Source organism: Delphinapterus leucas, chromosome 8 (genome assembly GCF_059928025.1).
Source record: "Delphinapterus leucas isolate spDelLeu-1000000601 "Yukka" chromosome 8, BTC_Dleu_Yukka2, whole genome shotgun sequence".
NCBI classification, from domain to species: Eukaryota; Metazoa; Chordata; class Mammalia; order Artiodactyla; family Monodontidae; genus Delphinapterus; species Delphinapterus leucas.
In genome coordinates, this window is record NC_143136.1 from 7,330,491 (window position 1) to 7,776,413 (window position 445,923).

Consider the following 445,923-nt stretch of genomic DNA (forward strand, 5'->3'; position numbering starts at 1 on the left):
AGGCCTGCCCCAGGGCCGAGCAAAACTGGGGGGAGGGGTCCAGCCGAGCCCCCCTCCCCATATTGGAGACTCATGGCCACCCAGGCACTATTCAGCCCTGGGCACTGAGAGGACCTTAGGCGACACTGCCCGAGGGCTCCCAGGGCCCAGGTGACAGCTCCGTGACACATTTACACTTATCCCCAGGGCCAGTGGGTGTGAAGGAACCCATGGCGACCCTTCTCCAGGGCAGGGCATTCTGACCCTGCAGCCCAGCTTAGAGACACGCAGAGGGAGCGTGGAGGGCTCGGGACGTGGACCTTTTGCAGGGTGAGGCGGGGGACTGGGTTTTCACCTCTGGGTCTTTCTGGGACACTCGGGAAACTCACACATCCCCATGGGGCAAGCTGTTCACCTAGCAAGTATGATGTTCCTTCCTGAGTCCCGCATCTCAGCAGAGTTGGAGGTGGCCGGGCATGGCTGCCTTTGCCCACAGCTCAAAGGGGAGCTGCCTTCTGCGGGGCTGGGAGCCACCATCCTGGACCAACAGACTCTGAGGGCTCTAAAGTGAACACCCCGCTTGGGCCACAGGCGGGGTGTCCTCAGTCCTCAGGTCAGTGCACCAGGGTGAAGGGGCAGGTGCCCAGCTATTGCACAGGGCCACCCCATCCCGCCTCAGCCCTCAGCCCCCCAACATGACAAGAGAAGCCGCGTGCAGGGGCCCGGGCCAGGCAAGCCTCCATTCGAATCCGGTTCTTCTGCATTGGAGCTGCAGGAGCTGGCTGGGTTTCTTCTCTCTCTCAGCCCCGGTTACCTCGTCTTTGCCTTAAGGAGGGCAGCCCCTGGAGGAGCTCAGGTGTGCCAGGAGCCCCCAGCCCCTGCCACCTGCAGCAGCCCTCCCAACACTTGATGCTGAAAATCAAAGCAAAGGCCTGTGACTCAGGTGGACTGAATCCTGGACCGGCCTCACCTCCCGCCTCAGGGAAGAGCAGTGGGGGGAGGAAGTAAGGAAGGTGGCTAACTCAGACCTGAGGCCGGGAACTTCTGCCCATTAAGGGGGCCCCAGGGGTGGGCTGCTCCCATAGAGGGGTCATCTCAGGGGTCCCCTCCAGCATGGGGGGCAGCACGGTCAAGGCATGGCCACCCTGCTTCGGGCCCTCTCTGGGCTCAAATGAAGTTCCTTTTGGAAGCTCAGCCCAGCAGACTTCCGGGTCCTCGCACTCACCTCCCCAAAGCCAGTTCCTCCCCAGGTCGCTCTGAGCTTCCTCTCCCCGACCACTGCCCCCTCCCCTGGTTCCTCCCACTGAACCCAGGGACAAAACTCCCAAGCCTTCAACGAGCACGTATCAAGGCCCTCTAGCCAGGTCCTGAGCTAGGTATGGGGACACCAAGGTGGGGAGAAGAGCTGGCCTCCTGAAGCTGGCTCAACCCTGGGATGCCAGCCCCCAAGCAAGCAACCCCTGGTGGAGAGCTCTCGTTCCCTGACTCCCAACTCAGCCCCACACCAAGTCAACCCTCTCCTTAAGAGACCTGCTCCCACCATATACTTCTCAGGTTTCTCCTGTTTCCCTGCTGACCTCCCTGCCGTCTGCCTCAAAGCCCCCGGGTCACTCCAGGGTCCATCAGGAGGATCCATCCACAATCCTTGCCCCATAGCACCTTGACCAACTCATCCCCAGAGACCCTCTATCACATCCAAGACACTTCCACTTATAACTACCTCCCCCCAGCACTCTCCAGCTTCCCACCTTCGCTTCCACACCTCTATTCCCCCTGAGTCCCACATTTCAGCAGGGTTGGGGAGGCCAGTGAGACTGTCCTTGCCATTTGATCCAGTGTTATTTCCCTTTGACACACACACACCACATACAAGACACATACATGTCATACATGTTTCCCTAATTTTTAAGGTCCATTCCACCTTCACTTCCTTCTCAACCCAATTACCTAAGCCATCTGACATGGTCAGCTTCCTTATCCCCCTGCCCTTCTGCCCCTGACACTCAGAAAACCCCAACTTCTAGATCAGGGTTGCCCTTATGGTGAATGGGGCCCCAGTAGATATTTTTTGCAGGGTCCCTGTCTATATACACAATTTCATTAAAACTTGTATTTTCAAATTCAGGGACCCATGTAAGGTAGTGATTTATCAATGAAGATTTAGAATAATGGACAGAGAAGAGGTAATTATGTATATGTTCAGTGTCCAATCAGTGCACCTGAAGAGTCTTTGTGATGTCCAGGTCCTCTCTTCCTGTTCAGGTCCTGCTTTTTATTGTCAAATGCACCATTCCTGGCTGATTTTGTATCTCATACAGCAAGATGAGGGTAGCAGTGCTGCTCTTATTCACAATGCGGTGGCATTTCACAACCTGTTCATTTCAAGACAACATAGATCTTCTTGCCTCTGCATTTCCTAACCCCATTCATTTATTGATGGTCATGGCATTACTCGTGACACTGCTTCATCCATTGCACCGCCTGTGAATACTGGCTTCCAACGATTCCCTCTGAGGTTATTCCTTTGCTTCGTTGATATCCACAAGTGCATATCTTACCCAGAGCATGCCAGAAAATGTTAATGAGGGAGGTGGCAAGATGGTGGAGTAGGAAGACCCTGAACCCACCTCCTTTTACAGACACACCAAAATTACACTTTCTTACAGAGCAACAAACTATCAGAATGACCTGAAGACTAGCAGAACAGATTTTTCCACAACTAAAGACATAAAGAAAGAATCACAATGAGATGAGTAGGAAGGGTACAGATGCAGTAGAGTCAAGACCCACACCCCCAGGTTGGCAACCCACAAATGAGGTGAATATCACAATCATAGGGATTCTCCTCGAGGAACAAGGCGTATGAGCCTTACATTGGATTCCCCAGCCCAGGGGTCCTGCACAGGGATGAAAAGCCCCCAAAATGTCTGGTTTTGAAAACCAGCAGGGTTTACATTCAGGATAGCCAGAGGGCCGTAGGAAACAGAGACTCTGCTTTTAAAGGATGCGCACAAAATCTTACATATTCTGAGACCAGTGCAGAGGTGGTAGTTTGAAAGGAGCCTGTGTCAGACATACTTGCTGATCTTGGAGAGCCTCCCAGAGAGGCAGCACGCAACTGGGACTCCCCCTGGGGACAGAGATGCTGACAGCAGCCATTTTGGGGAGCTTGTTCTACCCCAATAACACTGGCACTGGCAAGCACCATTCTGGAATCCTCCCTCTAGCATATTAGTGTTGGGGACACAGCCCTGCCCACCAGTAGGCTGGTACCAGGCCCCAGGCCACCCCACCCGCTGGGCAGACAGACAGTCATGCAGAGACCCACGACTGGGCCAGCAGCAGATCCACACCCCTCTGGGCTACACAGCCAACCATGCAAGAAGCCTACCCTGTCCTCCAGGGGCCCCACAGCCATCACATAAGGCATGGTCTTGCAGGCAACTGGGCCAGGGGCCAGCCCCACCTACCAGCGTGCCCACAATAGTTAGCCTCACCACAACAAAAGGGCACATGCAGCCCATATAGGGGGCACTCCTAGAGCATGCAGCTCTGGTGACCAAAGGGGAGCTTGCTGCTGGGCCCTATAGGACATCTCCTACATAAGGCCACTTTTCCAAGATTTGGAAATGTAACCGACCTACCTAACACACAGAAATAAGCACAGAATATTGGGGAAAAAGTGAGGCAACAGAGGAATATGTGCCAAATGAAGGAACAAGACATAACCTTAGAAAAAGAACTAAACGAAGTGGAGATAAACAATCTACCCCATAATGGGTTTGAGGTAACAATCATAAAGATACTTACAAAACTCAGGAGAAGAAAGGATGAACACAGAATTTCAATAAAGAGTTACAAAGTATAAAAAAGAACACAAAAGAACTGAAGAATACAATCATTGAAATAAAACACACTAAAAGGAATCAGCAGTAGAGTAAATTATACAGAAGAACAGATCAGTGATCTGGAAGACAGAGTAGTGGAAATTACCCAAGCTGAACAGAAGAAAGAAAAAGAATTTTTAAAAATGAGGATAGTTTAAGAGACCTCTAGGACTATATCAAGCATACTAACATTTACACTATAGGGGTCCCAGAAGGAGAAGAGAGAGAGAGAAAGGGTCAGAGGACATATCTGAAGAAATAACAACTGAAAACAGCCCTAACCTGGGGAAGGAAACAAACACCCAGGTTCAGGAAGCACAGAGAGTCCCTAGTAAGATGGACCCAAAGAGGTCCATGCTAAGATACATTATAATTAAAATGGCAAAAATTAAAGATAAAGAGAGAATCTTAAAAGCAGCAAGAGAAAAGCAACCAGTTACATACCAGGGAACTCCCACAAGACAATCAGCTGACTTTTCAACAGAAACTTTGTAGGCCAGAAGCGAGTGGAACAATGTATTCAAAGTGGTGAAAGAAAAAACTTACAACCAATACTCTACCCAAGATTATCTTTCAAATTAGAAGGAGAGAGCAAGAGTTTTGACAAGCAGAAGCTAGAAGAGCCCAGCACCACTAAACTAGTTTTACAAGAAATGTTAAGGGGACTTTTCTAAGCAGGAAGAAAAGGCCACAACTAGAAATATGAAAAATTATGAAAGGAAAAATCTCATCGGTAAAGACAAACATGCAGTAAGGCCAGTAGGTCAACCACTTATAAAGCTAGTAGGAGTGTTAAAAGACACAAGACAAAAGAAAAATCTCAAATAAACAACCTACCCTTACACCTAGAGGAACTAGGAAAAGAACAATAAATAGAACCCAAAGTTAGTAGAAGGAAAGAAATCATAAAGATCAGAGCAGAAATAAATGAAATAGAGACTAAAAAAATAAAATAGGAAAGTTCAATGAAACTAAGAGCTGGTTCTTCAAAAAGATAAACAAAATTGATATACCTATAGCCACTCATTAAGGTAAAAAAAAGAGAGGGCCCACATAAATAAAATCAGAAATGAAAAGGAGAAGTTACAATGGACACCACAGAAATACAAAGGATCATGAGATTACTGTGAACAATTATACACCAATAAAATGGGCAACATAGGAGAAATGGACAAATTTCTAGAAATGTACAATCTCCAAAGATTGAACCAGGAAGAAATAGAAAACATGAACAGACCGATTACTAGTTAAAAAAAACAAACAAACAAAAAAACCCACCAAACTCCCCAAACCCAGAAGTCCAGGACCAGTTGGCTTCACAGCTGAATTCTGCCAAAAATTTAGAAAATACTTACCTATCCTTCTCAAATTATTCCAAGAAATTGCAGAGGAAGGAATGCTTCTGAACTCATTCTATGAAATCTTCATCACCCTGACACCAAAATCAGACAAAGATATTACTAAAAAGAAACTTACGGACAAATACTACTCATGAATATAGATGCAAAAATCCTCCACAAAATATTAGCAAGCTGAATTCAACAATACAATAAAAGGATCACATACCATGAAGTGAGATTTATCCCAGTGATGCAAGGATAGTACAATACCTGCAAATCAATCGGTGTGATACGTTGTTAATGTAAGCATTAACACAGTGAGGAATAAAAATCATATGATCATCTCAATAGATGCAGAAAAAGCTTTGGACAAAATTCAACATCCATTTATGATTAAAACTCTCAACAAAGTGGGTATATAAGGGACACACCTCAACATAATAAAGGCCATATATGACAAGCCCACAGCCGACATCATATTCAATGGTGAAAAGCTGAAAGCATTTCCTCTAAGATCAGAAACAAGACAAGAATGCCAACTCTTGCCACTTTTATTCAACATAGTATTGGAATTCTTAGCTACAGGAATCAGAAGAAAAAAAGAAAGAAAAGGAATCTAAAGTGTAAAGGAAGAAGTAAAACTGTCATTGTTTGCAGATGACATGATACTGTACATAGGAAATCCTAAAGACACCACCAAAAAACTCCCAGAACTCATCAACGAATTCAGTAAACTTGCAGGATACAAAATTAAGATTCAGAACTCTTTTGCATTTCTATACACTATCAGCAAGCTATCAGAAAGAGAAATTAAGAAAGCAATCCCATGTACAATCACACCAGAAAGAATAAAATACCTATGAATAAATCTAACTAAGGAGGTAAAAGATCTGTACTTGGAAAACCAAAAGACACTGATGAAAGAAATTGAAGATGTCACAAACAAGATGGCAAGATACATCGTGTGTATAGATTGGAAGAATTAATATTGTTAAAATGACCATACTACCCAAGGCGATCTACAGACTCAATGCAATCTCTATCAAAATACCAATGGCATTTTTCACAGAACTAGAACAAATAATTCTATAATTTGTATGGAAACACAGAAGATCTCAAATAGTCAAAACAATCTTGAAAAAGAAAAACAAAACTAGAGATATGATGCTCCCTGATTTCAAACTATACTACAAAGTTGCAGTAATAATAACAGTATGGTACTGACACAAAACAGACACATAGATTAATGGAACAGAATAGAGGGCCCAGAAATGAACCCATACGTACATGGGCAATTAATCTATGACAGAGGAGGCAAGAATATACAATGGGGAAAAGATAGCCTCTTCAGTAAATGGTTTTGGGCAAACTGGACAGCTACATGCAAGAGACTCAAACTGGACTACTCTCTCACACCACACACAAAAATAAATTCAAAATGGATTGAAGACTTAAATGTAAGACCTGAAACCATGAAACTTCTAGAAGAAAACGTAAGCAGTATGCTCTCTAACATCGGTATTAGTAATATTCGTTTTGGTGCTGTCTTCTCAGGCAAGGTAAACAAAAACAAACAAATGAGACTACATCAAACTAAGAAGCTTTTGTACAGTGAAGGAAACTATCAACAACATGAAAAGGCCACCTACTGAATGGGAGAAGATATTTGCACACAATATACCCTACAAGGGGTTAATATCCAAAATATACAAAAATTCATACAACTCAATGTCAAAAAACCAAACAACCCAATTTAAAAATGGGCAGAGGGTCTGAATAGAGCACCTCTAGAAGCTCTGGGAAGGACAGACAAAACATCAGTGTTGGGCTTCCCTGGTGGCGCAGTGGTTGAGAGTCTGCCTGCCGATGCAGGGGGCACGGGTTCGTGTCCCGGTCCGGGAAGATCCCACATGCCGCAGAGCGGCTGGGCCCGTAAGCCATGGCCGCTGAGCCTGCGCGTCCGGAGCCTGTGCTCCGCAACGGGAGAGGCCACAACAGTGAGAGGCCCGTGTACCGCAAAAAAAAAAAAAAAAACCCTCAGTGTTGAAGAAATGAACTTACATGGCAGGTGCCAAGACATAGGAAGGATTCTGCTTCTGAAAACTCAGGTGGAGGCAGGTGACAGGGACAGGACCGAGAGAGGTGCAATGATCCCATTGCACCACCAAGCTGCTTGTCAGTGTCCTTCCACCCTGGACAGGAAGCAGAGTGGGTTTCAAAGTCTGAGAAGGGGTCAGACAAGAAGAGGGACCATGGAGTCCCAGCAGTAGGAATGAAGAAGAGATGCAGGGTCACTTCACACAAATATTGTGGGACAATATTTCTAAGTATTAATCACCATGCTTCCCTTTCCCTCCTGTGTTCATCGAAGCTCTTTACCCCAGGGCACCCGAGTCCCCACCAGCCTGGGCCAAGTAGGTGTCAGCCATTGATTCCTATGGGAAAGAAGTCAGCGAGTGAAAGTAGCTACCCACTAAAAGCAAAGGGAGGGGTGATAGTCAGTTTTATGTGTCAACATGGTTGGGCCACAGTGCCCAGATATGTGGTCAAACAGTGTTCTAGATGTCTCAGTGAAGATATTCATCAATGTGATTAGCATTGAACTCAGTAGGCTCTGAGTAAAGCAGGTGACTCTCCATATCGTGGGTGGGCCTCATGCAATCCATCGAAGGCCCAAATAGAAAAAGGCGGAGGTTCCCCAAAGAAGAGGGAATTCAGTCAGCAGACTGACTGCCTTCAGACTCAAACTGCAGCCTCAGCTCATCTCTGGTCCCCAGGCTGCAGGCCCATCCCGCAGATGCTGGACTTGCCTGGCCTCCACAACGATGTGAGCCAATTCCTTAAAATAAATCTCTTTATATATCCTCATTCCACTGGCGTTGTTCCTCTGGAGAACCCTAATACAGAAGAGAATACTTAACTATGAAGTTTGAAAGCTGCTCACTTGGCCGGTGCAATCAGGAGTGAACTTCCCTCACCCCAGACCTGAAAAAAATGGCATCTTGGGCTGGAGAAGGGGATGGAGTGGCCACTCACAGCGCACCCGGGAGGCCTGAGCCTCTGGTGATCAAGCACCATCCCTCCCAGTACCAGTGGCCCAGGGCAAGTGGGTCAGACCCCCACCTGGAAGGAGTGACACCCTCCTCTGTCTTGAGAACTGACCTCCCCCCATTGGCCCCTCCCAAATCAAAGGCCAAGGACTATTGTTATTGAGGGATCATCCCCCCTGACCCTCTGCTGGGAAGGAAGGATTGCTCACGCTTCAGCCCTCTCTCTCCTAGCCTCCCTCCCCAGTTGCTCTGGGGTCTGTCAGGACGCCCGGCTCCCCCCTCCTACCTTTGTCTTCCACTTCTGCTACTGGCATCTTTGAGATGACCTTTCCAGATCCTCTCCCCGGACCCCTGCAGACACAGGTTTGGTTCACATTTAGTTCAACAGTCCTCCAAATGCTTGGCTGGACTTCTCACAGGCCCTTAAGCCTCAGGCCTCCTGAAGAGTAGGAGGGTGACACCTCAATTCACAGCACTGTCCACCCTCTTTTCCCCACATCTCTGATAACTCTGTTTCAGAGTGTAAATCAAGCCCTGAGTTACACTCATGGGAGAAAGGCCAGGGCCTGAATCTCACTCTGCCACAAATATCTAGTGTCTGAAGGGTGCCTGTGGAGTTAGGTAATGTGCCCAGTGAGGTGGGTGATGTCAACCCGGCAGGTCTCCGAGGTGCCTGGGGGGTGGTGGGCAGAGCCTCGGTGGGCTCCAATTGGTAGGTGACATCAGTGGCGCCTGGTTTGAAGGAGGACAGGATTCTATAAAAGTGCTTTTTACTGGAGACTAAAAATAACCTAAATGGGTCAAGCCTTGTGATTCCCCGTCACCAGGGGGAGCCTCAAACTCTGCCCTCTGCCCATGAGTTCATGTGTGACCTGCTGCTTGGGCTGTCACTTTCTGAGAGCCCCAACTCACGTGTTCCCATAGTAACCATGCCAGCAGGGATGGAAGCAATTTTCCAAGGGGTCCAGGGGCCCACAGAGTCCATGAGCTCTGCTCCAGGATGTCCCTTGAGTACCAAAGACCTGGCAATGAGCCGCCCTCCCCTTCCACTGAAGATGCCAGAAAACGCAATGGGCCTGAACTGCAACTAGGAGAATGAGGCTTAACATTGGGAAGAATGGGGTGATGGACAGTCACAGCCACAAAAACAACTTGGGTCTTTTGCCACGATTGTTAAGGACACCAGAAAATATTCGTAATACAATGGTAAGTGAAAGAAGAAAAAGAAAAAAAAAACTCAGGAAACTGATTGGAGGTATTGATTCCAACTATGGAAAATGCTTTATCTTGGGAAATCACCAGATATGAAGAATACGGAATGAGGTGTCATATCTTCCTTCTACTTTATCCTTTAGGACCACATACTACTTTTATGATAATAAAAATTAAATAAATAAAAAGACAACTCTGGTTCCGGACGGTGTGTGTGAAATTCCGTGGGGCAGCTTGGCTTTATGTGGGCAGCTGGTCGCATTCCTGGTGGCACCTCCCCCAACACACCTCCCTTGGGATTCCTGAGGAAGAGACTGACTTCTTTTCCTTAATTGAAAAGTAACACATGAACAGAGTAAAAGGTCAACCAGCACAATGCAAAATAAGTTTTCCTGCCAGCACAGAGCCCATGGGCCGGGGGGACAGCATCTTGTGAATTCCTGCAAAACTTTCTACACATATGCAAGCATATTTTTGCAAGACCTCTTTTCTTTTTACCCTGTTGTACACCTTGCTCTTTTCACTTAATGTTTCATGAACATTTCATGGAGCTTTTTTTGTATCTACCACATCCTGTTTAAAGCCAGCATACTATTCCTACAGCCAGCACAGTGCATTGTACCAGTCACCTGTTGACCAGACACTTAGATTGTTAACAATATTTGCTATCACAAACCATGTGACAACCTGCACACTGGCCATTCATCTTTGGGCTCTGTGCAGTCAGGTATCTGCAAGATACATACCCTAAAATTAAGAGCAACTTTAGGGTAAGCGTCCGGTAAGTATCTTGAGTTTCTGGCAGGTGTTCTGGGTGACTTCATCAGGTCAAAAGGTCAGATTCCATCCAGGCTGAGAGGTGCCTAAATCATACCTCCATAATGGCCTCCTGGCTCCATTTTTTTTTTTTCACACACACACACACACACACACACTGTATTTTATTTTTATAAGAGATAAATAAACTGACACCAAGCATTGTAAATGGGTGACCACAACAAAAGCAACGATTGCAATTACCAAACACGAAACACACTCATATACTATGTCATAATGTTGACATTCAGTCCAGCAATCCTCCACTGTAACAGCTCCTTTACTTTGCAGTGAAAATTGATTTGTATATTTTTTGCCTCTGAGTCCTTGTGGGATTTTCTTTTTTTATTCAAGCAGAAAGTCACAAAAATTATAATCCTCCTCACCAGTTCACTCAGTCCCATGTGATTAATTCTTTTTCATCTTGATCTTTTGTGAGCACTTTTATGAATTCATCAGTTTTCCGTTAGAGTTCTGAACTCCATTTTATTTATTTATTTTATTTTATTTTTCTTTTTTGGCCACACCGCTTGCAGGATCTCAATTCCCCAACCAGGGACTGAACCCAGGCCACGGCAGTGAAAGCCTGGAATCCTAACCACTAGGCCACCAGGGAACTCTCCCGGCTCCATTTTAGACAGCTCTCTTAGCAATACTGACTCCATTTTTATCTTCCTTTACAGGCCTCAGAGACCCCATCAGCTTTGCACCTTCCTTGTACCAAGCCTACACCGCGTGTGTAAAGCCAGACAACCAGTAACCAAAGTAACCAAGGTGCCAGAGCAACTGCCACCCCGCCCCCAGGCTCTCTGTCCCCGGGGTCAGATTTGCCAACCACTGGAGACAGCAACTCCAGCCCTCAAACTCAGGTACACCTGCCCCGGCCACCCAGCTGCCACTGACACGTCCTAGAGCACCAGCACCACCCAGGCCCCTGTGCCACCTCAACCTCTGTTCTGGCCCCAGGCACTTCCCAAGCCTGAATCATGACAACCCTCCCTCGGCAGGGACTGTTACCGTGTTTCCTGAACGTGTTCTGCCCACGGCCACTTGCTTTCCGTGGTGATTACGTGTCAGCTCCTTCCCAGCTTCCTGTTCTGTTCCTCTTCCTCTCTGCTTCGATAGCCAGCAGTTCTCTTAGCTGATGGGCCCAAACTAAAACCAAAACCACCCTGTTGGTTCCAGCTTTATTCCCATCAGGATCTTCTGCCCCGTGTCCTCATGTGAGCTTCCTCCCCCTGCGTGGCTGCCCCTGGTCTCAGGAAACCCTGGGTGTTCCTGACTATATCCTTGCCCATCGATCAGCTCCTAAAACTGCATGAAAGTCATCTCTGAACCACCTGAACGCCCCGCTCCCCCTTCCGCCACCCCACACTGCACCCCCTTCCCTGACTGCTCCAGACTTCCAGGCTGCCGGAAGCACAGGCTTTTTCTGACACTCCTGCTGCATAGCATCCCTCCCGTTGGAGCCCAAGCCCGGAACCTGCACAACTTTGCCTGCTCTTGGGCAGAGCAGTTCCCATCACACTTGCATTGTTTGCAGGCACCTCTCTTATCCCCTCCTTAATTATCACCTCCTCAAGAATCCACATTTGTCTTATTCATCCCTCAGGGCTGCTGCATCCGGCCCACGCTGTCAGGTAGTAGATGTCTTAGTCAGAACGAGCTGCCATAACAAAATAGCACAGACTGCGGGGCTTCAACACTAGACATTTATTTTCTCACAGTTCTGGAGGCTGGAAGCCCAAGCTCAGGAAGCCCAGGTTGGCTGCCTTCTCTCTGTATCCTCACATGGCTTTTCTTCGGTACCTGTATATGAAGAGAAGACAGAGACAGAGAGCAGTATCTCTCTTCCTCTTATAAGGCCAACAAGCCAACAGGATTAGAACCGACCCCATCCTTATGAACTCATTTAATCTTTTTTTGTTAATTGAGGTATACTTGATGTACAATGTTATGTAAGTTTCAGGTGTTACAACATAGTGACTCACAATTTTTAAAGGTTATACTCCATTTATAGTTATTATAAAATATTGGCTCTATTTCCTGTGCTGTACAATATATCATGGTAGCTTATTTATTTTATACACAGTAGTTTATACCTTTTAATCCTCTACCCCTATCTTGCCCCTTCGCCCTTCCCTCTCCCCACTGGTAACCACTAGTTTGTTCTCTATATCTGTAAGTCTGCTTCTTTTTTGTTTTATTCACTAGTTTGTTGGATTTATTAGATTCCACATATAGGTGATATCATACAGTATTTGTCTTTCTCTGTCTGACTTATTTTACTAAGCATAATACCCTCCAAATCTATCCATATTTTTGCAAAAAGCAAAATTTCATTCTTTTTTTATGGTTGAGTAGTATTCCATTGTATACATATATACTACATCTTCTTTACCCATTCATCTGTTGGTGGACACTTAGGCTGCTTCCATATCTTGGCAATTGTAAATAATGCTACTATGAACATTGGGGTGCATGTATCTTTTCGAATTAGTGGGTTTTTTTGGATATATACCCGGGGTGGAATTGCAAACTCATTTAATCTTAATCACCTCCTAAAACCCCCATTTTGAAATACAGTCACATTGGGGGTCAGGGTCTCAACATATGAATTTGGAGGGGAAACAGTTCAGTCCATAGCAGTACCCACTAAATATTTGCTGAATTATAACAGTAGTCAGTGAATATCTTTCTACCAGCGACCACGTGTAAGACACTGTGCTAAGCTCTCCGCATGAACTGCCTCGTTCATTCCTTGTGATACCCCATAAGGGAGGTGCTATCATTATCGCCGTTTTACTCATAGAGAAACTGAGAACAAGAGAGGTGAATTAATCCATCTGCAAGTTAGTGGCAGATCGGAGATTCTATCTCATGTTTGCTTAATCTCATAACCACTGTGCATGCTCCACACTTTGGTTTAGGTGAGCCCTGAATTCTGTGATGGACTCTGAAATTCTTAGGACAGAGCCTTTGCACCATTCACCTAAAATCCTCCCCAGCATCCTCTCTGGAAGCCCCTTGGGCCCTCATCGCAACAGTTACCCAGACCACTGTTGGAAGAAGCACAGATGCAGGAGTAGCTGGGTTCCAGGACTGAGGTGATGGTCCCCTGCATAAAGTTTCAGATGACCATTTTAAGGGTCCTTGGAGACGTGTGTGGGCTGTAGAATCAGAACAGGTTCCTGGTAGAATAGAACCTGGTGGAGTAGTCTCACCCAATCCACTAGGCTTTTTTTGTGAACTCAAATGTCACCTGCTGACCACCTGGTAGAGGTATGGTAGAGGGGGCCTTGGCCGGTTATCAAACCATCAAACTGCACATCCCTTCCCACCTGAAGGTACTTGTTCTCATTGTAACTGTGACCTATTTGATGTCCCAAATCTACAGTTCCAAGTCCTGGTTTGCAAAGGATTTCCAGGTGCATCTTCCTAAAACCTCGCTTTGGTCTCACCACTCCCCTACTGAGAATCTTCGAACAGCTCTTACTGCCTATAGGACAAAGTCCAAAATCCTTTTCTTTCAAAGACTCTCTAATCTGGCCACTACCTCCTTCTCTCCTTATTTCCCATCCCACTCCTGGGGACCTGGCAAGAGTCCTCCTTACTCCATGTATGGATTGGCATCTACTCCCACATCTGCACATTATAGCTGCAGAGCTTGAAACGTGTGTAACCTGAACCTTGACCTCTGGACCTAGCTCCACCCTTCAGACCAAGATCTCCTTCCCTTCCATCTCTCATAAGCCCCAGTCCTTGCCCCGACCCCGCCTTTTACCCTCCCCACGTCCACACAGTTAGCCTCTATCACATCCTAGACTCCTCTCCTCGGGGCTTTCAGTCTCCCCATCACCCCTCTCCTCCTGCCACACCTCCCTGAAAACCTCCAGGCAGACTCCCTCTTGATGCGTCGGCCGATCCTCAGCAGAGAATTCCCCCTCCAGGACAAACCCACAGCTCCCACCCAGCATGGCAGCCAGGGCCTTCCAGACATGGCTTCTGCCTTTTCTGTTGGCTCCCCTACCAAAGGCTGCATTTTTCCAGTTGACCTTGCTTTCCTACCTCACCTCTCCACACTCTTCAGAGCAGCTCATTAAAAAACCCTCATTTTTCTGCCCCCAAACAGTAGATGGGTCTCCCAGGCCACCTTCGAATGTATTCATGTCTGCCTCTAGCCCCAACGTCCTCCTGTACTTCCCCAGGGTTCCCTTGTCACCCGCTGGGACAGCTCCCAAAGCCACCCTGACCCTCCTGGATTTTCTTCTCTCCCCTTGTCTCATTCCTCCCCTTGCCTCTATAAGCAAGCTTAACATTCTTCCATCTTAAAAAAGCCACAGTCTTCCCTGCCAACGGTTCTCAGCCTTGACTGTGTATTTGAAATTGGCCCACCCCAGGCCAATTAAATAGAAATCTCTGTGCTGGGGTGCAGACATCCCCTGCAGACATCCCCTACTCCCACGGGCAGCTAAGACTGAGAACCAGGCACCCACCCGCCTCCTCCTTGCCTGCGTATCACCCTGTCTCTTTGCCTTAACTGATGACTTTTTGGAATAAACTGCCCTCCCTCACTGCCACATTGTCATCACCTCCCATCGAAACCTTCTCATCCGGATCTTCAGGGACTTCCTCCTCTCAAGTCCTCGCCACAGCATGTGACCCTGCAGGCCTCTCCCGCCTCCCTACAATTCTTCTTGTTGCTCCTCCAGTTTTCCATCTTCCTCTCTGACCGTCCCGTCTCATTCCCACCCTCTAATATACTGGCATTTCCCCGGCTTGTGTTCTCGAACTTCTCTGTGTCTATCCCATGCTCTCAGGACATTTTCCTCACTTACGGCTTCCAAAACTGCATTTCCCACCCTGACCTCCTTCCTGAGCTCCCGTCCACACTTCCTGCTGCCTCCGTGCATATCCAATAGACACGTAAGCCCCACCTCATCTGGATTTTCCATCTTTACACCAAAAACCTGTTCTTCCACATGCATCGCTTTATCTATGTAGATTACTGTCACCAAACCGCCCAGTCTCCCAAGCCAGAATCCAAGTGGCATCTTCATCCCCACCCACATCTGATGGATCACTGAGCCATAGAACCCTCTGGAATCCACTCCCTTCGATGCAGCCCCACCTGTGCTGGTTTCATTCCACTCTTGCACGATTTGTCCCCTGGACTTTTTAAGAGAGACTTCACCAGCCCGTCCTCCCTCAGGTTCCTTCCCACCCACCCATACCTGTCGTTCTGTCCTCTGCCTTTCTACCAGGGCTCTCTCTCTAAAATGCAAATCTGAGTCTACCATTCCTCCAGGTGAAATCCCCCGATACCTTTCCTCTAATGTTGGATGAAATGCAAGCTCCCTGGCAGGTCACACCAAGTCCTTCAAGGTCCCCGGCTCGCCCACCTTTCCTGGTCTTTTTCATCCTCTCCCGCACTCACTCCAGCTCTGCTGTGACCACATCAGGACCTCTGGTGTGTCCATTCATTCCTTCACTCATTCACTTAACAGATATTGACTGAGAGCCTGCCATGTGCCCAGACACTGCCCCAGACCCCAGGGCACAAACCCTCTGCCATCTTGGAGTTTACACCCTACGTTGGGACTTGCCCGGTGCTGTGACACATCCACAGTCTAACTCCTTCCCAGCCAGGCAGGAAAATGACAGACTCAGGAACCTGACCTCCTGGCTAGGCCACTTACCAGCTTGTACAATCATGGTTAAGTAGCTTAATTCCTCTCTGCCTCAGTTTCTTCCTCTGTCAAATGGGGGTGATAACAGTGACCTGCCTCACAGGATTAAATGAGGGAATGCCTGCAAAGGGCTTGGAATAAGGCCTGCTGCACAGTCAGGCCTCAACAGACATTCACTTTTGTTTTATACCCTCAGCTCAGTGCCTGACACACAATGAATACGTAATACACGCTTTCTTGTTGGATTAAAGAAGAAAAACATATATTTAGCACATTGAAAGTTAGGTTCTCACTGAAAACCAGTGGCCCTGACGTTACAAAACCACACTCAGAATGTCACTGAAAGATCTAGAAAGAAGAAAGATGCTTCCCACGTGGGAGGAATGTGATTCAGGTGACAAAGGCTAGCTGAGCGCCCTCCGACCCAGAGCTTCCTTGGGCAGAAGGGAGGGCTTGATGGCTCAACCAATGGCCCTTAAGGAGTGAGGGAAAAGGAAAGGAGGTGACAGTGGTCAGGTTGCCACCTTCTTTTGCTGGGACCCTTGAACTTCTAGTCCAAGACAGGGGTCATGGTGGGGATACCCACAGGGGCCTGATACAGTCCAGGCGAGGACTGTGTGAATCTGAGCCAGTCACTGCCTCCTCAGGCCTCTGTTCTGATCTCGTCAGATGAACAAAGTTCAAACAGGTAATATTCAAGGCCCTTCTGAACTCTGCGATTCTAGAACTTTCTATATGTGTGCCTACCTCTGGTCTTTAACCAGATTATAAACCACACCAGGGAGAAAACAAGGACCGTGATTTATGAATTAAAGAACAAATGCATGACTTAATCATTTTTTCTGGGAGCTCAGCTGTGTAAACGTATAAAAGAAGAAAGCCATTTCAGGGCATTTTAAGCTCATAGCGGGGAGTTGTGCTTTCCATTTACAAACTACACGTTTCAAGAGGATTCAACTATTCATCTTTGACTCCGTAATTCCTTTCAGGGGATTCAGTTTACAGAAATAACCACAGATAAGGACTAAGGTGTACTCACAAAGGTATTCATCTCAGTGTATTTAAAACAGGAAAAATGTAAGTAACTTCAATTTCTTATATTCAAGTAATGGTTAAATAATTTGTGGTATGTCTCTCTGCTGTATTATCTTTTGAGAGAAAATGATATGGAGGAGATGAGTATGGTATAACGTCAAGTGGGGATAAAAAGCATGACTGATTTTTCAGCATAAATCTTAGTTTGGGGAAAAAAAGAAAAGTTCACAGATAAAAGACCAGAAGAAAACGTGCTTCTGGTTAGCGGGATTATGGGTGGTTTTTTCTTGCTTCTTTGTACTTCCAAGTGTTTGGCATCTATTACTTTGAAACCCTCCCCTAAAAACAGTCCAAAAATGGAATTTGAAAAAGTAACACCTTGCCAAAAGTACAGTCAGCTTTCTCACCTCTTCTTGGAGCAGTGTGATTTAAGTATCACATTTAAATGCTGGATTCCTTCCTTTCATCTTCTCGTGGTGGGGATGAGACACAGGTGGCAGTGTGGCCCCAAGCACTGAATTCTCACGATGCAGCCCAGGGGCCTTTGAGCGCTGAGCTCTCCAGCTCCTCCTGGCTCTGCATGAATCGCTGCTTTCTCAGGCTGGCAAGTCCGCAGACCGGGGCTACATCCCAGCTCCATCTCCTGCCTGCTCTGGTGAGACGATGAGGGAATGCCGGGGAGGGCGGCATGGTGCCCAGGGGCTGAGGACACAGGCTTCGGAGACAGGCCAAACAGAACTCCACGCCCCAGAACCCGCACGCACAAACCCCTTTGAACTTCTTGGATGTTCAGGAAGAGATGATGGAGACAATTCAGAACAGATGTGGGAACATTGGTCTGGGCTCAGAAAACCCAGTTGCTCTGCTGGCCTGGCTTCTAAGCGGCTGTGTGGTCTTGAGGAAGTCAACATGAAGAGCTGGTCCCTGGGGGAGGAGAGGATAGGAGAGAAACTCTGAGTCAGTGTCTGCATACGAGTGCATGTGTGTGTGCACATGTGTGTGTGCATGTGTGCATGTGTGTGTGGCTTTGGCATGATTAAAACTCTTGGGGGAGAGGCAGACTCTGCCATGACTGTGATGGACCACACCAAAGACAACTCTTGTGGCTTTTTCACTTTGGGTCTTGACAAATTTCAGACAGTGTCCGCTGTCATGAGACAGGCTGTCCAGTGGTTGACCTGTCCTATGATCTTCCTGCACTTGGCACGTACATTTGTAAAAAGGACAAAAGCAGGCGTTGGACTTGCCAAGAGCGGAGGGCGGCGGCCTCCGGATGGAGGGCCTGTGCACACAAAGGCTGCAGAAACTCTCTGTGCAGCTTCATGACTTTAGAATCTTGTAAAAATTCATTGGCAGCCTTTCTGTTAGGTTATACTAATTAGCAACGTATATTTAAGCTACGGAATGGCTAAGGAGGGACCAGACTCACCTGCCAAGGGCCCGTAGATGTTGTGGTTCGGCGCAAGGATTTGTGAAAGAGGAAGGGGGTTTGTTGAGCCAGGGTCGGGGTGGACCACGGCTAACAGGGGAGGGCACAGCTGTAAGACCTCAGCAGAAAACGAGTGGGCTGCAACCCACTGGCACCAAGGGAAGGTTCATTGAGACCCCATGGACTTTACTCCAGGCCCAAAGAACAGCCTCTTCTCATTGTTTTGACCAAGTTAGACAGGTGTGCCCAGCCGTACCTTCTCCTCTGCAGGCAGAGAGAAAGCCTGGGCAACGAGGAACTTTGCCAACCTCTCACTTCACCACCATCGTCTGGAGTCCAGGCCTTAAATCCCACCAGCGCCACCTGTGTCAGTGAGACCACCAGGGTAGCAAAGAAGGTCTTGCAGAGCTGAGAGGAGCTTCCTGCATCTTAAATAAAGTACTGAGCAGTCTGGGCTCTATACCAGGGTTTCTCCAAGTTCTCAAACTTTTGCACGCATTGGAATCAGCAGAGGGCTTGTTAAAACCCAGCTTGCTGGGCCCTGCCCCCAGGGTTTCAGATTCAGAAGGTCTGGCAGATTCAGCAGGACCTAAGAGTTTGCATTTCTCACAACTCCACAGGTGATGTTACTGCTCTGGGGCCCATGCTGTGGGAGCCTCTGCTCTGTGGGGCAGCAGGAAACCCATGAAGTGGACCCCAAAGGCAACCCCAGGGAAAGGCCAGAGACTAAGTTCCCGGGGGCTGGCAGCCAGCTGGACGCTGGTGAGGCCCTGTGTCCACAGCTGTGGCTCCTTGAAGTGTGTTGTTGTTTCTCCTGGGCTTCCCCTCAAGTGTCACCTCCTGTCATTCCTGACCACATTTACATTCTCTATATCACTAACCTGTACAGAGTTGCATTTCCCTCTAAGTTGCTTATGTGTCTGTCATCCACTTTATCCCACGACATCCAAGTTTCTTGGGGACAGTGACTCTGTCTTGTCACCATTGAATCCCCAGCTCCCCGAACAACATCTGGCCCACGGGTGACACAATACCCCATTGTGTATCAGTGGCCTTAGCCATCCCAGGGAAACAAACTGAACTCTTGGCACCTGGAGCAGGTGGTATGGGAAAGGTGGCCTTGGCCATGTCGCTGACCCTGCTCTGCTCCTGGGTCCTTAGCAGACGGGTTCTGCAAAGTCTCAGCAATGTGTGTGGCCATAGGAGAGGCCATAGCATGTAGCTCTCAATTCTCCACTGTCATTTCCCGTGAGCCTTCAGGCGTCTGGACAGTACAAAGAGGCAAATAAATGGGGACGTGATGGAAATGATGACCCTGTCCTGGGGGTTCTTAATAGTGACAAGAGCTTTGACTCCTTGGCGCTGATCGTGTTTCTGAGCTCTGGTCTCTGGACGGCAAGGTATCTGGTGGCCTCCTCCCCCTTTGAGGAGGTCCCTGGTCCTCGGGAATCCTGCCCCTATTAGAGAGGCAGGGGCTGTAGAGATGGCCCAGGATGCAGTCGGACTCCACGGATCCTTCACGTGGGGCTAGTTGTTGGAGGATGGCTGCTATTCCGCCATGAATAAAAGGAGCTGGATGGGGTAGAGGATTCTTAGGACACTGGTGAGCTTGGCCTTGCTTTCAATAGGCCATGAAGGCCTGAGCGCTACCCTCCTGCCCACAGAGAGTAACTCTTGGGACATGGCCCAGGTTGCTGTGGGCTGAGTGGCCGGAGTGGAAGGTGGCCATGGTGACATAGTCTATCTACCCTCTCCTGGGGGTTTGGAGGATGGAGTCCTTGCCAGATCATGAAGATCCTGGGATGGATGGGGGATTCTGCAATCTCGGGAAAGGCTGTGACAACAGGGGTGATAGATGTCAAAACTCCTCTGTCTCTTCCCTTGAGCCATCAGATGTCAGGATTGACCAAAGAGAGGAATTAAATGAAGACATGACAGAAATGATCCCTTTTCTAGCTTCTCTTTTGCTGTATATTTTTTGGCCACTGCAACCTTGAGGTGTCCTGGCATGTGTTGTCTCTCAGAGCTGAGCACAGAAGCACCCCCTTCTCAGTTGCTGAGGCAAGAAGAGCAGGGTTGTACTGGTTTTTTATTGTCACTGTAACAAAACCCCCCCCCCACTTGGTGGCTTAAAACCACACTCATTCTCCTCTAGTTCTGAAGGCCACAAGTCTAAAATCACTTTCCCTGGGCTAACGTCAAGTTATGAGCAGGGCCACGTCCCCTCCAGAGTCCTTCCTTGCTTTTCCAGTCCCCAGAGCTGCATTGCTGTGTTCCTTGGCTTGTGGCTTCTTTCATCTTCGAAGCCAGCAGTGTAGCGCTTTGTTTCAGTGTCACGTCCTCACTGTCTGTAGTCAACTCTCCCCCTGCCTCCCTGTGCTATGGACGTGTGATCACACCTATGTCCCACCCGGCTCACTCAGGATGGTCTCCCCACCTCAAGATCCCCAACTTAATCCCGTCTGCAAAGTCCCTTTTCTTTTCACTCTCGACAGTGTCTTCTGATGAGCAGGTCAGCTCAGCTTTAACCTAATTAACTGTTGCTTTTTTTGTTTTTTCATTCAAATCAGAAGACTTTGGCATTCATGTGCATTTAGAACTAGAAGGAGCTTTAGAGATTATTTGTGCCAGTGCTTTTTTTTTTCAAATAAATTTATTTATTTTGGGCCGCATTGGGTCTTCATTGCTGCATGTGTGCTTTCTATAGTTGTGGTGAGCGGGGGCTACTCTTCATCGTGGTGCATGGGCTTCTCATTGCAGTGGCTTCTCTTGGTGCGGAGCACGGACTCTAGGCATGCGGGCTTCAGTAGTCGTGGCACGCAGGATCAGTAGTTGTGGCCTACGGGCTCCAGAGCGCGGGCTCAGTAGTTGTGGTGCACAGGCTTAGTTGCTCCGCATGTGCCAATGCTTCTTGATCTTTATGTTCACTGGAATAACTTGAGGAGCTTTTGAAAAAATACCTATGTTTGGGTATCAGCATAATTTAAGAGCTCCCCAGGGAATTTTTAAAAAATTTCAACATCACTGATTTCTGTTCTTTTTTTAAAAATATTTTATTTATTTATTTATTTTCCTTTTTTTTGTTTTTGTTTTTGTTTTTGTGTGCATCGTGTCTTAGTTGTGGCACACGGGATCTTTCACTGAGGCACGTGGGCTTCTCCCTAGTTGTGGCCTGCAGGTTTTTCTCTCTCTAGTTGTGGCCCATGGGTCCCTGAGTGCGTGGGCTCAGTAGTTGCAGCATGCGGGCTCTCTTGTTGAGACGCACGAGCTCAATTGTTCTGGCGTGCAGGCTTAGTTGCCCCCCAGCATGTGGGATCTTAGTTTCCTGACCAGGGATCGAACACGCGTCCCCTGCATTGGAAGGAGGATTCTTTCCCACCGGACCACCAGGGAAGTCCCTCCCTAGGGAATTCTAATAAGCAGTTGGATTTGAGGCCCACTGACCTCTGTGAAAGGAGAGAGTTTAAGAGAGTGATGCTTTGCTTGGCAGTAGCTAGATGCCTTATCTGATTCCTGCTTCATCTCAAGACCTTAACAGATGATTGACTCTTCCAGGATAATCAACAGAGGTCAACCCTGGCACAATTTTTAGTGGGTCTTTCTCTCTTAACCTCTGGTGTGCCTGGTACAGTCCTGGTTAATGCCCATTGTCTTGCTATAACTATTAATAGCATCATCCTTTCACTCTCAAAAGTGTCCCAGTTGGGATACTACACTATAGGGCTGCCCACCACCCCCCAAACTTCTTGAGGGTGCCCTGCCCCTGGTTTGCAAGCCCTCTCCTCACTCTCCTAATTTGGCCTCAGCCCCCCCACTTAACAGCTCCCTTTGTGGGGTTTGGAAGCCACCAGGAGGGCATCCCCCAAACAGAGGGGCCTAACTTTCCATCCCAGCAATGACCGGGCTCTAATTCCTCATCCTTACAGCTGGATTTCTTAAAATCCTACACAATGAAGCAGCACTAGGAGGCCAGTGCGGGAACCACACCCAGAACTAAAGCTACATCTCCAGCTCCCCACACTGCGAACAATCCATCTAACCACTGCCTGGCCTCATGGAGACACGGCTCAGCCATAAGAACCCACAGCCGCTGTCATTGATCCCCCGTCATCAAACCGTTAGACTGCTCTCATCAATAAAGGAGCTGATCAGAGGAGCTCTGATGGGGGCGGAGCGCAAGTCCACTCTACCACAAGGACAAGCAACAAAGGCCCCTGAAGACCCCGGAGGTCAGACAAGAGTCAGCCTCCTCCACACAGGAGGGGCCGTGTCTCAGGTTGTCACCTCAGGACAACCTGGAAGTAGCCTTCTCCCGCTCTTTCTCCACGGCAAGGACTATACAACCCAGAACCCCCTCCCCTCTTAGCCTCCACATGGTGACATACATGTCACCCCAAAGACTGAGTGCCCCAGAGCAGCTCTGCGCCACAAGCACACATCCAACAGCCCACCCCATCCCTCCCTCTCCATTCTTCTGAATTACCTGATTCATTGGAATTTCGTTCCTACCTTTAGCCACATCACCTATAGAAGAATAACTTATGATGACTGTAGTGGGTAGAGTGGTGGCCCCCAAAGATATATCCATGTCCTAACCCCAGAGCCTGTGAATGTGACATAATTTGGAAAAGAGTCTTTGCTGATGTAATTAAGTGAAGGATTATCCTAGATCACCCTGGATTATCCAGGTGGGCACTAAATCCAATGACAAGTGTCCTTAAAAGATACAGAAGAGAAAGCAGGGAGGGAGGAAGAGAAAGCCATGAGAAGATGGAGGCAGACATGAAAGTGATGCAGCCACGAGCCAAGGGAGGCCTGGGGCCACCAGAATCTGGAAGAGGCTAGGAAGCACTCTCCCCTAGAGCCTTGGGAGGGAGCACAGTCCTTTGAACACCTTGATTTTGGACTTCTAGCCTCCAGAACTGTGAGAGAGTAAATTTCTGTTGTTTTAAGCCACTAAATGGGTGGCACTTTGTTACAGCAGCCCTGGGAAACTAACACAACAACCTGAGCCAGCTTACTTTTCCTAGACTCTGCCTTACCTCCCTGCAGTGCTGTTGCCCATGCTACCTGCTCTAAAGCATTGAGGACACGCACAGAGACATGGACAGACAGACACACACGCACACAGACATACGCACACGCACACAGACATACACACACACACAGACATATGCACACACACACAAACATACGCACACAGACATACGCACCCGCACACAGACATATGCACACACACAAATATATGCACACGCACACAAACGTACGCACACAGACATACGCACACGCACACAAACGTACGCACACGCACACAAACGTACGCACACACACACAAACATACGCACACGCACACAGACATACGCACACGCACAAACGTACACACAGACATACACACACGCACACAGACATACGCACACGCACACAGACACACAAACACACGCACACGCACACAGACATACGCACGCGCACAAACGTACGCACACATACGCACACGCACACAGACATACGCACACGCACAAACATACGCACACAAACGTACGCACACGTACACAAACGTACGCACACGCACAAATGTACGCACACGCACACAGACATACGCACACGCACAAACGTACACACAGACATACACACACACACAGACACACACACAAACACACGCACACGCACACAGACATACGCACACGCACAAACGTACACACAGACATACGCACACGCACACAGACATACACACAAACATACACACACGCACACAGACATACGCACACGCACACAGACATACGCACACACACAAATATACGCACACACACACAAACATATGCACACATCTTTGCTAATTTACAGCTTTGTCCCAGCCTTTGCCCAGGAACCCGATGAGCATTTGCTAAGAGGAAACGGGCGGGACTAGATAATTTATCAAGACCTGCAGAAAACCTGGGCTGCGGGGAGAAGGCAGGCTGAACCAAGGGGCTCCAGGAGGCCAGGTTCCTTCAGTTTCTGGGCTGCAAATAGAATCCTCTGGGAAGGCTGAGACAGCGCAGGCGGAAAGGAGCCCAGAGACAGACTCGCACTTGCACACCTTCGACAAAGGGAACAGACAGGCAGCCTCCCAGGTCCAGAGGGCACAGGGAAGAAGGAAACGGCCAGCCTCTCAGTGGGGAGAGCCCTCCTGGGCAGTACACAGAGGGCTCCCTGCAGCAAAACTTCAGCTGAGAAGGCCTGTTTCAGGGTGAACGTGACGAAGACGCTCTCCTCGTAATCATCCGGTTCGTACAGACACCCAAACTGCGGTGACCCATTGGGGCCGGCGCCCATTCTCGGGAGGTCTGAGTAAGCGCAGCTGCCCGGGGCCAGCAGGGGGGTTCCGACCAGGCCTAGGGCGCGGGGGGCTGTCAATTGAGGTACACGCCCAGGTTGGCTCTCCCCCGTGGGTCAGTCGGGTGCGTGTAGAGCAGTCACCGGTCTGGGGATTCTGATCCCGCACGGGGGCTGGGGAAGCCAATGATGCTCCCTTGGCAGCCGTGGGGAGGCTCCACGAGCTTCTGCACTGGCTGGGTCTCCCCGAAATCGAGCCCGTCGTTGGCACTCTGGACCTGGACCCTGGCTTGGAGGGGGCTTCTCGCGTTCAGGTACACAACCCTCCGTTTTGCATCCCCAACTTGGGCCACCTGGCACCCCAGGGTGTCCCAGGACACGAATTTCCCGTGGTCGTGGCTGACCAGGCAGAAGGCGGAAGGGGTAGGCGCCCGCAGGGAGGGACGGGTGCAGTAAGCGTACGCTGGCACCACCAGGCTCTGTGTCGGGTTGTGCAACTGCAGACAGTGTCCCGGGCCCACCGCGAAAGTGGCCCCGTCCTTGTGGGCCGGGCCAATGACAGAGTCCGTGAGGTCCCTGACGGGGCTCCAGGACCTCCCGTGGTCGGTGCTGGTGACCTGGCACAGCCGTGTCACGTTGACCCTGGTGTGGAGCTGGTGGTGCTCGGACACCTGCCCAGGGACGGCAATGAAGAAGAGAACGGTCCCTGTCTTCTCGTTGTACAGGGGGCTTGGGTTCATGGAGCGGTGGCCCTCCATCTGGGCTTGGGCCACCGCCTCCTGTGCATGCCACTGCAAGTGAGGAGAGAAGGAGAAGCACAGCTTGGAAACGGCCAGTGACAGTGACAGAGGCTGCACTCTGGGGGGCGGTGTGTCTCATGGGGTTAGGATCAAGGGTCATGGAGGGGAGCCCTTGGTCCAGCGCTCATTCACCCTCACAACACCTCCCAGAGCGGGACCCAGGGCTCCGCCTCACTCCCTCCGAGACAGCCCAACCCTACACAATCCCACCAACATACATCCAGGGCGCCTATGATGTACTAGATCTCAAGTACAAAGAGGATTCAGGCACCAGCCGTTCGCAGCTCCATCCCAGCTCCTTCAACTTACCAGCTCAGTCCAGCTTCCCATTCTTGAAAAGTAAAGCCCTAGTAATAACTACAGTATTCTGCTCGTGTGATAGAATATGACAATCGCCTCCCACCTTCTATACACCATCCTCTATTAATGTAGCCTAGGAGGGGGCAGCACCATGATGCTAGGACTCACAGTGAGCTTCCATAGTCCCCGGGCGTATGTCATAGATGCTGCAGCTCTGCTGTCTATCCCTATTCATTAATAGCTATCTCGCAGTGAGTGTTTCTCAGGACAGACACCGTGCCAAGAGTCTAATGTCCATAGTCTCATCTAACCCTAACCTCTAGCTCCTGGGGGACAGGTATTACGATCTCCATCTTACATCTATAGAGCGAGAGGCTTAGATAAGGTAGATGAGCTGCCCAAGGCCGTACTTCTGGTAAGTGGTAGAACAAGGACTTTGAACCCAGGTCCATCTGCTTCAAACCCATGCTCTAAACAACTACAAGGACATAATGACCACAAAGTAAAGATAATAATGATATTAAACCCTTCATATGTGAAAAGCCAGCCTTGGGCGTCTTCATCAGAATTACTTGATCTACATGCTGGAACTTCAGGACGCAAGCAATCACCCCAACAACCCACCCCAGGTTAATTTTGCCCAAAGGATCAACTCCCTCCCAGTTATGTGATGCTGAACTAGTCCTCCCTCAGGTTCTCAAGCATGTAGGGAAACCTTTCAAAAATCAGTTTCCCTGACTGACTTGTAATAAAACAGGTGCAGCCAGGCCAGCCGGACTTGTTCAGGGTGAACCCATGTGAGATCCGGGCGATCACTTGGGGATACCTTCTCTGTCCCATCCTTGATGGTTCCCTGGGTCCCTCTGTCCCCCAGACCTCAGCCATCTAAGGATGAGCCGGTCCCCGCATTCGCGGCAGAGCAATCACAGCCACTTCCTGCCTTACCCGGACCTGGTGGGTGGACGCGTAGCTTCCCTTGCGCAGGACAATTAGCTTCGCGTACTCATCCTCCTTGCTTGTCCGCTCTCCTGCAAAGGCCAGCAGGGTCTTCTGCTGAGGCAGGTAGAGCAGAGCGGGGATCCTGTAGGCATGGGCTCCCAACTGGAACACTCTCTCCCTCTGCAGGATGGGGCAGGATGCCATGGGGCTTGAAGGAGGGCGCAGGAAGAGATGAGTCCCCTGCAGTCACGTCCTGAGATGGGGCCAGAGCCGCCCTCTGGGGCAGGTGGAGCTCACCTCACAGGTAAGCTGACTGATGCTGGGTGGCCTGTCCTCCTCCCACACAGGGTTCATACCCCTTTATTGCACTCCAAGCCCCTGTTTACCGACCCTCACATGCCTCCCACGGAGTTTGGCAACACCTCTGTCCCTGAGACGTTAGGAGCAGGTATTTGGAAAACAGTGTTTTGTGTTGTATTTTTCTTACAAGTTGACAAACCTCCTTATAACAGATTTGTGATAACCTGCAACTGTTTTTGGCAAACCCATCAATCAAACACCGAGCCCCGGGTGGGGTGGGAGGGCTTGCCGAGTGACATTCTGCCGCTGTCCAACTGTCAGAAAATGACACATGGGAGCTTTTTATAACTCGTGAGCCCTAGAAATTTCTCTTAGAAAAAAAAAAAAGAAAGGGTAGTGGGGGGAGACCTTGATTCTTAAGGTTCTCCTCCCAGGCTGCCTGAGGCTAAGGCCCAGCTGTGTCCCACGTGTGGGCTCCACCCCTGAGGCAGGGACAGGGCGTTGGGAATGGAACAGGGAGGCCCTGGGTGACAGGGCTCACCCAGACGCAGAGGATCCTCCAGAGCTACAAGGAAATAAAAATGAAAAACAAGCATTTGGCCAAAAAGGGTGGCAAGGGCTGGAGGTAACTTGGTGACCGTGCATGACAGTGGACTCCGTGCTGGGCCACCTGGGTCCCCTTCAGGGGGCTGAAAAGAACTTCCTCCTCCTGGTCATACCCCAGAGAGCACTGTATCTGAAGACTGGCCTGCCCAGAATATAAAGACCCGGTCCCCTTGTCCTAACTCAGATGCTCTGAAGGGTCCCAGCTCCAGGGTTCCCTGTGGGCTCAGCTGAGGCTTCCCAGGGGCCCGCGGCCCAGCTTCTCTGTCTGCCCCTCCCACAGCCCTCCCTTCCTTTGCACAGCACTGACCCTACAAACCACCTGCGTCAGAGCCTGCTTCCTGGGGAGCCCCACCTCCAACGCGAGCTTGGGGAGGGAAAGTAGAAAGCAAGGTGAGCTCTAAGAGTCACACAGCTTCTCTGTACACCCTTTCCAACTGCTTGCCTTTTCCCTACCATGTACGTATATTATCTGTTAAAAACTTAATTTAACATTTTTGAGAAAGAAATGTAATCTATCAGTATTTTACTCAATCCATTATGAATATTATTGTTTGGACAATGTAAAAATATGTGATTGCCTAAACACGGGTGGAAGAACCAAGTCTTCATGATAAAATCTAGACCGGCAAAGGGCAGTCCAAGAAAACAGGGCTTGGAAGACATAGCAGTGGCTAAGCTGACATTTTGTTATGAAAGATATATTAAAAGTAGAAATAAAAATCAGGGAGAAAGGTGCCGTTCAACAGTGTCCTCTAGAAAATTCATCAAGGGTTTGTTTAAGCTCTTGGGTATTTACCTAGGAGTAGAAATGCTGGGTCATATGGTAATTCTATATTTAACTTTTTTTTTTAACTTTATTTTTTTTTTAACTTTTTGAGGAGCTACCAGACTGTTTCCACGTCAGCTGCACCGTTTTACATTCCTAAAAGCAAGGTATTAAGGCTCTAATCCCCCCACATCCTCATCAAACTGGTTATTGTGTCTTTTTTGGTAATAGCCATGCCAGTGGGCGTGAAGTGGTATCTGACTGCGGTTTTGATTGGCATTTGGTGCAATGATGACTAATGATGTTGGGCATCTTTGCATGGGCTTATTGGCCATTGGAGCTGGACTTTAGCCTGGAGGTAATGGGAAGATTTCAAACTCCTTTAGGCAAGGGAGTGGTGATCTCACTTGATCAGCTTTTCAGGAAGTCTTTCTTTTGGCTTCAGGGTACAAGGGGACAGAAGGTGAGTCTGTTGCAATTTTCCAGGTGAGATAAAATAAAAGCCTGGGTGGAGCAGAGACAGTGACCACTGAAAGAGGAGCTCAGCTCCTAGAGATGGGAAGCAGTAAAATTAATAGGGTTGGAAGGGCAAATTAGGGAGGACTTGAGAATGTCCCCATTTAAAATAGGCTGAATTGATTTCCACAGAGTCTGTGACTGTTTTCTGGATTTCTCTTTTAGACTCTAATCTCCTTCAGGATGGGGAGAAATTTATTCATTCATATTGCAAAAATTTATCGTGTTCTTACCTTGTGCATTGCATTGTTCTAGGAACTTGGGGTGCTTTGTGAATAAACATAGATCCCTGGCCTTGTGGAGTTTGTGTTCTAATGGGGAAGGGTGGGGTTACTATTATTGCCCCAAACCAAATAGTGGTCACTAGGGCTGGGACCTGTCCGAGCACCTGACAAGGATGGCCTTATTTGACTTCACAAATGCCCTGCTCTGTAAAACCTGTGAGGCTGACAACGATGCCCCTGAGGAAGAGATGTTGGCATGGAGGAGGAAAACTGTGGACACACGTTAACCTCAGCCCTATGGGCTGCTAGTAAGTATTTGTCATGTGTGTATTTAGAGCCAAAGCCGGCACAGGACGGGCGGTGGGGAAGGAAAAGGGGCCCTCAGTGTCCGCTTAAGGACTGTTCTCTATCCTCAGGAACTCAGCGCTGGCCCAAAGTCACACACCCATTAGCAGCACCAATCCCCAAATGCCTTCATAATAATAACAGCAAACACTTAAGTGGCTCTTACAAAGTGCTGGACACTCTTTAAATACCTTACAATACTTTTTAAAATGTTTTGTAAATTGTATTTACAAACTGTATTTTTTACAATACAGATTACAAATACTTATTCATTTAATCCCCACGACACCCCCGTGATGTAGACACTATTATTATCCCATTGTACAGATGAGAGAACTGAGTTCACCCAACCCTTCAGTGTCCAAGCTGGAGCTAAAAAACACTTCTAACCCCGTGCAATACTGTCTCCGAGAGGAGTTCTGGAAAATGCCATCTTCCTGAACCTCATTACATTTCCAGTGATGCTTTGACACCACATGTAAGTAGTTGACCCACTGGACCCAGCTCTGGCTCCAAACTGGCAGCGGCCTCAGACTGGCTTAGTGGAAAGAGAACTGAATTAGGAGTCAAAAACTTCAAATTCTGGTCCTAGGTTCACTCCTACCAGGTGTGTATCTTTGGGTAAAAACCCACCTCCCTGGGTTGTGTCTCTCCACCTGGCAAGAAGGGAGCTATAAGGGTTGCCATGCTGGTCCCTCCATCTCCAGGGAGGAGGTTGAGCTGGGACCCAAGTCCTGGGGGAGGGGAGAGCCCTCAGCACAGCCCGGTATCACCCGCCAGCATAAAACAGTCGGAGAGAAGACAGGGTCGGGTTGAACTTCAAGAAACTGCCATTCGTAGTATATATAAGTACATGCCACCCTCTCATTACCAAACGTGAAACAGATAGCTAGTGGGAAGCAGCCGCGTAGCACAGGGAGATCAGCTCAGTGCTTTGTGACCGCCTGGAGGGGTGGGATAGGGAGGGTGGGAGGGAGACCCAAGAGGGAGGAGATATGGGGATATATGTATATGTATAACTGATTCACTTTGTTATACAGCAGAAACCAGCACACCATTGTAAAGCAATTATACTCCAGTAAAGATGTTTAAAAAAAAATGAAAAAGAAAGAAAGAAAATGCCATTCCGTAGGTCAAAAGTAGTTGGACAGCAGTAGTTGGACAGCAGCGGTTTCGGATGGTCCTGCCTGAGGCTACCAGCGGCTGCCATGGTTTGTGGTCTTGTGGGTGCTGAGTCCAGAGTGAAGCAGCTTATCAAAGGAAGCTCCCTTATCTCCACACAGCCCACGAGGCCGGCTTTAGCGCTGCCGTCTCAGAAGCAGGGAAGCTGAGGAATGGGTCAGGGAGGCGGTGGGTGGCTTCCTGGGGTCGGTGGTGGAGACGGGTGGATCTGAGCCCGCACCCACCAGATTCCAGAACCCGCGCCCGTAACCACCGGGACCACACGCCACAAGACCCGCAGCCAGGACTCGGAGGGCTGAAAGGCTTCCTCTGAAAAAGGCAAGCAGTGGAGGGTCCCTGCTTTTGCCCGTCTCCTGCTGGGAGCAGAGGGGCTCTGTTGTCAGCATTCACCTGCCCACGTTAGGAAGACGCTTTGGCAGCTTACAAATCTGTATTGAGTTCCTCATGTGTGCCAGAAGACAGATAAACAGATAAACCCTGGTGGTCCCTGCCCTGTTCTGGGAGCCCACAACAATGCGAGCCAGTACACCTGGGGAGCAGGAGAGAGGCACACTGCAGCCTTCCCAGAGGAAAACCCTTGCCCTTGGGTCAGTTTGGGGTACAGCATTTGCCTGTTGTCTACCATGTTGAAATCATGCCTCTCTCCAAAGAGCAGGCAGCTGCGGGCATCTAGTCTGCCAACAGCACCAGCAGAGCAAGCAGCCTCTTCCCAAGAAAACCCCATTTCCAGAGGGTTCAACAACTCCGCTCGGGCCCCGCTAGCTGGGATTCCCACCCCAAGCTGAGAGGAGCTCTCTCGACACCCACACCAGCACAAGACCACTGAGCATCCTTCTGGAAGTTCAGACCAGCAATAACTTGAGGGCAGAATTAGGAGCTCTCCTGAGCTGAGCCTTCTCCCCACATGCGTCCTCTGGACACCCCAAGAACAGAGCGGGTGCCATATCAGGGGTTTAAGGGGACAGAAAACTGCCATCGTCCGAGGCATCCCCGAACGTCGCGCCATCACTCCGTAATTACCTGGTACAGAAGAACTCTTGTTCATGCCAACAAAGAAACAGGCAGGTCAACTCTCTGAGAAGTGAGAAGCTGTACCTCAAGGCGTGTATTCCAGGTTGGATCCTGGGGCCTGGGCTGGAAGTCGGGGATGTGAGCAGAGGCTGTGGGAACCCAGCTTCCAGAAAAATGCAGCCCCCGTATTCCTCCAGCCTCACCTGGAGCCTCGAGGTCTCCTCTGTCGGGCTTGTGCCTCTAAACACCTAAGGGAGGCCCTGACCTCTGCCACCCATTCACCTGCTGGCATGCTCCAAGGCGACGCCGGTGTACAGACCCAGCCTCGGCCCAGTTAGGATGCTGCCTCTCATTAAATCCGTTCAGTTCTCTACACAGTCATGCCGGATCAGAATGAGCCACATGCAGCCTGAGTCAAGCTCACCTCTTAAATGGATGCATCGAGCAAAACGTCTGCACAGAGGGAAATAGACTTCCCAGGGCCTGGGTGAGTCTGGAAGTGCAGGGACACAGAGGAGGGGGCGCTGGAACCACGCAGGACTCAGCTCCTCTGCTGGCTGTGCCAGGGTCAGCTGCGTGAGCAGAACAACTTCTTGACCGCTTGGGACCTGAGTTTCCTCTTCTGAAAAATTAGAGCAAAAATATCACAGCGGGGCTTCCCTGGTGGCGCAGTGGTTGAGAGTCCGCCTGCCGATGCAGGGGACGCGGGTTCGTGCCCAGGTCCGGGAGGATCCCACATGCCGCGGAGCGACTGGGCCCGTGAGCCATGGCCGCTGAGCCTGCGCGTCCGGAGCCTGTGCTCCACAACGGGAGAGGCGACAGCAGTGAGAGGCCTGCGTACCGAAAAAAAAAAAAAAATCGCAGTGGCCTCGAAGCTGCTTGAGTGCAGACCGTATGCCTCATCTGCTACTACAGCCCTGAGTCAAGAGCGTTTCTGGATGGCCCTAGAGATTGTCGTACTGAGAGAAGTAACTCGGACAGAGAGAGACAAATACCATATGATATCGCTTATATGTGGAATCTCAAAAGAGGGTACAAATGAACTTATCTACAAAACAGAAATAGAGTCACAGATGTAGAAAACACACTTATGGTTACCAGGGGGTAAGGGGGGAGGGGTAAACTGGGAGATTGGAATTGACATATACACACAACTTCTGAGCCATAATTTCCCTCTAAACTTCCTGCTGTGTTCAGGTCTAAAGGCTTTGATTCTTATTCCCCCATAGTTGTTAAATTAAAATAAACACATCTCCTGGCCACGTCACAGTCCCTGAGAACGATAACACCAGGGTAGGCACAGAATGACCTAAGAATAATCTATTTATTTATGGCACCTGGGGATTTGTCTTTCTTGCTCTTGAGATAAAATATATATTTCTACACATATATATGATTTTATATTTTTTCCAGCACTTCTGTGTGTTTAGGAAACAAGTTAATTCGTGTACAGTGCTTAGAATGGAGCCTAGCCCAGAGGTGGTCAATGAATGTTATGATAATTATTCCTGCTTCTGCTCAGTTCTTTTTCTTGACCAGACCTGGTCCATCACCTTTATATACCTCAAATGTATTTTTCAAATAACCACAACAATTTTTTTAACTTTAAGCTTTTAAGTTCCTCTCCTCTCCCCACTCCCAACAGCAAACCGAACACGGGAAATTATTAGATAATCTTAAAAGAAATTCACTCACAGTGAATTAAACTAACTACACTTGAATATTCAATTTCTGCCAATGCACAATTATAATAATCAGTTTAAAATAAATGGCTTATGATTATTAAATCCATGAATGAGCTATCAAAAATTATCACCCAGAAAATATCACAAAAGCTTCTGGTCAAGGGCATCCCAGTTCTTGAAAGGGATTTCTCAGTGTCTCAGTCCATTCAGGCTGCTACATACCATAGACTGAGGGGCTTATAAACAACAGAAATTTACTTCTCACTGTTCTGGAGGCTGGGAAGTCCAAGACCAAGGCGCTGGCAGGTTTGGTGTCTGGTGAGAACCCTCTTCCTGCTTCAGAGATGGATGTCTTCTCTCTGTATCTTACATAGTGGAAATGGCAAGGGAGCTCTCTGGGGTCTCTTTTATAAGGACATTTAGGTCCCTCATAGGCTGAGCCCTCAAGACCTCATCACCTCCCAGAGGACCCATCTTCTATACCACCACACTGGGGGATCGTTTTCAACTTATGAATTTGGGCAGGAGGGGTGGGGACACAAACATTCAGTCTATGACACTCAGTTTCATCCCAAAATATGCCCATAGCAGAATAGTAGACAATCTTCAAAAAGAGTGAAGGATTTAAAGTGTGCTGAATTGGAAAACTACCAAGAAATAGATACAGAACAGTGTGTACATGCTGTGGTCCAGCCTAAGTAAAACAAAGGATATAGGGGTGTGTGTGTGTGTGTGTGTGTGTGTGTGTGTGTGTGTGAGAGAGAGACAGAGAGAGAGAGAGGGAGAAATTATGCATAGAGAGAACATTTCTGGAAGGATACGCATGAAACTATTAACAGAGGTTATGTAAAATGTTTCTGAGCAGGAAAGTGACAGGTTCAGAACTGTGTCAGCCGACTCACATGGCATATTGAGTGGGATGGGGTGGGGAGGACTGGAAGTAATTGGGAGAGACTGAAACCAGGAGACCTGTTTAAAGGACATCGTGGCAATGGTACAGGTGAGAATTGATGGGGGCCTATTCTAAAGCAGTGAGATGCAGTGGGGGAGGAAAAGAGAAATTAGATTCACTTTTGAGGTGCTTCCAGTGGTACCCCCAAGGGCCCAGCACAGTACCTATACCTGCTAGGTGCTCCAAAATGTACAAAATGAATGGTCTCCTGTATAGAAGACTTAGAACTCCAGCTCCTACAGGCATCTGCTGGGCACCTCAAGACACCAATCCCACAGATGCCGTGACCCTCTTCTCAGAGTTTGCTCACCCAGCCCGGGGCCCTGGGAAGCAGGGTTGGGAGACGGGGTCCACAGGCAGGTGAAGCCAGGGCCCATGTGTCCCTTGTGCCTCTCTTGCCCTGCCCACCCGGGAGTGTGGCACGGCTTCCTGCCCTGCCCAACCGCCCTCGCCCCACCAGGCCCCCCCACCAACAGCCTGCCACACTGTAGGCAGCCTCTGAGCTGAGCTCCGTGCACACATGGCAGCGAAGTGGTGTCTCCAAAAAGCCGTGGGCCTGGCCTCCCTCGGGACCTAAGGGGAGACAGGAAAACTACAAATGAGAAAGGGGGAAAGTGAGCCCAAAAAATCAGATATAACCCTACACACACATACACACTCACGCATGCACCTGCCACCATAACATGGTGCACTTCGCAGGTGCTTAGAATAGGTTTCCTAAAGGCGTGAGACGATGCAGGCGAATGAACAGGGAGATAAGGAATCTCTGGAATGTGGCGTATGAGGAGCAGTTGAAGCAAAGAGAACTGAGCCTCCTGAAGAACAGAGCATTCAGCGGGTACCCCCCAAACCCTGTACGTGTAAAAGTTCCACTGGGAGCCTTTGGAGGCCGGGGGCAGTGGGGAGAAGAGGAAATAATTGCATTTATTCTGGTAACTTCTGAGCCTAATGTGGGGTTTGGTTTATAGTGCCCTGCTCAAATGTTTGTGGAATGAATGAAGGGGTGTGTGGATGGATGGAAGGACGGGTGGGTGGATGGGTGAGTGGATGGGTGGGTGGGTGGATGGATGGATGGATGGACAGATAAGAAACCAAGTCTATCTGGCTTTCAGAGGCAAAATTGAAACCATATTTTCATGGCAATCAGAGGGCTGTGGTAGACAGCTTTCAAAGCTGGCCCTCAGCGATCCCTATGTCCTAGGATTCATGCCTCTGTGTAATCCCTACCTCGGAGTATAGGCTGTACCTGATGACTTCCTGCCAACGAGTAGAATATAGCAAAGGGGAAGGGATGTTACTTCTGTGAGGAGACCACAAAAGCCGATGACTTCCACCTTCCCGGAATCTCTGTTGCGCACCTTGGTGACAAGCTACCTCAGTGAAGAGGACTTTGTGGGGCCTCAGGTCAACAGTCAGTGAGGAGCTGAGGGCCTCAGTCCAAGAGTCCACAAGGAAGTGAGTGCTGCCAGCAAGCTCGTGAACGTGGAGGGAGATCCTTCCCTAGTGGAGCTTTGAGAAATGATCCCCATCCCTCTGGCACCTGGAGCGCAGCCTGTGAGGGACCCTGAGAAGAGAACTCATCTAAGCCCATATTCCTGACCCACAGAAACTATGAGATAGCAAATGTGTGTTGCTTCAAGCCACTACATCTTAGGTTAGTTTGTTGCCAGCAACAGATAGCCAATACAGTGGCTGATATGAGTTTAATATAAAAATGGACATCCTGGCAATTAAACTTGACAAATGACAGTAGTGGTTAAGAGCCCAGGTTTTGGTACTGATTAGATAGGGTTTGAATCCTGGATTCCCAACTTACTAGCTGTGTGGCTTTGGGCAAGATGATCAACTTCTATGAGCCTCTGTTTCTATGTCTTTAAAATGGGCATGATTCTCTGCTCATAGAGATAGCACAAGGATTACATAAAACGATTATGGAAAGTACTTAGCCCAGGACCTGTCACTGAATAGAAGGTAGCTATTAGCAACAACAACAACCACAACAGTAGTAGTAATGGAGCAAGTTCCCTCACAAAGCAGCAAGTGTCCCATACCTGGAAGGGATGGAGCTGAGTCACGATGTCATGTACAAGAAGTGAATGGAACCCTAGAGGACCACAAGCCCTTTCCAAGTCTCAAGGGGTCGCCGGGCTTACCCTGCACCTTCGCTCTGAACAGCGCTTTTCCTCCTGCACGGCCTCTGGGTCAGGTGTGCAGCCACCACCCTGGCTGGGCCCATGGGGTCCAGGAAGGTAAACACCCAGCCAGGAAATGATTGTCACGGGCACGGGGCCAGCGCTGAGCCAGGCGGTTCTGAAGGTCAGGAATGTTTCCCAGGGAGCCTTTTCCAGGAGAGGACGAAGCCTCTGGCTGCGGGTCTCTGGAATGGAAAAGAGGGCTTCCAAGCACACCGGCCTGCTCTGAGGACCCCAACAGGACACAGGACAGGACAGCGAGAGCCCTCCAGGGGTCTCCAACCCCCAGGAGCTCTTCACTGACAGGTGAGCAAATGGTTTTAGTATTTTTTTAATGAAATGAGATGAAACGAGATAATGGTCCAAGGTGTGGCCCGGGACGCATAGGGAAGACCCCAGGCAGGTGTGTGAAGGGAGAGGCAACCCCACTCCCCGCTTCACTGAGAAAGAGATTCAGGAGAAGAAACAGCCCTGGATCTCACTCATCTTAGCTTCATCACTCTCCCCTCCGGGACTTAGTTTCACCATCTGTGAATTGGGGTAATGATTCCTTCCAGGCTCCTCTCCCATGAAGGCTCCAGGAGCAAGTGAGATAATGAACAGGACTGGCTACAGAAGTTGCAGGGCCCCATGCAAAATGAATAAGGCCCCTTGTTCAAAAATTATTAAGAATTTCAAGAATGAAGAATTTTAGAATTATTAAGAACTGCAACAGCAGAGCGTTAAACTAAATGAGGGGTCCTTCTAAGGGCAGGGCCCTGTGTGACTGCACAGGTCACACACCTATGGCTCCAGCCCTAAAAAATAAAGGTACACGTAAACTGTGAAGTGCTAAACAAATTGAGATTACTAGGTGCCCGTGGCTCAAATCTCAGGGTCAGGAAACACCCCTGGGGAACGGAAGTCACAGTGGTGAAGTGACAGCCCACTGCACTGCTGCTCTGGGTCCCGTCTCAGAGGACGCCACCCTCTCAACCTTCTGGACTTGCACCACCGTCTGGCATCAAGCCAAAGCCTGGTGCGATACAAATGTCTTGGGACACAGTTTTCTTGGATGTGGCAATGGTACGTTGTTCTTTCGACCTTGATTTAAGTTTGTTCATTTGCAGCAGTATGGACGGATCATGAGATTATCATACTTGTGAAGTAAGCCAGACAGAAAGACAATTATCATATGATATCACTTATATGTGGAATCTTAAAAAAAATGATATAAATGAACGTATATACAAAACAGAAATAGATGCACAGACATAGGAAACAAACTCATGGTTACCAGAGGGGAAGAGGGGGAGGGATGAATTAGGAGTCTGGGATTAGCATATATTAGTAGTTATATATATAACTACTATATTTAAAATGGATAACCAACAAGGACCTACTGTATAGCACAGGGAACTATACTCAATGTTTTATAATAACCTATAAGGGAAAAGAATCTGAAAAAAGAAATGTATGTTTAACTGAATCACGTTGCTGTATACCTGAAACTAACACAACATTGTAAATCAACTGTACTTCAATTTTTAGAAAAGATCTATTGTATCAGTTGCACTAGCAAAACAAAAAATTAATAAAATAAAATAAAATTTGGGATGTTCACACAGTCCCTGGCTAAACAGCACTGGGACTTGCAGATTCCTATATTTCTGACAGTTCTGCCAAGTTCTGACAATGGTGATTGGAAAAATGCTTATGTTAACACAGTAAGACGGCTGGTGGGAATGTCCCAAAGCACCCGCCCCCCCATCACATCTTTGTCCTCCCCTCTCCTTCTCCCTCTCCGCTTTTGCACTCAAATTTTCTCTTCCCTTTTCACTCCTGTCCTGGCTGCCCTTGGCATTGTTTAACCCTGCAGCAGTAGAAATCGGGGTCTCCAGGGGTGTCTCAAGCTTTCTGGTCCGCGAAAACAAACAATAGACCATCTTCCTTGATGCCACCCTCAATTCCACCCCTTCCTGGAGTCCAAATTGTCTTGAAAACCCTCTCTTGGAAGGGCTCCCCACGGGAAAGGCAGGGGGTCACGCTAATGACAGTGACCAGAGATGGAGGAAGACCACTGCTTTAAGAACTTGCCCGTAGACCTCTCTGACCTCTGCAAGGGTAGCCCAGGAAGATTACACTAGTGGACGAACCAGCCCAGAGGCTCAGAGGAGGAGGCCAGATCTAGCTGCCTTGCCCTGCTTGCTCCACCGTGGACGCTGTAGCCACTATTTGTCTCAGCAGTTAGCGAGCCCACCAGTCCTGCATCAGACAGCGCATCTGCCGGGACGGGTCCTTTCCCCATGTCCGTGAGCCCATTGCCACCCTAAGTAGGTGTCAGCACTGCTGCTCTAAGGTTACCCAAGAATCCCCAGAGAAAGACAAAAGTCCTTCCTTTGTTCTTTCAACAAATAATCCCCAAGCACCTGGGGCAGGTAAGGTGTCTACCTTAATTGGCCTCACCTTTGGAATGGAAAAAAAAATGAGGATCATCAGAGGGATATCAGGAAGGCCTGCATGGAGGAGGTGGCCTTTGAGCTGAGCATCACTAAACAACCTAACTTCCTTCTTAATTATTTTACAAGAGGAGAAGAGCTGATGAGTAGGGCTTCATGTATTATGAAGTAAGTCTCTCTAACTTGGAAAATAAGGTACTAATTTTTTCACACTTAACCCCAATTGAATGTTGCAAGTTCTTTAAATAGCACTCTTTTACAGAGAGCACATTCCCAGGGAAAGGACAGCAGGGTTTCAACAAGGTGAAACAGGAGCCCCACAGGGCCTGGTGATGGCGGAAGCAGAGGCAAGGACCTGGGGAAGCAGGAGGCCTGTTTAAAGGATGCTGATGGAACAGGTTTGCTAGAGCAGAGGGAAGGTGGCCCCAACCCATGTGGCCTGGACCCCAAAGGTCCCCAGAGATCACAGCAGGGGTCCACATAGCCAGCACATCTCAGGGGGCACCCATGCCTCACTTCCACACTCCAGCTGGCTTTGCCTCCATCACCTTCACTTTTGGCGGGAGGTTTGTGCCCCAGCAATGGTGTCTCCTATAGTTAGGAGCTCTGACCATCAATTATCCAGGTGTTTGAGGAGTTTAGAATGGGACATTGATGCATTATTATTTAATGACTATGTTTCCTATCAGAAATAAACCCTTCAAAACACAGACTCTCCAATAGACAAGAGCTTGGACCATGCCTTAAAAGGCTCAGAGATGCTTGGGAGCCACTGGGGCAGGGACCAGCAGGGATGAGGAAGGCATGCAAGCTGGATCTAAGGACCTTGACCCCCCAGGCTCTGTCCGGAAGTGGCAAGGGTTGGTCTCGGGTGGCTGACTCGGGGAGCATTGCGCAACCCCACGTGCTAGTCTGTGTGACCTGCTTATCTCCATGTTTCTATCCATCACGGCAGTGTGCTCCTTGCAGACGGTCTCCTCAGAGAACACCTCATCCAGCCGGTTGGTATCTGTGGCACCCTTGTCCTGGACCAGCAGGGCAAGGGTGCCGCAAATACCATGATAAGATGTGATAATATGGACAGAGCCCCTGCCCCTCTCCCAAGCTCCCCACCTTCATTCCGAGCCCCTCAGCTGCCTCTGCCCCTTTACTGCTGTCCAAATAAGTAGATTCAGAAAACCCAGTTTCCTACTCACAGGCTGATTCATTTGGCGTTCTTGAGCCAAAACAGATTCCCATTAAACCCCACTAATGGGACAAAAAGCTTCCAAGTATTTTAAATTTATAAAACCTTGGCATAATGGGCTTTACATGATGCTTTCTAGATGTAAATCTGTTCATGAAAATGAGTACATCGATAAAGATATTTTTGCTCTCATCTGAGTGACAACGACATTCCTTTGTGGATTCTTGAACACTGGAGGAAAGCCCTCCTTTCTGCCAAGTTCCTTTTTAGGAAGTTAGCGTTGAACTTAAAAATGATTTTAGGGGCTTCCCTGGTGGTGCGGTGGTTGAGAGTCTGTCTGCCGATGCAGGGGACGTGGGTTCGTGCACCTGTCCGGGAAGATCCCACATGTCGCGGAGCGGCTGGGCCCGTGAGCCATGGCCGCTGAGCCTGCGCGTCCAGAGCCTGTGCTCCGCAACGGGAGAGGCCACAACAGTGAGAGGCCCGCGTACCGCAAGAAAAAAAAAATGATTTTAAGGTTCTTTGTTTCTGGATTAAAAAGCCTCTGGCACATGGACAGTTTTTCCTGGTGCCTGAAATATCAGAGCAGTCGCCTAGAACTAACTTCCTGCAGTTTTCTGCCTTCTTTGGCACTGGTTCAGAGTCAAGATCAAAGTCACTCGCAGTCGGCTAATGTGGGTTCCAGGTCAAGGGTACGACAGGGAGAGATTCCAGCTTGGGGTCAAAATGAAGCCATCTTGTTGCTCAATCAAAGATAAACAGATCCACCTAAGCTATGCTTGGAAAAACATTATTATAGCTGATTTGTGTATCCATTGGTGAAATATCACAGAAATTGTCAGAATAAAGTAGCCTGGGTGGGTGTGCAGCATCTTTTAACAGTGGCCACAGGCTGTAGAGGCCAAGGTGGTACTTGTGTAACAGAGGCCCAGCCTGGGTCAGTGTCTATCACTTTGCCAGAGTCAGGCTGCCTCCACCACCTGCTGGCTGTGTGACCTTGGCTGAGTCAGTTAACCTCTCTGAACCTCCATGTTCTCTACTGTGAAAATGGAGGACATGGCACAAGGACAGTAATGATCGTATAGGCTCGCCCTGAGTGTTCAATGAGATGATGAATGAATAGAAGATGAACTACCCAATGAGTAGAATGTGGTTCTCATTACTACTATCCCAATAGGCCTTGAGAAGGACAATGGACCTTTTTTTTTTATTTTTTTATCCAATATAGAAGTTGACTTTGAGTAGCAGGGAGAGGGAGTACCCTGGAGGTCCAGTGGTTAGGACTTGGCACTTTCACTGCCGAGGGCCCAGGTTCAATCCCTGGTCGGGGAACTAAGATCCCACAAACCGTGCGGTGCAGCCCCCCCCCCAAAAAAATAATAAAAGTAGCAGGGAGAGAATTTATTAGTTCACACAGTTAGAGAATTGAGCACAAAACACTAGTGTGCACACAAGGACCCTCAAACGTAAAGAGAGCAGGCAACCTTTGAAGAGTTGGCCCAATCTGCCTCAAGGGCTCTGAGCTTGTCCATCTCTGAGGAACCCCATTCCTCCACGGCACCACTCACGTCTGCCTGTGGTCAGCTGAGAAGACCACACACCCAGCAATGTTTCCCTCGAGGACTCAGCACATTGGATTCGATGATTATTTTCCTTCAGTAAATATTTCCTGGTAAGCGAAGGCATTGTTTCTGGCAAAAACCTAATGCTCCAACATTTTTTCCTTCCAGTTTCATTGAGATGTAACTGACAGGCAGCACGCTGTAACTTTAAGGTGGACAGCATAGTGATTTGACTTACATAGATCGTGAAACGTTTACCACAATAAGTTTAGTGATCACCCATATCTCATATAGATACAGAATTAAAGAAATAGAATCAAAAATAGTTTCCTTTGTGATGAGGACTCTTAGGGTTTATGCTTTTAGCAACTTTCATAGATAACACGTAGCAGTGTCATATTTATCCTGTTGTACGTTACACCTTATAACATAACTGGAAGTTTGTGCCTTTTCAGTGCCCTCGTCCAATTCCCCCTTTCCGTATCCCCTGCTTCTGGTAACCACAAATCTGATCTCTTTTTCTATGAGTTCGTTTGTTTTTGAAGTATAATTGGGCGACAATACTATGTTACTTCCTGTTACACAACATAATTTGACATTTCTGTACATTTCCACAGGATCGCCATGGTAAGTCTAATTACAATATGCCATCATACAAAGGTATTATATAGTTATTGGCTGTATTCCCCATACTGTGCATTTCACACCCAGGACCCATTTAGTTTGCAGCTGGAAATTTGGACCTCTTAACCTCCCTGGCCTATTTCTTTCCTTCCCTACCCTCCTACACTCTGGCAACCGCCTGTTTGTTCTCTGTATCTATAACCCCGTTTCTGTTTTGTTATGTTTGTTCATTTGTTTTGTTTCATAGATTCCATGTATAAGTGAAATCATGAATTACTGTTCTTTCTCTGTTTGACTTATTTCACTTAGCATAATAATAACCTCTAGGCCCAACCATGTTGTTGCAAATGGCAAGATTTCATTCTTTTTTATGGCTGAGTAATATTCTATTTTGTTTGTTTGTGTGTGTGTGTGTGTGTGTGTATTTATATATGTGTATATCTATATATACATATATATGTGTATATCTATATATAGATATATATATAGATATACACATATACACATATTCTTTATCCATTTATCTATTGATGGGCACTTATGTTGCTTCCATATCTTGGCTATTGTAAATAATGCTGCAATGAACATAGGGGTGTATATTAGAATTAGTGTTTTCATTTTCTTCAGATAAATACCCAGGAGTGGAATTGCTGGATTGTATGGAGTTCTATTTTTAATTTTTTGAGGAGCCACCATACTGTCTTCCATAGTGGTCGCACCCATTTAAAATTCCACCAACAGTGCACAAGGGTTCCCTTTTCTCCACATCCTTGCCATCACTTATTATTTGTTGTCTTTTTGATGATAGCTATTCTGACAGGTGGTGTCTCATTGTGGGTTTTTTTTGTTTGTTTGTTTGTTTGTTTTGTTTCTTGCGGTACGCGGGCCTCTCACTGTTGTGGCCTCTCCCGTTGCGGAGCACAGGCTCCGGACGCGCAGGCTCAGCAGCCATGGCTCACGGGCCCAGCCACTCCGCGGCATGTGGGATCTTCCCGGACCGGGGCACGAACCCGTGTCCCCTGCATCGGCAGGCGGACTCTCAACCACTGTGCCACCAGGGAAGCCCTCATTGTGGTTTTGATTTGCCTTTCCCTAATGGTTAGTGATGTTGAGCATCTTTTCATGTGTCTGTTGGCCATCTGTATGTCTTCTTTGGAAAAATGTCTGTTCAGATCATCTGCCCATTTTTTATTCAGGTTGTTTGTTTTTTTGATGTTGAGTTGTCTGAATTCTTTGTATATTTTGTATATTAACCCCTTATAGGATATATTTTTTGCAAATATTTTCTCCCATTCAGTAGGTGGCCTTTTCATGTTGTCGATAGTTTCCTTCACTGTGCAAAAGCTTTTTAGTTTGATGTAGTCCCACTTGTTTATTTTTGCTTTTGTTTCCCTTGCCTGAGGAGACATATCCAATATATATATATATATATATATATATATATTATTAAGACCAATGTCAAAGGACTTACTGCCTATGATTTCTTCTAGAAGTTTTATGGTTTCAGGTCTTAGATTTAAGTCTTTAATCCATTTGGAATTTATTTTTGTGTGTGGTATGAGAGAGTAGTCCAATTTGATTCTTTTGCATGTAGCTGTCCAGTTTTTCCAAAACCACTTATTGAAGAGGCTGTCTTTTCCCCATTGTATATTCTTGCCTCTTTTGCTGTAGATTAATTGCCCATACACATGTGGGTTCATTTCTGGGCTCTCCCTTCTGTTCCATTGATTCATGTCTGTTTTTTTTGCCAGTACTATACTGTTTTCACTGCTGCAGCTTTTATTATAGTTTGAAATCAGGGAGTGTGATACCTCCAGCTTTGTTTTTCCTTATCAAGATTGTTTTGGCTATTCAGGGTGTTTTGTGTTTCCATGCAAATTTTAGAATTATTTGTTTTAGTTCTGTGAAAAATGCGGCTGGTATTTTGATAGAGATTGCACTGAATCTGCAGCTTGCCTTGGGTAGCATGGTCATTTTAACAATATTAATTCTTCCAGTCCATGAGCACAGTATTATCTTTCCATCTGTTTGTGTCATCTTCAATTTCTTTCACCAATGTCTTATAGTTTTCCAAGTACAGGTCTTTTACCTCCTTAGTTAGATTTATCCCTAAGAACTTTATTCTCTTTGATGCAATTGTAAATGGGATTGTTTTCTTAATTTCTCTGATAGTTTGCTGTGTATACAAAGGCAGTAGATTTCTGTATATTAATTTTGAATCCTGCAACTTAACCAAATTCACTGATAAGTTCTAGTAGGGTTTTTTTTGTGGTGTCTTTAGGATTTTCTATGTATAGCATCATGTCATCTGCAAACAGTGATAGTTTTACTTCTTCCTTTCCAATTTGGATTCCTTTTATTTCTTTTTCTCATCTGATTCCTGTGGCTAGAACTTCCAATACTGTTATCAAGCAAGGGCTCGCTGCCCCATGCGCACAGAAGCCAATGCTATGGCACCAGCTTTTGAGAAAAGAGCTTTATTGCGAGGTGTCCCTGTAAGGAGACAGGAGGCAGGTCTCAAATCTGTCTCCCCAGTCCAGGGTTTGGGGTAAAATTTAAGTTATGGGATTTCAAATTTGGAAGCTAATTGGCTAGTCTTAAATCAGTCCATATAAGCTACTAATGCTGCTGGAAGCCAGATTTTCCTTATTGAAGGACTTCTCGTTTCGTAAAGAGTTCCGGTGGCATATTTCTATTCTTTGTTTTCCGTAGACCGAAGATTCTTGTTTCTGGGGTCATCCTGGAGACATGGGTTCCTGTCTTGCACGTGTGCAAGGAACCCTGCCTCTGTAAAATAACTCCAGGGGTTATGCAACCTGTTTCAAGGGAGCAAAACCAGTTTAAGATGGTCAATGTTCTTCATGCTGTTTCAATACTATATTGAATAAAAGTGGTGAGAGTAGGCATCCTCGTCTTGTTCCTGAACTTAGAGGAAAGGCTTTCAGCTTTTCTCCATTTAGTATGATGTTCCTATGCTCCAAAATTTTTAAAAACTGGTTTAGTAGATGCTGGTGTGAAAGGAATTTGAGGAAATCAATAGTGGATGAACCATCTGTAAGAAGAGTATATTAGCTTTCTACTGCTGCTCTAACAAATGACCATACTCCTAGTGGCTTAAAACAACATGAGTATCATCATCTTATAGCTCTGGAAGACAGAAAACCAAGATGGGTCTCACTGGGCTAAAATCAAGGTATGGGCTGGGCTGCTTTCCTTCCGGGGGCCCCAGGGGAGCCTTTTCCATCTTTAGAGGCTGCCCACATTCCTTGCCTTGTGGCCTCTTCCTCCTTCTTCAAAGCCAGCTCCTTCAAATCTCTCTGACCCCTCTTATAAAGACTCTTGTGATTACATTGGACCCACCTGGATAATACAGGATGATCTCATCTCAACTTTCTTAACCACATCTGCAAAGACCCTGTTGCTATATAAGGTAACAGATTCACAGGTCTCAGGTATTGGAACATGAACATTCTGGTGTGGGGCGGGCAAGTGGGCATTATTAATCAAACCACCAAGAGATACTGGAGTTTTCTTAAATATATCTTTGACATGTTTGGAAACAATGGATGACTTTTGGAAAACTTTTAATTGCTAAAGCCATGTTATCAAAAGTAAAGTATAATACGTAATATAGATTGTTTGCAATGAACTTCATATAATGTTCATGTTTACACAGATCTATATTTTTTAACTTTAGCTGACAAATGCAGGATCACCGTTGTCTGTGCTTTGTTGAAACCCTCTGGCAATTCTAGTGTTTATGTCTGAGACCCTTTGTCCCCTGAACATCTGAACATGCCCAGAGCATGTTTCTGCCCAATACCAAGCAGGCTGAGGCCCAAAGAGGTCTTTCTGTGACACTTCTAGGGTTTAGTTCTTTCAGAGAAGGGGTTGTGGTGCAAGCAAATGGTTATTCCAACCTCGGAGGAAAAATCCAGGGGGTCAGGAAAGACTTCCTTGCAACTAAAAACCTGGACGGAAGTGCGTGGCAGAGTGCCTGCTTCCTGCTGGTGCTCAGGGCTGCGCCTACGGTGCGTAGGGACAGCCTCATGGGCACTGCTGCCTTACTCCATCCCCCACGTGGGGACACATCAGAGGAGCTGTCCTGCTATAAGCACAGGATACTCTGAGCCCCAGGACCCACCGCTTCAGGGAGCAGCATGGGGATGAGGGAGGGAAAGCTTGAAGGTTCAGGCCAGACTGACAGGGTTTACCCATCAGCCTCAGGAGAGGATGAGGAAGTCCAGTGGGAGGCTCTGGCAGTCGAAGAGCTGACCAGCTTAAAGGTTGGTATTCCAGAAATGGCAGGCAGGACCCATCACTTGTTGGCTCTGATCCATGCTATCAGCTGCCCAAAGAATCTACTGAGGACAAGGCCAAATCTAGGCTTACAGGGGGAAAGTTCTGTGATTGATTAGCAATGTCTGCCATGGCAAAGGAACGGGAAAAGGTGACCCATGTGCACCTGACCTGCCATTTCCAGTAGGAACGAAGGCTTTGCATGCAGATAGCTGCTTGGGAACCCAGGGGGAAAGCTATGCCTTATCTGTATGCCCCTGAGCACGTCTGTTGGTGGATTCTTGGCTTCCTCATCTTTAAAATGAGAGAAAACAATGAAGCCCCTTCCAGCTCCTTGAAAGGATGATGGGGCAGCAAATGGGAAGGGTGTCACCTGTCACAAGTTGCCCAGCCCTTCATTTTGGGGCAGAGGTCTGAGTGACCTGGCCCTAAGACAATCCTTGGCCCATGACTCCTATCTTGGTGAGAGGGTCTGGGAGTTCTTCCACCTGGTGTCAGCCTGAGCCTGCATCCTCACCCTCATGGGCCCTGGTCTGCCCAGAGGAGACCGTCCACTTGGGTGTGGAAGCAGGAGCTAGAGGCAAGCGAGCTGGCCAGAGAGATGCTGCGTGTGAGAGGCAGCAGTGGCTCCAGTCCCAGGAGAAGGTGGCAGGGGGGAGGCAGAGCTACTGCGGCTTGGATAAAGGTCCAGGCCCTGGGGGGCGGGGTCAATAAAAATCATTTAATGAGTGACTCCAGGCTCTTGGAAAGGGGCTGGGAGAAAGCCTTTGCTTCAGCCAAAGGTCCGTGTAGCCCTAAAGAAAGACCCACGAGCGAATTGAGGAAGGGGAAACCACGGTGAAGTCCAGCCTCATGAACAGCATAGCAGTGAGGGGAGAGGGAGGGGGAAGGGGAGATGGAGGGGAGATGAGCCTGGGGTAAGAAATCAGGTTTTATCCAAAGCCCTTTAAGGGTTGTAAGCAGGGGGATGCAATTAGTTTTATTTCAGAGGACCAGGTTTGGGCATTTCCTGGGCTTTCTGGAACTTACCTCATTTTTCTGCCCTAGTGATCCCGGTGACCACCCTTCACTAGCGTCTAGAAGGCGAAGGGGGCCCTGGTCGCTGGAGGACAGGGCGCTTCCAGGGGCTGAAGGGCACATCCCTGCCTAGATCAGCCTTGAGTCAAGACTCGAGGAGGATGGAGGGAAGCAGGCACAGGAGAAAGTTGGGGGTTTGCACACGGATGCTCAGATGTGAAGGTGCCAGGGGAGATGAGGAAGTGCAGGCAGAAAGGGGGTAGGAGGGGACGGTCCTCGGCAAGGTGAAGTTGGGGGGATGCAGAGTCCGAGGAAGAAAGAGGAGGAGAAGGCCGGGCAGGCAGGACTGCAGTGGGGCATGGTAGGGAGTTCCTCTCTGATGTTTGAGACAACGGCTGGCAGAGGCAGAGGGAGGTGGGAGGTTGGAGGTCCCGAGAAGGTAAACGTTGTCACTGCAGAGAGTAAAGGGGCTACTGCTGGAGAAATCAAGTTGGCTCGCTGGCCTGTCTTGCACGGTGACCGTGAAATGGATGGTGACATCTGTCTGCCCTGGCCCAGGTGAAGTCAGAAAACGCCAACACATATTAAGTCCTGGGTCTGTTGGAACAAAAGGAAACTTGGGCAGGTTGGAAGTGGGGTGTAGAAACACAGCGGTGGCCAAGTTGGAGCAGTACAGCCGGCCTGGGGCATCACCTCCGATATTCGGTAAACGTGATTTGAGCATCTATGGTGTGTACCAAGTTCTGGGGGGTCAAAGAAGCCTACAGGTGGGGCTTGGGGTGGGGCTGGCCCACTGTAGCCCAGAGAGACCTCAACTTGGCATGTGCGCATTGTACTCTGGTGACCATCCATCTCCCTGGGCCAAGCCCTGCATCTTTGCATCCCCAGGGCCAGGAGTGCGACGTGGGTGCTCAGTAAGCATTTGCTGACAGAGGAGGGGTCAACGGATGCACGGAAGTCTCTGTGGACTCCAGTGGGGGTGGGCTGTGTGTGGACGGGCTTCTCGGGCCCCCAGGAACGAATAGGGCTGAGCCCTCCAGGGAGGAGCCTTAGAGGATAGAGCTCGGAGGACCAGGCAGGCGAGGCAGGGCTGGTACCAGGCAGGGCTGATGGCAGGAGCCTGTGGATCAGGCTACACTGAAAGCTGTGGCCGGAGCCCATTCAGGAGATGAAAGGAGAGGCCGACAGGAGAGAGAGCATGGATTCAGGAAGGACCAGAAACACACAGGGATACAGGCTACAGGCAGAGAGCACCAGTGCTGCTGTGGTCGGGGGCAGCCCCCAGCTGGGTCCTCCAGTGTCTCCTGGGTGTGGGGAGGCCCCAAACACCCACCGGAGCTGTCCTGTACATACTGGGTATGCCCTTCCGGCCACCTGACAAGCTTTGGGTAATTTATGATTGAAATGCATGGATTCATGAACACGGCAAGTAAGTACCAGAGAAATGGGATGGCCGAGAGCAGTGGGCTTGAGGAAAGCCTCAGACCCTGCAGACACACTCCTGCACACGATTCCAGATTGCCAGACTCCCTGAGGTGGAGCAGGGCTTCATCAGAACCCCTGGGGGGCTCGTTACAGCCTGACTGCCTCCTCCCCCGCTGCACCTCCCTCCCCCGCCGGGGCTTCTGGTAGGTGTGTGATGGGGCCAAGAATCTGCATTTCTGAGAAGCTCCCAGATGCTGCTGCTGCTATTCAGAGTGGACCCCGTTTTAGGAACCGTGGGCACAGAGGGAGGGAAGAAAGCTTCAGTTCAGAGAGAAATGAACTGTGTTGTCTGGTTCATCCAAGTCATTTCAACTCAGTGTCTCCGGAATGTTAGTCATTTACTTTCCACATTTACAATTCTTAACATATCCATGTACCACCTGTGCTATTAATATCGTCTAGATTGGCTTTACATTAAATTCTGTTTATTTTCATCCTAAGCACTAATACCTATGAAATCTCAGCTTTGATGTGCTAATTGGATTTCTTCTAAAATACGTAAAACACAGAACTATACATTTTTTGCTTGTTTGACTGCTGCACCTCCTAAAACCAGCCACAGGTTTAAATCCTATGCACCTGGAAGGAGCAGAGGAGACTGTCTAGCTTTATCCAAATCCCGTGACTATTTCGGATGAGAGAGAATTCAAAGAAATCACAGTCCCTCAATGACTCTGTCACCGTTGTTTGTATTTTAAAATATCTCCTTCTTGGATTACTCACTCACCAAATGGACACAGAAATCTCAGCCCCTCTGCCCCGGCTGCCACCACAGCTCTGTCGCCTTCCACCTCCTTCGGCCCTCTGCTCTCTTTGGCTATTCCTATGCCCTTCTCTGCCCACCTTGAAGGCTCAGGCACACTCTTTGGGTCCTGATCCGAACAGGTCCTGACAGCCCAGGCCTCCATGTGCCTCAGTTTACCTAACCTCCTGGGTAAAACTTCCTCAGGGCTTTCATCGCCTCCCTGCCACCTACAGGGCTGTGGGAAATCACAGGATCTCGCCAGGAGGTGGGCAGAGGCAATTGGAATGCTTCTAGCACTGCATACACGACAGAAGGTGCCATAGGGAAAGGGAAGCCAGAGGAAGGGCACTTTTAGGTTGATGAGGGATGTCGGGAAATTCCCTCCTCTTGGCCCTTTGAGGCCCAAGTCTGCAAGGAGACCACGTCTGTCTCAAGATCGGGGGCCAAGCACAGGGGGAACACAGCCATGCTCAGCTTGTGAGTGGATGCTACCCACAAGGACACAGCTGACCAGTTCAACCTCATGTCCTAAATCAGTGTAAAAACCTAAATCTACACAAATAGGGAAGTCCAGCTTTGGACGACTGGGGAGAAGTGCACAAGAACCCTTTCAATCTACGACAAGAAAAAAATTTTAAGAGATTTCATTGGAAAAATACAAGGAACTGTAGAATAAGACAAAGACCCCAGCTTGCTGAGGACTAACCAGGAATGGGAAGTGGGAAAGCTATTTCTCCCTCCCTCTGTGTGTCTGTCTGTCTGTCTGTCTGTGTCTCTACACCAGCTGCCCCTGCTACACATACACATGGCCTGTCGTGGCCAATTCAAAATACCTGCCCCACCCCCATGGCCATCCAGCCCAGAGCCCCTGCTAACTGGCCTGGTCTCCATCTCGATTCTCATCTCTGGCAGAGGGAATCTGACTGGATCAGCCCAGCCTCTGGCTTGACTCCTTCAGGGTCAAAGGTCCACTCTGTTCTGGTCAGCTATGGCCAGGAGGCTGGGGTCAGTGGTACTCAGGGTCCTCCCCCTCCAGGGCTGAGGATGGAGCAAACACCATAGGAAGGGGTTCCAGAGCAGGAGAAGGGAAGGATGGCTGCCTTCTGTACAAATACCTGTTCCCCAGAACCATTCTGAGAAATCAGGGTGGGACTGAGATTTTCCCAATCAGAGATGCAAGTACCCTCTTCATTCTTTTGCCAATTGTTATGAACTGAATATTCATGTCCCTCCAAAATTCATACGTTAAAGCCCAAACCTGCAAGGTAATGGCATTTGGAGATGAGGTCTTTGGGAGGTAGTAGGGTTAATAAGGTCATGAGGGTGGGGCCCTTCTGATGGGATTAGTAGCTTTCTAAGAAGAGGAAGAGCACAGTTTTCTCTCTCCCCCTCTTCCTTCCTCTCTCTCTTTTTCCTGATACACAGCCCAGGAAAGGCCATGTGAGGACATATCAGGAAGGTGGCCATCTGCAGGCCAAGGAAAGGGCTCTCATCAGAACCCCAGAACCTGACCATGCTTGATGTTGGACTTCCAGCTTCCAGAACTGGCAGAAAACAAATTTCTGTTGTTTAAGCCCTGAGACTGTGGTATTTTGTTAAGGCAACCCTAGCTGACTAAGACACCAGTATTGGTCTTGTCATTTTTAGCAGGCCTTTTTATAAATCCTCCAGAATTTGGGTCGATAGATGAGTTCATGGCAGCTCCACTGTGCAAACGGCCCTACTGCTAGAACTCAACAAAGACCCAGTGTAGAGGGTGCAGCTTCCCACACATAAAGATCCCTGTCTGGCTGCAGAGAGGACACCGCCTGCTTTTATGCAGTGTCTGTTTTGCACTGAGCTCGGGTGCCCTGGCCCGCCTCCCTCTGGCTGGTCCACAGACCGTGGCCCACAGGTGGGCGGGAGCTTGCCAAGGGTGGTGGCCGACCGAGGCCGCTCACCCCAGGAGGAGTGGCCCTTGTCACTCTCTCCTATTGCTCACAGCCTGTCTGGTGACGGGGGTGTGTGACAGAGGGCCAGCGTCCATGAATTGGGTAAAAGTTCTCTTAACAACGGGACAACACTGCAGCGGCTGGCTCTCATTTCACCTGGAGAAAGTAGGTTGAGCCCTCTCCTCCCCAACCCAGCTGAGAGCAGCCGCTGTCACTGTGGTGGCCAAAGGGGACAGGACACTCAGGCGATGCCACCAGCCAGTTCCCGGAGACAAGGCATAGATTCCACTCACCAGGACAGAACCAAGGCTCTCATGGACTGTAGATCTGGTTTTTTCAAACTCTATACCGGTTTTAAATTTTGAACATTATATACATTTTATAATCTTGAAGTCTTTTTAACACCAAAAAGTAAAAACAATTTAAACAAGTGGATCATTCATCTAGTGGCAAAGAGTAAAAAGAGCTGCCTGGGAGTATCGTTTGTGGGTGTTGATGTGATGCCAGGGACCATGATCCAATTTAACTTTTGCACTCTCATTACACAAATGAGAGACGCTTCCAGAAGGAAAGAGAAGCCAGAGGAGGGGCACGCTCATGCTTGGGATGAAGGGAGAATGTCAGGAAATTCCCTCCTGCCAGCTCTCTGGGGCCCTGAGCGAGAGGGGGCCACCTCTGTCTCATGACCTGGAGCCCAGCACAGGGTGGGGGCTTGGCATGTGAGTAGACAGAACCCACCCAGGACACAACTGACCAGTTCAAGCCCATGTGAGCCTGATGTGTACCATCATCCTCCAGACGGGGAGCTGAGGGTCGAGGGTGTGTCGAGGGCCCAGGGAGACCCATCCCTGGAGCCCTGCCTGGACATGCTGGGAGGGCATACCTCTTCACCCGGGGGCCCTGCAGCTTCAGCCTTAGACATTGGAGGAAGGAAGGAGACCACCCATCACTAGCTGGGGTGCACAAGAAGTGAGCTGGTAGGGGGCTACCCACCCCGCCCTCTCACCACTCACTGAGAAGCCTGCAAACGGGTAACTGTGGGCCACCCACTTAGGGGAGGACAGCCCTGTAACTGGTTTGAGCCTCTGCCCCCAGACTGCCCAGGGCTCCCCATGAAGGCTCCACACAGCATGGCTGGAGAGGGTGCTGAACAGATGTGAGTCCCCAGGGAGCCTGCTGGCCTGGCCCTCAGACAGAACAGGGCTTGTCTGTCCTGGCTCCTGGTTCTGTCCCCTGCTGTGCGCTCTGCCCCTGGTCTTTGCTTTCTTCCTTGCTTCCTACGCACATGCTACCCCTCCCAAGGCAGTCTCTCCACCCGCCCCTGTGCTCGTTCCTCTCCTCTCAGGGGTGGCAGGGTTCTGGGACCTGCAAGACCAGAGTTCAAATCCCGCCTCAGCCACTTACCAGCTGTGTGACCTTGGGCAAGTTACTAAGTTTCTCTGAGCTTCAGAATCCTAACATGAGTCTCTAAAATGTGACTGATAATAGTACCCTCCCTCCCCAGGTTTGTGTGAGGATCAAATGAGTTAAAGGGAAAGTGCCTGAAACAAAACGACGCTTGATCCGCTCTGGGAAGCAAGGACATGGTGTCTGCAGCTCAGGGCATTTGCCCTCCAGGGGGGTTTGTCTCAGTCACCACCTCCCGGCCCAGGTCGCCGCTGTCCTTCTCAGCACTGCAAGCCTGAGTCCTGTGCTCGTCGGAGACCTGGGTGGGGCGGTGGCCGCGGGTGACCAGGAGTCTCCTTCTTTCCTGTTAGCACAGCCGCTCCCGGACAGAGGGGAGGACTTGCGGCCTGTGTTGGGTCTGCGTGGCGTCCGCGTGGGGTCCGCGTGTGGGTCCGAGTGTGGGTCCGCGTTTTGCTCCGCGTGGGGTCCGCGTGTTAGTCCACGTGGGGTCTGCATGGCGTCCGTGTGTGGGTCCGCATGGGGTACGCGTGTTGACTGCGTGGCGTCCACGTGTGGGTGGCCCCACAGTGATTCTAGGCAAAGCCTTGGGCCATCAGACACAGCTGCCTCTGGGAGGAACAGCGGTTAAGGCCCCGGAGGAGGCTGAGATTCTAAGAGAGGGGGCAGCAGGAGAAGAGAAGTTCAGGGACGACGCTGAAACAGGAGTGCATGTGACCAGTTAGGAGGGAGGGAGGCAGGGCCCTAGGACCCTCGTCCACTCGCGTCTCCAGCAGGGAGGATGCCAGACGTTGGAGGAAAGAGAAGGAAAGAGAGCCCACACCTAAGGCCCCTCTGAGGCCTGGGGAGGCCTCGTGTCTATTCTGCGACAGTAGCACGAGTGGGGCAGGGAAGGGGCTGATGGGTGCTGTGTGCGGCCGGATGCCAGCTTATGGTCTGGAAATCTCCACTGCATTCCATCCACTCCTGAAGGAGCCAGGAGGCCCTGGCTCAAGTGTGTCCAGCTCATAAACCAAGAGTCATAAACCACAGCAGCCCCTGTCAGGAACAGGACAGCGGAGGAGCTGAATCTTCTCTCCCGCCCCGGCTGACCACTAGCAACAGCTCGGGACACCAGCTCCGGCCTCCACACTGTCCCGCCCCCAGGCCTGCGGGTCAGTGTCACTCCTCAAAGACTTCCCGAGGCAGCAATAATGTCCTTTTCCAGGGGAAAGGGGACTTGCCGGATTAAAGGGGTGGTTCTCAGGCTGTGGTCCCCACACCAGCAGCAGCAGCAGCTGAGAACTTGTTGGAAACACAGGTTCTTGGCCCCGGGCCTCCTGCATCAGGAACTCCAGGGTGGGACCCAGGAATCTGTATTTAACTCTCCGCTCATGAGGCCGCTGCGTCATGAGAACCACAGAGCCAAGAGGGCAAACTGTCCACACGACGTGGATGGGTCTCCAGGCCTAATGTCACATGTTGTTACAAGAGAGAACATTCTGAACAATTCCATTTACACAAAGGACCAAAACAGACAAAGCTAGTCCATGGTGTTAGAAGTCAGAGGTTACCCTTGGGGGCTGGGCAGGAAGGGGCAGAGAGGCTTTCAGGAGTGGTGATGAGGTTCTCTTTCTGGCTCTGGGTGTGGTTACAGTGTGTAAACAATCAGTATCTATACTTAGAATATGGGCACTTTCTGTATTCTACTATATACTTAGATTAAAAAATTTGTTTTAACTATAGGACAGGGTGAAATAGAAGTGTCACCTCCCTCTTCACTGTACAGCCTAATTATTGATTGAAGTCACTTCGGGATGGTCTGGGGGTCCACTCCTGGCTCCAGAAAATAAAAAGCTGGGCATTCTTTTATCCTTGGCCAATAGGTTTTATGAATTTAACCTAAAAGTGGCCTCAACAGACAACAGGACAAGCTGGCTAATTAAAACCAGAAAGGGGCTGTAGATCAAAACGTCTCAAACTAACGCTGCCATCTTCGGTCAACACTGCTGCTCCCATTTTCCCCTGGTTTATAGGTAATATTTCCAGAGAACAAGCTGCCTCATTCAGTTACCGTCACAGTGCGTTTATCTTGGAGGAGATACCAGGAAATAGTGTTGCACAAGGAAAGACATTCTGTGGATGCTTGACTCTGGGGGGGTGGGGTTGGAGGCCGAAAGAAGAAGCTTGCCTCACCTGCCAAGGAATTTTCCAGGCGAGACATTTCAGGACCTTGACAACCACAGAATGCAGCTTTGTGGCTCCATGGCCTTCTGCCTGTGGGCTAGAGTAGATTTAAAACAGTGTTCCTTATGAGGATAATCTTGGCCCTCCTGGAGGGATACTATCCCCTCGTTTTCCTTAAGGATGTCAGCTCTCCCCAGCCCTCTTGTCTATTCTTTTTTTTTTTTTTTTCTTAAATAAATTTATTTATTTATTTATTTATGGCTGTGTTGGGTCTTCACTGCTGCACGCGGGCTTTCTCTAGTTGCAGTGAGCAGGGGATACTCTTCATTGCGGTGCACGAGCTTCTCTTTGCAGTGGCTTCTCTTGTTGTGGTGTACGGGCTCTAGGCAGGCAGGCTCAGTAGTTGTGGCACGTGGGCTCAGTAGTTGTGGCTTGCAGGCTCTAGAGTGCAGGCTCAGTAGTTGTGGCGCACGGGCTTAGCTGCTCCGCAGCATGTGGGATCTTCCTGGACCAGGGCTCGAACCCATGTCCCCTGCATTGGCAGGCGATTCCTAACCACTGCGCCACCAGGGAAGTGTGTCGTCCCCTCCACCCCTCGTCTATTCTGTGCAGGAAGCTAACAGGCAACCAGACGTGCCACCTCTAGGCACTTACCCAGGAGCTCCAGCTCAGGGTGATCCCTCCAAATGTTTATCGAAACTCCAAGGGGAAGATGGCAAGTGCATCCTCCAATCAGGCAGAAGCCTGCCCTGTGTCACCTGAAGAATCACTTCTGCTTGGTTGTGTTTTGTGTGAAGCCATCAGCCTACACGGAAGGAGGCACAGAGGAAGAAGTGTCTGATGAATGCTGTTTGCATGTGTGACCTTGTGGGCCCAGGAGAAAGCCCACCTACTGGAATGAACAGACTGGAGCCCATGCATCAGCCAGGACAGTCTATGCCATGCACATCCCTGAGACCCACTTCGGCCCTACTCAGTCCAAAATCTGGGCTTGGGCTCCAGGAATTCTTACATTAAACAGGCTCTTCAAAGTTTGAAAATCACTATCCTACATCACCCTGTTCCATAAAAGCCCTTGAGAGAAATCCCTCAGTACTAACAACTTTTTTCTGAGCAACTGGTCAGTTTTTATCCCTGAATGCGGTAGAATGAGTCACTGACACATCTTCCTTCTCCATGACGGTTGCTGGGAAGCTTAGAGATAATTTGGGCCCATTCGGAGCAAGAGTCTTTGTAATAGGAATTTTTTAACCTTATCCCTTGTTGTTTTATGTCCCTATCCTTTTATTCTTCTTTCTTTTGTCCTCTTTTTAATTTATGCTGTGTTGGATAAGTGAGACATAGGTATAAATATGTATTATATTTATAGAGGGAAATATTATCTCTGTGTTAATTTGCATAATAACACATAAAGAAAACAGCTACCACACACTGACTGCCAGCACTGTGCATCCTCGCATTAGTCTCAGGACTTAGGTGACATCCGTCCTCCCTACATGACAGTCAAGGAACAGGAGGCCCCAAGGGGAAGTCACACGCCCAGTTCAACCAGTGAGGGGCTGAACAGGATTGACAACTATGCTGTGTTGGCTCCACTCAACGGAGGCTCTCAACACCTGTACTGCCTCCGTTTGGGAACCATTTAATTCCTTCTCAAAATATTCTACTTTTTGACCCCGGACAGAGGTGGAGGGGCCAGTCCCTACCACACCTTGGCCCAGTCTAGGTCTTGTGTTCATCTTTTCCCAGCCTCCTTTTTCTTCAAGTAACTTGAATGGTTGTTTCATTTTTACAAAAAAGAACCTAATTTAAACATATATTAAAAGAGACAATTGAAACAAATTAAACAATAATAAAGTGATGTAAATATAAATGACATAGAATATTATGCAACTGTTAAAAGGGTATGTATATATACTTAGTTCATTGAGCTAGAATATTCTCTAGACACATTGTTAATGGGAGGAAAACGTAATAAGATGTCATATGTATTTTTAAAAAATATTCTATAGTTTGAAGAAGCTATTTAATGCTTTAGTTCCTTTGGAGTTTATTTAAGGGATTTGTTTTTAGATCTAAACTGATACTTTTCCCAAATGGCTAATCAGTATTCCAAACTTTATTGACAGGCTCCTTTTTTGAAAAACAATTTTATTGAACTATAATTCACATTCCACACAAGTCACTCTTTTAGAATATACAATTCAATGGTCTTTAGTGTGTTTGCAGTTATTCAACTATCACCACAATCAATTTTAGAACATTGTCATTATCTTCCCCAAAGAAATCCCATCCCCATTGACAGTCACTCACTCCCCACTCCCTACAACCCTTTCAGCCCTTAGCACCCACTAATCTACTTTCTCTACGGATTTGCCTTTTCTGGGTGGTTCATATAAATGAAATCAGACAATATGTGGTCCTGTGTTACTGACTTCTTCCACTTAGCAAAAGGCTTTCAAAGTTCATTCATGTTGTAGCATATATCAATACTATTTCTTTCTATAGATGACTATTATTCCATTAAATAGATTACCACACTGTATTTATCCATTTATCAGTTGATAGACATTTGGGCTGTTACCGCTTTTTGCCTGTTACGAATAATGCTGCTGTGAACATTCATGTACAACTTTTTGTGTGGACATACGTTTGCATTTCTCTTGAGAATATTCTTAGGAATGGAATTGCTAGGTCAATTGCTAGGTAATTCTACGTTTAATCTTTTGAAGAATTGCCAGACTATTTTTCAAAATGCCTGCACCATTTTATATTCCTATCAGCAGTGTATAGGGTTCCAGGTTCTCTACACCCTCACCAACACTTGCTATTACCTGTTTTTTCATTACAGCCATCCTATGACATAGTATCTCGTTGTGGTTTTGATTTGCATTTCCCAGATGACTAGTGACGTTGAGCAAGTTTTCATGTGCTTATGGGCCATTTGTACGACTTCTTTGCAGAAATGTCTATTTAGATTCCCCTGCCATATTTTAATTGGGTTATTTATTTTTATTATTGAGTTGTATAGTCTAGATATAAGACCCTTATCAGATATACGATTTGCAAAATTTTTCTTCTATTTTGAGCTATATTTCCACTTTCTTGATGATGTTCTTTGAAGCACAAAAGTTTTTAATTTTGATGATGTCTAATTTAGTTTTTCTTTTGTTGCTTGTGCTTTTGGTGTCATATCTAAGCAACCATCGCCTAATCCAATGTCAAGAAGATTTACACCCATGTTTTCCGCTGATAATCTTATAGTTTTAGCTTTTACATTTAGGCCTTTGACCCATTTTGAGTTAACTTTTTTATATGGCATGAGGTAGAGACACAAATGCATTCTTTTGCTTGTAGATACTCAGTTGTCCCAGCACCATTTGTTGAAAAGACTTGTTTTCCCATTGAATGGTCTTGGCACTCTTGTCAAAAATCAGTTGATCTTGGACTTCTCTGGTCGCGCGGTGGATAAGAATCCGCCTGCCAATGCAGGGGGCGCAGGTTCAAGCCCTGCTCCAGGAAGATCCCACATGCCACGGAGCAACTAAGCCCGTGCACCACAACTACTGAGCCTGCGCTCTAGGGTCTGCAAGCCACAACTACTGAAGTCGGTGCACCTAGAGCCCAAGAGAAGAGAAGCCACTGTAATGAGAAGCCCGCACCCCACGATGAAGACCCTGTGCAGCCAAAAATAAATAAATTTTAAAAAATCAGTTGATCATGGATGGATGGATGGATAGGTTTATTTATGGCTTCTCGGTTCTATTCTATTGATCTATATGTTTATCCTTGTGTCAGTACCACACTGTCTTTTTTTTTGAATTTTATTTTATTTTATTTTATACTGCACATTCTTATTTAGTTATCTGTTTTATACATACAATTCATCCCACCCCCACCCCGCCACTTTCCCCCCTTGGTGTCCATACGTTTGTTCTCTACATCTGTGTCTCTATCTCTGCCTTGCAAACCGGTTCATCTGTACCATTTTTCTAGATTCCACATATATGTGTTGATATACAATATTCGTTTTTCTCTTTCTGACTTACTTCACTCTGTATGACAGTTTCCAGGTCCATCCACGTCTCTACAAATGACCCAATTTCGTTCCATTGTATATATGTACCACATCTTTACTGTTGCTTTGTAGTAAGTTTTGAAATCAGGAAATGTAAGTCCAACTTTATTCTTTTTCAAGATTGTTTTGGCATGGGTCCTTGAATTTTCCATATGAATTTTATGATCAGTTTATTAATGTCTGCAGAGAAGCCAGATGGGATTTTGATTTGGATTGTGTTGAATATGTAGATCATTTTGGGGGAGCAATACCACTTTAACAATATTAATTCTTCTGATCCATGAAAATGGAATGTCTTTCCATTTATTTAAGTCTTCCTTAATTTCTTTCAATAATATTTTATAGTTTTCAGCATATAAATTTTGTGTTTTGTTGAATTTATATTCCTAAATATTTTTGATGATATTATAAATGGAATTCTTTTCTTAATTTCATTTCTGGTGTGCTCATTCCTAGTGTATAAAAATAATATTGATCTTATATCATAAAATTTTGCTGAACTTATTTCCAACAGTTTTTTTAGGGAATTCCTTAGGATTTTCTAAATATAAGATCATGTCATCTGCAAATAGAGTTTTACTCCTTCCTTTCCAATCTGAGTATCTTTTATTTATTTTTCTTGGCTAATTTTCCTGGCTAGAACTTCCACTGCAATGTTGAACAGTAGTGGTGAGAGTGGGCATCCTTATCTTCCTCCTGATTTATTAGAAAACATCCAGTCTTTCACAATTAAGTACAGTATTAGCTGTGGGGTTTTCATAGATGCCCTTTATCAAGTTGAGGAAGTTTTCTTCTTTATACGGTTTGTTGAATACTTTTATCATGAAGGATTGTTGGATTTTTGTCAAGTCCTAATTGATGCCAAATTATTGAGATGATCATGTTGTTTTGTCCTTTATTTCATTGGTATGGTGCATTACATTAAATGATTTTTGTGTGTTAAACCAACTGTGCATTCCAGGGATAAATTCTACTTGGTTATGGTGTATAATCTTCTTTATATATCAGTTTGCTAGCCTTGTCTTGAGGTCTTTTTCATCTATACTAATAAGAGACATTGGTCTATATTTTTCTTTTCTTGTGACATTTTTGTCTGGTTTTGTAAACCCTCCATTTTTTATGTTTGTGATGCCTCTTCTGGCCACTCTGTTTTACTGATTGACTACTTTGTGCCAGTACCACATTCCTTTTATTATTGTAGCATCTTATGATATTTAGGAGAAGTAGACTCTTTATTACCCATATTTCTCAAAAAGTTTGAGCTAATCTTGCCTATCCGCCAATCTTGCCTATGAACTTCATAATCATTTTATTGAAACATTCCAATGAGGGTTTTTTTAATTGGAATTTTTTAGTGGAATGGCACTAAAACTCTATACTAACTCGGTGAGAATTGACATATTTTTAATTTTCCATTTTCCCATCCAAGAAAAACCCATAGCTTTAGCACTTCTCTAAAGATGTAAGCTCCTTCCATCTCCCAAGTTTTTCCTTTATATAGATTGTATTTACATATATAATTATCCCACATTTTCTGGTTTTGTTTCTACTATGATTGGAAGCTCTCTATTTTCTTGTTATTGTTGACATGTAGTAAATCTATCCTGTTCTGGCCCTGGGCTGAATTATTTGTAATTCCGATAGTTTAACTGGTTCTTTGGGCTTTCTAGGCATACAAATCACTGCAAATAATAGTTATTTCATCTTCCTTTCTGACAACATTTGTTTTATGTCTCATTACTTTGGCTAAACCCCCAAGAAACAAGTTACTAACAATGAGAGCAGCATCCTGCACTGACTTTTCAGCATTGCTGCATTTGAGACGTGCACAGTATTTTTTCTCATGATGAATTTTCCTTCTAGTTTCATTTTTAAAGGTCTTTCCTGGAGATTCATGTTTAATTGCGTCACTAACGCACTGGTATGCTATATTGTATTAAGACTGCCTAATGATTATGAAATTGCCTCTGTTTTATTAAATTACTCTGAGAATGTTAATTAAAACATTCCATTTAACAGTTCATTCTTATTCTGTATCTGATTTGGGGGGAAATCTCAGTTTTTTAAGGTATAAACATAAAACAGCTTTATTTTTCCTTGTTATGGCTACCAGTTTTCTTCTGACCACGCTCACTACCCTGCTGCCTGGCAGGGCTCTTGGTGGCTTCTTGGTCAGATCCCGTAACTTCCCTGTTTCCTTCAGTTTTTAGAAGTGTTTTTTTTTTCTATACTTAAGATTCTGTCCTACTCATTTTTCCTCAAAAGATTTATCTATTTAATTTTCAAATAGGTTAATACATTGACATAACCTTTAAAAATCAAAAAATATTAAAAGGGGACTTCCCTGGTGGTGCAGTGGTTAAGAATCTGCCTGTCAGTGCAGGGGACATGGGTTCGAGCCCTGGTCTGGGAAGATCCCACATGCCGCAGAGCAACTAAGCCCGTGTGCCACAACTACCGAGGCTGTGCTCTAGAGCCACAAGCCACAACTACTGACCCCGTGTGCCACAGCTACTGAGCCCACATGCTGCAACTACTGAAGCTCACGACTGCTACTAGAGCCCATGCTCCACAATAAGAGAAGCCACCGCAATGAGAGCACGTGCACCACAACAAAGAGTAGCCCCTGCTCGCCGCAAATAGAGAAAGCCTGTGCGCAGCAACGAAGACCCAATGTAGCCAAAAATAAGTAAATAAATAAATTTATTTCTTTTTAAAAATATATATATATATTAAAAGGCATGTATTTTAAAGTCTGCCTCCCTCCCAATCCTATTTCCCATCTGCCCAAGCTCCCTCCTCTAATAAAAATATGTATACATGTAACTATTGACACTAATTTTTTGTAACTCCTTCCAGGAATTTTTAGGCACATCCAAATAAATTTGAATATACTTTCCCTTTTTACACTGGTGGAAACATAATACTCTTGTGCCCTTTTGCTTTCTTGAGATAGCTTAGGATTCTTTCTTGATCAGTACAACTGCATCTTATTCCATTGATGGAAATGTTTAGACTTTTCTAATTGGTGTGATCAGTTCCTGATTGAAAGAAATTGTAGCATCTTTAATCTCTTTCTCCAAGACAATGCTGCAGGGGGTCACCTGTACACGGGCCACTCCCTGCATCTGCAAGCAGATCCATGGGCCAAATTCCTGCAGGTGGGATTGCTGGGCTAAAGCATACTTGCTTTTTACCTTGATAGAGGTTGCCAAACTGTCCCCATGGATATGGAATCAACGTAAAATCCCACCAGCAGTGATGGGGGGAGGGGATGCCTGTTGCCCCTACGCTTTGCCAATCACTTTTCAAAGTTTTGATTTCTTTTTTTTTGCTAAAATGATAAGTGAAAAAAAAGATCTCAGTATGTTTTGGAGTTCTTCTCTTCCTACAGACATGGGGTTGAAAAATCTTTCACAGGTTCTTAAGAGGGATATGTATTTTCTGTGAACTATCTGTTCACATCCTTTGCCCTTTTCAGCCGTGTTCAAATTTTCCAAAGTTCAACCTCACGCTATTCAAAGTTTCTCTCCCCTCCCTATAGCACAGGCTAGACTGTTTGGGGTGTGGTGGGTAGGAGACCTGGCCTGGAGACACCTCCACACGCTTCTCCCCTCCTCAGGGGTTGGGCAGCGAGCAGTGATCAGCAAGTCGAGGGCTCCTTCCTTGGCTGGCTGCCCGTCCATGGTAGCAGGCATCCCTCTGGTTCAGCCTGGCTCTGATGCCTCTGCTGATGCAGTATTCGAGGTGGTCTGGGGCTAGTGTTCAGCTGTACCTCTTCCGCTTTCCCTTCCTGCCCCACTGGAGCCCATCCCTCCCAGAGAGGCCACCATATCTCCCTCTGGTCCTATAGGTACATGTATGCTCCCAACCTTTTCTCCAGCTTGGGCATCTCATTGCTTGGCCAAGTGGCCACCTGGGCAGCCCCTACCCCTACCTCTTGCCGACCTCTGGGCTCTAAGGAACTTTAGGGAACTCTGGGATCTTCTGCGTGGGCTTCACCGAACACCATGGAGAACAAGGACGAAGTGGGCATGCTTCGTCTCCTTCTAGGACACACCAGGTCATGGTCCCTTCAAGCCCTACAGTGTAAGGCCCCTGTCCTCAGAAATCCTCCAGCCCAAAACTACCTCCAGTCCCGTGTTCAGTGTATCCCCAAACCTCAGGAAGCACAGTTGCGGTGACAAAAAGACAAGGCGCCGTCACCCTAGGCTCTCGGAACTCTCTTCCAGGAGGCTCTGGAGCAGTCCCATGGATTCCACAGCTCTGCGACTCCTGGCTGGGAGTCTCCCCTTCCTGGGTTTTTCCAAGGCTCCCTGGGAACCACTTTCCTCTTTGCACGGCATGTGGCGCTCCAAAAGGCCAGGCTCTTCCCCTCTTCCTCTTCTTGCTTTATCAAGGTGGGGTGCTGGGAGGAGGCGTACCTCCTTCAGTAATCCCTCGGGGTGGCTTGCTGGCTGGCCCAAGCTGCAGCAGAAATTTGAAGAGAACTAAGCTCTGTTTGGCCTTAGCAGCAATTCCAGAGCGACAGGAAAAATCCTGCTCTACACCCTGTGCTGCTTCCATCACCTTGTTTTATGTTTCTCCTCTACGTATTTCCCTCCCAATTTTACCTTTTGACTTATAAACTGTTAAAGCTCAAGCCAGCCATCAGTGATGCTTCTTAATCTTACTTAGAATGTTTAGCGGAGGAGCCGGCTATAGTCTCCGCATAAACTCAATGCTTCATTTTAGCTTCCCTAGCGGGGTGGCTGTCTTCCTGTTGTAGGGTTGCACTGGTATCCGGTGAGAAGCAGGGAGCTGGGGTTAACTTGAGCTGTCATCTTACCCAAGAGTTCGTTCCGGTCTTCTGAGGATGAAGGACAAATTCCCAACCCCCGCCCCCCCACGTGCCGGAAAGAGAGTGGGAAAGAGCGTGTGGAACAGACATCAAGCAAGGGGGGAAGGTTCTAGGCCAGGCTGTTCCAGCTCCGAGACCCCGACAAGGGCCTGCCCCTCCAGCAAGTGGTGATATGGCTGGGGTTTCTCAGCCTCCACCATTCACTCTCCCTGACTCTCACTTCCCAATTTCTTGCTGCCCGCTTACACTGAACACCCACTGAAGGGGTGAGGACCGCCAAAGAATGAACTACTTCCTACTGTACTCAGAGCTCTTTGGTTCCTTGAAGAGCTGATTTTAAAATTCCATTGTCAGCAACTTTTCTGTAAAACTAAAGTAAAAGGTTTATTTTTTTTAAAGTTTCATTATCTGAAGTTTTTCTGCCTTCCCTTGTGCCTTCCACCACCTGTAGGCGCCACCTGGTGTCCTTTCAGCTGACCCTGTCTTTCTTCCATTGCCCACAGGGATGCTGCTCAGTTGTGCTTTGATCTCTGCTCCCTTATGCTTGTTGTTAACTGCTTTTTGCCAGCAGGAATACCTAGTTTGTTTTTTTAGCCTCTGGCTTTCTTCCTCCCTCATGTTGCAGCTTATGTGTGTGTGTGGATGGATGGATGGATAGATAGATAGGTGGATGGATAGATGGATAGATAGATAGATGGATGGATGGCTAGATAGATGGGTAGATAGATGATAGATAATAGATACATAAATAAATAGGTAGATGGACAGATAGAGAGTTGCATGCGTGTTCATGTCCCACCACTCTCAGGCATTTAAGTACCACCGTGTAAAAAAGAAATGCACTCACCCTCTATACCACTGTCCAGTTCCCAGGTTTAAAATTAATTTCAATGATTTCTGTTGCATCATCGGGAAAAGGAGTGCTGTTCACATTTGATCTATCACAATCCGTTTCATCCTGCACATGAGTTTTGTCGCTGTGTCTAACCCACTTCCCATCTTGTGTGTGTGGCCCGGGCTGCTAGGATGCAGCGCTGATGGTGGCGCAGTGGGAAGCGGGTGGCCCCAGAGGGATGCAGCAGCCTGGCAGCTTTGAGAACACTCTTTATTTCACGGTGTTCCAGTGTTCTTGCCTCTAAAGAGATGGTCGTTTGGATTAGGAACTGTTATTGTTAAGTCGGTGCTCCGTGAGTTGTTACTGTAATTCGTACTCATCCTTCCAGGTAACTTCTGGTTGGCTCAGCCTCTGTCACGAAGGACCATTTTCAAGTCCAGCTTCCTGCCACGTGTGCCCTCTCTCTGATCTCAGGTCCAATGTCTCCCTCAAACTCCTGCTTCCTTTCCCAGTGTACCAGTTCAACAGCCTTAAAGGAAAACCAGGGTTCATTTTGGCCTTTCTCCCTCTTGAGCCAAAAGAGAGTTAACAAATCCACTTCGGAAGCTCTGCATCCCGTCATTGCCCCGGGCTCGCTCCCTGGCTTCCTTCAGGCCTCTGCCCAAACGTGCAGCGGCCACCGAGAGGCCACCCGACCGAACCGAACCACTCCTGCCCCACCCTGCCCGTCCCCTCTCCCACTGTTATTTCTATACACTTGCCTTTCCCATTCGCCCTGGTCTGGATCTTGGAAGGACTGCCCCCCCCCCACAATCTCCTAAAGCCAAGCCCTCCCTCCCCCCCCCCCAGTGTGGCCACCACACAGCTGGAACTTGCTCCCAACTCCCCTTCTCCTGCTGCCTTTCTGATCTGGCCTCTCCCCCACCATTGTTCCCCAATTTCTGAATTTCCACTTCAGATTCTCCCAGGCTCCTGCTCTCCTTGTGTCTCCCATTCCCTTCCTCTCCTCTGTTCCTGCAGAGAGCACCGAAATGTTCCCAGCGGCATCTCCAGGGGCAGGGCCACAGCTGTCTTCCTTGTGGTTGGCAGCTTTCTCCACATTTTCTGTAACTGTCAAGTGTTACATTTGGGATTCTCACAGCGAAAGTCGTCCTGACAGCAGAGCAGCTTCTGGGGCAGATTTCCTAGCTCCTTTCCTCGCCGGGGCTTTTCTACCAAACCAGAAATTTCATGTGGTTCCTCTGCTGCCTAAAATCTTCCTCACTAGCTTTCTTTCTTTGCTCTGGGGAAAGAAAGAAAAGAAAAGGAAAGAAAGGGAAGGGAAGGGAAAGGAGAGGGAAAGAAAGAGAGACAGAGGGAGAGAGGGAGGGAGGGAGGAAGGAAGGAAAGAAAGGAGGGAGGGAGGGAGGAAAGGAAAGGGGGAAAAAAAGCCTTTGTCGTCTATAGCTCAAGGCAAACACTGCCATTGACAGGGGAGGAGTCTAAGTACCAATACCAGGACAGGACTGAAATGATGCAGGTGAGCTGAGATGAGCCAGGCCTGCCTCCCACTTAGGGGCCCCATCTCACCTGGCCCTGGGTCAGTGCATTGAGGCCCTTCCTGTTGTTACGTCACAGCTAAAGGGTCTTCATTCTCCCACCCCTTTCAGGCCACGTTTGCCAACCACATTCCCCCGGCCCCCTGCGTGGACGGCTAGCACAGGCCAGCGTCCCAGTGCCCTGGCTCCTCCCTGGAGATGAAGGTGGTCTTCAATGTGGTCCTGTTGAGACTTCTTCCCAAGTGTTCCTGCCTGGAGCTGCCAGGGTCTCCCCCTGCTTAAGCCCTGCTCGGCTGAGCCCAAGCTCAAGCATAAGCCCCGGCTCCAGGCATGAGCTTGCGCAGCCCTTTAGGAGGTTCTGCCTGGCCTGAGAACGAAGCTCCCCCTCCCAGGGTTCCCTGTGATCTGTTCACCACAACCCTCCCCGCAAAGGGCCTTCCACTGGCCTCCTTGCTCACTGCCTCTCTGCCCTGTAGTATTTGTTCCCTTCTGTAGCACCTTTCGCTGCAGGAAGGCAGGACCAGGTCTTACTGGGCCATCCCAGCGCCCAGAGAGACCGTTCAGAGCAGGGGCCCAGCTCTCCCGTCTAGAGCCTAGATGTGCTTTATCCCCTGGTCCCTGGGGAGCGATCTTCCTTCACATCCTCTTGTTTTCCACCATCCCTCCTGCCCCCCCACTTCTTTCCCTTGCAAGAGGCAGAAGGGGACAGGGGAGGGACAGCACCTGCTTCAGGCCCCCTCCCCTCTTCCTGCCCCAGCCCTGCTCTCCATCCAGACTTCTGTCTGCCTCTGACCTGTGGCGATGCTGTGCGGACCGGGCCAAAGCGAAGAGCAGAACACGGCTGAGCGCCCCGGGGCCCCCTCCCACACTTGTCACGGGTGCGGTGGTTTTGCTGCACTAGGACCTTGCTCAAGGCTGGTCCTTGGACTCATAGCCCTGAATCCTGGGCCCTACCCTGGACCCCCTGAGTCAGGAGCTGCATTCTAAGAGCCCCTGCACATGAGCACCTGTGAAGCCCTGGTCCAGAGGATGCGTTTCCTCCTGCCCACCATGCTGTCCTCCGCCCCCTCCCCCAGCATCTGGCTGGCGTGCTCACAGCCGGGCTTGCAGTCAGCTCCCCACTCCCCTCCCCCACCAGCTACTCCCATGGATCCTGACCTCCCACAGGCAACTGACTCATGCAGGGAGGCCCCTGGCCCTCAGCCCAGTGCTGGGAAGTCTAACAGCGGCTCTTGGCTTATGTGCCGGAAGCCACATAGCTAGCACGGACAGGGAAGACTACGAGCCCAGCTCCTGCCTTCATTCACGCAGGCCAGCCTTCAGCCAGTCTTTACAACAGCATCTTTTGACCACATCACAGGTTGGCCCAGCAAACAAGCCAGACACATGTGGTGTGACATTTGCTGCACCATATACCAGCCGTGCGATCCTGCACAAGTTACCGAAGCTTCCTTATCTATGAATGGTGCTAATTACCCCATCGACCTCACGGAGGTAATTCATGCACGTTCACAGTTGTGTGCCCTCTGCACCAGGAACAGCAGTGAACAAAACCGACCGAGTCCTGTCCTCTGGAGCTTCCTAACAGGGGAATGTGGGCAGCATGGGGATGAAGCTGTGTACACCATGCCAGCAGGTGCCAGACACGGACAACATGGCATCAATGCTTGATGATGAGTGAATGAACGAACGAATGAATGAATACTGTGCAAGTGCAGTTCTGCCATAAGCCCCCCTTCCAATCACAAAGCCACTCCCGTGCACTTCCACCCTGAAGCCACCTGAAACAGTAAGACATGGGGCTTAAAGCTACTGGGAGTTTAAGAAAAACATTAGAAGGTGGGGGAGGGCTGTCAGCCTTTCCAGCAAGTAATGGATATAGAAGAATTGTAGCGATTGTAAGCAGATGCGAATCCAGCAGATTGCCTGGAATAGGCAGTAATTGAGGTGCAGTCAGAGCTGTTTTTCCAGGTTTCACCAATTGTATGTGCATGTGCGTGTGCTTGTGTGTGTGTGTGTGTGTGTGTGTGTGTGTGTGTGGTGTCTTAAGGATGGAATACATTTTCTCAAGGTTTCAGAGCCGCCTCAGTTAAAGAAAATGATAGGGACATTTCAGAGCAATCCCCAGGGTTCTTGTCACCACTCAGAGCTTCCCTCTGAGGGCTCTCTGAGTCTCCCCAGATCACAGAATTTGAGAGTTCGCTAAGGAGCCCCCAAGAACACCCACCCAAAACCATGTTTCCTGGACAGGAAACTGAGGCCCCTGCCTTGCCCAGTAGGTGATTACAGGCAGCAGGAAAAGGAGATTTGCACCCAAGTCCCCTGACTCCCAGACGAGTGCCCTTCACAATATATTGTGTTGGCTTCCATGAATTCATAACACTGGCGACCATTACTGTTGCAACCGGGCTGGGTGGCAAATTCTTCACGCCAACCAAAGGAAGCCAGACGCCAAAGGCTGTAGTTCCATCTACACAACAGTCATGAAAAGGCAAACTGGAGGAACAGATACAGATCGGTGGTCGCCGGGGGTGGGGGCAGGGGAGGGGCTGACCACAGTGGGGCACAAGGGAACTCTGGGGTGATTGAATGTCCTGTATCTCAACTGTGGTGACATGATCTGTATGCTTTCATCAAAACTCAGAACCATACACTTAACAAAGGCACATTCTACTGTATGTAAATTATACCTTAATTCTTTAAAGCAGCCTAAAATAATAATGGTCATGATAATGATCACAATAATAACCTTGAATGCCAAAAAACAGTGCGTGTTCAGGGCCGCAACATGGTAGGGCCTTCAAGATACCCCGTGGTCAGAGCAGGGGATGCCCTGTTTGTAACAGTCAGGCAGCCTCAGCCAAGGATTTCCAACTGCAGACTTTCCTCCTGGAAGGTTTTCCAACTGCACGTCCCTGAAACCAGTGTGCTCCAATCCCAGGCTGGCTTCACTCCCACCCAACACCGGCCTACCCAGTCACCCTGGCCCGCCACTGCCACTGGGACGGCCCCCTCCCTGCTCGTCCCCAAACCACCTTGAGTCAACGATTCTGTCATTCCTCTCACACGTCTTCCGCATCCCCGCCCCCGTCTGCTACACCCGGGTGATACACCTGTGTGATGCCTCCCAGCCCTGCCTGCCCGGAGCTTCCGGGATCCCACTACCTCTTCACTCGCAGTCGTCGAGGATGCGGTAGGAACTCCCCAACCCAGTTCAGAGACCTCCTCAGACTGGTCCCAACACACAATTAACTCCTGCATTACCTGCCCGCGGGATCCCTCCCCACGTACTGCCCCCAGATCAATTCTAAGCTGAGAGCAGCCTCAGTATCAGAGTCTGAACACAGCTTGGAGGCCCAGAGGGCAAGGAAAAAGAGAAGATGTCAGAGTCACTGAACCCTAAAATCCCAACAGTCTCTGTCTGGACATCTCCAGGGACGGGGAATTCACCGCTACCTTCGGACAGCTCTGGAATCCAAAGCTAAAGTCTGTCCTCGCCCATGGTCCTAATTCCACGCTCTCCTGTCCCATGCCCGAGAGGGTGTATGTGTGACGACCTTGCCCTCGTCACTCCTGGGTCTTCTCTGCCCGTCCACCCAGCCCCCTTTTGGATGGGCAGGTTCTCACCAGAGCATAGAGCAGGGGTCCCCCACTCATCTGGCCAGGACAGCATCCTCCCAATCTCTCTCGTCCCACAACGTGATCCGAAAACAGTTTAGCTTTTTTTGTAGTTACATCTCCTCGTTGACTCAGGTTAAACCTGCTTTCAATGAAAATCGCCCACCCTGCCCACTAGCTGTGGGTTCCTCGTCATGTTTGTAACACGCAATGTCCTCCCAGGTGCTCCTGGGAGGGGCGTCCTATTAATTGTCTGGCAACCTAAACGTGACCTTCTTAGTCACTGCGCTCTCCTTTCTGGCCACCAGAAATTGCAGGCTGACTCTCCAAGGGAGGTCTGGTTTAGCCAGCGGGATGGGACCTGTCCAACAGATCCCATAGTGCATACCCAGCATTTATGGGTCGGGACATGGATGCTGGATGCTGGGACTACAGGAGCTTGCTGGGGTCACACCGCTGACCTTGACAGTGAAGGAGCTTCCCAGGCCCCCACAAGCCTGGCAGTGCCCCTGCCCCCAACCAAGCTGCCTCAGGGCAGGACCCTGTCTTAATGCTTCTCAATCTCTAACACCTTAATGCTCAGTTCTCTAGGCTGATTATTCTTGGGCAGGTCATTAATCGAATGTCACCAGACCTGCAGGCAGGGAGGACAGGAGGCAACGTCCCAGGGTGAACCTTCTGCTCTGCGTCCTTACGTAGCTGGTTCTAGGAACCAGAATGGTCTCGGAGCCTCAAATGTCTCCTGACCAGAAAGTCTGAATTCCTACCTTAGATAAACAAGGATGTTCTCTGCCTGGTGGTGGGGGTAGCCCACGTCCCTCCTGAATATTCTAAGATCACCTGACCAACTGCCCTGAAATCCTGGTGTGTGTTGGGCCTGGGGTCGGGGGGAAGGGGAGGGTTTGAGCACTCACCCATGGGGAACTCCACAGGCGGGGCTTGGGGTAGCCAGGGCACCTGGCTGTAAGTAGAGGGGCGCAGTGGGAAAGGGGGGTGTGCTGTCAAGTCCAGGCCCCATTCTTTCTGTTTTGCGCAAGAAAGCAGAGACAGAAGACGTGGTTCTTCATGTGTCTCTTTCCTGAGTCTCTAAGCCCTTTGAGAACATGATAGCGGTTCTGGACCCGTAATCAAGAAAAACATATACACACACAGCCTCTGCACACAGTCTGCATCCCCCCTAAGCCTCCACAGAACCCACGGGACCCCAGGTTCTAAGTGGGTGAGGAGCCACAAAGAATTCCTAGCTTGGCTCCCCTGTCTGGCAGCCCCCTACCAGCTTACACCTCGTTCGAAGGACGCACATGGTTCACTCCACTCTAAGACCCCTACTCTAGAATAAGGCCTGTGTTGGGAGGAAAAAGGGATTTGCCTGGCAGTCCTGGTGTGTTCTTAATACACCCCTTTTTCCTATGAAACGTGGGTTCAGATGCTATATCTTCTATGGTCACCCCAGAGGGAGGTAACCATTCTGTTACTCCAATCCCTGGGATAGCTGTGGGATGCGGGAGGGCTTGTCCTTCCTGCAGTTGCCATACAACATCATCCTATCAGAGAGGCCACTAAGCCACCAACCAGACTGGACCCCCCAGTGGACGGCAAGAGGTTTGTCCTCGCAGGGTTTAAGACCTCCCATTTCTAAAAAGGGAACCCTCCTACACTGTTGGTGGGAATGTAAGTTGGTATAGCCACTATGGAAACAGTATGGAGGCTCCTCATTACCATATGATCCAGCAATCCCACTCCTGGGCATATATGCAGACAAAACCCTAATCCAAAAAGATACATGTGCCCCTATGTTCATAGCAGCACAATTCACCATAGCCAAGACATGGAAACAACCTAAATGCCCACCAACAGATGAATGGATAAAGAAGATGTGGTACATATACACAATGGAATACTACTCGGCCATAAAAAAGAACAAAATAATGCCATTTGCAGCAACATGGATGGACCTAGAGATGATCATACTAAGTGAAGTAAGTCAGAAAGAGAAAGACAAATGCCATATGGTATCACTTATATGTGGAATCTCAAATATGACACAAATGAACCTACCTATGAAACAGACTTAATGGTCACAGAGAACAGACTTGTGTTTGCCAATGGGGAGGCAGTTGGGGGAGGGATGGAGTGGGAGGTTGGGGTCAGCAGATGTAAGTTATTGTACATGGAATGGATAAACGACAAGGTCCTACTGTATACCACAGGGAACTATATTCAATACCCTATGATGAACCAGAATGGAAAAGAATATGAAAAAAAAGAAGGTATCTATGCATAACTGAATCGCTTTTCTGTACAGCAGAAATTAACACAACATTGTAAATCAACTACACTTCAATTAAAAAATAAATAATAATTTAAGAAAAGACTTCCCGTCTCTAAATTTACTGTCCTGGGACCTGTCACTCTCTGACGGCCCTTCCTATTCTTCCCACGACTCTTTCTTTTTGTCGCCATACACCTTCCTGTCCCTTGCTTTGGCTTCCTGGAGTTCCCCTCACCATTTTTGCTACCCTCTCTTGATTTATTCAGCCAATGTTTACAGTGCTTGAAAGTTAGTTACACAAGCCGCTTTCAGCGTCTTCCCCAAAAGTGTTGCCTCTGAATAGAATTAACAAACCTCAGTTATAAAATGATACATGAATGCATCCGAATTGCAGTGGTTAAGCTGTAATTTTCATTGACAAAGATGTGGTCGCCAGGATGCAGAGATTATTTCAAATTTTCCTCAAATCTGAATGCGAGTGGAATTCCATACTCTGAATGGCATCTTTAGCCTGATGACAGTGACTGAAAACTGTTCTCTTTCGATTCTAGAGCACTCAAAACCAGGCACGATTGAGAGAGATTATTGTTCTCCAGTCATTCTGCTGAGAAACAATTGGACTTATTTCCATGGAGACCAGGGACTCTGCGGATTTGGGAAAGCCCCAGAGGAAATCAGTGAGGGGTTCGTGGGAGATTGGTGAGCTGGCCAGTGTGAGACCTGAGGTCCTCTCAGAAGAGAGGACGCCCCATGCCGACCGGGAGATGCAAGACAAAGCACCCCATTACTACATCCCTATCCAGAGAAACTCCATCTTCAATCGCACCGTGAGACACAGAAGCAAAGGCAAAGCCAGAGGCACTCCCGAACAGAACTGCGGACACCTGGCAGGTCAGTACCGGGGACGACTGTCACAGCTGCTCCTTGACATCCAGTTGGAGTCACTGGGGCTGAAAGGCCCACTTAAATGAAAGGAGAATAAAAGGCACTGAAAATGAACAAGGAACACGTTCAATAAGGTGGAACATTTTGAAGCCTTTATCCAAAGAATTCAAATTCCCCCAATAAGATGATGTGGATACTTCAGGAGAAAGTGTTGACCCAAGTGATACAGTAAGACTGGCTTCTATTAAAAGAGCCGTCTTGTTCCAGGGCTCAGCAAACCCCCCAGATTCCATGCATTCTAGAAGGGAGACTTGCAGTTGTCTATGTGTAAGGATATCTGGGAACACGAGTTTCTCTCCTAACATGAGGTTCTATCCTGTTCTCTCACCATCACCATGATAGCTAGGGTTTCTGTTGTCCTGAAAATATGAGAGATTAATACCACGGCAATAGCTTTGCAGCAGGATCCCTTAATCTTTTAAACCAGCTCCTAGCACATTTCATCTGCTCAAAGCACATCTGTTGAGTAGAACCAGAAACGTTTACAAACGGGGGTTGTCAGAGCTGAGTCTCCTTCCCCTGTGACTTGCCCACGTGGCTGAGCGGGCAGCAGGCTGGGGTTGTGGACCGTGTGACAGTTTCTTAGCCCCTGGGGTACGGCAGCTGTCACTGGACAGATAGCACGCTGCCCCGTGTGTGCTGGGGAGACATTAACTGGTTCAAAAACTTTCATTAAACTCTATCTAGTAGCCTTTTGCCACATGTTAAACCACCCTTAAAACATAGAGACGGGACAACAATATTTTTTTATTATTTCTCTTGATTCTGGGGGTTGATTGGGTGGCTCCTCTGTCTGGGCCACTTTGTCTGACCTCTGCAGTGAGTTGGTGGCTCATCTGGGGTTGGAAGGTCAAGGACGGCCTCTCTGGCCGCTAGTGAGCTGGTTGGTCCACGAGGGCCTCACCTGGACTGTTTGTCTCTGCTCCACGTGTTGCTCATTCTCCAGGAGGCTAGCTCGGGCTTGTCCACATGGCAGCAGGGCTCCCAGAAAGCAGGAACAGAAGCCTCCAGGTCTTGAGACCCGGGGTCAGAGCCTGCACAGTCACTTCTACCACATTCTCTCTGTCCAAGCAGCTCACAGGTCCAGTCCAGATAAAAGCAGATGGAGAAATCAACTCCACTGCTTGATGCGAGGAGCAGCAAAGAAAGCGTGGTTGTCTGCCACCTACCACAAACATAGAATTTTGGGTTGAGTACCGTGCGAAGCCAGAGAAATACAACAATGGGAATACTATAGTCATGGGAGCAGGGTGGTTGGTACATTATATTACTCTCTCAACTTCTGTGTATGTTTGAAAATTTCCATAAGAGTTAAAAGCACACACACATGAATAAGTGGGAGTCTCTGCCCTTGAGAAACCCAAAATATTGTAATTATGTCATTTTACTGCAAGCAATGTGGCAAAGTTTATAAGAGAGGCAAAGGCTTTAAACTAGACCCTCTGGAAGGGTTAGGAATGATTCCCCCAAAGAAGATGATATTTTAGGTGAGCCCTGAAGGATGCATTAGGACGTGGCCAGAAAGAACAGCAGCTAACTTGGCTGAGCACTTGTGGGTACTTATTGGCTAAGATAGGCAGGCATTTCAAGGCAGTTCTTACCATACCCATTTTACAGATTAAAAAAAATAATCAAGGCCCTGAGAAACTGAGTCACTTACCCCAAATCACACAGCTAGTGAGTGGTATGGCTTGATCTAGAGTTCAGATTCTTCTAGTCCCAGAACCTGTGCTGATGGAGAAGGGGGTTAGAGCAGCTCTGTCCAGCAGAAATGTAATGCAAGCCACATACGTCGTTTAAAATTTTTTTACATTAAAAAGTAAACAGAAATGAGTAAAATTAATTTTAACAATGCATTCTATTTAACCCAATACATCCAAAATATTATAATTTTATCCTATCGTCAATAATCGATACAAAAATTAGTAATAAGACATTTTACAGTCTTTTTGTGGTACTGTTTTTGAAATCTGTTCGGTATTTTACATTTATAGTCTCTCTCAATTTGCAATCTCAATTTGCAATTGGAAATTCTTGATCTGGATTTAGATTTCATAAAATGTGCAGTCAAAGAAGTAGTTTACAGCCAGAGAGGTTATTAAATGTACAGCCAGAAAAGTTAATCAAACTAGAAACAATCCCCAGATTACGCCAAATAACCTCAAAAGATTTCTAATAATGAAACTATCAGTTTTTACATTTAAATTTAAATTAACTTAAGTTTTAAAAAAATGAAGAATTTACTTTAGTCACATGAGCCACATTTCAAGTGTGTAATAGCCCCACGTGGCTAGCGGCTACCCCATCGGACTTTGCAGGGTTACAGCGTTGAAAGCAGAGAGAAAAGCAGAATCAGCTGCCCAAAGTTGGGGTGGGGGACTTTCTGAGCAGGAGAAAAGGTGGGTGTGGGGCTCTGTCTGAGATGAGGCTGGAGAGGGAAACGGGGTTGATGGGGAGACAGCCTCAAGTTTGTTGCCTCCGAGATGAGTGGAGGTTGCCGACGCCAGTGTAGACACACGGGCCACAGCATGCCCTGCCACAGCCAAAGATGCCATTTATGTTCAGACCATAAATACTCTCATCAGACTTGCAGTTTTATTTGTAAAGTGACTTCCTCATTTTAGCTCCCTGGAGTTAACGCTCAAGACAGCCCAGCATCCCCTGATCCAGGGTCCAAGGAGAAAACACTGTCCTGCTGAGGAGGTCACCCAGCACCCGGCTTCTCCCGTCCACCCCTAACAAGGAAACAAGGCTGGCGCTCTGGGGTGATCTGGGTCAGGAAAGTGAGGACAGTCCCCATCTCATCTGCTAAGGGGTGTCCTTTCAAAGTCATATGAGAACATTAACTAACAACGCCACCTACGGTTGATCTGACACTCTAGGGCAGGTGACTTATTATTTAATATCTATTAGGACTCAGAAATTGTAAAGGTAGATGTTAAAAAACTGATAAGTTGCAAATGATTTTCATCCAGTAGAAATGATAACACCAGTGGTTATGGTTCTATTGTCCTCTAAGACATTAACCAGGTTTGTATCCAAGTTTTCAAGCTCATTTCTGATTTTCTTTTTTCCGCTATACATGCACGTATGGATAGATGTGTGTATGGATGTATGTGTGGCTATGAAGTTTCTTGTACCATAATTACGATTTTCATTGTGATGGCATTGCAGGTCACTGAATACAGCACAAAAAGTGGCAAATTCCCCTTCGGGGGCATGAGAGGAAGGACACCCCTCTTCACTCCACTTCCTTCTCCTCTCAGGGTGACAGTTGCTACTGACCTAGTCTCATAGAGAGAATTGCCTGAAAAGGGGAGATGAGATGCACATTCCTAACTCCCTACATTTCTCACATGTCACAGATTCACTGGAAAATGGGAACTCTGTAAATGAGCCCCTGAACTTGAATTTCCCCCAGAGCAGAACTCGACCCTGGAGAATATCAACACGGACAGACCTAGGAGCCAAGAGAGCAAGGTGAGAGACAACAAATCATGAGGGGTCGGTTCATGAAACAATGTCACAAGGGTCGTTCTGCAGAGTCTTAACGGGGCTACAAGGGTGTCTTGTGTTTAAAAAATAATAATAATTTTCAGTTGTTCATGTTTTAAAAAACTCCATTTTTCTTTTTTAGGTTCCATATATATGCGTTAGCATAAGGTATTTGTTTTTCTCTTTCTGACTTACTTCACTCTGTATGACAGACTCTAAGTCCATCCGCCTCACTACAAATAACTCTATTTCATTTCTTTTTACGGCTTTTAATATTCCATTGCATATATGACCTAGAGAGATGGGATAGGGAGGGTGGGAGGGAGGCTCAAGAGGGAGGAGATATGGGGATATATGTATGCATATGGCTGATTCACTTTGTTGTACAACAGAAACTAACAAGTATTGTGAAGCAATTATACTCCAGTAAAGATCTATTGAAAATAAATAAATAAATCACCCTCAAATCTCTGAGTAGTGCGTCAGTTAAAAAAAACTCCACAATTTCCTTAAAAAAAAAAAAAATAGCTCCACTGTTACTCTCCTGTCACAAAACTAGGAAACTTTAGATACTAAACACATGAAGAAGTAGAAAAGAAAAATCACTGCATCACCACCACCCAGAGGTTTTTATGTGTTGTAAATGTTTTGTCTTTTTTTCTATATGTTTTATGCATATTTTCTTTTCAAAAAATGGGATCTTATATACATACCATCTTGAAACCTACTTAACAATACAGGCAGACTCCAGAGATGTTGAGGGTTTGGTTCCAGATCATCACAATAAAGTGAATCTTGCAGCAGGGCAAGTAGCTTGAATTTTTTGGTTTCCCAGTGCATATAAAAGTTATGTTTGGGCTTCCCTGGTGGCGCAGTGGTTGAGAGTCCGCCTGCAGATGCAGGGGACACGGGTTCATGCCCCGGTCCGGGAAGATCCCACATGCCGCGGGGCAGCTGGGCCCGTGAGCCATGGCCACTGAGCCTGCGTGTCTGGAGCCTGTGCTCCGCAACGGGAGAGGCCACAACAGTGAGAGGCCCGCGTACCGCAAAAAAAAGAAAAAGAAAAAAAGAACTCCACCCAAAAGACTTCCTGCTAGGGGCCAGGTGGACCAGAAAGTGGCTGCATAAACGTGGGGCATCTTAAGTGGCCAGCTTGAGAGCTTTGCACATGCCCCAAAACTGCAGTCAGAGACCCCTGGCAAGGTATCTCTGAAGAGCCCCTACAGTTGCCCCACTCTGAGGGCCCAAAGTGCAGCTAGGGGGCCAGGGAGAAGACAGAGCATGAAGCAGAGGCTTCCCGGCTGTGGGAGGCCTGGATGGGAAGGAGTTGGAGTTTTGAAATAGCTTTCAGGTGCACTTTTTATACCCAGCAAAAGAGGCCATCTGTTTATAAGCTAAGGGTGACCGGAAAAACTTTGCATGTGGTCTGCCTGAGATCTCACCCAAGGCTGGGCAGGCAGTACCAACCCACAGAGCAGGCTGAAGTGGGGAGTCGAGGGGAAGATGAGAGCCCTTTCTGTGTGCTCCCCACTGAGTCAGTCTGGCTCACAGAAGTCACCTGTGCTTCCTTCCGTCTTGGGCTTAGTGAGGACAGAGGTTTGGGGGAGCATATCTAGGTCAGTCTCAGGAGTCCCAATGTGACACTTGTTTCTATTATGTTTTCTGACCTGGGTTTCTATGGTCAGGCAGGTCACAACATACCTATGGAAAAGCTTTCTAGTCAAAAACCTCCTGCTGGGCTGTCAGGCTCCCACAGCTTTGAGTTACTGCTTTTATAGGTAAAGTTCCAAATATGAGTTTCTCCTGGGAAACGTTACCATTCGACAGTTAATGAACCACCACATCCATATTTGCTTGACATGAGACATCTGCGGTACTATTAGTGAGTGCCATCCATCCCCTTCCACTCACTACTCCTCATTTCACCAGCACCGTGGCATTCAGAGGCTCAGATCTTTATTTGTGTAAAGTAATTTAATCTCTGCTCTTGCCCACATCTCTTGTGTCCCTATCTTTATATACTGTGTGCCTCATGTAAAGTGCCATGGTGGACTCTGAGCATCTCTTGTTCAGTTTCCATGGTCACTTTCCCAACGCTGTTAGCCATCCATTCCTATTGAAATCCCCTTTGCTCTAAGCCAGGAAAATCATTCTCTACCTCCTTGCTGATTTGTGTGTATAAATGCAAGACTCTGATCTAAATTTGACCCCCCCACAAAAAAAGGAATAAAAGAGAACCCTACATTGTACAAAGACTGGAAGCAATTGAAGAAGGACTAGAGTGTTATGCTGGGCCCCAAATATTTTACCCCTCTTTTTTGCAATTGTCACTATAGTAAATGTTTTCATAAAGGCAATTTTAACAGTACTTATTAAAGGAAATTTTACATTACAACAAGATGTACAAATCTTGGATATATAGCTTGATGAATGCATTAGTCAGCTTGGGCTGTCATAACAAAATACCATAGACTGATGCTTAGACAACAGAAATTTGTTTCTCACAGTTCTGGAGGCCAGAAGTCCTAGATCAAGGTACCAGCATGGTCGGGTTCTGGCTCGCAGACAGCCACCTTCTTGCTGTGTCTTCACACAGTGGAGAGGGAAAGTGAGCTCTGGTCTTTTCCTCTTCATGGGGCCCCACCCTCCCAAAGACCCCATCTCCAAATACCATCACACTGGGGGTTAGGGCTTCAACATATGAATTTGGGTCGGGGTGGGTGGATACAATTCACTCCATAGACATGAACGTTTACATACATATACACCCACCTGACCATCAACCAGACCAATATCTAGAACATTAGCCATGAAGCTAAGACCCTTTTCCTATTAATACCCATCCCTCTCAGACAGAACTATCTTCTGATTTCTATCACCGTTAGATTAATTTTGCTCTCATGAACTTCATAAAAATGGGATCACACAGTGTGTCATCTATAGTGTCTCTCTTTGCTCAACATAATATTTGAGATTCATCAACGTGTGTCTATCAGATTGTTCTTTTTATTGCTGAGAAGTACGACCACAATTTGCTTATCCATCCTTCTGTTGATGACTATTTGGATTATTTCTAGTTTCAACTAATATAAAGTTGCTACGAATGTTCTTAGACAAGTCTTTTTGTGGATGTATGTACTCATTTCTCCAGAGTGTGTACTCAGGAGTGGACGTGTTGGGTCTTAGGATAGGTGTTTATTTAATGTTATTAGAAACAGTCAAGTAATTTCTCAAAATGATTGACTATTTTACACTCCTATCAGCAAGATATCAAAGTTCTGGTTGCTCTAGATCCTCACCAATGCTTGGAATTGTCAATCTTTGTAGCTGTATCCACTCTAATATATTGTGGTTTCTCACTGTGATTTTAATCTGTATTTCCCCAATGACTCATGATGTTGAGTACCCTTTCATATGTTTGTTGGCCATTCATGTATCTTCTTCTGTGGAGTTCTTATTCAACTCTTTTGCCCATTTATTATTATTTTTTTAATTTGTAGGATTCCTTATGTATCTTGACCACAAATCCTTGGTCAGATAAATGAATTGCAAATATGTTCTACCAGTCTGTGGCTTGTCTTTTAATTTTCCTGTTTTTTAAAGAGCAGAAATTTTGACGAAGACTAACGTCAATTCTTTTTCTTTTATTGCTTGCGCTTTTCCATTCTAAGAAAGATTTGACTACTTCAGAGATAGTGTCCTATGCTTTTCGTATGGATGTTTTATACTTTTAGCTTTCACATGTAGGTCTATGGTCCACATGGATATCCAGTTGCTCTGGCATCATTTATTAAAAAGAACTTCTGCTTCCCCCGATGAACTGCATTGGTGTTTTGTTTGGTTTTGATTTTGTTTTTCCGAAAATCCACTGACTGCGGACACACGGGTCTTTTCTGGACTTCTATTCCGTTTCATTGATCTAATTGTCTTTCCTTATGCCAATATTACACTGCTTAAATACTGTAGCTTTATGCTAAGTTTTAAAATCTGGTAGCGTAAACCCTCCTACTTTGTTCTTTTTTAAGACTGTCTTGGCTATTTTAAGTCCTTTGCATTTCCATATAAATTTTAGAATCAGTTTGTCAATTTATATTCTGAAAAAAAGTCTGCCAGGATTTTGGTTAAAATTGCATTATCTCTATAGACAAATTTGGAGATTATTGACACCTGAAGATTGAACAGGTACCAAGGTACCAATCTATGAACATGTCCTAATTTTCCATTTATTTAGATACTCCTTAAATTAATCCAGCAATAATTTTATAGTATACTATAGAAGATTCACACATTATATTTGTTCCTATGCATTGGTTTTCATCCTGTTTTAAATGTCTGTGTTTTGTAATTTCATTTTTCAATTGTTTATTGGTAGTATGTATAAATACAATTAATTTCTGCATGTTCGCCCAGTATCCTGTGACCTTGATGAGTTCAACTGTAGTTCTGCTTGTATATTCCTTTCGATTCTCCACACACACAATCCTGTCTTCTGTGAATAAAGATAGTTTTAATTCTTTCTTTCCAATCATCATGCCTTCTATTTGTTTTTTCTTGTCTTATTGCACTGGTGAGGACTTCCATTATGATATTGAAAGAAGTAGTGAGAGTAGGAATCCTTATCTCATTCCCTGGTCACAGTTGCTTTGATTGCAAAGATCAGAGCCTACTCAAATTTGTTCAAGTAAAAGAAGCATGTGGTAAGGATGCTGGAATCCCAAAGAAACCAAATAAAAGAGATGAAGCTCAACTCTAGGAAGGGAAAAGCCATCAGGAGAACCACTTTCTCCTTTTCTCAGGGGCCATGGGGCCCACTCCTCTCTGCTCTGTGGACTGCTTTATTCTCCTGCTCTCTTCTCAGACCAGCTTCTCCTGTTTGTCACATTGCACATGACCCAAAATGGCAGCCATAGCTGATATGACCTTTCAGCTTGGCTCTTCACAGCCATTGTGGATTTTTGTGTCTCTAAGACAGAATTTCTAAGGAAAAAAATTCTGGTTGGCCATCCTTGGGTCAGGTGTTTAGCTCTGGACCAATCAGCTAAAAGAATAGGAGGCAGGATTAATGAGGTCATTCCCACTTCAGAGGAAACTGTGTTGGGGAGAATCTTTGAGAATTATGTTAAGGAGAGCCAGGCACCCAAAATGTATCTCATGTAATTAGAGTCCGGGCTTCCCACATGAGGGAATGCCAAAGGGGTCTTGGCTGAGGTGAGAAGCAGCAGAATGGAAGTTAGAGCAGTAGGGGCTGGAGGCTAGAGTAGAGGATTAATGTCTTCTGAGACCCAGATGGCCAAGGAACCAGTCCTCCATTTTCTAGAAGTTTGGGTGGTGCTGATATGAAGCATGTGATGTTCTTCTTAGTGGTCAGTGCCTATCCCCAGAAGTTCTAGAATTGTCTGCAGCTCACCCAAGGGTGCCCTGCAAGTCCTCTTCCATATGCCCACAAGCAGGGGGTTCATGGTGCTGCTGGGCAGTGCAGCAGGAGGGGAACACAATTACTATAGACAGATGTGCTAGCAAGAGGAGCACAGGAAGGGAACTAACGTCTGTTGAGGGTCTTTATGTGTACGATCGCTTTAAATTCTCTTACATTATTCCCATCTCACAGATTAGAAAACTAAGACTCAAAGTTAGTAAGTAGCCTGAGGTGGCACAGCTAGTAAGAGAGCCAGACCAGGAACCCAGAGGCTTAGACTCCACACCCCATCATCTCCCACTTCCCAGGCTGCCCTGGATGGAGGTATTGCCAGGGTAAACTTGGCTGTGAGAAGGAGGGTGTTACTGTTAAGCTGCCCACAGTGGGCAAAGCCCAGAGGCACCCCCAGTCCGTCACCAGATTGGTCCCTTAAGGGTCCTCTCAAGTCAAGATGTTATAAGTTGGGTCTTTACTATGGATGTAATGTCCCAGAAATCATTTCATATCATAAAAGTACCAAATTGATAAATATAGATACACACATATGACAAAAGAACTCAAACATGTGCTTTGATGAATTGACATTTCTATATAAAATTAAACTACATTATAAAATTTCACATGGGGCAATTTTTCTGCATGAACAGAGCAGGCTGATGCTTCTTAAAATATTTGTCCACTGATCTTCCGACTGAAAATGCCTTTGTCTTTTCCTGGCAGTGCCCTGAGGGAATTGCAGGAGTTTCTAATTGTTCCAAGGATTGGCAGCCTGTATTAAGCATTAGAGTCGCCCCAGGGTTAACACTCGCAGGGCAGCCAGGGGCAGCCTCACTCAGTGTTAACAGCTCTGCTCTACTTGCTCCAGCCAAACCTTCCTAATTATTAAATATTGTGACTATTATCCCTAGATCCATCTCCAAAATGATCATTGCCATGAAATCCCTCACTGCCATTAAAGGCTCATGCATGGCACTGTGAGTCTTTGAATGCTGATATGAGGGAGGGACCGGTTTCCATGGAAATATACAAGTTCCATGTATTGTAACCCTGGGGGCAGCTTGTCAGATGTTCATAAATGCTAGTTTGGGTTGTCACTAGGAGAGCCTCACAGTCTTTACAATCCGTAAACACAAGAAACAAATGTTGAGTCACTGCAGATTGGCGGCTGCCTCTTTGATTCAAGGAAGCTGCTTTGGGTTTTGCCATTAGTCAGTCATTTGGGGCAATGCAGGAGCTGAAGAAATGCAGCCTGACTCTAATCAGCCTCTAGAGCTACCAGTTTATAAGAAACACAGGAGCGAGAGGAACCAGTAAAACACACTGCTGTCGCAATCAACAAAATCCAGATAAGACCGATGACGCAATTTCTCAACATAGTACAAGGAGAAAACAAGAAAGTGAAGTAGCGATTCAAAGGTTCTCAAGGAAAAAACAAGGAAGTGAGGTAGCGATTCGAAGGTTCTCAAGCAACATCGACCAACTGCAACACATAGACCTTACTTGAATCCTGATTCAAACAAACACTGTGTCCCTTTTCTGGAATGGCACGTTTCAAAGACGATCAGGGAAATTTGAACATGGATCAGATGTTTGATGATACTAAGAAATTATTAATTTTTTAAGGCATGTTAAAGGTATTATGGCTATTTTTAAAGTCCTTTTCTTTTAGAGATACATTCTGAAATATTTTGGATGAAACGGATATGATGTCTGGGATTCGCTTCAAAATAATGCAGGCCCAGGAAGGCGTGGGTAGGAGTAGGGATGAAAGAAGATAAGCCATGAGGTGGTTAGGAATCCACCTGCCAATGCAGGGGACACGGGTTCAAGCTCTGGTCCAGGAAGAACCCACATGCCACAGAGCAACTAAGCCCATGCACCACAACTTCTGAGCCTGCGCTCTAGAGCCTGTGAGCCATAACTACTGAAGCCCGTGTGCCTAGAGCCTGTGCTCCACGACAAAGAGAAGCCACCACAATGAGAAGCCCGTGCACTGCAATGAAAAGTAGCTCCCGCTTGCTGCAACTAGAGAAAGCCCACACACAGCAACGAAGACCCAACGCAGCCAAAAATAAATAAATTTTAAAAATTAAAGGGACTTCCCTGGTGGCGCAGTGGTTGGGAATCCACCTGCCAATGCAGGGGACATGGGTTCGAGCCCTGGTCCGTGAAGATCCCACATGCCGCGGAGCAGCTAAGCCTGTGCGCCACAACTACTGAGCCTGTGCTCTGGAGCCCGCGAGCCACAACTACTGAGCCTGAGTGCCACAACTGCTGAGCCCGCGTGCCACAGCTACTGAAGCCCGAGCGCCTACAGCCCGTGCTCCACAAGAGAGGCCACCGCAACGAGAAGCCCGCGCACCGCAACAAAGAGTAGCCACCCTAAAAAAAAAAAAAAGAGTAGCCCCCGCTCGCCGCAACTAGAGAAAGCCTGCGTGCAGCAACAAAGAGCCAACACAGCCAAAAGTAAATAATCAATAAATAAATTTATTTAAAAAAAAAGAAGATAAGCCATGAGTCTTTAACTGTTGAGCTGGTGATAGGTATTTGGGTAGTTCATTATACTTTTCTGTCTACTTTAGTGTATGTTTGAAATTTTCCATAATAAAAAGCTGACTTATTATACTTTTTGAGAGCTTATTTTTTCAAAAATAAACAGGCAGGAGTGGAAGTAGAGAGGCCCTTCAGGCCCCACCCCAATCCCCCTGCCTGTGTCCTCTTTTCCAGGAGGTTGGGCAGAATCATCAACCCCTACCATTGATCATGGTGGTCTAGGGGACGTCGACTGCAGGCTCCCTGAAGGCAGGACCAGGCCAAGTTTTGTTCCCCCTGAGCACTTAGCACACGCCTGACTCACCAGGAGTGCTCAGTATTTGCAGAGGCAGGGAGGCTCCCTGGGCAGAGGTTGCAGCCTGGGAACTTGACGACCCTTTGAAGGCACACCTGTGCAAACTAGTCCAGTCGTGGCCCAGGACTGCTCAGACCAAGGCTCTCACAAAGCCAGGTCACAGTGGCACCGGGATAGGTAAATACTGCAGTCCTGGCAAGAATGCAGCAGCTCTAATGCGGAAGGGTTTGCCTGCCCCAGCTGCCTTCTGGAGATAACCCACTTCTCCAGCTCCTCCAGTGAGACAGGAAGACCCAGTACCCTCAACAATAAAAATGCAAATGGAGCACCATCAGTTAACTTCCTCTCCGGCAATCCCTCTACCTGGGCACTGGCTAAGCCCGGGAGTGCCCACCCCTTCTGTGCAACGTGAACTAAGGACACTGCCACGCTCAAAGGATCTCAGGCCACTTGGACTTGGTGACTGAAGAGGTTTAGATGTTCTGTCTCTGAAATTGTTTCTATTCTCAGACTGTCTCAGAACAAATATAACTGTGACTATGCGGCTAATTTCATATATTTTTGACAGCTCTATCTTATTTTCAGCAGTGCTAAACTTTTCTTCCCTTTGGGAAGTTGAAGGACTGTGTTCCCCACCTCCCCACCAGGCCTTGACACGGGCTGCAGGGCAAGTGGCTCTTTCAGGGTGACCTTGGGATGGGCATGACCCCCAGCTCTCCCTCCTCCGGCTCTGCCCAGAGGTGACCAGACAAAGGCTCAGGAACTTGCAAAGGACTCAGATTTTAAGGGATTAAGTGGACAGTCTCTTGGATTTGCTAACTCCTTTAACATTTGAAACAACAATAATAGTAATAATAATAGGCATGGGGCAGAGCTTGACACGTAGGTGTTTGTTTGTTTTTCTTGCCTGCATGGCGTGCAGCTTTCGGGATCTTATTTCCCTGACCAGGAACTGAACCTGCACCCCCTGCAGTGGACCCAGTGGACTGCCAGGGAAGCCCCTGATGCATGGGTTTTACCTATGTAATTATACCTTTGGTGTTTTAAGCTGTTGACATCTTCTGACTTGTTAAGTTGTCCTTTTAGGTTACTTTTGCCTTAATTGGGTTATTCTAGTTTATTTTACCTATCATTCTTTTAATTTTTAGGCTTCACCTTCCTTCTTATTCTCCCTCTATTTAAATCACCTTTTAAATGTTTTCCTTTTAGATTTTACCTTTATAATTACTTCCACTAATAAAATCCAGTGCTTCTGGCTTTGCTCTAGTATCAAATCCTCCCCTGAACCCCGCCACTTTATTTTGTTTTTAACTTAACTGTTTAACTCCCTAAGCTTCTGGGGGGTTGTAGGTCTTAACTTATTGCTTTATTTCTTATTTCTTTTTAAGCTATAATGTTTTATATGTCCTTTCGTTTTGTTTGCTTGACTGTTTACAACCATAACTTTTCAATAACTTAATTTTGTTCTTAAATTATTATTTTATTGGTTCTACCCCTTATGCATAATGTTAATTTTTCTGTTTCTTTTGTTTGTCATAAATCTGTATCTTATTGGTTGTATTTTTCTCTAATTCTTTAGAATTCTTTTATTTATTTATTTATAAAATTTATTTATTTTTGGCTGCGTTGGGTCTTTGTTGCTGTGCACGGGCTTTTTCTCTAGTTTCGGCCAGCGGGGGCTACCTCTTCGTGGCGGTTCACGGGCCTCCCATTGCGGTGGCCTCTCTTGTTGTGGAGCATGGGCTCTAGGCGTGCGGGCTTCAGTAGTTGTGGCTCGCGGGCTCTAGAGTGCAGGATCGGTAGTTGTGGCGCACGGGTCTAGCTGCTCCTCGGCATGTGGGATCTTCCCGGACCAGGGCTCGAACTCACGTCCCCTGCATTGGCAGGTGGATTCTTAACCACTGCACCACCAGGGAAGCCCTTGAATTCTTTTTTTTTTTTTTAAATTAATTTATTTGGCTGCTTCGGGTCTTAGTTGCAGCACGCGGGATCTTTAGTCGCAGCATGCGGATTCTCAGTTGCAACATGTGGGATCTAGTTCCCTGACCAGAGATTGAACCCGGGCTCCCTGCACTGGGAGCAAGGAGTCTTAGCCACTGGACAACCAGGGAAGTTCCTCTTTTGAATTCTTAATTTCAAAAATTTTACCTCCCGGACTGGCCCTGGGGAGGATGTGGAAGCTGGGGCAGTGGATCCAGGAAACCTGTTTCTCTCACCTTCAAGACCCGCCCTGCTCTGACCTTAGGAGGCCCAGAAGGATCCTCATACAGGCAAGAGATCAGAGAAGTTCAGAGCGGGGCTTGAGTCTTGGGTTGTCCTCATACCAGCATGTGGTTTGGGGTAAATAAATCCTCACTCCTCCCAAGCCTCAGTCACCTCATACTATAGAGGAAAAGAGCCGAGTTTGAAACCAGAAGACACACGGACAGGGTGGAGCACATACAAGCAAACAATAAACTGCATCTGTCTTCGGGAGGGATCAGAGAATACATACAGTGTGATTTCATTTTGGTAAAATTCAAAAACCTGCCAAACTAAACAAGGTGGGCAAAGTCTGAATCTAATCATAGAAAACCTCAGAAAACCCAAATCAAGAAAGAGTCTACAGAATAATTGGCCTGAAATCATTGTCAAGGTTACAAATGGCAAAGACTGAGGAACCATTCCAGCCTGAAGGAAACCAAAGCAGCTAGACAGCTAGACACACTAGATGAGTCTGGATTGGATCTTTCTGCCGTGAAGGACATTATTGGGACAACAGGTGAAATCTGAATGGAGTCTGAACACTAGTTGGCAATAGTGTATCCAAGTTAACCTTCTGATTTTGGTGATATTTTGGTTATATAGGAGTTGGTCCTTGGTTGTAGAAAATACAGACTAAACAGTATTTGGGGATGATGGGACATCGGTCAACAACTGACCTTCCAATAGTTCAGTAAAAGTTAAAAAGAGAAAAACGTTCTTTGTACTGTACTTTGTACTGTACTGTACTTACAACTTTTGAGATTATTTCAAAATGTAAGAAAAATTTTTAAATACCTTGAGCCTTGAAAAATAAAGGCCGCAGGCTCTTGATCTAGATTCGCAAGTTTGACTCTGGCTCCATTATTTACTAGGTGTGAAAGCAAGTTACTCAGGCTTGCTTTGCCTCAATTTACGCATCTTTAAACTGGGGATGAGAGCAATGCTTAACTCACTGGAGGCACGATGAAGAAAACTAAGTTAATATCTATAAAGTGCTGAGGACAACGATCAATAGTGAACGTGCATTTCCTGTTTATCTCAAGGATTTAAAAGTGCTCTCACTTCAAGGCCTTTGCACCTGCTGCTCCCACATCAACCACTGTTGCCTGGATACTTTCTATTCATCCTTCAGGTCTCACTTAGCTTCTTCCAGAAAGCCCTCCCTGACCCTCCATCCCTCCGTCACACTTCCTGCCTCAGGCTGCATTAGAAACTCCTCTCTCAAGCTCCCATAGCACCATGTACTATCCCCATCATAGGTATTAATTTATAATTTCCTGATGACTTATCTTTTCTATCCGATGATACTTAGCTCAAGGCATCTTTGTTCATGGTCATATCCTCAGGCCTAAGACAGTTAATGAATGAATGAATGAATGATCTGGTTGCACGCCTCCCCTGTCATAGATTTGAGAATGAAGCATCCTTTGTTTGAGGATGTGATTCCAGGCCCCAAGTCTGGAGGGCACCATTCACACTGTCATCTATGTAAAAGGGACCCCTGGAGTTGGGCAGTGCACAGCCTGAGCTGCTGTACGTGGCAGCCCTGAGGACAAATCAACAGTTGCCTTCATAGATGATCTGTTCTGTTACCCATATACCAGTAGGAAGAATGAATCATTTTTATGGTTAGCTGCTCTAAAACAAAAATCATTACTCTTGGCAGATGCTTCACCCTGCAAACCAGAGGAATCCATTTATTTATGTGTTCAGTCATTTAATGAATATTTATTGAGAACCTCCACTGTTCTGAGTGCTGATTTCTATCAGAAAACTCCTTATTTGGTGACTCAGAGGAACATTTAGCAACCACTTCCCTGAAAACTTCCCAGAAAGCCTCAGTGCCCTAAAGCCTATGGTCCAGAAGCCTATTGTTGGGCTTTAGTTGTGTGGTTCTGGCGCATTCCTTCTTGGAAAGGTTTCCAGGCCCCAATCACTTCAACTCATGCTCCACGGAAAGAACTGTGACCTTGACTACGTGTCCTGGAGCATCCACAGAACAGCTCTTCCAAGGAAGATTCTGGCTCTGGGCAGATCACTGAGAAGTTTGTGCCACTTAATTTTCATAAGAGGATGTATGTCAACTATCCTCTGGCCTGATTTATTACTGTTTGTTTCTCATTCATTCATTTTGAGCATATTGGTCACGTAGGAGTAGCAGTCTCAGATTTAAACCATCAATACCAAGAGGTAGACACACCAATCCCTTTTCAAAGGGAGATTGATCAAGGCAATTAACTATGTTGCCAAGATTTTCCAGCAAAAAGATGGCAAAGTCAGAAAATACAAACCCCCAAAATGTTGTTTGGCAAATAATACTATTTCCTTGTAGAAAGTGACCCATGAAGTTAACTAATCTACTATTGGAAAAACATAGTAATCACCGTGAGAATAATCAATAAAATGGTACTAGGTGCAATGATAGATCATCTCCCAGAAATCCTGGAACTCTTACGTTGGCTAGTAGATAAAGCAGTGTACAAGAAAAAAGCAAATGCCAAGCAGCAGAAAAGTTTCTGAAATTTAATAAGTATTATCCTGCTCCACAGACTCATAAGAAATCAATTAAATCAATGAAAGAACGTATGGAAAACATTTAAAACAGTACTTGCCACATAGGAGGTGCTTGATAAATGTCTGCTGGAATTTGAATAGCTTGAATTTCCTCTGCAATTCTTATACGTATTAACATTTCTTATATTACATGGTTCTTATGTGTTGTCCTTGGATTTATATTCATATTTCCAGTTTCCATTAGCATTACTCTGGCTTTATTTTTTATTTTATTTTACTTTTAAATTTATTTATTTTATTTATTTATTTTTGGCTGCGTTGGGTCTTCGTTGCTGCACGTGGGCTTTCTCTAGTTGCAGCGGGCAGGGGCTACTCTTCGTTGCGGTGCGCAGGCTTCTCATTTTGGTGGCTTGTCTTATTGCAGAGCACAGGATCTAGGCATGCAGGCTTCAGTAGTTGTGGCACGTGGGCTCAGTAGTTGTGGCTTGTGGGCTCTAGAGCGCAGGCTCAGTAGTTGTGGCGCACGGGCTTAGTTGCTCCGCAGCATGTGGGATCTTCCCGGACCAGGGCTCGGACCCGTGTCCCCTGCATTGGCAGGCGGATTCTTAACCACTGTGCCACCAGGGAAGTCCCACTGGCTTTATCTTTAAAGAGCTGCCTTAATCACCATGCAGAACACACAGGTTCCAGGTCCTTGCCTGAGGTGTGAGCCCCAGCCTGTCACCAACAGAACCCTCCTGGTGGCAGCTGAAGGTTTTGCGGCCCTTTTATCCTTTGGTAACCTGGATTTTGTCCCTGGACGGCACCAGGCCCTCACAGGGCTCTGTGCTTTCCCTCCACCTTTCAACTCTAGCAGCAAAGCCTCCACTAAGCCTCACTTCAATGTCCTGCCTCTGGCTTACGGTATAAGTCAGCCACAGACAGACAAATACTGTATGCTTTCACTCATGTGACATCTAAAAAATAAACAAATGGACAAAACAGAAACAGACTCACAGATACAGAGAGCAAAGTAGTGGTTGCCAGTGGGGAGAGGGGGAGGGACAAGATGGGGGAAAGGGATTAAGAGACACAAACCACTGGATATAAAATAAATAAGATACAAGGATGTAATGCACTGCACAGAGAATATAGCCAATATTTTATAACAACTTTAATGGAGTTTAATGGAGAATAATCTGTAAAAATATTGAAGTACTATGTTGTACAACTGAAACTAGTATTGTAAATCAACTACACTTGAAGTTTAAAAAAGGAGATACCATAAAAAACTGCCACTCAAAACTTCCCATCACACTGACTACAGCAATACCATTGAGCAAGTCATCTTTCACACAAGAATCTATGGGAGTGGGCTTCCCTGATGGCGCAGTGGTTGAGAGTCCGCCTGCCGATGCAGGGGACACGGGTTCGTGCTCCGGTCCGGGAAGATCCCACATGCTGTGGAACGGCTGGGCCCGTGAGCCATGGCCGCTGAGCCTGCGCGTCCGGAGCCTGTGCTCCGCAACGGGAGAGGCCACAACAGTGAGAGACCCGCGTACCACAAAAAAAAAAAAAAAAAAAAAAAAGAATCCATGGGAGAAATGACTTCTTTCGCCTATAAACAATGTACAGGGATTTCCACTGCATGTAAGGGAATTGGGGGGTGACGGGCGGGGTGCGCCGGCTAGAGAGAGAAAAGAGCAAGTGATGTGGCCCTCGGCACCCTGGTGGCACCAAGAGCAGGCAGCACGCAGCGCCCTGGAAGGGAGTGTCAGACCTCCCCCCTTGCTTTTCTCCTCTCTGATGTGGGTAATTGGCACTGCCTGTCTCCTGAATCCTGACACTGCCAGCCATGCAACTATAAAACCTCCATATTAAGATCTTGACTCCACACTGTAGGATAATCACATGCTCTATTTCGGCCAAGTTCAATTACTATGCCAGGAGTCAGGTCTTCCCAGGTTGCAAAGTCACATGCCAGCCAAGACAAGGCCATCACACCTGGCCTGGGGAGACATGTAAGAACCTGTGTGTGAGCCAAGGAGATGAGATGCTGGATTTGGGTTCAAGGCGGAACAGCAAATCGCAGGTAATTCATTTTACAGAAAGAGTCTGCTACATCTAAAGAGGGCCACAGGAAGTGCCTGGGATGATGCATGTGTGGAAAACCCCGTGCTGCCGGAGGGTAACTCCTCGTCAACCAGGGAGGGCTAAAGGGACAGCAGCTTCGGCAGAAAGGACCCAGCGTCTTTGTTCACTTTGCCGTCTTTGCTTTGGCGAGTGTCAAACACACAATGGGACAGCGACACTGGTTGTCCTCAGAATTTTCTGGCAAAAAGCTGAAGGAATGTGGGGTATTCCTCCTCCAAGACACCCAGTGACCCCACTGCCCAGTATTCATGGCCTCCTATTGAGTGTGGGCTGGACTTCATGACCACTTCCAACTGATAGGAAGGCTTAAAGGCATGTGAATTAGAGTCAAGGTCATAAAAGGCAGCAGGCATTAGTCTCTCCCTCTTGTGGATCACTCACTCTGGGGAAACCAGCTTCCATGTCATGAGGACACTGGGTAGCCCAAGAAAGGCCCACATGGCAGCAGCTGGACCACATCCCCATGAAAGAAACATGTGCTTCCTGGCCCAGGAAAGAATAAATGTTGCTGTAAGCTGCAAAGTCATGGGGCCATTTGTTACACGGCAATAGATAACTAATACATTGGGAACACTCTATAAACTGCGCTAGAAGGTAAATTCTACCCATATACACAATATGCTGGGCAGAATGCTTGGCATCATATCCCTCTGACCCCATCTGCCTTTCTCCTGTTCCCCTGCCATCTGGGACACTACACGCACACACGCGCGCACACACACACACACACACACACACACACACGCAGGGCCCTCACAGCCCTCAGGCAATGACTGACACCACAGTATAAAATTCCAGCTTCCTTGTGACCGAGGGGCAGTTAATGTCCCACACCCCTGTGGGGGCAGCTGAGACTGGGACTCTGCCTGAAACCCTCTGCTTGGCATTTCTTCTCCCTGTCCTGCTTCTCTACTCCCTCACTCGTTTCTCCTGGGAGCTCTTCCTTAAGGAGTCATCTGCATTCGAATCTTTATCTCAAGGGAATCTGACCTCGGATACCCCACATTGACACCCGGCCTCCTTGAAAAAAGAAAAATAAAGATGCCAAGTCTTAGTTGAAATTTCCCCTTAAAGTTATCAGATTCTTAAAGAAATTCTTCCATTCCCATAATTAAGATAACTTTTAAACAAAGAAAATCTGTTTACAACTTTAAGTGTACCATTTATCCAGTAATTTTTCAAGAAGTATTCACTAGGCCTCTATGATGGGTAAGTCAATAAAATAAATCCTTCAGCAACTATAGATGAAATAATGGGCCCTCAACGAGCATCTTTTCGGAAACCATCAGTGTAATATTATCAGCATGGCGTTGTCTGTCGTTTTGGGGCTTGCACATAATGACCATTTAAAGTCAATAACATACGGTATTTGTTTTTCTCTTTCTGACTTACTTCACTCTGTATGACAGACTCTAGGTCCATCCACCTCACTACAAATAACTCTATTTCATTTCTTTTTACGGCTTTTAATATTCCATTGCATATATGACCTAGAGAGGTGGGATAGGGAGGGTGGGAGGGAGGCTCAAGAGGGAGGAGATATGGGGATATATGTATGCATATGGCTGATTCACTTTGTTGTACAAGAGAAACTAACAAGTATTGTGAAGCAATTATACTCCAGTAAAGATCTATTGAAAATAAATAAATAAATCACCCTCAAAGCTCTGAGTAGTGCGTGCAACACGCGGCTGCTTGTTATTGACTTTATTTTTATTTATTTATTTTTACAAATTACTTGCTATTTATTTCTTTGCAGAGTTAGGCCAAAGTGGGTGCGGAGGCCTAGTCGTCTGCAGGGGCTTAGGGTGTGGATGCTCAGCACTCACTCGTGGAATTAATTACTGGACACTTGGCAGCTGATACACATTTGTCAGCTGTTCTTCCTTTTTTTCTGAAGCATGTGGTGAAATCAATCGTCTGTTGGTGAAACTGACTGAACCAGCAGACAAGGCAAGTCTGGTTTTGATGGTGACAGTTTCAGAACAAACTGTCTCAGAGGAGGGCAGGGGGATAGGCAGTGGTGAGGGGACCTCCTGGAAGTAACCTGAGGTCACAGCAACTGTCAGGACTAAGAGCCTCCCCTGACCCTCTCCTTGCCCTGCTGGCCCTGGAACAGCACGCGTCCATGGACAGAGGTCCTGCCCCCTTGGTTGTCCTTTCTGTAAAATCGGAATACAGCTCTTCTAGCCAGGCCTTCCTCTGCTCCCCCAGGCCCTCATCTCCTAACACCCTGCCCCACACCCCAGTGGGAAAGTGGAGCCAGGAATCCCGGGGCGGGGTGTCAAGGGAGAGTGGCTGCAGAGCCAACCCCACTGCCCGTCCCTCGGCAGCCTCGGCAGCCCCGCTGATACTTCCACTCACACATATCATAGAAATGCTCTTTTCCTACAAAATGGGCCACGTTTTTTAAATTAATGAATTTGTTTATTTGTTTGTTTAATTTTTGGGGCCATGCTGTGCAGCTTGCAGGATCTTAGTTCCCAAACCAGGGATTGAACCCGGGCCCTCAGCACTGAGAGCTCAAGAGTCCTAACCACTGGACCAACAGGGAATTCCCAGGCTACGTTTTTTTTAAAATGTATACAAACAACACAGCTCACTGAATTTACAAATCCATTGGAAAACCATAGAAACCCTAAAATTAAGACAAGCAAAAGAGGGCTTTCCTGGTGGCGCAGTGATTAAGAATCCACCTGCCAATGCAGGGGACACAGGTTTGAATCCTGGTCCGGGAAGATCCCACATGCCACAGAGCAACTAAGCCCATGAGCCACAACTACTGAGCCTGTGCTCTAGAGCCCGCGAGCCACAACTACTGAGCCTGCGCTCTAGAGCCCACGAGGCACAACTACTGAGCCTGCGCTCTAGAGCCCACGAGCCACAACTACTGAAGCCCGTGCACCTAGAGCCCATGCTCTGCAACGAGAGGCCACCGCAATGAGGAGCCCCCGCACAGCACTGAAGAGTAGCCCCTGCTGGCCGCAACTAGAGAAAGCCCACGCGTAGCAACAAAGACACGATGCAGCCAAAAATAAATAAATTAAATAAATTAATTTAAAAAAAAAAACAAAACAAGCAAAAGAAAAACATTACTGAACCAGGCTGGGTTCGCCCCACACACAGCAAGCCAAAACGCTGAGGCTCCGAGGTTTGCAGCAAGGAGAGGGTTTATAAAGAAGAATGATGGGCCGACACATGTGGGGAGCATGGGAAGCACGGGGAGTGTGGGAGAGTGGGGAAAGGAAATTGGGAAAAGGTGCAGTCATTATCACCCTGCTCAGGTGTAACTAAGCTACAGGCCTCTACACGTTCAACAATGGAGGCTCTTAGCACGATCTGAGGGTGGGGTTTTCAGTCCTCTGACGTCAAAGGGTCACCCACTTGCTCGTGCCCAGTTGGAGGGTCAGTGGTCCTATCCAGTCTTAACCAGCCCAGCTCTAACCAGATGCGGCTGACTTTCAGCTCAGCTCAAACTAGAGGCAGCTGACTCCAAGTTCCTCGAAAACAACTCAGGCAAACATCTCACTGTTTAGGCTAAGTGCCATTTGGAAGACATGCAAGTCTTAAAATGACCTTAATTATTGAAGGCAGGTCAAATGGATTTGACTAATAATTACTCAGTTTCAAAAGGATTATTCACAAAAGAAAAATACAAAACCATCATAACACACCCAAAAAACCAACTTCACTAGTAAAGAAAAAAATGCGAAACAGAACAAGGTTTCATTTTTCATGTACCAAATTGACACATTGCTTAAAATTCAAATACTGAATACCGGAAAGGGTACAGAGAGAGACACTGGTTGGGTGTAAACTGGCATGACCTTTTGTAATTTCATGAAATATGTGAAAAGCAATAAAAATCTTCTTAATCTTGACCAAGAGTCTATCCTAAAAAAATGATCAGAAATCAGACAAAGGTATTTATCACTGAGCTACTTACACTTCATTGTGTCAGATGCCTGTTGAGCACGTACGATGGTCCAGGCTTTGCTCTAGGTACCAGGGGGTCAGTAGCGGACACAGGAGACCAAAAGCTCTGCCTTCCTGGGGCTCCCATTCCGGGAAGGTCTCCCACGCTTGGCAAGGTGACTAGCAAAGGCCACCTCATTCCCTCAGCCTTTATACCATCCCTAACTCAATATTCTATACTTACATCCGACTGCATTTAAAATTGATTGTTAATACAGTTTTTTAAACCAAATGTGCCCTTTCTCTAAATACTTCTTTTCCTTTCCCCCAACTTCTTATAAAGAAAGAAATTTAACCTACAGATATACCCTCAACCTAGACCTCCTAAATGATTAACACCTTGCATATGTGTATTCTCTTTCTCCCTCTTCTGTTTCCACTAAACCATAGGAAAGTAAATTGCAGGCATCAAACAGTTCACCCCTAAATACCCAGTGCAAAGCTTCTAGGAATCAGTATTCTTCGACATGATCACAATGCCATTATCACACCTAAGAAGATTCACAATCATTCCATAATCTATCTACTATAGTAGATAGTAGTCTACTACTATATAGTCTACCAGTCTATATTCAAATTTCTTGCAACTGTCCCCAATATGTCTGTTTTCTTTCTTTTTTTTTTTTTTTTTGTGGCTCTGCTGAGTGGCTTACGGGATCTCAGTTCCCTGACCAGGGATTGAACCCCGGGCCACGGCAGTGAAAGCTCCAAGTCCTAACCACTGGACCCCCAGAGAATTCCCCACAAAATGTCTTTTACAGCTGGGATTTGTGAATAAAGGTCTCATTAAATTCTGAGCACTGCATTTGTCAGATGCTCTCTTTAGACTCCTATAATCTCAACAGTCTCCCCATTTTTCTCCATGACTGACTTTGCGAAAATCCAGGCTTATCAATGGCAGAATGGCCCCCACTGTGTGTCTGACTGCTTCCTTGTACAGACTTTTAACCTGTTCCTTTACTCCTATATTTTCTTTAAACTGAAAGTTAGGGCTAGACACTTGGTTACATTCAGGTTAAACATGTTTAGCAAGAATGCATCTAGGTGGTGTGTACTTCAAACTGCACCCCATCAAGAGGCACTAATGTCAGCTGGCCTGCTATTCCTGAGGCTAAGTTTGATCATTTGGTTAATTCAGGAGCTGCCAGACTGCTCCGAAGTAAAGGTACAATTTTTCCTTTTGCCACTAATAGGTTATCTGGAAAGTGATAGTTTGAGAACATGTAAATATCCTCTTTCCTATTAATCTTTCACTCAGTGGCTTTTAACATCCATTAATGATCCTTCCTGTATCAACCACGACACTGGAAATTGTAAAATGAGAATGTTCTGTTATTCCTCCTACTTGTATTAGTCGATATTCTTCTGTGAAGAAGAACTCTCCTTTGTTTTTGGTTCTACTTTGTTTTTGAGTTTCACTATGGGTTCATGGTGGTTGATTGTTGTTGTTTAATTCAACGTGTCGGGTGAATCCATTACTGTCACTAGTTTGGCCAGTAAGAGCCCCTTTAAGATGGCTATTATGTCCCTTTGACACATTCCTTCATGTCCTTGAGCATTTCCTTACTTTCTGACACAGGAAGATACTTTATATAATTTCTACATCCCAGACCTGAAGTCAACCATTTCTCCAAGGAGCCCTAGTTTTAGTGCAGAATGATACTTAGAAACCAAGATCTTCAGGCTGTATGTGCTCAGAAACCAAGATCTTCAGGCTGTATGTGCTCCTTCCTACTGGAAGGCCATCGCTTCTAGGACTTTTCAGTGGACAGAGCGAGGAAACGTGTTTGTGCTTGTGTGTGTGTGCATGCATGTGTGTTCATAGGGACACCTTCAATTCCAACCTGACATACAGCATTCCTCCTCTCTCTCCCTATTCCATATTTTCATCTCCTTTTTCTAACAGTGAGGTCCTTGGGTCTCAACATCAATATATTATAGGATAATGCTCTATTCTACAAATACTCAAAGAAGAATTTCACAATTAATCTACCTATACCATAACCAATAACGAATCTACTATATTAGTTTCCTAAGGCGCTGCAACAAACTACCACAAACTGGGTGGCTTAAGAACAACAGAACCTTGTTCTCTCACAGTTTTGGAGGCCAGAAGTCCAAAATCAAGGCAGGGCCACGCTCCCTCTGAAAGCTGCAGGGGAGAACCTGTCCCATGCCCTCCTAGATTCTGGTGGTTGCTGGCAACACTAAGTGTTCCTTAGCTTGTAGATGCATCATTCCGATCTCTGCCAACGTCTTCACACAGTGTTCTCCTGTCTGTGTGTCTGTGTCTCTGTGTCCAAATTTTCCTCTTCTTATAAAGACACCAGTTATTGGATCAGGGCTAATCAGTATATCATCTTAACGCCATTACATCTGCAAAGACCCTATTTCCAAATCAAGTCACATTCAAGGTACGAGGCATTAGGACCTCAACATATCTTTTCAGGGGACACAATTCAACCTGCCACACCTACAAAGTAAAGTTTAAAATGCCTTTGCTTTTTTTAGTCCTAGAATAGATCTTAGTAATGGCACAAAGACAGAGCACTACATTAAAAAGTTACTTGAATTTTTTTGTGTTGTTATATTATCAACTTGATAATTACTTAAGTTCATTTGTTTCAGTTTATTTTCAATTCTAGGGTTTGATTCCCCCCCCATACTTTTATATTTTTAAAAATTATTTGAATATGTAAAATATCTACATGGTTATATATTCAAAACTATATAAAAAGCACACTCAGAAAGGTCTTACTCTCTACCCCAGCTCTGGAAATAACCATCTTTACTGGTTTCTCTTCTTTCCTTCCCGTGTTTCTCGTTTGGGATGGGGTGGGGTGGGGTGTGTAATTGTATGACTTCCTCTTCTTTAGTTCACAAACTGCATGTGCTCTTCCATACCTTGCTTCTTTCACGTAGCACTGGAAATCACTCCATACCAGTTCAGAAACGCCTTCCTCATTCTCGATTCTGCTACGCAGGACTTCGTCGGGGTGACTATACCATGGTGTGGTCAACCAATCTTCTTTGGATGGCTATGTAGGTTGTTTCCAATATTTTGCTCTAAAACATAATGTCATGAAGAATGACCTTCTGCACATCTTATTTTGTATTTCAGGGAGTGTCTTTGGGGTAATTCTGAGAAATGGAATTGCTGGGTCAAAGGGGAAACGTGTGTTGTTTCAGTCCGACCAGGCCACTCTAACAAAATAGCATAGACTGGGTGGCTTGTAAACAGCAAGCACTTATTTCTCACAGTTCTGGAGGCTGGGAAAGCCAAGACCAAGATGAGGGATCTCTCTGGAGTCTCTTTCATAAGGGCACTAATCTCATTGATGAGGACTCCACGCTCCTGACCTAATCATGTTCCAAAAGCCCCACTTCTGGCACCTTGGGGGGTCAGGATTTCAGCATACGAATTTGCGGGGGACACAAACACTCAGTCCCCTGCACGCATGTGGTTCTGTTAGTTAGGGTCGAATTCCCTTCCATATGAGGTTGGACAGTTCTGCTCTCCCATCAGCAATGCATAAGTGCCTGTTTGTCCTGAAGATTTTCAATTCAGTCATAACAGAAAATTTAGAGCACTCCGTCTTTAAGACCCGCACACAGCTGGTGGAGATTCACAACATGTGAAGTGCTGAAACGAAGGCCTTAGGTTATGGAAGGGACACCATGTATTCTCAGATGCTCCCAACAGGAAGGAATTTTCCAGTTCAGTTCTATTGTTTCCCTGACTCACTGTGTCTAGGAGGCTTTCCTGTCTCCTGGTAAAAATCCTTCACTTCTTACAGAAAACACTCAACTGATGACAGGTTAGAGCCTCTTTCTTTTTAAAGAACAAATGCTAATTTCAAAGGGAAGAATGTATTTCTGGCGAGCTTAAGACCCTCCTCTGAGACCCCCTACAAAAGACCCTCATGGTTAGGAAGAAAAGGGAGACTAATAAGGACCATCTCTTTACCCTGAGCCTAACAAAGAAACAAGCCTCGAGATCCCACTGACACTGTGACAAATCAAAGCTACTCCAAGGGCTGAGCAACACTTTAGAAATAGCATAATTTAGCATGCAATCTTCACTGCGTGGAAAAAATGAGACATGGGTTTAAAATTAGGAAAAGAAGCATCAACCGGTCAGCTCAGGGGAGGGGTGAACAGTAAATAGGTAAAGAAGCAAAAGTGAAATTTCACTTCTTTGCTGGTAAACTGACATTTCCCCCGGGGAAGGGATGGTACTTCAACTAACAGTGCACTCACCTGTTAAGGCAGTAGCAAGGAGAGGAAGTTTGTATTTAGTGGGTGAAAGGAAAGGGTTTGTAAATGTTTCTATGACTGTAATTTACCAAGCGCTGGGATGAGACCAAAAGAACGACTGTGCTTTCAAGCCTCCTCCACTCCACCTCCATTTGGTGACTATGTCTTCCAGGATGTACAAGGTCTCTGCAGGCACAGTGAGGGGGTGGACATCAATCAGGCTGAGTCCTGTCTCCATGAACAGTCCAGGAGGACAGAGAATTCATTCTCCAAGAATATGATCACGCCTTAAAGACAACCTTGGTGAAGTGCTACAGGAGACCCTAAGTGAGCGAATACAGCCTGCCATGAGATAGGATGCAGGGTGGGCTTCATGGAGGAGGTGGCATTTGAGCCAGCCCAGGTGAGATATGCAGGAGGGCAGGTAAAGGCTTGTGGTGTTAGGAGACCTGCCTTTGATGGGAGGCAGTCATTTCTTTGATGACTCCTTCCATGAGACCAGGACTTCAATGGAAAAGGAAAGAGCATGCTGGTTAGGAGTTGTTCACGTGGGTTTATGGAAGGAAAAGGGGAATTTCTGGAAAAGGGACTATTTTTACAACCAGGCAGATTAGAATATCAGGTAAGTGCTTTAATTTTAGAGATTGTCAGGAAGCAATCTACTGCAAAATTTGAATTTGTGATTCTTTGGAAACTGAAGAGCTTTTTAAAAGTTAGGTTTATGTAATGAATTGAGGTGTTTTCCCCCAAGTAAATCTAGAGAACACAAAATAGATAAGCCCCCTTTTTCAAATTCATCAGGATTCCCTATGGTTATGTGAACACTTTAAACTCATGTTCTAGATGTATGCGCATTAAGGGATTGATTTTTTTTAAGTAACATTTTTCCCCTTATTACATAAGTGACACATTTATTGCAAAAAAAATTTTTTTTGTTAAACACATATGAGTAAAGAGATGAAAATTCCCTCAGAATCTGACCAATCAACCACAAGTACTGTGAAATGTTTTTGGTGATCATTCTTCCAGTCCTTTTCAAATACATCTGTATGCTTAAAAGTCCATATATATAACTCTATTTACAAACAAAATAAGATCGTGCTACCATCCAGTTTGGGAATCTGCTTTTCTAGTCAATATATTTCGGGCAACTTTCCAGATTATTAAAGATTTTCTAAATCATTTTAGTGATATTCCATTTTAGAGACATGTCATAATTTAAACAGTCAATTTCCTATTATTGGACTTTTAGGCTACTCCGAATATTTCACTGTTATAAATAACACTGTAATAAATATTTTTGTAGCTAATTTTTCAATGGATTCTTACAGTTCATTAGGATACATTCCTAGAATTAGAATCTCTTTGCCAAAGAGTATGAACATGTGCAGATTTATGATAAGGGTGTCAGAGTGCCCTCTAGAAAGGTTGCCTCCCACCTCCAGAGGCAAACGACAGTTTCCAAGCCTTGGCTAACACTGGCTGATCATTTTTTAAACTCTTTGATTGCTGTGTATCTGCTGTGCTTTTGAAATATCGTGCTTTCTCTTTATTATAACACTCATTTGTTTGTTGTACACTGTGGTCACCAGTTCCCTTATTTTAGAGCCTTCCAAAATACCCAACAGTAGTCAAAAGCTTTGAATTCCTGGGAAGAAAGGCATTTTCATCAACATGATGACAGGCAGTCAAGGACCTGGAACCAGGCACTTTGTCTGGTGGGACACCTCCTTTGTGCTCCTAACAGCTCTTGTCATAAAGTGACCAGTCTCTACCAAAGACATATTGGTCTTTTTATGAGACTCTAAATTCTTGAACATTTAGTCCTGGTGACTCAACACAAAACATTCTTTCTACTGGATGTTAAGGGCGAGGTGGTTTGCTTCGGTAGGAAATGAAAAGTTGTCATGCTACGTACTTCTTGTTAAGGAAAATATTTCTCTAAAATCCAATTATTTGCAATTTTCAAAGAACAATGTGTGAACAACGTCTAGTTATTAATTTTGTTAACTGCATGCTTTTCCTTCAAGTATATTTTATTTATGAATGGACATCTTTTTCTTTCTTGTTTCATATCTTAAATAGTTTTGCTACATTTGGTTAATAGTTAAGGCAATGCATTCTCCATTACAATAGCGAATGTATTTTAGCGTTAAATGTAGGCTTCCTAAATAATAATAATATCACTTTCTATTTGTATAGTATACTATAGTTTACAAAACGCCCTAATTAATATAGCACTAAATTAGATCTAGCTATATAGTTTGTAAGGTGATTTAAAATGAATAAATGTTTGAGTGGAAGGAAGTGGGCTGTCAATGCCTTTACAGTTTGAGTTCTAACTAAGAGTGTATAAACCCTAATGGCCACAACTTAAAATGTAAATTATTAGATTAGGAATGTACCAAGGCAACTCCTAATCTCATTTTCTCCAAATTTCATCCTCAACATATTTTGGAAATAGCAGTATTTTCTCTTAGGTCCCCCTTATTTCAGAAATGCTCCTATTGGTCAAAAGTATATGACATCACCCATAGCCAAAATCCTCAGGCTGTATGTGCCCCCAGCTCCTTGGTTAGGAATGTTCCAAAGAAACCCACATCCCAGGCCCGCTCTCATTTTCCGCAGTTTCAGACAAACACACAACATGATAGTGTTTTATCCATGAGTTATTTTGGGGAGCCTGTTTTGAGAAATACATTTCTATCCAGGCCATACAACTGTCTGCATCTCATAATTGACGATACAGCCACCATTTGGCTCAACCTTTTAAGGACAGTACTAAGGACACATGAACCATCCAATTGCTTTGGAAATTCCGACATTTCACTAGCCAAACAACATCATCCAGGCTGCCTCTCACGCCTGGAAGTGGAGCAAAGCTTGGCTGCCTATTTTTGATTCTGAAAATGTATTCAGCGGAGCACTATTGAAGCTTGGGCAGCTAAGCCCTCGGACCGCGGTGCCTACTTCCCATGATCACTGAAACCTGTCCAACACTCGCATATCTTCTTAAATCAGACAAAGATTTGTACGCATCTCTTCATCTCTCTGGGCTTTTCCCTATTTAACCAAAACTATAACAACTGTCCACCATAGCAACCACGTCTAAAAAGAACAAAACAAAAACAAAACGCTCCTCACTTCACCAAAACAACGAATCCAGTTTTAATGGGCTTTTTGACTCACCACAGCAGGTCAGTTACTTCCCCCACGCTTAAGGCACCAACCCCAGAAACCTGCTAGTTCCCAAAGAGGTCAATGAGAGAATTACCTTCTAACCCAAGAAGGCCAAGATGTAACACCAAGGGAGGGCTAGTGCTAGACTCAGTAACTGTAGAAAGAAACCAAGGACATGTCCACATAACACCTACCAACTTCCCCATATTTACTTATTCACTGACTATTTCCCGATGCCTCCTGGCTGGGCTGGATGCTGGGGAAGCAGAAATAAATGACATCTTCAGAGTTGCCCCACCCCCAAATCTCAGGTCACTGGGAAGAGAAACCATGCAAGTGGGTGATAACAGGGCAGAGCTAACAGAGCAAAGGCAGGGCCATGGGAGCTCTCAGGGGTGACCCAGCTCCCAACCGGGCAGCCCGAGTCCAGGCTGCACATTAACTCCATTAGCAATGAAGTACCAGCAAGGTACTGGGGAGTCACTGAAAACAACAGACGTGCGGAAACAGATGTGCTTGAAGGAAACTAACCTGGCAGCGGCGTACGGGGCAGACTGACAGAGAGAAAAAGAGACCAAGGAAAGGAAGGCTGTAAGAGGAACGTGGTCACTGTACTCTAAACCAGATTCAAGGCTTGCAAAGTTAGGGTACAACCCACAAGACCACCCTCAGTTCAAAAATTCATGAGAAGGACTCAGAGCTGTTACTGATGGCTATGGCTTATTACGGTGAAAGGCTACAGTTTTAAATCAGACAAGGGTAGAGATGCATAGGACAGAATCCAGAAAGGCTCCACTCGGAACTTCCAGTTGTCTTGTCCCTATGAAATTGTGGACAGAGCTAACATTCCCGGGTAACAACGTATGACAATATTGCCAACCAGGAAGCTCATCTGAGCCTGGGTGCTCAGAGTTTTTATTGGGGCTCCATCAGCTAGAACTGGTTGGCCACCCAGATGGCTGACCTCAGTCTTCAGCCCCTCTGGAGGTTGAGCTATTGTCACGTGGCCCAAAGCCTCCACCTTATCTGATGTGGCCCCAGCCCCCAGGTAAGCAAAGACACTCTTATCAGACATTCCAATGGCTTAGAGGTCACCTCCCAGGAGCCCAAGGAAAAGGTCAGACCTCTCTTTGGGTAAGATTAATTCTTTACTGAACAGGGATAAATTGATTGTGTTTTTTGTTTTGTTTTTGTTTCTTTTTCTTCCTTTTTTTTTTGGTACGCGGGCCTCTCACTGCTGTGGCCTCTCCCGTTTGCGGAGCACAGGCTCCGGACCTGCAGGCTCAGCGGCCATGGCTCACGGGCCCAGCCGCTCCGCGGTACGTGGGATCTTCCTGGACCGGGGCACGAACCCGTGTCCCCTGCATCGGCAGGCGGACTCCCAACCACTGTGCCACCAGGGAAGCCCCTGATTGTGTTTTAAACTTATTTCTGTAACATGTTACAATCCCACATTTACAAATTATCCTTCTGAGAATAAGTAAGGAAAGATCTCCCCCTCCACCTCACCAGTAAAACACTTCTCACCACACAACAGAAGAATCTAAATTCGGCGAGTCTCCTTGTGGGGAAGTCTTTTTATCCACTGAGTATGGTTTCTCTTGGAGCTGCAGTGAGAGAGGCTACATCTTGTCCTTTTCCTAACTTTCACCTGGATCTGGCGGGTCCATTTAGCCTCAAGCCTGTAGCCTTCTGGGGACTGACTGTTGGTGCTGCCTCTCTGGTTTAAATGTGTTGATTTTCAAAGCAACTGAAAAAGTCTTTTAAGCGTGACAAAAATAAACTGGGTTTATGGATTTAAAAGCTATAGTTAATTAAAAGTTATCAAGCACCTGTTTCTAGAAGTTTTAAAATGTATATTTGAGGATTACCGTCTCACTACAAAGTCATTTTCCTACTAGATTTAAGAATACAGATGTGTTTTAACCTGTAATAATCTGGTGGCATACCATATGACCCTAAAACTATTTAGAATAAGAAAACAGAAACTTGCAGTTCCTTAATCCACACAAGGTAGTCTTGACTTACTAGCACATGCTTCCAAAATCTGCCATTAGCCAGTTTTGTTATCTTGGGCTTGTCATTTTAACCCTCTGGTTCTGCTTCTTTTTCTGTAAAAGAAGAGTTGGACCAGATCATTTCTAAGCTTCCTTCTGCTTCTAGCAATTCTCCCTCAGAATAAAGTAACATTTTATAAACATAAATGAGAACGCCTGAAGGCTGCTACATAAATAAGAATCCACTTTGTTTCCAATATTTACCTTTTATAACCCAAAGGAAGAAATAAAGAATCTTTAGATATAAAATAACTAAATTTTTTTAGATAAAATATATAAAATAACTAAATATTTTTTAAAAAACATATCATTAATTCCTTAACAAATGCTTACAGAGCACCAACAATGGACTAATCAAGTATAAATATTTGAAATATTTACCTCTACTTTATTTTGTGAATGATTTAGGGCAAAATGTCAGTTAAATGGAGATTTTAATCATAGCCTGCCCAATAAGCACTAAGTAGGATTGAAAATAGAACATGGGGAATTTAGCTTAAGGTTATATGCCTTCAGAACACAGTGACTTTCTAAACTGATTTTATAATTAGAAGGGTATTTTTAGCTTATTTTTCAATTGGAAGGTTTTATTATACTCATCTTAATACATGTAATTCACTTGAATATTTTCTGATTTTTAAAAAAAAATGAGTCTTTTCTCCTCAGTGCAACCAAGTGTGAAAGTGACAGCTTCCACTTGGTGTTACGTCGAATTTCAAGGGCGGTGAAACCATGCAGAGCAGCAGGTCCTAGTGACTGCCCAGCCAGTGCACCTCCTTGGACCGCGATGAAAGATGAGTGGGACACCAGGGTGCCCACCCTAGAGGAGCCCATGTCTTAGTGTAAGGATGGCCCTCTTCAAAGGGAATTACAGTGCCAGGCAATGCCACTGGTTATACAGGGTTAAGGGTCTGGTGGGGATGCTCCAGGGAGCCTCAACCAGTAACGGTGAGGATTTGGGGGGTAAGGTGGGCAGTTCTAGCCAAGGAAGATGGCAAGGAGTGGGACACCTGGTAAAGAGCCCATTACAGAGGCAGAAGGTGGCCTTCGCCCACAGGGGATGGGACTCCAACAGAGGTTTTTAAGCAGGGGAGGGACAAAAGCCGACTCATAGGTTAAAAAGGAGACAGAGAGAAGGGTGGACAGAGAAAAGGATGGACAGAGGGAAGGAGAGGTCTAAATACCAAGGAGGGGACAGCTTTGAAAGCTTTTGGGGATCCAGGGGGCTCAGTGAGGCATTGACATGTGGGGTGACAGGAGGTACAGGAGCAGTTGAGGCTGTCCCTCACGTTCTGCCTGGCCTCCTGGTTGGCTGCTGGTGGTGGTGGGGATGTGAGTGTTTAGCAGACATCCAGGTGAAGACTGCCAGTGAACAGATGAAAATGTAGAGCTCAAGAGAGGGCTGTCCGGAGATACGCAGAATGAGTCAAGAAAGGAGTGGCTTGGGTTGGAAAGACAGAAGACCTGACGGTTGTCACGCAAATATTATGAGGCCTTAAGGGCAAGAGGAGATCAGACCTGTCCGTTCTGGCCCCTCGAGGGGAACGAGGGCTAAGAGGCAGCTTTAGGAACTGGTTTGCGTCAACCTGAGCACCGATGGAATGCGTAGGACGGCCGGCGTTGCCAGCTGAAGTCTGGGAAAGGGAGTTCCCCTCTTGGCAAAAAGGCCCCTTTCTAAGCTGCTTTCTCTCCTTTTCCACTCCAACACTCCCTTTACAATTGCCGCGCTCTAGACGGCTGGCTAAGGAATGCATTAAAGCCAACCTACTAACTAGTAAGTGAACCCCTCGCAGCAGGAGTATTTGCATCGAAAAACGAGGAATTTGTTAATTTAAACAAATGCCCCGTGGGTAGACTGTGCAGGGAAAGGTGCCGAGAAGATTTTCCACTTTGGTCTGCACAACCCACCCCCCCAGGTACCCTCCGAAGAGCGGGAACTGGCTCTGGCCCGCAGAGGCAGGCCGCCGTCCCGGCACCCGGCACCCGGCACCGCCCAGGGGAGCGGGGAGCGGAGGGGCTGCCCTCAGAGAAGGCCACCGGGGAGGGCTCCAGTTCTCTTACTGGACTTGGAGTCGGATTTTGGAGTTGTCCCTCTAGATTTCCAAGTCACACGGGACCACTCACACTCCCCTCGACTCCAGTTTCCCATTTTTGCTTGCTCTCTGTATCCGGAAGCGAGTTGAACTAGCCAACACAAAGGTGCAGATTCCGAAAGTCATTGTGACCGGGCAGGGAAACCGGGTGGAGGCTTGGGGGCACTTTGTTTCTCCTCCACTCCCTCCCCTATACCCACCCCGTGCTGCTAGGACCTCGGGGTAGCCGGGGTCAGCCAGACTCGTCCGGGAGAGGCTTCCGCGCTGGCCCCCCCTCCATAGTCAGGTCAGGAGCGCATATCCTCGAGGGTCCCTCGAGGCTGGGCCCGGAGCGACAGAGGCGGGGGTCTCCGGGCGGGTCCCTGTGAAGGACCTCATAGGATGCGCGGGGTGGGCAAGGCGGAAGTTCGAGGGCGCGCCGGGCAGAGGGTCACCTCGCCCCTACCTTCCAAGCTCGCCCCGCGAGCTGGCGGGATGTGGCCAGACGGCGAGGAGGGGGCGGGAAGACGAAGGCGCAGCTCGCCGGCCCCCACCCATCCTGCCCTCCTCGTCTCCCCTGCCGGGGCAGAGCCGCGGCAGAGGAGGGAGGCGCGGACCTGGCCGGCGGTCCCGGGCAGCAGTCGGCGCCCGCGGGCCCTGGGTCGCACCCAAGGCCAGGCTCCCCCGCCCGGCTGCCGCCGGGCCTCGCCCCCGCCGCGCGCGCGCCCCACCCGCCTCCCCCGTTGCTGTGGCAACGCCGGGAGCCTCCAGGCGCGCGCCGGGACGCCTGCTGGAGCTCTTGGCAGCGGCGGCGGCAGCGGCAGCTCCGGCTCCAGCTAAGCGCGCTGCGACCCTGCTCCGAAGACCGCTCGTCGCCCCCCGCCCGGCTCCGGGTCCCCAGCGCGGTCCCCGACCCGGCCCCAGAGCCTGGCTGGCTGCCGGCCCCCATGGAGCTGCTGGCCGCAGCCTTCAGCGCCGCCTGCGCCGTGGACCACGACAGCTCCACCTCGGAGAGCGACGCGCGCGACTCAGCGGCGGGACACCTCCCTGGCAGGTGAGGACGAGCGGCCGTCCCGAGCCCTGCGCGCCACCACTGCGCGCCTGTGGCCCCAGCTTGCGTCCCTGGTCGGGGACGCCTACCCGAACTGCCTGTCCCGCGCCCCCCGCCCTGCGGGCCCCGCAGCCCCTCACTCCTCCCGCGGCCCCCATCGTGCCCGCAGGCCGCCTGAGGTCGGGGGTGCTCCCCAGCCGGACCGCCGACACCCCTGTTCCTGCCTCGGACCGCCTCTCGCGCCCTCTCTCGGGCGCCCTGGGCGCACGCGTCCCGTTCGGTGGCCCCTCTCCGCGCTGCGTGGCCCTGGGACTGGAGGATCGCTACCCAAAGGGGGCCGGGGGCCGTGTGACAGCGAGCGGCGCGGGGTGCGCAGCGAGCGCAGGGCCCCTGGCCGCTGGACCCGTCCGGGCGGCGGGGCGGCGCCGCGAAGAGGGCAGGACGCGCCAAGTTTCCGACGCCTGCCCGCGAGCTCCGAAAACATGAAGGTTTGGGCGGGCTGGTGTGGGAATGAATTACCCGGTCGCGCCCTGATGCGGTGACAAAAGGGGCCTGTGGGGCCTGCGTGGCAGGGAGCGGCGGCGGCCGCTCGGCCTGGACATCCTGGTCAGGGTTCATCTGGCCAGGGCCGCCTGTGCGGACGCCTCTCGCGAGCTGGCCGAGGTGTGTCGTTGCTTAAAAATAACCGGCTCCTGCCTCTCCTCTCTCTCTGGCAGCGAGTCGTCCTCCACCCTGGGAAACGAGGCCACACCCGAGGAGTGCCCGGCCCTCCCCGACAGCCCCACCACGCTCACCGAGGCCCTGCAGATGATCCACCCCATTCCCTCCGACTCCTGGAGGAACCTCATCGAACAAATAGGTGGGTGTCCCCAGCGGCGACGGGGCGTCACTGGGGGAAACGTTGGTTCCTGGTGGACTCTGAGGGCTCACCCTGCTTGTGGGATGCCCTTGCATTTCCCCTGGACAGATGTTTCTGACAAGGAAGGTTACTGACATATTTGGTTCTAAATGGTTCCAGAGGCAAAACTGCCGCGTTTTAATAGTGGCTGTATAATTGGGCTTTAGCAAATGCATTTCTTTCCTGCTCTCTTGGAGAGGTGTGCTTGCCCAGCTCTTTCCTGGGGAGGGCTCTCTGTCCTCTTGTGTCTTCTGCCAGAAAGTCCAGGGGTTAGGTGCTTATGGGCCATGCAGGAGGGGACGCTCCATGCGTACCCCCGTCATCTCCACCCGGGGGCCTGGGGAAGACCTGTAAAGGGAGGGGACCCTGCAGAGGGGACTTGTGGAGACAGTCAGACTGACTGGGGCAATTCAGGAAGGGGTGGCAGTGGCAGACTTTGCACAGAGGAAGGAAAGGTAAGTAGAGAGAAGCTGAGAGCCCCAGAGGCCCCTGGGTTAGGAAGGGAAGCCTGGCTCCACCTGCCTGTCCAGAGCATGGTCAGAAGTGCAGGGCATAGCCCGCGTGTCCAGCTCCTGCACAGCTGCAGTTGAAGCTCTGTGAAAGCAGAAAGTGGATTGAGAAGGCATCCCCAAAACCCGAGCACTCGCATTTAAAAGCCAAAGATTGCTGATGACATCAAACTAGCTCTCATCTTCATCACCAGAGGCGGCCACAAGTGGGTGACGTGGGTTCTTCGGGAATGGTACGGCCTAGAAATCTTTCTGTTCTTCAGGGTTGTCAGAGCAGAAGTTTATTCATTAAATTAAAATTTTGGCTTGAAAATTTTCTTTCCTAAATTCATCATTATTGTTCTCCATCCCAAACACTCAGACGGACATGAAGTGTCTCCAATGGAAGTGGAGCTTCCATTGCCCCAGGAGACCCATGTTTAGGAGACTTTTTGGGCAGGTTCCCTTTCCGCTGGCTGGGGTTTATTCTGGACTGAACCCTGGGAGGAGCTGAGCCCTTGCAAAGCTGAGGGTGGAGCACACACTGCATGCTGTTAAGCAGTGCTGACTCCAGGGGTATTGTTCCTAGTGGGCCCCCTGCGTGTGGGCTGGGTGGTGATGGTGGTGGCGGCTTTTCCCTTTGTTTGCTGGCGGAAATGGAGAGGGGCTGATCTGAGGACAAACACACCCGAAAATCCCTTTCTTCCGCCTCTACCACATTGCCCTTTATGGCGAGGAGGGCCACCTCGGCCTTGGCATGTGCTGGAAGCCTCGAATTCCACCCTCTAGAAAGGGATCCTCTGGCTGAGATCAATGTCAGGACCAGGAAGGAAATCGAGGTGGGAGTGGGGAGATCCGTGCCTCCTCTCACGGAGAGAGAGGCTCCCTTCTGCAGTGTGGGTGTGTGGAGACCTCCTTCCTGGAGAGCCCGTGGCATAAGCTCAAAGCTGGGAGTCGGGAGCTCTGAGCTCTGGTACCTGCTCATCCTGGCCCTCAGTTTCCTCATTTGGTAAACAGTAGAGACTAACATTCTGAGGCTTTTCTCCCACTATCTCCTGGTGTAATGGTGACTATGTGTTTCTGACTCCTGGGCTGGATCCATGGTCGGTGCTCAACAGATGTGCTGAATGACAGCACAGGACCGAGGCTGCCTTCTCACATCCTTCATCATAGACTCGAGGCTTATGCCAAGCAGGTTGCTACAGGAGGCCAGCTGCTTTTAGCTCACCGAATGAAGTGAATTCTTTGCCGGGTATCAGGAAAGGACAACGCGTTCCTAAAGACACAGTGGAATTAAGGGGGAAGGAAAGTGGGAAGGCTATATGGGCATCTTGTAGACCACTGTGTTGAATTTTGCAGTGGCTCCCACCCAGGCAAGAACAGAATGATGCCAGGACTATGCATGATGTGGTATACAGCTGTCATTGTAGTTGGTGGTGGCCCTGAAGATCATAGACCCTGAGACCCTGTGATTGTGTGTGTGCACACGTGTGTGTGTGTGCTGTGGTTGTCTCTGGCACCTAACAACTGCTTGGTGCATAGAAGGTGCTCACTAAAAATAAATGAATTCTCTGCCCTTTAGAAGTTTCTAGCTGAAGGATTCAAAGAAAAAAATTATTCCCTTCCGAAGGTGAGATTTTGAAGGACTCCAGGAACTTATCCTCCTTCTGCAGGGTAGCTCAGCCAACCTGATATAGATCATTTTAATTAGGAGAGATGGGAACTGAGCCTTCTAATTCTGCACGAATATAATACCAGGTGCCAGCTTTTACAGGTAAAATCAATTTTGATTACTGAATGTACAAAAGAGAAAATAGAAAAACATGATATATCAACAGTATATCTCTACTCCAAAAATTTAATCAGATAACATAGCTCCTCAGGTAAGGCTAATAAAAATAAACAGGTCATGAAAATGGTTACACAGTGTGTCAGATAACTCTTTGTAATCATAGTAACTCCAGGAAAATGCGTGTTTAAATTCATATTCTGAAGACTTCAGAAAGAAGTATGAAGTTTTAAGAAAATGCTAAGATTACTTGTATTGGGAGTCTTTGGCTGAGTGTAATAGAATATCCAGCACCCCCCCCAAAAAAAATGACCTTAAAGAATGAAAGTATTCTATCTCAGTTGACTCCAGGAATGAGGTAGGAAATTCTGCATTTGGTTCATTAAGTCAATCAACCACCTAGTTCCTTTCCCTCTACCATTCTCAGCATTTGGGCTTCATATCACAAGATGGCTGCCAGAGCTCCATGCATCACATCCTCAAGCAACCATGTATAAAAACAAAAACAAAAAAAAAGAGCAGTTTGTCTTCAGATGTCTCCTAGGGAGGGACATCTTTTTGAGAAGCCCTTCTTAAATATGTAAGATGTCCCCTTAGTCTCTTTGGCCAGGTCATGTCACATGCTCATGTCTAAACCCAGCAGTGGCAAGGGGAAGGGAACCATCATGGTAGGCTTTGATCAGTCAGCATTCATCCACTTCCCTGAGCACAGACTAGGTCAGCACCCAGACAAAAGCCCTCCCTGCCAGCTGGGAAGAAGGGCTGTGAGGGGATAGAGGAGAGGCAGCCACAGTGTCTGCCACAATGTGATTTCAGAAATATTACTTTCAACCCAACTACCCACAATGCTGATGCTTTTGTCTCATTTCAGCATATGTATCACATCATCATGTGAGATGTTGGAGATAGCATTTACCCATGATTTACCCATCATGCTGACCCATGATACACACGATGTGCCATGTAGCATGCATAAGCCATATTTTTGAACTTTCAAAAAGATGCCAAATTGGTTAGATATTTTTGAGAAGCTTGGAAACTGCATTTTTAAAGGTGTTCAACTCAACAAATATGTGAGTACCTACTCTGTGGGAGACACTGTGCTAAGCTTTGAAAAGTGAATCCAAGTCAACTCGTGGAATCCTGGTTTCTTTAAACCTCCGTGAAAACAGTATCGGAATCACAGGAGATTAATTGGTTCGATGTTGGCAATAGTAATCATATCTTATGCTCATGACTGAACCGGTTTATGTAGTGACTTTAAACCTCTGTCTTTATAGATCTTCAATTTGGGTTGCATTTAGCATAGATTTAGATTTTCTTTTTCATTCCTTTGTCAGATTAACTCCATGTTGTAATCGCTGGATTGTAACGTAAAATCACAGGATCTTTTTTTTTTGAAGTAAATGTTATACTTAGCATAAAGCCTTTATAATCTAGCATTATAGAATGAAGGAATGAAGGAAGCCAACTAATTTAATCCACAAGGTGATTTATTGAGTTCCTGTTATTTATAAATTATGAATATAATTTATCCAGCCATTTTTCAGAATTTTGAAGATCGTCTGTTTTTTTCCTTCCTTTTTTGTACTGTTTAGATATATTTAACAATTAAAGAAGGAATAATAGCTAATGTTTGTACTGCATTGCATGAGAAAGTGCTTTACAAGTGGTACACTTATCCCTGCTAGAACTTTCCCGGGAAAGTCATCTTTGTTTTATAGATAGATATATCAAGGGGCCCAACAGCTTTCCCAGGCTCCAGACCAGTGCAGCTGCCCACGGGTTCTCTCCACCTGCATTCCCTTCAGGTGCACCTGGATCTCACCACCACTCCATTCCCCAATCGGAGCCTCCTCCAATATTCCTCATCTCCTTGAATAGGGCCACCAGACCCCCTTGCCAACTGGTCACCCAGATATCGTTCATGACCCAGCACCAGCCAATCACCAGGACCTGTCTTCTACCTTATAACTGTCCCTGAATCATGCACATGGCCCCATCCCTCCACCACCACTGCAGTTCAGGCCTCCATCATCACTCCCTTAGAGAACTGGCATGGCCTCTTTCTTCCCATCCACGGGCCTCCTAAGATGTAGACCAGAGCTGTTTGCCTGAGGGGCTTCCCTTTTGCCCACAGGATAGACAAAACCCTTGGGGTGACCCTCTTCTCCTCCCAGCCTCATCGCCAGCAGGACCCCCCCCCCTTCCTCTCCCCACCCAGCCCTGCTTCCCCTCTCCCTGGGCTGGGAGCCCCCTTGCCACTGAAGCTTTTCTGCTGCTCCTGGTGTGGAGAGAACAACCCTCTGCCCTGCAGCCAGGACATCCAAAATGAATTTTTCCCTGTGGAGATGCTACGTTTTTGCTGATTCCTCTGTACCCCCAAATCTCCTTGGAGACTTAGGCTGCAATTATTTCAGGTCAGGGAAGTAAGTCTGAAAGTGTGAAAGCAAAAAAGGAATGTTTCCCTTTTGAATCATAAGGTTGATGAAATATTGGCTTTTTCCTTCAAAATGAGAATTTACAGCTATTCCCATTTCACCAATGAATATACTTGAGTTTTAATATTGAAGCATTTAGGCTTTGAGAAGCATTGGGATACTGAAACATAACTGGGACATTTCCATGAGTCGACATTTCCATCGACTCTGCACACATTGGTTATTAACACGTCAAATTCTGGATTCTTGTTGTTTGCTAAGTATGTGTGTGAAAAGCATATATTTTTGTGACTGGATTTTGAATCTGTTCAGGGATTTCTTCATTCTTTGTTGAAAAAAAAAAAAAACTCATGCACGCTGATCCTTCCCAAGAGATGAAGACAGTGGTAGTTTGTTCAGTGATAGAGCCTTTTCTGAGACCTGTGCGCTTCTGGCTTTCTTTGTATTTTCACAGGCAGAGCATCAGCCCTTGATAGGAGTCCAACGCTTTGACTTAGTGATTCCAAAAGATCTTCCTCTGAAATCTTTTTCATGTCAATACAATTCCATTTGATTTCAGGGCTCCTGTATCAGGAATACCGAGATAAAGCAACTCTCCAGGAAATTGAAACCAGGAGGCAACAGGACGCAGAAATCCAAGACAATGCTGATGGGTCCCCGGCCAGTGCGGAGACCCCGGAGGAGGATGAAGGGGAAGAGGAGGAGCCTGCAAGCCCACCGGAGAGGAAGGCTGTGCCCCAGATATGCCTGCTCAGTAACCCGCACTCGAGATTCAACCTCTGGCAGGATCTCCCGGAGATTCGGAGCAGCGGGGTGCTGGACATCCTCCAGCCGGAGGAGATCAGGCTGCAGGAGGTAATGGGCTGCCCTAGGGTGGGAGCATCTGATCAGAACGTACAGGGGTTTTAACCAATGTGGGTGAGCCTTCTTCTGAGGGGTGAGACTCCCTGGCTGGTTCACCAGAGGAATTTCTTGCAGGGTACATCCATCCAGAACATGCAGGAAAATTCACAGGCAACAAAAAGTACCCAGTTACCTTCTAGGATAGCTCAACCCCAGTACTCAGTGTTCTCCACATTGCTGTTGCGTCAGGTAGTAAGATTGCGTTCTCTGAACCTTTAGTTGTTATCGTGGGGGCATTGCCGTGGCACGTGTGAACACTGATGCAGTAGGTGATGCTGAACTCACTGTGACGGTGAGCTAACTAGTCATCTGTGCTTTACTTTCCACGCACAGTCTTATCCCGCATCTTCATTTTGTAGTCGCTTGAAGCTTGGGTGGGGCTCTGAAAGAAAGCCCTTGGCCCCCTCCTGAAACGGTGTGGGAATCTGGGACTTGTGTCTCTCCCACTTCATCCGATGGTCCAGGTAGACCGCCCGTCAGTTAGGCTGAGGCAAGATCACGGAGTCACCTAATAGTTTGTTGCTAGCGAGGAGAAATAAAACATGAATGGCAATAGAAATGAGTAGCTAAGAAGTCTAGCTAAGTGTTCATTTTAGTTGAACCGAGATTGTTTGGGTATAGAGGGGAAATCTGTGGTACAGAGAGACAAGTTGGTCAATAGCAAGGGGAGAGACTGGGGGCGAGAAATGGTGACCCTGCAGGTGTGTGTCATCGTGAAAGTTAAAAGGTGAGTGCAGAGGGAAAAAGTGAAGAGATTTTTTTTTTTTAACTTGTTCAGTCCAATTCCATCCTCTCTATCCTCTCACGCTCCCTCTCGCCCTCAACCTCCACTCCCCTCCACTCACGTGTTCCTTCAAGCCATGCTTGAACTTGTTCCTATGCAGTCCTGACTCCAGATGCCCTGTCCTTCTTTAACTCTTGGTTCTCCTGCGCGAGATTCTATAGAAAGGCAAAACTGCAGATCGTGTGCACAGGTAATGACCAAGACTGAGACTAGTTCCCGACGAGGGTTATCTAACGCTGACTCGGTTGGTACGATACCTTTGCTCTTCTAGAAGGCTTGATAGCACTCGACTTTTGAAGGGCCACCGAGGTTCACTGTGTCCTGCCCCGCAGACTCAGGAGGGATGGGTTTAACCTCTGATATCACGTGTGACTTGCAAGCGGTGATTTGTAAAGGATGCCACAGTTTTTTTATGAAACTTCTGATGTCAGTAGTGTCTAGTCATCCTGATGGGGCTTATCCCAGCTTCTCACAAAGATACTGGTGAGGGGATGTAAAGAACCACGCACCCCACCAGAAGTGAAGATGCATGGTCGGGGGGATCTCCAAGAGGCAGGTGGAACTGGACTGAGGAATGCCACTGAAAGCAATCATGTGGAAGGTGCTGGAAGCCACAGAGAAATCCCCCCACAGGTGGCTGTCCACCAGCCACTGACAGAGCCATCACCCCTAACTTTTTGCTTTTTTTTTTATCATCCCTAACTTTTTTTCCTTCCAGTTTTATTAAGATATAACTGACACACAACACTGTATAAGTTTCAGGAGTACAGCATAATGATTTGACTTCCATGCATCATGAAATGACCACAAGAAGTTTAGTGAACATCCACCATCTGTATAGATACAACATTAAAGAAATGGAGAATTTTTTTTCCCTTATGATGAGAACTCAGGATTTACTCTCTTCCATATGTAACATATATATACCAGCAATCTTAATTATATTTATCGTGTTGTACATTACATCTTATAACTGGAAGTTTGTACCTTCTAACTGCCTTCATTTAATTCCCCCTCCCCCTCCCCCTTCCCCACCCCACTGCGCCCCACAGCCTGATCTCCTCTTCTGAGTTTGCTTTTCGTTTTTAAAGTATAATTGACCTACAACACTATGTTAGTTCCTGTTATACAACGTAGTGATTTGGTATTTCTGTACATTTCAAAATGGTCACCTAAACGTTTTGATTAAGTCTAGTTACAATATGCCACCATACAAAGGTATTGCATAGGTATTGACTGTATCCCCACACTGTACATTTCATACCTGTGACTCATTTATTTTGCAACTGGAAATTTCTACCTCTTAAGAGCCCTCACCTATTTCTTTCCTTCCCTACCCTCCTCCCCTCTAGCAACCACCTATTTGTTTTCTGTATCTATTTCTGTTCTGTTTGTTCGTTTTGTTTTTTAGATTCCACATATAAGTGAATCTTTTATACCTGCAAATATAATATTTGTCTTTCTCTGTCTGACTTTTTTCACTTAGCATAATACCCTCTAGGTCCATCCATGTTGTCTCAAACGGCAAGATTTTATTCTTTTTTATGAATGAGTAATATTCCATAGTATATATATACACCATATCTTCTTTATCCATTCATCTATTGATGGGCACGTAAGTTGTTTCTATATCTTGGCTATTGTAAACAATGCTGCAGTGAACATAGAGGTGCAAATATCTTTTTTTTTTTTTTTTTTTTTTTGTGGTACGCGGGCCTCTCACTGCTGTGGCCTCTCCCGTTGCGGAGCACAGGCTCCGGACGCGCAGGCTCAGCGGCCATGGCTCACGGGCCCAGCCGCTCCGCGGCATGTGGGATCTTCCCGGACCGGGGCACGAACCCGTGTCCCCTGCATCGGCAGGCGGACTCTCAACCACTGCGCCACCGGGGAAGCCCGCAAATATCTTTTGACTTAGTGTTTTCATTCTCTTCAGATAAATACCCAGGAGTGGAATTTCTGGATCATATGATACTTCTATTATTAATTTTTGAGGAATCTCTATACTGTTTTCCATATTGGCTGCACCAACTTACAATCCCACCAAGAGTGCATGAGGGTTCCCTTTTCTCCACGCCCTCACCAGCACTTATTACTTGTTGTCTTCTTGATAGTAACCATTCTGACAGGTGTGAGGTGGTGTCTCTTTGTGGTTTGATTTGCATTTCCCTGATGATTACTGATGTTGAGCATCTTTTCATGTGTTGTTGGTCAGCTGTATGTCTTCTTTGGACAAATGTCTATTCAGATCCTCTGCCCATTTTTTAATCGAGTTCGTTTTTTGATATTGACTTGTATGAGTTCTTTGTATATTTTAGATATTAACCCCTTACCAGATACATCATTTGCACATATCTTCTCCCTTTCGGTAGGTGGCCTTTTCATGTTGTTGATAGCTTCCTTCTTTGTGCAAAAGCTTTTTAGTTTGATATAGTCCCATTTGTTTACTTTTGCTTTTGTTTCCCTCGCACTATCCCTAACTTTGACTTTCATATAAAAGGGATTATACAATGCTGTTTCGCACTTGGCTTTTTTCACGCAATATTACCACCATGGGGCCTTTTTTTATAGTCCTCAAAATAAGGAAAAGCGTCTAGTTTCTGGAGGAATACTTGTTTATTTTTTTACCTTGATAATTAGAGAAATAAATAATTTGGAAAGCTTAGAGATAAACCCCAGTAGAACTTAAAACATGGTATAAACCTTCTCCCACAACAAGCCAAAAGCAGAGAAAGCAGGGATCTTGTAATAAAAGGAAAGCAAACAGTAAAAAAGCACAAAAAACAAATAGCATAAAATAAGGTGGCAGGGACTTCCGTGGTGGTCCAGTGGCTAAGACTCCAAGCTCTCATTGCCGGGTGCCCAGGTTTGATCCCTTGTCAGGGAACTAGATCCCAAATGCCACAACCAAGAGCCAGCGCAGCTAAATAAATAAATTAAATAAATAAATATTAAAAATAAAATAAGGTGGCAGAGTTCATAGCAAATGTATCTGTTATAACCACAAATGTAAATTGCTTAAATCCTCCACTGAAAGGCAGAAATTATCCAACTGATTAGAAAACTAAACCCATGACATTATCATACAGATTACAATTCAGGGCAAGAAAAGTTACCAAAGGGAACAATGAGTCATTTTGTATTGTTAAAGTTTATCACTTTATTTTTTAAAGTTTTAAAATTAAATAAGCTACTCATTAATACATTTTCATTATTTAAAAAATATGCAAACAACGCACGCTTTTGCAGGCCTTTTCTTGGCTCCTGGGTTCTCACTGGAGGACCAGCTGTGTTCACTTTCTCTCTCCTGGTAAATTACAGTCATAAAGCCCGGTGGGATTTTGGACTTCAGACACTTGTGAAAACTCTTAAGTGCAAAATCCTTGTAGATCTTTATGATGTTTTCCCCCATATTTTACACTTGTTTATTCAAGAGCAGTTTGATTTTGCTTTTGGTTTTTAGCAACTTGCCTTTAACTGACCTCTTAGAGCTTTCAGCTTACTTTTCATAAAAACAACTCTCTTTGCACTGAAAAGTCTTTAGTTTTTATCAAGTAAGGACGTAATTGCAGAGCAAGTACGACTGGCTTGCATAAGTTTACGGACAAACACGGGGCTCACCGGTGGGGAGAGAAGTGTGCGGGTGGCAGGTGGCGGGCAGCCTGTGCCCGGCTCTCAGCAGGTCTTTGCAGGGCTTTGCAGGGAAGCAGTGCACGTGACCCCGGGCACATGGGTCATGTGGAGCTGGGTTAGGAGAGCTTCTGTGTGCCTGCATCTTCACGCCCGTGGGAGACCACAGCCGTGGGATAGGTGCCCGGAAGTGGAATTGTCGGTGAAAAGTGAAGTGCGTTTTCAATGGTGGTGGATACCACTAGATCGCCATTCAAAAAGGCAGTTCAAATTTCACACTGCGGCAGTGCGAGAGAGGCCATTTTCACACACCCTCCTAACCCTGTTAGCAAACTTCTTGATTTTTGCTCTGATCTGTTGGATGAAAAATCATATCTTGTTTTAACCTGCCTGTCCTTGATGACATAAATTGAGCATCTTTTCATATGCTTATTGGCTGTTTCCATTTCTTTTTCTATGAATTGCCTGTTCTTATCCTTTGCCCATTTTTCTATGAGGTTATTTATGTTTGTCTTCTTGCTTGATAGCGTCTTCTTACATATTACAGATATGATTTGTTTATGTGTTTCAAATGTTTTCTCCCACAGTAAAAACATAGGGAGGTGATGTAGCACAGAATTTATGCACACGGCCACGGGAGCCCAACCCCCTGGGTTTGAATCCCAGTTCTGCTACTTCTTAGCTGAGTGACTTTGGGCAAGTCACTTGACTTCTCTGTGCCTCTGCTTCCTTATCTGTAAAATTGAGCTCATACACAGGGTTGTGAGGATCAAATGAGTTAGTACAGATAAAGAGCTGGCAACAGGCTGACAGCCTTCAACAAAAAGTTGTATCTTTTTCCACTTAAAAATCTTTTCTCATTTTTATAGAAAATCTGTCAATCTCTTTACTTATTTAAACCTGATCTTCTGGATGTTGTGTTGTACGATTAGGAAGGCCGTTCCCAAGAGGTGCACTTTGCAATGAAAAGATAACTGTGATGAAGTATCTTGATACGGAAGCCAAACAGAACAGTCTGTCAGAGACATGAGCAGAAGCTGTGGCACACGCTGTACTGTTTCTGTAGGATGGGACATAACAGGGATATAAGGAATCTGAAAACAATGATGCGGTTGACTGAAAATCTTTTCACTGATCTTTGTACTCTCTAAAGCTGCACTGCCCACTTTGGTAGCCCCCTGCCACACGTGGCTCTTGAGCGCTTGACACGTGGCTAGTCCTAATTGAGGTGCACTGTGTGTGTAAAATACACACCAAATTTTGCAGATTTAGTGCAAGGAAAAAGAAAGTAAACTATCTTATTAATAATTTTTATATTATACGTCGATATAATATTCTGGATATATTGGATTAAATAAGATATATTAAAATTTCCCCATTTCTTTTTACCTTTCTTTAATGTGGTCACTAGAAAATTTAAAACTGTGTGTGAGGGCTTCCCTGGTGGCACAGTGGTTGAGGGTCCGCCTGCCGATGCAGAGGACACGGGTTCGTGCCCCGGTCTGGGAAGATCCCACATGCCACGGAGCGGCTGGGCCCGTGAGCCATGGCCGCTGAGCCTGCACGTCTGGAGCCTGTGCTCCACAGCGGGAGAGGCCACAGCAGTGAGAGGCCCGCGTACCGCAAAAAAAAAAAAAAAAAAAAAGATAACAGGAAAACCTCCAAGCACTTGGAAATCAAGCAGCACATTTCTGTGGAATCCCTGAGTCAAAGAGAAAGTCTCCAGGGAAGTTGGAAATAAACTGCCCCTCTTCATGGATGATATGACTGTGCACATAGATAATCTCAAGGAATCTACAAAAATTCTTAGAACTAATAATAATAATAATAATAATACACACTGGCTAAAAATAACTTAAAGTACAATACCAAGTGCTGGTGTGGATGTGGAGTGACTGGAGCTCTCATGCGTTGCTGGTGGGATTACAAAACGGTACAGCTGCTCTGGAGAACTGTTGGCAGTTTCTCATAAAGTGAAACGTACACTTACCTGCAGCCCAGCAATCCCAGTCCTGGGTACTTACCTAGAGCAGTGTCTCCACAGCACCACTGCTGACATTTGGGCTGGATCATCCTTTGTTGGGGGACGCTCTCCCGTGCATTATAGGTTTAGCAGCATCCTTGGCCTCTGCTACCAGATGCCTGTAGCACCCCTACTCCCAGTCGTGATAACCAAAAATGTCTCTAGACCTCGCTGAATATCACCCAGGTAGCAAAAATAGTTCGTGGTTGAGAACCACTGCCCCAAGGAAACAAAAACCTATGTTCCCACAGAAGCCTGTACATGAATGTTTATAGTAGGTCTGTTCATAGTTGCCCAAAACTGGTAACAACCCAAATGTCCTTTAACAGATAGATAGATAAGCAAACTCTGGAACATTTGTACAATGGCACACCACTCAGTAAGAAAAAGAAATGAACTATTGATACACACAACTCAGATGAATCTCAGAGGCATTTTGCTGAGTGAAAGAGATCAGAAAGGTTACACAATACGTGATTCCATTTATATGACATTCTGAACATGACAAAGCTATAGGGACAGAGAACAGATCAGTGGTTGCCAGGGGTGAGGCGTAGGGGTAGGCTGTGACTAGAGTGAGAAAGGACAAGGGGTGTTTTGGAGTGATGGAACTGTTGTGTGTCTTGGTTATAGTGCTGGTTGCAAGAATCTATACATGGGTCAAAATTCATAGAACTGTACAGCCCCCAAAAGTCAATTTTACTGTACATTCATTTAAAAACTAAAGCATTGTAAAAAGAGTTAGATGTCTTCATTTTGTTAAGTACTCTCCTGGCCTCTCCCCCAAAATAAAACATAGATCTGCCTCACTCTGAATTAAGGCAAAAATTTACACAAAACATAAGTAAATCAAATCTGGAGATACACTAAAAGAATAACATTGAGCACAGAAATTACTGCAAAGATGGTATAATGTTTGGAACCAAAATTTATCATATTAATAGGCCAGAGGAGAAAAATACCCTGATCTTCAAAGAGGTTCAAAAGGGGAGTAGAACATCAATTTCTAAACAAAACTCAGAAGGATACTCTCTGAAATTTACAAAGAGTATCTCAGATCTATAACCAGCATACTGCTTAATCAAGAATCTTTGGTGACAATAAAGGTGAGAGGACAATGCTTGGTAACTCTGCGGTTGTTCTGGAAGCTGCGGCCAGGGCAGAACAATGAGGAAAGGAACAAGAGACAAACCCATAAAGAAGGAAGGTCAAAACCACCCTTATCTGCCAGTGACAGCTGCCTACTTAAAAATCCTGAGGGGAGTAAAAAATACTGGATCTCATAAGGCAGAGCAGGGAGGTGGTGGATTATAAAATAAACCTGCAAAAATTAGTTGTTTTTGTATACATCAGCAAAACCCAGGTTTCCATCAGTTAGAAAGCTCTATGGATAAGAAAAAGATAAGCACCCTAAAGAAAAATGGGCAAAACAATTCTCATAGAAAAAGTGGCTGGTGATTAAATGAAAAAAGGAAAGAAATCAAACTCACTGGTAACGAAAGAGGTACAAATTAAAGCAACATTGAGGCACCGGCATTTCAAAATGGCAGACTTTTAAATAGAAATATATTTAAAACCTAGCGTTGGGGGGATTTTTAAATGACTTTTCTTGAACACAGCTGATGGAAAGAGTATAGCAATGCTTGTATTAACCCCCTTACAAGAATATGTTTATTTACCGACTAGTGTTTCTGTTTCTAGAAATTTAGCTTGAAAAATAATCAGACGTGTACACGAATACTTAGTAGGCTGTCCATTCAAGCAAAACTTAGGGGAAGAATGGAGGAAGAACCCTAAATGCCCAGTGATAGGGAACTGTTTATTTAGTAAGACGGTGTACAACTATACAAAGACACAAACGTTAAAAAGCGTGTTTTCAAAGAATGAAATGAAATGTTTTTCATTTCAAAGAATGAAAGAATAACATATTGTTTTTAAAATGCAGGATAGAACGTTACACGTATAGAAGAGTGGGCATAGAAACTAAAGATATTTAATAAATTATATTTTTGTCATTTCCAGTGGATGAGATCAAGATATTTAAGTAAGTTAGGATCACCTAAGAATAACCACGACCACAGGCAGTAGTGAACAGCACAGGGCACACGGGCTTCAATGCATCTCTCTCTGAGTCTTTATAGACTGACTTTTCACATTTATTTTAAAGAGCTTAATGTGAGTTTCTGTTTTCTATTTTGTTCATATCTGGCAATGAACACAACACTGAGAACTTCAGACTTTATGTTCCAAATCAGTGACTTCTGCATCAGATCATCTTTTCATTTATCAGAGCAAGTCGGGCAACTTGTACTGGCAGCTCAGTCTGTTGTTGGAACACCTCTTTCTTTAGCTACAAAAGCAGCAGGTCCTAATGAACTACTTTTCACACAAGGCAAAAACCCCCAAATGATGGCCTTTTGGTGGGCCTGAATCTTAATCAGTCACTGAAGAATCAGGATTTAAGAATAAAATTGTGGGGCTTCCCTGGTGGCGCAGTGGTTGAGAGTCCGCTTGCCAATGCAGGGGACACGAGTTCGTGACGCGGGGCGGCTGGGCCCGTGAACCATGGCCGCTGAGCCTGTGCGTCCGGAGCCTGTGCTCCGCAACGGGAGAGGCCACAACACAGAGGCTCGCGTACCGCAAAAAAAAAAAAAAGAATAAAATTGTATGTGTTCCACCTCCTTTTTAAAGTAAAAATTAGGCAGCTGAAATTGGAAAGCGTTGTCTTAGATGTTGTGTAGGATTTTCTTGGTTTACTTTTTGTTTTTTAACTTTTTCTGAAGCGCTTGGTTCCCTCCTATTTGGAATGGTTTCTCAGTTACTGTTTCAGGACACAATGGTTTGAGAAAATAAGTAGACAGATATTCAAATTACAAAGTTAGGAAGGGGGCAGCTGGAGAAGGGTCAGGCGTTCAAATGGGGGAGGTGGGGACAGTCACTACGACAAACCGACAAACCATGAGGCAGCGCTTGACTCTCGCCACAGCTGACACCGTGAGAAACAAAGGGGAAGCTGGAGGTGCTGACCCAGCACTGTCCCTGGAGCAGTCGCTCCTGCCGCTGGCCTGGGTGGTGTCCCCAGATCAGATAAAGACGGACTCCACATGGTCCCCGATCTTGGGGGGCTGGCTGTGCACAGCTCGAAAAATGAGCTGGGAATGATATTTTGAGCATCTCCATGGAAACAGGGCTACATGTACACTCCTGAGGGGCGGTCCACCCAGGCTGGCACTTGTGGTGGCACCGCCCCTACGTGCCCGAACTAGACTTCCAGCCTCGTCCCCCTGGGAACGAGGAGGGAGTGACTTCCCAGGGAGCTAGCAAGTTTGGATATAACTCACAGTCTGAGTGTGCTCAGCTTCTGAAATCAGAGTTGTATTTTTGTTGTTTTTCAACTTGTTTTCACAACTTAGAACTGAAATATACTTATATTTTTTTTCCAAAAGAAAGCAGTCCATTTTAGAAGGAAATTACTTACGGTTTTTAACATGATATACTTCTATCAGAAAATTGAATCGTGATTATTTTATTTACCAGCCTTCATTGAATCATATATTTCTCTCTGTAGGATAAACCCTAACAATTCAGCAAATTAATCCCAAATTCAGAGGGGGCAGGGATCTTTGCCCCATGCTTTAAGGTGGACAGGAGCCATCACCCAAAATATCAGATAGCCCCTCTTCTATTTGATTTAGAAAGCAAGCACCTATACCTACTTTAGCAAAGTGACAGTGTTACCATTTATCATTTTTAAAGTAAATCTTTTGGATAAATAATTTATGCACCTGATATAAACTTGAAACAGAGCAAACAGAATTACAGCGAAAATAGTTCCCCCTGCCAACCCCTGGCCCTCAGGGCCAGTATGTGTGTGCTTGTGCGTGCGTGTTTGTGTGTGTTACACAAGTGGTAAACTCTATGTACACTGCTGTGTGCCTTGCTTTTTTTTCTTTTACTTAGCAAAATGTTTTGACAGTATTTCCAGATTAGCCCAAACAGAGTTCCCCATTCTTGTTTTTCTTTTCTTCCTTTTTTTTTTCTAGTTTTATGGACCTCCATTGTTTATGATGTTCCATAATTTATTTAACCAGTCCCCTGTTGATGGACTGCAACTAGAAATGTTGTGTATCAAGGATGTTCATTGCAGCATTATTTTTAGTAATAAAAGACAGATCTGTGCAATGGAATACTATGGGAATTGCTGAGTGGAACTGTTGGGTTAAAGATTACATACTTTTTAAATTTTGAGAAGATACTGCCAAGTTGTCTTCACACTTCAGCTGTATGAGAGGGTGCTGGTTCCCTATCACCAATGTGGTACAGCATCCAACGTGTTTATCTTGACCAGTGTGCAAGATCATAAATGATACTGTGTTGTGGTTTTACTTTGCATTTCTCTTGTTGTGAATGAGGCTGGGCATCTTTTCAAGCATGTGTCTTTTAAACTTTATGTCTATTTTAGTGTGTACTTTTTTGTAAGTTATCTTATTAACCAGGTCATCTTGAGAAAACGTAACAATTGGCTTGTGATGTGTGTGAGCTTGCCAAGGCTTGGGTTTGGGCAGCTGGTGGTGTGGAGGCACATTGGGCCCCCCAGGGCCTGCATGCCAACTCACATTTAATGTGTGACCCCTAGTTTCACAGCAACCCCGGGACTAGTTGTCATCACCCTGGGTGACGCTGAGGCCCCGTGGCCCCCGTGGAGGCCCCTGGTCTTGGCACTTCTTGCATTTCCCGCACTGACTAGAGACCGCGCTGCAGCAGAGCCTGGGCTCTGGAACTGACTCCATCGTAATTATTCGAGGATGAGAGAGAGGCTCTAGGGGCTGCTTCTTAACTAAAAGCCTTTTCAGAGTCACTTCTGTCCACTCTAATGCCTCTAGGGTATGAATTACTCTTCTAGCCACAGAAGTGAGGAAAGATTTGTTAATGGACAGTAGGATCACGTGGCAAGCAAGGTCTGGCAGAGCGAGGATGCAGATCCACCCAGGGTGGCCGCTGCTGGCAGCAGAAGGGCTCAAGGCCCAAAGCAGAGAGCAGACGCAGCCTCTGACGGAGGACACCGCTCCCCGGCTCCAGCTGACACCCCCAGAGGAGAGGTGAGGCAGCTCGCCTCAGTGGCTGGGGCAGCCTCAGGCCCTCGGGGGCCACGGGTTTGTCTTTGGGGTCTGTGGTCTACACAGGGGCTGAGCATCTTGAGCACAGGGCTCAGCCTACAGCCAACCAAAGTGGTCCTAACTCCCACCAGCACAAGGGCACAGAGCCTGGACTGTGACGTCCCATGGCCTCTAAGGCAGCCTGAGCCCGAGGAGGGACCCCCCCCAAACCCCTTGGCATTCTGACCCAGCTTTCTGTCCATCTCCTCCCACCCTCCAGGCACTAACAGCGAAGTCCGGCAGCGGGCAGGTGCCCTAACGCTTAGCACTCAAGGTGATAAGTGCGAAAGAAAGGTACCCGGGGAGGCTTTGGGGCTGGGGGCCCCCAGCCCTGGCACCAGGGGTCCTCAGACTCTGCCATGCCTCAGAACGACCTGGGGATCTTGTTAAAGGACGAGTTATGCCGGGCGCTGGGGAGGTTCCTGGGAATCTGCATTTTCGCAAACACCTGTGGTCGCAGGACCAGGCTGAGAAATACTGGGGTTTTTTTTTCCTTTTTGCCTGGCTAAGTCTTATTGGCTCTTTGACTCTGACAGCCCATTCTGGAAGCCTTCTCTGGCTGCCTGCCTCCCCATCTCCCCCTGCCATGGCAAAGCCCCCTCCCACTCCACCGTGGGCATCACTGCAGAGCTGTCATTGGCTGTGCCCAAGCCGCCTCCTCCCTGGTGTGTCTGTGTCCGTCTGTGTCCCCAGCATCAAGCCGAGCCACTACCTGGAGGTGGCTCTGGGCACATGTCTGTGGAATGAGTGAGGTGGGGAGGGCAGGACAGCATCACGGACCCCAGCCCCCCAGCAGCTGTGGTCTTCTGAGCCGGCGACCTCCCAGGGGCAGGGATCAGCTCTTGGTCATCTCGGGAATCCCCAGTGCCCGCAGCCCCCAGCGCCCAGCTCTTGGGAGGTACTCAGCAAACATTTGGAGTTTCCTGGGTGCTGCACCCAGGCCAGGCCTTTCAGGAAGCCACCTGGTAAAGGAGATGGGACATCGGACATTCAGGCCAGCAGGAGCCAGGAAAGGAGGACGAACGACGGGCACAGCTAACAGTGTCCTTGTAAAGAGACACAGACGGCCCCGAGGAGGACAGGTCTGGGAGCCGAGCCTTTGGGTGGAAGTTGTGAGTCGTGGGCACGACTCACCCACCTGTACGACTCATCGACCCGACGCCAGGCCTGGTTCGCATTTGAGCACTGGGTTAGAGGTTTTCTCTTAACAAACTTATTATCAAGCATCTACTTGAAAGCACCATGTAAAGCTAAAAAGATGATCAAGAACCTGGAAAGAACCTAGGGTGGGAAGGAAGTGGCTTCTGCATAAATAACAGCAGACCTAGACCGACCTGCAAGGAGAGGGGCTGCCAGCCTGGCGCCACCGCAGGCCTGCAGGCTCACGGGAAAGCCTGCGCATTTCTGTGGAAGGGCGTCTCTAGCAGGGCGGTCAAGACACAGAGCCCTGAGGTCAAAAGGATGGGGTGTGAACCGTGCTTTTGCCACTCACTCGCTGTGTGGCCTCGGCACTGTCACCTGCACGGTGGGGACAGTTGGGGGACCTCCAGGATTGCAGCGAGGACGGAGGGAGGTGGCGCATTGGAAGTGCTCAGCGTTGCACCAGGCACGGGCTAGGAGCTGGACAATGACAGCTCTTACCACTATTTGCCCGCTGGTGCCATTTATCTCCGATAACCCTGCGCAGACAAGGTGGAGAGAACAAGGACATTTATGGCCACTGTTTACCAATGACGTGTCCCACCCATCCATGTGTCTCAGACAGGAAGGTACTGACTAAGAGAGAAATGGAACCAAGAGTTTCCTCGATTTGGAGAGAAAGTGATGCCCAGCCTGGCAAAGGGGCATCGGGGAGGGCTCAGCAGATCTTGCAAAACAGCCTTTTCTCCCCAGTGTGATTTTCTGGAAGCAGTACATGCTGTTTCACAGAATATTGATGAACAGTCATCATTCTGGTCACCTCCCCAGTCACCTGGGAGCCTACTGCAGAGAACGTCTCCTTTCTCTGGACTCTGGTCCCAGGCCTCGTTTACAGCAGTTTGGAATAATGTCTAACGTTGCCTTGTTCCTTGAGGGATGTGTGTCCTGTGTCAGGAGGGGCCCCCCGCCCTCACCCTCCAGTCCCATGATCTGGGCTGCCATAACAGAATACCTCAGACTGGGTGGCTAACCCACAGACATTTATTCTCATAGTTCTGGGGGCTGGAAGTCCAAGATCAAGGTGCTGGCAGGGTTGGTTTCTGGTGAGGCCTCCCTCCTTGGTTTGCAGGTGGCCACCTTCTCACTGTGTCCTCACATGGTCTTTCCTCTGTGTATGTGCATCCCTTACACAGAGGTGTGAGGTGTCTGTCCCTCTTCTTGTAAGTTCACCAGTCATATTGGATTAGGGGCCCACCCTTATGAGCGCATTAACTGTAATTGCCTCTTCAAAGGCCCCATCTCCAAATGCAGTCACATTGGGGGTTAGGACTTCAACATGTGAATTTTGGGGGACACAATTCAGTCCATAACAGGTGGGAAAACGCAGGCTACCTGAGAAGATCCTTTCTGTACATCTGCTCAGACAAGAGCTTAGTCCCGGCCACTGCCGACAGTCTGTCCTGGAAGGAACCTGGGATGCAGGAAGAGGTGAAGGTGCCTCCTGGGACCCTTAGGGGTAAGGGGATGCTTTTGCTTCCCGGCTCTGCCAGTGACACACCAGACAACAACAGTAGTGAAGGGAGGTGGTGGGTAGCGTCTGTCCTCTGTCAGCCCGCTTTTGTCTCTGACCCCTGGTGACTCAGGCCACACCACAGCATCATAATAAAGGTTATGGCATCAAAGACCGCTGTGAAGCATTGACACCAAGGCCAGGAAGCCGAAACCAATCCAAATCGGGATAGAATGACCACACACGGGGTCCACAGAGAATCTGAACTGTAAGGTGGAGACGGTGCAGGTAAAGAAGGCAAAGGACTGTTCAGCCTTGAGCGTCGCTGACGCTGTAGGGAGGAAGGACCCACACACCAATGGGGGCGCCACACACCAATGGGGGCGTCAGGGTGGAGCGTGGAGGTCGATGATGTGAGCTGCCTGCCCGGACCGTGAGGACCCGCGTCAGAAAATGAGATACCACAGGCTGAACTGTCTTAGATCACAGGAAATTGTGGGTCAGTAAACTGAGTTCTTAATGGACAGCGCTCTTTGTGTGTTAGGGGCTGTTTTTTTCACTTTCTTTGATCAGAAGCAGCCTTTGCTTGGTGTCCTGGCTTCCTCTTTCATCCCCTTGCTGATGGGTCAGGGGTCTCCCCTGTTTCTTCAAATGCACTGCTTGACTAGGGTGGTCCAGGTGGGCCTGACCCAGGGCCACTCCAGTCCCAAGGCTGCGTGAGGGCCCTGAACCCAAACAGCACCGAGGCCTGGGCTGCATCAGGAGAGGGGTCCTGGTTCTGTGCGTCTGTGGGGCATCTTCTGTTCCGTGGGGTGCGGGGCTGGCCTGGGGTCTGCAGGCTCGGAAGTTTCTGGACTCCCCCGGGGAAGGGGAGATGCTCACCGACCAAAGCTGAACCCTCTCAGCTCATGAGACTGTGGCGATGGTCTCAGCTGGAACTCCGGTGATTTCTCTGATACATTGTTTCCTTTTTTTGGAGAAAAGTCTAAGTTTACTGAGAAAAATCTAATCCATTTCTTCCCAAGCCTGTGGGGAGACAGGCATGGCTTCTCATCCACAGGCCGGTGGGGGAAGCGGCAAGAGCACGTGCGGAGCCCAGGAGCGTCGAGCAGCCCCGGGACTCCGGAACGCAAGGCTGTGTGGTTCTGGCCCACACGGCGGCCAGCAGGGTAGACTTAAGACTGTGCGCAGAAGCCTGCTCTGCCCCCACGTGACTCCTCTACTGGCCTGGCCGCCAGGCCCCTCCCCCAGCTCCCTCTCCACCACCCCTCTCCCACCTCCGCCTGGTGTCCACACCCCTGCTCTGAACGGGTCATACTTTGGCACTCACACCCAGTGGCACCTCCTGGTACAGGCCCTCCTTGACCCCCCTGGCTGGAGCTCCATCTGTGAAGCACTTGAGGTCCTGTGAAGACGACACACGGATGTCGGACGGATTACGGCCCCGGACATCTGCCAGGTGCTTTGAGACAGGCCGGCCCCAGCTGGGCCTTTCCTCTGGGGACTGTGGTCCTTATTCTGCACACGTGGGAACGGAGGCTTAGTGGGATGAAGCAATTCTCTGGCTAACTCCAAGGCCAAAGCCTTGACAGCTCTGCTCCTCAGCGGCCTGTGGTGGACACCAGGCCCAGCACGGCCCTCACTGGCTGCAAAACCACCTGGACTGGCCCCTCGAAGAAAGGTCCAGAGCTGACCGGGTCTTACCCTTGGCAAAGAACCCAGGAGGGAGTTGGGCTTAGTAGTAGCGGGGTTGGAAAAAACCCAGGAAGCGTAACATGACTGTTGGCGGATACCAAGTGGAATAATCCAGCACTAAGCACCGGTGGGAGACCAAGCTGTGATTCAGGAAATTCGGGTCAGTCCAACCGAGCTCCCGAGGATAACGGTCCTGTGTGAGCCCTGCAACCCGACGGTGGGCAACGCGGGGCCTTAGCCAGCCCGGCCGCAGAGCAGTGGCTGCTTTCACCAAGGAGGGATTCCCTGCGGTAAGTGACTCACACACACACACCGACGTATACGCACTCACGCACACACAGTCACACACGTATATACACGCTCTCATGTGCTCACACACACCTCTTCCCGTCTGCTCGTAGCATCCCTCACACCCAACGGGATGCATTTTACTCCTGTCTGCTCTGCCTTCACTGCCCTGGGATGGAAGCAGGGAGTTTGCCGTGTTCACGGAGGAGGAGTGCCGGGTGCCTGGACCAGTGCTCGTCAGCATTTGCGGACGAATGAATGAACGAATGAATGAACGAGTGAGCAGGGCCTCGACCCCTGTCGGCTCCACACACCGTGCATAGGCTTGAATGACTGAGGGTAAAAATAATATTGATGAGGAAAGGGCGACCATGTTGATGTGGCAAATAGTTTGACATATAAAGTAAAGACAAACACCCTGGAAAACAAAAATCCACGGGTGACTAGTTGCCTATAAACGGAGAAAGAGGGGGTGAGGTTGTGGCGAATGGGCACAGCCGGGATCAAGGAGCAGTGATTCAGGCCCAACGCCCGCTGCGTGTCAGCGGCTGAGAGGCCCGCCTGCCACTGCCCGGCGGCCCCCGACCCCTCATCCTCCCGGGGGTCAGGATGGTGATGCTCTCAGGGCTCTGGGCGCCTTTCCCACGTGTGATCCCACAGCTGTGCGTCACAGGCGTCGCTCAGGGAGACGTTTGTCTGCGGGGCTGCGTCCTGGGCACGGTGGTGTTTTCCTCTCTCGGTGTCTGCAACACTCGTCTGTCTCGGTTTGGGGTGTTTTGTTTTGCTTCTTTTAGTTACACTTGCTTAGAACTTGCAAGCTGTAATGGCCTGACGTTTTCTTAAGAAACTTAAATTTAGCAGCGGGAAAGTGATTTTTGTTGTCAGCATCGGTAACAGAGATGCTTCCAGGAACTTCCTGCCCAGCGCGGTCTCAGCCTTACCCGGCAGGGCTTGGCTGGACGTTGGCAGAACAGAGGGTGGGGCCTTCCGTGCCGAGGCCTCAGCTCTGGCGTGAGTGAGGCCAGCGGGATGTGCTTTGTGTTTCGTATCTTTAAGCAGACCAAGCATCTCGGGGACAGTTACAGCGAGGCCGCCAGCTCGTTTCAGGGCCTCCTCTCACTGTCCTGAGTGAGGCACAGACACTAGGGGACCGGTGGGCTCTCCTCTGATGGTGGCCCACGGTCTGTCATTTGTGGGCCACCCCGGAGTGAGCTCCCAACTTGCAAATAGGTCGCTCATTTTAAAGTGCGCTGCCAGGTTGGCTGTGGGTCCGAGCTTTGCGGGGAAGCAGCAGGCCAGGACACCTGCAGACGCCATTGAATCCCCGCTCTGCCTGCGCCTAAGTCAGCAGGGGTGGGTACTGGTGGGCAGAGCCCAGAACTTGGAAAAACCTTGGATTGAACCTTCCACACCCTTCAGCAGTAACTCTGGGGCATTGCTTAACCTCTGCATCTGTTTCCTTTTAGTGAAATGTGAACTTCTGTACGTCCTTCCTGGGGGACCAGTGAGGATGGAACGAGAAGGCGCCTTGTGTGTCTGGAACACATGCTGGTCCTCCCTCCCTCTTCCCTTCCCTATCTCCCTTCCTTCGACCATCCTTCCTAGCCCCGGCAGCACTAGCTTTCGTGGCCAGAGCCTTGAGCCCTGCCTGGGTCAGGGTTCTGGCCAGTGGGAGGATGGAGGACCCCAAAGGGGGTGAGATGTGGGGTGGTCGGGACGCTGGGAAGGGACCAGGGCCCCCTACACTCATCGCTGTCCCATCTCCCAGCGCTCCTCTGTCTGTCTGTGTTGTTTCCTGGGGCTGCAGTAAGAAATTAGCGCAAACTGGGTGGTAATTTATTCTCCCCCAGTTGTAGAGGCCAGAAGCCTGAAATCAGCGTGTTGGCAGTTCTGCCTCTGTCCGCTTTCGGTGGCTCCCGTTCCTTGGCTTGAAGCAGCATCACTCCAGTCTCTTCCTGTGTCCTCACATGGCCTTCTTCCCTGTGTGTCTGCCAGATCTCCCTCTGCATCTCTCCTGTAAGGACACCTGTCATTGGATTTAGACCCTCAATCCAGGATGGTCTCCTCACCTTGACATCCTTCACTTACATCCACAAAGACCCTTTTGCCAAATAGGTTCACGTTCACAGGTGCTGGAGCTTGGCATGTGGACACAGCTTTGGGTGGGCGCACAATTCATCCCACTACACTGTCCCTTCTGGGCAGCCACCGTGGGCCCAGACCTGAACCCACCCTAAGCTGAGGAACAGCAGAGAGAGAGGGGGGAGAGGAAGGTGAGGGTGGTCCCAGGGTGGTCTCAGGAAGGGTCATGGGTTTGCTTGAGAGTAAGGAAGGAGGGTGAACCAGCAACTACTGCCCTCGCCTCACAGATGACACGTAAGGGAGCAGGGGTCCGGTTAGTTTGCTGTTTCATAGACTCAATAATGAGGTGATAAGCATGATGGAGAATGAAGGCGCCTCCAAAAAGCTTATCAGGTTATGGATTTCTTTCTCTGTCTTCTTTCTCTCTTTCTTTTTTCAAAATGAAAATTGCTTTATCAATTACATTATAAAATAAGACCATGAAAGAAACAATATATGCTCATTCTTCAATTTTTAGACAGTTGAAAGGGTAAAAAGAAAAGAGTAAAAGTCACCCCCAGACTCCACCCCCTACCGACACCTGTGGTTGACATTATGGCCTGTTTCCTTCCAGACATTTTTCTGGGCATTTAGAAGTGGGGTCCTTCTACTGCTGACTCTCTCACCCATTCCGCACCAGGAAACAGTCCTGAGTCACCCTTAGCAGCTGTTGGGAATCCAGCGGATGGCTGGCCCCTCGTGTTTGACCTTGTTCCGTACTCGGACACGAGGCTGTCTCCGACTTCACTCTTGTGAGAGGGGCAAGCGGTCTTGGCCGCAGATGGCAGCGCCCTTGCCAACGCAGACCCCGACAGCAGTCTTCCTTCACTTTTAAAACCTTTGCATCTGGGGACTTTCCCTGGTGGTCCAGGGGTTAGGACTCGGTGCTTTCACTGCAGGGGCCGCAGGTTTGATTCCTGGTCGGGGAACTAAGATCCCGCAAGCCGTGCATGGCAGCCAAAAAACTAAACTAAAATAAAACCTTTGCATCTGAGAGCGGGGGGAGACGAGTCTTAGGTGCTGACCGCTGGCCCTCCTCACGTCCCAGGCCATGTTCGAGCTGGTGACTTCCGAGGCCTCCTACTACAAAAGTCTGAACCTGCTGGTGTCCCACTTCATGGAGAACGAGCGCCTGAAGAAGATCCTGCACCCGTCCGAGGCACACATCCTCTTCTCCAACGTGCTGGACGTCATGGCCGTCAGTGAGCGGTGAGCCTCCGCCCCAGTCCTCGTGGGGCCCCTTCCTGTCCCTCCTCCTCGCCTGGGGCACGTCCAGGGCTGGTGGCACTGCCTGTTACTCTGGCTTCTCTGCTTTTGTAGCTTTGGAATTTTCTGTAATAAGATGTAACTAAATACATAAATCCAAAGATCTCCCAGCAACGAGGCCCGTCGCGTTCCCCTGGACAGGACGGCTGCCTGCAGGTCCCCCCCGGCCACGCAGGTGCTCCGTGTGTCTCCCACAGTCAGGCACATCAGTGGCGGGTGTCACGACCTAGTCCTGGGGTGTCCGTGTGAGCTGCTCTTTATCCTGACCTCACAAGGCCCTGGCTTGGTGCGTGCAGGGCCCGAGACCCTCTGAGGGCCAACGCGGAGCGCGGTCCTGGATTTACACTTTCTCTTCTCCGTTTGCGTGGTGTTAGCAAGGGTGTGTGGAGGTGGCGATTGGGACTGTACTTCTTTTGCCTAAAGAAGGATGGGATGAGCTTAAGTGGAGGAGGAATAGACATCTATTGACTGATTATTGCAAAGAAGAAATGAACTCCAGTCATTCCGTTAGGATAAAAGATCCATTTCCCGTTTTCACTGTAGCCTGGGGAGGTTTGCAGCTCAAAGTGCAGAACTCAGCTTTTATGAGCTGGTCCGTCCCCGCCTGTTCAGATGTGAAGTAGCACGCGGGCAGCAGCAAACCCACACCCGTGTGTGGCTCTCCATGGACCCTCCTGAGTCGGTCCCCCTCCACATGGACACCCCACCTTTCCGTTTGCAGCCCCCAGATCCTCATGGCAGCCCCCCACCTGGTAGGCTCAGGAAGGCGAGAGCTGACTGAGACCAGAGCAGCCTCGGAGACGCCTCCGTCTCTGCCGCTCACCCCCACTGGGGGAGGGGTGTCTATTTATTTTTGTATTTATTTATATTTTATTATGGAAAATCCCAAGCACGCAGAAGTAGAGACACCAGTGTAGCAAGCCCACGCTTCAGCATCTAGGTTCACCCACGGGATTGTTCTGAAGCAGATCACCATCGTCATCTCACTTCAACTGTAAACGCATCAGTATGGACGTAAAAGATGAGGTCTCTCCCTTTTAAAAATGCTCCTAGGGCTTCCCTGGTGGCGCAGTGGTTGAGAGTCCGCCTGCCGATGCAGGGGACACGGGTTCGTGCCCCGGCCCGGGAAGATCCCACATGCCGTGGAGCGGCTGGGCCCGTGAGCCATGGCCGCTGAGCCTGCGCGTCCGGAGCCTGTGCTCCGCAACGGGAGAGGCCACAGCAGTGAGAGGCCCGCGTACCGCAAAAAAAAAAAAAAAAAAAAAAAAAATGCTCCTAATGTCACTACCCACCTATAAAACTGAACAAGTAATTCCGTGATGTGACAGAATGTGCCCCCCTCGCTGGGACCTCCTCCTGTCGGGTTGGTTGGTTTGGTGGAGACGTGTCCCGAGTCTCCCCAGCCAGCCACCCCTAACCCAGCCGCCGCCCGCTGCAGGTTTCTCTTGGAGCTGGAGCGCAGGATGGAGGAGAACATCGTCATCTCAGACGTGTGCGACATCGTGTACCTCTACGCCGCCGACCACTTCTCCGTCTACATCACCTACGTCAGCAACCAGACCTACCAGGAGAGGGCCTACAAACAGCTGCTGTGAGCACGGCCTGGCCCCGGCGGCCCCTCCTCTTGCGCTGACACTGAGCTGTGGTCCCTGGGTCTCTGCTTTCCCAGGACAGCGTCCAACTCCGGCACGTTCCGGGGCTTTCGGTGTCCCTAGGGAAATGTTGACCCCGGGACAGTCAGCCATGGCGCCCACCGGACCCGTGTCCAGATGGCCGTGCAGGGCTCTGTGAGTTTTAGAAAAGGGAGCTTGAGGCCAAGAGGACAACTCGAGGCCCAAGACGGCAGGAAAGTGGTTTGAACTAGAGACAAGGCAAGGACTGGGGGGAGGGGGTCTTTCTGGTGGTTCTCCAGCAAAGCCCTTGAATTGGCTAATCTGCCCATTTTGTAAACTTTCTTGGGGTTTCCGTTGATGAGAGAGGTTTTTCATTAACTTGCCTCTTTTGAATTCTTCACATGTCTGTACTATGTTTCAACCACAGTTTAACCAGTGCTATGTTCTTAGCACACTCGTGGGCACCAAAGGACTCTCTGAGTAGTGACCTCTGGACGTTGTGCTTCGTTGGGTCTTTCCATCAAGCCGTGTAGTTCACTGGGGATGTTTTAAAGTTTGAGTATTCAGGGGTTTGGATGTTTTACATTTGGGGTTTGAAACTGGGATTTGAGGGAATCGGGATGCCAGTTTTGAGGACGAACGTTGAGAAGACAGTCACACAGGAGAATAGGATTCTAGATGTTGCAGTGCCCAGGGGTCCACTGGTGTGGCCCGTGAGAGCAGACTCCCTGGGCCTGAGCGCCATGTCCCTAATGACGGGCAGTCCAGAGCCTGCGTCTGATCTCCAGCAGTGGTTCCCACTGCCCAGCCCGTCTGCAGACGAGACATCCTCACCTGGCAGGAGTAGCACAGGTTCTCCCTGCAGCCGTCTCCAGCCTGCTGCCTGCTCCTGTCATTACGTGGGTTTACCTTGCCACCATTTCCTGCTGGGTAAATCATCGAATTCTGCGTCTGATTCGTGGTCTCGGCCACACAAGGAATCCTTGCCCTCCCACACACAGCATATTTTGCTAAGACTTCATGGGCCTGGCGTGTGAAGTCACTATTGTTATTTGACTTGTACACGAACAGTTTATTTTCCATTAAAAAAAACAGAGAGAGAGGAGAGAAGAAATCGACGCGTTTTCTGTGCTTGTGGGCTGTCTGGTTCTTAGGGGTCTGAGGACGGGGAAGAACCCCCTCCAGTTTGCGCCTCCCACGAGCCAGAGACCTACTCTCTTGTCTGTGTCCCCAGCCAGGAGAAGGCAGCCTTTCGGGAGCTGATCACGCAGCTGGAGCTGGACCCCAAGTGCAGGGGGCTGCCCCTCTCCTCCTTCCTCATCCTGCCTTTCCAGAGGATCACGCGCCTCAAGCTTTTGGTCCAGGTACCAGCCTCTCTCCCCTGACACACACTTCTCCTGCTGCGGGCTGTTTGCTTTGGTCATTCCAGGCTGGCTTTCTGTTTCCAGAAGTCCATTTGTTCCACAAATCCTAATTAAGCTCCTACTGTGTGCCAAGCAATGGGGGACTCAGCCCCTGCTTCCACAGAGCCACATTCTGGGGGAGGGTGGGGAGATACACACACACACACACACACACACACACACACACACACACAACCAGGAAGTGGTCATGGCTGAGGACAGTGAAACAGAGTGACATGATGGTGGTGACTGCCTGCCCACTGCCAGTTGGGGGATCAGGAAAGACTCGGATGAGTGACATTTAAGCTAAGACTTGGCTAACAGGGAGGAGCCATTCATCTGACAGGGAGCTGCTTATGCAAAGGCCCTGGGGCAGCAAGGTACACAGACGGGGCGGCCAGCGGTGAGCTGGGGGAACATGATGGGAATGGGTGTGCAGATGTGGGCAGAGGCTGATCAGGGGCCTAAGGAGCCAGGTAAGACATTGGGTTCTATCCTCAATGTGATGGGGAGTCATTCCATCTAGTTGACACTGGTAAGAGCTCGAAGCAGCTGCCGTGTGGAGGGTATCGGGCAGGAGGGCAAGAGTGGAAATGGGACTGAGGTTCAGAGGCAGCGCGTCCGAGGGGTGAATGTAGGCGGGGTGCTCCGGGTACACCCGCCAGTTACCACAGGAGGTAGGGAGGGGCCCACCAGAGAGGAGGCCAGCGTGGAGGGCTTGTGCCCAGGCTGAAGAAGCCACACCACCCTCTGCCTGAGGCCAGGAGCAGGACCTGGTTAGATGGGGTTTTATCCCAATGAGAAAAGGTGGAGCCTGAGCCATCCTGTTCGCTGGGAGCTGGATTTGGGAGTCGGGGGATGGTTACAGGCAGGGTTGGTGACCCCATGTTGGTGGGGGGGAGGGTAAGGAGGCATCGGAGCTGACTGCGTGTGTCTGGCTTGGCTGGCAGGCAGAGGCGGGGCAGGTGACCGCACAGGGGAGGCTGGGGGCCTCCAGAGGTGGGAGCTGAGGGACATCCAGAGGTGGGAGGGATCTGGGTCTGGTCTGGAGCTCAGGAGAGAGTGGAAAGGATGCCCAGCATCCTGGTGTCTGGGTGGCAGCAGGTGGCTGGGGACGTTTGTGCCACCACATGGGGCAGCTGCGGGGGAGGTGAGCTGTGCTCAGACGCACCCAAACCTCTTCATGGAATGAGAGCAGATCAGAAATATGGGCACGGGGAGAACTGTGAGGCAGAAACCAATGCAAACATTGTAATTTATAGGCGAAACACAAGAAAATCCAACTACTGGATTTTATCAATAAGACCAGACTTAACGAAGCCTCAGGGTCGCTGCTACTTGGCTTCAAACGGCAGTCCCACTGATGCTGCTGCAGACATCCAGCTCACCTCGGGGACAGTCAGCCCTGAGCGACCCTTCCCTCACTGTCGGGCCTCGTCCGCCCCCTTCCCCACCGCACTTGGTTGCCTCCTTTGCTTCGGTCTTCGCTGTAAGGAGACTGGGGCTCGGGTTTGGCCCTCGTAGTTAGTCCTCGTGCCGACCTTGACTCGTGGTTATCATCTTAGAGCCGAGCAAGGCTTGTGTGCGATGCTCGGCCCTCGGCTGGTGGAAGGTTCTCCCGCCCTCAGTCTGTAACTGGTGGGGCTCTTTGCTCCGGGATGTTGCAGCAACACGAGGCTCTTTGGACCAGTGTGGCAGGGAGGCGGCCACTGCCAAAGGGGGCGGAGAGGGGAGGAATGGCTGTACGTGAGGAAACTAAATGCAGACTTTGCCTGTGCTCAGAACATCCTGAAGAGGGTGGAAGAGAGGTCTGAGCGGGAAGGCACTGCCTTGGGTGCGCACAAGGAACTGGAGCTGGTGAGTTGTGCTTTCCTCTTTCCACATTTCCCGGTCAGCTGTCTTCCTCCTCTAGACCCACCTTCCTGTCCTGCCCCCTCCTGTGCCCATGCATCTCTGGAAGATGCAAATTCATTTTAATAGTTGGCAATCCAGAGAAGTCACTGGGTCCAAAGAATAAGTCGGGTGGACTTGCTTCTCACCCCAGGCTGCTGACGTGCGGGGTGGACCAGGCCGGCCGGGCACTCTTGACCTGCAGACATGTTCATGGACCCTCCTGCCAGCCCCCACTCTGTGGCCACCCACAGGCCCAGGCGCTCCCCTCCGCAGCGCTCGGAGGCCGCACGCTTGTCCTGACCTGTTTCCAGTGTCAAAAGCCATGGCTCTTGCCTCCCTTGCCGCGCTCTGAGGCCGGCTCTGGCCCTTCTTGGGCCCTGATGCAGCTCTGCCCTGTGCGCCTCTCCCGCCCCCCAATCCCGCCTCTCCCGGCCCTCGAGCTGCACCTCTCCTATCTGCGCGAGAGGACTGCCCGGCCCTGCCAAGCCTGGGCTCTTCCTGCCCAGGAGTGGAGAAAGCATCTCCTCTCCTGATCCTCGGAGAGAAGAGGATCCTCCTGGAAGCTGCCGGCAGGGCAGGGGCCGTGTGGGAGGGGTCAGTGAATGTGTCTGTTCCCACGTATTTGTCTGAAAGCAGCGCTGTCCTGTGTTTTTGGCTCCAGTGTGTCTGCTGGAGCTGCGAGCCCACTCCTGGCAGCCGTGCAGGGGCCACTCTGTCGTGCTGGTGACCCTGAAACGGACGAGAGCCTGTGTTGGGAAGTCCTTTCCACTTAGTGTGCCAGTGGCAGTAGCTTAGTAAAAGGACTAGCCCCAGGTGGTGGTTCTAAGCCACATAGAGCCACACGGAGCCATGAGGACTTTGTAGCTTAATGCAGTCTTTTCCCCCCAGGGGCCTCTCCTCGCATCCCTCAATCAGGCCAGTTGGCCTCCAAAGTCCTTCAGGCGATTATACCCTTTGGATCCTGGGAAACACAGCACTCCCCTCCCAGCCTAGCTGGGGAAAGGCTGGAGCCTCGAGCAGGCTGGTCAGGGAGGGTCAGTGACCTGCCAGCCAGGCTGCATCTCTTGGGACCCTCTGCCCACCCCTGGAACGCACACACCTTATCAGGTGGGGGCTTCATTCCGGCCCCCACCGGGAAGCCGGCCACACTGGGCCCCAAGGGGTCTCGGGGCACCGGCAAGTGTTTTCTGTTTTCAAGTTCTTTTCTGCTTTCATCTCCTTTTCATTTCCCAGGTATACGCTTGCTTCTCATTATTTACCTTTTTTAATAAAGGTGGGTTTTTTTCCCTTAATTTATAAAAATGATGCTGAATACAAACAAGTCCACAAACTGTTCATAGGCAAAAAGAAGATGGTAAAGGTGAGCAGTTCTCCCACACCCCACTGCCGACACGCTGGTGCCGGCCCTTCCAGGCCCCTTTCCAGACAGACGCCTACGCGCACAATTGTATCCTTTGCAGATGGGCTTGTGCTTTATGAGTTGGCTTTTCCCTCCATTTTAGTGCCTGTAAAATTATTGCACTTCTTCATGGTTTCAGAGTACAGGGTTCTGTGGATTTATGAGCACTAATCAACCCCTGCTGATGGACATTTAGGTTGAGGACAGTTTCTCTTGCTCCGAACACCACTGCAGGGGACATCCTAGTACGCACGTCTTTGGGCTCGTTCCTAACCTCTGCGCGCCTGCTGGGTGCCAGGCCCTGTTCTAGATCCTGTGCAGATATCATCTCTCGGAATGAGTCCCCAGAAGTCCCAGAAAATGTGGTTTCATTCGGCCCCTTGGTACCTGGGTTGCCGCCCAGGAAGGTGGGGGGACTCTGTGCTCCCCCCACAGTGTGTGATGGAACCTGATCCCCAGACCTGGGGCATTTCTAGTCTGACAGATGAGAAGGGACGTCTTCTGGTCGAAATTTGCTCTCTTAGGTGACACGAGGGGTCAGCACAGATTTATGTGTTCTCTGGAGTTCACGTCCCAGCAAAGACAAGGCCCTGATTTTCTACACTGGAACTGAGACCCAGTTGAGACTGACCAGCTGTGGCCTGAGTGGGCCGAAGGAAGTGGTCAGAGACAGTTGGCTGTGGGTGGCCTGATGTGTCCTCCTTCTCGTCCCAGGTGGTAAAAGCATGCAACGAGGGCGTCAGGAAAATGAGCCGCACGGAGCAAATGATCAGCATTCAGAAGAAGATGGAGTTTAAGATCAAGGTGAGCCCACGCCCAGCCACGCGTCCCCGCCCCAGCCCGGCTGTCCTGGAGCACTGGGCACTGGCCGGGCTCGGTGAATGGCTGCCCTTGGGTCTCAGCACAGCACCACCTCCACCGAGGCCTTCCCTGACCCCTTAGCTGAAGGCCCTACCTGCCCCCAGTCACCGGGCCGTCACATTGGCCTAGACCAGGGGTCCCCAACCCCCAGGCCGCGGACCGGTAACGGTCTGCAGTCTGTTAGGAACTGGGCGGCACAGCAGGAAGTGAGCGGTGGGTGAGCGAGTGAAGCTTCATCTGTATTTACAGTCGCTCCCCATCGCCCCCCATCGCTCCCCATCGCTCCCCATCGCCCTCATCGCTCCCCTTCGCCCCCCATGGCCCCCCATGGCTCCCCATCGACCCCCATGGGTCTCCATCGACATCCATGGGTCCCCATAGCCCCCCATGGCTCCCCATCGCCCCCCATGGCTCCCCATCGCTCCCCATCACCCCCATCGCCCCCCATCGCTCCCCATCGCTCCCCATCGCCCTCATCGCTCCCCTTCGCCCCCCATCGCCCCCCATGGCTCCCCATCGCCCCCCATCGCTCGCACTACCGCCTGAACCATCCCCCCATCCCCCACCCCCGTCTGTATAAAAGTTGTCTTCCACAGAACCAGCCCCTGGTGCCAAAACGGTTGGGGACCGCTGGCCTAGACTGTCTCCTGCAGGGAGCTGGGAGCTGCCTGCTCTCACTTACTGGCTGTGTGACCTTGTACAGTCAGCTCACATGAAGAGTGTGACATGGACTGCTCCAGGGATTCTTAAATGTGGGCGATTCGAAAATTCGACGGAAGTTACCGACCTTTCCCCCAGCTTTGTGTAAAGCTTCAGGCATTAGTGACCCTAAGGGCCCCGAGGGCTTGGGTTTCTGGGGTTCTGTGCACATGAGCACACGGTACCTACCGAGGGTCCCTGAGGTCATGCTAGGTTTGGGAGCTGAGCCCCAGCTGAGGACGCAGACCTCCGGGCCCCCCACGTAGCTCCACCTGTGGGCCGCGTGCTGGGTGCTGGGTGCCTGTCCCGGAGCCACAGTGTGGAGACCGGCCGGCCCAGTCTCCTCACTCTGGGGGACCCAGTTCTCCCCTCTCTCCTGTGAACTTGGCCTTTCCTCTGATCCGGCATCACACCGTAGTAGGAGAATGACACACACACACAGAGGCACCCACATGTACACACTCACACGCGAGTATAGACACAGGACACGTGGACACACTTAGACGTGAGCACACATACGTAAAAGCACACGCAGATACATAGACAACAGACAGACACACATATGCCCACTCAGGCACACGGGCGCATACACACACACACGCCCTTCCGTGTTTGCCCAGCACCCGTCCGTCCCTCCCATCAGCGCCACGCGTGTCCTGGGCCCAGTGCGGGCCTCACACACCATTGCTCGCCGTCATCACTCCAGTCAGAGCGCAAGGGGAGCCTGGGGCGGGGGGCGCGGATGGGCACAGCCCTTCTGATGCCGTCCCCCCTCACGCAGTCGGTGCCCATCATCTCCCACTCCCGCTGGCTGCTGAAGCAGGGCGAGCTGCAGCAGATGTCAGGCCCCAAGACATCCCGGACCCTGCGGACCAAGAAGCTCTTCCGGGAAATTTACCTCTTCCTCTTCAACGATCTGCTGGTGATCTGCCGGCAGATTCCGGGGTGAGCAGCAGGCCAGAGGGATGGGGAGTCACCACGGCCTGGGGGCGGCGGGCATGGTGCTGGGATGTTGCCCAGGCCCTGGATCCGCTTTGAAGGCCTGCTCCGTTCTGGTCCAGCCTTGGGCCTTCGGGCAGGTGTATTTCAACGCCCTGAGCTTCCGTTTCCCCTCCGTCTAGCGGGGGCTGTACCCCTAAGGATGTGGAGAGTCCAGCTCCGTGCCTGACGCCTGGGGAGGGCTCGGCCGAGCGGTCCCTGCCGTGTCATGGGTGCCGACCCCTCGTCCGCCGTCCACACTGTGGAGGGCGGGGGCTGGGGGTGAGGGGGACAGGCGGTCAGGTGGGGGGCTTCCAGAAGGAGGTGAGGAGTGGCAGCAGAGGGGCCGGCCTCGCTGGCCAGGGTAGAGCGTTTCCTGGAAATCCGAGCCGCCGCCTCGGGACTGACGTGCCTCTGCTGCCACCCTCGGTCCCCAGAGACAAGTACCAGGTTTTTGACTCCGCCCCGCGGGGCCTGCTGCGAGTGGAGGAGCTGGAGGACCAGGGCCAGACGCTGGCCAACGTCTTCATCCTGCGGCTGCTCGAGAATGCGGATGACCGGGAGGCCACCTACATGCTGAAGGCGTCCTCTCAGTGAGTGCCCAGCGCCGCTGTCGCCTGCCCGGGTGGAGCGAGGCTCCAGGCTTGGCACACCGCCGCCCTGTTCCTGTCCTTCCTCCCCCAGGCCCTGCCGGGAGGGTTTCTGTGCAGTGTTAGCGTCAGGGTGCGGGGCGAGCACGTTGCTGGGTGTGTGTGTGTGTGTGTGTGTGTGTGTGTGTGTGTGTGTGTGTGTGTTGTTCCCTTGGGCGTCAGACTCTGGGTGGGCCCCTCTGTTCTGATGAGTTGTTGTAGAGCCCTTGGGCCCGACCGACCAGTGAACCACTGTCAAAGTGGCCTCAGGCCCACCTGCACCTCTGAGCTGCCAGGCCAGCCGCCCTGCAGCCCCTGTGCGGTGCCCAGCACCCCCCAGCCAAGGACTCACAGGTGTCGCCCTGCACATTGCGGTCCGGTTCTGACTGCCTGGGACTGGGGTGGCGTCAGCCTCTCCCGATTCCACATACCATGGCTCAGGGCAGCTGGCAGCTGAGGGCTCGCCTCTGGGTTAACTTGGGTGTCGTGGGCTCACCCTCACCCACTGACTTTAAAGATGTACCAGGGAGGTTCTATAGAGCTCCGCCCCCGTCCCGCCACTGGATTCCCGGCCCCGTCCACGCCGTCCTGCTGCGGCTCTGTGCCAGGCCCAGGACCCAGTGGCCAGCTTGCTGGATGCCTGGTGCAGCGGTTCCCCTCACATGGGGTCCATTGCTCTGCGGTTGGGGCATTTGTCCTCCTCCCTGTCCCAGGAGCGAGATGAAGCGTTGGATGACCTCGCTGGCCCCCAATCGAAGAACCAAGTTTGTTTCCTTCACGTCCCGGCTGCTGGGTAGGTGGCCCACTGGGGAGGGGGCACCCGCCGGGTGGGGCAGGGGAGGGTCCAGGGAGCCTCGTGGCGGCCCTGCCTGTCACAGCTGCGTCAGCCTCAGGGGCCTCTGCACTCCGCCTGAAGGGCCTGCGGGGCCGCTGGAAAGACTGCTTCGCCTGCCCGGGGGTCCCTAGCACCCCAGTGCGAGCTTAGTACCCCACGGAGGACACGGGTGTGCCTGAGCTTTGCAAACGTTTTGATGGTTAATGAAGAAATAAAAGCCACTGGGTCATAAGTGGCAGATACCACAAGGAAACCAAGAGGAATTCGGGCCCACAAGGCAAACGCCAGTGTTCTCTGGGGTGGCCGATTGTCTGAAAACCTTACAAAATATAAAAGGGCACAAGTCCAGCTGCCTGATAGAGACGCTGCCATCCTGACCGAGCTCACCGAGTCCTTACTGTCCCCAAACTGCTCCCAGGGCCCAGCCCAGGACCAAGCAGCTCCTTCTGAAGTCTCAATAAGAGCCCCTCAAGCCTGTTCATCCCTGTATCCACATACTTTTTGTTCAGAACTCCTGGCGCTCTAACGGCCTTTTCTTTGGAGCCACACACCCCTCCCTCGAATGAGCCCTCTTTCAGTTGCTGCGGGAGTTTGCGTTGTCTCTTGGACAGGCAGCGTGCCCCTGCTAACTGCTGAGGCAGAAGTGGGGGGCCAGGGCGGGTGCCGTGGTGATGAGGACATGCCGCCCCCCTCTCTCCTCCCTTCAGACTGCCCCCAGGTCCAGTGTGTGCACCCGTACATGGCCCAGCAGCCGGACGAGCTGACGCTGGATCTGGCCGACATCCTGAACATCCTGGACAAGACAGAGGATGGTGAGGCCCCGGGGCTGGGTGCCTCTCCCGCTCGAGGCTCCCTGCCCGCCCCTCCTGGGGCTCTGCCCCAGCCTGAGGGATGCAGTGGAGAAGCAGACAGAAGAGCCGGCTGAGAGCAGGCAGAGCCCAGGGCCGTGCTGCCTGTCTGCTCCCGTAGACCATTCTGCCCCTCATGGCTTCCGCTGGCCTTTTCTCAGCATAGAGCAGGCAGCTCTCCCAGTGCCTCCACTCTCCTTCCCCGGAGCTGTGAGGTCCGCTTTCCCCCACTTAGCATGAGGCCCAGCTGAGCGCCTGGCTCCATGTCGCTTCCCCTCATCCGGCCCTGGCATCAGCCCCCATCACAGTGGGAGGGGTGATGGCCAGGAGCACCCTGACCCTGACCCCGTATTTGCAACAAGCTTCCAGATGAGCCTGTGACCACCAGGCTTGTAGCCCCACATGGGCCAGAGAGCCGCTCGCCGGGGCTCCCGCCCACTCCTGCTGTTGGCATCAGTGCCAGAGGTTCACTCCCCTCCCCTGAAAAATTGATCCCTTATTTCTACATCAATTGTTCCTAACCTAAATCCCCCAAACTGCACAAAGCATCTCCCCCACCCCCATTTCCTCCTCTTTTTCAAGACCCTGGCTGGAAAGTCTCAGGCTGGTGACCTCCAGAGAAGGCCATTCCCACCCTTCCCAAATCCTAGGGGCTCACCCAGCATTGAGAGAACAGTGGTTCCTGCCCTCCCCCTCCCCCCGCAACATATAAACAGCCTGACACCCCTCCCACGTGGCCTGCAGAAGGCGCGCCCCTGGCCCTCGGGCCCCAGGTCTTAGCCCTGCCCCAGGACCTGCGGTTCGGGCCCCAGGCCCCCAGCAGAGACACTGTGATACGGGGGTGGGGGGTAGAGAGCTAGGGCACTCGGCCAGTTCGTGACAGCCACCCTCAGCTGACCACCCAGCTTCCGGGAGGCTGAGGCTCAGGGAGGGGCTGCCCAACCAGAGGGTGACGGTAGCATTCACGGCCAGGGAACCACGCGGTCAGCTACCACCCCACCAGCTCCTCAATGTCTCCTGCTTTTGGGGGTGGCCCCTGGGGTCTCCTGGCCTCACTTGGGGCAGCCTAGGATGGTTTGAGAGCTTGGGAATGGGTTCCAAAGTCAATACATCCGGGACACGCAGTGGTTCTGCCCCCCCGCCCTGTGCACGGGGGGAGGGCAGCACGCGCCCAGCTCACGGGGATTAACCAGGTCTGGGCATTTCCAGCAATGTGTCTGAGGGCAGGGGACCTCTGGAAAGGCCGGCTGGACCCCTGTGTCTCCCTTTCCTCTGCTCCCCACACAGGCCAGGGCGAGGCCCAGCCTGCGCCACTTGGAGAGCTTCTGACCCTCCCCTTCCCCTCCCTACGCAGGGTGGATCTTTGGCGAGCGTCTGCATGACCAGGAGAGAGGCTGGTTCCCCAGCAGCATGACTGAGGAGATCTTGAATCCGAAGATTCGGTCCCAGAACCTCAAGGAGTGTTTCCGTGTCCACAAGATGGATGACCCTCAGCGCAGCCAGAATAAGGACCGCAGGAAGCTGGGCAGCCGAAATCGGCAGTGACCCCTGGCCCCCCGCCTGGCCGAGGGATGTGGGTGGGCGGGAGCAGGTCGTGGCGGGCAGCCCCCAGCGGACAGCGGAGGGGCTCAGTGGGAAGGCCGGACGCCGCCGCAGTCAGCAGGGTGTGACCTGGGGTGCCTCGGCAGGAGTCGCCCCCCCCACCCCTGCTACGTGGTTAGTGCTCATGTGTCTTGGCCCCTTGCTCACGAACTGCAGAAAAGGGGCCCACGTCTCTCCTCTGCTGCATCTGTAAACGAAAAAGTGTATTTTAAACAGTGTTACACCACCTCTTCTTCTTGTCTCTTGGGAGGGGCAGACAGAGGACGGGCATGCTCCAGGGCCCTTCCCAGGCACTGAGAGGCCCCAGACCCACGGTGTCCCTGGCCAAGGGCAGGTGCAAAGGTGACGATGTTATGACCCCTGCACGTGTCCTCTCCCCTGGAAGCTGTTAGAATCGGCCAGGTGCACAGATGGACCACCCTTGCCTGATGAGCTTGACAAGTGTCCTTTGGTCTCCGACTCAAAGGACTGAGAGCCCAACCGCCTCTGTCCACCTCCGCCCCAAGCCTCCGCCAGTCTCTGGCTGCACGGCCAGGCCTGCCTCACGGCCACCAGAGCTTGGCTGAGGGCCCACGCTGCCTTTGGCTCCCTGATGGGCTGGATGTAACTCGCATCTTCTGGCCCCTTGCGGAGCCCAGGTGTTATAAAGAAATGGTCACTGCATCCTGTATGGGTTATGGTTCCGAGAAAAGCAAATGGCATTTCTGGCTGCATTAAAAGAAGCATCATGTATAAAATAAAAGAGAGGAAGGTCTACTTTTTATTACCCTTGTGCGCACAAGAATGAGGTGTTTCGGTCTGGCAGGGAGAGAAGAGCCCCCTTCAAGCCCAGTGGAGGAGGTGTGTCCCAGGGAAAGGGCTAAGGAGGAAGGTGGAGGAAGAAACAGCTGGGGTTGGGGCCTCAGGACGGGAGTGGCTTTGGACCTCTACTTGTGGAGGGGCTCCAGAAACCGGATAAGCTGTTTGAGGCAGTGGGGGACACCCTTCTGCAGGTTGAGAAGGCAGGTTTGAACACTGTGGGACAGAGGTGTCAGTGGGTGGTGGCCCCATAAGGGATCTGACCACCAGGTTTGGGACTGCGGCTTCCCACCTGGCCAGTCACTGGCCTGGGACACTTCTTCCCACCTCCAGAGGTGGCAGCCAGTTACCGGAGGCTGCAGCTGGCCCTCGGAGCCACCCGACACCTGGCTCTGTCCTGGAATGTGGAGGGCCTTGAATCCCACCCCGCCCAGCCCTGCCTGCCAGGACACACTTAGATTAGAAGCCCAGGATTTAGATCAAGTGGGACGTTGTAGCATCTTCCCACAGGCCACAGCACGGCCCTTGGCGTTCTTGAGACCTCAGACCCTTTGAGAACTGGATGAATCCCTGGAAGATACATACATACGCAACATGCTGGTCCAACTGGAGAGGGACCCCTGTGGTCCCAGTGAGGGGCTGATGCTCTTGGGGCCTCCTTCCTGCAACCCCAGGGGAAGTACCTGCACCTGAGTTTCCCAGGAGTGAGGGGATGGGGAGAGGGACCATTTCGGAGTCCCATACTGCTCCTGGCAGGGTGGGGCTGGGGAGGGGAGCCGTTGGTCCTGGCCCATATCCCGCTTTTCTTTTTGGAGCTGGGAAACAGCATACTGACTTGGGTCACCTGCTCTAAGGAGGGCTTCGGCTACTGCAGGTTATGTGTAATAATGTAAACAGTTTCATGAAGACCAGTCAGTTTCATAACAGTCTTTATAAGCAGAAACTTAAGCCATGATGTGTTTTGAGGAGTGTGAGTGGGTACCACGTGTGGCCATCTGGCGTATCCAGGAGAAAACTGGTCTTAGCCAGAACAGGTAGTCAGGAGCTCAGAGAAACCAAGGAGGCCAAAACAATTGCTAGAGACAATGGTGAAAAAAAAAGAGGAACAGCTCACTCCACCAGCACTCACTCAAAAGGATCCTCTTGTGGCCCAGGTGTTAAACCATCACTGGGGTTTGCAGACAGTGCCCCCTCTAGGCCTTGGGTCCTCACTCCACGGGTCCTTGGAGGATGGGGACAGGACGCAGTTCTGGCTTCTTTCCTGCTGCACCCAGAGCAGGTAAGCCACTAATTTAAATCCCTCTCTATAAATGATAAAAGTTAGGCTTCCTGGGAAGTATGGAAGACAGAGGGCATGACCAAGGACCCAGTGCCAGGGCCAAGCTGGGGCGTGGCACGGATGGGTGGTTCCTCATCCCTCATTCAGTTGCCATAATTTCAGGGTTGAAGTGAAAAGAGATGAGCTTGAAAAGCCTTTTTGTTTTCCTTCTCTGTTCAAACAGCCGTCCTGCGTGGGGTTGCCCGCTCTGCCCGAGGCTCCGCGAAGCCCCCTGCACAAGCTTACACAAGCCAGGGGAGGGAGGCGGTCTGGGGCTGTGGGTTGGGGAACCAGGACAGGGGCCCACAGCACCCGGGCTTCACCCCTCTCCTCATTCGCTCCTTGGGCTCCCCGGGGAAGAGGGGCCCCCAGGAGTCCTGAAGGTGCAGGTCTGGGGCTCAGAGCCTGCAAATAGCGCGCTGGCTGCCAGAGTCAGAAGACGCCCCGCACCCCCAAAGTCACTGGCCTCTGGTTGGGGAGCCGGGACAGCCCAGGGTCCCGCGGACCCCACCATCACCCAGCGAGGCGCAGAAAGCAGGGCGGCGGGCCCAGGGCAGGCCGCTGCCTCTCCTGCCCTTGGGGCCTCACGCCGGTCCGCCCTCGCAGCGCTCCAGGGCCGGAGCTGAGGGGTCGGCAGAGGGCAGGCCCCGGGCAGTTTGCGGGACGAGCAGGGGGCTGCGGCACGGCGACTCGAGAACTCTGGCCAGAGAACTCCGCACGCCCCGCTCGCGCACACCAGCGGCCTCCGGCGCACGCGCATCGTGCACGCACCCGCACTCCTGCGGGGCCCCAGCGCACGTGCGCTCACGCACGCGCGCGTCTGCGCGCGTCTGCGCGCCTCGAGCCCCGAGCACGTGCACGTCGCCTGCCCCCACACCCCCACCCGGCTCGCCCACACACTCACGCGCCGACACATGGAGACACGGGGGCGCGCACCGGGGGTGGCGCCGAGTCGCGCCGCGGCGCGGCCCCTTTATTCGCTTCAAGAGGCGGAAAACTTTCTCAGCGCGACGACCACGAGCGCCAGCACCACGCAGGTGGCCAGCAGGGCGGCGATGACGATGGCCGCGATGGCGCCGGGTCCCAGCGAGCCTGCGGAGGACGGAGGGCCGCGTTAGCCCCGAGGCCCGGCCCCACTCCCACCCCTTCCTCCCGGCCCGCCCGGCCCCCGCGCCCCAGCCCGTACCGCCGCCCTGGTCCAGACGCTCCCGCGCGGTGCTGTCCTCGGGGCTCGGCGCGGCGGTGGGCGCGGGCGGGCCGCTGACCGCCGGCTCTCGAGCGGGGCTGGTGCTCTCCGCGGGGCCTTCTCCCGATGGCAGCTCGGCGGGCTCGTTCCACAGGGTGGGCACGGGCTCCTGCGGGCCCTCGGCTGCAAAGCCAAGGACAGGTGTGGGGGCCTGGGCGGCAGGGCCGACGGGGACGTCGCCCCCGCCGTTGACCGACTGGGAAGGGGCGCTGAGTGCCGGGCTCTGGGGCATAGCGCGGTGCTTGCCGCTTCACAGGTGAGGCAACGGAGGCCGAGTGGCCCACGTGTGGCCCCAGAGCCTCCGCTGGGGTCAGGCCACCCCTGCCATGAGAGGACAGGTTGATGGGCGAGGAGGGCACTGAGGGACCAACAGGCCCACTCGGGAGGAAGCTGGAAGAACTTCGGGCTGGCAGCGAGCTTCAGGGCAGGGGGGCCGGGGGAGGCAGGGCACTTCGACACCCAGCAGAGCCTGGGGCCCCCCATCTGAACTGCTGGGCTCTGTAGGCCCTGGGGAAGTGACACTTGTAAAGGGTCTTTTCCCTGCACCCGCACAGGGCAGCCCCAGGGCAGCCTTCACCCTGGAGAAGGCGCCGGGAGGGTGAGGCATTGCCCTCTCCAGGAACCAGGGTTCCTGCTCAGCGCGGCCGGTGAGCAAATATGGCCCACTGCTGCAGGAGGTGGAGAGGAGAGGCCTGCCCCACACCCCAGGGGCAGCCGGCCCTGCTGCTTCTCGGCCCTAACCTGGGCAGAGTGGAGCAGCCCCCAGGGCCTGGGGTCTAGCGCCTGCACATGCCTCCACGCGCCCCCCGAGTGTCTGAGGCTTAGAGCGCAGGGGCCTCTCCAGCCTAAGAAACTGTGATGCCAGCACGTTGCTGCCTCCAGATGGAACAGGGCCAGAGGGGTGGGCAGGGGTGTCTGTGGTCAGTGTTAAGGGAAGCCCCAGGAAAGGGTGAGCCCTCAGCCCCGCGCTAGCTGGGGCTCCACCAGCACATCAGTCTCCGGCCAGCGTTTTCTGCAGAAGCCTTTCTCAGCTCATGGGTTGGGGGTTAGCAGGATTTAGGGTACCCAGGGGCCCCAGAGAACGAGAGGGACAGGCTGAGAGGCCTGCATGGTAACCCCAGGCAGCCCACACCAACTTTGCTCCCCCGTCAAGGATCCTAGCCCTAGGAGCCTCGCAGCAACACCCCAGCCCTGAGTGATCGCTCTTGTGAGCCAGGGATGCTGGAATGGGCTTGCTGGGCATCACAGCGCACTGTCTCATTGATACCAGCCGCTCTGTGGTCGGCCAAGAAGACCAAGGCTCAGGTTAAGCTGAGGTGGGCGCTGTGCTGGTAGTTAGATGCTGCTGGGGATTGAAGCCCCTGAGGAGGTTGTGCTTCCCGAGAAACTTCCTGGGAAGTTGTGGTTCCGTCAGTACAACCCTGGCCAGCCCACCTGTGGTCCCTGGGGCACATTTCACACTTGGGGGGCTCCACCCCTGAGAGCTCCCCCAGGGCACAGACAAGCCAGACCCACACCCTGCATTCCAGGCTCACCAGCTCCTGGAGAGGGGCCTGCTCTGGGAAGACACAAAGGTACTTCCAGGGTTCTTCTGCCAACGTGTCCACCTGAGGCAAATCATGAGTAAACAGCCAAACCCAAATTCCAGGGCAGCCTTAAAATAACTAGGCTTTCACAAACGTTAAGGTCACGAGAGACAAAGAAAGGGTGAGGAATTGTTCCAGGTTGGGGACTAAGGAGCTGTGACAACACGACGCACCGCGCGTTCCTGGATGGAACATTATGGAGTCCACTGGTGAACTATGAATAAGGCCGTAGTTCAGGTGTTAGTACTGCGTCAGTTTTCACTTCCTGATTTGGATAACTGACTCTGCTTATGTAAGAGAATGTCCTTGTCCTTAGGAAGTATTTAGGGACAAAGGGGCATGATGTCTACAACTTAACTGTCAAAGGTTCAGCAATCAGATAGGTAAGTGAGTAAATAGAGACAGGAAGACGGTGAGAAGAGCAAATATGGCAAGATGTTGGCGGTCGGTGAATCCAACTGAAGAGCCTACTGGAGTTCACTGGATAATTCTTATAACTTTTCTGTAAACTTCAGATCGTTTCATGACAAAATTTTACAAGGTCCCCAGCTCACAGGCCCTGCCCCTGGTGCCTCTCCCAGGCCTCAGCTGGATCAGTTCTGAGGCTCAGCTTGCAGGCAGGGACCGCTGTCATATTCCCAGGGCTTGCCTGGGCCTGTGCCCCTTTTCAGAAACACCGCTGGCAAGGAGGCCTCTCAGGGGCAGAAGGCCCCTGCACCCACTGTGTGGAAGCCTCCCTCTCCCAGGGCCCAGGCTGAAGCAGTGCTGGTGTGGGGGGGCCACCCCCTGTGAGGAAGGGGAAAGTGACTCTGTCAGGCCTCCCTTGTCGCTGCCTGGGAGGGCTGGGGTCTGCAGCCTGCAGCTGCCATGGAAGGCTCCAGGCCCTAGGCATGCCTGCCTCAGGCTCTCTGGGGCTGAGCAGAAAAAAGACCTGGGTCTACCCACCGCTTGGCAGGCCCTGAGGTCTAGGGCTCACAGACTGCCTGTCTTCCAGATAAATGAACAAACCGCTGGTCCCCACTTGCTCGCCACACGCCCGAGACAGAGTGGCAGCTAGGCACCTCCCTGTCCTACCACCACCAGCCAAAGCTCACCTCCAACTGCCAGGCCTCTGGCCAGAGAGGCCAGCACAGGGCTACTGGGTATCAGGGCCAGCCAACCTGGTGGCGTCCAAGGAGTCAGCCCCAAGCTCAGGAAGAGGAGTGCCGGGCTCCACACCCCCTGGAGGGCAGGGGCTCACTCCCAGGAACTAGTGGTCACCCTCTGCCCTTTGCCAGAGCCCGGGAGCCATCTCTCGGGGAGAAGGGCCCTCTGAGCAGGGTACTTGGAGACCCACCCAGACCTTCTCCCTGTCTGCCCCCAGTGACCCAGCCTCACCCTGTTCCTCCCCACAGAAGCTTGGACCCTCCCTGCCAGACACACCAGCCCAGGCCCCCTCATCCCTGCTGTGCGCACCCCCTCCCGCCCCTTCAAGACTCTGCCAGTCTCTGAAGCTTGACGGGCTGAATCCATTGGCTTCGAATCAGGAGGGCTGGGTCCAGATCCCGGCTCCACCACAGCCTCACCCTGGGACCACCGCGGACTGCCTTCGCCGCCGGCCTTCACTTCCCGACCTGTGGAATGGGGGGTGGACCGTGCCTCTCACAGCCCTCACAAGGTGGTGACTGTGCTGTCACGGCCATCGTCAGCTGCTGCCTCTGCCCTAGGGCCTTTCTGGCCTGGGCACCATGGCCCTTGCCCCCCTGCGGGCTTTGCGCCGGCTGTAGCTGACCATCACCGGGAGACCCCCAGAGGCTGATCCGGGCTTCAAGGATTCATCTGCACCCAAGCAGCCAGGGCCCAGGGCCCAGCCAGCTCCCTGCCAGCCCAGGCGGGTGCCCCAGCGGCACACATGGGCCAGAACTACAGCCTGCGCTCAGTCACCAGCCCTCTGGCAAAGGAGGTGCAGCTGCCGAGGAGGGCCAGGCATTTTCTTGTCCTCATCTATGTGCCTCCGTAGTCTCTCAATTTGCTGTAGTCAGAGGGGGAAGCCAGTCTATCCCCCAGATCTATCCTTCCGGGGAGCCATGAACAGAAGCCGTTGTCAGGGAGCTTCCTCACAGCAGGCCCCATCTGAGGAGGGGGAAAGATGGGGGAAAGAAATGCCAGGCAGAGGGACTGGTATGCGGGCAGGCGTGGATGGCGAGCAGAGACGTTAAGCGAGGACGGAGAAGGGAGGACAAGGACCGGAGTGAGCAGCGACCGGCAACTCTGCGCGCTGACTGAGAGGCCTGGAGAAGTGGGCGCCTCGTGACCATGCCACGGGCCTGGGCACCATGGGCTCTCCTCCAGCCCCACCGCCTTTCGGTAAATAAACTTGTTTAACGCTCAGTCTGACCACTGGGCCCGGAGGCCAGGCGCCCAAGCTCACAGACGGCCTTTGTGCGGCCGTGAAGGGCCTTTTCATCCCTGCCCTGGCCTCCCGCCCGCTCAGCCTGGCCTGCTCCCCCCACCTCGGTAGCTGTGGACACGGGCGACCCGCAGGGAGGGCAGCAGGCCGCTCCCTCCCCGCCTGCCTGCTCAGGACCCCAGTCCAGGGAGCAGCGGGCCAGGGGCCTGTGGGGCCTGCTGCACACCTGCTCTGAGCCTCCAGCCGGGGGTGGGGCGGCCAGGAGCCTCCCGAGCCCGCTCCCTCCCAGAGCGGCAGGGCGAACCACAGCCAGCCGGAGCCCCAAAGACTCCGGGGTGGGGCTGGCCTGCCTGCCCTTGGTAGGACACATGGAGGGGACTTGGGAGGTGAGGTCAGGTGAGGTCCCGCTGCCGCCAGACGCGAGGCTGTCCCCAGGCATTCCTGCGGCGGCAGACGCAGCCCACCCACCCAGGCTGTGTGTGCACAGTCTGATCCAGCGCCTCTGGCCGGCAGCCTGGCTGGGAGGGCTGGCTGCATGGGGACCAAGGAACGACAGAAGCTGCCCACACGGCCCCAGACCCCGGGGCAGACGGACGCCAGCACCTTCACCTCCACCCACTTTGACCACCAGGCGGGAAAAGCTTTTCATTGTGGTGGGTGGGGTATAAGGGAGCCACGGGAGACGCCACCCCACTTTAGATCACTTCCCCAATTCCCTGGGCACCACACCAGCCCCCTGGCTTGCCCAGCTGGCCCCTCTCCCACCAAAAGGGAGGCTGGATGCTTTCCTAGCCGCATGAGGAGGTGCTTCTGCCTGAGACTACCCTGCACCCAGCAGAGCGGCTGGGGATGTTTTCCTCCTAACATGCGCTGAGCGCTACCAGCTGCCTGGCCCGTCCTGAAAGCTCACGTGTGTGAACTTGGCAGACCTGCAGTCTCCTGCGAGAGAGGCAGAGGCGCTCTGGTTATCGCCATGGTACAGCAGAGGAGAGGCACAGAGAGGCTGAGAAACAGTGAGGAGGACAGGGCCAGAAACGAAGCCAGCCTGCAAGCTTCTTCCTAGGGCGTCTAGAGGGAGGCCGGCAGGCCCACAGGCTCCCCGCCACCCCACCCACTTTCCTCCCGTGTTCGTGCCTGAGTGTGTGACCATAAGGGTCCCCCCAGGCCTCGCATCCCCCAGCAGCTCTCCCAGCACCACATCCACACGATGGTATCACAGCCTCCCTCAGATCCACAGACACTCCCCCGAAACCCATGCCGTGGAGGGTCTCCAAGGGGCCCCCCCACCCGCACATTTCTCCAGCCCCAGGACTGCCCTCAGGAGCCCCGAGACACCTCCCTTTGGCCCACCTCACGGCCATCAGAGACGGCTTTCTTCCAGGAGAAAGACCACCCATGACCCGTCTGTGCCTTTTCTCGCTCAGGCTTTGAAGCCCCACAGCTGTGCCCAGGACGGGCTCAGGTCCCAGGAGCCTGCCAACCCAAGCCTGGTGGGACCCTTCTCGCCAGACCCCAGACCCAGCCATTTTCAGCCTCAGTGCAGTGCCTCAGTCCAGCATCCTCATGGTTTTACAGAGGGGTCTCTGGCCCTGTGCTCCCTCTGGAATTTTTCCCAAGATGGAAACAGTACCTGGGTCTTCACCCTCAAAGGACATTTCAGAAAACCAGCAGAGAAGGGCTTGCAGGGCTTGACAAATAAATGGTAGGGCTCTGTGTTCTTACATCTAGGGGCCTGGGGCCTCTGCCCCTCAGCTGCTTGCCTGGTGCCCCCTCCTGACTCCCAGATCTGAAGGCCTTCAGATTTTAGGGTGCTGGAGTAATCTCCATGTCCCCTAGGCAGCTAATGTCCCTGGCCCTGCTCCCCAAGTCACCCTCCTACTTCAGAGGTCACCATCTCTATGGCTAACGATTCCCTGAGGCCTTGGACGCAGCTGCTGCCAGCCTGTCCTGGGGGAGCCCTTCACAGAATCACCCCCAAACTGCCACCCCATCTCCTGTGAATGGCCTTGCCGGTGGGCATTAGAGATTCTGGCCTAAGGTACTTCTTAGCCTTGGGAGGCTGGTGGTAGCAGAGCCCGGGGGCACCCTTACCTGTGAGCACCGCAGGGGCCAGGACCCCGGAGAGGAGCAGCAGTGCCATGCGCAGGGCCAGACAGAGCGCCATCCTGGCCCGTGAGTGAGCGCGGCCGGCGAGCGGGATGCACGGAGGACTGAGCTGGTTAACTTCAGGGCAGAGGGAAAGAGGCATCAAAGGGCTGGGAAGGGTTTCATCAATGCAAACTCTGTCCTCCTGGGACACTGTGCCCGCCCCCCACACATGAAAACACACACACACACACACACACACACACACACACACACACAGCACAGCTTACAGAACTGACTGCTTTCCTGAACTCTGCAGCAGCCCCACCCTCAGAGAGGGAAAGAGGAAATTGCTCTTTCCCGCTCTCCTCTCTCTCTCTCTCTCTCTCTCTCTCACACACACACACCTGGGCCACTGAAAGTGAGAGAATCTCAACCTCCATGTGCAAGACTCACCCAGGGAGCTTGATAAATGCAGATGGCCCTGGCACTCTGTTTCAGTGGGTCGCGGATAGGCCCAGGAATCTGCATTTTAGTGCTCAAGGCCCAGGCTTGGGAGACTCCAACCCTAGGCTGGCAGCACTGATGAGGGCCAGGTTCTGCTCACGTTTGGGCTCTCGATGCCTGGCGGGGAGTGGGCACACAACAACCCTTGTTAAAGCAGCATTTTTCTTTTTTTTTTTTTTGCGGTACGCGGGTCTCTCACTGTTGCAGCCTCTCTCCCCTTGCGGAACACAGGCTCCGGACGCGCAGGCTCAGCGGCCATGGCTCACGGGCCCAGCCGCTCCGCGGCATGTGGGATCTTCCCGGACCGGGGCACGAACCCGCGTCCCCTGCATCGGCAGGCGGACTCTCAACCACTGCGCCACCAGGGAAGCCCTAAAGCAGCACTTTTAAAGCAGTTTCCATCCAAATCTTCTGGCAGCTCTAGTCTCTCCAGAAAAACTCATGTCATAAAACGCCCTGTGTCCCTTCTTCTTGCTCTCTGTTCTCCTAGGTACCTGGGACTTGAAATACCACCTGTGTGTTCATGACACACATTTCCAACCCAGTTCTGGCCCAGAACTTCAGCCCCATCGCCCACTGCCTCTCGGACAGCCCCAAGGGCACCTAATGAGCATCTCCAACTTAACGTATCCAAAACAAACCTTGACTGCACTGCCTCTCCAGCCCTGCACAGTAGTTAAATCCCAGTCCCCCACCTTCCAGATGTCGTGGCCACATAATTAAGTTCATCAGAGGTCTCTCTCTTTCGCTTGTCTAAGCTCTCAGAAAGTACACCCCCCTACTTCAAACCCTTCATGGTTTCCCACTGCTCTTCGAATAAAAAGCCAAACTAAGGACTTGCCTTGGTCCTGCTCACTATGTTCAGTCTGCTGGCCTTGAAAAGGTTCCTCCAATACACCAAACTTAATCCTGCCTCAGGGCCTTTTCACTCGCTGTCCCCTCTCCCAGAAAGCAGTCTCTCAGCTCATTACATGGCTACCTCCTAATCACCATTCAGGTCTCAGCTCTGATCATTCAGTCCCCCATTCACCCATCACATAGCTTTAAATTTCTTCTTAGCATTTATATTTGTATGAAACTCTCATTTCCTTTTTTTTTTGGTTAATTTTTTGAGGGATGACCTATATATGGTGAAATCTTATGTTTACAGCTTGATGAACTTTCATACATTTGTAAACACCACCCAAATCAATATAGAACATTTCCAGCACACCAGCAGGATTCTTCCTGCCCCTCCCTAGTCAGGACCCCCAAGGTGCCAAGCCGTCTTCTATCACCATAGATTAGCTTCCTCTACTCTTGAACTTCAAATAAACTGAATCATATGACGTGAACTCCTGTGCCTGCCTTCTTCTGCTCAACATTCTGTGACATTCATCCACATTGTTGCATGTAGCAGTGGCTCATTCTTTTCTATTGCTGAATAGTATTCAGTCGTATGACTATGCCACAATTTATCCATTCTTCTATCCATTTATTTATGTCAATTTGGGTTATTTCCAGGTCTGAACTTTTATGAATATAGCTCCTGTGGGTATTCTTGTACCTGCCTTTGGTGAACATATACACTAGGTTCTCTTGGTTATATATCTAAAGATAGGATCGCTAGGTCAGAGTTCAGTGTTCAGATTCTGTCGATGCTGGCGAGCAGCTTTCCACAGTGTTTGTTCTCATTTACACTCACCAGCAGTGTGAGAGCTCCAGTTGCTCCACATCCTCACCAATACCTGGCACTGGCAGTCTTTTTTATTTCTAGCCGTTCTGACAGGTATGTAGTGGTGTCTCATCGTGGTTGTACTTCCATGAATAATAAAGTTGAACACCTTTTCCTATTTATTGACCACAGGAATATCCTCCTATGTGAAGGGTCTGCTCAGATTTTTTTGCTGATATATTAGGGTGGTTTATCACATTGAATTTATTTTTAGGATTTTTTCGGTGTGTGACCCAGATAAAAATTCTTTGTCAGATATATGATATGGTGCATTTAAATGAAGTGTCCATTGGTTGTCTGTCTCTACTCTGTGACTAAGTCCCAGATAGCTGGGGCTGTGTTTAGTTCACCAATGTATTTCTAGAACCTAGCACATGATAGGAACTTAATACTGGAATTCAATCAGTTGGGATTTCTGGGATAGAATTAACATCGAGCATCTTCTCACTTGTTCACTCATTTGTTGGTGCTGGTTTGCTCTATCTCCCGTCCTCACCTTCCTGTGCCCTCAATGTAATGTAGAGTCAGGCTCCCAGATCACACTCCTGAGAGAGTCTTGCCAGCTGACTCCGTGTTGGCATCTGCAATGGACGCACTGGGGGGAGATGAAAGGCGGGAGAGAAGTGCCTCTCTTCCTGATTCAGATTTCTGACAATGTCTCTGGCAGCGGCAGCGGCACTGGCCACACCAACTTCAGTAACGAATAAGTGTGCCTTGCAAAATTGCAGTCAAACTGAATTCACAGCTGTGTCAATTCTTTCAGGTGAAATGTATGGCACTGAATGGGAAGGAGTGAGACCTTGAGATCTGGAATGGGGGTATTTGGGCAGACTCAAACAAATCTGAGAATCTTCCACTCACAAATCCTCAGGCCTCCCTTGCAGAAGCAGCAGGCTCCTTAGAGAAATGGCTAATTCCAAATCTGGAAAAGTAAAGGTAAATGATGAACCTAGAATATCTCATGACAAATTAAGAAAGTGCTCAAAGGACGATAGAGATATGGTAAAAGGACACAAATGTCAACTTGGAGGGGCTCCAAATGGACAAATTGTGCACAACAGTATCCAATTATAACCTACAGTGTGTGCATGCATGCGTGTGTGTGTGTGTGTGTAAAGCTCTTCCTTATAGTAGAATGCTGACTAATAAATTACAGGAAAGCTTGACAACCACTAACAGTTCAAGCAAGAATCATCAATGACTGCTAAAACTAGTGGATAAAAGTTTGATGAGAGCTGGATATTTACATAGTCTCAAAGTATCTCCCATAAAGAGAAAAATCATTACAGTGGAAAAACCTGGCAGATACTATCTTTAAGTAATTAAAGTTAACATCACCAGTAATGGTTCAAACTGACATCATGTACCTCCTGATATGACGCATCAAGGACATAACATCACTTCTGTAGTATTCCTGCCCAATTGCATAATCTCAATTAAATCATGAGAAAAATACCAGACAAATGCAAACTGAGTGCATTCTACAAAGTAATTGTCCTTTAAAAATCTGAAGGTATGAAAGATAGAGGAACTGTTCCAGATTAGGGAAGACTCAAAGAAACATGACATCCAAATACAAAAAGCAATCATGATGGCATCCTGCACCTTTTTTTCTTATAAAAGACATTAGTGGAACAATTGGTGAAATATGAATGAAGCCTGGATATTAACCAATAGCATCATATACTTTATTTCCTAACTTTAATAATTGTACTGTGGTTATGTAAATGTCCTTGTCTCAAGGAAACACGCCCTGAAATGTTTAGGGATAAGGGACATAATGTCTTCAATTTGCTTTCAAGTGATTCATAAAAAATAGTTACTGAGAGTCATTATTGTGAGTGTAGTTATAGAGTAAAAAAAAAAAATAATGCAGATGTGGTAAAATGTTAGCAATTGGAGAATCTGGATGAAAGATATGTGGGAGTTTTTTTCTACTGTTCTTGCAAGTTTTAAGTCTGAAATTATTCAAAAATTTAAAAATCCTCCTTCTCCCCAAAAAGAATCACTTATATTTCAGTGACTAATGAAATAATAGACCTAGGCAATGATCATCAATGAATGTTAAAACTGCTACATGAAAGATCAACAGAACTTTTATAATGGATGAATCAACCTGATAGCAACAGGACTGATGAATTTTGACATAGTGAAAATGGGACAACCAGACAATGCTGCCTGTGATGCAACAGGACGTACAGCAAGTTAAGTATTCTTGGAGGGGGAGGGGAGAATCTGAATCCAATTAAGTTTCTAGACCTGACTACTCATTCACAGAAGATGTGGGGGAGAGTAACAAATTGACACTATAAGGACGCTCCTTGCTGAGTCCACATTATGGGATGTTCTGTGGGTAAATGATCTTGTTTTTTCAATTTTTCTTTTTTTTGAGGGGAAACTGGTTAGACTAAAAGAGACTTAAACATAGCAACCAAATGCAATCCGTGAACCTCATTTTGATTCTGATTCAAACTTTTGTAAAAAGACATTTTTAAGATAATCTGAAAAAATCATACAGACTGGGTTTAGATACTAAGAAATTATTAATATTCTTAATGTGGTATTGACATGTTCTTTTTTTAAAGGTATCTTTGTCTGTTACCATGCACATTAAAATATTTACGAGTGGCTCGATATCTAGGATTGGTTTTAAAATATTCTAAGGGAAAAAAGGTGAGATTAAAAACACAAAATTGGTAAAACGGTAGGAGTTTGTTACATTAGCTGCTGTGACTGAAAGTTGTGTCCCCCAAGATTTTTATGTTGGAAGCCCTAGTCCCAATGGGATAGTATTCAGAGGTGGGGCCTTGGGGAGGTGGTTAGGGTTAGATTAGGTCATGAGGGTGGGGTCCTCCTTGTAATGGGATAAAAAGACGATTTTTAAGAGATAAAAAGATGGGATAGAAAGAGACCTGAGATCTCCTTCTCTGCCATGTGAGGACATAACAAGAAGATGGCCATGTGCAAACCAGGATGACTCACCAGACACTTGATCTGTCGGCACCTAGATCGTGGGACTTCCCAGCCCATACTAAAGACACTAGTCTACTTCAATGTATGCTGAAGTTTTTTCAATTAATAAGAAAAAAAACTGAACTCAGGCAAAAGCTAATTAAAGACGAAAGCTGCAGTAACCTCAATACTGTTAAGGACTCAAACCCCTTGGGAATGAAGGTTTAAGTCACCCACCAGCTCAAGGGCTGGTGGAAGGCAAAAAGAACGTGAAATGGGAAATAAGGAAGTTGTACAAATATCACCCACAGCCTCATGACAAAGAACAGAAACAAAAACTGATGTATATTTTATTCCTTGCTGTATATATACATACACCAATTTTTCATATATATCTGTGTGTGTGTGTGTGTGTATATATATATATATATATAAAAAAAAATAAAATTTAGTCGTTAAGATACTAATTATCCAGGTGAGACTGTAAGTGAATTGAAGAGATATTAGTATCACCTAGAAAAGGATATGATGACTGACCATTAGATAAGGTATTAGTGATTTCCCTAGTTACTAATCCTTCAGTAATCTTACCTTCCTACTCTTCCAACGCCAATTCTTTTTTCTCCCCTGCCCTCCGCCCGCATTTCTTTTGACTGAATATTTAGGACGGTTTCTGATTCATGATGGGACCCTGACCTGCTTAGGGCTTAACTTGACGTTATCAAAAGAAGTCAGAAAATCCAAGTCAGTGACTCGTTCCCTTAACTCAGGCTCACCATGCCTTATATTTTGACCTGGGTCTGGTTTAGTAAAACCACAACGGGTATTTGTCAAAGACTCACACTAAAACACAAGTGCTAAATCTGCAAACCCCAAGTGTCAGCAATATGCTGCAAAGATGTACAGATGCACACACAGATCACACTTGCACATATGCACTCAGGAGGTGAGAGCTGAAGGAAACCTCACAGATCAGCTAGGCCAGTAGCTCCCCACTCAAGCTGTCCATTTAGGATCACTTAGGGCACCTAAAAAATAATTTCCAGTGCTGGGCCCCACCCTAAATAAGAAACCATGGGACATGGGGCTCAGGGACTGATTTTTGTTTCAAGTTCATCATTTGATCTGGGCCAACCCCCTCATCTGACAGGCAAGGAAACAGACCCAGAGACAGGACAGGAAGGACAGGTTAATAACAAAGCTGGTACTAATACCCAGTCTCCTGGAACCCATGCCACATTACCTCCCTGAGGGGTACTTCTTTACACTGATATTCAGATGTCTAAGAGGGAGGCTGCCCATTTTTAATACGTTCCATTGCACCTACACATGAGCCCACAAACTCCCTTCTCTCTTGCAAAATGGCCTACAAATATTTATCAAGCATTTATGTGCTGGGCATTGCACTATGCAATTACATTTTAAGTTACTGATCACAGCTACCTCACAGTTCCCATTTCACAGATGGGGAAATAAATACTTGCCTAAAGGAAATAGCAGGATCAACTTTCAAATCTGACAGCTTGACTCCAATGCCCCCATCCACAAAACCACTCATAGGTTCATGCCATAGGGTACCTTTAAAAACACACACGCTCACACACACACCAAAAACCTAGATTCTGTATAGAATTGGGGGTTGCTAGACACAGCAAGGTTGAGCCCTTGGAAATCACTCGTTTTCCAGCTCTGCACAAGAATGGAACAGAGCCTGTGCCGAGCCCCCTTGTCAGGGTAACCACTAGGATTCCTTTCCCATGGTGGATGTGCACAGACTCAACCATTCCAAACTCTTCCAACTTCAAAGCAGGCTAAAGAGAATGACAGTGGTAGAGGCTGCTGCCAATGTAACATCCATTCCCTGTGTTTCTTAGAAACAGAATCCCAATGGTATTTGGGGTGGCAAACCACTCAACTAAACCCCCCAAATTTCCAGCCCTTTATTTTTTTTGCGGCACGCGGGCCTCTCACTGTTGTGGCCTCTCCCGTTGCAGAGCACAGGCTCCGGACGCGCAGGCTCAGCGGCCATGGCTCACGGGCCCAGCCGCTCTGTGGCATGTGGGATCTTCCCGGACCGGGGAACGAACCCGTGTCCCCTGCATCGGCAGGCGGACTCTCAACCACTGCGCCACCAGGGAAGCTCTCCAGCCTTTCTTGAACTAACTATAGTTACGTATCCACGTTCCAGTTTAAAAGACTTAAGATGTTTGGTAGAGCTCCCAAAAGAGCTCCTCAAGGAAGGCTGACTGAACAGGGAGGTGTGCTCCCTGAGCCTCACCCCAATCCTTCCTCCTGCCTGGAATACAGGCATGATGGTTGGTGCTCTAGCAGTCACCTTGGACCATGAGTGACCTTGAGAATGGAAGCCGCAACGAGGAGGGTAAAACAGAAAGAACCTGGGTCCCTGAGCCACACCAGCCTTGGACTGATGACCTCCAGATTTCACTTGAGAAATAAACTATCTTGTTTAAGTCACTGTTACTTTGTATCTTATTATATGCAGCCAAACCTAACGATGACCCACTGACCCTCAAGGACTACTTCTCATGCTAAAGGAGGCATTCAAAGGAGAAAACAACTGGCTACCAAGGGAAAATAATCCCCCACTCCTAGATTTGGGGGGACAAGTAAACAATCTTTAAGAAATGATGTCTCTGCTTAAGACCAGCTGGACTGAACTGAGTGTTGAAGCTACAGTGAGTTCCATCCCCATGATGTCATCACTTCGCCAGCAACGAAAGGGGAGGCAACTGCAGCTTTTAGGCTGCAGGGCAGTTGCTGCAATTAGGGAAGAGCCCAGTTCTCTTCTCCTGCTTCCCAACATCTATGTGCTGTTTCTCCCATATGCTGAACCATAGCAGTGTTTGTTACTTTAGCTGCAAAACATTCCCACTGACGAATCCCTGGAGGGAAACTCTTCTCTCAGGGGCTCCAGGTGCCCTTCCAGAACCAACACTACCAAAAGCTATGCGGGTCCGTCATACTCAGGGCATCTGACAATGTCTGTAAAATGATCACACATCTGGCTGCCTCAAGGTTCCCAGGCTCTCCACGGTCCCAGCAAGCACTGCGGCTTCATCAGGAATTGCCTGCGCTCACAGCCATCCTCTAGAGCTGGGCTTTTTTCTTTTTGTTCCCAAATAACCCATTAACTATGAGGCCAACTTCCATTTGGAATGTGCTCTCAGCTGCACCTTACTCTATTTAGAACGTGCATGCCTGCTGCTCTTTTAATGAAGCTCTACCTCCCACACTGGAAGCACAGGAGAGAACTAGGTTCATTTCACATCAGAATCATACACAGACTTTTTCATTAATAATATGGAGAGGACATTTTGTATAAAACAAACTTCAATTTCTTCACCTGATCAATTTAAAATAGGGTGTAGAAAATGGCACACACACTATTTATGTGTATATATTTGTATATATGTATTATTTAAAATAAAGCCTGAAGTACCATTATCCTGAAATTAAAAAGAAAAAAATAACCCCTCAATTTAGAGCCAACGAAGAACTGAAGTTCCTTGATATATATGCATAAACTAATTTTATGCAGCTATTTCCCCAAAACAGCAACAACAGTACCTCTCATCCCACATGCTCTTCTATAAAGTGACCTTACCACTCATTCCATCAAGGGAGATGTTGGAGGTGACCATGTTCCCCAACCCCCTGAATCTGAAAGAGCTTGTGACTACTTTCACACAGTGTCACAGGAGTGACACTATGTGACTCCAGAGTCCAGGTCAGAAGAGGTGATGCAGCCTCTGCCCGGTTCTCTGGGGGAAGCCAACTGCCAAAGAGGAAGTCCACCTACCCTGAAGCTGCCATGCTGGAGAGGGCACACGTAGTTCCTCCAGCCACCAGCCCAGCTGAGCTCCCCGGCAATAGCCAGCGTCAACTGCCATTCACACGAGTGAGCCCTCGCGCCGCCCAACTTATCAAACCTTCCCAAGATCGCAGCCCCAGCTGACCTCCGACCATAACCAGAGGAGACACCATGGAAGAACCGCCCAGCTGAGCCCTCCCCCCAGAGTCCTGACTCACAAAATTACCAATAAAATGCAAGGGTTGCTATAAGCCAGTTTGCGGGTAATTTGTTATGTAGCAACAGTAACCAGAACACCGACTACCTTGGGGAAAGTATCCATAAGCAAACTACCTTGTCTGGGTATGTTTTTTAAATCTCTGACTTAAAACAACTGGAAGCAAACAGTGTACAAAACAAATACTTTAAAACTCAGGAAGAGTTTAGATAATCTGCAAGTAAGTTCACAGAAAGAGATAAGAATGTGGTTGCTCGAAGTGAAAGAGTGAGCAAATGAGAATGTGAAAATTGGTAGAACTGAGACAGAAACAAACATTCTTAGGAAAGAGTGGTTTCTTTCCACCATGTGGGAAATTCCTCAGGTAGAAGCAATGCTCCTGGTTAAGCTAATGGAATGTTCCATGACTAAAACGACGTTGCTCCCTGAAGTCTGCCTACCCCTCCCCCAAATGTTTGTGTTTTATTTTTAAATTTCCCCTGAACAAGCATACAATAGAATCTAGCTTGGAAGGTGTGGGCAGGCTCTGGAGGGGGCACCTTCAGGGGTGTGTGTCTGTGTTGTGAGGACAGGAGACGATCTGCAGGTCAGCAGAAAGGGGCAGAGGAGGAAAGACATTTAATCAACTTACCCACGTTTACCTTGACCTCTACATTCTCAAATACAGAACCAAGTCAGCGTTCCATAGCCTGCCAGAGAAAGCCACAGCTGCGTCCATGTCTTGGGTGCTCACTTGTCTGGAGCTTTTCCATGGTGCCAAGAAGATGGTTTGGTGGAAAACTCAGCCTTGACAAGGGTGAGTACAAGAAGTGTACTCAGATAAAATACCACCAGGTTTTATTTAAGTTCCTTTTTATTTTCCTCCACACTGGCAAAAGTTCCGAGGGAGCTTAAAGTTTTGTAAACATTTTAACTATCCCTCTTCCCCACCCCCCACTTTTGAATTTACAAAGCAAAGGAGAGCAGGAGCCCCAACTTTTAATGGTTCCCCATCTCCTCATGCTATTTGATCCAAAAACTATGTACAAGTCTGTAGCAGTCTCTGTATAGTTATTGTACATGTTTAAGAGGGAGGGAGGCAAAAAGGGACAGGGAGAATGGTGATCCAAAAGAATAAAAACAGAAACCCAAATATAATCATCCAAAACCAAACTGCTCTCAGAGCAACTCCAGCCTTCTTCGGGCAATGATGACAGAAAGAAAAGGCGCTCTACCAGGAGCCACCCGAACCACAGCACTTCTTGCACAGGGGCGGACGGTCCAAAGGGTCCAGACCAAAGTGTGATTGGCAATTCCAGGTGATGTTCTGTGGGGGGTTGGCAGAGGCAGGAAGAGTATTGTTTATAAATAGGGCTTGAATACATTTATATCTGAAGTGAAGGGGTATTACGAGGCCACAACCAGAAACCAGAACCAGGCTTCTCTCTCCTGTTCTCTCCCATCCCCTCCATCCCACTGCAATCTCCTGTATAGTGGTTTCCATGGATGAAGGTCTTAAAGATGGTCAGGTTTTGTATGTTCTTTTTTCAGAAAAGGCAAGCAACTTGCCATTCCAGAATCTTTAAACAAAACCTTTCGGGGCCACAGCAAGACACACACGCAATGCTCTGAGGAAGCAGATGAAATTCCGGGCTTTTATCAGAAGCAGAAGTTTATCCCTATCCAAAATGAAATTACACATATTCATACATATGGTAAAGATCCTAACTGCCTCTTAAACGAGACAAATTTTCAGCAGAAAGGCCCAAAACAAACTGGTCCTAGTCCTCTGAAGTAAAAATATTTATGGGAAAAAATCCGTTTTTGTAAGAAAGAAAAATTAAAAATAAGTCCCTCTCCCAGGCCACAGGGCTTCCTTTGTCCAATCAGGTTGGAGTATGCCAGGGGAGAAGTCAGCTTGCTTGGAAGTCACTATCTAATGAAGAAAAAACAAGAATCCTTTCTCTGAAAGGATGCTCAGAAAGAAGAGGCGAGGGGTGTGCAACATCAAACCAATCAATCTAAACTCCATCCCACTCAGGGCCTCTTTGATGCAATCCCAGAGTTAGCAGCGGCAATGCAACCTTCAGACTGGAAGAGCTCTCACTGTCTCTGTCGGACACTCAAATCACAGTCCATGGGCGTTTTTGTTGCTGGCCAATGTCTGTTACCATTAACTCTCTTCATGATTGCACCAGTCAGACCCCATGCCCATTTTTTTTTGGGGGGGGGAGAAGGAGAAGAAAAACAAAATAGAAGGAAAAAAGTGACAAGAGAAAGTAAATTGCTATTGGCAGATCCCAACACACTTTCTGGGAGACAGTAGGTGAAATCACGGCACAGTAAACACGTCTGCCCAAAATCACCCTTGTTGGGGAGTAATCCCAACTGCCACCCCCAAGACACAGGGTCTGGTCCACTTATCTACAGTCTGAGATGCTCACCAACAAAAATGGTTTAAAGAATCTTGGACACAAAGGGCTGGAAGAAAAAGCCTGAGATGATCGGTTCTGTGATTTGTTGCAGTGATAAAGAGTATATGGTGAGTAAGTGTCGTGTCCAAAGGTGCAGAATCCATGGTCAGCAGAGAAAAGAGGGAAGGCCAGTCCGCTCTGGCAGGTGCTCAGTAGTCATCCAAAGTCTCGATTTCACCCATATTGAGTCGCTCCGATGAAGCATTGACTGAAAACCCTGCAGGGAAAAATTGGCAACGAGTGACTGACCACACCCAGACAACCATGTGGCTCAAATTCTAGGCAGGCAGCTGGAATTTTAGTCTCCTGTTTTTGAGCACACAAATAGGGATACTAAAAGGAGGGAGAAGAAAGGATAAAAGTCAATGTAATGGGTTTTTTTTGCCCTTCCAATTAGACATTCTATTTTTATATGTTTTATCTTAAGGTTCTGATATAATTTAATTAGGGAGGAAACACACACACACACACACACATAAACCCAGCACCACTGCTTAAAAAGAACTGCAAACCACTGCCTTAGAGAGTCCCGAGTACAGCCTGGGTTGTAAGTGTGTTTTAAGGGCCAGGCTGGCTAGGGGGGAAGTTCATTCAGAAGGTGTACCTTAAAAGAATGGGGCAGGGGGAGGACAGGAGTAACATACTAAGTACTTTGTAACCACTCGACCAAATGACTGTGAAATGTGAGTGGGAATAGCACTATTGGGTTGGCCAAAAATTTCGTTCGGGTTTTTCCATAAGATGTTATAGAAAAACCCAAATGAACTTTTTGGCCAACCCAATACTTCAGCCCCATTCGCTATCGGGAATACTTTGGGTCCAAAACTTTGTCAAAGTTCTGGTCAAGAGATTTTGCCTTCAGTGGTAGGAGGCTCCAGGGAAGACCCACTACAAGATCCTTAGAGCCCTCAGATGTTCTTCCTATCACAGAGCAGACGGCACAAAAACATTAAACTACTTTATTCGACTCAATCTACTCTAAGTAGACCAGCAAAGGCAAGGATTTCATTTAGCAATATTAACTGACTGAAATGCAATCTGGTTTAGAAAAAGCAGTACTAGCACAGCCACTGAAGGCAACAGGCAGCACTTACAAACACTACTGAGGTTTGGAAACCTAATGCCATCAGCCACGTGTAATTTTTCAATGAACTCCATGATCAGAGATTGATAAAAAGTACTATTAACAGGGCCTCTTTGAAATGAGTGATTCTCAGAAAGCTTTCAGTTCATCCACCCTAAATGAAATCCCAAACTGTTTCAGCTGCTATTTGAATATCAAAAAGTAAACAGGCGATGCTCTCCAGTCTAAAGGCGGTTCTGTTAATATTGAGTTTTCTGCCCCCTCCTTTTTGTTCTTTAATGTTCAAATTTTCAAATACACATTTTAAATGTACCAATAATAAACAAAAAAATGCCTTACATAATAAAAATAGCTTAATTACATTACATTCTTGATTCCAAAATATCATGACTTGAAAAAATAAACACGCCTATTTATTAACCAAGGAAGCTGTGGTACAAGCTGCTTACAAGGCCTCCTACTGGGAGAGGCTAGGATTCCAAATCGCAACCTGAGTTCTACCCCTCAACTGTGTTCCTATAACCTGCAAGATTTTTTTCCCTTGAAAATAATGAAAGGCTTAGTGTTCATATTTGAAAATAGCAGTTAATTAGGTAAGTGTAAAAACCTAAAGACCAAACAGTTTATGAAGTGAACATTACTCTAGTCCGAAGCAGGTTGTTCTCTGGCTTCACATGTGTCTCAAGAACAAATGAAATGTGATGAAAACAATAATGAGCCACATGAAATAAAAGTGGGAATGTAACAAAAACACAAACTAAACAATTTTAGTCATACAAAGACAGGAAGGGAAAAGAAGCCTGGGGCCAAACACAGTTAAGTATTCGCTGCTATAATATGACGATTACCGATTACCGGGCTGGGCTTTTAGCAGACATGGTCTCATTTACCTGTCCAAAAAACCAGTAAAGAGGGCACGTCTCCTCCCCACTGGACAGAAGGGGGAGCTCTGGGATATAATGAGACCCCATGCAATACAAATGAGGATGTAAGCCCAATATGTCCAGCTCTAAAGACTATATTAGGTTCAGAACAACAGACTCCCACTCACACAATTTCTTTAAGGTTTGGGAGACTGTTTCTATAAGGAAAGTATGACTGGTGAAAAAATGGTATTGTGTGTGTGTATTTCTCATATCCAAGTACAGGATGCTGGCTCACAATGGCACTTGGTAGCTCTAAAAACTAGAAGAAAACACAAGAGTACAATGGAGGACATGATCATTAAAATGAAGCTGGAATCTCTCTGAAGGTTTGTTTTAGAAGCAAAATTCTCTTTTGATCAACGACCACTTTCTCAATGGATACTTTGGGGTCAAATTTGAAGCTGTTTCCCCATTATGTGCATGGGGAACTTGTGACTGATGGATATTTGTTAATTTTTCTTAATCGATAAGTCAATAAGGCAAATATCAATTAAAAACAATAATAAATGGATATGAGTAGGTAAGGGGCAGAAATTATCAGAGGAATTTCCAGAGGAAAGTTTAGTTGAGCAGAAATTCTCATTAAATGGTGCAAGCAAGAGCCCACCCAAGTGAGCTTCTTCAGTATTTTGTTGAACAATTTTACTTCCCTTATATTTAATTTTTTTTTCTTCCCTTTCAAGATACATATTCCTTAAAACTCTATTCCTAGAACGACCTATGTCTCATTCCCTTGAAGGGGGATTTTAAGTCCCTTTCTTTCTTAGGTCTATAATAGGAGATGGGGTCAGGTCAGATATTTAATCCAAAAACCTTTACCTCATTTTCAGAGGAACCTTTTCCCTGAGAACCTTTTCCCCCCTCCCCCCACCAAGTACCACAGCTAAATAGCGGGGGATTCTTAGCTAGAACTCACAACCAGAACTGAAGGAACACTCTTAAATCTACATTCACCTATCTCTGTCAAAACTGGATAAAATTCTGGACTGTTCCATCCATCCTTAACACAAACTTCCAAGACATGCAGAAAAAAACAAAATTTCGCCAGACCTCTAGGTTTCCAAAGCCAGCTTGCAGAGCACCGGTTCCCGAGGGCAATCCTCAAAGCTGGGTTTCTGTTACTGATATTTTGATTTCTCCAGCGCAGGAAACCTCTGAAGTATGGATACTACCAAGGGCAGAGCAATCTACCTCTTGCTGTGCTATCAGCTCTTTCATCTCTGTATCATGCCTCCTAGTCACTTCACATTCAATCTACCCAACACTTAAACACTGCATCATTCCGAATCCCTGTAAGCCTGCTCCACTTTCCAGGGCTCATCATTTTAGCAAAAGGGCAACTCTTTTCATCCGGCTGCCCAAACCTTTCCATTCTCCTTGTCCATCCCCTAAATTTCTAAAATCCATCTAACTCCTCTCCATCTCCACTGCCAAAACCCTATTCCAGGCCACCAGTACCTTTCATCTGGTCTATACTGCAGCCTCCTAACTTTTCTGCCTGATTTCCCAATCTGCCACCTTGGCCAATATAACCATTCTATTCCAGACAACACAGTTTTATAATAGCCTATTCTACATTCATAAATAGAGAATAATATTAATTTCATCATTGCCTGTGAGGTTGTTAGGCCAACTTAAGAAACACAGGTGGCCCATCAGCTTTGCCTATGCTGTTTATTATTCCAGACACACCATTCCCTATCCTTCCTGTCTTTCAAAGCCCCAATTCAGGTGTCACCTTTTCCCCAAGGCTGGCTGCTCTGTATGAAGACACTGGTCCTCAATGTTAGATAGGAGTAGCCATGGGTAACACAGAAGAGTGAAAACAGGCCTGCTCTGAAACCCCAGCTGCACTGCTAAATGCTGTGTGACTCTGGGAAATGTCTTAAATCCTCTAGGCCTTGGTTTACTCATTGGTAAAGCTGGAACATCACCTCATAATGCAGGATAATTATGAGAATTGTATTATACACACAGTGAATGTCAACAAATACTGGTTCTTTTCTGTGAACATCTGACTGGATTTATGGTCTGCTTCCACACAAATCAGCATTTTAAATAACTTTTTCTGTTGTCCATTAGTATTATTTTCCAACTAAACTGAAAGTTTTTTTTAAAGAAATTCATATTAGATATGAAAAAAGACTTTAAAACTGAAGGCACCGCACAATGTATTACTTTTCTTATTCCCTGTAGCACATGAGGCATAGCTCCTGCACTGAGATGCCCAGTAAATACTGACTACTAACTTTGAACTGGTCAAAAACATTTATTTTTTATAAGAAGTATTTCCCTTCATGAAAAACATTCCACCATGGGACTCACATATAATCTCCCACCAACACCCAGCTAAGACATTAGGCCTGTGCTCACCTAATAAACTGGGATCTGCTCGGACCATCTTCTGCTTTTTCTTCTTCTTGCCACTTTGTACAGCTTCAAAATTAGACTGTTGGTTGTTGCTTTGATTGGTCTGAAATACTGAATGGAGTGCACTGTGGTTCATCCCCCACACAGAGTCCTGTAAAACGAGATAGCACAACTGAGGTTACATGGTGGATACAGGCTTGGCCCACTCCAAGGAAATGGTTGACCTGGGTCTCACCTTACCAAGGATGAGTTTAAAAACAGAAAGTCTACCGTGGATTCTGGTAATAGCGAAACTAAGAACAGTCCACTGAGGCACGCTTTCCCTTCCTTTAGATTCAGACATCCCACTTGAGCTCTGTCTCCACAAGGCCCGTCCTGGGAACTCCAGGTGTCCACACTGCTGTGGCAGCACAGCGGTCAAAACCTCTCCAGATATACATGGACTCTGTATCATCCACTAGGAACTGGCTCTTTGGTAATCCACACCTCTCACCTACTCAAAGCGGAAGGTTCCTTTGTTCTCCGGGGCCCATCAACAATGTGTGAAATGTCCGACAGGTTATAGTACTGTCAGTACTGGGTACCAGTGGATCCTGAGCAGCAGAGAGCTAACATTTGTAAGTTTTAACTATTTAAAACCAAATTTATGGTCTATGCCAAGTTGGAATTTGCAATTTGACAGAGGCACTTATATGAACCAAGAACAATGGGGCTGATATGCCTAACAGAGAATGAATGGCTATATTTGCTAACTGGGAAATTCACAAAGGTCTCTGGACACTGAATTTGAAAATATCAAGTCCACCATGTTTTAAAAGGTTCCAGTCACGTGATGTACAAAAATGGGAACATTGTTCTAATTTTCACTTCTCTGGCTGCTCAACATTTCAAGACATTAACACTCACAAGGGCACTGCACTCGCTCTGCTGCCGCATACCTGCTGCTGCGGCGGCGGCTGTTGCTGCTGCGGCTGCCGCTGGCTGGCTTTCTGTTTGGCGCGGCGCTCGAGGAACTGCTTGGCAAACTCCTTGGCCTCAGAGGTATCTCCTAAATAGGCCCTAATGTAATCATGGACCTCATAAGGAGATTCTACTTCTTTCAGGAAAGAAACAAATGTGGGAACTGTAATATGAGAGGAAACAAGACATAAAGAGTAACAATGAAATATCACACAGAAGAGATCAGTTTCAGTTTTTAATATATTTTAACACCCAATACAGACATTAATGATGGAGACTTGAAAGGCATGTAGCTATTATGTTAAATATTCTTCAGTCTCCTCTGGAGTAGCAGTGGGGGGGACCCACTATCACTGCAATGCCCCAAATTATGTGAAATAGCACAGAGACAAAGATACCATGCATGTTTAGTTTCACTAAACGTTATTTTGGTAGAAACTAAAAGTCATGTTGATCGAAACAACTGTTTGTCTAAGGCTAAAGTCATCTGGGGATTCATTTCTTTTTTCCTTAAATTCAATCAGTATTTATTAAGTGTGATAATGTGGGCAGGCACCACAACAGATACTGAAGATATAGGCATAGCCTCCTTTCACTTCACTGAGATATCCTAAGTTTACAAGAAAAACGGAACACGAAGCAGTGTGGTGCAGGAGAAAAGCACAAGTATCAGAGTTAGACAGACATGGGTTTAAAACCTGATTCTGAAATTTGCTGACTGTGTGACCTTGATGAGTTACTTAACCATTCTGAGCCTCCGTTTCCTAATTTATAAAATGGGGATAACATCACCTACATTGTAAACGTATGTCATAAAATTACTGCAAAAATTAGATACCTAGGATAACACATGTTAACCCCTAGAAAGTGCCTAGTACATGGTAGGTGCTTAATGGATGGTAGCCATTGCTATTTTTCACTACTCTTTTCTCTGGCTCGAGCGGACCATTAGCTATTGTTACAATGCTACAAAGGAACCCTTCAATTCCTTTACTGCTCTGTTTTTAAAAGATTCTTGGTTTTAGAAAAGACATCAGAGGTGGACTAGTTCAACAAAGCCCATGAGTTATGGGAATCCCTTCCACACCAAGCTGGAGGGTAAGGGAAAGACTCACTTCCATCTAAGGCTGATAATTCTTCTTTGTGAACAACTAACAATTAGCAAGTTTTTCTTCAAATTGAGCTGAAATCTTTTCACTTGCATACATTATGGGTCTTAGCTTTATCCTACACAGAATAAGTCTACTTGCTCTGTCACATGATTCCCACCCCTGCCCCCAAAGGCAGGAAGGGAAAAACCTCACATCACCTCAGACTTCTCTTGCCCAGGCTGACCTCTGTCCCCACTATAACAGTTACTCTCCTTTGTCCATCTGGCAATGCCCCCCATAAAATGAGCAGTATGGAAGTATGACCTCTTCTGCTCTGTACATCATAAGACAGCCTAAGATAGCATCTACTTTTTGGTAACCACTGATAACCTATTTCAGCATAGTATTATAGAACTTTTCTATAATACTATTAAAGAGTCAAGTTCCTATGGTAGGTGCAGGACTTGACCTCCATCAGATTTCACCTCCTGAGTGTTGGCCCATCATCATTCCAATTTTCTAACTCTTTGTGGGTCCTGCTCTGCCATTCCACATGCTGGGTTTCCCTCCCCAATTCTTACCATCCAAGTTATTTGCCGTATTAAGGGCATGAAGCATCTGTTCACACCACTGGGTAAATCCATCTTGGGCTTTATTTACTCCCTGAAAGAGCTTCAGCAATTTTTCTTCTTCTTCTACTTTCTTATTCTGCCGGTTAGACACACCTACAGATTTACTAAAGCAAAACAATAGGGCGATATTATATTCCCAGAAACCGTTACTATATGATTATACTCTAACACCATAAATAGACAATGTCTTGGCAACACTGGATAGCTGTCCAGCAATCCAATTCTTGGCTCCAAAAATGAAAACAAACAAACAACAAACCCGAAACAAAAAAACTGAAATACTGGGGGTGGGGTGGGGAGGGGTTACTCAATACTCCTTAAAATCTAGCCTCAGTTAATACATTCTAGTTTGTGAATACAGGGCTTCTTTTCAGAGAAATTATTAAATGCTCCCCTATGTGTCCTTCAGTAAGACTTTAAATTTTGCTAAGCCTCAGTTTCCTCATCTGTAAAATGGTACTAATACTTCTTTGGGTTATCAAAAGGAATGATACTATATGCAAAGGCCTAGAGCACAGTGCCTGGCAAAAATGCTCAATAAACTGACATTTAGTGTCCTATTCATAACACATTAAGCCCTCAATCAAGAAGAAATATTCTGACAACACTACCATTTATTAAGTAGTTACTATGTGCCAGGCACTTTACTAACTACTTCACATGTATTCATTTAACCTTTAGAACCACACCCATGAAGTTATTATCTTCATTTTACAGATGAGGGAACTGAGGCTCAAAGAGGTTCCCTCTTGCCCAAGGTCACACAGCTAATAAGTGGTAGTGCTGGGATTTGAGTTGATGTATTTAACATTAAAACCCATGTTCGTTCAATAAAACTGTATACTAAGGAAAGAAAGGTGAATGTAAAATGTAACTAATTTATCATAAAAATAAAATGGTTTTAGTGTTTATAATACTCATAGTATAAGTAGCTTAAAAATATAAATTTAGAGAAAAACGCTAAAATCTAGAGAATACCTTGGTGAAATATTCCACAGCAATAACAAAAATATTAAGTAAGTGGTTACCATGTGACAGGCAATGGACTAAGTGTCCAGCAACCAAAGGAGCTCCTAGTATAATATAGATGTGTTTCCACAGGGAAGAAAAGCAATCATCAAACTATGACCTCACGTGGTAGGATACAGGTGAAAATAAGTAAAAACTAAATAACTACCTTTCTCTGGCCACCCCATATCCTACTCCTCACACGCCGCTTCCCCCAACCCACCAAAGAGCATAGGTTGATCATTTTGAGCCCTACCTGAGACTGGCGTTGTTTTTATTTTTGTTTGTTGAATTCCCGGGTCCCACCTCTTTCACTGCATCATCCCAGAATCCCATGTTGGAATTTTTAGTGTCAGCATTACTCCAGATACTACTGACTAGGTCAGATGCCCACTGGTTAGGGGGACCAGCATTTATAGAGCCCCAGACAGAATTCCCAAGGCTGGTGTGCAGGTTGGAATGCTGTTAAAGAAAAGGAGACAAATAATTACAGTTAACAATATTAAAAAGATAAAAAGGGAGTCCACAAAAGTTAGGAAAGATAACTTAACTTATAACACCAGTCCACACAGTGATTGCTTAGGAAAATGAACCCACCGGATTATTCCGGGCTCTGCTGGGTTGCTGGTGCTGCTGCTGCTGCTGCTGCTGCTTCTGCATTTGCCTGGCTTCTTCCTGTTGTATCTCCAGAAGGGACTTTGCAGTACCTGCGGGTTTGCTGACATTCCCCCACCCTGAGAGTTTCTGCTGTTGCTGCTGTTGCTGCTGCTGGAGAGCTTTCATCAATTCCCTCTGCTGGCGCCTCTGCTGCAGGCACAGAAACAGAAGGCAACTCAGGATTCCGTTGTTTAAAAAAATAGTTACAAATGTCCAGTATACTAAATGGAATGTAAATACAGAGCAGCTATATGAAATTAAACACCATGACAGAGTTAACTCCTCTACTGCAAATAAAGACGTAAACTGCCAGAAGTACTAACAGGAGAATAAAAAGAAATTAAGAATTACTTCTTAAAAATTAAGTAGGGCTTTTGGTTAAGCATAAAAGCGAAATATATGTTTACTTCCAAAGCCCTACCAAAATGACAGAAAAAATTTTTTTTCTAAATCATCAACCTTAAGGACAAAGAGAATAAAATAGACTTTAAAAGCTGGAAAGCAGGCAGATAAAGACAGTAAGTTGAAACCTAAGTAAAGGAAGCTCAGAAACAGGCCAATTCACAGAGAAAGCTCAGGAATTAGAGGTAGAGGTATCTCACATAGAAGAAGACAGGCTGAGGGTCTGTAAAAAGCAGCACGGAGACCCTGACTGCCTCCCCAACCCAAAGCAGTTAACAGCTATCCCTCTCTCCCCAGAAGAAAATTAAAACTTTCCTTTTTAAAGAGGCTGAACCAGATTAGCGGATTAGTCTATAGGAAAGCTGACCCAGGACAAGAGAATACACCTACAGATACCAACAGATGGTGGGACACCAACGGAACAGACCATTACAGAGAGCATTACGGAAAAGCCCAGCAAGGTGCTGTATATACCAGAACCTCCAAACAGCTTTTCTGTGCCTTATTCCTAAATATGAATGAATAGCCCAGGATCAACAAACACTTGACAGAGCTTCTAAGATGAAAGCCAAAGACCAAATCAAACAAAATTCTGTGGAAACAGAAACAAGACAAGGGAAAATAGGAGCTAGCTTTTTAAAATGCTATCAGTAAGTAATATTTTTAGAGGTAAGGTAGTGCAGTCAGTAAAACAAGAATAAGAGGCTATAAAAAGAAACACTCAGAGTAACAACATATGGACTCAGAACTTCAAAATAAGAGAACATACATTAGAAGTTCAATAGAAGGACTGAAAGATAGGACTGAAGAAATACCCCATCAGAAAAGATAAGAGATGGAAAGCAGGAGAGAAAACCAAAATCAGTCCAGGAGGACAACATGCAGATGACAAGAATTTGAGAAAACAGGGCACCTGTGCAGCAAGCTAAGCGCGTTCAGATCTGAACAGATTACAGGGTCCTGGAAAGGACACCTCCAGGGAAAGAATGAAACAGAATTGTCATAGGTTTTCCCTATGCGAGAAATATGTATGGAGTGGCATTTTATACCTTTTGAAGAGTGTAGGAAGACTTAACAGTTCAAAGAAAATTAATCAAATAAAAACACAAGGCAATTATTAACTTCTAAATGACAAAAAAAATATGAACAAGAAAAGACCTGTGATTTCAACTCTGATGACCACTATTATTATTTTTAAGCAGAGACCAAAATTACTGGAACAATTTCTAGCCTTGAAGGGGGAAGATATACTCTGCTCTGCATTCAGCTGTTAAACTTTTAGAAAAGAGAGATGATTTCAGAGAAAGTTCAGTCAATTTTTTTTCTTTTAAGAGGGTGGGAAATAAGGTAATTTTTAAAGGTGAAGCAACATTTTAACCTACTGGATGACATCATGCACACTACATGGTAAACTTGTACAGACAATTCCCGGGGCCTTTAGTGAACCACACCACCGAGACCAGAATGACAGCTTGCATTCGCGAACAACTTGACTGCTCTGCCTCAAATTATATCCACATAAATCACTTTCTTCAAGACTCTGCTACCTCATGCCACCTTTTCAGAGAGGCCTTCCCAGATAGCACTACCTAAAACTAGACAATCACTACTACCACCAATACTATCCCCAACTCCCAACCCTCTCTCTATGCCTCTCCTCACTTTATTGTTCTTTCTGACACATATTGCCTTCTAGAACTCCATGTTTTACTTAATTTTTATTGTCCATGTCCCCTCAACCAAAGGTAAGCTTTATGAAGGCAGAGAATTTTGTCTGTTTTAGACTCAGCTATATCCCCAGACTAAAACTGTAACTGAGTAGCAACTATGTAATGGACAGATGGATGGATGGGTGGGTGAATATGGCACCTAATGGCATGCTGAGCCAAACCATTTTCCTTATTTTCTCTCTTCTATCAAGAACTGTGTTCTGCTGCCCCCTCCCCAACCCCTTTCACTCTTCTGTATCCTTCCTATCCTAATGAGGAACTGTAGGATATAGACTTACAGGCAGAGAGGCGTTATTTCTGTCATACTTTAAGTTTTTCTAGGTTAGTCAGAAAACCCAATACCCTTTAGGGAAAAAAGTATTCTACATTCTAAGCATCAAATTTACAAAAGGATATCTGCACAAAACTCACCCCCAATTCTGAAACACCCAAGTAACTTTTATTTATGAGCTATTCTCTCAAGAGCTATGGTTAAAATGTTTAAGGTAACTGAACATTTATGTACCCAATCTTAATGTTATTCCTATGAGATCCTTCATACTTGCTAGAGACCATATTACAGGATAAAGAGGTGAATAACACATATCCAATTCAGACACACAGCAGTTCTGACAATAATAGTTATCTTTAGTAGCCACTCATCCATGATGCACACTAGCTATTCACTGATTGTCTAGATCACTGTTACTTTTAAAATTTACCTCCTCTCGAAGTTGCCGTTCTCGTTCCTCTTCTAGTTTTTGGATTTCAGCCAATGATAGCGTGGCCTGGGACTGACATGCTGTCGTATTGGACTGCTGGCCCCATGTTGAAGAAGAGGGAAGCTAACAAAAAAGGAAGGCAAACGAGTTCATGAGGAAATATGTACAGGAAACAAAGGGGCAATAATGCATTAAGTACAGCCAGAACATTCATGTTTCTTTCAACTCCATTTATAACAATTCAGATTTCCTTCTTCAATCCTTTTACATACTACTCTCCCAGCTGGTCTGCTTTTACGTAATTTTTTTGTCACAAGATTATTTTAAAACAACTTAAGTACATCAATACACTTTTATTTGATCTACCATTATGAAACTGCAAATTTGTTACACCTGGCATTGACATATACACCAATATACAACCATAAAGAGAAAGAAGTAAACAAAAGAATCACTAAGTTTTTAATCCAAGGAGGTAATAAAGGACAAGATATGCTACTTTCCAATGAAAGTAGCAAGGACAAGATTTGTGAAGGGAGAGCTGAGGTGGGCAGCTGGAAAGATACCAGGCACAGTTTTCTATCAGTCTTTCATGAAAGGGAGTTAACCAGGCTGTGCCTTCTAGTAGTGAGCACTAAGCTGGTTTTAATCAATAATTCTGTTTTTCCTATGCCTTAAAATTATCAACTAAAATAAAGTGTAAATATATGAGTCCTGAATACTTTAGTGTTCTCAAAAGCTTGATTATTTCTAGGGGAATCCCTTGGCCTTTCTGGGCCAGAAGAAAGATACACTCTGATTTTGAGACATCTTATGGCTCTTAAAAGCAAACAAAAACCAAATCTAACCAGACTTAAAATATGTTTAATAGAAACAATACATGAGCATGGATGGATCAAAACAAACAAAATGCCGAACAGTCCCAAAAAAGAATGGCTCTTCAGTAGGAATCTCTAAAACTGGAACTGATGCTATACAAGTAAAAACAGTTTAAACTGTCACTGATGTTACCAGACAGCTCTCCAAATGAGTACCCTCAACACTACCGAACATAATAGATCCTTTAACATTTTTTGCCCAATGATGGGTAGTACCAGCATTTCTCTCAAAATGCACCTGTGCTAGGGTAGGAGAGAGGTACAGGAGGCAGCTAAGAGAGAAAGATGGGGGACTGAGTAGGCAAAGTTGAGCACAAATGAACTGTTTTTCTCCACAGGAAATGACACATTTTGGAAAGCACTATCAAGATCAAACCTGGCAGCAGATCTCAAACCTGGCGGCATCACCTGGAGGACCCGTAAAAATGTAGATGCCCCAGCCCCACGCTCAAGGAATCAAAAGACCCAAAGGTAAAGCCAACCAATTCGCATATTTTTGTAATTCTGATGCAGTCAGAACCAGCAACCACTGATGCTGTCGAAAATCTCAGTGGCTGTATCACCTCACGGTACCCAGAAACCAATCACCAGTCCTCTTCAGCAGAAACTCAGCCAGCATCAAGGACAGATTCACTGCCTCCTGAAATGGCCTATTCCTCTTTCAAGAACCTCTGAAATCCTCCTATATTTTGTGCCAAAGTATATACTTCATTGTACTTTTTGCTCATGATTCATGAGTCTGCTCTCTGGAGTAATGCAGAACAAATCTAAGTCTTTTTCACATGACAGACAAACGTCTGCAAATAGCTATCAATTTCCCTTAAGTCTTATTTGTACATAAGAAATAATACCCCATCACTCCATCAACATTGCCTCAGGGCATTTTCCAGTTCAACCAACATCCTGTACTGCCCACTCAGAGAACGGAAGTTTGTCAATCACGCTTTTCATAACAACTCTTTCCCAAGTCAGAAGCAAACAGTTGGGAATTTGGTACATTTTCTGCCCCCTGAATGTCTAATTACACTTTGCTGATTTAAAAAACCTTACTTTTTTTTTTTCCTGCCCTGACATTGCTACCTTACTTTTTCAACACTATTTTTGATAACATTTCTTTAAGAAAATCTGCTAAAACTCAGTAAGAACAGAGAGTCTGCGGTACTTGCACCATGACCCACTCTCTCCCAACTCCTAGCTCAGCCAGACAGAAACACTACTTCAGATGAAGGCAGCAAAGAACACAGGCCTCCCTCTCTCCCCGTCAGCTGACAGTCAGTGGGCTGCCTTCCCAGGAAGTACACAATATCAACAATTCTCATCCTGGCTCCAGCTACCTGTTGCAAAGGCTAAGCTACGGACAAACACAGCTGAGAGGTGAGGTGGCTCCCTTCTTATGCCTAGCCCTGACTTCTGGGATGGAAACTACACAGTGCTACAGAGACTACTAGGGCCCTGGCTGCCACTCTGAAAGGCAGAGGTTCCACCCCACCAGGAGAGGCAAGCCAAGAAGACCTGAGGCTACTGCCCCTCCCCCAAGGGCTCAATTCATAAAGCAGGCACCATTGTTCCCAGCTCCAGAGCTGTGACTCTGGGACTTCTGTCTTGAAGCAGAGGTGGGAGAAACAGATTGTAATAGAGAGAGCTGCAGACCTCTTCCCAAAGGAACTGACTTCATTTGCAACAGACTGTGGAGAGTGAGGAGTTTAACCCTAAGGGCACTTTCAAAAACAGTGGATGTTGCAGTGAAAGGCAAGGGGTTAACTGGTAGATTCACTGGAGACACAGGCTCCACTGCACTCTGCTTCTTTGTCTCAGAGAACCAAGCTAGAAGGAGTCTGCCTAGGGTCAGAACAAATCTCAAATATAAACCTCAGGAAGCGCCTCTTCAAAAGAGCTTGAGTTTGATTGGATCAGGCTTTTGGAACATTTTATGCCCAAGGGTTCTTCTGAGAAGAGAGTAATCCAGTTAGCAACTAGTGGAGTTTAACAGCTAAATGTGGAACAAGACAGTCAAGGAGAGCCCAGCCCAAACCACTGTCAGCCCAGGGTGACTGTGAGCATACCCAATGCTGCATCCCCAGAGAAGCCCCAGCAGAGGCTTCACACTATTGGGGAGAGGCGGGGAAGTTCACTAAATTAATCTAGCTAGCCACAAAACAAATAATAATAATGAGTGGGGGTGGAGGGAGGACCAGAACCCAGAATTGCCACAGTGCATTAGCAAAAAAGTCTAGTTTCCAACAAAAAATTATGAGACATGTAAAAAAATTATGAGAAAGTATATCTATATACCAGGAAAAAAGCTGGCAATAGAAACTGCCTGTGATGGTGAGTGATCAGATGTCAGATTTAACAAAGACATCAAAGTCTTATAAATACGTTCAGAGAAGGAAACCATGCTTAAAGGAGTAAAAGTAGACATGTTAACAATATCACATCAAATAAACAATATCAATAAAGATACAGAGGGTTTCCCTGGTGGCGCAGTGGTTGAGAGTCTGCCTGCCGATACAAGGGACACAGGTTTGTGCCCCGGTCCAGGAAGATCCCACATGCTGCAGAGCGGCTGGGCCCATGAGCCGTGGCTGCTGAGTCTGCGCGTCCGGAGCCTGTGCTCCGCAATGGGATAGGCCACAACAGTGAGAGACCCGCGTACCGCAAAAAAAAAAAATATATATATATATAATAATAATAATAAAGATACAGAGATTATTTTTTAAATAATCTATGAGATTAGAAATGAATTACAGGGAAAAAAACGTAAAAAACACAAACACAGAGAGGCTAAACGATACGTTACTAAATAACCAAGAGATCACTGAAGAAATCAAAGAGGAAATCAAAAAATACCTAGAGACAAATTACAACAAAAACACGATGATCCAAAACCTATGGGATGCAGCAAAAGCAGTTCTAAAAGGGAAGTTTATAGCAATACAAGCTTACCTCAAGAAACAAGAAAAATCTCAAATAAACGATCTAACCTTACACCTAAAGGAACTAGAGAAAGAAGAGCAAACAAAACCCAAAGTTAGCAGAAGGAAAGAAATCATAAATATCAGAGCAGAAATAAATGAAACAGAAACAAAGAAAACAATAGCAAAGGTCAATAAAACTAAAAGCTGGTTCTTTTGAGAAGATAAACAAAATTGATAAACCATTAGCCAAACTCATCAAGAAAAAGAGGGAGAGGACTCAAATCAATAAAATTAGAAATGAAAAAGGAGAAGTTACAACAGACACCACAGAAATACAAAGCATCCTAAAAGACTACTATAAGCAACTCTATGCCAATAAAATGGACAACCTGGAAGAAATGGACAAATTCTTAGAAAGGTATAAGCTTCCCAGACTGAACCAGGAAGAAATAGAAAATATGAACAGACCAATCACAAGTAAGGAAATTGAAACTCTGATTAAAAAACTTCCGACAGGGCTTCCCTGGTGACTCAGTGGTTAAGAATCTGTCTGCCAGTGCAGAGGACACGGGTTCGAGCCCTGGTCTGGGAAGATCCCACATGCCGCAGAGCAACTAAGCCGGTGCACCACAACTACTGAAGCCTGCACGCCTAGAGCCCGTGCTCCACAACAAGAGAAGCCATTGCAATGAGAAGCCCGCACACCGCAAAGGAGAGTAGCCCCCGCTCGCCACAAGTAGAGAAAGCCCGGGCGCAGCAATGAAGACCCAACACAGCCAAAAATAAATAAATAAAAATAAATTTATTTTAAAAAAAAAATCTTCCAACAAACAAAAGTCCAGGACTGGATGAGTTCACAGGTGAATTCTATCAAACATTTAGAGAAGAGCTAACACCCGTCCTTCTCAAACTCTTCCAAAAAATTGCAGAGGAAGGAACATTCCCAAACTCATTCTATGAGGCCACCCTGATACCAAAGCCAGACAAAGATATTACAAAAAAAGAAAATCACAGACCAATATCACTCATGAATATACATGCAAAAATGCTCAACAAAATACTAGCAAACAGAATCCAACAACACATTAAAAGGATCATACACCATGATCAAGTGGGATTTATCCCAGAGATGCAAGGATTCTTCCATATATGCAAATCAATCAATGTGATACACCATATTAACAAACTGAAGAATAAAAACCCTATGATCATCTCAATAGATGCAGAAAACGCTTTTGACAAAATTCAACACCCACTTATGATAAAAACTCTCCAGAAAGTGGGCAGAGAGGGAACCTACCTCAACATAATAAAGGCCATATACAACAAACCCACAGCAAGCATCATTCTCAACGGTGAAAAACTGAAAGCATTTCCTCTAAGATCAGGAACAAGACAAGGATGTCTACTCCCACCACTATTATTCAACATAGTTTTGGAAGTCTTAGCCATGGCAATCAGAGAATAAAAAGAAATAAAAGGAATCCAAATCGGAAAAGAAGAAGTAAAACTGTCACTGTTTGCAGATGACATGATGCTATACACAGAGAATCCTAAAGATGCTACCAGAAAACTACTAGAGCTAATCAATGAATTTGGTAGACTAGCAGGAAACAAAATTAATGCACAGAAATCTGTTGCATTCCTATATACTAATGACGAAAAATCTGAAAGAGAAATTAAGGAAACATTCCCATTTACCATTGCAACAAAAAGAATAAAATACCTAGGAATAAACCTACCTAGGGAGACAAAAGACCTGTATGCAGAAAACTATAAGACACTGATGAAAGAAATTAAAGATGACACAAACAGATGGAGAAATACACCATGTTCTTGGATTGGAAGAATCAATATTGTGAAAATGACTAACTACCCAAAGCAATCTATAGATTCAGTGCAATCCCTATCAAATTACCAATGGCATTTTTTACAGAACTAGAACAAAAAAATCTTAAAATTTGTATGGAGAGACAGAAGACCCCAAATGGCCAAAGCAGTCTTGAGGGAAAAAAAAGATGCTGGAGGAATCAGACTCCCTGACTTCAGACTATACTACAAGGCTACAGTAATCAAGACAATATGGTACTGTCACAAAAACAGAAATACAGATCAATGGAACAGGATAGAAAGCCCAGAGATAAACCCACGCACCTGTGGTGAACTAACCTATGACAAAGGAAGCAAGGATATACAATGGAGAAAAGACAGTCTCTTCAATAAGTGGTGCTGGGAAAACTGGACAGCTACATGTAAAAGAATGAAATTAGAACACTCCCTAACACCATACACAAAAATAAACTCAAAATGGATTAGAGACCTAAATGTAAGACCGGACAGTATAAAACTCGTAGAGGAAAACACAGGAGGAACACTCTTTGACATAAATCACAGCAAGATCTTTTTTGATCCACCTCCGAGAGTAATGGAAATAAAAACAAAAATAAACAAATGGGACCTAATGAAACTTAAAAGCTTTTGCAAAGCAAAGGAAACAAGACAAAAAGACAACCCTCAGAATGGGAGAAAATATTTGCAAATGAATCAACGGACAAAGGATTAATGTCCAAAATATATAAACAGCTCATGCAGCTCAATATTAAAAAAACAAACAGCCCAATCGAAAAATGGGCAGAAGACCTAAATAAACATTTCTCCAAAGAAGACATACAGATGGCCAAGAAGCACATGAAAAGCTGCTCAACATCACTAATTATTAGAGAAATGCAAATCAAAACTACAATTAGGTATCACCTCACACCAGTCAGAATGCGCATCATCAGAAAATCTACAAACAACAAATGCTGGAGAGGGTGTGGAGAAAGGGAACCCTCTTGCACTGTTGACAGGAATGTAAATTGATACAGCCACTGTGGAGAACAGTATGGAGGTTCCTTAAAAAATGAAAAGTAGAATTACCATATGACCCAGCAATCCCACTACTGGGCATATACCCTGAGAAAACCATAATTCAAAAAGACACATGCACCCCAATGCTCACTGCAGCACTATTTATAATAGCCAGGTCATGGAAGCAACCTAAATGCCCATCGACAGACGAATGGATAAAGAAGATGGGGTACATATATTCAATGGAATATTATTCAGCCATAAAAAGGAACGATACTGGGTCACTTGTAGAGATGTGGATGAATCTAGAGACTGTCATACAGAGTGAAGTAAGTCAGAAAGAGAAAAACAGATATTGTATATTAACACACATATGTGGAACCTAGAATGGTACAGATGAACCGATCTGCAGGGTTGAAATTGAGACACAGATGTAGAGAACAAACATATGGACACCAAGGGGGGGTACGCGGCGGGAGGGTGGGGTGGTGGTGTGATGAATTGGAAGATTGGGATTGACATATATACACTAATATGTATAAAATGGATAACTAGGGCTTCCCTGGTGGCGCAGCAGTTGAGAGTCCGCCTGCTGATGCAGGGGACACGGGTTCGTGCCCCGGTCCAGGAGGATCCCACATGACGTGGAGCGGCTGGGCCCATGAGCCATGGCCGCTGAGCCCGCGCTCCGCAACGGGAGAGGACACAACAGTGAGAGGCCCGCGTACTGCATAAAAAAAGAAAAAAAGAACCAAAAGGAAATTCTGGAGTTCAAAAACGTAATAACTGAAATGAAAAATCACTGCAGGAGCTCAAAAGTATATCTGAACTGGCAAAAGAATTTAGTGAACTTGAAGAGAGAGCAACAGAGATTATGCAATCCAAAGAACAGAGAAAAAAAGAATAAAGAAAAATGGAGAGCCTTAGAGAAATGTGAGATACCACTGAGTGCACCAACATGTGCATAATGCAAGTATCAGAAGAAGAGGAAAGAGGAGCAGAAAAATTGTGACCTAAATCTCAAATTTACAGAAAAAACATTCATCTACATAGCCAAGAAGCTGAACAAACTCCAAATAGGATAAACCCAAAGAGATCCACAAATAGACATTATCATGGTAAAAACACTGAAAGCCAAAAACAAGGAGAAAATCTTGAAAGCAGCAATAAGGAGGAAAAACAAATGATCACTTACTAGGGAATTCCAATAAAATCAACATCTGACTTCTCATCAGAAACAATGAAGGCCAGAAGGCAGTGGGATAAGATATTCAAAGCCTTCAAATGAACAAAAACTGTCAACCAAGATTTCTATATTCAGTAAAGCTACTTTTCAAAAATGAAGGAGAAATAAAGACATTCCCAGATAAAATTAGAAAATTTGTTGCCAGCAGACTCACCTTACAAGAAATACTAAAGGAAGTTCTTCAGGCTAAAAGCAAGTGACCCTAGAAAATAGTCTGAATCCGCATGAGAAAGCCAAGAGCACCAATAAAATTAATTATATAATTATAAAAAACAGTAGTACGTGTACATTTCTTCCTCTTTTAACTGATTTTAAAAGCAACTGTATAAAACAATGTATATATATACATATTGTTGGACCTATAACATACAAAAATCTAATATGTCAAAAATGGCACAAAGGAGTTAAGTGAAAACAAAGCTGTAGTAAGCTAATGACTCCATATGGTAACTTGAATCCACAGGTACCAATTAAGAGAAGCAGAAATGATAAATAAGGTTATATAATGAAAGCTATACATACATACTTGCTTTCCTTCTCTCAGCGTCTTTAAGAGACAATATAATATAAAGGAATAAATATAACATTTTATCACTGCATTTGTAACAGTTACAAGATGTGATACAACAAAAATACTACAAAAAGGAGAAAAAAGGAACAGAGCTTTAAGAGAGTAGCACATCTGTGTCAAACTGGAAAATATAGTGATGAAAATCATTAAGGATATTAAAATGCTACATTAGAAAATAATTAACGCAAAAAGAAGCAGTAAAAGAAGAACAGAGAAACAGAAAGGATGTAAAAAACACAAAGTAAAATGGCAGATATAAATCCAACTATATCAATAATATCATTAAATGTGAATAGGCTAAAGAATCCAATAAAAAGGCAGAGATTATCAGACTGGATAAGAAAATAAGACTGAACTATACTGTCTAAAAGAGACGTAATTTATATTCAAAGGTAAAAACAGATCAAAAGTAAAAGAATAAACAAAGATTTATCAGGCAAACAGCAACCAGAAGAGAGCTGGAATCACTATACCATTATCAGACAAAACATACTTTAAAACAAAAAAAGTGTTAATAGAGATAAAGAGGAACGTTTTATGATAATAAAAGGGTCAATCCAGCAGGAACATATATAACAATTATAAACATATATGCACCTAACAAGAGAGCACCAAAATACATGAAGCAAGAAATGGCAGAAATAGAAGGAGATATACAATTCAACAGTAATACTTCGAGACTTCAATACTCCACGTTCAGTAAGAGGCAAAACAACTACAAGATCAATGAGGAACTAGAAGACTTGAACAACGCTATAAACTGACTAGACCTAGTAAACATCTGTTGAACACTCCACTCAACAAGAGTAGACTATACGTTCTTCTCAAGTGAACATGGAACATTCTTCAGAATAGACCTGAAGAAGGTAAAACTTTATGCCAGAAATAAAACTTTATTCTAAGACATAAAACTAAACTTCAATAATTCATTTAACAGAATAGAAATATACAAAGTATGTTCTCTGATCACAATGGAACAAAATTAGAAATGAGCAAGAAATAAATTTTGGAAACTCTCAAATAAGTGAAACTAAAACACTCCTAAATAACCAATGGATCAAAGAAGAAATCAAAACTTATGGGTAGCAGCTAAAGCAATTTATAACTGCAAATGCCTAACTGAGAAAGAAGAAAGATATCAAATGAATAAAAAACTAACCTTCTACCCTGAGATACTAGAGAAAAAGAGCAAACTAAACTTACAGCAAGCAGAAGGCAAGAAATAATAAAGATGAAAGAAGAAATTAATGAACTAGATAAGCGAAAAATAGAGAAAAATCAATGAAACCAAAAACCAGTTCTCTAAAAATATCAACAAAACCGACTTAACCTGATTGTCCATGAGGAAAAAACCCCAACAGACTCAAATTACTACAATCAGAAATAAAAGAAGCACATCACTACTGATCTTACAGGAACAAAAAGAAATATAAAGGAATACTATGAACAAGTGCTTGCCAATCAATTAGATAACCTAGATGAAAAAGACAGATTTCTATAAAGATATAAACTAACCAAAACTAACTCAAGAAGAAACAAGATGATCCAAATAGACCTATTAGAAGTAAAGACATGGAATTAGTAATCAAAAAACTATCCACAAATAAAAGCCCAAGCACAAATGGTTTCATCACCACTGAGTTCTACCAAGCATTTAAAGAATTAATACAAATTCTTCACAAACCCTTCCAAAAAATTGGAGGGAACATTTCGTGACTCATTCTTCAAGGCCAGCATTACCCTGACACCAAAACCAAAGAAATCACAAGGGGGAAAACAAACACACACTACAGACAAATACCTCTTATGAACATGGACATAAAAATCCTCACCTCCTTCAGCCTAATGAAGGGCATCTACAAAAAACACACAGCTAACATTAAATTTAATGGTGAGAGACTGGATGTGTTCCCCCACATCAACCCAAGATCGGAAATAAGACAAGAACATTCACACTTGCCATTTCTATTAAACACTGTACTGGGGTTCTAGCCAGGGCAATTAGGCAAGAAAAAGAAATAAAAGACTGGGGGAAAAAGTAGTAAAACTACCTCTATTTGCAGATAACATGACCTTGTGTACAGAAAATCCTAATGAATCCACTAAGACACTATTAATTAACCAGTCCAGCAAGATTTCAGAATACAAGCTCAATATACAAAAATCAACTGTACATCTATACACTTGCAAAGAACAATCTGAAAATGAAATTTTGAAAATTCCATTTATAATAGCATCAGAAAGGCAAAATACTTAAGAATAAATTTAACAAAAGAAGTACAAAAGTTATACTCTAAAAACTATAAAACACTGAAAAGAAATTCAAGAAGATCTAAATAAATATAAAAACATCCCATGCTTATGGATTAGAAGACTTAATATTGTTAAGATGTCAAAACTCCCCAAACTGATCTACAGAGTTAATGCAATCCCTATCAGAATCCCAGTTGGCTTCTTTGTGAAAACTGACAAACTCATTCTAAAATTCATATGGAATTGAAACACAGGAGAGCCAAAACAATATGGAAAAAAAAGAACAAATTTGGAGGACTCACACTGATTTCAAACTTAACTACAAAGCAATAGTAATGTCAAAGCAGTGTGTTACTAGCATAGCGATCATACAGATCACCTGACTAGAATTCAGAGTGCAGAAATGAACCCACATGTCTAATTTTTAAGACGAGCACCACAACCATTCAGTGGACAAAGAACAGTTTTTTCAACAAATGGTGTTAGGACAACCAGATAAATCACATGCAAAAGAATGAAGTCAAACCCTTACCTCACATAATTTACAAAAATTAACTCAAAATGGATCAAAGAGCTAAAACTACAAAGTCTTAGAAGAAAACATGGGATTCTGTAAAACTTTATGACCTCAGATTTAGCAATTCTTAGATATGACAACAAAAGCACAAGCAACAACAACAAAAATAGATAATTTGGACTTCATCAAAATTTAAAACTTTTGGGCTTCCCTGGTGGCGCAGTGGTTGAGAGTCCGCCTGCTGATGCAGGGGACATGGGTTTGTGCCCAGGTCTGGAAAGATCCCACATGCCGCGGAGCGGCTGGGCCCGTGAGCCATGGCCACTGAGACTGCGCGTCCGGAGCCTGTGCTCCGCAACGGGAGAGGCCACAACAGTGAGAGGCCCACATATGGAAAAAAAAAAAAAAAAAATTAAAAACTTTTGTGCATCAAAGGACACTATATGAAGGAGGTGAAAAAAAAAACAAATAATAGAAAATATTTTAAATCATTTGATACAGAACTTAAATATTGAACATATAAAGAACCCTTAAAAAACTCAGTAAGAAAAAGACAACCCAGTTTAAAAATAGGCAAAGGAGGGCTTCCCTGGTGGCGCAGTGGTTAAGAATCCGCCTGCCAATGCAGCAGGGGACAAGGGTTCAAGCCCTGGTCCGGGAAGTTCCCACATGCCACGGAGCAACTAAGCCCGTGCGCCGCAACTACTAAGCCTGCGCTCTAGAGCCCATGAGCCACAACTATGGAAGCCCATGTGCCTAGAGCCCATGCTCCTCACAAGAGAAGCCAATGCAATGAGAAGCCCACGCACTGCAACGAAGAGTAGCCCCCGCTCACCCCAACTACAGAAAGCACGCACGCAGCAAGGAAGACCCAACGCAGCCAAAAATAAATAAGTAAAATAAATTAATTAATTTTAAAAAATAGGCAAAGGATTTAAATAGACATTTCTTCAAAGAAGATATACAAATGGTCGATAAATACATAAAAACATGCTCAACATCACAAATCACCAGGGAAATGCAAACCAAAATCACAAGTTATCACTTGACACCTACTAGGATGGCTATAATCAAAAAGTCAGATAATAATGGGTTGATGAGGATGTGGAGAAACTTGAACCCTCATACACTCAACGTAAAATGGTGCAGCCACTTTGGAAAACAGTCTGGCAGTTCCTCAAACCACTAAACACACTGTTATTATATGACCCAGGAATTACACTTCTAAATGTATATATATATGTGTGTGTGTGTGTATACATCCACATAAAACTTGTACATGAATATTTAACGCAGCAGTAGTCATAAAAGCCAAAAGGTAGAAACAGCTCAAATGTCCATCAACTGATGAATGAATACACAGAATCTGGCATATCCACATAATGGAATATTATTCAATTATAAAAAAGGGGGAAAAGTACTGATATATGTTACAAGAACCTTAAAACATTATGCTAAATGAAAGAAGCCAGTCACAAAAGACCACATATTATATGATCTGAAATGTCTAGAAATAGGCAAGACAGAATAAAGACAGAAAGTAGATTAGGGGTTACTTAGCCCTAAGTTAGGGGAAAATAGGGGCTGGGGTGTGACAGTTAGAGGGTTTGGGGGGTGGTAATGAAAATGTTCTAAAATCTATTGTGTTGATGGTTGCACCTATCTATAAATATGCTAAAAACCACTGAATTGTATACTTTAACTGATTGAATTGCATGGTATGTGAATTATATCTAAATAAAGCCGTTTTAAAAAGCTTTTTTCTCACGAGAGCCTTCAGCAATTCCTCATAACCATCTTGAGCTCTTTATCTTCATCAGAATGCTTATCCATAAAGTAGCTCTACAGTCTTCATGGGAGGATAGGAGGGCAAAACCAGACACACAAAAGACACAGAAAAGTTAGAGATCTGGAAGTTACCCCTGCCTTTGTCTTCTCTCTCACCCTCATATTCTGATCAGTCACCACATCCTGGGATGTAGGGCCTCTTAAGAAAGTCTTTTGACAGCCTTTTCGAGGCCCTGGAGCCATAGACTCATGGGTTCTAATACAGGGCTGTGCTATCAACTCTCAGCTGGACCCAAGGCAAGCGACTTAGCTTCTTAACATTTCTCCTCTTTGGTAAAACACAGGTATTAATACCTAAGCTTTATAAGGGTGGTTGTGAAAAAAAAAAAAGGAAAACTGTCAGTACGTGCCTGACACAAAGCAAGTACTCAGTTATTAGCAGCTTCTCCAACTCCTCCTTTCCAATCTTGCCACCCCTAGGCTTAGATCAAACTTTTCTATTCCTTGACTAGACAACTCCATCACCCCCTCTCAACTGGTCTACTGACCTCCAGTTTTGTTCAAGTCCATCTCCTATTTAGCTCTCAAAGTGACTTATTCCCTCCTGTAAATCTAGCAGTGTTATTTCCTAGCTGAAAATTCTTTTTACCACTCTAGGTCCTAATTTCTTAATAGAGTATATACAGCCCATGGTGATATGAACCCTGCCCACACCTATCTCATACCTCACTCTCCAGCAACTTCATTCTGCTCTCACAAACACCCTCTATTCCCCAAACTGTCTTTTTTTTTTTTTCTTTAAATTTAATTTTTCCCTCCCTTAATGACTCAGGTTTAGAAGTTATCTTCTTTCAGGAAGCCTTCCCTAACTTCTCAGGTGGACAGTGGTTCTCACATATTACTGAGCAGCAGAATCCCTGGAGGGCTTATTCAAACAAGATTGCTGGGTCCCAGTCCTAAGAGGTTCTGATTCAGTAGGTCTGGGGTAGGGCCCAAGAATGTGCATTCCTAACAAATTCCCAGGTGATCACACCCTGAGAATTACTGCTTCATGCCCCCTCTCTTACTACACCCACCCCCCTGTATTCTAATTTTCTGTTTATGTCTTTATCCCATGAGCTCCCTGAAGACAGGGGACAGACACTAAGTCTTATGGCTAGCCATACACCCCATGAGAAGTTATGCAGACTCTACCATAAACCTGCTCCTCCTTCTCCAATTACTCAGAGTTCATCAACAGTCCCACTACTTTCCCAGTCATTGGAGGCTTACCATCTAAGAGCCATTCCAACTTCTGCCCTTGTCCCTCAGATCCAGAGAACCACTAAGTCTTGCTGATTGCTATTATGCCAATTCTCATCCTCTGGCCCTACTCATTCTTACCACCACCATCACACTCTCTTTACTGGTCTCCCAGTCTCACTTTCTACTTATTTCAAATAATGCTTTGAATCCTCCTAAAACAACATTTTGCACACATCACCTCAATCCGACTTTCAATAAACCCCCACAGTCAGCTATGTTTCAAGCCCTGTATGATGGTTCCTACTTACACATCCAAATGTTTATGTTTCTTGCCCTCATAAGTCTACGAGCTCTCCGAGGACAGTTGCCTTGTCTCATTTATCTTTGTCTTAGCAGTGCTGAAATGATACAGAGTAGGCACTCCAATGTTTAAATTTATGAACCATACAGACTTACGTGGTTGTGCCTGCATCACTGCTTGTGTCCTACCCTCTTTTATTTATTCTTCCCTTGTTTAAAATGCCTAATACAAAGTACAATGCATCGTATTGTTTCCTTGATCAAAAAACGAAGGTAGCAAGCAATATTTAACATAAAAAATGTACACTGTTTCACTGCTACTGCACTGCCAGCATCTACTTAACTAAAAAAAAAACACTAACAAGTAGCTCCTACGGATGGTGGCGTGGTCTAGCTGGTGTCTAGGCTTTACCTTCATCTGCGCCAGCTGTTGCTGCTGCTGTTGCTGCTGCAACCTCCGGAGAGCCTCTTGCTGCTGCTGCCTCTGGCGCATTAACTCCTTCTGCCGCTGGAGCTCCAGCTCTTTCCTCTTCCGTTCCTCCTCCTCGTGCCGGAGTCTGGCTGCCTCCTCTTCCATTCGCAGCCGGTTCTCCTCTAATCGACGCTGGGCTTCTTCTTCTTCCCGGGCCCATTTCGCAGCCTCCTCTTCCTTCCCAGAAGGAAAAGTAAATGATAATAAAATTTAACTGTGTTTTAAAAAAAAATCTGAATCACTTTTCAAGGCTTCAGTCAGAGGCATGCTCACAGGATAATTATCATGTTTATTTGCTAATTTCTACATAAAAGGAATGTCACTTTGAAGATCTGTGTAAGTACTGATCTCTTAGAGATCACCACAAACTGCAGGCAAGTCTCTTGGAAACTGTTCCAACATTGAGGCAGAGATAGCTTTTCAGGGTGCTGAGTGCAAAGAGCTATCAGGACCTGCAAGAATACGGATTACCAGGCAAGCCTCAGCCAGTTCCGGACCCAAAGCAACTTTACAAAACCACTTAATTCCATGCCAGGTTCTCACCCGTTATGGCTCACAGGCCCCTTGGAAGGTCTCTCTTTGACCCATCCTCTACCCCTCTACTACTTTCTGCAGTACCTTGGCTCATTTTCCTTCTGCTTCCCTCCCTCAAAACCATTCCATGTGCCCCGTGGAATTTTCTTGGCCTTCCTCCATGCAGTATGATTACTGCACCTGCAATGCTCTAGAGCTCAGCGGTCCCCAACCTTTTTGGCACCAGGGACCGTTTTCGTGGAAGATAATTTTTCCAAGGACTGGGGGTGGGGGTGAGATGGCTTCGGGATGATTCAAGCTCATTGCATTTATTGTGCACTTTATTTCTGTTATTATTATATCCACTCCACCTCAGATCATCAGGCATTAGATCCCGGGGGTTAGGGACCCCTGCCTAGCTTATCCAGACAGCACATTCCCCTCCATTCTCCAGAACTCAGGGCAGACACCAGCCACTCTACGAGTACTTCCCTAGCCTTCAGGAGGTAGACTTCCCCTCTGCCTTCTGATTATGCCCAAGTATACCTTGTCCTCCTCTCTCTGTTTGCTCTTAGCCCATCTGTGGCAGCAACTGTTACTACCTATCCAGCAAAAATTCCTTTCAGGTTGCTTCTTTGCAGACAGACCCTCCTGTCACATCAGAGGTTTAAAATGCCAGATTTTGCTTTTTAAGCTTCCAGTGTAAACAGGGACAGCCATGTGATGTGATTTAGGCCAAAGGGATGCTTCCAGAAAAGATATTCTTCCCAGACAAAAGGAAAGAAGCATGAGAGAAGGGCCACTCCCTTTTTGGGTACAGGGTATGGTATGATATCCAAAACTCCCAACCATTAGGCAAAAAATATGAACTCAAAAGTCAATACACCGGGATTTCCCTGGTGGTCCAGTGGTTAAGAATCCACCTTCCAATGCAGGGGACGTGGTTTTGATCCCTGGTCGGGGACCTAAGATCCCACGTGCCGCCGGCAACTAAGCCTGCGAGCTGCAATTACTGAGCCAACGCACCATAACTAGAGAGAAGCCCGCGTGCCGGAACAAAGAGCCCACACACTGCAATGAAGATCCCATGTGCCACAACTAAGACCCATTGCAGCCAAAAAAAAAAAGGTCAACATACCAAGAAATGGTAGAGCAGAGTGTACACCATCAGGTGGAAAAGTCAACACACCAGGAGATGACAGAGGAGAAGCATGCAAAGGACCTGGATCCTTAATGATACCACTGAGTCACGGAAATTCATGTTTAACTGCCTTATTTCCAAAGAACACCTTCATATGTGAGGCAATAACGTTATCTAATGTTTAAGCCATTTTTAGGTGAATATTTTGATTTTTCAGCTGAAAGCATCCAAAATGTGGCATTTATTTCTTGTAAAATCATCACCTACATAGTCTGTGAGCTTCTTGAGTACAGAAACAATTTCTTTAAAAGTTTTGGACTCTACCAGCAAACAATCATAACTGGCATATAGTATATTAACAAAATCTATTAACCGTTAAATGAATAAACCAAAGAATCTAACCTGGAACTTATCTATCTACCTCTAAAGAATTTAGATTTCTCAAAGAGTTTCAATCAAGAACTTAAGCAAAAGCAGGTAATCTCCAGCTTCGTGTCAATCCAACCAACAAACAGAAACCTACACCCCTAAGTGTGGACTGCTGTACATGGTGACTTCCTTCCAAAGAGTACAGTAAGGGGGAAAAAGAGTAACTTTACAGTGGAGATACCTGACAAGCACTACTGCAGCCAGGTGATCAATGTCAACATCAATAACCATAAGTCATGTTAGTAATATGTACCCTTGGTATGTGATGAAAATGGTACTTAACTTCTGTGATCTTCTTCTGAAACACCCATAACTCCAGTCTGACTGTGAGAAAAACTTCAAACTCTGATAGAGTGTTACCCTACAATCCACTGACCAGTATTCCTTAAAACTGCCAAAGTCATCAAAAACAAGGGAAGTCTGAGAAACTGTCACAGCCAAGAACAAGCTAAGGAGACATGACAACTAAATGAAATATTCTGGATAAGATCCTGGAACAGAAAAGGGACACTGGGGGAAAGCTGAAGAAACGGTAATAAGCTATGGTCTTCAGTTAATAATAATCCATCAATACCGATTTATTAATGTGTCAATACTGGTTTAGTATAACAAATGTACCTTACTAATGTAAAATAATAATAGGGGAAACTGCACTGTCATCCCAATTTTTCTGAAAATCTCCAACTGATCTAAAAAGAAAATCTACTAATAAAAAAAATCTACCTCTGTTCTTAAACATTAAAATGAAAGGCTTTAGGGATTCTGGCTGCCCGTAACAGCAGAATGGCATGGTTACAGCAGAATCAGATAATGGTCATCGCTGCCATCAACTTATGGATTTACTAAGCAGCAAGGAACTGTGCACTCTAAAAGTGTGAACTTGGGAGTACCCTAAGGCAAAAAGTTGTCAACCTCCAGATCTCACGTTTGGTTTTTTAAGAGCAGGCCTTCAATTTTTCTCTGGTGCCCTCGTTTTTTGTTCGTTTTGATTCCTTGACATTTCGTTCAGCTTTTATAATTACATGTGGGATGGTTATCACAAAAGTACTAAGAGTCAGTTAGATCTCTTTTGGTAATTTGCAGTAACCTGAAAAAGTTTTAGACAGGCTCTCCTAATATCCTAATACTTTCTTAATCACTAATTCCTAGCTTCAAAGAAGCAATGAGAAGAGCAAACCATCTGATCACCTGCTTCCGTAACAATTCTTCCTGCTTCCGCCTTTCTTCCTCTTCTCTTCTCCTTTCCTCCAGTCTTCTAAGAGCTTCTTCTTGCTGCTGTCTTTCTTCCTCTTCTCGTTGTCGCCGTAATGCAATTTCCTGCTCCCTCTGGCGTCGCAGAGCCTCCTCCTAAATTAAAAAAAAAGCAAGTGTGTGTGCGCACACGTGCATGCATCTCAATTAATATATTACATCATAATTTGGAAAGAAACAGGCTATGTGCTGCTAAGATCCGTTAACAGTATATATAAAAAGTATCTAACCAGGATCTAGGGTAAAAAGTATATATGTGAGCTGGGGAGTAGGTATATTAAGAGTTAAAATAATCTGTATTTAAAATATTAATAGTTAAATAGCACTACGTGCAAAGTCCATCTTGGTTTCTACATTAGCTACATCACTTCCTGATTAACACTAAAAAGGACGCAGGCTTCGGTTTCTCTGTTGCTACCATCAGTCCCTATTTTTTTAATCAAATGAGAACCTAAGGCATAGAGAAGTCAAACCAACATAGCCACCAAAAATGCCTGGTGAGGTAGAGAAGTTTTCCAGTCAACGTGTCTCAGAACACGTTGCTAGAACTAAAGTCTCACGGATATTAAATATACAGAAAAGGGTCTCACTGTCAAAATAACTTAGGAAGAAATAATTAGCAACACAGAATTAAACAGATTTCTTTACTGCAATGCTTCTTAAAGTCCTTACATTGCTAATGTAGAGTGTGACTCTAAGAAATACTAGTAGGTCTAATCTAATCTCAGCATGGACATGGATGCCTTTTTTCAGAGTTCCTCTTAGGGCAAAAAACAAGAAGGAAATGTGAAGCAAAGGCTAGACACTGGGGCTGTTTCAGAGTGGATTCTTTCAAATGGGATCTTTAAAAATCCCAGTAGAAAAAGGTCCAAGCACATAATAAAGAATTCCCAAAAAAGAAATACAAGTGGCCACAAAACATGAAAAACATTCAGTGTCACAGGTTATAAATACTTCAGGACTTAATTACTTCTGAAATCTAACTGGTTTATAAAACCCCAGGAAATATGTAAAAGCAATCAACTCCAATGAGTTACTAGGACTGAAGAACATCCCTCCAGTGAGTGTTAGTGGGTGACAGACATTTTTCCTAAAGGGAAGTGAGTCTCCTAAAATTCTAATCCCAATCCTGCTAACTCCCTGATAACTTAGGGGAGCCTTCTCCAGGAGAACTATGACCTGTGAAATGACGGGAGTGAGCAAGATATCCCGCAGGCCCTCCTTCAGTGCTAATCGTACAAGCAGAGTTCTCAGACATACCTGTTTCCTTCGGGCAAGCTCTTCTTCCTCGCGCCTTTTCCTTTCTTCCTCCTGCTGTCTCCGAAGAATTTCCTCCTGTTGTCTCCGGAGTTCTTCTTGCCTCTTTCGATCCTCCTCTTCCCGTTTTGCCCTCATTTCTGCCTCTCTTCTCTCCTGCTCTAGCTGTGGTTACACAAGGGTGCTCTTAGAAACTTGAGGCCAAGCACAGAACGCTCCAACATCACTGACAAGTACTGGTAGGAGCTGGTCAGTGCAGACACTGGAAGGTGGAGACACTACCATTCACTCAGTTAATGTGTAGTGCAAGTGGCTGATGAAAGCAACTCTGTGAGAGCTCTAAGCTCTGCTATGTCATAGTAACCAGAAAGTTTTATGCTCTTCTAAGCTGGATGCACTCACCCCTACTTTTTACCTGTCTCTTCGCTCCATACTACTACTGCACATCTCCTATGTGTGGGAGAGTGGCCTGTGTTGAGAGTAACATCAGAATTCTCTTGGGATGGCATTTCTTTGCTCATCCCTACAAAGGATTTTCTGATTGAAGATCTAACAATGTGTCTAACAAGGTTTCAACCGCAACGTTGTTGAAATATTACAGAAGTTCTTTAAAATCTGAAGATCAACCACTTAACAAACTCTATCATGTATAATTCCCAAATACTAGTCAAATCCAGCCCCTAATCTCCAGTCCTATTAACACACATATAATTCAGGCCTTTACTTTCTCATCCACATTCTTAACAGTCTCTTACCTGGTTTCCCAGCATCCTATTTTGCCCAGAGTCCCCAGTTCAACATCCAACCTCCACCAAAAAAAATCACTCCCAGGCTTACATTTAATACCATCCTTCACCTTGAAAATAAATCCTAAGTCTTTAACGTGACACGGGTAAGGATCCTCCTGATTGGCCTGCCTCATCTTCTTTAATCTCTCTCATCATTTATTCCTCAGACACACCAGCTCTAGACTAGACCAAATTATTTAACTGTTTGCTGTGCCAGGATGTTCTCATACACTTCTAGCCTTTACAGGTCTTGTTTCCTCCAACTGCAGTTTAATTTTCACCTCCTTCTACTCTGTCAACCCAAAACCCTTCAACTGAGCTAAATCCTACTACCTACTACCCTTCAAGTGAAACGAGCTCAGGTATTACCATCCATCTGAAGTGTCACCCAATTCCTGACCCCCACCTCTCCTGCTAGGTAGCTGGCCCATGTGCTTCCTTGTGCTGCTTGCCTGTGTCGTCATCTTCCCAACGCCCCCAACACACACACACCAGACGAGAATGCACACTTTCGTCATCTATGTGTTCCCAACACAAAGCGCTATGGAACAAGAACAAAGTCAAGAACTGTTTCAATTATGGTCTGTCACTCATATGGAGACAAATCCTGACTCTGAACTCATTTCATATTCTGGGCACTCTAAGGATACTGTCACTACCTCGGGATAAGAACGCACTAAACATAAAATAGGAACAAGATTCTCTCGGAGCATGAGAACCCAGAAATCATTTCAATAACACTAAGTGTTCACAGACAACCTCTTCTTACAAGTACTAAAACCAAAATTCAAGATTCCTAGCTCCTCCAGAAGATGTGAATAGAACACAGAATGTAATATTAATGTTGAGCTTTTCAGCTGCACGTCTTAGGCACTAAGAGGCGTAAACAAACACCACCATAAAGATTCAATGTGGGAACTCAAGCCTCAGATCAAGGGTCTTATAATAAGCTATGTAGTGGATATTTTCTTATGATCTTGCAAGAATTTATACCATGAATAACGTAACATACCACCATGATCATTCATGTGTCGACAAACCTATTTTAATTGATTTAATTTAAACTTGTTACTTTAAATTGTTGTGAGGTCTTTTTGGGGAGAAGGCGGCACAAAAATGACAGAGTATGAGTGTGCTTAAACCAGCTACGTAGCCATGAACTAAAAGGAAACATGTATAAGTAGCTAGAGAAATAGACATCAATAAACAAACGTCTACGACCTGCGATTGGAAAGCATGCATTGCTATGGAAGAATGAGTTTCAGACCTTTGCAGCCTTGGCCTTCTCCATCTGCTGAAGCTGTTCAAGGGCAGGTCCCGGAGTGGTGGTGTCCAGGGGAAGATCCCATACGCTACCACCTTCCCAAACTGTAAGACAGGAGGGGAAAAGAGTGAGGCATGTCAGAGCTTACATACATGGCTAAATATCCAGAAGCATAATAAAAAAAGCTGTTTCCCTGTCCCTGAATGAGCTCCATCACCTACATCTGTTCTGCTTCTAAGTAGACTGAACTACCAGTGGGCTCTAGTTTATATCAATACCCTTCAACACATCTAGAACAAAGTACCAGGCATTTACTGGGAACTAATTTCATCCTCAAAAAAAACCCATATCTGTTCATATCCCCATTTTTACAGATGAACAAGCTAATAAGGGTCAGAGGTAGTTTTGTAACATTCCCAAGGACACATGGCAAGCATATGGCCACGCGAGGATTTAAATCCCAGTGTATATAGATCCCAAAGCCAACGGTATTTCCAGTAGCCACACAACGTCTTACTGCATACGAAGTGGAGAGAGGGGTTAAGAGAGGTATGGCTGAGAACCAGAGAGAACTCAGGGGTTGCACAATATTGTGAATGTATTAAATGCCACTACATTGTTCATCTTAAAGTGGTTAATTTTATGTTACATGAATTGCATTTCAATGAGAGAGAGAGAGAGAGTGAGAGAGAGTGAGAGAGAGAGAGAGACAGAGAGAGAGAGAGACAGAGAGAGAGAAGTACAGCTGGAGCTGGGAGTACTCTGGAAAGGCCAGGCAGGTCTCACAGATGACACTGGGTCCTATTGACCTGAAAGGCAGCACAGGGTCTGATATCAAAGTAAATGAACAGATAAAGGCTTCTGAGCCTGTTTTCCTATTGCCTGTAAGGTTTGCTGACACCACTTTTCAGCATTCTCTATTTCCTACATTCCTATTATAGTCTATTTATGGACTATAAATTATTGTCTGCATAAAACCAATGGACTGTTTGTAAAGGACCTTAATTGCATCATACCTGAAGAGAGAAAATATTTAATAAGGTATTTATAGTTTTTTAAAAAGTGAGGACTATTTTAACATCCTAACAACTATAAATGACTCCCAAGAAAAAATAAGGTACATACAGCATGGGAAGTTGAGTTGATAAGAGATAATAATCAGTCCTTCTCCTGCCATAATCCCCAGGGTCAATGTTAGCAAGAGAACTATGACATGAATGGCTCAATGGTTCAAAGAAAACCCCATCAGAGCCCATGGCCCTTACCTCTTGTAAGGACTATCTATGGTTCAAACTACCCACACCTCTGCATGGATCAGACCTTAAGAAACAGAAGCGTTGCACCAATATCAAAATGTTTCAAAAATCCCAGCCCTAAATTTTCCAATTTGATGCAAAAAGATGAGCGAATGAGGTAAGGGTAGCCTTTTCTATTCCCAAAATTTCTGGGTACCTGCAGTGTTAAACTACTCATCAACCCTCGACTCAAAAGAATAGATCATCGTTACTTATGTTTTTAACTTACTCTTTTTCTCACTCTGGTGAAGAGAATAAAAACAATTCAAAAGACTTTCTACAGTGGTTAGAACAACATAAAAAAAGAGAGGCTGACTCAAGTTCAAGAAATCTACCTACTAAGTAATTTCTAGCAACTCCTTAACAGCTATTTTCAAAACAAAACAAAAAACTCACTTTTTATTAATATCCAATACAAAACACGTCGAAAAACTGATATGCTTTTAAAAAAACGGAATTATAAGTTATACGAGTCTAAATCCTTGGAGCTATACTAAAGGCCAATCTACGGTTTTACCTGTAGGCTGTGAGGCTGTTGGCTGGAGTTCCCAGATAGAACCAGTATCTGGCACTGACACAGACCTAGTTACTGAGGGAATGACGTTCTGATCAGATATTCTGCAAAAGGGAAATTAGAAAATTAACTTGTTCTTGTCATCCACGAAAATAAAGAGGTATTTCCAGGTTATTTGTAGGTTTCTGAGGTTATTTGGCCAGAAAACTTCATTGTTTTAACTAAAACATAACACTACCAAAACATTTAGGAAAGGAAAAAGGATAGAGGCAAGATAACCACACTTCTGGACCCTCGAGGTATTAGCTAATTTTGATTTCCAAATAATGGATATGCGTACTGTCTTTAAAAAATCCAGAATATCTCAATGAGAGTCACAGAGGCATCATGTTATCATGAAAAAACTCACAGACCTTAAGTCAAAAGGTCTGCATTTTAATTCTGTCTCTGAAGTGTTCTGTGTATTATGTCAACCAAGTCCTTTAGCCACTCTGAGTCCCAGTTTGCCCATCTTTAAAATGGAGACCTGAACACCTAACCTGCCTACCTGCAGAATGGGTTATGGCTCAGAAGAGAAATATAAAAGGTTCTGGTTAAAGTGGACAGTAAAGTTTTTAACAGCAGTGACTGACACCTCTGCAGGAGGCGTGCAGGAGACCTACCACCTTGCCCATCTCCTTGTAGGAGACACAACACATACTACCCTGAATGTTAACTTGAAACAGCAGGAGTTTAAGACTTTTAGCATAATTTCCTTTTCCTTAGACCTACCTTAATGGCTTTTGGGTCTGGAAAATTATAACCCTGTGTGGCATTGTTAATATCTTTCTTGAGACATCACAGGTAAAAATGAGATTAAACTTATCGACTACATTTTTTTGTTGTTGCTGATTCCATGAGCCTACACTGCTTTTCAAGCGTTCTTAGTATTCTTTGGTTATTATTCAAAATTTATCCTCTGAGTAAAAAGACCAAATAAATGCTTTACTTAATTATTATTATTTTTAAAACTATATTCTATTTTTACACACAACACACAAAAAATTTCCTTTCCTCTCTTTCTTTAAAACATACACACACAATGTGACACATCATGGAAACGACCACCAACCTCATCTTTAGTGCCTGGAACTGTTGGAGAAGAAGTGCCAACTGTTGCTGCTGCTGGGAAGACAGTGCTGCTTTCTGCTGTTGAGCCAGAACTTGTGCATATTGTTGTCTTCAAAAAGTAAAACACAGTATAATCTGTCTATCCACATTTAGTTCACTTTACTGAGACATTAAAAGCAAAGTTCAGGCCCCCCCAACAAAAAACACCATTAGAAATAGCTATCAAATATATTTTTACAATTCTTCATAATAGTCACACAAACAGTTCTGTACTTTATTCTAGAAAGAACTGAACTAATAGATGGCATGCTTCTGAGTGGAAAGAGAACAGAAAAAAAAAAAAATTAATGAAATGCCCAAAACTGGAAAGTTCCCTTAAGATGACAGTAACCTTTTATTAGAAAACAAGTGAGAAATAAAACAGATTCAAACTAACAGCTATTTCCACATGAAGAACTCTTTGCAAAAATAAAATCACTTGTATAAAAATCCTCAAATTTATACGTTTCAGCTTGGAAAATTTTAGGTAAGATTTTTTTTCACTAGATCAGAGGTGGACAATTTTTTTTCTGTAAAGAGCCAGACAGTAAATATTTTGGGCTTTGCAGGACATTCACAACTACTCAATTCTGCCTCTGTAGTGCAAAAGTGGCCATAGATAATACACAAACAAATGGGTATGACTCTGTTCCAATAAAACTCTACTTATGAAAACAGGTAGTTTGCCGGTTTGCCAACCTCTGCACCAGATGATAGCAAATCTTACTTCTTCTATGAAAGAGACCCACAACCTAAGTGACTACCATCATTCCATACCACTACTAATAGCATAAACTTTTACTTCTTTCCTGCCCCCTCATCTGTCTTTTCTCTGCAGCATTCAAAGTTGAGCCATTTAGAAGACACTTAGTTCTTAAAATGTTTGTTGATTCTTGCTTTAGGAGATAAAGATCTTGCAAAATTACAGTTATGTGTCATCTTCTACAAACTTCTGGTATTTAAGAAACAAGGTAAGACCAAACTTAGAATGTATAATGGTAACATGCCACTAGCTGGATTTGAAGACTGAAGTATCCTATTAAAGTTTTCTGCTGTAAATGGTGAAATTTGGGAGCAGATTATATCTAAAGGCCCTTTTGGTGCTGCAGTGCACCCAACCACATTACTGCTCTTACTGTATTAAGAACTGCTGATACTGGAGGTGCTGCATCTGGTATAAGGCTGTGAGTTCCTGCTGCCTGGTCAGTCGTTCCTGGTCCAACTCTCCCTGGGAGTAAAGGGGTGAAGGAAAGAAATACCACTGAATAAACTGAAAGAGCCTAAAAGCAACTTAGTACTTACATCTGAAAGGAAAATGAAACCTAGACCTTCACATCCCGCCCCACCTTTACACCCCAAACCCAAAACACCTATTAAAAAAAAAAATCAGGGCTTCCCTGGAGGCACAGTGGTTGAGAATCTGCCTGCCAATGCAGGGGACGCGGGTTCGAGCCCTGGTCTGAGAGGATCCCGCATGCCGCAGAGCAACTGGGCCTGTGCGTCACAACTGCTGAGCCTGAGCTCTAGAGCCTGCGAGCCACAACTACTGAGCCCACGTGCCACAACTGCTGAAGCCCGTGTGCCTGGAGCCGTGCTCCGCATCAAGAGGGGCCACAGCAGTGAGAGGCCTGCGCACCACAACGGGGCATGGCCCCCACTCGCCGCAACTGGAGAGGGCCCGCACACAGCAACGGGGACCCAGCTCAGCCATAAATAAATAAATAAATAAATTCATAAAAAAAAAAAAAAAAAAAAATCAGGCATCTTTAGAAACTAGTGCCATCTAGTGGAAGAAGGTGGTGTCAGCATTATAAGAGATTCCCTAAGGTGAGAAAGGTTCCTTATTTAGCTGCTGTTCTCCCCTCCTGCCCTTGAAGCTGAATGTTGTACTGTACTCCAGAGTTATTGCTGTAACTAAATAAATGTATAATTCTCCCAATCTTAAAAGTGATTTATAAATTTGGAGATTATGGAGAAATTAGAGAAGTAGGACAAAACAGAAAGGAGTAAAATTAAATCTTATGGTAGGATTTTATAATGACACATAACAATTACAGGGAGGTAGTATATAAGTATGTCTTCTTAGTATGTCTTCTTAAAGGGGATGAGAAATGTAAAATTAAATGGAACATAAAAGAGCTCTGAAAACTGTTTAACTCTCTATCCAAAAATTAGGTGTTTCTATTGCTATTAATACACCATGAGTTTAAAAATAAGCTGTAGTTGGGACTCCCCTGGTGGTCCAGTGGTAAAGAATCTGCCTTCCAATGCAGGGGACGTGGGTTCGATCCCTGGTCGGGGAAGATCCCACATGCCGCGGAGCAACTAAGCCCGCACGCCACAACTACTGAGCTCACGTGCCTCAACGAGAGAGCCCGCGTTCCACAAACTACAGAGCCCACGCGCCCTGGAGCCCGCAACAACTAGACAGAAGCCCACGTGCTTCACTGCAGTCCCGCACACTGGCCAAAAAAAAAAAAAAATTTTTTAAGTAAGCTGTAGTAAAACCCTGTTTTTTAGCTTATATGTCAAATAACACGGCTGGAATTTAAATTTTGGAAAGCTAATAGTGGAAAAAAAAATGAAAAGTGAAGTAAAGATAGTAGAAATAAAAGCATAAGGATGACACAGACTAAATTTAGACAAATCATTAGTGAACAGTTTATATCCTTATTACACACTGATTATAGTTTGGAAAAAAACATTTGATATATGATTTACTTGGGGTGAGGTACATCTGAAATTAAAGGACTTTTTCTTTCTTATTAAATATTCATGGATAGAAGCTACACTAGGTTAGTCTAAAATTAACTTAAGGGCAAAGGCAATACCTGACAGGAAGCAGAGCTTCCCATGGATTTTCCCCTTAAGTGGGTCTGACTGAGGTCCAGCCCCTATAATTGGAAGTCAGGAAATGGATTAGAGCAAGCATGCCAAGCTCCAAGTGATCAGCTTTCAGCGCTGAAACATGCAAGATAAAAACCCATCCCAATTTCTGAGTAGGTGGTAAAAATACAATTTATATACAGTAATACACAATACAATTTTTCTTTGGATTTACAACAGAAATGCCAGGAATAATTCCCCTCACCTAGGAATTTTCATTGCTCTCCAATCTATAGGAGGTCTTAACCCATCAGTGGATTGTAAAATCAATTACTGGATTGTGAAATCAATTACTAGGTCAAGATCAACATTTACATATTGGGAAAAAAAAGAAAAGAAACGGAAAGAAAATATGTACATGGCACCAAATGTTTTGTGAAACGTGTTTCAGATATACCTGCACATTAATAAGTGCACAGAGTAGTGACATAAAAATCTTTTTTTTTTTCCTATGGGCTGTGATCAGAAGTTTGATAGCCACTGTTCTCACTTATGAACACTCTTGGCTACAGATGTTGTGACTGACTTATTCATCTTCATCACGTAAGAACCTAACACAGCCCTGGCACAGATCTTCAATATATAATTGGTGAGTAAATCAATGGATATTACTGTAGAAATCCAGTGTTCACACTACAGGTTTTTGACTATGGCCACTTTTGACTATGGCCAGCAACCAGACACTCCAACCTCGAGAAGCAAAAGAGAGGCACAGAGCCAAAGCCCCCCAAAAGGAACTAAACAGGGAGAGGCCCAGGAGCAGCTGCAGAAAAAGACTTCCCCTTCAAAGGCACTCCAGGGTCAGCATACTAAAAGGGTTACGTTATGATCTAATCTTTAGTTAAAATATCAGTAACGAATGTTAAAAAAATAAAAAAGTCTTCAAAATATTCTGAAGCAATGGAATTTTATATTAGTAACATTTGCTTTAAGGCAAAACTCAAACGGAAGTCAGAAAGCAAGAGGCAAATAAATGGAGAGGAGAATGTGCATTCTAACTAAAGGCAACAAGAAACTCTAAGTCAATTGTGTTGAAGCACAGCAGATAAAGGTCAAAGCTCTGGAATGAACTTAGAAAGGTAAGGAGCCAGAACATGCGTGACCTGGTAGGGAGGCCAGGATAAGATGTTCTCCTTTCAACACCTGATGGAAAGCTACTGCAGGATTCTGTTTCTTGAGAGAGAAAGAGAGAAAAAGAGAGAAAAAGAGAGAGAGAGAGGGAGAGGGAGGGAGGGAGGGAGGGCGTTTGTGTGTGTGCACGTGCGTGCGAGACAGAGAGACAGAGAGAGAGAGAAGGACAGACACAGGTACACAGGTATTTGAGTTTTGAAAAGATCATTATAGCTAGGTATGTAGTCTCTGACTCAGACTTCCCATTGCCATTTCAGTTAATTACTTACAAGGAACTAGTTTCTTCTTCATTAGATGTAACATCTGTTTACAAAGAGAAGCAAGTGCTTCTGTGTCCACTATGTGTTCTGGGTGAAGCATAAGGTACTTACCATATGAGGAGGGGGAGCTGGTCCAGGAGAGAAAGGAACCCTTCCCCACATTTTCATGATATCACCAAGAGGTTGGAAGCTTTCATCACATGCTCTCTTCACCAACAAAGACATAGTGAAATAGCCCGCCTGAAACCATTCCGCCATCTCCTGATTATTGAAGGGACCTACAACAGCATTAATTAAACAGAAAGGCAGTAAGAATCCTTTCTAGCTAAAGAGGAAAAATATATTTCCAGGGTCTGCTCCTCACCCAGAGGTAACGATCTGTTTCAGGTGGCACCTATCAAATATCTTGTATAACATCTTAATTTATCACAAAAAGTGGTGAACAGGCCTCAAACTAATAAAATACTATAGAAACAATTTAGAAATAAGTCTATGTCTACACATCCCAATTTCTCAGCAGTGTTTTAATTATTTTAAGGAGCATAATGTCTCCAACTCACTCAATCTCTAAAGTTCATTTGTCAGAAAAGCATAACACTAAAAAGAGTTAGAGTTTGTTAGACTTTGTAGCACAGAGAAATAAATATGAAAGGCTGAATATCCTCTTCTCTAATTTTCATTTTCTGTTAGAGTTTACTGGAGGTTAGGCAAAATATAAACAACAATGAATTAAATTAAGAAAAATTATAATTTATTTATCTAGGTAAGACTAAATCTGGCCTTGGTAAGGGAAAAAAAAAACCTAACAATCTCTAGATGTTTTACAATAAGAAATAACCGAATATTTTATACATAAAATTAACAAACTCACTATCAATAACCATTGATTCAGCAGCTATTTACTGAACACCAGTCACACAGGTCCAGGCAGGAAGATACAGCAGTAAACAAAACCAAACCCTGGAACTTCCACCTCTGGGAAGGTGGAATAGATGTACTTCTCCCTGCTCCTCCTGCCAAATACAACTAAAAACCCTGGACATTACATATAAAACAAACAAACAAAAAGACTCCTACAGGTAGAGAGAAGGCAGCAGACTGACTAGAGGCCTTGGAGCCTGAGGAACCAGCTGGTGGTGAATTCCCTGGGTTTTCATTTTACCTCACACTTCCCAAATTTGGAGCTGAAGAAGTGAGCAACAAGAAACATGGCCCAATAAATACAATTGAAAACATGACCCAATTACAGGCTATCTACAAGGAAGTCACTTAAAATATAATAATATAGGCAGGTATAAAATGAAAGGATAGAAAAAGATATATCCAACAAACATTAATCAAAAGAAAGCTGAAGTGGTTATATTAGTATTTAATAAAGTAGGCTTCAGAGCAAAGAAAATTACCAGAGACAGAGAGGGACATTATATAATAATAAAGGGTCAATACACCAAAATGCATGCACCAAACAACAAAACTGCAAAATATGTGAAGCAAAATCTGATAGCTGAAAAGAGACACAGAACAGATCCACAAGTTGAAGAATTCAACGAGAACAACTGATAGAACAACTAGACAGATAATCAGAAAGACTACAGAATTCAACACCACATCAACCAATAAGATCTAATTGACATTTACAGAACACTCCAAAGATAGCAAAATACCTGGAGAATTCTACCAAACATTTAAAGAATTAACATACTGTGACAAAAGTATGGATGTTTCTCAAAAAACTAAAACTAGAACTACCATGTAACCTAGCAATTCCATTCCTGGGTATATACATCAAAAAAACAAAACAAAACAAAAACAAAAACACTAATTCGAAACACACTCCCCTATGTTTACAGAAGCATTATGTACAATCGCCAAGATATGGAAGCAACCTAAGTGTCCATCAACACTTAGAATAAATGGATAAAGACAATGTGGTATATACATATATAATGGAATGCTACTCAGCCATAAAAAAAAGAATGAAATTTTGCCATTTGCAACAATGTGGATGGACTGGTGAAATAAATCAAAGAAAGACAAATACTGTATGATATCGCTTACATGTGGAATCTAAAAAATACAACTAGTAAATATAACCACAAAGAAACAGACTCACAGACATAAAGAACAAATTAGTGGTTACCAGTGGGAAGAGGGAAGGGGAGAGGGGCAATATAGGGGTAAGTAAGAGGTACAAACTATTTAAAAGAACCACACACACACACACACACACACACACACAATTAACACCAATTCTAAATAATCTTTTCCATAAAATAGAAGGGGCGGAAATAAGTGACAGTTCATTTTATGAAGCTAATATTACCCTGATACCAAAACCAGACAATGAGAATACCAAAAAAAACCCAAAAAACTACAAAAATATCCTTTAGGAACAGAGACACAAAAATCCTTAACAATATGGTACTGAGTAAGATTCAGCAATATATAAAAAGAATTACACAGCATGACCAAATGGAGTTTATTCCAAGGATGCAAATCTGGTTCAAAACTCAAAAACTAGTCAATGTAATCTACCATATTTAACTGGTTAAAGAAAAATCACATGATCATATCAACAGAGGAAAAGGCATTTGACAAAATCCAATATCAGATCATGGTAAAAGCTCTCAAAATAAAGGCTGTTACTTCCTTAACTTGATAAACAGTACCTACAAAAACTCAACAGCTAACATTACCATTTAATTATTATTAAAGTTTCCCCTAAGATAGGAAAGTAGGATAAACAAAGCAAGTATGTCAGCTCTCACCCCTCTTATTCAACACAGTGTTGGAACACACAGTAAGGCAACAAAAGGAAATAAGAGGCATACATATTGGAAATGAAAAAAGAAAACTGTCCCTATTTGCAGATGACAATAATAATGTCTACACAGAAAAGCCTATGGACTCTAATGAAACAACTCCTAGAACTAATAAGTGAGCTCAGCAATGTCAGAATAGACAAACATCTAAAACTCAATTCTATATAGTAGCAGTGAACAGATACTGAAATATAATATATACTATTGCTCAAAAAAATCATATACTTAGGTATACATTCATCAAAACATGTACAGAATCTATGCTGAAAACCACACAGTGCTAATGAAAGAAATCAAAGATCTAAATAAACTGAGAGACATACTATGTTCATGGATGGGAAGACTCAACATGGTAAAGATGTCAATTCTCTTCGAAATTATATAGAGGGGGCTTCCTTCCCTGGTGGCGCAGTGGTTAAGAATCCACCTGCCAATGCAGGCGACACGGGTTCGAGCCCTAGTCCGGGAAGATCCCACATGCCGCAGAGCAACTAAGCCCGTATGCCACAACTACTGAGCCTGCGCGCCGAGAGCCTGTGCTCCGCAACACAAGAAGCCACCGCAATGAGAAGCCTGTGCACTGCAACAAAGAGTAGCCCACGCTCACCACAACTAGAGAAAAGCCTGCACGCACCAACAAAGACCCAACGCAGCCAAAAATAAAATACATTTTAAAAAAAATGATATAGAGGTTTAACATAATCCCTATTAAAATTTCTGCAAGATTTTTGGTAAATATAGACAGGATTATTCAAAAATTTATATGGAAAAGCAAACTAGAAAAACTAAATGCTCTTTTGATAAGAGGAATCAGTCTACCCAATTTCAGGACTTACTCTATAGCTATAGTAACCAAGACTACATAGTATTGGCTGGAGGGACAGACACAACGATCAAATAAAGAACCCAGGGAATTTCCTGGCAGTCCAGTGGTTAGGGCTCTGCGCTTCCACTGCAGTGGGCATGGGTGCAATCCCTGGTCAGAGAACTAAGATCCCATAAGCCGTGCAGCATGACCACAAAAAAATAAATAAATAAATAAAAATAACGAACCCAGAAATCGACCAACTCAAATATGCTCAACTAAACTCTGACAAAAGTATAAAAACAATTCAGGAGAGGAAAGACAGACTTTTCAACAAAAGGTCCCAGAACAACTGGACATCCATAGGCAAAAAAAATAAACCTTGACCTAAGTTCCATACCTTATATAAAAATTAACTCAAAATGGAACACCAACTTAAGTGTAAAACATAAGGCTATACATTTTGGGGGGAAAAAACCTTTGGGATGTGAAGCTCGGCAAAGAGTTCTTAATACCCAAAGCACAATCCATAAAAGAAAAAAACTGATCAATTGCATTTCACCAAAATTTAAAACTTTTGCTCTGTTAAAGACTGTTCAGAGTCTGTTCTGAATCTTGGCTGTATCAATATGTCAATATCCTGGGGCTTCCCTGGTGGTGCAGTGGTTGGGAATCTGCCTGCCAATGCAGGGGACACGGGTTCAAGCTCTGGTCCGGGAGGATCCCACATACCGCAGAGCAGCTGCGCCTGTGCGCCACAACTGCTGAGCCTGCGCTCTAGAGCCTGTGAGCCACAACTACTGAGCCCATGAGCCACAACTACTGAGCCTGCATGTCACAACTGCTGAGGCCCGCGTGCCTGAAGCCCGTGCTCCACAACGAGAGAGGCCACCGCAATAAGAGGCCCAGGCACCATGACAAGCAGTGGCCCCCGCTTGCCACAACTGGAGAGGGCCTGCGTGCAGCAATGGGGACCCAACACAGCCAAAAATAAATAAAATTTTAAAAAAACAAAATATCCTGGATGTAGTATTGTTTTACAGTTTTGTCAGAGGTTACCACTGGGGGAAACTGGGTAAAGGGTACATGGAATCTCTATATTACTTCTTACAACTGCTTGTGAAGCTATAATTATCTCAGAGTAAATTAAATTAAAACACACACCTGTATATGTTTTAATTACAACAGATTCTACAGGCATGTGAAGAGATCATGAACAAATATATACAGTGCCAGGTAGTGACAGATGCTATGAAGAAGAATAAAGCAGGGTAGGGGGACCGAGGACAGAAAGGGAATAATGATGTTAGAGAGAGGTCACAGGCTGTACTTGGTAAAACATTATCATGAAACTGACACTAATAGAGTGAACAACGAATTTCAGGTTATAAGCAAAAACTTCAAAAGCAGAAATGAAAAATCAACCAAATGTCCTTCACAGCATTCTCTCCCCATTCTACTCTAACATGCACCACATACATATTTTAAGCAATCCGTTTATAATACGGTACTCTTTTTTCAGATATTTTAAATAGTTCTTCATCATTTATGATATCAACTCCACTTCAGTGAAACATCCAACCAATGTTTTCCAAGATGGCTGCCATCATCTTTTTTTATGGTAGGGAGACTGAAATACAGTGAATGTACGAAACTCAACTGCCTAGTTAATACCTGACATGCCAGAAATGAGGATGTCTTAAGCATACTGTTTACAACCCTATCATATTAGTCATCACATTCTGCCTTGTATTCAAATTGTTTTCACTAGACTCCCTCCCATCACTGAAACTGTAAAGTACAATGGAGGGAACCTATAAACAAGCCTTCTATATATGAAGAAAGCCGGGAGCACTGACTTTTGTTCTACTAGTATACAAATTAACGTTAAATAATTACCATCCTACAGAATCTGGAGGTAATGGCATACTTCTGTACATAAAGTAGAATGGAACAACCTACCTTGAATTTCTCCCTGAGGATCTTTGTAATACCACTTCTGCATTGCTTCATGCATCAATGGAATTGAGACTCCCTTAGCTCTGTGCTCTTGCAGTTTTGATGCCAGTCTCTCATCATCTAGTGCACTGTCTTGTAGATAAGCCACCATCTTCTCAGCTTGCTAAGGGAAAAATTAAAAAAATGAATTGTGGAAACAAATGATGCTAAATTAATACTTGTACATATAAAAATTGTCTGCCTTTTTTGGACTACTTTATCTGTGAGAGGCATTGTACAAATAACACAGCAGGCAACAATTTAATTCGTCTAACATGCCATGAAATAGGTACTATCCCCATTTTACAGAGGGGGAAACTAAGGCTCAGAGGGTGTCAAGTCTTGCTCAAGGTCTCAGAATTATTAAGCAAACCCAAATGCGACTGAAACACAAGCTGGTATGGATCAAAGCCCAAGCTTCTAATCAACATACTTTAAGAGTGCCATTTAGACAAATAAACAATCCTAAGTTATACAAACTAAACCTATAAAAAACATGAGCATTAACAGATCAAAAGGTTCAATTAAAACAATTACAAATAAAATCTTTTACAAGTTTTACTAAGACACTGTTCCCTTTCTTCAACATTTCCTGCCACCAACCACTCCACCCTGAAGAAAAGAGAATTCCTTTTGTAGAAAGCAAGTTATCATTTACTTTACATATAAACAATAGTATATAAAATCTTAGGGAACTCTAGAGACATGAATACGATGGTAATATCCTGAGAGTTTAACTATTTTCCCTGTTACACTTTAGGCAAAAAATAGAAGGCACAGTGCCTATCCACAGCTGCCTTGTATTCGCCATTTTTGGCATTCCATTAATTTCCAAAAAGAAAAAAGAAAAGCAAACAGCTAAGGGCAACCTCAGAAGAGCAAAAAATAACCTGATATAATGACTCTACACAGCAGAAACTTAAAAGCATTAAATGATCTGAAAGACAATTACTCATAAAAATACATACTAGACATAAAAACAACAATTGCAGTACACAAAACCTAGTGCACAAAAGTTCCATTTCTGAATATTCATTTAATGCTTTTCAATGTTTACGGCAGTTCGAGAGGGAAAAAAAAAGGATTACGTGATTTGTACCTGCTCCAAATGTTTGAGACCCTCTTCATCATCTGGCTCTGTGGAAACACTGCCCATACCAGGAGCACCTACGACCGGTGTTTCAACTGGCCGGAGGGCAGGACTAGGATTGGGAACAGGAGGTGGAAGGATGAGAAGAGGAGAGGCTGTATCTGAAGGAATCTGTGACAGGGGCTGCTGGACACCAGGAACCATTTCTAGAGGAAAAAAATGTAGACAGATAAAAATCCTTTAAAATATAGAGACTCTTATGAAAAATAACTATCAAGTCGGGCAGCTTACTAAATGGGCTCAACAGATACGTGAACTGTGTCATGAACACTGCTGCTACTTCTTATGGAGAAGTGTAGTATTTTTCCCTAGAATGACAGAAGTACCTGCATAGGATGACAACAAATAAGATTAAAAGGTATCTAGAAAGGCCTTTTACAGTGCCAACCTGTATCACTAGAGCATCTACCCAATAGTTATAGGTCTACCTCCTGAAAACAGAGTCAGTCCAATCCCTTCCTTACATCATGTCTCTGAATAGTAAAGACAATTTAAACAGCACTGCAAATCTCCTCGAAGATGCCACATCTCAGCATAAAACTCTTTATTAAAAATATCTGCAATTATTTTGACTAAGTACCTATTTCAAGTTATTATTAACATAATTCAATGCAACACATTTTGTAGGACAACAAAAAGCTCTCGGTCTACCCGTACAGTGCAGGAGGTTCTCTGCAATAAGAATAAAGACTGCAAAAGAGGTTGTGTCTTGGTTCCTATTTCTAACCTCTCAGCATGCAGGTTCTTAAGAAGGAAAGGGGGATGGAAGTAATTAGATACAGTTGCAGTTTCCCCTTTGAAACCTTGTTTGTTCAATTACAGATAGCTTCTGCAAATTCCTGTTCCTCTCACTCTATCCTTTCTTTGCCAAACTTAACAGGACAGCCTATACAACCTGTCTCTACCTCACCACCAACCACACGCTACAACGTGACTTGCACTCCCAAGCCCCCAGAAAAGCTTCTCTCCCAACGATAAGCAGTGACCCAAAGTCCCCAAATCCAACAGCTCCTCCTAGTCCCCGTCACCTAGCCTTAGTCTGACATTATCTTCCCAATTCTAAACTGAAACATTCTCCTTCCTTCATTTTCCTGCACTCTATTCTTGCCTCTGAAGATTTTTCTCTGGCTTCTCTATCTACCCTCTGAAAGTAGGAAATATCCATGTTCTATTCTCAGTCCAATTCGTCTCACCCCTAACAAGTGTAATCTTTTAAATTTTCATTCTCTCTGGCCCTAAACTCTTCCCATTGAGCTACAGTCCCCTCACTCAGAAATGCTCTCTGGCCATCGCTATCTAATTTCTCATCAACACCTCAGACTCAATGTTCATAATTGAATTTGTTCTCTCCCCTCCCAAATGTGCTCCTCAATTTCCACTCTTTTTCTGCTAAGGATACCATAATCCTCTCAGGCACCTCACTCATCTTTGACTCTTCCGTCTTCTTTGCCCTGATATACAACAGTAACCACGTCCTGCCAATTTCTACTTTGAAATCTCATCTGCCACTACCTCCCTTTACAAGTGTACTGCCTACACCACAGTGACTGCTCAGGACACCAACAGGTCTCAGAGCAGCCCATCTGTCATCACAGCCTACCCTACACAGAGAGCTGTCAAGTATATGTTCCAACCGTGTTTCCCACCAGCCTCCTTTTCACACCTCATAATTCATGTAAATAAAAACAGGAACTGATTTCCTGCCCATACCTGGATCAGTCCTACTTCCTCACTGTAGCTTTCACTGCTACCTAGTACTGGAATGCCCTCTCCTAATTCATCCAGCTACACCTACCTCCAAATTCTACTTATTATTCCAAGACAAGCTCAAAGACACCTGATCCCTGAAGCATTCCAGGAGTCTGCCAATCATGAATTCCTATCATTACTTTTCGTCCTAGGTTACTGATATACACATGCTTTATTTCCCCCAGAGACTATAAATCCAGAATTTCCATCTTTAATGCCACCTATGCAGCTTTCCCAAAATATACATGTCTAGACCCCACCCTAAAATCTCCTGGAGCAAGGCCCCAGGCATGTACATTTAACAGTATGAACCACAAGTAATTTGGGGCTGGGGGTGGGGTGACATATCATAATTGAAAAATGAAAGAGGTCTCAAAACATACAAGTCCCATGGTGCCTTGTATATATAGTAGAGATTCAAATACTTGCTGAATTCATTCATTCAGCTTTATGACAGACATAAAAAACTGAGAAACAAAAAATCCTTGGTTCAAGCTACCAAAATAGTATTTATTGGGCAAAAAAGAGAATAAACAGATCTTTATAATATTGTATTGCTATGTTAGAAACAGTGCTGGTTGTTTAAGAAGAAAGAGAAGACACCTAACCTAGCTTGGGAACTTGGGGTGGGAGAGTTTCAGGCACAGAGAAAAGCATATGCTAAGGCACAAAGGCAAGAGAACAAGGCACATTTCAGGACCTAACAGGCTGTGAAGCTGGTGAATAGAGTACAAAGTAGAGAGAGATGGTGCTGAAACTGTACGGAGGGAGGCAGATGCCAGGTCATGCAAGGTCTCTTAGGCCATGTTAAACGGTGTGAATTTTTATGATGAATAAATCAATTCACCTTTCAATATCAGGCATTATACTGTCATTTTATGTCCAAGAAGAAACATGGGAATGAACATTAATATTACCTACAAAGGTATATGAGCAACTTAAAATCAATATAATGACATTGGAGAAGGAGATACACTTTAAGCTTATTCTCCAGCAAAGGTGATGGACTTGCACAGATTCATCTTGGCCTCTTGGTGTGTCATCTGGATGCACATATAGCCATTACATAAAAGGAATCTGATATGGGGAATCAAACTACCACAGAGGATCCCAAACTCAGTTTGTTTGACTGATACCAGGGTGGCTATATCATAGCACCCTAGGAAATGATACTACTTTGCTGCTTCTAATTCTGTTTTGATGAATTCTGAGATAGATACACAAGGGAAGCAGTGTTTGAGAAGGTTTACTGGTAAAATAATCTATTCCAATAATTTACCACTAAAAGCAGTTCAAAGAGGCATAAATAGAAGCCTCTCCTATCAGTGATCACTGGCCCCAGCAAAATCCAAGTTTGGCTTGTTGCCTCTCATAAATACATACCGTCCCCCCTGCTGGGTACTTTGGTTGATAGACTATTTTCTGTCCGACTCTCTTCTTCAACTTTTTCCATTTGCTCAGTTTTGGGTTCCTCTTTCCTCTCAAACTGTGGTGCCTCCTGAGGCTGATGGTCTGAAGGAGTGCCTGCTCTAGCAGATGAGGTGGAGGTTTGGGGGGTTTCCTCACTAGCTTCTGTAACATGACATAATCTTAAATTAACAACTTAGGAAACTTTTAGTGTGATTTTTTTTTTTTAAAAAGTGAAGGACAAAAATGAGCCTTACCAACTCCTACTCTGTCTGTCTTTTCTCCTTCCTTCTTATTTGTCTTATCGGGTTCTTTGGCTTCTTCATTATGGCTACCTTCAGAGTCAGAGCATTCCTCCCCTTCTTCTACAGGCCGGAAGTCCATCTCCTGCTCTTCTGGGATAGGCTCTTTCTGTACTTTCTGTAGCAAGAAAATTAAGCCAAAGATTAACAGCATATTTGGATTTGGAAGAAGGTCAGTACCTGTCATAATATTTAAAACAAATTTCTTACCTTTAGAGACAGGAATGCTCCAGATGAGTCAAATGTGCCCATTTCTTCTTCAGCATCCTCTAAGCACCATTCAGGCAAGCTATCCCTGTCATCATCTATGCTTCCACTGCCAGAGCGCACCCTTCGGTAACCCCGTTCATCATCCCGATCTCGAAAGTCAAACTCAAACCTTCGCCGTCGTTCCATGTGTTCCCGCCAGCCTGCAGAACGAGGGCCATCTGGGATGAAGAGGAGGACACAAACCTTAGAAAAGTTTTACGACAGTATTTGAGAAAGAAAACCATAGATAGGAAACAAAGGAGAAAACTACAACTGACGGCAAATTCAAATGGATCAATCTACTAAAGAGAAAATTAGGCAAATGAAACGAAGCTCAAAGCTCAGTATTATATATGATACGCCATCACTAAGTGACAACAGTAGTTATCATCATTAACTACTGAGTCACACAACATACTCTAAAGCTTTTAAAGATAAATTTAAAACAAATCACTTTTAAAAGACAGTTCTCTGCAAAGTACATACTTTTAATAAGCTCTAGATATCTGACTGAAATGCTGCTAGGCCACTCACGTGGCCCACTCCTAGCCCAGACTTATGGCACTGGATATCTTTCCATACTGAGGTCCATGCCTTCCCTTTGGCAAGTCTTAAAGCATTTTCTTTCTTCTGATGAAAATATCATTCTTTATGGATAAGACCAGCTCCCTTGATAATATATAATAATATCCAGGATACTATGATATTATGTCAATTCATAATATCAAACTCATCATGTCCACTTACCAGCGCTAGGATCCCATTTGTAATTCTGATTCCCAAAAAAAGTCATGGAATTATAGCACTGCCATGTCATAGTTGGCCCACTATCCTAGTTTCATAGTTTAAGAAGCAAAACCTCTGACAGCAGAAGTAACGTGCATAATGAAAAGTAGAACTAGAATCCAATTCTGCATCCTCTACTGCTTTTTCCACAATAACATGCTTACTCTCCTTTTCCTTTTCTCTCATCTCTTAACTCTCCCTAGGGAGTTTTAATTTAATACCCCCAGGGACATTCCTAAATTCACCCTTGCATATTATGTAGCACATCTACTTTCCAACAAAAAACGAATGCCTAAGACCAAAAGCTACAAGTTAAGGTATATTCTCTCTCTCTAAAAAAAAGGGGGGGGGTGGTTCTTGTTAAAATCTGACAAACCTGAGCCTAAGAGAGTCTTAAGAGGAGACACATGTTTTAACCTATATCTTTGCTTTCTCTGTGGGAGACAGCAAAAGAAATGAGGTCACAGTTAAATGTTACTACACTACTGAGGCCCAATTTGCTAAAACCAGCAATCTAAAACTCAAACTGAAAACCGAAGGGCAAAATGTTAAAACACCAAATACAGGTAGCATCTTATAAGCCACTTACAAAAAGGTAAGAAAACATTATTCTCCCACTTCCCACACTTTACTTACAACAACAAAGCACAATTTACTATCTTCTATGAAAATGAAGGAATTTTATACCCAGACTGCCTAAATGTTAACCTAGAGTCGTTATCCCAAAGAAGTGCTCATGGTCAAAAGCTGAATTCCAGAGTACTCTGTCTGCTACTCTCACTTCTAAGTATGCACTGTGATAGAAATCTATCCTTCTAGGCATGTGGCTCATTCTTCTCTCTTAACTAAGTTTCCTAAGTTCACCTCCCAGAGTGGGTGCTTAGCTGTCCTTAATGCTCCCAACTCCATACATATCCAACTGTGAGCCATACTTCAATAAAACTATATACCATAATATTTTTGTTGTCTTAAATAGTTAATAAAATTTTATTCACGAAACTAAATTTAGCAGATAAGGCACATCTCTAGCTTATTAAGACTGAGACCACTGCTTTATAGACCTTATATCAGAACTAAAGTTTGATACTATTCCATAAGTCAAAAATCATGATATTTAAAATTTTAATCAAAGCCTAATAAAGGATTAACTAAAATGTTAAGGGTAACTGATAACAACTGATATAATCAGACTTATTTTTAATATGCTGGGTTGAAAAAGTAGATGGTATTTTTTTAATGCCTATTTACAGTGTTTTTTCAGCCCCCATGCATCTTTATGTCCCCCAAACTGTCTTTTTAAAATATATGCATAAAAATTTTGGAAAATTGTCGAGTTGATGACAAAACTGACATGAAAAGTCAAATACTGGAGAGAAAGATTTAGAAAAGATGGGGAAAAAAAAAGTACTATATATATCCAAAATCTAAGCTCTTGGGTGAGGAGGGTAAGTGGTAGAATATAACACTAAAGTTTTACTTTTAACTCACTTTAACAGAATCAACATCAGACGTTTGGGTTCAGAAACACTGTTCATCTTCCAAAACATTCACCTTGTTTGTTTTTGATCAGCTGGAATTTTTCTTCTTGCTCAGCCCAGATCCCGTCCATTCTTTCAGTGAATGCTTGTTAGGAACATAGTCTACAAACCCTTCTGCTTACAGGCAAGCTCAGCACAAAATGCCATGATGCCTTGAAGAGAACTATAACAGATGGCTGCCCATGACACAGACTGATGAGAACTGCCTAAATAACTGTGATGCAAACAATGCCCACTAACAACAGAAAACTCACCCAAGAGGCAGCCAATGAGGAGTTGGGGTAAAAGCATTACAACTCTATCCAAAGATTAACTTCACTAAGTTTCCACCTACCCACAACGCCATAAAGCACCCTGAATGCCTGTTATAACGTTAACTCAGACGGAGACTAATGGTTTGTTAATAACTTAATTTTTAAAAATAAATAAAAACAGTTTACATTATTATTATAACTTCCTCTATTAAAGTAAGCTTCCTTGGCATATAGCCAATAGATAAAACAATGTTATGCATGTGAAATTCAAAAGACATGTACACACTCTTTGTATGCTTCAGTTCTGCATGACCCCAAGATGATCACGAGGCATAGAATCAACACTTGGGTAGAGAACGTTCTTTGACACAAAGCACCAGAGTCTTCAATTACCAACATATCTAATGTCGGGGAAGAACAGTTTGAAGCATTCTTAAGAGTCAAACAGAAGAACTTATAAAACCACTAATCACGACTATTCTCTCTCCTTTTTCTACAGTTAGAGGGACAAAAGAATAAACTTGTAATTATGTTTTTGACCTGGGTTTAAAGTTTATTCTTCAAATGAGCAGAAATCACATTTTTAGGACAAAAAGAGAAAAAAGAATAAATCCTCTCTTATACAGGAAAAAAACTCACTTCAGGGGGAGCCCATATTCCTAAGTAAGCATATAATTATCACCTAAGAAAAACGCATGCTGAAAAAAGATTCAAAAATTTAGGAAAACTGAATGAAACCCTCTCTCGTTTTTGCAGTTAAGGGCAGGTGCTTCCCATTAAACCACACTGCCCCAGAAAAATAAAAGTGACTTTAATCAACTAAATAGCTGTGGGGAATATTTTATGTTAAAAATTTTTGTGGGAGCAAGACTGAGTGTGACAACATAAACATGACCCCTCTTGTTTTTCTTTGCTGGTTTATGTTTTCCACTTTATCCCTAACAATTCCCACCAAATCCTCACTATTTCGGCCCCTGTGTGCTTTTACTCAGCAGAATTCTTACCAGGACTGTGAGGTCGCCACCTCTCTCCATCCCTCCTTGATCCAGCTAGTCGCCAACCTCCATCTTCATCTTCTCCATTCTGTTCCTCTCTAAAAATACGCCAATTTTCACTTTCTGATCGTATAAATTCATGCTTTCTTCCCACTGATGTTGGGCCACCTTCCTCAAAATTTGGTCTCCCTGTAAAGAAAATGAGTCAACATAAGCCTCTCAGCCAGCAAGGATTTTGAACAGACTTGATTGCTCAAATCAAGCTTTTCTGCAAAGGTGTCCATTTCAACGTTCAGGCAGTATAAATAACTGTGGATATATGTGTATATTATTAGACACATTTCTCAAAGCTGAATGTTCTAAGACTGGGAAATTATTTTTTTAAACAAAATAATATGCGCATTTTATAAAAGGCCATGCAATGAAAACTGAATCAACCTTCCCGCTACACAAGAGCCCCCCAGAGTCTTGTTCCCCAGAAGTAACCACCATCAACAGTTTCTTATAAAGCCTTCCAAACACTGACCATGGTTATACTTATGCATATATATACAGATCTCTCATTCACACTCACATAACACTACCCTCAGGCTGTTACATATGTTGTTTTGTACCCTCGCTGTTTTCACTTGGCAGTCCTTCCTTACCAGCATATACTTCTTTTTTTCCGTTTTTAAGTCATACAATATTTTTAACTACATGATTTACTAAATCAATTTAATTTATTTAATCAACTTCTACTGGTGATTCTGTCCAAATAGGATATCTGTAAACTTCAACCTCTCTTTTATTCCAAAACAGACTGTAAGCTCAAAACCAGAGTGTGGAGGCACTCTACTTTTCCTTTACTCTAGCACCTAGTACACTACAGGCATACAACAAATTGCTCTGGAACAGAATTCAAAGCTAAGCTATGTCTAACCTGATGCAACTCAAGAGCTACATTAACAGTGAAAGAGAGCCTCTTATGCCAAGTAAACTAAACTGGTTTCAAAGGACAAGATAATTCTGAACTGTGCAAATTCTTCAGTCACCATACCACATGTGCTACCACTTACAATTCACAACAAATTACCCAAAATCTCACATTAAAGTATGTAGCTGAATATCCGAAACATACATTGATGTCTTCAGTTTATAACAATAAAATATACAAATTCTCACAGTAACAACCTCAATTCTTTTCATTAAACCATATTAAAAGTGAAAAAAAATTGTACATTTGAAAATGAGGAAATTTTAATTTCTGGTCATCCTCTTATATTCAATTTCACATGTATTAAGATTCCATATCCTGTTCACCCAAACAGTTATTAGGTTGTTACAAGATATTATTCTATTACAGAATAATCTTGGAATGGGGGGGTACAATTATTTGCTTGGCAAAATACCCTTATTATGACAGGCAGCCTCTAAGACAGCCCTCAACAATCCCTGACTTCTGGCCTCTGTGTAATTCCCTCACCTTAAGTGTGGGCTGGCTTGCTCCTAACAGAATCCAGCAGAAGTGATGAGATGTCACTTCTGATACTAAGTTAAAAACTTCCATCTTGGACGCTCTCTCTGAGGGAATCCAGCGGCCCTGTTGTGAGGCAGCCCTGTGGAGAAGCCCACATGGCAAAGAACTGAGGCTTGCCAACAGCCTCGTGAGTGAGCTTGGAAGCGGATCCAACCCCAGATGAGCCCTGAGATGACTGCAGCCTCATGAGAGACACAGGCCAGAACCACCTAGCTAAGCTGCTCCATCCTGGCCCACAGAAACTGAGAAAATAAATGTTTGCTGCTTTCGGCCACTAAGTTTTGGGGTAACTTGTTACATGGCCACAGTTAATAAAAACACTCAACTGATTTAATCTTCATAACAATACTCAGTATTAGAAATTATTTTTCCCATTTTACAGCTGAGAATATTGAGGCTCAAAAAGATAACCCAGGAGAATTGTCCAAAATCACACACCACTATTTAAATGACACAGGATTCAAATCTTAACCTTCTGACTCATTTAACAAATATTTATTGCATACTGCACTAAGTGCCAAGTTTTATGAATTCAAGTATAGATACATTCCATGTCTGCCCTTGGGTTAAAAGGGTCAGAAGACATTCCAGGTTCTCTTGCTCAGAATAAGAAGGGATGAGACATTTTACAAAGCCCACATCCATTATATGACTTGATGAAAAATATAGCTATACTCACAGAAGAAAAATTTAAAACAAAGAAATCCCTAATGCGTATAAATTGATAAGTGATGGCAAATGACTTTTAACATATGTAAATCATTCAGTCACGAGCAATATGTGCCAGGCATGCTGAGAATACAATCGCCTGATGGATGAGCTGGTCAAAACACTGATTTTCATCTACTTTTACACTACGTCTTTGAGAAGTAATGAATGTACCAAAATAAGCAAAGGAAACCCATTAATGGCAAAATGCTTAACGCATCAAAAACTGGTCATTACAGTTTTTTCTAACAGATGATAAGCTGCAAAAAATTAAAGATATTAAAAATAAAAATACCAGTAATTCCTCAACCATAGAAATAGAACTCTACATATCTGTGGTTAGTTTTTACATAACATCTTTAAAATGTAATTTCAATCAGTGTACCCACTATTTTGTAATCTAAATAGCAAATATTTCTCTGTGATTATACATCTTACTGATAATATAAATGGATACACAGCAGGTATACCTTGCAGCTGTTGCACTATCTAGTAGATTATTCCCCACCGGACATTTGCATCATAACTAACTTTTTGAGAACTAGATAACAAGGAAGAAATATCTGTGTGCGTATGTGTTTTGTTTTTCTGAACTACTACTTCTGAAAAAAAACTTCAAAGAGTAAAATTACTAGGTCAAATGACAGACTTCATACGTTGGCATACTTTTCTCTCCTCCTCAAAAAAAGGGTAGGTAAGACCACCAGACCATTTTAGATTATCAAAACTAAGTGCTGCTATCCTTTTGAAGCTTTTCTACTTTAATGGTTGTAAAATGGTATACTAGTGTGGCTCGAATATGAATTTTTCACATCAAAGATTTTTCATATTGTTTGCTGACTTTATTTCCCTTTATGTGAATAATTTGTCTGCATTGTTTTCTAAACTAGCAGCTTCTATAACCTTCATAACTGTCAAGTCCTACGTATACTTTTCATATTGGTACCTAGGAATAAGAAAAATATAAAGGACAGGATAGGGTAAAAATAGGGAAACTAAAGGAAGAAAAAAATCTTGCTTTTCTGCTTACTGCAATCTCATAATTCTGAACCTGTTGGAAAATCTGTACCTCATAAAGTTTAAATGACTATTTATGCCATTCTTTGTTCCAAAAAGGATTTGTGACAGAAATTTTGAAGATATAGAGGAGCACAATACCAAAGAAAGAATGAAGATCATGGAGTCATAGACCTGATTTTAAATTGTCTCCAATTCTGATCTGTACACCTTGACTAAAGAAGATCCCATTCCTAATATGAAAGAGGGTATGTGTGTGTGTGTGTGTGTGTGTGTATTACTGAGGTAGCCATCTGAATTTACACAAACACTAGCCAATTCCAGTTCAAAAATTCTATAACAAAGGAGTTCAGATCTTGTTACCAAGTGCTTGTTTCTACAAAATAATTCCTAAAAACTGCAATATATTTTTTGATGTATCAAATGTTGCATAACGAATAACTGAAACAGAAAGATCTGGGTGACAACTCCTCCAGTAAACCAAGGAAAACCAGAATAATATAATTCTGACATGCCAAACATATCCCACATGTAAGTGCAAGGTAAAGAAAGTTTTGCGTTCAGGCATCATTGTCCTTTTCATAAGAGAAGGATGAAAAGGATTCAAGAACTTTTAAATGTACCATACTCATCTCCTCCTCCTACCTTTAAGAAAACTTAGTATTGGACTTCCCTGGTGGTGCAGTGGTAAGAATCCGCCTGTCAATGCAGGGCACACAGGTTCAGGCCCCGGTCCGGGAAGATCCCACATGCCACAGAGCAACTAAGCCCGTGCACCACAACTACTGAGCCTGCGCTCTAGAGCTCATGAGCCACAACTACTGAAGCCCGCGCCTGGAGACCGTGCTCCGCAACAAGAGAAGCCACCGCAATGAAAAGTCCACACACAGCAACAGAGTAGCACCGGCTCGCCACAAGAGAAAGCTTGCGTGCAGCAACGAAGACCCAATGCAGCCAAAAATAAATGAATGAAAACTTATTATTGAAGTATAACATTCATATCAAGAAGTACACAAATCATAAATGTACAATTCAGAGTTTTCACAAAGCAATATATATCCACCTAACTACTAAGATTTAAAAAAAAAAATTTATCAGGACCTCTCAAGTCTTCATGTCCTCCCAATCGGCCCTTACCAAGGTAAACGCTATCCTGCCTTCTATCTCCAAAGATTAGTTTTGCCTATTTTTGACCTTTTTTATATAAATGAAATGTCAGTTTACGTCTGGCTTTTTTTATTGAAGTATAGTTGTTTAATTAACAATGTTGTGTTAATTTCTGCTGTACATCAAAGTGATTCAGTTATACATACATACATGCCCTTTTTTAAATATTCTTTTCCATTATGGTTTATCACAGAGTATTGAATATAGTTCTGTGTCGTACAGTAGGACCTATTGTTTACCCATTCTATATATAAAAGCTTACATCTGCTAATCCCAACCTCCCACTCCACCCCTCCCCCAACCCCCTCTCCCTTGGTAACCACAAGTCTGTTCTCTATGTCCATGATTCTGTTTCATAGAAAGGTTCATTTGTGTCGTATTTTAGATTCCACATATAAGTGATATCATATGGTATTTGTCTCTTTCTGACTTACTTCACTTAGTTCAATAATCTCTAGTTGCATCCGTGTTGCTGCAAATGGCATTATTTCATTCCTTTTTATGGCTGAGTAGTATTCCATTGTATATATGTACCATATCTTTTTTACCCATTCATCTGTTGTTTCCATGTCTTGCTATTGTGAACAGTGCTGCTATGAACACAGGGGTGCATGTATCTTTTTGAACTAGTTTTGTCTGGGTATATGCCCAGGAGTAGAATCGCTAGATCATATGATAATTCTATTTTTAGTCTTCTGAGGAACCTCCCTATTGTTTTCCATAGTGGCTGTACCAACTTACATTCCCACCAACAGTGTAGGAGGGTTTCCTTTTCTCATAATCCTCTCCAGCATTTGTTATTTGTAGAGATTTTTTTGTTTTTGTTTTTTTCTGGCGGCACCTCATGGTTAGCGGGATCTTAGTTCCCCAACCAGGGACTGAACCCAGGCCCTCAGCAGTGAATGCTGGGAATCCTAACCACTGGACCACCAGGGAATTCCCTGTTATTTGTACAGTAATTTTTTTTATAAATTTTATTTTTATTTTTTTATTTTTGGCTGTGTTGGGTCTTCGTTTCTGTGTGAGGGCTTTCTCTAGCTGTGGAGAGTGGGGGCCACTCTTCATCGTGGTGCGTGGGCCTCTCACTGTCGCGGCCTCTCGTTGCGGAGCACAGGCTCCAGATGCGCAGGCTCAGTAGTTGCGGCTCATGGGCCCAGTTGCCCCGCGGCATGTGGGATCTTCCCAGACCAGGTCTCGAACTTGTGTTCCCTTCATTGGCAGGCAGATTCTCAATCACTGCGCCACCAGGGAAGCCCCTGTACAGTTTTTATTGAAGGCCATTCTGACTGGTGTGAGGTGGTACCTCGTTGTAGTTTTGACTTGCATTTCTCTAATAATTAAGAGACATCAAGCATCTTTTCATGTACTATTGACCACTCACATTTCTTCTTTGGAGAAATGTCTATTTAGGTCTTCTGCCCATTTTTCAATTGAGTTGTTTGTTTTTTTGTTATTGAGTTGTATGAGCTGTTTGTGTATTTTGGAAATTAAGCCCTCGTCAGTCCCTTTGTTTGCAAATATTTTCTCCCATTCTGTAGTATGTGTGGCTTCTTCCATTGAACATTACGGGAAATTCATCCACGTTGTTACAGAGAACAGAAGCTTGTTCTTTTGTACTGTGGTATGGGATCTCATTGTATGAACAGACCACAATGTATTACTCTACTACTGATTTAGGTTGTTTCTAGTTTTTTGCTATTATAAACTGCGTTGCTATAAACATTCCTGGATGTGAAATTTGGTGAGCGTATGTTTCCAATTCTGTTGATATTTACCTAGGAGTGAAACTGCTGGGCCATAAGGTATATTCAACTTCAGTAAGTACTACCAAGTATTTTCCCAGAGAAACAGTACTACTTTACCATTTTTTGTTTGTTTGTTTACTCATACCTCTAGCACACATTAAGATGAGTGCTTTCTCCATGAACAAATACAGTTAAAGACATATGACTGAAAATAAAGAAGAGACTTAGACATAGTACCTACCCTCCAGGTCCACAGTCCAGGGACACACATGTAAACAAATGACTTGATACATTACAGTTGACAAAATGCATTGATATATCTCATCCGATACTCATAATAACCACAAGGGTTGAGTCAACCTTACCATCTATTTTTTTTTTTTTTTAAACATCCAAAGATTTTATTAGGGGAAATGCCTGCATGAAAGAAAGGAGCGAAGAAGCCAGGGAAGGCTGGGAGAGCCATCAGACCAAGATGCAAGGCACGGTTAGATACTTTATAAAGATTTATTGAAGAAATTAGGAGCTTCTTTAAGAACTTTCAAGTCAGGGGTCAGAATGATAAAATTACATTCACATAACTTCTTACAAATAATAACATGAAAGAATTTTAGGGCAGAAAAAATCTTAGATATAAACTAATCCTGGGTAGTGACTGTGAGAACCAAGGACTTCACAGGGTCCTGGGCTTCACTCTGTGCTGGGACCAGCCACTGGACTGGACTGGAGCAGGGAGCTCATTTACCTTCAACCATACCATCTTTATTGTTCCTGTGAGGAAAGGGATACCTGTAGGGGGATCTCCCACGGTCACACAGCTGAGTAGTGACCAAATCAAAAATAGAACATAGATGTTCAAAGTCCTAATCCAGGGTTTACTCACAAATTAAACCCATCAGAAGCAGCCAGAAATTCTACAAAAATAAAGTAGAAAAAGGAAGTTCTGGGATCTAATTCTAAGGGGCTCTAAAAAGGCAACAGACATATCATGCATAGAAAAGCTTGGGGATAGAGACTGCCAAGATGTCTAAATGGAACTAAATTTGTTAACCTTCCAGCAGATAAACGATAACAAAATGTGTACCCCTGAAAAAAATGTTAAGATCAACTTAATATATAACAATATAAAAATTTTACTCAAAATTATTTTGAGGGGTAAAAAAATGACTTCAAGTACAATCTAATAGAATATACATTTCCAATTACTACTAATATAACTTACAATATAAATTATACTGTATGCAAGAATCGCTCTAAAACATTAAAATAAATCCTTTATAACCTAAATGATTACAGTAGATTTGTATGTATATAAATTTGGGTGGGGATTGAGGGTGCCAAAAAACTTTATAATGAGTTAACTCATTACAGGGTTAAAAAAAATAAATATATTTGTGTATTATTGATACAACTTAAAATAAATGATAAAGTTGTTCATGGGCAACTCAGAAGATAATATCTAAAGCTCCTTTAATGTCTAAAAATTACACGACTCCAAAGTGACCAGGGCTAAAATGAACGAGGGACACCCACACCCACATGGCCTTTCTCAGCACTTAAAATCAAAGTCTTCCTCTTTCTATAACATTAGCAATATGACAAAGTTGAGTAGCCAAATATTTTAGTTGACTTTTTAAAAAATCTTAACAGATTAATATGTAAACAAGATGATTTAAAGGTAAACATAATTAAATAATTTACAAATTAATGCCTGAACTAAATATTTCTAACCTATAGTCAACAAATGAGCTTGGGGCTATGAATCCTTAAACTGGAAGCACCTATCACACTGGCATGCTTTTATCTTTTTTCAGGGAAAAGGGTCTAAGGTTTTTGCCAGGGTCTTAAAGGTGTCTCTGACCTCTAAAAGGTAAAGAAATATAAATTTAAAATATATTTTTTTCTATTCAATATGGCAAACATGGCAGTCTTATGAGCAAACTATACTACCTGTATAACACATTTTATATTCTTACATCAACAATTCCTCAAGATGTATAAAAGGTGCTAAAATACAACTGCACTACGTATATAAATACTTTCCCCAACGGCAATAAATACTTGGTTGTTTCTGCCTGAATGTATTGTCTAAATAGGACTCTTCTAAAAATAAAATAAAATTAAAATGCAGTATTGGTTTTAGTCTGGTGTAATTGAGTGGACTTCCTAAGGAGAAAGAGCAGTAAAAGGGCACCTGTGTGCATGTTTGACTTACAGCCAGAAATGGTGTTTATGGAAAACTTCAGATGGAGCAAAAAGGCACTCAGCCAACAAAATCTACAGCTGTGAAACTTGGAACTTAGAAGCGCCCAAACTCCAAAAGCAAAAGTGGAATTATGGGACAGACTTTGAAGCTTGTTTATGTGCAAATTTTTCTAGCAAGTAACTTTGTATTTCTCTATTCAGATATATATTCTCTGATTAACACTAAAAATATTTTCTAATACCAGAGAAAACAGTGAAAGGGAATCCCATCCAGGTATTGATATTTACTTTTCCCCCCAATTGTAAACAAAACTCAGGGTAACTAGGATGGAGTAGTTTAAATTCTATATCCAGAGATTTGCAACTTTTCTCCCATCCTAACCCCTGAGGAGGTAACAAATCTGCTCCACTGGTTAATATGGTCCCGAAAACACAGCAGCTCCTGGCTGGGAGAGACTGGAGGGGCTGCTGTATATCAGACTCTGAAAAAGCATCTCATGTGGTCTAAATGTGCCCCATATTCCTATAACCTTTATGCTCAGTCGTCTGCTGGTATATACCCAGACACTGCCTGAAATCTCGGGGGAAGGTGATCAGTAGTGGGCTTCAATGCAGAACTGGAAAGAGACTAGGCATCTTCTAAAGAAAGCTAAGTACACTGTGTAAGAAAGAGCATTGGAAACCAGGGCTAAAGGTTAAAAATTGTGAGATTATGTATATACATAGGCAAGACACTGCACGCCAACTAAAGGTTTTGTTGTTTTCAGGTACACTGTGGTACAATTATGGATTATATACTGGAGTGCTTTAGCCAGAAAGAAAAGCAAACAATTTAGGGATACAGAATTGAATTTAATAAAGAATAATGTACCTGATTCTTGGCATCTTGCTTAATCATTATAATTTGGAATAAAAAATCAATCAATCAATGAACAGATATCTAGCAGCATGTATGTTCATTTATAGAAGAATGTTTTAGAGCCACCTCCAACTGAAATCATTAATTCTGTTTAGACGGGAGGGCCCATGTATTTTAGGGTGAAGTTGGTTTATCATCTGTGCCAATATCAGTTTCATCTCAGCTAACCGGGCAACTTCAAACAGAAATGAATTTATGTGCTCCGGCTATTATAATGGGAGTGCTATGCTCCTAAGGAGACACTCTAGAACTGGTCTACGACATCCATTCAGTTAGCAATTAGGAATCACTGTTTAGAGACCACAGCAGACTTTCAAAGTGTGAAATCCAGAAACCAGAATACTTCTTCACTTGAGACATTTCTTTCTTGACAATCATCTTGTAAATGATTTCTGTCTGAATATATTATGGAAAGAGGCTTCCAATGTTGGTAAAATCCTTTACTATCTTGCTTACTATAATGTCTATTCAAGACACATGGCAGGTACACCTTCAGTACTGCTTTCTGAAAGGCAGTGTTACACTATATTTACTGTCTTCCCTCTTCCGCCCCCAATCAGTAAACTAGCAATTGATATAAAGTTCAATTCCTACCAGAACATGCAGGGAAGGTGCATCATATCACAAGTCTCTCCTTTATGCTTTTACCTTCTCTAGTTCTGAAGGTCAAAGTTTGCAGTGCTGTGCCTGAACTTGTATTGAAATGTTTGGCATTAATAAAAACAAAGAAGGAATTAATATATTTTTTAATTGTGGGGGGAGGAGAAGGAATCTACAAAGGCGGATTTCACTTTCTAAGCAGCATTATATTGGTCTAGATTAATAATTTTCCCAGCAGGCCTTCCATGATTTTACTATGAACAATCGCAGCCTTTGTATCTCAGATCCCCTTACATGTGACATTTGATCAAAGTTTTAAAATCAGCAGCTAATGGAGGTGGAGAAAAGTCCTGCTCAGTAAGGCATTATACAAAATGCTCATTTTGAGGTTGCTACAAGCTGGATCACAGACGTTTTCCAGCTAAACATTATTTAGATGTTTAAGTTTCTGTACCCTGAACACTGTATTTATTGCATGTCATCATACTTCTCCTCAGGGAAATATCCCCTAAACATCACTAAAGCATGACTTAAAATTCTTCAGTTCTTTCACACAGGTGTGTTTTTTAGAGATAAGTGTAAGGAACCAAACAATTAAATGTATTCTTATTCAAGGTTTCTGTACCTAGCCTTAAAAAAATAAAATTAAAAAGTCTGCCTCCTTGCCCCCCCAAAAAAGATTTCAGGTAACTAAATTACCTCTATTACTAGTTCTAGAATTAGTGGTAGTCATTCTGATGAGATGGGATATGAAAAGAAAACTAGTAAAATCAATTCATTAATTTCTACCTAAAAGTCCTTATCCAAGGAAATATTCCCAAAAGAAATGGAGGAAAAAAAGATTAGTAAAGGAAATATCTCACACTTAAACATGCTATATAAGGAAAGACGGCTGAAAGGAAATCTTGCAGGGAATTTTATCCCTTTGAACTTGTAAATAAACTCTTAAGTAAGATTATGCAAACTTACTAAAAGACCGGTCCTGATTAGAGAGAAAAAATGCACCCCTTCTCCAAGTCAGTTCTGGAGGCTTTCTCCAGAGTTGTTAAGGTCTGTGATGGGTAAAGAAAGACCTCCTAACAAACCAGCATTCTTTTCCACAGGATCAGAACTAACTGGCCCCCCGCAGACTAAGTGACCAATCACATCAGCTTCAGCTGAAACCAGCCCCCACGACATTATAAACAGAGCAATGTGAACCGTAAACCCAGTCCAAGAAGAGAACCTACAAGCTGGACTTGTAGATTAAAATTACCTCACCAAAAAGACAGTCTCTGAAAGCTTCCTCCAGACCTACCCGTGTATAAAGCTGGCCCAGCAAAAGAACTGGTGAGTACATGAGAAAATATTCAATCTTATTTCTTTCCTTAAGGGGAACAGAGAAAAAAACTGACTGACAAATAGGGATGGAGCTCGATATTGCCAATAGAGTTTTAAAACAAAGACATTACATACAGGATCATACATTAAGGTTCTCTATTCTTTTTCCTTAAATTCTGGAAATAGAATAATAGTCCTCTTGAAAGCATTATTGGAAATTTTCTTCTTAATTGTTTTACTAAATGTATACTAATTCTCCATTATAATATAGAAATGGGAAGAGAAAGACCCTGGAAAAAATTCAGTGGCTTTTTAAAAAATGTATCTTTTTCTTTTGGAAGGGATTAAAGAAACCCAAAATGAGCAAACAAAAACAAATGACCCCCCCCAAAAAAAATCATATTGTTTTTACTTTTTTAAGCCATAGGAAAAATGATGAGTGTCCTAATTTCTTTTTAAGCATGAAATTATTGCTGAAATTAGGTGCTTCTACAAATAAGAAATTAAAATATAAAAGAATCTCTGAGCTTATATAATAGAATTAGAACTCACACTATTTGCCCTAATTATGGAGGGCAGGAGAGATGATTATGACTCTCTCCACAGTCTTAAACTGTTTACACCAGAAGTGAACAAATACACAGTAATACTGCAATCATTTAACATTTGTAGTTATTATGACTTATATCTTAACTGTTTAATATGAACTATACTACTACATTACAACATGACAACAAAAGACATAATTTTGAGTGCTACAACCTAATGAGTAAAATGAATCCATTATTTTGATGACCAATGAAGCATCCAAACTATCATTTTTATAAAGTACTATTTTTTCCATCAAATGGTTTATAAATGGGCAAATATTTTATAGCCCACACAGAGAGACACAAGCAAACCATCCCAATTCTACTTTCTACTGGGATCAATTTACAAGAATCATATAAATAGAGACTAGGAAAAACACATTCAAAAAGCACTTGTGTACCTGTAGAGATATGAAAATAACCTGGAAATATAATAGTATAAACATAATGTCTGTCCATCAGACACTTTTAAATTTGATGGAAAAAAAATCTACATACATTGGGCAACAATAATTTAATGTTTTAAATGCCATACAAGCATATATAAAATTATATAGAAAAAAATCACACAGGAAACCTCTATCAGTGGAGGGAAATGGTAGTAAGTTTACAAACGTGTAGGATTTTAAAGGATCATGTTATTTAATTCCCTCTTTTCTTTCTTTCTCTTTTTAATATAAGGAAGCCTGGCCAAGGGGATTGGGTAGCTCGCCCAAACTGGCACAGCTATGTAACCAACAGAGCCAGAACCCAGTCAGCTAGATTTCCCACCCTGTCTTCGTTATGCTAAACCACACTGACTACATGAGTGCAAAGAATGGAGTTATTCAGGGTAATCTGTTAAGTGGGGACTGAAATCTTACCTCTCTCAAATACTCCACTTTCCAGCACCATCTAAACAAGATTTAGGAAAGTTTTATATATAAAAAGGATAATGCTTCACTGTTTTGATATTAGCCTTCTGACTGCCCTGTTCACAGGTTTTTTTATGTATTTACTTAGTTGCAAGAGAAAAAAAAACTGTAAAAGCCTAGAGCAAGAGTGCTACAAAAGCTATAGTAGGTAAGAAGTTACAATCCTGAAAAGGCCCAAATGAAAATAACTGATTTTGTTAGCTACAGTATGTATACAAAGGCTGTCTCCTCAGGTAATGAATTTTAGAACTAATGAAGCAAGCTGAAAATCAAGAAGAATCATGGACCTTTCCGCCCACAAATTACTATGATACAATTAGCAATCAGTGGTTCCATAAGTGGAACAGCACTAGTGTACACCTTCATCATGGGCATTTTCACATAGGCAGGAAGCAAGAAACAATACAGGTCAAAGCCATGGACAATGCAAAACCACACAGTGGTTCACAAACTTACTGGAGGAAGCCAACTACCCTTTATTGCTATACCCTTCTTCTAGTGTCAAAATGTCTTTTCTTTTATAAAATTATGATGAAAGTATTATATTTTTAAAATTATTTTCTCACCTGGCAAAATACAAATTTGGCAATGCTTTATAAGAACCCTCCTCTCCACATTTTGTTTTAACTCTGCTGGTCTATAGGATCTAAGACTAGACTATGTACAATAATTCTGATTGTACTAATCTTCAAATCTTGCAAGATGTCTTCCTTAACTGAAAATATCCTTCTTGCCTACAAATCTAGGTCTTAGCCTAAGCATTTCTGAAGAACAAATATTCTGTAGGGGCTCTTGGACAAAACTAGTCAAATGTAACATGTTATTCACAAAAGCTAACTAGGGTCAAAATGTCTATTTTTGAGGCAATATAGCACTGACTCTGAACTACGGACTAAGCAGGAACTGACCACCACTTACTACCTTTGTGATCTTAGGAAACTCACTGTGGCTCAGTTTCATTATCTATAAAATGGGCATTAATAATGGTACTTATTACTAGGAAAGTTAAGAAACATTATTAATACCAGTAAGGCAACTAATAGCCCAAGAGGTTACTCTGTGCCAGGCATTGCTATTGGCTTCACATGAGTCAATACATGTGAAGTGCTTGGTATGATTCCTGGCACATAATAAATAATATATATTAGCCAATATTATTAATCATTACTGACATAAAAATCATGCATAAAATCAACAGTGATTTAAAATGGATATTTGAGACACTTCTGGGGACAGGAGAGTTCTAAGGTGCTAAAAATCAGGCTGTCAAAGACTATTTTGTGAATGCAGTACCAATCATCTTGGGAAAGACTTTTATCTCACCAAACTCTAAATAGATAGCTTCTTGTAGATTAAAAAAAAAAAAAAATTAACCAACTGTTAAGTTAGTCAGACTTGCAAAATAATCCATACGCCTTGTGAAAACTTCTTTTATCTGCCTGATCCTCAGTGATCTCATCTGAAAAATGGGATAAGAATGTCTTATCTTAAAAAAAAAAAAAAGAATGTCTATCTTGCTGAGATACCAAAGAATTAGAGACAATGCAGTAATGAAAGCACCTAGCACAATGCCTATGAATATTTTGTTATTATTATAATTTCCAAAAGGGCAGAGATCAGGTCTTCTAAAACATCAAAAAATCTAGCAAAATGAATCACTAAATAGCTGTGCCAAGAAAAAAAAAAACTAAATAAAATGATAATAACAACTTGTTAGGATAATAAATTATAAAACATTAATGCCCTAAGATTTTAAAAAAATTTATAACATGAAACAGAAATGACCATCTAATCTAAATAAAGTTAACAATCAACCCAGTGTTCCATCAGCAACTCATATGTGAAGAAAATATACGAGAATGTCTCTAATATCACCAATAAATGTTAAATCAGCCTTAGGACAAAAGGGAAAGCATATACCCAGCTGGCCAATGCCCAGTTCCAACAACACAGGAAGCCAGTCTCCAAAGCCCCAAAGTCCCTAGACATAGAAGGGTCCATCCAGCAAACTCAAGCAAAGCATCATTGTCATTCAAAAGGTAGGAAGGTGATATGCAACACTTCCAAGGGCATCTACTTCTGAAGGAGGAATCATCGAAAAGAGTCATGTATAAACACCTAGTACTGGATTGTGGCAAAGAAGAAAGGCAGATTCAAGGGAAGCAAAGTTGCATTTCCCATTCTGTTTCTGCTTGCCTCTGCGAAAGTCTTTGATACCTTTGTCATATTCAAGGATGGTCACATGGAAAGTGCACATTAGATTTCGACTCACCACACAGAGAAAAGAAGAAACACAGATGAAAACCGTTTACAGCTAAAAACTAACTTTACTAATGTTTCTAAAATTGACCTTTAATGTCTTAATGATTATTTTAGTTCATTAAACTCGAAGCTTTTTCTTCTGGTTCATTTACTTCTCTTTTTTCTTTTTTAAGGCATTGCCTTTTTTTAAAAAAATTATTTATTTACTTATTTGGCTACATCAGGTCTTAGTTGTGGCATGCAGGATCTTTAGTTGCGACACGTGGAATCTTTAGTTGCAGCAAGTGAACTCTTTCAGTTGTGGCATGTGAGGTCTGGCCCCCTGCATTGGCAGCCACTGGAATCTTAGCCACTGGACCACCAGGGAAGTACCTGGTTCATTTACTTTCAAAATTAATATTACCTTGGAATCTTTACCTGGAATTTCTTAATTTTGCCAAGAAAATAATTTTCTGTCTACCCCACAATCTAATCAGCATCTAGAATATTCAGAAAGGCGGCAATCCATGAGCCATAGAAGTAAAGACTCCATGAAAATGACCACAAAGTAACAAAAACAAATAAAACCTAATCATAGAACTTTCAACAGGCTAATTATAAAGCATGCAATGGAACTATGGATCTCTAAAAGCTTACTCTTATCCTAGCAGTAAGTGTGGCTTCAAAACATTTTCAGACAATTCAACACTACACTTCTAAATGACTTCTATTTATTTAAACAGAGGAACACATATTTAATGTTCCTTTTCATTATGAATTATTCATAGTTATAAATTATTAATTATGGAAAGTTGTTACACATAATGTTTAGTCAATTCAATACATACTTGAAGCCTCGACTTGTGCAAGAAAGATACAGGAGTATCAAAAAGAGACATGAATCGCAATCCCAACCCTTGGGGATTCGTTAATATGCCAAACAATATTTTAACAGTCATTAAAGGAACCAATAATAGATATCCTAAGGCAATCCATGATTAGCTATCAAATGAATGACTTAGTCAGTAAATGCTCCCTTATGTAAAGAGAAAAGAGAAAGAGCTATCAGACTGGGAAAGCCTGCCCAGCAGTCAGGGAAGCATTCCAAAAAAATTACAAAACAAAGTCTCAGAATTTATTAATATTACCTGAAAAACAGTTAAGGGTTTACTAATTTACTCTTGATTTCAGAGAATTACAGCCTGAGATGGATGGCAGTAATTGCAAAGTTATTGCTCCTCTCCTAACTCAGAGATACCGGAGGATGGTCACCAAGGATGGCCATAGCACACTTCAAATGGATGGCGCTCAAAGAGGTCTTGCATATCTTCGAGATGCTTGGGGAATCCTAATGGACATGCGCTGGCGCTGGATGATGTTGGTTTTTTCTGCTTCTTTTGTTATCCACTGGCTTGTCTTTGCAGTGCTCTGGTATGTTCTAGCTGAGATGAATGGTGATCTGGAACTAGATCATGATGCCCCACCTGAAAACCACACTATCTGTGTCAAGTACATCACCAGTTTCACAGCTGCATTCTCCTTCTCCCTGGAGACACAACTCACAATTGGTTACGGTACCATGTTCCCCAGTGGTGACTGTCCTAGTGCAATCGCCCTACTTGCCATACAAATGCTCCTAGGCCTCATGCTAGAGGCCTTCATCACAGGTAATTGTTTTTTGTATTCTGTTTGTTTTATTTTTGGCTGCAGTGGGTCTTCGTTGCTGCGCGCGGACTTTCTCCAGTTGCAGCGAGTGGGGGCTACTCTTCATTGCAGTGCAAGGGCTTCTCATTGAGGTGGCTTCTCTTGTCGCGGAGCACAGGGTCTAGGCACACGGGCGTCAGCAGTTGCAGCACGTAGGCCCTAGAGTGCACAGGCTTCAGCAGTTGCGGCGCGCAGCCTTCAGTAGTTGTGGCACGCAGGCTCTAGAGTGCAGACTCAGTAGTTGTGGCACACGGGCTTAGTTGTTCCGCGGCATGTGGGATCTTCCCGGTACAGGGATCAAACCCATGTCCCCTGCATTGGCAGGCCGATACTTAACCACTGCGCCACCAGGGAAGTCCCCACAGGTAATTGTTTTTGTTCTTAAAAAAAAAAATGTATGAATGTTTTGGAATGGGTATAGTCAGTTATAAGCAACGGTATTACAGAATAATTTATTTGCATTATTGGCAGGTAATGCCTGAGACTGAAAGGAAGAGCCTAGGGTCAAACAATAGGAGAAATTTTAAGAAACCTCTCTCTATACTTAAATTTTACATATTGAAATTTCTTAAGAAAAAAGGGATCATTATGCTACCAGCCAAAAAGACATTAACAAAAAATCTAAAAGGAGTTTTTCAGAGAAGCTAAATATTTTGTTAAATAAGTGAATAAATATGTTCAATGCATATTTTGACAGTCATTTTACCTAACAGAGGAATTTGATTTTTTTTTTTTTTAACCTTTACTGGGCTAGAATTTTCTCCTCTGAGTTCATCTTTTCAACATTTACTCAATATTAATGAGCCCAGAACACCACAGTCAGCACTGCAGATTAGAGAACAAGTATACATATCCTGAGCATGTACTGGAAATAGGCCACAATGATTATGAAATTTTGCGTATAAACCTGGCAAAGCATGATACTCTTTGCTCTAATAAAGTAGGGCTAGTGATATATACAATTAAAAAATAAAAAACAAAACAAAGAGAAAACCTTGTTTTAACACACTATGGGCGATATTAACAGTGGTCTGGAATAAAGTCCCAGTGTGCAACCAACTGGCTTTTACAACCTGTAGCAAATCACTTAATCTTTACAAGAAGAGTTCTTACACTGGACCATTCGATAAAATTTAGAGGATATGTGAACTTAGACAGGAAAAACTTGCATCTTTTTCTTCTTTTACACTAACCTCCAACTGAAATTTGGTATTTCCTTTGATTATAAATGTAGGCAACAAAAAACAAAAGCATTGGCAATACCCGTAACTTTGTTACAAACAGAAATCCCAGATATTTTCATATCATACTATAATACTTCAAAATTATAGTACTAAACCTCCACTGTATTTTTTTATTTAATGCATTAAAAAAGCACATATAGTACACATTGTAATTTTTTAAATGCTCAACTGGATTTCAGTGTATTTGGTTTCCTGTTTATATACTTTATTTTAATGCATTTAAAGCGTAATTCTAATAAGAGGTTCATAGACCTCACCAGCCTGCCAACATCTGTGGCACAGAAGTAGTTAAGAAACCATGATCTACCTGCTGGGGGGCACATGGAGGATGCACTTGAAGGGTACACTGAAAACCACCTTAGAGACAGAGCATTCTTAGAAGAAAAAAGGTTTGTATAAATTTCAAAGTTAAAAATTCTTCAATGTCACTTGTTCTACAGGTCCCCTCCCTACCCCAAATCATTCTACTATGAATCTAATCTCTATTTAAACTTGAAGTAATCTGGGTGCAAGTAAATTGCATTTATTTTCTGTTATTTTTAAAGCAGGGGCAGGAATACAGGAAATGACCACTCCTCCACTTCATAACAAACTAAAGTTTTACATTTCTATGTAACAAAATGAATTGTGCTTACCCATTTTGAAATCGCAGTTTTAAAATAAAGAATGTATGTACCGTTTTGCAAAATCCTTCAGGCTAATGAGAAATTAACAAGTTCAATTCCTGACTCATTTCGAAGGCATGGCATCAAGAAATGTATAAAAATTTGCTAGATCCTTCTCATTCAGAAAAGGTACTGATATTTAATCTGTTCATTCTAAAAAAAATTCAATGGTTTCTAATTTAGGTGCCTTTGTGGCGAAGATCGCCCGGCCAAAAAATCGAGCTTTCTCAATTCGCTTTACTGACTTAGCAGTAGTAGCTCACATAGATGGTAAACCTAATCTTATTTTCCAAGTGGCCAACACTCGACCTAGCCCTCTAACCAGTGTTCGGGTCTCAGCTGTACTCTATCAGGAAAGAGAAAACGGCGAACTCTACCAGACCAGTGTGGACTTCCACCTTGATGGCATCAGTTCTGAGGAATGTCCATTCTTTATCTTTCCACTAACCTACTATCACTCCATTATACCATCGAGTCCCCTGGCTACTCTGCTCCAGCATGAAAATCCTCCCCACTTTGAATTAGTTGTGTTCCTTTCAGCAATGCAGGAAGGCACTGGAGAAATATGCCAAAGGAGGACATCCTACCTACCCTCTGAGATCATGTTAAATCACTGTTTTGCATCTCTGCTGACCCGAGGTTCCAAAGGTGAATATCAAATCAAGATGGACAATTTTGATAAGACTATTCCTGAACTTCCAACACCTCTGGTCTCCAAGAGCCCAAACAGGACTGACCTGGACATCCACATCAATGGACAAAGCATTGACAATTTTCAGATCTCTGAAACAGGACTGACAGAGTAAGAAATATCCATAGCGCCCTATTTTTTAATGTATTAAATATCCTCAGCCAGTTATGCACCTATTTTTCCTTCATCGTATCTCATGTTTTCTTTTTTCCAATGCTGATTACATCTTTCTGATTACATCATGGTGATCAAGCCTCAGCCCATAAAAAAAAATGGCTAGCAATACACATTGTGGAAATATAACATTATACAAAGTTTGTATCTGTGGTTATCTGCTGAAATCAATGCATCTGAATGTAACAGATATTTACAATAACAGAAATGCTGTTGGTGAGTTTGTATGGATGTGGTATGATGCTAGTAACGAAGGTAAAATGGACAGTGAAGTTTAACACAGGTGAACGCTAAGAAAATCAGCCATAAATTTCTCATTTTCATCTGCAAGTTGAAGCAGCAGCCTAGTTTCAAACCTAGCTCCCTGGGTAGAATGATGATTTCACAATATTTAGTGAACACTCTTTTAAAACTGTTATTTCTTCAAGGCAACAAAGATCAGTCCTTTGGTTCTTTATAAAACAAAACTAGGGTAAATATTACCCCCTTAATTTTTAACAGCTAAGAACAAAAACTCACAAGAAAACAGTGAAGAATAGATTTATACATAACTCTAAAAGCATTTGAGCATGACACCCAAACACATGCACATATTCATACATTTGTGGCAGAAAGTGATCAGAGCAAGTTAAGATAAGCTCTAGGCTGAAGGAAACTGCAGGGTGGTATTTGAGCAAGGAGACGCAAAATTATATCTACTTTAAAGCTACCATGCATACTAATCAAATAGTGATTTAAAAATTATAACCAACCATTCATCTGAATAACTTCCGACCTAAGTAAAAACATTCCCTTTCTACTTAGGGTCCATTCAATGGTATAAAAACCTCGTAGATGCAAATATATTTACATTTTTGTAGGTATAAAGGTTTAGATATAATTCAACTAGGGGAAAAAATCTCCAACAGAAAAAGCAAAAAATAATTAGGCAATGAAGTATTTTCAAACCCAAATTCCTGTTTCAAACTTCAGATAGTTTTTTCTATAAACACAAAATGAGTGTTTATTCACCAGCAGGAGGTTGGACGAGATGAACTCTATTATTTCTTTCCAAATCTAATACTCGATGAAAATTATGCTTTCTCTGCTTTTTTAATTTTGCATATACTAGGATGAACACTTTCCCTTACCTCCAGTTTAACTTAAGACTATCCTCTGTAAACTTGTCATTTCAATAAAAAAATCGAACTGTCCTCAAACAGGAACCAAAAAAGTCACCCTATCAGATTTCAAATAGATTTGTTGCTGTTATTCTTTTCTGAAATTTCCCTTATCCAGGTTTATGTGAAAAAAGTGAAAGATTAACCCTTCCCTACTGGTGATGACCCACACAGGAATCATCTCTTAAAATAAATACTAGCTAGTAAAGGGAAGCAGTTGTGAAAAGCAGGGAACAGCAGCAAGTCACATTTTTCTACTCCTAGACCAAAAGGAAGAGAAAATAAAGAACTTTGGAGTGGTCTAAGACTAATTATAGCAAAGTGTATCAAGGACACAGAAACTTAATCACTGCGAACTTTTGCTGTTTGAAAACCTTAGGCATTCTTAAGTACTAGCTAGACCAACAGGTTTTCCTCCAACCCAAGATTGTTGTAACACATATAATCAGCAAGAATTCTTATTTCTATAATAAAGTTAACAAGATTCACCTAACCTGATGAAAATAAGTACTGGAGATTTACATGGGATATTTTTTCCTAAGAGCTCTACATCACTTACATAGATCAATTCCAACAGTTCAGAGAGGCTGCCTAAAGTGACACAATTAGGAAGTGAGCAAGACCTGTCTAGAATCTGAGTCTCAATATAGATGCAGTATATTCTCCATTCAAGTCACAGAAGTCTCTTACTGTACTATTTATACATAAACTCTGCATCTGAAAATTAGATATAACTTTCCCTACACACACACCCCCAAAAAGAACTCCATTGGTATACTAATGCTATTTAATAAACAGACAACTAAGAAATGCAATCAAATACTTTTGTCTAGGAGGCTGAAAGCTTCTGAAAGAACTGTTCATGATTCTTTTACTTCAAAGAATCACATCTTCTATGTTAAGGATTAAGTTTTCTGCAAAGGCCCCATTATCCTTTCAGGTGAATGGAGTACAGACTGAAAGAGGGGGAAATTTACTGGAAAGTGGGAAGAGCAGCTCTAACTCCTGGCTTTACAGCTCACTTACCTGGGCCACCTGAGAAATCAGTGACGATATCTCGGACACATGATCAGGGAGACCACGTTGGAACTAAGTTAAAAAATGCTTGTGGAAACCAATCCAGATAGCATGACAGTCCCAACAAACTGAAGACAAGGAGATGCTAAAAATCATAAGGCCTACTTTTATATATGTACAAGCCCATATTACCAACTGCCAGCAGCAGCCTAATAACCCAAAATTGCTATGTCTGCTTCAAAGCATTTCACACCAAAATGCACTGAGTTGAACCTTTCGGTATCACCTGGATTTTTTTTAATGATCCTTTAATTCCATCCTCACAGAACCATACCGTAAGATGATCACCAGAACTGATCTCCCCCTATGCAGCAATCAATTTCTATTGAATAGGAATTATAATTTGAATATTACAGGCCTTTTTCCACCTCCACATTCTCCCACGGGTATTCACAAGGGTCATGCACAATTCTAACCCAGATGCCTCTAATTCCACCCATTTCTCTACACATAAGAAGCAAATATATGATAAGAACCATCTCTAACTTTAAAAAGAACAAATCATTCTGGAACCTTCAGTACTCAAATTATCTTAATTTGATGTCATAGGACATCTCACAATTGATCAATATGTCAGTGTGTCCCAACAAACTAGTTAAGTACTGCTGTTCTTGGAGAGAGTAAGATACAGTATGAGCAATTTTTTTTAATCTACAGTATTTTCAACAAAAGTGGATTACTTATAAAAAGAGAAGCTCAGAATCATTAACACAGTTTATTTAATAACCTGAAGTGAGCATCTTATTTAAAAAAGCATTCAATAAAAGCCACTACAAAATATTTTTATAGATCTATGTGGACACTGCCCTGAAAAAAAGAAAGATTATACATCAAAAAGACCAGATGAATAAACGACATTCACAGTAAGAACATTCACAGTTTTAGCCTTTGCTCTCTAATACAAAAGTGATCATTCTAGTATTTTCTCTATTTCTTCTCACCTGTGACATACTACCTGCACTGGAAAAGGAGTTAATAGCCTGCTTCCTAACTTGAAATTTCAATTCGTAAGACAGCCTTAATAAAAAATATATGTCTTGCAGAGAACACACAGACCTAAAAAGTTAAATCAAGTAAATCCTAATGGTTATATTTATCATCCCTGGTTTCATTCAATAAAGCCCTCAAATAACCATGGAACTCCAAATGCAAGCAATGCTACAACCCCATCTACTGGAGAGATGCAAGTAATTTTTAATAAATGTATCCTTATGTGTGAGCCTTATTAAGAACCAGTATCATGGAAATCTAGATAAAAATACTTCGAAACAGTAAGAAAGTCTTACCTACATCTTTTCGCCCTGGTTTTTCAAAACGTCTATCACCCCTAGAAAAGGTAAAAATAAGTTTCAAACAAATCTTGAGAGTAATACATAGATTTCCCATCTATGACACCCATTTTCCTATCTTTCTTAATAGCATTTCTTTCTTTTTCAAATTATAAAACAAATACACTGTTATTGCCTAACCTTTGGAAAATACAGAAAAGCACAAAGATGAAAACAAAAATATCCACCATCTCACCTACCAAAATTTGCTAGCTTCTACAGACACAGAAATGTTATTTTTTTAATTAGATACATGTTTTATTTTAGGTATCTGCTGTACAGAGCTTTATATACTGCTTTTAGAATGTGTTTTTACATATCACTAGATATTTTCAAAATTATCCTAACTTTAATGGTTATATACTATTCTACTGTGTGGATACACTATTATATAAGAAACCACACTGATATTAAGCTGTTTGGTTTATTTCGCATTATTTTATATTATAAATATTATCACAGTGGACATCTCTGTACATGTTATCTCTGTGCAACTGCCTTTGCTCATCTTGAAAGACTTCATGTAAAGTCACAAACAATATAGAGAAGATGCTTTGATTAACAGCAACGAACAGTAAAATGAAGATGCTTCCCACTGAGCACTAATCAAACAGCAAATCTAATTAACTATTAAATATCCATGCTGGCACAAAAATATGAATGTATTTATCTAGAATGCTTCTTCCTTTAAATAAGGATCATTTAAACATTTCTAACATAATTGATATTCAATTAACAGCATTTTTTGAAAAGGGAAACCTTGTAACTCTACAAAGAGCCTTCTCCTCTGCAGAAAGCGGAAAAGAAATGTTTTTTACACCAAGAAACCTTTATACCAAGATGTGGATCCTTTTAGTTACCTTTCCTCCCAGCTCTGCGACCTATGCATTTCCCTGCCACCTCCTCGACCAAACACACCCTCTACTTCATCAAAGCTTCTTTGGTAGAAACCACATTCACCTCTGCCTCTGCCTGAAAATAAGAAAACAGAAAAAATAACAGTCAGACGTCAACATCTGGCACAAGTTCAACATCAAACATTAATCTCTGAAGTTCTGTCTATATACAAAGTAGGATGTCTACATTTAAATATTTAGCAACGCCCACTGAATCTTTACCCGTGAGACCAATGACAGCACTGAAGTAGCTAGACCACAGGAGGGTAAAAAAACAAGTTAGAAAACTGTGTAAGCATCCCAGTTCCAGTCCTGAACAAGAAACAGTATCAACATTAAGCTCCTTAATAAAAAATTCAATTGTGAAATTCTAAGATCAGTAAACCAACACTACAAGTCAAACCTTTTATTGTATTATTTTCAACAAAAATGGAAGATGTGGAGAGTTTGAGAAGAGAGCAGATAAAGTACAAAAGGCAAGCACAAATGTCAAATTAATTTCTTTAACTCCGGAGAAAGGATAATTTAATTGGGTCAACTCTAAACTAACAATTTTGTGAACTAACTCCTTAAAGGATATTCCACAGCGACCAAAGGCACTCTTTCCCGTTTGCTCAAATCTTGAAGAAAAATATCAGGCAGCACTAAATATTCGAACTGCAGAGCCAGTAAGAATGTGTGGATGTAGGAATTTAGAGGCTCCAGTGGCTCAAGTGTACACTGGCCTTTACTGAAAGCAATTTGATTAATCTATCAAAATTTGACTCAACAATTCTAACTAGAATTTATCCTAATAGAAATACTCGCACAAATATGCAAATACATATATACAAAGATGTTCACTGCAATTTTTAAAAAAACAGAACTTAATCAGTAAAGGATTGGCTAAATAAATTGATAAAACAATTCAGCAGAACACCAGGAAGCCACAGAAGATAAAGTACTGACATTAAAAGAAATCTACATTATTCTGCTGAATGACAGAAGTATGCCCCAAAACAATACATATAAAAAAGATTCCATGTATATAAATGATATGGCTGCATAGTTAGGGTCAGGAACGATATAAATCCAAATGTTGCATCTGGGGCCAGAAGGCAGAATGCACTTTCAGCTTTATACTTTCTGTATAGTGTGAGGATTTCCCAACTAACCTGTGTGTTGGATACACCATTTGCATCCAACACACAGGTTAGAAAATTGGAGGGCAGGGAGGTGCCTAGGGATGTATTTATACCTAGATGAAATCTTAGCCATTATCCCTAGCTCAACTTCTCCCGCGGTATAAAACCACCCAAAGAAAAATGATGATGAATCTTGAATAAAAGCATGAATGCATTCCAAAGCTAAATACAATTGAGTTAAATAATTGTTTCAAATATCCATGCACTATTTCTACTTCTTAGTTATAATTCATCAAGAATTGACTCAATACAATTGTATTTCTATATGACATTATGGAATACAAAAATAATGCATAGAACTTTATGTACATAAATACCCTCTCAACTACTCCAAGTATCAATTTCTTCATATGTAAAATGGAAGTGGGGACTAGGGCTGAACTACAATAATCTTACCTTCCAGTTACCTTCCAGTTGTACCAACTTAACTTCAAGTCATTTTAAAGTCAATGTCCAGTTTCGTACCTCTATCCTCAGGAAATACATACATTTTATTTAAGATCCTAAAACAGTGTAATACAAACTGTTATATTACACTGGGGTGATCCCCTACAACAAGATTTTTAGGGTGAAAGAAAAAAAGTCCCCTGTCCTTTTAGAGAACAATTTTCTCAAGAAAACCATTAAGTACATAGCACCTTGGAAAAGTGTTTTATTCTGGAAACAGATGAATACGAAAAACAGCCTTCCAAAGTTGCCAGAAAAATAAGCAAACCACAGACAAAATATTTTCTGCCAGTTACGACTAGCACTGGCACTGGTCCTCCTTATGAGCCTAAAGCTTTATAAGTGGGCACAAAAAAAGAATCAGATTCTACAGCTTTCCAGCTTGTAAAATGTAAGGAACAATCTTCAAAGTACAAGGTCCATAATCATCTATAAATGTAGTCCCCATATGAGGAGGAGCAAGTAAATACAACACTGTAAATCTTTCATAAAGTTAAATTTAAATGACTGTCCTCTTGTCTGAGTTTTCACCCTATTCTTTGGGAGGATTAAAATATACTTCCTTTAATAATGATGAAGACAGTAGCTGACAGTTGTGTAGATATGCTTTACTGTTGAACATCTTAACCAGATAAATAAAAAGATGACAAATTCATGCTGTTTTCCTGTTTGTTTATTTAAATTTTACTAGTTCTCATGATATTCCGAAGTCTGGAAGTCAGTCGATTTTCACATCAAAGTTTTCTCAAGTTGGAAAGGCCCAGGATAATCATCTGATGTTAGTGCTGCCCGTGCAAAAAAAAGCCACATTAATCACTATTTATTTAACCTGTAAGTTAAAATTAAGTAATAAGTGAAGAAAACAAAACCACAGATTAAAGGTCTTATGAAACCATTAAAAAGAATCACAGTTGGGACAGTGGTGTTAGAAGTATTTTTCACCAAGTCAGTTCATTCATTTGACTAGTTTCACATCATTCACTCACATCAATGTTGATTAAGTCACTGCTTTTATCACAGTATCTTTTATACATGCCCCGTTTAAATTCTGAATGTAAGAGTTCTATCCTATGGGGATAACCCTACACACTTCAAAGAAACCAGAAGGCAGCAAGAAATTTATCAACCCTTCATTAGTTTCTTGATATGGAATATTTTTAAAGCCTATTTACAGAGATTGGTTGGTATTTGCAATACACAACATTGGTGGTCGCTTGAGGAACAAAAAACAGCTGCTTGTGGGCCATACTTCTTAATTAACATAAGATCTCTCAATGCCATGCCCTGAAAAGCATTAGCGGCAAAGATGCGTAAGTGCAACCTCTCCTCGCTGCCAGCCCACTGCAGAAAAACACAGGAAACACAGAAGGAGCAGGCCACAGCCATCCTCGGAACACCATCATCACACCACCGAGAAGCACAGATCTCAGATGAATTCTGGACCAATGGAATGTAATCGCATGCATATGGGAGTCTAAACGGCCTGTGGACCTTCTGAAACACAACACACACATGCTTAAATCTCCTTTTTTCCCAACAACCAATTCTTCCTAAAGCACCTCTTAAAATTACAAGGTATGTTTACACTTCTGCTATGATTTAACCAACTTAGAAGTAAAAGCTCAAGTAAAATATTTATATTACGAACATTAAGAATGCCCTTAAGGGGACTTCCCTGGTGGCGCAGTGGTTAAGAATCTGCTTGCCAATGTAGGGGACATGAGTTCGAGCCCTGGTCCAGGAAGATCCCACATGCCGCGGAGCAACTAAGCCTGTGCACCATAACTACTGAGCCTGCGAGCCACAACTACTGAGCCCGAGTGCCACAACTACTGAAGCCCGCGCACCTAGAGCCCGTGCTCCACAAGAGAAACCACTGCAATGAGAAGCCCGCGCGCCACAACGAAGAGTAGCCCCCGCGCGCCACAACCAGAGAAAGCCTGTGCACAGCAACAAAGACCCAATGCAGCCAAAAACAAAATAAAATAAATTTATTTAAAAACAAACAAACAAAAAAAGAATGCCCTTAAGTAGCAGAAGATCAACGAACCCCAAATAGGGAGCAGATATCAAAGAACAAGTATATCAAAATAAGAATTATTCTTCCAAGAAAAGACACAAATCTACACAATATGAAACTACAGATTAAATAAAGGATTACTGCATAATTTTTTTGTTGTTGTTCTACACCCTAAAATAGGTCTAGTATTGATCAGACAGCTTTTACAAATGCCTCTCTCTGGCTGGGGACACTCCTGGCACACAGCCTTATATGGCACAGACCCTGTGTCACAGAGGCCTGGCAGGGACTTGGGTGCCATTCCAGCAGCCAAGGCACTTCAGGGAGCTCTGGCTCTCAAAGTGTAAGGTCCCCTGGGGATGAGGATAATGGATATTTGCCAAAGATAACTAGGACCATCTAGAATCATTCACACTCAAATCTCTTAAGCTAGAATTACCCTCCTCTACTCCAAATCAGAGGTTGTGGAATAGATACGCTGAGAAACAGTTCAGAAAACAAATGTTCAGGACATTTATTAGGCAATTAATGTCAAAGAGCAGTCTTTTAAAAACCAAATATCAAAGTATTTTTAAAGCGATCTCCCTATCCTCTCTCTCCACCATTACTTGCTTCACATGAAAGCTCACCTCGCCCTCTTGAAGAACTCCGACCTCTAGGAGCCCCCACCACTGTGCCTCCTCCTCCTCGTCCTGTCAGTCGCAGGACAGCAGCACTGTTTACAGACATGGAAAAGTTTCTCTGCCAAAAAAGAGAGAAAGAAAAAAATGAATAAAACAAATAAAACTGCATGTTGTTCCTGGCCATCTCCCACTGCATCTATAAAATGGCACTTAATGACTACTAGAAATGGGAAACAATCACTACATGACCCACTAAGATGCTCCAAAACCTGATTTTAGCTGAAAATTTCAAATTAACATTTCAGATCAACAAACATTAACAACCAATGCCTTACACTATGTTAGGTTCTGTGAGGAAATATTCAGCAGACAAACTCTAAATGCTGTATGTATCCGGAAGCAGACAGGATATTTACGCATCATAATACATACAGAATACTCGGTAAAAGAGATCTGGTTTGAAAGGGTCCCTTAACTACAGAAAGGTGGAAATGACAGGGAGTCGCAAAAGGTCTGAATCAACAGTATGATAAAGAAAAAAATGATCATTTTGCCTCATTCTGCTCACCACTGTGAATTAGCAACTCCAACTAGTATTTAATAGAATGACAGGTATCAGGGGTGAATGGGGAAGGGCAAAGTAAGAACCTACATAAGATCAACCATCTAAACGGGTAGCGGGAGAGAATGTTTGAAAAAAATAAACAAAATCCCAATCGCTTGGTCTTTAGCCTGCACTTGCACCCACAGTCAATCTGGAAAAGGGTCAAATACAACAACAGCAGCGGGTGGGCATCCTTCAAACATGAAGCGGGACACAGGAAGACAGGAGGTCTGGGATTCAAAAATATGTTTTGTTGATACTTCTGGATAAATGGAATATACAGAAGTTAGGAAAAGGTAAAGCAAGAAGCAATTATAAAAATATTGAAAAATGATCTATAAGATATCAAAATCCTGGGCATTTGAAGGAGAATTGCGTACGAGAGTTCTAAACTCAGAAAATGTTGGAATATATCCTTACCTGAATACTTTCTATAAACTTAGAACCTAATAGACATCTGTGCAAAAATGCAGGTGTGGTAACAGTGTAGCAAAACCAACTTCAGCATGGCTGTAGCCAAGGGCCCTCCTGGCAAAGGGGCAAGAAGTGAGGCTTAAGAGCACACCAATCTGGAAGCAGCTACCTAAATCACAGGGAAATAGAATCCTGCAATTCAACTAATATTTTAAGTCCAAATTGTTTTCCACTGTGAAGTCCTGATTTGCTGTTCTGATTCAAGATCAATTGAAATGTGATGTCTACACCTCTTTTGAAGAAATCAACATGTAATTGGTTTTTAAAACTTCCACTTTCATTTCTGAACTTCTTGTTTTAATATATGGCTCATTTTCTCCTCATTACCTGTCATTACTTGTCTTTTTCAGAACTGCATTCAATACAATTTGTTCAGATAAATTTTAGAAACTTATCAATGGAAGTTTTTTCCTTTGACTTTTATAGGTATATAATCATATCATCAAGTAACTTCAACACTGAAGACTTAAAATGTAATTGATAACTAAAAACTAGAGGCAGATACCAAACTTGATTAGTACTTATTTCAAACTATTTTTTAATATAACTTAAAAAAAAAAATGTTGAAACAAATGCATTAATTTACCTTTTAACACAGAGTAACCAGTGGAGTTACTGAATAATGCCTCTGGGATCACAATTAAGCAAGACTATGAAGCCCCAAAATCTAGATTAATATATTCTAAAATTAAAAAAACAGAGGTCAGAGCTAACTGTATTATGTATACCAGGATCTGACACTGTCGAACACCTCATTACCAAAGTATTACATGTATGAAACTCAAATGCACCCATCTACGGCATTCAGGGAAACTCTCATATGCTTTCATACATCCTCACACATCGCAGCTGAAAGTGCAAACTGGTATAATCTCTGGAAGGCAATTTCTCAAAGTATATTTAAATGTCCATACCCTTTGACACAACAATTCCTCTTCTTACACATGTGAAAAATAACATAAGCAGAAAGATTTTAACTGCAGTGCTATTTGTAAAAGCAAAAATGGCAACCAGCTAAGTATCAACCAAAAGGAGCTAATTTAAAAATCATGGCCATCTATACAGGGAATTCTGTGCAGTTGTTTAAAAAAATGAGGCTGGAACTTCCCTGGCGGTCCAGTGGTTAAGACTCCAAGCTTCCACTACAGGGGGCAGGGGTTCAATCCCCGGTTGGGGAATTAAGATCCCACATGCCAAGCGGCGCAGCCAAAACATAAAAATTAAATAAGTAAATAAATAAATAAATAAATAAAATGGGTAACCATGTTAAAAAAAAAATGAGGCAACTCTATTTATTAGGGTGGACCATATAAAATGGCTAATATTCAACCATTTCTGATCCAGAAAGCTACAATTTCATACAGTCAGCCTAATATATCAATACAAAGATATAAAGCATAGCTGGAGTTAAGAGCATGGAGAGGCTAGACTGCCTGAGAGTGAATTTTGGCTCCTTTACTCAACTTCTCTGTGCCTCATTTTCCTCATCTATATAATGTGAATAGGAATCTACTTCGTGGGTTGTTGCAAGCACTTAACACATTAAGCAACAAGTGTTTAGAACAGTGTCTGATACATATTAAAAGCTAAATAAGTATCTGTTATTATTTCCCAAATAGATGCTCCGGTGAAAACAGTAAAGTGTAGAACTGTATGCATAGTATGCTACCATTTATGTGTATGTGTGTTTAAAGGAATAGATGCATAGACAGTTGCAGATGTATTAAATACCCTAGGAAGGGAACACAAGAAAATGGAAACAGTGGTTATTCCTGAGGACGAATGATAGGTAGCGAGAGTCTGGTTTACTCACAAACTTGCTTTTCGCTCTATGCACTTTGTGAATTTTGTATACACATGTATTATCTATTCAACGATGCATAAGTGATTTTCTTTGATGTCAAATAAATAAAACACACCAATCTGGTAGCAGCTACCTAAATTACAAGTGTAATGTGTAGAGTCATGCTTTTCAAACTGTGATAGACATACAGGGAAATGTCAAAACAAAGAGCAACTGGGAGATCTTATTTAAGTGTTAATTTTGTTCTAAGAAAACCTTTTACCTAGTTATATTTTACACATGCATGCATGTATATATATATGTGTGTATATATATGTGTGTGACTGTACTGGGGCGTGGGGGGGGGCAGGGCGTGGGTAGTGAGGGAATGTGCACAAGCAGAAAATTACCTTGCAGTTTAAAGATAAAATATTCCCTTCAGGTAACTTCAGGAACCAAGATATACAGCAAGAAGCTATTTTAGGTTATTAGAATTATTTACCTCCCCAATCAAGAGTAATAGGGTGAATAAGTATACAAAACTCTAGTCTACGAAGATCTAAGCAATTCCTGAACAGGTACCTGACCATCCAAAGTATACACTTCAAAATGTTAATGAACCTTTTGCCAGCTTTAAGTACTGTCCTACTCCAACATATTTTACAAAAAAGGCTACCAAGTGTCAGGAATTCCTAAATGATGCCCTTTTTTTTTTTTTTTTTGTGCGGTACGTGGGCTTCTCACCGCTGCGGCCTCTCCCGTTGCGGAGCACAGGCTCCGGACGCGCAGGCTCAGCGGCCACGGCTCACGGGCCCAGCCGCTCCGCGGCATGTGGGATCTTCCCAGACCGGGGCACGAACCCGTGTCCCCTGCATCGGCAGGCGGACTCCCAACCACTGCACCACCAGGGAAGCCCAATGATGCCTTTTTAAATGCTTCCAAAAATGCACCCCAATGGTCTTCTGTGATTACCATGAAAACTTCCCAATCCTTACATTAAGCCCTTGTAATTACAGCATCCAGACCGTAACACCTTAAGATAAACTTTTCCATTATAAAAACAAAATGAAGAGTTACTCCTTTAGTCATGCTAGAACTAATTTTGGTGTGTAGGTGTACTGCATACCTAACTTTATTCCTTTTCAAATTGTTAACCAACAGTTCCCAGCAGCATTTGTTGAATAATTTTTGATTTTTCAAATGATTTGTGTAGCCCTTAGTAAATACAATTTCTTAGAAATGTTACAGGATTTTTCTGAATGATTCAATTACTTTTTTTTTTTTTAATTAAAAGTCTATCACGTTTTGGTAACTAGTAGCAAGTCCTCCTCCCTACTTATTAAAAAGCTTTTCTGGCCCATGTAGTCTCTAAGAAATCCAGGCAGTCATTTAAGGAAAAATAAAAAGAAATTATTAAAAATATTCATACACAGTTGGAAAAATAATCACAAAACATTGAAACTGGTATACTGAGCTATATAAAAATTAGCTTCTCGGGCTTCCCTGGTGGCGCAGTGGTTGAGAATCTGCCTGCTAATGCAGGGGACACGGGTTCAAGCCCTGGTCTGGGAGGACCCCACATGCCACGGAGCAAGTAGGCCCGTGAGCCACAACTACTGAGCCTGCGCGTCTGGAGCCTGTGCTCCGCAACAAGAGAGGCCGCGATAGTGAGAGGCCTGCGCACCGCGATGAAGAGTGGCCCCCGCTTGCCACAACTAGAGAAAGCCCTCGCACAGAAACGAAGACCCAACACAGCAAAAATAATAAACGCCTACCCCCAACATCTTCTTAAAAAAAAAAAAAAAATTAGCTTCTACATTAAAAAAATCATAAATGAAATCAAATGCAATTAAAAATTTAGAAAATTTAACAGGAGGGCTAGCTCAAGAAAAAGATTACTATCCAAAAGAAAAACTGGCAAAGACAAGAACAAAAACTTAAAAGAAATATAAATGCAAACATCTGAGAAACTCTGCACTAGGGAAAGAAATGCAAAGTAAAACAATGGAAGAATATTTTATCCAAATCTGCAGAGAATTTTTTTCAATAAAAATAATGTTGGAAGTATAGAACAAAGCTTAGTATACACCATCACCTGCACAAAAAGGGGGAAAACACATTTACTTGGAAAAACACACAAGAAGCTGCTAACACTGGCTGCCTTTCGGAAAAGGAGACAGGTGGTTGGGGGAAAGGATGGGAGAGAGATTTTCTATTATATACTGTTCTGTAAATTTTGATTTTTAAACCATATGATTTATTGCTTATTCAAAATAATTAATTAATAAATAAAAATACTGAACGTGGCAGAAGTAATGGTAAAATGCTACAGGTATGGCAGCAGTGAAACAAAAGAAATATCCTCATACAAAGTTTCTTGAAAACAATTTAGCAGTATGGAGCGATTTGCTTTTATTTCCAAACTTTCAATTCTAATCAGCTGATCTATATGTCTATCCTTAAGCCACAGTTTTGATTACTGTAGCTTTGTAGTAAGTTCTGAAACTGGAAGTATAGGTCCCCAGCTTTGTTCTTCTTTTTCAAAATTGTTTTAACTACTTAGGGTCCCTTGCAATTCCACATGAATTTTAAGATCAGCTTGTCAGTTTCTACCCCAAAAGCCACTGGGATTTTGATGGGGATTGTACTGACAGTAGATCGATTAACAATATTAAGTCTTCCATGGCTTAATAAATGCTGATGCCTTTCCACTTATCTAGCCTTTAATTTCTTTCAACAGTGTTTTATACTTTTTATGTAAAAGTTTTATACCTCCTTATTCTTAAGTATTTTGTTTTTTTATTTTTGGCTGTGTTGGATCTTCGTTGCTGCACGTGGGCTTTCTCTAGTTGCGGCCAGCGGGGGCTACTCTTCGTTGCAGTGCACAGGCTTCTCATTGCAGTGGCTTCTCTTGTTGCGGGTCACAGGCCCTAGAGCACGCGGGGTTCAGTAGTTGCGGCATTTGGGCTCATTAGTTGTGGCGCTTGGGCTCTAGGGCGCACAGGCTTCAGCAGTTTTGGTGCATGGGCTCAGCAGTTGTGGCTCGAGAGCTTAGGTGCCCCGCAGCATGTGGGATCTTCCCTGACTAGAGATCAAACCCGTATCCCCTGCACAGCAAGTAAATTCTTAACCACTGCACCACCAGGGGAGTCCAACCAAGTATTTTGTTTTTAATACTACTGTAAATGGAATTGTTTTCTTAATTTCCTCTGTGAACTGTCCATTGCTGGTATACAGAAATACAACTGACTTTTGTGTACTGATTCTGTAGCATACAACTGTGCTGTATTCACTTAGTACACTATAAAACGACAAACACAAAATGTGCTACTTTCCAGCCCAAAACTCTAACTTTCTCACAATATCATTTAAAAAACTGGTGACAGGGCCACAACTACTGCAGCCCGCATGCCTAGAGCCCGTGCTCCACAACAAAGAGAAGCCACCGCAAAGAGAAGCCTGCGCACCACAACGAAGAGTAGCCCCTGCTCGCCGCAACGAGAGAAAGCCCATGTGCAGCAACAAAGACCCAACGCAGCCAAAAATAAATAAATTTATTAAAAAAGAAAAAATTGGTGACAGAAGAGCACATTTTTAAGCACATTGTAAGCTGAAGATCTACATTTTCCTTTAATGGTAAGAACTGGTAAAAAATTGGTGAGAATTCATGTTTTGCAGAACTGAAAAACTACGTTTCTGAAAAGAAGGCCCTCTCCCTCAAAAAATAACTCTTTCTCTCTACTCAAATCCATCTCCTTACACTCAACAGCTTCAGATCTAAAGCAGAATCTAGTCAACTGAGAGAGGCATCCAAACACCAAGAAAAGAGTAAGAAGGAAGCAGATCTGGGGGGAATGGAGGACACTCCTTAGCGCCTAAGTAGGAACTTCACATTTTCATGCCTCAGTGGGAAGGAACAAGGGTTTGACTGACGCTCAAAGGTAGACACAAACCTGTTCTTCTTCTGTAAAGGGTACAAGAGCCAACGGCGGCAGGGGTTCCTCCTGTAGGATAGGCAGAAATTCTTTATCCAGAAGGTCTGAAGGTATCTGTTTGACCAAACATATGACCAAGAGATTAATGCTATCCCTCCAATTACAAGAAGATAAAACAAGAAAATATTCTTTGATTCACCTGTTGCTGATGATTAAAAATACAGATTAAAGCTTATTCAGACACAATTAATATTCTGAAAGGGTCAAACATTAAAAACCCCAGCCACTCTCCCTGTCCTCCCATCAGACGACCACTCTCAGATTTGATATACAGCACTGACTCTGGTATTCCAGAGTGCACATTTAACTCAAAGCACAAGGTGGTAAGGAGAGTTTTACAAGCAACTGTATCTGTCCTAAGCAACCATCATTAAAATTTGATTCTTAATCCATAAAATTAAAAACAAAGTATACTTAAAAAATAGAAAATGTTATTTCTCACTAGTCAGGTAATGAAAGTGTATTTTATATAAAGCAGAAACTAACGCACCATTGTAAAGCAATTATACTCCAATAAAGATGTTTAAAAAAAAAGAAGTGTATCTTATACTGTTTGAGTGTTGATCATTTATAAGTAACACAAATGTGGTGTCACATTTTAAGATTTTGTCCCCACTGAAAATTTTATATTTAACTCAAAAGAAAAGAACAAGAGAAGCATCTGCCCTTCTCACTCCTAACTTCTAACTGGAAAGAAGAATAAGAGATGCAATAAAGAGAGAAGAGAAAAATTCTTCCTTCTCAGCCATCATACTGGGATAGAAATAGAGGTTAAGAGGAAATTAGTTAGACAAAGCATTAAGTCCTGACTACTCTCCTGTTTTCATGAAGCTTTCTACTCCTGTAATGAAATGTTAGGTCTTCTCTAAAAAAATAAACATTTAGAAGAGCCTCTGTAAACTACTGCAGGTTTCAAAGCAGGAAAAAAAAAGGTAGAGAGAAAAACCATGGCTGTTTCATATATCAGCACATAACTGTACATAACCTGAAATCTTATTCATAATTCTGAACTCTTTCCTACTTTCTTACCTTGTTGTCTTTAAGGAAAAGTGCTAACATTTCTTCTCTGCCATAACGATAGTCTGCTAATTTATACTTCGGCAATGCTGGAGAAAGAGGAGGGGATGTAATACTCCCACCACTGGACAGAGCTCGGAGCCTAAAATAGTAGACAGAATATAAAATGAAGTGTCAAATATTCTGGCAGTAAGGACTTTTTATTTTCATATAATATACTATAAAAATTTTATAAAAGAAAAAAGAAAAAAAACCCCATTATCTCAAAGTATCCAAGATTTTAGCTCTAATACAACCTGCTGTAATAGCTCACTAAGAAAACAGTTCATTGAGAAATAACTAGACAACCATTTGAAAATTCCTTAACTTAGAAAGTATCGTGGCATGTCTGTGAGAAGCTTAGGGGGTGAGATGGGGACACCTTTTTCCAAACTATAAAAATAACATATAATTAAAACAAAAGTCATATATCACCTTACACCCACTAGATTAATAAAAATTAATAAATCTGACAATACCAGTTGTTGGTAAGGATGAAAAACAATGTAAATTCTCAAGTAGTATTTGTGGGATTATAAACTAGAACAGCCACTTCAAAGAATGATTTGCTAATATTTAACAAAGTATGCTACACAAAAGAAAAAGCAAAATACAGAAGCTTATAAAAAAGATAATACTTTTATATATGCCCACAATATTTCATAATTCACTTTTAATGAAAGCAATTAGTGATTGGTGTAGAGAATTTAAAAATGCAGTGAAAAAAGTGCAGTACAAGGAGAAAAAATATAAAAGCCATATTTACTAAGAAAAAAAAAAGTAAAAATATACTTCGAGCTGATAATAGCAGCTGCCTCTAAGGAATGGAACTGGGAAAAGAGAAACATTTTAATTTTATAATAAGATGTTTTTATTTTAAAAAGGAGCGGGGTGCGGGGGAGAACCTCAGCAAAAAAATGGCAAGAGTATGATCGTACTGCCGCACTGCATCAACTAGCAAGTGGGAAAACTACCATCAGGAGTAGCTGATTATCTGGGAGTGGCCCAAAGTTCTATAAAGTAATAGATAACAAGGGTAAAAGGGACCATGGTACTGCAATGCAGTAGTTTAGCACAAAGGAAAATTCAACAGAAGCATTAAAATATATCCCCCAAATTGCTAAGCTTTATTGACAAAAAAGGGGAGGGGAGAATGGTCTACAAATTATACATTAAAAAGTGTGAAGGCCAAGCATAGTAAATACTTGCACATTATTCAAAAATGGCAGAAAAAAACAGTATGTACATAGTTAATATATAAAATGTGCTTACATGTAGAAAGCAATACCAAAAAAAAAGGAGTATGCATTAGTAAAGTGAGACTCTAGGGTTTTGTTTTTTATTTCAATGTTTCTGTCTTCTCTTTCCACTTATTTTTTAATGTTTTACTAGGGACAATTTTGAACATATATAAAAGTACCAAGAAGAATATAACAAACTGCCATGTACCCGTCACCCAGTCCCCAATCCATACTGCTCCTTCTGCAGCACCATCTAACCATCCTTTAATACTATTTTGAAGGAAATCTTTGGCTTTCAAGATTTTTGAGGCAAATTATTTTCAAGTTTTGAGAAAATCTTTTGAAGAAAAGTTATCTCATCTGTAAATATTTCAGAATGTTCTCTCTAAAAGATAAGGATTTTTCTTTTAAGTCTCGATTTTGCTGATTTTATCCCTGTGATATAGTTTAACATGTTTCTCTGTTCTCTGCATTTCATGTAAATTGGTGACTGGATGCAGAGTCCTGATCAGACCTGGCAAGACTACTTCCATGTGGTGGTGTGTTATTCCATCAGGAGACACATACTGCCTGGTTGGTTTTGCGAGGCTAAGCAGTCCCTGACGACCAAAGCTTAGATCCTTAAGTTCACTAAGGTTGCAAAGTGACTTTATCATTTCTTCTTTATTTGCTAGCTTGAACAGTTCTACAAAGAGAAACTTCCCTCTTACACTATTTGGTATTACCTAAGAGGATTATAGCTCATGTAAGAAAGGAAGGAAAAAGCCTTCATTCTTCCTTTTCACTTATTAATTTTCAAAATAATGACTTGGTTCACTAACATCCTCCAGTAGTAACAAATTATTTTTTATTAATGTATTTCAGTTCACTGCAATTATTCTTAGCAATACTCAAACTATCTCATATTTGCCCAGTGGGAGAGGCTTCAGGTTGGCTCCCAAGTCCTTCTGACCCAACCCTAGTAGTCTTTAACAGCTTCTTTTCTATCTGGTATGTCAAATGTTCCCAAATCAGCTTATTTCTTGCCTCAGACTTAGAATCACCATTTCACCAGGGAGTCTGATCCTCTTTAGTAATATATATATTAAGACACAATCTGGGTGCTAGCAGTGTTCACTGCTACTGGGTTGGTCTTTCAATTTTCTTTCCAATTATTCTTGGACTCAGAGGTCACTGAGTCTAACTCCTACAAGACAAGTTAAACAAACCAGTAAGAAAACAACATGCCCACAAAGGAGTGATCCAACCACTGCTGAAGGACCTTCCGGTACAGTGGTTTGTGTCAAATTCATGTACATTTGAGCTCTTTCCTGAGAAAGTGGAATTAATATCCACTAAGAACTGAAGCTGGGAACGTTACACATACATTACCCCATTTAAGTTCCACAACAACCCCGATATAACAGATGAGAAAAATGAAGCCAAGGAGTTAAGCAATTTGCCCACAATCACCACCAGCAGAACAGAGTCCAAAACTAGGTTTTTATGACTAAAAAGACCAAAATCTTTCCAAATTTTTATTTAAAATAGCCACAGTTTATTCTGCCAAAAAATAATTTTAAATATATATACATATATATATAATTAATATATAATTTTAAAATATCTTTCTTATACTGAGTCAATAAATATGCTCCCCAAGAGTTTCTACCACTAGAGGGCACATCTAAGCGCTCTTCCAAGTGAAAATCATCCCAGTATTTGCAGTTATTTCATCTCACCAGAGACTTTCCCTCTCACTCCCCAACATCCCTAATTTCATCTGCTCCTCACAAGGTTTCAAATACACCCACAAACCCCACCGGCTTTCCATGCCTGTGAACCGAACACTTCTTATAGGCACCAGACCTAAAAAGTAACACGACCAGAATGCATACTCAAGAGATTCCTCTAGCTACTGTGAAGAGAACAGACCAAGGCAGGCTGAGAGTAATTCAAACTTGGAGAAGATGGTAGCCTGAATCAGGATAATGGCTGTGCTATACTAAATAATTAACAAACCCTATCCCAAGTCTTCCTTCACCTACAGATATCTGGAAAAGCTAAAACATATGTGGATAATGTCTCTCCCTAAAAATCCACCAGTGACCTTTAACTCCTCTAGGATCTTGCGCCATACAACCCTCTCTTAGAAATTCAACCCTTCCCTATTGGCTTTCCCCTCATCTCTAAATATACCTCATAGTGATTTGTTTAAAACTCCTCTAATGTAGCATCCCCCTCTACCTATGCAGCACTGGTCATCTTTCCTCTTCATTTCAGAGACATCTCCACATTCTCACTTCCCAATCACTTCAAAACCCAGCGCAACCTGGCTTCTCCCCTACCACTCCACTGCTCTAGAAAGTTCAGTAACCTCAACACCAGGCCCAAGTGAAATTTCTCTACCCTTATCATCTTCATCTTCCTCTAGCCATATGGAGATCTGTTTAACACAGGAGGCCCAGTGCCACTCCTAGCAGTACTAGTAGTAACTGATAGGTAGCAGCAGCAGGGCTGTCTAAAAGCCTCCCGGTACTCCACAGTCCTCACTTGTTAACTGTTGTCCAAAATCCAAACTTCAGCTTAAAAAAGTAATTTAGAATTTCAATGTAGATGTGTGAAGACACACGAATCAAAAAGCACTTCTGTGTAAGTTCAGAATTCTCAATTCCAGCTCTGACTCTTCACTAGAGAGTAGGGTTTTCTTATTCAACCACTCACAGCCCTTAAAGTTTATCATATCCAACACCCTACTTATCAGTTTATTCATCCCAACCTCCTTCATCACCTGTATTCCCAAAGGCAAGTAAGGATACCACCATCTACTCAGCCACTGGATTAAGAGTATGGAAATCATCCTTTACTCCTCACCTTCTATCCATCTCCCATAACCAAGTACAACATCCCACCAGTTTTAAATCCTGTATCTCTCAAACCATCCCCTGATCAAGTAACCTATTATTGTTCACACTTTTATTTCTTACCTCGACTGCTGCAGCGGCATCCTAAACTTAATTAGTCATAGTCCATCCTCCACACTACTACCAGTTATTTATTTCAAATGCAAATCTGAATAAAACACTCCCTGCTCAACAATTCTTCACTGGTACACAATGATCAAATAAAATCCAAAGCTTCTTAACATAAAAGGGCTACCTGTAAGCTCTTCTCTCCCACACTTCACATTACAGTAAAGGCAAATGTCTTGGAATTCCCCTCTTAAACCTACACTTTCCTGTCCCCTTGTCTTTACACATGCCTTTTCTATCTGGAATATTTTTTCTAATCTAGTATTTTTTCACCTGGGGTGTGGAGGGGACTGCCTGGAAGCAGACAGATTAAGTGGAAAGGAGGAAAGGAAAAGAACAGAGACAAGGAGGAGGATGGGGGTTGGAAAGAGAGTGGTAGGAGGGAAAGGAGAGAAATCTACACACAAGTATCTGCCCAATGTTCATGGAACTAACTGTCTAGTGGGAAAAAAAGCTAATAAACAGTCATACAAATAGAGAGCTAGTGAAGGATTCTGGAGAAAACTTGATCCAATTTACATTTTAAGATTACTTTGGCTGCAGTGGGGAGAGCAATTAGAAGAAAGAATGGAAGCCGGGTAACATCAGAAGGCCACTCCTTATAGTTTATGTCAGAGATGATGCTGGCTTACACTAGGGTAGAGGCAATGAAGATGGAAAGAAATGAATGGATTCAAGAGATATTTTAGAGGTAGAATTGACCCAACATTGTGGTGGAATAGACATAGGGATACAGAAGTAAAAGAAAATATCCAGGATAACTCCAAGACTTCTGGCTTGAGGAAAGGGGCACACTGTGGTATTAAGATGAAATAAAAGAAGAAATTTAAAAGAGCAAAATTCATAAGTTCAGTTTTGGAAAACTATGAAGGATGAGATGCCTACAGGCATCAAATGAGCAGCTGAATATCCTGTACTGGCATTATACTCCCTTTACAGCACTGACATTACTGTGAAATTATTTAGTGTCAGCTTCCCCACTAAATAATTCAAAAGTAGGTACCATGTCCTTTATCCTTGTTGCCTCAGCACCTAACCCAAGACATAAAACATATGAGGCACTTGATAAAATGTTTTCTAAACAACTTTTAATATTCTCTTCTAAAATACACCCTAGGATAACATCTAATTTACCATTCCTTCAGATGACAGTTATCTTTTACTCTTTTTGCAAACTGGGACTATTAATGCATTCCATCCCCTAGAACATCTCTCATTTTCTCCACAATTCCACAAAGATCATGAATAGTAACCTAGCAATCTCAGGTTTGAATTCTCTTGCCCCCATATCCCCCACCCTAAGATTTGAATCATTCAATATTTATTTACTAAGTACCTACACTAGCTAAACAATGGACTTACCAAAATTGAGAAATACAGTGCCTTTCTTAATGGAATTAGTTCTTTTCTGAGTAAGGTAAACACATATAAAGAGACACAGTACAAGGTCATAACTACTTTAACACAGGTCTAAACAAAGTGCTTTGGGAAAAACAAAAGTGCCTCATTCATTTTTGCAAGGAAAGACCTGGGGAAACTTCCTTAAGGCCATGGAGATGAGACAGAAATACCCCAAATGAGGCTCCTTCCCCATAAAGCCAGGTAACTGTCTGCAATTATTCATTCCGCTATAATAAATTCCTTTATTATCCAGACTTATCTAAGTAGATTTTGAACGCTCAAAATAAAAATAATAAATAAGTAAAAATCCCAAAATAAAGCAAGTTACAATGAATTTGTCTTGCTTTTTAAAAATGTCTTGAAGTATACAATTATTTGCAAACAAGAAAGAATATGAGGATACAAACCAAAATATTAACAATGGTCCTTTGAGTGGCATGATTAAGGGTAATTTAGATCTTTTCTTTCTCCTTTTGTACTACTGCTTCCTCCAAGGTTTTATGGAATGAGCGTGAATTATTTTACTACTGGGACTAACAACAAAAAAATTCTTTAAAATCCTAAATCTACTAGATTTAGAACTAAAAAAATTTTTTCTTCAAGGTGGTACTCTGTGTTCTGTCAAGGGTGAAGTAAACAGACAGGGGATGGGAATTAAATTCATATAATCCTTCTTGTGGTCAGTCTGTCCATATATCATCCAAAGCCTTAACAATTAAACTTTTGATTTAATAATTCCATTTCTAAGATATTACTCCAAAGGAGTAATCAGCAACACAAAAAGAACTGTTCAAGGATGTGTATACATACTGACAATAGCAAGTTAAAAACTTTCCTTTCCAACAATTCACTCATTCATTTAACAAATATTTATTGAGTACCTACTATGTGCCAGGCACTGGAGATACAGCAATGAACAAACAGTACAAAATCGAGACCAAAGTACTTGCCCTCGAAGGAGCGCACAGTCTAGTGGGGGCTGGAGGATGGAATATAAATAATAAAGAAAATAAGTAAAATATTTGGCATGTTATATTTTGATATAGACCATGAAGAAAAAAATTAAACAGGAAAAGGGAGGTAGGGAGTAAGGGCAGTTGTTATACAGGTGGTCAGAAAACATCTAAGGTGGTAATATTTGAGTAAAGTTTTAAAGTGACCCTTGTTTTATACCTAAAAAATGATTTACTCCTCCATTAAATCTATCTCACTCTTTTAAAAACTGCTTTGGTAATTACATAATACATTTCTTTATCCTAAATATAAAGATACACTAAGACCTAATGATTCTTCCAGACCTACCTTAAAAAGTCCATGCTTATGGTCATTCATGGTCTGTCCCTAGCACAATTTTCAATGCTCTCCCATCTTCACTACTGTCAAATAAATCTCTTCCTTTTACATCACTTACTGAACATTATGTTTTACATCATTATAAAAATGATGACCTTAGTAGAAAGAATACAGTATCCCTAAATGTTTCTGTATGGTTCAGTTACACACAGATTCAGCGTAATCACTCTAAACTTTGATTCTCAAGTTATTCTGGACACAGCTCCTTACCTCAAGTTTCACAATGAATGTAATGTTACATGCAGAAAAAACACAGCGGCAGTCTCCATTCATACTTCTAGATCAGGGTTACCTGAGTTACTTCAAGGTCTCATATATTCCCTTTGCCAGAAGAAATTTTGAAAGATGGTGCAAAGAAGGCAGTGTGCCTACTTAGACCTTTGCTCCTCAGTTTATCAGCATTTCAGGTGACTAAGGGAAGGCTCCTAAATTCTAATGCCTGCAGGGTAACAGAGGTAACAGTTAGGTAAAGCTACTGCTTAAGCATGGGACTGGTAACTTTCCTCTGCTAAAGCTACGTCAATTCAAATTTTGTGTAAAACACTGGGCTGATCAAATAAAACACCATCAAACAAAACTTCAGAGTACCGATGAAAAGGATGTGTAAGACGCTACTGATAGACTGGGTCAATGACTCACTGAAATGACTTTGGGAACCCATGGTTTAGGACAGGGGCCAGCAAACTTTTTTTTGTAAATGGCCAGAGAGTAAATATTTAAGCTTTTTGAGCCAGATGGCCTCTGCTGTAACTACTCAACCTTGCCACCAGTGTGAAAACAGCCAGATACTATGGAAACAAATGAGCGTGGCTGTGTTTCAACAAAACTTTACAGTCCCGTGGCCGTAGTTTGTCAACCCATTCAGCATGAAGTTAAATGTGTAATGATTCTAAAACAATCACCAGGAGTGCATTTTTTTCCTTTTGTTTTAGCTAAATTCCTGGTACTGTCTCTCATTGTTATTTCTTAATAGAGAGATACTGGAAGAAAAAAAAAAAACTACCTTAAATTAGCTGACAATTTTAATCATGTTTTTACAAAGAAAGAGACAAGAGACTGTGTAAATACAAAAGAGCAGCAGTTACAAATTCTAGATGAAGGCAGAGAAGCTGCACACAAAATGCTTTACAAAGTGGGCTATACGAATTTAAAGCCACCTGGTAAGATGTGAATAAAGTTTTAGCTCCAAGAATGTTCATCAACGATATTTTTATAATAATGAAGAACTGAGAGCAGCCTGTATGTGCTGCATCTAGAAGACTAGTTGAATAAAATGATGGTACATCCATACAATGCAACCATTTAAAGTAACAGGAAATATTTATTGATAAAAAAAGATATTGCTGATGTGGTTCTTTTTTAAATGCAGGTTACAAAACGGAATGTACAGTATGATCCCATTTTTGTGAAAATAAATGTACATTTACACAAATAAGCATACACAAAACTACCTAGAAAGATACACCAACCTATTTACAATGGTTACCATGGACAGTGAAATTATGGTGATTATATCTTCTTCTGGATTACTTGTAATTTCTAATTTTTCAAGAAGTATATATTGATTTGGTAATAATAAGAACTAAAAAAGGTGCAGAATTACTTAGGGCAACATTTCCAAAATAAACTCCCAAAGTACATAAGTTGCATCAGTTCTTAGAATTTCAAATAGTGATTTCTCCTCAGTCTCCAAATGCTAGCTATAAGGGCCAAGAAAACTTAGGAAATACACATAAAAAGAAATGCATATAATAAGGTAAGTTAATAAGAGTCCTCAAATAGGGAGTCACTACAGGAAGTCTGGATCATTTATCAAACCACCACCACCTAAACAAACAAGAATATTTAAGAGACTATTCCAATTTATCTATTTTATATACTGCCTCTGGTTCAACGTTTGAATGGAAAAAGCAACTATCATTATTCACGCCACTGATGAGAGGATCTTCAATCACCAACTTCGGGGGGAAAGGAAGAAGGGGGGAAAAAGTCACACTACAAGGTGATGGATCTCAAAATTCCATGAGAATTTCATATTCGGGGTCCAAACATATCTGTAAGAGACTCAAAGGTCAATTAATTATTATGGAAATGCTAACCCGATCCTAAATGGGATGTTAATAGCCAGTGTAATTCTGGATCACCTGCCTAGCCCATCAATAAAATAAAACTCAAATAATAATTTAATAAAAACTATTTTTTCAAATGAGTATATGAATAGCCCTCACAAACAAACACTGTAGCAGAAAGCATACACACACAAAAATGTTACAATTATATAAAGTTATATATGCACCTAGATAAGGGCTCAAGCACAAATAATTTACTAGGGTGGTGGGACTCTGGGGAGTTTTAAATCCATTATCATTACACAATCAAAACAGGAAGATTTTTTAATGAAGTATAAATGTGGTCACTAAGCAAATATAATTTATTCCTAGACTAGCTATACTGTTTCCAAGCAGACACATAAAGCAAAGTCTCAAAAACATGCACGTTTTATAAACCCCCCAACACGGGCACAAACACCTACTACTGTGCTAGTCATCCAATATCGAACAGGATGAGATTCTGAAAACTCACCATTCAGGCCCGAAGTTCAGCGTCTGCGTTTCCGCTGCCATTCTTTTCCGTATGTTTACAATAGATTTTTATTTGAGGAGAAACCTGTTAAAGAGAAAAATATCTCCATACAGTTGGTCAAGACTAAATGCAGAATTCCAGCCCAGAAAGTATAGTTAGGGAGTGTGTTCTGCTTGTGGCTCCTCTCAACCAGTCACCAGAATGAGGTCTCTTAATCCCTATTTATAACAATATAGCAGGCAAAGTAAAAATGAATAAATCCACCTTTACATCCCAATTCACCATCTTTTTATGTTTACGTGGGGAAAGGAGGCATGGTACAAGATGATGCTGGTGAGATAGGTGGTAGAAGACCATGCAGGGCACTGGGGACCAAATTAAGGATTTCCTTTTTTAGCCTTCGAGCAATGGGGAGGGAATGAAGGGTAACAGATTTACATTTTAATTTGTGTTACTCCCTTGCAATGGCTCTCCCATCACCATGAGGTGTATCAAAGATTCTCCTTACCTATCTCACAGCTTCCGCCACAACTCTCCTCTCCCCACTGTCTGCTTAGCCCTTTACACTCTAGTGATTCTTTAAAAGTTACCTTGGACCATCAAGTTAAAATAATAAGCTAATCAATTTCATGAGTGATCCTTCAAGAACAATTTCAAGATATCAGACCTTAAAGTGAAGTAAGTCAGACAGGGAAAGACAAATACTGTTTATTACTTATATGTGGAATCTTTAAAAAGCCAAACTCATAGAAACAGAGAGCAGAGTGGTGGTTACCAGGGGCGGGGGGTGGGGGAAATGGGGAGATATTGGTCAAAGGTACAAACTCCAGTTATAAGATTAACAAGTTCTGGGGAATCTAATGTACAGTGTGGTGATTATAGCTAATAATACTGTATTGTATACCTGAAAGTTGCTAATACTACTGTATTATATACCTGAAAGTTGCTAAGTTGCTAAAAAGAGTTTCTTTTTCACAAAAAACGAAATGGTAATTATGTGATAGGATGGAGGTGTTAGCTAATGCTATGGTGGTAATCATTTTGCAATATATAAATGTAGCAAATCAACACATCTGACACCTTAAACCAACACAATGTTATGTCAATTATATCTCAATAAAGTTGAAAAACAATGACATGAGAGTTTAGAAAACAGAAAATACTGTAAACATTGTAACATACTGTTAATATGTCCAAGATGTATCACATCACCCTGACTGTTGCTGTTTAAAAGATCTAAAAACAATAAACTAGAAATTGGTCTAAAACACAGAAACGGCAAAGTAAAAATGTGCTAACGTCCAGAATCAGCTATTTATCTGCCCTCTTCCTGGAAAGTATTTCTGGCCCCGTGTCAACCATGTGGGTTCCAAGGAGATTCCCATGTTCTTACTTAACCCTGATTACCTTTTGCCTGGCCAGACAAGCGTGCACACCAGACCCAAGCTGAGATCAACTTAGTGCCCTCCCCACCTCATACTGATGATTCCAAAAAAACATACGGCATATGGTTTTTCACACTTTAAGCTCTCTGGAACTGGAATGCATCTTCATCAGTGCCATGCTACAACTGCTACTGGCCCACAAGGGAAGCTGGGTCACAGCCATCATTGTCCGCACAAGGGTGAAACTTGGTCAGAGCCGCTCCTTATCGTCATCCTTGTACCCGATTTTAAGTGCTGCTTAAAACACCTTCAAAAAGATCATGCTATGATTCTAAATTGAAACGTACTGTGTAACAGAAAAGAAAGCAAATACAGCAATAGGATATTAGTGAAGTAACTCTTCATCACTGGAGGAATGATTGCAAGTGCTTTGCAGAACCTGAGAAAGGAAAAAAAACCACATGAAGATAAGCTTGTTGTGGTTTGCTAGTGAGACTTGACACTGCACAATCCATGTGGCCACATGCAGCAGCCCTGAAGTATTTAGAGGAAAAATTAAACAGTTCAGACTGCTTTTAAGAACTTCACAAGCACCAAATCACTGAATTTTAAATCAATGAGAGAATAATGGAGCACTCTCTTAAGAAATGCTTCATCGCCAACACCCTTAATGACATGACACTACACGGGTGGGGAGAGGGAAGAAGAAGGAGACTTCTACAATCCTAAGTTTTTCACAATTTAGAAGAGTCAGACTTAATGTGTAGAAAGCTGAAGAGTATCTTAACCAATTTATTTCACTTTTATTTTCCTTTTTATATATGCACAAAATATGTACTATATAATAAAAATCTATTAGCCTTATTTGCTAAATAAGTTTAAAAGAATTCTTTTTCAAAATGTAAAATAAAAAGTCTAAGTAATTAAAAAACTGTGCCAGCGTTTACTTGGCAGTATGATTTCTTTCTTAGTAATATATAAAACGAAGAAGCTCACAACTGATGCATGTTAGATTCAATTAAATTATGGTACATCCCAAATGAAATCACTTGTCAAAGTAGTGGTAAGTCAGGTAAGGTGCCCACTTAGGACAAGTAGATTAGGACAAGTATCCTGCTTAAAAATCAGCTGTGTAAACTTATTTAGCATAAATCAATTCAGTGTGCTTTAAAAAAGTACGTGGACCTACTTGGCTAACAAGCAGACCTGTAGAGACTACAACTATAATATTTTATTGTAACACAAAACATCTTGAAGGAGTGTTTTTAACCACCATTTTAAACTCCACATAGCCAAATGTTTTATATTCAAACTCCTATGGACTTTGGACTTTGACCACTGGAAAACAGCTCTGAATTAATAAAGCAGGTCCAGATTTGAACCAGACTGAATTTATAAAGCAAGTGAATCTCAATTAAAAACTGAATTATTTGTGATATTTGTGAAAATACTAAAATCATTCTTAGAGATTTAATATTCTTTTCCCCTTTTAATTACTACAAGGCTACACAGGTCGTGGAAATACAAACTCCAGGGGCGCCATTACCACAAAGGATGCAAATGGAGCCCCTAGAGTTGTGTTGTGCAGGCAGTGGTCTTGAGTTACAGAAGCCCTGGATGCAGGCAGCACCTGAAGAACATCGAGCAAGGAAACCTTTATCACTCATTCCACCTATAAACCTTTAGGTAGAGACAAAATACCATACAGCAAAAACATTAAAAGCTCAGAAGTTTTTTTAATGCCTTGAGCTGGGAGCCTAACCACCATTTACTACTTCCTATGGTAAGAGTTTTCTGGAGAACTTTTAAGAACCTAGAATAATCATCCAAGCAATTTAATTATCAACTAAAGAGACCTACGTTACTCAGAATGGTGTTCTGCTCATTCTCCTTTATGAATTAAAGCAGGAAATCTACAAGCTATGACTGAAGAAATCTAAACATTTGAAGTACTGTAACTTCTAATCCTGAATTCCCCACCCCAGATTGCTCCTTCCAAATCAATTTAAATGAGCCCAGTTCTAATGTATTTATTTATATGTACTGGAGCGATTGTCTTACACGATGTCTTTGAATTATAAATTATTTGGAATGGAAAGTGGGACTTATTTCTCAATTGCCCTTTCTAAGGATGAGTGAGGTATCAAAATTAGCATAGGCTTTGCCGTCATTTAAACCCCACCAAGCTAAATGTAGTCAACTCAAACCCCCAGCAGACTTGTGACCAATTAGAAAACAGGTCTGAATTTTTATAGCAAATCAGGATTTGAGCCAGACTCTGTAGGCTGTGCTCCCACCATGCTCTTCTGCCTCTTTAGACTGCATTTTCTTGAAACAATTTCCTTCCTTTTCCTCCACGACCAGCAATATACTGATATATTTTTCCTATCTTCACTTCCTTCCTATTTAGTCACCATTCCCCAAAAGCTTCTCTCCTTTTCTAACTTCCCTCAGCGTACCCACTGTTTATTTAACTATAAATTCTGTGTAGATACTGTGTTGAGTCTTACTTACAATGGTGTTCTCTACCGACACTTCAGGTAGAACTCTGCCTGCTGAATCATGGGGGATCTAACATAGAACATGCAGCGGAGGTGCTGTCATAGCAAGAGCAACCAAAAATTCTTCCACAAATTTCTGAACTGCCCCCCATCCCTGCTGTGAATTACATATTTGACTTTTTTCTCCCATGACCTACGTGGCTTTCCAGCAGCCTGCTCCTCCCAGATATCCATCTAACAACAACTGATCAAGGTACCACTGTTTTCACCATCCACTGGTCAGCCAGGTTCAAAAGTCTAGTCATCAGAAATTCATTCCTCTTCTCTATCCCTCATATCTAATCATTTTGCCTGAAATTTGGTCAATTCCTCCTTCAAGATTCCTTCTGCATACTGCTTTCATTATAGCCAAACATCTGTTAACTCATGTCTGGATTATTACAATAAAATTCTAATCTGCTTCCCTGACTCAGCCTCTAATTACATCCAATAAGATCAATCTTTCTAAAGCACTGCTCTGGTCATGCCTACCCTTCTTTATAACAGTCACTAAACCTACTGCGTATGGTCAAAAATCCTCATATTTTCAGCTTCCCATCAATCTAACAATCTGCACCTTCTCAACTCAATCTCCCACTGTTTCACCTCCAAACTCAAAGCCAGATGATAACTTTCTACTTCTCTACTGCATTCTTCTTCTGTGGTTCTGGCTCATGCCATTCCCTTACCCCAGAAGGCTCACCCTCCCTCCTTTACAGTGGCTTATACAAAACCAAGGATCCATTCAAATAAACACTCCATAAAATATTTCCCAAAGTAGAAGAAGGAAAATGTAAACAAAGGATGCAGAAATGGAATGGAATCTATAGCATGCAATACTGGCGGTGCGGTGCTTTTTGAATCTGTATAGAAAAGCTTTAAAGGAAAGAGAAGATGGAAAAGAATCAAATTTGGGAGGAAGGACAAACCGTTTTGGACAAAATGAAAGTGAGGTGCCTGAGGAGCCATCCAAAAGACCATAATATACATACACCTTGAACTCCAGTGTAGAGTCAGGATAAGAGACAGAGATTTGGAAGTAAATCTACAGAATTGAAACCAAAAATTCAATGAAACTATCCCAAAGTAGGAATCAAGAAGGGACAAGCTCAAGAGACAAGAACAAAGCCTCTGCAAACACTGTGCAGGAGGATACGGGAAGGAAAAAAAAGACCATGTAGTTAGGTAACTCTAGCCCTAACCTTTCACCTAACATCAAATTCACTGACTCTAGCTTTCTCCACATTCACTTTATCTGAAGCAGAAAGGAGAAAAAGCTAGGTTCTTTGGGGGGAGATTATCCATTTGCTCAATAAGGCTAAAAACTAAAGTGAAGTTTGGTAAAGCAATGGTCATATCACAGAAGTCTTTGTATTTTATATCTCAAGAGCAATGAAAGGCTATGAAAAGATTTACACAATAAAGTGTCCAGGATGAAATCTGCACTGTAGAAAGATCATTCAGGATGCCAGGAAGAGAATGAATCAGTAAGAGCTAAAGAGAAAGGAGGGGCGTTATAAATCCAACAGATTGTATGTATCTACATACCAGTAGAGAAGAGAGAGCAGTAATGATTAATAAGTATATTCACTAACATGAAAAAATGTCAACAATATGTTAAGTGTTCAAGACAGGTTACAGAATACAGAGAATATAATTATATTAAACACATTTTAAAATACATTCTTAGTGGGTACATATAGATATGCCCACAGATGTTCATATTCTGAATGGTGGAATTATGAGTAATTCTTTTCCTAGTAAGTTACTAATTTGTGTTAACAAAGATAGCACTGGCAAAGAAAAAAAATGGACAAATTCAGAAGTTTCAAATATTGAAGTCAAGAAAGAGAAAGACTGAAAAATCTTCATTAACCCCCACAGTGAAGTCACTGTTGACTTAAGAGTACAGTTATAGAAGTGTGGTGAGGGACAGAGCCAGACTTCAGGGGTTGGGAGGTGACGAAAGGAAGACTACAAATGCAGTCAACTTCTTCTAGAATCTTAGCCGCGAAAAGGTGAAGAGAAATGAAGCAGAGTAGAAAGAAAATTTCCCCTTTTATTTTAGATGAAAATATCCTAATGGAAAAGTACTAATAGAATTAAAAAGTAAAGAAACAATTTAATAAAAATATGATAGAAATGAAGCTCTGAGAAGGCAGGGTGGATGGGGCTTCAGAGAACAAATGGAGAAAAAAACTATGCCTATCCACTTGTGACAAGAGCAAAGTATGTCCAAATGACTTAAGATACGTGCAAATTTATTTTTGTGGGGTTTTCTTTGGGGAGGTGGGGAGGAAGAGTAAGCTGTGGGGAATGCACATTGATGGCCTCAATTTTCTCAAAGAAGTAGACAAATGACAGAGCAGATGACAGGGTAAGGTTTGAGAAGAATGAAGAAAAGTTAGCTGCTGTGATCTACAATAGTATTGTTTTTTAAAAAAATAAACTTTATTTAGGAATAATTATGGATTTATAGAAATGTTACAAAGACATTACAGAAAGTTCCCTCAGTTTCCCCTAATATAAACAACTTACATTACCACAGTACATTTGTCAAAACTAAGACACCAACATTGGTACACCACTAGTAACTAAACTCGGATTTAACCAGTTTTTCCAACAATGTCCTTGTTCTGTTCCAGGATCTAATCCAGGACACCACACTGCAGCTAGCTACACTAGTTCTGAAGGCCCAATCAAGATGGAGACGGCACCTATCTGCATGGTTGTGGGCTTCTTTCTCCAACTTAGCAGCCTGGGTAGAGGGCAGAGAGAGCTGACAACAGGACTGAACCTGGGTTAGGATTTTGTCAACACAGTAAACGGAAGAAAAAGAGGGCAAAGTGGAGGATGCTGGCAAAAGTGTGATTGAAGCACAGTGAGGAAGGAAGTAAAAACAGAAGATAGTTTACAAATTTGAGATGTTGGTAATGTCAAAAAGCAAGTATAGCAGGAATAAAAATGAAAGCACTAGACAAATTAGAGATGGAGGTAAGCCAAGGAACCAGGAGCCTGGGAAGATTGGATCAGTCATCCTATGGACTCTGAAGTAACTTCCGGATAATGGCAGAGAGAATAAAGAAGAAAATGAAGGATGATGCCCCAGGGTCTATATCTGATAACGAGGGGAACAGACAGTTGTATTGTCAGACAGCATGAACTTCAGAGGAAAAGAGATTTTGCAAAAAGGAGAAGAAACAATGGCTAAAGTGACTATACCTAATCTATCATCTAAGCCAGAAAATGTTTGTGTGAAAGAGATGTTAATAATTACAAAGAGCCAACAGGAGCATTTCAGGCTGAATGGTCATCTGAGTAAAGAAACAGAACAGGCATGTGAATGGCAGAGGATGAAGACCCTGATGCTGTCCGCTGATGCACCTACCACTGTGCAGGAAAACAGTGCTGATAACCTAGGAGGGATAAAGGGAAGGTAAAATTATCAGGGCAAGACGGGCTTCAGTTACCTTAACATCACTGAAAAACATACTTTGAATAGTTTAACACATGGAGAGGTAATAACACTCTCAACCTCCCTATTTTGGCCTCTATTCTCCTTTGGCTACTCCAATTCTAAGGATAAGGACCTCAGAGAAAGGTCTACCCTCAAATTTTAAATAGAGTTGACTTAAAAACAGCTGAGAGAATATTTCTACATACCTGCTATTTCAGACCTTGTCCACTATTGAAAATTCCTTATAAGTGAATTCAAGTAATATATTTCTTCTGCAGTTAATACCAGAAAGTTGGTCTTCTTCAATAAACTGCATCCTGTGCCTGACAATGAACTTTATTTAATCTGGCCTTTTTGTCAACTTTTTAAAAACTCTAAGCTAAATCACTCCTCACTAGCAATTATTTTATCTCTGATTACTAGTATATACGTATTTTTCTTTTTTTCTGTATATTTTTCTAGTTTTCCTGACATCCTCAGCTCCTCTTTGGGACCTCATCTATCACTCCGTGTGTACATGAGTACATGTTCAAGGGTGAAGAAAGAGAAGAAATCAACCTAGCCTTTTCTTACTGCTGGGTTTGCAACAAAGAAAAGGGAGACCCTGGCCTCACACAACCTGGCACTATGTTGAGGAGTCAGATGTCTTCTGGGCACACGCAGTCACTATCAACATGAGCGAGCTATGGATCTACGTAGTAAGACAGCCAGGAGAAGCCAAAGCAGAATCAAAATCCGGCATAATGGCTAATTATGAAAGTTTTACTCTGAAAGTGTTCCCGATATTGCTTCCCAGGAGAAGTCTTGATATACTGATTAGCTACCACTATTATACTAACAATTCAAAACACATACTCCTTTGAAAACCCCCTGAATCTTTCTTATAAACAGTATCTACTACTGCAAATCTCCCTTACATGGGTATGTAAAAATTACCCAGAAAAAAACTATGGCAAACCTGGAATGAAGTCCAACCGGTACCATGCATGTGGTCTGTCAAAAGACTAACACAGAGGGCTTCCCTGGTGGCGCAGTGGTTGAGGGTCCGCCTGCCGATGCAGGGGACACGGGTTCGTGCCCCGGTCCGGGAGGATCCCATATGCCGTGGAGCGCTGGGCCCATGAGCCATGGCCGCTGGGCCTGTGTGTCGGGAGCCTGTGCTCCGTGGCGGGAGAGGCCACAGCAGTGAGAGGCCCGCGTACCGCAAAAAAAAAAAAAGACTAACACAGAATGAACACCAAGGAACCTGAATCTGCCTCCACCTTCCCAACCTCTATTTTCCCAAAAGCGGAAAAAAGAGCTACTCCTCTAGCACTCTTCATATGTACCAAATAAATAGTTCTGTGCCCATTCCAACAAACAGCCATTTTTATCTTAGCCAAATCTGGATTAAGGTAACACAAAACTGGGGAATTCCCTGGCAGTCCAGGGGTCAGGACCCTGCTCTTTCACTGTTGAGGACGAGGGTTCAATCCCTGGTTGGGGAACTAAGATCCCACAAGCCGTGGGGTGCAGCACACCCCCGCAACAACAACAAAAAGATAACACAAAATTAATAACTCCACTCCTGCAAATTAGTTCAACCACTTTGGTAATATCTATTACATCTAAACATACACCTATCCAGCGATCGCACAATCCACTGCTAGACATACATGCAAGGAAAATTTCTACTACGAGAAGAGTATAAGATATTCATAGTAGCTTTATTCATAACTACCAAAACCTGACATTTGTCTATTATGTTTATCAACACAAATGTCCATCAACAGATGAATGAATAAACAAATACAGGAGAGCTTCAAGGTTGGTGAAGGTGTGGAAACGATGGCACACCAAAGCGCTGTGAAGCTCTGCATCCCTTCCCACATACCTTGCCCTATGCATCTCTTCCATCTGGCTATTACTGAGTTAGGTAACATCATTAATAATGAGACAAACTGACACCATGTGTTTCCTGATGTAATACACTAAGGAGAACACGGCATCACTTATATTATATTCCTAACAATAATGCATAACTGAAATTAATCTTGAAAAAAATCAGATAAGCCCAAATGGACAGACATAAAATCAATCAACCACAGTCAACAAAAATACCAATGTCATAAAAGACAAACGCTGAAGAACCATCCCAGATTAAGGGAGACTACAGAGATATAAAACCTAAGTGCAAGTATGATGCTTAACTCCATCCTGAACCAGCAAAAAATATGCTATAAGACACATTAAAGAGACAAATAGAATAATCTGAATAGGAGCTATGGATTAGACAATGGTATTGTATCAATGTTACTTTTTTATGATTCTGAAATTTTTACTGTGATTATGCACAAGAATGTTCTTATTCTTACAAGGTAACACTAAAATATTTAGAGGAAAAGGAGCATGAGGCCTGTAATGAACTCTCAAATGGAACAGAAAAAAATTACATAAATTTAAAATTATATCAAAAATTATATACATACATATTGCATATAAGGAGAAAGAAAAAAGAAAATGAAAGATAAAGTAAATACAAGGAAATGTTAAAAACTGGTGACCAGGGAATTCCCTGGCGGCCCAGTGGTTAGGACTCTGTGCTTCCACTTTAGGGGGCACAGGTTCAATCCCTGGATGGGGAACTAAGATCCAGCATGCCACGCGACAAAAAAAAAAAAAACAAAAAAAACAACTAGTGGGCTTCCCTGGTGGCGCAGTGGTTGAGAGTCTGCCTGCCAATGCAGGGGACGGGGGTTCGTGCCCTGGTCCGGGAGGATCCCGCGTGCCACGGAGTGGCTGGGCCCGTGGGCCATGGCTGCTGGGCCTGCACATCTGGAGCCTGTGCTCCGCGGCGGGAGAGGCCACAGCAGTGAGAGGCCCGCATACCGCAAAAAGACAAAAAACAAACAAAAAAAAGAACTGGTGACCAAACTGGGTGAAGGGCATATGGAAAGTCTAAGTAATTTTTTGCAACTTTTCTGTAAGTTTGAAATTATTTCAAAATAAATTTTTTTAATTGTAGTATATTTATACAACAAAATACTCACCAACAAAAAAGAAAAGAACCAACTACTGATAACTGCAACAATATTACATGAATCTCAGACATTGTATCCAGCAAAAGAAGCCAGTCACCAAAGAATATATACTACATGATTCCTATAATGTTCAACAGGAAAAATTATCAATTTTGACAGATGTCAGAACACTGCTCACCATGGAAGTAGGGACTACTTACTGGGAAGAAGACAATGGAATCTTTTGGGGTGCTAGAAATGCTCACTATCTTGATTTAGGTGGTGACTACAGAACTATATGCACATGTAAAAAATTTTCCAAGGACTTACCTGGTGGTCCAGTGGTAAAGAATGTGCCTTACAATGCGGGGACACGGGTTCGATCCCTGGTCAGGGAACTAAGATCCCACGTGCTGCAGGGCAACTAAGCCCGCATGCCACAACTACTGAGCTCGCACACTGCAAACTACAGAGCCCACGCGCCCTGGAATCCACTCACCACAACTAGAGAAGAGAAAACCCGCACGCCACAACTAGAGAGAAGCCCGCGTGTCACAACGACAATCCCGCACACTGCAACTAAGATCTGATGCAGCCAAAAATAAATTAAATAAATAAATAATAAATCTTTTAAAAAGAATTTTCCAACTATACCCTTCAGATTTGTGCACATATTTACTATATCTTATACCCCAATTTTAAAAAGGTTAAAATAAACCATAAATGATTTAGCTAGAGGGAAAAAAACCAAGTACGATTAAAAATATTTTAATAGACATTAAACAAAACTATTTTAAATGCAAATCTTCTGATAACAAATATTAAATTCACTCCCTACTTAAATTTCTGTCATTAAAAATTTTTTGTACCACTATCTTGATAAAATAATCTGTAAATCTGTCGACTCTTTTAAGACCATAAACAAGTCCACATTCAAATGAACCAAGACTCAGTCACTAGGCTAAAATATGTAGGTCTCAAGATGCATTTTTTTCAGAAAAAGGCTAAGTGAAACAATGAAAAGAAAAGGTCCAACCATGAGAGGGGAACCACATATAGCACATCACTTATAATTGTATAAGACAGCAAGCAATCTTGTAAAAACAGCACATTCACTCAACAGACTACAGGTACAATAATGTCTGCACACAAAAGTATAATTATACATACAGTCAACCCTTGGTACCCGAGGGGGACTGGTTCCAAGACCCTCTGTGGATACCAAAATCCAGGGATGCTCAAATCCTTTACACTCAGCCTTCCACATCCAAGAATATGTAACCCGTGGATACAGAGGGCCAACTATGTCATAAATAGACAAAGAGAACATAAAAATAAAGAAATGTTCATGAGGTGGGATTAATGATTTTTTTCTATTTCCGTAATTTGCAGTAATATTCTTCAATTACTTCAACAACAATGTGTATCTTAACATCCACAAGACCTCCCGTTTGAAATATTTTTACAGCCCAAACATAAATGTCAAAGAAAGTTAACTTCTTTGGAACGTTAACCCGGTTTAAAAAAACAATTTTAAGGTACAAAAATAAAAGGAAATTCTCCTCCCATCTATTATAGCAGAAAACACATTTTCCTTCTGCACCCATCTGTATGACAATACCAGATGTCTTCATTTTTAAACATGCAAACTTTTAAAAATAATTTTTAAAATATGATCTGTTAACATATCTACTAATGATAAAACTTCATGGAACAAAATCAGGCTTCCATTATTCACTTTATTACCAAACATTTATCTTAAAGAACTGACAGGACTTCCCTGGTGGTGCAGTGGTTGAGAGTCCACCTGCCGATGCAGGGGACACGGGTTCGTGCCCCGGTCCGGGAAGATCCCACATGCCGCAGAGTGGCTGGGCCTGTGAGCCATGGCCGCTGGGCCTGTGCGTCTGGAGCCTGTGCTCCGCCAACAGGAGAGGTCACAACAGTGAGAGGCCCATGTACCGCAAAAAAACAAAAAACAACAAAAAAAAGCAACTGACAAAGAACTCCCCTCACTCCCCAGGAAGCCAGAATTGTCTACATCTATCTGGATCGCACATTTTTATATGAAACTTTGCAAAATACTATTTATTTCTATGTTAATTATCCTTTTCATGGAATAGCTTCAAAAAAATTATAGATGCTCTGTTGGCTTTTCTCCTCATCCTAAAAAGAATTTAAATTCCTAATTTACAGTGTTGAAATAAACACTGCAATCCAAAACAGTCTGAATCACTACCCATTGCCATGAAACTAAGGTCAACTTTATTCCTAACAGCCACAAAGCAAGATAAATGGATAAACACCATTATAATGACCATACCTTGGAATATCCTCATCAATAAACACACATAATTACTGATACATGCCGCAACATGGATGTATCACAAATATTACGCTGAGCAAAAGAAGCCAGACCCAAAAAGAATACATACTGAATAATTCCATTTATATAAAATTGTAGAAGAGGCAAAATTATCTATAGTCACAGAAAACAAATCAGTGGTGGGAGAGGGGAAATGACTGCAAAAAAGAAGGAGGAAAGTTCTGGGAGTGATGAAAATGTTACCTATCTTGACTGTGGTTTTGGTCCCATAAGTATATACACTTGTCAAAACTCATCAAGATGTACACTTAATACAAGTATACTTAAAATGAAGGCATTTTATTGTATATAAATTAAACCTCAGAAAGTTAATTTTTAAAAAGACTAAGCTTACTAAAAGTAGACTACCTCCCTCAAAAAGCAATGCATTTCAAGACTAACATTTTATATTTCTTTTCTGTTAAACTGCCTTTCTTTAAATCTATTAAAATTGATGTTAAATAAAGTTTTGGATAATATTTAAAACTGAGAAACACTCTCTAGAACTGTGCCATCTTATATAGTACCCATTAACCGTATGTGGCTATATCAAGTTAAATTAATTAAAATTTAAAATCTAGTTCCTTGTGGGGGAGGGAGGAGAGTAACTTTACAGTGGACAAACCTGACAAAGTATGAAAGTCAACCAAGTATCAAAGTTAATGTTAACAGTGATAATCAGTCAATATTAACAGTTATAAATCAGTATATGCTCTTGATATGATGTGATGAAAATGGCACTTTGCCTCTGTGGTCTTCCTCCCAAAAACCCATGACCCATAACCAGGAGAAAAAAATCACACAAATTCCAACAGAGAGGCGTTCTACAGAACGCTTAATCAATACTCCTCAAAACTGTCAAGATTGTTAAAAACAGGGAAGTCTGAGAAACTATCACAGCCAAGAGGAGCCTATGGATAACTGACTAAATGTAATGTGATGTCCTGGATGGGATCCTGACAGAGAAAAATAAACTCAGGAAAACTAACGAAATCTGAATAAACTATGGACTTAGTTAATAAGCAATACTGGCTAACTAACTGTAACAAATGGACAACAGTAATGTAAGACGTTAACAATACAAAACCTGGGTGTGGTATACATGGAAGCTCTCTGTACTATCTTCTCAATTTCTCTGTGAATCTAAAACTGTTCTTAAAAATAAAACCTGTAAAAATAAGAGGACTTGAGTTGTAATAAAAAAGTAAAGGTTTTTTACATTTTAAAAAATGCGATTCCCTCAGTCACACTAACCACATGTCAAGTGCTCCACAGTCACATGTGGCTAGTGGCTGCAGTATTTGACAATGCAGATTTATAGAACATTTCCATCACAGCAGAAAGTTCTGTGGGACAGCGCTGGTGCAGAAGACTATTTTTATGGGACCATTTTAGAAGAGTATTTTATAACTGATTGCAACTTATGAATAAATCTGTATCTACCCAGAATTAAAAACCCTCACTGAAATCTAAAAATCCTCAATGATATGTTTATTCCAGTTTCTATTTCAAACAACTCCTTTTTTTTTTGAAAACTCTTTTTAAAAAGTCAACGTAATATCAATATATATAAATGCAATACTGAAAAATGTTCCACTCCCCAGAGCAGCAATTCCCCGAAACACTTTCAAGATATCCAAGATGGCAAAACTGTTAATACTAAGATAGTCTTTGCATTTTTCACTATGTTGGCACTGCACTAATCATGGGTAAAACTGCCGGCACCTTAGCACCATTCAAATTAATGGCACCAAACTACAGTAGTCTTCACTGCCATGTGCCATATATTCACAAGAGAGGAAAAAAAGCCGGGTTTACTTAACAATGCCCTTGATAAAGCAGTAAAAACTATTAATTTTTAGTAATCTTGGTCCCTGTGTACACAGCTTTCTAATATTCTTAATGTGATGAAATGAGAAGTACACATAAAGCACTTCAGCTGCACACCAAAGTCTCAAAGAAAAGCATTTATGTGACAGCTAACTGCTTCTGCTCATGAAACATCGTATTGATTTGAAAGAGCTGACACACAAATTAAATTATCCAGACCTGGGTATATAGCAGACCTTTTTTTCAAAAATGAATGAAACAAGACTGTCACTTTAAGGAAAACAATTGATAGTACTTGTTGCCAATTATAAAACTTGAGCTTTCAAGCAAAAGTTAAAATTTTAGAAAACTTCTATTCATTACCATGAGCTTGACGAGTTTTTCTAGTACTTATACTTTCCAATAAGTAACGGCTTTTCTGATGGGTGTTGATATTAATGAATGTGTTTTTTTGATACTGCATAATATAAAATATCCATTTAATGCACAAGATAGACCAATAGATTTTAATGTAATGGAATATAAAAGTGCACTGATATAATTCAAAGTTCACATTGCAACTAACCTTTATAAACTACCACTTGTCTAATTTTAGTGTAATATCAAAGAAAATCTGTAATTATCTGAAAAAGCTCTTAAAATATTCCTCCCTTTTCCAACTACATACACATCTCTGTGAGGATAAATCTCCTGCACAGACTTCAACTAATACAATAAACAGCAACGGGTTGAATGCAGAAGCAGCTGTGAGAATCCAGCTGCCTTCTACAAAGCAAGTCATAAAAAGCAATTTGTGAAAAGGTAAAACAGTGTCACTCTTCTCAGCAAATTTTTTTAGAAATGTTTTAGAAAATAGGTATTTTTCATTAAAAATATATTTATGTTAACATGTAAAGAAACTACTGCTATTTTTAAATAAATTAATAAACCATTTTAAATTTCTCAATATCATAAAGATAGATATAACCGAAAAATCAAAAGCTCTTTGGGGTCCTCTAACTCTTAAGAAGGTAAAGGAATCCTAAGATAAAAAGTTGCGAACATCTATCTCAGAGAAAGAGGAAAAAATGACAAATAAAAGAAATACATAAATTAACATAAAACGAACACACATACCCTGGAAAGCATATCAAGAGGCATAAAATATCCCTAACAACAAGAACACCAAGATCCAAATAGGACACTTATTCAAAGAATATCTAGGGTTTTAAAAATGTATCTTTTCCAAGGACAGAGAAACTTTCCACATTTTGAAATTTACTTTTATGATTTCTTGACTGCCTCTACCACTAGGCTGTAAGTCCCATGAAGATAGGTGTTTTGTTCACCACTATGGCTAGCCCAGCACCTGGAACGAAGCAGGTATTCAAATATTTGTTGGATTGAAAACAAAAAAAAAAGACAGAAGACTTAAAAACAGAACCCACCAAGGCCTCTATTCAAATTATAAAGATGACATTTTACAATCAAAATGTATCTATTTACATAGCAATAACAATCGTAACCGCTACCATTTATTTACTATGTGCCAGGCATTGTATTGGGCATTTTACTTTTAATTCCCAAATCACCACGGGATATACTTTACAGTAAGGAAAATAAGCCTCCAAGAGGTTAACTTATTTATCTAAAGTTACAGGTAGTAAATGACAGAAAATTAAACCCACATTTCTCTGCTTAATAGCCACAAGCTTTTTCTCTACATACTGACATAGTGCTCAAAACTGCATGGTTACCTTTTTTTTTCCCCCCATTTCCTTGCAATTTTCAGGGGAATTCATTTTGTGAAAGTCCTTTTTCCAATCTCCTTCTCTTTTCCACTATCCTCCAACTTCTACCGCTCTGCATCACTCAATTAAGCAATACAGTGAGCTCTCTAGTTGAGGAAGAGTGTATCTTCTCATAACACACTATCAGAAACTTCATTAACAATGACAGAAGTAATATGAAAGATTAAATAAAGAGTGTCAGATTCCAGAACATGAATTAAGGCTCTCTGACCCACTGATCTTGCAAGATGGCTTCATCCAGTTACTCAACTGGCCACGATTTGGGTAACAACATCTCAATTCCCAAGGGGCTAACCATGAAATCTGGATGTAACCATCTCTTCAAGGACTGAGCCATGATTTGCCAATTAAGTACCAAGACAGTACCTCTGCCAATTCTTTGTCAGCCTCTGCAAGCAAAGGACCAATACTGAAGTGGCCAGAGCTCCCAAGACTTCCTCCAGGTTCAGGACAACCAGAATAAAAGGAGCTTTGTTCCCAAAGAACATACTGGCCACAATATCACTACAAGAAAAAGCTATTACTGTTACTGCCATTCTCCCCACTGCTTCTGAACAATATATAAATGTTTCTCTTTTTTTCCCCCTTTTGGTGAAAGGAGAATAAAATTAGCAACCACTTAACTATTCAAGGAAAAATTACAATGCCATAAACATTACCATATCATTTGATAATCTCACCACAAGCCAATCTTTTCCAGAGAGGGATGCCCAGAGCCTGTGAAAGTTTTACACTGATTATGTGGAAATCTTTTTAAGCCACACAAAGCCCTACATATGCTTTACCTCAACATCCAGATTAAAGAATATGTACAATATGAGAAAGGACTCTTCCACCTTATAAATCAATTTAGCTGCAATCTGCTAAAGAAACCTTGGCTGGAAAAAAAAAAAAATCATAGGAGGTCACATCTGTGGTCTGTCATTCCATACATCATTCTATAATAGATCACTTTAATAATTCCTATGCTTTGCGTCAAAATCTGGATACACTGATATACTAACATAACAAGATGTGAGTTATAAAAAATGACTTAAGCAATTAGATGCTACCAAGTACATACAAGCTACAAACAAAAATAAAGAGAACTTCAAAATGCTCCATTAAAAAAAACAGTTTGCAGGGCTTCCCTGGTGGCGCAGTGGTTAAGAATCCGCCTGCCAATGCAGGCGACAAGGGTTCAAGCCCTGGTCTGGGAAGTTCCCACATGCCGCGGAGCAACAAAGCCCGTGCACCACAACTACTGAGCCTGCGCTCTAGAGCCCGCGAGCCACAACTACAGAAGCCCGCGTGCCTAGAGCCCATGCTCCGCTACAAGAAAAGCCAACGCAATGAGGAGCCCATGCACCGCAACGAAGAGTAGCCCCCGCTGGCTGCCACTAGAGAAAGCACGCACCCAGCAAGGAAGATCCAACACAGCCAAAAATAAATAATTTTTTTAAAAGTTTGCCTCAATATTACCTAATAATTCTAGTATACAAAAACATGTAATACAAAAGTTTATACTGTCTCCCTGATCCTTTCCCAAAAGTGAAAGTCCCTGCTACCACTCAAATAATGTGAATATAGATTCATATATAGAAGTCCTACCCTTCAAATTCTCTATGGCTTCCTCATAATCAAGTGTTACTTAATACTGTAAAAAGTACACAGAAATTAAAATTTATAATAGCAATCAATGAAAAATAAATAAACAATGAATTTTTCCACAAACTAAGTGTCTTATTTGCTTATGTTCATTTACTAAGCCTTTACCCTAGATGGTCCTCTGAACCCCCAAATCAAGAAGGTTTGTTAAACACTGCACTAGGAAGTTCCAAGAATGCTTGGTGAGACCTACTAGGCCTCATTCACCGAAAAGATACGCATATATTTTAACTCTTCAGGACATGGAAATTGAAACTGACAAGATATACACAGGCATTTTTCTAGGAAAAGGAAAAACGTCTAGAAGCTTCTGTGGGATTCTGCCTCAAAAAGGCTACATTCCACCTCCTCTGAGACCTGCCCCCACTCTTAGGAGTGGGACCTTTCAAGATCCCAACCCCATGGCCACACTAATTGGACCAATAATGGAAATTTGGACCAAGTTCAACCAATCAAATTTTCCCTCCCAGGAATATGAAGTGGGGACACTGAGCTAATAACCAGTTTGGCTAGTGGCACTAGAGCTTGAGTTTCTATGTGGCTCCAAGAATGAAGCAGCAATTTTCTTCTGTTTTTGTTAAAGCAGAAAAGACCAGAGTGTGGAAAGACAACTAAAGCAAGATATAAAGAGACAAGAGATGACACCTACTAGCCAGCAAGGAGAAAAGTGCTCTCTGGACCACCGTGTCTCCTGAATGCTTCCCATGGGGTTTCTGGTTCATGTCCTTCATGAAGCCAGCTGCTCTTGGGTGCCTTCAGGTACCTCCTTACCCTTCCCCTCAAAGCACTCCTCTTCCTGTTTCATGCCATCAAAAAATCATCATGACGATTTAAGACACAAATTCACACCAGGATCAATGCAGAAAGGGTATGATTATTCTCACGGTTCATAAGGGATCTGAGTGGTACCAGAGAAGTTGTTTCTATCTACTATCTATAACTTCAGGAGAAATAATAGGACAAAAATAACCGGAGCCTTAAAAGCAAAAATTATTTGTTTGCATAAGCCCTCAGGCTTTGTGCTTCCCTTCAAAACTCACCTGTTCAAAAGTTCTGCTGGTTCACAGCACGAGGTTTGAGCAGACTTTATTCAGGTCCTTTTAACACTGCAAATAATAAAAGTATTAAAGTAAATAACTCAGCAATCTCTTAGGAAACGTTAGAAACGTAATTTTTATCATGAATATGTTTTACAAGAAATGGATTCCAAACCTGGTTAAAATATTAGAATCACCTGATATGCTTATAATCTAGATACCCTGCCCTAACATCTAAAGAGTCTCTCTCAGCAGCTCTGGAATGGGACTGAAAAATATATATTTTTAACCGAAGTTCTAAGTGATTCTGATGAAACTAAAAAATGAGCACCACCATAGGGTTTCAGGAAATGATTATTTAGGGTTTTCATCCAAAACTACATTACAGGGATTTGGTATTAACTTTTTTAACATATCTGATAGAAAAATGACAGCTAGCAAGATGGCAATACAGCATGTATCTTATGCAAATAATCAATGAGCCCCAAGGTGTGACCAGTGCCAAAACGTCCAAGGAGCAAAGCTCCAGATGTGCTTTCAGCTGCAAAATCACAACCTTCTTTTAATGCTCTGATGAGACAATATCTTAAAAATCCACAAGATGGTGACATTTCAAGTGACAAGGAGTGGACTGAAACAACAGCTCTAAGTGACTTCTTAGCTAAAATCAAATGATGCTTTGAAGGCTGCTACTAAAAAGTCAAAAAACAGTAACTAAAAATTAAAGTTGACAATTTTACTAACAGCAAGAAAGCAACTTGAAAAAGCCACTTCCACCTCTGATTTAATTTTTCAAAAAAGTAGCCATGTTACAATGTCCAAAAGGTCATCCAACTTTATCCACTGCACTCTACTTTTTTTTTTTTTTGGCTGTGTTGGGTCTTCGTTGTTGCTCGTGGGCTTTCTCTAGTTGCAGCGAGCACAGGCTCTAGGCTCGTGGGCTCTAGAGCGCAGGCTCAGTAGTTGTGGCACGTGGGCTTAGTTGCTCTGCAGCAGATGGGATCTTCCCGGACCAGGGCTTGAACCCATGTCCCCAAGCACTGGCAGGCGGATTCCTAACCACTGTGCCACCAGGGAAGTCCTGCACTCTACTTTTTATAAGAGCAAGCAGAAGCAAAAGAGGGGAGAACTAGGTAATAAAAACTCTTCTCTGGGCCTAACTCAAGAGAATAAGCTCTAGGGTATCTCCTATTATTATAACTATAAATAAAGTTCAATTTCAATGAAACTCTGTAGTTACCAAGAAAATATAAAATTGTGTTCCTTAATTACTTGAGGTAAGGAAGCGTATCATACTTTGAAACTATTTTTATAAAATTAATTTTGGCCACTTAAGAGAATATTCTTGGGGCTTCCCTGGTGGTGCAGCGGTTGCGAATCCGCCTGCCAATGCAGGGGACACGGGTTGGATCCCTGGTCCGGGAAGATCCCACATGCCGCGGAGCAACTAAGCCCGTGCACCACAACTACTAAGCCTGCACTCTAGAGACCGTGAGCCACAACTACCAAGCCTGCGTGCCACAAACACTGAAGCCCACGTGCCTAGAGCCCGCGCGCCTAGAGCCCGTGCTCCGCAACAAGAGAAGCCAAAGCCACCACAATGAGAAGCCTGCGCGCAGCAACGAAGACCCAACTCAGCCAAAAATAAATAAATAAAATAAATAAATTTATTTTAAAAAAAGAGAATATCCTTTTGTTTTTCAAACCTCTCCCCTCTTCTCCCCAACCTCAAATAAAATTATGGGCAATCCAACAAAGGTATCATTCTGTATTCCTATATAATTAATATATTTCTCAGTTATCTGAGAGCATAAAAAATGATAAAATGCTATCCTGGTCAAGAAATATTAGGAGTCTAACTATAAGTACTTGTCTGTGGAATAAAAATCTACTTATATTTTTAAAGACATGCAATTCTTCAGGGCATTAAAAATGAATGGAAATATTAGGACTTAATCACCATAAAATCCTAGTGGGGGTTAAGGATGAAAAAAAATACTTGGGTTCAGAGTTTTACAACAATCACCAAATAATGTTAAGTCTATTAGAACTGCTGAAGAAAACAGACATTGAACTTGCCTCTAATATACCTGGATTAACACCAACATAGGCTGTAGATTCAACCTAATGAGAGTGGTCCCACTAAAATCTATAAGAAATAGAATAATACAGTACTGAAAATTTAGTCGTCAGGGGCTAACAGAGAATGGCAAATGAAGTCAGTCTTAAAAAATGGCACAAATCAAAGATCCTTTAGAAGGGCAAGGATAAACAGGACAGTAATAATCTGGTCACCCAAAATGGTTCTCCCAGATAGCAATCACTATCAATAGTGTCATCTTCCAGTGTGAAGGTCAACAAAAATAAAGACATATAGAATACTAAAACGCAGAGTCATGAGAACAAATGAGCTGATATGACATCAAAGACATTATAATTTGGAACTGTGATTTCAAAAACTCACCAAAGGAACAAGAGAGAGAAATGCAATTCATTAAAGCACTATCTCCTCACTAGCATCACTATGCCTCCTCTTGGCCAAGGAGCTCCACTCACACCCTGAAGTCGCAATTCCTAACTTCTCATGATTTTCAGGCAAGCCAAGACAAATTCTTTTTCATATATGCAACTCACCAACAAAAGCATTTCAAAGCCAAAATATTAAATTCCTCAGATGAATTAAAATGAAAGAGGACATTTATGAAAGCTCAGTAATAAGAATATGGAGATAAGCTGAAAGAAAATCATAAAAAATTTTTTTCCAAGAAAAAGTCTACTAGTATAAAATTAATCGAAGAACTAGTCTGAAAGGTCAAAGCTGAGGAATAAAAAACTCAGCACAGAAAGTTCTACACGTGTAAAATGCTATAAAAGATATACAAACAAGTTAGTTGAACAGTCCCTGAGGAACTTAAAACGAGGCTGGACAACACAGAAATCATTAAGAGGAATTCTTTACCATTAAAAACAACGTGAGTTAATACACTTCTTCCAGGTTATATTCCTTAATGACCTGTGTCTAAATTTCAAAGGAAATTCATTTCCCCACATTTTCAAATATTCTGAAGTAATTCAAAGATCCTCTTCCTAGAAAGCAATTTCTTTTGAAAAATCCTTTTATCATCAATCTCATTTAAAAACTTTTACTTTTGAGAAAGCTATTTCATGACAATTTCCTGAAATACTTTATATGAGCATCCTGAATTTTCCAAATTGGGGGAGGGGAAGGCTGTCATGTTGGAGGAAAGAGGTGTGGAAAAAGACTCCAGGGCAACTGAATAACCCCACTCACTCATCTTAGAACCAGTGAGCTGGGTACACACTTCCTACTAGGTTCCCTAGTGATCATGCCTCTCTGGCTAGGCTTAGCCTCCATACTCTTCCCAGCCACACATGATCTGCTCCCACTTCAGTTTCTGCCTCAGGGTCTTTGCCCTCCCTTCCCTAGCCTGGAGCATTCCTCCTCCAGAGAGCCACAGGAATAGATCCTTTACCTGGGTCAGGTCTTCCCTCAAATATTAGCTTCTCCCTGTGGCGTTCCCAGGGCACTCCACCTAAAATTAACCCCTCCCCCAGCTCCCTATTAACCTATTACCCTGTCTCATTTTTTTCCCACATCACTTATCACTACACTATATATCTTACCTAAGTATGTATTTATCTGTCTAGGAATGAGCTTCATGGAAACAGGAATTTTTGGTCTGTTTTGCTCCCAGCACCCACCAGTGTAGTAGGATCTCGATATTCTTCAAACAAATGCACAAATGAAAGAATAAATGAATGGAAGCATATAGTCCCTTTTCCCTCTTCAGTCTCAAAATCCAAAAATGCTTTGTCCGGTATAGAAAAGGTTCCAAGTCCTTTCTTTTCTAGTGAATCACCACCATCACCATTGTATTCCCCAGAAGTAAATGTCAAAAAGACTGTGTGACATTTTTCCAGATACATACCACTTTTACTTTTTTTTTCTAGTGTCTTCTACTGAGGTAACATTTGATGTAACAGGAAAGTACATATTCCAATTTGAGCACTCTGAAAGCTGCTACACTAGTTAAAACACATAAAAACACCAACAAATAAGACAACGCTTTATGTTCTAACCAAAACAGACAAACTCTGAAAGGCCAGAGCTGCAAATATTAGAAAGATGAAAGTTAATGTTCAGAAAGGATGACAATTTTTTTTTAATCTAGAAAATCACTAGATTCTAAAAAGGAAATAATATGTAAGGAAAGATTATCTTCCATGCATACAAACTGGGAATCAAAACTGCCTATAATCCAAGGTATTTAACATTGACTAAGTATAATCCAAGGTATACAACACTGGATAAGAATCTGCTCACAGGTTCTGGCCCCTTCCTCAATTTCTTGCAAGTTAAACTGAAATACTCACCTTTCTTACAGAGAAATTAGGTGTGCTTAAGTGCTCTTTCAGGGAAAGAAAAAATTTAAACAAAAACAACAGTGCTAGATAAATGCAACAGTGCTAGATAAATGCGTGACTGCTTCCCAAACACAGTCACACAACCTGCTTTCTTGACACCCCCCTTCTCTGGTCGCTTGGTTTATGTTTCAGCCACAAAACTGAAATATTCTGAGTGCTTCGTGGGGAACTACTGTCACTTAAGGCTAATGCCCATTTCAACCTTATGTCAATGTTCGGGTCCCAAAGCTGCCACGGGTTCTACCTTCCCAACCTCTGTCCCAGGTTCCGATCATGGATCCACCTGGCTTCAGGCCTGGTCCAGACCCAGTCCTCTCGCCACGGAAGGAATCTCCCCAGTGCAGATGCTCGGCGAGGAAGGCAAGGGCGCATCTCCCAGAGGCCAGGTGTGGGGAGGAGCGCGGGCAGGAACAGCTGTCTGGCCGCAGCAGCTGTTACCCCGGGCACCCCGAGGCTGGGCGGGTGGCTGGCCCCGAGGACCAGGTAGCAGAAGGCGAGCCCTCTGGCCCTAAGCAAGCCGGCCTGACACTAGCCATCCCACCACCCTCTTCCCTTCCTCGGCTCCCACCGCGATGCCAACGGGCCCCGGAAGAAGGGGCTCTCCAGTTCGGCAGCCGAGACGCGCCCGGGCCCGGCTTGCCCCCGGCCGGGGAGTCACTCCGACCCCGCACCTGAACTGTCCCTTCGCCTGACGCCCGAGCCGGCCGCGGCGACTGCCGGGCGGCCTGGGGGTGTCCATGCGGCTGGGCCGGGTCAGGCCAGAGCGGCGGGGACGCGAGCGCGGGCGGCAGGCCCGGGAGACCCAGGCGGAACGGCGGAGCCGGGGCGCGGAGCGGAGCCGGGCTGGGGAGCGAGACCGAGTCACTGGTTACCTGCGGTCCGGGACAGGGAGTCTCTCAGAACCCAAGTCAGTCCTCAGCCTCAACAACACAAGATGGCCGACACGTCCCCACGCACGTCACGTGACAGCGTGCTCATTCCGCCACGCCCCCTGCTCTGCCCTCGCCCCGCCTCCCCTCCCTCCCAGCTTCTCCAGCCTCCCACGACATCCTTCCTTTCCGCAGCCTCCCTCCCTTCTTTCCCGGGCACGCCCCTGCCCGAGCCCCGGATGTCAGGCTGGAGGAGGGCGGGGCCGCGGCAGGGCGCAAGCGCCTACGGGTCCTTTGGCCGGCGCTCCCTGCCTGCCCTTGAGTTGAGTAGAGTTGGTGTCCAGAGCTGGAGCTGGGCCAAGCGCCGTGTGACTCACCGTCCTCTGCGCCCAATCCAGAGCCCATTGGCAGTTCAAAAAGCTCTGCATCATTTAGGAGCTGATTTTCCACACCAGAACTTTTACACAGGTTTTCATCCAGCATTTTCCTGCCCGTTTGCCATCCTAGAGAAAATAGGGAAGTGACAAAAGCTGAGGTTCAAAGCAGTTTGTCTGCTTGTTAACGGTTCCGGAAGAACTGAGAATTCATTCTAGATTCTTGGAATGTGACAGCAGGGGAGGACTTTAGAGCTCCAGCTCCGTCCTAGTGCATCCGGGACTATAATTCTTTGACCTAAAAATCTCCCAATTGGGGGTTGCCAAATGAAATACAGGCCACCAGCGATATCAGGGACATAACTTACACTACAAGATTATTCATCGTTTTCCTGAAATTCAAATTTAACTGAGCGCCCTGTATTTTTTTTCTATATAAATTTATTTATTTATTTAACTTTATTTTTGGCTGCGTTTGGTCTTTGTTGCTGCGCGCGGGCTTTCTCTGGTTGTGGCGAGCAGGGGCTACTCTTCGTTGCGGTGCGTGGGCTTCTCACTGTGGTAGCTTCTCTTGTGGAGCACAGGCTCTAGGCGCCTGGGCTTCAGTAGTTGTGGCACGTGTGCTCAGTAGTTGTGGCGCACGGGCTTAGCTGCTCCGCGGCATGTGGGATCTGCCTGGACCAGGCCTCGAACCTGTGTCCCCTACATTGGCAGGCGGATTCTTAACCACTGCGCCACCAGGGAAGTCCGGGTACCCTGTATTTTTATTTGGTACATCTGGCAGCTCTACTCTTCTCAGGTCATCCCGTTCTTTCCTTGTGCCTCCAACCTCTCTCTTATTTATGGGATCCTTCCCATTATCTTTTAAAAATACTCAAATGTCTTTCATCTTAAAAGTTAATGTTAAAAACTCCAATTCCCCCTCCAACAACCTCCCTACCTCTCTGTTCCCTTTCAAAGCCAAACAGCACAAAAGAGGTGTATATAAGCACTTTCCTGATTCCCACACCGGGCAAGCAATCATCGACCATTCTAATGTGGCTTCTATACTGACCCATCCACCAATTGCTTGCTCTAAGGACACATCAACCTACAGGTAGATAACTGGAATTTTTCAGTCCTCATCTTGACTTAGTGTTTTCCCGTCTTCATTGTGATTGACCACTCCCTACTTTCAGAAATACGTTCTCCCTTGACCTTTATGCTGTCTCTTGCTGCTCAAAGTGATCAACGGACCAGCAGTATCAGCCTCACTTGGAAGCTTGTTATAAACACAGAATCTTGAACAGATCCTTCACAGTCCCATTCTGCTGAACTCTAGAATCACCCACATTGCTCCCCTCCCCTTCCTCTGTCCCCTTAATTTAATGCTCCGGATATGCCCATGTATGAAGGTCCTCAAATATGCTAATTTGTTTTAGCCTTTGCACATGCTGTTCCCTCTTGTCATGATGCCATTCCCAACACTTACGCCATTTCTCACCAACCTGCATGACTCCCGCTCATCTTTAAAAGCCTAAATCATGTGTTATTGATGTGGCTTATCAGGCCACATCTCTGATGCTATGCCACCTGTGCTGGTAATTTTATATATGTATAAAATATACATATACAAAATTGTATATATGGTATAATTTACCTATAGTAAATTTAGTATTTTTAGTATGCAGCTTTGCAACTTTTGACACATTTATACAGGTGTGTATAACTACTACTAAAATCAAGGTACAGAATAGTCCTATTGCCCACAAAAGTTCCCCCAATGATCCTTTGTAGTCAGCCCTAACACCTACTTCCAGCCCCTGAAAACATTGTTCTGTTTTCTCTCCTTATAGTTTTGCTTCATGATGTCATATAGATAAAACCATAGAGCATATAGCCTTTTGAGACTGGCTGCTTTCACTTAGCATCATACGTTTGAGATTCAGCCACACTGTTGCATGTTTCAGTACTTTCTTCTTTTTTATTGCTGAGTAGTATTTCCTTGTATGTATGCACTATATTTGTTCATCCACTCCCCAGTTGACGAACATTTGGATTGTTTCCATTTGGGGAGATTATGAATAAAGCTGCTATGTTCACATGCTGGTATTTGTGTGAACAAAGGTTTTTATTTCACTTGGGTAAATACCTAGGAATGAAATGGATGGTTACGTGGCAAATGTTTGTTTAACTTTGTCAGAAAGTGCCAAACCATTTTCCAGAGTGCCTTAGCCATAATTTTAGCCCTAAAGTATAAGCTTTCAGAGAGCAGGAAACAAATTTAAGGCATGATGATGATGGTGATGATAAAAGCTAACGGAATCCCGTGCTTTTAACCATTACACATACTGCATTATTCAACTTTGCATCCTCAGCAGCTGGCATTGTCCAGGTACACAGTAGATACTCAAAAAATACCTATAAAATCAAATAAATTCTTGATTACCTACTCTTCAGGAAGGGCGCTTTTCTTCTTTTATTCACTCTGACTCTCCTATGTTTCATCAAATAGTAGTTGTAAAATTACAGCAGTAGACTCTGCCTGCCCTAGTCAGGGATAATAACAAAGTTTCAGCTTTATTGTAACATTGATAGAAGCAGAGAAGTTGAAAATAATAGATCATTAGGGGGAGGGAGGAGTAAGAGTTTAGCTCAAAATAAATTTAATTTGTAAGGAACACCGGTTGATCGACTGTGACAGATGTATTTTTCTAAAGAAAATACAACAACATCCATTCAACAACATCTGTTCAACATACTCCTATAGAACCTTGCCACTACCCTCTCTAGAGGTAGCCTAATTCCCCTCCCCTCAAGCCCTTATAACCAATAGACCGTGGTGGAAGTGAAATGAGATGACTCCAATGCTAGACCATAAAGGCTATAGAGCTTGTTTGCTCACAGCCTCTTTGGAAGCAAGAGCTGATGTATGGTTAAGTCCAAATGCCCTGAGGGTGCCATCCTGCAAGGAAACGCAAACAACAAGGAGAGGCCCAAGTAACTGGCCCCATCAATAGCCCCAACTAAAGTCCCAGCATCAACAGTCATACACTTGAGTGAAAATTGCCACCAGATGATGCCAGCCCCAGCTGTCGAGTCACACCCAGGCATCCAAGCCCAAAGACATCATGAAGCAGAGACAAGCATCCTCACTGTGCCTTGTCTGAATTCCTGATCCACCAAATCCATAAGTATAATAAAATAGTTGTTTTAAGCCACTAAATATTGGGATAATTTGTTACACAGCAATAGTGACTGGAACATCATCGTTATAGATTGAATTGTGTCCCCCCATAAGATATGCTGGCCTGCTAACCTCAGAATGTACCCCAGGATGTGACCTTATTTGTAGATAGGGTTTTGAGGTAGTTAAGCTAAAATGAAGTCATTAGGGTGGGCCAAAATTCAATATGACAGATGTCCTTATAAAAAGAGTATACTTATACACAGACATGCATGCATAGGGAGAGAACTCCATGTGAAGATGAAGATAGGAAACCAGGTGATATTTCTACACCCCAAGGAACACCAAAGATTGCCAGCAAACCACCAGTGGCTGGGAGAGAGGCATAGAACAGATTCTTCCTCACAGCCCTCTGAAGGAACCAACCTGGCCAACACCTTGATCTTGGGCTTCTATCATCCAGAACTGTGAGACAATGAATGTCTGTTAAGCCACCCCGCTGGCGGTACTTTGTTACAGCAGACCTAGAAAACTAATACAATCATCCAAAAATTTAAAGCGGCAGTTTGAAATGAAGGAGATTAGAGGGGGTCAGAGCTAAATATCTGAGAGTCACCCGTAGAGAGGAGATTTTTGAAATCCTGGGGAATCACTGCAACTGCAGTGATTACCAGCAACTGCAGAGAGGAAAAGTATGGAGTTAAGGCAGGCTCTTGGGAAGAAAAGGTGTAGCTGGTGGACAGAGAGAAGTTACAGGTAGGACCGGGTAGAAGCAGGAACCAGTCTCAGAACAGAGAGAGGAAGAGATTGATTGGCAATGCCAAATCTGCAGTTATCAAGGAGTCTGGGGCTGGGGACCAGAGGTGTCTATGGAGCAGGGAGAACAGAAGATTAGGAAAGAGTAGGTGATGAAGAAGGGAGGACGCAGAAATTTGAAAGTGGATAAAAAAGGTGGATGGATTCATCAGTGGAGAGGGCAGTACCGCTCAGATTGGTACCCAAAATAATAGTGTTGGGTACACAGCTGAAAAGCAAAGAGAAAACACAAGGAAGAGAGTGTGGGAAGAGAGCGAGCCAGAGAGCACAGCAAACATCAAGGAAAAGCTGCTCAGATGATAACTATGGAAACAGATCCATTTTTGTGTTTGAAAACATTTTTATTATAAAAATACTTGCATATTTTAATTTTTTTTTTAATTTCCAACCTCCAGATGTATACCAAGAAAATTAAATCATAAAAACTATCTTGGAATACAGGTGAATGCCCCACGATGTGTCCCAAAATGTTATTCGTTTTCTCCTGAGTCTTGCATATTTAGGATTTCATACTTTCACTGTCCTAAAGAGTTTCCACATGCATGTTCAACTGCTCTTCTCACTTTCTTTCTGGTCAGAGAGTCCCCTCTCTTTTTTAGTAACTGTTATTAACAGTTGCAGTAGTAAAGCAGTGCATGTTTTTCTGTTTGTTTGTTTTATCTTTTTAACATCTTTATTGGAGTATAATTGCTTTACAATGGTGAAGCAGTGCATGTTTACAGTTTGAAATTTTTTTAGAGTTCAAAAACATATAAAGGAAAAAATTTAAATCCCCCCCAGACCTACCCAGGATCCTTAGGTTCTCTCCCCTTTCAAGTAACCCTCTGGTGACAGTTTCTTGTATGGCTTTCTCCAAAATGTTGTATAAATAACAAGCATGATGCACTTCTTAGTTCTTAGCACCACCAAGAGCTGAGGATACAAGCAGTTTGACCCAAAATCTACTTGGCCACTGACCTCATGCAGCTTAGTTGACATGCGCAGAGACATGGCTTTATATCTCTCATGTAAAACAAAACAAAACACCTGAGCAGTACTGTGCATGCTGCTCTGCTCCTGGCCTTTTTCCAAGCATACGTCATGGGGCCCTCCACATACTTTTCATTGGCTGCCTAGCAGTGATTATTTACATGGATGTATCATAATGCACTTAACTGACCCCCTGCTGATAGACATCCTGATTGTTTCCATTATTTTTGCGAAAGCAAACAATGCAATAACAAGTATCCCTTTAAATATACCCTTGTTCATGTTTCTATTTACCTATAGGATAAGTTCCCAGAGGTAAAAATCCCTGGGTCAAAGCTCATGAGTATCTCTGCAGCAGACATCCGCCATTCTTTCACAACTGTTCTGCATCTGAAGTATGTTCCCATGTTTGGGGGAAATAAGCATCTTGGTGGGAGACAGAGCTCACCTCCCCTTACAGAAGACAAATGGTCCAGATCCTAACCCTTCCCATCTCCAACACATGGGCGTGTGACTGGGCTCAGCCTAGACTCTGAACCTGGAGTAAGCACCTGAAGAAGCAGGACACCCCAAAGTTCTTATCAGCCAGGGCAGGGGCACCAGGCCTGGCTTGTTCCCATGGCGTGCTTTCCTTTTCGGCTGTAGTGCCCAGCCACCTGGCCTCCTGCCTGTTTTCTTAGCCTGGTCCCCCAACCCCGCTAGTGATTCTGCAAGTTCCTCCTTGCCTTTTCAATCAATTCTCCTTCTGCTGAAATCAGTCCGCTTAGATTCTGTTACTTGTAATTAAGAACACTGACTGATTCTGTAGTAGCCAGCCTCCACGGTGGCTCCCAATAATTCTGACCAGCCGGGCTGACCTGTGTAACCAGTAGGATATTATGGAAATGACGGAGCGTGCTTTATTTATTTATTTATTTATTTATTTTGGCTGCACAGGCTCTTCGTCACAGCGTGCTGACTTCTCTAGCTGCAGTATGTAGGATCTTAGTTCCCCGACCAGGGATCGAACCCAGGCCCCCTGCATTGGGAGTGCAGAGTCTTAACCAATGGACCACCAGGGACGTCCCAATAGACCGTGATTTCTGAAACTTGGTCTTAAAAGACATTGCAGCTTACCCCTTTCTTGTATCACTTGCTTTGAGGGAAACCAACTGCTATGCTGTGAGGACACTCTAGCAGTCCAGTGGAGAGGTCCACGTGGCAAGTAACCGAGGCTTCTGGCCAACAGGCAACACCAACTTGTGAACCACATGAGTGGTGGATGAAATCTTCCAGCCCCAGTCAAGCTTTTAGATGGCAGCGGCCCCAATTGGCGTTTTGACTTCTCATGAGAGACCCTGAGCTAGAACCCAGCGAAACCACTTCTGAATTCCTGACCCACAGAAACTGTGTGAGATAATAAATGTTAATTATTGTTTTAAGCCACTAAGTTATGGGATGATTTGTTAAAGCAGAAATAAATGACTAATACAAATACAATTTAAAATTTTAACAGTCTACCAGATTGCCCTTCCAAAGGACAACAGCAATGTACACTCCCACCAATACCACGTGGTAGAGTGCCAAAAGCGATTGGTTTTGGAAAGGAGAGGAAGGGAGCAGGGAAACTGAGCCCCGATAAGGTCCCATCTTCAGTGCCTCCCTAAGTTGTAGAATTGTAAGTTGGCCCCCTAGAACCAGTTGGCCTCCCCCGCAACCAGTCAGGCTGGTGGGTAGGGATGTGGCCAGAATCTGGCCTGGTGTACAAGCAGGGTCATCGAGGAGAAATCTGAGCAGGGACAAGGCCACAGGTGTCAGGTCACATGATCAGGCCAGGAGGGCTCAGCAAGTGTCAGCTGCAGGGGCGTGGCAGGTGAACAGGCAGATTGGCAGAAATCTCTCCAGGCTGGTTGGGAAAGGAGACTCAAAAAAACAGAGGAGCTAGGTGAGTGGGCATCTGGGCTTGGGGCTAAGGCAGCAGCCAGGACTGAGCATTTCTGGGCCACCCTGGCCTGGAGTCCCTCGCATGTGGCTTTAAAGACCCAGGGCTCAGAAGGAGACAGAATTGTAGCCGTGCAAGGTAGAAGACAGAGAGGGGACCCGTATGTCCTGAGCACTAAATATATGCCAGGGATGGAATCTGCCAGGTAGACAATCACCTCTTTACAGAAGAGGAAACGGAGGCTCAGTGAGGCTACGTCACTAGCCTAGTATCTGATTGCAAGTCCTATTACATCACACAGTCTCCAGGGCAGAGGCACAACTGATTTGTCTGTTGGTGTTCCCTATCTCTCAGTCAAAGGGGGGCATTTGGGGAGCAGACTCATCGCCTCTCCGGTGAGACAGATGTCCGCGCAAGCTGTCCTCTCAGGCTAGGCTCCCATGTTAGGTGCTTAGAAGGTCCCTGAGTCAGTGGCAGTGGTCTTCCCTTGCCCAGCTCTGTCTGCTCCAGCAAACTTGGTACGTCCTTGTGAAACAAACATGCACGTGCGGTGGGAGTTCGTCACATGCGAGGCAGCGTACTAGGCCTACAGCAGTAGGGCAGTTTCTGTCCCTCAAAGAGTCCGTAGTCCAAAGAAGGGGGAAGAGAAGAAAAGAGAAGGATACTGCATAATGTCATAAGGATTACAATAGAGAAAAACTCAAGGTGAAATGGGACCCCCGAGAAGGGGCACCTAGGCTGCAAGCATTAAGAAAGCTTCCTGAGGATAATCTCTTAGCTGAGTCACAAACAATGAGAAATAGTTTGCCAGGGGAAGGAAGGGAGTGCCAGGCACAGGGAACAGCATGTGCAAAAGTCTGGAGGAGTGGCACTTTCTAGGAACTGCTAGGTATTGCATATTCCGGGAGTGTACCATTTGGAAGGGAGGGGGAAGGGCAAGAGATGAAGCAGCAGGCGGTGAGCGGGGCCCAGATCCTGAAGGTGGGGAACCAAAAACTGAAGGAGAGATGTTAGCAACGGTCCGCAGTTTATTAAGGTTATTCTAACGGCACTTTGGACAGTCAGGGCCAAATGATGGCAGGGAAACCAGTTCGGAGGCCACTGTAGAGACCCAGGAAAGAACCAATGAAGGCCATGGCCATGGAGATGGAGGATGGCAACTGTGGGTAAGAAGCATGAAGGGAACACGATCTATAGGACTTCATGACCAAGAGGGGGCAAAGAAGTGCTGCCTCTGGTCTTTGTAGTTCCATAACCCAGTATTTGTCCGTTTTTTTCCCTTAAGTTCTTTTATGTTACATTTTCTACCATTTGCAATCAAGAGGTTTTAGCTCTTACATGGCTCTAGTTGTCCACAGAGGGAAATGGACATTTGAAGTAATTATACTGCTGTCTCCATTCCTTCTTTCCTTCTTTTTTCTTTTCTTTTTTTTTTTTAATTAATAGATTTTATTTTTTGGAGCAGTTTTAGGTTATAGAAAAACTCAGCAGAAAGTTCAGAGTTTCATATATGCCTCTCCTCCCTCCCCCTCCAGTTTCGCCTATTATTAATATCTTGCATTAATGTGGTACTTTTGTTACAACCGGTGTGCTCATATTGACACATTATTATTAACTGAAGTCCATAGTACCATTAGGGTCCACTCTTTGTGTTATACATTCTATATGGATTTTGACAAATGTATAATGACCATTATAGCATCATACGGAATGTTTCACTGCTCTAAAAATCCCCTATTCATCCCTCCCTCCCTGCCCTAACCCCTGATAACCCTAATCTTTTCACTCCCTTCACAGTTTTGCCTTTTCGAGAATTTCATATAGTTGGAATCATATACAACGCAACCTTTCCAGATTGGCTTCTTTCACTTAGCGATATGCACTTAAGTTTCCTCCATGTCATTTTGTGACTTGATAGCTCATTTCTTTTCAACAGTGAATAATATTTCTTTTCATCACTGAGTTAATATTCCACTGTATGGATCGACCACAGTTTGTTTATCCATTCACCTGTTGAAGAATACCTTGGTTGCTTCTAAGTTTTGAACTATGAATAAAGCTGCTATCAACATTCGTGTGCAGGTTTTTGTGCGGACAAAGTATCTCAGCTCATTTGGATAAATACCAAGAAGCACGACTGCTGGATTATATGGCAAGAGCCTCTCCATGCCTTTTTCATATCCACTTCCTCTGGTGGGGAGGTTGGGGTGACCCTACATGGAAGAAGGATGCCTGAGAATTGTAGGTCTTGGGTTTGTGCAGAAACAGAAATTATTCTCCCTGGGGAGCTAAGGGTGTTCTTTTAGGCCAGGGGTCTTTACCTAGGTCCCCTAAATACCCTGGAATTATACATGGGAGGGAAGGGTCATTGGTCCTCATCAGAGTTTCAAGGGATCCAGGAAGCAAGAGAAATTAAGCTGCAGATTTTACCTGCAGCTGAAAGAATCCTCAGTGATGGGAAGGGGAAGGGTAGCTGACAGGCAACCTCAGTACTCAGAATGCCCCGGAGTGAAAGCCAAACCTCTAAGCACCACTTCTAACTCTGCTTCGGGGACTTGGTGTGAAACAGGAGCCTAGGCTGGATGTGGCCCCCACAGAAAACACCCTTCTCTCCCCTCCAATTCACAGAAGACTAGAAGCACATTGATGTGATGGCAAAGTCCATTTGCACTGTTTATTTAAAAAGAACAGCCGTAAGGTAAAAATGCAGATGTTTTCTTTTTTGTAGAGACAGCAGGTAAAAAAGAGAAGAAATAAATATGATGTTAGAAATTCTTTTATAAAATACAAAAACCCCCTGATATTTGTGAGCAATCCCAAGAACTCATAACATATAAAAAATTATGCTGAAGAACAGCTTCACCTCAGCACCTTAGAGCAGAGGTTGGAAACCAGCTAGATGGTGAGGATGGTCATGACTTTTGGGATTTGGAAAGGCTCTGGATTTGTCACTTGGGACTGTCAGGGGTCTACTGTAATATAATTTGCATAAAGTCAGAGTTAACAGGAATTCTTCTACTCATTAATATTACTTATAATCATTCTTTCATTCTTACAGTTAAGTAGCACAGTATTTAGGGGTAGGAAAAAAAAGGCTGAAGTGGGAAGCGTAATGAAAAGGATAGATATGGGGGGATGCTAAGAGGACAGGAGAAAGGCGATGGGAAGGAACAGAATCTCCTATCCTTTCACTATTTTGTGTCATCTCAGCAGCATGCCGTGCCCCCTATTGGAGAGGGGTTAGGGAGTGGTCCAGCCTGGCCTGCCTTAAACCTCACCATCATCAGAGGACAGAAGGTGCAAAAGCACCCGGCAGGATCAGGCTAAGAATGAGAACAGGGAAGTTGGATGAGAAACAAAGGAGAGAGGGGCATGACGGGAAGAGGCACAGAAAAAGGGTTACCCAAGAAAATGGGCAACATTAGCATCATAGGCCTCCAGGGACCATCTCCTCTGAGGACCACCAAAGAAAGAAGTATCTGTACAAATTAACACAGCAGGCCACTCTGTGGAGTGGGAAAGAGACAAGGAAAAAGTAAAGGTTGCCAAGTAGAGGCACATTCCGGCTACAGAGAAGGGCAGAGGAAGGCAAGCAGGAGAGGGACTTGTGGGGAGCAGCTGGAACCTCTGGGAGGGGCTCCCAAATGGGGATGAGAGCCGCCCCCTGCCACCCCTATGAGGTTAAGGAGTTTGCGCTGGGTGGTGGTTGTGAAGGCTTGTTGGGGCAAAGGGTCAGCTGGGGTGAGGATGCCCGGCCAGGTCTCCCCGGGGCATCTGTGAGGCACAGCTGTGGCCAGAGGTCAAGGTCAGCCCAACTATGTACTGAAAGCGGCCTTGAGTTCCCGGAAGGCTGCCTGGCGGAGCCTCCTCTTCTCTTCCGCCTGCTTCCGTTCATCTTGCTCTGCTTTTATCTCCGCTTCAAACTTACTGGCAGAGTTCAAGGCTTGGACCTGCAGAGAAACAGCGAGGACAGACCAACAGAGTGAGAGAGGAAAGAGAAACCTGCAGACGGAGCAGCCCATCAGACAGAATTCGCTTGTCTCCAGCCACGTGACCTGGGATCCTGGTCCTGTTGGGGGCCTGACCCCCGCCCAACACTCCCTCCCCTTGGTCTTCCAGTGTTTGCTTTCTAACAGCGAGGACACCGTCACTTTATTTGCTGCTGTGTTACACATGCCCCTTCCTATCTGCTGGGGTTGGCTTTTCCACCTCAGCTTCTTTTTCAGGATACCCCTAACATCCACGCCTATTGCCCACTTCTACTTTCCACCTTTAATTTCACAATAATATTCTTTAGTTCTAGGGGAAAACAAAAACCAAATGAGCTTCCTGCAGGCATCTCGAATAGGATTGCATCAATCTGCCTGCGGCAAAGGGATATCTTTATAATGAACAGTTTTCCCTGAATGACTCAGTTTTCATTCAGTACTGGTTGTTTTGGGTTTTTTTAATGTTACCAACTAAATTTTCAGCTTTCTCCGAATCAATCCTTCTAAATTTACTTCCAAATACTGAATGTTTTTTGTTGGCGTTGTGAATGGGATATGAATCCATCTTCAATAATACAGTATCAGATAAATCCATCTTTATCCTCTATTCTAGGACTGATTCTTTTTTTTTTCCCCTCTCTGTGTGTCTCATCAATTTGGTAGAATTTGCAAACATGTTGGGCATGTACATTATTTTTAATAAAGACTGCTAAACTGCTCTCCAAACAGCTGCTCCAGTTTGCACCCCACCATCACGGAATGCAAGCGCTCATTTCCCAACCTTACCAACGCTTATCATTAACCATTTTCCTGTTTGCCAATCTGATAGGCAAAAAAATTGGCACCTTCTTTTATTTCCTCTTTGGTGAATTACCCATTTGTATGCTCTGCCCGTTTTTCTATTCAGTTGGGTTTTTTTTTCCTTTAATTTGCAATTCTTTACATAATTTAGGTTTAGTCCCCCATTATATATTTTTCTTCAGTTACTTTCCTCTAGTCTTTTGTTTGTCTTTTAACTTCAAGGTATCTCGGGTCATACAAATATTTAAATTTTGATGTCATCAAAAATTTCAACAGAGACTGCTCTTCCTTGACTCTGGCGAGAAGTCCACGTTGGGGTTTACTATCTACCCAGCCTCCCCAAGCATCCATAGAACCCTACAACCAGGGTTCACACTCCCATTCTCTAGTGTGTTGGCCTTGCCCTAGTTTACTTTCTAACCCGAAAAGGATGCCTGACCAATCTTTGCAACACAACTGTCACAGTACCTCCAATTCCCAGGACCTGCACTTCTTTTTTTTAGGACATGAACTTCTGCCTGACACACTTCACCTCTCCCCTCCCAGTCTGCCAAGTGCTGCCCTTGGACCAAGGACTTTGTTCCTGCTTGCAGGCTGAGAACGTGTTTTTCTTAGAAGTCTCACAAGGATGGTGTCTGGACCCACTGGGAGGTGAGGATTTCCAGTTTGGGCTGGGCCTTCAGTAAAGCCCTCCTCCTCCCATCTCTTTCCCCACAGCGGTCATCCGAAGATCAGCCACAGCCTTTAAGGATCCTGCCACTCTCAGCAGCCCACCTCCTCCCTCATTTAGAAAACACAGACGAACGCAGTCCGTCCACTCTGGACTCCTCTCCCACCCATTTTATCCTTCCCCCTTTCCCTGTGCTTCTGGAAGTGAGACCCTGGGCGCTTCACTGAACATCTCTAGGCTCAGAGGTGTACTGGCTGGTGCCTGCTTGCAAGCCAGTTGTTTGATTTTCAGGAATTTTATGAACTGGTTGCTAAATATAGCCATTGTTAGGGACTTCCCCGGTGGTCCAGTGGTTAAGACTTTGGCTTCCAATGCAGTGGGTGCGGGTTTGATCCCTGGTTGGGGAGCTAAGATCCCACATGCCTCACAGCCAAAACACCAAAACATAACAAACAGAAGAAATATTGTAACAAATTCAGTAAAGACTTTAAAAATCGTCCATATCAAAAAAATCTTAAGGGACTTCCCTGGTGGCACAGTGGTTAAGAATCCGCCTGCCAATGCAGGGGTGGCACGGGTTTGAACCCTGGTCTGGGAAGATCCCACATGCTGTGAAGCAACTGAGCCCATGCACCACAATTACTGAGCCTGCACTCTGGAGCCCGTGAGCCACAACTACTGAGCCCGTGTGCCACAACTACTGAAGCCCGCGCGCCTAGAGCCCGTGCTCCGCAACAAGAGAAGCCACCGCAGTGAGAACCCCGCGCACCGCAACCAAGAGTAGCCCCGGCTCACCGCAATGAGAGACAGCCCGCGCACAGCAATGAAAGACCCAACGCAGCCAAAAAAAAAAGTTTATAACCAAAAAATCTTAAAAAATATAGCCGCTAAAAAAAAATATATATAGCTGCTGTTAAAAATTAGATTTATATACTTTCACAATTAAATAAATTATATTACAAACAAAAGTAATACATACTTAAAAGTCATCACTTCCTGATTATTTTACTACATTTTACTATTATTTGTGTTCTTGAGGTTACCTATGTCTGTTATACCTCTAAGGTGGAAATCCTATATGATGACATGCTACGTTGAATCTTCCCAACTCTGCGTTCAACAGCATCCTGTTGGTAGCTTGAAAGCAACCCCAGTGGGAGTATTTACATCTTGGAACAACTATGCTACAAACAAGCGTTTTGATTATTGTTTCATTGACTGTCTAGACAATCTTTTCTTAAGAAAGTGATGGAAAAATGTTAAAAATGTTTTTAAGTTTAAACTTAAACATGTGTAGTGTTTGTAGCCTTTACATTGTGAATAGCTCCAAGATGGAGAGAATGTTCTTCCAATATTTGAAAACTATTATCAAATTCAGCGAAGATGTTGCTCACGTCATTGATGACTGAATGAAGTTCTGATATATGTCTTTTCACTTTTTTCTTAGAAATTAATTTTAAACAAAATACCAACCAACATTCATGTTGGAATTACATTTTTTTTTTTTTTTTGGCTGCACCACACAGCATGTGGGATGTGCTAGTTCCCCAACCAGGGATCGAGCCTGTTGTCCCTGCATTGGAAGCACAGAGTCTTAACCACTGGACTGCCAGGGAAGTCCCCGGAACTACATTCTTTTGTCAGTTGCAATCATAGGCTGCCTACAGATGCAAGGGTCCAGCAAAGGGGGATTCCTGCTCTGTCCAGTGGTTAGGACTCCTCCGCACTTCCACTGCAGGGGGCACAGGTTAGATCCCTTATCAGGGAACTAGCCCCCGCTCGCCGCAACTAGAGAGAGCAGCGCACAGCAACGAAGAACCAAAGCAGCCAAAAATAAATAAAATAAATAAATTTATTTTTTAAAAAGAATCAATAGGCTATATGGAATCTACAATTAAAATAGTATATATTTTATTATTTGCAAATTGTGTGCTGCATATCTTTTACATCTGCAAAATATATTTATAATAAACTTGGGCATATATATATATACAGTTTGTCCAGACAGCCATTTGCTTAACATTTATCAACAAACCACTGTCTAAGCTTCAATTTCCTCATCTGCAAAGTGGGTCAGTAACACCTACCTCCAGAGTGATTGTGTGAGCATCAGGTAAAACATGAATCTGAAGCGCTCAGCAGAGGGTCTGGCCAATCAGCAGCAGCACTCACGCGTTTGTCAGTCACCCCACCTGCCCATTCCTGGCCAGGTCAGAGGAGGGTTGGGGGCCCTTTGCAATTACTTTACTTGGGCTCCTTCTTCTCCACATTAAAAGTCTGCCTCATCTCTTGATTCCGTGATCTCCAAGTCCTTGTCCCATCAATCACCCCTTCCTTTTTTTATCTTCATGTTTTCTTCTCCCTGGATCACTTCCCTGTGACATAAAAACACACCAACATCTATCTTCCCTAGGCTTTAAAAAGAAACCCCAAAACTCAGAAGTTCTTTCCTGATCCTAAGCTACCATCCGCACGTTGTCCAGGCCCCTCTGCCAGCCTTCTAGACAGAAAAGCAGCCATCAGGGCTCTTTCCCTCCAGTTCCCACCCACCTCTTACCCTGCTACAATCTGCCCTCCACAGTGAACCTCATCTCTCAAAAATCTCCACTGACCCATTTGCTGGACCCAAGACCTCTGCTCTGGCCTCATCTGATTCAATCTCTTCTTGAAACTGCTCCTGGCCTCCAAAATTGCATTTTCTCCAGGGTTTCCTTGTATCTCTGGTTACTTCCTTTCCCACAGTCCAGTCACCATTACGTTCTGCCCTTGGTCAATTCCCTCTAGTTTTCGGGTTTCAGCTTGTATCTTGCGAAGATAGATAGCTCCCGTGGTCTGTGTGGCTGAGTGTCCATGAAACATCCATTTCCTCCTTCTTTCTTTCTATGAGATGCTCCCCTGGCACATGGCCCAAGGGTCTAGGGGAGACTGACCTCACCCCTGGGCTCGAGGAGCAAATCCAATCAGGGTAGATACTCCAGCCCTTGCCAGCGGTTGGTTCAGGTGTGGACAAGTGTGGAAGAGATTATTCCATGACTCTCAGTATCTAGTATGCTCATCTTCCTTAGTAGCAGAATTACAACTGGGCACGTGGATCCCCAGAAAAAAAAAAAAGGCATTTTGTAGCCTCCCATTTAGCTGGGTGTGGCCAAATTCTGTCCAACAGAACCTGAGCAGAAACTATTAGCAAACAAAAGGCACAAGGTCTTTCTTTTTTACTGTGTTTGCAGACAATCAATAAGTATATGCCAGGTAGTGAGAAATACTAGAAAGAAAAATACCCAAATCTAAAGAGGCTTGGGTAGGAGGGGCGCTAAAAAAACCAACAGGGTACCCTTCCGACGAAGGGGCAGATCTTCCCTTGCCTGAAGTCACCTTGGACCTAGTAAAACCCAGCTTATCACTTTTCCTCCATAAACCATTCACATTCACGGGAATGGGTCCTGTCTTGATTTTTTTAAACATCAACCCCCGGCCACACAACTCCAATAACCTCGTGACATTATAATTTCCACCTCCAATCAAGTGGTCATAAATACTGAGAGTTCTAGGGAGTTGGGGATTCATCCTTACCTCCTCCCCAGCCCCTTTGTCATGCTCTTCATCGGACCTGCAATTCTTCTCCAGCCATCTACGGAGGCCTCCCTGAGTCCAGCCTTCCCCGGGGCAAGTCTGTCCCCATCGTGCCCACCGCTGATCACATCAAGGCCCTGCCCTCCAAGCCTGGCTATGCACTGGATCCACCTGCAGAGCCCAGGTAGAGTTGGGTGAGGTCTGGGAAGCTGGTTGGCAGATAATTCTGGTGATCAGCGGTCTGGGGAAGGCCTGGCCCTCAGGGGAGCCCAGAGCCTCCTGTCCAACTGCATCCAGTATGGACAGAGGCCAGCCTCCAGACACTCCCCCCCCACCCCCCCGCCATGCCTTGGAGCCTTTGCTCTTGCTGTTTCCACGCCAGGAACGCCTTCCCTTCCCTGATTACAAGGTGAATCCCCATTCATCTCTGAACATCTGTAGCAAATGTCAGCTCCTTTATGGCCTTCTCCCAAAGCTGGGCAATAATTCCTTCCATTCGTCATTCATGCAAACATTTCCTGAGAGCCATTATTAGTCAGGCACTGTAATTACAAACATAACACACCTGCCTTTGAATCTGTGGGTGAGGAGGCAGACGTATAAACACAAAAAATTTTATTGTTATTCTTTTCATCTTTTCTCCTTGTTGTAAAAATAATGCACACACATTATAAAACCTTACAAAATTATAGAAAATAAGTTCCTCTGACATCACTATTACTAATACTTTAGTATATAATTATCCAGGTTGTACTTAACTATTTAATGAAATTGGGTTTCAAATATACTGTTTTGCCTAATTCATTCGGGACATCTGTCCACACATGAATGCAGCTGCAACTCATTCCTTGAGAGCTGCAGGGTGTACAAATGTGTGGGTGTACCACAGTGGACTCAACCACCCGGTAGTGGAAGTTTTGGTTGTTTCCAATTTTCCTCTGTTATAACAATACTGTATGAAAGTCCTTGTCTATACATCTAGGTGCATTTTCATGAGTATCTCTGAAGGATAAAATCCTCGAGGCAGATTTCCAGAGGTGAAGGATATGAAATGTTAACAGCTGGCCCCAAGCTGCTCTCCAAAAAGTTGGGTCAATTTATACTCTTACCAAGAGCATCCAAGAATGCCTTGAACAGATAAATTATAATACTGCTTCCATTCATAATAGAGGCACCCGGAAGAGCATGGACAGTCTCAGCCCCGAGAGTCAGGAAAAGCTGCCAAGAAGAGGCAGCTCTTTTAGGTGGGTTTGATAGAATGAGTAGAGTTCTCATGGAAGAAGCATTTGGGTGGGACATTCCAGGCAGAGGAAACAGCAGGTATCGGCCCCGTTGTGAAAAGACGTGGCAGTACTTGAAGAACTGTGCATAGGGGTGAAGAAGGGTGGAGCTGGGGTCACAGCCAGATTATAAAAGGTTGGGAATGCCCAGATAAGACATTCCCAGAGACTCCATACAGACTTGAGCGCTCGGCATATCGAGCTACAGCAGTGTGCTGAAAACAGAGTCCTGTTAACTTTGGGTTTCAATCCCAGGCCCCTGCCCAAGGCATCTCGGGAGATCTGCAAGTGGTGATTCAGTCAATGAATAGAGAGGACTCTTCCCACCATCCCTCCTCTCTACTCATCATTATCAATGCGAGTTTCTCCAGAGCTTGATTTGGTGCCTGGCATTTCTGGAACTGAGTTGAACCAATGTTAAGTCATGAAGGAAGGGCCAAACCACTTTCAAGATTGGATATACGATGCTGGTGTTGAAGGTGCAGTGAGTGGTCCGCCTGTCCCTGAAACTGCCAGGTGACAGCAGTAGGGGATTCAGGCATAAGGAGGCCACCACAATTCACAGTTTACATACTGGCAGAAAGATGATGGACTCTTGTCTCCAAGGCAACGTCACAGAGAAGTGAAGAGAGAGTGCTGCTTAGGGGCCTGAGCAGGCTGGGCTGTATCACCAAGGACACTTTGTCTCTTGGCAAACTCCTGGAATAAGCCAAAACTCCACAAGAGGCTGGCTGTCTCCTGCCTGGAGTGGAAGGGCGTCCCAACAGCTCATATCACATACAGAGTGCTCTCGGTGAGCCAGGAGCTTGCTAAACGCTTCATACACATGAATGCATTTAATCCTCATGGCAATCCCATTATCAACCCCATTATACAGATGAGGAAACTAAGGCACAGACAGGTGACAGGTAAGTGGAGGAGGCAGAATCTGAACCCAGGTAGCCTTATCCGCTGCACTCCACTGCTGTGGAGGGGGATTCGGAGGGCTCTCCTGATCACCCTTTCTGCAGGTGTGCCCTGCGGAGAGGAAAACGACAGCACCCAGCAGGGGTAAAATCTCCGTAAACGTTCAATGACCGTATGAACTCGTGAATGAATGGAAGCACCCAGAAGGGTTCCAAGACCAGGCACTGGAGATTCCTTCCCAGCTCCGAGCCATTGTCAATGATGCAAATACTTTTTCTGATTCAGGGCAAGCCACCAAGGCACCCTCCTTGGGCCCCATTATTCACTTGTTTACACACAGGTGTCTAAGATGCAAACATGCAGGTAGCTGTTCAAGTAACTCAACTGTGGTTTGGGGTAAGGAGGAATTCTTTAGGAAAGTCTGGATTCAGAGTCAATCTGGCAGCATTGCACCAGCAAACCTGTTTGAATCTGAAACCAGGATCAAATGCATTTGCCGTCTGGCAGTTTTCCTGTTTTGCTTTTAATTTTCAGATGGCACACAAACGCATTCTCATTTCCCTACAAGCTCACACGATTAAGCGCTTGCTGTTTCACTTGTCCTGAGGGAGTTGATGAGCTGGTCGCTGGCTGGGAGCTCCTGCTGGGCAGGGTGCGCAGAGGGAGGGATTGCCCCGCACAGGAAGGAGGCACCTACCTTGGCTTCAAAGAAGTCCTTGGCACCTTTGACGCCCTCCAGGGCAACATCGATCTCAGAAAGCTTCGCCAGCGCCATCAGCCCACTGTCCTCCTGTAGTTCCCCCGCTGCGGCCTTGTGGAATATTAGCAGGAACTACAGGGGAAGGTTGATTAGGGTCAAAGTCAGCATGACCGAGAGATTCACAGCAGTCCCCTCTGGCCTGAGCTAGGGTCATTATAGCCAGGCCTATTAAAGGGGGTGTATATGTGTCCGTGTGACAAATTATTTTGTCAAAGCTGAAAACATGGGGAATTCCCTGATGGTCCAGAGGTTAAGACTCTGCCCTTCTACTGCGGGGGGCGTGGGTTCGATCCCTGTTCGGGGAGCTAAGATCCCACGTGACCCGTGCCAAAAATTAAAAAAAAGAAAGAAAGAAAGACAGAAACCAAAGCTGCCTATTTTTCCACAAGGATGTAGGGGAATGGGCACCCTTATATCGAGTTGATGGGAGTGTAACTTGAATCAAAATTTTTGGAGGGCACTTTGGAAATATTTACAAAAGATAAAATGTTTTCACCCTACCAATCATTAATTCCACTGCTGGGAATCTGTCCTTTAGAACTATTTACACAACACTTTAAGAAGCATTGTCTGTAAAAGCAAAAAATTGGCAACATCCTAGTTAACAGCCATGAAAGAAAAAATCCAGTAGACCTGTATGTACTATTTTTAAAACTAAATAATTCAATATTTCGGACAGTTTTGAACCATTTCCATTTGTGTCCCATTTTGGGCATTAGACTATTTACCTTTTTTGGTGTTTTCTAAGAGATCTTTATAGAACCTTGTTCCAAATACTTCATGTTTCAAATACATTAGCTCTGTCACTTCCCTTTCAATTTTGTTTACAGCAAAATTTTTTCAAAAATTAACAAGCTTTCCTTTTCTCTCACCAACGTTATGCTTAGAAAATCCTTCCTTGCCACCAAGGTTACAGAAGCAATTGTCTGTGTTCCTGTCTACTGCATTTATGACTTTTTCAAAAGCGTAAATATTTAATCTCAAATTTATTCTGATTTGTCATGTGAAGTTTATCATTAACCTTATTTTCTTCCAAATGGTTAGCTAGTAATCCCCACATCATTTATTGAATAATCCACCCCCTTCCTCCAGATTCAAAATGTGACCTGAATGAATTTGTCTTTAAAGCCAACTTGTATTAAGACCTCTGCAAAATAAATTTTTAAATAAATAAATAGGCCAACCTGAAAGAGCTGTCCCTGCCCCGCCCCGCCCCCACCTGCACGTCCTTCCATCACCCCCAAGGAAGTTTTATGGCTCTTTACTTCTCTTCTTTAAAAAATTTTCATGAATTTGTCTATCAGACATCTTCTGTCCAACTTCCATAATCTATTTTTCCATCTAGAAAGAATAAAAATTGATGTATTCCAATTCATCCCAGAAAGAGGCTCCTCCAGGTTTTCAAGTGCCTAAAATATGTGTGAAATGTCAGTTTTCAGGGGGTTTTTTCATGACCATCTCCTCTAAAAACTGTCTTCCCCAAGAGGAAAGAACACTAGCTAAAGCACAGTGAGAGGTAAGACAACTTCAGCACGCTTTTTCCAAATTCCAACTTGTGTCTTTTACTGCCAACGCTCTTAATCCCTAGAGGGAAGCGTGTTTCATTAAGTGAAAGTCTTGGCTTCCACCACCACCACCCCAAAATGCCTTGCCGGCGAGCCCTTCTTTGTAATTCTTGCTTCAGGGGTCCTAACTTCACTGTGGACATCGCCAAATACAAAGCAAACGGTGAAGCAAGATGTTCCAGGACTTTCAGCTTCACGGAGGCCACCATGGTCAGCTTGACTATACAGAAACGTCACTTTCACCCACCTGCAGCTTCAAACTCTCTCACTAGAGGCCGGCAGAGACTCAGTTTGCTGCAGACTATCCGAGCCAGAACACTGGCTCCAAAGAAGCCTTGGAAATCAAGCCTACTGAAGGAGGTGAGGCCCCCCCCAAGAGTAGGATGGGGGACAAGGGGGCAGGCGGACGGTGGTGGTCGGGCTCTCATGGAAGAGCCTGAAGCAGCCAAGACTTCAGCACTGCAAACGTGAGCCTCGGGCAGAGAGAAGGAGTAAAATACCCATCCATCCCTCAGTACCCTGCCCATCCTTAAAGCACTTAGTTACAGAAGCCACCCCCCTCCCCAATGCTCCGTACGGTAAACACAAAACAGATAGCCCCTCCATACCAGGGAGGCAGCTTAGGAAGGATGGAACACTGCCCCCAGCCTAGCAGCAGTCCAAGTGACCTGACGGGGAGGGGGTGTCTCTTCATCTCTGAAACTCATTTTTCTCACATCTGCAGCAGAGATGACAATGTTGGTGTTTACAGAAGGACTCAAAGTATTCCTCAAGGGTCCCGGCTACGTGCGCTCACTCTTACTCTGCCAGCTCAGCGGATGACCGCCAGCAGCTCTGTCCTAACTTAGGGGTCCCCCCAGCCCCAGCCAGTTAAAGAAGAAAAAAAAAAAATCCAGCTCAACCTGAAAATGTTCAGCCTTCCCTAAAGCACGCCAGACTTTCCCATTTAGTGTATTACAATCCCCAACCGCTGAATGACAATTTCTCCAACTGCCCAGCCTTGTTTGTCTTCCTATTTATAGTCCACAAAGACTGGTATGTTGTAGAGAATTGGAAAGTGTCCTAGCTGTGACTCTGCGCAAAGAGGGGGGAGGGAAGGAGAGGCAGAAAACAAAGAAACAGAGAGAACCAACAAAGCTAAAAAGCAGTTTCAGACGCAAGCTGTCAAATGCTTCTGATAAATTTAAGGAAATTGTTTTTTGATTGAATTTTTTTAAAGATTTTTTTGATGTGGACCATTTTTAATGTCTTTATTGAATCTGTTACAATACTGCTTCTGTTTTATGTTTTGGTTTTTTGGGGCCGCAAGGCATGTGGGATCTTAGCTCCCCGACCAGGTATCGAACCTGCACCCCTTGCACTGCAAGGCGAAGTCTTAACCACTGGACCGCCAGGGAAGTCCCAAATTTAAGGAAATTTTAAATTTCATGGCTCTGATTGATGATGCAAACACTTCCCCACATTAGTTAGAGCTCTTAGATGGCAAGTGACAGAAACACACTTGTTGGCTTAAGTAAAAAGGAGGTATTCATTATACAGAAAGGATGTCTCAAAAACCCAAGGGTAAAATACAGTGACCTGGAAGAGGACTGGAACAGGGAGAGGCAATGTTCTCAGGATTGGAGGCAACATTCCCTCTTGAGCTCTTGTGTCTGGACCACGTGGGAGAAAATGGCTGCCCCACATTGAGTTATTCTTATGGGAAGAGCCACCTGCACAGCCAAAGTGCAGTACTTCAGCCCCAGTTTCAAATTCCCAGATAGGGAATCCAACTGACCTAGTCTAGCCAGAGGTCCATCCATGGTCCAATCAACCATGAACAGGCAGGGGTGCAACCCAGTACAACAAGGGCTGACAGGGACCCACCCCAGAGCAGGTAAGGTGGGAAGAGAAAACAGGACCTACAGTTCTCAGTAATAACATGGAATATAGTAAACCCCTTATCCAGCCTTTGTACAAAACTACCACACATCTGGTCTTGGAGCAATTCACTTTGAGACGTGTGTAATGGAATTAATAAGGACTACAAGAAAAATAGGGGAGGATATTAAGGTCTCGCTGTCTGCCTCCAAAGGAGAATGAGGTGGTGAGTGCCCGGAATAGGATTCTAGATCCCTACAGTTATGGACATAGAACTGCTAACTCTGGTCCATCCTTATGACTTCTTTTACATGTCTGTACACGTACATAAACCATAAATGCAAACAATTATATTTTATTTTTTAAATTTATTTATTTTAATGATTACTTCTTTTTTAAAGTATTTATTTATTTATTTTTGGCTGTGTTGGGTCTTCATGGCTGCGTGCAGCCCTTCTCTAGTTGCAGAGAGCGGAGGCTACTCTTTGTTGCGGTGCGCAGGCTTCTCATTGTGGTGGCTTCTCTTGTTGCAGAGCCACGGACTCTAGGCACGTGGGCTTCAGTAGTTGTGGCTTGTGGGCTCTAGAGCACAGGCTTGGTAGTTGTGGTGCACGGGCTTAGTTACTCCGCGGCATGTGGGATCTTCCCAGACCAGGGCTCGAACCCGTGTCCCCTGCATCGACAGGTGGATTCTTAACCACTGCGCCACCAGGGAAGCCCTAAACAATTATATTTTATATACAGTTTGGAAATCTGCTTTTTACCTTGTCAACATGTGTTCTCTGGTCATCAAACACTGTGCTATTGAATGCATCATCATTTTTAATGGTTCCACATATGCCATCTTCTAAAATGCCCCTCGTGTGCAGATATTATTTTCATAATTGGAAGAGAAATGGTTTAAAAGAAAGATCAATTTCCTTGTATGTTGGGGGAAAGTAGCTTTTATTTAGATATAGCTCACTTCAGTTGAGTTAATCCGAAGAAAAAGAAAGGGAATACAAACTCACCAAGCACCTACTAAGTGCCAGGTCATGAGAACACCTGTGATGATGGTGGAGCTGTTGACTATGGTGCCTCGTGGCACATGACCTGGATCTAGCCAATCACAGTACCCTGGATGCAATGACTGGTCCAGGAGGTGGGCATGTATACCTATTAGGGCCAATCAGAAGCCTTCTCCTGAGACTGGTAGGGACTCTGGGATAAAGAAGCCCTCTATCCCCTGGGACAATGTAGCCTGGAGCTGCCAGCAGCCATCTTGTCATATGCCAGGGACAACACCTTATTTGGAAAGAAAAGATGAGGTGGACACAGAAAAAAAGCACATTCAAGATACGGCAAGAGGAAGACCCTGGATTACTTGTGACTAAGACACTTCCACTTCTTCATCTCCCAGGTATGTAAGCCAATAGCTGTTTGTTCTTTTCTTATTTAAATTAGCTAGCATTCTCTTTCCCTCACTTGCAATCAAGAGCTTTAACTGATGGAGGCATAGAAAGAGAACTTGGTTCTCGAAACAGTCCTGAGCAAAAGCTATTAACAGCCCTATTTTAAGGACAGAAAAACTGAAGCTGAGAAGTAAAATAACTTGTTCCAGTTATGCAGCTCTGTGTGGAAGATGGAGGTTGGGCTATAAGTCTCTTTTCGTTACACAAACACAGCATCGGCCCACTAGTGGCTTACAACATGTGCAGAAACCAGCGGAGTGAAATACCAAGAGCAGGAGGTTAGACTGTGGAGTATTAATGGCAAATGCATCTATACGTCCAAATCCTGTACCTCTGGGTACAACTCCTAGAGCTGGGACCACAGTGGGGCTCTGAACTGACAAAAGACTGAATGTGAATGTCACTGAAGGCCTGTAGGCAGGTTGAGGACCCACAACAAAACCCTTTGGAGATGTCTAAGCCTCTGATGTCCACCGTCTGGGCGAAATGGCCAAGCCAGCAGCTAACCAAAAGCTAACTGAGCATCTTGGAGTCAGAGAGGGGCACATTTGGGTGGCTCCTGGGTAAAACAGGGGGAGGGACTGTGTCTTAGCTCAGTTGCTGACTTGTACAGACTTTCTAAGCACCCTCAATTTCTGTTCTCCAGAGGTCACAACTTTGCCGTAGAAGTTCTTTCCCCAACCTTGCCTGCAAAGCTTTGCCAAGGCATGATCCTTTACCTTCTATACTCCAGGGGTACCCAGATTGGAAAGAGCCAATGCCCAGCATGATGTATGAATGATACAAAGGAACCAAATCAGAGGCGAGGGAGACAGAGAGGCAGCTGGGAAGTTGAATGTGGTGAATGATGGGGGGAGGCTGTAACCCAGGCCCAGCCCTGAGCTGGGACCTGATTTCAGGCAAGTGTTGACCCTTTTGGTCTTCTAGCTCCTTAGCCTTGAAATGAGAAGTCTGGTACCAGATTATCTTGAGGGCTATGCCGAACACAGGTTTTCGTGATCCATCTCCATATGTGCCAGTTCAGGAAAGGAAGAGATGGGAGATTCTGGAGTTGATCTGTGGGCAGTGAGAGGCAAGGCCAGCTGGGGAAGGGACTCATGGCTGCTAGGTCAGCTGCAGAGACCCCCAGCAAGAGCATCCAAAGGCCCTATCTAGCCTGGAAAGATGACCAGCATTCGGCTAAAGTTCTCACTGTCAGAAACCAGGATGCCTGCACTCCGCTCTTCCTGGGATAACCAAGGTTAAACACCAGGAGGCAAGAACAGTCCTCTCTTCTCTCAACTCCCAAGGGCCCCCAGAGAGACACGACTGAGACCACAGCAGCTGGGCTAATGCCCAAGCCTTTAGCCTGGATGGTGTCGCTAAAGTTATTCTAATAACAGGTCACTGACATATCTAAAAACCTTGCCGCAAGACTCAAACACACAAAACATGGAATTCCCTTCCTTGTGGAGCTGCATCCTTGCCATGGAAGAAACCCAATGGCCTTGAGATTTATTCCCCAAAATAAAAATGGCTGAGGTTTTCATCCATTGGGGGATCAGGTGACTCCGTGTGCTTTGCCAGGAAGATATCTGTACGAACACAGTTTCAGGGTTTCAAAGACCAAAAAAACCCATCCTTGGACCTGTTTGGAGGGGAAGGTCCATGGGCACAGAGTAAGACCCTTTGTATAATTTCTTTCTTCTTTCTTTCTTTCTTTTTTTTTACTATTTTAAAATGCTTGTTATAAAATTAACAGTTTAAATATATATTTTTAAGTATAAAATTATAAAACCACCAACACTTTGCACCCACAAACATCCACAATGAATATTTTGGTGAACATCCCTCCAGATTTCTCAGTACTTACCATTTTACCCAAATGAGGTTATCCTACCCACACTGACTTTCAATCTGCTTGCTCAGCATTTTTTCATGCCAGCACTGCGGTTCACTAGATCCTTAAATTTATTTTAAAAAGCACAACTGTAGGTTAAATATCCAAGCGGCACTCAAGAGAGGCCAAAGCCATTTGCACTCCAGGGGATGGTAAATCTGCGAGTCCTCTCAGGGCCACCCCCCTCCTCCAGGGGCTCAGGGCCAGCAGGACGCAGGTACCTCACGGAAGCTGAGTTTGCCATCAAAGTCCTCGTCCACCTCCTTGATCATGCTCTTCAGGCCCAGGTGGGTCTGGGGGGCCCCCAGCTTCTCCATCATCAGCTTTAGCTCCATCAGGTCAATGAAGCCATCCCTTCCGGCATCATACCTGTAGGTCAAAGGCAGGGTGCTGGTGAGGGATGGCCATGGACAGGACCGAAGGACACTTGTTAATCTACCAAATGTGTAATGCTTTTGGCCTTATTTACTGAAAAATGACTCAAAAGACTCCTGCCTTGCAGTGCCCACCAGAGTCATTGCATTGGAAGGGTCCCCTCTCTCTCCTCCAACACCTCTGGGGCTCTGCAGGATATGACTCAAAGTGGGTCTTGTACTGCAGGAGTGTTTTCATGTCTTTCAACTCCTTAATTAGGCCATAAGTTTCTTGAGGATGAAAAACATGCTCGTCTACCTTGATTTTTCCCAGTTTGGGTCAACGAACATCAACTGAACCTCCTGATGCTGGACGATAGAACAGCTGCTGCAGGGCGCCCCACGCACCCGCTCTATTACGTAGAGCAACTGACAGTTCTGGAAGCCTCCCCTTGGTCACCGGCCCCTGGGTCTCCGCTACCCCCAGTTCCACCAACCCCTCCGCTCGTCTTCTGGTCTCCTGTCTCTGGAAACTGCTTCCTGTCCTGGTGCTGGGCTGTGAGTCAGGCCTGGCCCCAGCACTGCGGTTTCACGCTTTGCCCTCCAGCTCACAATCTAGTCTCCAGGTCTGAACGGTCACACCTGTGTGTCACAGATGAGCGGGGTGGTGGCTCTGCCCTCCTGGCCAAGTTTCGACACAGAGCCAGCACCTCTGCTGGCTGTCCCCCCACCCCCGAGCCACCTGCAGGAAACGATCCCAGCCTCCCCATGGCAGGGGTCCTGGCCCTGCCCTCTACTCCGGAGTGCCTGGTCAGCCCTGTGGAGCCCTCCTCAGCCTTCTGTCCTTCTGCCCCGGTCACTCCACCACCCCCGCCCTTCTCTATACACTCGGGCTATTGTGGAGCTTCCTCACAGACTCGCTGGCTCTTCTCCCGTCAAGTCCATCCCCTTTTCTGCTCCCCAGAGATCACTTGTTGCTCAGGTATGAACATCATGCTTTAAGAAACAAATCTGTTCATAATAGCCCGAAGGCAGAAACAACCTGAGTGTCCACTGACAGATGAACAGATAAACAAAATGAGATCTATCCATACAGTGGGATATGATATATTTACACAATAGAATATTATTCGCCATTTAAAAAATGAAATTCTAATACATGCTACAACATGGATGAACATTGTCAACATTATGCTAAGGTTGAAATAGGCCAGACACAAAAGGACAAACGCTGCATAATTCCACTTATATGAGGTATCTAGAATTCATAGAGACAGAAGGTAGGGACCAGGGGAAGCGGGGGGGGGGTGGTGGAGGGGGTTATTATTTCACGGGTTCGAGTTTCAGTTTGGGATGAGGAAAAGGTCTTGGAGATGGGCGGTGGCGAGGGCTACACAAAAATGTGAACGTACGCTGATCTCAACACTTACACAGTTAAGATGGTAAAATGTAAAAATCAAATACATGAACAAACAGACAAAACAGGCTTCCTCACTGTCTATCACCCCCCAGCCCCAGCTCCACAAAAGAAACCACCATTGTTAGGAATCACCGTACCAGCCGCCAAGAAATGTAGCCTGTGGGCAGCCAGAAATCTAACCCTGTGGGCTGGTGGTATTTTGAAGCCCATGTGGTCATGCTGGAGATGAGGCCCAGTACTTCCCAGTGTGCCCTGCTCCAGCCACAGTGGCCGACTCATGCCATTCCTCCCACCCAGAACGTACCTCCACCCACCCTCCTCGGTGGCCTTTTCTGTCCCCTGGAGCTGGGGAGCCGCCCCTTCTTCCTCTCATCGCTGGCAGCACCAGTCTGCCCTCTGTGCCTCAGCAGATGCCACCTCCTTCAAGCAGGTCTGTGCTCCCGCTGGGCTCCCACTCCCTCCCTGCCTGGAAGGATCACTCTGCCAGAAGAGACGCTAAAGGACACAGACAATACCCCTGGAATCCTGTTGGTGAGCTCTGAGGACCCTGAAGGACAAGACAGGTGCTCCAGTGTGGTTTCCAGGAAGCGGGCAGAGTGTATGAATCACAGATGGACCAGCCCAGGATCTAGTATTATCAAGGGATGGCACTTAAAAGAATGATTGCCAGGGGTCCCCTAAAGGTGATTAGAGGATTGGCCTCATTTACTTGGTTTTTAACTTCTTTTTACAGGTTTTTTTGGTTTTTTTTTTTTTTGGCCGCGCCGCACAGCATGAGGGATCTTAGTTCCCCGACCAGGGATCGAACACATGCCCCCTGCAGTAGAAGTGTGGACCACCAGACAAGTCCCCACTTCTTTTTATTGAGATATAATTTACATACCATAAAATTCACTCTTTTAAAATTGCACAGCTCAGTGATTTTTAGCATATTTGCAAGGTTGTGCAGCCATCATCGCTATCTAACTCCTCAACATGTTCATCACCCCGAAAAGAAATCCATGCCCTGTAGCAGTCGTTCCTCATGCCCCTCTCCCCGGCCCATAGCAACTACCAGTTTGCTTTCTGTCTCTATGGTTTTGCCTACTCTGGACACTTGATATAAACGGCATCATACGACATGCGACCTCCTGTGTCTGGCTTCTTTCACTTAGCATAACGTTTTCAAAGTTCACCCAGCTTGTGGCACATGTCAATCAGTACTTTACTCTTCTTATTCATTGCTGAATAATACTCTATTGTATAAATATACCACATTTTGTTTATCCATTCACCTGCTGATAGATGTTTGTGTTGTTTCCACTTATGGCTGTGATCAATGATGCTGCTATGAATACTCACATACAAGTTTTTATGTAGACATTTGTTTTCACTCCCCTTGGGCATATAACCAAGAGTAGAATTGCTAGGTCATATGCTCATTGGCTTTTGAAACAGGGTTGTCAAGCTGGTCCAACAGAAAACTGTGATGACTGACCTATTATCTCTACCAGAGTCAGCAAGCCCCCTCTATTAGGCTTCTGGGGGAACGACAGGCAGGAGTAGAGGCCCATACAATTCAGCGGCTTGCCTGTTAGGTGTAGGGCCACCTAGGAAGAGTGCTGACTATCAAATTTGCTGGTGACACAAAGCTGTGACAGAATCTAGGCCCAAAGGATCTCAGCAAGCTGGTGACGGCCAGAACTGGGCTCTGTGTGTGGGCATGACAGAGACGGGTATTAGCCAAGCACAAGGAAGACCTTTCTGGCAAAAACAGCTAACACAAGACCTGAGGTGAGAAGAGCTCTTACAAACAGGCCGGAGGGACGGTCTCTGTTACAGGGAGTCCTAGTCAAAGTAAACAGGCTTCTTTAGCGTGGAACTTTCCAGAGCCTTCCATATGGTCACGTGTCCAAAACTTACCAGAGGGAAACAGCACCCAGACTCATCAGACCACACAATCCTCTGTGTTCAGGGATTTTCCACCGGAGGAGGCACGGCTAAGCAATCGAGTGTTCCAAGAAAAACACTTTGGGAAGCGCTCCTCAGGCAATTCTACCTTAGGAAGGCAGCCCGTCGTTAAACGGCCCCTATGCTCCCCTCCAGGCCGAGATTGTGAACGAATGTCCTCTGCCTGCTGCTCAGCGCACAGCGCATGTTCCTGCGAAGTCTGCAGAGGAGGCTGAAGCCACGAAGGGGGATGAATTTAAGATGTGAATCTTTCCGAGCAAACGCAGAGGTTCGGGGTCTGAACGCAGAGAAGAAAGGAAGGAAAGTGAAGGGAGGACGAGAGCAGCTGAAAAGCTCAGGGGTAAAGAGAGGGGAGGGGGCCCCAGGAACAGGAGGTGAATTGGGGCAAGATAAGGAAAGGTCAGGGAACAAGGCAGGAATTCGTCCTCACCCAGCAGGGACAGGAACACAGCTAGCTCAGCCTCCCCAGCACAACCGGCAGTCGAGATGGGGCCATGGCAGAGAGGGGCTTGGAGACCTTATCCCTGGCATTTCTCTGGGGTTCTAACTGAGAAGAGTCAAGAAGGGTTGGAAAACCTCTTTTAGGCCCTCAAGCCGGAAACATTCTCCAGGCCTAAGAAAGAGGACAAATATGTGAGAAAGGGCCTTGGCAAAGGCTGGGTGACAGGTTAAAGGGAATTCCAATTTCTTTCAATAGGCAGGAAATTTTGGTTTGACCACTTTGGTGAGTAATGTGCCTGGGAGCAAAAGCACACCACCTCGGTGGGCAAATCCCAGACAGAAGAAAGGGCCGGGGGACTTCCATGGTGGCACAGTGGTTAAGAATCCGCCTGCCAACGCAGGGGACACGGGTTTGAGCCCTCGTCCAGGAAGATCCCACATGCCGTGGAGCAACTAAGCCCGTGCACCCCAACTACTGAGCCTGCACTCTAGAGCCCGCGAGCCACAACTACTGAGCCCACGAGCCACAACTACTGAAGCCCGTGTGCCTAGAGCTCATGCTCCGCAACAAGAGAAGCCACCGCAATAAGGCCACGCACTGCAACCAAGAGTAGCCCCTGGGCTTCCCTGGTGGCTCAGTGGTTAAGAATCCGCCTGCCGATGCAGGGGACATGGGTTCGAGCCCTGGTCCGGGAAGGTCCCACGTGCCGCGGAGCAGCTAAGCCCGTATGCCACAGCTGCTGAGTCTGCGCTCTAGAGCCCATGAGCCACAACTACTGAGTCTGTGTGCCGCAACTGCTCAGGCCCGTGCACCTAGAGCCCGTGCTCCGCAACAGGAGAGGCCACCGCAATGAGAAGCCTGCGCACGGCAAGGAAGAGTAGCCCCTGCTTGCCGCAACTAGAGAAAGCCCACGTGCAGCAGCAAAGACCCAACACAGCCAATCAATCAATCAATCAATCAATTTATTAAAAAATAAAAAAGAGTAGCCCCCGCTCTCCACAACTAGAGACAGCCCACTCGCAGCAACGAAGACCCAACGCAGCCAAAAATAAATAAATAAATTTTAAAAAGAAAGAAAGGGCCAGGCGTCCTGCCGGGAGCACCAGTTTGGCACAGGAATAAAGCCAGTGTGTGGACTGAGAGGGGATGTCTCCAAGGCAAGAGGGGCAGGAAAGAAAGGGGTCACGAGTCAGCCACTGCCTCGACTCCCAGGGACTCAGCAAAGACTGCGTCCCTTTGTTCCTGCCCGAAGCACCAGCCAAGCCCATAGTTAAGTCCTGGGAGGACCATAAATTGACCACATTCGTGGTGTCCTCGCCCCTCCCCATGGAACTGGGATTTGTAATCCAGAAGTGCATCTTTCCCTCTTTAAAGTGACCATCTCCGAGGGTTGGTCCACAGCCACTTCCTTCAGGGCCTGCATATGCCAGACAGGCAGGAAAAACCTCCCAGGTCCCCCTCATCAACTTACTGTTTCATCTGCTCCTCTCAAAGCATCCGACTACCATACGCGTTCCGCGCACACGATGGGATTCAAAGCCCCTAATAACTACAACTAGCCTGCTTTGCAGTTCACAACACACTGTCTCATCCACTAACCCTTTCGTCTTTATGACAGTCCCATGAAGAATTCATAATAACCGCCTGTTTACTGTTTTGTGAGTGCTCACTAAGTGCCCGGCGCTGTGCTGAAGCCCCTGATTTAGTTCAGCAGCGCTGTGAGGTGGTAATGCGTCACCCCATTTGACGGGTCATGAAAGCTGAGGGGTGCAGCGAAGCCAATTGCTGTGGATCAGAACTAACCTGGGGCTTTCAGGCGGGTGCCTGGCTTCACGTGGGAACAGGCAAGGCAGGAATGACCATGAACTAAGCTTATACTATGTGCCCCTTAACTCAGTGGGGAGCCAGGGGATGGATAGAGTGCACACACTATGTCCCAACAAACAGACCGCTAGTTAACTGTGCGATTCACACATTTTACAATTTATATCTGATGACTTTGGCAGAAATAATAGGAGTCACGTTGCTGAGTCCCATACGTGTGTAGATTCTGATTCTAGTCTCGGAGTGCGGTATCGCCAGCTGCCCACATACGCAAAATTATTCATTTTTGCCCGAGAGAATACCGATGTCTCACAAACATCTGAAGAAACAGTCTCACCAACACAGCCCTTCAAATAGATTTGATCGGCTTTAACCCTCCAACACTCCTTTAAGGAACGTCACACTGTCAGGCTGACGAAGAAACCAAGCCCACCTAGGTCAACCAACCGAAGGTCACTAGGCCCAGCGAGGTTAGCCCCGGTTATCGCCACTTGATGCCCAAGCCCACAGCCCGACTGCAGGGCTGGGCAACACTGCCACCAGATGTAGGTTTGATAGCAGGTCAGTCCTTACAGGATGCCAGCGTGGCCCCTCTAGTGACAGTTGACAGAGACAAGCCAGTCAAAGCTGAGGCAGACAGGTGTCCTGGGGAAGCAAGGTGTTAAATGGATAAAGGCCCTTCTGAAAGCTGTGGGACAACTTCAGCAACGCATTCCACCGTGGGTGCGCTTGAAGGAAGCTGGAGGTGAGGACCCCTAGCAGAGGCCCCCAAGGCTGGACCAGGCGCAAAGCACTCACCCTCAACCTGCTCAGAGCCCCTCTCCTCAAGTAACTGCAGTGTGAGGACCCCCTGAGACAAGGCCATCTGCGAACAGGTGACCTTACGCCAAACTTCTGGGCCCGTGGAAGAAATGAATGCAGCCGGATTTGTTTTCCTCATTCTGGAAACCACCTCTGCTTCCAGTCCCTCCACGAAAATTCCATCACATTCTTTGCAGTTTGGAATCCGGCCCCATGGAAAGGGAGCAACACCTAGAAGAACCTGCCCAGGTGGGGCCCACCTGCACTGCTCAGCCGGCAGAGCCACCCACTAGGCTGGGACCAGGCCCCAGGGGAGTCGGGGAGAGAGCCCCAGCCCTAGGCTCATCTGGGGCTCTCCTTCTCCCTACAAAGCCGGCCTAAGCTGCGTCACTCTCCCCCTGTTTCAAACCATCAAAACATTTCCTCTCCCCGCCTCCCAGTACTTTATATCTTTCAAATGCTTGCAGGCTCATTGGGGCTCCCTTAAGCCCCTGGCTCCTCCCTCTACCAACATCTTAGCTCCCTGTACCAGTTATTTTCCATAATTTAAATTTTAACCAAGATTTTTCTTATTAAAGGCAGTCCAGGATATTAAGAAAACGAAAAACAAGAAACCTCACTCATAACTCTAAGGCCCCGCATCCTTGTTTGTTTCCTAAGGCTTCTTTCTAGCCCTCCTCTGGATTGGTGAGCTTTTTCCATGTTTTTGCTTTAAAATGTCCTCATTCCCTTCATCTTCCTAATCTCCAGGATCTGTTAGGGGGAGATTCCAGTTCCATCGGCACTGCATATGGCCCCGCAGACACAGGCCTGGGTGCAAAGCCAGCCCTGCCATTCATTTGGGAGAGACGGGCTGCCAAGCCCACTGCAGGCTGACTCTAACTGAGCTGTCTGTGCCTTGCAGAGCTGTAGACGGGCCAACAGGAGATAACACGCCAGCACTGGCCCCCGGCACCCAGTAAGCAAGCAATGGGAGGGAGCTATATTTAAAAGTAGGACCTGTCTGCAGCTGTGAAGAGGAAGCAGACAACTTCCAGGGCTGCTGCTCTGATGAGCTGCCCACACCCACTGGCCTCAAACAGCCTCTACCATCTTTAGCATTCTGGGGGAAACCCGAATCCACAGGCTGCTGTGGCCCCTTCGGCTGAATTTCCAGGAAGCCCTTGATGAGTGACTCTCATCGCCCCGCCTGTCCTGTATGAGAGCATCACATCTGTCTTCCAAGGGCTCACTTGAAAAGGCTTCCCAACTCAACTGATTGGGGTCATCACTGGTCAGGGGAATGGGGTGGATTGAGGCAGGATGGGCTGAGATCCCTGAACACTGGGCCCACCACCCTGAGTGCCTATGACCTGGGAAAGCCCGTGGCCTGGCCAGAGGGGCCCAGGTGACCCTTAATCCTCACCCCACCGAAGGCCTGCCAGTAAGGAGACAGCAGCAAGGGCTCGGGGGCTGGTTTCCAATGTCCGCCCCATGCTGGTCCATGAATGGCTTGCTCTCTCAGCTCCACTGTGCAGAGCCCCTGGGTTTTCTTGGTTTTCACCTGCCCAGAATAATCCTGCTATCAAGGAAGAAAGAAGCAGGGCAGCCTTTGTCTGCCTGAAACTCAGCCATCAGAAACTCCCCAGGGATCCCCAGGGGGTACGGGGGTTCTCAGGAGGATTGCCCCAGAAAATGCCTTACTCTTAGTGCTGGGGGGAACCGCCTGCACCCCAGAGACCCAGAACATGGGAACACACCGGCTTGTCTCCAGAAAGGCCTTGTATGGGAAACATGCACCGCCTTTTCAGACAGGCTGGCTCTGGCAGCCACTCAAAGTGTGGTCCCCGGACCAGCAGCATCACGGTCATCCAGGATTATTCGAAAGGCAGAATTTCAGGTCCCCTCCCAGACCTGCTGAATCAGAACCTGCATTTTCACAAGATTCCCCGTGTGGCCCAGGCTCTTTCAAGTAGGAGAAGGGCACTGTGCCAGACTATCCCCAGAGCAGGCAGCCCATCCTGGGGCTTTCCTGCTTCTCCTGTGGGTGCCCCTAGCTGTGCCCATCCAGATGAGCCTCAGGGTCCCCCGAGCCCATAGGACTGTCGTTCCTCCGTGCTTCGCTGCCTGCCCCTTCTCTGAGGTCCTGGTTTCCCGTCTTCTGTGTAGGTCCCCCTTAGCTGTCCAATTATCTGCCCTTTCTTTCCTCCCTCTCTCCCTCCCTCTCTCCCTCCCTCCCCTCCTCCCTCCCTTCCTTCTGATTTGCTGCAGACTGAGAAACCACGTCTCCAAGTGTGTTACAACTACATGCAAAGTAAAAGAAAGCAGGGTGCGAGGAAGGGGGACCCTGAGGAATTCAGTACAAAAGCTTTTGAGCCCAGAGTCTGATTTCCAATCAGGCTGCTCCCAGCCGCCTTTGTGGGATGAACGCCTGGCTCTTCGAGTCACCTGGCTCACATCTACCTGGGGCCTCTCCAGAGCAGAAGAAAAGCACAAAGACCAGTCCCAGCGGGGAGGCAGATGTACAGACAGTTGAGCTGTGATAAGGCCGGAGCATGGGCAGGAGTGAGTGTGCAGAGCCCTGGGAGGGAGCCCCTGTCACCAGTGCAGTCCAGAGGTGCCGGGATGTCCCAGAAGGGGGGAGGGGGCCAGCTCCCACAAGGCATTCTGGGAGAGCTGTGTCTTCTTACGGGTAAGAGGGGCAACCCTCATAGAGTGTGAAGCAGAGGGCTTCCCTGGTGGCGCAGTGGTTGAGAGTCCGCCTGCCGATGCAGGGGACACGGGTTCGTGCCCCGGTCCAGGAAGATCCCACATGCCGCGGAGCGGATGGGCCCGTGAGCCATGGCCGCTGAGCCTGCGCGTCTGGAGCCTGTGCTCCGCAACGGGAGAGGCCACAACAGTGAGAGGCCTGCGTACCGCAAAAACAAAACCAAAAACAAACAAACAAAAAAAAAGTGTGTGAAGCAGAGAAGTGACATCAGATGGCTGTCTCAGAAAGACCCCTCGGCTTGATGTGCAGGATGGATTTAGGGGGGCAGTAGCGGGGGAGAGTGGAGTGAGCAGTGGGGGGCATGCAGTAGTCCTCACTGTGGAGAGATGCAGGGAGAGAGAAGGTGAGCTGGGAGTGGCCCTGGGTGCAGGTGAGCGCCAGCTTCGCCTGTCCTGTGCACAGCCAGTGCTGTGGGGACTCGCTCCTGGGAAATATCCTTCTTTTTCTGGTAAGAGGCCAACATCTTTACAGGCTGCAGGAGACCAGTTGGGTCTCCCCAACCACAGCCTCCTATAGTTCTGTACATGGTGTCTGGAAGTTCATAAAGAAAGGGAAGGTGGCAGGGCAGAGCTGAGGGGCCATCCCCACCCCTACAGAGCACCCACTGTGTGCTCAGGGCCCCGCAAGACAGCAGAGGGGATGCAGAGTCAGGCAGCTGCTACCCAGGCTTTTGAGACGAGCAGGGAAATCCTCTTTGTCCCAAATGCCTGCAGTGGGAGTGCACTGCACCTGCCAGGGACTCCCACGCGGATTCAGAAGGAGAGAGAGCAGACTGTGCACAAGCTCCCCCAGCCTCACGCTCTCAGACTGGCTGCCGTAGCCCAGTAGTGGAAAAGACCTCAGATTGGGAGGTTTCAGCTCCACGCAAACTCTCCCACTGATGCCAGCAACCCAGTGTGGAAACAAAGCAAGCCAGCCCCCGTGACCACCCTCCAAAGGAACGTGCCAGTGGCAACCAGTTAATAGGCCGGGAGTGCTAAGTGCTTCAGCCACACTGAGGGCACAGATGCCAAGAACCCACGAGTGACCAGGTAGAGAGGGACAAGCCTTGGAAAGCTTCTGACCTGGCAAATGTAGCAGGGAACAATTCGGTCTACTGGAGCCTTGCTGGGCTCCTCCTGAGGAAGGTGGAGGGCAGCAGGGGTTGGCAGTGAGCTCCTGGGGTCAGACTGCCCTGGTTCAAGGCCCCGGTGACATCCTGTGTTGTGTGTCCTTGGGCGAGTTACTCTCTGGGCTTTGTCCAGTTGCTGCCAAGATGACAGGAAGAGAGATAAACTCTCAGCTTATCCGTAAGCTCATCAGTAAGGGTTCACTTTTTTAGTTTTGGCTCATTAAGAGAAGGACGCTAATCCTGGGGTCTCCCCTTGGTCCTTTTGAAATCGGGGCACCTTTGCTGGTTTTGGATAAGTACAGGCGGCTGGGGACTCACTTGGGAACAGGGAATGGAGCAAGTGGATCTGGGAATTTAGAGTTACCAGCATCCATCCAGGAAGGAGGGGGAGAAGGGCATCCCAGGGGACGCCCGCCCTGAGCACACCCTGATGGAGGCGATGGGGAGGCCATAGGGCTCTTCTGATCAGGGGTGTCGAAATGAGCAAGGGTGGTTCTTTGCTGTAGTAATGGGGTGTCTCCCCTTGGCTCCCAACACCTCCTATAAAAGGCCTGATGGGCTGGGAAACTGGGCCAGAGGTGCCTCTGGAAACCTAGTTTGCCTGAGAATCCCCAGGAGCCCTGTGGATCTCGGGGGACGGGTGCCCCCAAACAACCCGGGGTTTCCACCCCCAGACCGAGTCAGGCCTGGTGCAGCCCCGGTAGTGACCCACTCTCCCTCGACTCCCAAGCCCAGGAGTCAGGGAGGGAAATGGCCAGGGGGAGGCCCTGAGGGAGTGGGAGGTCAGGGCCTACAGGCCCAGTGGAAGTGGACTGTGGGGGGGACTCAGCCGTCCCTCCACATAGAAAGGAAAAGCACCTGGGCTGCCAGCCCCTGGGTCTTCAGAGCCTCCACCCACAGCTTCCCTGCCGGTGGCCCCGTTCCATTGTCCTTCCTCTGGGCTGGCACCACCTTAAATCCAGCAGCCCTGCTAGGGGCCTGGACCTGCAGCTCCCTCAGTGGAAAGAACCTGGGGCTGGAACTGGAGTGACCTAATTAAGGCTGCGACTGCACACCAAGTGGTCACGCGATCTTGGGGACAACCTGAGAAGGTGGTCACTTTCCTTTTTCCGCATCTCACTTACAGGCATGTGCCCTGTGTCACGCGGTTGGTGGCACTGCCGGAGGGGACTGCACAACCCCACCGAAGGCTCCTATTCCTGACAGCCCTGGGAGCTGGGAAGCTCCACTGGGGCCGTAATTAGGGCCTCAGGGCAGCTCCAGAAGCAGAGCTCAGGCCGCTCTACAGAGGTCAAGGATCCCCTGCCCTGCCTGTGGCCCTGGGTCCAGCCCTGGGGACTGAAGGAAGAAAGAAGTCAGCCACACTCAACCTTAAGGAGCGGACCCTGCTTTCCCAGGGCAAACACCTGGGAGGAGGGGGAGGGGAACCTCCTAAGAATCAACAATAATGGACAGATTGGAAATTGGGGGTTATGGGAGAGAGACTGTGGAGCGCCAACAGCCCAGCGAGAATGGGGTCGGGCTGGGGCAGCCAGCGAGAGAGAAGAATGCAGTAGCCAGCTGTGACCGGCCTTGAGGGTCAGCGTGAAGAGTCTGAACTTCGTCCCACGGTCCCCATCTGTAAGATGAGGGATGATAAAAGCACCCATCTCACAGTGCTTACGATGTGTAAATGCCAAGAACGGTGCCTGCGCACAGTAGGTGCTCTGTAAGCAGTGGCTCTTAGCAGTGGCTGTGCTCAATAAAGTTGGCCCTTGTAGGAAAGGGTGGGGGGAGTATGAACCATTTAGGGAGGGGACAGAGACCCTGTCACTGAGGCCAAGATGGACAGAGCTGCACAGGATCAGGGGTCAGCACCTCTCCAAGGCTGAGACAGAGCTCACCATGTCCCTGAGGGCGCAGAGCTGAGCCTGTCAGCAGCCAGATCTTGTTGGTAGAGGGTTGATGACCGGGGACCATGGTCCCAGGCACAGTGTTCAGTGAGAATTGCCAGGTGGGGCTGGGGGGCCCCGGGAGTTGCCTAATCCCAAGGCTAGGATCAACTACAGCCCTGGGGTCCCTTGCCATTCTGACCAGGAAGGGGCAGCAGGGCCGGCCTTAGGCATGTGACAGTTTATAAGTCCTGAACGACATCCTTCTACTTCCTGCAAACCTGATCTGAGCTGGCAGAGTGCTAAGGACATCGTGTCAGCCAGAGGCAGCCTTGTGTGGAGACAGACCACACAGTCCTCGCCTCCAAAATCAAAGAATTTACCTTCATTCAGCAACACGGGGGGCAGCTAGGTGGAGACTGAAAGAAAATAAAACCAGGCCTGGACACCCCCCAACACACACACTCACCCACCCACGACTTGTACAAAGGCCTCCACACTGAGAGAAGGGCCATTAGCAGCAGAACATCAGGCAGGCGCTGAAAGGAATGAGAGCCATCAGTGCAGGTGACGCGTACCAAAGATGGTGCTGGCCACATGCACTCCCGCCTCTCCACCTGGAGACCCTTCTAAAAGGAGAGGGAATCAGAGGCACTCGACTCATGATGATAAAGGGAATAAGGGAGGTTGGAAGGGGGGCTAGGGAGAAGGGGGAGGGTCCAAAGACTTGAGATGAAGAACACCTGCTTTAGCCACGGGGCTCAAGGAGGCAGACACCCAAGGCCAAGGTCTCTGTGCAACCAAGTTAGTTCTCGTTTTCCTTTACATCTGGAGGGCTTCTGTTCTTTGTTTTTTTTTTTTTTTTTTTTTGGCCTAAGCACGCAGCTTGTGGGATCTTAGTTCCCAGACCAAGGATCAAACCCTTGCCCTCTGCAGTGAAAGCACAGAGTCCTAACCACTGGACTGCCAGGGAAGTCCCTAAGCCCTTCCTGACCACAGCCCGGCTCAAACACACCTTGGACCAACTCTCAGAGGAAGTAACACCAAGGCAGCCCTTCCAGGGTGCAGAGTGTCACCCAGGGATCCCAGCTGCAGGGCACCAGCTGCCTGGCCCTCTTAGGTGGCAGGAGAAGCAGATACATATGTTGCTCCTACTTAAGCAATAATCTTCCAGAAGCAACTCTGGGGTCCTAGAGCTCTGGGATCCCTCTGCCATCCACTTCTGCTTCTGCTTCTTCTTCCCCTGGGGGCTCCAGGTCTGCCCCAGCCAGTGAAACCACAGGCCACTGACAGGGAGAAAGGCCGAGAAGTGAGGAAAGGGGTGAGCAAGACCACCGACGACTCACAGGGCTCAGGATTCAGAAGATTCCAAAGCAGTTGCCTAGAATAGGGGCCGGCAAACTATAGCCTGCAGGCAAATTCTGCTCACCAAGTCTTATCCGGACACAGCCACGCCAGTTCGTCTGCAGCTACTTTCGGTCACAGTGGCAGAGTTGAGCAGTGGCAACAGAGAACCTAGGGCCCACAAGGCCAAAATAGATTTACTACCTGGCCCTTTACGGACCAAGCTGGCCCAACCCTGGCCCAGAAGGAACTTTGACCGTCGTACAGCCTAACCCCCAGCCTTCCAAGAGCCTCCCAACCCTTCCTTGCTGCAAAACTCTCACTCCACGAAGACAGACCACACCTTCCAATGGAACCCCGAGAAAGGGGCTCACCACCCTTGAGACCATTCTTTTTATCTCTCAACAATTCCAACCATGAGAAAGTTCTTTCTTCTCTACGCTGAACCAAGGCCGTGGCTTCCTTTCACTGAACCCTCATTACCCACCTTCTGCCCCCTGAGGTCGAGCAGATCCCCACCAGACTTCAAACTCTCAGCCTCCATCCTCTGGCTCCAAGAGCCTCGGCCTCAAGGCCTTTGATCCATCGAGGCCCTGAACCCCTTCCCAGTCCTGGCTGGCTGCTCCTCCCTGGCTTTGTCCAGAAAGACCACGACCCCCTGCCCCGAATGCAGCATCTTCACAGTGTCTGCTAGGCTACCCGGGGTTTCTTATACATGGGTGGTGGATGGCTTTTCCAGGATTTGCATCCTTCCCTGTCAAGCAGCATCATGTTAAATCCAGCCCATTGTTCAGAGTTCATAGAGCTTCTCGAGGGCAGAAAACCCTCCAGATCACTCTGTATAATACCAGCGCCTGGCATGTGCTTCACTGAATGAATGAAAAAACTGAATGAACGAACAGCTCATAGACAGCAGGTGAGAAAGAGGCTCATCCTTATCATCACCATGGTATCACAGGAGCAGACATTAGCAAATGTACACACAGCGCTGGCCACGGGAGCCCAGGGGCGGGAGCCCTGGGAAAGGGGTCACAGAAGGTCAGTGAGGCCTTGGAACCAAAGAAGGATTCAGTGCGGGACTTGGGTCTGTGTCTTGGCAGGCCATTGAGCACAGGTAGAGTTTCATCCTGCAGGATGGCACAGTCCACGCTCCAACAACTCAGATATCCCTGTATGTAGGCCTTCCAAGGACCATCTAGCATTTGGGACCATGGGAGCCCTTCAGTCACCAACGCTGAAGGGACATAGAAGCAGGGGGAGGATGCAGAGTGTGAGCCTGCAAGAGTGCACCTGATACACAGATATTCATGAAGCAGGAAGCTAATAATAGCAAGCTGTGTAAAACCTAGCGTGTGTGCTGGGATCCTACACTGAGTATCTCTTTCCCCAAGTCACGGACAGGCCTGGCGGCCACTAGCTCCAGAGCCTGAGACCTGATTCATTCGATACATCCTTAGAGATCACTGGTTCAGCCACGCCGTGAAACCACACACGATGTAGCCCGTGTCCACCAAGCCCCTCAAATTCAATGGAAGATGGTATTTCTATTTACTAGTTAGTCTGGGGGGGTGGGGAGGTATCACAGGGCTAAGAGTATAAATAAAGTTAGAGTCCCCTGGACCTTAACGCTTTGAAACTAGGCACTTAACTAATTTTGCAAGAGAGAAAGGAAAAAGGACTTTTTTTTTTTTTGCGTTATATAAGATTTTAATAAGTCACTCGAATTCTCACAAAATGTGATGCTCTGTAATAAGGAGGGTGGAGGAGGCTTCCCAGAGAAAGGAGGTAAGGAACAAGGAATGAGGAGAAAGGAAACTCTCTGCCAAGATAAAACTGCCAGAAACAGTGGCACCTCCTTCCAGCTACCCCGACATCACACTCTGGGCAAAGAAAACCAGTGCTTAAACCTCTCTAAGAAATAGTTCCCAGTTACAGCGTCTTTCTGCCGGAGACCAAGGCCCCAAACAGAAGCCGGCCTGGGTTCTGGCTGACTGCCCACCAGGAATTCAGACAAGCCCTGGGTTCTCCTGCCCCACCTTCAAGCAGAACCGTCAAATGTGCAAAATCCAGTGCAGGTGAGGGAATTTCAACTCTAAGGTGGGTCACCGTGCACTAAAGACACAATCAGGAGAGTCAGAAGCCCTCGCCTTTCTCTAAGGGGGAAAAAAATCACTTAACTAACTTCCAGTTACTTCCATCCACCTTTCCCTGTGTATAAGGCAATTCACTCAAAAGATACAGATAAAGATCCACCTCCCCAGTAAACCTCCTTAACGGGGCTCACTTCACCCCTTTGGCAAATTCCCAGCCCTCCAAGTCCACACCCCTTCCTCCCTCCCTCAGAGAAAAGTCTAGGGAGGAGAAAAAGAAACTGGGGGTGGGGGAGATGAGAAATGAAGAGTTCCAGGGCAGCCCTGCCTTTTCGGGGTTCAGCAGTGATGGGGAGTCAAGTCCTGGCAGGGCATCCATGATGTCATCATTTCCGATTCTGATAAAAAGACAACTTTCCCACAGCCAAAGGCTCCTCTCCCCACCCTCTCTCTGGGGCATTGAAACACAAGCTTTTACTCTGCTGCAAGAACATCACAGCTGCATTTTAAGACGCTGTATTTGGGTCCACCCTTAAGTGGCTGCCCTCATTACCTCCCTTTGAAAGGGGCCTCTGGATAAGCCCAAGGTAATTAAAATTTCCTGTCTAACCTTCACCGCTCCACCAGCTCGTATTACAGCCCTGGACACACACTGTAGAGTCAGTTTCTCTGGGGCCTTCTCACTCTTCGTTTAAAATCAGGCCACTATTCTCTTGGCCCAGCCTATCCAGTAACACTCTTGGAAACGGAGAGGGAACTTTCTCTGGTGACGCCTCTGGCTTCCCACACTCATTAGAAAATTCTCTCTCTTCTACAACACACCAGGCTCATTTGTAGTAGGTCCTAACAATACAAAGGCAAATAAATGACCCCCCGCTCCAAGAAGCTGATGTGTTCACAGGCTGGAAAGGATCCAGGGTTTTTTAAACCTTGAAAATGTAAGAGATCCCTAAGTGAAATACTTTTAAATAGGAAAATCAAATTGAAAAGATCAAAGCACGTTTTGCAGTGTCTGCATAAATCTATATAGCCCCGGACAAAAAGAACAGGCGTACTTTGTTCTGGTCAAGTCAGGTTCTGAGTGAACTCTAAGGCGACATCAGAATCTGGATCTAGAAACAGATTAAAAGTGAAATTCTTGCTGAACGTAAGTGCACTCCTGGCACACGTTGGGGGTTTTCTATTGGTATTGTCTTTTGTAGTTAGATGGCAACTCCATCTGAAATAGGGTTAGGCTTTGAGAAGACTGATCCCCCTTCTGTTGAGGGTAGGAATCATTCTGGCTTTGGTTACATCTCAGACCTCCTAAATCACCTAAACAATCTAAAGTGGTTAAGATTCTGACATGTCATGATGCACATAGACAGAGCACCTCTGCCCAGGGGCAGTAATGGGTTGAAGAGGGTCTCCCCACCCCAAAAATTCACAGCCATCTGGAACTTCAGAATGTGACCTATTTGGAAATAGGATCTTTGCAGATATAATAAATTGAATTAAAATGTCATTCTGTGGAATTCCCTGGCGGTCTGGTGGTCAGGACTCAGCATTTTCACTGCCGTGGCCCGGGTTCGATCCCTGGTCAGGGAACTAAGATCCTGCAAGCCACGCAGCATGGCCAAAAAAAAAAAAAGAAGTCATACTGGATTAGGGTGGACCCTAAATCCAAGGACTAGTGTCTTTACAAGAAGGCCATGTGAAGACACACACACACACAGGGAGAACACCATGTGACTGTCAAGACAGGGACTAGAGTGATGCGTTTGCAAGCCAGGGATGCCGAGAATTGCTGGCAACCATCAGAAGCTAGAAGAGGCATGGAAGGGTTCTTCCCTAGAGGCTTTGGAGCAAGCATGGCCCTTCTGACACCTTGGTTTCAGAGTCCAGCCTCCAGAACGGTAAGAGAATACATCTCTCTTGTTTTAAACCACCAGCTTGTGCTCCTTGTTACAGCAGCCCTAGGACACTCATCCACTCACCCAGAAGTAGAACGAGTAAGTCCCCTCAACAGAGCCCTGGGGGCAGTCCCAGGGGGACCAATTACCCACCAAGCGGCCACATCCCCACTCCACAGCTCAAGCTGCAGGTGAAATCAGCTTCAAAGGAGAAACCAGACATTGCAAAGTGTTTGTAAATTATTTAACAAAAAGGACAACATACAATTTGCACATCCACCAAAATTATGGCTGTGAAAATTAGTGCCTGAAACTTACTGGTCTCACCACGGGCCAAGCATTGAGCTAACTGCTTCATATACATGAATTTATTTAATCCCCACAATAAACTCACAAGGCAGGTACTTTTCTATCCCCACTTGACATAAGGGGAAACCGAGGCACAGAGCTTTTCAGTAGTAACCTGCCCAAAGTAACCTTCCAAGTAGCAAGTGGTAGAGTTGGGGTCTGAACCCAGGAAGCCCGGGTCCAAGTTCATGCTCTTAACAGACTCACACACTGCTTCTGCAATGGATAGAATGTGGAAAGCATGAAAAACAAGTTGAGATTTCTCACATGATTTTTTAAAATTTATGCATAAAAACCAAAGGAAAAAGACACATTTCAGTTGGGGGCAGATGTGTGGCAACGAGCAGCTGCTGGCTGGACAGGGTGAAGGCAGAGTGACACACCCACAGGGCAGGGAGACGAGTCGGGGAGGGGTGGGCATGCCCAGGGCTTCTCCAGGAAGAAGAGGCACCACAAAGGGATCCGCTTGCCCAGCCCTCAGAGAGTGGCCAAAGCGTGCTCAGAGAAGTTTCGATGCAAGAGTGTGCCTGGGGAGGGGGATGTGAGCAAAAATTAGGTTCTCAAGAGGACCTACCCAGATGTAGTTTTTGTTTTTTTTTAAAATTTTTTTAAAGTCATGCCGTATTTTTTAAAAGTCAAGTAGGACAGCAGGAAGAGGAAAATATGAAGGAGGGCCAGCAGAAAAGCTGGGCTGGGCTGTGAGCAAAGCTGGGACCTCATCAGCTCATCAGCTGTGGAGGGCCAGCTACAGGACAGGTGGTACTGCCAGGTCAACGGGTGGCAAATCCCCAAATGCCAAGCCCCACAGCAGCCTTCCCGGGTAGGAGGGGGCCCACAGCCTACCGCAGCCTGGGCAAGGGCAGTGGGTGCAGGCAGCCCCCAGGGCTGGCGAGATGGGCAGAGAGGGTCCCAGAGCCAGCTGGCCGCCTGGAGGGAGCTCAGGGTAGCAGGACGGAAGAGAGACCAGGGGGTGGCAGGGGGTCTGGTCTGACTTAGCGACCATAGGGAGCCCTCCATGAGATGAGGGGTTTGTCCATCAACTAGAGTCACTGCCACGTGCCAGGCACCGAGGATGGATGAGGACTAAAAGCAGAGCTGTGTCAGATATGTCCAAGTGACAAAATCTCCTGGACTGGGGAGTCCCTGACCCTGGTAGGGTGGGGAGAGCAAAGTTTCAGCTGCCTCCCAGGTGAGGAAACTGGGTGGAAGCACCTGAGGGGAACCCCATTGGGCTCAGCTGGAGGCGGCTGAGTCTGGAAGCTCAGGGGGGGACCGGGTGTGGGTAGCATGGCAGCCTGAAGGCTTGGCAGGGTGGGAAGGGTTCTAAACATGGACATGGGGCCTGGAGCCAAGGGGGGGGGACAGCCTTCAGCAAAAGGCCCCTGTTCCACGTCACATGCTGACTTGGCACTGGACACCCCCTCCTCTCACTCAGTTCTCACCAAACCCTTGAAAGAAAGGGTTGCCCCCGTTTTACAGATGAAAAGACAGAAGTGCTTAAGCAACTTGCCCTTGATCACAGCTAATGACCCTGGAATGAGGGGGCTATAGCCCCACCTTCCTCAAACTCATGATGGATAATTGGATCTCTTTTTTTTTTTTTTGGCTGCATTGTATATAGCATGTGGGACCTTAGTTCCCTGACCAGGGATGGAACCTGTGTCCCCTGCAGTGGAAGCGTAGCATCTCAACCACTGGCCCACCAGGGAAGTCCCAAGATAATTGGGTCTTGATACTAGGTTTAAGGGGTGGGGGGGCCTTTCCAAACCACTGTTGGGGGAAATATCATTCCCCGAGTGGCCCCTGCCCCTGGCAGCCACAGCAGCTACCTGCCCCTCATGGGAAGGTGGTACTCTTACCAGCAAGAAACTAAGGCTTCGAGGGACCATGTAGCTTGCCCAAGGTCACAGGTCCTAGGCCCTGTCTGACCCTACGCCTGTGAGGCTCCTCCTGCCACACTGGTGTCTCCAGCCACCACTTGGCCGACTGTAACTGGATCAGTCTTGCCTCCCCTGCCTTCTAGGACATGGGGGGAAATCCCCAGGAAGGATTCTTTGCAATTACTCGTGCCTCAGATGCCACTGCCTGATGACCGGAGCTGCCAGTCCTGCCTCAGGGCACTGGAGGCTGAAGGCCTGAGTCTGCCCACAGTCAGGTCCGGGATGGAGCTGTGAAGGCCCTTCACATTGAGCAGCACAAATCCCCCCTCCTCAGCAAGAGCCCCACTGCCAGTCCCCCTGCTAGTCTCTGCAGGGGTAGGGCCTGGCCAACCAGAGCAACGGGCTGCCCTGGCCACAGCAGTTGGTTCAGAGCCAGTAAGAAGCAATAGTAAAGCTACAAAAGACACACACACAGTAAGGTCTTTGCTGTGGTTACTCTTCCCACTGGACTTGCTGGAGCTACTGTGGCCACACTGCCACCACCAGGGATAAGCCACCTGAGAATGGGGACAACACAGAGAGGAAGCTGGCTTAAGAAAAAGAAATTAAGCTCTGATGGCATCATTTGAGCTCCCTGATCCAGCCATACCTGACACCAGTCCTTTTTTAGTTTTATGAACCCATTAATCCCTTTTTTGTTTATGCCAATTTTGGTTGCAAGTGACAGAAAACCCAACCTAGACTTGTGACTGACACAGTAGCTCTGGAGGAAGAAGTCGCGTGCTCAGGCTGGGCTGCCAGCTCTGTGGGACCCCAGACCACACACTGCCTTCCCTTTAGCTTGACCCTCTTCCGGTATCTGTTTCCTCGCCAACGCCACCTTGCTTGGTCTCCCAAGGCCCTCTGATTGTGTGGACTCCCTTTATTACTCTTAGGCAGCCAACAAACAAACAAACAAACATCCTTTCAACGATTTTTCTGCAGAAAAAAATAATAGTAATAAAAATAAATCTGAATCACCCCAAAGTGATTGGAAGAAGAAGGTCCCCAAGATGCCCTCTCTGAAGCCAGCTGGACTGAGAGGAAGTGCTGGGACCTGGGAGCAGCCAGAGGGGGAGCAGTATGCCAGGAAAGGCATAACCCCAAATAAATCAAAGGGGCTGTGACGCACCATTCACTTTTGTCTCTGCCCCAGTGCATTCTTTTGCTTCAACTCAGCCTTCTTTAATGGCCCAAATTATACCTATCGGGTGTTAACACCAGAGATCAGTGCCTGGAAGCCAGGGACGCGGAAATCAGGGTGTCAGGGAAGCGGAGAAGATGCGGAGGCTCCAGGTACCAGCCTCTGCTGACCTCCGCGCAGGGGCTGGGGCTGGACAACAGCCCAGCCTCAGGAAGGGGCCCAAGCTCCCGCCACACAGCGCCGGTCAGAGCGCCTTTAAATAGAACCTCCACGCGGGAGGACAAACACATTCCAAGCGCATTTTAAACCGCCCCAAGCATGACCTGGCCGGCGGCCTCCGCTCCCCCAGGCATTTTTCCGGTCTTGGCCCAATTCTGGAACTAATATTAATAGCTCAGTTAGGAGCTTACGGTGTGCAAAATACTTTATGGCCTTAAAAGGCAGGGACGATTACTTCCCCCACTCTCTAGATGAAGAAACTGAGGCCCAGGGAGCTGCCAAGCTCCAAGGCCGACTACCGGGGGTCTCCCTACGCTGCCTCCACCGCCCGATGGGGCTGACACGGCAGGACCGGAATGAGCCCCCGCCGGACCAGCTGCCACCTGCCTTGTCCGGTTCCGGAAGGGCGCCTCCTGCCCAACAGGCAAGAAGGGGGACAACAGCCAAGGCGACGCTCCCAAGAGGCTCCCTGAACGTGCTCGCTCCAGGAACGTACTGATCTTTCGTGAAGAGTTTAACAAACTCCCAGTTCTCAGTCTCTGTTGGTACATCCAACCCCGCGCGGCAGCCAAGGGTAAGTTTCCTCCTTTGTTTTAAAAGATAAAGGACAACGAGGCTAATTTCTCCCTCGGGAGATAAAGTTAAAGTTGGCAGGTGAGGCGCGGCGCGTCTCCGTTTCCTAGAAGTTGCGCCCTGGGCAAATCTCGGAGCCGGCCCGCAGAGGGGGCGGGACCCGCCGTCCGGACCCGGGAGCCCCGGACTCGGGCTCGGCTGCCCGAGGGGAGCTTCTGACCTGGGTCACAGAGAACGGCGGCTCCTGCTCTCGGTGTCCCAGCCCCGCTGGATTCCCCCCACCGCGCTGGGATCTGTCGGGGCGCGCTGGATCTGGGCGGCGTGGGGTTAAATGTTAAAGACACCCGTGGAACCCCTGCACTATCCCATCCTGTGTCCCCCCCCGCCAAAGCGGGGCCCGGGACTCCCAGCCAGAAAGACCAACCCACCGCCACCTCCCCCTCCCTCCCGGGCTCAGGGTCCCCGGGGGCGCACGGCGCAGGACGCGGCGGAGAGCTTACAGTTTGAACATGCTCTCCAGGTCCTTGATGAGACGGCGGCTGAACTCCGGGAACTCGGAGTAGGGGTGGAAGACCTTGCAGCGGCGGGGTCGCGCCGCGCCCTCGTTGATGTCCAGCCGTCGGTTCAGCTGCGCGCTCAGCTCGGCGTCGGCTCTGGCGGTGGGCGCCCAGGCGGATGGCTGCGGCTGGGGCTCGGGGACTGGGGCGGCTCGGGGCGCAGGCTGAAGCCCGCCATCCACCTCCTCCCAATGCAGTCGCCGCTGCAGCTTGCTCGCCAGCTTCTCGCTGGCCATGGCCGCGGTGGATCCGGGGACGCGGGGAGTGGGCTGACAGCGCGTTCCTCGCCGACTCGCGACTCTGCGACACTTCGCCAAGACGGCGGGGACCCGGAGGTTGGGTGGAACCGTGGGCGGGGGCGGGGGAGGTTGGCGGGCGGGGCGGAGCCGCGGCTTTAAGGAGGCGCTGGGGCTCGGGGACCGCCCGCCCGGCCAGAGGCCACAGGCCACAGGTGTCGGCGCGTCCCGGGGACGTCGACCCGCTCTCCACTACCCGGGGCTCCAAGGCAGGGAGCTGAGCGCCTCCCGGGACGAGGAGTGGACCCTCGGATCAACTCTGACTTTGCCGCCCGCTCCCAGGGAGCCCAGGGACCTTGTGGTCCCCGAGGGAACGGCACCGGGAAAAGTTTCAGTACCGTTCTGGCGGTTCCTTTCTCGTCCCCCAGAAGTGCCCAGACTGGAGCCGCTCGCGGCGGGGGACAGACTGGGGGTGGGGGGAGCCGAGCGCCTCCGGATGACACCTACGCGCCCCCAAGGCTGCGGGTGGCACCCAGTGGTCGCAAAGGGCTGGGTGAGGGAGGCGCCCGCAGGGAGCGCGGGGAAGGGGAAGCTGAATTTCACTCACTGAAAAGAAATGTTTCCAAAACATACTAAAAACAAATAAGCAAACCGAAAAAAGAACAATCAAGGGAGACAAACTCGTGGCTCTCCTGGTGGTAAGACAGCAGCGCCACTTCGGGGGCTCTGGCTTTTTCTGTTAAGCACAAGAAAGAAAAGAAAAAGAAGCTTGAAAATAAAGAAATAAATCAGCCTTTTTAACAAGAGGGTAAAAACAAGTACAGTCGTCACTGCCCTAAGGATGGCTGTTACGTCAGCCAAGCCTTGAGAAGAATCTTGTAAACACTGATCCGCCGCTACTGGGACACACTCTGTTCTGACTGCCTCGGGGACTGCTGACCCAGGGCAGGTCTGCATCACCTGGCTGTGGGTGCCTGAAACCCAGGACCAGCCCTTGGCATGCAGGCATGTAAGGCCCACAGAGGTCCTGCCAGGGATTCTGAGCATCTGTAGAGGCCTAGTGAAAACAAAAATATATATATATATTTTTTTTTTAATTAGGGAAAATGATATGTTTTTAAATAAAGTGATCAAATAGAATCTTTTTAACATCGCTACTAAACAGTTTTATTCGGTTTTATAAATGGCCCTTTTTACATCAGATTTAATGCTTGAAATGGCAACTGATGGACCCCTTCAAATACACCACAGGACGCTACCCTTCCTGACCTGGTGATGGTGACTAGATTTGCTATTTTTGTCATTTGTGAGCACTTTATGTGACATTATTTCACACACATACACCAAAAAAAGAGATTTAAAATTCTTAACACTCTACATCAACAAGAAACTTTACATGAATAGGTATTAAAAAATGTCAGCAACCGTTTTACATGCTAAAATTGACCACAGTTCACATTAAATTTAAAGACTCTAATAGCTCTTCCTTTTCTTTCATTTATGATTCAAGTATAATGTTGAAAATTCTCATGTTCATGGGAATGGATTTTGAGTGCAATTCGACTTTTTCATTTAAGTGCCTCCAAATGAGAAAGAGCTTTTAAAAAAAAACAGCTTTATTGAGGTACAATTGATATACAAAACACTGCACAGATTTAATGTACACAATTTGATGCACTTGGACATGTGCAAACACCCATGATACTATCGGCACAATCAAGGTGATAAACATTTCCATCACCTCCAGAGGTTTCCTTGTGTCCCTGTGGTTTTTGTTTTGGCGATTTTTTTGACGAGAACACTGCACATGAGGTTTACCCTCTTAACAAATTTTCAAGTACACAAAACCATATTGTTAACTACAGGCTCTGTGTTGCACGGTGGATCTCTAAGGAAGCACTTTGGTGTAACATACATGTGGAATACGAGCTATCCCCCAGGCACCACTCAAAAGGCACATCACCTACAAGGGGCAGAGTTTGGGGGCTGTGCCCACCAGACATCCCCAAGCCTTTCTGCCCTGAGGTAAGAGTGGAGGAGGGAATGCCTCCTCACCCCTGGCACCAAAGCAGCAGGTACTCAGGATGCCCACCAGGCAACAACTGGCCACCCCTAGGGAGAAAATTTCAGTATCTCACTAGTGACCCAAAGTGAGGCACAGTCACGGCCAAGACTGGAAACCCTGCTTCCCATCTCCCTGTTTCCAGTGTTCAGCTGGGTGCCTGACAAAGAGCTCAAAACAAGATTACTGAATGATGGGCCAAGATCAGTACTACTGTGCAAATATGACCCATGTTTTATAAAATACATTTCTATGTATAGAAAAAAAAAACTAAAGGGAAAGAGACTAAATTATTAACAGTTGTAAATGCTAGGAGTCAAACCATTTTCATTTCAACTATTTTAGTTCTCAGTTCCCTGACTTTTCTACAATGACTATGTAAAACTATTATACCAGAAAACAAATGTTATTGCTTGCAATGGTGAAGTACGAGAGGATGGATATTTTAGCTGTAGAGCAGGCGAAAGTATCGGGTTGGCCAGAAAGTTCGTTCAGGCATCTCCATAAGATGGTACAGAATATCCGAACGAACTTTTTGGCCAGCCCAATATTTTTGCCTGTGTCATCCCATGAGCACGTTTATTTCACTAACGTTCTTCTGGGATGGCTATAGGAGCTTTTGCATTTCATAGGGAAAATCAAACGTGTTTTACCTGCAAGACTTCTTTTTCAGTTCTCTATTGCTGTGTAACAAACCATCCCCAAACCTACGGCCCAAACAACAAATGTACTTTGCTCATGAATCTGCAATTTGGGAAGACACTCTCTTCTCTGATCCACTTGGCGTAGGCAAGGGCAGCTCTGAGGCTGGGGTCGAGAATCATCTGGAGATTCATTCCCTCCCAGGTATGGGATTGATGCTGGCAGATGCTTGGCCCTTGCTTGGAGCTGTTGGCTAGAACACCTACACGTGGCCTCTTGATATGGCCTGCGCTTCCTCACAACATGGTCACTGGGTTCCTAGGGTGGGCTTGCAAAGAGGGAGAGTCAGGTAGAAACCGTATCACCTTTTATGAAGTAGGCTCAGACATCCCGTAGCTCAACTTTACTGGTCAGAGCAGTCGTGAAGGGGAGAGAACACAATTCTCCACCTCTCAGTGGAGGAGTGACAACGTCATCGAAGAATAGCGTGTGAGATGGGATGTGTACCATTGTGGCCATCGTTGGAAAATACAGTTTGCCAGTCCTCCCTCTGAAAATCCCTAAAGGCTTGAGTCTATTGTGGTTCTGTGGCATCCAGACAAGAACAGGTATGTCCTTCAGCCCGGATGTGTTGGCACAATTCTCTGGGCCCTCCAGAAGTGTGGACCTGCAAGTCACAAAGAAGTCGGAATGAAATGAAGTCCAGAAAGGGAAAAGCCCTTCCAAGAGGGCAGAAACCTGGGGCTGCGTCCATCTCTGGAGGCATTCAGTCTTATCTTCACATTATCAACTTCTTTAATGAGTCAAAATCTCAGGGCTTTGATATGTTTTAGAGGAAATGGTTTTGTCCTTTAAAAATGAGGTAAATGTTAGTGCCAGGTGCTCTTTCTAAGTCTCTTCACGCCCTAGCTCACTGAATTGAGAATATTCTAAAATTAGAGAGTGGAGGCAGAATCAAGATGGCGGTATGGGAAGACGTGGAGTTAGCGTCTCCCCACAACTAGGGCACCTGCCGGCCACTGTTGGGGGGCTCTGACGCCCAAGGAGATGGAAGAAACCCCACAGTGCACTGGTAGGGGTAGGATGTAGAGGGACTGAGGCGGGAGGAGAAGTGGAGGCCAGACAGGATCGGCATCCCTGAGGCTGGGGAGATCAGCAGGTGGGAGGGGGCCTCCGGGAGGAGCAGAGCGGGAGAGGCGTGGAGGGCAATTGCCCCGCCCACTCGAGCCCAGAAAGCAAGCTGGGCTCCCAGGTGAGGTCCCCTGCCCTCTGAGACCAGGGCTGGGGGGCATGCCTGGGCCCCTTCTCTGTTCCTTGAGCCTAAGCTCCACCCCCCCAGGCCCCCAGGGCCTTTTCAAGCCCTGTGGGTCCTGAGCATTGGCCCCGCCCACCACCCAAACCTCACCCTTGCTTAGGCCCTGCCCTCCACAGCCAAGGCCTTTTCCTCCTCCTTTTTTTTTCTTTTTTTTTTTCCCTTTTTTTTTTTTCCCCTCCTCCTCTTCTTTACTACTGTGGTACTGTTGCACCTTCTGGTTGTTGATTCAGCTATATTTTTATTTTTATATTCTTCCTAACATACCTGTTAGTTTCCTAGTCTAATTTCATTTTTTACTTTGTTATTTTGTTGTTGTTGTTGTTGTTTTGCCGCCCCAGGCAGCTTGCAGGATCTTGGTTCACGAGCCCGGGGTCAGGCCAAAGCTCCTGCGGTGGGAGCTCTGAGTCCGAACCACTGGACTAACAGAGAACCTCAGACCCCAGGGAATATTCATTGGAGTGAAGTCTCACAGAGGTCCTCATCTCAGCACCAAGACCCAGCTCTACCCAGTAGCCTACAAACCCCAGTGTGGGAAGCCTCAGGCCAAATAAACAGTAAGACAGGAGCACAATCTCACTCATAAAAAAATAAATAAAAAATGAGACGGCAAAAAAATATGTCACAGATGAAGGAGCAAGGTAAACACCGACAAGACCAAATAAGTGAAGAGGAAATAGGCAATCTACCTGAAAAAGAATCCAGAGTAATGATAGTAAAGATGATCTAGAATCTCGGAAATAGAATAGAGGCACGGATTGAGAAAATATAAGAAACGTTTAACAAAGATCTAGAAGAACTAAAGAAAAAACAAACAGAGATGAACAACATAATAACTGAAACGAAAAATACACTAGAAGGAATCAATAACAGAATAACTGCAGCAGAAGAATGAATAAGTGAGCTGGAAGACAAGATGGTGGAAATAACTGCCGAGGAGCAGAATAAAGAAAAAAGAAAGAAAGAATCGAAGACAATTTCAGAGACAACACTGGGACTACACTAAACGCACCAACATTCAAATTATAGGGGTCCCAGAAGAAGAAGAGAAAAAGAAAGGGTCTGAGAAAATATTTGAAGAGATTGTAGTTGAAAACTTCCCTAACGTGGGAAAGGAAATAGTCACCCAAGTCCAGGAAGCACAGAGAGTCCCATACAGGATAAAGCCTAGGAAAAACACAAGACACAAATTAATGAAATTAGAACACTACATAACACCATACACAAAAATAAACTCCAAATGGATTAAAGACTTAAATGGAAGAGCAGACACTATACAACTCTTAGAGGAAAACATAGGAAAAACACTCTTTGACATAAACCACGGCAAGATCTTTTTTGACCCACCTCCTAGAGTAGCGGAAATAAAAACAAAAATAAGCATATGGGACTTAATTAAACTTAAAAGCTTTTGCACAGCAAAGGAAACCATAAACAAGACAAGAAGACAACCCTCAGAATGGGAGAAAATATTTGCAAATAAAACAACAGACAAAGGATTAATCTCCAAAATCTACAAACAGCTCATGGAAGTCAATATCAAAAAAACAAACAATCCAGGTAAAAAATGGGCGGAAGACCTAAATAGACATTTCCCCAAGGAAGACATACAGATGGCCAAGAGGCGCATGAAAAGATGCTCAACATCACTAATCACTAGAGAAATGCAAATCAAAATTACAATGAGGTATCACCTCATGCTGATCAGAATGGCCATTATCAAAAAATCTAGAAACAATAAATGCTGGAAAGGGTGTGGAGAAAAGGGAACCCTCTTGCACTGTTGGTGGGAATGTAAATTGATACAGCCACTATGGAGAACAGTATGGAGGTGCCTTAAAAAACTAAAAATAGAACTACCATATGACCCAGCAATCCCACTACTGGGCGTGTACCCTGAGAAAACCATAATTCAAAGAGAGTCATGTACCACAATGTTCATTGCAGCTCTATTTACAATAGCCAGGACATGGAACCAACCTAAATGTCCATCGACAGATGAATGGATAAAGATGTGGCACATATATACAATAGAATATTACTCAGCCATAAAAAGAAACGAAATTGAGATATTTGTAGTGAGGTGGATGGACCTAAAGTCTGTCATACAGAGTGAAGTAAGTCAGAGAGAGAAAAACAAATACCGTATGCTAACACATATATATGGAATCTAAAAAAAAAAATGGTATTGATGAACCTAGTTGCAGTGCAGGAATAAAGAGATAGACATAGGAAATGGACTTGAGGACGTGGGGTGGGAGGGCGAAGCTGGGGCATAGTGAGAGTAGCATCGACATATATATACACCACCGAATGTAAAATAGTTGGCTGGTGGGAAGCAGCATCATAGCACAGGGAGATCAGCTCGGTGCTTTGCGATGACCTGGAGAGGTGGGATAGGGAGGGTGGGAGGGAGACTCAGGAGGGAGGGGATATGGGGACATGTGTATGCATAAAACTGATTCACTTTGCTGTGCAACAGAAACTAACAGTATTGTGAAGTAATTATACTCCAATAAAGATCTATTAAAAATAAATAAATTAATTAAAAAATAAAATAAAATTAGAGAGTGATGATGGTTTTACAACTCCATGAATATACTAAAAACCATTAAATTGTACACTTCATAAAGATGAATTTTATGACATGTGACTTATATCTAAATAAATCTGTTATTTTTTAAATGATGACAATAAGCCATTACTTATTAACATGAATAATATAAGTGAGAAGAAAAACATTGTTTTACATGTCTTCATTTTTTTTTTTTTTTAATGTATTTTTTTGCGGTATGCGGGCCTCTCACTGTCGTGGCCTCTCCCGCTGCGGAGCACAGGCTCCGGACGCGCAGGCTCAGCGGCCATGGCTCACGGGCCCAGCCGCTCCGCGGCATGTGGGATCTTCCCGGACCAGGGCACGAACCCGTGTCTCCTGCATCGGCAGGTGGACTCTCAACCACTGCGCCACCAGGGAAGCCCCATTTTTGCATGTCTTTAACCTCTGCCTCAATAGAAGACACTTGGATATCACATCTGATTCTACATTTGATTTGCTGCAATTTGTTGCTTTGTTTGCAGTATGTGACGAAAATCCAGGCTTCCGCAGATGTCTGGGAATTTAGTTGGATATATAATTGGAAAAGGGAGGAGTATTTGTTCAGTCTTTTCAGGTAATTGGTTATCATTTTTCTTTGTTACTACACCAAAACTGCTAAGTGATTTCCTGAAGTTTAAATGCAACATGGAAAGTGGAAGCATCCAAACCAGACTCTCCAGACTCTGTTACACTGGAATCCATCACTCTACGTTGCACGTTTAATGGGGCCCTGAGTTAGGCATAACTTTGTACCATTATGCATTGGTCATGTTGACACATTTCACTTCTATGATAAAGTCCAAAATTCTAACTTTTGCTTGGAACTCCAGTGTTTTGTTTTTCCTGTTTTTTTTTTTTTTTTTTTTGCAGTACGCGGGCCTCTCACTGTTGTGGCCTCTCCTGTTGCAGAGAACAGGCTCCGGCCGCGCAGGCCCAGTGGCCATGGCTCACAGGCCCAGCGGCTCCGCGGCATGTGGGATCTTCCCGGACCGGGACACAAACCCGCGTCCCCTGCATCGGCAGGCGGACTCTCAACCACTGCGCCACCAGGGAAGCCCTCAAGTGTTATTATTGATAGCAAATACTACCAATTGTTTCCAGAAGGCCCTCAATTACTTATTCCTTTTCTCCAGGGATGTCTCCTTGAGGGCAAGTTTCAGGTCTTTATTTTTATTTGGGAAACCCTTAAAGTGACTCACCTATCTGTCCCCAGGCTGGCTGCATCTTCCGCAAGAGAAAGCCCACAGGCACTACCTAAATGGGGTTTCTCACCTTTCTCTCTAGCCCAGGCAGTACAAAAAGAATCCCTAACCACTCCTTGCCCTGCACAGCTGCCGGAGAAATTCCTGGCAGAGAATCAGGCAGAAAAGCTGGGCAGTATTCTAAACCTCAGACTTCAGGCCCCTGAGTGGACATAGAGGCTCCGACCCCCAGGGGAGGCCTGGTCCCCAGGCCCCTGTGGCTCCAGGCATCCACGTCTGTGGCCTTGGAGACTTGCCAGGGAGCTCCCAGGGGTGTCGATGAGCTCAGACCCAAGTCCCCTGGGTGGCCTCAGCTCCCTGTCTGCTCAGAAAGCAGAGACGCTGGGCTGTGGTAGATGCTGCTGAAAGTGAAAATAATTCACTTTCCTGCTTCTCACCCGATGGAGCCGCAAAGAACTATGAGTGGGCGAAAATGAATTCCACAGGGTTGGAGGAGAGGCAAGCCAGACCCTCCCATGGCTCTAGGGACCCCTGGCTGTGACTGTCAGATCACCCACCCTGCCCTCTCTTCTCCCCACCACGGCCATCAGGGCTGGCCTTCCCTCCCCCTGCTCACCTAGTCAATCAAGTCTTGGTTCCACCCCCTGAAGCTGTTCAGACCTCTCCCCTTCTTCCTTGAATCCAGCCAGAGCTCGTCTCTCTGGAAGGGCGATAGGGGACAATGCCATCCTCTGAAGCCGACTTGCCCTCTGCCCATCTGTCCTCCATTCGCTCACCCAGGCAGGAGGAACTGGTCTAAAACAGTGCTGTCCAATAGAAATAGAATGCATACTTTAATTTTAGAATGTGTATTTGGTATTTTAAATTTTCTACTAGCAACATTTTAAAAGGTAAAACTAAAAGAAAACAGGTGAAATTCATTTTCATAATGTATTTTCTTTTACCCAGTATATGCCAAATATTATCATCTCGACAGGTAATCAATGTAAAAAATGTTAATGAGATATTTTACATTATTTCCTACCAAGTCTTTGAAATTTGAGGTGTATTTTACACTTACAGCTCATCTCAATTCAAACTAGCCATATTTCAAGTGGTTGATAGCCACTTGCGGTTGGTGGCTACCATCTCAGATAACTCAGGACTAAGGTGAATCAGAGGGGTCCCTGCTCGCTGGCTCTGACCCTCAGCTGGTGAAGAAGTTCTGCTACTGAGAAGTTCCTGTCTGGCCTCACCTCTGGCCTCTACTCCCTCTGATTTGAAATAACACCCCCCACACTCCCCCCCCCACACACACACTCAACTTGTCCCTAACACATGGTACTCAGATCCACCCAGATCTGACCCAGTGCTCCATGGATGTTGGACCTGAGAATAATATCCTAAAATAAAGACCAAACTGTGCCACTGGTCCCAGTTCCTGGTCTCCTTATTTGTTCCAGTCTGGCGCCCTGTCAGTGGCTGCAGGAAGCTGGTGGTAGTGGGTGGGGCTGCCCTCCCCCTGCAGAGGGGACACCTCTGAGGTTCAAAGGTGTGCTTGGTTGCCAGGCACCTGACGATAAGAGCATTTCTTAAAGAGTTTAGGGATATTACACTTCATTTGATCCCCCAAGTTCTCTGACAGTCTTTACATGTAGCACAGGGTAAGTTAGGCTTTTGGCTATATCTTATCTAATAATAATAAACTATTCTGGCTCTTCCGTTTAGACACAGAACCAAGAGCCCTCAGTCATGGGGGAAGAGGTGGAAGGAGGAGAGCAGTTGTGTAAATGCTGGCTCTGTCACTCAGCGGCTGTGTGACTTTGAGTTAGTTACTTAACTTCTCTGAACTTCTGTTTTATCACATATACAACAAAGATACAGCCGTCGTCAGAGATATTGCAGGTTTGGTTCCAGACCACTGCAATAAAGTGAGTAACATGGATTTTTTGGTTTCTCAGAGCATATAAAAGTTATACTTACACTATACTGTAGTCTATTAAGTGTGCAATAGCATTATGTCTAAAAAAACAATGTACACACCTTAATTTAAAAATACTTTATCGTGGGAATTCCCTGGCGGTCCAGTGGTTAGGACTCCATGCTCTCACTGCTGAGGGCCCGGGTTCAATCCCTGGTCGGGGAACTAAAATCTCGCAAGCCATGCAGCGCGGCCAAAAAAAACCCCAAAAAACTTTATTGCTAAAAAATGCTAACCGTCATCTGAGCCCTCAGCGAGATCACTGACCACAGATCCCCATAACAAATATAACAATAATGAAAAAGTTTTACGTATCGCGAGAATTGCCAAAACATGACACAGAGACATGAAGTGAGAGAATGCTGCTCGAAAAATGGCGCGAATAGACTTGTTCAAGGCAGGGTTACCACAAACCTTCAATCTGTAAAAAATGCAGTATCTGCGAAGCGCAGTAAAACAAGGTGTGCTTATAATACTACCCACAAGACATCCAAGGCAGTTGTGATGACTGATTGCATGTAAAGCACCTAGCAGGTGTTGAATTAATGTCACCCTTTTGCTAGAGGTGCAGCACAGGTGGTACCTGATGGTGGGGTTGAAGGAAAAGAGCCCGAGCCACAGGGCAGGCCCAGGCCCTCCAGCTTTCACCAGGGCACCAACTAAACCTGTTTTTGGTGGGGGGGCGGGCGGGGGGAGCATCTTGCAGCCCTCACCCACATTCCGGCTACGCAGACAAGCAGCTCGGCCCTTCCTGATTTCAAAAGACTACACTGGCCAGCGTGATTTGGAGACACCAGGGAATCACATCACTTCCACACCAATGACTTCTACTTTGATTTTTTGAACTTAGCAGCTCCTTTACCCACTGCAAGCTGGCCGTGCAGCTCAGTGCTTCCTGCCTCTCTCTCAGATAACCCCCACTGCCCTGGCTGCAGACTCCTCCTATATTCTTGTGCATTTCAAGTCTGCCCCTCCAGCCCCTCCCTCAAATTTGGGTCTGAGTCTCCCTTTGCATCTCAAAGGATTTGGCTGGTGCTTGAGAACTGTGGCTTTGACAAAGGCCCTGTGCATCTTGACGTGAGCAGGGATGGTCTGTTCTTCCAGAATCACTGACGTAACAATCGTCACCTATTTATAGCTTCAGTTTAAGAGTGGTCCATTGCAAGGAAAAGCATTCACAGATTTAACACCTGGAAAAAGATATCATCAACAAATGCAACCAAGTATCCAGAATCTCCTGGGGAGCTCCTACAGAGTCGTAATAAAAAGAAAAACAAACCGATGAAAAATTGGGCAATGGGTATGAGTAAATTTACCTAAACTGGTTTGACCCAGTACAACTCAGACTTTACTTGGTGGGTTAGCATATTGGTCAAATAAATTTGGGGTGGGTGTTAACTACTCCCCACATTCTTGTTATCACTTTGTGAGGTAAGCCAGCCTTAGACCAAATTCTGCTAAACGTAAAGATATTTATTAAGCTAACATTCCCAGCAAGCAGACATAGAATAGCTCAGACAACCTATTCTGTAAATTGGTTGACGTCTCAAGTCCCGGCTCTTGGCCCTTTTAGGAAATCCAGCCACACCCTTCACCAGACACATCCTAGAGATCAGATTCCTTGTTTTATTTATAATCAGCATCAAACAACCAGAAATCCTCCTAATTCAATGCCTGAAAACTGGCTAACTAAAAATCAAGCCTTAGGACAGGTTACAAATTTTGGTGGATTCCTATGTCCTATGCGGTATGGCGGGAGGAGGGGATGGATTTTAAACTCACCAATGAGAGCCCGTTTTGAACATTCATCAATTTAGTCAATGAGCCCCTATATTCACCAATTTTTTTATGAGTCTGTTTTTTTTGTGTGTGTGTGTGTGTTTTAATTTAGTTTATTTTTTTATACAGCAGGTTCTTATTAGTTATCTATTTTATACATATTAATATATATATGTCAATCCCAATCTCCCAGTTCATCCCACCACCCCTCCACCTTGCCACTTTCCCCCCTTGGTGTCCATACGTTTGTTCTCAACATCTGTGTCTCTGTTTCTGCCCTGCAAACCGGTTCATCTGTACCATTTTTCTAGGTTCCACATGTACGCGTTAATATACAATATTTGTTTTTCTCTTTCTGAGTTACTTCACTCTGTATGACAGTCTCTAGATCCAGCCACATCTCTACAAATGACCCAATTTCATTCATTTTTATGGCTGAGTAATATTCCATTGTATATATGTACCCCATCTTCTTTATCCATTCGTCTGTCAATGGGCATTTAGGTGGCTTCCATGACCTGGCTATTGTAAGTAGTGCTGCAATGAACATTGAGGTGCATGTGTCTTTTTGAATTATGGTTTTCTCAGGGTATATGCCCAGTAGTGGGATTGCTGGGTCATATGGTAATTCTATTTTTAGTTTTTTAAGGAACTTCCATACTGTTCTCCAGAGTGGCTGTATCAATTTACATTCCCACCAACAGTGCAAGAGTGTTCCCTTTTCTCCACACCCTCTCCAGCATTTGTTGTTTGTAGGTTTTCTTGTGATGCCCATTCTAACTGGTGTGAGGTGATACCTCATTGTAGTTTTGATTTGCATTTGCCTAATAATTAGTGATGTTGAGCAGCTTTTCATGTGCTTCTTGGCCATCTGTATGTCTTCTTTGGAGAAATGTCTATTTAGGTCTTCTGCCCATTTTTCGATTGGGTTGTTTGTTTTTTTAATATTGAGCTGCTTGAGCTGTTTATATATTTTGGAGATCAAACCTTTGTCTGTTGATTCATTTCCAAATATTTTCTCCCATTCTGAGGATTGGCTTTTTGTCTTGTTTGTAGTTTTCTTTGCTTTGCAAAAGCTTTTAAGTTTCGTTAGGTCCCATTTGTTTATTTTTGTTTTTATTTCCATTACTCTAGGAGGTGGATCAAAAAAGATCTTGCTGTGATTTATGTCGAAGTGTGTTCTTCCTGAGTTCTTCTCTAAGAGTTTTATATTGTCCGGTCTTACATTTAGGTCTCTAATCCATTTTGAGTTTATTTTTGTGTATGGTGTTAGAGAGTGTTCTAATTTCATTCTTTTATAAGTAGCTATCCAGTTTTCCCAGCATCACTTATTGAAGAGACTGTCTTTGCTCCATTGTATATCCTTGTGTCCTTGGTCATAGATTAGTTGACCATAGGTGCATGGGTTTATCTCTGGGCTTTCTATCCTGTTCCATTGATCTATATTTCTGTTTTTGTGACAGTACCATATTGTCTTGATTACTGTAGCTTTGTAGTATAGTCTGAAGTCAGTGAGTCTGATTCCTCCAGCTCCGTTTTTTTCCTGCAAGACTGCTTTGGCTATTTCGGGTCTTTTGTGTCTCCATACAAATTTTAAGATTTTTGTTTGTTTTAGTTCTGTAAAAAATGCCACTGGTAATTTGATAGGGATTGCACTGAATTTGTAGATTGCTTTTGGTAGTATAGTCATTTTCACAATATTGATTCTTCCAATCCAAGAACGTGGTATATCTCTCCATCTGTTTGTGTCATCTTTGATTTCTTTCATCAGTGTCTTATTGTTTTCTGAGTACAGGTCTTTTACCTCCTTAGGTAGGTTTATTCTTAGGTATTTTATTCTTTTTGTTGCAATGGTGAATGGGATTGTTTCCTTAATTTCTCTTTCTGACATTTCGTTGTTAGTGAATAGGGATGCAACAGATTTCTGTGCATTAATTTTGTATCCTGCAACTTTACCAAATTCATTGATTAGCTCTAGTAGCTTTTTGGTGGCATCTTTAGGATTCTCTATGTATAGTATCATGTCATCTGCAAACAGTGACAGTTTTACTTCTTTTCCAGTTTGTATTCCTTTTATTTCCTTTTCTTCTCTGATTTTTGTGGCTAGGACTTACAAGAGTGGACATCCTTGTCTTGTTCTTAGAGGAAATGCTTTCAGGTTTTCACCATTGAGAATGATGTTTGCTGTGGGTTTGTTGTATATGGCCTTTATTATGTTAAGGTAGGTTCCCTCTATGACCCCTTTCTCGAGACTTTTTATCATAAATGAGTGTTGAACTTGGTCAAAAGCATTTTCTGCATCTATTGAGATGATCATATGGTTTTTATTCTTCAGTTTGTTAATATGGCGTATCACACTGATTGATTTGCATATATTGAAGAATCCTTGCATCCCTGAGATAAATCCCACTTGATCATGGTGTATGATTCTTTTAATGTGTTGTTGGATTCTGTTTGCTAGTATTTTGTTGAGGATTTTTGCATCTATATTCGTCAGTGATATTGGTCTGTAATCTTCTTTTTTTGTAGTATCTGTCTGGTTTTGGTATCAGGGTGATGGTGGCCTCATAGAATGAGTTTGGGAGTGTTCCTTCCTCTGCAATATTTTGGAAGAGTTTGAGAAGGATGGGTCTTAGCTCTTCTCTAAATGTTTGATAGAATTCACCTATGAAGCCATGTGGTCCTGGACTTCCGTTTGTTGGAAGATTTTTAATCACAGTCTCAATTTCATTACTTGTGATTGGTCTGTTCATATTTCCTATTTCTTCCTGGTTAAGTCTGGGAAGGTTATACGTTTCTAAGAATTTGTCCATTTCTTCCAGGTTGTCCATTTTATTGGCATAGAGTTGCTTGTAGTAGTCTCTTAGTCTTTCTGCAGTGTCCGTTGGAACTTCTCCTTTATCATTTCTAATTTTATTGATTTGAGTCCTCTCCCTCTTTTTCTTGATGAGTCTGGCTAAAGGTTTATCAATTTTGTTTATCTTCTCAAAGAACCAGCTTTTAGTTTTATTGATCTTTGCTATTATTTTCTTTGTTTCTATTTCATTTATTTCTGTTCTGATCTTTATGATTTCTTTCCTTCTACTAACTTTGGGTTTTGTTTGTTCTTCTTTCTCTACTTCCTTTAGGTGTAAGGTTAGATTGTTTATTTGAGATTTTTCTTGTTTCTTGAAGTAGGCTTGTATTGCTATAAACTTCCCTCTTAGAACTGCTTTTGCTGCATCCCATAGGTTTTGGATTGTTGTGTTTTCGTTGTAATTTGTCTCTAGGTATTTTTTGATTTCCTCTTTGATTTCTTCAGTGATCTCTTGGTTATTTAGTAATGTACTGTTTAGCCTCCATGTGTTTGCATTTTATACGTTTTTTCCCCCTGTAATTGATTTCTAATCTCATGGCGTTGTGGTCAGAAAAGATGCTTGATATGATTTCAATTTTCTTAAATTTACTGAGTCTTGATTTGTGACCCAAAATGTGATCTATCCTGGAGAATGTTCCGTGTGAACTTGAGAAGGAAGCGTAATCTGCTGTTTTTGGATGGAATGCCCTATAAATATCAATTAAATCTATTTGGTCTATTGTGTCATTTAAAGCTTGTGTTTCCTTTTTAATTTTCTGTTTGGATGATTTGTCCATCGATGTAAGTGAAGTGTTAAAGTCCCCCACTATTATTGCGTTACTGTCGATTTCCTCTTTTACAGCTGTTTGCAGTTGCCTTATGTATTGAGGTGCTCCTATGTTGGGTGCATATATATTTATAATTGCTATATCTTCTTCTTGGATTGATCTCTTGATCATTATGTAGTGTCTTTCCTTGTCTCTTGTAACACTTTTTATTTTAAAATCTATTTTATCTGATATAAGTATTGCTACTCCAGCTTTCTTTTGATTTCCATTTGCATGGAATATCTTTTTCCATGCCCTCACTTTCAGTCTGTATGTGTGCCTAGGTCTGAAGTGGGTCTCTTGTAGACAGCATATATATGGGTCTTGTTTTTGTATCCATTCAGCGAGCCTGTGTCTTTTGGTTGGAGCATTTAATTCATTCACATTTAAGGTAATTATCAATATGTATGTTCCTATTACCATTTTCTTAATTGTTATGTGTTTGTTTTGTAGGTCCTTTTCTTCTCTTGTGTTTCCCACTTAAAGAAGTTCTTTTAGCATTTGCTGTAGAGCTGGTTTGGTGGTGCTGAATTCTCTTAGCTTTTGCTTGTCTGTAAAGCTTTTGATTTCTCCATCGAATCTGAATGAGATCCTTGCCGGGTAGAGTAATCTTGGTTTTAGGTTCTTCCCTTTCACTATTCTAAATATATCGTGCCACTCCCTTCTGGCTTGTAGAGTTTCTGCTGAGAAATCAGCTGTTAACCGTATGGGAGTTACCTTGTATGTTATTTGTCGTTTTTCCCTTGTTGCTTTCTATAGATTTTCTTTGTCTTTAATTTTTGTCAGTTTGATTACTATGTGTCTCGGAGTGTTTCTCCTTGGGTTTATCCTGCCTGGGACTCTCTGTGCTTCCTAGACTTGAGTGGCTATTTCCTTTCCCATGTTAGGGAAGTTTTCGACTATAATCTCTTCAAATATTTTCTCGGGTCCTTTCTCTCTCTCTTCTCCTTCTGGAACTCCTATAATGTAAATGCTGTTGTGTTTAATGTTGTCCCAGAGATCTCTTAGTCTGTCTTCATTTCTTTTCATTCTCTTTTCTTTATTCTGAAGCAGTGAATTTCACCATTCTGTCTTCCAGGTATTGCTTATCCCATCTTCTGCCTCAGTTATTCTGCTACTGATTCCTTCTAGTGTACTTCTCATTTCAGTTATTGTATTGTTTATCTGTGTTTGTTTGGTTTTTTAATTCTTCTAGGTGTTTGTTCTTTAATTCTTCTAGGTCTTTGTTAAACATTTCTTGCTCTTCTCGATCTTTGCCTCCATTCTTTTTCTGAGGTCCTGGATCATCTTCACTATCATTATTCTGAATTCTTTTTCTGGAAGGTTGCCTATCTCCACTTCGTTGTTTTTCTGGGGTTTTATCTTGTTCCTTCATCTGGTACATAGTCCTCTGCCTTTTCATTTTGTCTATCTTTCTGTGAATGTGGTTCTCCTTTCGCAGGCTGCAGAACTGTAGTTCTTCTTGCTTCTCACACCAATGTTTTTTAAAAAAATATTTCCGATGTCATTAGCTAACTAGCAAGTCAAGCTTCAGTTATTGATCCAAGATATGGGTAACAGGAAGACTTGTATTAGCCACATCTGGAGTGAGATCCTTCTGATATTGTGTTGGCTGGTATATCTGGACTGTTCTTTTTTTAAAATTAAGGTAAAATTCACAAAACACACAACTGACCATTTTGAAGTGTTCAGTTCAGTTCAAATCAAGCAAAAGTAACCTTTAGTGTCAGAAGTTGGGGATGAGCGTAGGGGGAGTGACTGGGAGGGAGCCTAAGAGGGGTTTCTGGTAGTGTTCTATTTCCTGATCTTGTGGGTTACTATCATATATGGGTGGTTCATGTTGGAAAATTGCCTCAAGCAAACCCTCATGATTTGTATTTATGTGTTGTAATTTTTTGTATTTATGTCTGTGTTGGTTTAAAAACATGGCCACAAATGATTTGACATACCTCCCATTGAGAGGGTCTGTGTCCCTATCCCTTGAACTTGGATGGGCTCATGTGGCTGGTGGACCAAAAGAATATGGTAGAAGTGATACAACATTGCTTCTGAGACTAGGTCAAGAAAGGCCATGCTGCTTTCACCTCACCTGCTGGGAACACTCATTCTTGCAACCCTGAGCCCCTGTGCAAGAAGCCTGGTTACTTTGAGGCTGCCAGACTGGAGGTGCCACCTGTAGGGCTATAGTCTGCAGGCCCAGAGGAGCTTGTCCATCCCATGTGCCACACATGTGAGTGAAGAATCATCTTGGAAGCAGACTCTCTGGCCCAGCTCTTCCAGCCCCAGCCATTGGGGTCACCCCAGCTGAGGTCCCAGATATCCTGGAGCAGAGAAGAACGACTTTCCCTGTGCCCAAACTCCTGATTCAGAGAGCCCATGAACATAATACAATGATGGTGTCTGTTTTACATCACTGTGGTTTTTTAAATTATGGTTAAAAAACCCAACAAAACACACAACATAAAATTTATCATCTTAATCGTTGTTAAGTGTATGGTCCAGTAGTGTTAAGTATATGTGCAACAGATCCCAAAATATTTCATCTTGAGAAACTGAAACTCTGCACCCATTAAACAACTCCCCTTTTCCCCTCTCCCCTGTTCCTGTCAACCAGCATTCTACCTTCTGTCTCAATGAATCTGATGACTCCAGAAACCTCATCTAAGTGGAATCACACAGTATTTGTTTTTTTGTGACTGACTTATTTCACTTAACATAATATCCTCAAGTTTCACCCATGTTGGAGCATGTTCCAGAATTTCCTTCCTTTTTAAGACTAAATAGTATTCCGTTGTACGTAGAGACCACATTTTGCTGACCCATTCATCCATCAGTGGACACTCCAGTTGCTTCCACCTTTTGGCTCTTGTGAATAATAATGCTGCCATGACCACCACTAAGTTTTGAGGTGGTTTGCTACACCATAGCAAAGAGCTGCAACAACATTGCACCTCCATAAAAGTGTATTTTTTAAAAAAAAGATAATTAAAGATGACTACACTTAAAAATGTATTACCCAGCAGAGCATTCTTACAAGGATTAGGCAACATGCAGACGCTCAGGGAATACACCCCTGTGACTTCTTGAAAAAAACAAAACCCTTCCATGCTGGACAGCACCATCCCCGAGATACATCCAAATAAACAAGGCTAGGCATGGAAAAGCTATAGAGGAAGGTCTGGTGGAGAGCACCAAATCTACTCTATTCTAGAAACTAAAGAAGAGGGGGAATCATGGTTATTTGGTTGAATATGTACGATATAAACCTGGAGGCTTTAAGAAAAATTATGTAAATAATCATTATTTATAGCCATATAATTACAGATGTAACATTATATATAGTTATACATATATATACATGAAGAAGGTGGGATTGGGACAGAGCTAATTTCTTCCTTTAAATATCAAAAAATCAATCCATTGTATCTACTACCAAACTACACAGGGTTTGGGTTTGTTTTGTTTTTAATAATTACAAACACAACAACAACAAAGAAGGAGTGATTTGTTTGGAAGGGACTTTCTGTGCAGCACTGTCTTCAAGCCCACACCACCCTGAGGTTAGTGGTATTTGCTCACTTTACTGAGGTTCAGAGAAGGTAAGTGCCTGCCCAAAGGTGCACAGCTGGCAGTGGGAGGGGCCCAAACGCAGGGTGTCTCATGCCTGATCCCGACTCCAACCCTCCAACTCCATCCCTGCAGGCTTGGCAGCCCCTTCCCCAGCCTTGGAAAGCCCTCTCTTCTTCTGGAGTAGGGAGAATGTCCAGGACTAGGTCTTAGCGGGCTGAGTCAGCTGCTAATATGGCAGAACATGCGAAAATGGCCTTCTAGCTTCAGCTTCATCTCTAAGATAGAAAGAACGATCCTTTGCTTTTCAGTCATCAATAACAACAATTGACGGCATCCTCTGTGCAAGGCCCTGGGTCACAACGGGGCAAAGTGCTGTGATGGAGACAGCCCAAGGAAGTGCTGACACCTCGGGGCTCAAGGAGACCTCTGGAGGGAGGAGAGGCACTGGAGCTGATAGCTTGGCAAGGATGGGAGGGCGTGCCCACCAAGGAGGGCACAGACGAGGCAGAGAAGTGAGACCCTCGTGGTGGGTTGCAAGTTACCGCTGCCCCTGGTAATCCGGACCCGTTTTCTGCCACTTTCCATTCAGTTGCCTGTTCTGGAATCTTATATAAATGGAGCCGTGTAGTGTGTACTTTTTCGTGTCTGGCTTTTTCCACTCAAACTGATTTTGAGATCCATGTGTGTGATAAGCTGGGTCTCTTCTTACTGCTGAGCGGTAGGTACTGTATGAATACACCACAATGTGCGCATCGGTCATGATGAATGCTATAGACTGAACGTCTGTGTCCCCCCAAAATTCATATGTTGAAACTTGACCCTAATGTGATGGTATTTGAGGGTATTTATGTATTCTGGATACAAGTCCCTTGCCAAATATATGTACTGTGAATATTTTCTGCCAGTCTGTGGCTTGCGTTTTAACTTCCTTATTGGTGTCTTTTGAAGCTCATGCTTGTTTGTTTGTTGTTTTAATAAATTTATTTATTTATTTACTTTTGGCTGCGTTGGGTCTTTGGTGCTGTGTGTGGGCTTTCTCTAGTTGCAGCCAGCGGGGGCTACTCTTCGTTGAGGTGTGCGGGTTTCTCACTGTGGTAGCTTCTCTTGTTGCAGAGCACGGGTTCTAGGTGTGTGGGTTTCAGTAGTTGTGTCACGTGGGCTCAGTAGTTGTGGCTCGCGGGCTCTAGAGCGCAGGCTCAGTAGGTGTGGCACAGGGGCTTAGTTGCTCCGCGGCATGTGGGATCTTCCCGGATCAGGGTTTGAATCTGTGTGCCCTGCACTGGCAGGCAGATTCTTAACCACTGCGCCACCAGGGAAGTCCCTCATGCTTGTTTTTATATCAATAAAACCTCCAGTGGTGATCATTTTCTGATGTATAGAAATATCAAATCACTATGTTGTCCACCAGGAACTAACATTGTATTGTTAGTCAATTATACTTCAAAAACAAAGAAACAAACAAACAAAGTCATAGAAAAAGAGATCAGATTTCTGGTTACCCGAGGTGAGGCGTGGGGCGAGGGAATTGGATGAAGGTGGTCAAAAGGTACAAGCTACCAGCTCTAAGATAAGTACTAGGGATGTAATGTACAACGTGATAAATATAATTAACATTGCTATATGTTATATATGAAAGTTGTTAAGAGTAAATCCTAAGAGTTCTTATCATAAGGAAAAAGGGTTTTTTCTTTTTCTTTTATTCTGTATCTATATGAGATGTTGGATGTTCACTAAACTTATTGTGGTAATCATTTCACGATGTATGGAAGTCAAATCATTATGCTGTACACTTTAAACGTATACAGTGCTGTACGTCAATTATATGTCAATAAAACTGGAAGAAAAAAATGTCCAAAAGAGGGAGAAATTCAGTGCAGGGGTGATGCTCCAAGCTCAGCTGATTTGGGCATTACTCAGAAATGAGAATAAAGCAAAGCTGAAATGACACGGACTCTGACATCCTAACTCATGTCCGGTGTTAATGTTTCCTCATTTGGAGCCCTGGCAGGTAAAGAGCCAGGCAGGTTGTTTTTTTACTGGACACTAACCGCTGCCGTCTGCTCTTCTGGACACCTGGGAGCTGGCCTGAGGAAGCCTGCACCCGGTTGGGAGAGCACGGCCCCCAATTTCCCAGACAGGCTGCCCCCTGCTGGAGGTCATGGGGAACCACATGGCAGATGGTTCCCTGAGTCACCTGGCTGGTTGGTGGGAACCCCCTGGGCATGGAGGTCTCCTACCTGCCCCTTCTCCGGATGCCAGCAGAGGCTTCCTGATGGCAGTAGGTCGCTGGGACAGTTCTTGCCTCAGGGGTTTCAGGTTTAGTTCTTGGAATCTCTGAGGTTTAGGAGGGCAAACAGAACTGCTCTGCCCAAGGAAGGGAGATTCAGATGCAGAAGTGGCTCCAACCAGCCGGTGAGTAGCTGGGAGCACGGCTGGCCCCCCCCCCCCCCCGCCTCCCTCAGTTCTTTGCCACTGCATTCCAGCCGACGGCCACAGGGTGTCTGCTGCTGGGCCCTGGCCTTGACAACGATTTCTTCATTCCCCAGGTGACTGGAGCCCGCTAGCTATGGAAGATCTTGCCACGAAGGTCATACGTGTGATGCGGGGGTAGGGGAGGTGGGTCCGGGGGCAGTGGACGGCGCCCTCCTGAGATGCCCTCCCGAGATGCCACTGTGGGCCAGGTTGCAGAGCCGGTGTCCCCATCTGGCTTTAGGGCTCCGGACAGGCTCACCGAGGCAGCTGTCTTCTCTGGATGGACCCCCCTGCACTTCCAGGATGCATGTGGGATCAAGGGGCCCCTGGAAACCCAGTGGACAGGGTGGGTGTCCTGATCATACTAGTTCCCTTGTCCCTACAGATGGGGTCTAGAGCCTCCACCCCCGGGTCTGACTGGGAGGTTGTTGATTCATTTGACAATATTTACTGGGCATCTACTATGCACAGATAGTCATAGGCACCTGGGCTGCTTACTGCTAGTGGTAAAGATAATAAAAGCGGGCTTCCCTGGTGGCGCAGTGGTTGAGAGTCCGCCTGCCGATGCAGGGGACACGGGTTCGTGCCCCGGTCCGGGAAGATCCCATATACCGCGGAGCGGCTGGGCCCGTGAGCCATGGCCGCTGAGCCTGCGCGTCCGGAGCCTGTGCTCCGCAACGGGAGAGGCCGCAACAGTGAGAGGCCCGCGTGCCGCAAAAAAATTAATTAATTAATAATAATAATAAAAGCTTCCGTTCAACCAACACTTGCTCTGTGGTGCCTGCTGCATATGGTACTAGGATCTTTGCATGTATGGCCTCACTTGATTTCCCAAAAGTCCTGCAGGCTAGGATACGTCTTATTTAATCTTCCCCGTAGCCCTCACCCTAACCGGAATCAGAATCTCTGGAGATGGAGACTGGGAATCTCTATTTTATTTCCTGAGGTGTCCCCAGCTTGGGGTTACCAAGGAGGCGGATCCTGTGCACCCTAACTTTAAAGATGAGGGTCTGTGCGGTGCAGAACTTGCTCAGGGCGTCTCCAGCCCTGTGGGTCTCCGCACTCGACCCGCCCCTCAGGAGAGACCGCTAGAGAGTCAGGAGCAGAGGAGGAGGGAGAGCGTGGGTCCCCCTCTCACTAATGTTCCAGGTGAGTCCGGCTGCGGGCTTCTCCACCTCCACGCGCCTGTTAGAGTTGTAGGGGGCTGCGCGATCTTATAAGCTTTTAGTTACCAATTTTCTCGTCTACAGGACAAACTCGAGTATGCGTTTAACAGTGAAGAGGATTTCAAATCCCGCCAAGCAGGGGATTTAAAACGGAAAGTGCCACCTAGTGGCGGCAGCGACGAATTACCGCGTCCCTACAAAGCTACAAGAAATTTGCTGAGAGTAGACCTTAAAAAAAAAGAAAAGAAAAAAGAAAATTATGTGAGGTGATGGATGTGTTAATTAACTAAATGGGGGATGCTTTCACAATGTATACATTTATCAGATCACCACAATGTACACTTTAAATGTCTTACTATTTTATATGTCAATTATACCTCAATAAAGCTAAAATTAAAAAAGAAAAAGAAAAAGATTGTCTGGTTAACGTCGAAAATTACAGACTTTCAAAACTGAAAGGGGTTTTAAAGAGCACCAGCTACAACCCGCCCATTCTCCGTCTGGGGACTGTCTCACGTGTAAGGACGATGCTCTCATGGTCGTCCTGAGGAAGGTGAGTGATAACACTTCGGAGAAAGGCCTCTGTTAAGACTAAATCGTCAAAAGGAAGCCAGACAGGGGCCCGAATAGTATTTACCTGCACTGGGTATGCTTTCCTGAAGCACACCTAAGGCTGAACCCGGCGAGTTCCGGTTCATCAGGAGTTTGAAGCGCCCTCTTCTGGGTACCAATGGTTTGTCAATGACACTCTTAAAATTTGCTTCGAAGACCAAATAAAATTCATTATGGCCATAGCATTTGTTCATTCATTGAGCAAATGTTTATCATGACACCCTATGCAGGCACTGTGCTTTGTGCTGGAGATTCAAGGAACACACGACCTCAGTTCTTGTGCTCAGGGCATTAATGGAGGAGACAGATATTAATAAAACATTCACATAAATTCACACCAGCTGTGATAAATAGCCAGGATGAAAGAACAGGGAGGTGACAACGTATTACAGGGGACCTGACCTGGGAGGTTAGGGAGGGCTTCCCGTAGAAGGTGACATTACTCCTGAAGTGGAAGTTTGGAGTTAAACAAAATGTCAGGCAACAGGGCCTGATGTGGAATGACTGAGCTCCCATCCAGCCTGGTGCTAAGGTCACTGCAGGGGAAGCTGACCTCAGTGCACTGTTAGGTGGAAACAGTTTCCCAAGAGGGATAAGAAGCAGGATCCCGTTTCCAAGTTCCATCAAGGACTGTTAATAGGAGCTCATTTTAGAATGGGAATTTGAAAAGTTCTATCATCTTTTGTCATTTCTGGGTCAGTTAATATAATCTGATTTTTCCTCAGGCTAAAGGCAAACTTTTACTTCTTATTTTTTTTTTTAATCATTAAGTCTATTATTTATTTATTTATTTATTTATGGTTGCGTTGGGTCTTCGTTGCTGCACACAGGCTTTCTCTAGTTGTGGCGAGCAGGGGCTACTCTTCGTTGCAGTGCGCGGGCTTCTCATTGCCGTGGCTTCTCTTGTTGCGGAGCATGGGCTCTAGGTGTGCGGGCTTCAGTAGTTGTGGCATGCGGGCTCAGTAGCTGTGGCTCGCAAGTTCTAGAGTGCAGGCTCAGTAGTTGTGGTGCACGGGCTTAGCTCTTCCACAGCATGTGGGATCTTCCCAGACCACGGATCGAACTGTGTCCCGTGCACTGGCAGGTGGATTCTTAACCACTGTGCCACCAGGGAAGTCCTTTACTTCTCATTCTTATGTCAAGTAATTTTTTTACTGGATGTCAGACATTGTGAGGTTTTTGTTTTGGGGTGCTGGGTGTTGTCGTGTCCCTTTAAAGAGTGTTGGAGTTTTTGTGGCAAGCAGTTCATTTATTTGCAGATCACTTTGGTCTTTTAAGGCTTGTTTTTAAGCTCTTTCAAGACTCTCTCCTTTACCACCAATTTAACCCGCTTTTAACGTGTGGCACTTCTGGGCTCTCTACCCAACACCCTATGCATTCAATGAAGTCTCTTCACTTTGGCCGATGGGAACTCAATTCTTAGTGCTTATGAGCTTGGGGAATTGTTCAGCTTATGGCTCTGCAGTAATTGTTCTTTCCCTGGAAGGTGTTATTGTCTGGCCCTCCAAAAACTCGGGGGACCCTATGAAGGTTTCCAGAGCTCTCCCTCCTCCTGCCTGCTGTGTCCTGTCAGTTCTAGCTGTCTTGACCTCCCCAGATTTCCATCTCTGGCTCTTCAACTCAGAGAGATTACTGAGCTCTGCTTGGGTTTCCCTTCTTTGTGCCAATCTGGATTTTACCTCCAGGCAGAAAGCCTGAGACAGGGTAGGACTCACCTCATTTATTTCCTCTTCTCCTGAGCTGCCTGCTTCTTGAGGCCAACTGAGCATTTTGTCTAGTTATCCAGTTGTTTCTGACAGGAGTGCGTGGGAGGACGGTCCGCTGCTCTCAGGGCAGGAAGCAGAAGATTCTATTCTTCACCGGAGCCGGAACCGGCAGTTCTGTTCTCTAGTTGTTTCAACATTTTAATGTAAAACAGCTTTAAAGTTACAGAAACGTTGCAAGAACAGGACAAAGAACTCCTGTATGTCCTCCAGCTGGAGACCCTATTCACGTGTCACCAGTTGCCCCAGTAGCATCGTTTAGAGCAAAGGGTCACACATGGCAGCCAGCTGTCTTGCCTCCGCAGTCACTTTCCAACTGAGTCAGCCCCTCAGTCTTTCTTTGACTTTCAGGACTTTACATTTTTAAGAGTCTAGGCCAGTCATTTTGCAGAATGGACATTTTGGATCTGTCCAATGTTTCCTCGTGGTTGGACCCAGGTAACGCGTATCACACGCACTGTGTTCTCTCCCTTGTAACCTGGTGGGTGACGCCTGAGGTTTCCTGGTCGCACAGCTGGTGGCAATAACTTAATCCACTTGATGAAAACAATATGTGCTGGGCTTTTCCAATGTAAAGTTTCTTTTCTTCCTTTTGTATTTAATAAATGTTTTGTGGGGAGATACTTTGGAACCATGTAAAACCCTGACCCTCACTCCCTTTCACCCACTCAGCACACTTGAGTGTTTCTTGCTGGAATTAGTTCTTCTATGGTGGCTGCCAGACCGTGATGTTCTCATGTCTGCACTGCTTCTATCCCCGCCATGTCATACACTAGATTTTTTTTTTTTTTTAGATGTTGGGGGTAGGAGTTTATTAATTAATTAATTTATTTTTGCTGTGTTGGGTCTATCGTTTCTGTGCGAGGGCTTTCTCTAGTCGTGGTAAGCGGAGGCCACTCTTCATCGCGGTGCGCGGGCCTCTCACTATCGCGGCCTCTCTTGTTGCGGAGCACAGGCTCCAGACGCGCAGGCTCAGTAGTTGTGGCGCACGGGCCTTGTTGCTCCGCAGCATGTGGGATCTTCCCAGACCGGGGCTCGAACCCGTGTCCCCTGCATTAGCAGGCAGATTCTCAACCACTGCGCCACCAGGGAAGCCCTAGGGAACCCCTCATACACTAGATTTTAATAGGTACCTTAAGGTCGTCTGGGGGGGGGCGTTGCTACTTGAAGAATCATTGAAAAGTGAAAGAAATTATCGTGCAGTTAGTCAATTGATGTCTCCTCCGCTGAAGAGGAGTCACGAATGAGGGAGCCAGAAGTCCAGAGCAAAAGCGGGAAGCGGGTGAGCTCCATCTAAGCCTGTTGAATTGTGGGTGACAGTGAAATCCGTGTCTAGTGAGAAGGTGGGAAGAGGAGACGAGAGCCTGGATACCCCAGGTGACACCCATGTAGCCCACGCCCAGCTGGTCCCCTTTCAGCCTCCCCCCAGAGTCCAGCGCCGCTGGATAAAGCGTCGTTGGGGTCTCTTTGGTCCTCAACCGGCTCTGATTCTGTTCCTGCGCCGGGTGTGGGCTGAAATGCAGCAAAGCAGAAAGCGACCGCCAGAGGGCGCTGCCACGCCCCTTACATTCCGTCCTGAGGGTTGCCCGAGACTCAAGCGAGGATCTTCCGCTGGCGTCAACCTTTGTTCGGGACTTTATAGTTTATTTGATGCTAAGGGAACCTCACGGCGTAGGAAATCGTTACCTTTCCAGACGAGGACCCGAGGCTCAGAGAGGTCTAGTGACTTGCCTGAGTTCACACAGCTAGCAAGCAGAAAAGCTGGCCTGACCCCACAGGCTGTACCCTCCGCACCTGTCCTGCACAAGCGCTTCCAGGGATTAAACTTCCGTGTTGAAGGTGTTTTTCTAGATACTCAGGAGTCATAGACAAAAAAGTCACGTCCCTGTGGTAAAGGAGGGTGGGCGTCACAGTCTTGAGGATTTGGTCCCTAATTCTTTAACATGCCCCCAAGACTGGGCGGGGGGGGTGCAGCTTAGTGTTTGGGTGTCTGACTTCATCACCAACTGAGTAAGAAAATGGGGCAAGAGAAAAATAGCAGGACAGTGAGACATCCAGGGAGCTGGGACACACCAGGAGGGAGGGGTCTGCTGAGGACATTGGGGTGCCTGGTGCATCCCCACCTCTTCCTAGGCTCTGCAATTAATAGATGCCCAGTCTGGTAAATTGCTTCCTTTCCTGGAGCCTCAGCTTCCTTATCTGTAAAATGGGATCACAATTGTCTGGCTATGAGAGTTTGGAAGGATAGAATGAGATTATGTATTAAAGGCATAACTACACATTGGTGTCAGTGCTGGTAAGAGAATGTATGGGCACCAAGGGGAAAGGGCAGCTGTGAGAAACATGCCCAAGGAAACCAACATGTCCAAGAGGGGGACCAAGGTTTCTGAGTCCAATTCATGCAGGCTGAGAGGGGGTTTCTCTGTCTTGAGGACTGTGGGAAATGGGAGACTGGAGATGAAAATGATACAGTTATCTAGCTGGAAAAGCCCAAAGAATCAACCACCTTCTACATACACACATGCCTTACAAACTCAAAAAACATTAGAACTAATAAGCTGGTTTTCAGTAAAAGGTGGTTATAAAAAGAGAAATTTACAAAAACAATACCCATTCCCTCCACTATAATATCAGTTTAAAATATAATGAAAAAAAATCTACTCTCAATAACAACAAGATATAAAGTACCTTGGAATGAATTTAACAAACATGTATAGGACCTAGATTTAAAGGTAAACAAAAATAAAAGCAAACAATAAAACTTTGCAGAGAGACAGAACAGACTTGATTAGAGAGGGATACAGAGCATGGCCTTGAAAATAATATATGATGTTATTAAAATATTCGGATTTTAATTCCATGCTCAGTTTAATCACTACATAAAAATAAATTCCAATACATGTATGAAAATAGTCAAGAAATATTTGAAAAAGAAGAATTATGATAGAAGACTTTCTTACTGTTACTAAAACATATTTTTAAACTATGGTTATTAAAACCATGTGTTATAGGCATAGAAATAGCCATTCAGATCCAAGGAACTGAACAGAAAATCCATAAGTGGGCCCACACTAATATGATAATTTAATATGTGACAAGGGAAGCATTTCAAGTTCTTGGGGAGAATGCTTAACAAACGGTGTTTTACAAAACCTGGCTAGGGCTTCCCTGGTGGCGCAGTGGTTGAGAGTCCACCTGCCGATGAAGGGGACGTGGGTTCGTGCCCAGGTCCGGGAGGATCCTGCGTGCCGCGGAGTGGCTGGGCCCATGAGCCATGGCCGCTGAGCCTGCGCGTCCGGAGCCTGTGCTCCACAACGGGAGAGGCCACAACAGTGAGAGGCCCGGGTACCGCAAAAAAAAAAAAAAAAAAAAAAAAAACCTGGCTAACATCATAGGCTGAAAATAAAGCTAAATGCCTATCTTATATCTGAAGCCAGATTTATTAAGAATTTAAACGCAAAACAAAAAACAAACCAAAAAGCACCAGTTTTCCTGGAAGAAAATATATTATAGGTTAAAGTTTACATAACTTTAAAATAGAACCAAGCAAAAGCTAACATCATAAAGAAAAAACTGATAAACTTAACAGGTAAAAATTACCATAAATGAAATTCAAAAGCAAATGACAGCCTGGGGAAAATATTTGCAACATCTATGAAAAGAGATTAGTATTTTTAATCTCTAAAGAGCTCTTCAGAAATCAATAAAAAATGTATATTTTAGTAGAAAAACTGTCTCTGGGCATAAGTAGGCAATTTACAAAAGAAAAAAATATATGAATACCCAACAAATACAATGTCCAAAATAGAATAATATCATTTCTTGCTTATTAAATCGGCAAATATTTTTTAAAATAATTGTAAGACCTAGAGTAGAGGAGTGTGTAAGAAAACAGGTATTTTCTGGGGCACAGTTTGCCAATGCATGTCAAAAACCATTCAAAGGCATGTAGAGCATGTTGTGATTCCCAATATCCCTGACATCCCTGCCCTGTACTGTGAAGAAACCCTTTTTAATCCAACTGGGATAATCTCACCCTCTTGCCACAGCAATTGGCCAGGTAACCCAGACTGGTTTAGGTTTGGCCACTTTACCCTAATCAAGCCAAAGAGACTCAAGGAAGAGTTGCTGGGGCTACTGGAATGGAAGATTCCTTGTTCTTTAGCAAGAGCTCCTAGACTTCTGCTCTCCATCCTTTTCTGTAAGGAATGGAATGCATTGAGAACCCTGGAAGTGCTGCAGCCATTTTGCCACCATGAGGGATGGTGCCAAGAATGAAGCTGTCCTGAGGGAGGCAGAGTGGAGAAAAGAGGATTGGGTCCATGATGGTATTGTGGGACCAGTGAATCACAGCAACCCTGAAGCCTGCTCTACCTCTGGACCTTCTGGCTTTGTGTGTCAATAAATCCCCTCTATTGTTTGGTTTGGGTTTCCCTAGAAGCAGGCCTAGAGCAAGGATTCAGTGCAAGGCAACACCAGTAGGAGAGTCTGGAAGTGAGACAGGGGAGGGAAGTGTGTTTTATGAAGCCACTTCAGGGAGGCACATCGAGTAAATACACTTAAACATAACTGTTATTAAAATTAATGCAAAGGATAAAATAAAATTAATGCCTTCGGTGACAGCAAAAAGTTGGAAATAAACTAACATCCAACCACAGGGACTACTGAGTGCTACACAACAAATTATTACATGGCCATCAAAAAGCCCACAACACTGCAGAAATGTAGCCATTGACAGAAATATGTTCATGATACATTGTTAAATAAACAGAGGCGATTACAAGACAAAAAGTACAATTGTGCCAATGTCAGTTTCCTGGTTTTGATACTGTGCGATCTTTGTATAAAATATTACCACTGGGGGAAGCTGGGGGAAGGGTGCTCCCCACCTCTCTGTACTATTTCTGCAACTCCCTGTGAGTCTACAATTATTTCAAAAGAAAATGTGAAAACAAGGAAAAGAGGACCTACAGAATAATCCCATTTGTTAGAGATCTCTAACATGTATATGGTAAAAGTTTCACACCTTGGTGGTAAGACTGTTTTTCTGAATAAGTGAGATGATGGATTTTTCTAGAACCTTTTTTCTTTTTCTTTTTCCCCCATCTCTTTGTACTTTCTGTAATGGAGCAGGTTTAGGTTTACAGGAAAAATTCAAAAATTATAGAGAATTGCCAGATCACCCTCCCCAATTTTCCTTATTTTTTAACATCTTATTTAGTGTAGTACACTTGTTGCAATTGACAAGCCAATACTGATACATTATTATTAAACAAAAGCCTCTTGGCGTTGTACATTCTATGGGTTTTGACAACTGTATAATAAGTGTATCCACTATTACAGTATCGTACAGAATAGCAGTTTCACGGCCCTAAAAATCCTATGTGCCCCCCCTCTTATCCTCCTATCCCTTCCACAACCAATGATTTTTTACTGTCTCCATCGTTTTACCTTTTCCAGAATGTCATGGAATCACACGGTATGTGGCCTTTTCAGCTCGGCTTCTTCCACTTAGTGATATGCATTTAAGGTTCCTTCATGTCTTTTCATAGCTTGAGAGTTCATTTCTTTTTATCACTGAATAACATCCCATTGTATAGATGTACCAGTTTGTTTATCTAATGAGCATTTTTTTAAAATAAAGGGGGAAAGAAAACCCTTCCCTTAGAAAGGGGTATAAAGCACATTTGAGGGCGATGAGGGAGAACAAAAAGGTGTGTTCAGAGAGGCACCATATGACAGTGCTGTGCACTGGTGAGCACGGAGCACAGCGGGCATGTCAGGGCACAGGCATCAGGTTGCCTGGACTGGAAAGGGGCCTGCGGAAGGGAGGGCACCAGCAGGAGGTACTCAGCAGGAGCCCTGGGCCTCTGGGTCCCGGGAGAGAAGGCGGAGGCATGACAGGTGCAGGAGCGGTTGGATCTAATGTTGCTGCATGTTGACCTGTGTATTGAGGAATTTCCTGCCTAGCTCATGGTGGTTTTCAAACCACTTGTCTACCCCTTCCTGGCAGCTGCCGTCTGGAAAAGCTCATCACCGAGCCATCGTTTTATAAATATGCTGCAAGAATTCCCCAGGAGGCCAGGGGCTCAGAGCCTGGACATTTAGCACCTTCGTGGCCAGACTGGCAGGCTGCTGGTTGTCGCTGGTGCTAGGGTGTAATTCACCAACCAACAACAGCCTGAAAGCCTGATGTCACTGCATCCCCAGAACCAGGGTAGCTGCGGGAGGTGGCAGAGTAGCTGTCTCCTCAGTTCTGAGACTCTCATATCCAGGGGTGACTGTGGCCTTAAAGGCCATCTGGTCTACCGTTGGGTGTGCCACTGGGATCTCCACGGTAAACCGTCTCTCTCTGTCTACCCAGAGGCCCTGGTTTCATGGCACAAGGCCATTTTCCACAGTCAATGAGACATTTGAAGCTATTCAACTGTCACTGATCCTTTCTCCAGACTAGAGGACTTCCGTGGCCATCCTCTCCCTCAGACTCTCCATCTGCATTGATTAGCCCTGTGTATAGGCAGCTGAAGCCTCTCTCCTTCCAGGGAATCGAGTTTAGGTTTCCCTGTCTCGGTTGTGAGCACACCTCCTGTTTCCTGCCTGGGTTAGTGCCGGGGGATCCATGATTTCCTGGGCTCTTGTCTGCACCCATGCTGCTGGACCCACCGTTTCCATGCTGGGGACAATTCAATCTTCCTCTATTGATCTCACACTAGTTTCGCCATGTTCCTTTTATGCTCTGATCATCAATTAAAAGATCCTTTCTATTGCTCATGGTCATTTTGGCAAGCGTCCGCTCATTTGGGACTTCCATCTTACCAAAGGTTGTTCTAGAGATCCAGTCTTGGTATCGTGCCCTTTTCCTGCCTTTTCCCCCCGATATGGTTGACCTGTGACCACCTTACCAAGCCTTAACTTGGGAGGAGACAGTCTTACCACTGGCCCACCAGCTGGTGGGGTGCCCCCTTCATTTTGGACTCCAGCCCCCTGTCTTGTGTGGACCACCCAGAGCCCACTTAGGAAGGGGGGGATCAGGTGGGGCTCCTTGATGGGCAAAGTGGGCTATGCCTTCCTGGGGCTCCCACCTTGTCCCCTTCCTGCTGGTCCTTCAGGAGCCACACCTGCTCTCCGGGGCCCCTTTCTTTACCACCTGCTACACTGGGTCTTACTGCTTCTGTTGCTACTGGTGACAGGGGGTCCCATTCATCTTCATAAGCACGACCTTTTATTTTTTTTGGCTGTGTTGGGTCTTCGTTGCTGCGCGTGGTCTTTCTCTAGTTGTGGAGAGCGGGGGCTACTCTTCGTTGCAGTGCGCGGGCTTCTCATTGCGGTGGCTTCTCTTGTTGCAGAGCATGGACTCTAGGCGCGCAGACTTCAGTAGTTGTGGCACGTGGGCTTCAGTAGTTGTGGCTCACGGGCTCTAGAGCGCAGGCTCAGTAGTTGTGGCGCATGGAACCAGTTGCTCCGCGGCATGTGGGATCTTCCCGGACCAGGGCTCAAACCCGTGTCCCCTGAATCGGCAGGGGATTCTTAACCACTGCGCCACCAGGGAAGTCCCAGCACGACCTTTTCTGACCTGAGCTCATGGAAATATTTCCCTCGTGCCAAGCGGGGCTCACGTTCATTTATTGTCAGTCTGGGAACCTAAAGCACTTACAGTCTGTGCGGTGACATAGGACTAGCATTGGGGAAGGTGGAGCTTTTTGCATGGAAAGCAGGCAAAGTATACCTGAGTAACAGGCCTGCGGGCGTCCCTGGTGCTGGCACTGATGGAGCTGCCGGAACCTGCTCTGGAGAGCAGGAACCCGGGACCCACCTTAGAGCGAGATCTGGGCATTGAAATCAAGCCTCACGCCTTGGGCAAGTTCTTGGGATTTTTATTTTGAAATAATTTTAGATTTATGCAAGACTTGCAAAGATAGTACACAAAGTACCCATATACCCTTCACCTGGCTTCGCCGAATATTAGCATCTTACATAACCATGGTACATTGATCAGAACTAAGAAGTGAGCATTGGTACATTACTCTTAACTAAACTTCAAGCTTTCTTCAGATTTTCCCGGGTTTTCCACTGGTGCCCTTTTTTCTGGTCCAGGATCCCACATTACGTTTGGTCATCGTGCCTCCTTCATTTCTTCCAGTCTGACAGTTTCAGGATCTTTCCTTGTCTTTCGTGATGCTGACACTTTTGAATAGTACTGGTCAAGTATTTTGGTGTTTTGTAGAATAGCCCTCAGTGTGGGTTTGTCTGACGTTTTCTCATGAGTAGATATGTTATGGATTTGGGGGAAGAAGACATCAGAGGTGAAGTGTCCTCATCGCATATCAGGGTACATGATGCCAACATGACCCAATGATTCTATTAACCTTGATCATTTGGCTTGAGAGGGTCTCTGCCAGATTTCTCCACTACAAAGTTACTATTTTTTCTTTTCCACACTCCCTAGTTAGAAGAGAGTCTTCCTTCCTCCCTCCCTCCCTTCCTTCCTTCCTTTCTTTCTTCTGCACCTCGTGGCTTGTGGGGTCTTAATTCCCTGACCAGGGATTGAACCCAGGCCCTGGCAGTGAAAGCGCTGAGTCCTAACCACTGGACCGCCGGGAATCCCTGGGAGTGACTAAATTCAATCCACACTCATGGGAAGGTGAATTAAGCTCTACCTCCTGGAGAGCAGGTATCAAATATTTGTGAACATATGTTAAAACCACTGCTGTAATTAATAAATATTGGGGGGGGTGATATCCTGTTTCTCCTTAAAATTGCTCACAGTTTTTAGCATTCATCACTATGAATCACTATGGCGAAATAATGGTGACTTCTATTCCCCCCATTCCTTCTATATTCATTATTAGGAATTGTTCTATAAGGAGGATGTCCCTTCTCCCTCATTTATTTATTAATTCAATCATTTATTTGTGTTAGTATGGATCCATGAATACTTCTTTTATTCTTTGCATTATAGTGCAATATTACCTTATTTTGTTGCTTAAATTTTTCCAGCTTTGGCTAGTAGGAACTCTTTCAGGTTGGCTCGTATGTCCTTTTTGTTTGTTTTAATAGACTATGTTTTTTAGAACAGTTTTAGGTGTATTAAAAAATTGAGAAGATAGTAGAGAGAATTCCCATATTCTCCACACTTCGTTTTCCTTCTTTTATTTCCCCCCCCCCCCTTTCTTTTTTGGCCACACCATGCAGCATGTGGGATCTCAGTTCCCTGACCAGGGATCAAACCCACACCCCCTGCCTGGGAAGCACAGAGTCTTAACCACTGGACAGCCAGGGGAGTCCCCCAGTTTTCCATATTATTAACATCTTACATTACTGTGTTACATTTGTTACAATCAATGAGCCAATATTGACACATTGTTATTAACTAAAGTTCACAGTTTATTTGGATTTCCTCAGTTTCTAGTCAATGTTCCTTTTTTTATCCCAGGATCCAACCAGGGTCAGTCATCTTGTCTCCTTAGGCTCCACTTGACTGTGGCCGTTTCTAGACTCTCCTTGTTTTTGACGGCCTTGACAGTTTTGAGGAGTACTTGTCAGGTATGTTGTAGGATACCTCTGTAGTGGAATTTGTCTGATTTTTTTTCTTAGGGTTAGACTGCGGTTCTGGGTCTTTGGGAGGAAGATCACAGGGAGAAAATGCCATTTTCATCATATCGTATCAAGGGTACACACTATAACGTGACATACCTGTCGATGTTGACCTGGATCCCCTGGCTGACGTCATGTTTATCACGTTTCTCTCCTGTAAAGATACTCTTTTTATCCCCTTTCCATACTGTACTCTTTGGAAGGAAGTCACTATGCACAGCCTACACCTAAGAAGAAAGGAGTTATTCCATAAATTAATTGGAATTCTTCTCCACAGGGGATTTATCTATTGTCCTCCATCTATTTATTTATTAAATAATTTATTTCTATCAGTATGGATTCATGGATATTTATTTTATACTTTGGGTTATAATCCAGTAGGACTTTTCTGTTGTTCAAATTGTTTCATCTTTGGCCATTGGGAGCTCTTTCACTCGGCTCCTGTGTCCTTTTGACATACCTCCATTAATATGAGGTTTTGCGTGGTTTTTTAAAACTACTTTCCTACTTTCAGGCACTTCAAAATGCTCCAGATTCATCTTGTATTCTTCCTGCCCCAGCCCTAGAATCGGCTATTTCTCCCAGGAGTGTGGCTCTCTTTACTGAATAATGGTGTTTAGATGCTAAGATCTGGCTACAAGGTGTGCTTGCTGCTACTGGTGTGTCATTGCTTCTGGTCCCTCTCAGAGGATAAAGCCAGGGAATATATATATATATTAACACATATCTATTTTTAGTTCTGTATCTATGTATGTGTGTATATTACAGTAAACATGATTTCATACTGATATTTCCTACTCTAATCCAGCACTACAGGGTTCCTTCCAGCATCTCATCTGATTTTCACAGGTTTTATTTTTATGGCAGTGATACATGCTGGATGCTGCAGGAAGGCTGTAGTAAACTGCAGTTATCCCCAGTCACTTCATCTTCAGTCTTTCATCTCAACATACCCTTTACCTGCCTGACACTTAGCTACCTGACATTGGTCTCACCCATCAAGATGAGTGGACATGCTGCCAGAATGACACTTTTGAGCCCCAGCTTATGCCTGGATCCACCCTGAGGCTGCACATAATGGAAGCTAAGGACGAGGGAATTAGGTTTGGCCCTGCTCTGGGGCCTGTTAGCATTGTGATAGTTGAGGCATCAGGCAAAGTTTGGGAAACCCATGCGGTTAGGCCTAAGATGACCCGACAGGGTCTCTTGGTCCTCTTGGTCTTGTTTAATTCATGCTCCCCCATTTCACTATAAAGTAAATTAATAGGGACTTAAGTTAGGACAGTGATTCGTTAGAATCTTTGATGCCTGAGCCACGACACTGGTGAGTATAGTGCACCATTGGGGCTGAGATGAGCGGAGTTAAGAGATGACGTGGGGGGCTTCCCTGGGGGCGCAGTGGTTGAGAGTCCGCCTGCCGATGCAGGGGACGCGGGTTCGTGCCCCGGTCCGGGAGGATCTCACATGCTGCGGAGCGGCTGGGCCCGTGAGCCACGGCCGCTGAGCCTGCGCGTCCGGAGCCTGTGCTCCGCAGCGGGAGAGGCCACAACAGTGACAGGCCCGCGTACTGCATTAAAAAAAAAAAAAAAAAAAAGAGATGACGTGGGCGAGCTTCACTACCAGCTTTGATCTTCCTCTGACATCAAAGCCCATGCGCATCTCCCCTCCTTCGTGGTTCCTTGACCTCCCTGCCCCTCTCTCTTTGCCATCATCTGGATCGCTCTCTTTCTGGAATCTTGTTCCTGCAGCCCTTCCCTTCTGATCTTCTTTGACTCCTACCCCACCTGCTGTTTGGCCTCTCCGAGGCCTCCAGCCCTCCCTGTTACTCCGCCGTGATTTACTTTCTTCCCTGCAGGCCTTAGGCCCATGGGCCAATCACTCCAGTTGCTGGTTGCCAGCACCCTTTGAATCATCTGCGAAACTAGAGCAACAATTTATTAATTCCCAGCGAACAAAATTCAAACGCAGCAGTCAGCGGTCTCACCCACTGCTTCAAGATGAGGGCTGCCGGCAAGACCAGGGAACCCGAGGAGCACGAGCCCTTTGCTGCCTTGCATTTGCTGTAAAATGCTTTCTGTGTGCTGTCAGAAGCAGTGCTGTGTGGGATACCACGCAATGACTAAGGCATTCTGTAACTTTGCTTTCAGCAGAAGTTTTCCGGGCAGCCAGCATCTGGGTGCCTGCTTCAAGCCAGCCCTGTTCAGAGATGAAGGAGTGGCCCCTGATGTCACGGAAGCCACACCCAGCAGGAGAGATGGACAAGGGCACTGGCATAGACCCAGGGCTGTGGGAACACAGGAAGTGCCTGTAATTCAGACAGAAGGGGGCCTGGAGGGCTCCCTGGAGGAAGTAGCATCCAAAGGGTGATAGAGGTGGGCAAAGTGTGGAGAGATGTGTAGGGGCCGCATAGCAGGAAGAACAAGGGCATATCCGGGGCACCCCAGGAACTCAGTCTGGCCAAAATACGACCAGGGAGGGTATTAAAGAAAGAAATACAGGCAGGCCTTCAACAGTACCAGACTTAGTAGAGTGAGCTACTACACGGGTGGATAGCAGAGGGTGTTATAGGGGGAGGTGGGAGGAACACACTGATTAGATGAGGGGAAGATGCTGTGGGGTGAGGCGAGATGTCAGGTCACCAGAGGCCAGGGCATACCGGGCGGCAGGCAGGAAGGAAGAAGGACCAGTCACCTGCCCTATGTGAAGGGTCTTGGAGGCCAAAGGGACAAAGTGGGAGCCGTCAGGAGGCAGAGGGCGTGTGCAGGGTGGGGAATGGGCACACGCAAATAGGAGGCGGGATTAGTGAGCGGGGAGCCTGGCGATGGATGAGCAGGCCGGCACTGCAGCCCGGGTGGCCAGAGGGGGCACTGTGAGCCCGAGAGCAGGGAGAACAGACCTGAGAAAGAACCCCCAGGAGCCCCGTGCTCGGTGGTGCCAGGCTAGCCCAGCCACAGATGTGCTCAGCCTTTGTAGGACTCTCACCACCTTCCAGGAACTGTCCTGTGCGGGAAGTGAGCGGGGCCCAGGGAGTGCAGAATGAGGCCAAGGTGGAGATGGGCCTCCGGCTCTTGGGCCGCCACCAAGCTTAACATTCCTCTTGTCAGTGACAGGGGAAGATGGACTGGCCAAGGGACATCTGATTGACCCACCCGCCTTCTTGGACTCGTGAGAAGAGCCCAAGTTCAATCCACGTTTCTCTGTGCTTTCACCTTCCTGATTGAGTGCGTGGCAGGTGAGGGGTGTCCTGAGCCCCCAGCCACACAGATGGCGGTCAGGGTGGAGATCAAGTCCCAGGACACAAAACCTCACTGTCTGTGTTTATGGGGCAGAAGGGTGGGGGCGGATTAGGTAGAACATTGGGTGTTTGCTCTCAGGGTGGGAGTATTGCTTCCCAGGCAACTAGTGGAGGGGCTCTGATGAGACAATGGGCCTGGCGGACTAACATGGAGAGAATGATTTGGGCAGAGTGACTTTGCAGGAATATTCATGACTGTGGAAACAGGGAATGGAGATGCTGAGGACCTACATGGTGTGGTCTGGTGCGAGGCCAGCACTCGGGCTTTAATTTTTCTTGGCCGCACCCTATGGCATGTGGGATCTTAGTTTCCCAAGCAGGGATCCAACCCGTGCCCCCTGCATTGGAAATGTGGAGTCTTAACCACTGGACCGCCAGGGAAGCCCCACTCAGGCTTTCTTGATGTCAGAAGGATGGTGCAGGATGAGGAAAGGATATAAAATGTCACCTGACAAGTAAACCACTGTGCCCTCCTGCCCCTCACAGGGACCGCAGGGGAAACTACCCTGCACACTTATTCTTGAGCCTCTTTGACCAGCTGGGTGGGGCCTCTCACCCCTTGGGACCACCCTGCAGCAGCAGGGGTCATTTTAAAGCCAAAGGGCCCGGGTGCGCTCTGGAGACCATCATTCTTATCCATCCAAGTAACTGCAGACTGGGCGAGCCCTCCCTCCCCTGCCCTAGAAGGTTTAGGAGCTCGGGACTCAACTGACTCAAGGTCAAACCCCATCTCTGCCCTTGCATGACATGCGTGACTTTCTGCAAGTTGCTTACTGTCTTTCTGCCTGTTTCTTCATCTGTAAAATGGGGACCATAATAACCTACCCAGAAGGCTGCTGTGAGACTAAGTTAACTATACACATAAAGCTATCACAGCGCCTGGCACTGAGAGCGTTTAATAACTGGTACAATTTTCTACATGTGATACCAATCTCACCCAGAGGGAACACCTCCAGCATAAAGCCCACCGGTCGTCTCACGTCTGCATTTTCAAAGTCTGGGTGCATGAAGGTTACCAACCCCACTGGACTGGGCTCACACTGACTACACTTGAACCGCAGATCCTCCCGGAGGCCTTCCTTCCTCCCTGGCCCCACAGGACGCTAGAGCTCCATTCAGTTCTCCCACCACACTCTGCACACCTCACTCGCTGTGTTCTGGAGCTTCTCCCCTCCAGCCTGAGCTCCTCAAGGGTACAGCCCCAGACTGCCTATTCATCTGTCACCATAGCCGCAACACTGCCCAACCACTGCCCCCCACCCCCACCCCAGGAGATGAGTGTTTGTTGGATGAATATTCTGAGGACAGCAGAAGCCTCCTGTGGGCTCTGTTCTCTTGGAGCTGACACAGCAGCTAGCTGTACTTCTATGAATTGTTGGAACGGAGATGGGTTATGTGTCCAAGATATTTGAGCTTGAGTCAAAATGATCTTGGAGGTGAGCTCAGTGTAACGGTCACATGGAACTAAGCTCGGGGGGATGTGACACTTAACACCAAACAGGACTGTAGCCAAGGGAAAGTGGACCCCATGTGCAGAGATATGAGATGAGAAATACCAAAATTTGGGAAATCCAGGTGGCCAAAGCTCAAAGAAAAGAAATAGGGCTGGATTCGTTCCATTGCCCTTTGGCAAACCATGAAAGTCGATGCATACTCGGGTTGTGGATTTGCATTCCTTGCCCATAATGCTTTTCCCATCGTGACCATCTGTGGACTAATGGAATGCCTTATTCACCAGCATGGTATTCCACATGTTACTTTTAATCGAGAAACTCATTTCACAGCAAATGAAGTGAGGCAGTGGACTTGTGACCCTATGATCCACAGGTTTTACCTCCTTCACCACCTTTACATCCTTCACTACCCAGTGGCAGAAGCAGCTGGGTAAACAGATTTGGAACGGCCCGTTGAAGACTCAGTTACGGCGCCATCTGTCCTGAAAGGACAGAGGTGTCTTAGAGGTTGCAGTATATGCTTGCACGAGTCTCTCCCATAGCCAGAATCCATGTGCCCAGGAATCAAGGAATAGAGGTGGGAGGGGTTCCTCTCACCAGTCCCCTCAACAAGGAGGTCTGAGCCTACCAGGGGACACAGAACTGGCTCCATTGGACTGCAGGTTGCCGCTCACCTGGCTATTTTGGGCTGTTCAGGACACTGAACCAACAAGCGAATAAGGGGATTATTCTACTGCCTGGAGAGCGTCCTCAAGGGGAAACCTGGGCGCTACTACACAGGAGGGGTAGGGAGGACTGGCCGGAAGCCAGAGAGGCCTCTAGGGCCTCTTTTAGAAATAGCAAGAATGAATGGAAAACTGTAGTAAATAAAGGCTGGATGATTAACTCAGATCTTTCAGGAATAAAGGTTTGGATCAACCATACCAAATCAAGAATCCTGACCAGCTGAGATCCTCGCTGAGAGCGAAGGAAATAGACTCCGCAGTGGAAAAGGAAGTTGTAAATAAGTATTGGCTCCAGCCTCACGATAGTTACAGACTCTACATAGCCTGGCTTGCCATGTGTAAACACACACATAATTTTCCTCTTTCCTCGTTATTTCATGCGAGTTTTGGGGAAGTTTTTCCCCTTTAGTTTCATTGTTCTAGGTTCTATTCAGATGAGCTTGTGACTGAACTGGAGGAATCGGCGTAGCCCAGAGACCCACGCTCACTGCTGAGCATTGCGTTTCCTGTTTGGGGAGCAGCTAAGACCGTCTTACAATTAGTTAGTTGTAAGTTGGGCAGAAACCGAGTTGCTTTTGTAATACTACTAAAGTCCAAATATGTGTAGAAGGGTATGTATGGATGCTGAGTGGCTAAAGGGGAGGACTGTACCAATGATTAAGCCCTTACCTCTCAGTTTCACACTCACTGTTTTTAACTGTTTTTGTGATACTGGGCATAGAACTGGACACAATTCTACTTTGCCAGCTGGCAGACCATTGGATTCCCCCAACAGGGTGCACTTCAGCACTGGAGGAAGGAAAAGGGACGAGCTCCGGCCTAGTGGAGCTCTGCAACAGCAGCGTGTTCCCACAGCTGAATCCAGCTGCCGCTCCCAACAAGCTCAGACCAGCTTCCTTCCGCCCTCAGACACCAGCACCAGGTGAGCAGCTTCCATCCTCAGAGGCACCTCCTCCTGGAGTCGCTACTGCCTTGGTTTTTTAGTGTCTCCTTTAGGCCTTTTTAACGACTGAGTCAACAATTCTACCATATTGTTAAAATAACTTGCATGGTTTCTGTCTCCACTTGGACTGTGACTGATATACACGGAAAGGAAATTTCTATATATTGAAACGAAGTCTCAAAACTACAGTTTTAAATCTTCCATCAACAGTCACTGAGGCTCTGCATTAAGTTTCATTCTCCCGTGGTGTTTCACATGGGCACTGGTCATTGGAATGCCCCACATGTCCATTTTTGGGCTAAATAAAACATTCCAAGCTAAGGCCTGGGGTGATTTGTTACTTCCAAATCTAAACCTTCCTTTGAACCCCCTTCCACTCCAATATTCCTCATCCCAAATTTAGAAGAATTAGAATTAACAACTATTTTGATATTAAAAATGTAAATTGCTATGGCAACGATTAATGTCAATTAGAGGACAGTTTTATGATACACTTATGTCAATGATACTGCAGCGTCCGGACTATCCCACATTATTTTGTTCTGGAACGCGTTTAAAATGAAGACCCACGCACCAAAGGGCAGAAGCAGTAGTAACAAACTACCCGTGTCCCCATTTCCATTGCATTCAAGAGTCCACAACCAGGTTCTTGATGTTCTCCATTTATTACCGCAGTACACAACTGCTCTGAAAGTGCAGCACTGACTCACTCCTGTCACAGCTTCTGCGCCTCCATGGCTAATACCTGGAAATTCATTCTTGGAGTATCGTGGACCACAAGCTTCTCTCTGGGTGGGAAATTATTGTCACTGCCAACATCACAGGGAAACACACACACATGTGAATAGAGGGATAAGATGAGAAGAGCCCTGGAGAGGAGTGGGGACCAGTTTCTGAGGGGTCCTGGAAACAGCCTGCCTGTGCAAAGGGGACAGTGACACCCCACCTCCCAGCAGCAACCTGATAACGTGTGCTAGGTTGGCTCTGGTGCACCTTTTCCCCTTCGTCTTTACAACTGGTGATACCGTAACCGTGTCCTATCTCAGTGTAGCAGAGGCGCATGGAGTCAAAAAGAATTGAAAAGACCTCGCAAGCTAACGTGGAAAACAGGTGGTTTGGAAAAACTGACTCTTCAATCCCCGATTTAAAGCTGTTAGGCAGATCTGGAGAGCTCTAGGGGTAAGATGCTGCCTAGCAGAAATAACTCTTGTTCTAGCCAGTATGTGTTTGATGGGAAAAAAATAACTTTTGAATACTGCAAAGAAAAGGTTGGTGGGGGAGGCATGTGCAGCTCTAGGAAACACAAGAGATTAAAACATCTGAACAAATGAGATCAAAAAAAAAAAAAAGTAAACACAAATATGGACAATACACCATAGCACTCGGCCTGACGAAACCCTCACTCACGAGCACGTTACACACATATGCACCCACACTCGCTCACTAATCATAGTCAGGCAGAGGCCCAAAGGAGGGCAAATCCAAACATCTGCTCTCTTTGGAATTTTCATGGCAAATCTGAGTTTAGGCAAAAGTGAAGACCTCTCTGGGTCTAAACTCAGAAGGCCGCCTTTGCTCCCCATTGTAGCCAATGTTGCTCCTATATTTGTCTGAGCCCTTCACAACTGTCCGGGCACTAGAATTTATTCTTCATATTCCTGGAGTTTAAGTCACTGCTAGATCTTATCTAACTTCACCTGTAATGGAAGCACCTCCCTTTTGGCTCTACACTCCCCTGTTCTTTCAGGAAAAAACATCCCAAGACAGTGGTAATTCCAGGGTGTTCAGGAGTTGGAAAGTAGGAAGACAGTAATATAAATACAATAAGGAAATGCCTGTTACTCTCATATGATTTCTCTGAGACCAGGTGGCTAAGGCCCCCTGGCCTGCAAGGATAGGTTTTAGGAGAGGCCTTAATTTAAGGTACTGCGATCTCTGCTCACAAGAGCCAAGTAAGCCAGTGCTCCTTGGAGGCTGCCGTAGGACTGGTCCTCGGTACTTATTTCAACCCTAGGTGCTCTCTGACCTCTCTGATTTCAGTCCTTCTGGAGTCAGATCACCCAGCTTCTCTGATGTGTGCCTGGTCATTTTCAGATTCTGTCCGGGCATCCTGGATCAGCACGCATCTGCTAACACGTACACCAGGTGATGAGGACTGAAAGTAGGTTTCTCCAACCACTGCAGACAGGTATAGCCGTGCAAAGAAAGCCATCCATCATGGTCAACTTTTCTTCAGGTGTCCCAGTTTCCAGATCATAGAATTCACCATATTGTGTTAACACCTGGCAACAACCAGCTTTTGCTTCCCTTCCTCAATCAGAGGCATGCAAGAACCCACAGAAAGAGGCTGGACACACAGGCCCTGCTCATATGCGGGAAAACGGTTTCAGAAACTGCCCTCAGCTCCTAATCCTGTACTTGGAAGCTCTACTATAACCTAGCTCCTCATTAAACTGGATTCTGCTCTGGTTTAATTTATGAAGTCATACCTTCTAAGTCGCCTCAGTGAAACCAGTGTAGCCCACTGGATTAAACTTCTAAGTGCAGCAGTGCCTAAAAGGAAAGAGTCCCACAGGAGGGAAGGCTGGAGGGCATAAGGCAGGAGACAATACAAAATCAGTAACACTTTTTCCAAAAGTGGTGGGCTTGGGGGAAGAGGGGCGTGAAATAAACAAAACGTCCCAATAATTTAATGGCAGATCTAGAAGACAGCATTTATAGCTATTCCGGGACTCTCCAACAAAAAGCTTTTCCTGGATGCACAGACATTCATAATACTGATCACGCTCAGTTGACAGCTCTGGCTTGTACACGTGGTCACGACGCCCTTTGTACAGCAGAGGAGAGCACGACAGGGTGCCCGGGAGGCATCTGGACAGCACACAGAAAAAGGAAAGGCTGAACTCCCCCAACAGAACCCCATTAAAAAAAAAAGTTTGTCTATTACAAAGTCACGTTTTCCATTTTTTCCGCTTTATAAAGTCAGCGATGCTGGAGGGTGTCTAGCGGAATCCGTCCTCCAGGAATGAGTGCAAAAGGGGAGCACGAGGCTCAGGGACGTCCCCTCAGTGAGCAGATGGAAGGGCCAGCCGGAGACCTCCCATCCGTTTCGGACAAACACACACATACAGAAAAGGATTATTGCCAGCTTGTGTACTTTCACAATGTGATTTTTGTATTTCGAAAGCTTGAATTGTCCCTGAAAGAAAAAAAATGGGAGAAAAGAGAGCATTCAATACACAGGTCATCTCTAGGCAACACACACACACACACACACACACACACACACACACACACACACGGGAAACCTGGCCTCGGCAGCTCTCGGGCCCTCCTGACACCCCAGGACCTTCCTTCCTTGCTCATCTAATGCCAACACAGCAACCTGCCTCCCGAGTCCCTTCAGCCACTTGGACTCAACTGGTTGCAATTACAAGAGGTCAGAAACAACCCAAACGCGTGTGAACAGGGGACTAAAAATTAATAGGGGACTAAATATTAAAGGGATACTGTGCAGCTTAAAAAAAATGAAAGGAAAAGAAACTCTCTACTAATACAGAAAGATCACCAAGAGAGACTGAAAACGTTGAGGTGCAGAACAGTGTGTGGACTTGATATGCTGCCTCCTGTGTGAGTGAGGAAATAAGGCTCATATCTGCCTCAAGGAAGTCATACCTAAGAAAACGCTGTTACCTGGGGCGGTGTGGTGGCAGGGGAAGGGACACTGGAAGCTGGGCAGATGGAGAAAGAGTGGGACGGAAACCTCTTTCTCTCTTACACACAAACACACACTCACGCACATGCATTTTTAAAAAAAAATTGAACGACAGATTGTATTACATATTCAAAAAAACAACCAACCAACCAAAAATCCCTTGGTTCAAAACTTATAGCTGCTTATGAAAGGATATTCTAAGAGGTGAAACCTGAGTACACTCTACTTTAGAAACTTAGCACGTGCACACACGTGTGCATGTGTGTGTGTGTAACAGATCTTGTGAGGTCTTCTTAGTTGCCTCCTACTGGATGCAGACAGGTTTGGCCGCCCACTAGTACCTCTCCTGTTCCAGCCTAGAAATCCAACAACACCTTAGCAGTTCGCATCGCCATTTTAATCCCCAAATCTCAGGGTTGGAAGGGGCTTTAAAGGTCACTGCATCTACTGCTCTGGCCCAGTGCTTCAGACTTAAATTTGTCTGAAATTTTGAGACAGAAATTCTCATTAACCTGATTTTGGAATGATTTCTTCCATTTAATTTTAATGGAACATTCTAGAAGCTTTGGTTTTAACTGACCTGTCTTAAAATTGCTACAATTGATTGGGTATCTGGCAATTGGTCCAGAATGAATTAATACTGACGGAGGAATATGCTCAGCCCAGCCAAACAGCAGTTTTCTCCTGCTGCTGGCTAACAGATTCTCCTCCATGATGGTGGCAGGCTGACAGTAACTCACAGCCCTCACTACACAGAGAAAAACTGCAGACAAGCACACTGAGAGGGAAACTGGATGGAGCTGGCGTGGGTGAACTCTGGCTGGGAAGAAACTGATGTTATCTCAAAAGCCCACTGGTATTTTTTTGTAACTGACATGCATGACCATGCAGCTCAATGATCAATGCTATTGAGAATTTCAATGATTTCCATCTAAGGAGTTGAAGACCAAACACGAAGAGAACTTAGTGGGGTAATCATCTTTTTAAAGGGCCTTTCAAAAGGGCAGACCCCACTGAGGGGCCGCAAGAAGCTAGCAAAGAATGAGAATGCATCTGATCATAAGGCAGAGAAAAGCAGGCGTATCTGAGGTGTGCTATTTGAGTCCCCTTAGGGACGCTGTGCTGTGACAGAGTCTGCACAACGGAGGACACCTCTAATAACAAAGAAGTGGTTAGGAAGAAGGATTTGCTGCTTCCTTCTTCCCCTTTGATGCCATCTCTGTCCCCACAGATCAACTGGATCACAAAAGTCAACCAGCAGGGAGACTAGAAAGCCAGGGGTGCGGGAAGGTAGAGTCAGAGAATCTTCTGACTGTGGGAGAATTATCTGTCTTATCTGGAGTAAGAGAGATGGCAGGCAAATATCTGGACTCAGCCCTTTCTGCTGTTTAGTGATGTAAAGAAGAGAATCTTTAGGATTAATCATCACCATACACAGGCCACCTATGTTCTGGAGAACTCCTGCACTGTGCTGGGGCTGGGCCAGAACAAACCCTCCCGATGGCAGGTAAGCTGAAGGGCTCTATAGCACCTTCCCACTAAGATACGCAATATTGATTCTAATTCTGTTGCCACAGATCTCTTCATAGTCAGAAATCTCTAAGAAGTCAGAATCATTCTAAGGTTTATTTGTAAAATGGAAATGGGGAGGGACAGAGTAACAGAGCCAGGAGAATCCAGCTGAGTTTTTCCAAAGAGTCTGATATAAAGAAAAACAAAGAGCAATGAGGGTGGGCAACAGGCTCCTGACAATGACAGGCTGAAGCAGGCGGGTGGCAGCTGGCGGCTCAGGTCCAGCCTTTCTAAAAAAAAAAAAAAAAAAGTGGGTTGAGAAGAGCTTGGTGCCAAATTTAGCCTGAGGAATGTGTTCACCTCAAACCAGCTGGGAACTAATCCTCAGTTATGTCCCTCACCCCAGGCTGCAGGGCACAGAGAGATTAGGAGAAAGAGAGAAGGTAGACAGGAAGTGGCAGAGGCCACAATCAATTTTTCTTTTTTCTTTGTTTCTTTTTAAAAGATGGGCTTCTCTTCTTTTAAAAGCAAACTAAAATTTAGACAATCTAGACTGAGCTCTGGAAAGCTAGACCCTCCAAGCACCTAGCAATGTGCAGACTATTGGGAAGATTTTTGGGTTTGGGTTTGTTCAATGGCTTTCAATGATATAACAGATCGTTTAGAAGGAAATGATAATTATCATCTTTACATCACGGTCTTCAGGGAATCATTCTCTGGCTATCCAGCTGTCCGGCCCAGGCCAGCTCTGGCTTCCTCCTCTCTCCCTCCCTGCAAAGCAAACAAAATTGCAAACCCCCTAGGTTTACTAGGGCAAACTTCAATCTCTCATCTCTACCGAGTGACCACACCAAGTTCATTCTCCATCAAGAGAGATCACTGCTTCTGTGCATGTCAGCCTAGACATGCAGGGACCCAGAATCTATCCCACCCCATAACCGCCCCAAACCAGCAGCTAACTGGGACTTCTACTGAAGCCATGGTTAAAAGGGCAATGTTTATTTGTAATGGTAATAGAGGTCAAATGACATACTCCTAAAATATTAGCAGCCACATGTAACGTCACAAAACATCAGATAAATTGAGGCAAAGTATTTGTGGTTCAAGAATTATTTAAATAGCAGTTTTTAATTTCTTCATAGATAGTGATCTACTTGGAAGGGAGGAGAGGGAGGGAGGACAAGAAGGCTAAAGTTTGGGGCCTCTAAGACGGCAGCTCAAACCACCACAAGCTGGGTATGCGCATCTCCTTGGAACACCCCTTTTACCACTTACAAGGTTAAATCAATAAAGGTGAAATATGAAGTCTTTCTCAAGTCTGTTAGGACAATGAAGTGAGTTGGGTTTTTTTGTTTAGACTCTAATACTCCTCTCATTCTCCCAAGTCTGTGCTTCAAGGAGAACACCTAACCCATGAATGCTCCCTTCAATCTGCCCTATAAAAAAGATATTGGGCGGGGGGCAACAAAAAGAACAAAGAGACTACAAAACAGCAATTATGCAACTTACGCAACTATATGACTTTTCAAAGCAATTCAAAGATCTTTTCCTGGGGAGTTTAGTGTTAGCTGAGGGGAGAGGGAATGATTTTACGTCTTCCATTCTGTCTATTCCAGTTTCATTTTAAAGCTTTTTTTTTTTATGGAACCTAAGATGCTGTTGAATTTTAAAGGCACCACCATTAAGAGGTAAATGCTGCCAATTAAACTACGACAAAAACCCTTCTTATCACATTCACTGTAAGCATCGCAATTTCAGGGACATTAAAAGCAGAAGAAAAGGAACCTTAGAAGTAACTACGGTGGCGCTGTTACAACACGCCCACTAGAGCACCAGAGGCCTCTGGGAATGTAACTGGTTTATGAGTATCTGCTGCTTTCCAGCCTACACATCAATGTATCAGCATTAGAGCTGATACATGGTTTTCATCCATCTCAGAATTCTATATTGACTATACAGAGAAACTCTTTAAATTGCAATTTTGAAAATCTAATGTTATCATCTAGAAGCTGAATTTATAATAAAGGAATTAAACTATTGAAAAAACAGATATGAGTGGCATGAGTGTATAGGAATTCTGGGACTGTTTATTACTCAGACCCCTGGCCACCCGCTTCTGTCCCTCACAGTGTCATGCCATCTCTTTAGCCCATTTGAGGAATGTAAGTCTCCTTTTCCTGAAAAAGCCTCCCTTCCTTCCCGGGAGAGGGGAGTTCTGAAGCAGCTACTACAGCTGACATGTTCTTTTCCGTTTTAGAAATTCTCCATTTCTTAGGGATGGGTTTGGGGCGGGGACAGTTACTGTCCAGGAATGTGCTCTCGGGTCGGGCACGTGGAGATACCGTCCTTTTATCCATTCCTCTCATCCAGAATAAATTTACCCAATTCAACTCCTTCTGCTAAAGATACAGACATGGACTTGGAACTCCCTTAACTGAAATACAAATATTCTTAAAGTGAATGCTTCAGTTGACCCAGCCTTCCGTATCCCAGGGTCTCTCTCTGCCAGCAAACACGTGGTGGTCTAGCCACAATACAACCTGGAACCGTGCCCCCTACATAGCCCTGACATCTACCCCCAGTTCACTTTAACCGCTGAAACTCAGAAGTTCCATCACTTGTTTCCTCACAACTGACAAATACCACCAGCAAACGAGACATACCTCTCACCTAACCCATACTGTGGCCTGTGGAACTGTCCTATTAGTCACAGGACACTGTCAGACGGCTTAAAAATGGCCACGTCCGGGCAAAAGAAAATGGATCTCTGGGCCATTTCTAATCATGGAATGTTGGCATCCAAAGACACCAGGGACATGTCAGTCCGTGGAAACTCATTTTCCAAATCAGAAAACAGAAGTGTAGCGAGGCTCATCGACCTGCCCAGGGCTTCACCAGGAGACATGTGACCCAGGCAGGATAAGTCAGTGGCTTTGGACTCAGCGGTTTCCTCTGAGACTGTGGCATCAGTCCATGAGGAGGGGCTGAAGCAGGCTCAATGCTGGCAGAGGCAAGCCTGGGGACAAGTGGGGAGAGGGCATCCCCTTGGGAAGAGGGTCCTACGGTCGAGAGGTATGTCACAAGGTTACAGAGAAGGTAGACAAGGCCCTACCCTGAGTGTGAGAGACAGAGGGGGAGCGTCCGATCAGCGGCCGCTGCTGTTCACCAGGCCATGAAACTCCTCCCAGGCCCTGGCAAACCAGAGACAAAAAACACAATAGTACATTCAGATCAAAGGCTTTTTAACAAAGAGAGAACAGACAAGATAAACCCACACCCCACTTCAGGTACCCTCAAGGTCAAGTGGAGCCCACCGACACCTGGAAGCACAGCAGTGAGGTTCCCCTCCTAGACTTTCCTCTCAGCTTAGCGGGGTGGCCGGCACCTTTCAGGGGCAGCTGGCACTCCTCCTGGCTCGTCTCCTGGCTAAGTCTGGCCCTCACTACTCCCTAGAGGATTTGCACGTTCTTCTAGCCACTCCTTCAACAAGTCTACAGGGGACACCAGTGAGGTCAGAGCTAAGCTCACCCACCATGGGAGACACCTCCAATTCACTGAGGCGAAGGGCAGCCGTGCTTTCTGCCTTGGGGACGTGAGGGCAGGTGGCAGAAACTATCTTTCTTCATCAGGCCTCACCCTGACGGTAAAGGCAGGTACCCAACAGCATTACAATGTCCAAAGACGCAAGGAGGAAATTACACCACTTTATCTGCTTTCGTATTTCCAACCTTCTGACCCTTCTAAACTCAGACCCAAATTCTTATCAGGTTACGTGTTTCTGATAATACCCAAGTAACTATTATCTTAAAATTAAGTTGTATTATGTCACAGCAGCTCAAAATTTCCAAAGGCCAATGCTCAACACAACTTTAATGCTCATTAACTTAATTTAGAAATTGGAGTTAGAAAGGGATAAGAAATGTGACTGAGGGTAGTCTCTTGGAATGACGCTCCACAAAGACCAGGGCCTTGGCGACTGCTGGCCAAAAACCAGGAGAAAGCTAGATGCCCTGTGTATCTGGAAGCCCTAACGCACCTCAAGTTTTCTGAGAGGAGCTTATGTCCTTCCTGTTTGCCTTAACCATTTTTCAGCCACTTAGGGACAAAGTGTCAGGTCACTTCCCTGGGAATTACATATAAAATGGGTAATTTGGTGCCTTTAAATCTAAAACTCCTTACTGTCAATTATTCCATTCTTGGTTTAAAGGGGTGATATACCCATGGTGACAACATATAGGGTTTAACGTGCTAAATTATTAGCTCACTGCAGGTTTAATATTATGACCACTAAAATATATTTTATCAGTAGGTCTCCTACAGATAGCTTTTCTTTTTTTAAATAGGAAGGGATTAAATACAGAGACCTGGCACAACAAATTCATTCTTCCAGGCAATATTCACATCAGTTTCATTAGTATTTCCCTCTTGTAAACAGCAGCATTTATGTTAATGATGTATCTCTCGGAATAAGAGATTGATCTGAAGTTAATGGTTTCTTCAGAGAGAGTATTGCCAAAATACTGATACAGGTATGTTAACTGAAGGAAAATGGAAGAGCACCCAATAAGCATGCCAGTCTTTATCAATTCACAAACTCAGTTTCCACAGAAAGACATCTGCTTCACAGCCCCTTCTGGAGAGATGGTAACGTGATGAACTTTGAGGGTCCACGAGTGATGTCAGAAGGCCATTTCACTCTTCACAAATGGAGATAAGGAGAAAGCAAACTCTGACGCTTGGGCAACGACCCTCTCTTGCTCTAAAGGTGAGACTTAAATTCTATTTAAGCAATTTAGGTGTCAACAAGAAATTACATGGCTGTGTTGAAGCTTCACCTCATTTATCCTTTTGTTTCCAGAAAGCCCTACACTAGTCCAAACAGAAGTTCTGTGTCAAGAACCTTCAGAAATATGGATGTCAGAGTCCCCTCTAATCCAGTTTAGTATTAAACTGCCCTCCCATTTTCTTCAGCAGTATTTTCTTCATATGTAAAAACTTCAACATGAAGAATGTGGGCAAAGAAGTTTCCTCATATGGATTCAGTGGAGATAAAATAGCTGGTCATAGTCACTGGTACAATCGCTGGTTCTCACAGGCCAATGCTTGACTAAGAGGCAAATCAAACGCCTAAAACTAGGTGCGAATGTTCTAGCTATTTTCCATCTGGCATCCCAGGCATATTAGTAATATTAAAACTTGTTTCTTTTAAAGGTAAAGAAAGAACAAGTTAAATGTTAAAACTGTCATGTAAATTGAGTTTCTTAAAAAAATATTCTTTTTTAAATTACCGTGAGATTAATATAGCCTACAGGGCATTCTAAACAGATTCAAATGACAGGATAACAATGAGTCCTTTAAAGACCACCTTTTGCCAGCTCACTTACCAGAAAGCAAACTCTGAGAGCAGAGATCTCATTTCTGTGTAACTCTGTACTTGCCCCTACTCTGGCCCAAATCTCAGTTCACAGCCTTGCACTCAGCTGGCCCTCATACTCATGGACGAACTTGGCCTCCTGCTAGTCTGGGCTTTACCTTGAACATCAGCATGGGGGAACATTTCACAAATGCAAAGTCCAGCAATTATGCTGGTATGACCCAGTGCCACCTGGCTATGATTTAGCCATGGCAAGAGAAGGGATGGTTGGTTCTTGCCTACGAAGTTCAATGTTTAAATACAATGAAATCTAGATGTGGTGAAGTCCCCGTGATTCAACCCATTTCTCCTCTAGAATAAATGAATAAAGAGAAGTCACCTACCCTCAGCTCTCTCTGCAGAGGGGCCTGGTCAGTGTTCCCAACACTGTGGCCCACTGAGTGCAGCTGGCCCTGTCTTCCCTCTCCCATTCCAGGCCAGAGGCACGAAGGGACTCAAGAGACTACTCCAAAGAGGAATTTCCTCACAAGAGGCACTGCTGCTCTATATGGCTCTGTGCCCCAAGTCTTATCCTGTGGTCCCGTGATTCTGGGTTGCCAGTCTGGCTGTGTTATGAGATTGTCCTCAAAGTGGTGGATACAGTGAATCACCTGATGCCTGCAAGGACCCAAATCTCTGAAATCTCAGCTATGATTGGCCTCATTAGAAAGAGCCACACCCCTGAGCTAACACTCAATTGAACCAGTTTCACAGTGGGACCCACGCACCCTTAAGGGGCTAACTGTTGGCAATAAGCAAGGGTACGAGGCAGCAGGCAGCATCCCCTCTGCAGCAAAGCAGCTCGTCACGCCCTGTGCGCAGCATCAGCCTCTCGGGAGTGCAGCAGGAAAAGGCCACAAGCAGTGTGATCAGGGGAAGCCTGGGAAAACCAGATAGTTGAAAAAGGACACTGGAGACTGGACTGAAACAGAGCAAGGTGGAGGTACGCTTGACTGAGAAATCTAAGCCACCCCTAAAAACATTCCCCTCACCATTTCCAGGAGCCCTAATCTCCCAAGTAGCTGGGAGAGAACTGCGGCTCTTTCTTCCTCATTTCCCTGGAATTCTCAAGTCCAAGCAGCTCCAGTTCCTTGGCTCAAACAGAGCCACACCTGTGGGAGAGCCACAAGGAGCAGAACAAAGCAGAACAGTTCCGGTTTCTGCTCAGATGTGGCAAGGATCACAGGGGTCTCACGGTCAGTTTGGTGCTTTCTCATCAACTCTTACTTTGGAAGGTGACATCAAGCTCATCCCCTGGACCAGTTACATTAGCTGAAATTAAGGTCAATACATGTAACATTATAGTGGAAGGCAAGAGGGAAAGGGCCATAGAAGGTAATTCTTGGACAAACGCTGAAAACAGAGAGAATAGGCATTTCCATACATCAACAAATCTCCATCTTCTAGGTCCTTCAACCAATTTGGGGTACGTAATAGAAAAAAGCAACGACACGAACACCTCCAGGATGCTGAGCCCAGGGTGCTTTAGTCCCAGTGTGTGTTCTGTGGGATCCCAGGCCACGTGGAGCCCGATGGTCAGTGAGGATGGTATAGCTCAGGGCGCTGCTGCCATAATGGAAGCGCACAGCCACTCTGACAAACTCCACGTTACGCCCACAGCCACCTTCACAGGCGCGATCAGGCAACCTGGCCTAGTGCGGGCAAGTGTTTCATTTCTGGTTTTGGTGGTAGCTCCTCAGAAAGCCTAAAGTAACGTAAGGCTTGCTGAAATTCTACATGCAGGTTAGGGGCCTGAAGGCCGAGCTGTAGCACATACACGCCAAGCCACAAAGCACATGAGGGGCTGGTATGTGCTATGTATGGTCAGATGCCCTAAGGAGCACACTCAAGCAGGACAAAGACATCTCCCCACACCAGGTCCTGATGCACAACAACCCTGGGGACTGGGAGGAAGGGAAGGGCTAGAACCTTGAGACCGTGCAAGCAGGGCGAGCTCAAAGAGGAAGATGATCTGGCTCTAAGGGGAGAGCAGAAGGGAGAAGGCTGGCAAAGAGCTTGTGGCTTGGGCGGCTTTAGCACAGTGAGAAAACCCCATTAACACAAAGCAAGGAAGCTCTATATGTACAGCCGCACACAGACGGAAGCAGGGCTTTACCTCCAAGCAAGAGATTTCTTTGAAGTAAGACAAACAAAGTCAGCAAAGCAAAGGCCAAGGATCCCCCTTTCCAACCGTACGGACTTTCAAGCTGAATTCTAAGTCAGAAATCACTCTGTTCTGGTCATCGGCATGACTAGATGGAAACTAAAATTCAAATACCAAAAAAATGGGGTCTCATTTTGAGAGCTAGATATCACCTCATTATGTCGGACCTCAGCAGAACTGGAACAAAATACCATGTGACGTTATACAATGGGCTTATGGAAATGAGGCTGCGTTCCCCGGATGGCCCTCCACGGAGAAGTCTGTGCCATTCCTTAATATGGTGACAGTCAGTCTGAAAGGCCACTTCTTTGATGCGCCATAAAGAGCAAGAGCATGAGACAAGCTAGTTTAGCACCATTTATTAAGTGATCTCAGCTGTTGTTGTAGCTGCTGCGTGTCAGCCTGTTCTTAAAACATAAAATGCTCTTCCGATTCCTCTTGTCCGGGACAGAAGGGTCTTCCAGGTAGCACGCCAACAGAACAAGAGACTCCGATGATGCCAGCTTCAATGATGGTGCCATCCAGAGAGGGAGAGGGTCATGGCACATTCAACCGCGGCTTCCAGAGGTTTTGAAAAAGGAGCCTTTGGGGGCCCAGCCTGCCTGGCATTCTAGTGAAAGTGCAAAATGTTGGCACATTGGGAGAGAAAGAGAGGGAGACGCGAGGGAAAAGTAGCATCTAGGTATCAAGGAGGGCTTTCTGGTCCCTGTAGCTGCAGGGCTGGAGTACTAGGCAGACCTCTGGATAAAGCAGCAAGCAGCAGACTAAGGCAATAAGCCCAAAGGCTCTCCTAGACTCTAAGGACTTGTACATGTTTCTACAAAAGTCAGGAAGAACTGCTTCAGGGTATTAGAGAGGGAGAACAGTGGAGAGGGGAGAGCTGAAAAATACCTCTTTCCCTTTCCTATCCAGGTGAAAAGGTTGCTTCTGGGGGGGATGGGGGTGGGGAGCATTTGGGAACCTTGAATGTAAGAGTCCTAGAAAAGGTAGGTGTGGGTCTCTCCAGCCTAGACTGAGTCTGGCTGGAGGGGAGAAACTACCTGTATTCCAGAACAAAGAATAGGAAAAATCTGCCTAGAGAAAAACAATGCTGACCCGGGACTGCCGAGGCAAGCAATCAGGGTCATGGCTAGCTAATAACTGTTGGTGGCTACAATGAGCCACACCCAGCCATGTGATACAGACCACCTCCTATGGCAGCATTCCCAATTAAAAACTGGCGCTTAGCTAGTTTAAGCCAGTTCCACCCACAATACGATCTGTAAATTCAGGGGAAAAAGATTCCCAAATGGTCTGCCTGCTGAACACCATGGCCGGGCTCATTACTAGTAATGTTTTTAATAAGCAGGATGATGATATTATTACTAATGATGACGATGAGAGCAATAATACTTGGCCCTGTAAGAGCATTCTCCATCTGAGGACCTTCAATTACAAAGATTAAATCAGCCTCGAACAACCCTGTTGGGTAAAGCGTTATTATCCCCCATTTTACCGATGGGGAAACTGAAGCAGAGTGGCAGAGAGACTTCTCAAAGGCACACACTGATATTAGAGTCAAAGGAGAGAACTAAACCTCCAAGTCCTGACTCCTAGTTGGCTCGCTCTCCCTCCAGTTGTGAGAAAAATCTAACAGCCACTCCCCACAACGTTTTCATAATCACCTGGATTTATTTATGACATTCAATCACTGAAGGAGCAACCCTAGCCAGTGATTCTCATTTGTGGACGTCCAGCTCCACTTCCTTGAGTCTTAGGTGGACTGCAAAGCTAATTTCCCCTTTGGCATCCATGCTCCCCTTACATTCTACTCCCACAAACACGCTGCTCTGCTTCCTCTACGAGTTCAGCTCTACACACAAGGAAGTGGAGTCATCACTCCTGATACGAAGTCGATTTCCCAGGACAAAGAAAACAGACTGAAGCTAACAGGTTAAAAAGACATGCAAAAGTGGAGTGAGGGGCAGGCAGGGAGGAGGGCCTTACTGTTCAGTGAAATTATCTTAAAAACAGCAAGAAAAAGAAGAGCACTTTGTCTTTCATTCTACGACAGTGGTTAGTGCATGAAAGACAAGACAGCCTGTGTGAATAAAGCAAGCCCAGGCAGTGCAACTGGGATTCTGCGGAAGGGCTCTCTCTCATAAAAAGCACCCCACAGTGTAGGTGGACAGGGAACCTTGCCAGCAAAGAACTGCTACAAGTGGCCAGAAGCACTAGGGGAAGACTGGTCTGTCCCTTCTCCTGAAGTCAGTCTCTGTACGACCACATTCCTCTGGGCCCAACTAAGGACCTACTTTTGCTAAACTTAGGGACATTCCCCCCGCAAGCCCCCACAACACATACTTGATGCTGTCGGTGTGGGTTTTGTACTCCATAATGGTGTTGGGAGGTAGGTTAAGCACTCGCCGAAGCGTATCCCGGATGCGGGCTGTGGTGGCTTGGTCGCTGGCAGTCTTATTCCATATTGAAATAATGTCCTCCTACAGGAGGAACGACAGAAGGAATCATCAAAGCAAATCGGAGGCAGTGAGAAGAGTAAAGGCAACATGAGGAGCAGACCTGCCCGTGGGGTGGCTTACCTGAAACCGGACAGAGACCACAGCCCCACAGATCTCCTCCCCAACCATGAACTGTTCCCCCAACATGGCCAGGATGAGATTCTCCCAGCAACGGGATGCCAAGCCCTTCCGCAGCCGAATAATCCACTTGCCACCATTTTTATTTGCATCATCCTGTGAAAAGAGAGAAAGCATTTAAAGTTAAAATACGGTTTCACAGCTCTTTTGCTTTAGGGCCAACGATCCCTTGATCACTAAGAAGTCTTGTTGCTTCCCAATTACTCAACTGTATAGGAAAAAATGGCCAAACGGACCCTTTAAAAATAATCCTCTCTTGGGAATTCCCTGGCGGTACAGTGGTTAGGGCTTGGCACTTTCACTGCCGGGGTCCCAGGTTTGATCCCTGGTGGGGGAACTAAGATCCCGCAAGCCGCGGCGCAGCCAAAATGATCCTCCTCCTCCTCCTCCTCTTCTTCCAGAACTACATCAAAATGAAATGATGTCAGGTTCCAAACAGATTTCCTTACTTCATTCGCCAGAAGCTTATCAAGAGCTACCATGTCCCAAATACAGACATGAAGCCACAGTCTCTACCTAGATCCAGTCTAGTGAAGAAGATAGACAAGAAAATGAATTCCAGCAGTACAGTTTGACAAGTACTGCTGTAACAGAGATATGCATAGGAAGTTCAGAAAGAACATGACAGAAACACCCAAGAAGAGGAAACCATTTAAGCTGGGTCTTGAGGGACACAGGAGTTAGCCAGGTAAAGCAGGTGAAGGGCTCTGCCAGCATTGGGAAGAACACGGCAGTGTGCAAACTCTGATTGTGAGACAGAGACGCAAAGAGGAAGGTCTAGCTACAGTGAAGGGAGGATTTAGAGATGATGGGTGACAAGTCCTGAAAGGTAATTAGGCGCAAGATCATGTGTGCGATGGAGAGCTGCATAAGATTTTTAACTGGAGTATGTGTGGGTGATCCCGTTTGTCTTCTAGAAAAACACTCTGGCATCAGAATAGAGAAGATGGGTTACAGCAAAGAGATCATAGAGCTCAGCTCTGGGTCTCCAGTTGCTGCCCATAAGCTTATTTTTACTCACTTTACCCTATGGTATTACCCTATGGTAATATATTACACACATACAAAACCAGTTCTACGGGAAGAGTAATTTTTAAAAATCCTTTAATGTTGTTATAGTACCATTTTAGTGATAAAACAATCTTTGAAAACCATCCACACAGACAAACAATGGAATCAGTGCCTTTTCCTAGAGGTCCCATTTCCAAGGGACCAAATAGTGACGCAGCTTTCAGAGAAGACTTTAAAATACTTCTTTAGAATTAAAATAAATTAAAAAAAATTTTTTGGCAGCACCGTAAGGCATGCAGGATCTTTGTTGCCCGACCAGGGATCGAACCTGCACCCCCTGCAGTGGAAACGCACAGTCTTAACCACTGGACTGCCAGGGAAGTCCCGAGAAAACTATAAAATACTTTTAATTTTGACATGGCTTTAAAAAAAAATTAAAAAACTAAAAAAAAAACCAAACCAAACAAACAAAAAACCCCCAAAACAAAACACTTGCTCAGAAAAGCAGTCTGAGGCTTTCAGTCCTCACCTCCCACATGGGTTTAATTCCTTCTTTGAAGAGATGGAAGTCACTGTGGCCTGTCAGGTCCCCGGGACGTACCATGTGGCTGTAAAACCTCCAGAACTGCTCCACCTGCAGTGAGAAGACAGCAGAGTGAAAAGATGTTTCTTATGCTTCTTTGAATGAACGTGAGATTTATTTAAGAGAAGAGCATAAAAACGGAAGACACTCTGCTAGAGGCTCTAATTTCTGGAGGTTAGGTTTTCATTTGGGGGACTGTGTGGGAAGGAAGGCATGTTAGAGCAAAGCATACTGTGTATTTTGATAAAAGAATAATGTAATATTGTTGATATAAGAATAAACTCTTCAGGTGAGAAATGCCAGCCTCAGCTAGGAGCCTTAGTTGGTCAATGTCAATACATACTCTCCTGCAGAAATCACAGGATAATCATCACACGGTGTAAGAGGACCTTGTTTTTACACAATAAAAACCACTTAAGTCTTGAGACAGATTAAATGCCACATAACCTCAGCCTGAATGTATTTCTTTAGAACCAAATCACTTAAAAAAAAAATACAGTATTACTAACTGTGTGAGTTAACTAGTCATTGTGCTGTACATTACACGCTCATGACTTATATTTATAACTGCACTTTTTTTTTTTTTTTTGCGGTACAAGGGCCTCTCACTGCTGTGGCCTCTCCCGCTGCGGAGCACAGGCTCTAGGCGCGCAGGCTCAGCGGCCAAGGCCCACGGGCCCAGCGCGTGTGGGATCCTCCCGGACCGGGGCACGAACCCGTGTCCCCTGCATCGGCAGGCAGACTCCCAACCACTGCGCCACCAGGGAAGCCCAAACTGCACTTCTTGATCGAAGATGTTTACCATCAAATATAGCATTAGCTACAATGAAATACATTTTATTTGTTTAGTTACTGAGCATTAAGTGACAGAATCAACCACATGCACTACTCCATACCATGGTGCCCTTGCTAAGGCCAGGACGGTCCAAAAACCAAGCAGGACTTAGCCTCTCACTTAGGGTTTAAGTCCCTTTTCTTAGCTAGAAGTTTTCTCTTTGCTCCTCCTTCACACTCCTGTTAGAAAATTAGACATGTTTCTCTATAAAATGCATGCTTATTTATATTCAGCATGCCATTTCTGTTTCTCTCACTAGTGATTTGATAGGAGAGATTACTTCCCTATTCCTCTGCAATTCATGGAGAATAGCTACAAAGTACTGGCCAGTGAAGTGCACACTTTAGGAGGAAAGAGAAAATGTGGAACAGTCTGAAGAAACAGTTGATATTTGCCAAGACACTGCTGGCTCTAAATTAAACATGAAGCAAGACTCCATAATGCGCAGCTGAAAATGGGTACCAAGCAGACAGAGACTCAGGTCATACTCCCAGATATGGATAGCAACTGAGGAGAAACAGACCTCAGACTGTGTAAAATGGCTGTGCCTTCCATTCCTCTAGAGAGCAGGAACACGGGAAATGTCTCAGGTTACAAAGAAATTAGGAATGAATGCCATCCGTAGGACTTCAATGCAGTGTTTCATCTCAGCCACTGCCATGCTTACACGCAGTGATTTGGGACAGTGAGTGGTCATATGCATACAATGAGCAATCATCTTTTCCCACCCTAACACAGTGCAAAGAAATGAAGTACGCCTACTAGAAACCATGGCTCATTGTGAATCAGGACTTGAGGGGGTGGTGGGGACAAAGTACACCAACCATTCCCAATCCTCCAATTGAGCATTGCTTTATTAACTGTTTGGTCTCCACCAATCTTAAAGCCATCCTATATAATCTTATAGCCAGAATCCTATATCCAAACCATAAGAGAGATGAAATAGTAAGCAGATCGAGAAACAGTATTAAACTTTTATATTTTTTCCTTCTCTTAAGGCAATTTTCATTTTTGGAGCTCCCAACTGAAACCAAAAAATAAACATTTAGACTCAGAATATGAAGTGCAGAAAAGACCTCAGAAATCATCTCAACTACCTTCTTCATTTTATAATTGAGGAAACGGTTTCAGAACTTGCCCTAGCCCACAAAGTCAAGCAGTAGAACAGATGGCACTTGTGATCCCCACGTCCAATGCTCTTTCCATTTCAAGACACGGCTTTCTTAGTTACCTTAACTTCAAGAACTTTTTAAATGTTGTCAAACACTAGGATTGAGGGCAAATGGGAAATACTGCTTTGGCATCATTGGTTTTACAACGTAATTATTTCTTTGTGAGGAATTTAATGTTGTGAGGCATTTCCCAATGCCTTGAATTACACGACATCGGTGAGTATAAAGAAGCGTTAACCCAAGATGATGCTGATGACACACTGTTCAACTCAGCATATACGCCCAAAGAAAAGAGGACAAAACCCTCCTTGAGCAAGCTGGGTAAATTCATATATACCTTTTTTAAGAGGGAAAGAAAAATGCTAGAAATAGTTATAATTATGCTAAAATAACTGAACAAATTCCTGAACGAAAACTTACTCCCCAGTTCAGTTTCTTCTCTGATCCTCTGAGCGCTTAACCAGTTGTTTACAACATAATGGCTGCCATTTAACCTGTAATGTCTAGCAAGCCATCAAAATTTCTGTGGATTCAGGAATGTTAAGGACTACACGGATATTTTTAAGTTTAATTCTACTGTTCTCTCTGCCAAGAATTCCTTCCTCTTCTTATCACATGTTCAAATTCTTTAAATTCAATCTCAAACCCATCTCCTCCCAAAGAGGCTTTCTCCAAGCTGAAATTAATTCCTTCCCTCTGCACTCCAAGAGCAAGAGCACTCTAGCCATGCCTTTCTTACAGCACTTCCCACTGCCTCCCTGTACTGGAAATTCCTGGGCATGTCTTATTTCCCTAAGGGCAAGGTTTTTTATTCATTTTAGAACCCTATTAGTGCCTTGAATTCATTCAACATTTCTTGAACCAAATATGTACCAGCGCACAAGCTATTTTTAATAATTCAAAAGCCTAAATTTACTGGTGGTAAGAGAGCACAGGCCAACTAAAACAAGATCTTTGCTTTTGGCTGAAATTATATCAACTCAGCATAGTAATCAGATGATCTGATTATCAGTTATATATGCATATCTGATTAATAATAAACAGATAAATATAGCTTCTTCTAGTAAACAAACAATTTAAAAAACTGGAGCCTCTTGGCATGCATTTTGGTATATGGAAGAGTAAAAGAGTATAGGCTTTGGAAGGTGGTTTTTACAGCCTACCCAACTTGAGTTTCAATACTGGTTCCTTCACTTAAGTAAATTATCACAGACTTGAGACTTCAGATCAGATACTTAACCAAGCCTCATTTTTCTTATTTGTAAAATACGGATAACATCACTGACCTCATAGGGCTATCATAACGATCGAAGGAAATCACACAAAGTGCCTATTATTGTGTCCTTCCTCTTTACTAATTTATTGTAAAATTTATTTTCTATTATAGTTTTCTTTTCCAGTGTCTGCATTTTAAACAGGACAAATACCTCAATAATTTCAAGAAAATAACAAATCCTGCATTTGATTCGGCCCAGAGATTGACTGTACTGCACCTACAAAACATATAATAATCTTCACTGAACAAGACTGGTTTTAGTTGCAGACAGCTTCTCAGGGTGCACAACTCTAGCTACCTGTGAGGGAGATAAGACAGAGTGTGGGCTCTCTGTACTGACAGTACCCACAAAAAATAGACTTCCTTTTCTTTCTGAACACAGAAAAAAGATGCTACTTTATGCATAATCACTAACATATCCGGAACCCTAATGGGAGATTATTAAACACAAAAACTCTAATTTTATTCTCAACTTTATTGTCAAGCTGCATGAGAACAGATACCACGTACTATAAAATTTTGTATCCCTCATGACACTTTGCGCACAGTAAGGACTCAATAAATATCTACTTAAACAAGCCTGTATTTCTGTATTGTCCCCTTCTGACCAGTTCCACAATTCACATACTTATTGATACTGACGTATGTGACCTATGGACGTGTAATGAGAAATCTAAGAACGAGCCAATTTGACTTCAGAGGTTCAGGTCAGTCAACTAAGGAAACCAGAATCCTAAGTATGTTACCAGGAGGGTATATATACACAACGATGTAAACACAGGCATGAATGTACTACCAAGGCTCGCTACATTAAACCACCCAGTACTCACAGAGGCAAAGGTGCCAATCTGTTTGATATTCTGTTCGTAGCTCTGTGAGCTGGTGGGACGGCCAGGGGTTCTCCTGGAGTACCAGAAAGTGTAGTTATACTGCAGGGGGTGCTCTGCTGGCCCAGGGACAACAGCCTGTTAATTAAAGAACGTGTGTTAATCTGGGCATTTTTCACATGCTCTGACACTGAGAAAACATTTTACAGTGTCACCCCTTACCACCTCCACACTTAAAAAGGATACATCCTCAATTACCTGCAGTGGGCTCAAGATTCTGCTGACACAGTAAGTTAGTGGTTAACTGACTCTAAGTTCCTGTTAACATTTTCTCTGTTCTTAATGCTTTCGTAACTTTCTAATTCCTATCACAGATATTTATGTTTGTATCTTATCTCAACATATTCCCAGGCCAAGTCGGCCTCCTCTATGACACCCTATCACTTACTGGCTAATGACGTTGGGCAAGTTGCTTAACCAGTCTGTGCCTCAGCTGCTTATCTGCAAAGTGGGGAAAATAATAACCACCACCTCATGGGGCTGCTGAGAGGATCAAATTAATTAACAGATGTAAAGTGCTTAGCACCAAGCCTGGCACAGAGTAAGTACTCAATAAATGACAGCTACTAGTATTACTGGTGCTGTTAAGTGTAAACAACTTCATCCACAGTCTCATTCACCTTTGTGTCCTCTTAGCACCTAAAATGCCTGCATCTGGAAGGTACTCAATATTGTGGGATAAATCAGCTCACACTATTACTAACTAAACAGTCAAAAATTCTAAGTGATGTGCAGGATTTGAAATACTGAGCAGCAGCTTCTGAAGCAATTAACATCCTTGTTAAACTCCAGGGTTTATCTCCCCTACCTCAAGCTAGGAGAATGTTGGAAAGCAAGGCAGCATCTCAAGATCGTGTGGCAAGGGAAAAGTTCTAAGTCCCAAAATGAACTCCAGTGATTCAACAACCTTTTTTGAGAACAAAATCAGATATTACAAAACAGGATGCCATCAAGTTATTCTGCATCTTCCAGATTTCCCAAGATAACCAAGTCTCAAGTCCAAAGGCAACCACATCTATGCAGCACAAAACTGACCTTCCTCTTGCTGCTGCTCTGACTCCTGTCTCGTTCCATTTTTTCCTTCTCACCATCTTTCTGTGTGCTGTTTTCTTCATTCTGATCGTGGTCCCCACTGTCGTCATCTTTCAATCTAAATGGAAAGGCAAAACAACGTTACCCCATGACTGAGCTGATTCCTACTTATCTAACAAAGCCACCAGGTCAAATGAACTACCAGGAAACCAACCCCAAGTCACTCAAAGATACAGGCAATGAGGTGCACATGAGATGAGAGACGGCAAAGAATGCAGAATGGCAATTAGGAGGATTAAACAAAAATGAAACTGCCCGTCAGCTAACTTGTGAATTCCAGAAAGCTCCACATTCTAGTTTTCTAAAAGGCTGCGCAAAGAAGCGAGAGGTAAACGGTGAAAGGGATTGTTTTCTTTGCCAAAAATAGTCAATAATGAGAAGAATTTCTGGATTAAATAACTGCTTTGGCATTTCAAATGAAGTTAAAAAACTTACTTTTCTTTCTTGCCACTTCTTCTAACCATCTTTCCTACCCCTCCCCATTGCTACTGCTTTAGTTTAGGCCTTCTTCCCCTGTCATCTCAATTACATTGCCACCAGCATGTTCCTTCTAAATGCAAATCTAATCGTTTAACTTCCATGCTTAAAACTCTCAACTGTCCCTTGCCCTTTGATGTCCACCATGCAGGATAAAGTACAATGAAATATAAGATCCTCTAGAATCTGACTCCTGTCAACTGGCATCCTCCTTCCCTCCTCCCACCTCCCCAAGCAACCTATATTCCCACATCTGTGTTATTTGCAAACACTACCCCCTCAGCCTAAGGTACCATTCCTCCCACATCTGTTTTTCCTACTAGAGGGGCCCTTAGAAGTGTCTTATTAATCTTTGTATCTTCAGCATCTAGGACAAGAAGATGCTGCCCTAACATGTAGCACCAGAAGATGCTGAATTGATGTTAAATGAAAAGAAAAAGAAAAGAAAGGAACGTCTTCTTGCCTTTTAAGTCAAATGTACTTTAGGTGCCACCCTTTCAGAAGCAGTGAAACCACCCTAAGTGTTGTGTAGTGGTTTGCTATGATTTCAAATCCACTTATTTATGACTTAAATGAAGATATTTTAATCCACCTGCTTATGACAAAGACAAAAAAAAAGTTGTTTTTAGAAGTAAAGTTGTTTTGATAAAAGAATGAAGTGTGTTAGGATGTCATCTCATCTGCCGTCATTGTTAAGCACTAGCAGCTCACTTGCCGAGCGGCACCGCTGGGGCCTTATCAACAGGAACAAATAAAGAAGGAACTACGGTGAGGGGACACTTAGACTATAAATACTGAGAGTTGTGTGAGGAATATCCAAGCGTCTCTGTCCGGGCAAAGCTATCCTTTGCTGATCCTGCTCTCTGAAGATCTCAAGCCACTCGCTCCTGGTTGGCAGTGATGTTAAACCCTGCAGCAGTCTCAGGAAGAGAAGGGACATTAGTTCCTGTGGTGGTCGAGGTGACTCCTTTAGCAGTGGTGACAAACCATGTAGCGGCCCCACAGAGATCAGCCTGCCCGTCAGCACCAGTGCTGGAGTTTCCTAGCGATGTGCTCCAGCAACAAGTGACTTTTATTTTTGAGCTGGCAGCTGGACTTCAGCTGCTGGTTGGCAAAGCCATCTCATCCAGTACCAATTCATATAAAGGTACAACTGAACTAAATTTGGACTTTATACATCTTCCCTTGAGTGGAACAACAGTGTGATTAACCTATCATTGGTTTGGAGTATGGTATGTTATTTCTTTATTAGCTTAATAAGGGGCATCTGCACGCTATTGGCTTATGAAATTACTGTAATTCCCACAATGAATCTGTGGTAAATAAACTATTGGCAAAGAAAACCTGTCTCTGAGCATAATTTGCCACCCCCCAAAACACAATACTAAGGCTTTCAGTGAACCTAAAGTTCACTAGATCCAGACAAAAAGATAAATGGAAGGTGAATTCACAAAGATAGTAAGAATGCCGTTTAGTCTAGAGCTGGACCATTAACTTCCAGATCTTTTCTGAAATCACTTTTCCGGCCGTATCCAGTCAAATGGAATCTGGCAATTCTCAGGGAAGGTACTAGAAGTGGTCAAATTGTAACTCAGATACAGGAATACCTCAGAGATATTGTGGGTTTGGTTCCGCAATAAAGCAAATATCACAATAAACTGAGTCATGCAAATTATTTGGTTTCTCAGTGCATATAAAAGTTATGTTTTCACTGTACTGTAGTCTATTAAGAGGGCAATAGCATTATGTCTTTAAAAAGTATGTATCTTAATTTAAAAATACTTTATCGTGAAAAAATGCTAACCATCACTAATTACACAGGGTTGCAATAAACCTTCCATTTGTAAAAAGAAAAAAAGAAAAAGAAAATAAGCGGTATTTGCAAAGTGCTGTAAAATGAGAGGTATGCCTGTATTACCTTATAGATGCAGAAACATGCTGCCAAGTTTTTTGCACTGTTTTTCTTTTTGCCCATGAATCCCCAGTGCCTACCACACAAAAAGTGCTCAAATGTTAAAATGGAGGGGCTAGGCATGGGCTGGGGTGCCTGCTCTGCCCACTTCACAGCCCTAGCTGTAGGATATACTCCCGAGATCGTGCACGGTGCCATGACCGTCCCCAACCCCACCCTGGCCAAGACATGACTGTGAAGGAAGGGCACCAGACTAAAGGGTGGCCCAGCCTGGCCAATAAGCGATGCCTCAGGGGCTTGCTCAAAATTATGAGCCAATTCCTCCCTCGGCTTTTCATCCAGGAGATGAAAGATCATATGGATTCAGGAACTAGGGCAGTCATATGAGTCTCATACAAGAAAAGCCATGAGGGAATAAAGACAACAAGCAAGAGCACAGAAAGTCAGTAGGGGCAAAGGGAATGAGCAGATGAGCAGAGAGTGGAAAGGAGAATGGTTCTGTCTGTGATGCTGCCATCTCTTTGGCTTGGTTCACCCTCCCTGGACTCCTGGGAGACCTAATGGTGCTTACAATGCCCCTTCCCCTTCATTAAACTTGAGCTGGTCTGGTTTCCTTTTCAAGAGGAACCTGTCTAGCATGCAAGTCCCACAACATTTACAAGCATACTGTGTGTTTAAGAATACCTATGGAGGGCTTCCCTGGTGGCACAGTGGTTAATAAGAGTTCGCCTGCCCATGCAGGCGACATGGGTTCGAGCCCTGATCCGGGGGGATCCCACATGCCGCGGAGCAGCTGGGCCCGTGCGCCACAACTACTGAGCCTGCGCTCTAGAGCCTGCGGGTCACAACTACTGAGCCCGTGTGCCACAACTACTGAGCCTGCGTGCCTGGAGCCCGTGCTCTGCAGCAAGAGAAGCCGCCGCCATGGGGGGCCCCGCGCACCGCAACAGGGAGTGGCCCCCGCTCAGCAATGAAGACCCAACACAGCCAAAAATAAAATAAAACAAAAAATAAGAATACCTATGGAATACCTGACACACAGCCTGACCTCAGCATGGTGCAACTAACTCCTTTCCCTCCAGTGGTCAGCCTACTTGCAGTCCTCGACCTCAGCCCTCTGTTGTGTTCATCACCTGGTCTCTGCTCAGAGAGCTCCTCTTCCCCTACTTAACTTGTCCTTCAGGATTCAGACTAAGGACACTTTCTCTCTTTTTAAAAAATATTTATTTATTTATATTTTGGCTGCATTTGGTCTTCGTTGCTACCCACAGGCTTTCTCTAGTTGCAGTGAGCGGGGGCTACTCTTCGTTGCGGTGCGTGGGCTTCTCATTGTGGTGGCTTCTCTTGTTGCGGAGCACGAGCTCTAGGCGCATGGGCTTCAGTAGTTGTGGCACACGGGCTCAGTAGTTGTGGCTCACAGGCTCTAGAGCGCAGGCTCAGTAGTTGTGGGGCATGGGCTTAGTTGCTCCGTGGCATGTGGGACCTTCTAGGACCAGGGCTCGAACCTGTGTCCCCTGCACTGGCAGGCAGATTCTTAACCACTGAGCCACCAGGGAAGTCCAGGACCACTTTCTCTTGAAAATATTTTCTGATCTCTCTCTAGGCTGAGTTGGGATTCCCTCCTCTGAACATCCTCATATAAATGTTTGTACTTGTCCCAGCTGTACCATCATGGCTGGTTTTTTGTCTCCTGATTATGAACATTTCATGAGTTTTTTTTAAATTGCTCAGGCCCAAGACAGCTCCTAATTCTCTTCTTTAGGGCATACCACAGGGACTCACATCATTTCTCTCTTCTCAGTTCCCAACTCCCCACTATATCCTTTGGGGTCCTTTCCCTTCAATCTTGGTTAAAGAGGGGCACAGTCACCCCAGCATCTTACATTTTTCTAGCCCCAAGCGAAGCATATAAATGCCTTTCTTTTTAGTGCTTTTGCTGCTAACCACTAGGAAACAGAAAAATAACAAAAATAATTATGCCAGAGAAGAAACAATGCTATTGTGATCCCTGGACCCCACCTCCCGACTCCCTTCTAAGATAGTAAATGGAAACCCTAATGGACCTTCATCTTATGCTGTCATTTCTTGAGGGTGGAGCTAAGTAACCACTCTGCTCTCTGAGCCTACACTTAAGGCAAGGCATTTGCACCCTGTCTTCTGGAGGCTACTCTTAACAGCCTGAAGCTGGATGTGAAGCAAAGATACAATCCAGACAGAAAAATCAGTACTCAATACACTTAGGCAGGCAATTAGCATCTGAAGCTGTCCAGGCTGAGTGGCACCTAATTAGCTCACCAAGCTTCTGCCCAGGTATGTCCTCATACTCTAACTAGACGATTCACTGCAGGTAGGAACTGGGTCTAATTCATCCTTACATGTCCAGCATCAGGCAGTGGCAGAAAGCAAACACGTTTAATGAATGGATTTCTAAGACCAAAGCAATACGAGGCAGACTAGGATGAATGTCGAATAAGTGGTTCGGACAATAATTAAGAATGGGCCAAGGCTAAGAAAAAAAGAATAGGGACAAAATCAAATATGGCATCTAGATTTGAAAACCAAGCTCAACACCGTAGGGACTGAAGTATAGTGAAAGCATCTTAGGCTTTTACATATGAATAGGATCAATGGCAATGGTAGCTAATGACCTGATGGGGGGGTGGGGTGGCGGCCATTAGTTTAGGTCCATAGAAGGCCACACAGAAAAGGAGACTAGAGCTCCTCTTTAATCTGAGCCCGTCAGATTAGACTACAGTACTCAACTCCAGGCACTGGACTTTTAGGACTCTGGCAAACTGGAACATGTCCTTAGAAGCCATGTGGTGAAGAATGCAGAGACCAAATATGCAGCCGTGGTCTAAAAACTGCACACTTTTTTGCATGAAAAACAAAGACAACAAAAACAAAACTAAGGGCTGGAGTGCTGTCTTCAATTGCTAATTTCGAATGAAAGACAGCTTTGTTTTTTTCCTGCATAGCTAGAAGACAGATGTTCAGTATAATTAATAGTTAACAATTAGAACTGATTAAAAATGGCCCAGGTTAATTTTTGTCAAGATGTGCTTGAACAAATGTTAAACAACAAACCTGGTTTCGAATCTCACCATATGGCCCTTCCCATTGTTGTGGGCAAGTTATTTAATCTCAGAGAGTCTCATTTTCCTCATCTGTAAAAGGAGGTAACATGACCCCCTTACAGGGTTGTTAGAATTAGCAGAAATAATACGTGAAAAATAGCCAAATGCCCGTGGAAGCCATTACTGCCACGCTTAAATTAGCTCACTGCAAACCTCCAAACGATCTGGGTAGGGCTGGGCCAGATTACGCATGAAGTGCCTCCTTAAAATGAAATTTTGATTTCTTCAGTTCGGCGGAGAAAGGGGTATAGGGTTGGCAGAAAGCTCCACTGAGGCAGGACTTAGATCTGAAGCTAGGAGTTGCAGGGCTTACGACTGGGTGGCGGGGGCTGGGGTGGGAGGCGGGGGGGGGGTGCGGGAGCAAACTCCCAAAGACTTTTTTCAAGTAGCAGAGCCCTCTCAGCAACCAGGAAGCATTCCTGAGGAGCTGCCAGGAGTGCGGGAGTCCAGGACCTCGGAATTTGCATACCAGCACTCAAGGTACCGGAAAAACTCCAATTTCCCATGGGCAACAGTGGGTCACAACCTAAACTAATAGTAATTCCACTTTACATTTATATCTTAAATGTAGTACTTTATATCTTAAAAAGGTACTTTATATCTTAAAGTACCTTTAAGCATTGCCGAATGTGATTTGATCCTTATCACACTCACTAAGGCAGCAGAGCACTAACAACTAATGCGGTTTGGGTAACAGAGGCTCAGAGACTGGGTAACTTTTCTAATGTCAAATAACTGGTAACTGGTGGGTCTGAGAATGGAAATCTAGGTCTTCGGAAAAGAAGACAGATTTACTGGACTACTAGAAGAATGCCAAAACATAATCTACCTCCAGATACAATCGCTGCAGGGAAATATGCAAAAATACTTTGCATTTCCTTTCTGCACCTCCCAACTGTTTGATGCTGGAACTAGAAATCAAACAGATAGGGTACATACAGAACTGCAGGAGGAGGCAATAACAAGTATACCCGTTGGGCAAGAAACTGAGCAGCTCTTGGAGAGTGTGTTGGAAGAGGAGAAAAGGAGGGGGAAGAGAACGGAAGCAGGAAGGAGTCTCGGGAAGATGAGAATTCCGTAACTGAACAGCCACTGCGCTGAGCGCGGCAGCCACGTTACCTCATTGCATCTTCGCAACTCTACGACATGGGCTCTGTTACCGTCCGCACCTTGCGAATGAGAAAACTGAGACTCTGGAGAGATGACCTGCCTAGGCCAGAGGGAGTGTGTGAGAAAAGCTGGGTGGAGAAGCAGAGCAGCCAGGCTGCGGAAACACCTAAACCTCCGGTCTCCGCCCCTCCAGGCAGCTGGCAACCGCACCCGGCAGGGTGTCCGAAAATCTCCTTCCAGGCGGCACGGCCACCTCCTCCCGCCCGGACCCCGCACTTCGCTCTGGGTCCATATGACCCTGGGGTCCCTGAGACCCCTGCATCCCTCCTCCCCAAACCCCTCCTTCCCGCCGGCCGCCCAGGCCCGGCCGGCCCGCAGCCCTAACCAGGAAGGGAGGCCGGTGCCGCAGTTTGCGCCGCCGGCGGTCCCGGCGGGGGCGGACGCGAGGAACGGTTGGGGGAAGGGGCCTCGGGAGGCGGCCACGCGCCACTCACGCGTCGAACTTGTTGTTCATCCTCTCGCCGCCGCCGTCACCACTGCCTCACGGAGTGACTTCCGCTCCGCCAGGTCCCTCCGCCTAGGGTCCGACCACTTCCGGTTGCGCGGGGCGCAGCGGAACGTCGGCGAGCTGGCCGGGAAGGGGGCGGGTACGCCAGGACGCAGTAGTCGGGCGGTTGCGCTGAGCTGCTCAGGTTCGGTGGCCACGCGGGCTGCGGGCCTCGGCTCTGTCCCTGTTCTTGCCTGCCCTGCCCAGGGGAGCGCGTGCTGACCCCCTCCCGCGGCGGGCTCCGAGAAAGACAGCTCCGAGTAGCTGACGGCGCAGACTCTGGATTCACGGCTCCCGACTCCGACCTCGGTGGGTCTGCACGGTCCTGGACTCTCTCTTAAGCTCCCTGAGGCTCTTTCTTCTTTGGTACTGGCCATACTATACTGTAGCACCCGCCTCTTGAGGTTGCCGTGTGGATTGAACGAGATAATCAGTTTCAGGCGCTAGACACGGTAACCCTTCATAAGTGGTGGCTATTGTTAACCTTTGCTTACTTGTGCCAGGAGCTACAGAGCTGATCTCCGCCTTCTGAGGCAGTCAGATTGAGAGACTCACTCCAGGTGACTAAGCTAGTAGAGAGGCTTACAGGAACCAGAGATGATCCCACCGTCATCAAATTGCCTGACACTCGAAATACACAGCAGCGCGGGCGCCACACACACACACACACACACACAGTGGAATAAATGAAATGAACCTGCTGGTGATTGATCCCCAAAGCCAGCAACCCTGTACTTGGGGGAGGTCCTCTCCCCCCCAACAATGTCCCATTGTCAGATCTTTATGTGACACTTTTAACATTTTTTAATCACTTTCACCCGCACCTTTGATCCTGTGATGAGGGGAGGTAGGAACTGATATCTGTGCCCATATTTACAGATGAGGAAACAGGCTCAGGGAGCACAAATGACTTGCCCAAGTTGTCTTGTCACCAACAAAACTCAGGCCCCAGTTACACTCTCAAAGCATGGCCTTACTCCCCGCCCCACCCCCACCCCTGAAAGACCCTGGCCCTCGTCTCCTAAGTGGGGCAAAGGGAGCCTGGTCAGGGTCTCCTCCCTGCCTCCCTGCCTCGCTCTTCCTTGAGACCAGTGCAAATTCCCTGGCCTTTGAGAAGAGAAGGAAGAGGCGTCCGTTTTCCAGGCCATAGAACTTTCTTAGAGTGTCTAAGATTGGGTCAGTGTTGGGAATTGTGGACTCCAACCCTTATTTAGCCATCATTGTTCTGGGACGCCCCTCTTACTCTAGGCCCCAATTTGCCCATCCTAAACATGGGGGAATAGTGATTCTTGCTTATCCATAATGCTGTGAGGAGCTCTTAATAATGAAAAAAGATGATAAAACTCATAAAATGTTTGGTGATCGATGGCAAAAAAATGTATCTGAATAGAAAGGTCACTGGTGCACATGACTATTGGGTGCGTACAGCCCCAAGAAAGTAGGCAGATGCCAGCTGGAGTGGGCTCTGCTCCCCTTCTTTCGCTAGAGCATTGGCTGCTACGCTTCACTTCTCTCTTGACTTCCCTCCTTTAGGAGCCTGCGGGGAACTTGTAGAAGGGAAAGGAGGCCCAGGCCTGGAGGGATAGGACCTTGCCTAGTTGGGGATAAGATAAAACAGAGTCCTTAGGGCTTCAGAAATGATGGGAGTTGATAACACTTTGCTCAAGTGAGGGGAGTGCCAGGAATACCAAGCCAGTGCCGTGTAGATGCTGATCCCACTAACGCACTCTGCCAGCATCCCATCCCCAACCACTCCAGGGCTCCAGCTCTGTCTTTTTATTTCCCCAGCTTTTCTCAGGAACGGTTGGCTCACGTGGCCCTGAAGGGGGCTTCCCAAAGAGCATACTCGTGACCTCAGCAACAGAACACAGCCGATAAGACTCCACATGGCTAGCAGCAATTGGTTGGCTCAGTCGGATGAGGGCAGGTAGGAGCGGGGGTCTCCAGGGAATGGCAGGGCAGGCATCCTGTTGTAGTGGGCCATGAGGAAGATTCCAGCAGTGCCGCAGACAAAGAGCGAGAGCATGACCAGGAAGCAGACGCGGTCCAGCACTCGGCCCACCAGGAACCACTCCTTGTTCCCCTGAGGGTGAGAAGCAGGGGATGAGATGACCAGCGGTGGCACCAAGCTGGATCCCTGTACCACCCTTGGCCATCCAGCAGGCCTCCGTTCTTCATTTCCTTGAGCCCTTCTCACCTACTTCCAGGCCTCAACCTGGCTTCTTCCACAGCCCCACTCCCAGTTCCACTTTCTCCATCCTATTGCCCTACCATGGCCACACCACTCATCCTGCCCCATCTCAGGTCCAAGTCCCTCACCAGGTACTCAAACCCCACCTCCACTCCCGACTGGCTTACACTCTCAAAGTGACTCTGCTGGTACCGGGCGCAGGCAATGAGGTTGCAGGCTTCCACGCAGGCCTGGATGGCTGGGGCGGCCTGCCTCAGGCTGCCACACCACTCCTGGCTCTGCCCTGACTCCGGGCCTTTCTCTGTGGAAGAGAGAGAGAAAGGTTTGGGAGTAGAATGGAGGAGAAACAGTCTGAGAAAGTGGCCTCTCCTTAGAGACCCCAGCCCCTCTCCCCCCCAACCTGGACACTTGCCCAGCACTCATCTGCTGTGCCAGGCACCTTGGCCAACAGACCCTTTGTGTCTGAAGTCCCTGGGCAGGAGTGTCCCCAGTGTCACACCCTCTGTCTCACCTAGCTTCTCCAGCGCTGCCCTTACTAGCCCATTGCTCTGGTGCTGCCGGAAGAGGAGTTCACTGCGGGGCAGGCGGAGGGCCACCTCCTCCCCGGCTGTGATTGACCACCGCATGGAGGAGCCATTCCGTAGCCGGGGCCGGGCGTCCTGCACAGCCGCTGGGGCCAGTGGGCGAACGTGCATCCGCAACAGCTGGGGCAGGAGCCGCAGGAACACCTGAAGAGGGGATGTCGTGGGTGGCTTAGCTTAGCGGCCAGCAGACCTTCCTGGGTGACTGAGCGGCCAGGCTGGGCTTCGGAGCAGGAGGTGATGGTTGGCACGAAGGGCTCATGCGCTGGGGGCCCAGAGGCTGCACTTCAGGGGCAGTGGCTTGGCCCCGGTACAGCTTACCTGTTCCGTGCCAGACACTGAACCTGGGCCCCCAAACTTTTGTGCACATCAGAATCACCAGGGCACTTGTTGGAGACACGGGTTCCTGGGCCCCACCCCTGGCCCAGGATGCCTGGGGTAGGTTGGGAATCTGCATTTGTAACAAGGGTCCCAGCTGACTGCTGCAGGTGGGCTGCAGATCACACGGGCACTGGAGCCAGGCTGCCTGGGCCGAATCCTGCTTCCTCCACTTTCTAGCCGTGCGACCTCAAGTAAGCTATTTAACCTTTCTGTGATTCAGTTTCCTCATACGTAAACTGGAGATGATACTAATACCCAGTTCATAGGGGATTTATGAAGATTAAATAAGTTAGTATATGTAATACACCTGCCACATAGTAAGCGCTTGATGTTATTATTGATCCATTTGGGCACGTGCTTCTAGATGCACATGGGGCAGATTAGCTGCTGAATGTGGTAGGTGAGGAATATGCCCAGGGACAGGAGTGCAGGGGGAGGTGCATGTAAGTGGAAAGGGCAGGAGGATGCTGGAGTGGGCGGGGGCGGGGAGCTTGCCTTGCGGACCCCTCGAGCCATGGAGTGTGTGTGTGGGGACCGCAGAGACACGTTGAGCACGACCACAGCATTCACAACAATCAGGATGGTCACCACCAGGAGGAAGGTCAGGTACCTGCCGGGGTGGCGGGGTGGGGGGTGGGGTGCAGGCAGGAGGCGGGGCTGGCCCTTCGACACTCCACCCCAGACAACATCCCCACCCGTAGTGGCTGATTCCCCCAGATCCCTTGGGGTGATGGGCTGGCACTGAGGATGACGGCGATGGGGGTGGCAGGAGGGCAGTGCCCTGTGGTCCTGAGAAGGGAGGGGAGGAGGCGGGCACAGGCACGAGGACCGGCCTTACTTGCTGATGAGTGGCACCGCCTGGGAGGTCTCGGGCACCTTCTTGGCCACAAGGAAGAGGAAGACAGTCTGGGCCAGGAGCACGTTGATGGCGACGGTACACTTCTGACCACCCGCTGCCCATGACCAAGAGGCCTTCAGAGCGGATCTCAACATCCCCACCGTGGGGCACCCCCCTCCCCACAAGGAGTCCATGTCCCTGGTCCCAGGTCATGGTGCCATTCTGCCCTTCCAGCTATCCCTTCTGCCGCCGGCCGGGGCCGGGGCTCCCCTCCCACAGGCGCTAGGTACCCTTGGCGGGAAGGAAGTAGATGAGGATGGCCACAGAGGAGATGAGTACACAGGGCGCAATGATGTTGATGACGTAGAAGAGGGGCTTGCGCTGGATGAGCAGGTAGAAGACGACCTTCTGGTGGCCGGCCTCCTCGGCTGGTGCTGCCTCATCCAGCAGCATCTTGGCTGGCCGGTGCCGGATGGCCCACTCTCCATTTTCTGCAGGCAGCAGGCTGGGGTGGGCACAGGGAGTGCGGGCGGGCAGATCCCTGCAGCCCGTGTGACCCAGCTACAGGGCAACCAGCATGTGCCCAAAGGAGCGCCATTGAGGGATGGGAACAGTGTGGGAAGATGGATGCTTGATCCCCCTCCCACCAAAACTGGAGTAATTATCATGGGGAAAATCAGGGGTTTGCCGGGCCTTTAAATCTATGTATTTTGTGGTTTACTGTAGTTTTCATCTTGAGTTACACGGGAGGGGGTGTGATCTCGGCCTGGCCCTGCCCGCACAGCCAGGTCCAGCAGGGGCCTTGGGTGGAGGTTACCTGTGAAGGCCTCGGGGTCTATGAAAATCCACTCGATGGTCTGACCATCTTCCTGGCTCAGCTGCAGATTGATCTCGTTGGTGCCGTAGGTCTGGGACCTGGGAGATGGGGAGGGAAAGAGGATAGACTTGAGTGTATGTAGACTCACACATGAGGTCACATAGACCATCACCTGAGGGCAACTGTGGGCTGCTTTGCCTCAAAAAGTGCAGCCAGGAATTTCTGAGTTCTCCACAAAACCCTGGCACGAGATGGGGCAGGGGCGGGCAGTCAGGCTCTTTGGGGTCTGGGGAAGTTTGAGTTGAAGGACCAGGAGACTGCAGCTCAATGCGCTGCCCTGGTGGCAAGAGCCCAGGGCCACCCCGTGTTCCTCCCTCCCACCGTCTCCAGGGCAGGAGGGGCCGATGGTGAGCACAGAGGAAATACAGTGTGCACCTCTCGGGTCTGCTTACTGAGGAGGGTCTCAGGAAGACTGTTCCTCTAAGAGCCGGGGAGACCCTCTCACAGACCCCCTTTCCCCCATCAATGGACGAGGATACTGAGACAGCGCCGTCCTCTCCGTGGGGCTGTAGGGCGTAGTGGTCTAGTGTGGGTGTGCATGTGTGTCGGCGTGTGTGTGCCTTCTCGCCCACCCATCCCAGTCACTGATGTCTCTCCTCCGGGCACAGGCAGGGAAACTGAGGCAGCGAAGGAGGATGAGTGAGGGGACCGAGGCTTAGCAGGGAGGGACATGGGCATCTTCAGGCAACTGGGCCTGAGACAGACGCAGAGGCCCCAGGGAGGTGGAGCCAGGCCCCTGGGTCCCCACCCGACCAGGGCCCCTCTTAGAGCGGCTCCCCAAATCCCCACCCCAGCCAATGGCCTCACTGGAAGATGAGGGAGCAGTTCTGCCAGTCGAAGGGGAAGTAGGTGACAGAGACGGGGCAGGAGGAGCGGAAGATGGCGGGCGGCAGCCAGTACACGCAGCCGTCGGGAGACACGAGCACGTTGCAGTAGAGGGCCACCTCGAATACGCCGTCCACGCTGTGCACAGGCCAGGCCACGTGTGGATGGGGCCCGGGGCCACCAACCCTTCCCAGCCCGCCACACCCCTGACCGGTCTCCTCCTGGCCTGGGGACCACTCCTCCCCCGGCCCCCTCCCCGCCCCTCTTCCCCACCCCCCACACGCCAGGCTCCCTCGGCCCAGCTCCTAATCGCTGCCGCCCTCCCCTCCCCCCTTCATTAATGGTCATGGCAGCAACTGACGGAGGTTAAGCTCCCACAGAGTGCCAGAGCCGGAGGGCAGCCCTTCCTGTGCCTGTCCTGTGGGCCCCCGAGAGAGCTGTCCTCATTCCTACCCAGGCGGCCCAGCCCGGAGGCGGTGGAGCCAGATCTGCTGGCCCCGGGCCCTACCCTTAGCCCCCGCGCCCCAGTGCCCGCAGTGTCCCCGGGCTGCACCCTCTGTTCCCCTGCCTCTTTCTCCCAGAACACCCTTGTCCTGCTGGGCCCGCCCTTGCGTCTGTCTGGCCGCCCCCCCACCCCCCGCCCGCGCCGCCTCCTCACTTGTTCTCCAGCACGACGTCCGGCCGCCACACCATGGTGGACGGCACCCGCAGCACCCACAGGCCGTCGTAGTCACGTGGGTCCCAGCGCAGGCGGTAGTCACACCATTGCTGCAGGGGGAGGGGTTGCCAGGCTCCCTGACCCCCAGGAATGGGGGCCCAGCCCGGGGGGGGGCAGGAGAGGCAGGGATGGGAGGGAAACAGGCAGCTGTGAGGGCCTTGGGGCCCCAGGGTGGGAGCTGCTAGAGGAAAAGAGGGCGGCAGGGCGGCTTCTTACCATTTCTATCCAGACGTTGGTGGTGAGGGCCTCCTCTCGCTCATTCTGCGGGCGCAGAACAGAGGGCTAAGCCCCCAGGTGTTAGTCCCTACAAGACCCCAGCCTCTTGGGCGGCCCCATGGGAGTTTCCCAGCTCCCTGGTCTCTCCCCGGTGGGCGCTGCCTGCTCCCAGCTGCTGGCGCCAGCCCCTTCCTCTCCCCCAATCCCAGAGGCAGGGTGGGATCCCCTCCCCGTCCCCGTCCTACAGGCTTGTGCTCACCAGGGAGATGAGGTTGGTGAGCGTGAGCTTCAGGCTGACGTTGACCACGTCTGAATCGTGCTTGGCAGGCCTCAGGTGGGGGACGTAGCTGTGCATCAGGTCCCTGAGCAGACGTTCCTCCTGGCTCCGGCCCTGGGCTCCTGTGACAGACAGGGGTGAGCCTGGGTACAGGGGCTTTGGGGCAGAATGAGGGGGAGGCCACGGGAGGGTGTGACATGGGGAAGTAGGGAACCGGGTGTGGCGGACAGGCTCCAGTAGCCCCCCAGACCCTCCATCCCCTGAGGCCTTGGACCCCTGCTCCTGGCCTCTCCAGGCCCCAGACCCCCTGTGTCCACACCCAGGTAGACAGCCAACAGTGACAGAAGGAGCAGCGGCCTCTGGCCCCCGTGCATGGTGCCACAGCGCTCTGCAGTGACAGGGGTGGCACTGCAGCTCCTCAGGACTGGGATAGGGGGATGCAGCCTCTGGGTCTCATGTAACAGCCCACACTCCCTCCCCAGCCAGGCCAGCCAGGCCAGCCCCACCAGCTGTCTGACCCCAGCGCTGTCAGCTGTTCCAGGATGGACACAATGCCGGGCTCAGGTTACCCGGGCTGGGGAGGACAGAGGGGCCCTGTCTGTCCCAACAGAGACGGTCCAGCCTCCATCCCCACTCTCAGGCTCAGCCAACCCAGTCCTCCGTCCGTGTTCCAGCCGGGGGTGCTGAGGACGCAGCCGGGGACAGATGGGTGTGGGAGAGAAAGACAGAGCGCTGAGGAAGGGCCCTGACCAAGGACCCTTCCTCCTGCCCCCTCCAGCGGGTCAGGATCTGGGGAGGCGTGAAGGCCGTTGGTGAAGCGTGTTTTGTTCCTGAGTTTCTCTATGACATGGTCCCTGACATCTTCATGGGTCACTCCACTAGACCGAGACACTGGAGGGTCAAGTGCCTATGGGAGAGATGCACTAGGGACCCCAGGCAATGAAACCTTAATGCAAATGAGGGGGTCAGGTCAGGGTTCTCTGGTCTCTGAGGCATGGAACTCAGGTCTGGTAAGCTTTAGAGGAAGGAGAGCCGAGGAAGATTTGGAACGCAGGCTCCAGGGAATAGGACAGCCCCTGAATAGGGGCTCCTCAGGGGGGCCTCAGTATTTATTAAACCATCCACAGGTTTACGGAGTCCCCAGTGTGTGGCAGGACAGCTCTAGGCCAGGGGGACCCAGGGATAAGCCCGAGCCGCTCACAGGAACTCACAGTCCAAGGGGGGCAGGCAGGCAAGATCAAGGTCCTGGGCCCTGTAGAGTCAGATGAGGGGACCTAGAGGGGCCAGAAAACCAGCTCCATCCATGCTGTGGTTTGTGGTCAGGGGAAGAGTGGGGCTGAGGCTGATCTAGGAGCCAAGGACCCTGCTGTCAGCTGGCCACCTGTCTTCCGACCAGCTATTCGAAGTAGACAGGTCAACATGACCCACTACGTGGGCAAGACGGAAAACGCAGGTTCCCATATGTGCCGCCCACCGTTCAGCATCCTGTGGGACAGGGTGGTGGAGGCCTCTGAGGGCTGGAGGGAAAGCACCATTTGAGGATGTGTCCCCCTCCCCCCAAGCAAATGGTGTCTGTGGCATTTTAACATATCAGTAAACTAGAAGTCAGCCCACGTGTCCTGTCCTTGGAGATCCAGATGAGGTTGGCTCAGACCCCAGCCCCTGCAGTGGGCCCAAAAGTCTCTGTTGTCTTCTCCAGGACTTTGGGGTGGGCAGGGGGCTGACAGTGGTGGCCCCTGTCTTCCCTGATCTACTTCGGTCCTTGCGTTCGGTCCTGCTCTGGGCTCCACACTCAGTTTTCCTGAACAGCCCGCCCCCAGCACGCCCCCCCCCCCGCAAAACTTCGCTCTCACCCCGCATCTAGCTGTGTAGCCCACTTTCCCTGGAGTATACGAAGCCAATGTCTCCTTCTCCCCACTTTGCCCTCTGGTGTCCCCTGGACTCAATTCCCTCACCCGTTTCGCGGAGCGGTATCTCTCCTCCTCTCTGCTCTCCTCCAGGACGGCTCTTTGCCCAAGATAGTGAATGGCTTCTGCTAAATCATGGACCACCTATTGCCCTCCCCCTCCACCACCCCAGGCATAGGTAGTCAGCTGACGCCGGACATTTCTGACTTTCTCTTTCCCCTTCCCTACCAGTGTCTGGGAGGGAAAAGGAAGTCTCTGGAGATTGAATTCCCTCTGGTAGGAACTGTGCCACCTCCCTCTGGATGCAGATTTTATTTATTTTTAAGTTTTTTTGGATGCAGATTTTAACCCTTGTTTTCTCCCCTTCTCTCTGCTCTGAGAGGTCCCTTTGGTGTTCTCAGGGGGGTGGGGCATCTCTGAGGAGTGGCAGTTTCAGCCCTGGAATGGTTAAGGGGGGAAGTATGGGACCCATTAAGAGAGGGGCCCCCAACCCTCGGGCCTCGGACCGGTAGCTGTCCGCGCGCTGTTAGGAACCAAGGCCACACAGCAGGAGGCGAGCAGCAAGTGAGCAAAGCGTCATCTGCCGCTCCCCATTGCCCCCATCGCCCCCATCGCCCCCCATGGCTCCCCATCGTTCCCCATCGCCCCCATCGCCCCCCATGGCTCCCCATCGCTCCCCATTGCCCCCATCGCTCCCCATCGCCCCCATCACTCCCCATCGCTCCCCATCGCCCCCATCGCTCCCCATGGCCCCCCATCGCTCCCCATGGCTCCCCATGGCTCCCCATGGCCCCCCATGGCTCCCCATGGCTCCCCATCGCTCCCCATCGCTCCCCATCGCCACCCATGGCTCCCCATGGCCCCCCATCACTCCCCATGGCTCCCCATGGCTCCCTATGGCTCCCCATGGCTCCCCATGGCCCCCCATCGCTCCCCATGGCCCCCCATGGCCCCCCATGGCCCCCCATGGCTCCCCATAGCCCCCCATGGCTCCCCATCGCCCCCATCGCTCACATCACCGCCTGAACCATGCCACCCCACGCAGCCACTGGTCCGTAGGGTGGACCAGTCCTGACAGCACCCTGGGGCTGGAGTGCTGGGGAAGTGGGTGCTGTCGGGGGACCCACTGTAACCCTGGTAACCTGCTAAAGAGGCGCCCTTGGTCTAGTGGGGCATTGGGGGTTGTCTTCTCTGGAAGGTTTACAGCCACCTGAGCAGGCTTGACACACTGAGGCCTCACTATTTGACTGTGTAAAAATCTGCTGCCAACAGCGCCACCATGTGGCTAAGCAAAGCAACGACAGTGGTTGAGGGATCAGATCTGGGCCCTCTTGTCTCTGGGCACGAGAAAGGGACACCCCAGAGTTGGTGAAAAATTCCAGGGAAGACCCAGACTGCCTGCTCATCTGAAGGGTGTAAGTCTAAGCTACTTTTCCTATTCAGAGGGGAAAAAATTAAATATTTGTACCTTGAATTTTCAGAAGGTTCATACTGGAAAGCAGAAGTAAGTAGGGTCAGTTTTGGTTTTAAATGGTTTATCTTTTCTTCAGTTCCATGGGAAGACCAAACATTTTGCCTTCTATATACCTGAGCTCATGAGGTCACTGATTCCCTCTGAGGGACGTGGGTTCAGCTGGGACACTCAAGCCTGCATATCAAGGAGGTGAAGAATCAGGTCCTCCAACCTGCTCTAGTCCCCTGTCAGTCACCACGCCAGGCTTGGATGCAGGAGGCCCTTGTGAGGGCCCCAAGGGCCTGTCCTCAGTGACTGAGGCCCACGAATGAGGAATGAGATAAATAACCACCCCTAAAATTTGCAGGACACATGTAACTACCTTTACTCCTACTAGCAAATTTGATCTTCAAGACGCCTCATGAGCTGGACTTATCCACACTTTGCAGATGAGAAAACTGAAGCTGAGAGATGACGGGTGGTTCGCCCAAGGTCACACTGCTAGTGTAACAAACCACCCCAAAGCTTTGTCTCTTAACATGACAAACATTTAATATCTCACACAGTTTCTGAGGGTCAGGAATCCAGGAGCAGCTTAGCTGGGTGGCTCTGGCTCAGAGCCTTTTATGGGGCTGTGATCTCATCTGAAGGCTCCACTGTGGCTGAAGGAGCCACTTCAGCTGGAGGATCCATTTCCAAGGTCACTCACAGGGCTGTTGGCCGGAGGCCTCAGTTACTTGCCATCTGGACCTCTCCACAGGGCAGCTCATCATGCCCCTGGCTTCCCCAAAGTCAGAGAGCCAACTAAGAATGAATGAGGGAGGGAGAGCAAGAGAGAGAGAAAGAGAGTGGCTGCAATGTCTTCTATGACCTGATCTTGGAAGTGACACACTGTCACTTCTGCCTCCTTCTATCGGTCACACAGACCAATCTTGGTACCGTGTGGGAGGGTATGAATGCCAGGAGGTGTGGCTCACTGGGGCCACCTTGGAGGTGGGCTACCACACAGAACCACATCCTCTGGCTCCTGCAACCTCAGCCCTTCAAGGCCTTTGGGATAGCAGTGGCGGGGGCTCCCTTTGGGGTGGAGTTGCCAGATTTAGCCAATTAAAATACAGGATTCCCAGTTAAATTTGAATTTCAGGTAAACAATGAATCATTTTTTAGTATAAGTATGTCCCAAGTCTTGTCTGGCAACCCTATTTTGGGGAAGAGGAGTAGGTGCTCAAGGGGACAAGCCTGGGGGGATGGCCGAGTTCTGGGGCTTTTAGATGGTGCATGGGGCTTTAGGCCAGGCTGACCTCTGGCCTCTGTGGATGCTGAACCTGACCCTTCCACCCCCATCCTCAGCTTTCCAGGGGGACCCAGACAGAGTGGCCAAGGCAGAAAGGGCTGGGGAAGGCCATTCTGCAATCCTGATGCTCCCAAACCTGCCAAAAGACTCCTTCCCTAGTGGGACTGGAGAGAGAGGCATCCCCAACCTCGGCTCCAGGTGGGGCCTCAGAAGCCCAAGACTAAGGGGTTGGCAGAAGGAAGCGGCTGGAGGAGCTGGGAAGTAAAGGCCCAGGATCCCACCTGTTCCACCCCCACCTGAGGGAGAGGGAGGCAGGAAGATGTCTGTCTTTCTGACCCCTCACAGAGGGGTCCCAAGAGGCCAGCCTGAGTGGCATTCTCCCTGGTCCCTGAGCCAGCCCTCTGCCTCCCCCTAGATCGTCCTGCCCCACCCCCAGCCGATGTCCACTCTCAGCCCTTCTCCGGTGGCTCCTGGCTTTATTTGCAAAGGAACCACTGTTGAGAATTAGGGCTTCCCCCTCCCTCCATTGACCTCAGCTCGTCTCTGCCCCAGCCTGGCAGGACCAACTGGGCTCAAAGTCTCAGGGCTGGGAATCGGTCTGCCCAGGAAGAGCTGGTTGTTTCGCAGACACCCCTGTCCACACAGCTATCCACCGCACCCCCTGTACCCCCCTTTCAGGCCAGCCGCCTCCCCTGGCTGTTGGACCAGGCTGGGGAGGGCACGCCCACTCTAGATGAAGCGCTTATCCTGCTCCCGGTAGGAGAAGGGGTCCCCAGGGAAGGGCTGAGGTGGAGGCTGGTTGTAGGCGCCCTGCAGGAAGATCCAGGCTGTGCCCACCACCATGATGGGTGTCACCACAAACAGGCAGAGTCGGTCCACTGTGCGGGCTATCCGATTCCAGCAGTCCTTCTCCTGGGGGCAAGGGTGACAGAGACAGAGACAGTGGGGTAAGAAGGGCCCTCAAACCACATATTCACACCCCAAGCTGGGGCCCACGGCCTCGGCGTATCTGTGGGGCCTGCCTCGGGCTTGCAACAGATGGGATGTGCTGCCATGTCCCCAGCAAGGGCCCAGGCCCACCTCCAGCCACAGGCGGGGCTGGTCATTCTGTCTGTCCAGGAGACAGAGAGCAGGCCCACAGACTCCCTCCCAGCCTCTCAGTGCTGCCACTAGCCTATATGTGAACTAGGAAAATATGCCCCTTTGTCAGGGGAGATTTTTTTAAGTTGTGTAGCACTGAACAACCCTATAGGGCCGCCTTTTAAATGTCTGGCTTTGTCTGGAGTATCAAGCTGGGAGTTGAGCAGGGACAGAAAGTGATTGGCAGCTGGGAGAAAAAAGGGACCCTAAGGGAGGTCCAGAGTATGGCCCCAACAGGGCAGAGCTGTGCGCCTGTGTGTATATCTGAGTGTGTGCCTGGCCCTGCACACTGCTATGGGATTTTAGGCAGGGAATCCCCCTCCCCGAGAGGCCTGGAATCTGCACCCACTGTGAGCTCCATCTAAGTTGATAGGTATCTCTGAGGGGAACTGTGCACCCTTAAGATATGTGTCCGATCAGTGCACTACCTGAACATCTGTACACAGCAACCCTGTGGCTACTCACCTCATTGTAATTGTTCTGGTCCTTCATGTGGTTGATGATGAAGTTGGCCCCATCCACAGCTGGCTTCAGCTCACTGAAGAGCTCCTGCTGGGCCTGCTCAGAGCCTACTGGGGGCCGACCTGTGGACACCAGGCCAGAGGTGGGCATGGGGCCTGCCCTCACCCCATCTCCTGTGGATGGGCCGAACTCCAAGCCATTAGGGACCCACGTGCGGTGGTGAGGCGCCGGGCCAGCCCATGACGCTCTGACTGCTTCTCAAACATGAGGTCACTTCGGGACTTCAGCGAGAAGTACTCCTCTGCCTTGGAGATGTAGCCCAGGGAGCTGCTCCTCCGGACCAGGGTCCCAGGGCTGGGCCCATCCTCTGCCGGACGGGACATGTGCAGGACCTCAGGCAGGGTCTCCAGGAAGAGCTATGGCAGGTCGGAGGGGCCAGTTTACAAACATGGGTCACCTTCACACATGCAAACATCACACATGCAAACATCTGTGACTCCATTCCTGGCTTGCCACAAAGTGCTCGCCCGTCTGATGCTGTCATTTATTCTTCTGATCCCCTACTGATGGACAATTAGGTTGTTTCCAACTCTCTCATTACAGAGAAGAACTCATTTGTTGAAAATGAATTATATATGAAAAAAAAAAGTAAGAAAAATGCCCCCAACGCAGAGCTAAGACCAGAAAAGTTGCTAAAGTATCCTCAGCTGTCCCAAAACAACCAGGTGGCCCTGCAGAGGCCAGGAGGCAAGGACAGTCCCCTTCCTGGGCACCCTGCCCCCACATTGCTCACCTTCCTTTGAATCAAGGTATAACAAACACACAGTAGACTCAACAAATCTTAAGTATGTAGCTAGGTGAAATTTTACAGATGCATTCAGCTGTGTAAACACCTCTCAGATAAGATAAGAACTGTATGTCAAAAATGTTCCCTCCTGCCTCACCCCCATCAATTCCTACCCACACCCAGAGGGAACCACCATCCTGACTTCTAGCACTGAAGATTGGTTTCGCCTGTCCTTGAACTTCACAGAAAGGAAATCTTGCAGTCTCTTTAGCGTTGGGCTTCTTTTATGTAATATTCAGCCTGGGACGTGGGGAGCAGCAGGGCCACTTTTGCTGCCGGGTAGCACCCCCTGTTGTGGGTACCGCTGCGGCTTCACCCATCTCCCTGCAGAGAGGCACGTGGACGACCTCCACCTTTTAGCTACTGAGCCCTCACCTTCTTGACTCCCTCAGAGAGCATGTGGGTGCTGGGCGTGCGGAAGTGGATGTTGAGTACGATGACACAGATCACCACGACCATGGTCACCAGCACCATGCCGAAGAGCAGGAACCTGTGGGCACAGGTGCAGCCTGGAGCCCCCGCCCAGGGCGAGGAGTGGCGGGGTGAGGCAGGCAGGGACGGCACTCACTTGCCGATGAGGGGGATGGCCATGGACGTGGCTGGCAGCCTCTTGGAGATAAGCAGCAGGAAGACAGACTGGGCCAGGAGCACCGAGATGGCCATTGACGTCTTCTCGCCACCTGGGGAGCCCATCCTTAGCTGGGACCTCTGGCCCCACGGTGGTCCCTGCACTACTGTTCACAATGCCATGGTGCCCTGGGCTAAGGAGCTGCCACTTACTGCTAGGTGACCTTGGGCAAGCAGCCTAACCTCTCTGTGCCTCAGTTTCCTCAACCACTAAAAGCCGGGAGGCCAAAGTGAGAGAGTGTGTGTTAAATTCTCAGACGCTGCCTGCCACTGGGTGAGAGCTCAAGGAACCCCTGCTTTCCTCGTTAACCAGTCCCCTGCCACTCAGCCCTGTTAAATCACAGACCTTCTCTGTCTCTCCACTGCACAGAAACCCCCAAGGCATCCTCACACCCAGATGACATTCCTGCTCTCAACCCTTTGCTCAGAGACCCCAGCCCAGTACCGCCCTGCTCTTCCCACCTGCGCCCCTCAGCGTGCTGTGCGGTGCTGGCCCCGTTGGTCTTGGGTCCACGGCCCCGCCCCAGCGCTGCTTCTCAGTCTGCAATGCGCCTCGCAGCCAGACTCCAGCTCCCGCCCCACCGCCCCCCAGGCTGCACTCCTAGTCTTGTAGTTTCTACCCTGTCTGTCAGGGTCCGGGGCGGGGTCACATTTGTCTCTGGAACTCACTGTGCCCTGCTCATAGCCAAGTGACCACAGATGACACGTGCCCTTCTCGAACCAGGTGTGTGTAGATTGCACGCCCCATGCCCTGGCTTCCCAGAGACCTTGTTATCCACCCATTGGTTCAACAGCCAGGCCCACGGTCACACAGTGGTGACCACACAGGCCCGATCTCTGCCCTGACAGAGGGACACTTTTGTAGTTCTCCCTAGGGTCCTTGGGAAGCCCATGATGAGAGGCAGAGGGGAGGTCCAAGAGGGATGGAGCCCCCAGGGGCCCTGTCCACTTGGGGGATGTCTGACAGGGTCACAGAGCCCTGCCACTGACAGGCCATGAGGCCCTCGTTCCCGGACCCTGGGCAGGGAGCACCAGGACGGCGACCCCCAGGAGGAAGGGAGGGGCAGGGCAGGGGTGGCCGAGCTCAGGGGCCCTCGGGGAGGGGCCCGGGGCTGGGCTCACAGTCCGCCGGCAGGTAGAAGACTAGGTTGATCATGAAGGAGATGAGCACGCAGGGCACCAGGATGTTGACGACGTAGAAGAGCGGCTTGCGGTGGATGATGAGGTAGAAGGTGACGTCCTGGCGGCTGCGACTGCCCAGTGAGGCACTGGGATCCACGTTGACCCTGGCCGGCCGGTGCACTATCTCCCACTCCCCGTTCTCTGCGGGTGGCACGTGGGTGCCTTGGGGTCAGGCCGGGCAAGGGGGCCGGGGGTGGGGGGTGGGCCTTGGGGCAGGTCGAGGGCGGTGGGGGGGGGGTGCTGGGTGGAGGGAGCCAGCCCAGAGCCGCAGCCAGGCCTGCTGGCAGGGGCTTGCGGGGCTTGGGAGTGGGGTGGGGGCACGGACGACGGTTCACACTCTGTTTCTGGGTATCTTTCCCTGGGGGTTGGGATGGAAGTTTCACTCCACAAGGGGGAAGTTTTCCTCTGGGACCGATTTTTTTTTTTCTCCTTGGAAAAAATAGAAGCTGAGGCCATATGTGGTTCAAATAAGGAGGCTTGGGGATAACAAGGCAGTGAGAGTAAGAACCCTCCTCCCCGTGATGTACCAGCCTCGGGACCAGCGGGATGTGGGTCTCCTCCGACAGACAGGGGCAAGCGGTAGGGCCCAGTAAAAGATCTGAGCCTGATCACAGAGAGGGGAGGGGGGCGTTGGGAGGGGGCAACATACACACCATCAGGATGACAGCCAAAGCCCCAGCCGTCCCCTGGGCCCTCTGGGGGCAGGAAGGCTAACCACCCCCCTCATCTGTCGGCCACACCATCCCCAGGGACCCTGCTCAGACGGGGAAGGGTCTGGCCTGTGTGTGTCTATCTGCACGTCTGTGTCCCTGTGTGTCCACGTCCTAGGTGTGTGTATGCACGCGTGCATCTCTGGGGTGGGGATGTCACTGTGACTGTATCCGTTGGGTGGGGGGGGGGTTCTGAGGGGCCAGCCCACCCAGCAGCTACAGCTCCGGCACCTGTGAAGCCCTCGGGGTCGATGATGATCCACTCCACGGGGTAGTAGCGGCCGTCTTCTTCATCCTGCTTCAGGCTCAGGGTGATCTCCTTGGCCGTGTACTTGAGTGAACTGGGGAGGGTAGTGGGCAGAGGGTGGTCCTCAGCCGCTGGCTGGTGCCACCGATGGGGGAAAGGCTAACACAGGAGGTTCACGGGTGGAGGGGGCCACGGTGGGGATGGGAAGCTTGAATCGGGACAGAGCAGGGGCCTCTGCCTGAGCGTGTTTACATCCCTCAGCCCCTGGCGGGGTGCCCTGGGGGGAGGGGTGGCTGGAGAAGTGGGTGCACCTGAACTTGAGGGAGCAGTTCTGCCAGTCGAAGGGGAAGTAGGTGACGGAGACGGGGCAGGAGGAGCGGAAGATGGCGGGCGGCAGCCAGTACACGTAGCCTGAGGGGTAGATGAGCACGTTGCAGGAGTAGGAAATCTGGAAGGAGCCGTCATTGCTGCGGGACAGGGACAAGGGCCACAGTGAGTGCTGGCCAGCTGGGTGTTGGCCGAGCTGGGGGAGGCAGAGGAGGGCGGGCAGTCAGAAGCTTGGGACTGGAGGGGGACGCTCAGGACGAAGGGAGGCAGAGTGGTGGAGGGAAGCCAGGGAGGGCTGCGGCTCAACTTGTTCTCCAGCACTATCTCTGGGAGCCACACCATGTCAGAGGGCAGACGCAGGACACTGATGTTCCCAAAATCTTTGGCCTCCCACTTCAGCCGGCTGTCTGTCCAGCCCTGGAAGCCCAGAAGAAATGTCAGCAGTGGGCTCTGCTGTTGTCCGGGCTCCCCCATTCCCCCCGCTCCCCGAGCAACCACTTCCCTGGGGGAAGACTGGACAGGGGCTGGCGCTGGGACAAAAGAGGTTGGGTAGCAGACAGCGTCTCCTAATAAAATCAAGGTACTGTGACAATGTTCCCTAGGCCAGGACCCTAACCCACAGAAGGCTCTACCCGGCCTGTGGCAGCACCAGCTGATGGGAGGGGCGGTCGGGCCTGGGGTTTGTCTGTAGGCAGGAACCAGGCCCTCCCAGAGGACAGCGTCTGAGGCAGGCTGGGGATCCCCAAGCAGAAGCGAGCACAGGCGAACCTGGGCCCTGCACCCTCCCCACCCCCAGCTCTGTGCGGGGTGTTCTCCTTACGTGCTCAATCCACACGTTAGTGGTGAGGGTCTCTTCAACTTCTTTCTGTAATCAAACAGGAGGACTGTCCCCCCGGGGCCTGCACCCTTTCACCAGACACCTACTCTTGGCTGCCACCCAGGGGAAACCACGGCAATGGCCTGCCCCCAGCAGCCAGGAGTGGATGGGTAGACCAGGAAGCAGGGTGGGCATATGGCCTCTCACGTGTGTCATGGGTGCGAAACGGGGGCACCCAGAACTGAAGCTGGAGGGAAAGGGGCATCCTCAGCCCAAGACCTGTGGGCAGCACGCAGAGGCACAGAGAGGCCCCGAGTGCGTTTCCCAGGGAGAGGAGCTACCAGAGGCCGGGATGGGGCCTTGACCTTCCTCCACGGCCATCCCAGGCCAGGAGACAGCCAGGCCTCCTGGAAGCCATCCCTGCCACCGTTCCCCAGCCCAGCCTGGAGGAGCCACTCACCAGGGAGATGAGGTTGGAGAGGGTGAGGGCCAGGGTGACCCCCACGGTCTCCTCTTTGTGCACCGCGGGCCGCAGCTCTTTGTTGTAATGCTTCTCCTCAAACAGGTGCCGGATCAGCCGCTCCTCCTCGTTCAGGCCCCAGCTGCCTGGGGAGGGTCGGGGACAGGGGCCCGGGAGGGACGCCGCCCTGAGGTCCTGCTGGGCATGGAGCGGGCCCCGGGGGGGTGGCCCCTCCAGGGAGGAATGGCAGTGGGAAGTGGGGAGGTGGGCCTGACGCTGGGAGAGGGAGCCCCACGTAGGAGGGGACGGGAGGGGAGCATGCCGTGGGGGACCTGGGTAGGGGTCCTGGGGGACCCTCCAGGGAGGGGTGATGGCCACTCTTACCACACACGACCAGGGCAGCCAGCAGCCCCAGCGTTAACACGGGCCCCTCCATCCTGTCCCTCTGACTGGGTCTTGGGTCGGCCCCTCCTGTCGGCAGGGCTGGGGAATGCGGGCAGGTGGCCGAGGGGACAGGTGCAGGGTGGGGTGCGGCGCCAAGGGAAGAGGCCGCCGGAAGCGCAATCTGACACCTCGAGGCTCTGTGGCAGGCTGGAGAAACTGGGGCAGGTGATGCGGGCGTGGGGACAGGGACTGGCCAGCTGGGCAGGAGCCCAAGGACACGAGGCGAAGATCCCAGGCTGGGACTCCCCACCGCTAGTGGTGAGGGTGGGGGCCGGGTGGAGAGGCGGGCCATCGGGGGCGGCACTGGTCAGCCATGGACAGCAGGGTGGTGACAGGTGGCGGTACTGCCATTTCTTGGGAGGTATACCGATATGCTGAGATGGGGGGCTCTGGAGCCCCTCTCCAGTGTCTTTGTGACCTCTGTCAACTAACTGCTTCCGGAGGCTGGGCCCTAACCCCAAAGATCCCATGTCCACCCACCCCAGTCCCATCCTAAGAAAGCTCTGGAGTGGTCTCCGTAGATCATAAATAATGTTTATTAAAGCAGTTGTGATCTTCCGATGGTACATCTGGGAAGGTACGTTGGGCCCAGGACCCCTTCCCCCCACGCCCCTGCCCACACCCAACTCTGGCCATGACAGTTTGTCATCATGTTCCCTGGACCCTCTGCAGGCCCTGGGAGCAGTAGTCCTGACCAGGGGCTGTGGGTGGAGACACGGCTCAGGGCCACCTGGCTGGGGGAACCTGAGGGCTGAGTGGGTGGTGCCCCTTCTTCCCCAGCCCTCGGCCCTGCCTTGGAGCCATCCGGGGTCCCTAGGGCTCTGCCTCCGCCAGGGCTGCCAAGCGGAAGGCCTGTAGGGCCTGCACCAGCAACCGGGGAAGGCTTTGTGCCAGCGTGGCTGGCTCCAGACCCACCAGGCCGCCAAAGACCACGTGCCGGCCCCCCAGACCTGCCCAAACCCAGGCTCGGAAGAGCCCGGTCAGTGTCTTGGAGCCCAGGTCTGCCAGGACCTGCAGAGGAAGGAGACAACTCAGGGGCCCACAGCCCCACTCTTGGTCCCCTTCCTCCTCGCCCCCAGAAACTCTCACTCAGACCCAGCCCTTCCCCAGCCCCCTCCCCCAGTCCTGCACACTTTCTGCTCACTTGGACACCCCCCAAGCTCCTCCACTCACACCTCCCCCCACTCCTTCACATCCAGCTAGCACCCAGCTCACACACAGCCGCCCTCCCCATCCCCTTCCCCTTGGGCACCACCCACTACCTCCACCCCAGGCTGCTGGGGGAGGGTCTCTCCTGTCTCCCTCCCCATCAGGGCTGACCTAGGTTAGCCTTCCGAGGCCACTGCGAAGGAGTCTGGGAAGCCCGGGAACCCACCTCGTGAAAGTCCATGGCCAGGCGCTCAGCGGGGACCTGTAAGATCCAGGCATGGGTGCCCTGGAGGGCAGCCAACTTCTGCCACAGGGGCTCCAGCCCAGGGCAGCCTGCAGGAAGGGGAGAGACTTTGGGAATACGAGGGGACTGACACTAGCATGGAACCGGGGTGGTATTCCCACCAGTGCCTCTGGACACCTCCCAGTGGGCAGATTTCTCCTCCTGCTACAGATGGGGCAGCCGAGGGGCAGCCGAGGCTCAGAGAGGTTAAATGATAGCACAAAGCCCAGCATCTGTTGACACTGATGAGGGCCCAAAGTCACAAGTTCCCCCAAAGAATCAACCGCCCTGCTGCCAGGGAGGGGGAGACCGGGTCTGCCCGCGGGGTGAAACTGCTTCCCAGCTGCAGACCCCAGGAGAATCCCCTGCGGGCCTCGGCCCACCCTTGGCCTACTCCACTGGAGACCGCCGGCAGGGGGCGTCATTACCGTTCGCTTCCCCGCGCTGCTCCGACTTCCGCTTCGGGAACCCAGTGCCTGCCGCCCGCGATCCTGGGGAGCTGCACGGTTAGGTGAACGCCTCGGTCGCGCTGGGGTGGGGCGGGGGCTGGGCTGCGAGGGCTTGGGGTACCTGAGTGCAGCCGCTGCTCGCGGGAGAGGTGCCTGGGAGGATCCCGGAGCGACGGAGCGGGCCGAGCCAGGGCCGGGGCCAGTGGCCGCGCCCCCGGGCGCGGGCCGAACAGCTCCTGGGCGCCCCGCAGCAGCTCCAGTAGGGTGTGCGCCAGCGAGCGCAGCTCTGCGGGCGCGATAAGGGTCCGAGCGGCTGTCAGACGTGGGCCAGACCCTCGGGTCCCCGGCCCAGCCCCAGGAACGGGACTGACCACATCGCCGCCGGCGCTGCAGGCACTGCTGGTGCGCCAGGCGCGCACAGGCGCCCGCGGGCCCCGGGCACAGGTGGGCGTAGAAGGCACAGGGCGGGGCGGCGTCTGCCAGCGGCTCCTCCGACGGGTCCCAAGCCAGAAGCTCCCTGCAGCTGGGCTCGCGGCTGAAGGGGGCGGCTGCGAGGGGCGTCAGGGGCTAGCCTACTCCACCCCCGCTTCCCCTCTTCAGGCCCTATAGCCCCCAAAGCCCTCCGCGGGAGGAGGATAGGCTTTCCCGACGCAGGAGGCTGGGAGTGGGCAGGGTGGAAAGGCGCTCGTCCCAGGGCAGTTTGCCGGGCACTCCGGGGAAGGGGGGAATAGGGATGGGGCGCTCACCGCTCATCTGCTCCTGGAGCCAGTCCTTGAACACAGCTACACGGGTGTAGACCCCAGGCTTCCCTGGCTCCCCGCATCCGTCCCCCCAGGAGGTGACTCCGTACAGGACCTCCCTGGGGCGGGGGCCAGGCTCAGAACAGGTCAGGGGGCCTCCAGAGTCACCCTGCGAGGATCCGAGCCAAGAGAGAGGGCACTGCATCGATCCGTGTCACCCTCAATGACAGCCTTATGGCTGGCAGGGTAAAGCAGCTCTGAGCTCTACTGGGGTTACCACTCTTGGACCCATTTTAGAGATGAGGATATAGAGGCTCAGAGAAGTTGAGTGACAGCCTGATTGTGGAAGGAAAGGAGGCCGTCCTGCCCCTGAGGAGTGGCCCACTACTACCCTCCGATCAGTCGGGGCTCATACCTGGCACGAGTCAATGCCGCCGGCCAGGTAGCCGGCACAGAGCATGCTGCTGGGGCGCAGTCCTGGCCCCAGGGCCCTTCTGCAGGTGTCGGCGCTGAGCAGGGGCACACGGGCTTCCCTCACCGCCTCAGCCTCAGGCCCATCTACAGGGAAGCAGTGGAAGGGGCTCAGGCCTGGAGGGCAGGGGTCCTGCTTCAAAGGTCTCCCTCCCCCCACTGCCCTCCTTGACTCCCCCCGCTTTGCGAGATGGGCAGCATTTTGTGAAGACAGCTGGGTGTAGGTCAGAATTCTTACACCCCAGCCTTCCCAAACTCCATCACCCCAGCCCCCCAATCTCCCCACGCATACGCGCGGCTCCCCCAGGCCCTGCCCTGCCTAGTACCTTCGAAGAGGGCACCCCAGCCCGCGATGGCGCAAGCAGTGCCTGCGGGGGGCTCCTGGGGCTCTTGGGGCAGGCACACGGGGCGCGCCGCCCCTGTCGGGCTCACCGGCGTCCACAGCTGCACCAGGGCCAGGTCGTTGTGGAAGGTCCGAGGGTCAAACTGGGGAGGGGGTGGCGGCGCAGCGTCAGTGCGGGTGGGGGTGGGGTGCTGTTCCCAACTCTGAGGGCCTGGGGGCTGCCCTCTCACCTTGGGGTGGGGCAAGATGCGGTTCACCGGCACCTCCTCCGCCTGCTCCCCCCGGGGGCCCTCGGCCAGCGTCACCGTCCACAGAAGCTCGTTCGGGGCGCTGCGGGGCGAGCGGCGGGAGACGCGCAGCACAAGGATGCAAGAGAGGTCCCCTGGAGACCCCGCCCTCCGCCCACAGGCACCACCCAGCGAGCCCGCGCGCTGGGCTGTTTCTCCGCCTGGGGGCAGGGAGGGCGGGCCCGGGAGAAGGCGCGACGCCGAGTCGGGAGAAGGCCCAGGACGGTGAGTCCCCGGAGAATCCGCGCCCTGGCTGGGCGGCCTGGGCGCCTTGAGGCGGGAAAGGGGACGGCCGCCGCCAGGGGGCAGCAGAGACCGGTCCTCGCGCTTAGTGCCCGCCAGCCGACCCCGGAAGAGCTGGACCCCGCGTTGGGGATCCGGTCTGGGCAGGGGTCTGGGGCCCGACGTACCCCGCGAAGCAGTGCGCCGCCGTGAGCACCCAGGACGCCGCCACCAGGACGCCGCCGCACAGAGGCTGCCCGCCGAGTTGCAGCCTCACCAGCCAGGGCCAGGCCCCGGGCGGTGCCGCGCTGCCCCCCACAATGCGGCCGTGCGCCCGCGTCACGTTGACAGCGCCCGGGCGCCTCTCGCCACACGGCCCTAGAAAGGCCGAAGCGGCGTCAGGAGGGACGAGTCCCGCTCATCCTCACCACTGAGACCCCTCCAGGGTCCACCCTGCTCTCAGCCCTGCCCGCCTCGAGCCTTTTCAGCCTCACCTGGCTCAGGTGGATCCTGGAGGAGGGGGGCTCGAGGCCCGGGACGCCCAGGTGCTGCTGAGAAACAGACCCCTGAGCCTCACGGACGGCCTTCCACTCTTCTCCAGCCCAGGCTGGGCCCGAGCCCTCCGGCCACCTCACCCGGCACCCCCTGCACACATACCCACCCCCCTTACCCTGCCCGGTAGCACTCAGGGTCTGTTTCAGCTGCCATAAACTTCTCACTGCTCAGCAAATAAGCCCAGACTTATTTGCTCCTGCCCTCCTGCCTTTGCACACGCTGTGCCCGTGCCTGGTGTGCCCTTTCCACTCGAGGAGACCTTCCTGAGCATCATCTTGGTTGCAGCCTCACCCAGTCTCTGTCCCCAAGAGGGGTCAAGTCTGAAGGGAGGGGGCGGGGTGGACAGGAGAACGGGCCCAGGGTAGTCAGCGCCAGCTCACCCGGGCATGGAGGGGTGTGATTGGCACAACTTCGGCACTGATGCAGTCTGTGCTGGATCTCCATCACCACCCGATTTACTGCCCACTGGGCGCTCCTCTGGGCAGCCTGCAACACTTTCGTCCCCTGGGCTGACAGAGCTGCTAGGACATGGGGCACAAGTCATGCACCGTGGGGGAAGAGCTCCTCTGCCTCGCCCCAGCCCTGTGCCCTGCCTTGGGGGACCCGGTGTGGAAGCAGGTTGGGCTCCAGGAGCCCTGGGACAGAATGGGGAGGTCAGAGAGCCCCACGGTCCCAGGCCCCAGCACACAGAGCAGACGGTCTCAGATTCTCAGCCCGAGGTATCTCTGTAATTTCAGCTGAGCTGGGCTGGAATCTTTGCAAATGGCTTTTCCTTAGAAACCTTGAAAAACAGCACCCCAAAGGTATAGATATTACAGAACTCAGGCTTACTGACACAAAATAACCAGGGCCGAGTTGCCCACCTTGGGGTCCAGATAGCCAAGGGGATGCCCCCCTGGGCCCCTTCGTCCCTGCTAAACCCAGAACCTTCTGGAAAGCACGCCTTGGGGCAGTGCCTGCCGGCTCCCCTTCCCCTTCCACCCTTGTCCTCCGCTTTCCTCTCCCACCTGTGTCTCAGTGCCTGGCCCCTTCTCCCAGCAGGGTGGGCAGAAAGGGCCAAAGGTCCTTGTGAGTTGGGAGGGCAAGCTCACGTCCCCCTGCCCGAGACCCACTTGCTCTGTGCTCCTCCCACCTCGGCCTCTCCCTCAGAGCAGCCTGGGCTCACCTTGCAGGGTGCTGGGGGGCACGCGCGTGTACAGTGGGTGCCCGTGGGCAGACCGCGGGTCTGGGAGGGGCAGCAGGAGCAGCAGCAAAGCCAGCAGCATGGTGGCCGGGGCCCCGGCAAGCGGCCCCGTGCTCTTTCCCCCTCGGGGTTCACCCTCCAGGCGTTATCCTTTGGTGCCCGCCCCTGGGCGCTGAGTTCTTGTTCCTCAAATCACCTGATTCTATTCTTTTACATCAAAATGACCGGCTTCCCTTGGTCTGTTCCTCACCTGGCCCTTAACTCCCAGGAGCCCACAGGGGAAATGGGGCTTGGGGGGCTATATACAGGACAGACTGGGGGGGGACACGGGAGGGGGGCCAGGGTGGGGGGACGGAACGGGATAGTGGGCTCGACCCTCACCTTTGAAGTCTCATCATCCGGGCTCTGAGGCCCCCCTTCTGTCAAAGGAGCCCTTGTTTCTGCGGCTCCATCAAAGGGGCCTGGACAGGCCAGAAGAGCTGACGGTTGGGCTGGGGGCCAGGCAGAGGGGGGCTGGTGGGCAGGGGCTGGCCCTGTCTCCAGGGCTCAGAGCTGGGGTGGGGGCGGGCGGGGGGCGGGATTCCCATCTGCCCCTATTCCCCGAGGAGTTTACAGTTATGCTGGGGGCAGATGCTCCTGGAGGGAGGAGACAGGGGGTGTCTGAGGGTCCTCAGCAGCCCCACCCCCTGAGGAGGTGCCCGAGCTCCCAGCCTCTCTGCCCCTAATTGCTTGGCAGTGTCCCTCCCCAATGTGGCCATTTCTAAAGATGATCAAAGCGCCCTAATTAACGCAGTAATTGCCGCACTGGGGGTAGCGGGGTGGGAAGAAGCAGAGGCAGGCGGACGCTGGAGTGGCCCAGAGAGGAAGGCGGGAGATGAAAGGCCCCACCAGTGGCCCAGTTTGGGAAGGACAGGCCCCAGCCGCTTCTGCTGCTCTCCCAGACCCCCTGCCCCTGCACAGGGCCCGCTCGGCCTGCCCAGCATTGTTCTCAGTGGCTATGACCCTGATCTGGCAGGAGGGAGTCTTCTGGAGTCTCACGGGAAGGGCCACGAACGGGCAGCTCTCCTGGGACCAAGTCCCCACCTGGGGCAGAGAGGAGGTGCTCTTCTGCCCCTCAGAGAATATCCTGGGGCCAAAAAAAGAATCCTGGTGCCCCAATGCATGCTGGTGACCCCAGGGCGGCTTTGGCAGGCCTGGTCCTTTTTCAGAATGGATCTCTCATGACATCACCTCCGTAATATTGTCTGCCCAGGTGAACGTGCCCTGGTGGGAACCTCTCCCCCCTTTAGAAGACAGAGCTGCAGACCTGCAGAGATAGCCTGGAGTCAGGGTTCCCACGGGGGTGGTGGGTGAGACGCGGAGACTGGGCGGCCAAAGCCGGAAGCTTCTCCAGCCTCTTCCTTCTGCGCCACTGTGGGCAGCAGAGAATAAGCGTGACTTCTGTTTTCCCCCCTGAAGTTCTCTTCCTACCTGTATGGATGCGAAGCCCCATCATTCTGGTGCTCCCCAACCTCTCTGGGCACTGACCACAATGAGGCTCCCACCCCCTGGAACTTCACTGGATTAGCCCACGCACCCAGTGGTGTGCTGGAGTCAGCTCAGACTGGCTCCCGAGAGCCAGCTGTTGCCATCTCTTCCCAAGTCTGCATTTGGTGACATCACGCTGGTAGCTTGAAATCAGCCAGGTTTGGAGTATTTACACCATGGGAATCAGCACATGCTACAAATCAGAGCTCTTTTCCCCCCAGAAAGCCAGTCCTTTGGCATTTATCAGCACACCACTGTACATACAACTGTTTCCCTCTCACCGATTACCACCACGCCTCGCGAAGGTGATACCTCTGACTCAGGAATGCCATGAAAATACTGTCTGAGTGTGGATAACTGTGAGTGGATATTGTGAAGTTGGAAACTGTATTCATCGGAATATCTATACCTCTAGGTATGTGTAGATAGGATGTGTAGGTAGGATGTGTAGATAGGATGTGTAGGTAGGATGTGTAGGTAGGATGTGTAGGTAGGATGTGTAGGTAGGATGTGTAGGTAGGATGTGTAGGTAGGATGTGTAGGTAGGATGTGTAGATAGGATGTGTAGATAGGATGTGTAGGTAGGATGTGTAGATAGGATGTGTAGGTAGGATGTGTAGATAGGATGTGTAGGTAGGATGTGTAGGTAGGATGTATAGATAGGATGTGTAGGTAGGATGTGTAGATAGGATGTGTAGGTAGGATGTGTAGGTAGGATGTGTAGGTAGGATGTGTAGGTAGGATGTGTAGATAGGATGTGTAGGTAGGATGTGTAGGTAGGATGTGTAGGTAGGATGTGTAGGTAGGATGTGTAGGTAGGATGTGTAGGTAGGATGTGTAGGTAGGATGTGTAGGTAGGATGTGTAGATAGGATGTGTAGATAGATAGGATGTGTAGATAGGATGTGTAGGTAGGATGTGTAGGTAGGATGTGTAGATAGGATGTGTAGATAGGATGTGTAGATAGATAGGATGTGTAGATAGATAGGATGTGTAGATAGGATGTATAGATAGGATGTGTAGATAGGATGTGTAGGTAGGATGTGTAGGTAGGATGTGTAGGTAGGATGTGTAGGTAGGATGTGTAGGTAGGATGTGTAGGTAGGATGTGTAGATAGGATGTGTAGGTAGGATGTGTAGGTAGGATGTGTAGATAGGATGTATAGATAGGATGTGTAGGTAGGATGTGTAGATAGGATGTGTAGGTAGGATGTGTAGATAGGATGTGTAGGTAGGATGTGTAGGTAGGATGTGTAGGTAGGATGTGTAGGTAGGATGTGTAGATAGGATGTGTAGGTAGGATGTGTAGGTAGGATGTGTAGGTAGGATGTGTAGGTAGGATGTGTAGATAGGATGTGTAGGTAGGATGTGTAGGTAGGATGTGTAGGTAGGATGTGTAGGTAGGATGTGTAGGTAGGATGTGTAGATAGATAGGATGTGTAGATAGGATGTGTAGGTAGGATGTGTAGGTAGGATGTGTAGGTAGGATGTGTAGGTAGGATGTGTAGGTAGGATGTGTAGGTAGGATGTGTAGATAGGATGTGTAGGTAGGATGTGTAGATAGGATGTGTAGGTAGGATGTGTAGGTAGGATGTGTAGGTAGGATGTGTAGGTAGGATGTGTAGATAGGATGTGTAGATAGATAGGATGTGTAGATAGGATGTGTAGATAGGATGTGTAGGTAGGATGTGTAGGTAGGATGTGTAGGTAGGATGTGTAGGTAGGATGTGTAGATAGGATGTGTAGGTAGGATGTGTAGGTAGGATGTGTAGGTAGGATGTGTAGGTAGGATGTGTAGATAGATAGGATGTGTAGATAGGATGTGTAGGTAGGATGTGTAGGTAGGATGTGTAGGTAGGATGTGTAGGTAGGATGTGTAGATAGGATGTGTAGGTAGGATGTGTAGGTAGGATGTGTAGGTAGGATGTGTAGGTAGGATGTGTAGGTAGGATGTGTAGATAGATAGGATGTGTAGATAGGATGTGTAGATAGGATGTGTAGATAGGATGTGTAGGTAGGATGTGTAGGTAGGATGTGTAGGTAGGATGTGTAGGTAGGATGTGTAGATAGGATGTGTAGGTAGGATGTGTAGGTAGGATGTGTAGGTAGGATGTGTAGGTAGGATGTGTAGATAGATAGGATGTGTAGATAGGATGTGTAGGTAGGATGTGTAGGTAGGATGTGTAGGTAGGATGTGTAGGTAGGATGTGTAGGTAGGATGTGTAGATAGGATGTGTAGGTAGGATGTGTAGGTAGGATGTGTAGATAGGATGTGTAGGTAGGATGTGTAGGTAGGATGTGTAGGTAGGATGTGTAGGTAGGATGTGTAGATAGGATGTGTAGATAGATAGGATGTGTAGATAGGATGTGTAGATAGGATGTGTAGATAGGATGTGTAGATAGGATGTGTAGGTAGGATGTGTAGGTAGGATGTGTAGGTAGGATGTGTAGGTAGGATGTGTAGGTAGGATGTGTAGATAGGATGTGTAGGTAGGATGTGTAGGTAGGATGTGTAGGTAGGATGTGTAGGTAGGATGTGTAGGTAGGATGTGTAGATAGGATGTGTAGGTAGGATGTGTAGGTAGGATGTGTAGGTAGGATGTGTAGGTAGGATGTGTAGATAGGATGTGTAGGTAGGATGTGTAGGTAGGATGTGTAGATAGGATGTGTAGGTAGGATGTGTAGGTAGGATGTGTAGGTAGGATGTATAGATAGGATGTATAGATAGGATGTGTAGGTAGGATGTGTAGGTAGGATGTGTAGGTAGGATGTGTAGGTAGGATGTGTAGATAGATAGGATGTGTAGATAGGATGTGTAGATAGGATGTGTAGGTAGGATGTGTAGGTAGGATGTGTAGGTAGGATGTGTAGGTAGGATGTGTAGATAGGATGTGTAGGTAGGATGTGTAGGTAGGATGTATAGATAGGATGTATAGATAGGATGTGTAGGTAGGATGTGTAGGTAGGATGTGTAGGTAGGATGTGTAGGTAGGATGTGTAGGTAGGATGTGTAGATAGGATGTGTAGGTAGGATGTGTAGGTAGGATGTATAGATAGGATGTGTAGATAGGATGTGTAGGTAGGATGTGTAGGTAGGATGTGTAGGTAGGATGTGTAGATAGGATGTGTAGGTAGGATGTGTAGATAGGATGTGTAGGTAGGATGTGTAGGTAGGATGTATAGATAGGATGTATAGATAGGATGTGTAGGTAGGATGTGTAGGTAGGATGTGTAGGTAGGATGTGTAGATAGATAGGATGTGTAGATAGGATGTGTAGATAGGATGTGTAGATAGGATGTGTAGGTAGGATGTGTAGGTAGGATGTGTAGGTAGGATGTGTAGGTAGGATGTGTAGATAGGATGTGTAGGTAGGATGTGTAGGTAGGATGTATAGATAGGATATATAGATAGGATGTGTAGGTAGGATGTGTAGGTAGGATGTGTAGGTAGGATGTATAGATAGGATATATAGATAGGATGTGTAGGTAGGATGTGTAGGTAGGATGTGTAGGTAGGATGTATAGATAGGATGTATAGATAGGATGTATAGATGATAGGATGTATAGATAGGATGTATAGATAGGATGTATAGATAGGATGTATATCTAGATGGGGACCCCATAGGAGAATGGGGTTTAGGGCTTTTAATCTGTAATCTCCAAATTCTTGGCAAGAGGGTGTTAGTTCAACAGAGCCTGTATTTGAAGCATAAATGAAGGCTTGAGAAAGTGTCCAAAGGAAAATTATCTGTGGGACTTCCCTGGTGGTCCAGTGGCTAAGACTCCATGCTCCCAATGCAGGGAGCCCGGGCTCAATCCCTGGTCAGGGAACTGGATCCCACATGCCACAACTTCGCACACCGCAACTAAAGATCCCGCGTGTGTCAACAAAGATCCCGCACGTGGCAATAAAGATCCCTCATGCTGCAACTAAGACCCAGAGCAGCCAAATAAATATATAATTTTTTTTTAAAAAAGGAAGTCGTCTGTGGTTCCGAGAGAGAGAGCCCTCCAGGTAAGAGACCCAGAAAGCAGAGAGGTGGGTGGGAAAGCCTAGCAGGCCTTGATGGAGGCCAACAGCTCAGAAGCACCCTCCAAGCTCTGCCCATAGGTTCTTGTGTTCAAGACAGAGAGATTAAGGCCTAGAGCAAGCCCCTCACGACGGAGGACACTTCCCCTGGGGAATTCCTCCGGGAGTACACTTCTGCCCATTCAGCACCTAAGTCCCTCAGCTGCTTGGATTCTGCCAAAGCCAAGTGAACCAGGCCAGGGCACCAAGACAGAGCCTTCCCGCCCTGCCTCCTGGCCTCCCTTCTGCCTCCACTGGTCTGCAAGGAGGGGGAGGAGCAAGAAAACCTGGAGCTTCGGGTCTACCTACTGCTCCTTCCACCCCCAGCTCCCCTCAGGGTAAAAGCCCCACCACAGCCAAAGAGCAGTGAGGAACCTCACAGCACGGACTGCAGTTCCGCTCAAGCCCCAGAGCTTGAGCTCTGCCTCAAGCTCCTCTGCCCCTCCTGTTCCCATGACTGGGTCACGAGCCCACCCCTCTCCTCTGTCTAGACCCCGCCCCAAGCCCAGGTCAACTTCATCCACTTCCACAGGCCACCTCTTGAGAACCACGTCTAAATCCACATTTCATGAAATGATTGTGTTTATTATTGGTGACGGGTGCACTAGTTCCTTACCTACATCTCTCATTGGAATGTGATGGAGAGGCCTTCCGGCCACTGTCCCAGCGGTTCCTCTCATCTCTGTCACATCACCCTCTTGTATCTTCTTTAGAGCAGTCGCTTCTCTGTTGCAAGCTGTCCAGCGGGGCTCTTGCCTGTTTAAGAGGCTCGGTCTCCACAGTCTAGCTGAGTGGGCAGCTCCCCCCTCTCCCTGCCCCACTGCAGGGCTCACTGCCGGACCCCTGTCCGAATCCCTGCTCCCCCAGGGCCCCTCCTCCAAGTGGATCAGACAAAAGGACAGGTGAGGTGGACCTTTGGGGTGACACAGTGTTGGTGGAGAGAGTGTTTCCCTCACAGCTCCAGCCAAGCGGGAAGGAGGGCTGGAATCCCCAGAGGAATCAAGGAAAGCCTTGCTTAGGAATCAGGGAGCCGGGAGAGGGAGATATTGGCATTTCAGTGCCCAGTGGAGGTCAATTCAGCCAGAGGACACCCTGACCAGCCGGGGCCTCCCGAAGTGCCGAGTGGGGAGGGGCCCACACCCCCCACCACCTCTGAGGCTCCTGGTCCCTAAGCATTTACAGAGGGCCTTCCACTTGTGCCCACAGGCCTGAGGGTTGGTCCCAAGTGTGAATGAGACTGGTGGCTTCAGGCTTTGGAAGGGTATGAAGGGTTTGATGGGTACGATGCTGCCAGCTATATGTTGCTATCACCCGTGTTCGGCAGGCAGGACCAGCTACACAGTTTGCTGGGGTCCCAGTGCAAAATGAAAACGTAGGGCCCCTTGTTCAGCAATTGTTAAGAATTTCAAGATGGTGGCATGTGGAACATTAAACCAAGTGTGAGGCCTTGCTGAGCTCTGGGCCCTGTACCCAGGGACACTGCCCTGAGGGACGCTTCCGTCAGCTGGCAGGTTGGACCCCTGGCACTGCTCGTTCTCAGTGAAAAGGAGCTACGGTAGCCTTAGGGTCTCGACTCTGGTTCCCCCTGGCCCAGGCAGATCAGGAGCAGATGCCCGTCCCTATCCCAACCCTGAGGAACGGAAGGTGAGGGGAGACCCCTCGTCACCCTCCCACCCCCACTAGAGCCCCTGAAGCTCCTCCCAGGCTCGGGGAGGGGGAGAAGTGATTTTATCAAGCCAGAGCCTGGAGTTTCAACGGACAATGCCCAGGAGAAGGCTCAAACCTGGGGGGTGGAGAGCGCTCAGAATCTGGCCCCACGTTGGGAAGAGAGCTGCCTCTTGCAGTGGGAAAGTGACCTCTGCCTGGCACAGTCGAGGGCAGTGCCTGGAAAACTTAACCTGTTTCAAATCTACGTCCTGCTGTGTTGAGATTCCCCAGTAAGCTGGTGAGAGCCATCTGCAGTTGTGAGCTCGGTCCTTTGATGTCTGTCTGCTGCAGGGAGCTAGGGCTTTCCATCTCATCCCGGTGGCCTCCCCAGCACCTAGAACAGAGCCTGACACACTGTATTTGCCGAACAAATGAAGAAATGATTACTGGCCCCTGTTCTTGGTCCAAGGACTGGCACATTCAACTTCCATCTGTCCAAAGCAGTCCTTGGTCCCTGGGTACCCCTCCTCCCCTGTCATCAGCCCCCTTTCCACGTAAGGGGTGGGGCCTGGACTGTGGCCCATTCTCCATCAGGCCCCCATTCACTCTGCCCATTCCCATCCCTCTCCCGTGGAGTGTGGGTCAGGGGCAGCAAAGCGCGGTCAGGAGCTGGTAGGAACCAGCACCTCACACGGATATCAGTTATCTCTGAACTCAGACAGAAGCGGCTCGGGGGGGCCACCCGGCCAGCAGGCGGCAGAGCTGGGTTCTCCCCCTCTCCTGCTGCTGCTCTGTTCTTTCCTCTTTGCCTCCTTGTTTTTTCTGGGACTGGGGGCAGGATAACGGTCCAGGCTGTGGGAGGGATGTAGAAGGGATTCAAGGCTCTGTAGGTGACATCTGCAGTTCCTGCTTTCTCAGCCTCCCCTCCAGGCCCCAGTCTCCAGCCTGGGAGGGGAGCCGGCCTTGTCTGCTGACCCTTCTGCCCTGAGTGCCCTCTGAGGCCACAGCTGCTCCACGTCACCCCTCCCGCAGACAGGGGCAAAGTCTCAGCCCCAACCTCCCACTTCAAGATGAGGGAGGGAGAGAACCTTGGACCTTTTTGTCGATATCTCTGGAAACCCCCACCAGGCTCTTGATGTGGGCCAGCCCCGCAGTCTCCCTGCTGGCACGGAGCCCTCTCTTGTATTCAGAGGAAGATGTATGGGGGCCCTGGACCTCTGGAAATGGTGAGGAGAGACCCGGGCACTTGCCACCCCGGGGCAGAAGCTGCCTCTTCAGGTCTCTACACTTATCCTCTGGGGGAGGATTTTCCACTACCTCCCCCATCAGGGTCCTCCGTGCCATGGTTGTGCTCGCCCCTCCCCCACCCTAACCACCCTGACCTCCTGGACCATGCCTGGACCAGGGGAGTGGACAAAAGGGCAGCCGGAGGGGGACTAACCCAAGAGCTGACCAGGCCACCTTTGAGAGCAGTGTCCTAGGACATGACAGTGGGATCCGCAGCTATGCCTGCCACCTCTGCTGGCCAACAGTGGCCGGCTAGGCAACAGAAGCGGCCACGAGCGGGCTTCTGACTCATTGGGATGTGAGGAGAGGTTGAAGTCGGGCACTCCTTGGGATGACAGGCTGCTCCGGCCATGATTCAGGTCTCAGGCCTGTGGTTCTGACTGTACCTCTGGGTGACTTTGTTTTTTTTTTTTTTTTTTTCGGTACGCGGGCCTCTCACTGCTGTCA

The 445,923-nt window shown here is 46.1% G+C and overlaps 10 protein-coding genes across 27 annotated transcripts; 2 read left to right on the top strand and 8 right to left on the bottom strand.

Moving 5' to 3' along the window:
* Window positions 1-24,351: 24,351 nt before the first annotated feature.
* NEU2 (neuraminidase 2) lies at window positions 24,352-26,997 on the bottom strand. Its single transcript, XM_022568338.3, is given in 3 exon segments — window positions 24,352-24,794; window positions 24,797-25,541; window positions 26,796-26,997. Coding segments are annotated over 3 exon segments (1,386 nt in total). The 5' UTR covers window positions 26,994-26,997.
* An 81,491-nt stretch (window positions 26,998-108,488) lies between these two features.
* On the top strand, window positions 108,489-148,541 carry NGEF (neuronal guanine nucleotide exchange factor). The gene is made up of 13 exons (XM_022567990.3): window positions 108,489-108,796; window positions 109,510-109,652; window positions 114,969-115,264; window positions 134,705-134,865; window positions 136,361-136,513; window positions 137,770-137,899; window positions 139,721-139,795; window positions 141,945-142,034; window positions 143,572-143,735; window positions 144,206-144,361; window positions 145,111-145,190; window positions 145,940-146,044; window positions 147,435-148,541. Exons 1-13 carry the CDS (start codon window positions 108,690-108,692, stop codon window positions 147,623-147,625), a joined length of 1,851 nt encoding a protein of 616 aa, XP_022423698.1. The 5' UTR covers window positions 108,489-108,689; the 3' UTR covers window positions 147,626-148,541.
* Window positions 148,542-150,710: 2,169 nt separating this feature from the next.
* SNORC (secondary ossification center associated regulator of chondrocyte maturation) lies at window positions 150,711-167,068 on the bottom strand. The gene is made up of 3 exons (XM_089916213.1): window positions 157,111-167,068; window positions 150,985-151,167; window positions 150,711-150,890 (listed from the first exon to the last, which is right to left on the bottom strand). Exons 1-3 carry the CDS (start codon window positions 157,265-157,267, stop codon window positions 150,781-150,783), a joined length of 450 nt encoding a protein of 149 aa, XP_089772339.1. The 5' UTR covers window positions 157,268-167,068; the 3' UTR covers window positions 150,711-150,780.
* Window positions 167,069-167,161: 93 nt separating this feature from the next.
* GIGYF2 (GRB10 interacting GYF protein 2) lies at window positions 167,162-293,445 on the bottom strand. 9 transcript variants are annotated; one of them, XM_089916207.1, is made up of 32 exons: window positions 293,339-293,444; window positions 288,024-288,089; window positions 277,311-280,653; window positions 270,473-276,311; window positions 268,971-269,054; window positions 259,355-259,484; window positions 258,284-258,379; window positions 251,476-251,587; window positions 247,160-247,271; window positions 246,258-246,298; window positions 223,321-223,500; window positions 219,700-219,917; window positions 219,445-219,607; window positions 219,164-219,352; window positions 215,981-216,177; window positions 214,846-215,005; window positions 209,368-209,534; window positions 207,811-207,873; window positions 206,116-206,207; window positions 204,942-205,049; window positions 203,834-203,934; window positions 202,025-202,125; window positions 199,973-200,134; window positions 198,650-198,808; window positions 195,319-195,555; window positions 180,341-180,463; window positions 177,448-177,657; window positions 177,107-177,312; window positions 175,792-175,946; window positions 174,098-174,282; window positions 173,163-173,310; window positions 167,162-168,996 (listed from the first exon to the last, which is right to left on the bottom strand). In XM_089916207.1, exons 5-32 carry the CDS (start codon window positions 269,009-269,011, stop codon window positions 168,929-168,931), a joined length of 3,924 nt encoding a protein of 1,307 aa, XP_089772333.1. In that variant the 5' UTR covers window positions 269,012-269,054; window positions 270,473-276,311; window positions 277,311-280,653; window positions 288,024-288,089; window positions 293,339-293,444; the 3' UTR covers window positions 167,162-168,928. The 9 variants fall into 9 exon arrangements, 8 of the variants coding, with proteins under 8 accessions (XP_089772333.1, XP_089772335.1, XP_089772334.1 ...); XR_002643793.3 differs by lacking the exons at window positions 270,473-276,311; window positions 277,311-280,653 and having other exon boundaries at window positions 167,162-167,632; window positions 168,750-168,996; XM_089916209.1 differs by lacking the exons at window positions 270,473-276,311; window positions 277,311-280,653 and adding an exon at window positions 266,598-266,826 and having other exon boundaries at window positions 293,339-293,445.
* Window positions 239,464-242,726, top strand: KCNJ13 (potassium inwardly rectifying channel subfamily J member 13). Of its 2 annotated transcripts, none has more exons than XM_022567988.3 (2): window positions 239,464-239,923; window positions 242,053-242,726. In XM_022567988.3, exons 1-2 carry the CDS (start codon window positions 239,464-239,466, stop codon window positions 242,673-242,675), a joined length of 1,083 nt encoding a protein of 360 aa, XP_022423696.1. In that variant the 3' UTR covers window positions 242,676-242,726. The 2 variants fall into 2 exon arrangements, with proteins under 2 accessions (XP_022423696.1, XP_022423697.1); XM_022567989.2 differs by having other exon boundaries at window positions 239,464-239,687; window positions 242,053-242,113.
* A 9,399-nt stretch (window positions 293,446-302,844) lies between the features above and the next one.
* EFHD1 (EF-hand domain family member D1) lies at window positions 302,845-342,297 on the bottom strand. Its single transcript, XM_022567983.2, has 4 exons — window positions 341,863-342,297; window positions 319,534-319,681; window positions 312,495-312,629; window positions 302,845-304,531 (listed from the first exon to the last, which is right to left on the bottom strand). The coding sequence occupies exons 1-4, from the start codon at window positions 342,153-342,155 to the stop codon at window positions 304,397-304,399; spliced, it is 711 nt and encodes a 236-aa protein (XP_022423691.1). The 5' UTR covers window positions 342,156-342,297; the 3' UTR covers window positions 302,845-304,396.
* Window positions 342,298-383,611: 41,314 nt separating this feature from the next.
* EIF4E2 (eukaryotic translation initiation factor 4E family member 2) lies at window positions 383,612-412,526 on the bottom strand. Of its 8 annotated transcripts, none has more exons than XM_022567974.2 (8): window positions 412,392-412,498; window positions 405,205-405,319; window positions 404,113-404,247; window positions 399,946-400,050; window positions 398,349-398,501; window positions 398,113-398,249; window positions 391,305-391,383; window positions 386,056-386,164 (listed from the first exon to the last, which is right to left on the bottom strand). In XM_022567974.2, the coding sequence occupies exons 1-7, from the start codon at window positions 412,409-412,411 to the stop codon at window positions 391,338-391,340; spliced, it is 711 nt and encodes a 236-aa protein (XP_022423682.1). In that variant the 5' UTR covers window positions 412,412-412,498; the 3' UTR covers window positions 386,056-386,164; window positions 391,305-391,337. The 8 variants fall into 8 exon arrangements, with proteins under 8 accessions (XP_022423684.1, XP_022423682.1, XP_022423688.1 ...); XM_022567975.3 differs by lacking the exon at window positions 386,056-386,164 and adding an exon at window positions 388,288-388,482; XM_022567976.2 differs by lacking the exon at window positions 391,305-391,383 and having other exon boundaries at window positions 383,612-386,164.
* A 1,803-nt stretch (window positions 412,527-414,329) lies between these two features.
* CHRNG (cholinergic receptor nicotinic gamma subunit) lies at window positions 414,330-419,798 on the bottom strand. The gene is given in 12 exon segments (XM_089916076.1): window positions 414,330-414,527; window positions 414,803-414,936; window positions 415,147-415,363; window positions 416,093-416,207; window positions 416,436-416,644; window positions 416,646-416,926; window positions 417,253-417,350; window positions 418,120-418,425; window positions 418,796-418,905; window positions 419,072-419,116; window positions 419,331-419,470; window positions 419,668-419,798. Coding segments are annotated over 12 exon segments (1,884 nt in total). The 5' UTR covers window positions 419,723-419,798; the 3' UTR covers window positions 414,330-414,353.
* A 4,024-nt stretch (window positions 419,799-423,822) lies between these two features.
* On the bottom strand, window positions 423,823-431,376 carry CHRND (cholinergic receptor nicotinic delta subunit). Of its 2 annotated transcripts, none has more exons than XM_089916214.1 (12): window positions 431,206-431,376; window positions 430,822-430,967; window positions 430,365-430,409; window positions 429,852-429,961; window positions 429,529-429,684; window positions 429,137-429,311; window positions 428,201-428,399; window positions 427,020-427,131; window positions 426,827-426,941; window positions 425,816-426,020; window positions 425,608-425,726; window positions 423,823-424,914 (listed from the first exon to the last, which is right to left on the bottom strand). In XM_089916214.1, the coding sequence occupies exons 1-12, from the start codon at window positions 431,255-431,257 to the stop codon at window positions 424,732-424,734; spliced, it is 1,617 nt and encodes a 538-aa protein (XP_089772340.1). In that variant the 5' UTR covers window positions 431,258-431,376; the 3' UTR covers window positions 423,823-424,731. The 2 variants fall into 2 exon arrangements, with proteins under 2 accessions (XP_089772340.1, XP_022424036.1); XM_022568328.2 differs by having other exon boundaries at window positions 428,201-428,401; window positions 429,202-429,311; window positions 431,206-431,373.
* A 54-nt stretch (window positions 431,377-431,430) lies between these two features.
* PRSS56 (serine protease 56) lies at window positions 431,431-437,189 on the bottom strand. Its single transcript, XM_089916215.1, is given in 13 exon segments — window positions 431,431-432,276; window positions 432,641-432,747; window positions 433,126-433,188; window positions 433,268-433,432; window positions 433,518-433,694; window positions 433,893-434,055; window positions 434,302-434,444; window positions 434,684-434,843; window positions 434,931-435,030; window positions 435,398-435,587; window positions 435,704-435,757; window positions 436,145-436,282; window positions 436,930-437,189. Coding segments are annotated over 13 exon segments (1,851 nt in total). The 5' UTR covers window positions 437,030-437,189; the 3' UTR covers window positions 431,431-431,985.
* Between the last annotated feature and the right edge of the window lie 8,734 nt (window positions 437,190-445,923).

Bases quoted from the DNA above. Each gene is read 5' to 3' on its own strand.
- SNORC (XM_089916213.1), bottom strand. From the start codon at position 157,267: ATGCCTCTTTCCCTCTGCCCTGAAGTTAACCAGCTCAGTCCTCCGTGC. The intron at 151,168-157,110 runs GTAAGGGTGCCC...TTGGCTTTGCAG, and splicing joins GGCCCCTGCGGTGCTCACAG to CCGAGGGCCCGCAGGAGCCC. The intron at 150,891-150,984 runs GTACGGGCTGGG...CGTCCTCCGCAG, and splicing joins GCGTCTGGACCAGGGCGGCG to GCTCGCTGGGACCCGGCGCC.
- EIF4E2 (XM_022567970.2), bottom strand. From the start codon at position 412,411: ATGAACAACAAGTTCGACGC. The intron at 404,248-405,204 runs GTCAGTTTTGTG...TTTAATTAACAG, and splicing joins AGAGCAGCAGCAAGAGGAAG to GCTGTTGTCCCTGGGCCAGC. The intron at 398,250-398,348 runs GTAAGCCACCCC...TTCCTCCTGTAG, and splicing joins TGGTCTCTGTCCGGTTTCAG to GAGGACATTATTTCAATATG.
- EFHD1 (XM_022567983.2), bottom strand. From the start codon at position 342,155: ATGGCCAGCGAGAAGCTGGCGAGCAAGCTGCAGCGGCGACTGCATTGG. The intron at 319,682-341,862 runs GTAAGCTCTCCG...TTTGACCTACAG, and splicing joins CTGGAGAGCATGTTCAAACT to GTATGATGCCGGAAGGGATG. The intron at 312,630-319,533 runs GTACCTGCGTCC...CTTCCCCTGTAG, and splicing joins GCAAACTCAGCTTCCGTGAG to TTCCTGCTAATATTCCACAA.
- KCNJ13 (XM_022567988.3), top strand. From the start codon at position 239,464: ATGGATGGCAGTAATTGCAAAGTTATTGCTCCTCTCCTAACTCAGAGA. The intron at 239,924-242,052 runs GTAATTGTTTTT...TTTCTAATTTAG, and splicing joins GCTAGAGGCCTTCATCACAG to GTGCCTTTGTGGCGAAGATC.
- GIGYF2 (XM_022567984.2), bottom strand. From the start codon at position 269,011: ATGGCAGCGGAAACGCAGACGCTGAACTTCGGGCCTGAATG. The intron at 219,353-219,444 runs GTAAGGCTCATT...GTCATGTTACAG, and splicing joins GACAGACAGAGTAGGAGTTG to AAGCTAGTGAGGAAACCCCC. The intron at 175,947-177,106 runs GTAGGGCTCAAA...GTTTTGCTTTAG, and splicing joins AAAAACAACGCCAGTCTCAG to TAAATCTGTAGGTGTGTCTA.
- NGEF (XM_022567990.3), top strand. From the start codon at position 108,690: ATGGAGCTGCTGGCCGCAGCCTTCAGCGCCGCCTGCGCCGTGGACCAC. The intron at 109,653-114,968 runs GTGGGTGTCCCC...ATTTGATTTCAG, and splicing joins GAACCTCATCGAACAAATAG to GGCTCCTGTATCAGGAATAC. The intron at 142,035-143,571 runs GTGAGCCCACGC...CCCCTCACGCAG, and splicing joins AGATGGAGTTTAAGATCAAG to TCGGTGCCCATCATCTCCCA.
- CHRND (XM_089916214.1), bottom strand. From the start codon at position 431,257: ATGGAGGGGCCCGTGTTAACGCTGGGGCTGCTGGCTGCCCTGGTCGTG. The intron at 429,312-429,528 runs GTGCACCCACTT...TACCCTCCCCAG, and splicing joins AACTGCTCCCTCAAGTTCAG to TTCACTCAAGTACACGGCCA. The intron at 428,400-429,136 runs GTCACAGTGACA...CCACCCGCAGAG, and splicing joins CCCCCCACCCAACGGATACA to AACGGGGAGTGGGAGATAGT.